Source organism: Onychomys torridus, chromosome 15 (assembly GCF_903995425.1).
Source record: "Onychomys torridus chromosome 15, mOncTor1.1, whole genome shotgun sequence".
Lineage (NCBI taxonomy): Eukaryota > Metazoa > Chordata > Mammalia > Rodentia > Cricetidae > Onychomys > Onychomys torridus.
In genome coordinates this window covers 43239577-43816292 of record NC_050457.1, presented here as the reverse complement: position 1 = coordinate 43816292, position 576716 = coordinate 43239577, and the positions used below count along the sequence as shown (strand labels likewise).

At 40.1% G+C, this 576716-nt stretch overlaps 3 protein-coding genes and 3 pseudogenes across 3 annotated transcripts; 3 read left to right on the top strand and 3 right to left on the bottom strand.

Annotated features, from left to right (window-relative positions):
• Positions 1–58170: 58170 nt before the first annotated feature.
• On the bottom strand, positions 58171–78429 carry LOC118596173 (annotated as a pseudogene).
• Positions 78430–100383: 21954 nt separating this feature from the next.
• Positions 100384–101564, top strand: LOC118596503 (annotated as a pseudogene).
• Positions 101565–157383: 55819 nt separating this feature from the next.
• Ghr (growth hormone receptor) lies at positions 157384–406029 on the top strand. The gene is made up of 10 exons (XM_036207314.1): positions 157384–157838; positions 262615–262695; positions 333296–333361; positions 379091–379220; positions 384906–385078; positions 390927–391105; positions 397192–397357; positions 399470–399560; positions 402802–402871; positions 403094–406029. Exons 2-10 carry the CDS (start codon positions 262626–262628, stop codon positions 404069–404071), a joined length of 1923 nt encoding a protein of 640 aa, XP_036063207.1. The 5' UTR covers positions 157384–157838; positions 262615–262625; the 3' UTR covers positions 404072–406029.
• An 18254-nt stretch (positions 406030–424283) lies between these two features.
• Ccdc152 (coiled-coil domain containing 152) lies at positions 424284–456096 on the top strand. The gene is made up of 9 exons (XM_036206830.1): positions 424284–424329; positions 426538–426626; positions 429363–429468; positions 436327–436395; positions 439171–439235; positions 448386–448488; positions 452303–452430; positions 454140–454223; positions 454503–456096. Exons 2-9 carry the CDS (start codon positions 426540–426542, stop codon positions 454623–454625), a joined length of 765 nt encoding a protein of 254 aa, XP_036062723.1. The 5' UTR covers positions 424284–424329; positions 426538–426539; the 3' UTR covers positions 454626–456096.
• On the bottom strand, positions 455529–466232 carry LOC118596102 (selenoprotein P). Its single transcript, XM_036206829.1, is given in 5 exon segments — positions 455529–456101; positions 458529–458646; positions 460781–460993; positions 462498–462713; positions 466032–466232. Coding segments are annotated over 4 exon segments (1107 nt in total). The 5' UTR covers positions 462701–462713; positions 466032–466232.
• A 106932-nt stretch (positions 466233–573164) lies between these two features.
• LOC118596172 lies at positions 573165–573743 on the bottom strand (annotated as a pseudogene).
• Between the last annotated feature and the right edge of the window lie 2973 nt (positions 573744–576716).

Genomic DNA, 576716 nt, shown 5'->3' with positions numbered 1-576716 from the left:
GTGCACCATCACTGCACATCTTTTGCCTTTGTGACAATATTGCAAAGTGTTTGAAATTTTGGATCAGACTATCTGAGCCCTTGGGGTAGAGTTAGCTACGAAAGTGGACAGTAAACTATCTCCTCTTGTAATGAAAGGAAGAATTTGGTTCTAAGTAATTAGTTGGTGTTGCTGCTTGTTTCTGGAATACTGAACACTCAGTGGTACCAGCAGTTGACTAGAACAGAGCCATGCTCTTTGGGCCTTTACTTCACTATTGCCTCTCCTAGGACTCCTTTATTCTGGAGCCCTTTATACAGCACTGGTTTGTTAAGACCAGATATGGGCTGACATCTACTGGTCGGTCATCCCTCTGATGTGTTTTGTGCCTCTTTCTCTGGAGGATGCTCTCTTAAGAGGACTATTTTAGGATGCAGTTTGTTGTGTGCTGTGCTTTCTCCCACAACTTCAGCAAAAGTCTTCTTCCTCAGAGTTACATGTCTCTAGTGTTGATTTCAGATCCATAGGCAACTGTATACACTATTCACAGTGTCCACAAACTGATTTCTGTCTTTACCACAGAATAATTGTTTATCCTTTTGAAGAGAATGACCAGAAATGTTGCTGTGTTCAAAGTAGAGAGAGGATTTTGTTGTCCTCAAGGACTATCCTTGGGTGAGCTGTGGTGCAGGAGCAATCCATTTACAGCTTATACTCAGATAATGAACTACCTGTTATCTCAACTTGGACTCTTTATTCCACTATGAGATGTAAATAACATCAGCTTTGCCCATCCTTCGTGGACTAGAATGAGTATGTATCTATGACAACAATGGCTAAAGAAGAGGAGGATGCTGGGAATTGGATGAGGGTAAAAAAAAAGGGTAGGGAGAGACGAAGGAGGGGGAAATAATGTAATTGTGTTTTCATTAAATAAAAATGAGTTCTTCAGAACAGCAGGCCTTATCCAAATACCAGTGTTTATGTCAATCTACTTTGGTAAATGTTCCTCGTCTGTCCCAGCCATTGCAGCAGGAGCTACTCTTGCTTAAACTGTGGCGCCCTGTGTCGTATAGATATAACCTTTTCAAGAGCCCACAATAGTGATTTAAATGTGAGAAGTCATAAAATTAATCCCTTCCTGCATCTTTTCCTTTATAAATTGAATGGCTCTGTATCTTAGAGCATTAATATGGGGATCCGCCAGTGGCTAACCTGACAATATATTCAGAAAAGGATAAAGCAACATAGTGGACTGACTGACCTAGTAGATTTATTGTGAGATGAACCTGGGATGGGGGATGGGCTGTGTTTATACAGGGTTACCACTTGCCATAATAGCTTCTTGAGTCTTTTGGTATTAGTGTCAACACAAATACCAAGTTTCACAGATTTCTACAGGGCTCATTACTCGTAATATAAAATTATTCAAGAAAATGACCTCAGGTCACTTTAATTATCTAGCCTGTCTCATTATGTTGAAATTTCATTCTAATTATGAGCATTATGGCCAGTAGGCAAGGTGGGGTAGGTGCTGGGGAGAGCAAACACTGTCCTTTAGAGAAGGTCTGAGTAATGTCTTCAGAAAAGATGGGTTCCTAATAGAGGATAATGGAGCACTTCAAAAGGCCCAGAAGTTTCAGTAAATCTATGACATCAATGAGAACTTCAGTAAGAAAGGAAAAGTTTGAAAAAGAACCAAGTGGAAATGTTAGAAGTGAAACTCAGTAGGCCAAGTGAAACAACTGATACTTTCAATAGCAGATTAGATCAACCGAAAGAAAGAGCATCCAAAGCAAAGATAGGTGTTTTCAAACATCCACTCAGACAAAACAATATTTAGAAAATTTATAACTATGCGGCATCATTAAGAAATTTGAACTTTGGAAGCAATGACCAAAAAATGATGAGAAAAGTAATAGAAAACATATTCAATGAAATATTAGCTGATAAATAAACTCTTATAATGAAGTTTGTAACCTATGATGTCCCACCCCATTCCATAGCCACTATTAAATAATCACACAAAGGCTTGTATTAATTTTAAATGCTTGGCTAATGGCTCAGACTTATTACTAGCTAGCTCTTACATGTAAATTAACCCATTTCCATTCATCTATGTATCACCACATGGCCTGTGGCTTACCAGTTCTTTCACATCTTGCTTCTTGGGCAGCTTGCAGCATCTGTCCTGATTCCACTCTTCTTCAGCTCCATCTTTGGTTTGAATATAACACCTAACCTTATTCTGCCTTGCCTTTGGCCAAACAGCATTATTTATCAACAATGAGAGCAACACATACTCACAGAGTACAGAAGGACATCCCACAGCATAAGTCCAATATGGATCTCCTAGCATCATAGATGTTAGAACAACACACAATAATAGGTCCACTTATTTCTGTTAAGCAAGCTCAACAGTATACATAATTCCTAGCAGTATACTAGGGGCTGTTTTACCCACCTACACTTGGGAAATGATGTCTTTTTTTATTATTTTGTTTTGAAACAAATTTGTCATTTTTTTAAAGCCTTGTTTTTCTCAATATACCTTTGGAGGTTTTTAAATTGTTTCATGTCTTGTCAAGTTCAGATTTTTTTCAAACGTTACTTTTAATTTGTAACAAAAGTTTACAACTTGATTCTTTGCAAAAAAAAAGTCAGCAAACACTTGTTAATAACTATCTTAAATAATTAAGAATAATAAAATTGACAGTTTTGTGGTTTTGCATTAAAAGATTGGTATCAACGTACATTTTCACCTTATTAGTGTTTAAGAAGTCCAACTTCATTTTGTTAGCTCTTCTGACATAGAATTCTTCTCATGAGATAAGTTCTTTCTTCAAATTCAAAATAAATACAAGCAGATAAGTATTAAAAAGCGAAAACGACATTTCAGAAGTCCACAACTGTGAACAAGAAATGTTGCAGTACTGAGTGGGTACCACACCCTCTGGATATGAAGGTGTTTCCTAAACCAGAGTCATACCCTTCCCCATGACATTATGTTGTAACATTTTCAGTTGAAATTCTCAAGGAAGCATGCCATTTCTTTAAAATGAAGAGGGGGAGTTTCAGCAAAAAAGAACTGCACAGCTAGTACTAAAATGAACACTATGAAAGACTTGGTTGCAGTTTTCATTTTATTTAAACTAGTGTATGAGAAACAATACCCTAACTTATAGACAACATAATAATTATGGAATATTTATATATCTTTTCTAACTGCTTTATTTACTATTAAATTTACACATAATACTTTACAACCTTTTTGTTGTTGTTGTTGTTTGTTTTTTCGAGACAGGGTTTCTCTGTGTAGTTTTGGTGCCTTTCCTGGATCTTGCTCTGTAGACCAGGCTGGCCTCGAACTCACAGAGATCCTCCTGCCTCTGCCTCCAGAGTGCTGGGATTAAAGGCATGCACCACCACCACCCAGTGGCATACAACCATTTTTAAAGAGGTTAAAGCAGTGTTTCTCAACCTTCCTAACGTTGCAAACTTTTCATACAGTTCTCATGTTGTGGTGCTCCTGAACTATAAAATTATATTTCTTGTTACTTTATGTCTTTAATTTTGCTACTGTTATGAATCATAATGTAAATATTTGTGTTTTCTGATGGTGTTAGATGACTCCTGTGAAAGGGTTGTTAGACCCCAGAGGGGTCAAGCAAGATCCACAGGTTGAATAATCACTGGATTAATCTTTACCTGTAAATCTTGAGAGTGTAAATCTGAAAAAACATGTAAAGGGAATGCTTGTGGCATTGGAATTTGTGATCACTTTTAAGATGATATCAAATGAACAAACAATAAAATAAAAAATAACCACAAGTATGAGCACATCAAAACATCTACAGAACAAAGGAAATAAGAACAACCTAGACAAATGGAAGAAAATATCTGCAAGCCAAATACTCCAGTAAGGGTTAGTAACCAAAGGTTACAAGGAATTCCTATAACTCAACACAAAACACAATAAAACACTCCCTCAGAAACCAAAGTAACTCAACTTAAGAATAGTAAAATAAACATTAGGGAAATGCAAATTAGAACTACAGAGAGGAAACTACCTTAGTTCAAATGACTATTAACAAACACGAGCAGAAGTTCACAAGTGCTGACCAGGGCATAGAGAAAAAGGAGCTCGTACATGCAGATGGGAATATAAACTAGTGTAAATTCTAAGGGGATCAAGATGGTGGTTCCTAAAACACCTACAACCAGAACTACTGCATGATCCAGCTATCCCTCTCTTGAGTGTGTAACAATAAATAAATAAATAAATAAATAAATAAATAAATAAATAAATAAATAAAAATCAGCATGCCAATGAGATACTTGCATGGTTATGTTTATCGCTGTGATAGTCATTGTAACTAAGATATGCAACCATCCTTGTTGCCCAGCAAGAGATGAATGGATAAAGAAAATATTACATTCATAATGAAGCATTATAGGTTTTAGAGGAGAGTGAAATTTTACCATTTATAGCAAAATATGTAGAACTGGAGATATTATATTATGTAAAATAAGCCAGACTAAGAAACAGAAGTGTTCTCTATTCTACCTCACATGTACTGGAAGCATAGAATAGTGACTACCAAGAGTTGGCAAGGACATAGGGTGGGAAAGCAGAGAATAAAAGGGTGGTTGATGCAATCAATGCACAATGTGTCTATGTGTGGGACATATCACACTGGACCCCATTAACAAGAGCAATCTGATAAAGTGAAAAAAACATACTTTGAAGAAAATGGGCAAAGACATTAAGTGGTAGAGCCAGAATCTGGATCCAGGAGAAATTAACCAAAGTTGTTTATAGGCATGGAAGAAGTGAAGGAAACAATAAATACTTGCTAGAGAATAATTAGGCCATTTCCTGAGACAGAGCTATAGCATAGGCACATGGGTGCAATATTGCTGGCTTCTGAGGCTGCTCTGTAAGCACCTCTAGAATAAGAGATCTGCCCTTGCCACCTGTGTATTTTTACTCAGTAACCCTCACAAAGGGAAACCCATTTTAACTTAATTTTATTAATTCACACACAAGACTTTTTATTATTTAAGCTTTTAGGCAAAAGGAGAAAATACATCATGCTAATAAAACAAAAGAAAAAATATTATCCAGAGTTCAGTTCTGGATCCATTGCATCACCGTGTTGTGTCTTTCCCCCCAAACAAGGCAAAGGCCAGGAGCTCTCTATTCCATTTAGTCTTTTATGTGTGTCGTAAAACCTGCCAATAACAAATGCCCAGTGGATGGAATCTCTTTGCAACCATTCAATTAGATTTATATTTTAAACAAAAGGTAATAAAGCAAAACAAAAATATTGGGGAAAATGAATTATTCCAAGATAATTTAGTAGCTGTGCAAAAGATTTAAAATGGAAAGTGTTGAGTTATATGAAGGCAAATACAAGAACAAGCTGTGCCCTTTGTACTGTATGCAAAATACACTTCTGTATGGACACACTTGGGCCAGTTTTAGCATCTGGAGGTTTCAGGCAGGTTCCAGCTTATTTGAAATTCCTGAGCAAGCAATAATCAACATGAAGAAGCATTGTAAATTGCCAGGGATGTATTCCCCATTTCAAGTCAAGAATAGCTCTCATAGTTATTTCCCTGACTCACATTTTGAAAAGAAACCAGAGCAGCTGCACAGAAGTGTTGGGTGTCCACACAGTTCTTCCTTTGAGTGATGTTTCCTTCATTTACTGTCCATTCCCATTTTCAAACAACTGTCAAGACTTTTTCTGTGCTCTTCTAATTGTCTGCACTTTACTGGCTCTTTGACCAAAACTGTTTCATGGTCTTTTTCTCTTGGATCTAGCATTAATTGAGTGGACTTGTGCACTTTCTGATCCTAAGGGAGTATAGAGTTCATCAAAGCTCACAGCAGATGTAGATCCTAATTGCACTTTTGTAGCTGCAAACCATGTAAACTCTTCCACAAAATCAACTCTTCATGTTATATTTTATCTTTAAAAAATTCTGTTTTTCACACAGCTGCATGAAGGAACTTTAGTACGTCCTTGTTTTAGAATATATGTTTAGCTATTAAAGATTTGTTGCATTTGTTTATGTTGTAGAATATTGGTTTAACTATGTAGAGATGTGTTGCTGTTTTACCTTGCCTGCCTAAGATAACTAAATTGGTCTAATGAAATGATGAATGGCCAATAGTGAGGGAGGAAGTATAGGGAGGGAGAATGAGTAGGAAGAGGAATTTTGACCCAGGGAAAAAAGAAAACAAGATACCAGGGTGCTGTGGATGATTGATTGGTAAATAAAACACTGATTGGTCAGTAGCCTGGCAGAAAGCATTGGCAGGACTAAGAGAGAGGAGAATTGGGAAAACAGGAAGGCAGGAGTGGACAGTGCCAGTGGCCACCAGGACAAGGAAGATGTAAGGTGCCAGTAAGCCACAAGCCACATGGTAAAGTATAGATTAATAGAAATGGGCTGAATATAAGAGTAAGAGCTAGACAATGGTAGGCCTGAGCTAATGGCCAAGCAGTTTAAATAATATAAGCGTCTGTGTGTTTATTTTATAATTGGGTTTCAGACTAACAGGGCTTGTCGGGGGCTGTAGAGATGGTCTCCAGCTACAAATGGCACCCAATGTGGGGCGTCAGATATTGGTGAAATTATTAAGGCCACTCCACGTAGTTAAAAGGGAGGTTTATTTTGTGGGGTAACTTACAAATGAAGGGATAGGTTGTAGGGCCTGGCAAAGGTATGGCGCAGTCCGGCGGTGTTCTCTGGAGAACTCTGCTCAGTCTACCTCCAGCATCCAGGGTCCAGGCACCAAGAGTTCCCTCACACCTCGATCCTGGGTCCTCAGCATCCTCTCTCAGCCTTGCCTTGTAGGTGTGACCATTACTGAAACCTCAGTGGGGGTTGGAACTTCCAGGCAAAGGCTGGAATGGATACCCACTACACCAGGGAGATGCCAGGGGCCAACTAGACAGACATGGAGGAAGCTGGAAAGTAGGACATACAGAATGAAATAAAGGCAAAAATCCTTGAGGCAAAAATGTAGATGAATAGAAACAGGTAAAATTAAAAGAGCTGGTGGGACAAGCCTAAGCTAAGGCCAACCATTTATAATTAATAATAAGTCTCCATATCTTTATTTGGGAGCTGGTTGGTGGCACAAAGAGAACGCCAACCACACATTCCTTCCTTTATTAGAGGGCGTTTATGTCTCCAGGGAATACCTCCTCTCCTATTTTGCACAAATTCTGTGAATTATATCTAGGAAAAGAGATGCAGAGCCACTTCTGTTCTTCCTGGGATGTAGTTTAGGAGGAATTAGGCTTGTGCTAACTAGGGAGAAAAGCCACTATTGAAGTAATCATGCACAGATTTAGGAATTGATCAATATTGGTATATTCACCTTATTTATCCCATTTACATTCATAATCCCCTCCAGTTTTTCCTAGAGCCTAAAGTTCTCTTTATACTTTAACTTTTATCTGTTGGGAGACCCTGCTGGTCAGAGGTTGCAGTCTACCATGGCCTGGCAGCTCTCTCTAAGCTTGGGAACATGAAGGACTCTCTCCCTGCCAGTGGAGGCTTCCTGTTCCCTAATTAACCTTATCTGGAGGATGTCTCTAGGCCCAGGACGACCCTTGACATAGTTCCCTGCAAATGCTCTTTCCCTGCTGCCCACATGATAATTAGGTTAATACTCTAGCCATTTTGATAGGACCATGCTTCCACTGATTCAGCTATATGGTAGGAGTGTGACACTTAATGCAAATTAGGGTTTGTTCCCAGGCTTTCCAATCCTATATATTTCTTATACTCTGAAATAAAGTTGAGTTGTCTCACTGAAGTCATCTTCCAGAGAGCTATCTCCATAGTATCCACAGCCATCTGAACCCTCCTTCCCTGCTTCTGCTCTCTCCACCCTTGTGGATCAGTGGCCAATGATACCCCGGGAAGAAGGAGACCCACATTTATCAAATTCAAATTACAGTTGACCCATGGAACATGATTCTTTCATAGCGACTAACATTAAGAGAGACACAAGTGCATAGCTCGCCATGTAGGCATGGAAGTAATTATCCTCTAGTGTCAGTGTTTGAGAGGTTTATTTTGAAGGTTTATTTTGAACCCAATGAAGACTATAAGAGTTAAACTTTTCTTGAGTTACATGAAAAGTGGAATTACAAGGCAATTAAAGATCATGTTCTATATATTCAGGCACTAACAACCTTTGGCATCATACCAAAAGGCCACTTTCTTTACTGCATATAAATTATATAGGGTATAAATTCTGGGAAAGAGACTACTTCTCTTTATTCTAGGTTCTCCTTTATTTCTTGGTGCATAATAAATGTTCAACAAGAATTTGAGCAATAGATGAATAAACCAAAATCTCCTCAGCATGAAATGTTTTATAAAAAAGAAAGGAATTAAAACATTAATTTGTTAGATGGCCCTTGGAATTAATGAAACTGTATGCACAGAAGCTACTTGAAAATCAGCAATTCTGTATATAAGACCTTTATTGTTATGTGTTTTAAAATTAAAATTATACACTGTTCCCTTAATGGAAAAATATACCCGTGAATAGCATCTGTTTATTTATACAAGCCAGCAGAGGTAATTTATGCTTGATTTTAGTTTATGGAGATTCTAACATGGACCAAACTGGCAAAATTTTAATTCCATGCTTAAATTATATTATAATGAAAAGTTGCAAATATGCTATCAGTAGCCATGCTAGTATACAATTTATGCCCACATATATGTGGGCATACAAAAAAATATAGACAGCATTATGAAATTTGTACAAGTAGTCTAGAAACTGCCAAATCCCACTTTCAACCATCATTGTCCCATTTCAAGGTGAAAGCTAAGTGAGTAAAAAGTCACTTATTTTTCTTTTAGAGAAATCCTGACCATAGAATTGAGTGGCCTCAGTTGCTTTGAAGCAAACTAAGAGTCTTAACATAGTGGCCTTCTAGGTGAAGTCTCTGACATTACCACTCTTGGGAGAGCTTATCAAAGAAGAAGAGTTTCCAGAGAACATTATAGAAGAAGAAGCAGAAAGTTAGTAAGAGCCAGAATACCCAGAAGTCCATGGTGAAACAGTCTTTCCTAGAATTGGCTCCATAAACAAGACTAGGGCATGGTAATATTACTGAACATGCCAACATGGAAGGGGAAAGTTCACAGGGTTACACCCCTAGACCAAGAACTATGACAACTAATGAATGCTGGGAAAAGAATTAGCCTCTCTTATAGGTTTTCAAATCAGAGTGAATAGCCCTAAAGCCATGTACATACAAATGACAGAAAACAAACTCAACAAGTGTGTGTGTGCGTGCGTGCGTGCGTGCGTGCGTGTGTGTGTGTGTGCGTGAGTGTGTGTGTGTGTGTGTGTGTGCTCATTTGCATACATATAGATGTATATGACAATAATAATCAAGGAAAAACTTGATTTCTTTGATAACCAAATATCAACTTAGGAGACATAGGAAGGGCTGGAGAGAAGAAAAGGAGGAGGCAAAGTGATGTGGTTCTATTTCAATTAAAAACATTTCAAAAAACTGAAATGGAATGCTCTAGAAGTGTTTGGGATGTGGCACTGATGTTTGAATCTGGAACACAATGTGGTTTCCATTTTCATGCATTTGATAAATGCCAGAAGAGAGACTATCTCAGTATTTTGGGAAAGGAAATTCAAATGATAAGCCGCTTGAATTTCTTTAGCTTTAGACAAAATCTAACATACGTAGATAGCTAACTAATTATCTCTAATCCCAGATAATAACATCTCATTTCTTCCAGGATATGAGGAGGAAGAAGGGAGAGTTGCTTAGTGATTTCTCTAGATTTTAACACCAAATAGAATCATTCACCTTCTATAATACTTAAAATGTTACACAGAGAAAGAAATTGCTTTGTAATCAAGACATAAAACAGTGATCACTTATGAATCCATATACAAAAGCCACATATGAACCTAGACTTGGACACTTTAACTTAAAAATTTACTCCAAATGGGTTGTGGAGTTGATTACAATATAAAACTTCCAGAGGATAACATAGAATAAAATGTAGATGATAATTGGTTTGATGAACTCAGAGTTAACAACAAAAGCAGGATCCATGAAGAAGACTGATGAGGAGGCTGTTGGTTCCGTGAAAATGAGAAGACAATCCATAGGCTCGGATGAGGTGCGTGCAGAAGATATGTCATAAAGACCTGCTGTCCAAAAGACACACTAGGGATTCTGAAAACCCAGCAAGAAAAGAAAAGCCAAATAGCTGAAAGGTCTAAATAAGACTTTATCAAAGGAAATAAACCTGACAAACAGGCAGAGAAAAAATGCTTTGACTTCAGGAATTGCTAGTTCCATCAACAACAAGTTATATCAATTAGAAGAGCCAAATCTCAAAGAATACATGGAACAACACCGGCAAAGCACTTAATGTGTTTATGATACTTGGTTTTTCTGTTGTGAGGGAAATGAAAAGAATCTTCATTTTTGAAGAAACAAGAACCAAAAGCTTGAGGATGAAGAATGTGGTGATTTTTATATCCAGCATAGAGAGTAGAGGGAAAAGATAATTCTTTAACCATCCCTTTAGAGCATAAACCACACTTTGTCTGTAGGTAAAGGCAAGAACAGAAGCTCCGTGGAGTTCTTCACTGGGAAATACAGCAGAAGGGGAAGCCAAATCTGTCAATATTATCATTGTTTGTATAGTGCCTGAGTATCTCATCAAGATCCAAAAACACTAATCTGTGTGATGCTGAGCACACAGTCAAAACAGATTCCCTTCACAGCAGATGGTGAAAGCTAGCTACACTTTCTCCAAAGAACATCTGCTCCTGCCTGTTGCTGTGGGAAGGAAAGTTCCTGAAAAGGACTGAACTTCTCATGTGAGGCTGATCACCTGATTTACTTGAATGTCAGTGATTGTGGCAAGGATGGAATGTTGCAGGTCCAGAGTCTAACCCCAATATGTCTTTGGCTATCTCTAGCCCCTTAACAGACATTTCTTGTCTACCTCTGTGTCTAACCTGACATCTTTCTGACAAACAAGTAGATCCTTTCTGAATGTCTTAACAGAACAATAGCTTTCATTGGCCAGCAAGCTAAGCATGTCATCAGATGGCATCTGAGGCCTATAGCACAGATTTCCCTGCTTTGCTTTAACTCACCTACCTAATGTTTCCACCAATGTATTAGAAAAGTCATTCATGGCTTTTTTTTTTTTTTTTGCTCTGTCATTACAACAATATTATCAAATGTTACTATGTCCAAACATATAATTTGGGAGAAACCTAATCTCTATTTCACATATTTGGCTCTAGAATAAAACATCCTCTTTGGGACAAGACTTATATTTTTATGTTAACATCTGCCTTCCTTTTAAAAACCCAGAGTCTTGACTTGAACATCATTAATCTTTCCCAGGTCTAGAGCCCTCTATGTGGTTCAGGTTGTTCTGTTTCAAGCATCTTTTTCTCTATGACAGGTAAAGCACTCCTCACATATGAGGAGCAATTAAATAGAAAAAGGGAGGAAGACACTGAAGCCTTCTTCAACTTAAAGACTAACAGGTTAGTTTAAAAAGTTATTATAAATAGGAAAACGGTAAAAAAAAAAAACAAAAAATCTATGAATTAGCTTTCAGTCTTTACAAGAACACTTTGCCTCAGGACAAGAAATGGTAAAATACATTTTTAAAGTCTTACAACTCTTTATATCAGAAGTCTGAACAGGTCTCACTGGTCAAAACACAGGGGTTTTAAGGACTGTGGCATTCTGCAAGCTCTAGACTCTAATTTCTCCTTGCCACACAACATACTCATAAAAAAGGCTTGAGGATTAGGATGTGCATATCTCTGGTGAATACTATTCTGTCTGTAACAATAAAAGACAAGGAATTGTGTTGTTGGTTGCTTTATTACTCTTCACTCTTTTGGGGGGCTCATCACCCAGCTCCCAAATAAATCACATATGGAGCTTATTTCTAAGCTTATTTCTAGCCAACTTTTCTTAACTTAAATTATCCCATCCACCTTTCACCTCTGGACTTTTTTCTTACTTCTGTAATCTTACTTTTACTCTTACTCCATGACTGGCAGGGTGGCTGGGTGGCTGGCCCCTTCTATCCTTTCTCCTGCCTTGCTATTGGCCGTTCAGCTTTTTGTTAGACCAACCAGGTGTTTTAGACAGGCAAAGTAGCACAGCTTCACAGAGTTAAACAAGTACAGCATGAAAGAATACAACACATCTTTGCATCATTGAACAAATGTTCCACAGCATAAACAAATGTAACACATCTTAAAATAATATTCCACAACAGAGTAACTCTCATATCCATAAAAATCAGTTAGCAAAAGAGTTAAACTCTAACACCCCAGGTATAAGAAAACACAGAAAATTATTCTGTTCACTTGATGAGAGGTACTGGTTAAATGGTCTTTCATATGATTACTATGGACCCTTTCCACAGAAGTTTGTGACTCCAGGCTATGGATGAAAGAGATGGACATGACTCTGACATCTTTATAGCCAATGAATGCGCTATACATCTGAGTGAATTTAGTGTGTTGGATTGATTCTTCCTGTCTCAAAAATGAGGGTAATGCTTTACAAACTTATATCTAAGAGGCCAGTCTTGTCTTTGCATAGACCTTGGGAGAGAGAAAAAAATAGATGAGAAGTCATAGCAAGGACACTTACTAACCATTCGATGACAAGAGATTTATGTTATTTATGGCTATAGATTGGTTCCTAACTTCCTTAGAAACACTTTGGTATGAAATCACGTACTATCCAAGAATCATCTGACCTGAGTTGGCTCTTTCAATGACTAATGAAAAGAATAAAATCTAGAATTGTTTTGTTTCTCTTGAGACTTGTCATTTTGGGAATAGATTCCCTGGTTGCCACAGGCACACCCTCTGGGAGCAGTAAATCACATTGTGTGGAGTTCCCACCCTTCACAAAGCCTGTCCAAAGAAAACAGTCTGGCTCCTTCTGAACATTCCCTGTCAGTCAGACCTGTAGAAGTAGAATTTTATCTGATCTATACCTCTGACATGTGTTTTCTTCTGAGTATGTAGGTGCCTTTGGGCTGCAAGGAGGAGAAATGCATCCAGATGTCCCAAATTCAGGATGAGGAAGTTGAAAATATCCACTAAGTACAGTGATGCAGCATGTTTCCTAATTGTGTCCAAGACAGACTTTTTAGGATTATGTAATTGTTTTCCAATTCACAAGTAAACATCTGGACAGAATTATAAATTCCTTGTAGAACACGGGTAGAGATTGGGTCCCGTGTTTCTGTTTTCTCGAAGACATGCTAGGCTTTTTGTTCACTGGCATTATCTTTCTATTCCCTACCCTTTATTCCCATATAAAATTAACTCAAGAAATGGCAGTCTCAAAGCAACTGAACTTTAGAGATTTATATCATTTTCTAAATGTGCTTTGAGAAACACAACTCTGGTTTCCCGAACCATTCTGGATCTACTTTGTGTCCACCCGCTCTGCAGCTGTCTTCATTAAGGAACACACTCTCACATCACACTCTGAACCAATTAATCTGATTTCTCTAATCATGAGTGTTCTAATCATTCTCTCTTCAAAGTGGCAAGAGATTTCTCAGAAACCACTTTGGGTTCTGGCGAAGTGGAGTGCCTGCATCAACAGTGATTTTGTTTTTGTTCTGTGGGCAGAGGACAAAATTAACCTTTTGTTTTCCAGCTTAAGGCTGTCATCTACTTGAACAGGGAAAGGCATCATAATGTCACTGGACCATTTTAGATCATTATTCACAAACTAAGGAGACATGGTAACTCAAATATTAGTAATTTGGAGTGGGGATTGTGATATTGTGAGAGAAAAAAAGGAAGAGGGCTGTTTAAGATATTTTTAGTGGATATTTGATACTTTTCTTAATACCGACTCAAGCATCCAAGGAACAAGTGGTTTCTAAAATTTGAGGTGAAGTTATGGATTCTTTTGGTAGTTGATTGAGGCTATAAACTTTTTTACTAGAAAACTGTGTGGACATGTATACATAGATCTTCAAAGGCATTCAGGTAGACATGTATATAGACCTTCAAAATTGTTTAGGTACACCATGGACCCTCTCAAAAGCTTACCCAGATAATGTATCCTGTGGAAAGTGACCCATGACTTTTCCTTCATGCTTGTTTTTGTGCTGTTTCAACAGACACTCCTGAATTAGTCCTCTTGTATTACATAAATGAGAATCACTCAAATTAAGTACGGATGCCCAGCCTCCACTCTGATGTCACGTTTATTTTTAGACCTTCCAGTGTTGCTGATGTTGATGGTGAACAACCACAATTTGAAAAATGAGTATAGTTGGAAACTGTGCAGTAATCCACAGAGAATGATGCAGCTCTATTTGTTAAAAAAAAAAAATAAGAAAGAAAGAAAAAAAAAATAGGGTAAAAGCAACCAGACCATTTTCTCTTACCTGATGGAAAGCCAGCCGTCAAGAGCAGTTCTGGCTTTTTCCATTCAAGCAGCTCCTGTCTTTCTGCCGTTCCCCACAGTGGGCCTGCCCCAGATTGTCTTTCTCATTTGTCCTATGGTACTTGCTCACTTTGACCTTATGCGTTTTTGCACAAAAGGCTGAGGATGACAGTGGTAGACTAAAGGACTTGGTTCTCATGCCATACTCCCATAAAGTGGATCTCTGGCCTGTTCTTTCTTGGCTAAGAGCTTCCCTCCCCTCTTAGTGTTCAAGGGACTCAACTTCAACTGAAGAGGAAAATGTAGGTAGTGTTGGGGGAACTCTTCCTCAGCCACCGCTAGGAGCTTTTCTGCAGATGAGCACCAAGCACTGATGCCCAATTCTCTGCCCTTCATGAGAGTTCAGCTTTGCCAGTGTGTAAGAATACTATAGGTCTCCCATGCTTACTACTTTGGGGCTGGCTCACCCACACCTATGCTAACAAGGTTGGCTCTATTGTGATGCCCTGGTGAGGTACAGGGCTTGCTCTCCCAAGTGTTGCAGTTGGTGGGAGTCAGGGATGGCTCTCTCACTCTTATGACCATAGGGCCAGCTCTTCCACCTGCTTCAGACATTATAGGCAGGGGGGAGGGCATCATTCCTTGTCCATGCTGTCACAAGACAGATGAGGAATAGGGACAGGGCAGCATGGGTGAGGGAAAGATGCCCTTCACTAGCCCATTAATGCTTAGGCTAGATGAGAGAGCTAGCCTCATGGTCATAAGAGTGGGAGAGTCATCCCTGACCCCCCCCCACCAGCTGCAAAACTAGGGAGAACAGGCCCTGCACCTCGCCAAGACAGCGCAATAGAGTCAACCCTGTTAGTGCAGGTGTTGGTGAGCCAGCCCCAAAGTTGCAAACATGGGAGAGCTGCCCCCATTTCTCATCTTGCAGACCAACCCTACAGCTGCCAGGCCCACCCCAGGGTTATGACTTGGCCTGCCCATCATCCACCCCATCTATGACCTGCTGGAGGACATGAAGGAACCTGACCTACAGACCCAAACTGCAAGATCTCCACAACACAGGGCAATAACAGGATACTCAGGAAGAGTTTCAGTGAGAAGACCCAACATTGACAGTGTAGTAGAAATCAGAGGCCACAAACCAGACTAATAATTCTTTGCATTGGAACATTTGCAAGTAAAGATATATGGACAAAGGGGCTTTCTGTGTGATTCACTGTGTCACACTATGGCTTCCATGATGATGTTTTTAATTTTTTTCTCCTAAATTTTGTTTTATTTGGAGTTATTGCAGGGGCAGAGGGCAGATTCAAAGGGATGGGGAAATGAATGGGATCAAGATACATGATGCAAAAGACACATAGAATAATTTTTTACAAAAAGAATACTATAGGAAGACACCAAAAAGTTTAGAGTGCCCTAATTGGAAAAAGAGGGATGTCATTTGCCTGTCTTATTCATCAAGACACTGTAATAAAATGTAAACTCATTTGTCCTGATCAGATTGGTCACACAGCCAAAAAATTGGATGCAAATACCTAAAATATCAAACTTTAATTTTAATTTTAGAGAAGGAGTGCATGCTGTAGCATGAGTCTTAGAAGGTCTTATTAATAAAAACAAACCCAGGGCCAGGTATTGGGGTGAATGCTGGAAGATCAGAGAGACAGAACCAGCCACAGCTTCCTCACTTTGCCAATTCCTCAGCTGATCCTGTTTCCTCAGACTGGAAGCCTCTGTGTCCGCATCCGAATGGGTCTCAGCTAAACCGCTGCTCAAAAGCCTAAAAGCTAAACCAGGCTCTAGTTCCTGGGTTTCAACACCTTATATACCTTTCTGCTTTCTGCCACCACTTCCCGGGATTAAAGGCGTGAGTCCGCATGCCTGGCTGTTTCCAGTGTGGCTTTGAACTCACAGAGATCCAGGTGGATCTCTGCCTTTGGAACGCTAGGATTAAAGGCGTGTGTGCCACCATTTTCTGGCCTTTGTATCTAGCGGCTGTTCTGTTCTCTGACCCCTGATAAGTTTATTAGGGTGCACAATATTTTGGGGAACACAATATCACCTCAACATGCTACCTTTGGGGCCTGGATCTCTGATAAGGCTTTGAAACACTGTTGGTCAAATCCCATCTTTAACCTTTTATTAAAGATAAAAATGGCTGTCAGCTGTCTTGAGGAGAAATAGTGGAAAAGAGTGGTACAAGTAACACTCTTCTGCAAGGTAAGTTTTAGTGGTTGTGATCACGGCAAAAGCGAAACTCAGATTTAATTACTTCCATATTGACACAGTGAAGTGGTTCCCTTGTCAAGGAATATGGGGCAAGGGACAGGGACACCCATGGTGGGTTAAAAAGCTTTCAGATAAAGCAGTGGCTCATGGGAAAGTGGGAAGAGACAAGGGTGGCCAGCAGGGGATGAAAAACAACTGCTTCAGGGTGTCACTCTGTTAAGTTAACGCTGCAGGCAGTTTCATTAGCGTTCAAGTCAATTAGATCCAATCAATGCGATTCTACGCTTCTGTTTGTCTCCTCAGTGGGTTCTCGAGGTGGAAAGAACAGATCCTTCCCAATTAGAAAACAGCTAGCAAATAGTTTATTAAGCACCTAATGAAACTTGCCCTGTGGTCGGGCACAAAAGCTGCAAAGAACAGCAAAGGACAGCTTGGGCTTTTGGAACGTTCGGATAGTAAGAGGTTTTAGTGCATGTGGTGTGTAAGAGAGAACTGTAGCCTGCGCAGGCCTTCAGGAAACCTGCAAAGTGGCTGGGGTCCCACTGATAGAGTTCTCAGAAGGAAATGTAATAATGTAGCTGTTCTGAGATGTGTTGTGGTGGTGGAAAATAATACAAAAATGCCTCCATTTCTCTCTGTTATCATGGTTGCCATGGGGTTTCACATATGATTTCTTTTTTTCTGGCTGTTCCATACTCTTCAACATAAATTCATATCATTGCATGTCCGTTGTCTGGAAGGCATTAGTAGCACCCAGACTATCCTAAAAAGCTGTAATTGTAATTCCATTAGTTGGATATCTACTGTAGAATTTATTTTAAAAAGTCATATCCGTGTCCAATAATAAAACATAATCAGATAAATAAAATTTGGTCACTCAGAGGCTGCTACAGCTGTGGTTCCAAAAGCCCAGACCACAGCTCAGTCACTTGAACTTTATGTCATCATCTGCATAGGGCTGGTTTGTGGGCACTAAGAATGAGAGCTGAGGGGATTGTGGAAGCTTGCATTGAGGTGAGAGAAAGACCCTGATGCCAGGCAACATGTAGACGGATCAGATTCTGTGCATGGAGCTCCTAAGATGACTGAGCACGGAGCTGGGAAGGAGAAGCTTAAGTTACAATGAAGACCTCAGGTTATTAGAGACTCCAGATGTGGGTGATATTCAGCAAGGAAAGCTACAGACATTGAATGGAGTCAACTTAAGGGAAAACTCGCAAGTTCTATGGGCAACAGAGCCTGAAAGCAGGGGATTTCTCGGCCTCTTGGAATCCAGATGCCAGAAGAGCTGCAGTTGCCATACCAGGAGCTCCACTTGCTGCCTTGCTGGGTCTTAGTCTTGCATTGGTCTTGTTTAACTTGCTATGCTCTCTGTTGCCCTATGGAATGGGAATGTTCTGTGCCATGGTGCATTCATTCTGGGCTGTGGTGTACCTGTCTTTTGATTGTACCATAAATGTTCAAGTACAATTTGTTTAGATTCACCAATTTACACTTTCTCTCTTTTTCATATTCTTTCTAAGCTATTTGAAATTTTTAAAATTCAATCTGTTATAATTTATTACTATATTTATGCTTTTGACTGCTCTAATTCCAATAAACCTGGTCAAGAGAAACCCCTAAGAGAATAATCTGTTGTCCTTTAGACATAAGTCCATTAATCGTTGGGCACTTCATTGTTTTTTGAATCAATTTACTCTAAACTTTTTCTTCTTCCCCTGGTCTGAAATTAACCATTTCTCTGAGGAACTGCTTCTTCTCTTTTACAGAGTTCTTCTATTATAGAATTAGACTTTAAAACAAAAATTCAGTACTTGCTACTAGAGTGCCACTGTTATTAGGGAACATCCTAAAATGAACTCACACCAATATTTCTGATTCAGATTGAATAACATGTAGAGCTTCTTCAGCATTTTAATACTGTATTTTCTCTGAAAGTGAAAAATCTTGATACTTTATAGTTATATATTTACTTATTTCTCATTATATAAGTTAAATATATTTATAATAGAAATAAGTAATGGACAGAAATACAATTATTTCAAAAATGAAGTTAACAACACACCAAGTAGGTGATGCTTAGAAACTCTTTGGAATTTTTTCTTCCTGAAATTGATCCTATGTAAACATATAGTTATAAAAATGGCTTTAAAAAGCACTTAAATCATATGGGAATCTTACCAAGTTCATATAATCAGATTAATTTTTTCTCTTTGTATTCAGTTTTAGTGGCTGCCTTTGTATTCTTATATTTTTGTCCCATTTTTCCTATATTTAGAAAATATTTGTAGCTCATATTATGATTTCTATTAAATTATATTAAATAATTCTTTACCCTTATACACATTTTCATTCCTATTCAGTAGATAACCATTTCTACTGATTACATTTTTCTCTTTCTACTTTTTAATCTTATTTTTGGTTTTGCAAAATAAGCAACTTTGTGACACTTGTTATTATTCCTCTTTCTTATACAAAAAGTGACACACTATCAGCATTCTTTTGTGCTTACTTAAACTTCTTTTCCACTTAAAAATATATGCTAGAGTTGGTCAGTGGTGGTGCACGCCTCTAATCCCAGCACTAGGCAGAGGCAGGTTGATCTCTGCGAGTTTGAGGCCAGCCTGAGCCAGTTCCAGGACAGCCAGGGATACACGGAGAAACCCCTGTCTCAAAAAACATATGTGTATATTTGTGTGTGTGTGTGTGTGTGTGTGTGTGTGTGTGTGTGTGTATACAATTGTAGGTGGATAGAAATAAAAAGGGATTGCGGGTGAGTTTGACCAAATCACATAGTATTTATATATGAAATTTTGAAACAATAAAAAGAAAAAAATTTAAATGTATATTCTAAGAAACACTCTTTGTCAGGTAAAGGACTTTCACTCTCTTTTGTGACTTCACAAAAAGCCATTGTGTGGGCCTACCACACTTTTTAAATCTTCTCCTAAGTAGGCATTTTGGTTATCTCTCATTTTACTCTGAGATGCAATGTAGTATCGAGTATTTCCTATATAGTAGAGATGTATCTTGAAGATAAATTCCTAGTGATGAAATTGTTGGGTGTTTGTAGCTATGTTTCTGGCAGTTGTTGCCACATTCATCCCTGTTACCACTGTTACTGCATTTTTTGATTCCCATGAATAATGAAGTGCCTAATTGTATGGTTTTGTGTGTGTGTGCGTTCTTTTTGAAGAACTTAAAGAACTACCTATTTATGACCTATTTGCTCAGGTATGGTGATGTTTTATTTGTGCTGAAATGTGATTTTATTTGTATGTTAATAAATAAAGTTGCCTGGGGGTCAGAGCTAATAGCAAGCCATAGCAGAAGCCGGGCAGTGGTGGCACACACCCTTAATCCAATCACATGGCATGCAAAGTTTCTGTGTGTTCAAGCTTAGTGACACACAAGCCTTTAATCTCAATACCAACCATAGAGATCTGGAGGTCTGTATAGACAGGCGGTGATGAGGAGATCATGTGGTTGGGCTTACAACCAATGAGAAGGCAGAACAGAAAGTCAATAAAATGACAGACACACAGGAAGTAGGTCTCTTTCTCAGGGGAAGGACGGCAGTGACAGCGGGTGGTAAGAAGGCAGTCTTGGTCTCAGTTCTTAGCTACTGCTCTCTGACCTTTAGGGGTTTTAACTCTGCATTTGGCTCTGTGTTTGTTATTTAATAAAACCATTCAGAATTACATCTACACTCAGGAGATAATTCCTGATAAAACTGTGTTTGCTTCAAATAGCTGTGAACTTCATGAAAGGCAGTGTTGAACACAGAGGTACAGAGAGGCATGAAGGAGATGAAGCAAAAATATGGAGGAAAACAGAATAGTTGTGAATGTGGTACTATCCTAGGAGTTAGTTTTCCATTTTCTTCCCACAGCTTTACCCTTCTGGGTTTAACAGCATTTCATCCTTTTATCAAAAGAATGGTATGTGTTGGAGGTGAGGGGGAGAATGTGTAAATTCACTCCTGAGCACGTTCCAAACTGTTTCCTGCACAAGTCTCTCTTTGGTGTTCCAAAGGTTCTGTTTCATTCCCAGCATCTCTAAAACATAACATGAGTCTATCTACTTACCAACTCATCCCAAGACTAAAGCCAAAAGAAGGGATAAAGCTGAATTGTTACATGAGTGCCAACTAGTAAGATCCAGTGCATATGAAACTCTACCTAGTCCAAGATCATTGAGAAAAAGAAATCTATCCTCTTAGGCAAGTATAGAGTAGATAGCTTCCATATTATCCTTTTGCCCTCTTGGCTGCATTCCCATGGGGAGAGGATCTATTAGATAATAGATAAGACAGAGAAATCCCCTATAACACATTGCTTCAACATAAGGAAATACTAAAGTTGTGTATTGAAAGTGGCCTTCTCCTTCCTGGTCTTCACAGAATTTATTTACCTGCTCTATGATAGTTTTTATTATTGAGAAATCAGTGTAAAACTTTGTTCTGCTTCTGATATGAGTTTATGTAACATCATAGCCATAGTCAGACAGATACAGAGCATCTGGTGTTTGAGATGAATAATCAGATTGAGTCATTCTGTGTGTCTTCAGACTCCATTCATTCAAGTCCTGATTTTCTAACAAATCAACTCCTTTGTAGAACTGATGTAGAACTCTTGTAGAACACATGATGACTTTGCAGATTTGATAATTATATGAGAAAACTATTTTCTTCAACATTGATGTACTGTTATAAACTTTGTAATTTTTTTATTTTCTTATTTGATTACCATATGTTTTTAATATGGGAAACTAGTCCTTTCAACATCTAACGTTCCTTTTAACAATCTTCTTAAGTTTTTATTTTGAAAAAGGTTTTATTTATACATGTGCCTATGCATGTGGGGACCAGAAGAGGATGTTAAGTCCCCCAGAGCTTTAATTATAGGAATTTGTGGGCTTCCTGATATGGGTGCTGAGAACCAAACCAGACTGCTGTCCTCCAGAGGAACAGTGACCACTCTTAGCCACAAGCCATCTCTCCAATCTCTCTTTCTTGTACTGCCTTTTACTGCCTTGTAGGAAATGCCTTGAGATTCGCCATTTTTCAGCTTCTACGTCTGTGACTCTTGGATGGCCATGTCACAAATGTCTCTGGATAGTTAGAGGCTCTGACATCATTTCAACAATAAAACTGATACTCCTTTTCATTTGATCCACTTTTTTCATACAAGTTGTTGCCCATAAAACGTAAGGGATACATACCAACTCCCCATACTAAATTCCACCAAAATCTTTGGTGGGGTGAATGTCCATTTGTTTTCTAATATTTCTCATTCACCTACCCCCATAGCAATGACTCCACAGTGCACCAGTAGTTTGATCCTTTAGATAATTTTGTTAAAAAACACAAAATTCTTATAAAATAAATGAAACCTGAAGAAAAACTAAATGAAGGAAACCTTTCTGCTTGTCCAGAGACTTTCATGTGTCAAGGAATGTGGAGCCTGGGAAGTCCAGGTGCCAAAAAAGTGGGGGCACAAGGGGAGGGATGAAACCGAGGAACAAAAACGTCAGACACTTTCCAATTTGCTGGAGCTGGCATAGGCATCAACTGACTGCATGTATGTGATGGACACTCTAGAGCAGTGGTTCTCAACCTGTGGGTCTCGACCCCTTTAGATCAAATGACCCATTCACAGGGGTAGCATATCAGATTTCCTGCATATCAGATGTTTACATTAAGATTCAGTACAGTAGCAAAATTATACTTCTGAGGTAGTAATGAAATAATTTTATGGTTAGGGTTATCCCAACATTTGAGAAAGCATATTAAAGGGTTGGAGTATTAGGGAGGTTGAGACTCACTGCTCTAGAGATCTTTGGCCCATGCATTTTCTAATACTAAACCCAGGGGGTATTCTAAGATTTTGAAATGAAAATGGAAACTCAGACAACCCATTAGTTGATGGAGACATCATTAATGAATAGCTTGGTCCAGGTCTCTCCGTGCTCCTGGATGCAGATATACCCATGTCATTTGCCTGCCTCAAGCTACCAACATTGACTGGGAGCAGCAGTGTTCCTGGGCAGCACAGCCTATCTTTCTGCAGAGGGTGGCACTTGGCTTGTTTCACAAGGGACCTGGTGTGTGAGAAGGAGGCCGTCTTTCAGCACCTCTCATTATTATATTTTTTTTTCATGGTCTAAAAACAGTTGTCTAGAATATTAGTTTCCACAATGACTGGCCATGTTCTCCTAGCTAGAAAAGGGAATTTTATATATGTTTATAAGCCATTCACTCTTGTGTTTGTGTGAAAATCAGTTGCAACCACGGAGGAAGTTGGTGCTTTGTTTTTACAGTATCAGCACTAGTAACAGGAAAGAGAAAAAGGAAGAAAGTTAGACTGGTCAGTGGGAATATTTAGACTAATTAGTCACTGAATAACTGACTGGAATGGGTTAGGGGTGTGATTTTATCAGTCATTTACAAAAGAAAGCGAGGCTTGAGCACTTCCAAGCCAACACAGAGCAAATTTGCCTTTCTAAGAAAACATTAAAGGAAAAAAGTATTTCCAACTGACTAATCATCACAACAAATTCATTATTTTTACCACTGTGCACAAGAAATGGTTATGTATCCACCCAGCTCACCTAAACCAGAACATGATCACCATCTCCTTCCTTCTCTCATCCTGTTGCACAATTGCAATTAATTTAAATTTTAAATGGTTTTTTTAAGTCACCCTTCCTTTCATCATCTCTTGCTATGTATTCCCACCAAGCCCTACCTGGATAGGTATATAGTCTCAAGAATATTTCTCTATTAATTGTTTCTTGTCTTTCCTTCATAAAGCAGTCAGACTGAACTCTCTTCACATTTCTCTGTATTTAACATCTGTTAGTCTTTCCCATCCCTCGATGAGTAAATTCTAAAAACCTTAGCATACCTTGTGAAGGCACTACAGACTCCATCTTAGGGAAGGGCCACCATCTTAGACCACCTGCTGTACTCAGTTCTAGGAAGGACCTCAGCAATGTGCTGTAACAACTTGAAAAGATACAGGACAGTATGCTCCTGTAGACATTCTGTCTGAGGTTTATGTCCCTTGAAGATAACCAGATAATCCTGCTGCGTAGCCCAGATAATGCTGCTCAGCAAGTTGTGGTTCCCCACCAAAAGTCCAGCTTAATAGTTTCAAATGTGGTTTCACACCAAAAGTCTAGACCAATAGTTTCAAAAAATCACCTTGCCCCACACCCCTTCTACCCAATCCCAAATTGCCAAAACATGTAATTTCCGGTTTGTGGTTTTCCCTATAAAAACTCTCTATCCCTGGGCCTGCGGCAACTGTTGTACTTCCCCCATCTGCCGTGTGGCGACCCTGGTTTGAACCTGACAATAAACGGACCCTAATGTGCTTGTATCTGAAACCGGCTCCTCAGTGGTTTCTGGGGGTTTAGCAAAAAGGGTACAACAACTTCAGTCTCTTTTTCCCATCTCTGTCACCCTACGTGGTCATTATCTCACAAACTTACATTATGTTTCCTTGTCTTTCATATGATGTACTGCCATATCCAGATCACAATGTACCTTGTTTGTCTTGGGATAGATTTAATCATTCTTTTAGTCTTAGACAAAATTTCACATCACTTGGAGATGGATTCTTGAGTAAAGTGCTCAAGAAATGGTACTGTGTTTAGTATACTTGAAGTATATTACAAAAGCGATTTGAATTTCTTCTTCAAATGTTCACTCATCACTCTTATTTATGATCAGTAGATTTTTGGTTTCCCTGCCAGGCTGAAAGCTTTGGAAAGTGTCCAAGTCTGCCTTGTTTATAATAGATACTAAATAATTATGCTAACAAGTGAATAAGTGATCATGTCCAGATGGTATGCTTAAACAATAGCATTAAACCACTAGTTTAAATCAACATTAAGAAAGTACAATTTACACAAAGTAACATATTTTAAGTGTACATTTGAGTACATTTAAAAGTATATAAATATGCATATATATAAACAAGGATACAAATGACTCAAAATATAAAATCTGCATAACCCCAGAGAAATTCCTATATATGCCTTTGTAACAAGTTGACTTCCCCACCCTTCATGAGTGGTAACTAATAATTTTTTTTAATCACAAGAGTTTAGTAACATTTTTAATTTAATACAAGTAGAAAACACAATATACTTATGTCTTTTTTCACTCAGAACAAAATTTCTTGTGAGTCATAAAACTTGCTGCATCTACCATATTCTTCTGTTTTAGTTGCTGAGTAGAATTGTACTGCACTTATACCATGAAGACAGAATACATGAAGCCAGGGGATGATGTGTAAAGGACATAGGTGTGTGGTATAGTTTTTAAAAGATTTTATTTTTATTTTATGTGCACTGGTATTTTGCCTACATGTATGTCTGTGTGAGGGTGTTGGATCCCCTGGAACTGAAGTTACAGATGGTTGTGCACTGCCATGTGGGTGCTGGGAATTGAACCCAGGTCCTTTGCCAGTGCTCTTAATTGCTAAGCTATCTTTCTAGCCATATATGGTATAGTTCTTACAGTTAAGGAAACATAGGCATCCAAGATCTAGGAGCTATATCAGTGAAAATGTTCTCAAAATATGATAACATGCAGAAGACATCACCTGATAAGGGGATCAGGGGAAGAAGGGAGGAAGAGAGATTTGAACTTAAACCAGGGACTCACTCCTGTGATAATAACATTTGTTGACACATAAGAGCAGCATCAACCCTAATGATGTTTCAATTGTTTAACCTCCTAAAACTTATATTTAGGATCATTTCCTAGCACATGAATTTTGGGGGACACATTTGAACCCTGGAAATTTTACTGTATAGCCACCAGTATTTTACTCCCTAACCTCTCGCTGGATACCAGGCGGCTTCTTGATTTTACCTACTGAGGTACAAGTTGATTGACTGGTGTCTTTGCTTCTCATGAGCTCTAATTACTCACTGTCACTGGGCATTTTCAGTCATTCTAAATTTATCTGTTTTAACGACTATGAAGTGGTGTTTCTTTTTTCTTTTTTCTTTTTCTTTTTGCCAGAGCTGAGGATCGAACCCAGGGCCTTGTGCTAAATCCCCAACCCCGAGTGGTGTTTCATTATGATCTTAATGTTCATTTCACTATGAAAGGTTATGGGATGGTCTTTGTGTACCTATTGCCAATCCAAATAGCTTTACCTGTGAAATATCTGCTTGGGTCTTTTTCATATTTTAAAGTTGTTTTTGTCTCATTATTGAGTTAACAGTATGTGTGCTTTAAAAGTTTGAAAATGAAGCTTTCTCTTTTCATTGTATTTGATAGTGTCTTTAGAGAATAAAAGTTTCAGTTTATTTAAATCTAATCCATGTATTTTGTGTCCTAGTAGGAGATGCTCCTACCGAAGGGTTACTAGTTGCTTTTTTCTTCTAGAACTTTTATAATCCTGACTTTTATATTAGATACATATTTGTTAAGAAATTAATTTCACGTGTGGCATGAGATAGCAATAAATATTTACTATTCTTAAACATGTGTTTAGCTTTTCAAGCTCTATTTCTTTTATTGTCTATGGGATTTGGTCAAACAATAGAACACCTGTGAGTTTATTTCTGAACTCTGTTCTATCTACTGATACCATGCTGCCACCGATTATTCCCCAAACCATTGACTTTGTAGCTTTATAGTTAGTTATTAAAAGTTGGCTACTATACTCCTCATTTTTCTCATTTTCAAATATTCTTGGGCTGTTTGAAACTTCAATTCTTTATATATAAGTTTTCAAAATATCTAGAATCTTGATTGGGATGATGTTAGACCTGCCAATCAACATCTTAGCATTAAGTGTATCCATCCCTAAACAAAGGACATCACTCCATCTCTCCAATGTCTAGATTATCATTAATTCTCTCAGTAATATTTCTTGCCTGTGGTTATACATCTTCTCATTATTGCTGGTTTGTCTTTGTGTTTTTATTTATTTGTTTTTTTAGTTTCCTTTGTTGTTGTTTTGAGACAAAGTTTTGCTATGTAGCTCAGGCTAGCCTTGAATTCATTGAGTGCTGAGATTATACCTATCACATACTCTGCAGTTATAAATGTCAGTTAAATGAAACCATCAATAGTGCTTTTTCTATTCTCCTATATTTATAGTGAATTTATGCTTATCTGCTTTTACTTTAAAGCCTTATTAAAATTCTTAAGGATAACTGTAAATTTGTCTATATTTTTTCTTCCACGTTTGCTTCACAAATTAGAGAATTCTGCTCTCCGTCCACACGTGTAATTATGACACTGACTCCTCCAAATGAGTCATTCCATTTAATTACTAAACCACCTTCTACCATTTTTAAGTCTCAGCTTTTGTGTTTACTCTGTCTGATATTAATATAATGACTCAGCTACTTCATGTTCCCATATTATTTGTTTCTTTAGATGTAGATCACATTCTTCAATGTGACATGTAGTTAGATTTAGATTTATTTGTCTCCCCTATTCTGCCCAACAACCGTTAACACGTCATATTATTATTGATGTAATTTAGTTTATATTACTAATTAGATATTTGTTAATAATTTGTGGATTATGTTCATTTTTCTTTTTATTCCTCTTCTGACTTCTTTTGTGTTTGTTATATGATTTTTTGTGTGTGCTTTATCTCTCTTGTTGACTATTGTTTTTAGTGGTTTCTTGGGGATTAATAATATGCGCCTTAACTTATCCAAGGCTACTTACAGTCAATATTGTGTCATTTTGCACTTTACACTTTGAAGGTCAGAAACAGAATAACTTTACAATGATATAACTTTATTTGTCTAGGCTTCTATGGCCTTTCTGGTCTCCCTGTAGCTGTGTGGAATGTTAAAGAAGAGTTATGCAGGTGTTTGAGCCCTGTTACCTGACGCTATTTCTGCGGAGATGGGAACAAATATCTACTCATGCCAGATAGACATACAACCCAAATCCAACTTGGTGAACCAGTGAGTTTTATTGGAGTGACTTACAGTAATATGGGTGATAGGTTACTTACTGGAACAGAAATGACTCAAAGATCACCAAGTCTACTCGAGCATGGGTGACAGCTCACAAAATCTGGGATCCTGGAGCTCACTGCACAGTTAGTGGGCAGCCAACAGGTTAGAGAATGTCTTTTTCCAGGTTAATCATCTTCCAGGGAGGTCAGCTTGCCCGAGAGTGTCCCTCAGCAGTCCTTACTATTTATATATGTTTGGGGAGGAGGGAACTAGCTAATCTGGTCGTTTTCTGGAACTTCCTGAAGCCACTAAATTGTTTACTTCCTGAGCTTAAGGAGCTTCCCTGTGGGATGCAATGTTTCACCTCCTCCAGGTTCATCTCCTTAGAACATCCTATTATATCACTTCCTCTTCACCCATCCTGTTGTTTCACCTCCCTTTCAACAACTTGCATCTTAAGGAGCTCTTTATCTTGGCAGGAAATGCTACACAACAGGTCCCATTCTCTGGAGCACTCTCTTCTATGGGGATCCAACTGCTTCAACTTCCTCATGTCAGGGAAGTAATGGGGTTCCTCTAATCCTAACTGTCCCAAGATGCCTAGCAAGAGGATGCCTTGCTGGCAAGAAGCTCCTCTTGTTAGTTTGTTTCTTTTCAAAGATTTCATTCTTGCATAACCTATTGTCTTATTTCTTTTCTGTGTAGCAGAGATAGGGCAGTAGCTGCAACCTATTAGTCAAAACTAAGGGGCTTTAGGCACTAACTATAATGAATATAGTGTATTTCAGAGGAATAGCTGGTGCAATTTATGAACTAGGAACTCTTGAAATTTAATCACACTCTGGTTTTTGTGGGACTTCCCTGGGAGGCACTGTTGATACTCACATTGAATTTTGTAATTTTTTCCTGTAGGTTCTGAAAATATATGAGAAAATTTTAATTTTATATTATAAATCTGAACATTTCAGTTTTATCTCTAGGTTCTTTATACTTGCTTTATCTTTCATTTTCATTTTCTCATTCACTTTTTTCTTATTCAGTGTAGAAAATATTTATAGAAGTATGGGCTTAGCATTGTTCTAAATGCTTGATAAATACTAATGAATTAATTATTGAGTACACTGGACAAATAGAAAGCAGAGCAGTTGGAATAAAGGAAGCATTCTTTCTTGGTCGCATAACTTTCCTTTATAAATTAAAATAAAGTATGTGCGTGTCTCTACTCACATGCCAATATATCATGCTACCACAGTAGGAAAGCTCTGACAGACCCTTTCTGGAGAAATGTAAAATAATTATGAAGAAACAATTTGTATGAAATGTTAGGCAAAATTCTCTTACTGGCTTGCCTCTTCATATTCTGTAATTAATTTTGATGAAGGAAGAAATTGTTAACTTTTTGCAAAAAAAAAAAAAAAGAAAAAAACAAAAACAAAAACAAAACCCCAAACCTTCCAAATTAGACATATCTGCAAGGCTGTATTTGAGCTACAAGAAGGGAATATTTGGAAAGAAAAAAGTTAGTATAGGACTAATTATGAGAGTATGCTTAAATTTATTCATATTTTAGTTTTTCTGGCTCTAGTATTGCAATAAAAATGCCACCAGAGAAGTATAAAAACATGACTTTTGGTGTTCAAACAATCTGCTCTCAAAAGTAAAACAAGATGAGGGAAACAAAACCAAACTAATCTTTGCCACCATATTCTCTTACATTCCACAGTTAAAACACCAAATGAATGCATTTTCCCTGTGTTGGGACCATGTTCATTTTAGAAAAAAAAATCTGCTGCATTGGTTACTAAAGGCAAGAGGAATGGAAAAAAAAAATCTTTGAATCTAAATAAGAAATACATTAAAGAGTAAGAGGACATTTGGGCTTGACTTTCAGTTTGGTATGCAGCTCATCCCAAAGGGCAGTCCCAACTGTAGGTTCTACTGTGAATAGAAGGCTTCACACCAGCCCACGCATGCCACTATGAACTCTTCATAAATCACTTAATGGGCATATCTCACCTCCAGTGAGATGGAAAATCTTGCTTTTATAAGACTTTCTCTGAAGGCTGCCTCCTTCTTTCCTGGATAGGAATTTGGATATGCCTGCCAGAACCAATGTGCACACTTGAAAGCTCACAGAAGCCATTTCCAGGGGAGTCAGGGGCAGTCTTCACAGGCAAAGGCCATGTCAGGACCCTACCCTCCTGCTTACCATTGGTAGAGGGAAGTCTCTCTGTTCTGGTTCCTCAATGTACTTTTCTTTCCAGGTCTTAAAATCAACCCCCTAAATAAGCTACCCTTAATCAGCCAAATAGAATTGTGCCCTGGTATAATCTTGTTGACCTCTTTTCCTGTCTTACAAAACACTTATCACACCATGAAAACATATCGTTTGGGGGACTCACTTGTTCATTGCTTGTCTCCTCCTCTGAAGTCTTTGTTCCTGAGGCCAAGGACTGTTTGACTTTGATCAGCTGCAGCATAGGTAGTACTCTTGCTTGGACCAGTGTCTCCCAAAGGATCATGTGCTGATGGCTTGATCCCAGATTAGTACTTTCAAGACAGTCTATAAACCTGTAGGAGGCAGAGCCTTGTGAAAGGTCCCCCAGATCATCGATGCTGAGATGTCAATCATCTATTTCTTTTCTTACAGATGTATATTTGTGTTTCAGTAGATTTCTACCATGGTTTGCTTCCCTGGGCCTCTGCCAAAAGAATTTTCTAAATATGACCCAAAGTAAATGTTTTGGTTTTTTTTTTTTAAGTTAGTTACCTCAAGTACTTCATTATGGTAGTGTGAAGCTGATCCATCATGAGAATTCTATACATACCTGCTCAATGAATGAATGAACTACCTTTGTTGTACCTGCACCCAAAAGGGGATTATGATGTCCAAGTGTAGAGAACACAAAGGAGAAAGAAAATCCACCTAATCCAAATATTCAGAAATTCGTAAAAGTGCCCATCAAACAGGGATCATAAAGATTCAAGACAAATGATGAAAAACAAGGTCTCCTAAAATTCAAAGAAACCTCATCCATATTTACTAAGCCACCTCTCTGAACTCAGGGCTGGGTTTTTATTGCTTATTTTATAAGTTGAGGTTTTCACGAGTTTATACACTGGTATTAATATCTTCCTGTGGGTAGGATGATGGCAGTAGTCACACAGGGAAAGTGTCAGAGAAGCAACTTAGCTTTCTAGAGTAAGGGCTTCCAAGGTCAGAGCACAGTGTGACACACACACACATCATCTCTCAGCCAAGGGGAAAACACTTGCCTGAGTACACTCCAATGAAAAGTAGTCAACGAAAAGGAATGTACCGAACAGAGACACCACAGCGTTTTCCACAATAACAGAGAGCATTTGGGAGCAATATGCCACAATGTAACTTGAATCCCATCATGGCGAGGACATTTTATCTGATGGGATCAATTTGCTCTATTGCCTGAGACTGCCCAGAATATTAGGATATGACAAATGCTAAGGCTGAGTTTGGTTTCTTGAAGGATATGAGCTTTGCTTAGCTCTTGATGGAAAGGAACAGAGTAGAAACTTAAAATATCCATGCTACATTGTACTATGAACAGTAAAATGGTTGGAATGATGACTTATAAAGTTTTAGTATATTTTGTACAGGCATCTGTTAGACCTATGACTGAGGTGTTATGCAAGCATGAAGTCATATACTCACACCTGTAGTGGATTGCCGTGCATCCATGGTTATACATGGCAGTAGCTCTTTGTAGGTTTGCAGATGGTTATTTTATGCATCTGTATATTATTCTCATTCAAATAGCCTCCCTTTTCTATTTGTTATGTACCCAAACTCTTTGTTCCTGACAGTTCTAAAGGTCAACCTGTTAAAATTCACAAGTCTTTCAGTCACTTGAAATTAACCAGCTTCTCGAGTCATCTACATATACATTATCGTTTGATCAGAGTTCAGTCTCCAAATTGAAGCCATGATCTCCACTGTTCCTTAATGGAGAGGGGACTCCCTGCTCTAGGGTCCTCTTATTTTTCCTAACCCCTGCTAAGCATTTGCCGTGCTCTTTCTCAAGACTGGAAGCTTGAGTGCCTAGTTTTTGTGTTTAAGTAAATAAATAGTTCATGAAAGAGTCATGGGATTTTAAGCTGAAAAGACCTTACACATATTCTAGTCCATGTCTTCAACTTACATATTAGAAAATAAAAGCTTAGAGATGTCCTAAAAGTTTGGTTTTGCTAATTTTATATCAAAGTGACTTTTATTTTTGACCCTCAATCATTTTAAATTTTGTATAAAATAAATATCTTGAAACTATTTTCTTAAAAACTCCCCCAAAATATTAGAGAGGAGGTCACGGATTCAGCAGTGAGAAACATAGAAAGAGTCAGCGGGGGAGGAGAGGGAGGACAGGAAGTGATGTAAGTACAGTAGTCATGAGTAAAATTTCCACCCCCTCAAAATTGAAAAATGTAAATTAGAAGGGGCCCTTATATAAACACCTGATATTAAAAACAAAAATTCCAATGCTGTTGTCAGCATATTTCTGTTGCTGTGACTGAGCACCACAGACCGCGGGAAACTTACAAACAATAGATACTTAGATCACAGTTCTGACCCTGGAAAGTTCAAGAACATGGTGCCAGCACTTGGTGAGGGCCTCCAAACCGTGTCATGACATTGCTAAGAGCATAACATTGCTAAGAGCATAAGACAACAAATCAGAACAAGGTTCCAGCTCAGCTTTCTCTGTGGTATCAGTCACTGCCCCCACTACACTTCAAGGGATGCACTTTGGAGCAGAAGTCTGTAAGCTCTCCAGGGATGCCTCTTGAAGGAAGCAGGGCACAATGTAACGTCATAGTTAGGATTTGAAACTTTGTCTTTTGCTAAGCCTGCATTGAATTCCAGCTCTGCCACTTCCTATTGCTCATTTCTTGAGGACATTTTAAACCTTAAGTTTCTAATTTGCAAAGTGAAGACAACTAATGATTAAATGAGATGATGCCTGTAAAGGCTTAGTCCACTGGCCTGTTCTCAATAAGCTTCGATGGTAAAAATCACGTCCCCGAGGCTTGGAACGAGGCTCTTGCTGGGGATCTGGCAGTAATTTTTCTCTCCAATTTAAAGATGGGGTTCTGATGAAATGCTAAGCTCATGATCCTGAGGCAAATAGATCGTTGGATTGCCTTTCTCTGCTGAGTAGAGCAGAGGTATGTGAATATTGGACTTTCTCACATTCTGCTGATCCCCAGATGGAACATTAGGTTGGTGTTTTGTTTTGTTTTTTTTAAAACAATCATGTAAATCAATGAGTGGACATTCTATTCATTGAGCCTACATTGCTTGGCACCGGAGAATATTGATTATTTATATTGAATTGGGATTGATTCAGAGGCACTGTGGCAGGGAAGTATTTCCTCTGGCAACCATGCATTTCTGCCTCTCTTACTGAGCCCAAACAAATGAATGGTGTGCAGTAGAGTTTTATGCATGCCCAAGTCTTTCTGTTAGTGATCTCTGGCTGTATTTCACTTACAGTTGTACCCAGATTACATAACAGAGTTCCTGGAATCAAGGAGATGATTCACAGAGGATGGTTGAGTAAGGGAATGAAAGACAAAATCCAGTTGTGCTATTCCAGAACCCAGAGGTAATCTCTACAAGTCTGTCTTCAGATTGACTTTGCTAACGTACAGGCTGCCAGCTGGTGTCCTCAGATATGCATGGAAAATAAAATATACTCCGTACTGTGTTAGTGTAAGTACATGTAATTCCCCTGCCTCTACTCTAAATGGCAGTGTGGTATCGGGTAAGAAGATGACCTTTAGAGTCTACCCACCGATTCATATCCTGACTTCTACTTGCCAGACTTCAGGTCTGTTGCCTAGCACTAGTGTATCTTAGTTAATTTCTAATATGGAGACAATTATTGTATTAATATTACTAGAACCATTTAAATAATTGAGTTAATATGCACCAGGTGTATATATTATTGCTTATTTTGGGTAAGTACTCTACATAATGTTAATATTAGCATTGTTTAGCTAACAATAATTTCTGACCATAAGGTATGCACTGGGAAATCAGCTTTTCAAATGACAAAGGAAGTATTAATTGATGTTTATAATCACCCCGTTTATCTTCTCCACTTTTGACTTGTGATAGTTCCTGCATTGTGCTATATGCCACCACCACGAACATCAGCTAATCATCCAGTATTTATATTTATTAAACTCAATCCAGACATCCTCTATTCAATCCTTAGGATGACTCCTTGTTTTAGATATTTATATTTATTAAACTCAGTCCAGACATCCTCTATTCAATCCTTAGGACGACTCCTTGTTTTAGATATATCATGTTCCTGGGTAGAACATGACAAGGTAGCTCGATACTAAATGACCACTTTAGATATTCTAACTACACTGTAATAAAACCAGAAGAATTCTACACCTACATTTGTCTAACAGAAAGTTCCCCCGTTTCCTTTATCCTCATCTTCCTCCTCCTCTTCTTTTTCTTCTCTTCCCTCCCTCCCTCCCTCCCTTCCTCCTATCACCCACTTCTCTTTCTTAAGACAGGGTCTACACATGCAGCTTTGGCTGTCCTGGCACTCTTTAGCCCAGGCTGCTTTTAAACTCGAATTCACAGTGATTCTCTTGTCTTGCAGTTATTCCCATGTTCTGTGATCACAGTCTTGAAGCACCATGCCTGGCATAGTGTATTAGTTCTGACAAAAAGGTGAACTGTTTTTAAAACTATGTTTATCACATGTATTTATTACTATTACTGTGTGTGTGCATTTGTGTATGAGGCATGGGCATCATGAGATAATTTAGAGGAGTCTGTTCTTATCTTCGATCATGTGGGGCCCAGGGATTTAACTCAAGTAGTCAAACTCAGCAACAAGAGCTGTGACAAGATGAGCCATCTCAGTGGTCCATGATAGACTCTTTTACAGAGAAGAGATAACCCCTTTGTGGTAGTTTGAATGTAATTGTAATTGGCCCCCATACTCTCAGAGGGAGTGGCACTATTAGGAGGTTTGGCTTTGTTGGAGGAAGCATATCACTACAGGGGTGGGCTTTGAGGTTTTTTATGCTCAAGATACCGCCTAGTGTCACAGTCTACTTCCTGTTGCCTTCTGATCAAGATGTAGCACTGTGTCTGCCTGAACGCCACCATGCTCCTTGCCGCGATGATAATAGACTGAACCTCTGAACTGCAAGTGAGCCATCCCAATTAAATGTTTTCTTTATAGGAATTGCCATGGTCATAGTGTCTGTTCACAGCAATAGAAACTCTAAGATACCTTTCCAGCTGTGCAGCACAACAATCAAAGGAGTAGCAAGAGGTCATGTGAATTTGTATCTTTCAAATTCTGTGTAGCCAATTAGCTCATTTTCCCCAAATTGTTCGAATACACTCAACTAGTGTCATGCCTTTTTGCAGTACTGTGGCCAAACTGACTGAATTTTGCTGGTCAGTTAGCCAATAATTGGGGAAGGAACACTTTGTATAACATGACTTTTCTGAAGGCCAGTGTATTATTTATGTTTCTTAATTGCTGTAGCTATATACTTAACAGAAAGAGTTTAAGGAAGAAGAGATTTATTTTGGCACAAAATCCATTAAGCCTACCCCAGTGGGAAAAGTATGGAAGACAGAGCAAGCAGTTCTAGATGTGGCAGTAGGAACAGAGGGGCAGTTGATAACTGTGTGCTATAGTCAGGAAGCAGGGATGAGAAGGTTCATGTTCAGTCCACTTTTTCCCTTTTACTTGAGAGGATCTGGTGCTGCCGATATTCAGTGTTGGTCTCTACTCCTCATCTAAACTTCTCTGGAAATTTCCTTGAAAATGGCATGCCATATATCTCCTAGATGATTCCAATTCCAGTCAAGTTGACAGTGAAAGTTAACCATCATTACAACCTTGTCAACTTGACACCCAAGCCCGTCACTTTTTTTTAAAAATTTTTTTAATTATATTTGTGTTTTAATTTTACATATCAGCCATGGGTTCCCCTGTCCTCCCCACTCCTGCCTCCACCCCACCTTCCCCACAACCCCTCCCCTCCATTCCCACCTCCTCCAGGACCAAGACTCCCCTGGGGATTCAGCTCAACCTGGTAGATTCAGTCCAGGCAGGTCCAGTCCCCTCCTTCCAGGCTGAGCAAAGTGTCCCTGTGTAAGCCCAAGGTTCCAAACAGACAGCTCATGCACTAAGGACAAGTCTGGGTCACACTGCCTGGATGCCTCCCAAACAGTTCAAGCTATTCAACTGTCTCACTTATCCAGAGGGCCTAATCCAGCTAGGGGCTCCATAGCTTTTGGTTCATAATTCATGTGCATCCATTCGTTTGGCTATTTGTCCCTGTGTTTTTCCAATCTTGGTCTCAACAATTCACGCTCTTACAGTCCCTCCTCTTTCTTGACAATTGGACTCCTGGAGCTCCACCTGGGGCCTGGCTGAGGATCTCTGCATCCATTTCCATCAGTTATTGGATGAGAGTTCCAGCTCGACTGGTAGGGTGTTTGGCCATCTGATCACCAGACTAGGTCAGATCAGGCTTTCTCTTGACCATTGCCAGCAGTCTACAGTGGATGTACCATTGTGGATTTCTGGGGACCTCTCCAGCACTCTGCCTCTTCCTGTTCTCCCAAGCCCGTCACTTTTAACTACAGTATGCCGCTTCTAACCCCATGCCCATCTCATAATGCAAAATGTGTTGAGTTTAACTTTAAAAAGTCTCTAAAAACTTTAATAGTCACAACACTGTTCAGAGGTCCAAAGTCCAAGTCTCTTGTGATTCTCATGAAAAACAAACTATGAACCTCTATAAAAATAAAAATACAATAAAAAAGTTACATGCTTCAAATAGAAAATGATGTAGAATAAACATTTCCTGAAGGGAGAAATGGGAATATAGCAAGAAAAGATCAGGTCAAATAAGGGCTGGAGAGATGGCTCAGCGGTTAAGAGCACTGGCTACTCTTCCAGAGGTCCTGAGTTCAATTCCCAGTGACCACATGGTGGCTCACAACCATCTGTAATGAGATCTGGTGCCCTCTTCTGGTGTGCAGGCAAATATGCAGGCAGAACAGTATATGCATAATAAATAAATAAATAAATATTTTTTAAAAGACCGTGATGACCAGGGCAAACACCATACAGTGCCTCTAGCAAGCTTGGGTAGACAGCCTTCTTCCTCCAGTTTCAATGCTTGTAGCAATGCAGCCTCTTGTCCTGAGGTAGCTTCACTCCCTGCCTAAAATTCCCTTAACACTGAAATACATAGTCTGGATTTGTTTATATGTAAGTCAACATATCACAGTAATACCTACATCTTCATGTTGATTGAAGCTACTTACAAAATAGTCCGGATATGGAATCAGTTTAGATGAATGAATGTAAGCAGACTAATGGATAGAGTATATACACATAAATAATGATACATTATTCAGCTATGAAGAAGAGTGAGATTATGTCATTTGTAGGAAAATGAATAGATAGAACTGAGATCATGGTAAATGAAATAAGCTAGAAACAGACTTGGAATGACAAATACCATTTTCTTCCATATATGGAAGCTTTATTTATATATCTGTCTGTATGTATATCTCTACCTATTACCAATTGATGCATTTATCTATCTATCATCTATCTACCTATCATTTATCCATTTTCTATCATCTATCTATTTGTCTGTCTTCTATCATCTATCTATATCTATCATCTATCTATCAATCAATCATCTATCTATCATTAAAGTAGAAGAAGAACTGTCTAGAAAGGGAGGAGTGGTTACTAAGAGGATAACAGGGAAAGAAAAAGGAAGAGAAAGATCATGTGTTTTCATTCATGTGGAATTTGGGCATAACAATATAAAAAAAGAGCCTTCCTTTTAAGTATATACATAATTACCATGCATGTTTGAGATCTCTGGAAGCAATAAAGTGAGATTTCTCACATTGACATTAAGCTATGCAACTACTTTTAGCTAAGAAGCTACTTAGCTGAAATGCCAGGTCTCTGAGCTGAAAAACCAATGTTAACATGTCTTTTTAAACTCCAAAGTTTTTCAAAATGAAGTATGATGAGAACAGTTTAGGAGCAAGTGGAGGACAGGAGATTGGGCTTGTTTTTGGAAGGTTTAGGTTCTAGGTGAACTATGCTAAGAAACTGGTTCTTACAACAGGAAACCAAAGGTACAGAACAATGGCCTGTTCTTACATCAGTTAGATTCAAATCTATGGCTTCTTGATAGTTTTATAGGGAGTGTGTCACCAAACTGACATTAAGATACATTTCGGAGAGATTTTGTAGACATTCCTAAATCTTGTGTTTTCAGCTATGATTGCACCATTAATGTCTCTAAAAACAATAATTTCATTAGAGAGGCTGTGACTGTTTTGAGGAATAGTTAAAATATATGTAATTCATGAAAGACTTAAAATGCCCTTCAAAATCACTGTTTGTTCTTTGGGTAGGCATAGCAATATGTTACCATTTTTCTTTCATTTTCATGAACATCTATCTACCAAACTACTAAATAATTATAGACAGCAGCACTAGCTGAAAGAATAGGCATACAATGAAATGCCCTATTACCAAAAAATAATCACTTCACTATCAAAGGTTCAATTCATGCCCTTGAAAAAATGAAATAATATTTTTTATTTGTTCTTCAAAAAAATGTCATACATGTCTACAATGTATTGGGGTAATATCCACCCCTATATAACCTACCGTCAGGACTTGTCAACACACAGTGAAATATTATTTAGATATAAAGAAAGTTTAAATCATGAAATTTGTGGAAAATGATGGAGGTGAGTTATACAGAAGCAGAATCTTGAAGCTGAGCAGGATGTAAGAAAATAAGTGACAAGATATTGCAAACATTATAGCTGGGAGAAGGCTTCCTAAAGGTGTCGTGCTGGGAGGGTGGCATGGGTGAATCTATAATTACAAGTCCCAGAAAACTATACCTAACATCTCAGTCACTGTCATGGCACACGGAAAACTGCCATCCAGGGTGTGGGAGGGACTATTTGTGACCTCCAAATTTCTTTGTTGAAATCTAATCCCATACTCAATTTTGAGATGAAGAGCTTTTCTTGAGAGAATAGATCATGAAGACAGAGACCTCATGACCTGGGGTTAATCGCCTCAGGAAAAAGGCCCAAAGATGTTATTCCTTCTTCAGTGTGGGGATAAAGGAAGAAGGCACTATAAATGAAGAATGAATTCCTATAGAGTACCAAATCTTCAGTGTTTTGCATCTTTGATTTCCTAGCCTCTGGAATGTTATGCAATAAATATCTATTGTTCATAAGTCACTCAGCATAAGATGTTTTTCTATGGCAGTATAAATGGAGCAGATAGGCTAACAGGTAACATGCATTTTTCCTGTGAGTCTCATCTCAAGATTTGTATTTAGCAAGTGTTTGCTCAGACTTCAATGTGGCAGCCCCTGTTGATCATCAGCTTATCAGGGAATACTCAGGAGATAAAAATACAAGAGCTGATTAATGGAACACTTCATGATCAACTGAAGAGTCGTGACCCAGCTACAGTAGTGTTTAAAACTTTCCCTAGCTTGTGTCTCAGTCTGCAACACAGTGAGGTGGAAAGAGAATTATGAATAGGAGTGATTAATGAAGAAGAGCTTCCAAACTGGTGTCAGGGAGAAAACAAAAGGACTGTTTAAATCAATAAGAGCCAGGCAAGCAAGAGGCTTTCATTCCCCAGCTCTGGCAGATTAGAGTCAGGCCTGTCTTCCTTCTGTAAGCAGCTACAAATGAGGCACTGTGTATTTCTGAACGTTTTTAGACATCGTGCCAAAGGCAGCATTGGCTGTGATCTCGGTGAAAAGGAAACCAAATGAAGACCATCCAGGCAGCCTGGATGGACTTTCTGTACTGTAGCTCAGGGAGGAGAGGCTAATACAAAGTTGGCATTTTTTTTCTGGGTCCAAGAGTCATAAATTAGAGTGGGGTGGATCAGAGCAAGAGAAAAGGGGAGACTTATGCAGAAGAACTCCAAAGATCTTTCTGTCATCTTATTGGTGAGTGCAAAGATATGTGCGTGAGGGTGAAAAATCTCCTGAAAATAATTTGCTAACTGAACAATTTCCAAAATTACACATGGTTAGTAGATCTTCAACTTCTGAGTAGCCAGATTGGGACCTTACAAAATAGCTAGATGTTTAATGGTAATTAATGGGAGGAGGGCTCTACCTTGGTGGTGGGACTAAATTTTATCTAACACTAGAAGGCTTAAAACTGGTTATGAAAAAGATTCAACTACTTCACAACACATTTTAACACATGTGCCCCCAAATCAAAACTCTTTAATAAGACAAATAAAATTTAGGCTAGAAACAAAGTAGCATATTACAATGTCTACCCACCAGTTGAAAATTGCTAACTATTGGAAGAAGCAGGAAAATATGAGCCATGAACAGCAGAAAATGAGAAAATCCAGATGTTACATGAATGTTATTGCACAAGGACTTTAACATGCTTTCTGAAAACATGCTTGGAACTGTAAAGAAGCAAGAAGATTTACAAGAAAACAGAAAATATCACAAAACAGATTATTTATATATTATTGTAAAGACATAGTTGTGAATTAAATTTAAAAAAACACAATAAAAGGATTTAACAGTAGATTACAAACTGGTAGAAAAACCTGAACACAGAATAGTAGAAATTCTCCAAACTGAAGAAGAGCCTGAAAAAATGCAAAACAAAGTGGCCTTCAGTTACTATTGGCACAGTGAACTCTGGTAGACATTTATTTAAGAAGGAAACTTCACATAAACTCTTGGAAAATGAGAAAGAAATAACCATTATCCCATTTATTCAATGATGCTAGCTCACCTGCTTTAAAGAAAAAACATTGAGCAAACCAAATCACATTAAGAAAATAAACTATGAAGTGAATACCTCTTATTAATATCAATGTAAAAATTCTCAGAAAATTTTCTTGGCATATTGAAATTATGCATTAAGAACATTACATTTTGGGAAAAGTAAGAATTTATTCTGGAATTAAGCTTTAGTTAAATATTTGAGAATCATTTTAATTCACTAGAAATAGACCTATCTGGATGTGGCCAGATGTTGGGCTTTCTCAGCGAGCACTGCTGTGCAGAAACCCATTGCTAATGTATTTCCAGGCACTCTCCATTTTATTGCACTTGGTTTATCCTGAAGATTTTCAAAAATAAATTAAATAATGACCTGCTCCGTGTTTCCAGTTGCTCTCTGCCAGCAACATTCACTCACAACATGCTCATTGACATTCCTTCCCTGAAGCACCAAATAAGACCAAAGAGAAGATAGTGCGTTTACAGTATATTTTACTTTCATGGAAGACCATGTTTGAAGTCTTACGCTGTCATGTATCCACTAGACTGACACCCTCAATTATAGCTCAGTTACTGATGTGTCATAGTTATGCACAGTGAATTCTACACATTCTGCAGGTTATTCTGTCCACTCTGTGAGCCCTGATGTGATCGCCTTCAGCTTTTGCAATCCCCTCAGCTGTGTCTGTTTTCGGTTTCCCATTGGCAAGTTTCTATCCTGAGTCATTGTGACCTCTGCCTGCCCTGCAGAAAGCGGGGAGGCTGTTGGGCTCCTGCTATTGAACATGCAGGAGGAAGGAACGGCATACTTTGGAGAGGCCAACATGGAGCCTCTCTCAAGCATTTCCAAGAGTCACACACCAATGTTTTTGTGTTATGCATTTGCACTACTGAAAGACAGGAGGTCTAGGGCAATGTTTTCTGTGGACAGCCTGGACTTCCCCAGACTTCTTCTTCGGGCCTCTACAGTTTGTGTTCTCCAGGTCAGGAGAATCTGTTGTTTGACATTTGACTGCATTCTTATAAATCCCCAAACTAGCTCCAGCTTGCCTTAGAACATATCAATGACTTGTTACCTTATGTGTTTGCCTTCCCTCTGTGGTTGGCTTCCGGGGAAATTAGCCAGAACATCAGTGGCCTCAATTATGCTGTCAGATGAATATGGCCTAGTTAGACAGAAGGTTTTTTTTCCTTTCCCTTCTAAACAATGTGTTGGGTTTTTTTTTTTTATTGTTTCTTTTAGATGACACATAGGTTAGCCAAATCATTCAAATCATTTGTTTCTTTATTCACCCAATATGAATGAAGGAAGATAGGAAGTTGGTTGGTCTGAGGAGGTAAATTCATCCCTCTCTCCTCTAGTTGGATTTTTACTGTACTCTTCTGAAGGAAAACGCTGCAATTCACATAGGAGCCAGCCAAGGAGCAGCTGACCAAGAGATTTCCAAAAGAGAATCTTCTTAGCTCACAACAAACAGTTCGTGAAGTGTTTCTTCAAACAAATCTGCAGATGAGCACTGGGACAGTCTCTTGTGGTTCTCTGGGGTCTGGTGTTCTGAAGGTGTTCTCCCTCACAGTGGCCCAAATACACACAAATATGCACTCCTCTGAGCTTTCCAGGGGGAGGTTAGTCAAGGGACATGGAATGGACATGGTGTGAAGGGAAAAACACAAACAATATAAAAGACAGGACATTCCCAATTACATGGAAAGTGTTAAAGAAATGTGAGTGTTGCTGTGTTTGAGATATGTTTATCTTGCAAGGAGATTTTTTAAAAATGGTGAAGGCAATCTGAAATTGACTCTTGCAAGATAGTATAGTCTTGGGAGTCTCTGGTAGAGATTATGTTTCTCTGTATGTCGGAAATGAGCACAAAAGGGAAGGAAAATATAATGAAAACATCACTGAGAAATGAGACTAGAGTGTTTACAGATTTACTACAATCCAGGGCTGGGGACATATGAGTCAATAGGGCTGTCGGTACAGAGCAAAAGAAATACCAATGTGTATTTTATGGGACTGTCTTCTAATTTATGCTTTTCAACACATAATAAAAGTTCGTGGATATTTCTCTAAATGCCCATGTATTAAAATAACTGTAAGAAAATACCACACATTAAAATAACTACACCTGCTGCCATCACCAAGCACTCTGTGGCAGTAACATAATTGTCATATTCAGTTCATTTTCCCTTTCACTAAGACCACTAATTTGGACTCTTTTTTCTTCATTCTCCAATTTCTCCTTTCTTCAGCTCATAATAGTACCTCTTCCTCTGATTTCACTAATAAAGTAGTAGAATGAAAAATTAGATATCTGTTATAGTCAAACCACCCAAATTCATCCATGTGTGTCCAGGATAAAACAAACATATGGCCCAAGGGTAGCTCTGAATGCATGTAGACCAACCCAAAATCATTCACTTGTTTAAACCATTATGAGGTGTGATGATATTTTATTTGTGTTCTAACAAATAAATCTGGCTCTGGGTTTTATTTTTATTACTAAGTCCTTTTAAGATTCATGTTACAATGAGGTGTGTGTCTCTGTGTGTGATATTTTTGATTTACAACTTGATTGTTCAGTTTTAAAGCATGACCTCTGTAGATGACAATGTTGTAGTACAACACAAAAAATTGAATGTTGTGGGATATTTGTACGCTGTAAGATGTATTGCTGTGATTGGTGTAATAAAAAGATGAAAGGCCAATAGCTAGACAAGAGGTATAGGTGAGACTTCTAGGCAGAAAGAGAGAGGAAGAGGAATTGAGGCATGTGAAGATGCCAGGAGACATACAGCAAGCAGGATGTGCAGGAAGAGAGGTAATAGCCACAAGCCATGTGGCAGAAAGTAGATCAATATAATGGGTTAACTTAAGTTATAAGAGCTAGTTAGGAACAAGCCAAGCTTCCGTAACACAAAGTCTGTGTTGTTATTTGTGAGCTGGTGGTCCAAAGGAAAGCCCAACTACAATTGAACATGTCATGCAGTCTCTAGTACTCTGCTTTCTCTCATTTTATAGTAGATGAATTGTCTGTGCTTCAAACCTTTGGGCAATCCATCATTGGTACACTTGCTGGCATCTTCTCCCCAATTACTTTCCTCTTGGATCTACTTCCCATTGTTACTGTAATCCCTCTTCTCCATTGTATTATTTTCAAAAGCATACAGACATGCTTCAGTATGCCTCATACTCAACAAAGCAGCAACTCAAATCAAGCCAAACAGACAGAAGTCAAAAGCTCAGTCACACCCCTCTCTCCAGTTACTCTCTTATTCCTCTTCTCTACCGTTAGGCAAAAGTAGCAGAACTGTCGTTTATCTTCTTCCCCCATTTCTTGCTTGACATCTATCCTCAAGCCATTTCATTTCTAGCTGACATCTCATTTTTTAGGGCCATTAATGATGACCATGTTGCAATGCCCAATAGTCCAAGCTGTCATCTTGCATGATTCTTAGTAGGATTTGAGACAATTGATGGCTATTTAGGGAACTGGTCTATTTCCCTTACTTCTGAAATACTACATTGTGTTTCCACCTTTTTGGTTCTATCATCCATAGGATCCTCTTGACATTATTTCCAGTACTCAGTCATCATAAATCTGATTCTGAACAATGTAGTGAACCTATCTAGCCCCTCGGGCACCAAATTGGATCCCAGTGATGGTTTAGTTTTAATGGTCAACTTACAAAAATCTAGAAGCACTGAGAAGACAGTCTCAGTAAAAGACTGTCTAGATCAGTTGGCTTGCAGATATATCTGTGGACATTATCTTGATTATGTTAATCATGGTAGAAAAGGCCCCTACACTGTAGGGCCTACTCCCTAATTAATGGCTTGTGAATGAACTAAGAGCACGAAAGTCAGTGGAGCACCCGGTGCACACATAATTATACCACTCTCTTGACTGTGATGTAATATGGCTGGCTGCTTCACGTGTCCTTGTCCTTGACATCTCCACAATGATGGACTTGGAAGCATAAGCCAAATAAATCACTAAATAAAACCATGACATGCTCAAATTTCTATTTCACTCTAAATTTCACAGTTCCAGATAAAATTCCATATTTCTTTTCCCCAAACTTATTCTTCCCATTTTCTTCTCTAAGGAAAAAAAAAGCCATCCTCTTTGCTGCTCAGGCTACAAATTACAACTTAGTCTCTTTGTCTCATGCCTACTCTATCAGCAAAAGCTGTTGGGTTCTGTTTTCAAACCCGATTCTGTCCATCATTTCCACGATAACTAATGTTAGCTTATAAGTAGGAGATTCAGGAGAATTGGCTGATGATATAGAGTGTTATGTTTTCTTTTCTTTGCATGACTTCATTTACCCTTTCATGTTAGTTTCATTTATGTTCCAGGTGACTTCTTCAAAGGAGAGCTCAATTGACAATTTACAGTTTAAGAATATTAAGAGCATGTATCTTAGCTAACTGAAGCTTTTGTTGTTAGAAACAAGAGGTAAAATATGTGTCATGGCCACATTTTAAGGACTGAAATCAAGCCTGTGGTTAATAATTTAGTGATAGTTAAGTAATCATATTTGGTAGAAAAATAAATGGTCTTAAGCCACATGGTGAGAGATTCAATTGCCAAATGGGAGGTTCTGCTTCCATTTCTCCCACACAGGTGAGTCGTTTGCATATTTCTCCTTCTATGCACTGGGGACAATATCTGGCTGTGATCACAGCGTTCAGAACTGTTATGAGGGGAAATCATGCATGTGTGTGGAAATGTTTCACAGATCTTAAAGGAAAGATGAAACTTTCAAGCTTTAATTTCCCAAAATACAATTTGAGGCTGCCTGTCTCTCTGTTTATTAATTTTTCAAAAAATATATAATAAATGTAACAAAACTTACAATAAAAAAATAAACCTGAGTTGGAAATAAAGGAAAGCATCAATTACTTACCAATCTTTCCATATTCCCTTTACTATGGATGGATAAACCATGACATCCATACTAAATCCTTTTTTATGCACAGGGCATTTTTATGACTCTAGTTTAGTGTTTTACAAATATCTTATCTAAAAGTCAGGCTTTTTTCTTAGAAGCACTGTCAATTATGACATTGATATAAAAATTCTGCCCTTAATATACATTAAAAAATGATATTTGACCTATTACATTATAGATATTCTTAACTACTAGGTGTTTAGAATGAATGAATATTAGTAAAGTTAATCAAATATTCTAAATGTAATTATTCTCTAAGAATTCTTAGAATTAGAGAGACATTTTGGGTTTCTTTCTGTACTGTTTGATGTAGATTATTTGAAAATTTCCAGACAATCAGGTACTGAAGTTTCATATAATTAATATTTTGCAGATCTCCAAGGAGGAAATTTAGTTGAGATGTCCTGTAGTAAGTGACAATAGCCAAATCAGTCCTCTAGTCATTTTTTTTTTGTATGTACAATGCTTTGTATTGTGTGTATGGCTTTACACTGTCTGTATTTCTAGATCACCTGATATGAAATATTATTTATATTTCTTCCATGAGGCCATTTAGAATTATATTATACTGTACTTATCATCAGAAAGGAAAATTAAATGTTAAGCCCATATATTAAAGGTTAAAAGTGCCATATGCAATCAGAATCAGGAAATAATATTGTTCCTACTTTTCAGGCTAAATTTAGCTTTAACCTTCAACAGCTAAGGCATAAAAGGAGATGTGATGAGGTTTTTGCCTTTTCTGAATAAAGGGAGGCATCTGGGACCATCCAATGGGGTTAATCTTTTCCTTTGCTTCTGCTGACACGAAAGACAAATATTGATTCATTATAATAAAAATATATTACAGGAGCTAAAATATGATATATTGTGTCACAACAAGAAAAAATGTCTCAATATCAGCCATAGGCAGCCCCAGGGCAGTGACTCAGTTTCCTGACCAGTCACTTCAGAGCTTCTGTTCTCTCCAGCATGAGTTTATGTGTATATGTGATTCCCCTCTACTTACATCCACTTTCCTACTTGCATACATTGCTCCTGTTCCTGTCCATTGAGGGCTGCTGTTTACTGGCTTCTGCTGGGATGCTGATTTGTTGCTTCCCCATCCTGTCTCTTCTACCTTTAAAAGCTGTCATTTGAGTAGTGTTCCAGGAAGAGCACAGCTGGCCAGATTTCTCTTCCAGTGCCCCTGACAGCTGGCTTGCTCCCTTAGATCTGACTTAGACCTTGCTGCCTTTGATTCCAGTGTTAGTTCTGAATCTACTCAATGATCTGAGTTGTAGAATAATAGGGGTGTGTGTTTTCTTCTCTTTTTACTGGGTGTGAAGGTATACACCTGAGTTGAAGGACCACTTCTGACTGTGTAAGCTTACTCTCTGAACCCCAGTTTCATGGGTAATATTGTCACTTGTTATCTGTGACATGATGATCTGAGTTATTATAACTTGTTTCAGCTATTTTTCAGATAAAATCATTCTATTAGAACATGAGAGTTTATGTCAACATATAAAAGTAATGTAAGCATGTTGCTGTAGAATGTCTTTCTGTATGCTGTGAATGTGTGCTGCTCTGATTGGTTGATAAATAAAGCTACACTGGACTATGGCAGGGTAAGATAAGTACATTAAAACTAAAGATGAGATGAGGAAGGATGGAGTCAGGAGAGATGCCTGCCACTCGAGGAACAAGATGCCCACAGACCAGTAATTCCATGGCCATGTGGCAACATTAATAGAAATGGGTTGAGTTAAGTTATAAGAGCTAGCTAGCAAGACGTCTGACCCATAGGCCATACAGTTTGTAAGTAATGTAAGCCTCTGTGTGTTTACTTGGGACCAAAGAACTGCAGGGCATGGATGGGAGAGATTCTTCCTAACCATAGGGCCAGGCAGGACCAGAGAATCTTCCAACTACACCGTATCACCTATTTTTCTCTACAGTAACAGCGTTTTATGTGTAACACATATTTTTTCACCAGATATTAAAATTCTACATGCCCACACATTTAATTTTCTTAAAATTAATTTGTTTTATTGACTCATAAAGAACATTTTAAATTGAAGCTGACGGTTTTTCTGGGAGAGCATGATGCTAAAGGATGTGAATGTTGTTTACAAACGCAGGTGATGCACTTGACTCATGGAGCACTGTCAGGTTTAATTGACCCCCGATTTTGCACCATCCAAACATAGTGAAAAAGATAAATCATTTCTTGTTTTCATTTTTTTTTTAATAAAAATGTTTTTAACCAAAAAAGGGTCTCTGGAGTGTGTGACATTGTACTTTCTTGAACTATTCTAGGCTATAGATGATAGCTCCACAAAATACAAAGCATTGAAACACATTCAAGCAGCAGCACTGAAAAGTAAGTAGCTGAGTATATTTGACTAACCAGTGAGTTATGCCACACATAGAACTCAACTGTACACCCCCTTGAAATACACATAGGTGCAAAATTTGCATGCAAACTCCATGAGATCGATGTCTGGATTACAGGTTAAAATGTTCTCATTGAAAACTGTGAATCTTACTGTGTAATTATTATCATCTCTCTCAATTTCCTTCTGGCTTGCACTTGTCTGTTTCTATAAAAATTTAAACCTCAGTATTTCATAAAAGGTACTTTAAAGGATAATTCACCATAACAATAGTGTTTTGTTCTGTTTGTTTTTGGTTGAACAGACTTTGAGAAAGAGGTATATCTCCTTTTGTGTTCACCTCACTTCTATGTGATCCTCTTATTTAGCAATGACTCTGCTCTGTCTCCCCTGCCATTCACATTTACTACAAAAAGGCAAATCCTCACTCCCACAAAAAATCACAGTGGCTGTCAACACTAAACATCAATGCACACGTTTCACTTCTCTGGATCATCCACCATCTCACCTCAACACTCAAATCCAAGTAACAAGGCTTGTGGATCACTGAGTAACATTTTTCTTTCTCCAAAACCTACATTTATTTGTATGTGTGTGTGCATTCATGAACACACACACATGATATGGTGCAAGTGCACAGGTCAAATGACTCTCTCCCCCTTGCTCCACACATTCTCATGTAGACCCAGATAGCTTGAAAATTGCTATGACCATGAATTGCTGGTCCTCCTGCCTATCCCAAGAACTGGAATTACAGCCACCTGCAAAAGACCTTTAAAGGGGCTCAGTGGTTGACTCAATCTCGATCCACAGAACCCACGTGAAATCCAGGCATGGCGTGTGCTTCTGCAACCTCAGCATGGGGCAGGGAAGTGAGAGCAAGGACAGGCAGATCCCTCAGCTCACTGCACAGCCAGTCCACCTGAATCTGTGAACTTCAGGTGAAGTGAAACAATCCGTCTCGACAAATAAAGGTGCAGAGCCATTGAGGAAAGATCTTGATGTAAATAGACACCAGGCCTCTGCATGCATGTGTGCTCATGTGCACATTGATAAGTATGTACAACACACACACACACACACACACACATACACACACACACACACACACACACACACACACACACACACACACACACACCAGAGATGCTTGAAGTATAAAGACAACATGGAACATGATAGCCTTTTAATAAAGCACCAGGTTCACAGCAGTGGAGTCGGATGAAACTTGTTGGAGACATCACTCAATGTTCTCCAGAGATATAGAATTTGACCATAGCCTGAAAAATTGCACCAGTCACACACAAGTGATGAAGATAAAGGAAAATCTAGATAAACATCTCTGGGCAGAGGGAATGTCAAGGGTATTCTGGGCAGAAGGAGTCTTTTCCACAGTACAGCGCTTGACTCACAGCGACACATAGTAAGTAGATGCTGATGAATGATGAAGGTAGCAATTAATTTTTGCACAGGAATAACAGAGGTAAGACTGTTTGCCCACTACAGTCAAAATTGGGTGACTTTCTTATTTCAACATAAAAAAAATTTAACTCTTAAAATGTTCCGGTCTGGTTCCAGTATTCTTTTGCAAAAAAAAAAAAAAAAAAAAAAAAAAGAAAGAAAAAAAAATTCCTATTTTGCAATTTTGCGATTTTGCCATGTTCCGAAAGTTTTGGGTCAGAAACTTAATGCGGCACCTTGGGAAACAGATCCCCAAGGCATCATTTTTAAAGTTTCACTTGTTACGAAGCAAATTTAGAATTTCTGAGTTTACAAAAGCATGAGAGTCGAGTGTTTCATCACAACCCCAAGAGAACACTCATGGCTCAATCACCTCTTAAAGGTCCCACCTCTTCATGCCATCACTTTTGGGATTAAGTTTCAACACATGAACATGGGAGGACACAGTCACATCATAGAACTTGTGTAATCCAAGGCCTGAAAAAAAATGTGATCAACAGTATTCTAGTTAATTTACCCTGTGGCATCTAAAGGAGAGAAGGGCAAGGGAGGTGATCCTTCTTTAAAAACAAAAAACACCAAACAAACAGACAACAAAGCTTTGAATATAGTAGTAGCCAACAAATGAAGCATCTGGAAATGACTAAGGGTTACTTGGCCCCACTTTTAGGAAACCATTGTGAAAGACGGTCAAGGCAAGCCTAGTGAGATGTTCAGTACACCCAACGGGGTTAGGGATTGAAGCAGTCTAGGATGTAGCTGTATGCATGAATAGTCTTATTTTTCTATTTATATACAAATCCAGTCTCACTAGAAAAGTCAATAATCTAGATATTTTAAAGGTTACAGTTGGGAATGGGTATTTTGAAAAAGTTTTTTTCAGAGGCTTAAATGCCATACCTATGACTGAGTTAAATGTGACCAACTGTGGGCATTGGATATAAACAGGACACTTAGCTAGTCTTATCCATTTGTCTGGGGAGTGATCTGGACTGGGCTTCCCAATGGAAAAATGAAGTTTAGGATCATTTGGATGGCTTCCTAAGGAACCTGGTACAAAACACGAATGGATCTTACTCTAGGGAGCATTGAGTAGAGTCAGACAGTCATATGTAAAGCTCTGTGTCCAGGTGTTTCTGTGTTAAGGTGCTGAGCTAGGTGGAAGCAGCAAAGGAAGAGGCCAGTGTGTATATCCCACTTTACCATTTCAACAGTAAAGAAAAGGTCACTTTGGTGGTTGGTGGTTCATGTTGGACAAGGGCCGCCATCTTTATGGTAGAGGCAGCAGGGATTCTGTAGACATCACTAGGAATGATGGTACTGGAAACTGAGCTTCCTTTGAGTTCCATGTCTGGTCCTGGGCTGCAGACGCCAAGAAAGCTGAAGGAACTGTCAAACCTTCCATGCCTGGCATCTTGTTAAAGGGAAGAAAGTCTCTGCAATGGTTGCTGGGGAACTGATCTGCTGAAAGGTTGGTGTTATTGCAGCTGCCTCAAGGCATTCAGCTCTTTTATATTCTTCTTGGCATACATATGTGTTTCTTGGCATGAATTTAAATTAAAATTTAACTTAAACCTAAACTTTAATTTTTTTAAAGATGGTAGAAGATATTTGTTGAAATGTCCCCTATAACTTCGTGTTTCTTTGGAAACCTTGAGTCATGGGACCTCACTGGCAGACAAGGTCACCAGAAATGAACTCTTGAATGTTAGCAAACACTGGTCCTGACCTTGCTCACTGCATCCTGACCTGTCATGATAATGACTAGCCTCCACTAAATGCCTCCACCACCACCACCACCACCACCACCAACAACAACAACAACAACAACACCAACACCAACAACCACTGTGTGGATCCTCCATGACTTTAGCTACCATGGACAGAAACTCTCCAAAATGGTGAGCCAAAGCAAATCTTTCTTTTCTCAAATGTTCAGTTGGGTATTGTGCCCAGGGCAGCACTAGAGCCTCTGACTCGGTGCTCTAAAGTTGTGGTATGTGGTTTATGACGGAAGTTAGCCTTAATGGAATTTTTCCACATAGATGGGCATTTATTCAACAAATAGTAAATATAAAAGCTGTGTCTTATCAAATCTACTCACTAATCTTGATGAACTTGTATGTTATGTTCTAAATACATTAGACATAGCATGTGGTTAATTTGAGGCCGGATTTCTGAACCTGTTGCTTCCAGTGAGTTTGAGGAAACAGATATTCCAAACTCAGTGCTAGTCCAAAAATTGATGAGGAAGCAAGATTAGTGCCATTTTCTTGATTTTACATAGAAACGTAAAGTCATGAATGTATATGTGATGTGAATGTAGAAATGGAAATACCCAAGAGGACTAAAAGAATAAGGGTGAGGATGGATACGGTGTAGGGAATATGATCAAAGTACATTGTGTGCTTATATGAAGATGTTCTTACGAACCCTCGTTCACAGGTAAATGGAAATGCTAATTAATAAATGTTTTAAAAAACACTTACCCCTTCTGATTTTAATCTACTTTTTTCATCTAACCATTCCTTAGTAAGTATGAGATAAGAAGGAGGGGTTCTCTTTTCTCATTCACAGGTAGTAATGTCTCCTAATAGGTGTCAAGACATTATTCAGAATCCTGGATATTTGGAGAAATCAAAAACACATACTATGGAAGCTATGAACACACAAAGCAGCTTTCCACGAAAGGAAGACGACAAGCTACAAACATGGAAGTTCTCTCCTAATGTGTAAATCTCTGTAATTTTAATTAGAAATATATATATATATATATATATATATATATATATATAATTAGAAGTATGTATATTAAAAATGCTTTACTGGCAATAAAACTAAATCATCTCTGAGTCTTTTTTTTTTTTTTTTTGGTTTTTCAAGACAGTGTTTCTTGGTGTAGTTTTTCTCTGTAGACCAGGCCGGCCTCAAACTCCACCTGGCTCTGCCTCTTGAGTGCTGGGATTTACTGTACATTTGCTTACAGACTGTTTGCCTTATTTATAGGAAGCCTTAGTCCTTAGGTTGTTTAGGTAGATAAGATTTACAGAGTTATTGTCACCTATGCTCGTCATCTCTATAATTATGTTAGTTAGGTTATCCAGATTTATAAATACATAGGTCAGATGGACAGGTAATCTTCAAACACTTCATGGACCTAGAGAACATGGCATTTAAATAACTTAGAATTCTGTTGACGTGAGACATAATTGCTCCTGGCAGCACCAATTTGATCCCGAGAGAATGTTGGGCTTCTAAGACATTTCCATTTGGAAGTTTGTCTTCTCAGCACAAAATGGCCTACTGGGCAAAGAACTGCCCTTGCCTCAACTGCTGACAGTACAAATGCTGTCCTTTCTGGACAAGGGGGACACAAGGAAAGCGACCACTATACTTTGCCAAGACAGGGTAAGATGGTCTTTCAGAATTCCTGCTTCTGAAAATGGTCTGTCAGATACTCTAGGCCTGTAGCCAATTTGAATGCACCAATGATACTGAGAAACATTAGGTGACTGTCCAGGCTGCTAGCTGTCTCTGTCTACTCTTGCAAGACTCCCGAAAGTTGCTTGCATCCTTCTCCCATTTCTCAGGTATTATTATATTCCTTCTCAGGTCTTTGATGAGGTTGGAGATTAGCAGTTATAGTTACAACTTAGTATATATACATATATAATCTCTTAGATAGGATATATTAAGTATTAGACTCAGGTTCTTTAGGATAGGACACCTTTTGGAATGATCTTTGTAACACGCCACCTACCCATGCCCTAGACTTCCCTGGGTTTTACTATGTGTTTTTTGCTTGATATTGTTTGCACTTATTGTAATTCCAACTTATCTAAGTCATTATCCCTCATTACTCCTGGACAATATTTGATAACCATCTCTTTGTATATAGTCCTGTATTAGGTTAGAACTTTCTTATTTAGACAAAAGGGGGAGATGTAGTGGATAGCCATCCCAGCATTGGCCTGGAAGTTCCAACCCCCACTGAGGCTTCCGTAATGGTCATGCCCACAAGGAGGGTGGAGGAGGAAGCGGAAGACCAAGGATCGGGAAGAGGTCTCGCGCTGGGTTCCCGGACGCTGGACGCTGGGGGTAGACCAAGCAGAGTTCTCCAGAGAACACTGCCAGACTGCACTATACCTTTGCTAGACCCTGCAACCTACCCCTTCATTTGTAAGTTAGCCCACAAAATAAACCTCCCTTTTAACTACGTGGAGTGGCCTTAATAATTTCACCAATATGTGTGACATGGTTTATAACTACCTATAACCCCATTTACAGGATATTGGACACTTCCAGCCTCCATGGGCACCTGCATACTCAGACAGATACACACAGACATACACACACAGACACATATAGGCTCACACAGGCGCACAGACACAGGCACACACACACACACAGAAACATTGATTCACACAGACACACACAGAGACACACACATACAAGCACACACAAACACACATATACACACACCCACACACAAACATAGTTATATGCATATCAAAGAGAAACATAACAAAAAATAAAAAATTAAAACGTATCTTTAAACATTACTGTATGGCATTTCCTGCATCTATGTATAATAGATATACATGATACAAATAATTTTATGTTTATATTTGTGTACTATCCCCAAGATATATCAATATGAATTCGAATACCCTAAAACCTGGAAAAAATCCAAATTTTAAAATACTTTAAGCTACAAGTATTTTCTTTCCTGTTTTGTGTATGTATGTGTAGTATATAGTATGTACATGTTCCTGTGAGTGGAAACGTGTGTGCACATGTGTATAGAAGACAAAGGTGTACATTGGGCATCTACCTCTATTACAGTCCTCATTCAATCTTTTAGATAGAGTATCTCACTAAATCTGGAACTGACAGTCTTCTAGATTTGCTAGCCAGAAGCTTCACCTGTTTCTACACCATCAGTGCTGGAGCTACTGATGCATGCTGCCGTGCCTCTTTTTTTGTATGGGTGATGAGGATCAAAACTCAGGCCTTCTTGCTTGCACAGCAAGCAGCACTGAGCCATCTCACCAGTAATTTTTAATGAGAGATACTTATTTATATCTATATACGTGTGTACACATATATTTGCTTACAAATTTAAACATATTGTGTCATTAAAAGTATTACTGTATGAGTTAGAGCAGGAATCAATCTAATATGTCTATGTTGGCTGGTCTTATGTCAACTTGACACACAAACTAGTGTCATCTGAATGGACAGAACCTTAATTGAGAAATGCCTCCATAAGGTGTAAGGCATTTTCTTCATTAGTTATTGATGGGGGAGGGCCCATCCTACTGTGGGTGGTGCCATCCTTAGGCTGGCGGTCCTGGGTTCTATAAGAAATCAGGATGAGTAAGCCATGGGGAGCAAGCCAATAAACAATCCCCCTGCCATGGCTCCTGCATCAGCTCCTGCCTACAGGTTCCTGCCCTGTTTGAGATCCTACCTACCCAAACTTCCTTCTATGATACACAGCAATACGGAAGTGTGAGCCAAATAACCCTTTCCTATTCATCTTGCTTTTTGGTCATGGTATTTCATAGGAGCAATAGAAACTCTAACAAAGATAATGTCTTAACAAAAATAGATTTATTTTTTAAATGTGAATATATACCAATTATGAAATAGTTAATGACAAAATTCACACTAAAATAAAACAATTATACAATGGTTTGTGGAAACAGAGCACATTAAGTTCATGTGAATTTACAGAAGAGAAATAATGGCTATCCTATTTCATAGGAGGATGGCTATGGAGAAAGACTCAGCTTCCTAAATATCAGTATTACTTACAAAGCTTCATAAAGTAAAACTGGCATCAGATTATACAAAATAACCAGTGAGACAGAGAAGAACATTCCTGAAAATCTACACACAAAATATACATGTATACAGAAACTTTATTAATAATAATGGAGACATGAAAGAATAAACTTTGTTTTATATAGATTGTCCTAGAAAAATTGAAATTCTTTAAGGGAAAAAATAACTCAACCCCAATCTTATACCATAGAGAAAGCAATTTTGAACTAGGATTGAAAATGAGAGCAGAATTTAGAATTTTAAAACAGTAGAATAGGGAAATAGTTGTATTAAACCAAGGTTATGAGATATTTGTAACGAAACATTAATGACAGAATAAAACATTTATATACTTGCTCACAGTAAAATCTGAACCATGCTCTCATCAAAAAGAGCAGGCACTATGAGAGTAATTGGAGGAGCCAGACACTGGTAGAAGTTATAGGCTATATCTGTAATTTGCAGAAAGCCCTATCAAAAAGCATCCTTACAAAGCAATAAGACAACCATTCAGTAAAAACTAAGAAAAACAGATGTCAGGGGACCCACAGGGCAATCCAAAAGTAGAAAGGCAAAGTGACTAAAACATTGCATGGAAAAGTGTTTATCCTCTTCAGTCACATGGGAAATTCAAAGGAAAAACACAAGCTGGTGCTGTGCACTTACTCAGATGAAAACTGAGGAGACTAAAATGTCTAATCAAGTTGTGGAATCATAGTGAGCACAAAAATGTCTAACAAGTGACCAACAGAGATGTGAAAGAATGTTTATGGAGGTATTGTTCGTAAAATTATAATCATTATAAACAGTGCTACTGTCCTTTAGAAGCACAATACATAGATACATTTGGGCAATTGAATCCTCTTTAGTAAGTAAAGGTATATGAAATGTGGATATAGCATGCATAATATGAGAGAAGATAAACAGAACATAAAGCACAATTCCATTTAGCTAAAGTTCAAGTGATACCAGATCATACAGATTAAGGATGAATATTCCAGGGATAAAGGTTTAGAGAATAATAACAACAAGTCACTGAAACTCCCATCACCATTTATGAAATCAGATTTAAAACTATCCTTACCTTAAAGCTGGGGCAGCAGTAAAGGGGAATCTGAGCCAAGAATCCGGTGTTTGGGGCTCAGGACCAAGGGGTTATTTTGACCACTGGCTCTCACAACTCCAAACTAAGTAACATCAGAAAGGAGTCAAAACACGAGAGTAATTACTGCGAAATCTGACAAGCATGGTAAAACCAAAATAAATCATCATAACTCTAGGAGAGAGAGAGAGAGAGAGAGAGAGAGAGAGAGAGAGAGAGAGAGAGAGAGAGAGAGAGAGAGAGAGAGAGAGAGAGAATATGAACTTAAAGAGCCAGCTTTGAAGAGTTTAGCATCTTGAGAAGGGGGACAGAAACCTTCAGAACACATATTTAAGAATTTGATAACTTTAGTTTACCTAGTAACAGACACTACCAAATAGATCAGAATCTTTGTATTCAAATATAATAGACCTATCAGTTTCACAGAGGACTGAAATCCCATCTAGTTAGTCTAGTTAGACATTTCCCCAAATACCTAAGAAGTACTTAAGACTCAGGTGAGACTGTAACATCTGTGGTAGTACAAACATGGGTCACATTCAGCTGATAATCTTTCTATTTAAATAATTTATTTTTATTCTGTGTGTGTTGGTGTTTTTCCTGCATGTATGTCTGTGTGAGGGTGTCCTTTTCTCTGGAACTAGAATTACAGACAGCTGTGAGCTGCCATGTGGGTGCTGGGAATTGAACCCAGATCCTCTGGAAGAGCAACCAGTGCTCTTAACTGTGGAGCCATCTCTTCAGCCCCAGTGATTTTTACAATTAAAATATCATACACACGCTATAAAAGACTTGTAAATTCTAGCTTTGTAATCAATTAAAAAGCAATGAAAGGAGCCAAAGGGGCGAAACATTTCACAAGCATGGATGTTCCAATCATACCTTAAGAAAGAGCTTTGCACAATCAATGTGGGCAGTCATCTGCCACTACCATGTAAACATTCCGAGAAGGGGTCTACTGAAAACTGGGTTCTAATTCTTTGTCTATCAGGGTGTTTCTGTGTCTGAGTTTTCCCTAACAACCTTTCCATTCCTGTAGGTTGTTAAAATATTCATTTTAGCTTGTACATTTCACCAGTGTCTATGAAAGTAGCCACTGTCTTGAGAGAGAGAGAGAGAGAGAGAGAGAGAGAGAGAGAGAGAGAGAGAGAGAGAGAGAGAGAGAGAGAACTGGGTACAGAGGAGTGATAATCCTGTAGCTGGAAACTAATGAGAAGTGTGGGTAGGAAAGTTCTAGAGTGTTGGGAAATGGCTTCTTGGAAATATATTAAGTGTGGTGCCCCACAGAAGATCCTTCAGGGTATCTAGGGCAAACAGAAGACAGCCTGTACTTCATGGGTAGGTCAAGGGTTATTCCCACTTTGAGCTGTTAGCTTTGAATGCTCTGATGCTTTTAATCTGTACACAGACAATCAATGCTTCGTGGATGACAGAGGATAAGAAAACCCAAAGTCCAACAGCAAAGCCAATAGATGAATGTATTTACTGTGCTCTGGACATACTCTGTGAAGAAATCCATTCAGCTCTTCTTTAAAAGAAAAATGTCGGTGCTTGGCATGGAGTGGGCTCACACAGCAGGATGCTTGCCTACTACACACCATGACATAAAATGTGATTAGAAGTCTAAACAGAATGAAATGAGTCCTTGCCTTTGTTCACAGCTGATTCAAGTCAATGCTCTGTTCTCCAGCCTCATCTGGGAGAGGATCTTACACAGTGCGGGTTAGCTCAACATCCAGATTGCCATCAGCTTCACCTAGTCAGAAGCTATTGTTTTGAAATACAACATTGGTTATGATGTCACTTAGGACTGCACAGTTAAAAGCAGATCATTTTCCTTACATAGCACACAGGAAGCTATGTCCTTTGGGACCTTGTAATTTTCTGTTAAGATTATCCCACACTGGATGAAAGATGTATTTCATTTGCTTTCCAGGCCAGGATTCTTCACAGAGCCCTTCAGTTCACCTGAGGCAGACTTCCGTACAGGCTTCTGCCCTTTGGTCACTGCTACATGCCCAGGAGCGAGCTGGTCCTCAGAAATGCCACTTTGCACTTGCTTGCTATCTGGAGAGAAATGGAAACAAATATATGATCGCAGCAAATATTACGGCTGCAATATATTCAGAAAATTAGCTCTTTCAGGGTTCTAAGAACACAGAGAACTGCATTACATTGTAAGATAAAGAATGAAAGCAATTTTATCAGTTGTATGAGGACACCTACCAGGAAACTTCTACATGGTGAAAGCAACAGGTGGTGTGAAGTTTTGAGATCAACAGCGTGAGCAGTTGTTTCTTTGGGGGTCGTAGAATGACTTCTGACATTTCACTTTTGACTGATACTTAGTAATCAGGAGGGAAAATTTATCCCGAAGATTGAAGATATAGTAAATGCTATCACAATTCAGAATTTGGTGTCTCTTTTAATGATATTTATATCACATGGAGAGTGAAATGATAACACAATACATAAACATTAGTAATTAGAAAAATAAGTGTATTGATATTAAAGATGTGGCTCGGTGGAAGAGTGCTCAGCTCACTTTCATGAGGCTTGTGTTAGATTCCACCACTGCAAACAAAAGTTAATTAATACAGTGGATAAATGCATCTATATAAACCCAACGCAAAGAAATTCTTTTTTTGTTCAGAGTCTTTAAGGATTAAGTGATAAAACAGGAATTTGAAATGCCTGCCTTTACAGGTGTGAATAAATTTCAAGTGAAGGGGTAAGGCTCACACCACATTATTTTTATCTTCAAAAATACAGGCATCCTACTTTAGATGTTCCATTTTAAGAAAGAGCCTATTGGACTTTCCAGCTCACCACCACGTCTGGTGACTTCATCTCTGATATTCAGGTACATTGTTACTTCTATTTTGGACACTGGAAATCCTCTTCTTTCATAGCATTGCCGCTCAAAATTAATCAGATATTTGCCATGTCATATGTCCTTGAAAGTGAAGCTGTCTTTAATGCGTGAGCTGGTTGAAGGGCTAAAATTACCCTTTTTTTTCTTTAAGCACATGAAAGCCTTTCTTCTGCTGATCACTTGACTACTCTCAGTACACCACAGCTTCCATCTCATAGGCTTTCAAGCACAGAATACATTCTTGAGCAACAGCAAATGCTGGAAGATGAAACTGAGATACATGGATAAGAGTAAACTTGCTTGAATGATTACAACACAACATTCTGAGAATTCAGTGAGCACATAGTCTATTAGCTAATTGCTCCATTGGCTTAAGAGCAATGCACATTGACTAAACCCCCAAGAGGAGGATGTTGGATATGCTTTCAAGTGGACAGTGGGTATCATGATCAAATCCACACAATGGCTAGCACAGAGGATAAAGACAATGGCTATAGATCTAAAATGTTAGCAATCAAATCCTGATTGTCATATGCTCACTGTATAAACACAAATGTTCAGTTTTATGAGGATAATGCCTGCACCTGCCTCATATGCTGGTCATGAAGCAGAGACATTGTGTGTACCTGTGTATAAAATATCTGATGCATAGTTAAATATGCTACATAACATTTGGCTGTATTTTTATTATTAGCAAATAATAAATCTAAAAAAATTATGCTTGAACAAAATGAGAAAAGAAGAATATACATTTATGAGGCAGTGCTATCAAAAGGCAAAAGATGACACCACCCTTATAGTCAGAAGAATACTGGCACTCTGGGAATAATTTCCTACAGGAACCAGAGCAAACATCCAGAAATCCTCTTTGGATACCCCAGATGAACTGTAGTGTGCAGTGCCCCCCATCAGAGCAGGTGCTTCTGCCTCCTTCTGCCTATGAGCAGCCCCAAGCACAAAGCTGCTGTGTGGATCCAAGTGGGGGACAAGAAGCATGAATATCCAATGGAGCACTGTGAGTGTTGCAGAAATATACACAAGAGAGCATCCCCAGGGAGTTTCAGACACACCGAGGGACATGGGAGCAGCGATCATACATGAGCTCATAGATATTTATTTACCAAGGGTCACTACTAGAAATAGTTGGATCCAGATTCTTATATAAATTATTTGCACGCAGAGCAATAAACCCTTAGAAGATTGGGGTGCCTAAAGATCAACATCACCGATTTTTTAAAAGTATCTTTCATTGTTTTATTTGATAGCCACTAACTTTCACATTTTATTTTACTCTTGTTCTCTGAGGTATTGATAATTCTTACTAGAATTAGGTACAATTATAAAAATGGCTTGAAGACTGTTAAATATATTCTAAAAGTGAGCACAGAACTATTCCTTATGGTAATATTTTATTTGTGCTGAAATGTGATTTTATTTGTATGTTTATAAATAAACTTGCCTGGGGGTCAGAGCTAATAGCAAGCCATTTAGCAGAAGTCTTGCAGTGTTAGCACATGCCCTTAATCCAATCACATGGCAGGCAAAGTCTCTGTGTGTTCAAGGATACAGCAAGCATGGAGACACAAGCCTTTAATCCCAGTACCAACCACAGATACCTGGAGGTCTGTATAGACAGGCAGTGATGAGGAAGTCATGTGGTTGAGTTTAGAACCAATGAGAAGGCAGAACAGAAAGTCAATAAAAAGACACACAGGAGAAGGTCTCTCTCTGAGGGGAAGGACAGCAGCAACTGGTAAGCTAAAGGCTATTGGCTAGTGCTCTGACTTCTTGGGCTTTTAACTCTTTATTTGGCTCTGTGTTTCTTATTTGATAAGACCATTCAAAATTACATCTACAATTCCTGGTCTCCCATTCTCATTGGAAATGCGTTCCACTTCCATCAAGAAGTCAAGAAGTGGCAGCTATCCTTTGCCACCACTCCCACCATTTTGAAGCTAGACTGGTCTTTGTGTATGCCTTGATTAGTAGAATAAGACAAATACAGCACTGTGTAATTCCTAAGGCTGCATCATAATTAGCAATGACTTCTATCTAGCTCTGCCTCTGCATGTGTCTATATTACCCCTTACCATGTTATAGGGAAGCCTGAAACACCTAAAAAAGACTCTCTCTCTCTCTCTCTCTCTCTCTCTCTCTCTCTCTCTCTCTCTCTCTCTCTCTCTCTCTCACACACACACACACACACACACACACACACACACACACACACTATAGTCAACAGCTACAATTTCAGGCTCAGTTGATAACCACTGTCAACTGCCAGGCTTGTATGAGGAAACCTGTGGGAGAGCCCATTTATACCAAGTGTAATCATCTCTGTCAGGCCTAGCTCAAACGGCAGGTTCATGAGCAAAAAATGCTCTGAACACTTAGTTTTGAGATTCTTTCCTATGCTGCATAAACACTGAACAGATATCAAGCATTTGATTGACTGGAAATCTGCAACCAAATCAATTTATAGTAGAAACAGTATTTGTCTTCTGATGCTCTAAGCTTAGCAATCTTTCTACTTGGTCCCTTTAGAATTTAATATGTATGTCACTCATTGATACTTGATATTGATGTGGTATATGGAGACTGATTATTTTATTTGTAGGCATTTATTTTCTATTTCTTCAATTCTATTATTTCTTTGAGGGGAGAAACTATTACTCCCTGCCTTATGTTGTCTGGATCAATGTTTTAAATTTATAGCAGATCTTCCCCGGTTCCCTGCCATAGACATCTATAGCTGACCCATACACCATCTAATTTACCTATTTATTGTCTACTGAATAGCTCATCATAGTATAAGCTTCATCAGCACAGGAATTTTGGAATGTTCATTGATGTAATTTTATAAACCAGAATAGTGGTTGGTAAATATTAGACACTCAGTATAGTTATAATAAATAAATCACTGGACTTTTCTTTATTGAAAAGTCATTCTCAAATGCATGGCCTCTTTTTTTCACTAGATGTTACATACCCTAAATACGTAAGTACTAACTGCCCAGTTTGTATCATTTTCTTGTCTGTATGTTTTCAGGGTTGACCATTTGGTATGAGATGCTGTGTGCTCTTCACCTGCTCTCAGCATTTCTTAGTTCTTTGTGTAGGGTTGACTTGGGCTTTGCTCTCTCCACTTTAGCATCTCTATTATTGCTGTTTGTGTGTAGCTCATGCTTAGGAAGCATAAACAAGAGTTGATGGGTGTAGCTTCTGTCATTCCTGGGAGACATAACCCCACAGAAAACTTCTGTTCCTTTAGCTCTTACAATCTTTCTGCCCCCTTTTCTGAAATGATCTTTGAGCCTTAGATGTGAGAACTGAAAGCTCCATAACTCTGCATTTTGATTGGCAGTGGTTTTCTATAATGGTCTCTGTAGTTGCAAAGGCAAGTTTCCTTGATGAGGAGTGAGAACCACACTTATTCGTTAACGTGAGGATGAATATTTAGAATGTAGCTAAGTATTACAATGGCTTTGTAAGGGATGGCTGTACGTCCCCCTCCAAGATCCACAACTTCACCAGCCCTGGGTACTCAGCTCAAGCTCATAACCAGGCATGATTTCTTTCCTGCTGAGTGGGTCCTAAATCCAATCAGACAGCTATTGATTACCATAAAGTATACCGTGCCACTACTGGACCCTTAATGCCGTGCTGGTCATTGTGGTCCATCGTTAAATATAGCTGGGTAGCACTGTTGATTGCTCGCCTCCTTGGAAGCTTGTGCGTCACTTTCTGGGACATGAAAGAGAGTGAGTGATCAGGGAGGGAGGAAGCCTTTGGGTCAGTTCCAGGTCAGAAGCCTCTGAGCCCTCTGTCTGAAGTGCATGGTGTCTTCAGCAATAGGGACTGACCTTCCATCTCCTGGACCAACCAAAAGCAATACAAACAGTCTGTAATGTTTTGGGAGTCTCTTGGATAATCCTGACCAATAACTCAAAACAGGGCTCCTCAGACCTTGCTATTGGGATTTTGGTTAGAGGTCTTTAGCTTATAGAAGGAGCATTGTCAGCCCATATAGAAAAGTTTCATTTAAACCGTACATATATGTTTATAGATCAATTTACTTATATTGTAGATATTTTAGGTAGAGACTTTCTCAGACATCTTTACAGTTGTTTTACCTTCCTCCACCCTTCTTCTGTATTTATCTTCCTGTTCCCTCCACCCTGTTTTCTAAAAAACTCTTTTTAAAGTATTTACTAGCTATTGGCATTTCTTCTTTTGAGAATTTCCTGTTTAGATCCATAACCCGTCTTTTAACTGTGTTGTTTTCTACAAGTTCAGTTTATTTTACTTCTTTGTATGTTATATATAATAATCCTGTGTTAGTGTTTCTAGCAAATATTTTCTCCCATTCTGTTAGTTGCCACCTTTCTAGTTGACATTTTCCTTTTCTATATAGGAACTTGAGTTTCATGAGGTCCTGTTTATTGATGGCTGGCTTTATCTCAGAAAGTCCTGGCTATCACTGAACTGTGCTTCCACTTTTTTTCCTAGCAGTTTTTAGGTTATCATATCTTATATAGAGGTCTTTGATCTACTTGTAGTTGATTTTTGTATAAGGCAAGAGATAAGGATCTAGTTTCCTGTTTCTGCACGTTTAAGTCCATGCTTCCAAACACCATTCGTTGATGTTTTTTTCTCAAGTATATCTTTTGACATCTTTACCAAGATAATGCAGTTGTAGTTTGGTGGACTTACTTTTGAGTCTTCTGTTCTAGTTCATTGATTTATAGGTCTGTTTTTAGTGCTAGTACCTCGCTGTTTTTATTACCCTGGCTCTGCAGTATAATTGGAATCAGGTGTGGTACTACTTCCCACTGCACTCCTTTTATTCAGGGTTGTTTCGTCTGTCCTTGACCTTTAGCGATTCTACACACAGACTTATGATTTTTAAAATGTCTGCACAGAAAGATCCTGGTACTTTGATTGGGATTGCATTGAATATCTACATTGCTTTTGGTAGGACATTCGTTTTCACGATATTAATTCTTCCTATCTTTTCCTCTTCTGCGGATGTGCCTGTTAACATGCTGATCTAGGGGAAATTTTAAAGTGTAGACAGGGAGTTGGAATGCTCAGACCTCTTACCTCTCAGAATTGGGAGCCAGGGAGAATAGAGAAGTTTAGGCTGAGTTTTCGGGTTCTGGTCATTCCATAAGCTAACAAGACTAGGAAAGTTTGGCCTGAGTTTTCATGGTCTAGAAATCCCCTCACCAGTTGGCACTGGGAGCCAGGAGGTGGGAGAGAGGCAGCAGTATTGGATCTGACACTAGTTCTCAAGCATTCTTTAACTGAAGTTCATAAACAAAATATAATTTGATAATTATTTTAATTGTGAAATGAAAATAATTTGATGATTGATGATTATTCAGGACACTGCTGAGCAGGAATGGCTACTTAGTTCACAAGTTCCAATACAAAATTTAAAAGCAAAGTGCTTTTTTAAAATCTAAGGCTTTAAGACAATGACAATGAGCATTAAAATAAGCACAGAGCCCTCTTCAAGCCTAGGTTCTGCGCAAACATGGAGGCCCATACCATGAGCCATCTGTTTCTGTTTGCAACTCATTTTATTCAGTCTAGAATTTTATTTGACATTTACCAAAGGAAACACTCAGCAAAAGGGATAAATACAGATGTGATAAAAAAGCTAATTATCCTCTCCCATGGTACCACCTAACAAAATATTATTGAGACTTACATTATAATTTTAAAAGCAGTGTGTTCATCAAAGAGTAAGAACTTACCAGGAAAAAAAACATTGCTCATATCTACCTGATGAAGTATATATTTGTCGGCAAATGTCAAGAAATAAATGTAAAGTTTTGGGTCAGGGGAAAGAAAAAAAGTGTGTTAACTCCATATTCACAGCTATCAGTTAGAAAAATGCTAGTTAAAATATGTGGACACATTTCATAAATGATACAGAATTTTACTTATCTTTAGGTGCCTCCTCTAAAGAAAGAAGCAATCCTTGTTTTCCCTTATATGCAAACAAGACTAGAATACAGTTTTTTACTAAAGAAGAAAGAATGTTTGGGAAATAGAAATATGTAAGACAAGATTTATAACCATAAGAAGACATTCTGTAAGACAGTGCTTCATGATAATCAGAGTTTCTTAATTAATCATGGGCATTTTACTTTTTAATTGGATTCAATTAATTGTATGAAACAGACAGGAAATAAGTTATTTTTTGAGTTCTTACATTTGTTTTCATTCTAATTAGCTTATTTTGTGGTTAGTCCTCCAATAAATAATTTATTTCCTACCACTCAAGGCTTACATTTCTTCTTTTTAAAAATACAAAGGTTTAGTTAGTTGAGTTCTGAAAGCTCACCAAGCTCTAATTAGATTCTGAGTTACTTACTACTAACACACTACCTGTGAATTCTTTAATGGGAGGCTTCAAGATATACAGGGTAAACCACAGCTCCTGATCACACAGCTAATCATCGTGAAGTTCGGAAAGAAGAAAGTCAGATAATAATCGTAACACAAGACCAACACCAGGTTCTAAATCTTTAATTCTAAAATCCACCAAAAACATGGTACTAACAAACCACAAAATCTCTCCAGGTTTGAATACATGATAAAACTGATGAATTGAAACATATTCCACAAGTTAATCCCCTTAAGAATTAGAGGTACATGCCAAGAGCTTGAATAAGTGATTTGTGCTAGTATATAATGAGAGTCTGGTTCTTCTGTTACCATGACACCCAAATAATGCCCAGAGCCAAACTTACCTTCCAAGCCAGCATCCTTGCTATCAGGACTTATTGATTGATGCACAGGGTGGACACAGTGTCAGATCACACTTACCTCCCTCAGTGACTATTGCAGTAACATGGCTATAAGACAAAATTCTAACTTCCTTAATTCATGTGTTTCTTATCTTTGCATTGACTTTTATCTCACATATTTTGTTCAGTATCAAGGTTATAGTGCTATAATTTATCTTTTAATAAAACAACAAAACTCAGAATGATTAAAAAGCAAGAGATTTAAATAGGGGCATGAAATACAGCCAACCCAGCTTAAACTGAGTTAGTGTGGCTTTAATGTGATTTACAAAGGTCTCCAGTGTGGCGCTTGTACCCAATTTCCTAGACAGTCTAAAATGAGACTTTAAATAAAGTGCCCAAGGAGAGACCATGAGTTGGTGGCTGGCCTAGCAAGACCTGTGAGCAGAAAGGTAAGCAATATCTTAACTTCAAAATAATCCAGAGCATACATTTCATAATAAAAATATGAAACTCCACAAAAGAGTTGCCAAATGATCCATCTTTACTACTGAGTAGAAATCCCAAAGAGTCAAAATCAGTTTAGTATAGAGATCATAGCCATGGTTACTGCAGCACTGTAGACAATAGTTAACTTAAGGAATCAAACTAAATGATAGTCAAAAGATAAGTGGATAAAAAAAATGGGGTTTTATTCTGATACAAAAATAGATGAAATTATATTATTTGCAAGGAAATGGAATTTACTGGAATTATCATCACATAAGTGAAGTGGCCAGACAGATAAACATGTACCACAAAATGTGAAATTTGGAGAGGAAAAAAGAGACATGTGAATAAAAGAAAAACTATAATGGAAGGGATAATGGGAAGGAAGATAGAACATTAGGGTGGCAAAGAGAGGAGCAGATGTAATAAAAATACATTATTTGCAGGTGTAAAATGTTGCAATGGAACTTGTTACTTTGTCAAATAAAATACACCAGTTAAGCATTTGGACTTAAGATTTAAAATAGCACTCCTATAGTGATTGGTTTCTGAAATATTATAATTCTGATGCCAAGGGTTGGGATAACAAGAAAGTAGGTCTTGGGGAGGAAATTTGCAAGCAGGTGGCTTGTGGGGAATCTTTTCAGGAAGCATAACCATGTATTTGTGAGGGAAGAAGGATCAGGAAGCAAGAGAAATTGAACCACTAGAACTGAGCTGTTTGCTTGATATCTGCTGACAGTGGATTGGATTTTTGGTAGTATCTACAATTTCTTGATCATCTAAGACTAAAGAGAAATATGTTGACCTCTTGATTATCTGATTGTGTTCTTGATATAATAAAAACTGGAACGATAAATTCTAAAATTATTTTCTATTAGATTATACCAAAGTAGAGACTCTATTGGATTAGACTTTTTAGTTGTCAGAGTCTTTCATAATGTAAACAAGTTACTCATCAAGAGACCTTAAGCAGTAGATGAAATCTAGCTAAGTCTTACTGTGATTCAATGTATGTCTGCACTGCAGACTAACTTTCTCCATGCAATAATTACAATTGAGGTCAATTTTCTGTCTTTTAAATTTTTTTTAAGTTTTAATTAAAATATAATTATACCATTCCTCCCTTCAACACTTCCCATGTCCCCTCTCTCCCACCCTTCCTATGTTCAACCCCTTATTTCATTATTTCCTCTTAGATTCATGGTTGTGTATATATATATATATATATATATATATATATATATATATATATATATATATATATATATATATATATATATATGCAACCTACCTAGTCCATTTACTGCTGCTTGTTGTGTATACAATTTCAGGTTTGATCACTTGGTAGGATGACCAACTAGGGGTATCATCCCTAGGAAAGACTAATTTTCTCTCTTAATTATTAGTTGTTTGTAATTTTTGTCTATGAATGGGGCTCTGTGAGATTTCACCCTTTCATGTTGTTGTGTCTATGTGGTGCCATTGTCCAGACCTTGTTTAGGCAGCCATACTGTTGGGTATTATGAGTATATCTGCTTTGTCATTTCTAGAAGACACAGTGTCATAGCAGACTTCCTGGCCCTCTGCCTCTTATAGTCTTTCTGCCCCCTGGTCTTTGATGTACCCTGAGCCTTAGATACAGGAGTTGTGTCATAGATGCATACATTAAAGCTTGACACCACACAATCAATTGTTCACTGCATTTTGACCAGTTATGGTTTTCTGTAATGGTCTCCATCTGTTACCAAGAAAAGCTTTAATGACAAGGATCAAGAGCTCCACTTATTTGTGGGCAGAGGGATTGTTGTAGAGAGCAGTTCAGAATAATGCTGGTTTAGTAGAGTGGTGGTGTTAGGTTTTCCTTTAAGAGCCATGACCTTATTAGCCCTCACATTTGGCTACATTTCCAAAAGTAGGCATGATTTCCCTCCTGTTGATTGGGCCATAAGTCCAATTAGAGTTGTCATTTACTGCCAAGATATGAGTGCCACTGTTGCACCTTTAGGTATATCTCACTGTGCTAGTTTTGTTGGTTCATACATACCACAGCAGGGTAGGACTATTGATTGCTTCTCTCCTTTGGAAAATTTCATACCACATTCTGGTTCTATGAAAGTCATATCTAACTTGAATTTTTTGATTCCTATGTCCAAAGAGTGTGGTTTCTTAAGCAATAAGGCCTTACCTTTAACCTCTGAGAGGCAGCCAAAAGCCATGTCAATAGCCAGTATTATTTAGGGACTGTTTTGGACTCTTGTGACCAACAATTCAAAAGGAAGTTTCTCACGCCTAGCACTGGAGTATTTGCATATATACACTTATATGTAACTTCAAGTCATTATAAAATAATAGGATTCAATTTGATGTCTTAAGAGGAGCCAGACTACCAAAGTCATACACAAAGCCAGTTCAAGATGATGAATGGTGTAATGAAAAGTGACCTATGAAAGGTTAAAATCATTTAGGTAAGTAGGACAATATATATTGGAAATTCATACCATATACATTATTAATATAAACATACTCCACATACACTTGAGATTTTGTGAAAGATCAAGACTTCAGGTGTTGAAGTATTTAGATATTTCCCATCTACAAACTATTGCTGGGGTAAAAAATGATGAACTGAATAATTTGTTCAAAACCTTAGAAGTTGACCATTGAACTTTGCTTGGCAAAATGGTCCTTCAAGTTCCTGCTTTGCAAAGGAAACTGCCAGATATTCTTCAGGACACAGAGAGAAATGACTGAGAGACTCTAGACCTGTGGGCTGAAGACAGATGCCCCAACTTTACAGAGGAACTTTGGATGACTGTCCATGCAGCCTGATGTCTCTGTCATTCTACATTTTTATAGGTTGATTATAATGCACTTAGGTAATATTATATCCTTCTGAGGTCTTTGATGTAGTTGAAGACTAGATAGTTACAATTTCCTTAGTTATGATAAAAGATAAGTTAGATATGAAACCTTAGACTCACAAATATAGGATAGATAGGATATCTTCTTTAATTTTGCCAAATACCATTAGATTAGATATTATAAATAGACTAGATATTATAACTATAATTATTGCTTGATAGTTGTTTTGTTATATTTAATTTTACTATGTTAAAATTAAAACCTTCCTTTTTGAAAAAAAAAGAAAGAAAAGGAGAAGTGCTGTGGCTATTACTCTGTATGCTGTAAATATGTTGCTCTGATTGGTTAATAAATAAAGTGCTGATTGGCTAGTAGCCAGGAAGGAATTATAGGCAGGACAAAGAAAAAGGAGAATTTTGGGAACAGGAAGGCTGAGTAAGGAGTCACCAGCCAGACACAGAGGAAACAAGATATGAAGGCAGAACTGAGAAAAGCCATGTGGCTAAACATAAATAAGAATTATGGGTTAATTTAAGTGTAGGATCTAGCAAGAAGTCTGAGCCATTAGGCCAAACAATTTTAATTACTATAAGTGTCTGTGTGTTTATTTGGGTCTGAGCAGCTGCAGGCCCCAGTGGGACTGGAGAAAACTCCAGCTACATTCAGGTATACACTGATGTATTTTCATGTAAGTAGTTCAACTTTTATTGATCAATAATTTTTTTTTCCTAAAAAAACTACACTGGGCTGTATATAGCTTAATTTGTAAACTACTTGCCCCACAAGCATTAGGATCTATGTTTGGATTCCCAGACCTCATGTTAAAACTTGGGTATAATTGTGTTTGCTTGCAATACGAGGGATACAGAAATAGAGATATGCAGAGTAGTGGGACTCACTGGCTCAGTCAGCATGGCCTAAGTGACTAGTCCAGGTCCCAGTAAGAAACCTGTGTCAGACAAAATATGAAAGGTGTAAATCTCCTGAAAAATGACACCAAAGTTGTCCTCTGGTCATTGCATGCAATTGCACATACACAGTCATGCATGCACAGAAACATGAACACACACACACACACACACACACACACACACACACACCTCTGAGAGAGGTAGGACAGAGGGAAAGAAAGGAGGAGGGAGGGGTGGAGGGAGAAACGGAAGAAGAGACAGAGAATTGTGAACTATGGGCATCTTTTTTTCCCTTAAATTCAGGCTGGGCTCAGACTGGAGAAGCAGTATTATCTAATTTGAAATATATAAATATAGAATCCTAAATATTTTGAGACAAAGTAGTATGCAAAGGTGTTTCACCTGATCTAGACATGTGTCTCCTAAGAGTGTGGTGACAGAGAAGACTGAAAGAGGAAGAAAACTGAAGGCCACTGACGAGATGGACAAGTAAAAGTCTTGCGCTTTTGCGTCTTTGTGGGGCATCTCACTTCAGATGGACCACCCCAATGGGAACAAATGGAAATTTGTGTTGTTTTTGTTTTGAGATGGATTATCATCACTTTACCCATGCTAATCTCAGGCTGCTGGGTTCAGGGGTCCTCTTACCTCCATTTCCAGAGTGCTGGAACTTGGGTGCCATTGTGCTCACACATAAAAATATGAGTAAAATGGCTTTTCTTTTAATTGCTTGAAGGCATTCTAGAGATTTGAAAGCACCAAAGACTTAGGACACCATTTCCCCCGAAACAAGTTCAGAGAAGTCAGTGAAGACTATGACTCTGTTCTTAGGGAGGATTTATACATAGAACCAAGAGCTATTCCAAGATCTTGGCAGTCTCAAGATACAGAGAAAAAGAAGGAAGATCAAGTTCTGCTAAGGAGGAGAAGCCCTGAAAAGTATGCCAGATGTTCAGTTGGGTCTCCCAAAAGGCATAGCCCAAGGGATAAATAAAACTGATCAACTTCCTTGAAGGCCAACACCCAAGGACAAGCTCTGCCACTGTCTCTTATTCATTGTTTGAACAACACTGGGCTGCAGCTCATGACGTGGCAGAAAGATGGCTCATTAAGTCACCTGCTTGTTCCATATCTGTGCTTATTACATTAAAGGGATCGGGCTAGGTTAACCTATATTTGGTAGAGTTAAGATTTTCAGCAGATATCAAGAGAAGAAAGGGAGCATTTACAGCATGATTTCCTGTCGTTCATAGCATTGTGCTGCAAGTTTGGCTTTACATGTCTTTAAGCTGATTAGGGAAGCAGAAAACTAGGGACTTCTGCTTGCTCAAGTCTGCATATATCCGAATAAGATGGTCATACTTAGCGAGTAAGAATGCAGACCCTTCAACCAGTTTGAATTACAGATCAACAACAGATCACAACACAGGACTTAAAATTAGGAACACTTCCTTTGGGAAATACTTCCCTTATTACAATCCTCCAGAAGGTTTCATTTTATAAATGAAAGGGTAGTTTTAGAAACAATAAAATAAAAACGAGAAACAATAATAACTGCTCATGTTTATTAAGCACTTTAATGTACATAGGCCAAGCAGCAATGCCAACTTCTTCATATTCATCATTTAAATGCATACCTTCATGAGGCTGGACAGATGGCTCAGGAGTACAGAGTGTGTACTGCTCTTGCAGAAGAACCAGCTTCATGTTGAGTGGCTTATAATTGTCTGTAACTCCAGCTCCTGAAAAATTATTGCCCTGGCCTCCCCAAGCACCCACATTCAAATGCATACCCCCACTCATATACATAATTAAAAATAAAATAAATCTTTTAAAAATAGAAAAATGATTTCCCTTGTGATGTTTTCATGGGAATGCCCCCTATAGCTTCAGATGTTTGAATACTTGGTTACCAGTTGGTGACACTGTTTGAGTAAGTTTAGGAAGTGTGTGTGTGACCTTGCTGGAGGAAGTACGTTGCTGGGGACAGGCTTTGAGGTTCAAAAGCCATATGCCATTCCTGCTTTGTTCTCTCTCTCTCTCTTTCCTGTTTCCAGTTCACAATGTGAGCCCAGCCCTCAGCTTTCAGCTTCAGTCACCATGCCTAGCACTATGCTGTCTCTGCAATTTTGGACCCTAACAATCAGGAACCATAAGCTCAGATTAAACCCTTGCCTTTATAAGCTACCATGGTCATGAAGTTTTATCACAGAAGTAGAAAAGTAACTAAGACCTCTCTCAAACATTGTATTACTGTCCAGATGAGGAAGCAATCAGAGAGATTAATATTTTGTAAGAGAAAAATGATTTACTATCTAAAGTAGCTTTCGAAATTACATCATATACCAATAGTGATACACACACACACACACACACACACACACACACACACACACACACACACATTGGTTTTTCAAGACAGGATTTCTCTGTGTAACCTTGGCTGTCCTGGAACTCACTATGTAGACCAGTCTGGCCTTGAACTTAGAGATCTACCTGCCTCTGCCTTCCAAGTGCTGTGTGCCACCACTACTGCCCTGCTGATATAACAAAATTTTGTTAAATCAGATAAAAGCTGTTAAACCCGTCTGTATTTCTTATCATGCAAAGCAATATTTGCAATTAGGATAGATTTTGAAGACCAAACAATGTAAAGGTATTGCAGGGCATGTGATGCAATTAATTGGTAAAGCAACTGACTAGCATGTACGAGTCTTCAACTTCAATCCCCTATGCCATAAGAGCAAACAAAACTTAAAAATATTTAGTTATTGCAAATGATAAGTCATCTTCAGGGCTGAGTCTAAAAATGAGCAAACCAACAACCATTTTGGGAAAATTATTTGAAGGGTTTAAAAACTACCTTTCATGGCTTTTTAAAAATTCAAATTCTGGCTGGCCAGTGGTGGCACATGCCTTTGATCCCAGCACTCAGAAGGCAGAGCCAGGCAGATCTCTGTGAGTTGGAGGCCAGCCTGGGCTACAGAGTGAGATCCAGAACAGGCACCAAAACTACACAGAGAAACCCTGTCTCAAACCCTCCTCCCCCCAAAAAAAGAAAGAATGGAAGGAAGGAAGGGAGGGAGAGAGAGAGAGAGAGAGAGAGAGAGAGAGAGAGAGAGAAAGCAAAAAGAAAGAAAGAAAGAAAGAAAGAAAGAAAGAAAGGAAGGAAGGAAGGAAGGAAGGAAGGAAGGAAGGAAGAAAGGAAGAAAGAAAGAAAGAAAGATTTATTCAAATTCTGGTAAATAAATATAAAATAATTTTTGGAAATGCATTGGGAAAAAGAGTTATTGTAACTAACAATTTGATTAAAAATTCAGTTATCTTTCAGTTCTCTGACTTCTCAGCATTTTCTTAATGACTCACTTTGTTGAGGTCATTGCTCAAAGCAATAGATTTTGTAGTGAAGACATATCAGGATTTAACTGAGGTTCAAATTGGTAGTGTCCTTTAGTTTTTATGAATAGTGCATCTGATTTTCCTGGGAACTTGAGAACATAGCTACTAAGTAGGACATATGGGACACCTATGAACAGACTTTTTCATCAGTATCCAAGTTATTTAATTTAATGATCAGGGAGAATGTTCTGAAAAATACCATTCTAGGGAACACTCAAAGAACATCTTTCTTAAAATAGGGAGGGGGGAGATGTACCCAAAAATGTCTTCATTTTAATTAGAGGAACAGAGAAATGGTGATTTTTGTTTGCTAAAGCCCATATTTAGAAGAAATGCACTGTCAAATTTATTAAATAAAAGTGCTAAATTCAGTTAAATTGAATTTTAAATCAGTAACAGAGTAAAATTTACTGCTCAGATGTCTCATGCAGGGAGATGCCTTCAGAAAAAAATTTTTTTTTCTTTAACAGAAATTCAAATACTGAGTATCCAGTATTTCATCTGAAAGATCTATTACAGAGAAGGGAATTGGGCAATTCCATGCGCTTCAAGGTTGGGTTCATGTTTGCTTGGGTTACTTGGAATTTAATCTTTTTGAAATTAAAACATAGTTACATCACTTTGCCTGTCCCTGCTCCATCTCCAACCAAGCCCCCTCCTTTCAAGACCTCCCATACATCTTTCACCCACTCCCTCTTAAATTGATGATCTCTTTTTATACTATGAGATGTATATCACATATATATTCATCAATCTGTAAATACAGCATGCTGAGTCCATTCATTGTGGCTTGTGTGTACAGGATTTCAGGGCTACTTTGTATGGGATAATTAGAGGACCAATCCCTGAGAGAGTTGTTTAAATCTCTCCCTCTCCTTGCAGTCATTAGTTGCCTGTAGCTCTTAGTCTAGGGGTGGTATGCAGTGAGAATTCTCCTTCTGCATTAATATGTCTATGGACATTAATACTGTTCAGGCCTTATTTAGGCAGCAATATTGTTATAAAAAAAATCCCAAAATAAAATAAGAAAATACCCAAACCAAAAACAAATCCATTATATTACTGCAGACGAGTTTTAGGCACCAGCTTCTGGGAGAGTGCAGTTCAGAGTGTGAAAGGTCACTGAAATAGAACCCATCAGCTGTCTCCAGAACTTGCGGGATGGTCTGTTTCCGGAACCAGTCCTTGCTGCCGCCCTTCTCATCGTGAGCAATGCCAAAATGAGTTCCTGATAAAGAAAATGGGGTGTGTTACAAATAGTAAATTTGATAGAGACTTATTTTCTGGGTTAAAATTTAAAAATACTACCTAATTTTTATATCAAACTTTTAGTCAATTGCATTACCGATTAATAGCTGTAAATTCACAATTAAAGGGGGGTTATCCTAGCAGATATCTGGGATTCCTTTTGATCTATTGACATGGAACTGAGAGAAAACTTACTCTTGTCTTGATCTATTGACATGGAACTGAGAGAAAACTTACTCTTGTCTTTGGAAACATGGTCATGATTTGTTCTGGTCTGTGGATTAGATATAGCAGAGGGATATTGGCTAACCATGAGAATCCAGTGCACTGGAGAACTGAAGTAGAGCAGAAAAGTCTGCAGGCTAAAAATACCACCCCAGCCCAACCCTTACCAATTGCCAAAAGCTTCACACACATTGAAGCATACTTTAAAGTGATCAAAACAATTGTTTATTAGAAGCAGGTGCCTTCTGGCTATCACTCTTCTTACTGTATTTCTATAAGCCAGTTCCTGGGGAGATGTTAACAGAAATATATTCATCCCAGAAAGGGCATCAGTGAAAGACCAACCTGATAAGTCCGAATTCCAACTTGGAAAACTGATGAGTTTACTGGCATTATTTACAGAAACGTGGAGGACACAAAGGCAGCTGCGTCACTGAAGACCCCCACTGCAGCCTGGGTAGTGACTACGGAAACCTGCATCCTGGAATTCTTTACATAACTTGCGGGCAGTTAGAAAGGTCGGAGGATTTCCTCTCCCCAACAGTCATTGCTTATTGTGTAAACTTAGGAAGGACAATTAGGAATCTTGTATGTTTCAGGAATTTCCTGAGCTTTGTAAGAACTTCCTGAGACTTGTTTATATATGTATACATATATATATATAGTTATAAATGTATACAATTATATATGTTTACAATTTTAATCTACACACACACACACACACACATATATATATATATATATATATATATATATATATATATATATATATATATACACACACACACATATACACACTTTCTGGTTAAACAAAGGTCTGAAACAAATATGGCATGCAAGAGATACTAATGATTTATATGCCAGCACAGACTTGCTATTTACCTCTCAAGCTACTCCCTTGTTTACAACAAAGGAAGACTTATGTCTCAATAGACAAGTATTTCTCGTGGAAACTAGAAGGAATGGAGACACAGATATGTTACTGTTTATGGTTTCACCAGAAGATACAAGATTTCTGTGTTAGAGGAAAGGGATTATTACTCACAGTAGAACAAGCCACACAAACACCAGAATATCTGTGTTAGCTTCCCCGTCCTTATGTCCCATGGAGTCCATGCAGAGGTTTTGCATCACAGCTAAGGAACCTAGAGCTTGAGAGAGCGTCACTGTTTAACAAATGGAAACCAGGGCTAGTCTTTGCCTTGAAATCGCCGTCTAACCCTTCAAGGTTGTTTGCTACAAACACAACTGAAATGAATGTTAAATAAGAAGGGTTGACATGTTGTACTCCTAGAACAGCCACCAAAATAAGGAGGGATATTGAGGATCCACAGTCGTTAAACAGTGACAGTGTGTCCTGACCTGCACCACAAGCTTCAAACTTTCATTCTCAAAAGCAGGATGGATCCAGATTTTGCAACACTTAAAGAACATTACTTATGAGATAGAATATTATGTTATTAGTGTAATGTGTATATACATATACATATACATATATATATATGACATATGAAAACTGATACTGTATAGAACCCCTCTTTCATGTGCTACCTTTTTTTCGGGGTACAAAAGGTTTATTGTTTGTAAAAATAAGTTACAAAACTCAGTCAAGCAACCTCAACACAAGAATAAAGGACTCACTCATTCCAGTGGGCACAAGAAAACAATAGACCCAGGTGGGGGTGGGGCGGCAACTCACAGGGATGCCAGCACACACAAAAGAACATCACGTTGCAGGCCATTCTGTGATGCACTGCTAACAGGTGACAGTTTTGCCTGTAGGGATGGACAGAGGGAAAATGCCCTACAGACATCTGTGTGGTGAGTAGACAGGGCTGATCCGGGAAGGTGCTGGAACTATGAGCAGGACAGTGAATGGACTGGGGTCCCTGCTGGCAGGTGTTGTGCAAGGCTTCCAGAGTTCAGAAGTCTCTCCACGTCTGGACAGAAAGCCATCTTGCAGAAACTTCCCTCAGCGTTGGCACGGGCCTGCAACAACTTTACGCAGCTTCTCAACCAAATCATGAAGGACCTGACCACAATGTCTGGCATCAGGGTAGCTGATAGTGGAGTCAGGCAGTGGTGGTATGGTCTATCACTTTCTGGAATTCATGATAGTTGCATTTGGACCATATGCCAGTTTTACTGTCTTCTATGCAGACGTTCTCATTTTACCTTTTCAATTTGGGCAACTGATGAACTGCTCCCCATGATGATGTGAACAGCTCCACACTGTGACAATCACTTTCAACACCTTTCCCAAGGTCATCAGAAGCATTGCTGAAGTCCCATTGGGTATTGATAAGAGGATGAACATTGCTGGAAACATCATATCAATGTGGCTGATGGCGTCGTTTACAAATTGAGACAGTAGAGCTAAAGTGGTGGGCTGAGCCTTCAGTCAACACTTGGCAGACAGGTCCATCTGTTTTGCAGAGCTCTTCAAGGACTGTTGAATCAAAAGGCCAGATGCTAAGTCTGTGTGGTACTGAGGTTTCTTGGACCATTTGCATGTGGGCAGAAGTTGGCTATAGAGCAGAGTTTGTCCTGCACAGATCCGGGCTCAACAGCCTAGAGTTGTGAATAGAGTAGTTCTCTGATAGCTTGCCTACCAAGCTGCTCAGATGTTCTAGCTCACTGAGGTCCTGGTTGACTGAATGGAAGTTGTCCTAGAAGTGCATGATGAAGGTTTCTTCCAGTCCTCCACTGTCTCCCTGTTGTGTATGCCATCCTTCAAGCTATCTAACACCCTACTCTTATTGGAGCAGAGCACTTCAATGGTACTAGTGGCCTTTGAAAGGCCTTCAGGTTCATGCCGATGCTCAGAACATCAGCCTTGTGGTCTCAGCCACTCAAGCGATATCTTAGATAGTAACTCTACATACTGGGCACTTATCTCATGTCCTACAGTATCCTAAATAGTTTGTGCATATTTTGTTCAGTAACTTATGGTTGAGTGTTATTATTAATATGTTAGAAATGAAACTATGTAATTGAGGCGCTCATGACTTAGAAAATCAAATCAGTTTACTCAGTTAAGAGGTAAGAGACATGGGGGCAGTTGGGGTAGATTCCAGGTCGCTGTGTGCATGACTATGCTCTGCAACACTATGAATTGGGAAGGGTTTGGAGTGGGCAGAGGGGAACAGATAGGGAGAGAGGGCAAGAGAGGAGACAGATGGGAAAGCCATTATAAAGAGGAATTGAGAGAACTGGGAACAGGGTGGATTTGAGGAGCAAAAAGAAGTTGGCAGGATTCACTCTGAAGTTTTAAGCTGTGTGAACGGAGATTGATGGCATCTTTGACAGGCATAAGAACATTCAGTGAGAGAGAGAACACATACAAGAGAGCGAGTGAGCATCTCGGGATGGAAGAGGAGTAGTAGGGTGATCTCAGTATCAGGCATGCCCTACCTGGACCTCCTAATCCCCAACAACCAGAGAGAGCACAGGGCAACCCACGGGCACAGAGGCAGAGGACAGAATCAAATGTTGCAACAGAGGAGAATTGGAAAGGATGAAAAACATCAGGTTTAAATTTCCCCAGTCGTGAGTTTTTAGGGCCTTTTCTTGCAGGAAAACCACTTCAATTGTGTTTACTGATGATTGGTGTGAGGGTGGGGTGTGAATTATATTGGCTCACCACTTCCCAGTGCAAAATTTTATCTCTTGAGCTGAGACACCCGCTTTTCTCCCAAGAAAAAGGCAAAACAACTTAAATCACAAAACATCCAAGAAAAATAAGCCTCTCTTCTATTAGTTCTCTTATTCATTAAAAATCAAGGGAGCCAAGTGTTTTCTGTGTCTTATTTCTGATTTGTTTTATGGTATGTTTAACTTAATTTTGTTCTTAAGTTGTAAAAGAAGCTTGTGACCAGTGGCAGCATTTTGTGAATGTACGGTCACAAAGCCAACTGAGTTCTTTAATACAATTTCTTTTCTATCATAAATGTTTGCATGAAACTACACATGATTAATTCAGTTCTGCACAAGGGGAGAAGATAGCGTTAGATGAACTTGCATTGCTTCAATTCTGTAGCTCAGTACCTAGTGAGTCATGCATCTGAAAGTGCTGATACCACCTCAGCATCTGGATTTATAGGCCCTTCACCTCATCTATGCTTCCCAACACTCCTACCTTCTGCGTTCTGACCTGCCTTTGGTTCCTTGGCCTGTGATAACTAAGACTTGTTTGCACATGTTCTTTTCTTACTTAATTGATGCTTTGTGATATTGTAAAAGAATCCCCTTAAAGGCAATTGGTGTCATGTCTTTATTGATTATCATACTGATAAATGGGGAATAGCCAATGACTGATCTGGCTATAAAGTAACAACACATAAGAGAGACAAGTGTTAGTTATTCCCAGTTTTATTCGAGGAGATTTTTTTTTTCAAGATAGGGTGTCTCTGTGTAGTCTTTTGCGTCTTTCCTGGAACTCACTTGGTAGCCCAAGCTGGCCTCAAACTCACAGAAATCCGCCTACCTCTGCCTCCCACGTGCTGGGATTAAAGGCGTGCGCCACCACCGCCCGGCTTCGAGGAGATTTTTAAGTGTTGCCTCTGAACCAGCGTTACCATTATTACTCAGAAAGCTTCTTAGAAATGCAGCTTCTTGAGGGTCACTCTAGGCTCACTGTATCAGCAACACCGGGGAAAGGAGGGACCAAACCCACCAACTCCTTTTTTACTAAGTCCTGTAATATTGGCACACACTGAAATCTGAGAACCATTAGTTAATTGAATTTACTAAGCACAGAAGAGTAATGGGACAACATTAATACAACTTTGGCTCAGAAGAGGATTTCTGGAATTTTCATTAGAAGAAATAGTGTCCTTCCAGTGGTCTGAGTCGGGAACATGGGGGCAAACTGCTTAACATACCTGGGTCTCATTTTTCTAATCTGTAAAAGTAGTGAGTGCCTAAAATTGTATAGTCACCATGGTTTCCTAACAATGATAGATTTTAGTCTACCAATTCCTCTTGAGGCTGATAGCATTTATTTATAGGAAGAAAGAAGATAGAGTGATCATCATGAGCGAATGCTAACATATGTACATGACAATGAGGCCAACATCTGTGTCCTATTTAGTTGAATGTCAAGCACACTTTGTACCAAAAATATTAAGAGGATGAAAAATAAATAAATACAAGTCACACTTCTAAAACCAAGGTAACCTTGTGTGTGTGTGTGTGTGTGTGTGTGTGTGTGTGTGTGTGTGTGTAAAAGGCCATATTATAACCATTTTAGATTTAGAGGTCATTATTCTTGGTCGTGATTACTCAAATCTTGCCACTGTAATAGAAAAACTGCCATAAATAATATGTAAAGCAACCCAGCTAACATTCCAAAATCTTTACTTCCAAAACCAGATGGTAACTTGGATCCAGCACACAGCCATAGCTTGCCAATCTCTGGTTAATAATGTTTCCATTTTTTTTTTTAATTTAAACAAGGGACTTAAATTTTTCTGGTTGATTACTTACTCATTAATCAAATAAATATTTGCTAGTCAGTACTCTAACAACCCATTAACTGATTACTATGTTGCTCAACCAACAATCAATCAAAAAACAATCTTGGGCAGATCCATCTCCATGCATGGGTTTACTTCTTAATGTCCAGAGGAAGACATTGTTGTACTTTTACAGACATACTCTTAGTAGTTTGGGTTAGTCATTCCTAACTATGTCCCAGCGCATACCAAAGAAGAAAACATTGTTTCCAAAGCTATTGCTAATACAGCAATCATTGTAACTGTACATTAACCATTTCTCTAATATATGCTTGTCCAAAGGCTATCTCTTTAAAGTAAGAGTGTAGAAAAATAAAACATTTCATTTATTCCTATTCAGCTCTCAAAATGTAGACCACACTGTGACTGTAGATTACTAAAACTTTTGTGGAGCTTTCTTCCACAAATCAGTGGATAGCAGCTCTATGTCTCCTAATTCAATTTAGTTCTACACTTTCTACTTAGAGATAACACTGTACCTTACAAATCCTAGGTTGGCCTCAAAAACTCCCCCACTAGTTCATATTCCAGTCACAAGTGTGGGCCTCTAACTTCTTGACTAAACAACAACTAAGTTCCTGACCACCCTGCTTAGGTATAATAAATTTACTGGAGTAATTCACGGAAATCAAGAAAATACTTTCACTGTAAATAGGACATCTCAAAGGGCACAGGCAGATGGAAGAGATGTACACAGCAAGGGATGTGGAAAGGGCTGCAAAGCTTCCATGTTGTCCTGAAGTACCACATTCCAGGAACCTCCATGTGTTCAGCTATCCGAAAACCTCACCCTCCCAATCCACTTCCCTTTGGTTTCTTCATCCAATAACTGATGGAAGTGGATGCAGAGATCCTCAGCCAGGCCCCAGGTGGAGCTCCAATTGTCGAGAAAGAGGAGGCATTGTAAGAGTGTGAATTGTTGAGACCAAGATTGGAAAAAGCACAGGACAAAAGGCCAAACTAATGGAAACATGTGAATTATGGACCAAAAGCTGTGGAGCCCCCAACTGGATCAGGCCCTCTAGATAAGTGAGACAATTAAATAGCTTGAACTGTTTGGGAGGCATCCAGGCTGTGGGACCAGGACCTGTCCTTAGTGCATGAGCTGGCTGTTTGGAACCTTGGGCTTATGCAGGGACACATGCTCAGCCTGGAAGGAGGGGACTGGACCTGCCTGTACTGAATCTACCAGGTTGAGCTGAATCCCCAGGGGAGTCTTGGCCCTGAAGGACATGGGAATGGAGGGGAGGGGCTGGGGGAAAGTGGGGGGGGGGGAGGGAGGACAGGGGAACCCATGGCTGATATGTTAAATTAAACACAAATCTAATATAAATAAATAAATAAATCTAAGTATTTAGGCATGATTTATTTGTTCACAATCAGTTGGTAATCAGTTCAATCTTGAACAGGTCTCTCTCCTCAGAGACTTATGGGTTTGGCAGAACATCTCAACCCTCTATTCATGCCTTGGTCATTTCCCTGACTAGACCTCATTCTAAAGCTACCATGGGATTGCCTGCCATCTAGTAACTCATTAACGAACAAATGACACTTTTAGAACTCTAGATCCTTCCAACTTTCCAGGACTTTTATATCAGAAATGGGATGTAAAAACAAATTATGTATATATATATAAAATGTTCTCTTATTGTAATTAGAAAAAGGTCTAGTGTTTTTGTTTTGTTTTGTTTTTCTTTCCCCAATTAGAAGCCAGTTGTATGTGAAGCTCAGTTGCAACCATATAGTAAAGAATTAAAACATTGTCTGGGCCACCATGCTTTTTCCTCCAGACTATGACTGGGATGTATTGATCAAGTAAAGCAGATATTAATATCCTAGCTTTTTGGCCTGTCCCGTGTGAGGCAAGTGGTGTGTGTGTGTGTGTGTGTGTGTATGTGTGACAAAATCATAGTAGATCACAGATATTCTATTACATGAAAGGTTTTTGATAAGCTATCTTTAAGAGGCCTCCTTTATTTAAAGTTTTAGCTGAGCAGATTAAAAAAATCATATTATGACATGTAAGTAATTCAAAGAAATTCAATGTGTGTTATGTCTTTCCATAAATTAGTAAGGTTAATTAGTCTGGATGGAGAAGTATGATATCCCCAAACAATGTCTTAATTTTTTACATGTGGTTGCAACCCAGCAACACATACAACTGGCTTTTAAGTGGGGAAAGAAAAGGAAAACAAAAACAAAAACACCTGACTTCCTTCCAGTTACAATAAGAAAACATGTTGGGCAATTTTGAAATTTCCCACCCTTCATTCTGGTCCCAAGTGAAAGCACATGCCAGAGTCATGTTCTGAACTGGCTCTGAACTTTGGGTAAGAGTCAGGCTAATTTTCCTTATATTGTGAACCTTCCACTCAGATTATCATTCTGCGCCCGCTTAAGATTTAGTTCTCAACTGGTCTTTGAAGAATGAAATGCATGAAGTGAGCCAAGTCTTGGGTGTTGGTGGCCGCCACCAACTTAACAAACATCCCATTTTATGTGATGAGTGAAGAACAGGCACCACAGAGACAATAACCTGTTGTGTTTTGAAATGACTTATAATAGACCACATTTAAATATGAAGAATGAGATGAGACTGGCATGGTGGAAATTTTTGTATGTGTATCTTCATGTGCTGAAAGATGTCTGAAGCCTACCTCCCGTGACCTGAGGATGTAAAACAGTCTATCACTTTTAGCTCTTTAAGGATATTTCATTGGGTAAGTGTTATGATTCAGTATAATAATTCATGGTGGTTACTATTATTATCATGAGACATGCTACACTGATCATCACTCACATTCCCTTTATACTCATTATTCACGCCAACATCATTCTACTACAGTACACAGTCATATGGCTTCCTTTCTACACATGTTAGGGCTAGGTGACAGTGTCATTTAAATCTCCAAAGATCAGGTTGTAATCAGGTAAGGCCCTGATGTCATATACCAGCTTTTTGCACTACCATATGTGATTTTTTAAAAAAGCTCTGATTTGTACTAGATTCTCAAATAAACTAAGCTGCAGTTGCTCACAGAATAGCCTGCTTAATCATGCACTTTCTCTACGTGATGGCCTCTCTGTCTCCCTACTGATGTCCTTTGAGGTCACCTTCAAATAAGCTAGTTACTCTCAAAACTCTTTCTCATATCTGTTTCTGGGGGAACCCACCCTGAAGAAATCTTTTACCTGTGGCTACTGGCATTCAGCAAATCAAAGGGTGAGTTTCTTCTTTACTTGAATTATATCAGGGATATAAACTGAGAGGATTATGGGTTTTAGAGGCCACCAATGTGTTCCTTAAAGAACTCTCAAATCTCCAGGCAGTGGTGGTGCACGCCTTTAATCCCCTCACTTGGGAGGCAGAAACAGGTGGATCTTTATGAGTTAGAGGCCAGCCTGGTCTACAAAGTGAGTTCCAGGAAAGTCACAAAGCTACACAGAGAAACCCTGTCTTGAAAAAACAAAACAAAACAAAAAACAAAACAACAACAACAAAAACTCTTAAATCTCTGTCTGCAGAATGTCACAAATCAAGACAGACATTCTGATACCTGATACCTGAGATGGTCCATATCTTTGTGATAAGACTTTGGTTTCCAGTTTGTACATCCAATTGGTCTGAGCACATTTAAAAAAAAAAAAGAAAAGGCAAGCCTGCTAACTGGAATTATTTTGGTTCTTTTCTCTAATACTGAATTTTCTTGGCTAAAGATGAAAAGTTAATAATCTCAGTGTTAAAATTAAATTCCATTCATGTTTATCAAAACTAGGGAGGGTAATTATCCCAAAACATAGGGAGTTAGTTTTATGTTCCAGATTCTTGTTGATTCTTGCTGTGACCCATATATTTGGTGAAATTAGAATCTCCATTTTAACAGATAAGAAACTACAGCTATAAGAGAACAAGGAATTTGTCTAAAATCCTAGTTGTGACAGTTGGGGTTCTAAAGCAGATGTATCTCAGCCTGAGCTGCAAACTCTCACCCATAAAGGAAGTATTGTTGCTGCAGAGGCCACCCCTTTAGCTGTGGACACCATTGGCAGTGATACCTCATGAGGGCTGTGTTGTCTATGGCAAAATGATAGCACAAGACATCAACTTTGAACACAAAATGAATAAAGAAGCATAGATTTGGGGCTTAGCTTAGTTGTATGACAGAGTGAATTTTCCATTCCTCTGGGTCTCATTTTTTCATTATAAAATGAAGTTGTGGATGAAGCATGAGGTTGTACTACTCCATTCTCAGAAATCTTCGCAAACAGTTCTACTTTTAGTAACAGGCCGTAATCTCAGTAGCTACCACTTCAGAAACACAACCTAAATATTGAGTTGAAAGACTTGAATTAAGGGTGGTAGCAAGGGGGATGATTTAGGTTTTTTTTTTTTTTTTTTTGCTATAATGATTTACTGTTTAACATTTTAAATTGATTCACATTAAAATTTTAAGGGAGTTTGAAGATGTAAGGGTGACAAGCATATATCAAAATCAATGGGATAGAATCATTTAATTTATAATGGTGACCTTCTGATAATATAGAATTATTGGAAGAATGGTTTTAATAAAAAATTTTCATACAACAAATTGAATTTTCTCCAGGGGAATTTAGAGATTTCAGAACTTTTCTCAATGTGGGCCCATTTGAAAAATCAGTATTGCCAAAGCATATCAAAATATGTGCTCTAAGGAAATTTATTGGTTCACATCTACAGGATACCATCTACATTTTGTTATGCTCCCTTCAGGATAAATTCAAATACTCCTCAATGAGTAATATGCACCCTATCATAGACTCATAAGGAGTGATGTATCATGGAACACAGAGCTCAACATTTATATCAGAGCAAAAAGACCACTGTTCTTTTAATAAGAGATATCAAACTGTGAGACTGAGATTTTGGTTAAATAGCTGAACTCTCGCAGGGTCTTAGTATTTTGCTGAAGTAGATACGAAGTATAGCACTTTATCTTTTTGTTCTCTTGAAGTCTCAATTTATAGAACTTCTTCCTAACGTCATATAAGTGTCTGGGGATATTTAAAATCTTTTCTATAACAGTTCTGGTATCCCCAGTGGATTAAACCACATAAACAATGCGCCATCTTCATAGGACTCCTTCCAGATCTGTTGCAGATTACAATAGTGTCCTGCCAGTGGATTCCCCACTTTTAAGAACAGACGGCCCTTTTAATGGTTTCACTATACAAAAGCCGCTACTAAGAGCTTATATAACATTTACTTACTCTTTGACACTGGGAAAAACTTTTAGAAATATTCTGCCTCCCCCACAACATAATTGTTTACTCTTGAATGCTTGTCAAATAATTTATGTTTATTGAGAACTGAAATAAGCCAAAGTAAAAATTTTGAATTCCAGATGTGACCTCACCTGATTACATTTACCACCCAGGGTCTCAGAGACACAAAGAATGAGGCCATTTCTATTTCCAGCATGATCCAAACTCACAGTTGTTTTGTCTTTTCTTATTTGGGTATCAGATTGCAGAATTCAGTCTTTGTGCACACTTGTGAATGTTTGGGTGTCTTTTTTCATCAGACTGTTTGTGGTGTATAGGGTTCCCCCCCCCAAATGCATTAGTAAATGAATTTCAATTTACTCTTTTCTGCCAAGGACGCTTGTATGTACCTCATGGGCTTAAGCTGCTGCTGGTCCTGCTTCAGCCTTTGCTCTCCGACTATTACAACTGTTTTCCAGCAGCTCAATTACGAGCCCTTTCAGTGAAAGTGGCTCACACACAGCCTTCTCAGAAACCTGACTAACCCCAGGCTACTAGAATTATGTGCTGCATTTTTGTCATGTTGTTTGTGGAAATCCTCCTTTTTGTGTGTCTGGATAGGCTCACATGGAGGTGACTTCATTGCTTGGATTTGCCATGTGGGGTTTTTTTTGGTTGTTGACATTTTCTTTTGTCTTTCAATTCTCATAAAAAAGATTAAACACTGAGTGAAGACTCAGTTCAGGGACAGACGATGACAGAGGAAGCTGACTGTCCTGTCCTGTCCTCTACAGTGTGAATCCAACCTTCTCTGTGCTTTCTCTTTGTGGAATATTGTGTCACCATTGTGAGGAAGGGAAGGACCTAACTAACCCTAATTTGATGTGAAGGTGGTGATTTCATTCTTCCTTGGGGTTACTTTACCCTTCAGGAGACATTTGGTAGTGTCCAGAGACATTTTTGGTTGTCATAACTTATGGAGAGGGTTGCTACTAACATCTACTAGCTAGTGAACAGGGAAAGTGCCAAACACCCCACCCTCATGTCCTGTACAGATAATTGCCCTCAACAGAGGACTATTCTGCTCAGCTATATTAGTGATGTTACCTTGAACTTATATCTTTTTAAATATAAACACAGGGCCCAAGTGCTTTCATAGCTTCAAACATATTTGAAGATTCCTATCACTATTCATCCACCCTTGCCTATCACCTCCAACAAACATTTATGTGCTAGAGTTTCAAACCCTTGAGAGAATGAGAACAAGGATCAGTGACTAACATCCAATACCTGAGTTCTCTCCTTTGCACTCTGAAGCGTTTCCTCTCAACTCAGAAAGAAACTACCACTTCCTCTCACCCAAATGGAGAAAATTTGTTCTAAATCAAAGGATTCTCCCGACTCACAATTTATGCAATATACTATGTACCACCTATCAAATTCTCATTTTTTTTATTACAAAGATTTTGAAAGTGTATGGTTTAAAAAAAATAGTTAAAAATAAGTGAAGAATTCGTGATTCCTCTCTCAAAAGCTTCATGTGTATACTTGAGCTCAGGATAACAACTGTAACCTCCGCTAGAGATACAAATGTCCGTAAGAATCTGAAAGTGAGACCCAGCGGTGGTGTCGCACACCTTTAATCCCAGCACTCAGGAGGCAGAGCCAGGTGGATCTCTGTGAGTTCCAGGCCAGCCTGGGCTACAGAGTGAGTTCCAGGAAAGTCGCAAAGCTATGCAGAGTAACACTGTCTCAGGAAAAAAAGAAAGAAAAAAATAAGAATCCAAAAGCGAGGCTTCAGCTTTTATTTTTTTTTCCAAGTCATTCCTACTCTGAGGGTTATGATACTAGAAAAATTTCACCATATGATGAAAGAAATATTATATCTCTATATATTTAAACATGTAGTTTAATAACAAAGCACATACCTCTAATTTTGTTCACAAGTGACCACAAAGGATATTTATTCCCATGCAATTTCTTCTTATCTAATGTCACCTGATGTCCATCTGCCCCCAGTGACTGTTCCTCAGAACGATGCCAGCTCTCTGACATCATCTGTCAGGGCTTGGGTCTGAATGAGATGCCCATCTCTCCTCTGTAGCTCTCACTTCTCTCCCTCATTCAAGGTCCCATTTGGGAGCAGAGAGCCTCCTGCCTAAAAGACCCATACTCTTGGTGGAAAAATAAATGACTGCTCAGATTTGGAACTTCTCAGGAGAGGAGAGCAGTCACCAGCCGATCCTGGCTGTTAAGGCTATGATTTCCCTCTGACTTCCGGAGACCTCCAGACCTCCATTCTCTTCTAAGCAGTTACTCATTCCCTTCATGATAAAGGCCCTTTCAATTTTTAACCTTCCCCCAAGCAATGGGAGATAAACCAAACCAGTGAAAGGCATCATGAAACTCTCACTGCTTACCATGGAAGGATTCTCCTCAGAGTTCTCCTGTCTGGTACATTGAGCTAATTCTAATACCAATCTTTTCTTTTAAGCAAGTACTTGAATTTTCATACTTCACGGACCACGGGAGACATTTTAAATTTTTTTCTGATTACATTGCTATTATTTATTTCATTTATTCACATTCTATTGTGACCCAATATGTTATGACTACTATTACTCTGAAGACTTGTCTATTAGAAAAATTAAGAATAAAAATAATAGATTTCCATTTAATCTTCATCTGTTTCTCCTCTAATGTTCCTCCTTGACATGGAATTGCATTTATGGCTATTAGTCATTTTCCATCACCCAGACAGAATGCCTCACTGACACTGTTCTTTTCGATTTTCAGCTCTTTATCGCCTTAAAACTGACGACTTTCCTGGTCCCTTGTCAATGGCTTTTGCCTTCATCAACACAAGCACAAGTTGGTTTATGATGATCCAGCCCAGGCAGCAGGCAAGGAGTGTCTTCCAAACCTCACCCACAGACCCTTCTAGGTCGAGATAGACCTGGGGGTTGGTTTCCAAGCCTCAGGAAGTGGCTGGGGTCTCAGACAGATGGGAATGTGGCCAGGGTGTAGATTTCAGGGTCTGCTGCTGAGGGGTCTTGGTGAACAAGTGAGCCTTCCCTCAGGAGTCCTGCCTGCTGGCCAGCAACTGAGGCCAAGTCACATTTTAAATTTTTAATCATACTCCTCCTCCTGTGCACTTTACACACACATGCACACACACTCATATGTGTTTCTCAACTTCAGTCATTCCTCGGAGATGTGAAGCATTGCGCAGAGCATGCCCATGTGTGTGCAGCTTCACTCTTTTAAAATGAAAGTATCACCTCTCTCATCACACAAATGTTTCTCTCCTAGTAGCTTCCAGTTCTCTTCCTACAGTTCTCTGTGTGGTTTGAATTAGTCTGTGGCACATAAGAAAGTTTCACATGTTAGTATGATGTCCTCTGAAGGAACAGAAATGGAAAAAAATATAGTTGTAATTTCATTATACTTACCTAGCACAGAAGGTTCTACCCCTTACATGGGTTATAAGCCTTCAGAAGTGGAGGACATCTAGATGGGAATTTATAAAAAAAGGTTTTTATGCTTGGTGATATTAGATGGTAATGTGGTAGTTTCTAAATAACATGCTGTTTTCTCTTCAAGTTGTTTTCTTTACCCACAGTGATTTTGTAGTTCTTCCACCTAAAAGTATTCGTGATAGTTTGTTTCTCATTTTATTGCCCACCAAAAGAGGGTGAGTACATCTCAAAGTGAAATGGTAGACTAAATTTCTGAATGGACTGTTGTTGAACAGATTGTGTGGAAACAAAATTAAGTGCCAGGGTCTGTGGGAAGAAAAGATATTTTTGTTTTATTTGTTTGGTTTAGTTTTGTGAAATTCCAATGGCTTAACTTTTCAAAGCCAGAAGGAAGCTGGAAGCTAGACTATAAAGTTTCAAAACTAAACAGTAAAATTGAAGTATTTAAAGGATGATAATGTTACCTAGTCTCTTGTCCAAAGGAAAAGCCAATTGAAAAACAGGATAGGGGGAATTAAAGGCGATGTAAGATTTGTATCCTAGAGTTAACACCCACACGAAATAAGCAGGAGGGTTAAGCATAGCTTTTCTAGTTAGTATTGATAATCCAGGAAATAGATGCCAAAATGCAACTGGATGTAAAAGAGATGTATTAGAGAAAATTTTGGTGAGGTATGGAGAAGATGTCAAGGGGGTCAGACTTGACTGTGATGGATGATGAAAAAGAAGGTCAGAGAGAAGTGGGATGGTGTAGTTATAGTTTTCCTGACTGGCCCAGTCAGGAGAAATCTCTCTTACCCACCAGTCCCACAGTCGCTCAGACCCAACCAAGAAAGCACACAGAAACTTACATTGTTTAGAAACTGTATGGCCGTGGGAGGCTTCTTGTTATCTACTTCTTCTATCTCAAATTAACCCATTTCTGTTAGTCTATACTTTGCCACATGGCTTGTGGCTTACCAGTGTCTTTATATGTTGCTTTTCATGGTGGCAGCTGGCAGTGTCTCTCCCCAGCCTTCCACTTCCCAGAATTCTCTTTTCTCTTGTCCTGCCTATACTTCCAGCCTGGCCACTGGCCAATCAGAACTTTATTTACACAGAGCGATATCCACAGCAGGATGGGGGAAGCAGAAGGGGAGGAAGGAAGGAGATGACCTGTATGAGAATAAGAGGCCTTCACAAAGTGACTCACTGCAGTGTGATAGAACATTCCAAGAGCAGACTTGGAAAGACAAGCATTGGTGGCAGTATGAATACAACATGAAATGATCCTGTGACCACAAGGCAGTGACTAAGGCCAGTTAATTACCAAAGTCGAAAAAGACATATCTCACAAGATGTCAGAGTGCATGACACAGCACCCAGGATTGAGGAAATCAGACCAGCGCAAAGACCAGTGTGGGTAGAAGGCACTCTAGGACTTGTCCCAGTAAACACTCAGGTAAGACATTCTAGCGGACTCAAGTAACTGAGGGTGAGTACCAATACCAATATGTGGATGTGGGGGATAGGGAAGCATTGCAATGTCTTCATTTAGTGCATATCCATGTTCTTTATGGCTTTTTCCAACCTTGAACTAAAACGAGTGTAATACAATTGTTGGGGAAGAATTTAAATGCACAAATCACATTTTTGAAAATTCTTACATCACCCTAATAATCATACTGTGTTTGTATCTAAGTCACCAGAATATTAAGTTCAACAAGCTCATCTGGTTTCTTTAGAAAACCATCAACATGTATTTGCTTTTCCATACCATACCATATGTGTTTCTAATTATTTTGATGGTAATGTATCTAAATTATTCACAAGTTATAAATAATTTTGATTTCAAGAAAAAAATCAATTTCAATATGAGAATAACTCAGAAGTTTGCAAAAGTTAAGTTTTAATCATATTGCAAAAATACAATTGTTGTGGATATGTTCTGTATGCTGTGAATGTGTTGCTCTGATAAGTTGAAAAATAAAATGCTGATTGGCCATAGCCCTAGAGAAACTAGGTAACAAGGAGGACCCTAAGAGGAATGAATGGATTGCCCTGAGAAGGGGAAATAGATGAGATCTCCTGGGTAAACTGGGGGCAGGGAGAGGGAGAAAGGGAAAGGGAGGGAGATTGGAACAAGAGGGGTAGGAATGGTCTAGTTGGGGGAGGGGCAGAGAGGGAGAGTAACAGAAAGAGATCTTGGTAGAGAGGGCCGTTATGGGGTTAGGGAGAAACCTAGTGCCAGGTTCCTTAGTTGCCTGAATTGGCCTTCTCCTGTAATCAGATTGGTGACTACCCTTATTGTCATCGTAGAACCTTTATCCAGTAACTGATTGAAGCAGATGCAGAGATCTACAGCCAAGCACTGGGCTGAGCTCCTGGGGTCCAGTTGAAGAGAGGAAGGAGGGATTATATAAGCAAGGGTGGTCAAGATCCCGAAGGAGAAACCCACAGAGACATCTGACCTGAGCTCCTGGGAGCTCCTGGACTCTAGTTTGTCAGCTAGGGAGCCTGCATGGGACTGCCCTAGGCCCTCTGCATGTGGGTGACAGTTGTGTGGCTTGGTCTATTTGTCAAACTCCTAGCAGTGGGACCAAGATCTGTCCCTGGTGCATGAGCTTCCTTTTTGGAACCTATTCCCTTTAGTGGGATGCCTCATTCAGCCTTGATACAGTGTGTGGGGGGGGGTGGGTGTGGATTGGCCTGCCTCAATTTGTTATGCCATGCTTTGTTGACTGGCATGAGAGGCCTTCCTCTTTTTGAGGAGTAGATGAGATGGGTGGACAGAAAGGAAGTGGGGGGAGGGAACAGGGTTATAGGAGGGAGGAGAAACTATGGTTGATATGTAAAATAATTTCTTTTTTTTTTTTTTTCAAAACAGGGTTTCTTTGTGAAACAGTCCTGGCTAACCTGGAAACTCACTCTGTAGACCAGGCTAGCCTTGAACTCACAGACATCTGCCTGCCTCTGACTCCTGAATGCTAGGATTAAGAACATGCACCACCACCACCTGGCCATAAAATACATTTTTAAAAAATTTAATAATAAATAAATAAAATAGATTATTTTAATTAAGGAATGTTTTAAAAGGTAGACTTTATTTAAGCAGAATAGATCAATTTTAGAACTAGTTCAGAAATAACCAAAGAATCCCAAACCTAAATTTTTATAGTTTTATTACCATGAAGAGTAGAACCCTCCAGTGAGATGCTTCAGAGACTCAACAGATGAGTGGTCCAAGGGATACAGCTTAAGTTATCCTGGCAAATATCTCTGTGTGTCCAGGATGGGACTGAACAAGGCAGAGAAAGGGGAGGCTCTGTAACTTGTTGCTTTTTATAAGGAAAAAGGCCTTTCATCCAGTGACCTAATCATTTCTGGACTTCTTTTTCTTCCCCTTCTTTCTTAATCTTCTTCCTCCTCCTCCTCCTCCTCCTCCTCCTCCTCCTCCTCCTCTCCCCCCCTTCTCCTTGTCCTTCTTCTTCAAATGCTGGTGTGTTTGTGTGTGTGCATGTGTGTGTGTGTGTGTGTGTGTGTGTGTGTGTGTGTGTGTGTGTGCCTCTGTGTTCATTATTTTATTCTTTGTACTTATCTGTTTCCTTTTCCTCTATCATTTTCTTAATATCTTCAGTATTTTAGAAATCCTCTGAAGAACACTTTCTAAGAAATATTATATACTCCTAGAAGTTGTTGAGACTTGGTGTAAAGAGTCTTGAGATTCCTTCTGTTCTTCTGAAAGGGAAACATTTTATCATACAGTTATAGCCTAAGCCTTTCATTGTAGTTAGATGTTTCCTGCCTGGCCCACAGTCAGGACAAATCTCTCTCATCCGCCAGGCCCATAGATGCTCAGAACCAACCAAGTAAACACAGAGAAACTTACATTGTTTACAAACTGTATGGCTGTGGCAGGCTTCTTGTTATATACTTTTTTTTTATCTTAAATTAACCCATTTTTATTAATCTATACTTTGTCACGTGGCTTGTGGCTTACTGGTGTCTTTACATGTTGCTTCTCATGGCGGTGGCTGGCAGTGTCTCCCAGCCTTCTTGTTCCCAGCCTTCTTCTCTTCCTTGTCCTGCCTACCCTATCCTTCTTGCCTGGCTACTGGCCAATCGGCACTTTATTTATTTTAACCAATCAGAGCAACACATTTGACATACAGAACATCTCACAGCACTTCACCTTTTCTTTTTTTTTTTTAAAGCAAGGTTTTAACTTTTATATAGTAAAATTTCAGATAATAAAACAATTATCAAGCAAGAATTACAGTTACAATATTAAAGAAGATATCCTATCTATCTTATATTTGTGAGTCTAAGGTTTTATATCTAACTTATCTTTTATCATAACTGAGGATATTATAACTATCTAGTCTTCAACCATATCAAAGGCCTCAGAAGGATATAATATTACCTGAGAACCGGGAGAAGGATGTAACCATTTTTTGGCAGTCTTGCAAGAGTAGACAGAGACAGCTGGCAGCCTGGACAGTTACCTGATGTTTCTTTGTGAAGTTGGGGCATTTGTCTTCAGCCCACAGGGCTAGAGTCTCTTGGTTACTTTTTTTAGTGTCCTGTAGAATGTCTGACAGTTTCCTCTGTGAAGCAGGAACCTGAAGGACCATTTTGTCAAGCAAAGTTCAGTGGTCACCTTTCTATGGGTCCTGCATGTCTAGTTGATCAAGTAGTCCAGGCAAGAACAGTCTCTTGTCCAAATGGCTATTTTTGCCAAGATGAAGATAAATTCCATATGAAATGTCTTCAATGCCTATTCTTCTCTCTGAAGTAAATCCGGTGCTGCCAAGAGCAGACATATCTCACTGTCCAGAAAGTCTAAATTTTAAAAATATTTTAAATGCCATATTCTGTAGACTTTGAAGTGTTTGAGGATTACCTGTCTATCTGAAATATCTCTCTGTATATCTAGAAGACTTAACTAACATGGCTATGAGTATGATTATCATAGATGACTAATTATTAATCTATCTTTAATTATCCATTTCAATTTAAAATGAGCTGTACAAACATAATACCTTAAACAAGAGTAGAAATATACACACAGTATAACAAAATTAACTTTAAGTTTGTATCAATAGCTAAAATCTATACCAATGTAAAACATTTTAAATGAGTTGTTGCTCTTTACAAGTAAGTTCATTAATCTACCATTTCATCCTATTATATCTATATCACATCCCCTTTTTTAATGTTTACATCTATATTTCATCTTTTAATGGTAGCCTAGAAACCATCTCTGTTCTTTAAGGTTGCAGATGGAACATTTCAGACATAATGATCTTCCTTTATGAAAGTAGAAAGCTCAATTCCTATTTTTACACAGGCTCTCAAGAGTACAAGTTATTTATATACAATGTAAATTTAATAAAATTGGCAAAGTAATAAGAGGAGAGGAGTAATTTTGTAGAATATGTTTATTCTCTTATTTATTTCATTTTCTAGCCATTATATATACAAACTCTAACATCATGCCAAAATGATAAAATAATATTTATGAGTAAAATGATAAACTACATAAAAATTCTGTGACTTGGAACTCTAACATTCCTAACACAAATCAAAACACTAAAAAATCTGAATCTCAGAAGACCTTAAATTAGATAACAGTTCTGAAAAGAAATTGGTTCAATATGTTATTTCTCAATTTTTTTTCTGTTTTCATTTACAATGGAAAGAATGTAAATCCCCAAACTTATATTATATATCACTTATCAAGTACATCAAGAATATATAATTAGTGAGTTTTTAATTGTTTGATTGTCCCCAAATTCCATATAATTCTACTCATTCTTTCATCTTTATCACAAACAGAAACTGTCAACCGCTGATCTTTTTACTGAAAACATACATTTAAATGATCACAAAGGGTGTTTGTGATCTGTGTGCTTCCAAGCACTGAGGCAGGTCTTTTGTCCCACTGTATCAGCCACCCTTTCTTTTAACCAAGTATGCCTTTTGCCATTCAGAAGTGTCTTGATTTGATTTAGTTATTCTTGTTTATTTTATGTTTTTGTTGCATGTGTTTTAGGTGAGATCCTTGCCAATGCCAATATCAAGAGTCCTTCCTCTGGTTTGCTCTGAAGGATTGTGCAGTTTCCAGTCTTATATTTAGGCCTAATAGACTTTGAACCGACTTTTCTGCATAGCACAAGTCTTTAGTTTCTTGATTTTGTTATGGGCTCCCAATTTTCTCAGCACCATTTGTTGAAGAAACTATCATTTTCTCTTTTTCTGCTTTAGTGGAAAAATTGAAAATTATTTGACCATATGCTATAGTATTCTATTCTATAATAGAAAATGGCCTTTCTTGGCTCTCCTACTGTGCTGTGCTGTGCTGTGCTGTGTGTGCTGTATGTGCTGTATGTGCTGTGTGTGTGTGTGTGTGTGTGTGTGTGTGTGTGCTGTGTGTGCTGTGCTGTGTGTGCTGTATGTGTGTGTGCTGAGTGTGCTGTGCTGAGTGTGCTATGTGTGCTGAATGTGCTGTGCTGTGTGTGCTGTGCTGTGTGTGATGTGTGTGATTTGCTGTGTGTGCTGTATGTGCTGTGCTATGTGTGCTGTGTGTGCTGTATATGCTGTGTGTGCTGTGTATGCTGTGTGTGCTGTGTGTGCTGTGCTGTGTGTGCTGTGTGTGCTATTCTATTCTAATCTATTCTATTCTATGCTATACTGTGCTGTGCTATAGTATTCTGTTCTGTGCCATGTATGCCATGCTATTCTATGCTGTGCTGTGCTGTGCTATGTGCCTCTCTGTCTTTATTTCTATGCTACTAAAATATAGTTTTTGTCGCTATTGTTTCATAACATAAATTGAAATGCGGAAGTGTGATATTTCAGCTTTCTACATCAGCAACCCTTATTTGGGATGGTTTTGAGATAAATCTGAGACATCAGATCTTGAAATCCTATCAGCATATTAGTATGTGTCCAGAGAGTATAGTATAATTACCAAGCCTGAAAAAAACAAGTATAGCAACAACAGATAAAGTAGTTGTGGCCGAGCAGGGGGGGGTTTGAAGACTAGACACATGCAGTGAGTTACAACACAGGAGTAATGTGGTAATGCTTAAAGCAGGGTACAAACCAGCCATAGGAATTCTGAGAAAGGAAGAACATTTCTAGACATGAAGAACAGCTCACCCAGGGGAGAGGATTAACATTTGGGAGATTTTACAACTATTTAGTTTTGGTTTTTCTCAGAAAAGTAATTCTGAAATGGTACACAGGAGGACATTCCTCTTGTGCTTACAGCTTCTGTGTTGTGTCCTTTTCCCTAGTAAGTTCGGAATACACAGAAGGAGGATTTGATTTTGACAGAAGCAAAGACATTCTGCTTACACACATCTTAGGTGAATTCTAACCACTCATTGCCTGTGGATTCTCTTTTGTTCCCAATATAAATATATTCTACTTCCCCTGGAATCTAGACTCATCTCCAGGCATTCGTAGGGTAACTTTGAATTGCTTACTTGGGATAAAGGTCTCCAGACTAATGTAATGCCAAGATGCCCAATGCCTTCCAGCTTCTCTTTATCTCTGAATGGTTTATTTAAACACATGATTACAATTTGTCATCTTGAAAAGATTGTTTTCCTAAACAATTTGCCTTTGAGTAGATCAGAATGCAGGAGGAAAAGATAAATGAATAACCTATTCCCGCAGGTAACAATGGTACCATAACCTGTAGAACAGGAAAATTAAAAAAAAAAAAAAAAACAAGTTCATACTTAAACAAATTAATAAGCATACTAACATAAAACATCCTCCACATGATGCAATGTCATGTTTCTATGGTATTCCTCCCCAAATGCATTAACTTACGGAGAAGCCATTGACAACAGTACTCACCAGTGTCAGAACACAGTCTAAGAAGGACATCCTATAAGAATTCTGAGTTCGAGAAAACTGCCAGACAAGTCTTCCGACCTCGATTTCTCCAAAGCACGGAATTCCTGGAACGTATTTTCCTGCTCCTCCCAGGTGTAGCAGATAGGAGTGAGTTTTACTTCAGCTGTTGTTATTCATGTGCCTTTATGAGAAAACAAAACAAAACAAAAAACAAAAACATGTTTTTGTCACATGGAGCCTGTCCTTGTGATTGTACCCTTCACTCAGATGACTCTTCTTACCCCTCAGAGTATGAACTGCCCGATGCACTGAGTAAAGTTGGCTATTGCATGAGACTTCAGTCTGCCTCATTTTTAGGCCCCGCTTTCCTAGGTTCATGCCACCAACTAGAGTGATAATACACCAGTATTTCTCAGTCATGAAAGGCAAGAAAAACAATGTGGATATTATGGCAGATTAGAGACCAGGGACACATTGCAACAAATGATTCTAATTATATCCTAGAAAAGGTCCTAAGTTGGAAAATTGGAAAAGCAGGGAAATGACCTATAGTTATGTTATTATGCCAATGCTATTTTTCTAGTTTTGACCACTATCCAGCAGAAAAAAAACACAATGAGAAGTGTTACATGAATCCTAATTGGTCTTACAATAAAAACTCAGAACCAGATATCAGAGTAAGTGCTGAGAGATCAGAGAGACAAAGGAAAAAGCCACTAGAGAAACTTTTCATCTCTACTGAATCCTCAGGCCAAAAGGAAGGTGAGATTCTTTTTCCACAAATCCTTGGACTGAATGTCTCTGAGTTCTCAGCCAAAAGGGCTGAATTCCTGTCTCCTCTTGCCTTATATTCCTTTCTCTGCTCAGCCATGTCACTTCTTGTCTTGACTTTCCTAGTGTTGGTATTAAAGGCATGTGGCTCCCAAGTTCTAGGATTAAAGGTGAGTGCCACCACTGCCTAGCTCTGTTTCTCTCCTTGACTGAATCTCATGTAGTTCAAGATGGCTTTGAAGTCACAGAGAACCAGACAGAGCTCTACCTCCCGAGTGCTAGGATTAAAGGTGTATGCGACCACTGTCTGATGTCTATGGCTAACTCTGTGAGTGGCTCTGCCCTCTGATCTTCAGGCAAACTTTATTTGTTAAGAGTACAAACAAAATATCACCACAGAGAAGTAGAAGACTTTCTGAAGTATTTTTCAGCTTTTCTGTAAGTCTAAAATTAATTGAAAATAAAAGGTTATATATCGTTTTTTTACATGTATTTGTTTTTATTTTATATGTATGAGTATTTGCCTAAATTCATGTCTGTGCAATATAGGCAAGTAATGTCTAAGGAAGCCAGAAGAAGGCTTCAGATCTCCAGAGACTGGAGTTACAAACTATTGTGAGACTCCAAGCCAGTGTGTGTCGTCTGGAAGAGCAGCCAGTGCTTTTAACCATTGAACCTTCTCTCCAACCCAAAGCATTATTTCTGAAAAATTTCCTTTAAATCATTAGTATATCTCGGCTTATGTGAGTCTTACAGACACCTTTGTTCTAAATAGATAAAACCAGTCGTATTCGGACACAGCCAACATTATAAGTAGAGGAAGTAATTTTTGAAGAGATTCCATAATTTCTCTTAAGTGTTTCTCATCAGTGTTGTAGACTTCTCTGGACTAGCAATAGACTCATAAAGACTCCTCTTGGTAGTTGACTTAGAACACCACAGATACTTCTGGAATGCTTTGATTTGCTCTCAAATAGCAGAACACAACAGGAACTGGTTCCCCGCACAGCTGTGTACTGCAAGAAGTGGTTATGCCACATGCAGAACTCCTCCTTGTTCCTCAAGCCTCTGCCTCTCTCCAATCCCATTCATGTACATCTAGCCCTCAATATCATCCTTCTGCCATTACTCTCTGAAGTGAAAGTAAAGACACTAGTCAGAAAACCCCACTAAATATACATGCATGTATGTGGACATATGAGTATAGACATGCATAATTTCGTTAATTCTCATAGTATCAGTAGGCAAGCACAGCTGGTCCTTACCAACAATGCAGTTAAGTAAGTTCACATTTGCTATTGTAACCCTCGGTCCTGTGGTATTCTCCTTAAATAGCTCTTCTTCCATCGACCATTCCTTTTTACATAAGAAGCTCACCCCCACCAAAGCAGAAAGAAATCCAATAGTATTAATTTTACTGTCAATGTGATTAATACCGTCCACACTTAAATAATAATCACTTTCCAGTCATGAATGGCCTGGAGAATTGTACATAGTGCCATGTGTTACACCAACCCTACTCAGCAGGACATGTTCTTTGTCAGCCAATGGCTTGATTAGGAAGATAAGGATTTCAAATATACCACCTTGGAACAAGACTCCAACTTAGCAAGTTATTAAAAATGTTTGGCTGGGTGGTAATGGCACACGTCTTTAATCTTAGCACTCGGGAGGCAGAGGCAGGTGGATCTCTGTGAGTTCGAGGCTAGCCTGGTCTGCAAAGTGAGTTCCAGGAAAGGTGCAAAGCTACACAGAGAAACCCTGTTTTGAAACAAAAAACAAAAAATAAAAATGTTTACGCAAAGAGCCCAGTCCCCACCTCAGCTCTCATGTCTAGTAGAGCTGGGAGACAATTGGGCCTGCTTCTTTTAGCTGTCAGACACATGAAAACATCCAAAGAAATGCCTTTGTAAGACGTTGATCCTCAACTGCTTCCAACTTTGGTCAATTATCCTTTTCCTTATGGCAGGTGTGAAAACAATATTCAGAGATCATTCATCCTCTTAATTAATAGAAAGGTATTTCAGGACAATGACTGGAATGTCATGCACATACTGTGTTTTTTCACAATTCATTTCTATCATGGATCTTTCCCCCTCTCTCCACAGTTAAAATACTATAAACTGACCTACACTGCTTATTCAAATGTCACCTGTTTTACCATTAATGTCCTGTTCCATTCATATGATAGCCCTTTACATATAGTTATCATAAACCTTTGGGTTCTGTCTTCCTCTCTAACCTAACAAAATAGTGATTGACTAGGTATCTAGGACTAATGGGGGCTAATGGGGTCTCCTTCAAGAAAGTGATAGACTACAGATAAACAGGGACCTCTAATGCTGCACAGCCCTGCTTTTCACCAACCCCCATTCAATTCCTGAGAGGACAGAGCAGAAATCAACAGTGTCTCAGAATTTGACCTCTATGTACAAGATACTTCTGTTGTTTTATACTTTATCTTGAAAAGTTTTAGCCTCTATCAGTGCGATGTGTCAGGGAAATGTCTCACAGGAAATTCTCTGCTCCCAGGCATGGGTCCTTGGGCTTCTTGCCTTGGAAGCGCAGCAGCTGGCATCATGGGAGCTTCCCCAAGGATGGCCCTTCCAAGCCTGTTCATCTCACAGCCTTTCTAGGTCACAAGGCTGGCATGACCCATATCGTCCGGGAAGTTGACAGACCAGGATCCAAGATGAACAAGAAAGAAGTTGTGGAGGTTTTAACCCTTGTGGAAATATCCCCCACGGCAGTTGTGGGCATCATAGGATATGTTGAAACCCCACAAGGCCTCCGGACCTTCAAGACAGTATTTGCTGAGCACATCCGTGATGAGTGTAAAAGGCGTTTCTACAAGAACTGGCACAAACCTAAGAAGAAGGTCTTCACCAAATACTGTAAGAAATGGCAGAGTGACATGGGCAAGAAACAGCTGGAGAAGGACTTCAACAGCATGAAGAAGCACTGCCAAGTTATCCGCATCATTGCTTACACTCAGATGCTTCTGCTTCCTCTGCGCCCGAAGAAGTCACACTTGATGGAAATCCAGGTGAATTGGGGCACTGTAGCTGGGAAGCTGGAGCAGCAGGTTCCTGTGAACCAGGTGTTTGGACAGGATGGGATGATTGATGTCATCTGGGTGAAAAAAAGGCAAAAGCTACAAAGGGGTGACCAGTCGTTGGCATACAAAGAAACTACCCTGCAAGACCCATCGAGGATTGCACAAGGTTGCCTGTATTGGAACCTGGCACCCTGCCCACGTGGCCTTCGCTGTGGCTCTTGCTGGGCAGAAAGGGCTACCATCATCGAACAGAGATAAACAAGAATATTTACAAGATTGGTCAAGGCTACCTCATCAAGGATGGTAAGCTGATCAAGAACAATGCATCTACTGACTACAACCTGTCTGACAAGAACATCAACCCATTGAGTGGTTTTGTCCATTATGGTGAGGTAACCGATGACTTCGTCGTGCTCAAAGGCTATGTGGTGGGAACCGAGAAGCAAGTTCTCACTCTGTGCAAATCCTTGCTTGTGCAGACCAAGCGACAAGCTCTGAAGATCGAGCTGAAATTCATTGACAACACCTCTAAGTTTGGATATGGTCATTTCCAGATTGTGGAAGAGAAGAGAGCATTTATGGGACCACTCAAGAAAGACCACATTGCCAAGGAGGAAGGTGCTTAATGCCAGAAGCACTTTGTGCAGTTGGTGGGATATCAATAAAAATTTTGCCAGTGGAAAAAAAGAAAAAGAAAAGTTTTAGATACCTAATAATCACCTCAAATTATGCATGTTTATTTTAATTCAGAAAGGCTATTTCTCCAAATCTTTTTTTTTTTTTTTCCGAGACAGGGTTTCTCTGTAGCTTTGGAGCCTGTCCTGGACTAGCTCTGTAGATCCGCCTGCCTTTGCTTGGGATTACAGGCGTGTGCCACCACCGCCCGGCTATTTCTCCAAATCTTGTACCTACACTAGTATACCAGGAAGATTCATCCTGTCTGCTCTGTGTGTAAAATACTATTTATCATCATGCTCCTGCAGAGTTCATTCTGAGGGACCCTGCCCCAAATGTATGACTCTGCATTACACAATCTATCATGACAGGCTCTGTCTCTAGCTACCACCTACAACTGTTCCTTGAAGTAAACATTTTCCAAGTGACAAGCAACTGACTTAAAAACAAACTTTTGGCCTACAATCCATTTATAAATTGGGAACTGTTTGTACTGTTTGTACTAATACAAATATTTTTTGGTTCTTGCCATAGGATTTTTTTTTAAAGAAAATTTCTTTCAATTTCTATGAAAACAATCATTTCTCCAAGTTATATGGCTGCTTTTTCCTCTAGATTTCAAACTGACTTCCAGCAAATGTCCTAGTATGCATATCTAGCTGGGGACATAGCCTAACAACAACAAAGAAGATAAATGAGAAGGCGGAGATTGAATGGAACTCATTTTTACATAAGAGCCTTTGATTCTGGGCTTTGTTCCTTGGCTTTAGAATTCAATTTCTCTGCTCAATTTTCTGCTGTTCAAATGACGCAGTCATTGTGGTGCTTGTATATGACTTGGTTGGCTCCTGTTCTGAGAACAAGTGACAATGTTGGTAAAAGGCTCAGAGGAAGCTGGCTCCTTCTTTTCATTCTTTGTCCAGGTTCTTTGTGTCTGCAAAGCAATCAAAAGCACTTGCAGGTGAAAAATCAGAATGTGGCCAGTGAATGCTGTGAGGGGTATACTCTGGATGTTTTGTTGTCTGTGGAAGACAGTTTCGGCTGAAGGGAGGAAGATCAGTGACATTGTAGAAACAAGCCCTAGAGGTTGTTGGTATCAAACTTTGAGCAGCCTAGCTTTATTTTAGACTGAGGCCCTTGGCTTTATTGGCTGTCTGTGGTAAGCCTCTCCCAGAAGCCAAAATCCTTTTGTTCATCTAGGGAGATTATCTCTATTCCTGCTGCTGTCCTCCATTCAGGTATTAAGTATAGAAAAGAGAAACATGATTCTAATAGTGAGTTGTTCATACTTCTTCCCAGATGAGACAATAGAAGAGCACAGGAGGAAAAATAATCTGTGGTCAGCCCCTCAGAGAAGAGTATAAGGAATCATGTACAAATAAAGTCCTGAAAATGGGGCTTTTTGAATGTTTACTCCTTTTAAGATGAGCTTTATCTTTCTCCTTACTTATGGTTGGGATAATTAGATGCCTTAAGAAATCTGAAGGTCAGGCTGGAGAGATGGCTCAGTGGTTAAGAGCATTGGCTACTCTTCCAGATGTCCTGAGTTCAATTCCCAGCAACCACAGGATGGCTCATAATCATCTGTAATGGTATCTAATTCATCTGGTGTGCATGAAGACAGAGCATGTGTTATGTAATTATGTATGTATATATTTTTTAAAAAATAGTTTTAAAGCATCTTATGTTTAAAGATACCCATTTGAGAGTGAGCTCAACTCTAGTCAAAATAGAGGAAACTCTGTATCACTCACAGGAAGTCCCTAGCAGTGAGCTTTTCATAACATTAGCAGATTGATCGACAAACTGAAACCTTCAAACTAAATATGCCTCACAGACTGCTGAGGTTTTTCTGGTTTGTTGTTGTTGTTGTTTTGTTTTGTTGTTTGTTTTGCTTTGTTTCTACCTACTAGTTAATTTTTTTAACATTCAAATGTTTGTAGAATACCAAATGAAGGGAATATGTACAGACCTTTTAAATTATTTAAACTTCAGTTTTCATTGTACACAAATACAAATGATGTGTTCACCTAACAATGGAGCTGAGTATTTGCAAATAATGACTATAACCTTTGACACTTTAAATGATGTCTCTTTACTAAAAGATAAAAATCTTCAACTCCTACCCTACATATACTGAGAATTCATGCTCTTCTAGTGATGTGCAGTAATGCCTGGAGCCAGGGACCAACCAATGCAGCAGAGAGAGGATCCGGAAGCCACAGAAGTAAGGTACTTCTGAAGACACTGTGACTTGTCTGAAGGTAGAGATGCTCTTTGCTTATTCTTAATAATTTAAGCACACATTGTGTCTTTTTAATAAAAAGAGTCAAAGGCTCATTAAAAGTTACACAAGAACCTACAAGGTGGCTCAATGGGGAAGGAAGCTTGTGATGGAAGCCTAATGGCCTGAGGTCCATCCCTGGAACCCACAGAGGAAGCCAAGAACCAGCTGCAAGGTGTCCTCTTACTTCCACATGCATGTCATGGTGAATGTGTGCCTGCACCTCAGCATACATACATCACACATGGATGATGATGATGATGATGATGATAATGGTGGTGGTGGTGGTGGTGGTGATGATGATGATGATGATGGTGATGATGGTGATGATGATGGTGATGATGGTGATGATGATGATGATGATGGTGGTGGTGGTGGTGATGATAATGGTGGTGGTGGTGGTGGTGGTGGTGGTGGTGGTGGTGATGATGATGATGGTGATGATGGTGATGATGGTGATGATGATGATGACGATGGTGATGATGATGATGATGGTGATGATGATGATAATGATGATGGTGGTGGTGGTGGTGGTGGTGATGATGATGATGATGGTGATGATGGTGATGATGATGGTGATGATGGTGATGATGATGATGATGATGATGATGATGGTGGTGGTGGTGATGATAATGGTGGTGGTGGTGGTGGTGATGATGATGATGATGATGGTGATGATGGTGATGATGATGATGATGGTGATGATGATGATGATGGTGATGATGATGGTGATGATGATGATGATGGTGATGATGATGATGATGGTGATGATGATGATGGTGGTGATGATGATGATAATGATGATGGTGGTGGTGGTGGTGGTGGTGGTGATGGGGTGGTGATGATGATGATGATGATGGGCAAAATAGAACATAGAAAACAAGGATGGAATAGCCACAGCTCTGTCACAGACTTTCCTTTTCTCTACCACTCATCTTTGTTTCTCATCCCACTATCTCCTGGGTATCATTTGAGATGAGAAGGAGGAAGGAGAGGAAGTTGTAGACAGAGTAGAGGAATTGGAGGGCAATTCCTCTAAAAGGGGAGGACAGATGTAGCCAGGAGGTTTTCCTGTGTCCCCCCAGCCACTTGGTCCCAAATAACACACAGAGGCTTATTATTAATTACAAACTGTTTGGTCTGTGGCTCAGGTTTATTGCTAACTAGCTCTTTTATCTTAAATTAGCCCATTTCTATTAATCTATGTATCGCCACGTGTCTCATGGCTTTACCGATGTTCCGTTACATCTTGCTCCCCCCAGGGAAGCCCTGCAGTGTCTCCCTCACTCCACCTTTCTTCCCCTTGTATCTTTGTTTGGATTTCCCGCCTGGCTCTAACCTGTCTTCTCATAGGCCAAGGCAGCTGCTTTATTAACCAGTGGTAGCAACACACATTCACAGCATACAGAAAGGCCATCCCACAGCACTTCCTATTTTCTGTCTAATCAAAAAGGAAGGTTGTCATTTTAACATAGTAAAATTGTATATAAAAATGATTATCAAGCAAAAATTACAGTTACAATAGACAGAGAATAGTTTTAGAACTAAATCAGTTCTGAGTAGAGAAGACCAAAGCAGAGACAGAAATGGAATGGTAGAGAAAGGATTGGAGTTAGTGAGAGGAGCTTTGCAAGATGCTCTACGTTACACATGGGCTCATTTTTTCCTCCATGCCATAAAGTAAGCCTCTAAAAAGGGGACACACAAACATCTGTTGGTTGATAGCAAGAGAGGTAGAATGACAGACTGATACATTGACAGATAAGAATGGAAACCAGAATAATCAGAAGACAGAAAAATCCTGGAAGGAGATAGGATATCAATAATTAGTTTTAACCACAGAGACATATTTAAAAAACAACAACAGCCAGGTTTTGTACTTTTACCATCTGTCTTTTTTAAAATAAAAACTTAAACATATGCTTATTATATAGAAGATATAAAGTAATGGCTGCAAAGTCCTGTCCTTTGACAACTCCTCTTTCTCCAGATGTTTCCAGAGCATTCTCCAAGGCCTCTCTCCTACACTTGGAAAGAATAATTGTCACATTCTCGTCCAAGTGGAAAGAGTCATTCTGATTCTAGGGGAGTCATTTTGAATCTAACTGCAAGGAAAGAGGAGGATATAAAAACTGGTCTACAGTCTCCGTCCATCCTGAGCTTGCATAACTGCCTTGAATAGTTTGTAGTCATCAATTTCATCGCAAATAATATAGCTGAGTTGACTGCTCACATGTTTAAGCTATGTTGTAGTTCTTCTGAATGGTAGCTCACAATGCCTGTGCGTTGGGTTCATCTGGAGTGGTGCTGGGCAACTCTTTTAGGTTAAGATGCCATTTCCTCACTTTAGAACACTATCTGTACAAAGACTAGTTGATTAGACTTTCTGTGAAATTCAAATGAGTATGAACATTAAGGATCAATTTGCTGACAAAAATGACCAAGATAACACTAGTTTTTGTTTAAAGAAATTTTCATCCTTATTCACTCTTTGCCTCACAGTTCAAGTTTTTAAAAGACTGAGGTTTTCTACACCACCAAATGTTCCAAATAACTGGAATCAATCACATTATGAAGCATACACATAAAACGTGCCAAGCGAATCTTCCTCTTGTCTATAACATTAGCAGCCAACTGTTCCCAAGAGAACATAGATTGACACAAGCCTGTGGAATGCCAAGTCTATTCAAAATACCCCCAAATAACCTAACAAAGAAACACGGAAGGCTGGAAAGATGGTTCAGTGGGTAAGAGCACTTTCTGTGTAAGCATGAGAACCTAAGTCCAGATGCCAGTATCCATGTCAAAAACTAGGCATAGCCATGCATGCCTGCAACTCCAGTGTTTGGGGGACTAGGGGATAATAGACAGGTGCAGGGGTAACTGGACCTTGCTGCCTACCAGGTTAGCCCCATGTTCATTGAAAGACCCTGTCTCAAAGGAATATGGCCAGAGCAATGGAGCAGGATATCCAATATCCTCTGACATCAACACATGCACACACATGCACACACATGCACACTGTTGGGGTTTAGACGAGAATTGTCCCCATAGGATTATGGATTTATGCACTTGGTCTCCTGTTGGTGGCAGGTTCCTTGGGGAACTCATGGAAATTTTACAACATGGAGCCTTATTGGAGGAAGCACTGTCACTGGGAGTGGGATTTAAGAGGTTACAGCCTTGTCTCACATCCAGTTTTTCTCTCTCTGAGGCTAAAAATGGGATCAGCTGGTTTCCTGCTCCTGTCTACTGTCTGATGCCATACATCCCCATCATCATGACCTCTCCCTCTGGAACCCCAAGCCAAAATGAACTCTCCATTGCATAAGTTGCTTTTGGTCATGATATTTTATATCATTAGGTAACACGAAAGAAAGAAAGAAAGAAAGAAAGAAAGAAAGAAAGAAAGAAAGAAAGAGAGGGAGGGAGGGAGGGAGGGAGGGAGGGAGGAAAGAAAGAAAGAAAGAAAGGAAGGGAAGAAGGAAAAAAGAAAAGAAAAAACCAATATGTCATTCATTATTTAGAGTTGGGAAATTGCATTAGCAGCACTTGTGTTTGAAACACAATGATCTTGAAACATAGACTTGGATATGATCAGTAAGGAGCAGGCAAATAAAATCATCTTTCTTCAGTCTTCCCTCTAACTGTCTAAATGAAGGCTTTTATTTTTCATCATCTCTGCCACAAAAACAACACACAAATAAAAGTTAAGCCCAAGGTACCAAATAGTTATATTCACGTGCAGAAGAATTCCGTAAGGATCCTATGACATCCAGTGTGAGTTCGTCAAAAGCACACTACACGCTCTGTAATCAAGATTTCCTGCAAACCAAGATCTACAGGCAGAAATAGAGAATCACTGCTACATGCTGAATATAAGACCTGTATAGTTGCTTTTGCCATGTTCTAAAATCATTGAGCTCACAGAAAATTCTGGTAAGTCAGTCAAGGCAATGATCAAGCATTGTGAGGCTTATGGTTTCTGAATGGCTCTTCTGTATAAAGAACAGAAATTAGGAAGGGAAATCATTTCTATTGTACAGGTTGTTAAAAGTGGACAAAAAGTGAGGATAACACAAAATGACTATTTTTCTTGTGCAGAAGCTTGATCCAAATCAAGAGTGTACTTCAGAGCAGTAACACACACATTCTCCTGTTTTTTCCCATCAGAGTCTCAAACCAGAGTCAGATGGCTATGCCTCTAATAGATGCTGATTTCTGTTTCCTTGAACTGACCTGCAAAGGGATTATTTGTGCTCTGCTCCATCTGGTAAAGAGATTGAACTCTGTGTTCCTATGTGAAAGCATATGAAGGTCAGAGAAATATCCTCCCATTAAATGCCTTATAATTCTGGAAATGAATTGTGGGGATAAAGAAATGCTTTAGAGTCTCTTGACTCTTTTGCAGTCTATGGCTGGTGTGGGGTGGGATGAAGGAGACATTTGAATGTAGAATTTGAGGAGGAAGGAAGAAGGTTGAATGGTATGCAGTTAACTGATATGTTGAGAATTAGTGTGAAAATGATTCAATGAGTCATCAAAAATATGCTAATGGGGGCTGTGCATGGAGGTCATGGCACTAATCCCAGGACTAAGGAAGTAGAGGCAGGCAGATCTCTGTGAGTTCCAGGAAAGTCTGATCTACATAGTGAGCAACAAGGGCTGCTGCATAGTGAGGCTCTGTTTCAGAGAGAGAGAGAGGGAGAGGGAGAGAGAGAGAGAGGAAAGGAAGGAGGAAGGAAGGAAGGAAGAGTTAATGGGAATAGATAGGGAAGCTCAGATCTGATGGATATGGACAGACTAGTTATCAGCAGGCTCCTGCCTGGATGCCCGACAAGGTGCAGTATTTTGAGCAGGTGGGTGTTACATGGATAACAGCAGAATGCAACTACTTCAAACAAGACATAAGTAACCTTCTGCGGCTATCTGGCAAAGCCTTCATGGCAATGTTGCTTGGTGGACAGCATTTTCAAAACATAAACTACAAGTCTAATTCTGAGGAAAGTGCCACAAGATAGAAAAAATGCAAGGAATTCAAGTATTGTATCAGAGCACAGGGTTTATTCACAAGAGGTATTTAATGAAGCAAAATCATGTATAAACTGTATTGGACTATGCCTCATCAATGACCTGAAGCTAGGATCTATAATAAAGGGTCAACAACTCCCATAGATCAGATATTCAAATGATATGAACTAAGTTCACCGAGGAAGATTTCAAAGGAGCGATTTGAGAAAATGCTTCAAGAGTTCACACAGTGAGTCAGAGTCTTTTCTCGGTGGTGGTGGTGGGGAACTGAAATGCTTAGGTGTATCTTTTTAGTTTTTGTTTTTATTTTTACATATAGTAAGAAACACATGACATAGTTTAAAATTACTATGGACTGATTACTTGTGCTTCTAAACTGTAATGGTGTAAAACTACCATGTATACAGAGATGGGACTTCTGGAAGGTAACACCATGGCAGACCCCAAATTATGAAATTATAAGTGCCCTTTGAGAAAAGGCAAGAAAGGGCTTGCTTGCTTTCTCTCTGCCAGGGGCCAGCCATCTATAAACCAGAAATGAGGTTCGCTGAAATCCTGATTCCAGAGAGCATACAAAACAGACAAGAGACAGCAATGAGGGCAATTGTGTAATTTAGAACAGGTTATTAATCACTGCTGTAACCCTTTGTCATTTGCAGAATGAGGACATGAAATCTCAGCAGCGTCTATCAGCCTTCACATTTACCATTTTTGATATTAAGTTCTTGAGCCTCAAAATTGGCTCTGACACATATAAATGAGGACATCTAGGTTCTTGGCAATCCCTACTGAAAAGACTTAGGTTTTGAAAGGCTTATAAGATTAGTGAAGTCTAACATGATAATCTCTCAGCTGTTCTTATCATGATGCTTTCCCATTAAGTGTCTATCCATGCATATTTCCACAGGTTCCCAGGCTGTCTAAACTTGCTGAGCCATACCCATGCCTACAAACCATATTCCTATCAGTTAGATATTTCTACAAAGCAAACCACTCCCAATCCTAATGGCTTAAGTTTTAAGCCTTACAATAACCAGTTATTTATTTTCTCACGCACTATAGATAGGTTGGGCAGGATGGTTGCTCTGGAATGACATGAACTGATTTTAGCTAGGCTCACTTATAATTCTATAATCAATTAGTCAGTCTGGCCTGGACTACCCAGGCTGGTTTACATGAAATAACGCGGTTTCAAAAGAAAGCATAAGCACACCACTGCTCTAATGCCTACATTTGGAACTGTCATCATCTTCTTCCCACATACTATTAGCAATTTATGAAGCCAAATTCTACTTCTAAATAAAAGGAACTATGAAATTGAATTCTAAAGGACATCATTGTTGAGAAAAGAATCCAGAAATAATCGAAACTGTGGGCCATTTCCTTTGTAATCAATTTATCATCAAACCTTATTTTTTCCTCTAATTTTTCAGAATATAGCTAAGTGATAGTTCAAAATGCTTCATGCATAAAAGCTATAGATTCTTTGAGGATTCAAGGATGATTTAGTCTTTAATTGCATTGTTATTGGCTAGCACACTATGAAGTTAAGTGCTCAAGAAATACTTGCTAAAATGTCATGAAGCTAATTTATAAAGACATTTTAATGCTTATAATGGTAAAACATCTACCTATCTCTTCTTTCTAAACTGCTTAGTAGTAAATTTAAAGGTGTGTTTAGTGGAATATCTCTTGTATTGGTCTGGATTGTTTTATATTATTATTGAAATGCAAAGCTAGACTCATACTACCTAATATACTAATATATATTATATACATATTCTCATTTAGTTTAAAACTAATTTTTTGCTGGAGACTCAGTCCATTCTTCATTAGTGAGCATCATACTAGTATCAGTTAACAGCTGAATAAAAACAGGAAAACTAGAGTCATTGGGGAATTCTCATGGTTGAACTACTCTGAAATGTTATCAAATAGCTCTATGGTTCATTTTCTACATGGCTTAAGACAAAGTAGCTTATCTTTCCTTCTTTCAATGGATGCTTTTGGGGGTATTTTACACCATGAAAGATATCTGTTGTAGTTCCCTATATGTGCATCTTCATGGCCAGCATGATAGAGTTGTTAAAATCTTATTCACCATTTAGAATTGTGTTTGAATGCCTACATTCCTAGAAACTGACAGGGAGTGTCAGATGGATTAGGAGTTCCAGGTTACTCTTGGATACACCATGAGTTCAAAGCCAGACCAGATTTCACAAGGCCCTATGTGATGACTAATATTCATCATCATCATCATAGTCTATCTAGAATCACCTAAGGGCAAGCCTCTAGGCACGCCTGTGAGGGTTTGTTTTGGTTAAGTTAGCCACTAACTAGGCCTGTGGAAGATTGTCTTGATGAGATTAATGGAATTAGGAAAATTCATTCTTAAAGTGGGTAGTGTCATTGCCTGAACCCACACTGAACCTAGACTGCACAAAAACAGGAAGGTGAGTTGAAATGTCTGATGTCCTCTGCTTCCAGACTGTGGATGCAATGTGACCAGTTACCTCAAGTGCCTGCTGCTGGGACTTGTTTGCTGTGGTGAATGGTACCCTCACACTATGAGCTAATATAGATCATTTATTTATTAAGTTACTTTTGTCAGAATATTTTGTCAAAAAAAAAAAAAAAAGAAAAAGAGAAAAAGAAGTCAAGAACAGCAACAGCAAAAAATCTTATTCACCAACTGGTTCTTACTGTCAAGGACTGACTCAGTTAAGGCTCGCTTACTGTCTTATTCTCAGCACATAAAGAATTATTCTCAAAGGAGGGCAGAACATTGAGCCATGCTGAACAACTTAGTAGTTCTTAGAGCATCTCTACATAAAATGGTAATATGGACAGCAACTTCATTTCCCATTAATTTAGCAATAAATGTTTCTCCAAGGAACAATGAAAGCTCTGGAACAAATAGCATTTGTTCATATTGTTTTCATCAACATAGCTTTTGATTATAGTTAACATTGATAATTACTTAGAGTTGTATTAGTCCTCTTCTGCTCCCTTTGTAAGCAGAAATTATAACAGAATTCATTCAATAGAACATCTGTCAGAGTTAAATTACCTAATTCATGTGAATTTTAGCTATAGTGTCTGGCACATAGTAACTAATCATCACCACTAGCTCTGGTAATTTGATTCATGGATTAGTCATTGCTCTAGCACAAAACAGTCCTTAATGTTTTCTTTCAATATGTGATGGTGCTGCATTCTAACTTAGCATAGAGTTAGGTATTATCATTAATTGTAATAATATTAATAATGATTATTAGAAAACAAAAGATCAGTTTATGCAAAGAACTTACCTAGCAAAAAAGAGTCTATAACATAACACCACCATTACCTAAAACATGGATATTTAATCGCTATGACAAAAGACTTTGAAGATAAATTTCAGCATCCAAAAGATGCTGATAATCCCAAAAAGGCATGAAACTGACTAGCAATTTGAAAGCAAAACTGAGTATTATTGCTAAATAAATGTGTGTATAAATATATGTTTATCATATTGTACTAAAAATTTCATTAAATAAAAAACTATAGCCCAAGAATGAAAACATATATTGTTTGAGTTAAAATATGAGAATTTTATGTGAACCAACAGTACTGTATATAAGGTGTCATAAATAAATTTTATGGATCATTGCTGGAGAAAAGATACCTTGCTACATAGATGTCAATTGATTAGTATACCAGAATATTTATAAATGAATAAATAAAATGCCTAAGGAATGGTATATAGAAAACTTAATGGCCACTAAATATTAGACAACACATTCTACTTCCATAGTACATATTTAAAACAAAAATGGCAGTCTATAATAATCCACAATCTCACAAAAATGTTGAAGTCTAAAAAAAAAATCATTAAGTAATCGAGAACATGAGTCTTTGTTGAATGGGATAAGAATTGGTATCACCTTGGGAGTCCTTTATCATATCTAGAAAATGTAACGGCATGCAAATTCCATAACCTTGATATAAAAATGCCCACTGAATATTCAGAGAAAATGAGTCATGCACATAAGACATAGTATGTATATATGATATATACAGGATTAACTATAGATATACCATTTATAAAATTCTTGGAAATCAGTGTAGGTCCCAAGGGTAAACCATTATTTTTCTAAGTAGTCACACTATCAAATTGCCCTCTAAATTTATGTTGCTGTACCAACAGCTTAGTGTGGCTCTTAGACCTCATTGGAGAAGTTTCTCTGTTCAGTAGATGGAGGTTAATATAGAAAATCATAGCTGGTCAAAATGCAGAGAGAAATTGTCTGTGGAGTGCTCAGTCACAAACAGGACATCAATATCACGCCTTTCCAGGGCTCAGAGACCATTATGCAGGAGGTGATAGAAAGATTATAAAAGCCATCTGTTGGGGAGACTGACCCAGAACAGTGTCTCCTGGACATGACAACACTGCTGGACTCATGATCTCATCTCAGCTGTGGTTGACTGCACAATATCAAGCCAATCAATGGTCCAGTATGGAGTGGGTAGAAGCACAGGATACCCCACCTCTGTCTGAGGAACTATTGACAGTTGATAGCTTCTGGGGAAGAAAAAGTCAGTTTTCTTTAGGGGGAGAGGGCCCTGGTAGGTCAACTTCACTCCAGTGGATGGCCACACACTCTTTAATATGTGGACAGTACAAACTGGACTCAGTGGGTTAAAAGATAAACTAAAAGAGAACACGAAGTTGAGAGTTGGTGAAGAAGTGAGGAGAAGAGTTAGGGAGATGGTGAAGATGCATATGGTCACAATGCATATATGAAATTCTCAAGAACTAACAAAATATTATATCAAAAGGAACATCAGTTGTTCCCATAATGTATCTAAAAACAAATAATTACTTAAATAAATATAATCAATGTAAGAATTTCATAGACTCTATTTTAGATGTGTGTGTACATGTTGCAAAAGTTACATTTAAAGGACAATTTTGCATTTTTGAAATAATAGTAATAAAAAAGGGAAAACTTACCAATCATTTAGGAACACTGATAGAGCCTCTAATAAATCAATGCATATGACACCTCACTTTTTTAGCTGCCATGTAAACTCATCATTATTATTCCTACAAGAAATCCTCAGATATTATTTACATATTACTGGATTTTACCTTATAAACTTCATTGAAAGTGATAAACAAAATATTACTGAAAAAAGAAACAGTGATAACAATGTTTAAAACATAGCTGGGTTGACAGTATTCACTTATTGAAGTAGAACAGGCCCATAGGGTTGAGAAAATTAGCTCAAACCAGTTGCCAAGGCATGCACATAATATACTTCCTTACGAGCCAACCTGGAGTCTGCCTGAGGCCTAGCATCAGGTACTGTTAGAGTTCCTGTTTGCTGTTAGTGTTTCTGATCATGTAGAGTCTGCTTGAGGGCCTAACAATAGCCACTGTCAGAGTTCTTGATCATGACCAGCCAATGAGGGATGACCACACAATGCCACCAGATTGGGGCATAGCTTGGGTGCTGGGAGAAGGATATATAAAGCCTTCCCCATTATTGAATAAAGGAGTGTGCTGTTTGCCTTCAACTGACTCCCAATTGTCTGTGTTGTTGATACTATGCCTTCTCACTCTCTCCCCTGAGGGAGCCATTAGGATCCAGCAACAACTTATAATCACAGAGCTTAGGGGCCCTAGTATAGGAGTCTTATGAACACAAGTCTAGCCTTGGAGACATAGTCAGCTCCATCTTCATAGCAAGATGCTATCTCAGCAACAGAAACAAATAAACAAGGCACACAAATTTAATTTTAAATGAATAATATGAAATTCATATATCTGTAAAATCCAATTATATTATACCAAATGACACAATGTTTTTTGTTGTTTATAACATCAAAGATCAATAACATTCACCATCTTGTTTTGTATATCCTAACTTTTTTCACTTGTTAGAAAAAAAAGCATTGAAAATGTTAACTTCTAAATTTTTGAAAGAACAGGCTTTCTTTCTGTTGTAATAAAAGCTTTAACAAAAAAATTGAACTCTAAGTTTGGAAATTATAGCATAACATAAAGCCAGGAGTCCTTTGAAAGTACAGGACACATCATTCCTTTAGATGCAAGTTGGCACTTTTATGTGGACAGCTTCCCAGGAAGTGTAATTGAAAGTGGCTATCACTAGAAGCAGAAGAGAAAGGCTGTTTCACAGATCAAGAAGTAATTAGAACATTCCTTATGTACAGATTTCCTTCCTGCGTGCTAATGTACCCATGTATCTCCAACACAGGATTAAATATAAAAATGTGACATAACATAGTTTTACTAATATTATTTCTCATCTCAAATTGTAGCCTTTCTGATTTAACTGATTCATATTAATGAGCAGAAAAATACTTTCAAAAGTAAATTGAACATGCAGATGGCAATTTACAAAAAGCAACAAGACCATGATAAAAATTTGATGAGATTGTACCAATGAATGCTTTTTAAGTCAACCGGAGAAACTTACCTGGTGTTCTGACTTTCTTGGCCAAGAGTCTGAAAAAAGCTTGTGTATGTCAGGCACTTTAAATCCTTAAGAATGGCTCTTTAGAATCATGGCACTGTTTCACACTATGGAGTCTCAGTCTTACCCTGAAGCTTTCCATTTCATCTACTAAAATAATATCTTCTAAATAGGGGTATGTAGTTTTCAATACCTTACATGTACTTCATAGGTCAAAAACCATTTCATTTCTTAATAATTAGACATATTAACTCTTGTGCTAAGAATATAGATAAAAATCAGACTAAGCAAGCATCTCCTTTCAACTATTCTTTGCTATCTCTCTCTCTTTCTCTCTCCCCCTCCACATACATTTTAGCCTTAAGTGCATTGTATAATACCAATATGTTCATTTTTTTTCATTTTCTGTCATTTTAGGATATATGATCACATTGTGTGAAAATGTGTCATTGTTTAACCTCACCTGCACAAGGCACCTTCTGATTGGTTTAATAAAGAGCTGAACAGCCAATAACTAGGCAGCAGAGGATAAGCAGGACTTCTGGAGACAGAGAGGAACTTGAGGGAAGAATCTGAGAGGCAGGAGATTTACCATCAAAGGAAATCACATATCCAGTACTGAGGAGAAGTAACAAGCCATGTGGCAGAATGCAGATGGATATGAATGAGTTAATTTAAATTTTAAGAGCTAGTTGGGAACAAGCCTAAGCTAAGGCCAAGTTTTCATGCTTAATAAGAAGTTTCCGTGTTATTATTTGGCGGTCCAAAAGGAAGTCTGACTACATTCTACTTATTTAAGTGTTTCAGAAAAATATAATAAAACATCCAAATGAAAGTATAAATAATACCACTGGAGGACAAATATTTCATTTGGGAGTTAAGCAAACTGACAGGTAGAGATTTGGGAAATACCTGATATTCAGTTACTATATGAAACTCTAAAGCTAAAGGAAGTGAAATAGTTTGAGGGTAGCAGAGCAAAAGATGAGAATACCACAGGATTCTCAGATGGCTAAAAGTACCCTGCCTGGCTATTTTGATTAAAAAAAAATAAATGTGCTGGTTGTGTGGCCCAGTGTATGTAATTTCAGCACTCTTAGAAGGTGGAGGTAGGAGGGTCACCAGCCATGGATAACTAGTGTGTTCTAAGCTAACCTGGACCATGAGATGAAATAATAAAGTATTAAAACTTAAGTAGTCTTGTCAAAGACTAAGAAAAACTACACAGTAAACACAGACACATAGAAAATGATTTATCCAAAATGTGACAACCTCTGGTTTAAAACTTGGTCTGAGTTCACAGACAAAAGTAGTAAGTGGTAAATAATTTGATTCTAGACTTTGAATAAATAGATAGATAGATAGATAGATAGATAGATAGATAGATAGATAGATAGATAGATAAATAACATGGCCTTAAGTGTGACCTAATAGATCAGCCCATCTGATGATGTGACAGAATAAGGCTTCTGGATGCACACTACCAGCTTGTGGTAAGGATTAAGACCTTCCCCTGCTTGCTCCTTAGCTGGTGTCACCACATTTCCATAGTCCCTCAGTCTGCAAGAAAGAAGGGAGAAGCAACATTCAGAGTCCAGGAAGAGCTCAGTCACACTCACTTTAAGCAGAGACAAAGGGATTGCTATTCTCAATATGTACTTCTCAGGGAGAGTAAAATATTAGGAATTCAGAACAACATACTGTTGAGTCAGCAAGACACCAGCCACCTCTGGAGTTAAAATGAGTCAGAATGCAGTTACAAATTGTATTCATTTAGGAAAGTGGCAGTAGTGGGTTCTTTTCTAGGGTCTATAAACTTGCCAGCCAAAGTTTCTCTTCCAGGGTCTAGGACCTCACCAGGCAAAGGTTCTCTCCCAGGGTCTAGGACCTCACCAGGCAAAGGTTCTCTCCCAGGGTCTAGGACCTCACCAGGCAAAGGTTCTCTTCTAGGGTCTGGGACTTCACCAGGCAAAGGTTCTCTCCCAGGGTCTAGGACCTCACCAGGCAAAGGTTCTCTTCTAGGGTCTAGGACCTATCAGGCAAAGGTTCTTAACTCTCACCCTACCCCTCTTCCTATATTTGTATCTGGTTCATGTCTATATTTTCTTCTATCAGTTGTAAAATTTTAGGTGTTATGTCTTTGGTGCATTTGGAGTTAACTTTTGTGCACAGTGATAATAAAATTCTAATTTCAGTCTTCTATATGTTGATAGCCTAGTTTTCTTAGCCTCATTTAATCAATACGCTGCCTTCTCACCAGTGTGTATTTTTGATGTCTCTGCCAAGAACCAGATGTCTATAGTTACATGTACCATGTTCAGGTTTTCTGTTTTGTCCCATTGATCTGCCTGTCTCTTTTGTCCAGTGCCATGGTGTTCATATTTCTAAAAATCTGCAATATAGCTTCAAATTTAATATAACCTCTTGAGAGTTCTTTTTGCTTAGGATTGCTTTGGCTGTCTGGAGTTTTTTTATAGTGCTGTATGAATTTTAGCATAAGTTTTTCTATTTCTGTGAAAAATATTCTGGGGACTGAATCTGTAAATTGCTTTTTGTTCAATGGTCATTCTCACAATATTGATTCTACCAATCTATGAGCATGGAATATTGTCTTTCCATCTTTCATTGTCTTCTTTGATCTCTTTTCTCCAGATATTTAAAGATTTCATTGTAGAAATCTTTCACTGCCTTGGTTAGGTTTATTCGTAGATTATGTTTTAAGCTATTGTGATTGGTAGTATTTCCGTGCAATTTGTAAGTTGATTTGGTATACTGCCACTTTGCTAAAAATGTTGATAATTTCTAGAAGTTTTCCAGTGGGATTTTTGGGAACTCTTATGTATAATATCATATCATCTGCAAATGAAGATAATTTGTCTTCTTACTGTATTTATATATCTTCAGTTTTCTTCTCTTGTTTTACTGCTCTAGCTAGTGCTTCAAGCACTTTATTGAAAAGGAGTTGGGATAGTGGATAACCCTGTCTCATTTCTGAGTTTCATGAGATTGCTTTAAGTTTAATAAGCACCATTTAGAATGGTGCTGTGTTTATCCTACATAGCCTCTATTATTTTTGAAGTATGCTCCCTCCAGTCCTCTTTCTCTAGGACTTCATAAAGGCATATATACTTATACTTTTAGCTACAAGTATAGTTCTCACACCCTCATAAAAGAAGCTTCATTTTCCAACAGATGGAGGCTATTACAAAAACTTACAACTGATCTAAATGCAGGAATCATTTGTCTGTGGAGTCCCTAACCACAACTGACACATCTACCACACAATAACTACACTTAAGTTGCAAGGCACATCATAGAAGAAGGTGTTGAAAGATTATAAGAGCCAGAGGACCAGAACTTCTGCTGTAAGATAGTGTCTTCCATATATGCCAGGAAGCTGCCTCCTTGAATTCTCAACAGTCTGGTTACCTTAGCAAGACTTGAACAAGGACTATACCAGCTGATGTACCAGGGTGGACAGGGGAAATCTCGCAAGGATCTACCCCTAGAAGAAGAGTTCCAGACAATGGTTGCAAAGACAGGGATAATCAGTCTTCTCCATAGGAATACCTGAGAGTTATCCAGTCCCAAGTAGTCAACCCTAAACACAACACATAAATAAGAACAACACTGCATAGACTCAGCAAGTTACATATATACATACACATGCACACATACACACATAAATACGTATATACATGTGTGTAACAATAATTAGACAAGGAAATGCCATGAATTTGAGAGGGAATGGAAGTGGCTTAGAAGGAGCTAATGGAACAAGAGTTGGAAATGGTATAAATACAGTAGTCAGATAAGATAATGATATTCTGAAAATATCATTTTACTTTTAAATTAAAAAAAAATAAGTCAGTCAAAGCTGGGAAGTAACAGCTGGCATGAAAGAGGAGTGAAGGAATAGAAATAGAACATAGACCCGAACCTCAAAGATCTGTGCCTCCATTATTATACTTTCAAGACATTTTCATAAGTTTTCCTGCTTTCTGGCCAAAAACTCAGAGTAATTTCTTACCTGTTCTTCTTATGCAGCTATCTTTGACACAGAATAATCACATTTAGGATCTTTCTACAATCATGGATGCTAGAGTATTCTGGGAAGTAATCTTGATATTTATTTCTTAGTGTCCCTTGACATTTTCCTGTCTTTTATAGCAAAGTGTAGGGCGCTTTTGTCTCTGTAGCTCACACATGGCTATCAGCACAATAGACTACCCTCCAAGTTACTGAACCAGCTCCCCTAAGTTAAATGATTCCTACTCATCTTGGAAAAATGCTATTTTTTTTTTATTGTACAGCCACTAGCTCACATTAGTCACTAGGGCAGAGCACATTATTACCAGGAACTAGTTTTGTATGTATCTTTTGATGACAAGCACCCATCTACCCAGAATATTGTCAGTGCTGGGTGCCAAGGGCTTGTTTCTTAACCAACTGAATGACATTAATTTCAGTGACTTTCGTTCTTTAGAAATCCATTTCAGTGGCTTTGTTCTCTTGCCAGCTTCAATGACAGTCATGTTGAAATATTAGCATTGCCTTGGATATTGGGTAAGAGAAACATAGCTTTCATCCTCTGACGATTCATCTGAGAGGATTCATCCTGGACACAGAGTTACTGTAATGATTGATTTGGCCTTTTATGTCTTAAAAAGTTTCTTAGGGATCACCTGGGTATCTGAAGTGTATTGTTTTGGACTGGGAACCTGTTTAGCACTAGGAACAAATGTACTTAGCACATGCTCTCATGATGGAGACTTGGGACATAATTGAAAGGAAAGGGCCACAGGCAATGAATACAAAAAAAGAAAAGTACAGAAATATATCAATCAGAAAATCTAATAAAAGTTTAGCTCCCCTGGAGTTTGGTAATTGATTTTTCCCTATGCATTTTTTACTGTTATCCTTAAACAATGATAAAAATTTGAAAGCGTAAGTGGTCTCCATCTTATCTTCTAAGTTCATATCATATTCCTCCATCTGATTTAAATCATGTAAACCACCGTGTTTCCCTTCAATACACGTGTACACACCTATCATTCCAATATCTACTAATATATTCTCACTAAGGTGTAAATATTTTTATTTCCCCCTTCATTTGAACAGCTAAGATGAAAGGTTTCTTAATTAAAAATATTTAAATGTGTGTGTGTGTGTGTGTGTGTGTGTGTGTTGCTTGTCTCCATGTTTGTCTGTGTACTAGGTGTGTCTAATGTTCTCAGAGAACAGTAGAGTGTGTCTGATCCTCTTGAACTGGAGTTACAGATGGTTGTGAGCCACCATGTGGTTGCTGGGAATTGAACTCCAGTCCTCTGGAAGAACAGCAAGCACTCTTAACCACTGAGCTATCATCCTTGCCTCTCAAATTAAATTTTCAAAAATAAAACTATGAAGACATGAAAAAATTCAGAAATGTGAGTTTTAGTGAATTGTATGTATATTTATGACTTAAATTTGACAAGTTAGACTGGCTAGCACACTCACTTTCCTGCACTTCATTTATGTTGAAGGAAGGAACCCTTTCCACACTCAGAACATTTGCTTCTGAAAGTAACTGCCACTCCTAGGACTGAATTGGTAGCATGTTGCCTGCTCCTTCCCATTCCTTGAGATAAATTACAGCAGCTCCATGTCTTCCTTCTGAAAATCACACAGACCAAAAGAAGACAGGCAGGGATGTTTCTGGTTTTTGTTCTTGAAACTCCATTCATGCCTCAGTTTCTTAAAGGACAAGGCTATACATGTTGCCCACTCTCCTTCACCACCTTCCGCTTGCCCCTCATTCCACAGCATTCTGGCCTGTCTCTAAAGCTGTTTCCAGTGTGGTCAGCAACAACCCCGATTGCCAAACTCAATTCCCACATCTCAGCTTGTTCTTTGACCCTGTTGACCAACCTTCATTCTTGAACTATCTTCCCTCATTTCTGTAATCCCAGTCGAACTCTTACCAGGAAATGCCCATGTTTATTACTTTCAAAATTCACTTTAAAAAGCTGATAACTACTGCAAGTTTCTGCCATGTACTCTTCTACTGCTTGGGCCGCCCTCCCCACTCCAGCTCTCTTCTGTCTATCTCTCATTACCTGACGTGAATTCTGCTACTCTCTTGGCCAGCAGGGGTAAATAAACAGCCCCCATCACTGTGACTTGCAGCCAGGAACAACACACTTTCGCATTTTCATAGTTTACTTGCTCTTTAAGGCATCATTTGAATTGTACTCTGTAGCTGGAGTTATCTCCAGTTCCACCTGGGGCCAGCAGCCACTCAGACCCAAATACACACACAGACGCTTATATTGTTTAAACTATTTGACCTAAGGGCTCAGGCTTCTTGCTATCCAGTTCTTATATCTTAAATTAACCCGTTTCTATCAATCTATAAGTTGCCACCTGGCTTGTGGCTTCCCAGACTTTCACATCATGCTTCCTCTGTGTCTGGCTGGAAACTCCTGACTCAGCCTTCCTGTTCCCAGAATTCCCCTCTCTGCTTGTCCTACCTATACTTCCTGCCTGGCTACTGGCCAATCAGCATTTTATTTATCAACCAATCAGAGCAGCACATTCACAGCATACAGAACATATCCAAAGCAGTACTATATTTGCTAATCAATCTTTTTATGAACACAGGAACATTAGACTTTAAGATCTCTAGGATATCTTTAGGTTTTGTGACTCTCCTGGTGTTTGTTGTAACTATGTACTGCTATTGTTTAAGTATGTTATAGAAATTAGCCCCTTGTGCTGCTCAATGTGAGTATACTAGATAACCAAACACTCTAAAGGCAGAAATTCATCTCGAGTGATTATGCTGATCAGCACAGAACTTACACTTACTCGCTCACATGTTCATTTATTTTCCTTAAAAATAATTATTTAGGAGACTGCAGTTCATGCTTATAAATCCAACACTCAGAGCACTCAAGGAGATAGAGGCAGAATAATCTCTGCAAGTTCAAGGGCAGCTTGATCAACATTAGTAAGTGACAGGCCAGCCATTAATTGAGTTTAGAGATTTATTTTTTGCAAAATAACTTTGTACTTATGAAAGAGTTGCAAAATAGAGAATTTCTGCCATCATTATCTTAGCTTTCTCTAGTTTATGTATTTTTCATGCTATGGAATAGTTATAAAATAGAATAGTTATAAAATAACCTCAGCAGAAATTCAGATTTTAAGTTTTTTTCTCATTAGCTCCTCTTTTTTTTTTTTTTTTTAATAATCCAGGGCCCTTTATTGTATTTATACTAGGTTGAAACAAACTATATAACAAAACCTCAATGTATCTCATTGTTTGTATAATATGGTTTATAAAATGTTTGAAATATGGTCTCAGTTATTTGCACACTACCTTTGACTACAGTTACTTAAGCAATAGCAGTAATGGTTATAACAAATACCACTGAGTCACAAGACCTAACATATTTGATACTTGATACCTTACATGAGTGTATTCATCCCTGACTTAGACATGTAGTCCTATGCCACATAAATATGTTTCTATCAACAGGAGACACCGCCGCCACATGAATGAGCTTTTCTAAAGTTACAATGAAGTTGAAAACTTCATCATCACCCAGTGGTGCAGCAGCCATCATGATGTCACATCTCATGGCGAGGCTGAAGAAAGTACCTACTATGTTGCCAATTCCATAAAAGTATATGCGGTTATATGCAGTATATATTACTTGATAGTGGTAATAAATGTTTGTTCATGTTTATGCATTTCCTTTATTATGCTTTTATCATTATTTTAGAGTGTAGTGATGTGTAAGCAAAAAGGGTACTAGAAAATAATGTGCCCTGAACCATGGCTGCAGCCCCATGCATGTCAGATTTATCATCTCCTGGTTGCATCTGTTTCCCTCCTTTGTTTTTTCTCACCATTTTACTTATTGTGCCTCTAGTTGTATAATTTCACTATTACCACTGCCAACGAAAATCCATGGGAACTGATGACCTGGAAATAAAGTGAAAACTAAGCCCTACAAATATGGAACATTAATGTTTATTTCTCTACACGCTAGCATTTTCTATCCACAATAGCTACTGCTTTGGAGAGTTAGGATAAAGTGATGGGAGCTCTTCAAAATAACAAGTTGAACAAAAAATGCAAAAGGGGCTAGAGCACACAAGGAGAAAATTTTAATGATACATACAGTGAAGATTTCACACAAAACTATATATTTTTAAGCGTTATAAAGATGGTTGTCAACACTAAAAAATGTTGAACTATTGAAAGGAAGGACTAGATCCAATCCTGATGGTGAATTACTGCTGCCTCTGAGTGACTTATGACACACAAGAACTGATATTCATCCCATAATGTAAAACTGAATGAGAAGTGTACAGATGTTGACATGAAGGCAGCTAGGGAGTTTTTGGAAACTAGATGAGCTGACTGTGGAGAATGCTAAAACAAATCTTCAATGTGGATAAAACTTCCTTATTCAGGGAATGACAGACAAGCTACAGTTGACTATGCAGTATGCTATACTGTGTAAGGTTATATATGTACAAACGATTGTTTTCACACTGACAATTTTTTTTCATGACATATTTCTCAGAATATGTCCTCATTGGTAAGCATTTGATGTAATCCCACTTGTCAATTCTTGAGGCTATTTCATGAGCTATTGGGATTCTATTCTGAAAGTTTTTGTTTATATTGTCATCTTGAAGAATTCACCCCATGTTTCCTCTAGGAGTTTTAGCATTTCAGATTTTAAATTGAGATCTCTGATCTACTTTGAATTGATTTTTGTAAAGGATCAGAGTCATAATTCTAATTTAATTCTTCATTTGGGTGTATCAACAATGTTTATTTATTTAGGCTACCTTTTTCTGGTTGACAAAAATTAGGTGATTATAGCATGTATGGATCTGTTTCTGACTCCTTTATTCTGTTTTTTTTTTTGTTTTTTTGTTTGTTTGTTTGTTTGTTTTTGTCTAAATGTCTGTTTTGTGTCCAACACAATGTTGTCTTTGTTATTATGGATCTGTAGTATTTTTAGGTGGCATTCTTTCTCCTTAGAATTGCTTTATTTATTCAGTCTTTTGTATTTCCATGTGAATTTTAGGAATTTTTGTTAGCTCTGTAAGTAATACCATTAGAGTTTTGATGAGGTTGTTTGGATCTATAGATGATTTCGGTAGCATAACCACTCTTAAGAAGCTAATTCTGACAATCTAGGAGTATCAAAGGTCTTTCTATCATATAGTAACGTTTTCAATTTCTTTTTTTTTTTTTTTTGTCTTAAAATTTTTGTTGTAGAAGTCTTTCATTTCCCTTGGTAGATATATTTCTAGCTGTATTTTGAAGCCATGATAAAAGGTGTTTTCCTAATTTCTTTTTAGTAAATTGATTATTGTTATTATAGGAGAGCTATTGATTTTTTCTATGCTGATTTTGTATCCTTCAACTTAATGAATGAAAATGTTTATCAGGTCTAAGAGTTTTTTCTTGGAGTCTAGAGTATCTTTTAAATATACAATGATGGCATCTGAAAATAGAGATGCCCCCTTTCCAAACTTCCCAAGAAAAAGATATTTCTCTTGTCTTATTGTTTAGCTGAGACTTCAGGTATTATATTGAATAAAAATGGAGAGAAAGCATCCTTGGTGTAAGAGGAAGTACTCTCAGTTTTAGCCCACTTACTGTGATGTTGATTGCAGATTGGTCAAATAAAGCCTGTACTACATTGAAGTATTTCTGTACTTTTCCATTTTCTTTGGAAATTTATCAGGAAGCATGTTGAACACTATCAAGTGCTATTTCTGCATATGTCAAGAGGACCATGTGATTTCTGTCCTCAACTCTATGTACACTCTACATTACATGTGTTGATTTATGTATACTGAATAGAGTTTCTGTCCTTGGAATCAAACCAATTTGTTCATCTTAATGTTTCTTGTATTGGGTTTGCAAGTATTTTGCTGAGAATTCCTGAGTCCATGTTCATCCGAAAAACTTGCCTGTAATTTTCTTTATTTGATGTGCCTTTGTTGAGGTTTACTATAACCCTGGCTTTGTAGGAGGAGTTTAGTGCTGTTCACTTCCTTTCTGTGTCATAGAACGATTTAAAGAATCAAGAATTAATTCTTTCTTGGAAGTTTTGAGAGTGATGGTATTCATTCTTCCTTAAAAGAATCCAGCAAAGCATCCTTCCAGTCCTTGGTGCTTCTTGGTCAGTCGATGTCACTACCTCAGCCTTATTGCTTGTTATTGATCTGATTAAAATGCTTATATCCTGTAGCATTTGATGGTAATATGCAATTAGCAATTAATTTATTTATTTGAGATTTTCCAGCTTTAGAGAATATGTTTTTGAAATATACCTTAATGATGTGGATTTCATTGGAGTCTTTTGTAAACAATCCCTTGATTATATCTCTACTTTTGTGGCTTTGAGTCTTCTGTCACTTTTAGTTTGGTTAAGGGTTTATAAATCTTGCTAATCTTTTCAAAGACCCCACAGTTATTCAATTAACTTGATGCACTGACTCTCCATTTCATTAATTTCTGTTATTTATTTATTTGTTTGTTTGTTTATTATCTGTACTGTATCTGCTAAGTTTGGGTTCGATGCCTTCTTATCTTTCTAGATTATTAAGGTGTATCTAAACACTTAGAGATATGAACTATCCTCTAGGGATTGCCTTAGCTCTCTCTAAGAGCTTCCAATAGTTGAGCTTTCATATTTGCATTTAATTTTAGGATTGTAAAATTTTCCTCCTTGATTTCTTCAGTGGATCATTATTTATCAAAAGTACACTCACTGTCCAGTCTCCAATTAATTCGTATTTTCTGAATTTATTCTTGCTATCAGTTCCTAGGGATTGCTAATATGTCATGATGTTAAATTACATTTTAAGCATGCCACCAGAAAGTCTCATTACAAGACATTTTCCCAACATATCTCCTACAGACCATTTCACCCACTGCTCTATGCCACTAGTAGCCTGTTGTCCTTCTCTTTAGCAGTGGTGAGGCAATTACTTTTCCTAGGATAAGAAATTTGTTTTTGTCTATAATTTAAAAAAATGTTGTAGCTTCCAGAAGAAAAACTGTTGCTCTGAAAACATATCCATACAAGTAACATTATACAGACTGAGCCAGTTGGGTTTAGGGATGTATAAGTATGTATATATGTATATACATATGTATGTATGTATGTATGTATGTATGTATGTATGTATGTATATACACACATATATATGAACAATTAAAGAAAAAGAGGTCAGAGACCATGAATGTAGAAAGAGCAAGGAAATATGTAGGAGGGCTTGAGGGGAGGAGAAGGAAGTGGGATTGAGTTTTGAGAAGGTTCTGTATGATTTGAAGAAGAATGTGTGTTCCCTATCTATTGGGTAGAATACCTCATAAACATCTGTTACATACTGTTGATCTGTGGCACCATTTAACTAAATATTTGTATGCCATTTTTTACTTTTGAAGATCTTCTCAGTTAAGGTTTCTGTTGCTAGAAAGAGACACCATGACCATGGCAAATCTTATAAAGGAAAACATTTAATTGGGGCTGGCTTACAGTTCAGAGGTTCAGTCCATTATCATCATATCAGGAAGCATGGCAGCATGCAGGCAGACATGATGCTGGAGAGTAGCTGAGAGTTCTACATCTGGATCTATAGGCAGCAGGAAGAGGAAATGAGTTACTGGACCTGGCTTCAGCGTCTGAAACCTCATAGCCCACCTCCAGTGTCACACATCTTCCAACAAGACCACACCTACTCCAACAAGGCCACACCTCCTAATAGTGCCACTCCCCATGGGCATATGGGGGCCATTTTCTTTCAAACCACCACAAGACTTATCTAGATTTGAGAGTTGGGGTACTGAAGTTTCCCAATATTACTGTTTAGGATCTATGTAGTCTTGTGTTTTTTAGCATTTGTTTTATGAAGTTGGGTTGATGAATGAATATTTAAACTAATTATACCCTTGATAAGTTGTATCCTCTATTAATATATAGTGCCCCCTTTATCTCTCTATAGTGGGTAGCTGTTCCAGCTGTCCCAGCTTTGCCCTGGAAGTATCACCCCCACTGAGGCTTCCAGTAACTGTCACACCTACAAGGCAGGGCTGAGAGAAGAGCCCTTAAGACTCCAGATCCAGATGTGCCCACTCTCTTGGTTCCTGGATCCTGGATGCTGGAAGTAGATCGAGCAGAGTTCTCCAGAGAACACTGCTGGACTGCACTATACCTTTCCCAGACCCTGTAACCTATCCTTTTACTTGTAAGTTACCCCACAAAATAAACCTCCCTTTTAACTATGTGGAGTGGCCTTAATACTTCCAACAAATATCTCTTCTAATTAGTTTTTAAGCCTGTCAGATACGAGAGTCACGAGGCTAGTTTATTGACTGTTTTTGTTTGTTTGTAAGATCGATATTTCAACCTTTGTGTTTCAGTTTGGAGGTGCTTGTGAATTTCTTGGAGAAAACCTATAGTTGGTTCTTGCAAGTTATAACCCGGTAACACTGCAAGTACAAAAGTGTGCATACTAAGATAATTAAAATGATATACATGGAATACAAACTAAAACTTAAAATTAAAGATTAAAATAGTACAAAGACAAATGAGCAATGAAGCAAAATAGGAAGTATTATGTTCTGACTCAGTGCTTCTCCCTGATGGAGGAAGGACCCACCTCTGTGTTTACCTTAGTTCTACCCATCAGTATGCTGCACCACCTGTTGTGATGGGTGTGGGAGCACCTGTAGCTTCAGGATCCTTTAACACCCTTCTGCTGCTCTCTCCACACTCTGTGATACTTGGAGTCTTCACTGCCATCAAGGCGCTGACTCACATTCCATATTCTTGAGTGCTCTGCTCATTCCTTACTCTATAGGGAGTGTTAGAAGTATTAGTTGTGGAGGAATTGTGATCTTGGCAGATTTCTCAGCTCTAGAGTCCTACACTTTGTCCAACTCTTCTCTGCTGCTGCAATCAGGCACGCTGGATGGCATCTCTTGACAGTCTATTTCCGCCATCTGTTCGCTTGGTCTTCCCAGGAGATTATGGAGAAGGGGTGTTGGAAAGTCCTCAATTCCATATCCTTACTCTTTTCTGGTAAACAACTGCAGTTTCCTGTGTTCCCTTTTCCTCTCAAAGTCCACTGAGTTCACCTCTGATTTGTGTTTCCAGTACTATGCCTTATCTCTCCACTGCTCCAGGGTCACTGGATTCTTAGAGTTCTTCACCACTCTTCTGTGAACTTCAGGATCTGTCATAGTGAACACCTTTTGGAATAACAAATTGCACTGGTTGGATACTTCATGCAAAAAAAAAAAAAATCCCACTTAGTCTTCTTTCCTTCTCCTCTCTGTGGCTCTTGTTCTTCTGTTTCTATCTTGACTCTCTTCCTCCTGCAGGTCTCGCACATGCTGCTTCTGACCCTCCACCTTCCCAAGTCTACCTTCATCCAGAATGAAAAAGAATCTTTAAAAGAAAGCATTATTGCCTCTGTTTTACTTTACATTTATTTTATGTATGTAGGTGTTTTGTCTGTGTGTATATCTGTACATCACATGCATACAGTGGCCAGAAGAGGGCATTGAACTCCCTAGGGTTGAAGTTACAGTTCATTGTGAGCCACCATGGGGGCACTGGGAATCAAACTACAGTCCTCAAGAAGAGCAGCCAGTGCTGTTAACTGTACTTGGAATTTTTCTTTGCCAACCAGATCCCAAATAAAGACACGGAGACTTATTGTTAATTATGGAAGCTTGGCCTTAGCTTAGGCTTGTTTTGTGCTAGCTCTTTTTAACTTAAATAACCCATTTCTATTAATCTATGTGCTGCCCTGAGGCTCGTTTACCTCATTTGCATACTGTCCATCCTGCTTTCCTGATTCCTCCATGTCTGTCTGTCTGTCCCTGGCTGGCTGTCCCCTGGCTGGCTGGCTGGCTCCCCTTTTCTCTCTGCCCACCAGCCCTGCCTAGCCCTGCTTTGCCTAGCTACTGGCCAGTCAGTTTTTTATTAGCAATCAGGTGCCTTAGGCAGGCAAGGTAAACAGCAATACACCTTTACAGAATTAAACCAATTCAGCATATACAAAAGCAACACATCTTTACATAGTTAAACAAATACAGCATAAACAAATGCAACACATACTTACTTAGTTAAACAAGCATTCTATTGTACAACAGTTAACCACTGAGTCATCTCTCTCCAGCCACCTCTATTTTATTTTTAAAAGCAAATTGTGCTTCAGAATTACTTAGCAACTCTGAGTCCTAGAAGTTACAGAATCAGGTTCTAAGCTAGAGTCAAAACCCAAACTCATGCATCCCCATAAAATGCTGAGTATGTTTAGTATCAGTCCCTTCTAGGTCAACTGAGGAGGAAAGGTAGAGCTTTGGTCTAATTCCTACATGGTTTTCTTTGCCTTTTGTTTATTATTATCTTTGTCTTAATTTGGATTTCCTGACTCTGACATCATTTAATTACTACACTGGTGAAGTAAAAGTAATTTTTGTAACCATAGAAGCTGGGACTACTGTGCATTTTAACATGTTCACGCTTTCTACATGATACTCTTGCATAGATGGGGCTGTTCCTAAACATCTTTGTTTTTCCAAGTCTTAGGGGGAAACCTATGAAAAGCATTCCTAGATTAATTAGGATGCTTCTAAACTGAGATACATAACATATTCACTTCTGCCAGATCTCTGTGAGCTAAGAAAGCCAAGGAACAGTGCGGTTCCCTGGAAAGAACAGAATTAAGAGTGTTAGTCCCCAGTAATCCTGAGATACATGAGTTAGGGATGTGTTTTGTTGTGTGGAGGTCTTAGAAGCATAATTCTGAGCTGACCATTCACTTACTCACAGATTTACACCAAGCCAATTATTGCTCAAAGTTCAATCTTGTACTTCAAAGGCCATACAAAATAAAACGTAAGAAAATGGTGCTTTCTAATGACTTCGGAGATTCGCTAGTTGCTTTGTGGTTAGTCACAACATAGTGTTAAGGAATAGCCTTCTTTTGTAGGCTCAACCTTTCTCCAAACATAGCTTATGATAAGTATAGTCTAATCAATGCATATTTTAAAACTAGACTGTGCATGGAAAGTAAGTAAAGTTCAGGCAGCTTGGAACAGTGAAGATAGCTGGGATAGAGGAAATGAAGAAAGATACATAAACCATCAGACTGCTGAGAATATTTCTGAAGGCAAATGTACCAAGCAGAATATGGACAAATTTTCTTTAAAAAGGAACCAAAATTGGTATTGAAATGAATACAAACAAAACCTTCTAGGACTAAACAAGGGCCAGTCTTTCAAGTGTTTATGTGTATTTTTAGTTGTTGAGTTCTACATTGGTCTATTTCAACTGTTCTTTCAGCTGGAAGAAAAAAAGGCTAGAGAGAAAGATAAGACTGGGGAGACCTGAATTCATGAATTCATGGGACATACATCCTCTAAGTGATTTTTTTCTTTTCTTTCTTTCTTTCTTTCTTTTTTTCTTTCTTTCTTTCTTTCTTTCTTTTCTTTTCTTTTTTTTTTTTTTTTTTTTTTTTTTTTTTTTTTTGGTTTGAGACAGGGTTTCTCTGTGTAGTTTTGGTGCCTATCCTGGATCTCACTCTGTAGACCAGGCTGGCCTCGAACTCATAGAGATCCTTCTGCCTCTGCTTCCCAAGTGTGGGTATTAAAGGTGTGTGTGAGTGGTGATATTTTAATTGTGCTGAAATGTGATTTTTATTTGTATGTTAATAAATAAAGTTGCTTGGAGGTCAGAGGTCATATAGCCATTAAGCAGAAGTCCAGTGGTGGTAGCACACGCCCTTAATCCAATCACATGGCAGGCAGTCTCTGTGTGGTCAAGGACACAGCCAAGTTTGGTGACCTGAGCCTTTAATCCCACTACCAACCTTAGAGATCTGGAGGTCTGTTTAGACAGGCAGTGATGACGAAGTCATGTGGTTGGGTTTAGTGCCAATGAGAAGGCAGAACAGAAAGGCAATAAAAACACAAGACAGGCAGGAAGAAACTCTCTCTTCTGGGGAATTGACGGCAGCAAGGTGGTAAGATAAGGTAGTCTTGACTCTCTGATCTCTTTGGCTATTTATCTCTGTATTTGGCTCTGTGTTTCTTATTTACTAAGACTGCTTAGAATTTCGTCTACAGGTGTGTGCCACTGCTGCCCGCCAAAGTGATTTTTAAGAACTAAAAAATGGGAATGTGGCCATCCAAATCTGATGAAAGTAGAGTAAACATAATGAAAATATCTTTAAACAAGTGGTAAAAGGGAGTGATGCTGTATATTGAGTTGGTAGAATGCTTGCCTAGCATGCATGAAAGTGCTAGGTTCAGTCTTCATACCACATTAACCTGGTGTGGTGTTGTATACCTGTAGGCTCAGCGTTTGAGAGGCAGAGGCAGGAAGATTAGGAGTTCAAGCGCATACTCAGCTACATAGTGAGTTTGAGGTTATTCTCGGATACAAAAAAAGAAAGAAGGAAGAGAAGGAGAAGGAGGAAAGGAATAGAGGGAGGGGGAGTAAGAGGATGGAGGAGAAAGAAGAAAAGGAATAAAAAGGAGGTGAAGAAAGAAGAGGAAGAAGAAGAGGAGGGGTAGGAAGAGGAGGAAGAGCAGGAGGAAGGATTGCTGGAAGACAACGTCTAGCAGAAGAGAACATCAAGAACTGGGTTCCTGATGATGCATCCTAAACGGATAACTTCCCTGTTACAGGTAAAAGTGAAGGTCAAAGTAAAGAAACAAAGCTTTAGAACCACACAGTAAAACTCCAATAGTCCCCTGAATATCTACAGGGAGTTAAATGTTCCAAGGTATATTCATGTCTCTAATCCTCATTTTTGTTCTTACAAGAACAGCAATGTGTATGACTCATCGCTTGTTTACAGGTCAGAAAATGGGAACTCATGGAGGTCAAGTGGCTTATATTGTGCCATAGCTAGCTAATGGTAGAACAGGGTGACAAATCTTTTAACCATTTTGAAGTATTCTTCAGCTGTATTTCTCTAGCAAAACAAATCTTCATCTGCAAGCTGAGTTTTGCAATCTGAGACAATGACTGAAAATATTTTACCAGCCCTATGTGGGTGGACTCCTCACTTGACCCTCCACATCTCAGTTGCATTCACACTGCCTAAGTCCTTCACAGTGATCTGAAAGAGATACCTCACATTTCTCCTAGTTTCTATTGATTCTTCTCTTGACTTAAGACTTCTCCTTCAGGGAAGGCTCTGTGAACTCCAACTGCCTTACATCCTTGTTCTATATTTGTATTTAAATACTACTCACTAGTCTAACAATTTTATTTTATATTCATTCAGGTCATTAGTTCAGCTATGTCTCTTTCTCCTACTAACCTTCAAGTACCATGAAGGCAAGTCAGTGTTGACCTTACTTCCTATATTTTTATCATAGTCCAATAACTGGCCCAGAGAAATTATTTATTTAAACAGTTAAGAGGTTCTGATTAAACAGGCTGAGGTTCTGATGTGGAAATCCTGATCTTTCTGAAGTAATTTTCTCATGCTGAAAATTAAATCTAGATCATATCCTCATGTTTGAGAATCACTTCATCTGTGTGTAAATCTGGATCCCAATCACCAGCTATTTGGACTCAATTCCTACGAAGCGGAGCCTGGAAGTCTTTGTTTTAACATTCAGCTTCTTAACTGTGTCTAATACACTAATACAGCATTTTGAAAACATTGCCAAGGTCTAGATAATTCCAAAGAAAGTAAGTAAGTAAATAAATAAATAAATAAGTAAATAAATAAATAAATAAATAAATAAAACCAAACTATTCTACCCTTGGGTTACACCCAAATTAAAGATAATTGTAGGAAGAATGAAGCTTGCCTACAATGTTGGGTGGAGAGGCAGAAGACAAGTAGTGGAGCTCTGCAGGGGTTTAGAACAGCTCTAAAATATGAGGCAGTGAAATTCTGAATCATAATGCTGTTCCTCTTTATTATCGCCTCAGTTTAATTTGTCAGGGGGAACCATGTGTCTGTTTGCTTCTATATATCATGAAAACACCTTCATTCTATGTGAAATACAAAGAAACAAAGCATAGCAAAACTGATTTTAAAAAAGTGATTTTTTTTTTTTGGTCAGGCGGTGATGGCACACACCTTTAATCCCAGCACTCAGGAGGCAGAGGCAGGAGGATCTCTGTGAGTTTGAGGCCAGCCTGGGCTACAGAGTGAATTCCAGGAAAAGTGCAAAGCTACACAGTGAAACCCTGTCTCAAAAAAACAAAAACAAAAGTGATTTTTTTTTTTTTCTGAGAGCAATTCCAGTTTGAATGTCTAGTGTCTTTGTAGGGAAGATGACCTTTAAAAAAATAAATCAACTACTCTCAATAAGTCTTCTTTTTTTGTAACCAAAATAGTAGAAGTAAAATATTTACCTCTGAGACAACAGACTGAGGGCAACATTCAGGTTTAGTTGGCTTCTGGATGCTTCTGTGAAGGTTGCTAGGGTGCTTTATTCTTACCATCAATAATTATTTGAGGAAATTTCCTAATCTCAATATCTCTGCCAAGCTAGTCAATATCTTCATAACCAATTCTTCACAGAGGCTCTCTGACTTGTTACTTATGCAAAAATTCCTTATTAATGAACATTAATCATAGAGATTTAGGCCCTATAAAATGATCATCCCTCATGTTCTCTCTAACCAGCATGAAACCATTTTTTATATAACGAACTTTACAAAGGTTTTAGTTATTCTGGGACCCAACGTTTTGCTTCTGTAGATATCTAAGTATGTTAGTATGATTTTGGCATTCTGTTGTCTAGAATGGAAAGACCATCATCTACTTAAGAAATTTATAGCTGAAATTCAGGAAGGATCATATCACTGGGGAAAGTATGAAAAAGAAGAACTAGCAATTAAACTTCAGATCAATCTCATGCGTAAGACGTGGGCTATCAATGAAGGATACAACAGAAATAAAATGGACTGTTTAGAGGAGCTCTGGGGGAACTGTTCACAAAGATGTGGAGGGGTTGTGGAAAACCACAGGGGACTTCTCTAAAGGCTGTGAAGAAGAACACAAAATGAAGAGGAAGGATCAGTGTAACCAGAGTCTGAAGGTACTGAAATCATAGGTCACTCTCAAGAAGGATGAAGGGAACACAGCCACTACCAACCTAAGAGAGGAAGCTAGGAGAATAATCAATGAGAATATTGCTCTTCTAGGCCCTGCCAGTGACTTTCCCCCTATATCTTGAGACTTCAGTGGGGAAATAAACCTTATGTCGTGATTAAAAATCAGCAATTTTTTATTTATGTCATTTTACAGGATGTTCTCTTGATTAGGCACCTTCAAAATCCCAACTATTCCTGGGACTGTTGTCAATGTACCATTGCTAGTTTCTGCATCTCTTTTTGTATATAATTGTTACAGCCAGTATTCCCCTAGGCAGGCCTTTCCTGTTGTTGGTGCAGCAGCCAGGATAGGATGTAGGAACGCCTTGACAGAGCATGTGTGGCCTGATGAGAGAGAAACATCTTCAATGGCAAATGTTAGCTCAAATGATAAGATTTTGGCAGCTTTGCAAGTTATGGAGTTCATAAGAATCTGTTTAACCAGCATCTTCATGGGTATGTATGTATCCAGGCATCACCAATCAATACTGTAGGGTCATCAGTTTTTCTAGCTAGAGCCTGTTGGTGTGAAAATTCCACTTTGGTTGAACACTCAAGTAAGTATCGTTGGCGTTATGCAACCCAAATTACCAAGTGTCTGAAGATCAAATGTGTCAGAAAGACCATAGCCTATAGGACTTTATTAGTTACCAGTGATTCTCTACTCTTCATTATTACACCTTTAATCCCTTATTTCAATGCATCTCAATTTCTCTTTCAGATTGTGTGTGTGTGTGTGTGTGTGTGTGTGTGTGTGTGTGTGTGTGTGTGTAATTGTGTGTGTGTAGACCAGGCTGGTCTTGAACTCACAGAGATCCACCTGTCTCTGCTTCCCAAGTGCTAGAATTAAAGGTGTGCACCCATGTATTTTTTTTTTACAAGACATATATGAAATTTTGAAACTGTTTACAAAAGAAATTTGGATGTTACTTGGTCATAATTTGCATGTTTTTCCTACTTTACTAGATCTTTTAATTGCATTCTTCAAAAAAAACTGTAATAATTTAAGCTCCCAATAACATCCCATGTGGGGCCAATGTGCTTAAAAATTTCTAGCAGTTCTGATGGATAACAGTGTTATTTCATATTTTTTGCTTTTAATTTGCATTTCTCTAATTACTAATGACACTGAATGTCATTTTTTTAAATTAGTGCAGTTTTGCACTAGGTGAAATGACAGTTGCACATTTTGAGTTAATGACATACTACATCAGTAAAGCACATACTAAAATCAACCAGAACAGAAAAGGAGGGAGGTGATAGCTAATCCCATTTCAAGGTTTGAGAGGTTGTGCAATCTGGAAGCCAGCCACACACTTAGATCTCATTAGATCTCATCACTGGGAATATCTAAGAATAGACATCTTTCATTCAAAGGAAATCATCCTGCCCTTCTTCGTGGACAATCTCACCTCATCTGTAGTAGCAATGTAAGCACATCAGTGCCTGGAGCATCCAAACTCTCCTGCCAGATGGACAAACCTGCCTGCTTCCTTGTCTTTTCTCCATCTATTCATAGTGAAGACATGTTCTTGACCCATCAAAGGTCAGTTCCTCAGACCTCCACGAGTGCTCTGCCTTCCCTCCCATCTGGTCAAATTGAGGACTTTCATAAGCTCCCCATCCCCCTATTTCATCACTTTCTTTTCTTAATTAGTTTCCAGAGCCTAAACATGCTCTGTTTTCTTTGGTTTTGAGAACCAAAAATAATCACATAGGAAGTTTTTTGTTGTTGTTGTTGTTGTTGTTGTTGTTGTTGTTGTTGTTGTGTTAAGCTACACAACGTCCTTACCTGGTCTTGATACCACTTTTATAGCATTTATAGAACAGCGTCTCTGGACACAGGTGTACTCATTTCTCCCATTCCACAAGAAACAGTCTCATCCAGTCTTCTCTGTGCCCACTGATTTTATGACAACAATGTCTTACGTACAGAAAAGGCCAACACATGCTTTCTCTCTTCCCTTGACGTCTCAGCTGTCATTAATATAGCTGGTTACTCCTTTTCCTATGAAATCTTTCCCCTCTGCTCTTTTTCCTTTCTTGTCATGGTCACCATTTTATTAGGAGTCTAACCTTTTTCCTGGTTTCTAAATACTAAAATTCTTTGAGGATTGAATTTAGGCCATTTTTATATTCACTATCTGAATCCTTTACCCAAATATTCTCTAGTTTGAAATCTTTACATGCTAACCATGCTAAAACTCTATTTCTAAACTTCCTTTTCTGCAAATAAAAAACTTTTTAAAAATCTCCCATGCCTTCCTGGCCCATCTCATAGCCGTCCCATGGTCTATCGGTCATATATATGTAAATGGCTCATTTATTCAAGCGTACATCCGTATCTGGTAAGTCATGAGATTCTAGGAGGAATTACGTGCTGCTCCTGCATTAGCCCCACTGCATGTTTCACTTGGAAGGGTTGCAATAGACAGTTAACTAGGCTGCTCATTTTATTTTATTATTTATTTTTGGTTTTTCAAGACAGGGTTTCTCTGTGTAACTTTGTGCCTTTCCTGGAACTCACTTGGTAGCCCAGGCTGGCCTCAAACTCACAGACATCTGCCTGGCTCTGCCTCCCGAGTGCTGGTGTTAAAGGCATGCACCACCACTACCCAGCTATTTTATTTTTTATCTTTCTATACTCCTTTATTTTCCATAGGATGTTCAGTCTTTTTAAAACACCCAAAGCTGTTTACTTTATAGTTCCTTCACATGGAACATTCTTCAGCTATTCACATGATTGCATCTTGATCATGATTTCGCTTATGTCACCAACCAAGGGGAGGTTTCTGTATAGACACTTTCTAAGTAGCTTCCTCAGGCTATTCTCTAGCAGAGTGCCTCACTGGATGACTAATAGAAAAATATCGTAAACTATAATGGTTCTGTTTACATAGTGTTTAAATTGTACTTTTCTGTGCTAGTAGGCCATAGGAAAGATTCCACCCAATAAGTACATTTTGTAGAAGAATGCCCAACTCTGTTCTAAGACCCCTGGGAGATGACAGGCCAAATAAATACCCAACACCGAGAGATGTAGACCATAAACTTGCACCTACACCCCTGCACACACTTGCAGCACTAAGTAGACTCCATTGGTTTAAAAAGCACAGTACATGAAGCTGGGAAGAAAAAGTTGTAGTGGGGACCGGGGAGAAACTGGAGGAGATGGGATGGTGAGGATTAGGGAGAGGCTGGAGGGGAGGGGATGGCGGTGGATTTGATCAAATTGTATTATATGCAGATGTGGAATTCTCAAACCATAAAAAATATTGGTATCCTGAGAAACGCAACACTACAGAATAAGGCTGAGAGTGGATCTAAGGGATGGAGGCTGGTCACAACATAGGTTGAAGACAGAAGAAAAGGTGAGTGAGTTTAATGGCAAATGAAGAGGAAGTATGTAGAAACAGAAGGAAAACAAAATCTTTCCTGGATCTAAGATGTGAGTTCATTAATAAAAACAATCATTCAATGAAGGACAGAAACACATACAAATAAACATATTCTCCAAATAACACCCCTCAATATCATTCAAATATTAATGAAAATTACCTAAGAGATGGAGGAAGTGAGCAATCTGCAAACAGATGACGAAAACAACTAAGAGAAGATTTATGATCCCATGATCTGTAAGTAAGCAATGAGACTGCAAAACCAGAGATGTAAAATGTTAGTGATCTTCTAAGTGTGTATAAAACCCAAGCTACTATTAAAAATAAATTCAGAAAGCATAGGAATCCTCTAAAGTAGACTCTCAAATTCTGTAAATTCTGTATGAAATGTTAACAAAACTGGGAAACTGGGAAACTGGAAGAAGAGAATTCTTTCACAAGCATTTAAATGAAAATGATTTTATTTTTGGAGTTCGCAACTGCAAAAACAAAACAAAAACAGTGTTGTCTTTCCAGTTCCCACCTATCTCCCCTCCCATTTGAACCTTCCTCCTTTCTGTCTCTCATTAGAAAACAACAATCAGTTGGATGGGACAGTGCACTACTTCAATCCCAGAGCTCGAGAGGCAGAGGCAGGCAGATTGTTGTGAGTTCCAGGCCAGTCAGGGCGGTTACACAGAGAAATCCTGTCTTGAAAAAAACACAGAAATATAATATAATATATTATAGTATAGTATATTATATTGTAATAAATAACTTAAAACAAAAACTAGCATCAGAATAGAGCAAAACAAACAAATCAAAGGAAAAGAGCCCAAGAAAATGTACGAGAAACAGAGAGATGCAGAAACCAACTCATTCACACACTCAGGATACCATAAAAACTCTAAACTGGGAAACATAATAATGGAGCAAAGGATGTTCAGGGTAAAAAGAGAGAAAAATGTATATATAATAAAATAAATAAAAATTAAAAATAAATAAACAAAGAAAGAAAGAAAGAGAAAAGGAAAGAAAAGAAAAGAAAAATCCTGGCATGACATTGTGAGACAAGGAATCTCCAAAGATGTTGGAGTTCATTTTCTGTTGGCCATCTACTGCTGGGCATGCAGCCTACCCTTAAAAGTAGTTTGTTTCCCCTCTAAGAGCCCCTTGGAGAAAACTAAATTTTCATTTGCAGGTGGTTATCAATCAGACATTGCATCTAGGTTAGGGATGGGGCAGGTGTCCACTTCTTTCAGCTCTAGGACCTCATCTGATGAGACCCGCAGGCCCTGTGCATGCTGCCTCACTCTCCATGCATCATTTGTGCATCAATCATTTGATTTAGAATGCCTTGTTTCTTTGAGTCCTCCATCCCTGTCCCTTACACTCTTTCTGCCTCATTTTCTACAGGGCTCGCTGAACCCTGAGTGGAGGGATTTGATGGAGGTATCCCATTTAGAGCCAAGTGTTCCAGGGTCTCTCACTCTCTGCATATTGTCTGGCTGTGGGTCTCTTTTAGTTCCTATTTGCTGCAGGAGGAAACTTCTCTGCTAATGGCTGAGCAAGGCACTGATTTGCTTCCTTGGTTGGAATGCTGTCCTATGATATTCAATAGAGATATCTGACCATGAGACTAAAAGAAGTAATTAAAGCAAATAATTAAAGACTACTTCAATGGGAGAGGGAAAAAAACTAAGACGAGGGAGTTCTGGGAGCCCAGTGAGACCCAAGGGTGCATTTAACAGCCAACTGTTAAATGCAGAAAAGGTTTCATTGAGGAGAAATCTTACAAAACAAGAAGGAGCAGAAGATTCATGGTACCTGATCTCTGGTCTCCGTGGGAAGGAACAGGGAAAAGAGAACAGATCATTCCTCCGCTAGTATGTTCATGGTGAGGTGGGACCATCCAGATTTCTATGGAACAGTGGTGGCTTCCTCCTTCAGAAGGTAATTCTATTGGAAATCCAGCTCTTCCAGGCATTTGAATCAGCCTTGCCAGACTATCAGAATCCCTAGAGCCACCTGAACGTCTCTCACTGCCCAGTAGAGAAGGAATCTCAAGAAGCTGGGAGTAATCAACTCTTTTCAAGGGCTGCTTGTAAGCTGGGAACCAGAGTGTTGTATGCTGTGATGATCTTGACCTTAAAATTATTTTTGTTGCTACTTTATAACTATAATTTTGCGACTGTTATGGACTGTAATGTAAATATCTGTAACACAGGATATCTGATACATGACCCTCCCCCACGGGGGTCTTGACTCACAGGTTGAGAACCACTGTCTTGAAGGAAAAGTAAATATAGTACTGTCTGCTTCCAGAGATGATTCAAATGGAGCAAACACTATTAACAAAAGATGGGGGAAAAATAGCAAGGCCCTGAGTGACATGAGCTTGTGCACAAGAGTCTTGCTTTCATAGACAAAAGAAAGTTAAACTACTGTAATGAATGTAGCAACATATTACATAAGGACTGATAGTGGAGGTATCAGACTGATGATGGTAGACATGTTGGTTGGGGTGGACAGTGGATCTACATGCATCCTTGAGTCTTTCAATTTTCTTAGTGATATCAACAGACAGCAAGGGTGGACAAGCATGATGGATGTTTGAGGGAGATGGGAAGTCTGAGTGATCAACAGAATTTAGAGGGTCTTGTACATAATTGGTAAGTCACTCTTGATGGACTCTGACTGGGACTGAGGAGCATTAGTCAGAAAATAAGTAGCTAAAAATCTTAAGCATTATTCATCCAGAAAGTAATTTAATCAAAATGCATCCAGGAAAAAAAATACGAGCATGTCTGAGCATATGGCTCTCATAAAGCCCAAATCCTGAGTTATCTTTTACGACTTAACAAAGAAAAGTTGAGTTTTAACATGTTTGCTTTTTGTTGCAACATTTCCCCTGAGCTGCTATAGGCTAATTCCCTTCTAGACTCTCTGCGTTTTACTTTAGTTATTATTTAACAGGAACAGTATCAGCTATGAGGCTCATCCAGGGGAAGGTTCAGTTTGTGGTTTCTGTCCATAGAAGTGACATCCCTCTTTACTTTGTTTCTCCTCCCATCCCCCCAACTCCCCACCCACCTCTTTCCTCCTTAACTTTTTACTATGACTAGTGAGGAAAGCCCAGACTTTCCTGGTTCATGTCTGTGACACTGAGTCAGGAGGCCATGGACATATGGAGAGTCAGCTGAGGAGTTAAAAATCTAGGTTAGTGTTCCCTCATAGGGAATTTGACATTTTAAATCTGTTTCAGTGCAGCCATAAACATGAGTAATTTCTCTATCCCTAAAGAACATGGAGTCATCCCTGTCTCACCCATCCCTGTGGAAGTTAAAAGGAAAGAGATGGAGCTTTACAGATCATCTCACTTTGAGCTTCTAATGTTTCCAAAAAGATGTTAATTTTAAAAGAAGTACTAAGGATTCGGTAGCCAGGAGCAGATCTCCATGAGAAACGTTTTGACCTGAATTGGAAATAAATGATAAAATACGGATGATAGATGGGAAATAAGAAAATTACATGTATAAACCAAACACTATGCTTGGTGTTCTTAGGATTCTTGATGCTTTGATTTAATGTTGATTTCACACGCGGTACCCATATTGGTTTTGTCAGAATAGCATGTAGAGTATGAAAGGGCTCTTGTGCAATAATTAGCTATCCTGATAAAAATACTCCCAGACTCTTAGAAGACTTCCTGCAGCTTACAGTTATGGGGACACATAAACAAAAGTAAAGGGAAAATAAGTAAATTGTGTCCCAGAGTCCACTGGCCTATGCAATGATATTCAGCCCACATGGCTTCTATTTGGTAATGCAACCATGAAACTGATTACTTTTTACATGAAAACTGCATGTTTTCAAGAAAAAAAAATTTGAGATGTCAATCCTTCAAAGGAGGAAAAAAATAAGTTATATCATACCACACAAAGGAGACTTGTGATCTATTTGGACCATTCACTCATTTTTAATAATAGGTTTAAAGGAGTCGCTGAAGATTTGAATCATCTTTATCTTTGATACTGTAATTTGTCAATATTATCAAACTAGAAAGATTAGAGTACATGGAAATGAAGAAAAGAATTATCACCCTAAACATTCATTAAATTTTGTAATGAGAAACACTAGTCAAAATTTTGTTGCAGTTACAAAGATAATTTAACTGTTGAGCGAATTCAGTCATATGTGTATATGTATATACTATTATATATTATTATAATTTATATATTATATATGCATATGTAACATACACATAATATATAATCTATTACTGTGTGCATGTTATATATAGCATGTATATGTTATTATATTAGATCTATATATGTATATACATATATGTATGTAAATACATTATATGTACTTATCTGACTGAATGAATGAATACATATGACTGAAATGAATACTTATGACACACAGAATATATGCTTTATATATATTCTCTCTATATATATATTCTACAGTTTTTCATTCATTTTAGATGATGTCTAGACTTACTTATTTCTGGCATTATACACTCTCCAGCTATTCATCAAGGCTAAAAGCAATGTTTTTCTTTTCTTACTGTGTATGATCTATTTTAAGGTAGAGAGAGGAATAGAAATTCAAGTTTCAGAAGACTTCGGCACACTCAGCCACCAGAGGCAGAGGCTTGTACCCTAAATTACAGGTAATACTTTTTTTTAGGATATATGTTGTTGCAGGAACTTATGCAGATTAGCTGAAAGGAATATTGTGGCAAAAAGAAACACTTGAAAAGGTATAAAGGCTAGGCCAATTGAGTATGCTTGTTCAATGAATAAGGACATTCTTTTCCTGGAAGCAGTGATGGGGCTGCTGGTGTTCATGTGCTGCCTGACCTCTGGCTTCTGGCATGCAGGGTATTTGAGACAGACGTATCTGTTTATTAAAGCTTAAGCTAGGAGTAATGCCAGTCCACATAAAAATCCCTGCTAAAGTGATAGCTATTCAATGTTGAACAAGTTATGCAACCTTTTCTAAAGCTAGCTTCTTTATCTTAAGGAAAAGATAAGTACATAGAACAGAATTATGCTGCAGATTATGAGAAAAATAAACAGTGATTCACAGCATACAGAAATACATAAGGAAATTTCAAAGGAGATGTATAAATCCTTACTAGAATTCCTAGTGTTATTGGAACAATATGGAACAAACATAGTCTGCCTTAAATAACAAAATTTTAAATGGCATGTGTTTTTTAAGAAATTCTTCAAATTTTATTTTTGATTTTCATTAGATTCATGGTGTTAATGGTGAACCCAGGGCATAATGCACCCAAAGTGCCTGTGTAACACCAAAATACTTTGGAGGAGTTTTATACAAGTAGAAGAGTTGGTAATTCTGCACACCCATCTCAGGATCAAATAGTATATGACATAAATACACATATTCTACTACCCCCACTCTTTCCAATATAATGCTTGAGGCACTAGCTAGAGCAATAAGACAAGAGAAAGAAACTAAAGGGACATGAACAGGAAAGGAACTCAAATTATCCTTATTTGTTGATCATAGTATACACACATAAGAGAGTCCCCCAAAAAATAATCTACCTGAAAACTTCTAGAAATTATCAACACTTTGAGAAAAGTGGCAGTGTACAAAATCAATTTACAAAACGTAGTAAACTTTCTATAATCCAAGAACACACATGCTGAGAGAGGTCATGGAAACACTCCCATTCACAATAGTCTAAAAAAAGGAATAAGCCTAGGCAAGGACAGGAAAGGCCACTATAATAAAACCTTTAAAATTCTGAAGAGATTAAGTAAGGCACCAAAACATGGGAAGACATTCCATGCTCATGGTTAGTATAATCAATATTGTGAAATAACCATGAAACAAAAAAAAAGTTAGATATTAAATGCAACCCCAATCAAAATGCCAAAATACCCACAACATCCTTCAGAGATATAGAAAAAAAAATCTCAAAAAGCATCTTTAAAAGGAACAATGCTAGAGGCATTTGCATTTCAGATCCCAAGCTTTATTACAGAGCTGTAATGATCAAAACACCATGACATTGACACAAAACAGATAAGTAGATTATGGAACAAAATAGAAAACCTAAACCTAGACCCAGAAAGGCAAATTCACATTTTCTCTCTTATTTATGGATGCTAGCTCCAAATCTTTATTGTGAATAAATACCATGGAGTAATAATAAATACCAGGAAAATAAAAATATACTGTGGCAGGGTACACTACAGAGAAAGGAATAGCAAGACACAGGTGATATAGAGAGGGAACTGGGAAAAGCAGGGGAGAGGTGGAAGAGACTTAGCTGGGGAAGGAAAGCAACAGAAAGGGAGAGAGAGGAGGGGAAATAACTAACCCTAAGATTGTTTGAAAGTACTATAGGGATTTATTTTACTTTATTTTACTTAACAGTTGCATGTATATAAACATATGTATATACATATATGTAAAGTTATACCACTTGAGCTAACAATATTTTCCCCAAAACTACAAACTACCTAGCAAAAACCTCAGGACCAGTCATAGTAAACCTCCTTTTAAGTTCTTAGTAAAAAGAGTCCAAGAGACTTCCAAAACAGTATAGGCTATTGACATGGCCCTTGGTTACCTACCAGACATTGAAGGTAAGGCTCTGTTACTGGAGATACCACATACTTTGCTACAGAGGACTTGCAGGAATTGAAGTGACCTCGAAGACTCCTCCCCAAGGACTATCTCTCATAGTACTGGAAGGAATCTGGAAATTGAGAAAAGCCATCAAAATTCCTATTTTGCTGTAATTCCTATGAACCCCCATGACCAGCATGACAAGATACTCCAAAAGGTGTAGCAGTGACACTTACATCATGAAGGTAACCAGTAGCCATCTGTACAGAAGGCCCACTCAATAGGAAGGAATTCATGCCTGGTAATGGAAACCCAGCTCACCACTCACGGCTGGTGAGGCCAAGGACCATGGAAGAGAGCCTATTACTACCAGTTTTCTAAACCATTGTAATTTATAACTGCATTCCAAGTACTTATCCTTATACCCAGAGGTAAATGTAGTTCTCAACCCCACCAAGGAAGCTTCTTTTTGCAACTGGTGACCATTAGAGAAAAAGGTAACTCCAGAGAACAACTAACTGTGTGGGGCCCAACACCAACTGTGAAATATGCAACACACCCCAAAGACTGAAGGAGCATCATGCAGGAGTGGGCAGAAAGATTGTAAGACCCAGAGGTTCAAGGCATCTGCTGATACATAGTGTTTCTACGTATGTCAAGGAAGTTGCACCCAGGAAATCTTAACACTATGGTGCCTAAACAAGACCTGGAAAATGATACCACCAATTGACATTCTAGGGTGGGTAGGGGAAATATCACAAGGTCTTTTGAGAAAAGGAGAATTGTCTTTTCTAGGGACTTATAGATGATCCAATCCCAAGCAGATATTTCCAACAACATTTATAAATTTATATGTATAGATACATATGTAGCAATAATATTTATATGTATGAATGTGTCACAATGATTACTAAAGAATAAGAGGCTATGAGAAGTTTAAGAAAGAGTGATGGGGACAAGGGAAGAGCTGGATAGAGTATGGGGTGGAATGTTGTAAATATAGTACTCACATAAAATCCTCAAAAAATAAATTATATTAATGTACTGTCAGTTAAAATAGAATATTAGACAGTTAAAACAAAATGAAATGAAAAAAAGATTTACAGTTACAGCTCTAAGAGAGACTGACCTTATTCACCTTTGAACTTTCCACCAAGTTCATGAATCAGTTGGGTCTATATCACTGGTTCTCAACACTGTGATATAACACTGTGACCCTTTAATACAGTTCCTCATATTGTGCTGACCCCCAACCATAAAGTTATTTCATTGCTACTTCATAACTGTAATTTTGCTACTGCTATGAATCATGATGCAAATATCTGTGTTTTCCAATGGTCTTAGGCAATCCCTGTGAAAGGGTCCTTTGAATGTCCGCAGGGGTCGTGACCCACAGGTTGAGAACCACTGGTCTACATGAACCTGGGAAAAGTCTGGAGTGGACTTCATTAACAACTGTCATTTTCCTGACTCACTTTTGCTTTGGTAGTGTTAGGTCATCTCACTTGGATCAATAACTGTGCCAAACTTTAAAATAACTAATTCTTCTTGAAAGAAATCCTTCACCTTGAGCTTTATGTACTACGTGAGATGCCTTCTGTCAGATTGCTTCAAGTGTTTATCTCAACTATCACACAGAGCATCCCAAGTACATTTTCTCCTTTGAAGGCAATAATGACTTGGGTAGAAGACCAGTGGTCCATCATTTTTCTTTTTTAGTGATACTTGTAACTTCTTGTTTCTTAAGTCAGCACACATGTGTTACTTTCATCTTTATAAAAATAATTTCTTTAAAAATATTAGTTACCCTTCAAAGTGAAAAAAAATCTTACAAAATTGTGTGAAGAATAAATATACAAAGCATTGCATATTCATTGGAGGAATGTGAACTATGCATAAACTTGTAAAATGAAGAAAGAATGTCCACATCTCCTCCCCACACATGCCCACCCATCATTTCCACTCCCAGGGATAACCAGATCACAAGCCAGGCATCTTTACAGACTCATATTTTAGATGTTTTTCTGCAACTGTTTTTGTTTAATATCACTGACAGCATCCCACAGAGGTGAATTCTTCTGTATCTCATTCTTTCAGAAACTGTACTAGTATTTATTGTATAACTGTTTATTAAGTGGTCACAACTTGCATCAGATTTTCTCTGTTGCTATTTAATTAAAAATAAAAGCCCTAACCCATATGCATCTGGATGTCTTTCTGTATGCTGTGAATATGTGTTGCTCCCATTGGCTAATAAATAAAGCTATTGTGGCCTATGGAAAGGTAGCTTAGAGGCAGGCAGGAAATCCAAGCAGAGATACAGAGAGAAGAAAGGAGAGCAGGAGAGATGCCTAGCCTCCACCCAAGGAGCAGCAAGATGCCAGCAGACCAGTAATTCTATGGCCACGTGGCAAATCACAAATTAATAGAAATGGGTTAATTTAAGATGAAAGAAGTGGCTAGCAAGAGGCCTGCCATAGGCTACACAGTTTGAAAATAATATTAAGCCTCTGAGTGATTATTTTATAAGTGGCTGCAGGACTGTAGAGGCCAGGTGGAACTGAGTAGCTGGGCGGGACCACAGAAACATACCACTACACTGTAAGATGATTCTAGAAGTGAAAAAAAAAAAAAAGGACCAAAACAGAGTACATGCAGAATTCAAATTTTGTGGTGTATTTAAGGCTAAATTGCCTTAAAAAACATTACTGGTACTGTATTGACTTTTGTTACATGCTGTCTCTGTGGGTTTGCTGTCACTAGGAGATTTAGTCATGCTCCAGCATGAGTGTTGGCATTTGTACATCTCTGAAAGCAATGATAACTTCAGAGATACACTTTAAAATACAGAAATACAAAAATGTTATCTCATTTATATCAACGTTTCAAGGTTCTACAAGATTTTTGTGTGTATCCTGGTTATCAAAAATTAAGAATTTGAAAATGGGTCCCCACTAATAGAAATTTTACATCGGCAGCAAGTAGTTTGTTCCCCTTCTCTGGGAATCACAGAACTGGCATGAATAGAAATTTGTGGCATTCACCTCCAAGCAAGCTTCAAGGTTTCAGACTTTTCAACATACCAAGATAAGTCTGGTAAGGCAAAGGCAGCATGGGCTTTAAAGTTAGAACTGAAATGAGATCCCACTCATTCTTAATAAGCCAACTCTAAGCCTGGCCCCTCCAGCCTTAGTTTCTTGAAATGAAAAGCAGAGGTGTCTTGCACTGTTTCTCATTGGGGCAACCATTTAATAGCCAGCATGAAGAAATGAATAAAGGGGATGATAAGCACACTGAGAATTCCTGCATGAAAACAATAAGCCATTTTAAGATGTCAAAGCACAGCAAATGAGGGGTCATTTCAAATTGCCTTCATCAATATAACTGAGCAAAATTCTGTGAGCTTATCTATAAATGCATTCCTCAAAAAGTGGAATATGTGAGCAAAAAGAACTATGCAATTACAAATTCATACACATAAAAATGTCCTGAAAATATGTTTAACTTACTTAAACTCTGAATTGTCATGAATAAGAATGTTTTCTATCCCTACACCCTGACTGGATTACTTTAGCATCTATTTCCCTTTCCAATGTGATTTTTTTAAAGCTTCCTATTGTTTTGATCTACATTTTTTTTTTTTGAGCTGAGGATCGAACCCAGGGCCTTGATCCACAACCCTTTTTTTTTTTTTTTAAATTTTTAAGACAATATCCTTCGATGGCTGGCTGAGAACCGGTGGCAATCCTCCTGCTTCAGCTTCCCAGAGTGCTAGGATTACAGGCATAAATCATAATGTATGGCTTGATTTTCAGTTCTTTAACAGTGAAAGCATTTAAATATCTTTTAATATGTCTATAATAATAATGTCCTATTAATTTTATGTTCTTAACTATGTAAAGGGTTAAAATAAATTGATTTTCTGCTTATCTCAGGTAAATGTTTTAATATGGAGAAGAATGTTCTGCCAAAGCTTTGATCAAAAAAAAAAAAGATTCTAAGTTTGGGATTCCTGCTCAGAAGAACAAAGTTATGATAGAGACCACAATCTTACAGTGTGGGAGCTGTGATGGTTTGAAAGAAAACATTCCCCAAAGGCAGTAGCACTATTAGGAGGTGTGGCCTTGTTGGAGGAAGTGTGTCACTGTGGGGGCAGGCTTTCAGGTCTCTTTTGTTCAAGCTTCCCTCAGTGTGATGTCAGTCGACTTCCTGTTGCCTACAAGATGTGGGACTCTCAACTTCAGCACCATGTCTGCCACCATGCTCCCCACCATGATGATAATGGATTGAACCTCTGAAACTGTAAGCAAGCCTCATTTAAAAGTTTTCCTTATAAGAGTTGTGGTGGTCATGGTGTCTCTTTGTAGTAATGAAAACCTAAACTAAGGTAGGAGCCATCAAATAGAATACCACAACAGAGCAATGTGTGTGGGGAACTCACCAGGAAAGCCTCATTCATTTAACAAGAAGATATTGTCTGATTTGTGTTTCTGTGCCAACTTTCAACAACTTAAGTTTACTAATGTGTCTTTTTATGTAAATTTATTTTCCGGGAGTAATCTATGTCACAAAACTCAGACTCTAAGTTATGTTTTGATAGTTTTCAGTTTGGAGTCAATATTCATCAGGCTTAAGGTATGCAAGTATGGTTGAAATAGATTATTCCTTCTTCTGTGAATCATAAACATAAGCATCACATTTGATATATGTCCAGAGAACCCCCAGATAAGGCAGGATTTATTTCAATCTAAAAGTAATCTCAGGAAAGTTGGAATTGCAAGTAAATCTCAGATCTTGTGTTCATTTGGACTACTGCTTATCTGGGATGGGAACAGTTTGCTCAAAACTTGCATCTCATAATTCCACAAACTATAAAATTTGCAGGAACAATGAATGCAAATAAATATCTAGATACCAAATGTTCAAATGTAGAATACCATTAAAGTGAAAATTATAGCACTTTTGAGCCAAAAGTTTATATGGAAATATATATATGATAGTACTGGAAATTGAACATAGAGCCATATGTAATTCTCTACCAATGAGCAATATCTCCAGCTCTCTCTCTCTCTCTCTCTCTCTCTCTCTCTCTCTCTCTCTCTCTCTCTCTCTCTTGTTCTCTCTCTTCTTTCTTTTTTTTCTTATCATTTTGTGGATCCATGGTATGTGTGTATTGTCATATGTATGAATGTGAGCATGTGTGTACCATGGAAGTCAGAGGACAACTTTAGGTGTCTGTCCACATCTTCCCCCTTACACCAGACAATTGTGCACTCTTGCATATACCAAGATAGTCAGCCCAAGGAGAGAGTTTGTGGCCATAATGAATCTGAACTTCTTGACTCCACTTTCTGAGTGCTGGGATACAAGTTGTGTACCATCACACCCAATTTATGTGACACGTGTTTCAAGAACTAGCTAGTGCAGCTACCCATTATCTTAGCTTTATGTTCAGTTTTTTTGTTGTTGCTGTTATTGTATTTTGTTTTGTTGCCCCATTTCCTTGTCTGTTTGGCTTACTTATCCTCTGGCTCATATACATATTTCCAGAAGCCACTTCACATCATCTTTAAAGGGAAAAAAAAAAGAGAGATAAAGAAACATTAAACAAAGCAGTAATATAAATTTTAAAAAGGTAAAGATGTGGATAGATTGAAAACTCTGACACCATGTTTGTTTTGGAAAATATCAATCAATAGAAATAAAGTGATTGTCATGCATCAAGCATCATGTCTCATCTATTATATAAACATTTATGATAAATTAATGAGAGGGAATACCTCCTTTCACATTATATAGTGAATGCTCCTCGAATGTTCTGAATCAAATTATTGTAAGCTCTTTGGATAAACACTGAGGACTGGTAGAACTAAGGCATGTGGAAGATCCAGTTCTTCATAATCCTCCATCTTGATTCCCCCTGTGGCGAGACTATTTTATATCCCACCAGCAGTGTATAAGTGTTTCTGAATGAGCTCCTTCTCTCGGAGGTAGCTGTTAATTCCTTGATGGTTGCCATTCTTATGGGGATGAGATAGAGTTACAGTGCAGTTTTAGTTTAGATTTTTCACTTGGTTAGTGATGTTGAACTTCTTTTCATATGATTATTGTCCACTTGTACTTCATCTTCTGATGTTACATATTCTAATGTTCGATGTTACAGAACGAGCATAAGTGTCCCTTCCCAGAGACACCCAGCACCACATGGTGTCTCAAAACTGGCTGGAACTCCAGTCCTAGGACATCCAGTGCCCTCTTCAGGCCTCTGAATTCTTTGCATGCATGTGTGCTGCACAGACATACATGCCAGCAAAGCACCCAAACACATTGTAAAACAGAATAAATATATCTTTCAAAAGATATCACAGTTTCATAGAGTAAGAGGTCACCACCTCACACCTGACTCAGGAAAGCGCACAAGGCCGCTGGCCTAGAGAAAGCAGTATTGCATGGCTAATCCTCTGTCTCCTCGATGCAGTCCCTGTATTCTCTAAGGGTTTTTGTCAGCCAGAATTAACAGCAGTTCATCTGCCTGCTTGACTTTTTCTGGCTTCACTAGGCAGGGTTGTTCCCTCTGTGCTCAAACAGCTCAGTGTGCCTCCTCCTGGACTTCTCTAATGTCATGAAACAAGTCCAATTAGCAAATTGAGACTAGATTCAGTCCCTGGAAATAGGTCTTTATATATAATTTATACGACAGGAAGCTACTACAAGAGCCCTTCTCATTTCTGGTCAGATTTCTTTCCCATTTACATTCTCCCATACTCTTATTTTCTCACGTCTTTTGAAAATAAGAAGGATAAAGGCAAAAAGCAAAATAATATGTGAAAAGAAGAAGCAAAGGGTTGGAATGGGAAAGGATAGAAAGAGTAGAGAGCTCTCTATTCCAGAGGGACCTTTGGAGTGTAGACTGAGTGACAGATGCCATCAGTAGACCTTGGGTTCGGTTGTATCTTCCAGACTCTAGATTTTTGCCCTTTCCATTGTTCCCTGTCACCTAGACAGAAGCTCACCATCCCCCTCGGTCTTGTGGAGACACAGGTAGGGCTGAATTTGATAACAGAAAACAATAACTTCAGAAGGAATTGTTTGAATGGGGGCTCCACCTCAACCCCTGACACCCTGGCACCCTGGCATCCCTATACCCAAAGAGTCTGGAATGTTTGGGTAGGAGCTCCACCTCACACAGCTCTTCCCCAAGAGAGGCCGAGGATGACTCCCACAGGGGATATATACATATGCAGCATTCTGGAAAAGAGACTCCTGGCTCTCAGTCTGTTCCCTTCTCCTTTCTGCGAGGGCCGGAATCGCCCTGGGAGCACTTTACCCATTAAACCTGTGCTGTCCAGTTTGGTCTGATTCAGTTTGTTGCAATGGCGGAGAGGTCTTCAGCAGGCCTAAAACTTATCAGGAATTAGATAAACTAGAGGGGACAACAGGATGGATAAGCAGGCTAGTGATTCGAATAAGGTGTGGAATGGCCTGCATGTGTTTGACTTGGGGGAAGAAGTAAGTGGCAGTCTGCCCTGAGAGGGGGAAAAACACATTTAAATTTTTAATATTTTCCCCTGTAGGCTCTTAGAGACAAAACTATGTATAAATAATAAAATGGAATATGATGGCTAAAGGACTTTTAATAAATAGCACAATCACAAAATGGAACAAGCTTCCCAGTGGAGGAGTTAGTGAGTTCCTCACTGGTGTAATTACCCAGACAGAAGCTAGCTGGTTGTCTACAAGATGTTTTTAAATAGTTTTTTTTTTTTTTCCATTTTAACAGACAGAGATGGCAACATTGCTCCCCATTTTTAAAAAAATCTCTATGCTTAAATGCTGGGAAGGTGAAGATCCATCCACGTGCCTTTTTTGAAATTTATCTCTTAATCTTCTCATGAGGCTGCTGGATGTACTCTGGCTTCTTCTAGGTTCAGAACCTTCCTGTAGGTGGCTCCCAGTCAACCAATGAGAGTCAAGGCCATCAGTATGGTGTATTCCTGTTAGATATTATGAGCTCCAGGTAGAAATGCCTACTTTTTAAAAGTCTTCCTTGACATTCCCCCCTTTACAGTTCTGGAGAACTAGGAAATTGGTGATACTACACATTCAGATAAGGCTGACATCGATAAGGCCTTCAACTGATCGATGGGGTCCATAGACATTCCATTTTTTTTTTAAGGTAATCTGCTTTACTTAAAGTGTATTAGTTTGAATGCTAATCTCATCTTTAAAATCTCTTCACAGAAGTGTCTTGTAAAACAGTTGACCAAATATCTGGGTACCACTGCCAAGCCAATTTGACACAGGAAATCAACCAATCACAGACCTTGGGATAATAATGTGCCTGGTCAATAGCTATCAATCTTCTCATTCCCTAAGGAACTGAGTCACTGTGAGATCAATCAGCAGCCTATCCAAACCACAGATGAGCCACCCAGGCCCCACAGCTCCTAAGCCACACTCGTCCTTTCTTTAACTACAAGCGCTACTTGGAGAGTTTTAGTTTCTTTCTTGCGGTTTGATAAAGGACATTGGTAATTGACAGAACAACAGAATGATCCAAGTAAAATCCTGGTCCCTGATAGCTGTGGTTTTAGAAAACGTATGCTATACAGCTGTGTAACTGAAGAGATAACAAATTGACCTAGTTACCTGGATTTGAATATGCCTGCTCTGAGTTCTAATTGCTTCCAGTCTCTTGAAGTGTGAGCTACATTTTTGGTTAAGCTGTCTGTGGTGGGGAGACAGAAGAGGGTGACAGAAGACACACTGTAATAAAGTAAAAACAAGTCAGTCAAGGTAGCAGCCATCTTAACAAGGTGCTATTTGAGAAAAGATAAGGGAACATGCAAATATCCAGAGAAGGGATTTTACAGCTGAAGAAACAACAAGAACAGTTTATAAGTTAATGTCTGATTTAGAAAGAGCAGGGAGTCCCGTGTGACTGGAATAAATTGAGTCCAGGGAAGACTAGTGGGGATGAGGTGGAGAGTCTTATGTGTCATTTTTGTTTGTGTTTTAGTTAAAATGGGAACTCCTGGGACAAAGGGATGGCATGACTTGGTTTTAAAAATAATCCATTTTAGATTAGACTGTGTTAAGACTGTACTTTGGATCAAGACTCTCAGTAGTGAGAAGAGGAAGATTTATTGAATCACAGAGACCAGTCGAGTCTATGAAGTATTGCAGCAATAGATGTTTCAAGCTAACTGCTTCTTGACCTCTCTAAGAAGTAACAGATGCTAGGCATGGAGTTGGAGAGACACAGATGAGGCAAGAATGACCAGAGTTTGTGATATCAGTAAGTAGGTAGAAATAGTTACTATCTATTGAAATAGTGATTGTAAAAGCTATTGGCTGCAGCATAGCCAGGGAGAGGGATGCTGGGGATGTCTTTCTAGACGCTGTGAATGTGTTGCTCTGATTGACTGATAGATAAATAAAATGCTGATTGGCCAGTAGCCAGGCAGGAAGTATAGTATAGCAGAGAAGAGAATTCTGGGAATAGGAAGGCTGAGTCAGGAGTCACCAGCCAGACACAGAGGAAACAAGATGTGAAAGTACCAGTAAGACTCAAGCCACGTGGCAACTTATAGATTAATAGTAATGGGTTAATTTAAGAACTAGATAGCAAGAAGCCTGCCACGGCCATACAGTTTATAAGTAACATAAGTCTCTGTGTGTTTACTTGGGTCTGAGCAGCTGCAGGAGCCAGGTAGACACAGGAAACCTTCAGCTACAGAGGGAATCAGAGTTCTGACTTGAATAACATTGGTATTGATACGTCCGTAAGGAATCTAGGTAACAATGACTTATCACTAGCCTGGAGATCTATGGACAGATGAAGGTTTGGGATATGAGTTCAAGATTTCTATCTATAGATATATTTTTCATTAGATTTGGCTAAACCTTTATGAAACCCCCTACTATTTGCTAAGCACTGATCTAGATATTTGAAGTACAGATAGTAAGGATATATTGTTTTCCTAATAAAATGGAAGAAATCAGCAAAAGTTGCAACATATAAGAAGTGTAAGTATAAAGGCTTAGATACAGGGAAAACAAAAATAATTCCATACTTGAGATGATCAAGGAAGAGCTTCAGAGAGAATATAAACAGTTGAGCTGCACTTGAAAGCTGGAAAGCTGCTGTGGGTAGACAAAGCAGGGTGTTCCAGGCAGAATACACACAGGAGTAAATGCAATTTCACTTTTTGTTAGGTAAATTATACTCTTATCACAAAGTAGTTACCTATGTGCCTGATACATTTCTTCCTCCTAAATGGAAAATATAAAGAGCACATACTACTATAGACTTGTATATGGTCAACCATGAGACCCAAAGAGTTCAAAGATAGAAGATGCTCTTCATATAAATGACAAATTATTTCTTGTATTGGTTACTTTTTTTCATTGTTGTGATAAAATACTTGACAAGAAGCAATTTACAGGAAGTAGGCTTATTTTTATTCCTTTTAATTTTTATTTATTTATTTAATTAATTTTGCATGTATATGAGTAGGTGTGTGTGCATGCTCATGGTGGGTGGGGTGTATGTGCACGTGTATGCTCATGTTTGTGGAGGTCAGAGGTCCACCTCAGGTGTCCTTTCTCCATCTACTCAGTAACTTTGAGACAGTGTCTCTCAAACAGATAAGAGTCTCTAATTAGGTTAGACTGACTGGCCAGTGAGACCCAGAAATCCACCTGTCTTTGCCTCGGAAATGCTGGTTGTGTACCACTAACCTATGAAGCTCCACTTGCTACTACTGTTCTCGGATGCTAGGGACTCGGATGCTAGGGACACAGGTGCTAGGGATGCAGGTCCTAGTGCTTGCACAGTGAGGACTTTGGTAACTGAAGTATCTCTCCATCCCTGGCTTATTTGAACTTGGAGTTGAAGAGGATCCGTCCACCATGGTGAGGAAGAGCAGAGCATCTGGTGAGATTGTGTCCACAGTCGGGAAGCACTCAGCTCACTTCCTCCTTTTCCTTCCGCCAGAGCTCTTAGCCTTGGAATGGAGCTGCCCATCTCAGTTAATCCAATCTAGAAAGTCTCTCACAAAATGCCCAGAGATTTGTCTCCCAGCTAGACCCTGTCAAGTTACATCCCAACCTGTTTCTTTAACATCATACATAAGCAGTGTACCTTTTCATATGCTGTCGGAGGATGATGACATTTCTATAGAAGATGGAGCGGCATGTAAAGAAATCCGCTTTCATGTCTCACAGAATGGAGGCTGCAGCTGAAGCCAGAGCAACATGAGGGCAATCCTTCCTTATTTAAACATGACCCTGAAATCACCTTGGAGCATGATCAGAACTTAGAAAGTCTTCCGTGAGACCATGTGACATCTTCTAGACGAGATGAAGATTTGCTCTGGGCTTGGAGAGAGCGGAAGAGGAAAGAGGAGAGATCGCAGACAGGGTATAAGGAGATAGGCTGGTGTTGCCCGAGACCAAAGTGCATTCATGAAAGGTCACCTCAGACAGTGAAGTCAGCTTGTGAGGCCTGCCTGGTCTCCATTCCTGTCCTTTCAGTCAGCTTGGCACACACAGACCACCCAGGAGGAGTTTTGCCTGACCTCATGGTTTCCTTTCTCAGGTTTCTCTAGGTGGATAACTCCCCCTTTGACAGCCCCAGAGTCAGTGAGCGCCACTGCTGCCCTATCAAAGCATGGTAACCAAAGGATTGAGGGAGTCTGTCTGGGAAAAAGGATGGGTTCAAGGCCACTAAGCATCCCACCCCCTGTCCCATTTCCAGAATCTTTCCCCGTTTCTGTATTCTAGAGCCATTAAGGTAGCCAAGACACAGCGGGAGGCTCCTGCAAAGGATGCTAAGGAAAAAGTTTCCAATCGTATAATTCCTTTGGTCCTGTGTTCCTAGGTTTTCACCCCACCCTTGAGATGAAATGGGTGTTTTATTCTTTTGCAGTGCTTAGTTGTGTAACTGTGACTCTGGCTCTCAGAGCAATGGGGAGGGGGGGAGGGGGGAGGGGGAGTCCCTGTGTAAACTGAAACTGTAAGAAGGTTATAGAGAGTGGTGTGACCATGAGCTTTCAGTACAAAGTAAACAGCAAAAAGATCGCATGACCAGTTGCTCCTGCAGATAGAAGACAGTTGGACAGCCCCGAGCTGGACTTTTGTACCTTTGGACCCTTATGCCTAGAGAAGGGAGTGGTAACTGACTTTTGGTGCTTCGGGAAAATACTGATGTGACTTTGGGAAGTGCTTTAACAACTTCCCGCTCTGGACCAGGGTAGCAAGAGCCTGTGTCTGAGAGATGAACTGTACCCAGCAGTCGGTAGTTAAAAATTCTTTCCCTGGGTCACAAAAGAGGACCAACCTCAGACTGGACCCTAGTCTTGCTTGCTGTCCCTGCAGGCCTGTGCTCTGTACGCTAGATAGCTCTCTGCAAACGTGCATGCATTCTCTGTAAGTTACCTGCTTTGTCTCCATTTTTTAACCTCTCCGACGGGGCAGCTCCTTATTACTGTGTCCCAGTGACCAGGAGTTTGAAAATCGGGGCCAACTGAGTAACCCCGAGTAACGCATAGTGGACTCTTGACACTTCCCAAGGTGTCTTCTCCCGGTACCTGCAGGAGGTGCACTTCTCTGTGAGTGTTCCCTGCACACACTGCTCACACTTGGGGACTTCCAGATCCTGCCTTCTGTCGGGGAACCCGGTGGGTGGAGAGCTGGGTAGTCTCCCGCAACTCCCAATATTTTCCTCTAGGAGGAGCCCCGCCGCCCAGTTGAGAGTGACGCGCACCAACTCCAAACTCCGTGCCAGAAAGCTTCATCCCAGCCCCGGGGAATGAGTAGCGGGGGCGGCGCTCGGCTTCCCCGCTGCGGGTCCGGAGCCGGCCGCCCTCCACTCCCGCTGCCCGTCCCTCGGGCAGCCTGGAACCCCGCGGCCGCCACGGCCCCTAGCTGAAACCCAAGGCCAGCCGCCTTTTCCCACCCCTCCCCTCCCTTCCTCTCCCCTCCCCGCCTCCCTTCCCGTTTCACCCCGCCCCCTTCCTCCTCCCGGAGCCTGACAGCCCACGAGCTGCCAAGCAGGGCGCAGCCATGGGAAGAGGAGGCGGGCTAGGGAGCGGCGGCACCGGCAGAGGCGGCTGCTACAGCGGCGGCGGTGGCGGCGACGGCTGCTGCTGAGCCCCGGCGACCGCGGGGACCCCGGGCTGGGGCCACACGGGCCTGAGGCCTCGGTGCCAGCGGCCCCCGCGAGGACGCGAACCCGCGCTCTGTCTCCCGAGGCGAAGCTCCGAGGTACTTGGAGGGGGACTCCCGGGAGTCCAGCTCTTATTTCCCCCACTTTGTGCCAGGAGACCTGGGCATGCCAACTGTTTGTGAAAATGGACATCACTTTTTATGTATTTGCCTAGATATTTATTTTTTTAATTTTTTTGCATGAGTTTGAGGTAGGCTGTATTCTACCCTTCTCAAAAGTTGTTTTTGCTGATGGGTTGGTGTAACCCGATCCATGTCCATGTCCTAGAAGAGTGTGTGTGTGTGTGTGTGTGTGTGTGTGTGTGTGTGTGTGTGTGTGGAGTGTGTGTGTGGTGTGTGTGTGTGTGTGTGTGTGTGTGTGTGTGTGGAGTGTGTGTGTGTGTGTGTGGAGTGTGTGTGTGGTGTGTGTGTGTGTGTGTGTGTGGAGTGTGTGTGTGTGTGTGTGTGTGTGTGGAGTGTGTGTGTGTGTGTGTGTGTGGAGTGTGTGTGGGGTGTGTGTGTGTGTGTGTGTGTGTGTGTGTGTGTGGTTGGTGCTGTATGAAGCTGAAAGTTCATGGGGTCGACAAGGAATTGGGGGCGGCAGGCGAACAGTCCCAACCTGGCTCCTGCTCCAAGCAGGCTGTGAGGTGGGAGGTGCAAGGAGAGGCTTCCTCCTAAGACAGTTTTGTGAGTCTTCAAAGTTTCCCCGAATGTATTTGTTTGCCATCTTCAGCGTGCCAAGCTGGGGCAGGAATTATCCAGGCTGCTGCTGTCTGAAGAGAGTCCCCAGTCCCCGGGTGGAGAGACTGGGGAGACTTCTGAGGGTGGGCTGTGAGCACGTGACCCCTGCAGCATGCCACCTTTGCACGTCTGTGCAGGCTGCAGTTGCATGCCGCCAGCAGAGGAGCTGGGGTCAGGAGAGTCACCGCCACCAGTCTCCATGAACTGGGGTGGAAATTGTGGCAAGTCCAACTGTCCCAGCTCTGGACACACTCGTGGTTATGAAATCAACCAGGCTCAAAGTTCTGATAGAACTGCAGAGAGAATCTTGAGCGCTGAGCGGGTGAGTGGGGTAGGTGCGTGTCTGAAAGGGGGGGGGGGGGGCGCTGGCTACATGTGGTGGGTTCAGGACAGGGCTGGCCACTTGTGGGTGCATGGGGGAAAACTATTTCTGGGCAAGGACTTTATATATAGCGCTGGGGAGTGCGTCTGCAGTATGGGCTGCAGGGCTCCGTGGTCTGGCTCTGGTGTGTGTGTGCTGAAGGAGTGTGCCCCGTGTGGGTGCTGTGTGTTTGGGCACGTGTGTGGGAGCGCCCTGGAAGGTGTGTTGGCCTCCTGAGCCAGGGTGTGGAAAAGGAGAAAGAAACCATAGACTGGAAATGGTGGTTTCTGGAGCTCTCAGGAAAGGCAGCTGAGTGGGAGAGCATTTGAGCGTAGACGAGATATGTGCACATGTCGTTCACAGAACTTGAGAGATGTGGGCAGATTTGCTGTGGATCTGTGTGCTTCTCAGGGTGCTGCTGTTTGTGTCCAGGGGATAAGCGGTCTCAGAAGTGTTTACCCTTCAACTCCGCGGGCTGTGTCTGAGACAGTGTTTATAACCTCTTATAGAAATCTGATGTATAATAAATAGTAACTGTTGCTCCATGCTCCTTCCTACATGGACCACTCAAGGTGTCCCTTTATTCTTGAGATGACAGCTACTGAAATATTTCCACAGATTAAAATGTTACATAGAAATGAAATAACATAGCAGAAAATAGAGTATTGGATATATATGTGCATGTGTGTATGCTATGTGTGTGTGTGTGTGTGTATATATATATATACTGTATGCACATACTTATACATGTATATGTATATGTATGTATGTATATGCTGTAGTTGGAAATTACCTTTTCTTTTGAGAAAAGAAAAGCTCTGTGTTCTGGGATTAGATGCTAAGAGCTCTCCAGTCTCTGTTTGTGTCCAGGGAATGAGTGGACTATCTATTATATCTATTCCCTCCAGATAGACCTCTGGATGGACTAGGAGGGTGCATGTCAGCAAAGAGACCCCCGGCAAATATTATTTGTTGCTTGAAAAGCCCGATCTAGCCTTCGTGAGCTTCTTTCACCCTTATAAACTTCTGGCTTCACGTTAGTCTAGAGGAAATTGGTAAATCAACACTCAATGACACTTCTATTTCTTTTGGGAGCAAATAGATCACAGTGAAATTGCAGTTTGGGTCTCCTGAACACCACGGAAAGCTGATGCCTAATGAGCAAAGGTGTGAAATGAAAGTCTGTAAATGCAGTGGCAAAGTGACGACATTACCACATATTTTCTCAAAGTGAGCCCAACTTTCCCCGGTAAATATTTGCTTCAGTCAGGGTTTGCGGCTGTGCTTTTGATTATTAGTTTTTAAACAGTCGACTACACCCCATAAACCACTTTCAAATGGACACAACAGGCCTTGACTATGCTATCGACTGGCGCCTGTGCTAACAGATGTTTACGGTGCTTGGTAACCTATGGGACTGTCATGTGGAGTGTCTTGTTAGCTCAGGACATAATGTTTATAGCACCATGTAATAAATGAAGCTACAGTTGCAGCCTGCTTCTGCCAAGTGCATGAAACACCCCCTTGTGGAAACAAATCTTGAAGTTGGTCCAACTTGGCCAGCCTTTTTGGCTATCTGCTGGTGAGCATTGTTAATGTACAGATAAATCTGAGAGATACAGGAGGAATGTGGGGCAGCAGATTGTTTAGCTTAGAAAAAGGCATGGGCTCTGTTTGTAAAAATCTACTAACCTGAGGATTAGGCGTCTTTGCTCTTTCTACTAGCAGATGCCTTGATTTTGGAGGCATTTGCTTTACACTCAGTGTGAGCCAAAAGACCAAGAAGTAATACACAGTTGCTCTTGAAGACTGAATTTTTAAATGTTAATCATGGAAATGCATCTGCTTCTTGGTGTGGGGCTACACAAACCTACACTTTTTTCTTTACAAAAGAAGACTGGGTGTAGCACAGAAAGACCACCTAGAATGTATAAGGAAGGCCCTAGGTTCAATCCCCAGCATGAGGGGAGACTGACCCTAACATAGCAATGATCTGAGTAACACGAGCACGTAAATCTTGAGTTGGCAAGAACTGGAGTTTGATAAGACTGAAGTCAACCCCTCAGCGAGTTGTATAAGCAGGGAGGAATGTCCTGTTTAGAAAGTGAGGTGTTTTTTTTTTCCCCCAATCTGGAACAGCTACATATAAGAAGTGATATAACTGCTTAGTTTGATGACTACTTAAAAGGTAACTTTATGCACTGTGTGAATCTCCACTTTAATATCTAGTCTAGTCAATAACTAGTCTATCCTGGAAATAAGAAACTGAAACCTTACTTTCTCACTGGCCAGTTTATTCTAGACCTTTCTCTGGAGAAAATTCAGCCTTGTACTAAATCAACTTACTAAAAAAAGCAACCTACTTACTTATTCTTCAACTGAATCTAAACTTTCTTGCTATCTTATATAAATCTTTCTGTATTTAAGCCCCATGTTTTTTGTTCCTAAATTCTTCTTCCCTGTTCTAGGAGTCTTTCTTACTCACCACTGCACCTCACCTTTCTCTGCCATGAACAATATGCCTCAAGTTCCCTGTTCTTTCTGCCCCTAACTAATACATATTGCCTAAAACACAGATTAGGAATTCTTGGTTCTATGCATTCTTTATTTATAAAGACAGCTTAATATTGATGGTGTTTTTTAGCCATCTCATTACACCTTTGACTAATTTCAAACCTATAAGGAAAATAAGATTTTTGGGGGGAATTACTGTGTATCTACAGTTGATGTAATAGCTTCATGTGTTTTTTTTTTCCCCAAGCCTGAACTTGCTATAAATCCATACAAAGTGTAATAGTGGAAATATAATTTTGTATGCTATGTAGATAGCTCCTCAACTTTTTCCTCTCCATCAAAGAATGCCTACCAAGAAAATCACAGGACTAGAATTTTCTGAAGATAAGCAAGTTGCAGCTACGTGTTGCAGACAGGTTCTGACTACAATGTATTTCTTTCAGGGACCTTATATTATTGTGTCTGCTTTCATGAGCATGAGTCACTAGTGGCAATCAAACATTTTATTGAAGGCTTGTTCAACCCAAGTCCCAGAGAGTGTGCCATCTGGCCTCAAATGAGGTGAAAGTACATCAGACAGAAATGCTCCCTTTGGCAACTGGGGTTTGAGATGCAAGTAGAGGACATGACTAAATCAACAAGCTGCTTTTTACTCGGGGAGGTAAATGGCTTGCTAATGTCGCAAGCAACTCTAAGTGCTCAGTTCCCATTAGAAGGTATAGTCCAGCACCTGTATGAAATTAGGTCCCCATATCCTGCAGTCTCTCTAGCTGGGAAATAGAATCATGTTCTGCTACTCATGATTTATAAGGTCTAAGCTACCACAATGAGAGATGGGAAAACTGGCTTACATGTGGAAAGGGTGTGGTTAAAAAAGCAAACCCTTGTGTATATGTACCACACTAGACTGACAACTGTGGAAACTGAATAGACAGGCCTAGGCCCTCTGCATACAGGAGACAGTGTGTAGATGGGTCTGTCTGAAGAACCTCTGGCAGTGGGATGAAGATCTATCCCTGGTGCATGAGCTGACTTTCTGGATCCCATTACCTATGGTGGGACACCTTGCTCACCCTCGATGCATTGGGGAGGGGCTTGGTCCTGCCTCAACTGAATGTACCAAGATTTGCTGACTGCCCATGGGAGGCCTTACCCTTTTGGAGGAGGGGATGAGGGGTGGGTCAGAGGGGAGACTAGGAAGGGGGACAGGAAGAGGGATGAGAGGAGGTGCTGTGGATATCGCTCTGTGTAAATAAAGTTCTGATTGGCCAGTGGCCAGGCAGGAAGTATAGGTGGGACAAGAGAGTAGAGAATGCTGGGAAGTAGAAGACTGGAGGGAGACACTGCCAGCCGCCGCCATGAGAAGCAACATGTAAAGACACTGGTAAGCCACAAGCCATGTGGCAAAGTATAGACTAACAGAAATGGGTTAATTTAAGATAGAAGAAGTAGATAACAAGAAGCCTGCCACAGCCATACAGTTTGTAAACAATGTAAGTTTCTGTGTGCTTTCTTGGTTGGGTCTGAGCGACTGTGGGACTGGCAGGTAAGAGAGATTTGTCCTGACTGGGCCAGGCAGAAAAACTCTAACTACAAATGGCGCCCAACGTGGGGCTTGAACCCACGACCCTGAGATTAAGAGTCTCATGCTCAACCGATTTTGGAAGCTTCTTGCATGCACTTCTTGTTTTTATTTTTATTAGGTAGTATTATTTCCTTCTTGGGTCTCTGAGGGAGTTGAAGATCAGTTAGTTATAGTTATAATTATTTTTGTTAAGGATTTCAGAAAAACTCACTAAGCTATAAGTGTATAAATTTGAAAGACGTTATAAGACAGTTCTGTTAGCTATATAAGTTAGGATAAAAAGTGAATCAGGTACATTCTGGACTTACCAAAATAGGATAGATAATGGAATTATTTTCTCTGAATTTGTCAAATACAAATGGACTAGACATTGTTTAGGTATTTATTGTTTGTATATATGGTATATATAGTTATTGTATTTTTGTATATAGTTTTTTTATATTAGTTATAACTTTTTCCTTTTTTTCTTTTTATTAAAATAGAAAAGGGGAAATATAGTGATATTTTATTTGTATTGAAATGTGGTTTTATTTGTATGTCAATAAAGTTGCCTTGAGGTCAGAGCAAGCCAGAGCAGAAGCTGAGCAGTAGTGGGGCACGCCCTTAATCCCAGCACTTGGGAGGCAGAGCTAGGCGGATCTCTGTGTGTTCAAGGACAAAGCCAGCATGGCAGACACACGCCTTTAATCTCAATACCAACCACAGGAGGTCTGTACAAACAGGCAGTGACAAGGAGGTCATGTGGCTGGGTTTACAACCAATGAGAGAGGAGAACAGAAAGTTTTTAAATAGACAGGATGCAGAGAAGTAGGTCTCTTGCAGAGAGGAAGAATCGCAGAAGCAGTGAAGGGTAAGGTTTTCCGCTCTTGCTCTGACCTCGTGGTTTTTAACTCTGCAATCGGTTCTGTGTTTCTTATTTAACAAGCCAGTTACATCTACAAGGAGGATCTGTGGTTGGCATGTAAAATGAAAAAAAAAATTTAAGAAAAAAAAAAAAAGCAAGCCCTTTAGGGCACATTGACTGGGACTTTACCACTTATATGCTGATTATTTCCTCTGGAACTTATTTTTCTCTTCCAAGAAAATAATAATGACTACCTTGTATTTCCACATCTATGAGGTCTGTACCATCTATGTCTTGTGAATACCTACCTGCTGTGATTGGTTTGATGTCTGGGGCTTCGTAACAACTTTTGAATTCTCCTTCTACCTGCTCAGGATTGTCCACAAGCGTGTTTATGGGGGTTGTTTGTGGTGCATGACAATGATATCATTTCTCTAGATTAATATGATCCTGATACCAGTGAATTATAATTATCAGGTTATAAATGTGTTGAAACATAAGCCAGCCTATATATGTATGGTTGGGCCTAAGTCAAAAGGGCATCCTAGCAAGAAGATCATGTGTGAGGAACCCAGCAAAGGTGCTAGGAAATTTCCTAGGGAAAACAGCAACAACAACAACTCATTCTACATTGGAACATACAAAGATTTTGCAAACTGAATGTGTATCTTTATGAACCTTCCAGCAGGGAACAACTTACAGTGCTGTACATACATACTTCACTAGTTTAGAAAATAAAACATTTTAAATAGCTTCGCATTCAAAAATCTTAAGAGACATTGTTCTTAATTCCTCTAGTGTATAGGACACTTAAGATTTTCCATTGGTCCAAAGAAAAATTCTTACTATTTTGCTTAAAAAATGTGCTTATTGCCGAGCAGTGGTGACGCACGCCTTTAATCCCAGCACTCAGGAGGCAGAGGCAGGTGGATCTCTGTGAGTTCAAGGCCAGCCTGGTCGACAAAGAGAGTTCCAGGAAAGGCACAAAGCTACACAGAGAAACCCTGTGTCGAAAAACAAAAAACAAACAAATAAACAATAAATAAATAAGTGCTTCTTAAAAATCATGTCCACTTTTTCCCGATAGTGTTGCCATTGCAAGGGAAAGCAGAATGCAACCATTGCAGAGCAGAGGCATGATCAGATGCCTCCCTTACCTCCAGCTGGTGTGATACCTGATGCTGTCAGCCCATCTGCACTTGGATAATGGCTAATGAGAAACTCAAACTTCAGTTTTGCTTTCTGTTTGTCAGAAAGTTGACTTTGTTCTTGGGTAACATGATGACTCAGGATCCCAACTCATCCCGTCAGTTCCCATGTGGGACTCCTTCATATTAGGTGCTTTTTAGCCTAGAAAACTTCAATTTGGCAAAACGAAGTGAAGAACATGCCTGGTAAAGGAAATATGAATGATACATTGTGAAAAGTTCCTGGAAAATAAAGACTGTTCAATATCTTCTTCCCAAAGGGACAGAGAAAAATACCAGAATCCCTGAGCAAGGCAATAATAGGTGATGAAAATATGCCATGCTTAGACTGTTCAAATAAATAAGATTAAAACAAGAAGCCAGTGAATGAAGAGGAATGACCTATTAGCAGTGTAGTATCATCTTTCTTATAGATGTTGCCCAGGTGATATCTTCGTTTTTCATACATACTCACTAAATAGTCTGTTGAAGGCTTAGTAGTAGGAAAACATATTGGGCAATCAAAGGGTTAACAAGAGACAAGGAGAGACTGGGGCCAAAGAGATGCAGATAATAATGACCACTGGATCTAGGTATATAGTGCAATTTTGTTTGAGTTCCTTAGTTCAATAATGGCACTTGATGGCAAGTGTCCCAGAATGAATCCTGTCCACAGCTTTGAAACATCCACAAGTTCAAGCCATATGGAGACATGATATGATTTCTTCTTCATTTAAAAAAAATATTTTATGTAGATGGGTGTCTTGCCTGCCTGTAAGTCTGTACATCACATGGGTGACTGACACCCACAGAGGGAATCACCTCTGAGTTGGAGTTACATTCACTTGTGGCCTTCACATGGTTGTTGGGTCCTCGGAAGAATGCAAGCACTCTTCATTGCTGTGACATCTCTCTAGCCCCCACTTAGGCACAGTTAGGCTGGGTCTTCATAGACTCCCATCACAGCCATGAAGTTTTAAGTTTGGTTGCACAAAATTGAGCATCTCTATGAGAATTATATCATCTAAAAAGTTATTTTAAAAATACTTTGGGAAAGATGTTGAATAAGTAAGTCCCTGTCCCAGGATACAAGTTTGGCCAAGCCAGTGGTTTTTTGTTTTGTTTTGTTTTTTGTTTTTGTTTTTGTTTTTGGTATCCCTGTGAAAAATCAAAGATAGAGCATGTATCTACTGAGTCATTAATGTGTCCTTACAAATGTGATACACACCAGGAATATAAAAATAGTATAATGCATTATACTATTGAATTAGGACCCAACATTCAAGATAGGAATGCAAGATTACTAATGTATATGATGAGATTATGAACAACTAATAGCTGAGTTCAATTAAAAGTACTAGTATAGAACTATAAACTATGTAGTTTTTTTAAAGAAGGGGTGTTTATTTGGGCCAAAGGATTTGAAGGGAGGCCCCCAAAAGCAAAGAAGCTCTTGAAGCAGGTATTACAATGTAGTAATTTCTTTTCTCATATACAAAGGATTTAAGATGTTTTATGGCAGGAAGTTGGGAACTGAGGACCAGGAAGTATGCCCAAAGCTCCCTAGGGTTATTGGTAATAGGTGATCAGGAAGGACTTACCTGTGGATTTTTGATGTAATAGAAGCTCTTCCCGTACCTACAGATGCTGTGTATATGAGGTCATCACTTGGGTTGGGCACTGGGGAGGCCACATTGAGACCAGAGCTTGTTGGAAGAGTGGGTAGCTGCTTCATGGTATTTCTGCATACTTCTGTTTCTCAAATGTTATATAAACTCAATTTCAACATTTCTTCTTTAGTACTATTCTAAGAGGCCTATTAATCATGCTAATAGTAAGATTTCTCTTTAAGAACACTCTATTAAGCACGCCTTACAAAGGAAGAGTTATTCTGAGGAGCCCAACTACCCTTCCATTTCCCTGTCCCATGCTGATCTTAATGCCAGGTTTAACATAGCCTTGGGGCTTTCTAGACCTTAAGGTCATGAGCCAATCACTCTAAGCTCTCTGCCTCTATGCCAGCTAATTGTAGAGAGCATTTGTAAATATATTTATAATAAGAATTTAAAAGAGTTATATGTTTTTAATTCAGGGCTGCTGAATTTTTGTGAGACCAGGAACAATTCTATACATACATCTCCTAAATACCAGGAGACCTCTATAAAATCTTATAAGTAAAGCATGCTCACATTATTTAAAGATGAAAATAGGAGTCCCTACAATGAGAGAGTGACAGATTTATAACCCAATTCTGTCTTTATGCTAGACTCTTTCTGTTATATTTTGTTAACTCCTATTAACATAAAATATGAAAACAGAATCTCTTTTTCTTAGTGTGCTTTCTATTGTTAATAACATAATATTACTTGCTAGGCCAATAATGTAGAAAATAGGTTTATTTTAGCTATCAGCTCTGAATGTCTATGGGTGACAAGCCACATATGAAGATTGTCATACAGCTAACCATTTGTAGGCAGTTCAAGGTGTTACATAGCAAGAGGCAGGGAGCATGAATATGTGTCTTGCCTGGTCTTTTCCTCTCCTCTTGCAAAGCCATGACTATTTGGTCATAGGAGTTCCACCCTGATGATCTTATCTACTTCTAATCACTTCCCAAAGGCCTCATCTGTAAACATCATACTTGGATCAACTTTCTACATTTTCAGTACCTCACGGGGATTAAATTTCAACACATAAACCCTTAGGGGATACATTCTGGCTACAACAAACATGTTTATCTATGCCATTTATACGGGAGAGTGACAGTTAGTTGGGTTGACTATCCAAGTGGATAGAATGTGAACTGAGACACCTGATATTACTTGACCAACAGTTCTTTCCATTGGGAACACACGCAGATTTGCCATAAATTTCAGTTTGGCAGGTGCCAGTGAAGTGTCAGCTATTGTGAAATCCTAAAGATAGTTTGGTATTCTACACAAGGCATGAAGTAGACTTTGAAATCAAAGAGGTCTGGCTTCTTCACCTCAATTTAGATCCAGCTCTGCCTATTATTTTTATTCATTTTCTTTATGAATCTGAGAAGGTTAAAAATCCCTCAGATTTCTCTGCAAAAATGGTGGCCATGATCCTTACTTCACAAGGCTTCTATAATTTAAATGAGCAGAAGAAATGCCTGGCAAATATTGAACTCACCAGAGGGAGATGACTTCCAGCAAGACCCTGTTGAGACGATTGAAGATTGAAGACTTCAAATCTTCACTGCAAAATGCCCACTTGAAACTAATTAATGTGTGTTTTTTTAAAATTCTTCCTTCTTTTCCAAGACAACTAAATTAGGGCTTTAATGAGTTCCTGAAGTGCTCATTTGTTCTGAACGTTTAAAATCTCTCTCCTTTAAAAAGCACTGCTCATTAAAGATTAGCTTCTTATAACATCCCAGTCACTGCCTAAGCTGTTGCTATATTGCAAAAATACAGGGTCATTTACCCACATCGTTTTTGGTGACTTGTGAAGGTTGAACTTTACAAACAATACTAAAAGTTATTCTTGATGCATGTCTATCTGCCAATGATGGAAGATCCTTGGCAGATCTTTCATCATTGGGAGAAGTCTATCTGCCAATAATGAAAGATCCTCCCTAAGCAAGGGGTGCTTTGCAAAGTTAAGGGATGATTGAAAGTTAGTTATGGTAAGGACATTCCTTGGTAAAAAATGCTTATGGTGATACAGTGTGAGGGACAAGACCTGGGGAGTCCACACACAGAAACAACAATTTTAATTTTTGACGCTGAAGAAATATTCCTACATGAACAAGTAGGTACACAATTTCCCATTATAAGGTCAATTTCAAATTATTTATCAAAGAGTAATTGTCTAAAACACTGAATCCATAACACTCCTACAATTGGAAAAGGAACACCTAATATAACACACATATATTAATTAGCAAGTAAACATGAAGAAATAGACATTTCCAAGGAGAAAAATAAACCCTGTATATAGTAAAGGAATACTGAAATGAATTTGCTAAAAACAGGTCTGTTCTTTCCACTGTGCATGACTGATTTGCATTTGTATGGATAAAAAATCATTTTCAGACTCATTTTTTTAAACATTAGATTCTAACTCCTCACAATTGTGAAATAGTCTAGTCAAAGATATAGACTCTAGCCCTCTATAAGACCGCCTATTTTCCAGATGCATACTTAAAGAGCTTTTGGCGATGAGAAATTTTAAGTTCAAAGTAAAGAGAATAGTATTTTGAGTCCCAGGAAGTGATTTGTCGACTTGAGCGATCATTAATATTGTATCCTGTCTTTTCATAAGCTATGAATACTTTTGTATTCACTACCAACCCAAAATCCCACTATTTTAAATACATATTTGTCAATACTTTGTGGGTAGAAAGACTATGTACTTTTCAAACCAACCTTGGCTTACTAAAACACAAGTTATGAAGGAGGAAGGATTTTAGCAAAGTAACGAGGTGTGGCTAGCTCTTCCCAAGGATAGTTCTCTTCTCATTCAAACCAACTGTCTCCTCCTTGGGAAAATGCTTCCCAGAACCTCACTGGAGTAACGTCTCCTTACTAGGTCAATGCTTAATTTGATCCTGTTTTATTTTCTTGGCTCTATTCATCATTGGTATTACCTTGCTCATTAATCTGTGGCAAATTTAAACAGCACATTTAATATATACTAGCAGACAAGTTTCAGTCACCACCTAGTTTCCCATGCTTTATTCCTGCTAACTGTGAGATGCTTACCTCTGACCAATGAGAAAAATGAAAGTCAGTTAAGTTTCTTGCCCAGTGACTCACAGTAAGTAACAGCTAAAGCATAAACATCTTTGTTTTATTCTACTCTTGATAATATATTTAGTTATTTCCACTCTTCTCCATATGCTCAACCACTAGCCTTGGTGACTTTGTTCTAGAGATACAGTGTTTTAAAATTATCTGCTATCAAACTGCAACAGGAAACTGAATTAAGAATCAGCCTCGGGTTGGGGATTTAGCTCAGTGGTAGAGCGCTTGTCTAGCAAGCGCAAGGCCCTGGGTTCGATCCTCAGCTCAAAAAAAAAAAAAAAAAAAAAAAAAAAGAATTAGCCTCGAATTTACAAATTATTTTTAAGTTTATGCTTGTAAAACTTGTTACTTTTTAATATGTTGACGGGCACATAAATTGGCAACAATGCTCCTTAGAAATTCAACCATACTCCATTCACTGGAAGTAGTGTTTTTACAGAGCAGTACCAGACATGAAAGCAAATGTCTCCAGGGCAGGATATTGATGTTGCATTATAATTTAAAGAATTTTGTTATTCTATAGTTTTTAATTTTTCTATAGTTATTGGCTATTTCCTTTTTGAGAATATTCAAGGAAATCTTTGAGTGATCTTTATATTTGCAGTGCTCCAGCTAAAAATTACTCTCTGTTGGGTTGGAACTTGGAGCATGAAGTTCAAAAATATGAGTTTTTGTAAATTGCTTGAGCTTTGACTCTGGGAAGATAAACAACACGCATATCAAGGCTAACCAACACCAAAATTCTTCTAACCTCTAATTCCAAACTGAGACAAGAATGAGTTTTAAGGGTTTTTTGTTGTTGTTGTTTATTTTTATCTTGATTACAAGTTGCTGGAAGTCTAGAGTTAGTATCTAATAACATAAAATCTAAGCAAAATACAAATTATTGGCTCAGAAAGATATCTAATTTCTAAAATACACACAGAAAATCATGTAAAATGGACTTTTTTTTCCATCTGAATGGGTAAAAGAAGAGATTGATTAAGAGGCAATCCTTTATGCGTTTCAATATATAAAATGTTAAATGTTTTTAAAGGAGAAAAGCCATTGTCTTTCAGAACACATATATGAGATTATTATTTTTACTTACATGGCTACATTAAATTGGCATTGTTTTCAACCATGACCTTTGATCCTTTGTATATATAATTATGAGCACAATCTACAAATGTAGATTTGCAAACTGCAAACTCTACCCCATTAGGCCTCCTTAGGGACCATATAATGTACAGAGAACAGATCCAGCCTGACTGCCCTGTATGCCTCTAGCCAACAAAAGACTGTGCATTGATCCTTTCTATACACAACACTTAGAACATTTAAGTTCAGAGACAAACTTTCTCCTTAAAAAAAAGAGAGGCCTGGGAGATGGCTAATAGTACAAAGGCTTTATGCACACAAGATTGACAGCCAAGAACATACATAAAAAGCTGGATGTGGCAGCTGGAGAGATGGTTCAGCAGTTAACAACACTAGCTGCTTTTCCAGAGGACCCAGGTTCAATTTCCCAGCATCACATGGCAGCTCACAACTGTCTGGAACTCCAGTTCCTGGCAATCTGAGCCCTGTTCTATCCTCTTTTGGGCCCATGCATTACACAGACATGCAGACACAATACCTATACACATAATGTAAAATAATAAAAAAAAACTTATTTTTTAGAAGTGAATGTGCTTACATACATCTGTAATCCTATCACTCCTGCAGTGAGATTGGGAACAGACAGGAGAACCACTCCAAAGCTCACAAACCAGTTAGCCTGGAGTATGCAATGTATCAAGAGCTGGAAATGAGAGACCCTACCTCAAACAATGTAGAAATAAAGAATGGATTCCCAAAAGCTGTTCTTTGTCTGACACATACATGTTATGATATGCACACCAACACTCCACACTCACATTCTCCCCACCCTCACACACACAAAAAATAAAAAAATAAAAAAGTATAAAATTTTAAGTTTAAGCCCTGAGTGTATTTCATTTTTGAGTAAGATACTCTCTTTCATCATGTGTCTAGGAAGTACTCCAATTTCTAGAGGGAAAAAATGTTTACATTAGCCTTTCTATGTCTGAGTTTCAGGTTTACTTTTGAAAATGCTACCTTGTAAGCAGTTACAAGGCAAAGGACTATGTCCTCTTGATTTAGCATACATCTAAGTCATTAGCTTAAACAATCACTGCTATGTAGTCAGCATTAAAGTGGTGCTTCTTGTGGATTCAAAGCTCACTTTTCATATGAAATTGCTTAATCACAACCAATACCCCATGGTCTGAATGGTTAAACAATCGAGAAAACTATGACAGTGAGAAACTAATTTGATAAAGTATCCACAAGTAGCATGCAATATAGTCAAGATTCAAATGCAAATAAATCTTCCTAATTCCAAATGCATCTAACCCTCATTTTTCTAACAACTACCATGTATGTTGTATCCTTTACTATTCCTGCTTTCAAGACGTGGTTTAATTTGGGTCTGGGCTGAACTTATATGGCATATTGTCAATGACTGGAGTAAAAGTAGAAGGGGACGTGTACAACTTTGGAGATTGAGTCATTCCCTGGGCATTAGGACTTCTGATTTTGTTGATCTAGCTCCTAAACATTTTGGTAAACTACTTTGGAGAAACCAGATGCCCTTTTCTTTACTGTCTGTCCTCTAGAGACATTCAGATGAAAAGGAACCAAGAGTCTCCAGCAGCCAACATGGAATCAGGAGCCAAAGCTCTCTGCTTAGTAGACCTCTTCCTAGAAACTACCATGAGAATAAGGGCATTTGTTACTTTTGCTTTGTTATCATAAAACATCATGACCTAGGCCACTTATTGAAGGAACTGATTCTTTGGTGCTTACTGGTCAAGGGGTTAAGAGTCCATCACCAGCACAATGGCAGCAGGCAGGCAGGTGTAACACTGGAACAACAGAGAGCTCACATCTCTAGGGCAAGCAGAAGGCAGGGAGAGCTAATAGAAATGGAGCAAGTCTTTTGAAACATCAAAGCCACTTCCAATGACATACTTCCTCCAGCAAGGTCATACTTCATACTCCTTCCCAAACAGTTCCACTAACCAGGAGCCAAGTATTCGAGCACAGGAGCCTATGGGGGCCGTTCTCATTCAAACCACCACAGTGAGCATGGAGGTGAAGTCCTTTCCCAACTCACAACAGTTTGACTGTAACCTCGGGGAAGACCATAAACAAACATCATCCACTTAAGCTGCCTCTAGGACCCTGTTCCCGGTCTCTACATTAACAAATGCCAGTTGTCTTAAACTGCTGAGTCTTCTGTTAAGATTTAATGGGCCAATACATAATTCGCACAGCCTAATGTTACCTTAGTCATTTTTCTTAAAAGAAATTGTATTAACTTCAATAAACTTAATATTTTAACGCTTGATAAAGCAAGGTGAGACTTTTAAGGAGAAAACACTACCACATTGAAGTAGTAAATGGTAAGGCCAATGAACACAATGGTGCAATGGTTGTGAACTTCTTTGGGATTTTGTAAGTCAAAGGATAATCACTTAAAAAGAATCTATGATTTCAGGTCCTTTAGCTGGATAAGTAGATAAAGGTACTTAGTGAATCCTGACAAACTAAATTCAAATCCTGTGTCTCACAAGGTAGAAGAAGAGAGCTAACTCCTGCAAGTTGTCCTCTGGCTTCTACACACATACACATACACACACACACACACACACACACAGAGAGAGAGAGAGAGAGAGAGAGAGAGAGAGAGAGAGAGAGAGAGAGAGAAAGTAAATACATGTTTCTGAAATGAATGATTTTGAAAGAAAGGATAACCGTATTTCTGAGAATAGCATGTTGAACTTTAAAAAATATTCTTTATGGGGAAACTTGGGAACTATTTTGTTTGGATGCTCATCATTCAGGATTAAATTGTCAGGAACAAGAGTGTACTTTACATGATTTAAGGGGGATATAAAGCATAGTTGAATTTTAACCTCTTCCCTGGTTATTTTCCTCAGCTTCTCAATAGGGTCCTGGAAGCTCATAAATCAAGGCATTTCTTGGTTTTCTTTACTTTATAAATTGCACTGATTCTGCTTTGTGGTCACTTGCTGTTTAATGAATGACTCGGGTTTGATTCATATCTTTAGATTTTGAGTCCAAGAATTGTTATGAGTCTCAGAAATGCAGTGTTCTAAGTTCATCTAAAGATGGACTCTGAAAAGAATAGAAGAAGTTATATGTATTAATTGGTTTGTATGCATGTATATGTACAGAATTTGAAACATTTTAACTTCTTTTTTTGTAATTTTTATTTTATAATCTAATTTAATTTTACATATCAGCCATGGATTCCCCTGTCCTCCCTCCTCCCGGCCCCCCCTCTGCCCTCCCCCAGACCATAATAAATGAAGACCCCATGGGAATAGGAAGAAGCAAAGTGCTAGAGAGGTCCCAAGAAATCCACAAAGATACCTCCACAATAGACTACTGGCAATGGTTGAGAGAAAACCCAAACTGACCTACTCTGGTGATCCGGATGGCCAAACCACCTAACTGTAGTGCTAAAACTCTCATCCAATGACTGAGGGTAGCAGATGCAGAGATACACGGCCAGGCCCCAGGTGGAGCTCCAGGAATCTAGTCGGCGAGAAAGAGGAGGGATTGTATGAGCGAGAGTTATTGAGACCATGATTGGAAAAAGCACAGGGACAAATAACCACACTAGTAGAAACACATGAACTATGAACCAATAGCTGAGGAGTCCCCAACTGGATCAGGCCCTCTGGATAAGTGAGACAATTGAATAGCTTGAACTGTTTGGGAGGTCCCCAGGCAGTGGGACCGGGACCTGTCTTTAGTGCATGAGCTGGCTGTTTGGAACCTAAGGCTTATGTGGGGACACTTTGCTCAGCCTGGGAGGAGGGGAATGGACCTGCCTGTACTGAATCCACCAGGTTGAGCTGAATCCCCAGGGGAGTCCTTACATTTTAACTTCTCATACAGATGTCTATTGACTTGTCTCTTAAAAAATACATGCAAGTGACATTTTCTTATATAGTGACAAAGTGATTGAGGGAGCCAAGGAATTCATCCATGAGATAGTATTCAGAATGACTGCAAAATAGGAATGCTGGTTTCTCTATGTCTCAGGATTTGAGATGATAGATCAACCCCCAACCCACCCCAGTTATTGCCTTTCATGCTATTTTTTTCCTTGCAGCTTATGTCTTGAATACTCAAAAGCACTTTCTATACTGAACCAACCTTCATGAAAGGATATCTGACCTTAATACATGGGGTACACTACAGGAGCTGGAAAAGATAAACACTGATATTCTGAGTGCAAATATTATCTATTGCCAATTATTATCTCATTTGTTTATTAACTCACAAACACATCCATTAATTCAGCAAATATTTATCAAACATTTACATTTTTCAGCACAGCAGACTGATTACATGCTGGAATACTATGACAAGCAGCCTATGCCCTAAAATATTTCATAAGCTAGAATACAGAAGGATATTAACTAAGAATAATTAAAAGCTTTTATAAGGGATATGGAAAAAAAACCTGATCCAGGTTGAGATTTACTGTCCAGGAAAAGCCTACAAAAGGAGGGGTGTTTGAGATGTAAAGGATCATAAATCTGAAGGATGGCATCTTGGGACAGAATGGAGTAGAATTCAAGAAGATGCCCATACTTTTTAGATTTGAAAATGGTCCAGGTCTATTAGAAACTCCTTTCAAAGATGAAAACAGAACAGTCAAGCAAGTCAAAACTAGTGTGATCTCACTTAGAGCATCCCTGAAGGAATATCCAGAGTGATGTTTGATCACATGGCAGTTCATTGTGGTCCAGCCAAGTAGACATACAAATTAACACTAAGGAAAGATTCTGCATGACCTTCTCTGGATTAAACAGCAACTAAAATATTCTAACTCATCACACTTGATGAGTTGATGCATGTCAGCTATTATATGATGTACAAAAACTTGTACTACAAACTTCTTTTCTTTTGATGGTTAACATACACATACACACATACAGGCACCTATTTATGAGTATGTATGTGTACATATATACATATGCTGCCTTACGACAGTTGAATAGTTCTATGCATATAGAGGACCCAAATCTATTCGGTGCCAATGACAAGAGATTTCATAATGGTGCACTTTGTATAGCAAAAACTCCCCAGCAGGTAAGAGAATTCCAAGTGACTGTAGCTTGAGCATCAACCAAAAGGCTGACTGCTCTTTTCAGCTCACTTGTCTGTGCTGTAGAAGAAGCTTTTATCGCCTTTTAGATTCCTTTTGTCACCACCAATTAATTTCAAATACTTGTTATTTTGGCCAGTACCTTGAAAATCATCTTTTTGTAGACTAATTGATTTTTAGATTCTCGAGCCTGATATTCAAAACTCTATGGCATTAGCCTAACCCATCTATCTATCTTTGTTCTCAAAACAATCCATTTGTTTGTCCCCACTAAACCAACTTTTGTTCATGTTTTCCCTCCAAATAGTTTTTCATCATTTTCAAGTTATATTCTAGAAGACTGAAATGCAAATGTCAGCTACCTCAGAGTTGGCTCCAGTCCCGCCTGCCCCCTTTCTTCTTTGTCCACATATAAAAGTGCCTTCTAACCTTTCCCATAGCACATTTAGTAAGACTCTTACACTTTCTCTCACATTTTCTCATGTGTATCATTTCACCATATATGACGCGAATTCAGAATCTGTGCCTATAGCTCTCCTGGAGTGTCACCACAAAGAATAAGCCATCTGTAAGCACTAGTGAAGAAAACACAGTTTTAATGTCAAAGAGGCTCTAATGGGTAAAGTTCTTTTATGATTTATTGTATTTTGTCAAATAGCTATATATGTGTTTTGTTTGTTTGTTTTCTGCATGTCTATTGTAGTACTTAGTGATGTCCTAGACATTGGACACAGGAGATATTCAATAATTAGGGAATTGATGATTTATTGTATGTCAGATTCAAATTTTTGGATGCTTTCAGACTGAGGGAGATTTGGTCCAATGAAAGTTGAAGATACATGTTTCAAAAGGCAAATGCACATTTTTATGGAATCTGGTATCTCTTCAAGTCAGTAAGAGTCATATCCATTGATGGAGTTATGTCACCATCCAACTCTCAAATATCCGTGATGACACTATTGGAAAATATCTCCCACTGAGAGCATCTTTAACTGTTTTTAGGAATATGTTATTTAGCTAGGAAAAGGATGTGGTAGTCTAGTCATGATGGCTTTGTATCTTGTCATTGTTTTTGATGTTTTAATTTAAAACTTGTCATGGCTGGGCTTTTCTGTTTCTTCATTCTTTGCTGTGAATGACCATGAAAATTTTATGTATTCCTTTTTACTTAATGCAGAGCTGTAAACATTGAGGCTGTCTTCAGAAGTGTCTTCTGGTTGAGAAAAGCACATCAATTCAATCACCATATGTCACATGGCATATCAGAATAAGAAATGTCTGACAAGCTCAGTGTACTTTGACAAAGAAAGCAAATTTGTTGCTGTTTTTTTTTCTTTAATGTGTTTTTCATTCCTTATCTCTAGCTGATGGCCTTTTGTTCTTAAAAACTTCACAGTCTCTATTTCTCTAGGGAGATGAGAGAGATTCATAAATGTGAAGTGATTGCCAGATATTAAGTATCAAGACAGTTGAAAAATGAACATGCTCTCTATAGATAGAAGCCATAGTTACCATGGTAATTGGAACAGCCCAGAAAACCCATCTTTGTCCTCTTCTGTGCAAGAGGAGCAACAACAGTTATTTGAACTCTACATGTTCCACATTGAGGGACTGGTGTGAGTTCTGCACTAGGGATGTGGTGAAGATCAGACCTGGGCTCTAGTGTAGAAGCATACTCATAGTGTAACCCCATGGGAAGCCAAAGAGTAAAGGATGTAGTAAGGAGTCACCACATCCAAAGGAATGACAGACAGGTGGCATCCCCACAGAAAAGACATGTGAGCTGTGTGGTGGTATTGTGTTCCCCAAAATATTGTGCACCCTAATAAACTTATCTGGGGTCAGGGCACAAAATAGCCACTAGATACAGAGGTTAGAAAATGGTGACACTCACGCCTTTAATCCTAGCATTCCAGGGGCAGAAATCCATCTGGATCTCTGTGAGTTCATGGCCATACTGGAAACAGCCAAGCATGGTGACACACGCCTTTAATCCCAGGGAGTGATGGCAGAAAACAGAAAGATATATAAGGCACGAAGACCAGAAACTAGAAGCAATTTGGTTGGTTAAGCTTTTAGGCTTTGAGCAGCACAGTTTATCTGAGATCCATTTGGATGAAACAGAAGCTTCCAGTCTGAGGAATCAGGATCAGCTGAGGAACTGGTGAGGTGAGGAAGCTGTGGCTTATTCTGCTTCTCTGTATTCACCCCAATACCTGATTCCAGGTTTGTTTTATTAATAAGACCATTTAAGATTCATGCTGAAGAGCTGGGTCTTGAAAGTTACAGTTTGTTGCTGGGCAGTGGTGGCACACGCCTGTAATCCCAGCACTCGGGAAGCAGAGGCAGGTGGATCTCTGTGAGTTCGAGCCAGCCTGGTCTCCAAAGCCAGTTCCAGGAAAGGCGCAAAACTACACAGACAAACCCTGTCTCACAAAAACAAAAAACAAACAAAAAAGAAAGTAACTGTTTTTGTTGCTGTTTGACTGGTTTTTGTTTCTTGGGGCAGAATCTCGCTTATGTGAGTCTATGCGGGACATGAGCACCTGATCCTCATGACTCAATCTTGCCTGGGCTGGGATGATAGTTATGTATCAACACACCTGACTGATTCCAGAAAGCTCTGTAAGGGGTCATCAGTCATAGAAGAGGGGAATTAACAATTTTTAAAATTGTAGAGCTAGGAAAGAGGAATGTGAGTTAGAGAAATGAAAAGGCTTGACGTGATTGGACCAGAGAACGTCTGAGGACAGGTGAAGAAAATGGAGTGATGAAAGCAGGCAGGATGCTGTATGCAGGAATTTGGTCTTTAGGGATCAGCAGATACCTATACCCAGAACGTCTGACTTGGGTAAAAAGTTTCATGCACTATATTTTGATCATATTCTTTCCCATCTTCTGGCTCTTCCCAGGTTCCTTCCCTCCACCCACTAACACAACTTCATGTTCTTTATCACTCTCTCAGAAAAAGAAAACAAAACTAAAACCAAAAACACATTACACAAATCCCACAAACCACAAAGCCAAAAAAAAAAAAAAAAAAAAAAAACCCAAACAAAACAAACAAACAAAGCATACAAAAAAAAAATCAAGGAGTTCATTTTGTATTATTCAACTATTCTTGTGACTGGGGCCCGCCCTGGAGTGTGGTTGAAATACCCAGTGTCCCTCCAATGGAGAAAATTTATTTTTCCTCTCCCAGCAGTTACCAATGTAAATACCTTTTTGCTTAGGGGTGTGACTTTGTGCCCATTCTGTGCTGGGATTCTGTCCTGCTTGAACTTACACAGGTCATGAACAATCATGTGAGTTCAAAAGGACATTAACCCTGTTGTGTTTTGAAGATGCTATTTCCTGAGAGTCGTGACTCTTATTACAATCTTTCCACCTCCTCTTCAGAATAAATACTTGAACCATGAGGGGAGGAGTTTGGTAAATGCATCCAATTTAACTTGTCTTAATCTTACATAGTGAGTGGGATCTTGCCAACATCTTTGTAGTATGAAAGGAAGTCTAGTGTTTCTCCAACATCCTTTGAGATGCTATAGTCTCTATATGAGGGCAGTCTGCATGTGATGAGAGAACAGGAATGTGTAAAGTGCAGAGAGACAAGGCAATGCAGCAGCTCTGTCTTGCATTTAGGCAAGAAATTAGTCAGAAAATTTATGCTATGGCTGTTTTTATTGGCAAGGGTTCAGCATCCAAGAAAATAAATACTTCAAGTTACTGACAGTAATGGTATTAACACAAAGTGAATTGGCTTTTCTTTTTTTGTGTGTTGTTGCTAGGAAAGGGAAGCCTAAAACTTAATGAAATTTGTTCTTGAAAACAGCAAGTTTTGTTATTTCTTCTTTTGCCATTTATGGGCTGTATGTTCCCAGTGGTCTCGATGGTCCTTTCCATTAGGCAGCGGAGATTCATCATATCTGACTATTCACTGAAAGTCTCTGTGTGTGGTTCATTCTTTTTAGCTTTATAGAAATTTCTACCCAATATATAGTGGAATAGAACTTTGAAAAACTTGTAAGTAGTTACCCATTGACCAAGTGAATATTTCCTGAAGTCATGGCATGAATACTGGTGTAAGTTAGATAGTTCCTGGGTCTCTGGAGGTCACAATCTAATGTCAAGGTGACATGACAGTCACTCAATTTAGATGAAGGGACTCTAGCATGAAAAAAGAAATGGACGCTTTTTCCAGGAAAATATGTAATAGACATTGAAGGTCCAACTCAAGTTCAATGGTAAAGCATCACACATGCCACAGCTTTCTAACAACACCAAGAGGAAAGAGGTCAGATTTAGATCTACATTCTTTTCCTCCTGATACAGTTGGTAGCTCAAACCTCCGGGCCACAATTTCCTTATCTGCAGTGTTGATAAATTAGACCAGATTAATGGCCTATAAATCTCTCTGCACATTTTTTAAAAGATTTATTTATTTATTATGTGTACAGAAGAGGGCGCCAGATCTCATTACAGATGGTTGTGAGCCACCATGTGGTTGCTGGGAATTGAACTCAGGACCTCTGGAAGTGCAGATGGTGCTCTTAACCTCTGAGCCATCTCTCGAGCCTTGCTCTCTGCACATTAATTCATTTTATCCTTGACCAAATTGATCAGAATTTATGTTGTAGGAAAGAGTCTGGTAGGAATATTTATAAACTCCCAGGTGATTATTCCCTCTAAAGTCAGGGTTAAAAATCACTGGACAAGATCAGAGCTTTTGATTGGAATCTACAAGACAGTTTTCTCTGTATTTAGGTATGATGCTTTATTATTTTTAAGCTCATTGGTTACATCACACACACACACACACACACACACACACACACACACACACACACAATTTTACTTCGCTTGAAAACATTAACGATTAGGTGAAAATTAGAAATGTTCCTTTTAAAATTTTTTTGACATTTTATTTTATTTAATTTTTTTTATTTTACATACCAACCACGGTTTGTGGGACCCCTGGCAGAGGGAACAGAACTTGTCCTGGGTACATGAACTGGCTTTTTAGAGCCCATTCCCCGTGGTGGGATGCCTTGCTCAGCCTAGAAATGTTCTTGAGTGGTGAGAAGTCAATGAAATGAACTGGTCTCTATCTGATCCACTGTTTTCTGGCATCACCTTCCTGGTCCCTGAAGACATAGTCATTTCCAAAATGAAACTAGATGATCAACTCTCCAATTATTTGAATTGTCTCCAAAATCAGGAAAAAAAAAAAAAAAAGAAGAATGAGAAATGAACAATAACCGTCACTATTTGCTGATTGTTAGGTGAAACCAATGAAAAATTAGTCTTTATCAGTGGAAAAACCCTAGGGCCCAGCGGAAAGGGAGTTGCAGCTTGTTAGCAGTAGAGCTCCACACACCACACGACTGTGTGAAGGACAGGTGCTTATGGGCGAGAGGGGGGGAGCTGGAAGAGCATCTCGTTCCTTTTGGAGGATGCTTAATGAGGCTTCCCCACAGATGTGCATTTCCAGCCTTTCCTGTTTGGAAGCTGAATCCTTAATTGGGAAGTGATTTCCTTACCCTGAAAGACAAAAGGGGGGAAAAAAAAAAGATTATTAGAGCTTTTACATTCTTTCCGCTTTATCTGCTTCAGGATGACTCAGGCTCTTCATCCTTCAGTTTCCTGTGACTCTCATCCTGGTTCTCTGTCTACCAAGTAGCCGGGTGGAAGAGACTAATGTGTTCATTATAGTCAGCTATCTGGCATGGCGTTTAAGTGGACGTATGACCTACCTTTTGTGTCACTCTGAACAAAATGCCTGTCAGTACTGACTTATGGTAGGATATGTTTATTTTGACTCCCATGTTTATATGGTTGCCATCTATCCCAGGAGGAAAGGCATGATGGAGTTCATGAGAGCAGGCGCACATGACAGAAACTGCCGCTGACTAGGAAGACAGGAAATAGGCTAGAACCAGAATCAGGTACAAACTTCCAATACCCAACTCCTAGTAGCTGCTTTTGCCAGCCGGACTCCACCTCCCTAACACCCCACAGCTTTTACAACTGTGCCATAAACTAGAGAGCAAGGGTTCAAAACATGAGCTCATGGAGAAAATTCCAGATAGAAACCATAACACTGAGTCAGAAGATTCTTTTTATCTCCCCCCACCCCGGCGCCCCCGGTTGATAATATGTCTCTATTTTTTTTTCTCTTAAAATATGTATGCTGAAAATATATTTCATTATTCCACTGGTTGCAAGCAACGTTGACCTCTGTGTTCTCCCAAGTTAACTTCTACCAGGCCCCTTTTTAGTGTGAAAAATAAATAAATAAGTAAATAACAAAGTAGGGGGTCAATTTCCCTTGAAGCCAATCTGTTCTTCAATGCTGACACATCACTCTGCAGGATGGGGAACATAATGTTCCTCTTGCATAGCTCATACAACCTTGTCAGTAAAAGATTTGTTGGGTACATAGGGGACCTAGGGAGAACATATCTCCTCTCCTGTCTACCAAATAATTTACTTGTTGAAGATTTTATTCATTATTGTGTCTTAACTATGTTTTAATTTTATAGCAAAATAGCTGCATTTATAAAGTACAAAATTGAAAAGAGAGATCCACACTTTTCTCATGTCCTAGTCCTTAGTTAAGTGTGTGTGTGTGTGTGTGTGTGTGTGTGTGTGTGTGTGTGTGTGTTTTATGAACCTATATTTATGTACACATAAATATATGTGGGGGTGTGTTCTTACTATAACTAATGTTAAATATGATTCATGTGGCAAATCCAACATTGGCAACAGCAACAAAAGAGAACAGTGGATGTAATCTTCTCAATTAAATACATCAGCTACCCAAGAAGTTTATTTGTCTTTCATATTGTGGGACAAAACAAATATTTATTTTAAAACAGCTTTGTCACAGAATCCTGTTTGGCACACATAAAAAACTACTTTTAAAGTCACGGAGCAAACTGTAACTCCAAATCTTCCTCAACACTTAATCTTATGAAGATGGTAGAGGGTAAATACTCTGAAATCTATAATATCTAATTTATACAAAGATTTATAAAACAGAAAATATGGATTTCTTCCTAGTATTAGCATTTTACAGATTCATAAAATATAATACATATTATGTATTTCATAAACATAAGAATGTCTCTGTCTTTTGATAATTTATTTTGGAATTTTATTTTCTTTTAAAAATAATTTTCAGTATTTAAAGGTCACATACATATTTTAACACTTTTATGTTTAAATATCAATTAATAAAAATCCCTATAATTAATTAATTAAAATCTTTAATACAGCTCTTCATGTTATGTTGACCCCTAACCATAAAGTTGTTTTCATTTCTATTTTATAACTATAATTTTGCTGCTGTTATGAATCATAATGTAAATATCTAATCTTTCCAATGGTCTTGGGCAACATTTGTGAAAGGGTCATTCGACCCACAATGGGGTTGCAATCCACAGGTTGAGAACCACTGATATAGGGTGTCAAGTCCATGAATATCATTGATCAACCCCAAAACATTAAGACTGTTTTCTAATAGTTAATAGTTGATAGAGTAGTAATCTAGAAGAAATCAAATGCTTAATAATGAGGACTATTTAAAAATTCTCAATCAGCAAGAGAGAGGAAGGATTGTATGAGCGAGAGATATTGAGACCATGATGGGAAAAAGCACAGGGACAAATAGCCAAACTAGTGGAAACTCACGAACTGTGAACCAATGGCTGAGGAGCCCCCATGGAACTGGACTGGGGCCCTCGGGATAAGTAGGACAGTTGATTAACTTCAACTGTTTGGGAGGCCCCCAGGCAGTAGGGCTGGGACCTGTCCTTGGTGCATGGGCTGGCTTTTTGGTGCCTGGGGCCTGTGCTGGGACATTTTGTTCAGCCTAGGTGTAGGGAGGAGAGGACTAAACTTGACTCGGCTGAGTCTACCAGGCTGGACTGACTCCCCAGGGGTGACCTTGCCTTGGAGGAGGTGGGAATGGGTGGTGGATTGGGGGGGTAGGGATGGGGGGAGGAGGAAGGATGGGGGAATCCGTGCCTGATATGTGAAATTAAGATATATGTGTGTGTGTGTGTGTGTGCGTGTGTGTGTGTGTGTATGTATATATATATATATATATATATATATATATATATATATATATATATATAGTCTCAGTTTATAATTAATCAGGGAATAACTGGAATCATGGTTTTGATGCATTTTTTTACATGGCCTTGTGTTTATCCAACATCATTTGAGAGACACAAAAGACTCTCCAATCACTGAATACACCCTAGGTCCTCAGCAGTAAAAAAAAAAAAAAAAAAAAAGCCCCATTATAATCATGTTTGGGGGCTGATTGAAGCCTGGTTGAGGCTCCTAATATCTGTGATTCTTAGATATCAGGACAGTTTTTCTTCTTTGCCAGTGAAGAAAAAGAAGACCAGCCCTCCTGAGTAAGGGGCGGGTTCTGATCAAGGAAGACAAAGTTTCTCCTGGAAATGTGAGGGTAGAGAGAAAGGCTACATCTTGGCTTGGAAAACAGATTGGTTCTATGTCTCCTCTACTCCCATTGACCATTCTCTAAATGCAGACTTATTTTGTTTGTTCGTTATCAGCACAAAAATTTTGAGTTCCTTGGTAGAGGTCTTACCTTTATTCCCATTTCCTCCCAAAGTCACCAAGGTCTGACATACTGTCTATAATTTTCCAGATTATGTCATAACCCCTTCTTTTTTGCCATGACCATGTTATTTTTCATTTTTCAGAGTCCCAAATTCACCATTTGTTCCTCACTGTGACCTCCTTCCATTATGACTGCCGATTCGCTTGGTATTTCCGCGCAGAGGGCTTTCCTGACCACTGATGCTCCTGTGTTCCCATAGTGCCTGGAAACCCCCTGGGAGATGGTTACCACTGAGATAACTCTGTTTATCTACACAATTATTTGATTAATGTTCACCTCCCTTCCAGTGCTGTGGAGCACCGGGGGCAGGGCAAGGGGGGGGGTCTGTATGTTTTTGCTCCGATTCTATTTGTAGCACCAAAGGTCTCTTTCTGTGTAGAGTGGGGAGCATGCAAAGAGGGAAAGAAATTCATGAAGAATTAATTATTGGGGATGGTGGGGACACCACCTGGGAGGTGAGTGGTGGTGGTTACTGAATAAGAAGAACAGAGAACACAGGAAATCTTTGGGATTTTTTTTTTTACCCCAAAGAACTTCTTCAAGGCATAGACTCTCAAGAGGTTATGGCTGCATTCAAGAGGTTATTGGCTAGTGGGCCAATCCTCCGTCTTGTCAGAGGTACACTCAACATCCTTAGAGATGAGAATCTATTTAATATTCACATTTCCAACCCAGTTCAGACACTGGGTTTAGCAATGAGACTGGAAATTACTGGTCTTATTTAGTCTCCTCTTCCATGTTCATCTTGTTTCTCCTGACATTTGTTGATTTTCATCTTTCTCAACTCAAATTTTCCGTGGACCTTTTAAACACCCAAGAGAATCACCAGGTCACTCCTTAAAACAAACTTAGTGACATTTGCTACTACTTCCTTGATGTGGATAACCAGTTATATCTAAATAAGTATATTATCATAGAGATATCTGTGTGTATTTTTTTATACCCCAAAAGACACAAGGGAAAAAAAAACCCTTCAGGTCCTGCTTACTTCATTCATTCAGATAGAGAGAGACTAAAACCATTGTGTCATAATAGATGAGTGAACTGTTTATTTGCCCCCCATAGAATGTATGTTTTCAAACAACTAACAAGAAAGGTTATTCAAACATTTGCTTCATGGAAGGGAGTGCAAGCCGTCTCTGACTCTTTTGCCTACTTGTGGGACCCTTTTCCTCCTACTGTGTTGCCTCGTCCATTCTTGGTGTGATGGTATGTGATTCGTCTACCCTATTTGGTTGATGTCCCTGGGAGGTCTTCTCTTTTTTGAGGAGAAGTGGATAGGGGTGGATCTCAGGGGGGGAGGGGGAGGGGGGTGGTGAGGAGATGAGGGGGAGAGACTTGGGGGCGAGAAGGAGGAGAAACTGCAGCCAAGATGTAATATATGATAGAAGTATAAAAAAAATTTTTTAAGGAAGTTGCATCCACTCATTTTTTATGATATGTGTTTGTGTGTAATATGCATGTTTGCCACATGTGTATGAGTACATGTACACATGTGGAGGTCATAGGTTGATGTCTAGAACCTTCCTCAATGGCTTGTGACCATGTATATTGAGGTAGACATCACACTAAAACCAAAGCTTGCTGATTCATCTAGTCTAGTTGAACAGCTTGCTCTGCAAATTTTCTGTCTTAACCTTCAGAAGCTGGAATTACAGATGGGCCACATACCTGCCCAGGCTTTGTCTGTGGGTGCTAGAGATCCAAACTCCAGTCCTCAGGGTTGTATGGCAAGGGTTTTACCCACTGAACTCTCTACACAGCTCACATCCACTCATTATTAAAGGCAGTTTTCTCCCTTTGTCTATGAATTACTATTATTCTGCGACTAGAGTTCTTTCCTTTAGATACTTGATCACAAAATGTGTGTGTGTGTGTGTGTGTGTGTGTGTGTGTGTGTGTGAGAGAGAGAGAGAGAGAGAGAGAGAGAGAGAGAGAGAGATGTATAGATGTACATGGAGGTAGACCCCCACATCCAGATACCACACTATAGCACAGAAAACAACTACATCATGTTTCATAGTTTTATTTCATAGTTTATTGAGAAGATGCAGTCAAACATATTACTGAAATAGAAAACTGCAATGTGTTAAAATGAGTGTAGTAGTTAGATTAAGAGCTAAATGAGAAATTACATATCATCTAACTTAAACTTTAAAAAACAGAAATGGCAAAATATTTGATAAGTTGCAATAATGATAAATATTTCAAGAATAAGTCACAAAATTAGGGAAAAGATTTATGATTTTAAAGTTCATGTTCTAACTTCTGCAAAGCTGTGGTATTTATTTAACCTTTTTGTTATTTAATTTAGAATAAGATTACTGTCATATCTCTAAGCACTTAGGTAATAATGTTTCATTTACTTTTCCATTAACAATTGCTAAGACAAATAAAGAGTCCTGACAAATGAGATATAATTTAATAAGCAGGTATTTCTTTGTAGAAAACTAATCAAAGTCTGCTCCAAATGTGTACTGAGGGAGAAGCAGATTGAATAAGCTTAACAATTCACTCAATGATATAACATCAGGGGAAATGTTTTTATGCCTTATTGCCCATCTCGTTGAATACTTTCATTGTAAATATAATTATATTGCCAAAATATGCAGGTTGTAGAATATTATAATTAGACATTTAAGTCCTAAATTGATTAGTAGCAATATAAACATAGACATAGACTGTAAGTTAACTCTTGGGAAGACCGTTATTACTAAATCCTTTTGTATGCATAACAATGGGGAGGCAGATGTTTTCCTGGAAATTTTCCAAAAGTGATAAATATTCATCTTATTTTGGCTATTTAAAATAAAGAGGAGGAATGGCTGGCTGGGCTGAAATTGTCAACAGGGGACTTTTAACCTTTAGCAATCATTCATAAATTGCATTATCACAGAACTCCTAAAACAAAATACCTTGAAAATAACTTAATGCTAACTCACTGTTTTTTGTTGTTTTGCCTTTTATTAAAATAGATAGATTTTCTTATACAATACATCCTGATCACAATTTCCCTTCCCTCTACTTCTCTCAGTTCTTACCTACCTCCCCTCCCATCGGGATCCACTCCCTTTCTGTCTCTCATTAGAAAATGAAAAGGTTTCTAAGGAATAATAATAAAAATATAACATAATAAAATATAATAAGATATAACAAAAACTATCACATTGAAGTTGGACAAAGCAAATAAATAGAAGAGCCCAAGAGAAAGCACAAGAATCAGAGACCCACTTACTTACACCTTTAGGAATCCTGTAAAAACACTAAACTGGAAGCCATAATATTGATGAAGAGGACCTGGTGCAGACCTTTGCAGACCTTGTGCATGCTGCTTAAATCTCTGTGATTTCATATGAGCTGCGATCATGTTGAGTTAGGGACCTTGTTTTCCTGGGGTCCCCCTCCTCCTCTGGCTCTTATGCTTTTTCTGCTTCCTCTGTTGTGAGTTCTCTGAGCTCTGAGGAGAGGGATTTGATGGAGACATCCATTTAGAGCTGAGTGTTCCAAGGTCTCTTTCTTTGCAAAATGTTTTCTCTCTGTGTATATGTTCCTATCTCCCGTAGGTCCAGAAAACAAATAGCCCAATTTAAAAATGGAGTACAGATCTAAACAGAATTCTCAATAGAGAAAACTCAAATGGCTAAGAAACACTTAAAATTTCAACATCCTAGCCTCCATGGAATGCAAATTAAAACTACTTTGAGATTTCATTTTACACCAGTGAGAATGGCTAGAATCAATAAAAAAAAAAAAAAAAAAAAAAGTGACCGTTCGTGGTGGTGGTGAGGATTGAGTCAGGAGAACACTCATCGGTTGCTGGTAGCACCATAAACTTGTACTGTCACTATGGAAAACAGTGTGGTGGGTCCTCAAAAAGATAGGAATAGATCTACCTCAAGATCCAACTATACCACTTTTGGGCATATACCCAAAGGATGCTTTATCCTACCACAGAAACACTTGCTCAACCATGTTCATTGCTGCGCAATTCGTAATAGCCAGAAACTGGAAACAACTTAGATGCCCCTCAACAGAAGAATGGATATAGAAAATGTGGTTCATTTACACAATGGAGTATGACTCAGCCACTAAAAAAAAAAAAAAAAAAAAAAAAGAAACTGTGAAATTCACAGGTAAATGAATGGAACTAGAAAACATCATCCTAAGTGAGGTATCCTAGACCCAGAAGAACACATATGATCAGTGCCTTGTTCAGCCATCATCAGAGATGCTAACTCTCCCTTTTAAACAAAACAATAGTAAAATGTTCCCATGGCCACAGGACTTAGTCAGAGCTCAGTTTGAGCATCCATAACCCAAATATCTGAAATCTGAAGTATTTCAAAATCCAAAAATTCTTGAGTAGTGACATTTTGTCACAGGTGGATAATTTCACACCTTACTTTATGTGATGAGTTATAGTAAAAATGAAAGCATGCAGAATTACCATACATTTTTTTTAGGATATGTATTTAAAGTATGCACACAAAAAAATTCTATTCTTAACTTTATTCTCATTTCTAAAATGTGTCAAGATGTGCATGGAATATTGTGAAATCTGAAACACTTTTAGTACCAAGCAAGCGATTCTGATAAGAAAAACCAACCGGCATCAGATGTAAAGTCGTATAACTGCTCATTTGCTCTCCTTTATGATCTGCTACCTGCTGCTGCTTGGCCCTCCAAGCTCCTCAGTAATTTGCATGTAGATTATACATCTGTGATGTATAGGCACTTCTCTCAATGCCAAAGATGTGAATGGAGTTTCCTGACTTGAAAATTAGTTTTCTCTTACCCTGTTTGATCAAAAGTTTCCTTTTCTTCTGTCTAAAATATCAAGTTGTAAGTTTGAGTGCTTTCCTTTTGAAATTTTAGAGAAATTTATAGTAGGACCTTATCAGGACAAACACTTTCATGAAAACCATAGATTTACCATGTAATGTGTCTCTAAAACATGAAAAAGATCTGAAGGCATGAGGCCTGGAAAGACAGTGAACTCAATCAACAGACAATAAAAAAGAGAAAGGTGGGTGTGAATTAGATGAAAAGTTGGAGAGTCATAGCCAGGAAAGTTGTAGCCATAGAACCTATCAGTGTTGGTAAGCACATAGGTGGACAAAAACTGTTGAACTGAGCTTTTTCTAGAGTTCTTCACAGACTTAATGTTTTAAATTATGGGCACATTTGTGGAGAGAACAAGAAACCACTAAGGTCTATCATTATGTGTCTTTGTTTTCTTCTTCTCCTCTACAAATAATGAAGAGAATCAGACACTTTTTCTACCTTAGAGGTGCCTAGACCATAGAAATCTAAAAGAATGGGTTAGACTAGCTCAAATGGTAGGCTGGACTATGTTCATTTGGGGAGAAATAATGGGGAAATGAAGTAGGAAGTGATTGTCTTTGATGGAATAATTTGTTTCTATTGGCAAGTACACAACTATTAGCATTCATGGCTCATAGACCATCTTCCTAGAAAATAGAGGATAGCCTGACTCTTAAATTATAGGGTTGCTGGCACCCAATGGCAGTGTAAGGCTCCTCAAAGTTTAAGTTAGGTATAGTGAACAATGTTCTGGTAAGCATAGAGCATCTGAGTCAAGAACAAGGGCAGGGCAGATGGGCCCAGAGTCTGCTGTTAACTTGGACAGAAAGTATGGTTCTTCACCATCAAAATGTGATGATTTAGAGGACATTTTAAAAACATGCCTGCAAATGTGAAGCCAAGTAAATTTCAGAATGTATTTATATTTAATTATGACTTCAGGGTTAATTAAGAAGTTGCTCCAGGTAACTAAAAAAGGGAGATCTGGGAAAAAATGGAAGCTAGGCAGGTATTTTCTGTCTTATTACTTACTTGTAACAGAATGCATTTTTCCAGTCTTTGCTGTAAAGGGTGCAGCTGCTGATACGGTGATAGCTTAATGGGAAGTTATAAAAGAAGAAAACCATTCCTTTTTCATGTCCTTATGCAGCTCCTATAGGAAATGCTGTAGGGGTAGGTGGAACACACACCTTGGGATTTTCATGGGAAACTCCTGAGGTAGAAGTAACAGTATAATTATTCCAACACTATGTTAAGGGGATTCAGACTTGGACATTTTTACTTTTAGTGCATCCCACTGTGACACACAATCCAGTATATGCCTCAGCACATATTGGAGATGTCCAAGGAAGGGGAAATAGGGTACATGATGGGATGAGGACCTGCCTACTTCTTCCTCTTGATCCTGCCCATTCCTCTTGCCTCTGCAGAGCATTCTAATCACCTTGTCTCACAGCCACATGGAAACTTTCCCTTGGACTAGAATTTATTCATATTCCTTAAATCCTGACTCTCCCAATAAGCCCAGCCAAGCTGGCAGACCCATGTCAATGCTGAAAGGAGACCCACCCTTGTTCACTCAACAGACTGGGGACATCTCTACATTTTCCAATGTAAAAACCCTCTTTCTAGAAAGTTCCCATGAGCGTTCACTCCATGAAGCAAGTATTCATTTTGTCTTTTAGAAATGCACGATGTGGTGGTTTGAAGGAGAAATGTTCTGCATAATCTCAAATGTTTTAATACTTGGTCCCTAGTGGATAGTGTTTTGTGGGGAGGGTTTGGGTAATGCAGCCTTGTTGGAAGAAATATGTCACTGGGGGTGGGCTTTGAGGTTAAAAGCCTTCAGCCACTTCCAGTTTACTCTTTCTGTTTTGTGCTTATGGTTCAAAATGTGAGCTCTCAGTTTCCTGCTCCAGCTGCCATGTCTGATGTTTGTGTCCATGCTTCTCTGCCTTGATGGACTTCTGGCCCTCTGAAACCATTTAGTCCAAATAAACTCTTCTTTCAATAAGTTGCCCTGGTCACTGTGTTTTCTCCTAATTGCATAAAAATAACTTATACATATGCCAAATGATAATTTGTTAACAGTAACGTGACCATCTCACCTCTTCAATGGGGTTGAGAGCAGGGAGGAATTGTCTGTATGTAAATATTCTCATATCCACGTATACTGTATTATTCATTCAGAATCACATCTTATACTTGTTAAGTGCTCTGTCTTCAGACTCCTCATCTAATATGCCAGAGGATCATGTCAACTTGCCAAAGGTTAAATCCAAATTGATATTTGTATTCCTAATAGATTTCCTCCTAATAAATAAATAGCATCTTGGAGGCTGGTCCCGATGATGACATGAGTTGAGTGCAAATGTTCTCTGGTAGTGTCTCCTGCTGCTTCTTTCAAATTAAATCTGATTTTTGTTCATTCAGAAAGCCAACAGTACCTTTTTCATAGCTAATATTAGTCAGCCTGAACTCCTTTCGGAAGTAAATTACCCAGCACAAAAGTTTGAATTTAAATGCTACCTTCCCACACCTCTTAGATCTAGCTGAAAGAGAGTGCTTGCTATAATATCCACTGAAAAGGAAATGCTTTCCTTGGAACTCCAGTTGGATGCATTGCTCATGTGTTTTTGTTGTTGGTTTAGTTTGTTTGTTGTTGTTGCCAGGGAATACTCAATTAAGTCAGAATATAACTTTGAAGTTAAAAAAAAAAAGCTACTCAGTGCTTGCTCTATAACTATTTTTCTTTCAACCTGATTTTCCCTACACATCATGCACTTTTAATTCTGTTACATTTTTCAGCACTGGAGAACTGAAGTGAGAACCTCATGTATGTTAAACAAGTGGTCTACTTGCACTTATCCCCCATCCCATTCTTGAAGGAGCACATTTATAGCTTTTGTGATCCTGTTGGTAGTTTTTTGGAAAATAAAGCCTTGCACCAGATCCTTTAGAGTAAGTTCAGTGAAATTCCCGCCATTCTTTGCAGATAGTTTGTGAGAATACCAGTGCATATCCAACTTTGCAGATACTCAGAATCATGGAGTTTGATATCTGACTAAAATATATAGATATAGATAGATAGATATAGATATATCAAGAATAGATATCATATCAAAACAGATATCATAGCAAAAGTTTGCATGTAACCAACATATATATCCTCTCCTATGTTTTAAATCTTCTCTGGGTCATTTATTATACCAAAGCTAATGTAAATTTCTACTTAAATAGTTATAGTGTATGGTTTAGGGAATCACAATAAGAAAAACTCTAGACATATTCAATAGAGATGCACATTTTTCAAATATTTTTAGTCTCTGTGGGGTTGAATCTAGAGATGTGGAACTCATAAGTAGGTAAATCAGACTGTTGACAGTTGACATCAAGGAAATACTAGATTCCTGCAGTCTCACTGTCTATAGGAGAGACAGAGACAGAGAGAGACAGAGAGAGAGGAGGCAAATCAAGATTAAGTTCTCAGAGTTCTCTTGTTTGTGAGGGTAGAGGTCACCATATATACCGTTGAAAACTCCCTAAGAATAATCAAGGGCCTTTCTGCCTGTACCTCGGTTCCACCAGTGCTTATCTCTGAAACACTCCACACATAATGCTTTTCTGGAGAAATGTATTTTTCCTTCCCCCTTGGATTCTTGATGTCTGCTGCTGTGCTTTTTTGATTTGCTGTTGTTCTGGCAATAGGTCAACTGGCTCTCATGGTCCTTAACATTTCTGGTAAATATTCCCAACAGTTGTGACTGGAAGGAATCCAAATTCACTTAAGGTATTTGCATCCACTCGATGTTCAAGGCTCAGTATTTTTAATGTTTTCCTTGGTTAGTAACTTTAAAAATACATATGGCACAGAGGAGAGTCAACCAAAAAGCCTGAGGAAAATCAAACTGGTTTTGATGTATTGAAAGACTCAGTTATGCTAGAGTGTGATCAGCAATCTTCCTTTCTACTTAAACACTGTGATGTCACTGCTTATGAAACAAGTGTGACAGAAGATATGAAAGCTAGATTTCCCAATTCAAATCTGAGCTCCAATACATGTGAGATACACCATCCTGGGTAAATCAACTTCTCTGTGCCTCAATCTGTTACTCCTGAGGATTAAGGGTATTGATGACTGTTCAATGCCTGGACCCAGGAGGCCTGCTGAGTAACAGGGACCAGGTGTTTTTGTTTAAATATGTATGACATGTTAGTTATTCAGTAGGCCAATAAGAGTCCTGAGAGGCTTAAGTTCCTTGGTGTTTGTTTTGAAGTAACAGAACCAGTAAATGACAGAGACAACAATGTGTATCATGGCCCAATGCTATAATGGAATACTATGGCTTTTAGGGATATATGGAAAATGAAACATATTGTTGAAAACAATCAACATTATGAATGGAAGGATGGGAGAATGGGAACCAAGTATTCATTTACCTAATGGCTTAACTGTTCAATGCCTACTGTGAGCTTCAGTACTCTAACATGTTCTAGAGATCATGTTAAAATGTTAAAAAAAACTTAGGAAACATTGGCCTAACTTGAGTCAGACAATTTGTCTTTTAGAGATGGGGATGGAAAGCGTTCACTGAGAACTCAGTAGGATTAAACTATAGGAGGACTTTGGCAAACTGTGAAGTACCACATAGGCATTAGGCAAAGCTTGATGATTTTAGAATGACAAACTTGAAATTATATGGGGGGCAGTTAATGATGGAATTCCACGCTTTAAACATCAACTGGAAGACGATCATTTTAATGTACTTTAACTACTTCTGAAGACATGTGATATGCTCTGTTTATAGAAACTGGCTTAGAGTATATATTCTGGGTTTATGTGTAATTAATAATGAGCTTCATTTGAGCCAAACATCTGCGAGAGTTCTCCCCCAAAGTTAGTTCAGTTGTGGATTTTATGAATACTATTGCATAAAACAAAAAGTATATAGTACAAATACTTACAGTCGAACCTTGGCTAGGTTAATAGCCTCAAGTCTAGGTCACATCATGCTTTAAAACAGATATTGAAAAATTTAATATTTAAAAATGAATGCCAGGATGCTTAAAGAGCAAGATATCATGCCAAGTAGTAAAATGAGGATTAGATACAGAAATGGAACATGCTTTATAAGCCATTGGCATCTGAAAGACTGTCATGGATAGAGAAGAAGAGAATTATTATCGGCTGCTTATAATGTAGGAGGGTAGTTGGAGGACTAAGGCACAGGCCTTAGTGAGCAAACAGAAGGAAGGGTTGTTAAATGCAGGGTCAGTCCCAAAGGAGCAGCCTACCCTGTTAAGGACAGAGCTATTTATATGTAGCTGCTCATTTAATGACAACTGAACAAGCTTATGTGCTTGGAGAGGAGAGTCCAACTGTTGGGTGAGAGATATGAGCATCTCACCTCTCAGGGTCCTTATGGTGAGATTCTGTTACTCTGGTTATACAGATATTGCTAAAAGTCATATTATGTCAAAAAGTATAATGCTTTGATAAAAATAATCTTGGCTGAATAAGCTTTGGTCTAAGAAAGATAGTAGCTGTTACAGTGGGTGCTTCATATGAGTGCTTCAAAGATAATATTCTCTGTAGAAAGAATTTTCATACTAGGTCTTTGTTAATGTGATAGAGCATAACCAAAGCTTAGCCTAATTGGGAGCATTCATGGTGGTAAATGGCGCAGTGCATAGCTTGATGGGTTCATTGATCCTTATGCTCAAACAAAGCTCCAAAAATCTGTTAAGTGAATTCAAGAACCTTCTATTGAACTAGCTATTTTCCAACATGCTTGTGAGATGATCCCTCTTCTGATGGCTTGTGGTTGGCAATGGGCTATAACTATTGTCAGGTAGACCAGTTTGCTGCAATGTAACTCAGATCAGACTTTTAAAAGTTACACTCTACAGTTACAGAGGCAATGCAAATAATTGGCTTTTGTTTATCTATGTATCTACAGAAGATATATTGTAAGATGCTTCCCCTAACCCCCTCCCTGTGTATCCCTGAAACTTGGGATACTAAAGGACTTTGTAATTTAATGTCTTTCCCATCATACCTTAAAACTTAGAGATATTAGAGTTGTAACACTTGCAGTTTTGTATGCAACAGTACAAACAACTAACACAAATTTACTTTTCATTTATAATTTCCTAGATTTGTTCTTACTATAGAACTTTACAACCTTGGCATATGATACTTTTCCTTTCCTTTCCTTGAGAACCTTCATCTCTATACTTAATGAAAGCCTTTAGATCATCTCAAGTTGCCGCTGTTGCTTCTGTTATGCTTTGGGAGTCATTATTAATAACAGAAAGTAAATTAAACATGGCATTGTGATATTTCAACAATCAACCTGAGAGTTGAGAAATCTACTAAGTCTCCTTGGGGCAGGTAGCATGTACTGTGTAGGTAGGTGGGTACAGGACACATCACTCTGGCATGAGATTTCCATATTTTGAATATGGAACTATGATTTTTATTTGTTTCTGGAATTTTCCATCTAACACTTTTGGACTGCTGATTAACTACATATACTAAAACTGAAGATAAGGGAGTATACCACAGAAGCAGGCAAAGATGTTTGGCAAGTTATTTCTGAATGAAGTATGTCTGAATATCTCTCTGACCTGAGGCTAGACTCAAAATGAAAGAATTTATATGAATGAGAAACTAAGACATGAAGACCTGAGGGAAGAAATGGATTCTGATTGTTAAGAGCATAATAAAGGGGAACATTTAAGGAGGTACAAATTGTGAAGGCAGTATGCATTCAAAAAGATGACTAGAAGAATGGATAATTTTCTGAGTACTGAAACTTATATTTTTAGATAGGATATTTTATATAACAATTGAATAGGTTTCTCCAATATTTTTCCTCTCGTCTTTGGTTTCTAATTATATCTCTTTTGAGAAATCAAGTCATCTGGGTTAAAGTGAGCAGGTAAATAGAGGTTAATTCATGCTTCGTGATCAAGTTAATATTTTGTCAGTGTGGCACAAACTAGTCTTCTGGAAGAGGGAACTTCAACTGAGGAATTGTTTCCATCAGATCAGCCTGTGGGCAAGTCCATGATTGACGTGAAAAGGCTCACCCCACAGTGGATGCTGCCACCACTGGTAGGTGGTCCTGGGCTGTATAAGAAAGCAGGCTGGATGGGCCATGCAGAGCAAACTAGTAATGACATTCCTCCATGGGCTCCTCTGCATCAGTTCCTGCCTTCAGATCCCTGATCTGCTTGAGTTTCTGTCTTGACTTCACTCAATGACGGATTATGTCTTAGTTTGCTATCTATTTTTGTGATAATGCACTATGACCAATCATAACTTGGGGAGGAAAGGGTTTATTTGCCTTACAGGTTACAGTCCACCATCTGGGATAAGCAGGGCAGAAACTCCATTCCAGGCAGGCACCTGGAGGCAGGAACTGATATAGGAACATCAAGGTAGGTTTCCAAAGAAAATATTTATGTGACCAACCTACAAGCTCAATTCTTAAATATCAAACACTATCATTCTAGAAATACAGTGTCAGAGAAAGGGACCTGCACCAGCCTGAAAATCTGGAATTGTGGTATATGGGCTGTGTTTCAAGTGAGGGATTTTACACAGACTTTTATCTCATATTTAGGATCTCTTCTCTTGTCTCTATACAGAACCAAAAGTAGGAGCAAATTAACACTTGCAGCCAGTTCATAAAATATCATGTTGAAAAGTGTATGTTCTAAAAGTGTGTGTCTTGGGGAGATCATCCCTTCTTTAGTGTTTACAGACCATAGAGATCCTTTAAAAGACCAAAAGGGCATTTTCATGGCAAATCATGTGAGTCACCAGATGTGAACTTAAAACCCAGGAAAGTGATGCTCTTTGGACTAAATCTTCAAGGTTTGTTGATTGATGCACCTGGCATACAACTTCTTAGCTAAAACCACAGTGCTAATAGTGAGGATACCCTGTGAGCCTCCTCCTTTCAAAGGTTTCAAGATGCTGTAAAGTATGACTGGGAAATGAGCATTTTCCAGAAGAGGGAAGGAGGCATGAGAGTGTGATCGATTTTTCTGCTGCTTAGTCCTGGAAACATGAATTGGATCAAAGAGAAATGGATGCTTTCTTTGCCTTCTCTTCTGCAAATGCAGAACCTCTGCGCAACCATGCTGCCTAGAAGGGCCCAGACCTGCTTTTAAATTCAAGATGACAGCTGCTTTCTGCTCACTCAGGACCTCTGAGACATGACCCAAGACAGGAAAAGGGTGCTTAGCAGGGGCTTGTTGCCAGAGATTCAATATATGAATTTTACTATGAGAATAAAAACTTGGCCCACTTTTAAAAGGTTAATAAAAAATTTATTACAGTGTGTTCTTTCTTATGATGGAATCAATTTAAATTCTGGCCTCAGAGAAGCAATACTTTTCAAAGCAGCAAGCAACCTCTGTAAGTGACCCCAGACATGCCCATAATCTTCCATGTTAGGAGTACGGAAAATCTGAGGGATGGACACTCCTTTCATAAATCACACTCCAGTCAGGAAGTGTTCTGAAAGAGGCACTTACCCAAAATTTAATATTCATGAACTATTGAAAAATGAGAAAAGTTAATGATAGTGTGATATTTCCCTATTATTTTCAGACTAATGAAACTTACTGAAAAATTGATCTTCGAGCTAAAAAGACTATCTCTCACCATGGTCTCAGCATTATAAATCTACACTAGGGTATTTCCATCCCCTAGCTTGGCTGTCTGCTTCCTCACTCTACCTTTATGGCCTTCCATCTATTGACTTTCTTCTCCTCCTTCCTTTTTCCAGCTCTATTGTACCTTCTTTCATGAATATTTTCTTGTTTACATTAATTAGAATTGATTGTTCTTTCTTCTCTGCTAAGCATCAATGCAGCCATTATCACCTCCATCACAATGTGTTTTCTGTTGTGGCTTTGTGTGTGTATCTGTTTTCCTTCCCTCCTTTGTGTTTGAACAAATGAATGCTGGGTCCACCTTTATATACTATATAATCTAGAGTTGAATCACTTCTTCAGGGCAGCACAGCTGGTGACAGCTTCACTTTGGATATGATAACTTGTGCTTTAGTTTATTGTCCTTCTCCATTTGTCCTAAGCTAAATGACTTCTTTTCTGTTTTCACTGAATCAGTGTGTGATTGTCATGAGAAATCTCTATGTTATAATCAATGCATCGTTCCTAGGAGACAGTCCCCCATTTGGGAAGCAGAATATAGTTTTGCATAGACATCTTACTACTGTCACGGGGCTTGGAGACAAGCTCACAGGAAGACTTCCAATTCAGGAAGATATGCTCATTTCACATGGTATCTGAGGCTTCCACTAATTTCTCACTCCCATCCACATTCCTCTGGGCAACTGCTATAAATCTCTAATCCCTAAACCCCCACCCTCTTCCTCTCAGCAGGTGATCATTTCCTGCTATAAAATATTTTGTTCTCAAACATTAATATAAATAATCATATGGAAAATGTGTTATGTCATAGTTTGTGTGAGCCTTCTCCCTAGAGAATTTGATTCAGTAGATCAGGATCAAGGGGCATAAATCTACTTTTGTTTTATTTTTTTGTTTGTTCTGCTTGTTAGTTGTTTCTAACCAGCTCACAGATGATGCCAAGGCAACTGGTCCAAGGACAGAAGTTTGAGAACCACTGATTTAAGCCATCCTATAAGACATAATATTTCCTGTGATGCAAAACCTCAAAGGATACCAGCAATCTAGAGGCTGAATCAGTTATTCAGGACCAGCCTGGACTACGTAGCAAGCCCTTGTTTCAAAAGAAGAAAAGTCAACAACAAAATCTTCTGTTCATTGTTTATCCTTCCTCTCCTACTGTGGATAAGAACTCAGAGGAAGGTCATTCTTAGGCTAACCCCTTGCCCATGCATCTTGACATCTCCTTTCATCTATGTCAGGACCTTGTTAGCATTTAGCCCACCTATGACTTTAAATATTTTATATCAACCACTCTTTTTGATTTCTCCCTACTTCACTTACGAAACCGCTTCTTTCTCAGGTACACTACTTAAGATACCTTGAGTGGTTGTAAACAATATTATTTTCTATGAGAATGCCTAAAGATACATACAGAGTTTATTCAGTTGACCAGGAACTGGGTTTCTGTGTTTTGGAAATCAGTCTCTGAACAGTAAAATTTGAAGCCAAGTTTAATTTTTTTATGAAGAAGGCTGCAGTCACCATAAAAGAGTAACCACATGTAGTTCTGTAATCTAGCAAGAGATGGATCTTCCAAGTTCTCAGAGAGCACACTCAGCTCACATTGCTGAATTTGTTCTCCTGGGCGGCCCTGTGGGAGCTGCTCTCCAGCCTTTATGTAAGTTAGACAGCAGAGGGAATCAGATGCTAGCGTATTTTGAAATGCTTTGCAATGAACCCTCTGCATTCTAACGATTGTTCTTGTCTATTAAGGACTTTGCTGCATAAGGATGCTTTATCCTTCTAATGAGCACTTGATCTTTTCATTTATGTTCAATTTAATTAATCTTGATTCTTCATAACAAGCCATAATCTTACCCACGCATATGTATGTGATACATTCCTGTCATCTTTCTGACAGGGGCCAAGTATCCCCCATCTGAAGTCATTAAGACCAGCAGTGGTTTAGATTTTAGATTTGGGGGTCAGGGAAGATATGTAGATATTTGATGAGATATCTTGAGAGTCATATCCAAGTTTAAATACAAAATGCATTTGTGGTTTATAGATACCTTGCTGGAAGGTAATTTTGTACTGTATTTTTTAATTTTATTAATCATTTCTGGAATTTTTCTGGATCTATTGAAGTCATCTGTGGAATTTTCTATTTGTGGCATCATAGAATTTACTCAAAATGTTTTGATTTTGCAACATTTCATATTTTATATTCTGGCATTGGGAGTACTCAACCTATAGTATTTTCTACTTATGATAACTCGCTGATAATTCATTATATTAATTTTAATCTAATTTTTGACAAGGATACTTAAACAAAAGTTGTCTTCTCTGGAAATTTTGGTTAATTCTCTTGTGAATAATTTCTACACCCTGCTTTGCTCCCTCCCTTTTTCCTTCCTTCCTCCCTCCTCCCTCCCTCCCTCTCTCCCTCCTTCTTTCTTTTTCTCTTCTTGGTACTTTCTGTGTAGCCCAGGCTGGCCTCAAACTCATGCCAATCTTCATGCCTGAGCTTCCTAAATATTGATATTGCAATTGTAAATTTCCACACCCATATTATATTTACTAATTTAAAAAAAATATACCTACTTGTCACTATGTAGTTTGTTAGAAAATAGAGGCAATGAAATATGACACCAAAAAAGAGACCAGATTAGAACACCAAAATAGAACAGATTGAGAAAATGGCTGCAAATCAATTTATTGATTTACTATAAATCAGATATCCAGATGTTTCTCTAGGTAGTAGGTCATATTAGTTGCTCAGATTATTTATACGGTTAGTGATTGTTTCTTGGTATGTAAGACCTACTAAGTATTTCTCATGTTGCATGATAGGAATTATTTTGTCTACATGTTTTTTTTTTTCTTTTCTACAATTTTTAAGTTATGGCCATTTGTTTTCATAAATAAAACTTTCCAAGTGGGACAAAGTCAGAAAATAAGTATTTGAGAGCCTGTTGGGTATACTCAGCTGAATAAACTCCCCTTCCTGTTTAGCTATGGACTCTAAATCCTTCCTTCTTTTCATATCTAAAGAAAACACAGAGGGGAAAAAACTGTAATAGATTTTAAAGGGAAATGTAACATGGAAATTTTTGTTAAAACATATTCTCACATAGAGGTCTCTGAAAATTGGGCGAGTACCTGCACTTTCTTTGAATTTGGAAGAGAAACCCTGAAATAAAGTTTCCCACCTTATGGAACAGTGTGGCTACATTTTGATACTAAAGAGTGACAGTATTTACTCAATGAAACACTGGAACAGCTCATCCCCCTGTAACTTTGACAGTATTTCTTTCAGACAGATTAAGTTATGTACTACCCAAGACCACACTGGCTCTCAGAAGTGGAATCGCCACTTTCTGGTACACAATGCTGTGTACAGAAGCATTTCAGTAATACCTTATGACTGTGTAAACTGCAGTACAGCCCTGGCAGAGAAATCTAAACCATCTTAGCAGAGTCCCATGCTGTACAGTGAGTTCTACCCAATTATATATATGTTCATGAAAGCTGGGGTGGCTTTTACTGGCATATGCTACTTTTCTGTGACTACAAATGAACAATTCAATATTAAATGACCAAAAGACTTGTTTTGCACAGATGTACTGACCCAGTCAACACTACTCTCAGCCCTAACTGGCCCCAAAGTCTTTCCTAGACTTTCTAAATTTTTCTAACTTTTCCTTATATCTTTTCTTAAAAAATAAACAGAAACAACAACTCATTTTGTTTATTATAAATCCCTATAATGATGTCTTCATCAGCTAATAAAAATAAAATAGAACATATGCAGCAACAAACAAATAAAAACAAAAAGTCAGGACTGCCTCCCTTGTGCTCAAACCTACATAGAACCTCATCTTCTGAGAGTAGAGGATAAAAAGTGATAGTCATAAGTATAACTGCCGAAATGCAACCCTATAAGACTGTGATCAATCTTAGTCTATAGCACTGAGGCTAGTTTGCCCTTCTAAAGTCATTTTTCTATGTTAAACCACCAGACAATTCAATTACTAAAGGGAGGGAAAGGTCTTCATTTGGAAGGTCTGACCTGGCACCTTAAGGAAGACATTAAATTTTACTGAAGAAAAGGACAGAAGTTCCCTCTGGACACTGCAGTGACAATGCTAGATGTTGTCTTCATATTTCTCATACCCACTGAAGATTAACTGTAGGCCCACTCAGTTCATCAGATGAGCAACAAACACCAAAGCCCACACTCTGCCTTTGTAAGTCAAGTAGGAAAGCTCTGGGTTTCGGGGTTAGCCTGCCTGCAACCATTCGCTCTCTAGATTATCAGTAGGAGTTTTAACCCAGAATCTCCTTCTTCTCTCTCTTGTTTCTCTTCCTCTTTAGATGTGCCTTCCAGATATGCCATATCATTTGAATCTGAGTTTCAAGGAATTCTCATTAAATTCTCATAGAATAAAAATTGGGGTCAGGCGGTAAGACACAGAGCTAACTTTAAATAATTTATTTTCCAGAAGTAGTAACAGACATGTTTTTCAGGATGCTATGGCTCTGGATTCTACTTAATTAAGTAATTCTATAAAAATAAGGCCTTAGTCCATGGCATAAAACTTATCTGAGTTTCTTCTCATATAAAATGTATAAACTAATGCCAAGTAACATGAAAAATTAGAAATGATTGCAGGATACCTGGATTGCTAAATGATAGGTGATTTTCTAGAAAAGATACACCTTATTGCCTATGCTCCATGAGGCAAAATGTGGAAAATGCTGTTTGAAGGCTGCCTAGAATACCCTGGGAGCCTCAAGGAGGAAGGCAGCCATTCAAAGGGTTGGCTGGAGCCAGCTCACAATATCAAGTCGGCTCTTCACAAACTAGGCATACAAATGGGACATTCCAGGAACAGGTGTGGGCCCCAGCAATGGAAACAAAACAGGAATGCATGGCATGTTCAAAGTGACAGATTGGGAAGTTTTGAGTATGACTGGGTATGGATACCTAGAGCATCAGGAAGATAAGGGATTCATGGAAGAATGATTGCTCACTAGAGAGAAGAAAACTCACTTTTTTCCTCCTCTCCCTCCCTTCTTGCCCACAGCATGCTCAGACATTTCTGGCTTTTCTTTATACTCTGTTCCTGAAAGAAATTTCCATGTGTACCATATGTGTAGGGGTGTGCTCACCTATGTGTGTACATATGGAGAGCAGAAGTTAACTTTGTTTTTTTTTCCCTTTTCTTCTATTGAACACTATCCTTTTCCTTCCTTCCTTCCTTCCTTCCTTCCTTCCTTCCTTCCTTCCTTCCTTCCTTCCTTTGTTCCTTTTTAAAATTTTTATTTTATTTAACATTTTTTTTCATTTATCTCACATACCTACTTCAGTTTTCCCTCCCTCTTCTCCTCCCATGGTTGGCCACCAAGCCTGTGGGATGCTTAGCATTGAAGTTACAGATGTACACAGCCATGCTTAGCTTTTTCTTTTTTTTTAACCTGGGTACTAGGGATCAAATGAAGGGCCTCATGCCTGAGCAGCAAACACTTTACCCACTGAGGCATCTCTCCAGCACTGCATTTCAAAGAAAGACTAAGAACACAGAATGGGAGGAAGGGAGTTAGGTCTGCCCTTGTGGAGTTACCATAATGCTTATTAGTTGTTTTCTTCAGATTACTATGTGATGTGATAATGATTAGGTAAAAGATTAATTTGAGTTATGAGACCAGAAAATCCAAATAGTGGACAGTGATAGAAAAGATTACCATAGACTATAATACAAATCAAAGGGGAAATAGAAGGAAAGACCTGACTATTATTTGTGTATAATTAGTAAACTAGAAATAAATGATATATATCAGTGGAGCATTGTGCTTGATATGTATTGTTAAAAATTGACTAGGGTCTGTTTCCACTGCTAGGTTTTCCAAAGAATAGAAAGATGTGGAGGGGTGTTTTCTGTGGGAAGATGCTGGCTTTCTGTTTAGAAATGAATGAATCCCAGAGGAGGCACCTTTAAACAGGGCTGTGATTCTACTGGGTGTAAGGCTATGTCTATATATGTAGAAGGAATGATTTTTTAAACATGATTAGTTAATGATGAATTGTGATATAATGGTTACAAATGCTGTTTGTAATTTGTTTTCCACTTTCTCCCTGATTCAGAAAAAAAAAAAATCTTGCTAAAAGTATGTTTTAAATTGTTAAATAATATTATTTTAGGGATCGATTTTTGATACCACAATTTAAGCATATCCCTAAGGAAACTGAAAATACACATCATATGTATGTTCAAATTCAAGGCACAAGAATCAAGCACTCTGTTCCCTGGGTGTACAATGAGCAAAAATTACCTTTAAACACAGATAAGCCTGCAAGTATTTAAAGGGTGGAAGCATCAATGAACAGTTTCAGAAATAGCTGAGATCCCTACAAGTAAAGTAATGAAAAGAATGTGCAGTGAGAACACAGAATGTGCTAACAGTCAAAGTTTATAATATCATGCAGAAATGCCATTATTTGGTACACTTAAGATAAAGTGGAAAATGGTGTTTTCGGGAAGTTAAGCCTCCCAGCTGATGAGTGATAGGGGCGTTTTCTGGTTTCTGTGACTCTGTAGGCAGAAAACCGGCTTTGCTGCCAAGTGTGTCAGTAGAGGTGGGAGGATAGGGGCCTTTCTGAGATGAAAGAAAGCTCTTGTTCAGAATAAAACCAGCTTGTGTTCAAAACAGAGAAGGCACATAGTAGACCATATTTAGTTGAGGACATTCTTTTAAAAATTTGCCTATCAAGCAATTTTTTAAAATTACTTTCTATCTAAACATTTCAATGCTCTGCTTTATAAAAAGAAAAAAAAAACAAAAATTGTCTTCATGCCTATTGTGGTAGAGGCATGAAACTCATGGCTAGATGTGGTCTTGTGGAGGTGGAGTTTAGGATTAGAAATCTCTGTGCATTTTTGTTATGCAAAAGATTGCATTGGATATTTCAACCATTGCTACCAATGAGTTTTGAGATCATCATTGAAAATATTCCTGAAGATTGTATGAAACTTGGTTGTGTTCCCATCCTCCTTATACATGAATCCACCCTTGACAGCAATTTTCTCAGCTAAGGCACCTGCTGCGATTTTTGTCAAGTAGAATTAAGCTTTTGTGAATAACCTACTTTTTGAAAAGAAGCGGACCAGGAAAAAGTAAATTATGGGAAGGACGAGGTAGAAACAGAGGAAGAAGAGGGAAAGGTAGATGAGGGGGAGAAAGGGAAGGGAGAAGAGAAAACTCAAAAGCTTCTTGAGTCTGACCCTCTGAAATTGTAGCCCTTGGCGAAGAGTATTACATATTGAGATGATGCCAGGCTGCTCCTGTGATTCATCTCCTCCCTTGTCAAGGCCAGTTGAGGCAATGCCTTCAGGAACCTCCATACTTTGTGAAGAGGTACTTTATGTCAAAAGGAAAGCCATAAGCACAATAATAATTAGGCTTTCCAAGCAGAGAGGATTAGATCTTGATTAGTGAACAACCACAACAACTTAAGGTCAAAGTATTGTCAGCTAATTCATTTAATAAGCTTCTTCATCATTTCTAAGGACTTGTTCCCTCTTTGCAGGCCATTAGCAAATTGGGTAAATTACTCTCTTAAAATGTTCCTGGAGAGCTAATGATAGAGCACAAGGAAGTCTGAAGCCTGGCATCTCATATGCATCTATGTTAAGTCTCTGCTCTGCCACTGTGTTTGACCTAAGGATACTGAACAAAACCCCATGCACTAGGTTGGGGATCATGGGTTCTAGAAGTTGGGACAACATAATTTGGCCTAAAATTTTTGTGTCAGGTATGCTTCGCCCATCAGAATACCTATCAAGGCTATTGGAGGAATGCTTGAATTCAGGAGAATGGTTGAGTACAGATAGGAGTTGGTATAGTGTCCTACACTGCTAATCTCAACACTCCTAAAGAGGGGGGAAGATGATGAATCTGAGGCCAACTGGGATATGCCGTGAGATTCTTTCAAAAAATAAAGGAACAAAAATTAGACAGAGTAGGCAATGTCTCAACAGAAAATTCGTTCACTCCCATCTGAAACCCAAGCCCTGAGTCGGGATATTGACTCCATTGTAGGGTATATCACTTTTCACACTCCATTTTATTCAGGTGGTTCCCTTCCTAGCCTTATTAATTTCACCTTCTTTTGTTGCTTATGGAAAACTCAGACTCCGTGGCTTGTTGCTAAGTAAAGCTGCGAAGATGCTTTCAGGAATTAGGAATAGGCAATGCATTAGGCTTAGCATTCTCATACTCAGTTTGAAGAGCATAAGTTAATAGTTTCATCACACATAGACTTACTTACCTCCTAGGATGGGTAATCCATGTTTTTCAACTCGTAGATATGACTGTTGAAGTCCTCGTTAGCGGCTCATCTAAGATTGCTCAGTTTATAAATTGTGGGACTAAGTAAGAAAAAAACAAAAAACAAAAAACTAGTCTTGGGCCATGCTCTGCATGTGATTTCATGGGGTCGTTTCCCCTGTTAATGTGGCTGAATGTCCCATATTTCTTTCCACTGGGCATGTACTTTTCATTCTCTGGTCCTATGACCACTGAGTATGATTTTCTTCCTCCTTATACTTCCTTGTACCCTGTGCAAATCCATGTGGCAGTGAGCAGGTGGTGACATATGGGCAAGGTCACAGAGCACTGTATGCTTTTGCTTTGAGAATATTTTCATGGCATAGTCACAGAGGGAGGAGGCTGCAGGTGCTCCTAACAATTCCATGGCTTATCTATCTAGATGAAAGACAATATACTCCCCTTCATTCTTTCTGATTTCCTCCCTTAGGCTTTCAAATACCTACCAAAGGTAAGAGAAACTGGGTGTATGCATACCAATAAAATACTGGTAAATCTAGAATATCCTCCTCTCCTAAAATCTTAATTTTAAGCCTTTCTCCTTCTAAACTTTTATGCAGCTTTTAATTTATAGAATCATCAAGCTTATTTATAGCCCTCACATATCTATTACCTGGTTTAAATAGTTAATATCTCCTGGCCAATGCAATTTCATTTCTGTGCACGCCCTAAGTTGTTCCCTCCCATATTGTTTTGAAGCAGATCCTGGCATCATTTCATTTCACTCATCATACTTAAATATAAGTCTCTAAATTAGAGGTTACTTAAGTTATATTCATAATATTATAATGATAAAAACTTTACCATAAAACTATAAATTATTGAAAATTCAGATAAGGTTCAAGTTACAATTGTCTCATGAATACCATAGTTTACTTTTTTATATTTTGCTTAAATAGGCTTCCAAGTAGCACTCACACGTTGCAAATGTTTATAAACCTTTTAAGCCACTTTTAATCTATAGGTTATATCCCCATCCTACTCATCTTCTCTTCTTCCTTCCCTCTCCCCCTCCCTCTCTCTTTTACTTTATTTCTGAAATTTATTTAGTGAAGTAACTGAGTTGAGGTATTAGCAAGTTCCAAACTGACTGGTGTTTGTAGATTGTTTCAACACATGTACTTCTGCATGTTTTTCAATGTCCTTGGTTTCTACTTATTGGTAATTGTATCTAAAAGTCGAAACTGTCTTGAGAAAATAACCAAATATATACTCAAACACATCGGAGGGTGAACTCCAGTTATTGCCCTGAGATCTCTGGTCAAAACCCAGCTTTGGGACAAGGAGGAAGACCTGTGGCCCCAGAACAAGCTGCTGGTTGAGCACATAGTCTGGAGCCCGAATATCTGGGTTCCACTCCTGGTCCTGACACTTATGAGCTGAGTAAACTCTGGAGAAATTACTTGACATCTCTGGGCTTCAGATATCTCATCTGTACCCGAGTCATGGGATTGTGAAGATCAAAAGAATCGACGTACGTGTGTGCCTAGAGCACTGCCTATCTTAAACTATTCACAAGTCTTAGTGCTATTTGTGAAAGACAACTTAGTCAGGAGTTCAAAGCCCAGAGAATGGTGAAAACAGGAGGATTCATGGGCGCAAGAGACAAAGCTGCAGAGCGGACCAAGTGCAGCCTTCCTGGAAGCCTGTCCGTTCCTGATCACCCTCCGTTGACTGCCTTGTCTCCGTCTCACTCCCTCTTTATGCCTTTAGCTTTTCCTACAGCAGATCCCATGTGAGTTATTCATAGTACGTGAAACGTTTGCTCATGAGTCAGTGAAGAAAGCAAAGGGGTGACACCAATGCCCAGCAATCTCGGAGCCAGACTTGAAGATGTCTCAGGGGGTCTGTTTTGGCACTAGTCTCTGCTCAGCTATCATTCCTCACTTGATGTCTGCTTCTTATCCTGTTCTACGCTTCAAGAGTCAAAGGCTGATACTCTTATCAATGTTTTCCTTCCATTCCTAATAGCTGCTGCCCTGAAAAGGAACCTTCTCGCTCTAGTCCACAGAGTATTTTCTTTTATTTGAGCATATTTGTCTTGAACTTAAAAAAAAAAAAAAAAAAAAGAAAAGCTGAAATCCAGTTGCATTTTCTGCTTTTCCTTGCTTACCTCTTTTTGCATTGATCCTGGACCACTTGCTCATGGTACTGATTTCATTGTTTTCAGAATGTTTCTTTCTTGCCAAGGCATTTCTTTCTCAGTGATTTTTAGGCCAGCTCTGTAGGCTTAGCTTGTTTTATGGTAATTATTCCTGGTGAGAAGGGCTTACCTATTACCAAATGTTTCTTGTTTGGTTTCACATAGTTCCAGTGTCCTTGAAAGCAGGGACAGCAGAGCTGCAAGCAGTTTGGCTGTGCTATTTAACAGAAACACAGCCCTTCCCAATGCATATTACCTGCAGCTAACTTATTCACTCCATAGAAACTTAGAACTTACGCATGCCTCTATACATAGTAAAGCCTAGAATACTTACCATCTGACTGAACAGACAGCTTTGCTGATCTCTCTTTTAAGAAGTAGCAAATTGGGGTTGGGGATTTAGCTCAGTGGTAGAGCGCTTGCCTAGCAAGCACAAGGCCCTGGGTTCAATCCTCAGCTAAAAAAAAAAAAAAAAAAAAAAAAAAAAAGTAGCAAATCTATGTATAAAAAGTAACTGAGCAAACAGCTCCTAACTAGAAAACAGAAATTGTAGAATTATCTAACTTTCTTAAAAAGTGCAAAACACTAGAAAAGAGTTGCCTATTCCTGGGTGAACAGGCATGCAACCAAAATAATATGCATGCTTTTAGATGTTGAAAGAAAGGCAGGTCTTTCTCTGTTTCTTTGCCTCTGAGACATGGAAGCACACAGTGGGCTATTTTTCTCCTTTGCTTTTCCATTTTTCTTTATTTTTCCCAGGAAGACAAATATCTTAGACTGTGAGAAGATTGGGAAATTTCTGGAGGTTACTTTATCTTAGACATTGTTCCATTCCCCTCCCAGCAAGGCCACAACTTCTCTCTGCTCAGTCTGGTATGGCCCAACCTACTGCTGAGACTAAAGGGAATCTCTCTCAAGTCTCTCTCTAGGTCTCTGTTTACTCAAGGACCGATCTTTGCCAACAGATATCAAGTCAAAAACGACTCTCTATACAGAAGCCTAGTTTAAAAGTGTTAGCTAATAGCAAGTATCTCTGGGAGAATTTTCCCTTGAGTTGGAAATATAGTTAGAAGGGTAAATGAGAAAAAATAAAAATAAAGGATAATGTATTTGTTGAATTGATTTCTATCATGTAGATGCAATTTCATACACATATTTCATTTAAATAATCCCCATAAAAACCCTATTTGGGAGAAGTAATGTCATACCTTGTGATAGCAAGACCCAGAAAATAAAATTTCCACACTCTAAGTTCTATATTCTCATAAACAATGGCATGAGCTTCTAGCTTTCTGCTACATAATCCATTCAGTGTTAGCCTACTTCTTATGCTCACAAAATAGCTGCAGGAGATCCAGGCATCATACCTTTAGGTAACAAGGCACAAAATAAAGAAGGAAAACAAATGGATGACAATCCAGCCAGGCTTGTTTTCTTTCTTAGATTCTTGGTTGGTACCTTCAGCTGATACATACTTCATCAGCAGTTAGGATTTTCCTTTTTTAAACTGGGCCCATTGTCATCTCAACCCCCCCCACCCCCGCAAACATGTTCTGTAGACACAAAAACAGGGGGGAATTATCTCCAAAGAAGTCTCAGTTTAAAAAGTAAAACTTAAAAGTTGAAACTCTGATCCAAACACTTGTAGGTTTTCAGATGACCTTGACAGAATAAAGGTCCAGATGCTCCCTCTGACATCCTGGGCATGAAACAAAGATCCAAAAGGTGAAATGATTTCCCTCTGAGTCTTGAGTCAAGTAAAGGAAGCTCCAGTGAGGAGTGCAATCGCCAAGTGTGTCCTCAGCCAGATGTGGGGACAATTGAGGATGCTCTCCATATCCTCACTGTGTATCGGGTATCTCTGCAACCCAGGGCAGCCATCCCTGTGGTAAGGGCACAGGAGGCCTGTGTGGAACTGCTGGATCCTATTGGCTTGGCAGAGACAAGGGGCCATGTGCTGAAGCTCCAGCTGGAAAGGGAAGTGTCTGGCGCTCACCAGATGACTGCTGCCCACTCAGCAAAAATCTCTTCCCGTCCAGATGCCCACAAGCTACAGGCCCCAGCGATGCTTGTTTTGCTATAAAAAGCAAAAACAAACAGCGATGTCTTTAAAAGGTAACTGCTCATGCATGCACTTTTCATGTTGATAGGGAAATGCTCCAAGTGGAACCCCATCAGACACCTGATACCAAGAGCAAAGTTATGTCTCCTTTTTTTCCCCCTTCTTTTTTTTTCCTCTGCCAGGCATGGAACCACAAGAGAACAGTGTGTCCTCCAAAACAGCTTGCACAGGCAAAGAGAATCCACCCTTTTGGTCACCTGAGGGAGTCAGCCAGCTCCAGGGAGCTAGACTAGTTTTCTGAGGGAAGACACTTAGTTACAGCACCCGTGAGTAGACTATGGAAACAAGAGAGGGTTTTTAAATGAAATACTGTAAGTCTCCTGGGCTGTATAGAGAGCACAGCTTGAAAAACTCACAAAGTCTGGCTGTCATCTCAATGTGTGAGATGAACCCCTTCTAGAGAAACTGCTGCTACCTGCAGTGTTGGTTCTAATTCATCCTGTCCCCTTCCCTTTTCCTGGAAGTCAGACATCCGGAACTTCATGTGAACAATGCAGTCTGTTAGAGTTGACAACCATGGATGTTACTAGTTCATCTGGCCCCTTTGCCCAAACTAGAAAACTCCATAGCTGTACAAGTCAAAGGCAGGCCAGAATGAAGCTCTCATTCACCAGAGACTGTGCAAGCTGCCCAGGTGTAGATGATCACTCCCAGAATTACTACTGGCTCATGATCCAAACAAAACCTGTCAGTGGGCTACACTCAGCCCACAGGCCGCAGCCCGCAGCCCACAGCTTAACATTTTGCAGCCTCCGTAGCTGTGGTTAAAATAAAGTTCTGGGGCCACATCACCTGGCTTTAAATCCAAACTCTGCCATTTATACAAATGACTTAAGATTTCTCTGCCTCAGTCATCTCTGTTTGTATCTCGATAAATATCCACTTGAAGCTACTTCATAGGATTCTTACAAGGACAAAACTAAATATTTGTGAAAAAGAACCATTCAGAGCATAACATACAGACATCTAGTAAGTGTTAGCAATGTGAAAGACTAATTTTTCACATGCTTTGGCCAGCTCTGTGAGTCAATCTTTGCTAAATGAGTCTAAGCATGTAGAATGGATGAGTGACCTGAGGCCTTTGTAACTTTTATTCCTAGGGGTGTGCTGTAGTTCACTCTGTGCATTTGTGTAGGCAAGGAGCTCAAACTAGCAAGATCATTTACCCCTGACTGACTAAGGCAACAAGAAACTTACGTAAAATATAAATGCTGTACATGAGCTACTGCTCCTGGCACAGGCTGCTAGCTAACACCCTTCACAATGACATCTAAAAGCCACTGAGAGAAGATTAAGCTCAGTAGCATGTGTTATAAAAGGCAAAGATGTGTGGGCTATGTTTTAGAATTATTTGCAGTGAAACAATTACAAAGCGCTGGAGTTCAGTGTGGGAAGTACTCCATTATTTGACTTCATCTTCAAAACTGGATAATTCTCGCCGGGACAACTCTATGCTTTAAAAACTGTCACCATTGTTTTTATATCCAAGATGTATATGGCTCAGCCTCAAAGGGGAATGCTGTGTGTTAACAGTAGTGAAATATGTGTTTAGCTACAAGGATGTGGGAGTGAGATGAGACTGAATTCAGTGGTTCTGCTCTGCTAGACCCAATCATGTCTAAATGGTTTTTTTTTAAGTGAAGCCTATCAGATTTACTATAAAACATGTTGATAAAATTTAGCTCCACTTGTAGTCAGATAAAGTTCTTCTCTCATTTTGTTAATGTAGAAGCTTCCCATAAAAACTTACTAAGCACCAGGCAGTGGTGGTGTATGCCTTAAATCCCAGCACTTGGGAGGCAGAGGCAGGCAGATCTCTATGAGTTCAAGGCCACCCTGGTCTACATAGGAAGATCCAGGACAGGCACCAAAACTACACAGAGAAACCCTGTCTTTAAAAACAAACAAACAAAAATATATTAAGCTATTTATTTATAGGTTTATTCATAGGTTCCATTGACATGAAAAGGCAATAGTAACCCCTAAACTCCTTTTTTATTCATTTATCATGAACGTGGCCAAGCCATCATCAATCTAAAGCTTCTCCCTTTAGACCAAGATTTCTCAATCTTGATACTATTGACATATAGGGCCAGATGTTTCTTTGTTCTGGAAAAATGCGTAAGTCCTGAGAGGTACTTAGCAGCATCCTTGGTCTCTCATAACTGAGTGATAACACCCATCCCTCCCTGTGCGTTAAACAAAATTGTACACTAGGATTATATTCTAGGGAAGAGAAGAGGCTGAATTTGGTTCCTACTCTCTTCACCAGAGGAAAAAAGATACTCTAAAGATGGGAAACTTTCACAAATAAGGCAATCTACAAGTTATGTACTGAAATGCTGAAACATGGGCCTATAATCACCAAGTTTAGCAAATGAATGTTTCTGCCAAATCATCTAGCTAGCAACTTGTCCATGTGTCATGCAGTCAGTCTGCTTTAAAAATAAACCACTCTAGAAGACTGGATCATCACCTAGGCCACCTGCCTTTTTTATGTTTGCCTAGACTTCTCTAGACATAGTACTGTTTGTCCATCTTCACTCATATAAAAACTCAACTGGCAAGAATCAATGATTTAGGAAGCAGAAAGATAAGCAAGGTGGTACATCAGTATAATCCAAGCACTCTGGAGACTGAAGTGGGGACATTGTGAGTTTATGGATAGCCTGGACTACACAATGAGTGAGACTCTTCCTTCTCCTTCTCCTTCCCCTTCCCCTTCCTCTTCCCCTTGTCCTTCCTCTTCCCCTTCTCCTTCTCCTTCCCCTTCCCCTTCCCCTCCTCCTCCTTCTCCTTTTCCCCTCCTCCTCCTTCTCCTTTTCTCCTCCTCCTCCTCCTCCTCCTCCTCCTCCTCCTCCTCCTCCTTCTTCTTCCTCTAATATATTACATCTCATCTGCAGTTTCCAAGAGAAAGAAAAGCACGGAGGGACATCATCAGAGATCTTCATGGCCATCTCTTTCATTTTAAAGGGCAAGATGCCAAGGCCTGGAAAATAGTCTGCAGCACAAATATCTCTAATACACCTCAGCCATTCAAGCCATAGCCTGGGATTTTCAAAAATATAGGCTTGGAATATAACATTTCATTGAGTGAAATGTTTAAAATTACCCTGGTGGCAATTTTTAAAATCTGAGGAATAAGGAAGACAAAAAAGACAAAATAAAAATGTTCTTCCAATTGGAAGCACAAAAATTAAGGAAAACAACAATTTGTCTTCTGCCTTGGCATCCAGAAATATGCATTTGTTTGTTCTTTAATGACATATGATTGCACAATATCAGCCAATTGTGGATGATTGACTTCCACCCATTTGCCTAATCACAGTTATGAATTTTGTCTCCTGAATAAATTATGATTAAGATGTTGAAGAAATAATGGCCTGAGACTACTCACTTTCTTCCTAATTCCATGCAGTATTGTGATCTCTATACAGTTTGTTATCACAAACTAGGGTCAAGTGACTGAATCCACCCCACTGGTATAGGGTGACCATCCCTATGTACTAATTTCATTAATGAAGGAAACCAGTAATTAAACATCTAAAATCTGTAGCATGAGCTTGTACACTCACGTGCCCCCCTCTCCCTCTCTCTCTCCATATCTGCCCCCGTGTGTGTGTGTGTGTGTGTGTGTGTGTGTGTGTGTGTGTGTGTGTGAGAGAGAGAGAGAGAGAGAGAGAGAGAGAGAGAAATCTTGTTTGCTGCATGTAATTCTTGATCTAAACAAATAAGAATAAGGCAGAAAATTATTAAGTTCAGACAGTGCTCAAGCTGGGAATGAGAACATCACTGGAGAAAGGTGGAACATGTTTTTCTGTTGTGTACAAGTTTTGATTACAGGTGTATATTGCAGCTTATTGCCTGCTATGTGTCTCAGGCTGTCTTTCACTTGTGATTACCAGAGTTAGGCAGTAATGGAGCTTACTTTTCTACAGTCCTATTCCAAATCTCTTCCAGTGCTCAATATGAAGAAAACCTCCTACTGTGGCTTGGTATAAAAGTTATTGAAAGACCAGGAAATGCCTTTGTCCTTGTTTTGGGCCAAAAAATGAATGATCTCATTCAGAAATGGGTACAGTGCCAAAATATGGAATGTGCTATTAAAATAAGCACATGATTTGTTTAAAAACAAAACAGAACAAAGCTTGTCTAAGGGGTGGAGCGGCAATCTATTCTAGGCAGCTGCCTTCAAAACTGATTGAAAGAGATGTGTTATATTAACCTAAGACATGGTAGACTGCACAATCACCTTTTGACAAGAACGTAAAATGAAGAATCCTTTTGGACAATGTCTATGCATTTAACAATTATTAAGTAAGAGTCTGATGGATTTGGATGATACAAACTCCACAATGATTAGGTCAAAGTCTTCTCTTATATTTCGTGATTGGAGACAGTAAAGATAAATACATATTATATCATGTAGAAATAAATGCCAGGAGGAAAAAATATGGCAAAGGGGTAAAGTGTATGGGGAATAGCTGAAGTGGGATTGGATGAATGAGCTAGTTTGTTAGATAGTTAAGGGATAGCTCTCTAATAAGGAATCATTTTCTCAAATAATTGATGGAGTTAAAAAGAAGGCTTTGTAGATATCTAAAGAAAAATATCAAGAATTAGTCTGTGTGTTCCCACAGGAAATTGATTAGAGCACAAAACATCTGGCCTATATGTTTTTAGAATGAAAAGGAGTGGGATAAAAGAGAGAGTGTGGAGATTTGGGAAAACAGGAAGGAACCTTTACATGAATACCCTGAACTGATGACTGTCAGTACTTATTGGACAAACCTTAAAATTAGAATGTGTATCAGCAAATCTCATCTCTGGTTTTGTAAGAATAAGACCCAGGGCCTTGACAAACCTCACTAGGCAGATTTCAGTGAGTTTTGCTGACAACAGAATGGTCTGTTGGAACTTCCCTTCAAAGTTTAATGACCTCAGAAAGCAAAACTTGGCATGGATTGCCTAGGTTAAATGGTGCTATGAATTTGGGTCAGGAGGAGACGCCATCTAGATTACACCTGAGGGTGGGCATTGGTCCAATTCACCAGACTGCATGCCTAATGTTCATAGGAAGTGAGCTTGCAGGGCCAAGCTAGAGAAAAGAAGTAAGAGAGTTACAAAGACAAAAGTTGGAAGAGGAGACTATGTGAGATATTATGTTATCCAGACCCTACTGCTTCCACATTCAGACTTCACCATCCTTGTCTTCAGGATGAACAATTCATTCTTCTGAAGACTGAGGACTTTTGCTGGCTGAGACAAGGATGCTGTAGAATTCAGTCAGGGAACCTTTCCAAGAATGCCTTTTAGAAGTTCTCACCTCCCCGCTCCCACTTTTATTGAAAATAGATTTTTTTTCCTCACATAATATTTCCTGATCACAGTTTTCCCTCCCTCTTCTACTCCCACCCCCTCTCATCTATATCCACCCCCTTTCTATCTCTAATTGGGAAATAAACAGCTTTCTAAAGGACCATAATAAAAATATATATAATAAGTTTTTTTAAAAAAAACTAACACTTCAGAATTGGACAAAAATTAAATAAATGGAAGAAAAGAAGCCCAAGAGAAGGCACAAGAAACAGAGACCCACTCATTTACACACTCAGAAATCCCATAAAAAACACTAAAATGGAAGCCATGATATAGATGCAAAGGATCTGTAGGTTTAAAAGTGAGAAGAAAAAATATATTAATAAAATAAAATAAAAATAATAGGATAATTTAACTTTAAAAAAAAGGAAGAGACCTGGCATGACATTATGAGACAAAGAACCTCCAAAGATGCCCTTTGAGATCATTTTCTGTTGGCCATATACTGCTGGGCATGCAGCCTACCCTTAACAGTAGTGTGTTTCCCCACTAAAAGTCCCTTGGAAACTAAATTTTCATTTTCAAGTGCTTATCAACAGGTACTTGCTTCTGGGTTAGGGATGGAGCCATGTTTCCATTTCTCTTCTCAGTTCTTAGATCCCATCTGGTGCACACCCATGCAGGCCCTGTGCATGATGCTGCCTCTGTCTCTGTGAGTTCATAAGTGCATGGATCCTGTTAGTTTAGAAGGCTTTGTTATCTTGGTGTCCTCCATCCCCTCTGACTCTTACACTTTCTCCACCTCTTCTTCCTAGGGGTTCCATTAGCCCTGAAAGGAGGGAGGGATTTGATGGAGATATCCCATTTAGGGCTAAGTGTTTCAAGATCTCTCACTCTCTGCATAATGTCTAGCTGTGAGTCTCTGTATTTGTTCCCATCTGCTTCAGGAGGAAGCTTCTCTGATGATGGCTGAGCAAAGCACTGATCTATGTATGAGTATAGCAGAATGTCATTAGGAGTCATTTTATTGCTATATCTTCTTTTTCTTAGAACAGTAGTATTTGTTGTTACCCTAGGTCCCTGGGCTATCTAGTATCAGGTTCTTGGTCATACAAGAAATATCAGTTATGGGTTCCATCTCATGGAGTTGGCCTTCAGTCACATCAGATGTTGGTTGGTTGCTCCCACAAGCTTTGCGCCACCATTGCACTAGCATATCATGTAGGGATAACACTATTGTAGATCGAAGTGTTTGTGGTGGGACTGGTTTTACATTTCTACTTTGGTAGCATACAGAGTACCTTCCTGTACCAAAGATGTTAGCACATAGGGGTGAAGGCTCTATGTAGGCACAAGCTCAACTTCTTCATGTTCAATGAGTTGTGTGCGTGTTATCTTCAGCAATGAGGCCTTGCCATCATTTTTTGGAGAGCAACATATAGTCTTGGCAACAGCCTGGGTTGTTTGGCAATTCCTACAGGACCAATTGGAACAACTCAATTAGATATAGCCCAATCTCAATACTAGAAACTTCATTTGATGACAAGAGATGTCCAGTTGGGGCTCTGTCTCTCCCATTATTTGGTGATTTCATTTAGATTGCTTTCATATATGTATATATTTTTAGGAAGCTTCTACTATATTAGGTTTCCATACTACTTCTCTCAAATGGCCCTTAATTTTAACCATCTCTCCCTGTATTCCTTCCCTCATCCTCCTCTTTCCTCCCCTTCCCTGCTGATCCTCTCATTCAAGTCATTGAAGAAGGTATCAAAAGATGAAAAGATCTCTCGTACCCATGTAGGATTAACATAGTAAAAATAGCCATCCTACTCAAAGCAATCTACAAATTCACTGCAATCCCCAACAAAATTCCAACACAGTTCTTCACAGGTCTTGAAAGGACAAACTTCAACTTCATAAGGAAAACACACACACACACACACACACACACACACACACACACACACACACGGGGTTTGGAGGGGAGAACAAAACAGGAAAGCTAATACATTTTCTGTTTAGTTTTTGTCTGGATGAGCCGGCTATTGATGAGAGTGGGGTGCTGAAGTCTCCCACTATCAGTGTGTGATGGTCAGTATGTGATTTAAGCTGTGGTAGTGTTTCTTTTGTAAACCTGGGTGCCCCTGTGTTTGGTGCACAGGTGTTAAAAATTGCAATATCCTCTTGGTGGGGTTTTTCTTTGGTATTTAGAGTCTTTCCCTATCTCTCTTGATTAGTTTTGGTTTGAAGTCTATTTTGTTAGATATTAAAATAGCTATACCAGCTTGCTTCTTAGGTCCATTTGCTTAGAATATCTTTGTCTATGCTTTTACAATAAGGTGATGTCTATCCTTGATGTTAAAGGTGTGTTTCTTGGATGTAGCAAAAGGATGTATCCTGTTTTCATATCCATTCTGTTAGTCTGTGTCTTTTTGTTGAGGAATTTAGACTATTGATCTTGAGAGATATCAATGAGCAGTGATTGGTGATTCTTGTGTATTTTATTGTTGTTATTGCTGCTGCTGCTGCTGCTAGTTGTAGTGGTGATGGTGGTGGTGGTGGTGGTGGTGGTGGTGGTGGTGGTGGTGGTGGTGGTATATGTGTGTGTGTGTGTGTGTGTGTGTGTGTGTGTGTATGTGTGTGTGTGTGTGTGATGCGCACCTTTAATCCCAGCACTCAGGAAGCAGAGCCAGGTGGATCTCTGTGAGTTCGAGGCCAGCCTGGTCTACAGAGTGAGATCCAGGACAGTCACCAAAGCTACACAGAGCAACCTTGTCTCGAAAAACCAAAACAACAACAACAAATATATATATATATATATATATATATATATATATATATATATATATATATATATATATGAAAAGAGAATGGCAGTGTGAACTAGCTCTTTCCCCTCTTACCTAACGAGTGTTCTATATTTTGAATACTCAACTTTAAACACGACTCACATGTCCCAGTTGGAAGCAGTTTCTCTGTTTCAAGGGCAGATTTTACCTACCAGCTTCACAGGCTTTCCCTGCCTTGGGGACATTAAGCACACATGTTGAGAGTTGGCACACAGTAGAGACAGTAGGACCGGCAGGGAGCCAGCAGAGACTTGCTGGAAATCTATTTAAGCAAGGAAACACATCCAGGTAAAGGACAGAGGCCATGTTGAAACGATTCGGTTTTACTTGATTTGGTGTTTATGAGTTTTGTTTTCTTTTGTAATTTATAATTTTCTTTCTTTCTTTTTTTTTTTTTTTTTTTTTGATTGCTACAGCTCATACATTTGGGAAACAGTTTTTGATATCTACAGAGTCCCAAGCTCTGTATCATGCATGTTAAAAAAAAAGAATGGATAACATGGTACTTGCAGTTATGAAATTCACAGTTTTGTTTTATGAAAGAAAGTGAGAGAAAGGGGAAAAAGAAAAGGAGGCCTAGCAATAAAAACAAAAGTTAGAGAAAGATCCTTTGCAGATATGACAGCAAGGAGACATTATTTAGAATTATACAGTCCTGAGCTGTAGGTAGCTCTCAGATTTTAACCCGGGTATCTTTGTGAGATCACCTAATTGTCAGAAATGGGTCTTAGATGTGACCAATAATAGTTTAGCTTTGTATCACACTATCCACGTCAATCGCTTATAAAATAAAGAGAACAGATGCTTAATGATTTATTTTCCCTCCCAAACTACTCAGTGCTTTGAAACAAAGTCTTTAGAATGAAAGCCTCAGTATACACTTCTTCAGAATGCTAATAGAAGTGGCCACAACAAAACACCAGCATTTATCGAGGACTTGTGTTGGAGCCAAGAGCTATGATAGACTCTTTATATTCTTGTATTGTTCACTGCATACAGTATATTGGGGGAGATAAATAATTTTGTCCTATTAGTCAGATTACAAATGTGCACATTTCCGATCTAATATATTTGACATCAGAATGCAATCTGCAATTTATAAGTACATTAAATATGGATTTTTTTCTTTTACAATATCTGTTTCAAAGTAAGACTTTATACTTTTATAACCAATTTTCTCTTTGAAACAAAAAAGAATAATAATTTCTTTAAGTTGTAGTTAGTAAAATTGAGGTTCAAGATAAAGTGACTAAAAGAAGTATATCTAAGTTTTGCTTCATGATACAATTCCCTGCTCTACCTTTTGGGAACAAAAACTAAAAAGTGTTGCTAACATACAAGTTTTATTTCCCTTTACTTTCCATGACACAGTAGTTTGGGTCTATCATTAGAATAAATTGTAGATGTCCTATGTATTAGATATTAGTAAGAGTGTGTGTCACTGTTGCTAGACTTTATCTAAGACTTTATATACTGTATACCCTATAAATGAATAATAAACTCTGTGTGTGGGGTGTGTGTATGTGTGAATTTAACATTACTATTTATTTGACATTGACTGGTGACATTACCAATTTTATCTTTAGGATAAGAGCCTATTGAATTCATAGATCTATAAAGAGGAACTTGACCTAAATACACCTGGATGATAACAGAATTTCCCCTAGACTTTCAGGATCTTGAAAGTCTGGGTCCTTATGAGGAAGCAGGGTTGTAATTATTAACAGTTGATTATGAAGTAAATTCATTGAAGATTAACTGCAGTATTCTTTGACCCCACTATTTGTAACCAAACTGCTAATCTTGGATAAATATGAGATTATGTTACTAATCTAATAAATATGAGGTTATGTTACTAATCTAATAACATTTAACACTGGAAACTTCTGAAGTATATTAAAATTGCTTCATTTTGTATGTGTTTCTTTCTCTAACACAGAATCTTGGGGCCTTTTATAGGTCAGAGTGTTATTTCCAAGCAAGTTAATGACTAGCACAGTAATTGCCCATGTTATCAAGTCAGCCTTTGCATCAAACTGATTCCACTTTTAAGTTGACGTTTTAGAAAAGAAAAGATAGCTAGTCTTTGTAGATAATAATTGATTTAGGGAGTGAAACATTTATTATAAAGAGTTCTTTGCTTTCTGTCCATGGCAGCCAGTTGCCTGATAATCTTTTCTGACTCTGCTTTTAATTCAAAATGGGTATTACAAATTGACCAGGGCTAATTGAAGAGGGAGGTATTAGCATACTGTGTGTGTTTGTAATTTGCCTTTCTTAGTGGTCTTCTGATCAAGCAGCTTCAACATGGAGGTGCAGTTGTAAAATTTTATGTGGTGGAATTTGAAATGGCCTATTAGTTGAGGTCTTGTCAAGAAAAAAAAAAAAAGAAAGAAAATGAACACAGAAGCCTCCAGAGGCTTTAATGGTGGGTGTGACTGAAGTCACCAGTAAGGCATGTTTAGGCACAAGGGTCCCAGCTGTGATGGGATGCTATGATCCCCCACAGGCCTGAAGCCACTGTGGGAGGAAGTGATATGACTATAGAGCTGGGTGAGTAACAGCCATGGCAGGGACTTTGTGTGCAAAGTGGAAGTCCTGGAGGGGCTTTGTGTCTAAAATAGAAGACATGAAGTAACCTAGGCTTGTCTAGAATGCGGAAGAATGGGAAAGACATCCTCGACTTCTCTTTCAGCCTTCTTCTCATCTTCATCCTTCAAACCAAATAGGAAGTAAGACAGAAAATCAGTCTGAAGAGTCTGTCCACGGCACTTGGCTTCTTGAACACAGAGCTGGATATAAGGCCAACCAGGAGAGAACCAGCCCGAATTAGAAATGCTATTTTAAAACTCAAATTCTACTGAAAAAGAATGGTATATTTAAGGAATTCAGAGTCCTGGCCTCATTTGATCTTGGTTTCATGTCCACTTTCTGATACTTTCTTCCAAGTATGCTTGTAGGCATGCGACAACAGCCAAGAGAATTGCCGGTCAACTCAGCCTGCTCTAGCCTCAGTTCTAAGAACTGTGGGGCCCAGACTCCTATTTCTGCCCAGTGCAGAGTATACAAAGAAGGGAGAAAGTAACAAATAAAAGTCACTGAGACTCTCACCAGAAAGTGCTATGGTTAGCAATGGAGTGATTGTTTGGTAAAGAAATCCAGTGTGGGCAGATGCATGAAAATGATTTGCAAATGTTTTCACAACTGTATGAGGATGTTTGGGCCTACACATCTGCCAGAACATGGAAGCTTCATTTGCAAACCTGAGTGATGTTTTTATGAATGGAGAGCCCCAAAAGAGGATAGATTGCCCTTTCTACCCATCTCCCAAAGGGAAGTTTGTTTGGTGTTATATTGAATTACCGACTTGGAAAAGAAAATGAATATTTTAAAAATATTTTTTTAAATATTTAAAAAAGAAAAGGATGGGGGCCTGGAGAGATCACTTAGCCATTAAGAGCCCTTGCTGTTCTCTCAGAAGATTGGAGTTTGGTTCCCAGTATCCATATCTCGTGACCCATAAAAATGGAACTCCAGCTCCAGGGAATCCAACACCCTCTTCTGTCCTCTAGGGGCACCCATATGCATATGCACATACATACAGGCAAACACACACATACATATAAAAAGTAAATCTTTAGGAAAAGGAAAAAAGGCATCACCGTGTGATAAAATTTGCATTTATGGGTTACCATTTGTTATAAACAATTTATTGAAGCCAGTATTGGTTATCTCCCTGCTAGCATCTGAGAAGAAATGAATGATCCTATATCACAGATTTCTTTCCACGGTTTGTTATTACAATATTTTATGTCTCTTGCTTCATCATACATTTGCCTGGTAAACTGTCAACCTAGATTAATTTCATGTCTTTTCCTATATAATGCCAATTTTTCAGTGCTCCGTGCAATGGGAGAAAAACTAAACAATGATGATGTGTTTTGTGTATATGCCCCACCCCTAAATATACTGGGCTATTTATTGGTAATGTCTGACAACCTCCCATAGTTTTCCAATCTATTCAGTTTCCTACTCTTAGACAATTATTTTACATCTCCTTCCCTATCTTCAAGCCTCCCTTACTTTCTATCTTTTACCTCTGTGCACTTAACCTTTCTTACAAATCAGAAGTAATCGAAGGTGTGCCACAAGCTTCCTCTGCCACACCTCTACACGTCCCATCCCAGGCATCCAAACGCTCCCTTCTCCTCCTGTTAACAGGGAACCTCTACTGAATATAAACCTCTCTACGTGACTCTGACTCTCCTCCCTCCCTTACTTTATACTTAGGGACGTGAACTCAGTCATTCTCCCTGTCCTCTTCTAGCATTACCTCCCCAAATTGTTCCAGACTTTATGCAAACATGCTATTGTGTCTCTATCTCATCTTATACAAAAGCAAAGACATGCTTGTTGATTTGGTGCCTTTCATTAGCCACTCCCCCCCCCCCCCCCCGTTTTCTTTCCCCATTGTCTTCAGTAAAACCCTTCAAGAACTTCGTTTGTACTATTGAGTACCGGACAGAGGTGAGAGTCCTGCTTGGTTGCTGTGGCATTCACTCACCTAGCTCCTTTGGGAATGCTGTGGCCAGCTTTCATTGTACTTGATCCTTGTGACGTACTTTGTCGCTGAGATTCTACCCTTCCCTGAGTCTCCCAAACCTCGCAGGTCCTTCCACTAAGCTTCCATGCTTTCTTCATTATTTCTCCAGACATTAGGATCACTCAATCCTAAGCCTCAGCATGTCCCTGCCCCTTCCCTCCCTCTCGCCCTCCCTCTCTCCCCACCTCTCCCTTCAAACATCCTTCCTTCTCTTCCTTTATTTTGTTCTTTCTCTTTTTCTTTCTCACCCTGTTTACCACAAACAACACTCCCTGCTTCTGATCCAGAAATGCAAGCTCTCGTGATAATACTTTTTAAAAATAATCAAGCCACCATAATTGTAAGAAGTAGTCTATGCCTTAGCAGCTAGTGAGTTGCCGAGGGGCGGGGAAAATCAACATTTTATGAGAGAGCGATGTTATGCTTATACCTTTAAAACAACTTGTAGACTGAAAACCTGAAATTTTATTTCCCTTGAATTCTAGATATGTCTATTCATCTACCTTGTTGGTAACTCTACTTGAATGCTTTATAGATTCTCATATTTAATCTTTTTTTTTTTTGAGACAGGGTTTCTCTGTGTAGCTTTGGAGCCTTTCCTGGATCTCGCTCTGTAGACCAGGCTGGCCTCGAACTCATAGAGATCCACCTGCCTCTGCCTCCCGAGTACTGGGATTAAAGGTGTGCGCCACCACCACCGGCTCATATTTAATCTTACTCAAGCTGAATCCATCATCCAGCTAACTAACTCATAACTCAGTCACTTCCACCTTAGTTGGTAGCAGTCTATCTTTTGGTTGCTTACATTAAAATGCTGGATTGTGCCTGACTCCTTCCTTTGTCTCATTGCCTAAGGCCAGTTTATCAAACCTTGGGATTTTTTCCCTGCCATTTCCGTCACTTCCATCTTGTTCCCTAACTACCATCACTTGGCTTACCGCAGAGGCTCTCAAGGATTCTGTATTCTGTACTTTCCTGTATTCTCATCCCTTTGCTCCTTAGCTCATTTTGAGCATATCACATCATTTCATGCCTTCACTTAAAGGCCTCCAGGATGGCCTCTAAGCTCTTTCTAATCAGATTCTACCTAAGTCTTGGAATCATCTAGGCAACATTTCAACCGTGACACTCACTGTTAATGTGGCCGTCTAAAGCAGTGATTCTCAACCTGTGGGTCACAGTCCCCACAGGGGTTGCAAATCAGATATCCTGCATATCAGATATTTACATTATGATTCATAACAGTAGCAAAATTGCAGTTGTGAAGTAGCCACGAAATAATCTTATGGTTGGGGGTCAACACAACATGAGGAACTATATTAAAGGGTCATAGCATTAGGAAGGTTGAGAGACACTGTTCTAAAGCCTTGATGTCTACAAAGTATATTTCAAAAGTAAGAAGACATTACAAGAAAATTAAGATTGGGACAGATCACTTGCACCTTGCAAAATATTATTTTAAAACACAAATATGAAATCCTGGAGATGTCTGCTGAAGAGCCCAGACAACACAGATGGATGGAGATAGGAATCAGTGAGGTGGCTATCGAGGTACAGTCTTGCCTGAGCAGAGAGCTGTGCCACATGAGAGGAAAACACCTTGCTGAAGAGGGAGCTCTGGGTTTCAGTGCTCATTTTAAATCCCCCTAGATGAAGTCCTATAGAAACAGCCAACCTGAGAGCTTTCCTTTCCTGCTGAGCTTCTAATTCCTGTGCTAATCTGGCTCCTCCCTCCCAAGAGGAATCTTCTTTCCATGTTATACTAACATCATTCCGTTATTGCCAGTAGCATCCGAGCTGACTTTTTATTATTTTTATTATTATTATTATTATTATTATTATTATTATTATTATTATTATTATATTTGTGTTCTAATTCCACACATCAGCCATGGGTTCCCCTGTCCTCCCCATTCCCACCTTCCCCCCATCCCCTCCCCTCCACTCCCATCTTCTCCAGGGCCAAGACTCCCCTGGGGATTCATTTAAACCTGGTGGATTCAGTACAGGCAGGTCCAGTCCCCTCCCTCCAGGCCGAGCAAAGTGTCCCTGTGTAAGCCCAAGGTTCCAAACAGCCAGCTCATGCACCAAGGACAGGTCCCAGTCCCACAGCCTGGATGCCTCCCAAACAGTTCAAGCCACTCAATTGTCTCACCCATCCAGAGGGCCTGATCCAGCTGGGGGCTCCACAGCCGTTGGTTCATAATTCATGTGCTTCCATTCGTTTGGCTATCAACTGAAGAATGGATAAAGAAAATATGGTACATATACACAATGGTGTACTACTCAGCAGAGAAAAACAATGACATCATGAGGTTTGCAGGCAAATGGATGGATCTAGAAAAAAATCATCCTGAGTGAGGTAACCCAGACTCAGAAGGACAAACATGGTATGTACTCACTCCTAGGAGGATACTAGATGTAAAGCAAAGATGACTAGACTGCTACACAATTCCGGGGAGGCTACCTGGAGAACAGGACCCTGGGAAGGGCACAGGGATCACCCGAGTTGACCAAATGTGTTGTAGCAGAACAGTCTATACTCCTTCCTTGTGTTGTTTCTCAGGTGTCAGGGCGACTTTTGTTCTTTCCCCTCACTGGCCAGCCCTCCCTTGAGCAATCCTCACTGCTCGTCTCCTTCCAGATCTTACAAACCCTGTTTCTCCCTAGCTTCAGCGTCTCTAAGCAGCCTAGTTGAAGGAACAGCATGTTCACCCACTCCAGCATTCCCTTCCTCTGTCATTGTTTATTTTTCTCTCTAGTACTCACTATTACTCATTTATTGGCCGACCCACTTCCAGAAGTATGTATGCAATGGGATAACAAGGATTTTTAAGGGTGGTTTTGTTTGGGTTTTGGTTTTGGTTTGTTTGGGGTTTTTGTTTGGTTGATTGTTTATTTGTTGGGTTAAATTTCTTCCCTCTTTCTGTATCTGGAATAGAGCCTAGCATGTGTAAGGCATTTAATAAATGTCGAATGAATGAATGAAACGTAAACTATGTCAGGATCATCTGCTTCCTTCTTCTCTAGAGAACAGTCCATCTTCCTGTTCTGTTTTGTTTTTTGGATTCTAGTTGTATGTTAAAGAGGCTTTTAGTACACCTGTTGTTGTGTCTTCCTTGGTATATACTATAGTTTTCTTATGAAGTGTTCTCCCTGATCCAAAGGCCTATGTGTTAAGCTCTTTGTGCTCAGGGTGGCATTAGTGATGGAAACTGAGAAGGGGGACTTAGTGGGAGATGCTGGAAGAATACTCTTAAGCCATTGAAGATATGCCCTTGAGTGGCACACCTTTTTGGCCGATGGAGTTAGCAGTCTTTTTCATTCCTATGCTTCCACTATGATGTACCACTTCATCACCAGCCTAACGGAATGGTGCCAAATAAGTGTGGAGTGGAATGTCAAAAACATTTTCTCATTCTAAGTCAATTATATTGGCTATTTTTATGGCGATGCTTTGATCATATAATCAGACCAGACTTTTTTCTTACCACCTCTGCCAACCATTCTTGGCTTCCAAAACTGGCTAGTGAAAGCCTGTCTGACCTGAAAGAATACTTAGGTAAGTTGCTGACAGATAAAGACCTACAAGTTCATATATATGAGTGAACCCTGCATATTAATTTCTGGAACTTTCCCACAGTAAGACTTCAATATCCAAGTCCTTTAGGGATTTGTACTTGGTTAAGGCTGCCCCTTAGAAGTGGGCTCTAGACTCTCCAAACATAAATGTGGGGTGAGCCAATGCTCATGTTGTGCCTTGGATTAAAAGCTCTAAACTATTCTCTCTCTCTCTCAGATCTTAGATTCCTTCTGCCATTCTGGTTCATCTTTGGAATTCTGAAGGTATCATCCCCTTCACTCTCAAAATACATTTGAACACCCTGAGGTTCTTCTGATGGTGGCCTAAACTTCTAGCTCAAGTGATTGGGGAACTAAAGTTGACTCAGAAAAGATCTTATTAGTAAGGCTGATAATAAAAATGATTCCTTGCTAAAAACAGAGCATCAGCCCTGCCATTGACAGCTTATCATGAAAACACTCTTTCACATTTCTGGATCTCAGGTGACATAGCAAATTACTAAAAACATTAACTTTAAGTGGAAGTCCAACTGTGTGTGTGGGGGGGGGGGGGCGTGGATCTTTAGAAGAAGTTGTCCTCTTAGGCTCTTAAGTCATGTGTTCTATGTATATGAGAATATACAGCTTCTTGCTCGTACACTTAACGGTTTTGTAGATTTTCTAGCCTTTCATTTCCTCTACCCCCCATAGTGGAACCAGTTGTCTTTGGCTATTTTACAGCTCATTAACAACCCACATAGAAGAAGAGGAAATTGATGAGACAAAATTTAGGGAGGTCATATCAGTTATTTCCAGGGAATTCTGGTGGAAAGGCTTAGTTGGAGAGATTAAAAAGTGATTTAAGAAGTTTGGGCTTGGTTGTGACTGGAGAGTACTGTGTTCTCTCTATCCTCTCCTCTTCTAAATCCTTCTTTCTAGGGATTAGGCATGAGTTGCTTGTGAACATTAATGAGATCAACAAGAAAGGCTTTAATTCTCTTGAAGATCCTTGAAGAGGATTATTATTCCTGAAAAATAAGAACAAAGTGAAACTTACACACACACACACACACACACACACACACACACACACACATACACACACACCAGAATTTTGTTTTCCTAGTTTAAAATGAGAAATTTCTTTAACCTCAATTTATCTTAAAGACAAAGTGCTAAAATTGCCTCTGAAGTTCTGGGCTCTGCCTGGGATGCCCACAAGGAGATTCTGGTGTAGGTTTCAGATCTTTTTCTGCAAATCTCCCACTGAGAATGACAGATGAATTGGAAAGGTAAACCCCCATTTTCCCCCATTCCTGTGGTTTCCAGTCTTTAACTTCTGATAACTAAGCTTCTCTTTGTTTGTGTGAAAATTTATAACTCTCAAAAAGAAAAGGGTTTATTCTAACTCTCTACCCAAAGACATTGGTGGTTCAGGATATAAGAAAAATGAAAATATTCAGAAGTTCAGAAATATACAGAGACCAATAAAACTGGAAAATCCAGAACTCAGTGTTGTGTTTGAGAAATGCAGATAAAAGATCAGGGTGGGGCCAACACGAGGTGGGAGCTTGGACAGTGAGTAGACTGGAATTTCTGATGCAGTAATGCTCAGGCCTGAGTCAGGAAATCACTGAGGGCATTGATAAAGGATTGTGGTCATTGTAGATTGTGGAGAATCTCCCTAAGTAGTGTGCCTCCACTTCTACCTCATAGAGGAACTCACCACTGTGATAAAATAGCTGATAGGAGCAACTTACAGGGCAAGAGGCTTCTTTCAGATGACAGTGTGGAGAGATGCAGTGCATTGTGGTAGAGAAGGCATGGTGGTGGGCAGTTCCATGGCAGAGGGAGCGTGCAGCAGCTGCTTGTTACATGGTGCCAACAAGGAATTGGAGAGACAAGTCAGAGCAAAAGCCAACTATAATCCTACATCCCTGCCCTTGTAACCCTTATCTGCCAGATAGATTCCCTGTCCAGTAGGTTCCTCAACCTCACAAAACAGTGCCATCGTCTGGAGAGCAGGTATTCAAACACGTAAGTACCACAAGAGAAAGTCAAGTTCCGCTGCCAGGTTAAACCATAGCCTGGTTCCCTTGGGACACAGCTGCATGAGCCCTGAATTCCTGCCTGATTGAAGCTGGGAAAACATTTCCCTTGGCATCTTTACTCTATCAGGGTACTCTTGAGGCTCAGTCTTCTCAGATACTCTTTCTTCAGGAATTATCCTTTCAAACCACTTTTAAATTTTATTTATTCTTTGAGAATTTCTTGCATGGATATTCTGATCATATCCACCCCCTCACTGTCCTCTCCTAATAACTCCCTGACCACTCCTGCCCCCACATACCCTTAATTTGCATTATTATGTCCTGGAGAGCAAGATGGGTAAGATCTTGCTACATGCCTGGGGTCTTGCCCTGAACACATCATTTTATTGTACTGGTTCAGATTTCAAGCTCTCTTTTTAATGATACTAATCTCTTTAACAAATACTGGTGTGGCTTGCATCCCCTCTGGCCTGTCCACAACTTTATTGGTTTTCACACACCAAGATGCATATTTTCATATTGTTCTGTTCTGCTTCTCGCTTTGAATTCTCACTGTAAACCTCTCTAAAAATATTGATCAAAAACCATGCCGGAGTTTAGATGTTAAGCTGTCTTGAAATTTCTTCCACTAAACGACTTGGTCTATTGCTTTCAATTCTGTCTCAATGGAGATTTCAGGACACAAACAGAACACAGCCTGATCCATTTCCATAATATAACATGGATAGCCTCTAGTTACCTCCCAGTTAAATCCTTATCCCCGGAAACCCAATGAGTGTTGCCTTCACTGTCTTCAATATTCTTTGTTATGCTACTGTCCTACCAGAGTGCCACATTAAGCTCTCCTTAGAGTATTCTACCACTTAGGCAGCCTAAACTCCAACTCTTCCACATTCTTCCTAGAGACCAAGCCCGAAGGCTTAGGAACCATGTGGTCAGATGACCACAGCCGTTATCCCACTCTCTGGCACTCCCTTTCTACATTAGTTATTCTTCTCCCCACTGTAGTGAAACATCTAGCAGAAGCAACTGAAGAGAAGAAAGGTGTCATCTGTTGGAGTAGGTGGCTGGCTCGACAGCAAAGGGAGCATACAACATCTGCTCCTACGGGACACCAACTGGTTTGCAGAGGGGCTCAGGCTGACTCCCTAAAGCCCTCTGTCTTTGAGCTGTGTCACGTGCCCAAACAGGTTTGCAGTCTTCCCGTACAAATAAGCATTCCCAGTCTATGGGGAACATTGACCCAGAGGACTTGACAGCAAGGTGTCCTGGCTTAGTCCTTAACATCCAATTCGACTTTTTAGAACCTACTTGTTGGAATTTTTTGATGTGTTTAATGAAGAAAAGTGTCTGAGACAGACGGTGCTAACCACTAAGACCTTAAAGAAAACAGTCCCGCGAGAGGTGCCAGGAAAGAGCAGTCACCTTTGATCAGTGGTACAGACAGAAATTGATGAAACTGTTCAGGCCATGGGTTACAAAGCATGAGGCGGGCTTAACCAAAATGTAGTACCTTACACGTGATAGGCCCTTGATACAAATATGCAAAGCATACCTCAGCTGCTGCTTTTCTGTAATTTGTCATATTTCCATGAGTACTCTAAGCCTGATTTCCCCTCCAATTAAGGAATAGCCATCAAGGGAAATAATTGCAAATCCAGAGAGTAACTTTGTCTTCCTGCATAACAGTCTTTGCCTTGTAGTTTATTTTGGCATAGGCAATGCCTTTCATGCAGATAGCCACTGTTTACAACTGTTAGCTATGCCTTTCATGCAGAACCATGACTGTTTACAACTTATCATGCTTTTCCGTCTTCACCTTCCTGAGTGCTGTCTTCCTGTTAAATAATGTCATCTCACCAATAGACACAGCTTCCTAAGCGGCTGCATTCGTTTCCCTGTTGCCATACTCTATGCCATCTGAATTGTGTTGGCTTGTATACCCTTGGGCATTGTTCAGAGGGAGGGATAGTGGCACACACTGAGAGCTTACCTAATGAGTATGTATTTGCCAGTAGCTTTAATTGGGATCCTGGTTTCACAGTGTTGGATACAGTCTGCATCCTGTTGGAACTCAGTCTTGAATTAACACTGGGTGGCTATAAAAGAGTAAGCCAAGAATTTTGCACTTCTCTCAACTGTAGCTGTTTATTTAGCTGTGGAAATTTAGTGGGTGGCCCCATCTTCAGGACCAGTAAGAGCAGAATCTAGTTGTCAATAGAATATAGTTGTAGCCTCTGGTGGAAGGAGAGTAGTAAGTGCTGGGCCAATTCTTTAACTTTAGCAGAGACTATGAATGAGCTCATTAGGTATGCTAGTTTTGAAAAAGTTATTGTTCTAGCCTTCACCTGTCGAGCTATTTAATTCACATCTAAAAAATTACCCTAATGAAAACTCATCTTGGTCCCAGAAACAAAGTACCATAATAAATGGTAGCAAAACCAAGATTTTATTTGATTTATTTTGGTGTGTGGGCACAGAAAATAGCTGCAGTATGTAATGAGTTAGTTTTATTTTTATTTTTGATCATATGTCGGGGTCATTACAGCCTCTAACTAATGTTTTGATCCTGAGTTTTATCAGTGGGCTTCCTTATGGAAAAGGCAAGCCTTAAGGAGGATGGACTATTGCAGAAAACTTCAGTAAAGTGCTCTGTCAATCAGCTACTTTTAAGACCAACTGTATCGCATTTCAGAGTTTGGGTTTTCTCAAGTACAACAGAGGCTAATTGCATAAATATCATTACTAAGTTCCTACTTAAATCCTAGAAAGAGTCCCAATCCACCATAAATGCAGCTTGAAGGTTATAGAAGAGACTACATGGTACAGTGGCTGGTGGGCCAGGAAGCCTGACTGGAATTCTGGCTCAGCTGCTTCCCAGCTGTATAGTCATGGGTACCAGGGTCCTCTGCTCTGGACGTGAATGCCTGTAAATATTGACACATTCTGCCAATCAAGTGCAAACAACTAAGTTTCAGAGTTTTCCCCAACACCTGTCCATAAATCTGTGGGCTATGCCAATCTCATCACAAGGGACAACAGAAAATTGGCCAGGACGCAAGTATGAGTGACGCTCTTCATGTGACTCGATACATTAGAAACAGCATAGAGAAAGTCTGACCTTGAGAACAAATGGAGAGAAAAAATGAGAAGAAAGAGAAAGAAGAAGACAGGTCTAGGGAGGAGGAGAAGAGAGGACACTTGAGAAGGAAAAGTGAAAAAAAATCTCAAATGTGGGATGGCCGCTTTTAGTTCTTCTTGAGAATAGATATATGGGCATACTGAAGAAACTTTGAAAATGCCTAATGTTTATCAGCAGAAAGATCAGAACTTACACTTGAAGCAGAGGTGTTGGCCTGTGTGACATTTGTCCTGGTCAATTGCCTGGTGACCCTTTTGCTGAGACTAGCACAGTCAAAAGTTTTATGGACAGGTGGTGGGGCAAACTTTGAAACTTGGCTGTTTGCACTTGATTGGCAGAATGCTAGGGTAACTGTTTTGGAGGAGAAGGGATAAAGTTTAATATGTGAAGGTAGTTTTCAGGTGGCCTGTTCTGGCGTTTGTTAGAGGACACAGTACAGCATGTAACAACAGATGGATTAGTTTTAAAAGCTAAATAGAACAATATCTTCTCAAATAAAAAAATATCAGAGGGTTGAGAAAACTCATTTGGGGGAAGACAATAATAAGAATTTTCCTTTGATGAAGTTTTCCTTTTAAAAACCTGAACTGAGACTTTATTTTAAAAAGTAACTGAACTTGGAAATAAACACAAGAGCTGGATTAAGAGATTAGTGATTTGTTGTGATGAGTATAACTATTATGTATAATCTCAGTTACAGATGAATGACAGAGTATTGAAATCAGCATGGTTGTACCTTGGAAAAATAAGTCAAAGGGGACTAGAATACATACATAAACCAAAACAATAGTCCACATCTTGGATAGGTCATTGCTTTCTTATGATTGGTCCCTACTGCTTCTGCTCTCATCAAAGACATTGTAAAACAAATAAAGATAAATGTCCTGCATTCGTACATTCATATTGCATTTGGACATCTGCAATAAGTTTCATATAAACTTGTCCTAAGTCCACTTGTGTTGGAACTGCTGTGTTTTTCCACTAGAATTCTTCATTCAGAATGGTAGAGTTAACCTGCTGTCACTCACAGCACATCGGTGTTTTCTGCTATTAAACTGTTGTGTCTTCTGGGCATTGCTGTGAATTCTGAAAGCTTGTGTGCTGTCTCTATGTCCTGTCTGTGCCATTGCAGGATCCAAGGACACAGTGAGGTCTTGTTTCCTAATAATCATCTTTATGGGTTAGAATATGTGCTGTCCATTTAAACTACTGGCAGGCTTAGTTTCAACTTTCTTGCCCTCTCATTGAATCATGATCTACCAGCTCAAAGTTTAGAGATGAAGGACGATTATAATTCTCTTCCATCCATCTCTTCCTATTCTTTGCTTAAAATTGGTATTTTGCATCTATGATACTAATAATTCACATTATTATAATTTATAGTGCACAGTAATAATTATTAATGATATCAATAGTTCTAGTTATTAATGTATTACAGCATCGTGTGGACATACATACACAGAGAAAGGTATTGGTTGGTGAATAATTTGGCTAGTTATTTTACTAATGTCAAAATTTCTTATCAAAAGAGCTTTTGTATGTGTTAGTGCCTCCTCGTTCCCTTCGAAGTTCAAATAGCATGGTCTTGTTAGGATGCAACAAAAACACACTCTTTGGAAACAGCACCCTTTCTTTCATTGCTATGGGTGACACGTACAAAAAAAAAAAAATAGAGGAACTCATTTCCTCTTGTTAGAAGTCTAGGTAAAGCAGTGCTTGTCAAGAAGAGAGCTCAAACGGAGGTAAAAGCTACCATGCTTTCTCTGGCAGTTAGCCACCTCCCCAGCAGGTTTGCCCTGCTTCTAAGCAGCACTTTGGGGGCAACCAGTGTCCCCACCTTCTCTGTCAGCATTAACTAAACTCTGGATCATAGTCATCTCCCTGTCCCCAGTGTGAACAGAATACTAGGTGGGCCTATTTTACTCTCCTGCCGCTACCATTGGGCCTGGATGAATAAATCTAGTGGAAGGCTGGCAGAGGCTTTGGTATTCACAGAAAAACAAATAGATATCTGATCCACCCATAGTAGAAATGTAGCACGGTGAGGAAGAATGGTTCTTCGGGACTCTGAAAATACAAAGACCAATAAAACCCAGAGCTGAAGAAGCCACTGGAAGTCGAAACAAAAAGAAGTACTAAACTCTCTGTTGGTCATGGGACTTGTTCTTGGCATGCGAGGAGCCAGGAGGCTCCTGAGGTCTAATCTGGAGAGAGTCACTAACTCATTATGTCACCTTGGCAAATGGGTTGTCCTCCCTGGGCTCATCCAGCTGCTGGATGGGATGAAAGCAAGACCTCACTGAAACCAGATGCTGCCTCTCCGAGAAGCCTTCAGCAATAAATAATATCATATATACTTTGTTCCTGGCGCAGATACTGAACTGTTATAACCCCCTATTTTCACTTGCTTCTAAATTTCTGGAAATTTCTCCTTTGGGCTTGGATTTTTCCATGCTTGTCTTCAGCCCAAAACTTTTTTGGAAAGTTTGACCAATATTTCATTTAGCTGTTTTTCCTGAGTGATAGAAGAGTAGGGGTAAGGCATTGTTTTTTAAAGCATAAAGTAGTTTTAAATTTTTCCTTATATACCTCAGGGAGAAAAAAAATGGCTGAGCTTCTAGATTTAAAGTATTTATAATCAGTAAAAGAATTTCAGGGATGGAAGAAATGGCTCAGATGTTAAGAGCACTTGCTGTTCTTCCAGAAGACCTGAGTTTGGTTCCCAGCATGCAAGTCAGGTGGCACACAACCATCCATTACTCTATCTCTAGTAGCTTCTCAGGCATCTACACATGCACTCATGCTCACATACACACACACACACACACACACACACACACACACACACACACACACATTTAAAGAATTATGGTGTGTTGAAGAATATTAGAAAAACTTAGGTCTCAGTATATTCTTCTCTTTCAACAAGACCACACCTTGTCAGGCAACATATACAAAGATTTCATCTTAAGGGTCTCCAATGATTATAAACACTCTTTAGATTCTGTTACCCATCCCCAGTTACCAAGAAGCAATTTGAGCAATCACAATTTATTTATAACCACTTTGTTCTGTGCCTGTACACATGACTTGTAAAAAGACAACATGGTTACATGCTATTGCTTTGAATAGAATAATCTACTTATTTTGGGTGACTTTCTGAGAACCCTTTAATGTTCCTAGTAGATTGTGCAGATCTTCATGGCACTTACAGCATGTTATATGCTTGTATGGAGACTTCACTCACACTACTGTCTCACTAGACTGAAAATTCCATTATAGCAGGTCCTGTGTCTCTTTCCCTTATTACTACTGTAACTGTAGTACTTGGACCAGTACTGAGCAGACAGTAGGAACTTGTTGTTGAATAAATTAAATGACTGTAGGATAGTAATCTGCTTTTTATCACTATATTGAAATAAATGACATAGGCTACTTATGAACTAAGAAGAAATTTATCTTGGCCCACATTTCCAGAGGTTCAAGTCCAAGATCAGATGGCCTTGTTAATTTGGGTTGTTGGCAAGGACAATATGTCCGAGTACACAGCAGAGGTATATGTCAGAGTAGAGGCCCTGCTCACATCTCATGCCAAGACAGGGAGAAAGGAAAAGATGGAGGTTACAAAATCCCTTTCAAGGCCACTCTACTAATTATATGGAGACTTAACACTCAGCTTAGCCATCTAAGGATCCCTGTCACCTCCCAGTATCCCCTTCTTGGTCCAAGCCTTTACATATTGTCCTTTGAAGGAAAGTCATCCAAAACATAACACACTGGTGCAATTATTATTGTTAGACTTGTTTTTCTTATCTTTGCCCACCCAGACATGAGTACACTCAATGAGCATCATCAGGTATCTATCTACTCATGTCAGTCATTAGGTATGCTGGGAATGTATCTTGGTTTTGTTGGATCACAGAAATTCATGAGAACTTATTACTTCTACATAAAAAAAAAATAATTGTACTATTTTAGGCATCATTACTATACCTGTAATTGAAATATTAGGCAATCAAATGAAAAGCCATCCTAAGGAATGTATCACTTTCTAAGCATCTATTGTGTCTGGCTTTTCATAAAGTACTAAGAAGAGATAAATTAATAAGATAGTATCCACCAGGAAGCCATTTTTGTTAAACATGGCAAAAAGACAAACCCTATAGTATTTGTTATACATAATGAAAAATAAAGGTTGGCACAGGAGGGGTCCAGAGCTGTTGAGAGATCATTGCACTGCAGGATAACTTGTGAGCATGTGCAAAGCTGAAGATTCTGGAAAAGCTTCATCGTGTGGTTAGGCAATTCCCTGCAGTTCCTTTTATAGCCACAACCTGTTGCCATGCACTCAATTCCTTCAACTTCTAGAAACTTGTCAAAGCTCCTACTACCGGAAAATAAACTGGAATGAAGCTTCGGCTTTTGACATCAATGGCCCTAATCATTATTATTAAGTACATAAATACCCCCAAAATAACTTGGTACTTTGGCAAGCATGGGTAAATTTGGAGTTCCAATTTCCTTGCTCTGCCTTAAGTTTCAAGAATAGGCTATAGCAGTTTCTACATGCCTACAGTTAGAATCTTAGTTAGAATCCCCTTGTTCTGAAGCATGGAGCTACAAGTGCTAAGGCCAGCAATTTTTTCAGGATTGATTTTTTTTTTAATTCTAGGCCTTTCAGGCATCTGCTACACTGTCCTCCAGGTCCAATTTAGAATTTTGCTTCATGAATTAACATTGTTCATGCTGTGGGCTCTTCTTTGTTAATAATGACAGATTTTTTTTTTTAAGTTTTACAGTTTCTCTTGCTAATGATTTTCATCTGCCAAAGAGATTATCTGCTTTAAGAGCGGATAAAGACGCCCTTGGCACATGCTTTTCTTACTGCTTAGGTTGATTTTGATTTCGTTTAGTTTTTTTTTTTTTTCTTTCCTTGCAACATCTATTTAGGAAAGAAGAAATAATCTTTTTGTTGTTGTTGTTTTAGAAAAAGAAGATATATCTAGGGTTGAGGTACTAGTTACACAAAATACACACATGTAAATTAGACCTACGTCAATAACCAGGGCAGTTTTGGGAAATAGTTTGGGGCAAAAGGTTTGGCACACTCTTAGATTCTATTAACTAATTTAAAAATAATTTTAAAAAGCTGATTGTGTTCTCTAAATTTCAGATTTTGGCCAAACAGAAAGGCTAAAGTCATGGTTTTCCTCTGCTTGACTTTTTGAGTGTTACTAATTTATAAGCAGGATTTTATTGTGAAGAACATAGACAGGACCTTTGTACAAAGTCTCTGAGCCAAAATAAACATTCCATTGTTCCATGGTTTTGTATTGCACACAGGAAAACATTACTATCATTATTTTATTAAATGGATACAGATTATCCGATTTGTAAGCAAAGGCCAGTGGTTAGTTGAGATACTTGGTGTATAAGAGGTAGTGAGTGATGACTGCCAAATTTCTGTCAACACAAGAAAAAAACATTCATATATCAAAGTATTTTTCTCATTTATTATGTAAGAAATTTATGCACATTAGTACACACCAGCATAAATGTCAAAGATATTTTCCATTTTTAGTAATCTGTTGAAATACTATCTTTCTGTTTGATGATTAAAAGGGACCATATGAATATAGGTATATCCGGTTTCAATAGATTTATTTTTCTATTGTTTTAGTACATATTTTCTCTCTGCCAGCCAATTTGAAATCAACATATATCTAGCTACAAGGCCAATTCCTTCTGTTTATCTTCAGCTTTTTTTTAATATCTTTTTTTCCTTTTATTAAAACTAGATTATTTTCTCACATAATATATCCTGACTGGTTTCCTCTCCTCCTCCTGTCCCATCTAGATCCACATCCTTTCCATCTCTCATTAGAAATGAACAGGATCCTAAGCGAAAGTAATAAATAGAATAAGATAAAACAAAAACTGTCACACCAGAGTTGGACAAGACAGACAGATGATGCTGTCGTTGTTGTTCTGATTTTGGTGTCACTAATCAAAAAACCACTCCTGCCACTCCCAATTGGTCCTGAAAAAGGAATGAGGAAGGAATTGATTTTCACTGTTCCATGATGCCATTATGGCTGATGATTGGGCAACAACCTCCTCCTCCTCCTCCTCCTCCTCCTCCTCCTCCTCCTCCTCCTCCTCCTCCTCCTCTTCTCCTTCCAAAATAATCACACTACCAGTTTAGTTCCAGAAGCAAGACAAGCCATGACTGTAAACTAGAGTGGCAACTGTGGTTTCCTGTCTATCTGCCCACGCCACTTCTTTGCACTAAAGTAGAGACCATATCAGAACATAAAAGAATTTGAGACAAAAACTGTTACCTTTTCAGGGGGAAAAAGTAACAGGGATTATAAGATTTTCTAGGTGATTGATGAAACTAACGTGTGGTGGTGAACACTGGTTTTTGCACTAAACCTCTTATTTACACCCACAGTGTTCCAGTTTTGCACAAGCTAAACACATCCAGCAATGGATTGTTGGTACTGAGGCACCCAATATCAATTTGTTATTACCTCTTCTAAAGAGAAGAATTGCTAATAGTGGGCTTATAAGTAAGCAATTAAAACTGGAAGCCAGACAACATTTGTGAAAGATAATTGGGAATGCTCATTTAATGTATAGTTATTTTGGAATAATAAAAAAGTAAAAAATGTTAACATCACTGATGCTCTTCCCAAGAAATCTTCACAAGCACTTCTGAATGGATTCTCAATATTTGCCATTTATTAATAGCAGAAAAAGAAAACTACTTATGGATGTTCTTCAAATAGTCACCACAACCATTGAGATAGTACCTTTTTGGCTTGTTTTCAGATAAGAACTAAGGTATTCACAGATGTATGACATCTACTTTGGACTACTGTGTCCTTTGTAGAGATTCTTCTGATGTCTTTTATTGTTACTATGTTCTTTTATATCCATCAAAGAAATTTATTTTATTGGAGCAAAGGGAACAAGACAGTTGTGTAGTAAATGTAAGAAGAGAACATGGAGGAGGGTGGTTATTAGTTGAGACTTTCAGACTACAGTAAGCACTTTGTCATTTATTCTAAGTGAGATAGGATGCCAGTAAAAGCGTGTTAATCCAAGGGATGACATGTTCTTTCATTAGTGAGATCAGTTTACCAATCCATCATCAGATCCAGATAAGATTTGAACGGGTTTAAGGAACTGAACAAAAAGGAATTAGTGACAGAAATATAACTTTTCAAAAAGTTTCAGTTTCAAGGGAAATAAAAGAAATAAGCCAATAACTGCAATGGTAATCATTAAAATAGTTGGGGGACAGAGTTATTTTTGATTTATTTGTTTTTTTAAAAGGAGAACTTCTAGCATGTAGACAGTTCCTATAATGTACAATTTAAATATGGCTATTGAGATAGTAAACTGTCATGGTATACTTAGTGTTTCATAATAGTTTAGTTGGGTATCAAATTTATATTGTGAATTGATTATTTCTCTAACATTTCAAAGGTTTTCATTTATAATCTAGCACCTGTTGTTGCTAAGGAAAAAATCTCTTACTCTGTCCCTCTGAACTCACTCTTGTTTGAAGTACTTTCTCGAGATTTTTCTATATTCTACTGCCTTGTAGCACTCTTTGGTGATAAACCCGGGCTTTTAATATATAGTCTGAATTCCTTCTTTATCTTTGTAAAATTGTCCCTTATAACATTTTCTGTTTCTTCATAGTTGAATTAGATCCTTTCTTTCTGGAACTTCTGTGAGATGTATGTTATGGAGATTATCAATTTATAGTCCATTAGTGGTAACTGCTCATTCAAATGTTTCGTAGGTATCGTCCTCGTTGGAAAATACAAAATAAACATAACTGCAGTGTTTGGCACAAAGAAGAAGTTCAAAGAATAAGCTTCTGGTGTCACATTGTCCAGCAGTTCTGGCACTGGCTATATTTTAAAGTTATTTTTAGGGTTAATATTTCTTATTGGCTAGCCAGTTTTGAAAACCAAGTGAAATTTAAAAACCTACAGGTATGCTGGCATCAGTCTGACAAAATCCAGCTGATTAAAATGTTTTCTCTCATTTTTTATTAATTATTTTTTTACATCCTGACTGAAGTCTCCCCTCCCTCCTCGCCTCCCATTCCCTCCCCTCTTTCCCTTCAGCCCCTCAACCCACCCCCTCCTCCTGTAGTTGCTCAGAAAGGGGCAGGCTTCTCATGAGCTCCAGCAAAGCATGGCATGTCAAGCTGCCAAAAGACCAAGCACCTTGCCCTGTATTCAGGCTGGGCAAGGCAATCCAGCATGAGGAAGAGGTTCCTGAAGAGCCAGTCAAAGCACCAGAGACAGTGCTGCTCCCTTTACAGGGAGTCCCACATATAGACCAGGCTACACATCTGTCACATATATGCAGAGGGCCTAGATCTGTCCCATGCAGACTCGCTGGTTGTTGGTTCAGATTCTGCCAGGTCCCATGAGCCAGACTAATGGTTTCTGTGGGCTTTCCTGCAATGTTCCTGACCTTTCTCCCCTGTTCTCTTCAATCCCTCTTCCCTCTCCTCAGCTGGACTTCCTAGCATGGCCAAATGTTTGGCCCTGGGTCTCTGTATCTGCCTCCAGCATTCGCTGGATGGCTGGATGAAGGCTTTCTAATGACAACCTGGGTAGTCACCAATCTAATCACAGCAGGTGGCCAGTTCAGGCTATGCATCCACTGCTGCTCAGAGTCATAGCTGAGGCCATCCTTGTAGACTCGACTTGCATCAGGCTTCTGCCTGACTCGCAAAGCCCCCCTTTCCAGTCATCTCTCTCAGCACTGTCCCCCTCTGCCCACCCCTGATCCCGATCCCTCAAGTTCATATGCCTACCCACCCCCAGTCCAAGTAGCAGATCTCCTCTATTTCCCCTTCTCAGGGGTAACCCATGCATTCCCTTTTGGGCCCTCCCTGTTACCTGGCCTCTCTGGGTCTGTGGATTGCCGCCTGGTTATTCTTTACTTTACAATTAATACCCCTTTATGAGTGAGTACATACCATGTTCGTATTTCTGGGTCTGGGTTACCTCACTCAGGATGATTTTTTTTCCTAGTTCCATCCATTTGTCTTCGAAATTCCTGATGTCATTGTTTTTAACAGCTGAGTAATACTCCATTTTTTTAAATGTACCACATTTTCTTTATTCATTTTTCAGTTGAGGGCCATCTAGGCTGTCTCCAGGTTCTGGCTATTACAAATAAAGCTGTTATGGGATATAGTTGAGCAAGTGTCCCTGTGGCATGATTGAGCAGCATCCTTTGGGTATATGCCCAAGTATACAGCAATAGTGGTATCGCTGGGTCTTGAGGCAGATTGAATCCCAGTTTTCTGATTTCCAAAATGGCTGTACCAGTTTGCTCTTTATCTCTCATTTTTAATTCCTGTTGTCTCCTCATCTCTAGCAAGGGATGGTCCTTAAAATAAAATGTATGCGAATACAGAAGGAAAAAGAAAGGGATCATCAACAAAGAAAGGAGTGCAACAAAAAGTGGCCGCAAGTAGTTTTAGATATTTCACAGTAAATATTAAAAGAGGCCGGCGTGGTGGCACACCCCTCTGATCCCAGCACCTGGGAGGCTAGGACAAGCTGATCTCGGTGAGTTTGAGGCCAGCCTGGTCTACAAATTCAGTTTCAGATCAACCAGAGCTGTTACCCTGTCTTCAAAACAAAACAAAACAAAACCAGAAAACAAACAAAAACAAATGTTTGAAAGACTATCCAGCCTCACAAGTCCTTAAATACCTGTTAATTTAAAAAAAAAAAAAAAATGGCAGATCATTATATCCATTAACTTATCAGTCATAAGAGGAAAGAAAAATTGAGCTAATAGCAGAAACTATGAAATTGAGATGCCCTGCTAGTGTGATATGAGTAGAGATTGGAACTAATGAAAGGTATCAGGGAAAGTCTCATCAATTCCACCTTTCTGTGCAGGTCATGGCATTGCTTCTGGAAACCAACTGTTAGAGAATAAGTGGAAATACATCAAAATTACATCCTCTACCATTCTAGAGGTGTTCACTATGATATTTTTCATGTTATTGAAAAACTGATAACACTCTATATTGGTGGACCTGCAAACTTTTTAATATTCAGATCATAACAAGAACACATGGATTCCAAATAGACATACATAGGCATTCAAGGTTTCATGTGAAGAAATTGATTGTTTTATTCCATTCCTTTAAACATAAGAAGAAAAATCATACTAGGTTTAACTCATTGAATTGATTTCATAGCTAAAAGATGGGTTGTGGCTCACAGTTGAAAAATCACTGACCTAAATGTCCAGTAGTTGATACATCATGAAATATTAAATAATATATCATTAAATTTTATATCCTTAGTTTTCTGTTCATAATCAAGCATGAATGGGAGATACTCCACATCTTCCTCTACTGAGGAGGAAAATGCTTCCCAGCATGTAATAAAGATTTTTCTCTAAGATATAGATATCCTCCACCTTCTAACACCAGGCTATCATGGATCCTTCAGGCAGGGATAATGCATGCTGTTCTAAAATCCTTTCCCCACAATCCCTGTGACTTCTGCAAGCAGATGGGATCTTTCTAGTTAACCCAATATCTGATATGTATCACCCCTTGTTAATCAGCCTTTGATATTATAAATTGATTCTCAGATAATAAAAATAAAGCTGGGCTAATTTCATTTGGATTAACAAAAAATAAAAGACCTTTTCTAGCCAGGTGGTGGTGGTGCATGCCTTTAATCCCAGCACTCAGGAGGCAAAGGCAGGTGGATATCTGTGAGTTTGAGGCCAAACTGGTCTACAGAGTGAGATCCAGGACAGGCACCAAAACTACACAGAGAAACCCTGGCCAAAAAAAAAAAAAAAAAAAAAAAAAGCCTTTTTTAGGGAAGAAAAGAATGAAAATATGTCTGGTAAGTACTTAGGAAATTCTAACAAATTGTTTTTCTAGAAAAAGGGGGAGACAATATATCTGGAAAGTAGTTAAGAGATTCTAACAAAAATCAAAATAAGAAGGGAAACATTTTACATAGAGCTTTTTTTTCCCATTTTCTTTACACATTTTATGAGACAATCCCATCTGGTCCTCCTCCCACTCTCCCTCATCTCTGCACATACATGCACATATATGTTTACTAGATTTCCATGTAATTAAGTGTTGTCCATTTATAATGATAGAAAATCAAAATTGACTCCGTAGCAGTGAAAGTCTTGATTTAGCTCATCTTCTTGAAATAAATACAAAGCGCCCATGGTTACGATTCTGTTGGAAGCAGAAGATCTCAGTTTATCCTGCCCGCATTATCTCAGAGTACTCTGCTTTGTACTCGAGAGGTTTGTAGAGAGCCAGTACAGAAATTGAGAGAGGGACAGCCCAGGCTCATGTTCTAGATGTCCTCTTTCCCATTCTCCTAGTCTAAACACTTCTTTAATTTGATGAAGCCTCTAGTGGCTTGAGATTAGAAATTTTGGTTTGTGGTAACATGAGAGAGAATATCACTGATTTTCTTTATTAGACCAAAGTAACATTCTTATCTAACAAGAACTTTGCCTCTGTGAAACCTAGTAATTTCCCCCAATAATACTTATAAGTTCTAACTATTCCAAATACTCTGGCTCCAACACTACAATGGGATTTATCACTGTCTTGAAAAAGGAGACGTTATTCTTGAAGATTTATAAAAAGGCAGATGCACACATTATACACTTGTGTGCATTCTTTTTCTATAAATATTTTGGGTAATATTTTAAGTTATCTTATCACACAAATCTTTTCGATCACTCCCGTCATCGTACTCTGGAATCTGAAAAGTCAGGAGAAAAAGATCCCTTTCCAGTGATACATTCACAAGATCTAGATCTGCATAGTAATCCTCATTATCCAGGATCAAACAACATCCAATTCAATAGGGGAAGAAAAGGGGACGCTTATTCCCCCAAATCACATGTCACTTCAACTCATGACTCGATGGCCAGGACATAGTCACACGAAGACTACAGTTAGCTACAATGTTGTATGTGAAAGTCTTTTACTAGCTCCTACCATTAATCAAAGTAGAAAGTATAGATAAGAGTAGCAACTAGTAACTTACAGAGCTTGTCACAGATTGTTGCATTAATCCTTAAATGTTTATTCAGAAGGTTGTCATCTTTAGTAACTGTGTGTGTGTGTGTGTGTGTGTGTGTGTGTGTGTGTGTGTGTGTGTAAGCATGAATTGGAGAGAGTTAGGAAAGCATTCAAGTCTAAATTAGAATGGTGGCTAGGACCTGGGCATTCCCAATAGAAAAGCTAATGAGAATGTAATAGACTCAGAATTAGCTGAAAAGGCAATTTGGAGAGATGAAATGGGCAAAGGATATAGAGAAAGCTTTTAGATAAGATGTAGACTTCTGATGTGTAGTGAAAACTCTGGAGACAGTTACTTGTGGGTACCTGAGTTTTGTTTTAGAAATGTGCTTTAGAAGCATCTACCTTGCTGTCAGTTTCTGAGTGTCCAAAACATAATTTAAAAAAAAATTAACCACAGAAAAATCACTGAAATTCTTAGTGCTGGTCATTGTTAACTATTCAAGCCTCTCTTGAAGGCTTGAATAGTGCACATCTGTAATCACAACACCCAGTAACTAAAGGCTGAAGCAAGAGGATCAAGAGTTTAAGGTTATCCTGGGCTACATAACAACATAACAAACCCTTTCTTGGAGAAATTCCTAAAAAAAAAAAAAAAAAAAAAAAACTAAAACAAACAAAAACATGTCTAAGTGCATTATCCTTTTCAATTAAATATTCTTTGATGGTAAGAAACTTTGATGGGTTGAGGTAAGGAAGAAAACAATACATAGGATGAACTAAAGGTGTTCTAGTTAAAGACACTATTACAATGAATGATTGAGGGACCAGATTAAAATTACCCAATTATTGTATTTCATCTATCTAGATGAAAAGCATGGTCTGCCTTGAGTTCTAAAATTCAACTCTTTTCTTAAATGATCTTGTGGCCTCTGGTAGACTCCAGCTCAAGTTGGCCTTCACTTCAGCTGGAAGCAACCAAAATGTTCTGGGCACAGGTCAACAGCTGCGTTAGATGAAGCAATCATCTGGCACAATTGATAGAGTCTTCTGGCACCAGGTGTGAGAGAGAGAAAGTGGGAGAGACCACAGGGTAGAGGATTATTAATTTATGGAGATTTTTCTGAGATTTATATACCCAAGCAACAACTCCTAGAAGCTACCGACTGAGGCACACCAAACAATGACCAAGCAACTTCGGTGAAATTCTACCTTCAACCCTGCTTCGCTACCAGATCCTAAGTAAATTTTTGAGATCTTCTTGCACAGGTAAATGAATGGAGAAGAAAACTGAAAAGATTCTTGATATAAATTCTGAAGTAAATTATAATAATACCCAGCCTTGATTTTAGAAGTATCTCCAGGACTGTTGGTTTGTATTCCTGTATGGTTAACTTTGATAAAATTTTCCTGGAGTCGGGTTAGGTCTCCTTCATCCCTCTACTTGTTTTTGCATTTTTAAAATAAATTTCTGACCTAGCTAGGCTTGAACTTACTTTTTAGTTGTTGTTCTGCTTTATTGATTCCTGTTTTACCTAAACTTCTTTGTGCCCTTCCTCAATCTAAGTTTCCAAGTAGTTCTTTCCCAAGTGCTGGCAAGTACCGGCACTTGCTCTTTTCATTACTGAAATGCAATTTGAGCTTTTCAGGTTCATTCACCGCAGGCGGGGCTAATTTCCTGAGCATTAATACATGTGGAGCTGGTACGATTTGAGAGATTAAACTTTGCATCTGGAAGCATTTCAAGGTCTTAATTCTGATCCATGTTTTCCATTTCTGCATTGAATTTACACTGATGAAAATACCCTAAAGATCTTGCATGTTTGATTTGCACTGACTTTCTCTTTCTTTGAAATCTAAGGGATGGTCACTTTGAAGAAAAGAAAAGCCTAGATCTTGTCCTTCTATGGTTCTAGCCATAGATCTTTGCCGATTAACTGATGCCTTAGGTTTCTTCCTATCTGATTGATCATAATTACCTTTCTTTGCCTGCTATGATAGAAACCGTCATGTTCTTATCTCCCTCTGAGGCATGCAGGTAAACTTTCAACGGAAGAAGATATTCCCACAGCCTCCCAACACCTTTGAAAATACTATCCTGAGTTCTCTGTCTACTCTAACAATAGCTCGTTTAAAACTGGGTTGCTGTGTACCATGCTAGAGAATAGGGACCCCAAGGGGATCCTCTGAAGAGAGAAGAGAAAGTCACTCACTTTATAGGAGAGGTTTATAGAAGCCAGGGCTTCTATGGAAGCAGAGAAGAAAACCACCCAACTTTATGTGATAAGAGGTTGTTGGCATTGCCGTTAAGAGGCTTCTAATTGAAAAGCCCTTGAGCTAGGGTTCAGGGGAAGGAATGGCAAAGGTGGATGAAGTTGGAATAGGAAGGAGACAAAGGGCCCAGAGACACAGAGATGGCTTCATGGATAGAAGAAAGAGGAAGTTGGGGGGGGGGATGGTAAAGGAAGGGAAGAAAATGGTAGAAAGAGGCCAGATAAGATCACACAGAGATGGATGTATATTTCTGAGAGTTTATTATTTATACTATAGGGCTTGAAACGACTATAGACCTGCTGTGAGAGAAAAGCATTGTTTTTTCTGTATGGGGAATAGATACCCCCCCCAAGGTTCTAACAGGATTATTTCATCCAAATTTAAGAATTGATTGGAAGCAAATGCTTCTCTTAGGTTTGTCTACACCTTTGCCCTACTTTGAAGAAAGTGGCAAGAAGAACTTGATCCACACTGAGGGGTGGTATATACACAGCAAGCCAGTTGAGACAAGACTGATGAGTGTCACTGTATGTCCATACTTGTTATGGTTTGTGTATACATAATGCCTAACCATATATCAGAATGTGTGAGTTGGTGAATATGAGCCTGGAAATGAGTGTGTCTGCTTGTCCTCTGAAATGCTTCTTGAAAACAATCAAAGTGGCAAGCTAAAGGTAACATAAACACCAAAGCATGTCACCAGACTGGGAATAGGTGAGCGGGTGCTCACCTAACCAAGTTGTAGCCACCGGCAGGGTCTTATATATCTGTTCCACCACTCTGCACTTCCCTTACCACATCTATAGATTGAGTGCTAACCTACAATGATACTTAGGATTCCATCCCTCTTCCAGGTTCTGTGCTTGATTCTGCCTCCCCAGTAGTTTCCTTGGGCCTCATCATGACTTATCTTGACTTCTAAGACACTATGATCAACAAAAATTAGCAAAGCTCTTTATCACCAAACAATTTACATCTTAAGACATCTAATTTAGTGGCATGGGTAATGATTTTTCAATGGAAAAAATTGTTATTAATGATGCTGATGAAAAAGAGATAGAAAGAAATTGGCACAATCTGATCATTTCTTCTTTACTTTTTATTCTCTTGATTTTTTTTTCTGTTTATCTCTCCTGTAGAAGCAGAGTAGAGACTGGATGTGTATTCTTCTGGGGGCAGGTAACTGAAGATAAGGCACCAATGGGAAAGCTGACCTCATCAGTTCCACACAAGAGCCCATTGTCATGGGTCTTTGGTTTGTGGCATGTAATAGAGGTTCAAATTTGGTGTAGGCATAAAAGAGTGATTGACTAATTTGTGGGGGTGGTATAGGGAACCCAATGAGGACAATGGTGTTGGGATGTAATTTTAAAGGGTGTTTTATCTAACAACCTGGAAAGCAAAAGGAGACAGACAGTGAGGGAGAGGGTTGAAAGTCCAGTGAAACGATGAGGTAGTTTGATAGGGTGGGGGATTAGAGAAAGCACTATAGTCCAGAGAAAAGCTAGAGATAAAGATCACCTTTAAATGTGAGAATAAATGAAGAAATCAGTGTTCAGCTCAGGTAACTGTATGAACTCTGAACTTACTAAGTAGATAGAAAGTGTTTTAAAAAGTGAATATACTTATCCATTAGATGAGGATTTAGGCTAGTTTTGTTTTTAAGTGAACTCAGCAAATAAGATAAGAGTCAAAAGTTGACTCTAGGACCAACTGAAATAGAGAGAACCGAGTGACCATAAAGCGTGAGAGACAGCTGCACCTGTGTCCACATTGGGACATTCTTGTTTACAGGTCAGAGAACTTTTATTCCAGGGAGATTCAGGAGACAACTCCAGTTGAAGACAGAGTTATTTTAGATGTCTACAGTCATCCAGTTGTACTATATACCAGTGTCTGAGATGCCTCCCTTTGCTTCCTCAGCATTAAGGAACCCTATTGTTTGAATAGCTCCCTGCAGACTTCTTAAAGAGTTGCTTCTTCATTTTTTAAACCTTTAGAAGTTTAATGAAAATTCAATATCGAGACACATTTAGCTGTGTTATAAGTTTCCAAATCATTCACTTACTTCATTACAATACTTTACTATATCAACTCAGCACCACATGTGGAAATTTGCCTTATAACTTCTGGAGGAGACAGAACTTCTAATTACCAACATTTGCCAAACCTTGCCCACAGTTGTGATGAAGAAAAGGATTTGGTTTAAGACATTGATCTGGCATACAGAAGTGACTGTTAGTTTTGTACCCCTTCTACTATCCAGAGGATTAAGATCAACCTGCTTCTTCAGTGAAACATAACCTTTTCGCCAGTAACTTCGTCATTAAGTGGTTGAAATGTGAGAATTCCATTCAGATCACTTTAATTTTAAAGGAAGGGGAAAAGGTTTATTTCTGTTAGACAAGCTGCAGAATTATAAATTAAAATGCCACCCAGTGGCATTTTAAGTATCCATCCCTTGGACTTCCTGGTGGATGGATAGTGTGTGAATAGCGGTGGTTCACAGTTTGGCTCAATCTGTTGCTTCCAGTTCTTCTCATTGTCCACCTGATTTAAAAGAAACACAGCAAGGTCATTCAATTACAATTTCCTGAGAAGCATTGTGGTGGGCTCCTCAGAAGGTAAACATAAATCTCTTTGGAATTAAATGTTTAATTCAGGAGGATGAGAAACAAGTCCCCCCCCATCCCCAGCTAAGAGTTGCATGATGTATAACACCAAGATAGACTGACCATCACTACATATTCTATGTGCTTATCATTTCCGTGCCCTAGTCGGTGATAGGTTTCAACCTTGGTTTTAATTTACTTTCCTATGGATATATCCCAGTTTTTATTTCCCAAGCTCGAATTAAAATAAAAACCAAAGCCATCAAATACATGGAGACAGTGATGTCTTCTAGGCTTTTCTTATTTCCCCTTTCATAATTTCATGCAGATTTATGTGTTCAAAAATAAATTCTGCTAGATGGCCCAGAGGTAGTCAGACCCCTGGGCCTGATTTACACAAGGCAAAGTCAAGAAAAAAGACTAATGTCCCTGAATAAAACCTTTTTGTTTGTCATCCCTCACTGAATTATGAACAAATTCTGATTATCAGTTCGACTACTGGATTAGCTTTTACAAAGTGAACTTGGAAAATAAGATAAGAATCAGAAAATGACTTGGTGACACCAGAGTTGAAATATAGGAAAATTAATTACCTTAATGGAGAACATTGCAGCTGTCTGCATTGGGACATTCTACTTTTCAAAGTCTTCTTATCCCAGGAAATTGTAGGAAACAAAACTATAAATTATTTCCTATCTGATTTGTTTGTTGCAGCTCATAACAATTATCAGTCTATATTATTGCTAAAGTCCCTCTGGAATCCAAATTTATATATACAGATAAGATTGAATCATTTATTGTCTTCCTGACCTAGGAAATCAGCCTAAGGCTCAATTCTGGACTTTTAGGGACTGTCTTAATTTTCAAATGCTTCTGTAACAAATTACCATAAATATAGTGGCTTAAAATACCCACTTATTACTTCATAGCTATGTAGATGTCTAGGCCCACTGTGGCCCAGTTGGGTTATCTACTTAGAGTTCACAGGGATGGAATCAGAATATCCTAAGGGCAGCATTGTTCTCTGAAAGCTCCTTCCAAGCTCATTGGAGTTGTTGGCTGATTTCGGGTCCTTGCTCCTACCAGAGTGTGTTTCAGTTTCCTTGCTGATAGACAGCCAGAAGCCAGTTTGTGCTGCCGGTGGCTGTTTTAACTGCACCTCAAGTTCTTCCTCCACTAAAGGCCAATAAAAGCCCTCTCAAATTCCTAATTCCTCTGATACCCATCCACCCCCCATTGCAGTGATTAATTTCCTCTTCCACTTTTATAGGCTCCTGTAACAGGATAATCTCCTTGTTTTCAAATCAGTTGGTTAGTCATCTTAGTTACACCTGCAAAGTCCCTTGACGTCAGCAGTACCTAAGTCAGCCAACATCTGATGGAATAGTTAGGGCATCTTGGAGGGATCCCATCAGCATTTAGCCTGCCCAGTTCATCAGTGACATTTTGAAACACTGCCTGAGAGATTTCATCTCTACCTGTGTAGTTCTTGATCTTGCCATTTCATTGAATAATAATTTTGGTTCCTAATTTCATATTTACTATTTCAACCATTTGACACAGAAGATTGTTGAAAAGTCCACTTATGAGCTGGGCATAGAGGTAAGGGACTCTTAATTTCTAGGACAGCTTTGTCTAGATTAATGGCAAGCTCTAGAACAGAGTGGGCTACATGAAACCTCATCTCTGAAAACTAAAACAGAAAGGAGAAAGAAGGAAAAAGTTGAGGGAGAGAGAGCGAACTACCATATGATTCAGCCATTCAACTCCTGGGCATAAACTCAGAGAACTCAATACCCTTCATAGAGTTATTTGCATACCCATGTTTATTGCTCTTCTATCTATGATAGCAAGGAAATGGAACCAACTTAGCAATATGCAAAATGGAATCTCATTCATCTGTGAGAAAAAATGAAATCATGAAAATCTTTAGAAAAGTGGATGGACTTGGAAAGTATAATTTTAAGTCAGGTGACCCAAACTCAAAAAGAAAGGAACCTCTTGAAGAATATTATTTTAAGGTATGTTACTTTTGTTTATGTTGCATTTGTGTAACTCTGTGAAGTTGTGTAACTTTGCCCATCTAAAACACCTGATGGTCTAATAAAGAGCTGAATGGCCAATAGCAAGGTAGGAGAGAGAAATAGGCAGATCTGGCAGGTAGAGAGAATTAATAGAAGGAGAAAACTGAGAGTAAGAAAGAAGTAGCCAGAGGAGGAGGAGGACTCCAGAGGCCACCCAGCTACACAGCAAGCCACAGAGTAAGAGTAAGATTTACAGAAGTAACAGAACAGAAAAATCTCCAAGGCACAAGATAAATAGGATAATTTAGAGTTGAGAAAATCTGGCAAGAAGCAAGCCAAGCTAAGGCCAAGCATTTATAATTAAGAATAAGCCTCTATGTGTGACTTATTTGGGAGCTGGGTGGCAGACCCCCCAAAAGAGCAAACCACAAATAGCAACAGGAACCCACATGTTCTTCTTCATGTACATATCCTAACCTATAATGCATGCATATATACATGTAAACAGCTGTGTGGTTATAGTATAAATTATAGAAAAGACACTAATGAGGATGAGGTGATGAGGGAGGACAGACAGCAGGCCAAAGGACACAGGAGCCATGAAGGAGAACATAAAGCTACTTTTTGTTGTGTTTGTTTTCTTGTTTGTTTGTTTGTTTGTTTTAGTTTCAACTCCATCAGTTCTTTTCTTTTTTAGTGGCTACCTTAATTCACTCAATGTGTGATGTTTTTACCTGTGAGTTAACTAGAATACATCAATTTTATTGAAAATGTATCTTATTAAAATTAATATTATCCAATTCTTTCCTTTTTGAATTTGACTACAAGACAGTTTAAAATGATACACGTGAATTGCATTTCTGTTACACCAGTGGTGCTCAACCTTCCTAATGCTATGACCCTTTAATACAGTTCCTCATGTTGTGCTGACCCCCAACCAAAATTATTTTGTTGGTACTTCATAACTGTAATTTTGCTGCTGTTATGAATATATGATATGTGGATATCTGATATGCAACCCCCAAAAGTGTTGAGACCTACAGTTTGAGAACCACCGTATTTGACTGTTCCAAAGCACCATTGTTATTGCAGCCATAAACAATGAATGGTCTAAGTTCAAGAGCCTGTGATCTTAAAGAGTGAAGTGATTGGTATGTGGCAAACTTCTTACTGATGAGACATGGCATGATCATCTGGCTGTGTTTTCGAGTTCTATCTCTCTGGCATCCAGTCAGTCTGGCCAAAGTAACTTCTTTCTATTTATATGCTTAAAAGAGGCAGGGTGATGTCCCCATCTCATCGATTGAGCACACAGCATTGCCCTTTAGCAATATGCTCAAAGGTAGACCAGGTGTTCTTGCAGGCTCTAAGGCAAAGAGATGACAATTACATTCCTCTATCAGTAAAACTCTTGAAAAAATTGCTACATGAGCATTCATGAATTATTACCAACATTATGAATTAATGCCAACATTAATGTGTCAGCATTCATGCTATCACCATCCTTGATAGCCCCGTGCACAGGAAATATTAGAATGCCTGCTTCTCTCTTTAATTCTTAAATTTACTCTTTCCATTCTTATTCTTTCTAGTTTTATCCTTATTCCCTGACCCCAATATCATGTTTTAGTCTGTATAGTTTACTGATTGAGAAGTAGACAATACAAAGGCAGGCTTAGAGATACAGAGAACACCTCCACATCCTGCCCAGCCATAACCTATCTTTGTGAGTCTGGGAGATTCACTTAGTTTTCATACTCCTCTAAACGTCTGTTTTCCCACTTGTTACATGAGGTTTGCATTTGCAGGGTCTGTGCAAAGACTGAATGAAATAATAAGATGCCTGGTATTCTTCTTGGATGAGAAAATTCTGATGCAAGTTGTGTGGATAGAAGAGTAAGCGATGCACAGCTACGGTCCCTCCTTTGATGATGAGCAAAAGAACAGAAAGACAAAGAGTCCAGTGATGTCAGGACATGGGTGGCCCTTGATAAATGGCAGTGATTACACTTGGCTTGTTACAAAATCATGGACTGGTACTGAGGGAAGGCGATCAAGGTTCCCTGTCGAGTGACCACCCAAGTCACCACTTTAAGCAATACTGTGCTGGCACTGTAACACGTGTGACATTGTGTACTCCTCTAGTGATGCTCTTCCTAGAAGACCTCATTGCCTCACTCCTCATTTCTTTACTCCTAATTAGTTTACCAGAAAAGAACAACTCTACCCAGTAGAGCTGAGGAAAACCAAGACATTTCATTTCATATGTTGCCAAAGTAATTCTGATGTGGAGAAACTTATATATATATCTGCTATTATACCAAAAGGGGCGGAGACTGGTGCATTCCTTGAAGAGTTAAAAGCACTTGGGCCAGTCTGACTTGTTACATTGCTCCCTGTTGGGTTGCTATCTTATCAAGACAGATAATGCTTTCATTTAAGGTTCATTCAGTGAGAAGCTGCCTCCCATAGTCTATTAACCTCTGCTTACTCTAGACAAAGAACTTCGGGCAACTAAGGGATGGGGAGAGCTGGAGAAATAGTCTTCTCCAGGGAAGAGCACGCCAATTGGTTATTGCAAACCAATAGTCAGCCCTGAAAATATACACATAAGTAATATTGTACAAATTGAGTATGTTGTATTTAGGAATATACATGCATATACATATACATGGATGCATATAAGAACAATTAAAAAAAGAGGTCATGAATTTGAAAGAGAGCAAGGAGGGATAGATGGAAGGGTTTGAGGTAGGAAAAGAAAGGGGAAAATTATAATCTCAAAAATAAAAGAAAAAAATTTGTAACTCAGAATTTTAAGAGTTATTTGTGGAAAAAAGAGAAACCAGGAAACCAGTAAGGGGTTTCCTTTTTCAAATTCTGATTTGGGGGAAAAATGCTTTGATCAAGGAAATGGTATAAAGTAGGGCACTCTGTTCAAATCAGCACCACCAAATTGATTTTTCTCTTCACGGAATCATGCCTGTATTGATAATCTATGAATGCACCAAGTAAATCAGTCTGTGTAAGCTAATGACCCTCTAAACCAATAATTCTCAACCCTCTTAATGTTGAGAGCCTTTAATACAGTTCCTCATGTTGTGGTGACCCCCCAACCATAAAATTATTTTCGTTGCTACTTCATAACTGTAATTTTGCTACTGTTATGACCCCTAATGTAAATATCTGATATGCAGAATATCTGATATTTGAGCCCTGTGAGGGTCATTGGACTTTCCTCACCCAAGGGGTTGTGACCCACAGGTTGAGAACCATTGCTCTAGACTCTAGAGTCTAGAGAACTGCTTGTGGGAAGTTACTACAAAGTGCTAAGTATACCCTGCTGACCTTAAATAGAATGTTCCTGATAGTACGGAAATTCCCCCTCCAAAAAAAATAGCCATGCACACCCCCATAGGAAGAGCTCCAAACACTTGGTTGCCAAAATATTCTTTCTGCTTTAAGTCCACAAAGGAATGGGAGACTCTTCCATCCCTGTGTTCTCCTAGGAAGGGTCTCCAGCTCAAGCAAACCCTCATTTTGTTAGAATTTATCTACTCAATCAGCTCTAAAAATCTATATTTAACAAAGCAAATGATCCAAGCCCTGTAATAACATCAGAAAAAAAATGTATTGTAATAATATGTCAAACCTCTAGGCTAAGTTCCCACACAACTGGGCCTTTATGTAAGAGCGTCAAGTTCCCTACACACCTAAACACAAACAGAAAACATTTCTGCATAGTCCCTGGTAACACACATTACATGAGTGTGGGCTTTTCTCTTCCCTACACCCTCGTGTACGGTAAATTGATTGCTTTACCACCTATACAGTCTTCAGTTTCATCTAGTATGTAAGTTAAGGCCTCACTATCAGGCTACTCCATGGGAACAATGTGGTACCATTCTCAGAACTCTAATAATTTTAAATTTATTGAAGAATGAAAAAATTATTTGAGTAAGTCATTCCATCTAATTCTGAGGGATTTTTTTTTTAATGAAAAAGTCTTCATACTCAATAAAAATGAGTACAACCTGGATTTGAACCTAGCTTTCTCAGACTGGAGGGTACATTCACTTAACTACTTAGCTCAGCCTCTCTGTAAATGAAGATCAAGGTGAAATGGCTGTGATAATGTCTATAGACCTAGGTATATATCCCTGAGTGAGTATTAACTAAATAGGATCTGCTGACAAAGGATCAGATGTCATTAGATGAAATCAAATGCCCAGGGTTCAGTCCGAAGCCCTCTTATATTTTGTATTCAAATCAGCAGATTCCTTAATCTTTGTACCTGATACTTCACATGAAGCTAGCCAATGATAGTCACTCTCCCTGCCAGTGATGGACTGGATCCAACATCTACTGGCTTCATATTGGTAGCCTAAAATCAGCTATGGCAGGGGTATTTACACTACAGAGGTTGGCAAAAGCAGATCATGGTCCTTTTGTTAATTCCAAAGAGACAGTAATGAGACACTTGCCACTGCATAGCCATGGCCTGTGACTCAATGGCAGACACACTATGGATAGTCACACTTATGCAACTAAAAGTTAATGCTCCCTCTAGGAACCCCCTGCAAAACCTCAGGCAAACGTCACCACGCAAAGGCTCCAAAGACATTGGTGAATCTTGTTTCCCCATTGTTTTGCATTTGGGAGGACCTCTGAAAACATGCTCATAATGCTTACATTAGTAAAAAGGTTTTAAATTGCTGATTGTTTTGTTACAAAATATGTGCTGTTACTGTGATGTGAGCATAAATGAGCTTAATGTCTTAATGTATGTTTACATACATATAAATCATAAAATGTATTAATCAGTATTGCCAAATAGAAACCTATTGCATACCACATACTTTAGATTTTCAGCTAATCACATTTAAAAAAAGAAATGAATGTTAATTATAGTAATATATTTTAGCTAATTCAATTATCTAAATTATGAATTTACCATTAATCAGTATAAACATTAAGATAATCTGTATCTATTTTTGTACCAATATTTCAAAATCTGTATGCAGTTTATACTTAACACTTTTCAACTTAGCTTGCTAAATTTTTATCAAAAATACTTTGTCTTAATTTAGACCATAAAATGCAGCTGGAAAGTATATTCACCTTCCAAACTTTTCCAAATACACTTGTTCTTAATTAAAACAATCATTTATGATAAAATGAATTATAAAATTATTTTATTCCTTAGTCACATTAGCCATATTGCAAATTCTCAGTAGCCACTTATGGCTGGTGGTAACATAAGCCGGTCAGCTTGCATGTAAGCAATATAAGGTTATTTGATAGGTAGAAATGACTCTACTATGTATAGACCACTATCTCAGAGCCTTTTTACTTATGCCTCATAACATACATAACTAATGTTCCTGTCCTGGAATCCCACTGGATTCCAGAGAAAAGAGCAGTCTTAACAAAGTACAGCTTTGTTCTACATAACTGTGTTTCAGATCACATCAGGATCCATACCTAAGAGTGTTTTCATACCATTGTAACAAAGATGAGAAATTCCTTTCACCATTTGATTTCATAACAGAGTGAACTACATAGCTTATGTTTGGGTGATGGTCAGGGTTAGGGTTAGAGTTAGGGGTTAGGGTTAGGGTTAGAGTTAGATAAACCTGCTACACTGCCAGTCGCATAAAGCTAATTTCAGTATATAATATTTGATAGTGATGGTGATAACTAATTTCCACATAAGTTCATGTATTTGCTTTAGCACTATTTTCTACCATTGGTGTAAGGTATTGCCTGCTTGTGAAAACAAAAGGAACCATTTTTACTGCATTTTGATTACATTATTGTCTCTTTCACTTATTTTCATTTCCTGATGCTTGCTATCATGACCTAGTAGCGTAGCCTAGGTCATGATAAGTAATCCTGTAATCATGTACCCTGGTATACAGTGGGCTGTATATCATCTCTAGATTAATCGAAGTAAACTCTAGAGTTTTCAAATAACAAAGGCACCTAACATGTCGCCAATGTTGAACAACTTGCAACTTTTGTTATTTCTTTTTAAAATATCAGAGGCTGGGAGATGGCTCAGTGCATACAGTACTTTCCATGCAAACTTAATGACATGCATTGGGTCCCCAGAATATACCTAAGGAAGGAGAGAACTGACTTCATACAATTGTCCTCTGACCTCCACACATGCACTGTGGCTTGTATAGATGCACACACGCACACACACAAATAATCTTTTTCTAATTGAAAAGAAAAATGCTGTACTTTTCCTTCGCTCACTAATAGGAGGGAAATAAATTGATTGAAAGCATTTATTTCTGACCAATTTTCAAATTATCTTCACCATAAAAAAGTTTTAACATGAACTCTGAATGCAAACTGTTCAAATAAATGCTTGGTGCTAATTAGAAGAGGTGATTTGAGTATCATTTTGGATAAGCCTTTGCATTTTTCTGTACTGAGTTAATTCGATTTTGCAACATTTCATCAGTAATACACACCAACACCGGGAAGCACATATTTATTAGTTTATCTACCTGAAGTCTTTTCTATGCAAAGTAAACAGTGCTATTTCAACTTCACTTTTAAAATCAGCTCCTTTTCAATATCAAAAAATGTAAAATTAGCAAAATGAGAGTTTGAGGGAATTTAACTCTTTCTGATTAATCCAGCTGTCATCATGGTGTTTCTCCTGACTTGCTTGACAGGACTCCATCACCAACTCTATTCTCAACTCTCCCCACATATTAATATGCTAGCATCACACTTCAAGGCGGTCTGTCCAATTTCCTTTAAAGTACTTTACAAAAGCTGGAGGTGGTGTGAGGGTGGATGCTTCATTTTGTGTGTGCTAAGTTATAGGCAGGCTGCGACTGCAGATTTCCTCCCATGTCATTAATACACATTTTGATATGACTTTTGACAATAATAGATGTTTTTCACCAAGTAGCCTAGCCTAAGTGTTAAGTTTGCCACGTCCTCACCCTGTACCATTTTGCATTCATTGATGGCTTCTTTCTCTTTGGCCGATGTTCTTGTACCTTGAACTTCACACAAGACAACTCTCACATTTCTGGAAGTCTTGTGACTGTGTCCTCCACCAAGGAGCCCAAACAATCATGTGACCTTCTCTTCCCCTAAGCAGCTCGGATCCCAGCACCCTGATTCCAGCCTGTAGCTCTGCCTTTTATTCAAGTGTTCATTCAGTCATTTATCATAGATGTGTTGACTTTCCTGTATCCAGATCTTTCCAATATACCTCAATGTATTTAAATGAAGAAAGCGTGAGAAGCAACTTATCTTAAAGAAAGTACATTTCTGTGCATGTTATCTAAACCAAAGCTGATTTATATCCTTAAAAGTGTTGCTTCAGACCTGTCCCACCTTGCTAACTCAATTTTGTCTCTAAAATCTGGACAATGATCTCTGTTCACTACTCTCAGAATATTAACGAAACACCCTCAGAATGCATCCCCACACCAGATCATTGGCATTGAGCTTTGGTCTGTACACGTTTACCATAGCTTGTCTCACTTTCTTTACACATAAAATCTTGTCTATCATTTTGTTCTAATTTTAAGCACCTCAGTAAGTAGCTCATTTCTTTTTCCTACTTTAACTTTCCATTTGTGGGTAGGGGCCATCTTTTCTCAGTTTCAATTATTGCCTAGTTCTTATAGTTAACAACGACAGTTTGGATAACTTTTGCATTAATCTCTATAATGCCTTGTACAATACCAGCAGCCACTAAAAACGTTCCAGAAACACTTGCTCATTTTAATTTAAAATAATGTAACCTATTGCCTTCTTTGCTTGGAGTTGGTTATAATGTTGGGGAGAAGTGTCGTATCTAACTTCTATCTCTTCTTTTGTGTCTGTTACTATGTCATGGCCACAGAATGAAGAGCAGTACATCATAAGCCTAATTGTATAATTTGGTAGCGTTCTTAGTTGGGCAGTCTATAGAATACACCAGCTGGATTAGTCTAGTTTTAAAACTGGTTCTCCCTGGAGGAAAGAGGAAAGCAGGCAAAATGCCTCAGGCATTGAGAGTGGAAACGGTGTGTGTTCCATTATGTAAGAAATGAAGCCCATTTTCTCCCTCTTGCTTGGCTAGGAGTCTATAGCCAAAGAATGAATAAATATCACAAGAAATTTAAATAAGGACTTTTCCCTAGCAAAATACTGCAAATCTAAAAATTAAATTTGGTATATTCCTGTGAAAAAAGAAATGCCTGCCTTTTGTAAGTGCCTCTTAGAGGGGCACTTTGGATGAACTCTTCTATCTTAAGGTTAATGGATCATTATAAGTTTGGACATTTGGGCAAAGAAGGCCTGAGGAAGGGGAATCTTTCTTTTTGGCATCTGGCAGAGTCTGGGCGTATTAAATTAAAATTCCTAACTCTGTGTGACGACGACACTCTACCCTCCCCCAAGTCCACAGGGACACATGCAGACGTCAAATGAGACATTTGATCTCAGCTGGAGCTTAGTATAGCAGAGTCCTGTCACCCAGAGGGTGCTACTTGGGGTTCTGCAAAGCTGATAGGGGCAAGCTCTCAAAGCCAAGGGCAAGTTCTCTAGTCTTTATCTGCCATAACATCAATGAAGAAGAGAGATGAGAGGCTGATATTGCAGTTAGCACATACTGAATGTTTCTTCAACCTCCTGGTTTCTATGCCTGGAGTATTACAAGCCCAGCCTTTCTGCAGTGTGTTCCGGGTGGCAATGGGCTGTTCTGATCTCCCACTATGAAGAATTACAGCTTTAAACATGCCTGTTTCTGTGATGCGAGTGTGAAAATGTACTCCAGGCTAAATTTGTTTTAAGGATTATGGTTTGTTTGGTTTGTTTTGTGACATAAAAATGTATCCTATGGAGCTATGCTTGCCTTATAACATCATTGTAGTAACTCTGGGTCCTTATCTGGGAAAAGTAAAATTTGTGTGCACGAAGCAGCTTTGAAAAGACCGGGGACTAAGGCAGAATGTAATTCTGTGTGCAATGCTTCTGGGGTTCAGTCTCTGGTCCCTCAAAATGAAGAAAGCACAAAAGTTTGAGGGTTGGAAAAGGTTTGTCTACTAGTTTTCTGATCTAAACCCCCACTTGTTTCTGGCACCTGCTTGGTCTCTTTGTCGTGCTTGAAGGTATGACTTCTAAGGCAGGCATGGTATCTTCTAAGAAATGTAAACATTTCCATATACTTACATGGAAAGAAAAATAAACAACCTGGGAATTAAGAATTCACTATTACAACCTGATATCAAGATAGCATAGGCCAGGAGGAGCTTCTGCCCTGACAGAGTGTTCTGAGATGGCTAGTTAAATCACCACTACCAAAATTTAGTCTGCTTTCTCCATATCTCAGTCAGGGTTTCTTTTGCTGTGAAGGGACACCATGACCACTGCAACTCTTTCTTATAAGGAAAACATTTCATTGGAGTGGCTTGCTCACGGTTCAGTGGTTCAGTCCATTATCATCATGGTGGGACATGGCAGTGTGCAGACAGACACGGTACTGGAGAAGTAGTCGAGAGTCTTACATCTTGCAGGCCATAGGAAATGATCTGAGTGTCACACTGAGCAAAGCTTGGGCAAAAGAGAACTCAAACCCCGCCCCCCGCAGTGAGACACTTCCTCCAACAAGGTCACACCTCCTCATAGTGTCATCTGCTTTAGGGGCCTTTTTCTTTCAAACCACCACATGGTTGTGTTCCCTCTTTTTTTTTTTTTTTGGTTAATGAGATTAAGAGAAAATTCCACATGATAGTTTTTTCATTCTATTACATACTTGATCTATCCATTAAATGCATTTCTGCTAGAGTCTCCAAACTAACATTAACTAACATGGCCTGTATCCCTAGAAGTAAGGACAGAGTGCTAATGATTCACATTTACAAAGAACATAATGCAAAGCCATCAGCCTGTAGCCTTCCACTTAAAAATCAAATTGTGGGTGGTCCTAGTGACATTCCACTTGCTCAAAACCTCCAAGTTAACTATCACATTTGATCCTACCAAAGATCCCAAAGGTCAGTGTTTGGTAAGGGTGGGTCATCCTAGTGTAGAAAGGTGTGCAAATATATTCAGACACAAGAAAATACTCAAGTTTTGCATAGAGATGTGTTTTGTTAAGTAAAACCGCTCTGAGAACGTGGGATTGAAAGGTTACCCTCTGTCTGCAGCTAAAAATGTAAAACATTTGGCATCTTATAGCTCTTCAGAATTCCATGGCTGTTACCTCAGAACCACACCTATAGACCCATGAAAGCAAACACTCTTGCTCATCATTTCAGCCTGATTACAGAGAGCAAGAAGAATTGTTTCAGGGTTGTGAAGTTTGCACAGTGATAAAAAGGAGGTCCAAAGAGGTCCTGGAAGAGCAGATGGAGTGGTGACCAGGTGTACCTCAGTGACTTGTAAATAGGGCAGTTTTATGAAACACTGGGACTCAGCTTAAAGCAGTTGGTGTTAGTTGTCAAATGTAGTGGTCATTGTAGAAGGAATAGAGTACTGAGTCCCTTTCCAACCAGTCCAGACTTGTCTCTAGAGAACCCTGGACATAAACACCATAGTTTATTTTTCCAGAGAAGTGTATTTCCTTCAGATAAAGATATGCACTGACAGAACACATTCATTGCTCCCTCATTCACTAGACTGAAGGGCTGAAGGTACAGCCACACGTGGGCTTCTAAACAGCTGGAAAGGCCAGGACCAATAGCTCTTGGTGGACATATTCCTGAGTGTTTCAGAGCACACAGTCATTGTAAGATCCAAACCTACCAGGCCTCTCAATATTTGGAAGCGTCCCTCCAGTTAGCCCCTCCTGGGATGGCTCAGCTGCACAGTGTTTTTAGTATAAATTAAGCTCATCTGGTCCTTGGGAAACAGGTTTAAGAAATGTTAGTATTGTAGAGGGTTGCTTCATTTTTTTTTTCTTTTTTCTTTTATAGCTTGTCTTTCTCGAAACCCTGGACTGGGCAATTTTTTTTTCTTAAATTTCCAGATTAAATTAAAATGAACTATACCTGCCCTGTGACTAAAGCAATGTATGTGGGTCATTGGCTGTGAGGTGATCCAGGGGCTGCCAGCCAATCCCTGAAAATCTGTACTGTCCATGCTATTTCCTGAGGCAAGTGCTCAGGGGACGTAGGATTTATTCCAACCTGCTGTGTGTCCTCATGAAAAGTATGACAGTACCGAAGTCTGGGGCGAGGCAGGACTTGCTAAGATTCCTTCTACACATGTCTGGGCTTCCTGGGCTTCGAATGTTGTGCTATGCCCACAGTCTAGCGCTGCTCTGCTTGACCCTGTGCTGCTTCTGGTTTGCAGGTCTCACAGGTATGGATCTTTGGCGGGCGCTCTTCACCTTGACGCTGGCAGTCTCCAGCAACACGTTTTCTGGAAATGAGGGTGAGTCCCACTTTCCTTTCTCACTGGTGGTGTTAGGGAACAAAGCAGATCTGTGTTCAATCCGGATGAAACCGCCTCCGGTTTTGGTAGCTTTAAAACCATAAACCAGGAGGGCTGCTCTGTCTGGGGATGTTTAAGGAGGAGGGCTATGGTCGTCAGCTTTGGCATCCGGTGTTTTCACATTGGAAATCAATGTTACACGGGGTACTGGGGTCATTTTTGATGAAGACAAGCCAGGTCTCTGGGAGAGATACTAAAATTGCACCAAAGCATTAGGAACCTACTAATTGCTCAGCTCACCTGTGACTAAGCGCAGCAGAGTCTATTTCCAGAGCTTGAATTTCCAGAACTCAGTCCTCCTAACCACATTCTCTGAGAGGGGCAATTGCAGGTGTCCAGGGAGTTTGACCCCTGGCACTCTGCATGGTTTCCATTTGGCCTAGTTACAGGGAAGAAGACCCCTGAGCTAGGTGACAGATACTTCCAGAAGTTGTGAGCTGCCTTGGCTGTCTGAATATTTTCCCTTCTCTTCTCTATTCTCCTGTAGTCTCAATGTTTTCAGACTCGCATGTCATAGCAGAGACAAAGACTAATGAAAGTGGGTGTCGGGGGTGTCTGTCTGGGGTGGGGAGTGTCCTCACTAAGAGATGGGGGACTTTTTCAAGGAATGTCTTGAGCACTTGGCAATTTTCTTTGCCTAGGTTTCACCAGAGGGCAGGAACACCACGTTTTTGCCATGCGGTGGCACTGGGCTTGGTTGTCGCTTTAAGAGTAGCGGACTCCCTGACTCAACACCCAGCTCCTGTTGGAAAACACAGTTTAACAGGCGACTTAACCGCCTTAAGATGTCCTGCTGACCTTGTGACCAAAAATAAAAGCACAGTAGTAAGCTGCTGACACATCAAGACTAGCCTGGAAGCGGGGGAGGGGAGAATGTGTTGTTTTATTTCATAAGGCGATTCCAAAATATTTTGAGAAAAGAAGTCATAATTGTTTGAAATATTTTTGGGTCTCTCTGGTGTTATAATGTCAACATTATGCAAGTCAGACGTGGGAAGACTCACAGGCTGTACTACAGCAGCTTTTCCCATGGCTGCTTTTAGACCCTGGTTCTGAGCCAAAGAATTACAGCTCAGATCCTCTGCAGGGCCAAAGTCATGGTGGTTTAATCTCTCCTTTCTTCACTAAGGTGACTTTCAGTTCGGGGCAAGGCTTGAGGAATTTTAAAGCCCATGAAATGAAAAGTACAGCATAAGAATCTTCAAAAAGGCTGAAAAAGGCATCCCAGACTAAGAAATTAAAGCTTGAATTATTTTCCAACCTAGACAATTTCCAGGGTCTGTTCAACAGCTTAAACATTTGAACAGCCTTTTGACTTCAGGACAAGTAAAGGCCAAAATTATAATTATAATAATAATTAATGACTTTCTTTAAATGAATTTCATTGTATATATTTATGGTATACAGTGTTACAAAGAGTGTGTGTGTGTGTGTGTGTGTGTGTGTGTGTGTGTGTGTGTACATAATTACCCATTTTTCTCTCTGTGGCAAGAGAAGCCATGATCTACTTGTGTAGCAGAAATCCTGAATATAATAATCTGTCTTTAACTATAATCCTCTTGGTGTCTATTAAATCACTGGACTTGTTAATACTGCATTTTTGCTACTTTGTAGCCTGTGAATCATAGTCTACCTTGTTCTTCCCCTACCCAACTCTGGTAACTACTGTTCTCTCTATACATTTGGCTTTTCTTTTGAAAATTACACATTAGTGCAATCATGTTTGTTGTGCTTTCTGGATCTTGCCTATTTTACTTAGACTAATGTCCTGTAGGTGCACTCATACCATCCAAGTACTAACCAGGCCTGACCCTGCTTAGCTTCCGAGATCAGACTAGATCCGGCGTGTTCAGGGTGGTACTCATACTGTGGCGAGATCTGCAGTCTTAACCCTTTGCTGCTTCCTGTCTTGACCATTGTGAACAGTGCTGCGGTGAATACAGGAATGGAGTCCCTTACACAAAGTGGTGATTTTAACAGCCAGTTCCTAAAAGAGCTTCTTAATTTTCTTTTTAATAATTTGTTTTGGCTCCTTGTTGGCTTGGAGAAAGAACAGTAAGAAAATATTTTATAGTAAGTACAAATCATGCATTTTACCAGTCCTTCTATATAGGAAATTATTTAACAGAGAAACATTTTTCTCTTTCTTTCTTGTTAGACTAAGCAAATTAAAATATTTGAGTATTCCAGAAAACTTTCTTAAAATGACCTGCAGATTAGAAATAGGGTATATTGATTGCTTTAAAGGATATAGACAAGTTCAAGCATGCTTATACACACTGGTGTGTGTGTGTGTGTGTGTGTGTGTGTGTGTGTGTGTTTATCTGCCCCTCACCTAATAGATTCAGCCAAACTTAGCACATGACACAAAATGGGTCATGATCTCAGATGACATTCATGGACCATGTGTTCCTTTTTTAGCCAGGTCTGGATCAAATTATTTTATTTTCAATTTCCCTCTTTCCATATAAGGCAGACTGAAAATATAGATGAAGAATGAAAAGAAAACATAGTGTTATAATTCGTTCTTTAGTTTGATTTGATCAGTGCAATATGTGTCCCTATTGAGGTATCATGAAGAAATCACCTGTAAAAAAAAAAAAAAAATCTTCCCAGGAGCTAGACTGAAGATGACAGGTCTGTATGGTAAGGGAATGTTGGCTCTTGAATCTCTAAACAGGGTTTTACTTGTTTGGGCAAATACACAACCAGAAATACACTGGGTCTGAGAGGATTTTTTTAAATTAAATTTAATTGCCCTGTGTAAAAGTTAATAGGAACCAAACATTGAACAGTGCCATCATTGTATTGCTTAAAGTGCAATACTGTGTTTTTTGTCTCACTCATCCTTAATATGAGGCTCTATATCTCCTCCTCAGTGCAAGTTATATATTCTCATGGAGAATTTCTTATTCCACCATTAAGAATGGTCAAAGTAACCTCATTTTCAGAAGGCTCTACCAGGTTGCTCTATCCACTGGCTGTACCTGGAATACTGCTGGTGAGAAGCATCCATAAAGGTCTGGTGTATATAAGAAGTTCACCTTATAAAGTATGTGTCTATCTTTGTATATCACTCAGTCAGCAGCTCAGCATCCCCTTGGGTTTCACAGCAGCCTCGGGTAGAAGTAACCAAATCCCTCCTGTACAAAGAAGCTCAATCTGTCTAGGACATGGAGAGCTTCTGGAAACAATGGAGGGACTGTCACTTCAACATCTAGCTTTCATAACAAAGACAAAGCATCAAAATAACTCAAAAGTAAACTTAGAATCATTAATTCACCAAGTTCAGTGCATCTCTTCAGTTCTTCCTATTTTCAAAGTTTGAATTTAGGGCCATGAAGAATACAAGGTAAGTCTTCAGGAATTATCATTAAGTATAGAGATCAGGTAATTATACTGAGAATTAGAATATCAGGCTCTGTATATGAACTAGGGGAATGGCCATAGCCATTCTACATAGCAGTAGCAAAGAACACAGAAAACAGCTCGTTCAGTTACCAAGTTCTACATGTCCAGTACACAAGCAAAGCGAGGAGTAGTTCTATTATATGCATTTTAGAATCCACAAGTATCTACTGAGCACTTCCTTGGTAAACAAAAGAGAAGTCATTTGGCAAGGCACACTGTACATGCGCACTCTGTTTATATTTGCTTCTCTTGGAAGCAGATTTAAGGTAGTTGATTTTGGTCAGATTATGTATAGTCTACAGATGGCAAAAGGCTTCATGGGTGAAAACAGGACTTGCCAGGCCTTGAAGAATTGGCAATATGTGGAAAGGAAGAAAAAGTATGTGCCAAATCCATCAGATGATAATCATTCTCAAAGTTGTAAGCAGGCCAGTCAAAACAAAAGTGCTAACCACCGGCTAAAACATTAGTTATGCATCTTTCATATTTATAGACTGCATCCGTATTATTTAGGTATGATATATATATATAATAAATGGAGATTTACATGTATCTATACATATAGAGAAGTATATAATAAATACCTATGGGCCAGGTAGTGGTGGCACACGCCTTTAATCCCAGCACTCGGGAGGCAGAGGCAGGTGGATCTCTGTGAGTTTGAGGCCAGCCAGGGCTACAGAGTGAGTTCCAGGAAAGGTGCAAAGCTACATAAAGAAACCCTGTCTCGAAAAACAAATACCTACTAGTGCAACCTATAGGCCAAGTTCATAATTCTCATATTCACAACTTCCCACTCTGGAGGGAGCTTCTGTGAACCATGTTGCATCTTTCTATATCATTTAAGAGAACAAACTTTACTAGAATGATCTGGCATACTCTAAAGGAACTCCAGAATTCACTAAGTCATGTTCTCTTTGTATTTCTGAACATTCTTTATAAACATATGCAGAATGACACAATGCTTATTTGGAAGATTCTGCTGATCTTATTGTTCAACAGGAAATAATAGCACAGTGGGGGGATTTTATTTTTTAAACAAACTCTACCCCACTACCGTTGAAGCTCCACATGGTCGTTAGAGGTTGCCAAGACATACTGGACATGTTTCAAAGAAGTACTGGAGTCACACTTGAAGCTGATAAACATTAAAGGATGTCCCTTTCATCATTGTCGAGAAAGAGTGACTTAAAGCTTTGGCTTCTCACTGAAGTGAGTGGGGAGGAAGCCACAGACCCTTCAAATGCTGCTTCCTGGATAGTCATCCAAACAAGAAGGATCTCATCATGTGTCCAATGTCCAATGTCCAAGTACTTCAACAGTCCTGTGTCACCTTGAACTCCTCATATCACAAACTGACTTTGAGATGAATTTCAGTATGTTGGAGCAAGCCAGGTGACTCCAGATGGTGCCAATGGGAGAAATAAGCACAGAAATTTGTAAACCATGGCACAAAATAGACTTTCAACAATTCTTTTATACTTTTTGGATTCAAAGAGGAAATTATCATTCATGTTCCTGACTTCAAGGAGCCCATAATTTATAGAAGGTGAAACAGATGTAAACCCAATTCAGTTGTGAGACCCCCTCGGTTATTAGAGTTTTAAGTTAGATAATAATATTGTTAAGGTTTCACCTAGGAATTAATACTAGTAAGAAGAGAAATTTGAAAGGGATGAGTGTAGGGGAGTCAGATTAAAATAGGTCAAAAGAGAGATGGGCTAAATGTGCTAGGATGGTTAAAAAAATACATATAACATGATTAGAGAAGTAGTCAGGATCTAGTTCTGTGGTTTAATTAACATGTCGACTTTTAACTTTGAGACCTATCAGTATCTTCTTATTCCATCCAGTTCTAAGTTTCCACACATTTAACTAAATATTATCAACAAAGCATCAGCTCACTTTTCATATAGTGGAGTCCTTAACAGCTGAATTGGGCATCCTTTCTCTGAATTCCTCTTACCTGTACCTAGCCCAGCTCCTATGACCATCTAGTCACCTGTGCTTGTGGCTGTCACATAGTAAAGACTACCATACAGTAACAAATACATGGTGTGGACAAAGGACTAAAATCTCCTTCCACTGGAGTCTTTAGGCATTCATTACTATATCCCAAGACCTTGACCAACTCTTAGACACTCTATCATTGCAGAGTGTGGACTTACCTCATTTAATACAATCAAAAGTAAGTAGGATGTGTTTAGAACCACAAAGCTTTGCACTGGGCAGAATCTGAGAAGTTGGCTAGATTTACACAGTAGCTGATTCAGCCTGATGAGGAGGCTGGGGTGTAAGTGACTAAGTTTGTGTCTCTAATAATTAATACATAGAAGGCACAGGACCACCCATGAGTAGTCCAAGTGCCCATGACAAGTCATTGTTCCATTCATCCACCCTGGGTCCTGGTTTTTCCAAGACAAGAGCTTGCCCTGATTTACAAAGTGTCTCCAAACCACCTTGATTCAGTAACCCAAACTGAGCCTCCTTTTATGGGTTGACCAAGAAGAGGCTGCTATAGGTTAATTGGTGTGTGGTACCTGAAAAGAGTAGGTGTTCATGAGCACACAATCCAGTCTCAGCTATGCAGAAGCCCAGCCAGGGTCCCTCAATCCCAGAGCACCTAGGAAAACACTCATAGAACCGTCTCAATGTTTTCTAACCTGTAGTTGATGTTTTAATTCCCTCCTCCTCCTGCTCCTTTTTCTTCTCCCCCTCTTCTTCCTCCTCATTCCCCTCTTCTATTGAAGTTAATATGGTTGTTTCCCCAGGGCTGGATCAAGTTTAAACCTTAAACTCCATGTGATGAAGAACTGTTATGTTCATCAAAGCCATGAGCAAAGGTGCCTTTGTGGCTTGGCTTTGGGTCCTTGTAATGGTTTACCCACACTACTATGTACCTAACTTGTCATCAAGCAGTCACCAGCCTCCACAATCTCAAGAACAACACTCATTTTTTTTTTGAGAGCAGCAGGCTCTGCAGGTCTGTATCTTTTCCATCAATACTAACTTGCATGTTCACATAATGCTGTCAGCATCATCTCCAAACCCAGAGCAACACTTCCTCACTATCTATATTAGAGATGTAGGAATGAATGCTACTTGAAATCTGATCACAAAATTGACCATCCAAAGAGAGTATTCCTTGGTTTCTTGTATGGAGACCACCACACAGACCAAGAGGTAATGAAGCTTGGAGAACTTTATCAACCTCACCTTAAGCGAGAGTTTTCTCTGGTCTCTTATTCCTCCAAATGACTCAAAATGAACCCATATAACTTCATCAAATACATTACCAGAAGTCTCTGGTTCTGGTTCTGTGACAATGTGTGGTCTTAAGCCTTAACAGTATCTTAATGTTATCTCCATTATATGTCCAGGGCAAGGTTACATGTAAGAGAGCTGGTCTCAGTCCCTAGAGAAATATTTCAGCATGCTTGAACAGAATCTTTTACCAAGTTTGAGGTTGGGAAGATGTGTGTAGAGAGAGTGGTATGTGTTTTGTGCCTGTTATCTAAATAAAGTTGTAATGCCATCTGTGCTTCAAGTTGGTGAATTTGGACTAAATAGCTTCAGATGGCTGACACAATGACACTGTATATCCTATGTAAGAAAGCATTATTGATGTGAAGTCACTAGGCCTTCAGATATATGAAGAGTGGTCCTCAACCCTGTGTCTCATCCTCTGGCATTCTAATGAATATCTTTATTTATTTGTTGGTTGAATGAGTGAATCAGCACCATAATCCTGACCTGGACTTTCTCCAGTCCTGTCCCACAACTGTCCCTGCTACCTTGCATGGCCAGATCTAAGCAGCATATAGGTTAAACTGGAATTCCTTTAGAAAGGGTCTAAAATTAACTATCCATTAGTCAAAACTGAGATTTAGGGCTTTTCACTGAAGCTATAATGGTTTTATTTACTGATTAATATGCCTGATGCCACCAAGACCATAATTTTGCTCCAAACATTAATGTCTCCGAGCATGATGCCCTTCTTACATCCTGCCATCCCCTTTCCAGGTCACTGACCTCTGCCCCCTCTCAGTACTCCAGCCATTAGCCAACACCTTTATTGAATGAACTGGCCACCCAACACTATCACCCTGATACCACTTTTATCTCTGCCCCACCTACCTGATAAGTCTACTCAAATATTGACAGACACACATAGGCAGAAGTCCTGCAGAGCCCAAAACAAAGTTTTCATCGACCTTTTTGACATTGAACTTGAGATTATGGAAGACCCTGACTGGTGAACCTATAAATACATGAATCAATTTTTCAACCATTTTAGCAGGCCTCCCCAATTTTCTAGTAAGAAATGTGAGGCTCTCTGTGTTGGAAGTAAATATGATATTAGCAAAATCTTTAACTTCTTGAACTCTAAATGTGAAAATGATATTATATGTCCCCTTTAATTTTTAACCTTACAAAGGTCCAGAAAGGAGAAGAATGCTTTGACTTTGGACTTCTGGATAGAGGTGTGTTTTGTGTAAATCTTAGTAACATATTGACATTAGTGAGGGGAGAATTGGTATTTCACCATGCCAAAGTCTGGGGAAGCTTGGCTTCCCCCCCAAAAAAAATAATGAGAAGAAAATGAATAGGAGCTATAATTGATTATAACTTTAGAAACCCATGAGGATTAGAATATAACTCACTGGGAGAAGATGTACTTAGCAAATATAAAGCACGTAGAGGACAATTGTTTGTTCCAGAAAAGGACCACTTTCACCCACCCAGATTTTGGCATGTGTCCTCATTCCTCGTCCACCCTTCATTGACCTGCTGCTCCTTTGGTTTGAGCTGGGAAGAGGGGTGTCTTTTTCTTAACATTAGCCATAACAAAAGGATGTGCTGTGGAAGGGGCAGGAGCCTAGGGAAGGAAGCAAATGAAAGACAGTCACTTCAGTAGCATCACCCTGAGTCAGGCAGTCTGGCTTGACCAACTTGTTAACGGTAGATTCTAAGTGGTCCTCAGCCTTCCTAATGCTTTAATATAATTCTTCAGGCTATGGTGACCCCCAACCGTAAATTATTTTTGTTACTGCTTCACAACTGCAATTTTGCTCCTGTAATGAATCATAATGTTAATATCTGTGTTTCCTGATGGTTGTAGGCAATGCCTGTGAAAGGGTCGTTTAGCCCACCAAAGGGGTCACAACCCACAGGTTGAGGATCACTGTGTAAAATAAAGCAAAGTACCCAAGGTGCCACGCTCAGGTGTTCCTGGAGAGGTGGACAAACTGGTGTCTCCTGGGCCCTGAGTTTTCTTTGTTGGCTAGACCAGCCCTGCATTTTCGGAATGGTCACTCAGAAGTTCCTAAGTGTGAGTGACTGCCTAGCTCTATAGTCATTAAAATTACCCTTAGTTTCCAAAATCTTTTGTGCAATTCACCTGTTCCTATGGGGCATATGCTAGTGTAAATTTAAACTGTGCACCTGTGTTTGGTCTGCATGCTTACTTAGGCCCCCGGGGTTTACAGTACCTCTGCTGGAAGCCTAGAGCAGTCCCTCGTAATTGGTTGGTTATGTCTTCTTCCTCCATTGTCTTTGTAGGTCATTCACTGGTTGAAAGCTTCAAATAAGCCATTTCTCTCCTGTGTAGCAGATGAGTAAACTGAGGCCCAGAGAATGTAAGAGAAAATCCTAGAGGATGCAGTCCTTTGCATTAGACCCCTTGGTCATTTTTTGTGCACACGGATTTCTCTGGGCTTTTCACTCCCAACACCTAGGGCTTTTTTCCTCATCTGCTGCCTTCAGGCTATGAGAGCTACCTTTATCTGTACCTGCACCTGCGGAGCTGAGTGTCTAAGACTTTGTGTCCTTGGGGCCACCAGCAGAGGATTATCTGCACAGCTCCCAAAGGGGACTGTGTCAGACACATACCCTTAAATGCTCTGGTGACTGTTGTTCTTGAGTAGGAGTGTTAACATGCAGGTCTCTATGTGTGCATGTGTGCATGTGCATGTAGAAGACCAAGGTCAACCTTTTCAGTGCTATTCCTCTGGATCTGCTCACTGTTTCTGAGACAGGATCAACCATGGGGACCTACAGCCTGAGCTAGCTAGGCTAGTTGGCCAGGTAACCCCAGGGATCTTCCTGTCTCCTCCTCTCTAGCATTGGGATCCCAAGTGTGTACTTCTACGCCTTTTTAAAAATTATTTCCTTTTTTTGAGATTATAATATAATTAAATCACACCCCCTTCCCTTTTCTCCCTCCAAACTGTCCCATATAACCTTTCTCATTCTCTTCTAAATTCCTAGCCTCTTTTTAATTTTATAGTGTGACTGTTGGGGTTTGAATTTAGGCCCCAAGCTTGCACATCAAGTACTTTATCACCAACTCACCTGTCTCCTGAGCCCTGAATACAGTTTATTTTTTTGGGGGGGGGGGTCGAGACAGGGTTTCTCTGTGTAGCTTTGTGCCTTTCCTGGAACTCACTCTGTAGACCAGGCTGGCCTCAAACTCACAGAGATCCACCTGGCTCTGCCTCCCAAGTGCTGGGATTAAAGGCATGCGCCACCATGGCCTGGCCTTAATACAGTTTCTAATACCTCATTTCCACATGAATATTTGTCTCAGTACCTTTGCAGGGGAGATTTAACATAAAAACTTTGAATGGCACTTAAACGGTATTCAGATGTAAATCTGATAGAGGTCAATTATAGTCATCCCCAGGTAGAGAATTGCCAAGTCAGGCAGGGTTGGGGTCAAGGGTAGGTGTGCATAATTCACCTTCCAAAGCATCCTGGGATCCCATCCTTGCCTAACCAACACTTATTTTGATATTCTTTTTTTTTCTTTTTATTTTATTTTATTTTACTTTTTTGGTTTTTCGAGACAGGGTTTCTCTGTGTAGCTTTGCACCTTTCCTGGAACTCACTTGGTAGTCCAGCCTGGCCTCGAACTCACAGACATCTGCCTGCCTCTGCCTTCCGAGTGCTGAGATTACAGGCATGCGCCGCTGCCGCTACCACCCGACTCATTTATTTTGATATTACACAGTGAGTTTCCATTTAAGATTTATTTCTAACAAATAATTTTGTAGTTTTTTAAGATGAAAACTGATGAACAAAATACTAGCTGAGGCTTTTTTCTTCTTGATCTAAGGGTTTCTATATTGTGGGGATTGCTATTCTCTAGGGCATGAGTTACTGCTAAAGACGGACTGCTCCATACAAGGCCCCAAATATGTTACTCCATCGTAGCTACTCAGGGAGTGATTTTTATAAACAATAGGAAAATATTCCAGTGTAACAGTCAAAAAGGATTTCTGGGTGATCCTTTGTGTAGTTCTCTACATGATCTCAGTTCCATCACCTCATGTCTCCTACCCCACACTCAGGTATGGCCTGCTTCAAAGCAAAAGATGGAACTAATCTGTTTACATTTGAGCTGTGAGTCTTTTTTTGGACAGTTGGCATTTAAATCCATTTAGGATTTTCCCAGTTATCTCAGGACCCTTAATCGAGAAAGCTGAATTTGTAAAATTTCCAGGAGTGCTCAGGTAGCTCCCTCTCCCCAGATATCTAGAAGTGGCTGTGTGCTGGTTACATCCATGTGTCTTTTCTAAGAAAGCTAAACATTCATTTGTCCTCAGGAATTAGGAGTCTAACCCTGAACTTATCATTTCCCTGTCTTCTGGTACTTTGTGTGTACGAGAGAGCTGACTCGCTAAAAATCTGGTCTTTTATGGCATCTTCACTGTTTTCTTATAAGAGATACTAAATCAGAACAATATTTTAGGCAGGAACTCACAAAACAGATGGTTACAATAGAGTCAGAGATCTATATGAGGATTTTTTATCCTTTTTGGACATTGTTGTGATATTAGGTCAGGTTTTTCAGGGGTGGTAGATGTTCTGTGTCTTACAGCATATTAGCAACATCCATGCAGTAATACTTTCTCATCAGCTTTAACTCCCCATGTGCCTCCACATGTTGTCACGTGTCTCCAGGCAGGTGGAACATTAAAAAAAAAAAAGTTCTATTTGAAAACCACTAGTCTAGATCCAATGGCTGCATGTTAAACTGACTGTCCCAGGATGGCTGTTATATCAACTGAAACATGTCTGGGTGCTTTTAAAAGTAAAACAAATATTTATAGACATGGTCACAATGCCTCAATTACCCTCTCACAGGTCCATTTGTTCTCTTATTTATCTAAATTTTTTTTCAGACAGGTGCTTAGAACCCATAAGTTTAAGAGGGCAAAGGTTTCCAGCTAAAAGGGTTACATTGAAAAAGGACATTATGTGTGGTACTCCATAGCAAATGTATGTGTATAATGTATACAAAGTGTTGTGAGTGCCTAGAAAGAAAGAAAAAAGGTTACTTCTGCAACAGACTATAGCAATAGACTATACATAGTCTGTACAGCTATAGACTATAGCTGGGCCATACAATTAAAGCTGAACACGGGGACACAGGAGTTAGCAATGGATGGTGACAGATGCACGTTCATGCAATGCCTCAAACTCATGCAGTTTTGCCCAGGGTGTTTAAGGTGTGTGCTGACAATTAGTATTCCACAACAGCTGGAAGTCTTATCACTTTTCAGAGCCATTCTTTGAGTGGTATCCCATCTGAATGAGCAACTTCACTGTAGGGGTGAGGTACCAGGCCTCAGCCCCTGCCCAGGATCCTCCAAGAAATGCTTCCAGGAGTGAGGGGAAAATGAAAGCTTTCGATGATAATTTCATACACATGGGCTAATGCTCTTCATTCTATATGCTCTTTATTGTTGTGTTATATCTTCTTCATCTTTATTCTTCTACCTTTTTTCTTCTCTTTGTCTTCATTTTTTCTACTCATTACAAATTTCCAAGTGCCCAAGTGCATATATATGCATTATATATATATGCATTTTGTTTATATATGCGTTTTATATATATGCATTCATTAACAACTTGTTAGAGATAAAAAAAAAAAAACTACAAGCAACTCTCAGGGACAAACATTCTGATAAGAGTCACACTTGGCAAAGACTTGATCAGCTTAGTGGTGACTGACCATGCCTGCAGGTTGTAAAAGTTCTGGCTTCTCTTAAAGGGACAGCTACAAGGGTACAAGGGAAGAAACTAAACCAATGAGAGGTTTGAGGAAAAGACAAAGAATGTGTTTACTATTTTATGTGATTAATAATATCTGGACATGGTTAATCACTTAACAGCCTTTTTCTGTTAATCACCTGAATCTCGGGACCTAGACAGTCTTCTGAGCCTAAAATCTTGCATTAAAACTGGTGTAGCAATAAACATAAAGTGTTAATTGTTTTTTGAATCAGAGTGGGGAGGTGCCAGTGGAGGAAGCCTAGGGCAGCATAGGTGTTATTGATCCCTTGAAGGACTAAGATACACCAAGGCCAGACACCTGCACTATCACTTCTGGTTCACTGTAATTCTTCTGAAGGGTTTTGATTCAACAAGGCCAAACATCTGCAATTTCACTCAGGAATAAAATCTGTGGAAGTTCTGCCTGTAATCTATCCCAAGGACACTTTGTTTGGCCAATTTGCCTTGTCAGTGGCTAAAAAGGGAGAACAAGACCTCTAAATGTCTACAGTCCACATGGAGCAATAGATCTAGTTATGAAGCATATTTTAGTGTGTTTCTATTCATCAAACTTATATAGTTAAATGGGAAACGATCTTCTTGACCATCCACAACTATGTGTGCCCATAATATTGAGATGTAATCATGAGATTACATGTACACGTTTCATGGAAATGCATGGTAATAGGGAGATATCAGAGCTGTTATCGCACAAGTGAAATTACAGATGAAAGCAACCGTTTTCAGAGTCAGGGACCTGTAACCTCTGCCAGACAGGGTACCCCATCTGAGCAACATTCTTCTGGTGGGTTGACATCTGAATTACCAATTGCTATACACTGTAACTGCATCCTGGCCTGCAATAATTCATGACAATGGCTCCTGACACCTCACCTTGGAGTTTTTTGAAGACAGCTGTGATTTTCCTTTTTTTCAAAATACCTACTCCAGTATCAGACAAAAATAAAAAGTGGAAAAAAAATACAAAGAAATCTGGCCAGTTTCCTTATCAATAAAATAAGTATCAGGGCCATTAGAGACTCACACTTGGTCAAAGAAATACTCGGTTCCAAGTATCTTCTTCAAACAGAAGAAATGTGCGTGTGTGTTAATTTTGTTGACCCAAAAAGAAACACAGGGAACACCATGAACACCTGCTTGCAAACTCTGAATCTGATTCAATTCATATAGCCAGGGATACTTCATTCGGCCTTAGTCACAAGGAAATTAAATTGACTGTCACGTAAGAGCTAGAATTTCCAGATTTCATTCCATTGTGCACTGCATTAAATAGCCCATAACCAGGAAATTCCACATAAAAGCTGGTGTGCTGGGTGGGACCACATTTGTATTAAAGTCTACAGGATTTCTCCCCTAAAGCTCCTGTGAAGCTTGACCTATTCTGTGTTCCAGAGGCACGCATTGGCTGCTCAGCACTGGAGTTGTTAGCTTTAGGCTGTGCTGCGCTAATGGTTATGACTCACATTTGCTTTAGAAACTCACCATTAAGGCCTGTCACTCAGGCTTGTTTATAAGGAATGCAACAACTTAAAACACCAGTTAACAAATCCCCATGAATGTGCAGTCACATCTGAGGGCTCCCAACAAATGCTTCCTGTCATTTGTCCCTCGACAGCCTCACAGTTTAAAGCCTGGTGGAACACACTGACAGACATCCATGGGTGTTTATCAAAAGAAGTGTGGGAGGGGATGATAGCTGCAAAGCCAGCTGCTGAGACTAATATTAATTGATATGAGGTTAAATTTCATCAGTCTGAAGACTTGCTTTTCACTCACAGAGAAATCAACCTGCCAGAGTGAAAGTCACCTGCATACAGAGCATTTCACAGGCTGAGCTGGCATATACCTTTGTAATAATCAAGCCACACCTGGTTTGGAGCACTGTGAGTGAAACAAACTGCTGCCATGTGGATATTTTGGCAGCTCCAGCTACTTTGTGAAAATTGCCCATTATTTTTCAAATTATTGTACAGCGCAGCCTTCATACGCATCCTTGGGTTCAACCAATCACAGATTAAAAATATCCTCATTTCTTCCAGTGTTGGGAATTGAACCCTTGGATTTGCACATTAGTCTGGTACTCTACTCTTGAGCCATTACACCCATACGAAGTGCACCAACTTTTTCTTATAACTATTATTTTCTCAAATCTCAATAACAGTAGGCACGTTATGCTGGGTGCTACAGGTGATATAAAGCACTGGTTATATGCAAATACTGTATCACTTTACTTTGTACAAAGGGCTTGAGCCTGAATGAATTTTGGCATGTGGGTAGTCCCAAGACAGGTATCAAGGGACAATGTACTTATAGTAGAAGAATAAATACGCCATGTGTAGCATAAGCATGGGTCTATAGCCTTTATGTGGCCGCTGATTCTGAAACTCGAATCTGTGTTGTGAGGCAAATTGTCTTTAGCCTCTCTAACTTGAAAATGACCATACTTTTCCTAAAGATGCCAGGAATTAATGTGTTCATCAGATAATTCTGAGCACTCACTTCCATAATATCCTATGTGACTATAAAAATTTGAAAAGAACATAAAACCCTATTGTCAAGGAGCTTCCTTAAGTGAAACATGGAAGGATGGGAAGTGGAGAGGACATGCAAATGAGGTAGACAAGGGGCTACAGAAATAATAAATATTAAGTCACCTAGTATATTAGAAGGTATAGAAGGCTACAGAAAGCAGTTCGTTGTTTCTTCATCTGATTGTATACAGAAGCTGATCTTGAACATGTCATGTCAATCTCCTGAGGGTTAGATGTCAGAATCCAGTTTAACAGCATCAGAATGAATCTCCATGGCATAAAGAACAAATCTTGTAGGAAGCTTCAGGAGTAGATGTAACATCTGTAATGGTCAGAGAGCTCATATTTAGAGGAGTCAATGGGTTATCCAAGATTCAGCATGGTTATTAGCAGGGGCAGAACCAAAACATAGCCTAGCCTTTGACAGCAAGATTCAGCGGAATCTATGTGAAGGTCTTCAAACACTGCAAAGTAAAAAATACCAACTGCTTGTCTCACTTTAGAACAGCTGTCAAGAGAAAGAGTTGAGATTTGCAATTCAGGTTGAGAGAACACCATTAGGAAATCAGCAAATCAGCATGCTCTCTGGTGTGGCAAACTTTGGCCCTTGACCCATGAACCCTTGCCTTGCGCATAACTTGAGCATTGCCGTCATTCTCAGAGTTCCACTAAGTTATATGACAAAGGGATTAATTCTAAATCCTAGGTGAGAACAGAATTGAGACATCACTGAGCAGTGGATTGGAGTACAATTTAAAAAAAAAAAAAAAGGTCTACAGTTGTTACTCATGGTCTCACCAGCTAAGGCAGCCTTGCTGGAACTTGCTTTCCTTGGCCATCAGTGGGGTTACGAATCTTTCTACCCACAGGTTTGCGGGGAATTAAAATGTTCAGCGAGGTCATACCTGGCACAGTGTTCTGAAAACTATAAATTCAAACCACTGCAGCAACTTTACTTACCTCTGCCCTTTTTTTTCTCTAAAAACAAATTACAAGAGACAAGTCTGAAGATTTCTTAAACATATAGTGTGTTCATGAAGTTGATCTGTTTACACTTGGAAGAGACTTCTTCGGCGTTCCTGTAAAGGACTAACTTTGACTGCTCTTAGAATAAGGAATAATATTTTGAAAATTACTAATTCATAATCCCCAAACCTACAGATACTGAAAAGGTAGAGAAATGCTCTGGAGTCTTCACGGTGCATGTGTGTGTGTGTGTGTGTGTGTGTGTGTGTGTGTGTGTGTGTGTGTGTTGTCTCTGTGTGTCTGTGTGCATCTGTGTCTTTGCATGTGTGTGCCTGTGTGCACATGTATATCTGTGTCTGTGTTTGTCTGTGTATGTGATTGTGTGTCTGTGTCTGTCTCTGTGTGTGTGAATGTAAAACTCCAAACATAAGCGAAAGGGCTGTTTGGATAACAACCTTCTCCATCCTCTTCCTGATGCCGAGCTCCTGCAATCATGCAGGGCTTCACGTGGAAATGGAAACACAGAGTTAACAAGACTCACTTTCCCCACTCCATCAACTTCCCTTGTCTCCCTTTGCACTCAACCTTGACAGCCACGGTCATCAAAGTACCAAATTGAATCCATTTTGACATCCTCTCCTGTCCACCTGCTGCCCTCTAGTGGGGGTGCTGAGAAGTAGCAAAATAGTAACCAACCGAACCAACCAAATCACTGGCTGGTTCCGGCAGGTCACCACATGCCCCTACTGGATGTCACTGACCATAGCTATGCCAGGAATTATTCGGAATGCCTCAAGCTGTTTAGACACTGTTGGCACACAAGTTACTGGCATCTATCCATAAGCTTCTTTCCAGGCTTCAGAAATCTACCTGCAAGATGACCCTGACTTACTTTTCTCCCTCCTCCTCTTCCTATTCTTCTTTTTTCTAACCCAAATCCACTCTCTTGCAAAATGAAATGCTTCTTTATCTACCTCCTCAACATTTAGATTTTGGAATCTTGGGGGGAAATTAAAAGCTGCGGGGTTTCTTTCCTTCTGGTCACCAAGTGCCAAGATGAAAGGGACTCACAGGAGTTTTCTCAGTGTGAAGGGCTCTTAGTTGATTTAATGTTCCGAGACCTTCCGAGATCCTGGAGCGGTCCTTTCTCATCCTGGAGGCAATGAAATGAAAGGGCCTAAGAGGTCATGGAGTATCACACAGCACGGGGAAAGCTAGTGCTGCAATGCAACCTGGCTAGATAAAGTCCCTCCTGTATTTCTTTAGTTTCCGCGTAGTGTTTAATGGTTGTCTGGCCTTCTACTTAGTAATATGGAAATAATATCTTCCATGGGAAATGAAATTCAATCCCACAGAATTGTACTTAGTATATTTATGGTAAAACCATTCAGCTTTCCTGTTAGTTAATGTTTAACAATTATCCCAGTCTCTCTACAATCTCAGCCCTTGATTTAATACTCCTGGATCCAGAATTGTTTAGCAGGGGAGCTCACTGGGGGTAGCTTTGGGTGGGAGGTAAAAAGAGTGAACGCCACACAGCTGATGCAGGTGATCCTAGATCTCACAAGGTAGGTGCCATGTTCTCCTGCACGCTTGGGGAAACTAACTAGTTAATCTGTTATAACCAGCAGAGCAGAGCCATAATTGAAGCACTAATACAAATGATGGGTGTGCATTTGTCCATGCCCTCTGCCATGCCCAGAACATGTGTGGTTGCCAAGCATCTTGAACTTACCCCTTTTAGTGTCTGGTGATTTTCATATTTTTCTTTTATTAGCTTATTTCAGTAATGTTTTTCCTTAAGGCACGTAAACAATGTGAGGTTTCTTTGGCTGACTTTTCTAGAATGACATTATTCTTACTAACAACTTCTTCTTAATTTTTTCGATTTATTGATTTTATTTTATAAATATTTTGCCTGCGTGTATGTATGTGACTACATGCATGCCTGGTGCCCATGGAGGGCAGAAGAGGCTGTCAGATCTCCTGCAACTGGAGGTGTGGGTGATTGAGCCACAGTGTGGATATACTGGGAACTGAACTCAGGTCTTCTGCAAGAGCAACAAGTACTCCTAGATGCTGAGCCAACTCTCCAGCCCCAACCTCTTCAACTTTTCACTATAATACAGGGTGGGGGTGGGAGGGTGTCTCTGGATGCTACCGCTCTATGGAGATAGGACGATTTCCTATTAGATCTGGGTCCACTCTTCCATCTGTGTGAGTGGCGGAGTAAGGAAAGAGCAACACCAAGAAGCTGAATTCCAGCTCTCTGTCTTCTCGTCACTTCTAAGCTTTGTTATCTGCTGGGTAGATACAGTTCCAGGAGCTCCCAGGGCAACTGCTAAGCCAGTGTTGGCTTACACGTGTGCCTCTGTGGAGCAGACTCCTCCAAAGACTGCAGAGGCCTTTCCTAGTCCTCACTCTGTTTTGTGCAATAGTTGCAATTCCTGAAGAATTAACATTAGAAAACGATGACTCCAGCCGTTTTCCCACTGCTTTGCATGAGTGCTGCCTTTCCTTTGCTCGTGGTACCCAGCTCAAAGGATTCCTTCAGGCTCCTTCTCATTCTCTCTCCTTTGGTTTTATAATTCATAAATTGTCCACCAGCAATGCTGAAATGTCAACGCTATAAGGATTCACAACAATTAATCCTGTTGTTTAAAAAGAAAAGAAAATAGACCCATATAAACACTGGCATTGTATTTTTATTTTACATGTGTTGTTCTGAGTTTGAACTTTCCGGTGTCTGAAAGCTGAGTTCCAAGCAACCTGTGTTCTTTTACCCTGTTCCCTAGCCTTTCATCATCTCCCTGTAACAAGGCTGGAGGTTTTATAAGGTGCACAAAGAATAGCCACATACTTTTTACTGCAGTTTTTAGTCTGTTACTGTTTTCACAGTTTCTTTGCTTTTAAAACAGCATTACAAGAGCAAGAACTATTACCCAGGTTTGAATCCCTTTGAAGTTTCAATTTCAAGATGCCAAAGAATGAATGGATCTTTTTTTTTTTTAATGAAATTGTAAATAAATACACAAAAGTGTTTTTCTGTTGTTGTTGTTTTTGTTTTGGGTTTTTTTTTTTTTTTTTTTTTTGTTTTTTTTTTTTTTTTTTTTTTTTTTGGTTTTTTGAGACAGAGTTTCTCTGTCTGGAACTCACTTGGTAGCCCAGGCTGGCTCAAACTCAGAGATCCACCTACCTCTGCCTCCCGAGTGCTGGGATTAAAGGCATGCGCCACCACCACCCAGCCAAAAGTGTGTTTTCTTTAAACAAATCTAAAGAGAAAGGAGGTGGGAGGAGCTTGTAAGTCTGGGAGAAACATTGTCTAATGTATTAATATCAGTGCTAACGTAGTGAGTGTCACAGGTGACTGTGTAGTACGAGGCAGTAGAGCTGATACAGGCTCAGGGAATAGACTGGATTCCACTCAGGCTCTGCTGACCTCGGGGGAGTGACTTCATCTCTCCATGCCTCAGTTTCTCTATTTGTGAAAGACAATGAGTGTACACTTAACACAAACCATTATTGAGAGGATTAGATGTTACTACATATAAAGAACTTTCAAAAAACGATCTTGCTCAAAAAGCCTTCATAAGCATGAACTGTTATCAATTATAGGACAAAGAATCCAGAAGTCACACAATTTTGAGGTACCTGGGAATGTATCTCCCTTCCCTTTCCTCTTCTTCAGGCTTCTCTGACTGTGTTGTGTTTGCCTTTCCAATCCACGCTTGCCTCCTGTCTTTCCTTCTCCTAACTTGTGAACAGTCCATGAAAGCGTTTGGAGGGGAGGAGGTACGTACGTTTCAGGCTTCGTGGTGGTTAAGATGGTTAACTCCAATTAAAGTCGCCATGCCCTATGATAATGGACTTTACAGCAGGAGGAAACGCCTTTCTTTTGACTTTATGAGACAACACTATCTTTGAACCGGTTGGTTTTTTAAAAGATAGAAAATTGCCCTACACAACAATGGCTGTTGAGTGCTAAGAGAGGGAGATTCCATCTTCTCTAGGGACAAGCCCCTGATAGATCATCCAATCCCAAGCTGTCAAGTCCTAAACACACATATGTATGAGCAACACTAAATGAATGCAGCAAGTTATTTACATATATATGTATATATGCATGCATGTATGTATGTGTGACAATAATTAAAGAATAAGAAGCCATGAATTTGAGGAGTTGGGGGTATGTGGGAAGAGTTGGGGGAAGGGCATAAATTATGCAAATACAGTAATCATATATGAAATTCTCAAAATGTGAAGTTAAAGATTTTTAATTAAAAAAGAAATTGGCCCTATGATAAAATAAGAACCTATGGGCTTGAATAGAACGGATAAGCACTCTGGGGATTCATAGCTGCTGCTAGGCAATGTTGCCTTTGAACAACTGTTATCTTCATCAGTTTAGGGGCGCTATCCCCACATTTTGCACAGGTAATGCCCATGAAAACATAATGAAGAGCAACATGCAGAAGAGGTAGAGCTAGCCTTCAGGACAGCAGTGTGTTTGAAATATCTTCCCAGACTCTCTATTCTTCATCCCTCCTTACCAGGGCCCCACTGACCTCAAAGGCCCCCTTTTGCCAGGCTATAAAGGACATCTGAACCAGAGGGCTGGGACTCCAGCCAAAGCTGGTAAAGGTGAAGAATCCATGGCTATAAAAAGCCTGAACATGCAGCATTGGATATAGCAGATAAGGTTTTTGTTTTTATTTTTTATTTTTTTGAGAAATGGTTTATAAATAACATGGAAAAGTTCAAGGGTCAAAATATTGAATTGTCAGATACTTGAAATCCGTCATTCCTAACACGGAGACCAAGAGTCATTTATACCACAAGGAGGGCGGGGCCTGGATAGAGGTGTATTACCTTGTCTTATTTTTTCTTATTAAGTTTATACATTTGTTAGTGTTTCTTCAACAGAGTCACCTTTGTTTGAAATATAGTAGACTGAGTATGTATCTATATATCAGAAGGAACAAAAGGCACAAGGCAACCCATTTAAAAGATTTATATGTTCTGAGGACTATCCAAGTTGAGATGCTATAGAAATGGGAATGTCTAAGAATCTTAATTGAAAAGATTTCCTTTCTCAACCAGACACCCATTCTTGAAGAGTGAGAGGATATGCTAAAGATATGGAGGGAGGAAGGAGGGAGGGAGGAAGGAAGGAAGAAAGGAAGAAGGGAGGGAGGAAGAGAAGGGGAGGGTAGGGAGGGGGAGGAAGGGGGGAGGGAGGGAAGAAGGAGGAAGGAAGGAAGGAAGGGAGGGAGGAAGGAAGGGAGGGAGGGAGGGAGGGAGGGAGGGAGGGAGGGAGGGAGGAAGGAAGGAAGGAAGGAAGGAAGGAAGGAAGGAAGGAAGGAAGATAACCTTTGCATGTCTTTGTTTTGACTATTCCTTGTCAAAGCCAGAGGGATCCAATTTCTGGTCCAGAATTCCCAAGACTAAAGGGTTGAGGAAAGACAGACAGTGGCTGTAATCTTTGAACTTAGTGGTCTAAGCGTCTCTATCTTCCTCCCCGGAACTCTGTACTCATACAGCATTTCATCTTTCATGTCCTCCCCATATCTTTGCACCTTTCCCTTTCATATGAGAGTATGAACTTTGGGGATGTCTTTCCATTGCTCTTTGTATGTTTTCTTAAGAAATTAAAATATGACTTAATCTCACAAATCCTTTCCTTGGCACTAAGTGTCCACAAACTAGCAGGAGAATGTGAGATGCTCGCACATGCTGGAGCACGTGCTTTCTCCTCCATCTGAACCCTGCTCTCTACCCACTCTTGTTCCTTCTCCCCACCAACTCTCCATTCACTTCATACTTAGTAAACATCTTTTCTCCTTGCAAGGCATCTGTGTCTGTCAGAGAGGACTGAGTCTAGGAAACTAAGATTCTTAGTGCTAAAATGTGGATTGTTAAAATGTGGTCATTTGCTTTTCTCTTTGACGAGTGTTTTCAAAATGAAAATAATGCCTTGAGTGAGATCACACTGAAGCAGATTCTGCAGGCATCAGGAAGCTTCTGTGAGAGCATTGGACAGCTGTGGGTCAGCCAGTGGCAGGTGCCTTAAAAAGTACCTGTGGTTTTGCAGTAGAATTTAGACTTAGAAGTTCACATTTCTCCAAACAAAATTGAATTTTGTTCATTGATCAGATAAAATAAACTGGAAATTCTGAACTCTTTCATGACAGAATTAATAGAGTATGTCTTTTACTTCATACCAAAACCTCTAGAAAAACAATTTCAGAACATTTTTCAACCTACCTTGAAGGGCTATGACTAAGAGTCTCCTCCTGGGTTCTATAATCGATGTCTCAGTCATTTTTTTCAACCATCAGTGAATTCATTTAACTTCATAATTATTCAGGCCACCATAATACACTTTGTTCACAGTATCATAAGATATGGCATCAACTGCTTTCCTCAAATTAAGAAACATTACTTGTCAACACTTCCCTAAATCGTCCAATAATCCATCCATGAAAGGAAAGGAAGGGCATTTCCTGTAAGGATTTGTTCTCAGCAGAACCATATGGGTGCCCAGTGACCTGCTATTTCCTTTCCAGGCACACAGGAACAATCTAACAATTCATTGTTAAAAAAAAAAAAAAAAAAAAAAAACATTGCTCAGAATTCAGGTCAAAGGCATAGGTTTAAGAGATGACCTTTGAAATCAATTCCAACATTGACATATCTCTTCCCTTCTGTCCTCCAAAAGTCAACAGAAGTCACCAGTTTATCAGTCTGTTGATATTTTCAGCGTCTGGAATAAAACCCTCAGGTCTTGAATAGCTGAATGTGTCATTATCTCTGAAAGCATGCTCCAGCAGTCGCTTATCTTGACTTATTATTCTGCATTATCCTCACATGATTGTGTTCAGTAGGAAAAAGGTTCTGTTAAGAGTTTCTATTTCCAGGGCAGGGGAGATGACTCAATGGTTAGAAGTACTTCCTGTTCTAGAGGAGCCAGGTTCAGTTCCTACAGCTACATCAGGTGGCTCACAATGATCTGTAACTCCAGTTCTGGGAGATCTGAAATCCCCTGGCCTTCAGTGGTACCTGAACTCACATAGTGTGTATAAACCCACATAGGCACACACAAAAGCACATAAAAATAGACAGCTAAATCTTTAAAAAAAAATTCTCTTTGTTAGCTCTTTTTTTTTCTGTGTTAAATAATCTTGTTTTCATATAAACTTTAGAATTTTTATGAGAAGAGACCAAACTTACCTCAGTTGATAGCTTGGGCTTTTAAACAGAAAGTCTCTGAATAATAAATGGATAGTGTCCAATGTCTTTTAGCAATAATCTATAAAGCATGTGTGTGAGGTGGAGAGAGAGGGGAGAGGAAGAGGGGAGACTTCAGTAGTAGCTTGATCTTTGTCTTTCAGTGTACAGTGAGTATCTAGAAGGTCATTTGTATAAGATGTAGAGTGAGGTACCAGCCATGTGTAAGATTTAAGGTAGAAACAAAACAAATCCTTGGAACAAATAACAAGCCTTAAAATTGCAATCTGGATCTAATGGATAAGCAAGACCCAGTGAAACCAAGGACATTGCCTTCCAGTAGAGGAGGATGATGGTGAGAGAGGCAGAGACAGGGAGGGCCAGATGGAGGCAGCAACGCTTGTGAATGGCTCTGGGACCAAGTCAAGAGGAGGTCATTGGAAAGCTGGAGAGCAGAAAGGCAACACTAATGATATGATTCTCCTGGCCACAAATTTTACTTGGAAACATGCTGCCTGGCTGGCATCAACTTAGCTTCACTGAAAAGGACACTGGAGAGAGACACTGGAAAGGTGAGACTAAACGAGAAACACTCTGCACCCTCACTTCCAGCTGGGCCAATGCCGTGTGGATCTACTACTCGGAACACATGCCAAGCTCTTAGGGGAAAAGCTACAGACAGGTTTTAGTTGCAAGCGTGAGGTTTCAAAATAATGAAAACCTATTCCATAGCAGACTATCTGCAGCCATTTAGAAACCTAAGACTGGGTAGAGAGGAAGGAGAGGAGGTTCTGTGGAGAAAAAGTGTTTAAAATTGCTGTTATTTACCTACCTACTATTTTTTTTTTAAGTTTCTCCCTTCCAGTGGGCTTTCTTGTGTCATGGAGAAGGCTACCATATCAGCAGCATGGTGGAGATACAAATGAAGAGGCTAGAAACACCATTCAGTATTCAAGAGCTACTGTCTCCCCAAAAATGAATACAGATTTGATCACATATTCATACTGCAAGTACAGAATGAGAAATAGAGTTCTATTACAATCAATTATTCCAGCACTTTGGTATTTAAATTCTTCCATGACAAATGTGGCCATAGGCCAGGATAAAATGAGCTGATGATGACATTAAGCAGTGTTACTTATAACAATGGATCCATACATAGGTACATACTTATTGGTGTTGGAGCAGGTGACTGCTGACAGATCTGCAGGCCTGGAAGCAGAGTGTGTGTGCCTAGAACTGCTCAGGCTGTCCACAGCTGAAGTGAAATGACCTTCATTCCCTATTGGATTTCTTTATCCAGTGCTATGTTATAGAGCTGGGGTTGATCTTCCTGATATAAGCCTAACCACTTGCTTTTCAGTTCTGCCCAGGAAAAGGCAAGCTGGCAAGAATGCTCTGTTGGCCACCCACCTCACGGTCTCTAAAAGGGAGAGCTGTGAGGAAGCATTCCACATCAGGCAAATGTACATTGCTGCAGTCAAGAAGAACAACACTTGAGTCCAATCATCTACCCTTAGCGCTAGCTGATGGAAAAGAATGCAGGGAACGCTGGAACTTTAAGTGGCTTTGGCAGGAGAGGAAACAGCTGTAACATTGTTAAGGGTTGTCTGTGGGAGCCATACCAGCTGCTGACAGCATCAGGAACGCCTAGAAATAGGGAAGGCACTTTCAGCCTTTGGTCAAAGCAGTTTGGTTCAGGAAGTGAACTCCTGACCCCATGCGAGGCATCCAGCTTTCCTGTAACTGTTCTGTTATTCTTCAGACTGATTATCTCTTTTAGAAACAGAAGGTAGGATGTTTCGATTTTGAACTGTTCTACTTCTGCTAAAACAGGGACTTATCTACATAGATACAACCAGAAGTGGTGGGAGGTAAGGAAAGGTGTCTCAAAATCATGGCAAGGGATGTTCCAGTACACCTGAGACATGCTTCAGGGTAAGCCATGCAGTCAAGAAGTTTGTTCTGCACCAAAGGCCTTCAAAGCTTTTTGAAGTTCCTTCCTTATCCCATCTCCATGCCTTGTGCTAATCCATCCAGTGGCACCCTCCTACTAGACCCTTTATCTGGGCCTCCCTCTACAGCCTCCTCACCAGGCCCGCCCTTCCCAGAACAGCTCCACACCTGGCCTTCTACTTCAAGACCTGTTAGATTTCAGCCACTGGCTGAAAAGAATCAGATGGCCTAATTTATTCTGAGGTATGATGACCTGGGAATTCTGAATATGATAGATAATTCTCTCAAGGGTGAGCACATTTTAAATATGCTTCATCCAAATGAATGTGTCTCTAATGGTAAAATTTATTTTCTCTATGAATGAGAGCCGAGAGCCTCTTCCCTTTGACTCCTCAAGTCAAACTCATTCTCTCTCTCTCTCTCTCTCTCTCTCTCTCTCTCTCTTCCTCTTTTTCTCCATCCCCTCCCACACATGCATACAAGGAAAGCCTCGTGACTAGGTTAAAAGAAACTGCTTCATCTACTTAGAAAAGGGGGGTAGCTCTCCCTGAAGAGTCACAATAAAAGGGAATGATTTCCACGAGTCTCTGTGGAATGTTAAGCCATTGCCCTGTGGTGGAAAACCTGGCTTCTACTCTCAAGATTTTATCATAAATTTGTGGTTTAGAAACAATCGATGATAGGGACATCATTTTTGTAAAATGCTTATTAATCGTGCAAGCATTCCAAATAATAAACATTGTGAAAATTATTTATGATAACACCAGACCAGTTTTCAGCTATGAGATCCCTGAACTGCCTTCTTTTGGCTGTGAATGGCTGTATCGAGTACCATGGCTCATGTTTACATAGCTTCAGAGAAATGGTTTTGTGAAACATAGGCAATTAATAAACACTTATTTAAGAGGCAGATAGTTTCAGGCTTTGTTATATTTGATTTTCTCTATGTTTCTCTTTAGGGTACAAAGTATGAAACCAAGGGAAGTTGTCTCTTTCAAGTGCTTATGTAAAAATACTAATGTCAGACTCCCTATTTCTTCATAAACTGATATAGTCAGCTGCTGTGTTGAGCATTTACATGGCCCACTTGTAAGGAAGTCCTGAGTTGAGCACTGAGCAGCATAAGAAGAATGAAACATGGGTACAGCTATTCTGCTCCCTAACTGGATCTGAAATCTCAGACCCATAGAGTTACCTTCTCAGAGAGGCCAAGCTGTGTTAAAGGGCCCCCAAATGAGTGGCTGGGTGGTAGATATTTCCAAAGGCGGTGCCCTGGAATGCAGAGCCTGGAATAGAAATGTGCAGTAAGACCAAAGGGACTGCACATATTTCTCATTTGTGGTGGAATTCCCTTGGCTGGAAATAGATAGAGACTTCAGATACTTAAACCAAATGCTTTTTGCTTCCTTTTAAGTTGACTATGGCACTAACTTTACTTGAAGATCTGAAATGGTGAGGAAATCCTCCTAACTGAGTGTTCTAAAGTACAATTTTGAAGTTGAAAGATGAAAAGTGAATAGGCCAATAAGCATAGCTTAGAATAAAAGGCAATGTATAAAGTTTACCCACCCACCCCACACAGCCACCACATTGTATCTGATCCTTTGTAAGAGTATTAAAAGAATCTCTCCAGTATCCAATCTATCTGCTTATATTTGCTTTGGAAACTCCTACTACTGAAATTTTCCTATATAAATCACCTCACATAAATGGTGTGTGTTTGTGTGTGTGTGTGTGTGTGTGTGTGTGTGTGTGTGTGTGTGTGTGTAGGCTGTACACTTGCCCAAGCATATGTATATAGAAGCCAGAGGTTGACATTGGGACTAAGTTTCTTATTCTATTGCTCTCCACATTGTTTTTGAGACAGGGTCTCTCACTGAACCTGGAACTCATGATCTCAGGTAGACCGGCTGGCCACTGATCCCCTAGAATCCACTTACCTCTGGCCCCCAGTACTAGAGTTACAGGCATGAGCCTCCACAGTAGCTTTTATGTGGTGCTAGGATCTGAACTTATATCCTCATGCTTACTGAGCAAACATTTTGCCCACTGAGTCATCTCCCCAGCTCCTAGATAGCTCCTTATAAAATTTGCCAAGATCTTGTCAGTGCTGTGGTCATAAAATCATCTCATGTCCAAGTGTATTCTATCATTTCCGCCCTCTTCAATCCTAGATCATAAGTTCTTAACTTTGTAAATGGGACCCTTTTAGCAGCACCCAAATCTCCTCCTGAAACTTTTATTTCCTCGGGTATTAGATAATGCTTATGGCATGGATTCTTGACTCCAAGTCACTTCACTTTTGGGTAGTGAGATGATTCCCATACTAGTTGATGGAGTCGCTGGTTTGGGAAACACAATTTAAACTTAAATAATCACTTTCCCGTTACTTTTTGACATGCTTCCTATGCTTTCCGTTCTTCCTTCTTTTTTTTTTTCCTTTCTTCCAGCTACATGTGGAAGTAACACTAACGTCATTACCAATGTAATGTTTAAAGCCAGATTTCTTCTCTTAGTCAGTGATGTCTAGGAGACAAGTGTGGATTATCTGTAATCACCGTGATAGGAAAGGCCTCCTCCAGCACTGTGATTTCCAGAGCTCTGTCTATACTTACTCACAATCTGTGTACAAAGGGGTCCCCTGAGGGTTGGTTTCTGTCTCAAGGCCCCTTTATTTATGTTTTAAAATTGTCAGAGATAAAAACAAAAGCTTTGTTTGCACTGACTGTAGCTGTTACTATTTATTGTTTTATATATTACGTCAGAAGATGGTAAAATAGTGTGTCCCATTAGCTGTGAGAACGGTGACATCATTGCGTGCCATGAAGCATCTGACAACTCCACAGTACTCTTGGGAAAGAAAAATAACAAAAAAAAATTATGTTTATTGTTATGATAATAATAGTTTGACTTTGTGAACTTGCCAGAATAAAGCGTTCATGACTCAATCCTTAACATCTAGAATCCAAGGCCTAAAGTAAACATTAATGGGAGAGGCTAAATTCTCACTTGAGAGTGCTTCCAGGGAGAGTGAGAGAGAGAAAAGGAGAGACAGACAGACAAAGAAGCTGGGATGCACTCATTAACCACTCGATTTTGCTTAGCCTCTTATTAACAAGCCTGGAGAAGTGTTTCTCAGGATTTGTCTTTTTAAAGAGGTAGCTCTATAAAATGTGTCACTGAAGTCTCAGCAGTGACTTGGAGCTCACTGCTCCCTTTGTAACGGCCCATGGAGGAAGTAGATCTGTAGTAAATACTGCTTCTTAGACTTTGGAATGTTCCTTTCTTAGAGTAGTTGTAAATCTCGTATCTGTTCTTTCTTGTCTGCTTTGGACAGAGGAATATAAGAGCTGGAAATCCAACTTATATTTTCTTACTGAATAGGGCCCAATGGCATGGTTTGTATTTGCAGTTTTTCTTAGTGCTGTCATTGTCCTTGGGTATTATTTGTCCTTTCCTCTGATTTATGGTTCATTGTGTATGTTTCTTAATGTTTTTGTGTGTTACTCTCCAGTGAGAATGAATGAATGAGTAAGTGAGGCAGAGATGGGATCCGGTTGAGAGGGATTGCTGGAGTATCTGGCCTGGTACCAGCAGAGTAGAGTAGCTGTATAATGTTTCATTAATGAAACAGATCTTAAGTGGAGATTAGGAGAGGAAGTGGTTGATGGAGACGTGGGTGTTCCTTTATATGAGAGGTTGGCTCTAAGGCGGGTGCAGTTGTGGAGTGAGTGAGTGATGTGCTAAGTGCCGTCAGGAGATCTGTCTGACTGTAGTACCAGGGATGACTGCCCTATTATATTTTTGTTTGACTAAAGAGGCAACTGAGGATAAGAGCTCTACAAAGATGGGGAAGCAGTCCCTATTAAGGAAGGATTCTCCCTTCCATTTATAAATCAGAAGGAAGAAAATGGAACGTCTGGAGGCCAATTAGGAGGTTGCTCTGGTGGTCTGCATGGAAGCAAGTGAAAGAACAAAAGCAGGTGAAGGTCGGAAGAGCAATGGGGTTTTAGCTCATTTAAGTTCATCTTAATTTCCTACAGCAGCTATTTATTGGCTGCTCACCAGGTCTGTTTTAGTCATCTTTGTGCCTGGTCTTCCCAGTTAGCATCTGTAGTTGTACATCAGCTCCCCTCCTTGGTGTGATCAAGAGACTGGGGTCCACAGTTCGAGTTGAACAGAACTGATTGCCTGGCACGTTGAGCTGGAATGCTCCTGTAGTCCTTTGCAGGAATCCAGCTTCTTTTATTGAGTGCCAACGTGTAGAAAGGTGAATGTTGAGCAAATTAGTCCTTAACTCCTGACTTCCTAATCTCACTTAAAAGGTGTCCCCTAAGCAGCACATACCTCTCTGCTTGTAACCAGTTGCATTTCAACCTGTAGTGCCTATGAGTTTGACTGTGGCATCACTTAGGACAAAACCAATGATGGGTTTGAGTGGGAATGAACTCTGGGTACAGCGGGCAGACTATTAACTCAAGGCTGGTCAATGAGGACTATTTCAGTGGCATATCACTCAATGCTTAACTACTATTGTAGGTCTCTTGTAGCATTTGCGGATTTCCATGGTATTCCCACCTTACCAACATGACTGAAAGTAAAAGCTGGATATGGCCCACCACTACATGGTATTTCTAGCAGGTAGATATCATAGACAAAAATACCTTCAAAAGCATAGATGAAAACTGAATGAAGTAAAATGATTGTGGTGTGATTGATTTTTAAATATCACTTTGCTTTTAATATAATTTAATTTTAAGTTGATATAATATAGTTTTGAATGAAAGCTTTGTTTAATAAGTAGCTCACAAAATTACTGAAGATAAAACTACTAGGTGACATGAGCTGGTGTGAGCCATGCTTTCATACTATTAGGAAGGAAGCCTAGTTCAATTGTTCCTTTCAAAAAAGGTATCAATACAGAGTTCAGGAAAGACTAAGTCTCACAGCACTAGTACTACTATCAAATCTTTCCAAATGGCCACAAAAAATGTCACCCTGTTAGAATTATGAATGGCCTCCATAGCTTTCTTAGATCAGATCCAAGTATTGTGGGTATCAGCCAGCATGATTTCCAGGTATAAGAAGGCACAACTTCCTACACTTTCCAAGAGGCTGGGAAGCATTGAGAGGAGAATATTTTTGTCAGAGAACATGTAGAGGCCTGCCAGTGCCTCTACTGCTAAAATCCAGTACTAAGTGGAAAGTCCGGTGGCATATTTACCAAGGACTCTACCTCCAGTGCAGGATTTCCCAAGGAACTTTCAAGGCAGCATGGAATTTTATCTTGGAAGGATTCAAGTATAAGATAATCATGATGAAGAAATGGGGAGTGGGAGCTGATGAATGATCACAGCTCAGAAGTGGGCCAAAGAAAAGTCCAGAGAAGAAAAAGAAATGTTCCTAAATTAGATCTTTAATGATGTCTAGAGATGAAATTGCATCTCTGATGATGTCTACAGTCTACTGATCAGCAGCTGTGACGTGCAAAGCTAAGCGAGGGAAAGGAAGCAAGCAAGACAGAGTGTAGGAGTGTGAAAAGGCACAAAGTGTTTAGGTATTGTCCAGTGACTTCCTGGATACCTTTGTAGTAGGCAGAGAGAAATTAGAAATAAGAAAAGAAATTAAAAAAAGAAATGGTTATGGCATTTTATGTCATCCTTCTTCTCTTTTCAACCATAAAGAATTCTTACACTAAGGAGAGGTTTTGTTTTTGAGAAAAATAGGAAAACATCCCTTTAGGGGATTATGAATGAAGTTCCTGTGTCAATACACGAGTAGCTGATATTGCTTAAGGCTGTCTCTTGGTTCAACATGTCTGCCTTTCAGGACTTGTCTGTAACTTGTTCTTAAAGGGGATGTTCTTAAAGGTGGTAGGGCCATAGTTCATAAACCTGTCAAAGAAAACTACAAAAAGGAGGGTGCAATTGAATTGGGTCTTTGAGATGAGCATCACCAAGCAGTAGCCGTATAGGAGAGGTTAGCTCCTCCTTTCTGAATGGAAAATTAGTATACCTTTAATCAAGAGAACTAAACTGTGAATATTGAAATAAATGCCACTGCCCAAGTTAAAAGGTAGTTTGGTACACTAATAGATATATAAGACCCTGAAACTGTCCTTAAGTTTTCATATTAAATTTGCTACAGACCCTTTTTTTTTTCTTTTTTCTTATGGTTCTAGATTTTCTTATCATTAAGAAAGCTATGTGTACAGGTTTGAAAAGAGACACATTTCTTTTTCAAAAATAACCAGCTACTTGAAATCTTAACCAGAAAAAAAAATTTTTAAGTAGATATGTCAATGGGATTTACAAATGAATAAGAAATATGAAAAATATCTGCAGACAGGCACTTCTCATGAGAATGTTACTTCATTTAAAACTCAAATTATAGAGCATTATTTCAAAGCCCTGTGGGAAGAAAAAAAAAAACCCTATCAAGTAGAGCTATTGAGCTTATTTGCGTTACCATGAGGGAACAGTGGACAAAGCTATTCTGTAAGAGATAAACAGCTTTGATGCAGCCTTAGTCTATGAGATGAGTCAGAGTCCTTAGAAGAAATGACTTGTTGAGACAGGTTAAACTGAGTTCCTTGACTGGAGCCTCATCTCAGGCTTGGTGCAAGGTGTCATGTCAGGTTGAAATTGGAAAAGCCAGCCAACTTCCAAATGTTCTGCTGGAATTGGCCCTCGGGGCCTGTGGACCAGAGAGATCTTATCACTGAGGTCATAAATACATGCTTCTGAGCCAAATCCAGAACACAGGTGTGTTTTGTTTGGCTCATACAGAATCTTTTTTTAGTGAAATTGAATTAGGTATTGCTTAAAATTTGAAGTACTAACAATAAAACAACATTCTTGTTTCTGCTTTTCCTTTGACTAATTGAACCAGCTTGTGCCTGGATTCTTTAAACAATTGGCTAGCATTAAGTAGCTGCTACCCCTTTTAAGTGTGGAACGTGTTTCGGTCTTTCCCATAATCCCTTTCCCTGGATGCTGTGGCTGGTAGGCTGAGGGCATATTTAAACACTGATTAGCAAATCTTTTACAAGGACTTCCCTCAGCACCAGGATGCTCCTCAAGCTTGATGCCCAAGACTAGACTTTAGACTTTTAGTTACAGGATTGTGGAAAGGCTCAGAACATCCTAGGGAAAGGCCTAGGAAGGTAGTTTGGAGAATGGGGCACTCAGAGACGGGGGGCTGATAGGTTTTTTGTTTTGTTTTGTTTTTTTTAATCAACTAATGCAGAAGTACTATTGAAAGGTAAAAGAAAATTGTCTCAGGTGGGATATTCCAGGAAATTGAACTCTGAGCTGGAAATTAGCATGCCTTTACTAAGAAGTTTCTTTGGGATTAGTACCAGTGGAAGATACGCTGAACTACTGTGAGGAAACCTCAGCTGTCTCCATAAAGCACTCTGGAGCCATGGAATACCCTTAAGATGTTTCCCCTGAGTTCAAGATGGAGATCCATTCTATTCAACTGCACAGCCCGTGGGATGTAGGGAGAATCTTGCCATTGAAAGTGGTAGTCATTTACCACTGAAGCAATTCTTCAAGAGCATGAGAAATTGAAGGCTATGCCTAGAGTACCTCTAATTAAAGAGTACCTCTTCTTAAAGAGGCTCTAGACAGCACATTAGAATGGCCACTTGGCCAGCAGCTGTACTAAAGACAATATATTAATATCAAAACAATCCCAGAGTGTAGACCGACTCTCTTTTCCACCACCAGCCCCAGATAATGACACAGAGACTTCTTATTAATTATGAAAGCTCGGCCTTTAGCTTAAGTTTATCCCAACTAGCTCTTATAACTTAAATTAGCCTGTTTATATTAATCTATGTTCTGTCATATGGTGTTACTCTCTTTCATCTTGTACCTCCTGTTTCCTCTCCGTGTCTCCTGGTATCTCCTCTCTCTTCTTCCCAGAGTCCTCTCTGTGCCTGGAAGGCCTGCCTATACCTCCTGCCTAGCTATTGGTCATTGAGCTCTTTATTAAACCAATCAGAAAGCACCTTGGCAAAGACACACCTTCACAGTCTATAATAAGATTATTCCACCGGGGTGCTGGTGGTGCACGCCTTTAATCCCAGCACTCGGGAGGCAGAGGCAGGAGGATCTCTGTGAGTTCGAGGCCAACCTGTTCCAGGCAAGTTGCAAAGCTACACAGAGAAACCCTGTCTCGGAAGGAAAAAAAAAAAAAGATAATTCCACAACACTAGAAGCATTGGAGTGATCCTACCCTTCAGTGCACCCAAGGCTATGCTGAAACTCTTTGAACTGCTTCTTTTTTTTTCTTTTCTTTTTTCTTTTTTTTTTTTCCAAGACAGGGTTTCTCTTTGTAGCTTTGCGCCTTTCCTGGAACTCATTTTGGAGACCAGGCTGGCCTCGAACTCACAGAGATCTGCCTGCCTCTGCCTCCTGAGTGCTGGAATTAAAGGCGTGCACCACCACTGCCCGGCGTGAACTGCTTCTTAATAAGCAAACTCCAGTCCAAAAGACAGCAGAAGATACTGTGTCATTCTCCATTCAGACATCACTGATTTGTCATTTTAAACACACTGTCTTCATCCCCACTAAGTATTTTCTCCTGTTGCCATTCTGTGCTGATACCTTGACATTTATCCTTACCATCTCTCATAGTCTCAAAAAGGAATGTATTTTGAGAAAAACTAGGATCTTCCTTTCTACAAAACCTATAGTTCTACTGAGTTTACAACACAATGAATAAATGACATGTCTTAAGCCGTGGCTTATATGATTGTTAGTATAACATTACTTTTTCATATTTATTTCATTTTTAATCTATTTATGATGTCATGGAAGTTTTAAAAACCTTATTCCATAGTTTTAGGGATAATGGCTTCAAAGGGATTTTAAGGACCTTGACTCATTAATAGATGTATTTTTCTAGGTGATTATCAAGCACTTGTCCCAAATAAGAAACTAAATTCAAAACACATTATAGGCTTATTTTTTTTCCCAAAGTCTCTAAATCATCAGTGCAAATGGAATTTTCCTACTATTTCCCTGCCTTCTCTCATCCCTGACATGATTAACATCATTAATTGCTAAAGTTGACTGATTTACTGCAATTTGCTGTCAGACTAAGGAGTATAATCCAATTGTCCATAGGTGTCAAACACTAAAGGACCTGTTACCATTTCCATGGCACTGGTCCTTCTCGTCTGTCCCTCCCATTCAGTCTTTTATTCATCTCGGAAACACTTACTGAAAATTACTATGTGCCAATCATGAAGATGTTCAGAGCCAAATTTCTTTTTCTCTAGCACGAGAATTTTAAATATATACAAAGAAAGATGAAATGAGACCAGTTTGGGACTATAAAAATAAATCTGGCAGGAAGAGTAACTTAAACAACTTCTCCTATAACTAATTTATTTAGTGAACTATATTTTCTTTAATTTACATTTTTGAGGCAGGGTCTCACTATGTAGATCTGGCTGACCTGAAACCAATATATAAACCAGGCTGGCCTTAAATTCACAGAGATTTGCCTATCTCTGCCTCCTAAGTGCTGAAATTAAAGGCATGTGCCACGAGGTCTGTCTATCTATATTTTCTTAATTATGTGTTTTATTATATATTATTATGTATAATAAATATATACAGTGCATACATGAGGCTTATAGTTAACAGAGTAAAACAAATTACTATCTCCTTAGTCACCTTCTAGTAAGGAAAATCTCTTAGCAAATTTCCAGTGAAAAATATGTTTGTGTGTGTGTGTATGCATGTGTGTGTGTGTGTGCGCACACACGCGTGTGTGCATGAGTATGTGCACATGTGTGCATATGTGGTGGTCATACCATGGTGCACATTGTAGAGGTCAGGGGAGCAATCCTCAGGAGTCATCCTCTCCTTGTATCATATGATTACCGGAATTTAGTCTCTTGACCTAACTTCTGATGAACTTCTCTGCTGATTTGTTTTAAATTCATTATCATCTGCTTCAGACTCTTCGTTTCTGCTCAGTGTTTTTTATATAGTCCATCTTTGCTGAATCACATTTTGTCCATGCACTTCTTTCTTGATCTTGGGGAAGATCTGGTGGCACTTATTTTAAATTCACTGTTGGATAAGTTATTCATCATTTCACTAAGGTCAGTTTCCAGAGATTTACTGTACTGCTTCCTTGGAACATGATTTCCTTGTTTCTTCATTTTCCTGACTACTATCTGAGTTTGGGCACATAAGATAAAACAGTGGTCTCTCTCAAACTTGTCAGCCTAGTTATGCAGTGAGTAAACCTCACTGATAAACCTAGACAGAAACTCTAGGTACCACTCAGACTTATTTTGTTCATTCAAATCAACATTTTAATTTTTGGTGGTCCCCACCCATCCCCCTTGGTAGGTATGATAAAAGTCTCTCCACTGGAAAGCAGCTGGAATAGAGAGTGTAGTATATACATAAAGTCCACTTCGTTCTCTTATCCAAAATAAGTCAGCAGCTGGAGGGCCTTCACTAAGCCAGGAAGAGGCTGTATGGCAGATGTCCCCGCTTTCTCTTACACCACACATGTCATAAGCCCTGTAAAGCTCCTCTTGTCACTCCTGGGGGCCTCTGAGTGGTGAGATCTATCAGCTCTTGGGGACAAGTGGGCTTATGGGAGGCTTGATTCTCTCTTTGAAGCCAGCTAGGAGAAGGAACTGTGGAACATGGCCACATGCCTGTTCAGCCTCTCCAGCCTCTCACAAGAGCCTTCTCTCTCAGCTCCCAGATGCAGGCTGATTACAAGCCTGACCCATGAGCAACAGCTGGCAAAGTTATGCTTTTAGATGTGCAGTCAATCACCTTCCATGGAAAAAGTAGGAGCTGTGTCTGTTGCCGGCTTACCCTGTGCTGAGCAGAGGGAAGAGCTGCTGGTGTATTCTTGCAACTACTTAAAACCAGCTGTTTGTTCTCTGTGCTCCTGGGGCAATCATGGATACCAAGCTCCAATGGTTCCCAGACCTGGGCTATTTAGAAATAGTCCCTTAAGTGGGGGCTGGAAGAGCTGGATATTCAAAGTATGGGCAAATTCCATCCAAGGAGAAGCTGGAAAATTGCTTGTATGCCTGAAGTGAACTGGGAAATCAGGGCTTTCTTCCAAATTGTAAGGTACCTTACCCAGGGTGGCATTTTTTGCTAAGGTCTAAGAAAGATGTAGCCACCAAAAGACTAAGTTGCTCATATGGTGAGAGAACATAGTCTAATCAGAAATTTTGAAATATATGCTTATAAAATAATATCAAAATAACATGGCAACATAGTTAGTTGCTAATATTGTGGCAGACTATAAATGAGGATGGAACTTCAAACACTGAAAAGGGTCCCAGGAGATGGTAGTGTTCGGGAAAAGTACATGAAAAAGAAGGTGTTTAAATCTGGGCGTGGAAAACATGACTTGAATTTCAAGTGACAGAAAGAAGAGGGTCATTCCAGTAACAGTAACAACAATGGGAGCAGTGTGCATAAATGAAGGAATAGTGGAAGTCCCTTATTGGCAAAATTGACAGTGTTCTTCTGAGAATTCTGAACGTTGAGAGCATACACTTCCATTTACTTTGAAGATTCCCAGTCAAAGTGCGAGTGGAAGATATCTTTATTATTTTACAGTTAGGTTTATTACTTTCTTAATTGTACTTTGTGATTATTCAAACAGCCTACAAGCAACCTACAAGGGCCACAAGAGTTTGAACTCCAGTCTGAACTTGGAAGTCTGTGTGATCTGTCAGTGGGATGTGTGTAAATCACTTCATCTTGAGCCCCGATTTTCTCATTGATCTTACTGCTATTGTAGCCATCAAATTATGCTAATGAATATGAAAATCCTTGCTTAATTATAAGAATATAATATAAATTCAATATTTTCTTAGGCTGTCCACTCAACTGTATTTAAGTAAGTAGTCTTGGAATAAAAGAGAATATGGGATTCATTTTTATATCATGGATTTAGACTTGTTTACTAATAAGATGGTAATTGTTCATTGGTGCTTCTTACATTATAAACAGCAGCTGTCAGGTTTCCATGAAATTTATTGTAGAAAGCTCCATCTAATACCTTTTTATGTAATTTTCTAGAACAGAAGCATAAACTATCACCTATATTATAAAAGATTATGTCACTGACAGGAAAGTTAAGCATTTTGTGACTAACAGAGACATAAATGAGCTGTTTATTAGTCAAATGTAAAATGTATTTCTTTTGTAGATTGATTTTTTTAAAAAAAATATTTGAAAGTCACTGGCTGGTGGTATAATATCCAGTGCAAAGCACTAACTCCTCCTTTTCTGAACCCTCGGGTTTAACCAAAAATTACACATTTCAGAGAGAAGTTGCATTATGCAAATAAAGTGAGGTTATGATGGAAAAAGGCATGGTGCCATATGCTCTGTGTTTTTCCAATAATGTCTGTTGCTGAAACTCTACTTTCACTTCTACTTCCAAAGCAGAGAATAGTTACAATCAGCGTGGTGTAGTCATTAATACCAGTGTGTAGGAAACAAACGGTTACTTTAATCCCATCAAATCCTGCATGTGTTTAGCCCACACCTCTGCTTGTGTAAGGAGTCATCAACACAACAGGAGATTTTTATTTAGCTGTTCTTTCTCAAAAACTTACCAGAACACTACATGAATAGCTGCATTTGCGATAACTCCAATGAAGTGTCTGAGATCAATACTTGACAATGGTATTATAAAATAGCATCCAGACCATATTTGAACCAAGTGAATCATATTATAGATCCCAGTGATAAAATCTATCTTAAACACATCTATTCATGAAGCGTCTTAGTGTCTTTGAGCAAGAACATCTCAATGAAACTCTCCTGATGTTTTGATACTTCATACAAGCAGATTCTAAGACAAAAAAACAAAAAAGATGTTGTTGTCAAGGTCTAAAACTTGAACAATGTATTATCATCCTATACTTCATTCCCTCGCAGCTTTTAAATTGCTTGGTTTTGAATACCACCAATCAGCATTATAGCATAAAATTTCAACTCATTTCTATTTTTCAGTCTGGGTCCAGGAAGAAAAAGATGGCAAATGCAAAAGACTGAAAACTCACTCTCTCTCTCTCTCTCTCTCTCTCTCTCTCTCTCTCTCTCTCTCTCTTCTCTCATATTATCAGCTTACAAAAAGGTTAGGACAATTAAGGAAATCAGCCTGGAATGATGAACATTGCTAACTCCCCCCGTCTCCAGGTCTGAAAGAGCAAAACAATCCACATGCTTGGTAAAACTCTGAACAGTGCAAAGAGAGCCATCATGGAGGAGGATAGCATTTTCCAGAAGCAGAGGGAGGCATGAGCCTAAGGACATGTAGTAATGGTTCCCAGTAACTAAACTCAATTGACAGTGCATAAGCCTAGAGCTCTGAGTGATGCTGTCTGCAGAGGCCAGTCTCCTGCATCCCAAATCAGGGGAGAGAAGAATGGAAAAGGGATCTAGGGCAGCAAATGGAGAAAAACTAGAAACTTACTGTATGAATTATTATTTTTCATGTCTCAGTGCAATCCAGTTTCCTTCCATTGTTTTCTGTTGAAGCACTCAATCTCTTACTTAACTTATTAGCATATCCCTCAGTATGCCCAGAGGAGAAAAGGGGGGAGTGACACCTTAGTGAATCCACTGAATAACTTGTCCATTGATTAATCAAATACTTGATTGAAGAAATAGCTACGAATATACTTAAACTATTTTCAAATGTCCATCTAAATGGCCAGTGATATACCTGGCTTTGCAATTTGATTTTGATGGGAAGAATATTCTAAGGTGGAGTTTTGTTAACATGTTTATTGAAGACAAACAGCTGTTCCAGGACAGCCAGGGCTACACAGAGAAACCCTGTCTCAACAAAAACAAAAACAAACAAACAAACAAACAAAAAAGACAAACAGCTCTGAAGAAAGGCTTTGATTGGGAACTCTTCCACCTTTAAATTCCCATCTGACTTCCCCAGATTGTGTTGTCAGTCAGTCCCCGAGACTTCAGTGTAGGCTGTACCAGGAAGGACCATGGACTCAGGCAAGAGTCTCTGCAGCTGAGGCAATCTTTAAGTGGTCTAAGATTTCTAAGGTAATCCTTCCTTCCTCGAGGGGAAATTTGGGTAAATATCACAGAGCCCATTATACCTTCTGTATTAGTTGGGGTTCTGTAGAGGAACAGAACTGATAGATTGAACATACATACATACACACACACACACACACACACACACACACACACACACACACACACACACACATATATATATATATATATATACACACACATAATTTATTAGAATGGCTTACAGGTTGTGGTTCAGATAGTCCAATAGTGGCTGTCTACCAATGGAAGGTACAAGAATCCAGTAGTTATTCAGTCCAGAGGTTGGAGTCTCAGCTGGTCTTAAGTCTACACAGGAACCCCAAAAAAGCAGGTTCTGATGCCAGTGAAGGAAGGAACTTGCTAGGGAGAACAGGAGCAAGCAGGCAAAGAGAGAGCAAGCTTGCCCTTGTTCTTGCATGTCCTTTATAGGGGTTCCCAGCAGAAGGTGTGGCCCCGGTTAAAGGTGTATATTCCCACCTCAAAGATCCAGGTTAGAAGTGGGTCTTCCCACTTCAAATGATTAAATTAAGAAACAAATCCCTCACAGGTGTACTAACACATTCTGTACTAACTGTACATATCTGTACTAACATATTCTTAACAAAATATGACAGAATTATTTGTATGAATTATAATCCTCATTTCTGAAACTGATCAAATAGACTTAGCTGGTATTTATAATTGCCTTCCTCTACTACCCGTTCTGTATTTCTTATACCCTCAGAAAGCACCTCAGCAGGTCTTGGCTCTTTCCTGAGGGAGTGACCCACACCTTCATTCCTGATGGGTCTGTGCCTGGGTTGGGTTGGTGTAGTTTCCCATTAACTTTAATCACATGATATGATAGCACCAAGAGATGTTGTAAAGGATCCCCTGCACATAATCTTTCTTACCTCCATTGTGGAGAGGCAATCCAATTCCCCCTTGTTAATCTGGATCAATCACCCCTCCTAACACTGTTATTCCTTTCTTAGACTATTGGCTTAAAAGCCTCAGAATCCCGAAGTGGCCAGGGGAAAGTCTGAGCTTCCAGTTCTGTGGACCGTTTGTCATGTCTCCTGGCAGGAGGAGTACTCCCCACTCTGGAACCAAAACTTCTGGGCCAGCAGAACTTAAGGTCATGGAAATAGGAAGCAAAAACTTTCCTAGTGGGTCACTAGGGGTGATTATGAGTGGAACAATTCCCTTTTCAGCCCCTTGTTTCCTGGACCTGTGGATCCTGGCTATGGGGAATCATATCATATATTGGAAACTTATTCAAGCATATAGTGCCTTCTAGAGAACCCTGCCCCAGCCCTCCAGGCTGTTTCCACCTAATCGGCACTGTAACTGTGTCTTCGAAAGGCCATTTCATCTTTCTATCCGGCTACCTGCTTCAGGGTGGTGGGAAACATGGTAAGACCAGTGGATTCCAGGATAATGGGCCCACTGTCACACTATGGCTGTGAAGTGAGTTCTTTGGCCAGAAGCAATACTGTATAGAATACAATGATGGTAGAAAAAGCATTCTGAAAATCCATGGATGGTGGTTTTGGTAGAAGTATTATGTGTAGGAAAGGAAGATCCATAAGCATAATAAGAATCTACTCCAGGAAGGACAGAGCATTGTCCTTTCATGGAGGATGTGATCCAATATAGTCAACCTACCACCAGGTCACTGCCTGGTCACCCAGAGAATGGTACCATATCTGGGGCTCAGGGTTGGTCTCTGCTGTTGGCTGATCTGGGCACACAGCAGCTGTAGCCATGTCATCCTTGGTGAATGGGAGTCTATGTTGTTGAGACCATATATAACCCCGTCTCTGCCACCATGGCCACTTTGTTCTTGGGCCCATTGGGCAATGACAGGAATGGCTGGGGAAAGTGTAGCACGAATCTTAGAAGGTCTTATTAATAAAACCAAACCTGGAACCAGGTATTGGGGTGAACGCTGAAAGATCAGAGAAGCAGAACAAGCTACAGCTTCCTCACCCTGCCATTTTGTCAGCTGATGCTGTTTCCTCAGACTGGAAGCCTCTGAGTCCTCATCCAAATGGATCTCAGCTGAACTGCTGCTCAAAAGCCTAAAAGCTTAACCAGCCTAGTTCCTGGTCCTCACGTTTTATATACCTTTCTGCTTCCTGCCATCACTTCATGATTCACCTGCCTGGCTGTTTCCAGTGTGGCTTTGAACTCAGAGATTCTGATGGATCTCTGCCTCCAGAATGGTAGGATTAAAGGCATATGTGCCACCACTTTCTGGCCTCTATATCTAGTGGCTGTTCTGTTCTCTGACCCCAGATAAGTTTATTGGGATGTACAATATTTGGGGGAAAACACAATATCACCACAGGAAAGAGGCTGACGACCCTCAGAGTGGATCATGCTATCTTCTTGATTACTGAACCCCTCCTCAGCTGACATCACCTTTTGATGAACATTTACATGGGACACAAGGATCTTCATATCCTTCACCCATTTGGAGAGATCTATCCATCTACTTCTTCCCCAAATGTTTTGCTCACCAATTTTCTAATCATGCTCTTTCCAAGTACCTGGCCATCCGGCCAATCCATGGGCTACAGCCCATGAATCAATGAACAATTGCACATCTGGCCATTTCTCCTTTCTAGCAAATATATGATCATGTGAACTGCCCCACGTTCTGCCCACTGTGAAGATTTTCCTTCAGTGGTGTCTCTCAGAGTTGTCCCAGAAAGGTGTTTAATGATAAAACTTCCCACTTCCTGGTGGTGCCTGTGTAACACGCAGAACCGTCAACACACCAGGCCCTAGTCTTTTCTTCCCCAGTCAGACAATCATAAGGCATGTCTCATAAGGCTTCTTTCCAACAACATACTTTTCTTAGATATTTTAGAATAGAAATTTCTCTAAGTTTTGAAAAGGTTATCTCCTTTTAGAAAGGCAGAGCATCATATGTGTTAGGAGTCAAGATGGCCCCCAAGGTGCAACCTTCCCACGGACATTAAAAAATGATTACGTTTTAGTTTAGTACTTTATAATCCTGTGGATGAGGTCTGGAGGTTTTGTTTGCTTGGAGCACTCACTGGCAAGTATCAATCTCTGCAAGCTCCCAAGAATGCCTAGGAGTCAAATGAGAAAAGTTATCTTAAAGCTGGCTGTTTGTGAATTGCCAGAGAGGTTTGGTACAAGACTAAGCTGGTCCAAACTAGTGGAAACTCATGAACTGTGGTCCAACAGCTGTGGAGCCTGCATGGTACCAGACTAGACCCTCTGGATAGGGGAGACAGTCATTTAGCTCGAACAGGCTGTGGGATCAGGATCCATCCCTGGTGCATGGGCGGGCTTTTTGGACTCCAATGCCTACGGTTGGACACCTTGTGCAGCCTTGATGCAGGAAGGAGGGGCTTGGACCTGACTCAACTGAATGTACCAGGCTCTCCTGACCCCCCATGGGAGACCTTGCCTTGGAGAAGGTGGAAATGGGGGGTGGGTTGGGGGGAAGCCTAGGAGGTAGGAAGAGGGAGGAGAGAGGGATCTGTGGTTGGTATATAAAATGAATAGAAATATTCTTAATAATAAAAATAACAAAGACAAAAAAAGACGAGGCTGGTAATAGTCTCCTGTTGTTTCCATTCCTTCATATGGATTCTGAAAAGGGTTTACAAATTATAAAGAAAAACCAAGCTGTTAGAGAGGGTTGCCTTCAATTTTCTCTTTATTCTGTTGCTGTAACAATATCTCAGAGAAGTCAATTTATAAAGAGAAGAAGTTTATGCTCAAACTTCTGGAGGCAGAGATTCCAAGATTAGATTCTGTCTGGTGAGGGTCTTGGCATGGCAATGACTTCACACAGATGAGTTCACAAAAGAGAGGAACGCAGGTATGTGTGGAAGAGACAAAACACGAAGGGTAACTGGAGACGCAAAAGGAAATTCCTAAATAAAGACAGCCGAAGCGCACAGCGTATAAAACAAATTTAAAGAAAGTGTGATCAAGAGGAAAATGAAAAGTAAAAGAAAATGCCCTGGGTGATGAGGCCAGCGTGTTATTCCAGCCTCAGACACCCCACCCCACCCATTGGCATGCGCGCACACCACTGCCATGGAGTTAACCTGAGTGTGAACCCCTCCAGGTCCTTGAGTCTCTCTTTCTGCTTCACAGCTTGCCAGCCCCTTTTACCCAGTGTGTGTACTCCATTCTTAGAAGAAAAACAAAGCTAAGTGGCTCATAAAGTTGTAGTACAGTGCTCTCCAGTCTCTTCTGCAGCCAGCTTGCTGGTTCTTGACTAATAGACATCATTTTGTTTAGTCAAGAGGTTGTGATCCTGAGAATGCTCAGTTTGGTTGCTGTGCTAGCTTGGATTTTCTGGATGCGCAAGCTGCAGACTATTTACTGGGGTATTCAAAACATGACAGATTTATTGGGAGAAACACCTGGGAGGGAAAGCAGGGAGCTAGAGGAGAGCAGACTGGATTGCAAATTCTATCTCTATGCAAATTATCTATGGAGTAGAAAGCAAAAAAGGAATGAAAAGGAGAAAGAAAAAGAAGGCCTAGAGAAAGGAAAAGAGGAAGGGAGGGCAAGTCTTAGAGGTCTGCTAAGAAAACTTCAGCAAGCTTGATAGTCTTCAAATCAAAGTCAACAGATGGAAGACTCTCCAGACTCCTGGAAATGGTCTTGCCTTGGTGTCTATCATGATCAGTCACTGGATGAATGGATTTTAGGACACGGAAGCTGTTTCTCAGCCACAGAAGACCTGAGAGATAGATTTCTTGGGCCCCTGAGATATGAGAATTTGTTTTGGGCAACAGACTTGCCATTATACATTTGAGGATGTCCCAGTGAAGTCATTTATGTGGCACCTAGCATGCAGTTTGCTCTGTGAATTTTTTCAGTGCTTTTTGCCCTTGCCTTTAGATATGTTATACCTTGGGTTTGTGACAACAACCTCATTGGTTCCTAAACATACACAATTGGTTTTAACTTATGCTAGAAAGATATGGTAATTGTATCTTAATTCTTAAAAAATTAAGTTTACTAGCCTAGAGATCAAAGTACCTATAATCTACATATCTTTCCACTTTAATTATTTGCCCTGTATTTCAATTACTTTGCCAATCCCCAGCTCTTATTTATCTGATACTGGCCTTTTTGCTCATATTGTTCTTCCCAACTACAATTAATCAATCAACATATATATCCTGTGCCCTCCCCATGGCAAGTATTACATTTAGAACTGGATGTATGCTCCAGAGCAAGACAGATGGTACTTCAGTCTTTGGGGATTTGGAATCTACTAAAGGAGCAACTGTCAGTTGACAAGTCATGTGGAATCACACAAAAAAAGGTAGAAGAACGGGGTGCCTTCCAGACTAGCAGAGAAGAGTTTGATATTTTTAATCAAGAAAGAATATGGATGAAGAAGGGATAGTCATATAAGAATAGAAGCCTTTCTAATACAAATTCCATCATCATCAGAATGTTGCCATGATCTTCCAGTCTTTCCTTTTCTTCATTGAAGAACCATTTTAGCATTCTATTATGCATATTCTGTATAACACATATGTATAATACATGAAACATGCTCTTTTGTTTGTCAGTCTTATTGTAAGATCTTGGGATGTTCAATGCATGTATGATTCACCTCTGAATCCTGCATGATATTTAGGATAATACTGTCTGCTAACATGCAGCAAATACTCATTAAATTAATAACCACGGTTCTACTCTGTACAGTTGCACTTCTGACATTTGACTGAATTGTAGAAGGAATGAGAGATTGCATGTGGGGGGTGGGGAATAGCATTTCACATAGGCCAGAGCTCTATATTGTAACCTTCAGCAGACCTATAGCAGATAATATCATTTCTGTTGAAGAACTTAGCTATAGATTCATTCCTTCAAAATAGGATTCTTTATGTGTATCATCTGTTTAATAATCCATCATTACACATCAGTAAGGTTTAGGAAGAAAGCTTCACTGATAGATAGATCAGCTAATACTCTGAAATAGCTCTTCAGAGGTTACTTCCAGAATTTAATTGATTGTCTTATCAAGCTAGTATGTAATGTTTTAAAACTAGTTTGAAAATGTTCCTTACCTTAAATTAAGGTGTCACTATCTCTGATTCTTCCAGCCCAGAACCTGGGAAAATATATCAGCCTTAACTCTTAACTGGAGTGTGCACACACATTTAAAAGAACAAAATGAATACTATTCACACAACTTCCATACTTCTTTTTACAATTCAGATAGTCCTCAGAAACAGGTAGTTATGTTATAAATTTGGGACAGAAATGAACCAACACCAAGTTCAGAATGCTTTTATTTTTCCTTTTGCTTTCAAAGGCAAATGTATTTGGTATCTTTTTTTTTCATTTTTTTTTTTTTTACTTTTCTTTATTGAGAAATTTTCTACTCACTCCACATACTATCCACAGACCCCCCAATCCCTCTCTCCCAAGCTACCCCGCATCCCCACATCCCCCAAATTGAGGTCTCCCATGGCAAGTCAGCAGAGCCCAGCACACTGAGCCTAGGCAGGTCCAAGCCCCTTCCCACTGCACCAAGGCTGTGCAAGGTGTCGCACCTCAGGATCCGGATTCCAGAAGCCTGCCCATAGAACAGGGACAGATCCTGATCCCCCTGCCTGGGTGCACCCTAAACAGTTTGAGCAAAACAACTGTCTTCTATGTCCAGAGGGCCTAGTCCAGTCCCATGGGGGCTCCACAGCCACCACTCCACAGTTCATAGGCTTCCACTTAAGACCTCCCATCATGATCTTGATGTCCCTTGCCTGTAGTATCTCTCCTCTCTCTCATCAATTGGATTCCTGGAGCTCAGCCTGGTGCCTGGCCATGGATCTCTACATCTGCTTCCATCAGTCACTGGACAAAGGTTATATGATGACAGCTAGGTTATTTGCTAGGCTGGTCACCAGAGTAGACTGGTCCAGGCACCCTCTGGACCACTGCCAGCAGACCAAGGTGGGGTCAACCTTGTGGATTCCTGAGAGCCTCCCCAGCACCCTGCCTCCTCCTATTCCCATGATGTCTTCATCTATCATGGTATCTTCCTCCCTGCCCTCCCACTCTGTCCGTGTTCCAGCTTGACCCTCCCATTTCCCTATGCTCTCATCCCCCACTCCTCGCCCTCTGCCACCCCCACACCCACCCAGTCCACTCATGTAGATCTCATCTATTTCTCCTTCACAGGGTCATCCATGTGTCCCTCCTAGGGTCTTTTCCTGTTAGCTAGCCTCTCTGGAGTTGTGGGTTGCAATCTGGCCATCCCTTCCCTCCCATTTAGTATCCACTTATGAGTGAGTACATACTATGTTTGTCCTTCTCAGTTTGGGTTATCTCACTCAAGATGATATTTTCTAGATCCATCCATTTGCCTGCAAATTTCATGATATTGTTTTTTACTGCTGAGTAATACTGCATTGTGTATATGTGCCATATTTTCTTTATCCATTCTTCAGTTGAGGGGCATCTAGGTTGTTTCTAGGTTCTTGCTATTATGAATAATGCTGATATGAGCTTGGTTGAGTATGTGTCCTTGTGGTAAGATTGAGCATTCCTTGGGTGTATGCCCAAGAGTGGTATAACTGGGTCTTGAGGAAGACTTATTCCCAATTCAGAATACTTTTTAACATGTTCTAGGCTTTTTCACATTTTTACAATGTGATCTAGTAATTTTCAATTTATTTCAAACCCATAGATTTCAATTCTACATTAAATATTTGACTTTTGCCAAATTTACATTTGTGTTCATCTACTGACCAAGAGATACTTCTCGTCACTGATTTATGAAGAACTTTAAAATTCTTCCCTAACTCTATTCCCCCATTATCTTCATTCTTCCAGACTACACCCCCACTCTCCTCCCCATCCACACCCACACCCACACCCACACCCACACCCTGGCACACACAGTTACCTGGACTATGGCTACATCTTTAGGAACAGAGAAACTTCTTTTTGTTTAATTAATTAATTGATTATCAATGTAGACACATATACATGTCTGTTTCTGTGTTTTTATTTCTCATTAAGTGTTTTCATTTTTCAAACAAAGCACCTGTAATTGATAACTTATAAACAGAAAGCTTCAAAGAGAAAATATAAAGTACATACTATTGCTTTCTGGACTCTATAAACTAATGTCATACTTCTGTCTGTATGCTTTCAAACTTCTACATGTCCCTAAGCTTTACTTTAGAATTAAGAAATTATGTGACAAGTGAGTAATAGATAGGAAGTCTAGGAGGAAATGAAAAATAGAAAAAGAACACTAAAGAGCCCTTACAGATGGGTCTGGAAAAAAGATCTAGATTATATTTTCAATACAATTACTAACTAGTTCTGTGGTTTGGATGATTTGATCATTAGCAGTGGGAACATGGTTATTTCATCCATAACGTTGTGGCTCATTTAGCAATTAGATTTTTCCGACACTAGCCTTCAGTGGTGTTTTGTTTCATCGTGTTTATTGGGTTCATTTACTATCACTGGAGTCCAGACATTGGCAGAGATCCATAAACAAAAACACTCAAAGAAATGCAAACTCAATTCTAGGACTTTAGAGGGCAAACATTAGTGCCTCTGTCAGGCTTGAAAGCCAAGCTGTACCACTAACCACCTGTGGGACCCAGAGTGGATTTGTATGCCCACTCTGCTGAGCAGTCTGCAAGGTTAAACTGGCACTTAAGAAAGAAAGGAAAGATCATTATCATAGATTTAATTCATGAATTAAGATCATTCTTGTAACATAATGATTCTTGCACCCTCCCCCTCAAAACAGCCTTATCAGATACCAGATACTATTATTGTTTCACAGCGATATCTTTAAGCCCATAGAAGCACCCAGAATGATGCTGCCCATTTCTACCTATTGTGAGTTAAAGGTTTCCAAAACGCCAAAGTTCTAAAACAGGGAGGTGATCCATAGAACAGCATCAAAGAATCCTTTTGTTATTTAGTTGAAGAAGGAAATGTACTTAACTACCATGGTAAATTATTACCCTGAATCAAGGATAAAAAAAAAAAAAATGAACTGAAGGTAAGACAGAGATGTGAATAAGAAAAGAGGTCACAGCCACAAGATTGGGAAGAAGTCCACAGTGGTAGCCACAGTCCATAAATTCCTTGTCAGTTAACATTAAAATAACTATTCCTGGGATGCCAGAGAGACCACGGCTTACCTGATTCTTTTAAGGTGGGATGACTGAATGTCGTCAAGTGAAGATGTCATGTTTGACTTCCGGAGAACCCAGACCACATACACACAGAAGTAGTTTCTGTGCAAAACAGTAAAGAACACCCTCTTAGACCTATTCTAAAAGTAGTGTGAGGGCAAAGACGTGGAGCATGGGCTTTCCATAGTGTTATGGTTCACAGGGAAAAAGAAGAATAAAAGCTAATCAATTTAACTCTCTGGAAAGGAGAGCTGTGCCATTGATGTGACCTAGAGTCATAGCCATTATATCTCTCAGAAATGGTCTCACTAAGCATGTTGGGAAATCCAATGGTTTTTTTCACAACTTAATGATTTTAATAATTAATAGTTTTTCAGACATGAAAGATTAATATTGGAAACTCTTTGAAACTTTTCTTTGGTTTCTACATAAAACTCCCTATTTTGTTTTACACAGAGTTTTTAAAAGCCTCCTTGAAGGGAAGCCAAGAATGTGTAATGCCTGACTTCACAGTGCAGCACTGGGTAGTGATTCACTCAGGCAACCTTAGCTGGAAATGGGGAGGATGAGTCAGACAGGACGCTCATTCTGGGGAGAGTATTTTACTAGCCACTGGGTTCTGATTTCTAGACCAGGAGATCTTTGCAGTCATGTGGTTTTAGGTTTTTGTTTGTGTTTTTGGTTTTGATTTTAAGATCGTATCTCACTAAGTGTCTCTGATTGCCTAGAACTTGCTATGTAGACATGCTCACCTTGAGTTCACAAACAGCTGCCTGCTTTTGCCTCCCAAGTGCTGGGATTAAAGGCAGGCACCTCTCTACATGGCAGTCACGTTGCTTTGTATTAAAGTATGTTGCTGTGTTAAATTACTAGAATCTATTGCTTTTTATTTGTTATCGATTCCTGTTTCGGTTGTGTGTGTGTGTGTGTGTGTGTGTGTGTGTGTGTGTGTGTGTGTGTGTGATGTATGTATATATGTATGTATATGTGACGTGCATAACCACCATGTTGGTGTGTGTATGTAGTGTGAGCATGTGTGTCTGTGAGTGTATGTGGTGTGAGTATGTGTCTGCATGTGCATTTCTGTGCAGGTTCAGGTGTATGTAGGTGTGCATGCATGTAAAGACCAGAGGACAACCTCAGGTGATTTTCCTCAGTACCAACCACCATGTGGGATGTGTGTGTGTGTGTGTGTGTGTGTGTGTGTGTGTGTGTGTGAGAGAGAGAGAGAGAGAGAGAGAGAGAGAGAGAGAGAAAGAGAGAGAGAGACTACATTGTACATTGGCTGGACAGCAGGGCCCAGGAATCCTCATGTCTCTACCTCTCCAATACTGAAATTTAAAAGTATGCTACCATACCCAGGCTTTTACATATGAACTAGGAATCAGATGCTTGCAAAGCAAACACTTTAATGACTGAGATATCCCCCAAGCCTCCTGTTATTTATTTTATAATTTAATAATATTATAAAACTAGCCGGGTGGTGGTGGTGCATGCCTTTAATCCCAGCACTCGGGAGGCAGAGCCAGGCAGATCTCTGTGAGTTCGAGGCCAATCTGGGCTACCCAGTGAGATCCAGGAAAGGCACAAAGCTACACAGAGAAACCCTGTCTCGAAAAACCAAAAAACCAAAAAAAAAAAACAAAAAAAAAAACAAAAAACAAAAAACAAACAAACAAAAAAAAACAACCTGTTGGCTATTCAAACTAATTGCTGTTCAATTGAATGCATATTTAGGAAGCCCTTTGTGTTTCCTGAGTTAACTTAGAATTTCATTGCTTTCAGAGCAATAACTTCATTTTTCAGAAGAGATCATGTGCCATTTGACTGCATGGTCCTGTCCCTCACACACAGTGATGTTTGCCACGGCCCTTGCTCAGATTCTCTCAACCTACTCAGCATGCAGCACATCCCCTTAAGTTTTCCCCACTGTCTATATAAGCTTAAGATACAGGCCTGTACATTAAGCTTTGTTTACTCTCAAAGTCATCCTCAAGTTGTTCTTTCTATGGTGAAATTACATTCTCCTACAGTTCTTTCAGATACAGCTATTTCCAAGTCTAAATGAAGGCATGGTATTATGTAGGACTGTGCCCTGCTGGCATCTCCCTTCTCTAACACCTACCCAGGCATCCTCCAGAGAAACTTCAAGTCTAGGTTTCCCAGGCTGCTTCAGTAGTCAGCCATCCTTGATCTCGTCAGGACTACCGAGCAAGCAGTGTTGTGGAAAGATGCTGTAGTGTACTTGGCTCATTCTGACTCACTCTGGCTGCACTGCCATCATATATGTGTATATATACTCCACTGTACTCCTCTTGAGAATGAAGACTTGTTTTGTAATGTAGTTCTCAATGTAAGATCTCATGTGTCTTACATTGCCTAATCTATGCTTGATGATTGACTGGACACAAGAGTCATGTGACAAACATCTTTTTAGAAAAATGGGCACACCATTTAGTATTAATAACTGTCTGATGTTCTCAGTCCTGAAAACATATACCTATAAATAACATTATATGGATTGAGCAGGTTGCATTTATATATGTGAGAATATATGATATACACACACGTAAGATATGTATGTGTGTGTAACAACAATTAAAGGAAAAGAAGCCATGAATTTGAATGAGAGCAAGGAATTTACATTGGAGAGGTTGGAGAGAGAAAATGGAAGTGTGGAAATAATGCAATTATATTAAAATCTCAAAAAAATATTAAGAAAAATGGCCATCTCTGTATTATCTTTATGAGGCAACCAAGATCAGCTTTCTTTGGTGATGTTTGCTAAATTTATTCTAGTGCTGCTAGCAGATATGGTAATAAAGTACTTGAGGCAGAAAAAAAATATTGAGTGCATCAAGTATTTTCCTTGGGAGAACACAATACCAGACACCATTATGAAACACCATATAATTTGGAGCACGCTGTTTCAGAAGCAGGAAGAGGATGCACTTGTGAATTATTGGAGGAATCTGATTGACATTACCTTGAAGACACAAATGAATCTTCAAATTTGATTCTTAAAAGCAGACAAAAGTGGGACTGAGCTAACAAATGCCATGAAATGCAGAAATGATGCACAACGCTAACACATTCTGTTTTTCTTCTTTAATTAATCCCATGGGGTTGGGGGATGGGGGCTCTGAGAAAGAATTGAAATATTTGCAATTGATAAGTATTCCCGATCCTTGACCTACTACAGTTAGGAGTACTATGAAGAGGCATATCTAATTGGAAAATAAATTGACATTACAAGGTGTAAATTGTTAACCCAAGTGAAAATTTTATTAGCCAAACTGAATTTTCACACATTTATTAACTTTTGAAAACTACTTGTAATGAGGCTCAGAAGATGTCTCAGTGTCTGGAATAAACAGTTCATAACAGCATTTGGGATCAGAACCAAATGCTGGCCTCTCTCTCATTCCTCAAATTACAGCTTAGTTCGCCCAGCTCAGAAAGTCCCTCTGTACATGGGTTAGTAAAATTAACAGCATAAATTTAGAAACAGAAAGCAACTACACTTTGTTCCCAAAAGAAGTCAACTGAACCTTTTTCCTATTGCAAGTCCATGGTGGGCAGAAAGTTCATGACACCTGCAGGCCCCTTTTATTACTTATTGGGAAGTGGTTTTTGTTTTGTTTTATAAAATACAAGGTCTATAAGAAATACAAGGATGCAGCCTCAATTTGAAAAGGAAAAGGGCAAGAAATGCCATCTAGAAAAGTGCTTCTCAGGCCTTATGAGACCTATGAACCACGTGGGGAGCTTCTGATTCTGATATCTGGGATGTTGTCTGAGATCTCCATCCCCAACAAGTGTCTGGGTGGTCCTGATGCCCTACACCGCACTATTTCAAGCAGTAAGCTCACAAGACATGAAGAACGTGTATGTGTATGTGTGTGGGGGGTGTCACACTGATGTTCTATTCCAGGTTGTATTTCCATGGAAATGATGACTAAAGTATTGCCTTTCAACACCTTTTCAGTCAATTTGTATGAGTGAAAGGTGAAAACTAGCCCACTTATCATGAGGCAGGAGACTTTGTTAATGTATTAATTTGTGCTTTGTTCTTGCCAATTCTTTTTATTCTCCAGGGACTTTGCACATCCACAACAGGATTTTTCATCCCTGAGTTTATTTTCAAATAGTAAGACAGAGAGCCCTTCATCTTTGGAGTTAAGGAGAGTTGGGGTCTTAGAAGATGAAAGAAAAAAAAAATAGTGAAGAGTAAGATCTTCAAAGACCTTGTCTTGACCAAAGAGCAGGAAATGGAGGTATAGTGCTGACTGAAGTTGAATGTTCCCTCAATGTGGTGAGACAGGAGGAGGCTGAGTCAAACCTGGATCAACTTCTGGGAATTTTAATCATATGGCATTCTCTGCATCCTGGAGACATGTAGAAACTTCCTATCTGCTTCTCAGGAACTTCAAATATGAACTTTTTTTAAATGCCCTTAGAAGATTTAAAGTCCATGGCAACAAATTCTAAAGAGAAAATAAGGATATTTCCCCCTCACATTATCAATGAGCTTTACAATCTTGTGTTTTCATGTTATGAATTACAGAAACTTTGCTCCCATGTCACTAATTACAGAAGCTCTCAGAAGAAGCAGGCCTCTCCCACTTCCCAAACATCTAATGAATTACCAAGTCCTAAATCCAAGAGCATCCAGTGGCCTCTGCTCTGTGGATTTTGCTCCTTGAATACTCTGAAACAGCTGAACTTGGGAATCTTGCCATTATGTTTTTCTTTAGTCCTAACTTTACAAAACACTAGACATTTAGGAAACAAAATACTCACTGTAAATGTTTTAGTGAAATGAGTAAAACAGTGTTTTTGTTGTTACATAACAGACTCAAGGAAGATGTTTTCAAGTACTGTATAAATATCATCTACTTATCTTGAGTTGGATTCTTCCAATTATAGATTAAGATTAATTAAGGTTAAAATCAAGAAGTGGGAGGTTACCCTTAAGAGGGTTTTAGTTAAAGAAAGTATGTGACTATAAATTATAATATTTTAAAACTGTGTGTGTCTATTGCAAAACTCCCACAGAAGAAAATGATAATTAATCTCCTAGAAGCTCTAGCTAGATGTTTTTGAAAGAAAGTACCATAAATAGTCTACATTCTAATTTGATGCTAGAAGCTTTTGGAGTCTTTGAGTCTTCCAATGCTGTTGTGCCACTTGTTTACAGCACACACGGGTGTGTCACACGCTCCTGTTTGTGAAGTTTATGTAGTGGTAAACTGTGCGTGAAGATTTTTAATTCCATGTTCCTTCTCACCAATGCTTTTCAGAAAAATCACTAAAAGAAAGATTAAGTGCTTAGTATAAGGAGAGGTATAAAATGTGAGAAACTGTCAAAGTGGAGCCCATTGTTAAGACAGGTGTTCTGGAAGAAATCAAGTATAATTTTTGGAGAGAGGTCTGTCCTGGATATTTTTATGTCAACTTGACCACAAGCTAGAGTCATCAGAGAGGAGGGAGCCTCAATTGAGAAAATGCCTCCATAAGATAGGGCTGTAGGCAAGCCTGAAGGGCATTTTCTTAATTAATGATAGATGGGGGGGGAAGGGCCAGCCAATTGTGGGTGGTGCCTTCCCTGGGCTGGTGGTCCTGGGTTCTATAAGAAAGCGGGCTGAGCAAGCCATGGGGAGCAAGCAAGTAAGCAGCACCCCTCCATGGCCTCCGCATCAGCTGCTGCCTCCAGGTTCCTGCCCTGCTTGAGTTCCTGTCCTGACTTCCTTTGATGATGAACTGTGATGGACATGCATAAGCCAGACAAGCCCTCCCCTCTCCAAGTTGCTTTAGTCACAGTGTTTCAACACATCAATAGTAACCCTAAGTCAGGGGCAATTAATTTTTTCAGCTCAACAGAAAGAATAAAAATCAAAAGCTTAAGGAGAGAGAAAACAGGACACAGGCAGAGGATGGGAAGGATGCTATAATGTCTAAAGCACACAGTAGAGAAGAAATTGGAAGGGAGACAGTTCTTTCTAAAGAAGCACTGAGCTCAGACTTAAGCTAACAGAGTGGTGTTACTTGAATCCATAGCAAAGGCCTGGCAGACGTGGTGATTTTAACGTAATTAGCCTCCATAAGCTCACAGGGAGTGGCACTATTAGGAGATGTGGCTTTGTTAGAGTAGGTATGGCCTTGTTGGAGGAAGCATGTCACTGTAGAAGTGGGCTTTGAGGTCTCATATGCTCAAGTCACATTCAAGGTCTCAGCTTACTTCCTGTTGCCTGTGGGATCAAGATGTGTAGCTCCTTCTCCAGCACCATGTCTGCCTACATGCCACCATATCCCACCGTGGTGGTAACATACTGAACCTCTGAAACCGTAAACTAACCCCAGTTAAACGTTTTCCTTTATAAGAGTTGCTGTGAACATGGTGTCTCTTCACAGCAATAGAAACCCTAACTACAACAGCAGAATAAAAACAGCACTTTAGAAAGGCTAACGCTGCAGGAATACAAAGCAGGGGCTGCAATCCCTATACAGAACATGAATAGCAGGAAGCTTGGAAGGAACAGGAGAGGAAATGGGGCCCCATTAGAGCACTGTTAAGAGGAAAAGTAAGCAAGGAATGACTCTAAAAACACTTAAAAGAATGAGCCCAATGTATATGCTAACAGCTAGGAAGAAAAGGAGAAATAAGCAAGCCCCCAGTTTTAAGTCAGAGTCAGAAAATTATGATGATGCACCATTGCTAAACAATAGATGAAAGAAAAACACTGCCTTCTCTTTTTACATTCAGATATTGTTAGTAAGTATGCATTGTCCATACTGATGGGTTCCGTGGAGCTATTTCCTTACAATTACCTCATATTCTTTGGTGCTATTTCCTTCTCCCCTCCCTTCCCACTATTTTTTGTTTTTGTTTTTGTTTTTGTTTTTGTTTTTGTTTTTGATTGGTTGGTTGGTTGGTTGGTTTTTTTATTTTGTTTTTCGAGACAAATTTTCTCTGTAGTTTTAATGCCTGTCCTGGATCTTGCGCTGTAGACCAGGCTGGGCTTGAACTCAGAGAGATCTGCCTGGCCCTGCCTCCCAAGTGCTGGGATTAAAGAAAGGCATGTGCCACCACTCACTGCCCAACCCTTCCCACTATTTTTAAATTGCCAGTTCAGTTCTTTGTACTTAAAGATTCTGCTTTTACATCCAACTGACCAAATTAGCAAGCATTTCTCTAATTCCAGCTTAAAGGAATTATAATATCTTCTCTAGAAAAATATTTACAGTTGTATCTTTAGAATGCATAACCTTTGACCCTTAAAGGTGTTGCAGATGAGATAATATGGAGAAAGTAGATGAGTTCCAAGGTTTCACTCATGTATGTGTCCATCTAATAAATATTTGTGGATGTCTCCCCTAAGTAAAAAAGATGAATGTTTTGGTTTTCAAACCTTATATTCTGATAAGGAGATAATAGAAATACACACATACACAACAAAAGTAAATAGTTAAACGCCTTAGCGCAAAGATAAATAAGAGCTGGGAAGAATATAAACATTATGCTACAGTAGAAGTGACTAGGAAGGTCTCTTAGATTGTTTAGTAGGAACAAGTTTCCCTGGGAAGGTGTGATTTGAGCCCAAACTAACACAAAGACCACTCACAAGCTAGAAGTAACAAGAGCTAAAGCTGGAATAAGCTTGGCACGTTTAAGATATTGGCACAAGAAGGTAGAGCAGTAGACTAGGGTCCATTTTGGAATGCATCAGTCAAAAATGGGGCAAATAACAGAAGCCTAATTCAAGCTGACTTAAGTAGCAAGTAAACCAACTCATTCGAGTAACTGGACAGAGGATACATAGCCTAAAGTATTGACTAAATGTAGATACTCCAAATTAATCTCCCAAAAGCTGTTTCTTTGGCCTCTAGAGAATATCAGCTTCACCTTCAGGGCTGGGATGAAATATGTGAAGTAAAGAGACTACACTATCCTGTGTAGTTTTTTTCTTACACTTTCCAGAAGCAACATTCCCATGGTGCTACCTCTTCTACAACCAGAGGAAGATGGGAACATCCTCAGCCCAACTGCATCTATTAGAGGAGAAAGTTGGCTCAGCTTCTTTGAGGCAAGGTGAGCTTAGGTGACAGATAACTGGCTAAACATGTTAGGATTCTTTTAAGAAGAAGGAAGAGGGATAAAATTAGATGATGTGGAATAGAGGAGGCAAACAAAGAGATATGAATCATGACAGATGATATAAAGCTATTTTTCATTTCAAAGAGGTTGTTTTTCTAGTTTGAATTTCATCATTTTTTTTTCTTTTTGTGGTGGGTAAGTGAATGAAAACGTAATTGATAGTGAACATACAAAACCCTAGGTGAAGCTCCATTGCTTCAGAATGGCCATGCTAACTACAGAGGCTCACTAAGATAGATAGAGTTTGGGACTGGCCATATGTTTGAGTAGCTTCCTTAACCCAGCTGTGCCATGCTTTTGTTTGTGAATTAACTAGAATAGAGTGACTCTATTTAAAAGAAAGAGGAGGAAGAAGCAGGCAAGACAGGCTGGTTAAGCTGTATCTGTGTGGCCACACAAGGAGTTTCAACTTGCTGAGTACATGGGAAGCCAGTGGATATACAGTAAAGTATAGTCTGGTTTGTACTTTAAATTAGTTTTAATGTTTAGGTGATTAATTTAGCAAGGAAAAAAAAAGTGTTGTGTGTGAGAAACAGGAAACCATTTGAAAGCCTGGGTACACAGGATGTGCGGAGAAGTAAATGCTTTGAAACGAAAGTGGCATAACTAGTACTGAGTAAATGAGGTGCCGGGAGTCTGAGAAGTAAAGAGAAAAAGATGGCGCCGACTTGGGCTCAGATGCCGGGGTGGATGATGGAAGCATCTCCAGAGGTAATGCAGTGCCGAGAAGGAACAGGTTCTGCCAGGGTACTACTGTGTGGGGCGTTTACCCACCCACCCCACAGTTCCCCAGAGTTTTCTTGAGTGCAAGCAGCAGGAAATATTAGATAGAAGGATTTAGATTGTGGAGATAAACAGATAGAAAATACAGGATAGCCTCGAGAGGGCCTGGAACCTATTCCAACGGGTCCCCACTGTCTCTGTCCTAAGGCAGTTATAAAAACGCCAATGAGTAGAACAAAAGACCTCCCCCCAGCACAGCCAAGTGCAGACCATCTCAGACACCTACACTCAGGCCCATGGTCCAGTCGTCATCTCTATATAGACCTGCTAGGTAAAGCCACAAGGAACCTAAAAACGTGCTCCCACAGTACTCGGGTTTTGTGTTAGGATAGATACCAACTGGACATCACATGAAGAAACTGAAGAGACTGAGTAGAGTCTAAAGTTTAATGGAGAGACTTAAACTAAACATAGAAATTTGGCACCACCGATAAAGAGGTGATAGGTAAAGCCACTAGACACGAAGAGAGTCATTTTTCAGGAAAAACCAATAGCTGAAGTAGCAGAGACAAGAGTTCCATGGCAGGTCACTACTTAAGGGACAGGTTAACAAGAAAAAAAGGGGGTCCCCTAAAAGAGACCAAAAAGAGTGGTGGGGGGGGAGGTGGAAGGAAAGTCAGCAAACTGCACGTTGTGAAAGCTAAGCAAAGCTGCTGCTGCTGTTTTTAGGCAGTAGTAGGCCCCTGGATGAGGTGCATCGGAATTGTTGAGAAATACAAAAACTGAAACGGCACCATTAGATCTGACAAGAACCAGTTTCAAAGATGGAAACGGTCAGAAACACAACTGAAGCAGATTCAGGAGAAAAGGGAAACCCAGGAGATAGAGATAAGAACTTGCGAATCTAGGAGTAGCAGAGAAGTTGCTATGAGTGAAACTCTTTACGAGCCAACCATGTGTGCTTCCTAGGTGAGAGTTGTATTCTTCCGAAGAGGTTCATCTTTAGAAAGAGAAATAACTTCCCGTGATTCTTGTTTAAAATTAGGTCGATGTTCCAGGTGTTCTAACCTCTACAGATCTCTTTTCTCTGTGTGCTCACTTTCTTATGAGGACATTTGGTAACTGAGATATCCCACTGAAGGCTTACAGGCTAATAGAAACTTCTTGATAGTCTAGGCAGGAAAAGCTAGAAGCTTGGGCTGCAACCTAGTGCTGGACATAGACAGAAGAGAATGTGTTGAGCTGAGCTGACATAATTTATTGCTGAGGGAGGGGTTGGAAGTTGGGGAATGTACAAGGAAATTCGACACTGTTGGGGTTTGACTGTTCATACATACTATTTTAGCTGCTCTTCAGTAATATTAGCTGCAACCAGGAAATACAGATACGATTTGCTGCATATCCTAAATTTAAATAATAGGGATCCTAAATCATCCTTTACTTCCTCTAACCAAAGGTATCTTTGTATGTCTTTTAAGCTTGCATCTACCAAATAGTCCAGCAGCATACAAGTTCCGCAGGCGTTCCCCCCCCCCATACACACACACTCTCCCTGTCCCCCTTCACCTTCTGGCCTCAGTACAATGAAAACTCTGTTCTAAGCTTGGCTAGCTGCTGCTTTTCCCACATTGAACCAGGGAACATTTAAAGCTATATGCTGCTCTTGTCCTGCCAAAAGCCTATGGGCAAGGTGCCCCTTTGGGCTGTCACAAAGACGCACTGTGCCAGGCATCGTTGGCCAGAGAAGCCAGGCCCATATGGATTATCAATAAGGCTTTTGATTCTGTTCATAACATATCATCAACAAATTAAATGTAATTCAAACAAGGAAAACAAAACTCATGTTCTCCATTTTAACACTTCGTCTGCCTTATAGCTGCAAAGATATACAACTAGTTTTCTGTTTAATATACTCCTTCCAGGAAGAAAATGGCCTAAAAAGAAAAAAAAATATGCCCAGTATAACTTCACATTTAAATGATAGTTTGTGGTCTAATTCACTATTTTGGTTTTAATTTTAATTGTTAATATAAAGTTAGATTTATATTTAAGGCACAGTACCAGAAAGGATGCCAGAAGGTACAAAAGGGGAAGAGCAAAGATTAACAACAACAACAACAAAAAGCAGTAGCATCAGGCCAAGATACATGCTCACAGTGACCATGATATTACCTACCGCTCACTTCAGGCAGAATTTCCATTTTCTACTACAAGATCTTATGGCTGTCACTTTCCTATTAGCCATAAAGCAGATTTTCAACAATTCCTTTCTGAAATTAACATTCAGAAAATGAATGAATGAATGAATGAATGTAAAATGGTTTAAATGTTTGAGAGAGGCTTTATTAAAGCTTTCTGTCATTTTGCTACAAATGTGACACATGTAGAAAATCTTTGCACTGGGACTAGAGAGATAGCCCAGGGGTTGAGAGCACTGGGTGCTCTGCTGGAGGACCCAGGTTCGATTCCCAGCATGCACATGGCTGCTCACAACCATCTGTAACTCCAGTCCCTGGAGAACCAACCCCCTCTCTGGCCAGCTCAGGCACCAGACATAGACATGGTGCACAGATATACATGCAGGTAAGACACACATGCAGGCAAAACACCCATACACATAGACTAGAAGCTTTCCACTAAGATGTTTTCTTTACTAGTGGTAATAAACAGTACCAGACAGATATTAATTTTAAAAGAGGATATTGGAACAAAATGTGAGATAGTCATTGTATTATAAATTATGATTAATGGTCTATTGTGTGCAGGGTCAGAAAGAATGAAATATGGTTCTTTCAATGAGCTGAAATAAAATTTAGAGGGGTAAGAATATAAGCACGTGCAGATCAAACAACGCAAGCTACAACACAGGCCAACACTCACGCTCTCAATGAATGGATCTTAATTGTATTCATTCACAGTATCAGAATCAGCATGTGCCTGGACTTCTGCCGAGCACTTTCCTTTCACTTTCCCAATTACTAACTCTCCTCCATAACCGAGAATTTTCTCCAATCTTTCCATTCTATAAAAAGCAAAATAAATAATAGAAGGTAAGCAAAGACCTAAAACCAAGAATGTGCTATACAGCAACTAAATTCCTTGGTCTGGGTCTAAGGATACTTCGAGAGAAAGAGAGAGAAGAGCAGCTTGGGATCGGTGTTAATCTACTCACTCCCTTTGTGCTTGCTAGGTATTCAGGAAATATACTTTGGACCAACATGCTCCACTGGTCTGTGTCTATATCCCAAACAAAGTGCTCCAGCCTAAAAGGACTTAATTAAAACCATAAACCACATGGCCTCGAGACTCATTCCCAGCAGCTCCCATTTTACAACTGCTGCAGTAAAGAGCTGAAGCAGGATGGTCACACCACAGTGGGAGTCTGTCTGTGTTCTATTTCATTGGGGTCCATTTCATGGACTCTGGTTCTTAATTGTCCACAAAGCCTTCTTCCAGCCGCATGCAGACCTGGCCTCTGGCATCTCTGCAACCACAAGCATTGTCCTCCCTATCACCCCCTCTGCTCCTGCCACACAATCCTCTGCTACTCCCCAAATCCATTTCAGGACCTATATATTTGTTCTTTGGCCTGAAATGTTGTTTCACAAAATATATGTGGCTCATCACCAGACTATGGTCTACAGTGGTTGGTTGGTTTGTTTGTTTTTGTCTATGTGTTGCTATTCTGAACTCCAACCTGGAATCATATTACTTACCTGCTTGCTTCTCTTCTTAACCTCCCCACTACACACATACACTGAAGCATGGGGTTCAGGGCAGCTGAATTTCATCTGCTCTCTACTACGGTGTCCCCAGCATCTGGGGGCAGAGGCCAACACACTGTGCCCACACACAGCAATTCTAACTCCAAAGCACTTTCTCTAGCTCAGAAATATCTATTTCCCAAGGGAACAGGAGCTTGTTCAAAAACCTTCTTGGTAGAAACTGACAAGCAGAGCTGAGAAACCAGAGGCAAGAGTGGCACCAACCCAGGCCAACCTGTTTATGAAAGACGGCTGTGCCTAGAGGGTGAAAGACACACCTTAAACCCTCTGCCAAAGTCTAGTCTTTCTTAAGACACCCTTGACAAGCTGGGCTTCTGCGTGTCTCTGAGTCCGAACGAGAAGATCCACTCATTTGTCAGTCATTTCCCAGGCGTTCGAACTGAGAGTTAACACTGCAAACAAACGAATCCGGCACCTCAGTGTCTTAAGACCACTAAGGAAAATACACCCATCGCCAACAAAAATGGAAGTCAAGAGAGTTAAGCAGTTCAGTTTTGCTATTTCCTCCCTTCACTTTGAAAGCCTGAGACATTAACATAGGATTAAATATCATGAAAGAAAGTTGAAGTCTGCTCACTTTGCCCCAGATTTTGACTGTTCATGGCCCAAATCTATTACAAGATCGAATGATAAACTTTATATAATTTCTTTTTGTGTAGGCTGCAACTTCAGAGACCGTAAACTAGATGGTAAATTCAGAGCACTAACGAAGTCGTAATACCTTGCCATGTGTCCTGAAACTGAGACACTCAATAAATTTCTAACTATGTACTAGACACTCACACTATTTAAAGAGTTGCACAGGTGCTATGACACACCAAGGGGGAAGTGAGGATGAGACACGTGAGCACAGTCCTGACCTTCAGTCTGGGAGGGCTATGTTCATTGGACAAGTCTGAGAACTAAACGTATAAGAAATAGCAAATGCCACAGTCCAGATAATTTTTGTCAGTGTTGGGGAAATACAAAGAGTGAAGAGATTCTATTCCAACTGCAACAAATAAACAATTCTTCTTAGGAGAAGCCATTCACACTGATATTGAAAGGCAGGTGGGATTTGCACAGCCTGCAACAGAAGTGGGCCCTAACGTGCATCCATTTCCAGTTTTCATGGTGTAAATATTCCCACTCTGGTTAACTTCAAGTTAAAGACATGATGTCACTGAACACAGAGCTGGGGAGAGCCACTATCCATGAGTCACCAGCTTAATTAACTGAGGTTTCCGCTTAATTAAATCAGTCTTTCTCTGCCGTTTTTTTTTTTTTCAGTGGATGAATTAACATGTATTAAAAGTATCTCAAACAACATTACAAAGAAGGGACACGTCTGCCCTCCACACACTTCAGTCTGACTTTGTAATCTTCTCCCGGTTTGTTTTTCTACTTCTATTTCACTGTCTTTCCAGGGGTTGATCTTGACCGGGTGCCAACTTGTGATTCGGGCTGTTGCTTTTAGCATGGCTGTGATTGATCTGGGTTCCTGCTATTACATGGCATACCTCATTGCTTGTTGCTTTGTGGCCTGGGGTTCACACCCCTGCTGTTGTTCATAATGAAAAGCAGCTTCGGAGGTAGGACAGCTGGGTAGGATGCTTCCCAACTCTTGTTAGTCAGGGGAAGAGAAAGCTCAGGAAATTGCAAGGGGGCTTTTCACGAGGAAAATGAATGCTGGGTCTCAGCTGGCCCATGGCTCCCTTCTGCAAAGTCTCCTTGAAATCTCTCTGATTACAAGGTGATTCCTCTTCATTTTCCTTGTGGAAAACACACACACACCACCTCCACCACCACCACCACCACCACCACCACCACCACCACCACCACCACTGTGCTTTTCAAACTTAACTATACTTTATAATACAACAAGCTGTAGTTGGAAAATCAGATTCTGGTATCTGTCTTTAATTGCAAGCAGATGCCCTTGGTTTATGCAGAAGCTGTAGTGAGAGGATATTTGTGAACTCCCCAAGCAGAGCACTGAAGACAGGCAAAGGGATAGGCAAAGCTTGAAGTTAGACAGGAAACTTCCCCATCAATCCCTCTATGCTGGAGATAAGTCCCTGGAGAATGAAGGTCTGGATTCTGGTTACCTGCTGGCCTAGCTCCTCACAGAAGACACAAAACAAAGAGACTGCTGCAGATACATGCAACTCTAGGCTTCTTTTCAATACCCTCGTTTCTCTCCAAATGTCTTACATAGTATCTGGCTATCTATTAGCTTTGGGGGATATGAAAAATGTGCTGGAAACTACAATGTTGCTTCAAGCCTGCCTCTTGGGTTTGTTTTAACTCTCTGTCTCATATAATGGGGCCTGTGGTTTACTGTCCAAGTACAGAAGAGACATGCAGCTTCATGGAGATGCAGACATGTAATACCATCCTTGTAAAAGGCTCAGAGACTTTTATTTGGATTACATGGACTTCTTCAGAGCTGCCACAATCCTAATGAATACATAGGAGATTAAATACACTTTAATTCAGAGAAACTATGGGTGGGAATTCAATTAATTTAATGAGTCACAAAAGGGAAGAAATTCTAGCTTAAACCATGATGGGATTTGGGGTGCCAAGGGACCAAAAAGGCAATTGTAGCCATAGAATCCACCTGGTACCAACTGCTGACAGTGGTAGGGAAGAGGCCTGGCTCAGAGGGTGCCACACACCTTACCTGGTTCCTCATACACCAACTCCTGGAGGGCATTTCTGCCCAAACCTTCATCAACCTGGTCCTACCAATATGCTTTCTAGAATGTCTGAAGCATTCATATAAGTCACTCTTCTAATTCATCAAATTCCTTCTAATGAGCACAGGGTAGGGTGTATCATGGAGCAACCTGAAAAGTGGACCCAGAGGGTGCACTTGAAGAGTTTCCCATATACTTCTTGTCACAAGATTTCGCTGAAATGGAGAGGGTAGGAGGAAATGATAAACATATGCATAGGACTTTGTGATATCCACACCCACCAGTGCCTCAGGGATTCTTTAAGTCAAGGCCTTGGAGTATAGATGTAATAAATACCATGGACATCTTGATGGCATGGCAAGTTTGAGAAACAATAAAGTAAGTAAAATTAGAGTGTGGCTCCTGTTCAAATATAAGCTCTCTACTCTATAATTGCTAGGTAGCCTAAGACGAGCTATTTAACTTCCTGGGTTAAATAACTGAGAGATCAAATCCCTCACTGACCATGTGTAACTTATAATAATAACTCTCCAGAGGGTTGTTGTGAGAGGTAAGTAGGAAAAAACATTTAAAAAATACCTGGTGTGGTGCCTATGTGCATTTTAAGCATATTATAAATCCAGGGTTTAAATGGTACATTGTACTTTTAATATTCCCATCACAACAACCCTTCGAGGGCCTCAGAGTGGTCTGAGACATTGTCCAGACAGTGATTTTGATATTGAGCCTTTTGCAAGCATAAACTGGAAGGAGAAAAGTACTCATTGGCAATGGAGATTATAATTTGACAAAGAATAAAAGAAAGGCGGGCATGTGTCTGAAGGATTTCCGAGATCGAGATCTAAGAAGAAAAGTTTTACAGACTATTTTCAAGAATAAATAGGCTTCATCAAAACGAAAAAGTCCTTGACAAATTTGTAAGTTTCCAAGTGGAGATTCTACTTCTAGAATGTTTGATTCTCTTGTGGCCCCACACAAACATTGAAAACATTGGTAGTTTTGCAAATCGCATTGCTCTACTAGGGACCATCTTCTGTGCTCCTAACAGCTCATAAAAATTAAAGCAATAATACTTACCCTGGGGAATGTATTGTGTACCCTTGAACACAAGCAAATAAGCCATGGCAGCAAGGGATGGAAGCACAGTATCCACAGCTGCTGGGCGGAGGGCAATTAAGCTGCCCCAGGGAGGAAACAAACCCTCTCAAAGGACATCTTGAGATGAAACATTTCATGACAGTTACGGCATCATCATTATCATTGTCATTAACATATATTAACAGTAATGCAGTAGTTCTCATTACCCAGCACTTACTTTGTATTAGGTACTCTGTGTCCTGCTTCGCATGCCTTCCAGCATTGTGTAAAAGTGTTCTCCTGACTTGTGTCTCCACCATTCCTTAGGGACTGGTTGTAACTGCCCTTCTTACACAAGTGGTAAATTACAATATTGGCCAGAACATTAATCCCCCCACTTTTGCTCCCTTAATACTCCTAGAATTGGAGAACTGGGATTGAGCATGTTTAGTCTCAGATTGAATTGCTCACATTTCTATTCTATACTCCACTGAATGCGCATCCCCAGAGTCCTTTGGGGAAGGAAAATCTACTAACTGCATGTAGCCTGTAGGAATGCCTAAGCAGAGTGCTCAAGCCTGTGTCTGCATACTGTCCTGAATGAAGTACCATAACTTTCTATTCTTTCCTAATAGAAAGGCAATGCCAAGTTATCCGTGGGAAAGGCATCCCCCACTGTGAAGCCAGTGCCTACTAATAAGGATGACAACAATAATAACAGGAAGACTAATGTTTAGTAGTTACTTGAAGAAAATTATTTGTATGTAGGTGCTGGTTTAACCCCTTACATGTAAACAGACAGAATCTTGTTTTACACACAGTGTATGACTGAAGTCCAGATACGTGCTTCATGTGGAAAGTACAAGCAGAGAAAGTACAATAGAGGTTATACTGCAATTGATCTCCTGGTAGGAACCTGTTCTTGAACAAGTCCAGCAGGAGGCGCTCCACCTCAAAGCTTCCTAGTGTTTGCATAATCAAAATGTCTTTCAGTGAGATCATTCCCAAGGTGTACTGATTTCATCCCCAACCCAACATATCTCAACTCATGTATTCAGTCCACAGCCAGCGCATCACAGTTCTGTATCTATAGGTCATGTCAAATTGTGTATTCAATCCACAGCCAGCGCATCACAGTTCTGTATCGACAGGTCATGTCTTGAAGTAGTGTTCTTGACTCATTGGCGTTTGTCTTTCTTCACCATTGCTTATTGTCCTAAACTTGTCACTGTCTCACAGAGTCATTTTCCCCAAGAAGCTGCTTGTGAAAGTACTGTATTGCTCCCCGAGTCCTTGGCCACTCCTTTTACAGATTCTTGCCAAAATAAAAAATAAAATAAACAAAGAAAGAAAGAAAAAGAAAGGAGAGAAAAGGACGATAGCCATGGGCTTGTTGAGGCTAGCTAGCTCCTTCATTTTAAAAATCCCAGCATCTAAAGGTCCCTATAAAATGTTTATTGATCCCTTTGAGTTAGATAATAAATGGGATCCCTGAAGATCAGAACCGAGACACTGTGTGGTGGCCTCATTAATTGTTATGGCTGTCAGAGTTGTGGTCTCTGCTTATGCTCTTCCGTTATTTGCCCTTCCCTTACTGGTCAGAACTTGGAGACACTGGGTACATGACTCTGACACTAATTAAAATTGATGAGTGCGTGTGACACTTCCATTTCCTAAGGCAGCATGTTGTGCGTTACATTTGTAACCAGCATCTGCTTGGCACTGGCTTAAGTCTGTGGTCTTTCCACTAAAATGTCACTTGTTCTTTTTATGTCTTGATTCATTGCATGTTATAGAGTGTGTTGGCTGAGTAAGGCTTTTGCTTGATGAAAATGTCACTAACTATGCCACAGAGGGGGAAACACCAGATGTCTCTGCAAGGAGTCAGGGAGTCCAAGACTCCCCAAGATTTTCCAGAACAGCGGTTTGGCTCAGACTCTACTTGCGGTCTCAGAACTGACCGGCACATTCCATTCCAGTCATCATTCTTGAAAATTTTGTCAACATTTCTGCTAACCTAAGAGCTGGACACTGGTGTCCCTTTCCTTAATTTCAAATTGAAAATTGAGACAAATGCTGAATAATTCCATAGGTGCTCTCTCTCACAAGTGCTAGAGAGAGAGAGAGAGAGAGAAAGATAGAAAGACATATATATTTCTTTTCTCTCTTATTAACTTAATATCTTCCTCCTTTAAGCTATCTAAACTCAAATAGTGAATAATTGTCAATAAAACAGGTAGCTTACATTTGGAGAACACATACATTTATTTATCTATTTATTTATTTAGTGGAATGCAGTAAAAGGAGAGTTAATCAATGTGGCCACATTGATAAGAGGGGCAAAGAGATTCAAATAACCCCCAAGTCCATCTTTGAGGGTTCTGAAGTGATATTATGTTTAAAATAGAAGACCAAAAATCTAAAAAGTCCAAGCCAAGGTGTTGTCCCAGCCTAGGCTTCATGATGAGACCCTGTCTCAAACCAACAAGATGGAGTTGCTTGTGCTAGCCCTTCCAAAAGTAATGAAAAACCAAAGGTTATGAAAAATGGCTCTTCTGCATGGCTTTCTGGCACTAACTAACTGTGTTCTCTCTTTTTATTATGCTGTTTATTATATTTGTTTCAGATATATAAATTATTTAAATATGATTAAAATAATATTTTGGAGGATGGCTCAGCAGTTAAGAGCATGTGTTATAGAGCACCAGGGTTAAGTTCCCAGCCCCCACATGGGTCACAACCATCCACAACTCCAGATCTAGAGGATCTGGCACCCTCTTCTGACATTTGTGGGCTCCAAGCACACATGTGGTACACATTATACATACATGTAAGCAAATCTAAACATTTTTTGCAATACTATTTTTATGTTCAGTTTGAGGTGACAGATAATGAAACAAAATGTACTGGTTTAAGACAAGGAATTGGTGATGGTAGTGAGACCAGCCCAAAATATTATTGAGACTATTAATGCAAATAATAAATACTTCAGTTATGAAGGCACAACTAGACTTCATGATATTGTCATAAAAGAGACCTTTTGCTTGATGCTCATATTGAAAAATTGATGCTTAATACATTGTTTATTCTAGGAAGTATCTATTGCCTGCTTTTATTTTAATTATTTGCCACAATCAGTTATGGGGGTAAATAAGCTTCAATAAATAAAAAAAAGTAAAATTTTAAGAGTAAATAGAAATTTTGAAAACCGATAGACATGCAATTTAAAATATTATACTAATAGTTTAAAACTGATTAACTAACCAGAACAATCCAAATCTTTCTTTTTAGTATTTTCAGTGATCATGCCCAGATACCCTCCAAAATTCTACTCATATTAGAATTCTGTGTTTGATGAAAGCCTTAATTCTATCTACTAGATTTTACATTATTTTTAATAGACACAATGGCTGCTTCTTACCAGCCAGATAACTAGGAAGACGTTATGAAGACATTCATCAGAAAGTACCTCAAGAAGCAGGTGGACTAAACTTACCAGGTCTGAAATTCAGAGGGATGAGAGTGGACCGGCTCACTGCCCACTTCATCTTTGTTTTCTTTTCCTTTCCTGTGTTTTATGAGAGACAAAGTTCTCAGTGTGTGGCCTTCTGTTAAGCACTAAGACAATATTATCAGTTGTCTGAGAGGATACAGGAAAAACAAACACAATATGTCTGACTACACTCTTAAAAACAGAATGCTTTGGTGCCCTTGGTCGCTAAAGCATTATGTGTGAGAATACACTTGGACCATCCTCTAGTACAATTCAATTCTCATGCCGCCTACCTGAAGGTACTGTTACATCCCATAGACTGACAGCTCAGTCCCACAGCACTGTCTCCCACATCAGATAACAAATGAGTGTACTATACTATACTTCTGAAAGATTGCTTAGCTAGAAATTATAAATATATATATAGTTTTGAAAGACTTTTCAGCTAAAAAGTATAGTTCCTGTGACTCATTTATTAGATTTGAAGAATTTGCTGCACTTTGTCACAGAACTCAAAGAAGCATTATTTAAGGATTTTAGTTTATTGCTGAGAGTGCCACAAAGGATACAGATGATGAGGTGTTGTATTAATAAGCTTCTGCTACTGTAACAAATATCTGAAACAATCAACTTATAAAAAGTTTTACTTTGACTCACAGGTCTCGAGTTATCAGACTATGATTAGTCAGTCCCTGCTGCTTTGGAGCCCATGAAATGGAGGGCACTTTAGCAGCAGCATATGGAGAAACCACTTTACCTCAGGGCTGGGAAAGGGCTAAGGGTCCAGCATCCGTTCTAAAACCATTCTTCCCCGCTTGATGGGAAGACCTTCCCTACTCACCCTCATCTCTTGAATTCCCACCACCTCCAAGCAGTGTCTGGCTGAGGAGCAAAGCTTTAACACATGGACCCTTGATAATTCACATCCAAACCATAGCATATGAAGAACACAAGATAGGGCTGAGGAAGCCCTGTGCCTTCTAAGCACCTCCAGGTAGTTGACTAACTGAAGCCCCGTGAACTCAGACCTTTACATTTTCTGTGAATGCTGCATTCTTTGACTACATTTATTAAACCACTGCCCATTGATGACAAACAGCCATTAGTCCCTTCCTCCTTCCAAGAGGCTTTGGATAACACTGGGGGGAAGAAATGCCAATCCTGAAATCATGCGCTGATTCTTCCTGTGCCAGCTTCCACACTAAGGGAGGAAGTCCCCAGCCACCAGTCAGCCCATTGACCTATAAAAAGGATCATCACTGAGTATTCCAAATATTTTTAAGAATTTAAATGTTAAAATACAGTAATAAGGGCTGGAGAGATGGCTCAGAGGTTAAGAGCACCGACTGCTCTTCCAGAGGTCCTGAGTTCAATTCCCAGCACCCACATGGTGGCCCACAACCATCTGTAATGAGATCTGGCACCCTCTTCTGTATACATAATAAATAAATAAATCAAAAAAAAAAATACAGTAGGAAGACTACATGTTGATCTAGCCATATCATGTGTAGCTTCCCTGGGTGTGCCCTGATGATAACAAGAGATGATCTAGCCAGTCCTATTATGATATTTTCCACCAAGACCAGACAGCAGTTTAGTCCTTTTGTAGCTGGGACATTTGCAAAGCAACCCAGCTAGAAAGGCAGCCTTACTTTCCATTTCTGCTGCTTCCCATGCCTCCTGCCCCTAGCTGCATTATAATGGCTGACTTACTGTCCATTTTTTCCATCAAAAAAACTCATGTCTTCTTGTGCAACTTTGCACTTCCTCTTACTTTTTCCCCATGCCTAGGAATGTTCACGCTTATATTATTTCCAAAAATAACCTTTTTTTTTTTAACTAAACTCTTGTCTTTGTAATTTAAAAAATAAAAATAAAAATAAACGTGTATTCCCCCATCATATGCACAAGAGAAAGTGGAGTTTGGACTCAAATGATAGATGGTGGAATTGTTTTCATTGCTCTCTATTGTGTCTGGGCAGGAGACCAGAAGTAATGGCAACCAAAAGGCTTCCATTTGCTCTGTCTTTACAAGCTCCTTTTAGTGCACAAATACAATTTTAATTTTAATGGGAGTTTTTACATGGGAGTTGGTTATCCAAAAATGATGCTGTAACAGGGTCACAGCAGATGGTGTTTCTACGGGCTTGACTAATGATTTTTTTTTGTCTTTCTTTTCCAGTTACACCAGCTACTCTTGGCAGAGCTTCCCCAATTCTGCAAAGAAGTAATCCAAGCCTAGGGACAAGTAAGAATTTTTGTCATTTTACTAACTCATACTGATGGTTTCCATGTGAATACTTTCTCTATTTGGGATACTGGTAACAAGAAAAGTGACAGAATTATAATTTTGTAGGCAAAAATTATATTTCAGGATTTACTTTTCAATTTCTGTATAGACCTCTTTCCTCGTTTTTTCTGTTTGGTTTATGCTTGCAGGTTAAGTGTGGCCAAGCTTACAGAGAGAAAGGAATTTGTTGTGGATCAACAGTAATTTGTTAATTTAGAAAGTTGCCTTGTTTTACAAATCCTGTTTTAACATTATTGTTGTTATTTGGAAGTATTATATAATGCTTCCATTGGCAAAAGATAGAATTTATCTCTCCAACCAAATTTCCTTATACTTCAAAATACCACCTTCATTTGAGCTCCCTATTCTCGGTTAAATGTCGCCCCCCCACACACACACACACACACACCACACCCTTGTCCTTTGATCATCTCTTTATCTACAAGCTTGAACTCAATCTTCAGCTCATGGAAAAGGTTCCACAAATCTTCTAGGCCCAGTTTTTCTGTCTTCTGTTCTACTATGGAACTTTGTTCATTGTTCCATGATACCATTTACCTCCTGGAATTTTGAATATTTGTGCATTTGTGTGTATCTGTGGTCACTTTCATCAGTGGTATAGCCACTGGTAAGTTATGGGTGGGTGCTGGGATCCCAAGTCTTTAACCCCAATCCTGCAGTTTTAGTGTGTCCATTAGCATAGTATACAAAATTCAGTGGGTTATATGTGCTACACAAATAAATTATATTGAGTTTTAACTCAATGATTATGTTTTATGCTCTTTCTAACTCCTTTACATCACCAAAATTTCATGATCTCCTAGTAGAAGCTTATTTAATTAGATTCTAGGGATAGATTTCCTTTATTTGAAAAAGTGTATTCTGGAGTCCATTTCATGCAAAATAAAATTAAAGGAAGAGAAAGGGTATATTTAATTAATTTTAAGCTGTTGCTCTCATTGTTTGGAATTACAGTGACATAGAACCATAATTTGGATTTTATGAGTAAATTGTACAATAAATTTGTAATGTGAGGTTTAAATATCATTCCTTTGCAAGTGACACAAAGTGTAAACTAATAATACTTTCAGTAAATGGTCAATGTCATCTATTTGTCATTTGTGCCAGACAGCAAACCCTTCACAACTCTCCTGTTTCAAAAAGATCAAACATGTTCATCTGCTCCCTAAGAAGCATAAGAGATTACAGAGGAAGGGGCAGTTTGGGTTACGTTTGGTTTGTCCAGCAACTTTTCATTCAGTATCATGAATGAATAGTATCTATTGTTTTCTCTAATAAGACAGGGCAGAGTCAGCTAAAAATATTTACTGATGCACATGCAACACCTCGGAACCATCTTCTACACATAAACAGTACATGCTGCTCTCTGTTCTCCTTTCAACTGACCAGCATGGCTTCCCCAAGCAATTTCCATTATCAACTCACAAGGTCTGGGGAGCTTAACCGTCCATCATGTCTTGTCAAAATCCAAGGCTTGATCATGACTGATGAGTACCTATCATTTTGAATGTAATGATTTCCTGTTTGTGGCGAGTAGGAAAGCTAGAAAATTATTGTCTAGATCTGGTAAAAATTGAGCATTCTGATATCCTCACCCATGGAAATATCTGTGGTGGTATTGTGTTCCCCAAAATATTGTGCACCCTAATAAACTTATCTGGGGTGAGAGAACAGAACAGCCACTAGATATAGAGGCCAGAAAATAGTGGCACACACGCCTTTAATTCTAGCATTCCAAGGCAGAGATCTGCCTAGATCTCTGTGAGTTCAAGGCCACACTGGAAACAGCTAGGCATGGTGACTCATGCCTTTAATCCCAGGAACTGATGGCAGAAAGCAGAAAAGTATTTAAGGCTTGTGGATGAGGAACTAGGCTGATTAAGCTTTTAGGCTTTTGAGCAACAGTTCAGCTGAGATCTATTTGGTTTAGAATTCAGAGGCATCCAGTCTGAGGAAACAGGATCAACTGAGGAATTGGTGAGGTGAGGAAGCTGTGGCTTGCTCTGCTTCTCTGATCTTCCAGCATTCACCCCAATACCTGGCTCCAGGTTTGTTTTTATTACTAAGACCATTTAAGATTCATGCTACAAATATCCTATTCTCTCATTTTTCTTTATCAAACTATGTAATCTTCCTTTGATTGTAGAGATGATTTGATAAAGTAAGCCCTGCACTAAACAACATTTGAATCAGTGGGCACAAGCCACACAGAACACACAGGAGCAGTTCATCAGGATAGATAGACCCAAATGCTCACACCACCTTGCCGTGTGTGCCACACTATACCATAGACACTTACCTGTGATGTGCACATAACACTGGAGTCTACACCATGTGAAAATACTGGCCTGATTCTAGCAAAGACCTCATTTTTTTTCTAGTCAAGTAGTTTTACCTGTAAAGCTGGTGTTCAACATAAAATACACTAAGAACACACAATGAATAACCCTATGTACAAGTTTGTAAACTCCCAGGTTGAAAACAATGCCCCATTAAAGAAAAATAAAATAAAAACCCTTTCAGAGGTTTGATGAACTTTAAGCCAAGATTTTATTAAACTTATGGAGAGGAGGTTTTACAGGAGCATGTGTCCTTTTGAAGAAAATTTCCCCCTTATTTTAAAACACCATCTTGTAACTAAATATTTGTACCCTGACACCTCACAGGCATGTGTAAGGGCTAAATAATTCCTCACAGGTGTAGCTGGAATCTTCTCTCCAAGGTGATCCCAGGTTCTGCAGTTTGACAATGCACACTAACCATCACACCAGGATCACACTAAATGTTTAAGACCTTTAGCAGCGCTAATCTTATGCTCTTTTCTATCCAGTGTTTATTTAGGTGCTTCAAAGAACAGAATCAAGTGTGTGTGTGTGTGTGTGTGTGTGTGTGTGTGTGTGTGTGTGTGTGTGTCCCCGACTATAACAGTAACAAAAGTATTCATGCCGCAGGGCCTGACACAGTCTCTTCCCTCCCTCCCTCCAGCTCTGTTCCCCTGGGGTCCCCACCCTTTGGGGAAGCGTTACCCACTTTCAGGAATGTTCTTTTTTCTTTATCTGCTGTCACACATGTCAGTCTTCTCTAAACACCTTCATACACACACCTCAAAGTGTACTCCGCTCTTCTCAATCTGATCAAGCTAAGGTTCACAGTGAACCAGCACAATGTCCATACTTCTGTTCCATGCGTTCTCGTATTATCAAATCCTTCCCAGAAATGTGAATGTGCCTCTTTCCTCCTGGCATGGAACAGTCTGGCATGATTTTTTTTTTTTTTTTTTGTCCCTTAGGCGTGTTTTTAAATGTTACTCTCCACAAAACGTTCCCTAATCTTCCCGTTCCCTAATCTTCCCAAGAAGATACGTGCTCCATCTTGGAATCTCTCCATTCACTCTCTGAAGCATGACTTTAAGTCCCTGATCCATTGCTTATGATAATGGATGTTCGTTACTTCTTTGCACCTGTGTCTCTTTGTCGGTATTATAATGACATTTTGTATTTTTTTAAAGTATTGTTTGAGAACTTCATACATGAATATAATGTATTTTAATCAAATCTATTCCCTCCCCTCTAATTCTTCATGGACTTTCCCAAACACCGCTCTTCCCTCCCAACTTCATGGACTTTCTTTTAAAGTCTGAGTCCTCTTAATGCTATCAGGATATGCATGGGTGTAGGTCATTAACGAGAGCCTTTGGGGTCCAGCCCCAAAACTCTCTTCAGGGGCCAGGAAAAGACCTACAACAGGTGAGAGAAATCTAATGATCTGAGGGTGAAGGAATCTGTTCACACACGTCTTCCTTCTCTCATGTCTGTTTCTGTTCTTAGTTTCTTCTGGTTTCTTTGGGTCTCTTCATGTTTCTCTTTGTCTCTTCTTTTTCTTCTTCCACCTGTTTCCTTCTCTTCATCTTTATTCTTCTACCCATTACCAATTTCCAAGTATATACACATATACATATATATCTATTCATTAACAACTGGTTGGTAATAAAAAAAAAAAAAAAACCTACAAAGCAACTCTCAGGGACAAGCATTCTGATAAGAGTCACACTTGGCAAAGACTTGGTCAGCTTAATGGTGACTGACCACAACTGCAGGTTGTAAAAGTTCTGGCTCATCTCTTTAAGGGACAGCTACAAGGGTACAAGGGAAGAAACTAAACCAATGTGAGATTTGAGGAAAAGACAAAGAGTGTGACTACTATTTTATGTGATTCATAGTATCTGGACATGATTAGTCAGTTGATAGCCTTTTGCTATTTATCACCTGAATCTCAGGACCTATATATAATTAGTCTACTGAGCCTAAAATCTTGCATTAAAAACTGGTGTAGAAATAAGTGTTAATTGTTTTTTGAATCAGAGAAGGGAGGTGTTGATATGGCAGAGGTGGTGGAGGAAGCTGAAGGCAACATAGGTGCTATTCATCTCTAGAAGGACTAAGATATAACAAGCCAGACACCTGCACTATCACCCCTAATTCACTATAATTCTTCCGAAGGCTTTTGATCCAACAAGGCCAGGCACCTGCAATTCCACTCTGTGAAAGTTCTGTAAGTGCACTCTGGCCAATTTGCCTTGTCAGTGGCTCAGGATGGAGAACAAGACCTCTAAGTGTCTACAGTCCACATGGAACAATAGGTCTAGTTGGGAAGCATATTTAAGTAGGTTTCTATTCACCAAAATTATACAGTTAAGTGAGAAACCATCTACTTGACCACCCATAAATATGTATGCCCATAAGACTGTGCTGTAATCATGAGATTACAGGTAAATATTACATGAAAATGCATGGTAATAGGGAGATATCAGAGCTGTTATTGCACAAGAAATTATAGGTGAAAGCAGCAACAGTATTCAGAGTCAGGGACCTGTAAGCTCTGCCAGACAGGGTACCCATCTGAGCAACATTCCTCATTATCAATTGCTATACACTGTGTTTGCATCCTGGCCTGCAATAATTCGTGACAATGGCTCCTGACAGTTATTCCACTGGAACAAGGGCAGCCTATTAGGGGGTGAATCTGAAGAAAGCTAACTCTGCTTCTCCCAGAAGCCATCAGTTGCCAGAGGCTCCTCAGACAGGATGCCAAACTTCCTGAGCCCCTCTGCCGCCCATGTTGGAACTGTGTCTGCCTTGATCTCATCCAGGTTTTGTGCATGCAGTCACACTTGCTGTGAGTTTGTGTGTGCAAAAGCACTGTTTCCCTGTGTTCATCCACTACCTCTTGCTCTGACCATCTTTCTACCTCCTCTTCTGCCATAATCGCTGATTCTCGGGAGGTGGGGATGTGATACAGATGTCTCACTTAGAGCTGAGTACTCCACAGTCTCTTATCCTCTGCACATAGGCTAGTCATGGACCTCTGTATTAACCACCATCTACTGCAGAAAGAAGCTTCTCCAATGAGGCTTGAGAGCTGCAGGAATCTATAGATAGAAAGACAAGTGTTTAGGGGCAGCTTAATTCTAGGTCCATTTAGCAGAAATGCCTCTAAATAGTCAATTCATGAAGTTCTTATAAAGGTTATATTTATTTAAGCAGCAGTACCTAGACCCTTTCTAAATGTACATGGTATGTATTGCACACTCCTGTGGCTCTTATTTTAGTCCAACATATATTAAACTGAACAAAGTGCAACTCACCCCCAATCAACTCTAGCATGTGTTATAAAATCATCCTTATTTCAGCCAAATGTAAACTTTTGTGCATTTTCTGACCCCCATTAGTAAACTGTGCAATCCTTAACATTTGGGGCTGATTCTTCTAAATCCTTGTATCTTATAGTTCCTGTAAGTTTTTAGAACGTGCTGAAGTTTTCAGTGTCTAGTTGAATTTTACATTTGAAAGAAATGGAGAAAAAAAATGTGGTTCCCCCAACATTTAAGTCCCCCCTCATTACTACAGCGTCCTTGGTGGCCTCCAGTGCTAACTCATAAAACGGGAGGAATAAACATATTCTCTCATTCACTATACTTAGAATCTTTCCTAAAAGCCTTCTGCTGAACTTTAAAATCTGGTAATGAAGTTAGAGCCATAGTCTGACGTTGGGGTATATTATAGAAGACCTCTATGGAATCAGTGTTGTATCCTGACAGCACTTGAGCTACCCAGGGTAAGAAAGCCCTACTCCTGATTTCAAATCATCTCTGCTCCAACAGAAGTGAACTGCCCTCTCAGCTTCAAGAGCTCTTTTTTTAATTGAATAATTTCAACATTAAGAACTCATTGCCGCCGGGTGGTGGTGGCGCACGCCCTTAATCCCAGCAATTGAGAGGCAGAGGCAGGCGGATCTTTGTGAGTTCGAGGCCAGCCTGGTCTACAGAGTGAGATCCAGGAAAGGTGCAAAGCTACACAGAGAAACCCTGTCTCAAAAAACAAAACCAAAAAAAAGAACTCATTGCCCTGTTTGCAAATGAAAATTTAGCTTCCTCCACAGGAGTCTCACTGGGGAAACAGGCTACTCTTAGGGTAGGCTGCATGCCCAGCAATAGATGGCCAACAAGAAACAAATTCAAAGGCATCTTTGAAGGTTTTTAGTATCATAATATCCTGTCAGGGCATATCCCCTCCTTTTTTTTCCTTTTTGTTATTTATATTATTTCTTCTCTCTTTTTACCCTGTAGGCCATTTGCATATATATTATGGCTTTTGGTTTAGTGTTTTTAAGGGGTTCCTAAATGTTCAAGCAAATAGTTTTCTGCATCGATCTCTGTTTCTTGAGCCTTTTCCTGGGTTCTTTCCTTCTGTTTGTTTGTTTTGTACTATTCCGATGTGTTAGTTTTTGTGTTATCTTTTATTTTATTTTATCATTATCCCTTAGAAGCCTGTCTGTTTTCTAATGAGAGACAGAGGGGGGTGGATCCAGATAGCAGTAGGGAAGAACTGAGAGAAGAAAGGGGAGTAAACTTTAAACTGTAACCAGGATATATTATGTGAGGGAAAAAATGTATTTTCAATAAAAGGCACAAAAAAAAAAAAAAACCAACTCTCGTTGCCTGACAGTACGGCTAAGTGAGATAGAACATAGCAGAAGTATGGCTCTGCACAGTGTGTGTTGGAAGGCACACACACCATCCCTGAGTTACAAAGGACTTGGGCTCTGGGCATGCACTGGAAAGCAGTACTGACTGGGTTCTGATATCGAAGCTGACTGTGAATTCTTGACAGTCTACTTGTTTATAAAAGATTCAGTCAGCAACTCAATAAGTAAACACAGATTCTGTCGACGGTTTATAAGGAGAGTAGTGTTTATGTTGGCTCGCTCTAGAACCCAAATGAGGGGTGAACTCTGCCTGACTCACATGCAGCCCTAATCTCCGGAGGATGCCAAGCAGTCTCGGGTGCTCTCCAATCCTCCTCCTTGCTTTTCAGTAACAGCGGGCAGGCAGGTAGAACTATGCACTCTATACAAGGAAAATGAGAGTACAGAGAAGATGGCTTAGTCGGCACTATTAACAGACCAGCAGAGAGTAAACAGGATACTGTTACTGCAGTGCTGTGTATCTGCTCCTAGTAGAGCAAAACAAAGAATAAAGCCTGATGTAGTGAGGTTTGCCTCTTGAGCTGTGTGAGACCAACTCAGGAAGAAAAAACAAAGGGGAGAAGTTAGATAATTCTTCAAACAGGCACATCCATATTCACTTATTGGTGACTCTTTTCCAACCTCAAATACCCAGAGAGAGACTACAATTATCATGGCACGCATGTGAGTGCTTTGTTACAAACTGTGCTGTTTTCATGTGGAGTGCATGGAAAACAAGGGCTCTTTATAAGACAAATATCCAGTTGTAGCATTATTTAAATGTTCCTTTGATTCCTAACAATGTTCCGAGCCATAATAAACGGTAAGTCTATATTTACCATTTACTTATGAGAAGCCTATTCCTCCCTTCTACACATGCTACAGCCATCGATAAGGAAACCTCTAAAATGAAGGCCCTTTTGGTGGCACACATGTAATATTCTCTTCTTTTTCTTTGGGCGAGGGATGTAAAACCAATAGTTAGAAAGTGATAACACTTCTCTTTAGAAGTCTACAAAGTGTGTCGAAGCTCTTCTCAGGAAATTATAGTGTGCCTGCATGTACTCGATCTGCAGATTCCTAGAGTGGTTTTTCTGCAAAGGATAGCATACATGTTCAAGGATAAAATCCAAAATAAACAATTCTCCTAGATGGCCCTAGTAGGTGGTGAGCACTCTTTAGTGACAAGGGAAACTTTAGCATGCTGCCCATAGTTGGCTACAACCTTTGCAGTCTCGCCTGTAGCCTGTTCATTTGTTAATTAGTTGGTCACACTACTTCAAACCCAGAGAGCCCTAAATTCTAAATGGTAGATGTGTATATCACCAGGATTAAACATCTTCGACTACCAATCCAGAAAGGCCCTTGAACTACATAGCTCCTGTGTATGATAAACAGGGTTTTTTAGGTAATATACAGTTGAGTGAAGAAAACTATTGAATATTCCTTGTGTGTCATGTATTTGATACATGTTTACTGAGAAAGAAGAGTCTACATTGCATATTTTAAATGATGCATGGATTTAATAAAGAGTTGAAGCAAAAGTACCAGGATTACCTTTCAAGTAATTGAGGGCCTAGTGGCAAGCATGCAACATGAGACAGTATGTGCTTGAACCAAAAACACCCAAGAGCTTATTGTTTTCTAAACAGACTACTTGGAACTGGGTAATGAGACTATACGCCTTTCTTTAAAAGCTGCTTAAATGTATGACTTCTTGAATATATATTTTCACATGGTCCACAATATATAGTATATATTGGTCAATCGCAAAACCATAAGGATTTACTTCAGTGTTTCTTAGCAGTTTGAAATTTGATCATTTTGTGTATATATTTGAACCCTCTTGACTGGAGATTTTTGCAAACATGACTTGAGCTGGGAGCCTATACTCTTTGTGTGTGTGTGTGTGTGTGTGTGTGTGTGTGTGTGTGTGTGTAGAATTTGATTTCCCCAGAATCATTTAAAGTTTTTAGAATTTTTAGTAAAATTTACTTGACCATAAAAGGGAGGGGTGAATACAGTCAAAAGTATGTGTTATACTGAAAGAAACTGTCAATGTGAGGCAGTAATTTACAACACCAATAATGAAAATATCAGTTTTATAAAGAATGTATTTACCTACAATTCACAACATGTGTTACAAAATAAGCCACTTCAGGTCGTCTTTTCTTTAGATCAACAATTATTTAAAACCAGAGCTTGCAAACTAACCCTCAGAGCAGATGCATATTCTATAAATAAGTCTTGTTGGAACACAGCCATGTCTAGTTGTTTCAACTTGTCTATGACTTCAGGGTCGTTAAGATACAAAGCAGAGGCCCATAAGCCTATCTGTCCCCCTAAGAAGTTATACCAACTCCTATCCTAAATGTATACGTGATTCTTCTTGTGGTATGGCATTTCATGAGGCTAATCATGCATTTTATGCGGATGGCCATCTTTTAGTTTCCTGCAAAAAATCTGTTTCAATTTGGCAATTCGGTAATGAGAACACAACATTCACTTTACTAATTTGTTTCATAGCTAACTCTTCTGAAATAAACTAGATTGTAAAATAAGAATTAACTGTCTGGAAATCAATGAGGACTTGTGCAGTTGTTGCTATTAAAGCTACTCCATCAAATGGAAGCTGACCACATTTGAAGACTTGGTGATAGATACCAGGGATGACTATTTGCAACTGACTATCTGAGACATGCCATTATTGTGCCATAATACTTATGCAAGGAAAGCCAGAACCACAGACAGCTATAGTTTGACTTTGCACAGCTGTACATCTTTTATAAAGTGATTGCCACCATTGAATTCTTGATCCAAAATATAAGAAGAAAGACCTTCCCTTAGGGGAGGTGGGGAGGAATTGGGAGGAGTGGAAGGAGAGGGAAATTATAATCAGGATATATTGTATGAGAAAAGAATCTATTTTCAATAAAAGAAAGAAAGGCCTTCCCTTTGGGTTAATGTGCATTATGAAGTATTATAAAGCTGAAACATTACACTATTACAATAGATATATTTTCAGAAGCAATTCATGAATCCTTGAGGCATTCTTAAGTACCACTCACACCTTTATTTTTTTGTTAAGTTCTGTGAGTTCTCATGTGCTGTTGAGAATTAGCCTGTAACTTTATTTTTATAGTGTTCCATATTAAAAAGACATTTTAAACCCAAATTTGAATTATTGTGAGAGCAAATGTTGTGGAGCGCCTGTCTGTGCTGTGCTGTGCTGTCAGCACATATTGCTTCGTGCTCCGTGAAGTTGTGCCAGGCATACCCCACACAAGTCCTCAGAGGGACAGAGAAACCCCAATGCCATCCCCGCCATAACAGAAGCTTTCTCTCCCGTGAATTGGAACAACCTTCTGAAATTCTGGCCACAGGTCGCAGGGTTACAGTTACCTTGTCACTGGAAACACACTACCTGCCCTTCCCTTCATTCACTCCTTCACTTTTTCTGTCTTCTCCAGGGTAATAGAAAAGACCCTACCTCTAGTGTCCTATGTCTTACACTTGAATAACATCTCTTAAGGAAATGAGTCTCACAGACTCTCAGACAACAGCTGTACAATCTTGAGGAAAACACATTTTTGTCAATAAAACTTTAGCATTATGAATTCTTTCCGTTGCTGTCTACACCCATAAAGAATTGCAAGGCATAGTAGCCTGTGAAGCCCCAGGTCTCTGCTCCACCACCAGTATGGCAGTCTGGGTGAGAGATTAATTTGTCCATTTACAGAAAGAAAAGCAGGGGCCACCAAAAGGAGAGCCCCAAGGGGCTCTCCAGTCTCTGCCCAGCTGGGGTACCTGATGGGAAAGATGGGGCCACAAGCTGAAAGGAAGCATAGAGAAGCAGCTCTGACCTGGCTGACTTGCTTCATTATCTCCACAGGGATGCTCTTAGACAAGATTCTGTAAAATGTTTATCACAGCGTTCGGCACCTGGGAAATGGTGACCTGGTTCCCCCTTCTCTGTTAGAAGTAATTGCTAGGAATAAAAGAGGCTTGTATGCACAGCTAAATGTTGTGATATGATAACACCCTTTTTCTGTTTTCAAAGTGGTATAACTGGATAAACCTCAGTCCAAAGCCCCTTTCTCAGAGGCTTTGGAAGACTTATTGCACAGATGAAGTGTGTGTCCTTCACTGAGGGACAATGGGCTGTTGATGTGTGTTGAGTGGAGAGTGGCATTTTCTCCCATGGTGTAACAACTGATAAGTTGCCCACGCTCTAGGAAACAATGTCCACTCATGTTCATGTAAGCAACCCTAATTAAACTCAGTAAATGAAAAAAAAAGCTGAAAATGTCATCAAAGTAGGCAAAGGCTTGTTGGAAAGGAGGAGGTTCGATGGGAGAGAAAAGGGGGGCGAGAAAGGGTAATATGGAGTGAGAATGACCCAGATTCAGTATATACACATATGAAATTGTCAGAGTGAATAAAAAAGGCGGGGATTGTGTGGCTAGAGATTTGAGAGGAGCTGGGAGGAGCTGGGGGAGGGAAAGGAATGTTATGAAAATACATTGTATGAAAATCTAATTTGAAAAGGGAGGAATAAAGGGGAAAGAGAAATGGTAGGTTTCAATCCAAAGCAGACTGAGTGAAATGTTGGTGTGCAAGACAGTATGGATGCTTCCACGTCACTCATCACCATCAAAGCTTTCCCTTTATCCACTCAGGTTGATATGCTGAGGATGAGTCTACTGTACATTAGACCTAAGTTCCATGAGAGAAGAAATTTCTATTCTGTTCTTACTGTTTACTTAGCACATTGAGGGATGTCTGGCTTGTAGCAGGTACAAAGTACGTCATATAGGAATGAGTGGGCCTGCAGAATAAATGTGCCCTATAACCGAGTGAGTGGTGATCCTAGAGGCTCACGTCATAGGAGAAAAGTTACTACCATGAAATTCTACAAAGGGACAAAAGGAGCTTAGCCATAACCTGCACAATAAGGCAGACCAAGCGAAAGAACTCTGAAATCCACAGTCCCCACCAGCGTGCTAACCTCCACAATCTTGCCTACCCTTGACTTTCAAATCAAGAGTCAATGTGGCGTCAGACTGGCAGTCCTGTGTCTATCTTTTCATTTGAGATTGAGGGCTTTTAGGGTTTTCTTTTCACTTTTAGATTCTTGGTATCTGAAACTGTTGTTCAGAAAACTGTATTAGGGCCATGACTCTTTCATTGGTATGTATTTCAGCTACCATCGGGGGTGGTGAATGGATCACTTAAAATGAAGCAATCCCACCCCTTTTAGTACCCTGTAAACATAGCCTTAGCTTTAACTATAATTATAGTGTGTGGGTGACGCTGCTGAAAAAAATGCTGTAATTATGACATTATGGTTGAGAACCATCTGAATAGAAAACACTGAGCTTCATTGTGCACAGCCTAAGATGCCATCATGGCCCTCTTCAGTATGAACAAGACTGATTAACCCATCACTACAAAAGCGTTGGAGTATGTTAATAGTACAAGATCAAGGGCCAGAGTAAAATTACAGGGAATGTGTTGCCTTTATGTAAACTTTCCTGTGCTCCTAGGAGTTTTATACAAAGGTCAAGCATAGAGCAGGGTAGCTTGCTGACTTAAAAGGCACATGAAGGAAAAACAAGCTTGGAAGACCAGCTCGCTAGCTTGCTTTGACCCTGCCTCCTGGCAAGAGAACCAACCAACCCTTCAAAGGTTGATGGAGTGGGAATACAGTTTGGTTTCCTCCTCAACAGACAGATCCCATGACTCTAGATGCCATGACATCTACCATAGTGATGGATCTTAACCGGGGTATTTCTGATACCAAATGCATTTGTCAGGTTATGGAGACATAAGCTTAAATTTGATTTACATGATTTATCTCACTGTGGATATACAGGCTGGAGATTTTTAGCAACAACAACAACAACAAAAAGAAATGTTTTAAAATGAAAAGGGCATAGCTGGAGATCCTGGCCTGGGGAACCTGAGCCACCGTTTCAAAGGCATGTGCTTTTAGATGCCTGTTGATTGTCGACAGGGGAATATTTGTGTTTTCATACCACCTTCCTGTGCATCAGATGTAGCAAAGGCATATGAGTCCCTTACAGGCAATGAAGGAATCTGGGGTTTACTGCCACAGCAGAGGAAACTGTGGGTGACTCCAGATGGTGACTCAGGTTGGCAGGGAATTTCTGGCAGGTAAACAGGTATTTCGGGTATTTTCTGAAGGAAAGGTGGACATGGCCAGCCATTATGCACATGTGAGCGTATGCGTTTATATATGTTTTGGAGCATAAAGAGGGAAGTAATTTGTTTCCTTGGCTTTCTCTTTGTTACTGGATTTTACCAGAGCTCTATTCATCCCCACACATTAAGTCTCTAAACAGATTCCTCGACCCTCCCTGTTAATATATATAGCATATTTATAATAATAGCATTATATAGTAATATAATAGCAATTATGTATAATAGCATTATTATATAGTAATATAATAGCAGTATGAGATTTCACTTTCCCTTCTTATTCTACTCTCTGGTTCTGCTCTAAATATATGAGAAAGAGGAAGGGGAGGAGGAGAAAACAGAAATATAAAAATAGAAGTGGAAATACGTCTTGTACCTAACCAGCAGCTTATGTGACGACTGCCTGACGTTAGGCAGTCTCTCACTTCGTGTATTTTGTAGTGTCCCCAACAGTCAGCAATGCCACGAGCCCTTAACCTCCAGTCTCCCAAATTAACCAGCATTCATTGTTGCTTGAACAGTCATGCTAGCCTTTCCTATCTGGCAATTTCCTAAAACCCAGTGGAAGAGCCATCTCAGCAACCTGACTAAGCACCCAGACGCCATTAGAGCCTGGACCTCGGCTCTGAACTGCCACACACTAACCTGGGGCTCTGGAAAAACCACTTAATGTCTGAGGAGGCTTCAGCTGCTCATCTGTCAGCAAGAATACCTGCCACCTACTTTCCAGCTTGCATGAAAATTTCCACTGAGCGTGATGTTGGCTTCTGTCTGTGTCCTGTCCAACTCTGAAAACATGTGGTGTAGTGCCTCATTAACACATCACTAACAGAGGAGAGGATATCCATACACTCAGCCCGACCAATCCCAGGGCCTTCAGGGTGTTTTTATAAGGAGGTAATTATTTTATAGCTACTTTTGGGAATCAGCCTCATGGCTCATCAACAGAGGAACAGGCAGAGAAAATATGATATATATAATGTGTGTGTGTGTGTGAATTTAATTCATCCATAAAGATAAACAAAATGTCATTTTCAGAAAAAAAATTGCATGCAACTGGAAATCACCATGTAAGCAAATCAGTCAGTTTCCTCATTTATGATTCTTTTCTTTTCTCATTTATGATTCATAGATTTTATATAGATCCTTAAAATTATGTATATATGGGTAACATGAAAGTAAAAATTAAACTGTCTAGGTAAAAAGAGGACTAACAGAAAAGGGAAGGGGAGGAAAAATGGAGGAGGCAGAAAGATATAGGGGAGTAGGGGAAGGGATATGCCCAAAGCAAATAAAAGAGAGCAATTTAAATTTTATAAAGAATATAAGTATTTATAAAATAATACCAATGATTAATTTAAAATAAGTAGACAAACACAATACCCTAATTAATGAACTTGAGGGGAAAAAGCTGGGATGAAACTGATATTCAAAGAAAATTATTTAGCACAAGAGATTTTTTTTTAAGTGTAGTCATGCATTGCTTAACAATGGGGACACATCCTAAGAAATACATCCTTTGGTGCTTTACTCATTGTGAGTGCCTAAGAGAGCAGACAAGCATAGAGGTGACTAGACACTGTGGGAGCCTGCAGAGGTTTCCTAGTGAGATCTGAGCTTGCTTTACCCAGCAGGGGTGCATAGAGGAATGATTGGACCACAGGCATGATTACCAGGTATTTGGAAGGGTCTGCACTTGTCTGTGCAGTATTCTTTGATCTAGCAATGGGGAGGCCTTTTGCATTGTTGGCATTGTTATAAAAAGCCCTTTTGAAGAGACAGAAGGTGCCATTGGGTATTGACCCAGGTCCTCCCGAAGTTATCCTATGTTTCTGTCTGTCTCACCTCTGCTATCTTTCTATCTACAAATTCCTTATTCCTCTCTCCTCCTCATAGGAACCCTGTCAAAGGTGGGAGCTGGCCTCCCACGAGACACCACCATCATACAGACAGTTTCATCACTGGCTGAAATGTCACTAGATGGAACATGACTGTCCTTGATGTTTGCAAAGCCATAAAGGCCCACTTGAAGAAGTCGCAAAGCCTTCTAAAAGGACAGTTCCCTGTGACGGACTTTTGGCCACAGGGATATTTGGGAATTTGTCACTTGTTCTGTGAGCTCTATTTCCTACTCTAGTTCAACAGCGTCCTCACTCTCATACACAAAAGAATAGCCAGGATAACTACACAGGAAGTGAAAAGATTTATCAGAACCAGCTGAATTGATTAAATAAGAAAAGCATGCGTGAGCCGGGAGGTGATGGTGCACGCCTGTAAAAATCCCAGCACTCCAGAGGTAGAGGCAGGTGGATGTTTTTGAGTTTGAGGCCAGCCTGGTCTACAGAGCAAGATCCAAGAAAGGCACAAAGCTACACAGAGAAACTCTGTCTCGAAAAACCAAAAAAGAAAAAAGAAAAGCATGCACTTAGGCAGAGAGCAGGCTGACTTATGAAACATTTTGAAAGCGAAATAGTCAGTTCAATGATCCGTTTTAACTGCTACCAATAAATGTGACAAATTGAGAAACCTGGGGCAGTGGGCACAAAACAAAATCCTGAAAATCCAATTTACTTTCATAAACAGCCCACTGTCAGGTGAAAAACCAGAATTCACTCAAGAAATGTAGATTTCAGTTGGAAAAATAATTAGAAGTAGGAGATTTTTAAAGTCTTAAAGGGACTTACTTGCCTAAGTCCACTTTGTGGAGACTTGGCTGGGAAGAAAATGAAATTGTGTAATAGAGAAAGATGATGTGTTTTCCTGATGTCTCTATCCTAGTCCAAAGACCCCTGCCAGGATTTCAACCTTCAACCTACAAGTGAATTGGGGATATTGATTGAGCACCTATTTATGATAGTGACGTAGAGTCCCAGGGAAGCCAGGTGTGATGGTGAACACCTTTAAATGCAGCACTGGAGGGGCAGAAGCAAATGAATCCCTGTGAGTTTTAGAAAATGAGTCTCAGGCCAGCCAGAGCTATATCATCATGAAAGCCTGTCTCAAAAACAAACAAGAAAGAAACAAAATTTAGTCTGGAGGGATGGTTCGGCAGTGAAGAGTGCATACTAACTCTTGCAGAAGACCTGAGTTTGGGCCTCATGACTGTCTATAACTCCAGTTCCAGGCCATCGGACACCCTTCTCTAGTATACACTGTCACCAGCACTATAGCAGGAATCTTAAAAGGTCTTATTAATAAAATCAAACCTGAGGCCAGGCCAGTTATTGGGGTGACTGCTGGAAGATCAGAGAAGCAGAACAAGCTACAGCCTCCTCACCTTGCCAGTTCCTCAACTGATCCTGTTTCCTCAGACTGGAAGCTTCTGAGTCCTCACGTGAATGTGTCTCAGCTGAACTGCTGCTCAAATCCTAAAGGCTTATCCAGTCAAAAGTTTTTAGTTTCTGCTCCTCACGCCTTATCTACCTTTCTGCTTTCTGCCATCACTCCCTGGGATTAAAGGAATGTGTCACCATGCCTGGCTGTTTCCAATGTGGCTTTGAACTCACAGAGATCCAGAGGGATTTCTGCCTCTGGAATGCTGGGATTAAAGGCGTGTGTTACCACTGCCTGTCCTCTGTGTTTAATATTGTGGCTGTTCTGTTCACTGACCCCAGATAAGTTTATTAGCATGCACAATATTTCGAGGAACACAATACCACCACACAGCACCAAACATTTACACACACCCCCACACGAGCATACATAGCATATGCATACTTAAAAGGAAAATAACGACTTCTTTTCTTAAGTCCTGGGGAGCAGCCAGGGGAAGGTAGAGGAGATAAAGAATGAAGACATAGCTCTCAGATCAGCGGTGGTTACAGTTATGTGCCAGAAGCTCTTGTCCCCATTTTAGCAGACCGTGGTATTATTCAAAGTCATGTAAGAAGGCGTATTAATTTATTGAGTCATGTTACAGAAAGCAACAGTAACAATGAAATGCTTGTGTTTTGTTCATTATGATAGTTATCTGCAATTGCCCTGGGAAATTGCAAGCAAGGACAAGAAGATAACCAGTACCAGCCAGTCACGGATAATGAAAATATTGGCTCCAAATTTTTTCTTGCATTATTAAATGATTTAGGGTTGGGACTAAACAGCAGTAAGACTCATTTTTCTGTAATGCATCACGAATGAAGTTAAAGAGAATTCCCAAAGAAGAACTTTAAGTATCATTTGACCATTATGATACTGCCGGAGTATATTTAAATTTCCCCAAGGTGTTCCCTTTAAAGATCACATTATTTAAGTGTGTGAGGCTGGAATAATGATTAAAATTATAATTTGTATCTCTTAGTAATCAAATCAGATACTACACCAGCATTGAAATAAACCCTGTGACTTTAGTGGCTGTGATGATAATGTACAACACAAGGAAGTGTCCCCTTTGAAACATCTGATTGCCCTTTGGGGACTCTAAAGTGGGTTCTCCAAAAACCACAAAATATAGCTTTTTCTTGAGTTTGTATTTTTCCTGTATACAAATAATGGTACATTTCTCATGCTCACTCTCTATCACCGCCTTCCTCCTTCCCACTCTCCATTCTCTCTGATCACCCTTCTTATCCTTCAACCACACTCCTACTGCTTTCATATCTGTGTGTGTCTCTTTCTCTCTTCTCTCTCTCTTTTTCATTCTCTCTCTTTCTATGTCTCTCTGCCTATCTCTCTGTCTCTGCCTCTCTCTCTCTCTCTCTCTCTCTCTCTCTCTCTCTCTCTCTCTCTGTCCCTTTTTACCCCCTCTCTGTTGGGGATGTGAGTTTTTGCAACCACTTTGGAAACAGTGTGAATTTCCTGAAAAAAAGAAAAAACTGAACATTTAAGTACCATATGATACAGCTCTGCCACTCCAGCATATACACACGAGTGAATCTAAATCAGCACACCACAGAGACTCGCACACATTCACGTCTAACACTGCATCACTGCATTGCTCACAATAGCCAAGCTATAACCAGCCTCAGTGCCCATCACAGAAGAATGATATAAGTTGGTTATTAGTTCTAGGTGGAAGAAAGAATAATGAACTTATATTATTTACAAAAAATAGATAATATTGGAAATTGTCATATTTTTAAAAAATCCAAGCTCAGAAAGACAAATATCACATTTTTCTCTAATAGGCAAAGTCTAAAAAGTACATGTATATAGAGGTATATAGATGTACATAGGATAATAAAGTGGAAAGTGTGTGGCGAGAGGCGGGTGTGTACTACAGCTTTTACTTTGAGCATTATAAATTCATTAGCTACAAATCATAAACTCCAAGATGACCTCAAAGTCTGAAGGATTCTAGATCTTACTTAGGATAAAAGGAACTGAACCATCTAAATCTGTGCTGTGGGGATTTTGCTGAGAAGGAAATAGAGCTGTTGATGAGGGTGGGGAGGGATGATAGCAATAATGAGTTTCACCTGCTATCTTCACCTGGGCATGAAGGACCCAGAGCGTAATCCTGGGAGGATTTCAAGGATCTTAACAACGGTTCAGTCTCTGTGGTTAGGTAAAGAGATCACAGTGCACGTATTCTCCTAAGGCATCTCATCCGAGGCAGAAGCTCTAATTATTTGTAGCTGTTGAATCTTAAATTACCTTCAAATTCCACACCACCTTCTTTCTAATCTTTGCATTGCCTTCTCAGCATCTTGAAAGTATCAAGAGTGCTGGAGAGGCTCTGTGTTCTCAAGGCTGGGCTTAGTGATAGCCAGTGAAATGTGAAATGAAGGAGAGATTTCTCCGTGTGCTAACCTGCTGTGGGGCCTCATCCAGGAGCCCTGAGTGAGAAGATACTCTAGGGCCAAAGGAGGCTTCTCTGTTGGCTGGACCACAGGGCACACTGGAACATCAGGTCTGTTCTCACTGTCTCCACTCTGCTCTTCCAGCTCTACCTAGTCCCCTTATTTCATCTGTCCAATAACTTAGAGGAGGGACTACTATTTAAAAAAATGGATGGTATTTTTATTAAAACAGAAAAGCCATTTGATTCAGTAAACTTCTTTATAGTCTATAGTTGTATCTATGTGATTTCCCTGTGCTAAGGCTGTAGTATATTTGCCTCATTCTTGCATTCAATTTCTGGTTCAAAGGCTATCCAAAAAAACACAAAATATAAATACACTATTTTAAAATTCTACAAAATATTTTGAGCATGATTCACTGTAGTTTATATTTAGGGACATGTAGATGGTACTTTTTTCTACTTCATAAACCACAAGGTTTGGGAGGCTAGAAGAAAACTTAAATTTTGAACTTGATGGGTTGCTCACTATAAAAATTAAGTGAAATGTTGCCCCTATCCCACTTCTTAAGAGATTCAATGAAAATACCAGAATTTATGCCACATTATTTGTGATGGTTATAGTAAATTATGACCTTTCAAATGTTTATATATTGCACTTGAGGTTTGTGGCCTTTAAAAATAAATCTGACATAGCAACTATAGTATGAATTTCAAAACTGCAGACAACATATCCTGGGGTTAACACTCGCTTGTGGTAGAGCTAGGATTCAGATGGAGTCTCTGGCCTGATTCTGAAGACCATGTTTTTATTCTTTCTCATTTGTCTTGCCCTGTGATTTCCAGGACCTAATGTGTGTCTTAGTACCACTCCTATCACAGAGAGGCTGAAGTAAGTTCTTACATTAAGAAAACAATTGATAAAATATCTAATTGATAAAACACCAGCAGGACTATTATCTGACGCAAACTTGGAAGACGTCTTGTACGTGATGAAAAGGAGCAAGGAACAGATTGGCCTCAAATTGGCCTCCAGACTCGGCACTGGAAGCTGTTTCTCACCCTAGTTGTTTTACCAGGAGCTGTTCTGAACACTTTTAAACAGCTAGGAGTGCCCCTAGCCCTCTCAGGAAGAAGCTGTTCTCCGCACCTAACGGAAGTCTAGACTAGGGTTGGGCAGAGAAGTGACTTACCCAAAGCGCATGCAGCTAAGAGATGCTGAGCTGTGATTCAAACCCAGGCATTCTAACGCAGGGATCTCCGGTCTGCACTACTATGCCCCACAACCTCTCTACCTTCTCTTACTATAGAAATTGCCTTCTAGACTCCCTTACTGTCAAGAAGAAGTTGAAAAACATGAGATTTGAGTTAGAACTTCCAAGTAATGATGCTCCCCATCTTTGAGTCCAGGTTTTCTTGTCATTATCAAGGTCTTCAAACCAAACTCCCTCTGATACTCTCAATGAGAAGACTGACCAAGATAATACACCAGAAGGATCACCACAGTATGTGTCTAATTACAGTGCCCATTATTTGTTACTTAAAAAAAAAAATGTTAGAATTAGCTTTAGGGTGTAGATTATGGTAGCCAAGTTTTCTAGGTGAGAGATGATAAACATTTGTTAAACTAGCACTATTCAGAGCTTCCCCCCCAAAAAAAAATAATAATAATAATAATTCTGTAAGATGACTCTTCCCATACCAGTTTTATTGATCTGGAAGAAACTTGGGCTATGGGGTTGAAGACTGATTTTCTGAAATCAAATAAAGAAAGATTCACACTCGGGGTATACATGCCCAGAACTCCATTTCCTTCTCTGTGTTTTTCTAAAAGCCATGTTTGCTCAAGCAGTCCTCATTCATGGATGAAGAAGCATAAGTAAAAGTGGCAGGAGAAAAAGTATTATTGACCTTGGGAAATGTCTTCATGGGCATGCTAGCCAATGTAATTCAGCTGCATTGGCACAGGCACTAACAGCCACGCTTAGCCTCGGTACTCAGACCTGCCTAAATCTGTAAATAAAACTGCATTTAAATTTACAGCATGGGGAGAGACCACCCAGGACCACTGTGTTGGTGTCAGAAGTAGCCATTGTAGCTCCTAATCCAAAGATACTGTTCTTGAATAAGTGCTGGACCATTGCTCTCAGGACGTGAGGGAATTAGGCCTTCTCTGTCCATGGAAATGTGAAATTCAACCGCTGATCTGAACTTTTGCTGCTGTTGACATTCTATAAAATTTCCCCCGAGACAGGAACTCTGTGTTACACTACAAACTAAGTGACTATTTCCTGTTTATTGACCTACAGCTTCAAGGTTACTAAGTCACCAGCTTAGAAAGGTTGATTACAAAACATTTGAGTTCTCTTAATGGCCCAAGTAAAGGGCTTATAATCCCTTCATTACATATATATATATATATATATATATATATATATATATATATATATATTAGCCATTCCCTCTCTTTCCCTACCTTCTCTATACGTTTACTTCTTTTTCCCCCTTCATTTACTAATAGTAATAAATACCCTGAATTTAGAACCATCCAGGTAGTAGATTAAGTGGTTGAAAACTCTGTGGTGAGTTCCAGAGATCTGGTTTGAATCCTGTATTCCTCTTTCAAGTGCAGTGAAGATAGGTAAGACATTTGACCTCTCAGAGACGTGATCCCGCATCTCTAAAAGGAAACAACGCAGACTCCCCCTGTAGTTATCATGAGCTGAGGGCGTGTCTTAAGTTTCTTCAGTGTTCCTGCCCTCCGACACTCAGCTGTGTGTAGGAAATACCCAGCCCAGGTGTAGGCAGACACATCTCAAAGACTCACACATGTCTTTTTCAAAAGAAGGATTCAAAGTCTTTCCTTTGTATCCAGTTCCAGTGTTTTGTTCCCTTTATATCCATGAGTCGCTTTACATCTTACCTACAATGTACATCTTTACATCTTATGTCTTACATCACAATGTGAGTTTAACTGCCATTCAAGTGTGAGGTGTCTACTGACTTGACACCGGTAGAGAAACCTCTGAACTTGACTCTTCTTTTCCAACTACCAGATTGCACATTCTGCCTGAGAGGTCACCCCTAAAACTATACAAATCAAGAAGAGGCATTTAAAAACAAAGATCCCCATGCTACCTCCCAGCTGGAGCAATTCTGTAAGTCTTGGGTGGAGCCCGCATGCCCAGTAGTGATCAAACTTCCCTGCTGGCTCTGGCTTAGAACTCCCAGGTCCATAGGTCAAGCATTGGCTCACAGGAAGGGCACAGGCTTTGTCTAGCAGAGTCTGTGTAAACTATTACCACCAACAACAAAGCTCTACAAAGAAAAGGAAGATTTCAGGTGTGATGGTACACACCTCCAGCCCTCAGGAGGCAGAGGCAGTCAAACCTTTGAGAATTTGAGGCCAGCCTGCTGGTCTACATGGTGAGTTATGGGCCATCCAGGCATGCATAGTGAGAGCCTCCCACCAAAAAAAAAAAAAAAGGGAAGGAAAGAACTGAAGGAGAGAAGGGGAGGAAAGAATGAATAAAAAGGTAAAAAGAAAGCCAGTGGGCAAGAAAATCACCAGCGCTATGGAAATTCCTCATCTGGAGTGAAATTCCCCATGTGTCCGCACCTCATAACAGCAAGCTGATTTCTTCATACCTGTGTAAAACTTTTACTTAAGCCATTCCTTATATAGCACAATTTTAAGAATTCTTCTACTTAATCTGTGAAGATTTCATGGAAAAGTGGCTCACTCTAGAGTTCTGATGTCTGCTCCCTTCCTTTCTATACAGCTATATTTTATCTGATGGGCATATACCTCCTTTTTAATATCTCCCCTAATTCTGCCTCCAACAGAGCAGTCCATTAAGGATGAAGGCATCTGGAGTGTTATATAGGAATAAAAACCTCAGTTCTATATCTTGGATCTGTTCACAGAAGTGTATGCCTTGGCAACCTGGGAAAAGTTTGGAAGCCAAGGAGAATAAAACAGAAATGTCTAAATGACAAATTGACAGTATATTTTCTGTAGTGATGCTATTGTTTCTACATTGTTTGTCTCCAAAAATATTCATGTCAGAAGTTTGGTAGCCAATATGGTGGTATCATGATATTGTGGAACTTTAAAAGGCTGGGTTTAGTACAGGGTTCTTAGATTATTGGGAGCCTTGGCTTTGGAAGGGATTCCTTGACTTTGGAATGGAATAACAATTCATTCCCAAGAAAGGTGTTGTTTAAAGAAAAGTATGGTTCTAATTCCTCAGTTTCTCTGGTTTCCTATCTTAGCATGAGCTCTCTCTCACACCTGCTTCTAACCTTGTGTTGCCATCACCATGAAGCCCTCTCCAAAGCTGAGCAGAAGCCAAAGGCTTGATCTCAAATCTCAGAACTGCAAGATGAATTTCTTTTCTTCAGAAATGTCCCAGCCTCAGGTATTTTGTAATAGTAATGGAAAATGGACTAATTAGGAAGACTGATTGTCTCTAGGTTTCTTGCTTCATTTTACTCATGTATTTATAAATATATCAAGCTATCATAAGTCACAAAAATTTGGATTCCATATCCCATTAGTAAAAATTATTTAACATTTAGTCACAGTTTACATGCTTAGAAACTGCATACACATAGTATATGTGTGTTTATCATAAGACAAATATAAAAATAAATTTAATAGGTTAAGGATATATCTCAGTGATAGAAAGCTTTCCTAGCATGTGCAAGGCCCTTAATTCAATCAATATCACTACAATCTATATGCATAGCTATATATATTTAAAATGTGTATATAGTTGAACAAAATAATATTCTAAAATGTGTTTAGTATTTATTAGATTAGAGTGCTTCTTGCAATGCAAGTTAACAAGTTTAGTTGTTTGGGAAGGGAGAGTTCTCATTTACTGGTTATAAAACAGCAACTTAAAGGCTGAGTATGTATCTCATTTATCAGTGCATTCATTCCAATACACATCAAGTCAGAGGTTCATCCACAGTAAGAACAGAAGTCCATCTTTATTTCAAATAGTCTTCTGAGTCATTTCTGCCTTGGAGGTTAACTTCTCATCAGATGTGCCTGGAGCTCCTGAGAGCTTGTTCTACAAAAGCCCCCAATCAGCTGCTTTCTCATTGTTAATGGACGTGCACGGTCAGTTCACCTTTACATTCTTCCCATGAATCATTTTAGGCCATTTATATGTGATAAAATGATTAAAGTTGAGCAACATTATATCCCTTAAATCCATGGATCCTTTAAATCAGCCAAGAAGAGCCTGAAAAACTTGTTATGTGAAGAGATAAGTGTTGATTCTATGAACAAGCACTTTGAATCATGATCCTCCCACTTTTTCTGTGAAATTCCTCTCATAGCAAAAGTGACATGTGACTAACACACAGGCCGAGTGAAGACTGTGTGAGTCTGATCCTCAATATTAGAAATCTTTTTTTTTTTTTACTTTTCTATATGAAATAAATAGCACATAAAATATAATTTAATATTTTCTCTCTGTTCCATAATGGATCACCCAAAATAACCACCTTGAGACACTAGATAATCTTTTGGGTCCCTATGGATGAATGTGTAGACTCTAATTTTACTTAATTTCAAATATCTCTGTTGCCAGGATTCACAGCCAGTCTTTGCTGACATTATTTTTTCTGTCCTATGATTCTGGGGCACATCCTACAACATGCTTCCTTAAGTCTGTCTTTTCATGTCTGTCCATTCCCTGTCCCCGACTGTTACTCTCCCTCCTATAGCCAGGGAAAACATTCTTGAAATGCATAGCCCATTGCCATTTTGCCTCCCCAGGAATCAGCAGCTGCCCTACTCTAAGCTATAGCTGTCTGCCACTAGCAGCTTCTAAGCGGCAACTTTGATAAAGAAAGCTTATGGGAAGAGCGGTGGTTTTGCCATGCATGTTTGAGAGCGTCAAGGGATTAATCCCCTTGGAAACTTTATTCAGGCAGCATTAGACCCAAACTTTCAGTTTCATTTGGTTTCCAAGCTGCCCATCCACTGACTACATACCGAAATACCTATTTGCTGCCACCTAGTGTTATTGGTTGTTTTTGCTCTTTTGGAGACCCGCCAACCGGCTCTCTAATAAGTCACACACAGAGGCTTATTCTTAATTATAAATGCCCGGCCTTAGCCTGGGTTGTTACTAGTCAGCTTTTCTTAACTTTAAATTATCCCATCTACCTTTTGCCTCTGGGATCTAACTTCTGTATATCTTATTTTCACTCTTGCTCCGTGGCTGGGTGGCTGGCCCCTAGCATCCTCCTCTCCTTGTTCTCTTGCTCTTTCTTCCTCTTCTCTCAGATTTCTCCTCCTACTTATTATCTCTGCCTGCCAACCCCACCTGTCCTTTCTCCTGCTTTGCTATTGGCTGTTCAGCTCTTTATTAGACCATCAGGTGTTTTAGACAGGCACAGTAGCACAGCTTCACAGAGTTAAACAAATGCAACATAAAAGAATGCAACACATCTTTGCATCATTAAACAAATACTCCACAGCATAAACAAATGTAACACACCTTAAAATAATATGCTACAACAATCTAGTGTATTGAAATATGTTGGTTACATGTGGGAATTGAACTCATTAGATACTGGAATATTACTGCTCAGAATGATTGTTTGGGTTTCTCATAAGTTTTCAATTTATTACTGTGATCCTAAACATCATCATAACTTTCTGTCATACAGACTAGGGCTCAGAAACAAGCCAAGCCCTATCTATAAGTGGTACCCTTGGATACTAGGCTTTGCAACTCGTTGATACATAGTAAGAATAGAGGAGCAACATTCAAGATGTCATCTCAAACCAGAAACCATAATTTTTACTTCATGACCTTTGGTTATAGTTGGAAGTGAGCAAAGATCATGACTTGGAAAAGAAAGAACCAAATACAGGCATGGGTTGTTTTTTGTTGTTGTTGTTGTTTTTCCATCTATTCTTGAGTATTGTCAGTGGACTGTTGTCCACAAACATATAAAACACTCATAAATATGAATCCAGTCTATTGACTTATAATGGAAATTTAGAAGTAGAGCCATAGGAAATAACCAATTTCTAAGCTTTGCTCTTATTTTTTTTGTTTCCCTGTTTTCTCATCGGAACCTTTCCATGATGTTGTCTAAGGATACTATAGCTTAGAATGATGCTTCCTTTATTTAAATATTTTAATGTATTTCCAGTATATGTTAAAATGTTTCATTTGGGGGTTGCCTTATGAGCCTTATTTTCCTAGTCAGTCAGAAGGTTTCTTGAGGCTGGAACCATTTTTGGTCTCACATTTCTGTGAGGAAATCTGGCACATCCTTGAAGGCAATACATATGTTTCTCATAATGAAGATGTTTTTCCCATTGTTTTACATACAGAAGAGTTAAATGTAAGACCTTTTCAGATCAAGAGCAGGACACAATTTCTAGGCTCTGTTCTCTACAGCTATCTAGCAGCTCATAGATGCTGATAAGTCTTTGAACTTGATGCCAAAAAAAAAAAAAAAAAAAAAAAAAAAAAAAAAAAAAAAAAAAAAAAAACACCTACAGCACAGCCTACCATATGGGGAGAAAAGCTTTGAAGTGAGAAAATTGTGGTTTCACATCCCAGCTTTACTATTTACTACATCTGTGCATCTGTGTTTTGCCTAGAAATTATCTGATCCCTCAGAAGCAACTTCTTAGTTATAAATGAGGATCCTAACACTAACACACAGCATTCTACACACAAGAAGCATGCAGATGAAATGGCAAGGCACATGCTAGGAATATGACACATAGTAGGAACTTAATACCTTTTAAAAGACTCTTATGCATCGCTTCAGTAAATGTTTTTGCTTATATACAAAAAAATAAAAATGGGCTGAAGAGATGGCTCGGTTGGTAAAACCATGTAAACCGGAGAACCCAACTTTGGATTCCCAGGACCTGTGGTGCAGCAGCATGCATCTGTAATACCAGAAGCTCATGGGTCATCTCTCCTGATGTAGGCAGTGAGAAGCAACAAAGAAAACTGTCTCAAATAAGGCAGAAGGTGAGAAGCAACACCCAAGCTTGTCATCTGATTTCCACACACATGCCACAGAATGTACACTCACACATAAACATGCACACACACACACACACACACACACACACACACACACACACACACCCCATACACACACAGAACATTTTTCAATTACTCAAGTTAAAAGTAATCATAGCACTATTGTAGTTATATGATACATTTCCATTCAGAAGCTATTCTCATGAGATGTGATTTTTTTTCCGCCCAGGACAGAAATTCTGGGCATGTGGAGACATTTGGTAGTCAAACAGAGAGAAAAAGGAGTGAGTCTAGCATCTAATAGGCAGAGGGTAGAAATGATGTTAAATATCCCAAATGCACCAGAAGGCACTGAGAACAAAGATTACTTAGTCTAAAATGCCAGTCATGCAGAGGTGTAAAAATTCTGTCAGATTCTAGGCACTTGACCCAAATTTGTTTAGCATCCTGACTAGACACATGGATAGAAAATGAGCTTCCATTGTGGTTTAGCTGTAAAGAGCTCTGCCTTGTCTAGGACTCCGATTCTAATTATGAGGCTTTTTTTTTTTTTTTTGGCTATGGTGTTTCAATTTTTTCTTTGAAGGTCAATTCCCAGAGGCATCAGGATCTACTAATGCACTAGAAATGGTGTGTTTGTTCTCCTTGGTCCTAGTTGTAGTTGTTTGTGGAAGACTAGCCATGTGTCAAGTACTCAGTGTAAATTAACACACTTCTCAGTGACTATAAATAATGGGTATAATTCTGCTAGCAAGTCGTACAGTTAGGACTCAAGTTCGAACCCCACTGGCTTGCAGGTTTGTGGTCTTTCCAGGGTTATATCGGTGATGTGCTCTATGGGCAGTTGTAACTTTCTGGCAAAGCCACCATGGCTCTTCCCTTTGGACTGACACAGAGCTGGAGCCTGGGGGTTGCTCTTTCTCCCAGGATCTGCATCCAAGAATCTAACGCTAAGTTCCATGACTACCACAGCTTAGGCAGCTGAACTCCCAGCACCATAGGAATAGAAAGTACAATGTGAGAAACCGCCCCCCAGAAGACAGCTGTGAGCTTGCATTTCTGCTCTACATAACTGGAAGTTAAGGCCTGATTGATCTTCTTGATAGTCACCACACCAGTCATGGCCAGCAGAGAGGTATGCTGTCATGCATGCTGTCGCCCTCTGAAGGCCACATAGCCAGTTTTGCATTCTCGTTACATGGTTACATGGAAGTTTGCCTCCCCTGATTCCTCAGGATTCAGTGCACACTGCTTCACCTTGCTAATCCAACCATATATGGCTTGTTTTTCCCAAGATTCAGTGTTTGAGAGAGCTTTCAATATAACACTTGAGAAATCCATTGTTGTACTATTGTAATGTAGAAGTTCATTGTTCTATTCAGTGATCCGCGACTCATCACAATCACCTGGGGCACTTCAACAATACCAATGTTCAGACATCACCCCAATATAATTAAATTTGTCCTCCAAAAGGCTTGTGTTTAATACTCCAAGTGATTATTTAGCTGCCAGAATTGAGACCCACTAGTCCAATTGGAAAGAGCTGGCAGGCAGGTGTCCAATCCATGAGTCTCAATCTTTTTTTTTTCTTTTTACTTTGGGGTTGTGTGTGTGTGTGTGTGTGTGTGTGTGTGTGTGTGTGTGTGATTATATTTACAACATTTCTCCCTTCCCATTCCTCCTTCAAAACCCTCTCATATACCCCTCCCCACTCTCCTTCAAAGTCATGGCTTCTTTTTTCATTCATTGTTATTGAATGCATATATATGTATACTCAATATATAGTATATTATATATTATATTTAGGGTTATATCTTTATATTACTATATTAACTAATATTTATTGTATTATATAATTAATATGTTTATCTGGTTATATGAATTAGTATGCCAGATACTAATTAATATATTTATATATATTAAGGATATATATATATATATATATTCCTAAACATAACCTGTTCAGTCTGTATAATGTATGTGTGTTTTCAGTGCTGACCATTTGTCACTAGATAAGTAGTTGGTGTGCTTTTACCTGGGGAAGACCATTGTCCTGCTCTCAGCTTTTCTCAGTTGCCTACCGTTCTCTGTGTAGTGTTGAGGCCTCATGGGCTTTTCCCCACCCACTTTAACATGTCCATTGTTTAACTCATGCTTGGGCAGTCATAATAGTAAGACTTTATGAGTATATCTTCTGAAATTACTAGGAGACACACTCTCACAGCAAATACCCCATCCTCTGGCTCTTACCATCTTTCTATCCCCTCCTCTACAACGGTCTCTGATCCTTGGGTGTGGAGGTGTTTTGTAGATGTGTTTATAGGGACTGGGATCCACAACTGCATTTTGGTTGGTTGTGGTTTTCTAAAGTGGTCTTGATCTGTTGCAACTAGTAACTTCCTTGATGAGGAGTAAAGACTATACTTATCTGTAAATACAAGGACAAATGCTTATAGATTGTTGTTAGGGATTATTCTGGTTGAGTAAAGAAGTGGTTGTAGATTTTCCAGTAACAATGACTTCACTAGCACTGATAATTCCAGTACCAGGCATGGTTTCCCTCTTGTTGAGTGGGTTTTAAGCCAATAGAGAGTTCTTGGTTAAGTATGCCACTACTGCACCTTTAGGAGTATTGTTCCATTCTGGTCTTTGATGTGGTTCATGGGTGTCACATCTGGATAGGACTGTTGGTTGCCTCCATCCTTTTGGGGTTTGCATGGCACCCTCTGCTTCTCTGAAAGCTAGTCCCATGGGTTTCAATCTTAATGTGCATAGACAGATAGTCAAAGAGCCTGCTGAAATGCTGATGTTAATGTACAGAAGTGAACAAAACTAACTAGTATGCCACTTACTAGTGATGTTTGGTTAGTAAAGGTCATCTGCTTATTCTTCATCTTAGGAAACTAGATAAAGCCATTCACTCCATCCTTCCACTTCTTTGAGTTCCTAGTAACCATTTCTTCCTCTGATTTCCTAAAGTTATCATTGCCTTTACCTTCATTCTACTTCTGCATACAGACATACATCATTTTATCTGCATGCTTATGGCTCTTCAAAAGCAGAGTTTCAATACAATTTTTTTGTGATTCTTATTGCAACTTAAGAGTGCCTTACACACAACCAGGTTGCATACATGCTTCTGAATTAATTGAAACATTGAATGTCTGACATGAATTGCCCCAAAATATCCAATGGACTTGAAAATGCAAAACATTTTTTCTTTGTTGAACAAAAAACAATATTTAGATAAGCGAGGGAGTAAAAGAGATTGAAGCTTTAGATACATAGGTGTTTATTCCATTCTGTGTGCATATTTAAATTTCTGAAAAGTATTCTGTTGGGAAATATTATTTTAAGGTGTGTTACTTTTGTTTATGTTACATTTGTTTAACTCTGTGACGCTGTGTTATTGTGCCTGTGTAAAACACCTGATGGTCTAATAAAAAACTAAGCTGCCAATAGCCAGGCAGGAAAGAGGATAGGTGGGGCTGTCAGGCAGAGAGACTATATAGAAGGAGAAATCTAAGAGGAAAAAAGAAGTAGCCAGAGAAGGAGGAGGACTCCAGGGGCCAACCACCTCCATGTGTGATTTATTTGGGAGCTGCATGGTGAGCCCCCCAAAAGAGCAAAAACAAACAACAACAACAGTATTCTGTACTCTTATACTGTGGCTTGTTTGAAACAAGGCAGAGCTGACACCGGTCCAGACTGGTTGTCTGCCATGCTCACTGTCATGTGCATTGTCCACATCTCTAAGAGTTGCCAGCATCACAGTGTCTCCAGCCATTACCAAATGTCTGCTGGGAAGGAAGCAGAACCTTATTTGAGAACTCTTGGCTGAGAACAATGAAGCTAAAGAAAAATCTTTTCTTTTTGTGATTTGGAGGTCATGTCTAAGTATATGATATGTATCTTTGTATTTGCCAGATTGGTCATTCTTTTTATATAAATGAAGTGTGCTGAACACATAAACCAGTTTTCAAATATGAATATATACATAGGAACTCAAATGATAATAATTCCACAGAGTAAGAGAATGTATGGAAGGCAGAAATTGCTATGAAATAGTGACTCATGGCTCTTCCCCCTCAGGAATTTCACCCAACCTCTTTATGTAAAATATTTTGTCTGGTTGGCCGTAATCCTTGAACTAAATAGACTACTTCAGGGAGTTATGACTATTCATCTAAGGCCTACTCATAAATAATTGCTCACTGGTTGTTGAATGATGCACAAATGAATGCATGTAGCTGAACCCTAAAACGAAACAAAAAAAAAAAAAAAACCTTGTAGTGTGCTGTCTTGGTTGTTTTTGTTGCTGTGATAAAATACTCTAACAATTGCACCTTAGGAAAGAAAGGGTTCATTTTAACTCACAATTCCTGGTTACAGTCCATCATTACAGGAAAGCCAAGCCAACGAGAGCTTGAAGCAGCCAGTCATACCCAGAGACAAGCACAGAGAGAGAATATATACATATATGTCCTCCTCTTGCTTTCTGCCCTCTCACATGTTCAGGATCTCCTGACCAACCAGGAGATGGCGCCACCCACAGTGGGCAGGTCTTCCCACTTCAACAAAGTCCATCAAGCTAATCCCCCACAGACCAAGCTAATCTAGACAAACCCTGATGACGCCCTTTCCGTGTGAAACTAGATGATGCTGACCATCAAAACTAACCATCACATGTGCTCATTGCATTTGGAACTTTAAGCCTAGAAATGGCATCTTGTAAAAGGGTATGTTGTTGTCATTCCAAATTAATGGTCCTCAACAAAATGGCAAGGAGTGGTGGTGACTCCTTTGCCCACTGTTTTCCTCTGGCAATAAGGCTCCCTCAGACTTCAGATTCCAAGTTTTCAGTGACACCAACTTAATGTTGACAAAGGCATTGCTGTACTTTCTGACTTGCACTGTGATATATATCCCCATGCTTCTTTCTCCTGCCATTCCTGGCTAAGAACTTGACGTGTGAAATCCAGACGTGAGACTCCAGTGTTAGCAAACAGAATGCCTTCTAACTCTCAGAAAGGAAATAGTGATATGACCTAGTGGTTCCTAAATTAAACCATCAAATGCCACCTATGAAAGTTACTGGGGTATATTTAAAACTCCAATACCCAAACAAGTAAATTGTTGACCCATAAATTACCAACTGAAATAGAATTTTAAAGGATGTAACATAAACATCAATATTTGCTTAATTCTCCAATAAATCCAAACATGTATTATTTCTGCCTGTGGAGTGTTTACCTGGAATTTGAATTTAAAGGGACCAGACAACCCCACTTAGAATTTCTTCTGCTAAGTCTCACTGAGGAGCTTTCCACATGGCCAAGGATCTAGCAGTGCTTTTTGTGCATTGAATTACAAAATTCTGTCCCCAGGATGGGGGAGACCAAATTAATAACATTAAAAGATAAGAAGAAAATTCCAGTTCCCTTATAGTTAGTAAACTTTGTTATAATGTCTTGCCTTATATATTTTAAATAGGTATTTAGCTAAGGGAGATAGATTTTTTTTATTTATTATGTATACAGTGTTCTGTTTCCTCATATATCCCTGCAGGCCAGAAGAGGAAGCCAGATCTCATTACAGATGGTTGTGAGCCACCATATGGGTGCTGGGAATTGAACTCAGGACCTCTGGAAGAACAGCCAGATTTCTTAACCTCCAAGCCCGAGTCTTCTCTTAGCCCCCTAGGAAATGTTCAGCTGACAAGAGTCTGTACAGTGGAGTCCTGTCCCTCACCTCTATAGCTTATAAGAACGATGTTCATGGACAACAAAAGAAAACATATAGTGAAGCATCGGCCTCAAAACTCACAAGACCTTGCTTCAGTTCTTCCCAAGGTCGTTGGGATTACACAGTATTGTCACCACTTATGATCAATCCAACCTAATCGTATTGGAGTGTGTCTTTGAAAAAAACCATCAAAACACTGCCCGGTTTTCCACATGAACAGCTATGACTACTTTTCACATACCTCTGTGCCAGAAGTCTTCAATTGCCAAATCCAACTATAACCTCTTACTTTAGATATTAATTATTTAATTATATTAGCTAATATAAGCTTTACCCTAATCAACCAGAAAGTAAATTTAGCAGAGTCGGTGCTAATTCTTTTCTAATTGTCTTTCTTAAAAAGCATGCTAGACAGCCACATGGTGGTGGCACACATGCCTTTAATCCCAGCACTCGGGAGGCAGAGCCAGGCAGATCTCTGTGAGTTCGAGGCCAGCCTGGTCTACAAAGCGAGTCCCAGGAGGGGCACAAAGCTACACAGAGAAACCCTGTCTTGAAAAACCAAAAAAAATTTAAAAAAATTAAAAAAGCATGCTAGGCAATATACTTTTTTATTTATTTTCATTATATTTGTTCTTTGACAGTTTCATGTTATGTTAGCTAGTGTTACTATTGCTGTGATGAAATACCATGATTGAAGCAACTTGGGGAGAAAAGGGTTCAATTGGTGTATACTTCCATATGACTATTCAACATCAAAGGAAGTCAGGACAGGAACTCAAACAGGGCAGGAACCTGGAGGCAGGAGCTGATGCAGAGACCGCGGAGGGGTACTGCTTACTGGCTTGCTCAACTTGTTCTCATATAGAACTCAGGACCACCATCCTAGAGATGGCCCCTACCCACAATGATCTGGGCCCTCCCCAATTAATCACTAATTAAGAAAATGCCTTACAGCCTGGTCTTGTGGAGACATTTTCTTAATCAAAGCTCCCTTTCCAGATAACTCTAACTTGTGTCAAGCTGACATAAAACTAGCCAGTACACATGCATATAATGCATTTTAGTTCACCTATCCTCATGTTTATTCTCTACTATCCTTCGACCCCTGTCAACACTAATCTTCCTTACAAGTGCCTTCCTCACATTATATCTTTTTGTTTTGTTTTGTGATCTGCTGAATTTTACCAAGGCTGCCTGGAACTATCTACTGGAGCCTAGTGGGCTCACTCATGGGTATACAACTGAAGACAATGACTGCCCTTTCTTCAGAATCTACCAGTAGTTGATAGATCCATAGGAAAGGAGTAGGATCCTGTAAGTCCCTCCCTGATCCATGATGACTGATAACAGGCCGGGTTTTGTGCAGGCTCAGTGGAGGAAACTTATCTGCTGGGGGATTATAATGGCAATGACTATACCATGCCCAGGAGATAGTATTTCCCAGCCCTTCTCACTATCTTCTGGCTCCTAAATTCTAGAATATGTCTCTCTTCTAATTTTTAACTTACATTTTTTATTAGCTTACCATATGGGTTTTTTATGCAATATTTGTTTTGATTGACCCTGTCCCATCCTCTCTTCCATCCTACTGTCCCCATTCCTGCTTATACCTTCCCACCCCTAGCAGTCCCCTCTCTTCTTTCAAATAACTTATGTTCTACTAGTCACCTTCCCTGAAGCATCCCCCACCCCAAGGATTCCTTTCTGGTTTCTTGGTTTTTACAGGTACTCCAAATTAAACACATAAATCTAAATATCAAAGCCAACAGCCATATATGAGAGAGAACATGCAGTGTTTGTCTCTCTGGGTCTAGATTGCTTCACTTGGCAGAACTTTTTCCATTTCCATGCACTTACCTGAAAATTACATGATTTAATTTTTCTTTACAGCTGAATATGTTTCCCTGGTGTATATGTACCCCATTATCCTTATCCACTCATCAGTTAATGGGCATATAGGCTGATTTCATCTCAAAATACACTTTTTTAAAAAATAATAAAAGTGTAGTAATTCTACTAGTTTTTTTCTCAATCTGTTCTTCTGCAGTAAGTTATGTGTATTTAAAGTATGTTCCAGAAAAACAATGACATCATGAGGTTTGCAGGCAAATGGATGGATCTAGAAAAAATCATCCTGAGTGAGGTAACCCAGACTCAGAAGGACAAATATGGTATGTACTCACTCATAGGAGGATACTAGATGTAAAACAAAGATGACTAGACTGCTACACAACTCCAGGGAGGCTATCTAGAAAACCAGACCCTAGGAAAGACACAGGGATTGCCCAGTGACAGAGAAATGGATGAGATCTACGAGAACAACCTGGATGACAGTGGGAGTAATGAAGGGCAAGATTTGAGGGAAAGAAGGCTTAGGGGAGCAGGAGATCCCAGCTGGATCAAGAACAGAAAGGGAGAACAAGGAATAACAGCCCATGATAAATGATGACCACATGAGAACAGGAATAGGCAGAGTGCTGGAGAGGTCCTCAGAAATTCACAATGATACATCCTCTGTAGACTGCTGGCAATGGTCGAGAGAAAGCCTGATCTGACCTAATCTGGTGATCAGATGGCCAAATACCCGAACAGTTGTGCTGGAACTCTCATCCAATAAATGATGGAAGTGGATGCAGAGATCCTCAGCCAGGCCCCAGGTGGAGATCCAGGAGTCCAATTGTCAAGAAAGAGGAGGGACTGTAAGAACATGAATTGTTGAGACCAAGATTGGAAAAGCACAGGGACAAATAGCCAAACGAATGGAAGCACATGAATTATGAACCAAAGGCTATGGAGTCCCCAGCTGGATCAGGCCCTCTGGATAAGTGAGACAATTGAATAGCTTGAACTGTTTGGGAGGCACCCAGGCAGTGGGACCCCGACCTGTCCTTAGTGCATGAGCTGGCTGTTTGGAACCTTGGGCTTACACAGGGACACTTTGCTAGGCCTGGAAGGAGGGGACTGGACCTGCCTGTACTAAATCCACGAGGTTTAAATGAATCCCCAGGGGAGTCTTGGCCCTAGAGGAGATGGGAATGGAGGGGAGGGCTGGGGGGAAGGTGGGGACAGGGGCAGGATGGGAGAGGACAGGAGAATCCATGGCTGATGTGTAAAATTAAAACATAAATACAATAAATAACAAAAAATAATAAAGTATGTTCTTATTTTCATCTTCCCAATGATTAGTATCGGGGCTGTTGTGTATACCTTGATAGATTCTCCTCTCTAGACAGAAAAAAAGAATACTAAGGAAATAATGCCTTCAGTGTCTCAACCAAGAAGTATGCTAGTAGGGAATCTTGAATATCCCTCAAAATCTCATGTGTTATAGGCTTGATTCACATGATGGTGCTATAGGAAGGTCATGGGACCTATCCAGTGAGGATCAAGTATTGATAAAGTGACAGAAGCTGGAGACCTCGAGCCAGACCAATGACTCAAGGCAATGAACATTTGCAAGTAAAGATGTGTGGCCGAGAGGGTAGACTGTGTGACTCACTGTGACACACTGCAGCTTCCACAATGAGATTTTTATAAATTTATTTTCTTTTCTTTTGAGATAGAGGTTGCAGGGGCATAGGGCAGATGAGTGGGGTTGGGGTACATGAAATGAAATCCACAATGAATCAGCAAAAGGTTTACAAAAAGAAGTGGGGCATAGTGGGAGGTCTTTAGGTCATTGGGAGTTTGTCATTAAAGAAGAGAGAGCGTTTGGTCCATTACCTCTTGTTTTTTTCTTTGCTTCTTAGCAATGAGGTGAGCAGATTTGCCTTACCACATATGTCCTTCAGCCCCCAGTATACCACCTCTCCACAGACACAGGAAAGTGGGCCCAATTAGTCATGGATTGAACCTTCCAAAAATTCAAGCCAAAGTAATTTTTCCTCTTTACAATTTTTAACTTCGGGTATTTTATTACAGAGAAAGAAAGATGAATAACACATGGTCACTATCCTTTTCAGAGAAATGATAGGTTAAAAACCTGAAATCCAGAACAAAATAAAAACTTTGAAACCTTAAACAGAAGTATATGGCACTGTGTCCAAGATGATTAACTGTAATAATGTGAGAGCCGTGAGTAAATAAATGCACTAGACAAATGCTATGGAGGAAAAAAGAGAAGAGAAGAAAACAAGTGATTCTGCCCAAGCATTGGAAATTAGAGTAAATTGAGTTTGAACACAATTACTAAAAGAACTAAACAAGGGAAGAATTCTGTAAAACCAAAAACTTAAGTTATGAAACACTGAGTGACTCCTGTGAGTAGCATAGTCCTTGGTCTCCCGGCATGGTCGTGCAAATGAGCTGTCTACACAGCCTGTGTCCAGTTCATTTCATCTTTCAGACACAATGAGGAACTCTTCGAGGACTCCACCAATTCAGAGACCTGGCATTCATTTTAAAGTCCGTGAAGATGCAGATGATGCCTTTAACGAAGGTCAACTTTACAAACTTTTTAATTAACTAGGAATCTATCTTCAAATTTTTCTGGATTTGAATTCAAAATAATGATATTTTTAATAAACAGTTGAGTGGAGAATTTATAATCTCTGCTTTTCAATTCTCAATCCACAAATATCTAAGATTTACAACTGCGTCTTCTAAATTCTGTAGAGAAAACCACAAAGAAAATCAAGTATGTGCATGTGTCCTTGTGGTAAGATTAAGCATTCCTTGCCCAACAGTGGTATTTCTGAGTCCTGAGGTAGATTGAGTCCCAATTTTCTGAGAAATCACCATACTGATTTCCAAAGTGGCTGTACAAGCTTGCATTCCCACCAACAGTAGAGAAGTGTTCCCCTTGCTCTGCATCCTCTCCAACATAAGCTGTCTTCAGTGTTTTTAATCATAGCCATTCTGAAAGGTGTAAAATGGTATCTCAGAGTTGTTTTGATTTGCATTTCCCTGATGATTAAGGGTGTTCATAGAGGCATTATTTGTAGTAGTCAGAACCTGGAAACAACCTAGATGCCCGTCAACTGAAGAATGGATAAAGAAAAATGTGGCACATATACACAATGGAGTACTACTCCGCAGTAAAAAACAATAATTGTGAATTTTTCAGGCAAATGGATGGAACTAGAAAAAAATTCATCCTTAGTGAGGTAACCCAGACTCAGAAGGACAAACATGGCATGTACTTACTCATAAATGGATGCTAGATATAACGCAAAGGATAAACAAACTACAACCCACAGCTCCAGAGAAGCTAGCTAGCAAGGAGGATCCTAAGAGGAACACATAGATAGCCCAGCGAAGGAGAAATAGATGAGATCTACATGAGCAAACTGGGAGTGGGGGGTGGTAATGGGGGACAAAGAAAGGGGAATGAGAACATAAGGGACAGAGTGGGAGAGCAAGGAAAGAGATACCATGATAAATGAGGACATCATGGGAATAGAAAGAGTCAGGGTTCTGGGGAAGTTCCCAGGAATCCACAAGGAGGACCCCACCTTGGATAACTGGCAATGGTCGAAAGGGTACCTAGACTGGTCTACTCCGGTGACCAGATGAGTGAACTGTCACTAATAAAGCCTTCATCCAGTTACTGATGGGAGTGGATGCAGAGATCCATGGCTGGGCACCAGACTGAGCTCCAGGAATCCAATCCATGAGAGAGAGGAGGGATTCTGAGGGCAGGGGATGTTGACATCATGATGGGAAAACATGCAGAGACGACCATCCACACTAGTGAAAACTCATAAACTGTGGACCAATAGCTGTAGAGCCTCCATAGGACTGGACTAGGCTCTCTGGATACACAAGACAGTTGTTCAGGGCCCCCAGGCAGGGGGATTGGGATCTATCCCTGGTGCATGGGCAGGCTTTTTGGAGCCCAGTGTGTAGGGTGTGACACCTTCACAGCCTTGGTGCAGTAGGGAGGGTTTGGACCTGCCACCGCTGAATGTGCCAGTCTCTACTGACTCCCCATGAGATACCTTGACTTGGAGGATGTGGGAATGGAGAGTGGGGAGGCGGGAGGCTTGGGGTCGGGAAGAGGGAAGAACGGGAATCTGTGGTTGTTATGTAAAGTAAATAGAAAATTCCTTAATAATTAAAAAAAAGAAAATCAAGTATGAATGTGAATTCCTTAAGTTGAGTATTTTCTACTAGGAAATGTCATATTAATGGTTTACCAATACCATTGTAGTTTAAAGCCTTTTTTACTAATAGCCTAGACTATGTCTTTGATCTCAGTATTTGTAGTTTCATTATTGTTTGGCAACTCCATAGATTTTAAAAAGCAAAATGTCTACCAGAGCTTTTCAAATGCATTCTTGGTCATTATGTTATCTACAAGCAGTTTAGTTACAGATTTATTTGCAGCATTTTAATAGGCCAATATTCCTCAAAGACAGAATACTCACTGAAGTAGAACCTCAGCTGTCTTAAGTAGAGAAATTAGTATCTCCAGTTACAAGCAGAACACTCTGGAAATGGCATGCACACTTTCCAGAAGGGTGCTTAGCCAAAAAGCAGAGCTTCAAGTGGGAAGACCCCAACAGGCTGAACAAGGGGCACATTCCTCTAGATGCAAATGCACAGTGTAGACCTTCTCAGTAGCAGGTACAGTCTACTCAGTAAATCCAGTGTTCCCTGACACTGAGTGTGAACCCAGGAAGCCACAAGCACATACAGAGCAAGAATTTTATACTTTCGTTTTCTTTCAAAAAGTAAAATACTAAGTCAGGATTTTGACCACCCAGTCCATCCTGTTCGGAGTGGCTTTGGGTATGAGTTGGAACACTTGATTATGCTGTTGGCAAGACAACATGGACTCACAAAATATGAGTTCTGCACTCTTTCTTTTTCGCCTGCTTTTTCTAAAATGTGTATTGCCCACAAATCAAGAAAGCTCCTCCTATGATTCCGGAGTGCATGAGGGGCACTCTGAACATCCCAGAGACCTTTTGAAAGCCAGTCCCACCGTGTCTGCATGGACTGCTGGTAATCCCAACCCCCATGCTTCTTCACACGTTTGATACATTCTCTCTCAATGGATTCTCAGAAATACAGAGAGAAAGCATGTATGTGGAATCTCTTGTTTTAATGTAAATCATAATAATACAGCAGTATTTCCCAGTGATCCAGAACTCAGAGTTCAAACACTGTGACTATAGAAAGCACGAGAGGAAGCCATCTCCAAACAGTGAGGGCAAAGCTAACACCATACGATAAACACATCATATACCATATTCACTTCATATACCATATACTCTTCCATGTTGCCTCTAGTGCCAGTGGACCTTAATTCCATGATTTCATGGCACAAAAAGACCTGATAATGGGATGAATTTCAGGCTTTAACAATGGCCATAATTCACTACACCAACAGTCAATGATTCATAAGGTGGTCATCACAATTGACCTCAAAGTTGTAGTCACAGTGAACATTTATGGAATGTTTATTCTATATGAAGCACTATCCCAAGAGCTTGGCATGTGTCAGCTCATTGATCTTTACAATGATATACTGTTTGAGTCTCATTTAACTAATGAACGGGGGTTAAGTAATCTAAGATTTCAAAGATTATAAATGGGGGAAGTGGGTATGGAACCCAGGTGTCTGGAACCAAAACTGATGTTGTCAGACTCTACCTAGCAACAGCAAGTTACTTTCTGGTAGTTTCCATTGATTGTCAAGACAACCCTTGAGACAAATAATTATTAGTATTGCTCTAGTGAAAGAACTGCATGGGACATGTACAGAGCCTCTGTGAAAGCATGGGTATCATCATCTAAACTAACTGAAGCTACTTAGTGTAGGCTGGCCTCCCCAGCAGTCCTTACAGTCATAGCATAAGTCACCATGGTAACTTCTGATCCCCATGCAAAGTCATCCAAAAGGTCCCATGACATCAAGTATGTTTTATTAAAGATAATGCAGATTGTTTTTATACAATTTAGAAAAAAATAATTTCAAGAATAGGTCTTAAGGCATGTGCCAGCAAAGGAAACATTCCTGCCTTGTTTTGAAAGAATCACAAGCCAAAATTAATTTTCAGCTTTCATAGAAGGACAATTAGTTTTGTAAGTATTATTTCTTAAAGTGAAAGTGGTGAGCCATTAGTAAATCAGTTTACAAGGTTACAAGCAGCATTGTACATATGTATATAGTGTGTGTATAAATACATTATAAATAAATATGTGTGCTATATAACAATATACAGTCAGAATTTATTAAATACAGTGAGAATCATAGTTGTGACACATTTTCATTTTACATACATGTACATATAGAAAACATATATAAGTACATACATATGCAGAAGTTATATAAAAAGTCTTCTTCCCAGGGGTCACTTTTTAAAACTTTAAAAGCCATGGGTGTAATGGTTGAGAATAAAGACTTTGAGACATAACTGCTTGGTGGCAATCAGGGTTGTGCCACTTAGTGAAGTGACCTCTGTCCTGTTATTTTACTTCTCTGCCCCTTGGTTTCCTTACCTACCAATGGTGAAGATTACAGCATCTTTTTCTTGTGCAGGGCAGTATATGTCACATGACCTTCAAGACCACTTAATGACTAGTATATGGTCACACACACCCCTTCAGTTCCACTAAACTTCATCCAGACCCTGTGAAGCACAGACAAGGAAGTGGACGGTCTCTCAGCTGGAGCTGTCATCTCTTGTTTATTACTTGTGGAAAGAACATTACAATTTCACCACACTTGGCCTCGACCTGTGTGCTTATGCAATCATCACAACATATGAAACCGTTTCAGCTGACAGTATTTCCTCATTCTGGCTTACATTCAGCAGTAATCATTCATTCCTTCTGAAGAGCAGGGAGATTGACTGGCTGCACACACAGGATCCTCATCAGAACCCAAGTCTACCATAATGAGCCCAACGCCATTTTGTCTGGTGTGTTCTTATGATTATTAGTAGTTCCCTCCTCATTTTTCATGCTTTATTATTACACACATTGATTTGATCTTATAATTTCTTTCAGCATTTAGGATGGAAGCCATATTTGAAGATCATTTATCTGTATTTTCTTTTAGTGGTTCTGAGAATCTATTTCAGGACCTCACGCATGTTAAGAAAGGCTCTACCACTGAGCACCAGCCCTAAAACCATTTTGCCCAGTGTGTCTTTGTGAAAGTTTAATTTGTTGATTTTTTCCCTTGATCATGTTAAGAAATGTTATCTTTTTATTGAAATAAAAAAAATTCATACAATATACTCTGATCACAGTTTCCCCTCCCTTGTCTCCTCCCAGGTCCTCCCCACCATCCAACTCCATGCCTGCTTTCTGTGTGTCTTTAGAAAACAAACAGGAAAAAACAAAAGAAATCACAAGAACAGAATTTTAAAAAATAAAACAGGAGAAACACATGTGCACACATACATGCAACACTACTCCCCTGCCTGCCCCCCCCCCCGACACACAAAAAAAAAAAACCCTACAACATTGGAAACATAATATACAGGCAAAAGACTGGCAAGGGGAAAATGCCCAAACAAAGAAATATGAGATGGAAAAAAAAAAACCTCCAAAAAGCCATTGAGTTAATCTGGGGTTGGCCATCGACTGCTGGACATGGGGCCTTCTTTTAAGTATGATTTGTATGCTTGCTGAGACTCCACTGAAGAGAAGAGATTTTTCCTTTGCAAGTAGTTGCAAATTAGAGATTGTTTCTTGATTAGGAGTGGGAGCTTATGTCCACTTTCCCCTCTGAGCAATGGGACCACATCTGGCTTAGATCTGTGCAGGCCTTGTGGATGCTGCCATAGTCTCTGTGAATTCATGTGTACATCAGTACTGCTGTGTCTAGAAGACACTGTTTGCCTGGTGTCATCCATCCCCACTGGCTCTTACAATCTTTCTGCCTCCCTTTCTGTATGGCTCTCTGAGCCCTGAGGGAAATGATTTGATGAAGGCATCTCATTTAGAACTAAGTATTCCAAAGTCTCTCACTTTCTGCATATTTTCCAGTTGTGGGCCTCTCTATTAGTTCCTCTCTATTGCAGGGTGTAAGCTTCTCTGATGACGGCTGAATGAGATACTGATCTATGGGTTTAACAGAATGTCATTAGGAGTCATTTTGTAGCTGTGTTCCTTTAGCAGAAAAATATTTAATTTTCTCCTAGGTCCACAACCTATCTAGTCTCAGGTTCTTAGCCACCCATACCACCCATATAGTATAAAAATGTGAGTTCCATCTAATAGAGTGGGCCTTGGATCTAAGCACAGAGTGGTTGGTTACTTCCACAGTATTTGTACCATTATTATGGTATAAATCATGTAGGTATCACTCAGGCAAGTCACCATTGTACGTTGAAGCATTTGTTGCTGGACTGGTGTTTGCTTTTCTCTTCTGGTAGAGTGCAGAGTACCTTCGAGTACCATAAACACTGGTCAGTAGGATGAAGGCTCTAGTTAGGCACCAGCTCAGTGTCTCCCTGTAAAATGAGATGCGTATGTGTTGTCTACAACAATGGGGCCCAACAGTCAGTTTGTATCGAGCAACCATGGCCGTATTACTTTTGTCTTGACTTGCATTCCTTATTGTTTGTCTGCTGTCACCCTAAATCAAGAGGAAGTTGTTGACTGGTTGAAATTACCGTAATCAAGGAGAAAGACTTTCCCTTCAAGTGGCCACCCCCATAAAAGATAGCTCAATCTTCTACCGTATGTTAAATGTTAGACGGTTGGAAGAAGACGGACAGATTTCAAGACATGGCACGGTGGAGAGTCTTTTCCTCAGAGGAAAACCACCCTTCCTCATCAATGACTTCTTTCCCTCCTACCTTCCTTTCTTCCTTGAGATCCTTTTTTTTCCCTTCTCCCTAAGCCCCAGACCCCAAGCAGACTTTGGGAAAGTATGTGCTATTTCATTCGGAATTTGTTTCTGCTGTGTTGTGGGTCAAGTATAGAAAAGCGTCTCTGGAAATTAATCCTTCAATGTAACAGCTGCTCGCTGTGCTCCCTCTGTGGACTGTCTGGGAGATCATCTTCCTCCAAAGCGAGAGCCAGCAGGCAGTTGTGGAGGAAGCTCACTTAAGCTGTATAGCCCATCTGACCTGAAAATCAATCATGGTAGTAACATGATGTAACACATTATGAGCATTATTGTTTCTCCAACATTGTAGGCATGGATACAATATCAAACTTCATCAACTTTTAAAAACTTTAATATAACTCTCCTCGAAGTTTCTAAATAAATTTAATAGAAATAGCACTATAACGTCCTCATTTTTACTATCAGTGTATACTCTGGGTATGTAAAGACAAGTGTACCATTTAGATATACAATTCTGCATAAAGATTTTAAATTACCCTTTCCTACTCCTACTTTTCATGACGCTTTATTCTAAGAAGCATTTCTGAGATGAAAATGCCATCCTGAACGAGGCTTCTCAGTGTGGACACCAGGTGCTGATGTATAGCTTTGCTGGAGCAGTCCAGTGAATGTTACTATGCAAAAGCTGCATTTTGGGGGTCTCATATATGTGTTTATCTGTAGCTGTGGTTCTCAAACTGGAATACACATTGCAAGTACGTAAGGAACTTTTAACAATCACACTCCCTGACTGTCTGTACCCCAAAGAAATTCAAATATCTAGAAGTAGGCGGAGAAACATTTTTTAAACATCTCATTTGGTTCCAGTGTGGAAGATTGGAGGTTTCCAGGTTACTGATTTCTCAGAATTAAGAGGATGAATTAAGAGGATGTCTAAACTTGTCATCCACCACCCCACCCCGCGCGCGCACGCGCGCGCGTGCGCGCCTTGGAATTTTTTTCAGATAGCAAAAGGAAATCTGTAGTCACCACTAAATGAAATATGTATGTAAAGTGCTAAAGTGATATAATAGTAACTAGTAAAAATAAAACAAAGATGTAGTCTAAATGGGAATCCTCATCTCTGTTTGTATTTTTACTCTTTTTTAAAATTCCACGCACATATACAATGTGTCTTGGGGATATCCATATCCCTCCCTGCCGCCAGCTCCTCCTGCCCCTGCTTCAACTAATCATCCATCTCTGTCCCAAGTTCATATCCTGGAATCCTCCTTTTTAAAATGGAGATTTGGGGGTCTGAGAAGATGGCCAACTGGTTAAAATGTTTGTTATGAGGACCTGAGTTTGGAGCCCCAGCACCCACATCAAAGTCAGGCATGTGGTATATATCTCTAACCCTGGTTCTGGGGAGGCAGACAAGTGGATTCCTAGGCCTTGTTGGCCAGTCAGCCTGCCTGAATGGCAAGCTCCAAATTCAGTGAGAGCCCCTGTCTGAAACATGAGATAAGAGCCTGAGAGAAAATCAAATGTGAATCTCTGGCCTACACACACACACACACACACACACACACACAGAACCTCCAAAGAAGAAATAGGTATAGGTATGCTATTTCAAGATCTTTGAATACAACTGGTGTTAATGCTAAAGTTTCTTCAGAACGTGGGGCATTTTCATTTGTACATGTGAAAATGAATCTGGAGACAAAGGTTGAACTCATCAATTGCAACACTCTTTTCAGGGATGCTATAATGCCACCTTTAGCTTAAGCATTAATCATTGGGGCCTTTCCACTCTCTGCCCATTATCTCACTTTTAGTCCTGAGCATGCTTTCCAAATGAACTACCTGTCCCCAAATCCCTTTCTCCTGGGCTGGATCTTAAGCAGTCCCTAAGGAATGATGCTGGAAATGAAGGCACAACTGTTTGACTCTGAAACTGATGACTGACAGTAGCCAGCAACAGATGCTGAGATGATGAGCCGGGAAAACAGCTTTTCCAAATATCAGCATCACCTCCTAGACAGGAGAGGGATAGGCTGGCTTTACCCAAGTAGTTCCTTCTTTACATACTTCATAAGTATGTTTCACGGGAGCATCACATGACCCTCCTGATTCCATGCTTGCCTTTTCTTCTTCTTCTGCAGATTCTTCTGGGAAGCCTCAATTTACCACGTGCCGTTCGCCTGAACTGGAGACCTTTTCATGCTACTGGACGGAAGGAGACCGTCATGACTTAAAGGTCCCGGGATCTATACAGCTATTCTATGCTAGAAGGTGAAGGCTTCACACCCTTCTGACTTTTCTCCGTTTGACAGAGTGGCTCGTGTGGAGAGCAGGGATCTGGGAGATTCACATTATGAGTGAGAGCATGTGGGCATGCCTATGAGCATGTGTGATTAAGTGCAGAGACTTGAGGGATACTGGAGCTGAGGAGGTCTCGGGGACCTCTCTAATGCAGCGTGTTAAATCAGGGAAAGAAACAAAGTGAGAGATACTGTGTATGTGTATGAGGGAAAGGCTGTGGAGGCAAAGAAAATTGCAGCGTGATGCCCTGAGGCCATGGTGGCATGTTTGAGAATCAGAAGAGCCTGTACAGATGGCAAGAGACTGAAAACTTGGGAAGGGATCAGATACTCAAGGGCAGTGTCAATGCTTGTAGGCCAGGGAAGAAGACTGAATCTTACTTTGTGTTTTGAAAAATTATGCTTTAAAATACCCCATTGGTTTTCTATAGAACAGGCCATTGTCTTAAATTAATTTTACTAAGTGAGGGGACTTGCTCTTTCATTCTTAATCCATAGTCCTCTAGAATGACACCAGACGAGGAAAACAAGCATCTGGAAATTTGGTCATCACCCAGTAGTTGAGTTTCATCCCCTGCAATTCCTTCCTTCTCTCTTTTACCACTTTTAATACACACCATAAAAGTATAATTGATGGGATACATTGTGACATTTTAACACATCTCTATGATGGATAATTATCAAACCTGGATAATTGATGTATCTATCACTTTGGGCATTTATCATTTCTTTGTGTTGGAAACATCCACTAGATACTTTGAAATACATAATTAATCATTGACAATTATAATTAATTACCCTACTGTGCTACAGAATGAAAGTGCACCTTTCACCTTTTGAAACGATACAGTTAAACACTTCCTTGTCTCTTTTTCTCCACACAAACCCCAAGAGAGTCCTAAGACCAGCTGCAGGGATAGTGATGGTACTTTGTCTTAGGCTCTCATCCACAGATCTAAGAATGACACTTTCTACCCCAGAGATGGCAGGACAGGGAAGGAAGACAGGGGGGGGGGACGACACCACTTAGTCAGAGCCAGTATGCCACAGTCCCTCCTGGCTTCTGCCCTTGCTCACCAAGTAACAGTGAATTAGTTAGGCTGGGCACAGCTCTGCTGCCTCGCTTCCAGGAGGGGGATAATAGGCTTAACTCATAGTTGTCTATGAGGATTTTTCTTAGCTAGAAAAAATGCATGGCACAGTGCATTTTACAAAGTAAGTACACAATAAATAAATAAGCAGTGTTTTCTTAGTATTATTAGTGTATAGTAATAATTTAAAATAATAATGATGTAGAGCCCAGATCCTGAGCTAAGGAAGTGGTTTTTGATTCCTTACTGCTTGTGATTATTGGTAGACTGTAAGAACTTTCTAACGCCCACCTGAGTATCCGATTTACAGACAACAAAACTGTAAGTAAACAACCAAGACTGGCCCTGTCCACACCCTAGTGATGAGCGGCAGCACTGAATACCCTGCCCCCAAAAGCACACACAGATGGGGTACTTTAGCAACAAATTCACTACTTATTTACCTTGAGACTGATACTGTAGACAAGCATGGGCCAATAAATCAAGTAAAGGCAGACGGACAGACAAACAGATAGATGCTCGCTCACACATGAAGCTAAGGTGTTTGGGAACACTTTTCAATATGTATGAATTGATTCTGTCGTTTCTAAAATGAAAAGGGAGAGAAACTCACAAGATGCCATTTTTGCACCTTGCTCCGGAAGCTCAGACAGCTAGGGCCATCAAAACAAAGGAGAAGCTTTCATACAGTCACCATTGACCAAAGTGATCCAAGAACCAATGGGAGAACATCTTGAACTAGTTCCACTCCTGGACAATGATTTTCTCACCCTCCTAGTAGTCACCTAGCTTAATTGTGAGCCAAAACAGAACCCGGCGGTACGAAGCCCGCACAAACACCCTTGTCTCTAGCTTTCTTCCACCAGAGCCACAGTATCTCTGTCTGCAGGCCTCCTCCACACATCCCATTCTCCCAGCATCCCATTCTACATTCAGCCTGGGAACTAACAAGTATTCTGCTGCAAGTGTGACCAGGAGAAGGGAAACTCTCAGACATGTTCAGTTGAACATCCTTGTTTTAGCCCTAGTGGAACCTAGATTCCCAGGAGAAAAGTATACACACCTCCCTAAGTACCATGAATACAAACTCATGATCAAGTGCCAACCCAAACTCCACAAATCAGGGTCTTGTGTTTTCTCTACAAAAACATATATACTTTGAATATCCTAGCCAAACTACCTAAGCCCTCAGCCCTGTTTATCTGAGAAGGGTACAATTGAGGGTTAGGAGATCAGAATGAGGTTGCCCTGACCCATGGACTCTCAGCACCCACTTACCCAGAGACAACGGCACAGGGGATGCTTCCAACTCTCATTATTGTTTATGAGTATTCATTGGTAGGCAGCTCCTGAAACTATAGAATCATGCCTCTCATCCCTGACACACAACACTGCAGCATGCTTTAATTCATCACTGTAGTCTGTGGAGCAGGAAAAGAGACAGGGAATGTGGTGGTGGTGGTGTGTGACCAGCCTTCAGTTCACTGGGCTGTTCTTGGAATCCAAAGCATACAAGAGTCTAAGCATGCTGGGCTGTCAACAAGACAGAAAGGCTCAGGCACTCGTGTGTTTGGCTTGGACCCGATACTAGCCAGGTAAGCTGGCAGAGGAGATGGCCCCGGCTTATGAAAGCAGCTGATTCAGAGCAGTCCCTGATGCCCTGTGATGGAGAAACTGCCAAATCTAGCTTCTGCCCTTGAAGGGGACTCAGCATGAATGCAAATCAGAGGCATGGCAGAAATCAGCGCTGTTGAGTGTGGCAGAGCTTGGTGAAGACTTCATGGGAACCCGTTGGAGCTGGTCAATATCAACCTCATTGTTTTCATCTTTCTACCATTTGTTTTCATTCAAATATTTTTTTTGTATCATCACACTTCCTCCTAAAGGATTTGAGACCCAGTTCACTGGGTGTAAGGTGATGACTAATCTGGTTCCTTTGTCTGAGGGGGTTGGCTGGATTTGTCTGTCCCCAAAGTCTATGCCAGAGAGAGGTAGGATGTATGTCCTACGGGTTCAAGGACTCCAGATGATCCAGCGGCTCATGGTAGAGGAGCTGGCCATTGTGGTTAACAGTTGGCATCCCTTAGTTAGAATTATTTAAAGTTTATGGGCCAGGAATCTGGTTTTATTTTATGACTTTTCCACTCTTTATTTTTACTCCAATCCAAACCTTCAGAGGGGAAATGCTGCTTTCACCCTCTGTTTTTATTATTAATGAAATCTCCTATGGTACGAATTCGTGCTACAAGGTAGTCTGGGGGCCAACCCAAAGAACTTTACTTTGAGAGCTAAGAATAAAGTAGCTTCCTTAGATTGTCTTACATCGTGTGTAGAACACAGAGAAGATAGGTGACTTCCTGTGTCATGAAGTTATTTGGCTTTTAGATTTACTAGTTTAAGAGAAACACTTTAGCCAGGTGTGATGGCGAATGCCTTTAGCCATAGCACTCAAGAGGCAGAGGCAGGCAGATCTCTGAGTTCAAGGCCAACCTGGTCTACAAAGCTGTGACTACATAGAGAACCTGTCTCATCTCAAAAACCAAAAGAGAGAAGGGGAGGGGCGAGATTGGGAATTGTGTTTCGAACTAGCTATTCCGGGTGCATCACGCTTCACATCCGGATTAACTCTTGTAAGTACTGTGTCCTGAGGAGCTAATGGATTTAGAAACCCTAACCAGGGTTTTACAAATACGTTCCTTGGAACAAGGCTACCAACACAGCCAAAGCCCAGAAACTGTGAAGCACAGCAGAGCTAGGTGGCTCCTTACCTGCTGACCACTGGCTGCCCTGAATCTTCGTGCCATCCTGAGACTCACTTTTTCAAGTTGACACCATTGGTTACATAATATTAATACACTTGGTATCTTCTCTGACATTATATGGATGCCTGATTTCCTGGGCAATTTTGGTAAAATCTTTAATCCACTCTTAGTTTGAATGTCAAGATTAAACAAAAATGCCACCGCTCAGTGTGTCACCTACCCCTGATCTTTTGCTGTCACACCAAAGACAACGTGTGTGCATGCACAAAGATGCTTCATCCTTCCTTCGCCCCTCTCCACCTACTTTCCCAATCATAGAAGACTCTCCTTTTCATCTAAGGACATGCAGCTTTTAAGAATCCCAATCAGAATCTGAGCAACCATTTACCATCTCTAATTCTGGAGTCTCGGCTGCTTTAATCCCAACTGTGATCAAACAGCTGGTGAGCAGCTGTCTCAGTGGCCCCTGATTCTACAGAAATCTCTGGTACCAAATAACGAGCCTGAGAAGATGGAAATGGAAGTGAGTCTTCAGGGATTTTCATTCCTTCCTTCCAGACCTTGCCTTCCCTCAAGACTGTGTTCTCGTTGCCCAAGGCTGCCAGTACCACCCTGCAGTGGGAAAGTCTCAAAGGTCCACATCTAGTTTGCTAACCCCAGCACCTGTTCCTGCCCTATGACTGTGTGTATGTGCATGTATGTAAATGTTCATATCTGTGCATTTTGTACACAGGTGTATTATATATGTGTGTGATGTAAAGGGCAGAAGTTGACATCAGGTGTCTTCTTCAGTTGCTTACCACCTCTTAATTTTTAAGCTGGAGTCTCTCGATGAGCCTGGAGCCTTGCCTGTTTGACTAGACTAGCTGGCTGACAGGATGTTCCTGTCTCTGCATCCCCCGCACTGGGATTCCATGTGCTTTCCTTCTCACCCAACATTTTCACAGGTTCTTGGGATCCAGTTCAGGTCTCCGTGTGTTTGCACAGCAAGCATGTTGTCAACTGAAGCATCTCCTTGGCCCCTGATTTCTTAGTCAGCAACCTTCTTTCTTAATCAAAGGTGCCATGGCTTTGCGTCCGCTTCACCTGTAAACCCTCTTCTCAACTGAGACAGACCAGTAAATAATACAGAGAGACAACGAATCACCCCACCTGTGTCTGTCAATCATCTTACCACTGTGGCAAATACGTGAGATAAACGCTTTGAAGGAGGAGGGGTTTGCTCCGGTCCACGGATGCAGAGGGTGAACCTGAACTGAAGTCTGCTGTCCCCTGAGTATGCTGCTATGGGCCTGTGGGAAGACAAAAAATCAAAGTGGCCATAGAAGAGGGTACTTGGCTCATGCTATTGAGGAAGATAAGAGCTGGACAGGAGGAGGAGCTAGCAAAGAGATAACACTCTACAAAGTTACATCCCCAGTGCCCCGCTTCCTCACCAGCCCCACATTTGGTCTCCAACACTCCCAATAATGCCATCAAATTATGACTCTATTAACCCATTGATGGGGTCGCTAAGGAATGATTGGATCTACCAGCTGGGAACCCACAGCATATACACTCAATTAACAGACGTTTTTATTTTAGTACCATATAAGCTCCTGACAATCTTCAGGCTCGAATAATACTGCCTATAGATGTGATGTTTCCTGGAAATGGCACTTTCTGAGATGTTAGAATTTTTAATGTCATCGGGTATTTGTGTCTTAGCCTACTGACTCTGGCTGCCAGACATCTCGCTTTGACTAAAGCTATGGCAGGTATAATTTGGGGAATGATTAATCCTTTTTTCACCCTCCATTTCAGAATCGCTCATGAATGGTCCCAGGAATGGAAAGAATGCCCTGATTATGTCTCTGCTGGAGACAACAGCTGTTACTTCAACTCCTCATATACCTCCATTTGGATACCCTACTGCATCAAGCTAACTACAAACGGTGACTTGTTGGATGAAAAGTGTTTCTCTGTTGAAGAAATAGGTAAGCCACAGGCTTGTTTCATTTGACATGACTTTAGGCTAACTATTAAGGAAGCCCTAATTTCCAAGTAGAATCAAGTAGAAAGCCTGTGTAGTTTTAAGTACATGGAGTCTGTCTCATAGGAGTCTAAAAGGACAGAGGGGAGTTAACTTGACTCTAGCTTAAGGAAGTCTGGGAATAAGAGCAGTGCTCAGTGGCTTAGAGTGCTGGCTACTCTCTGGAGGTCTCTAATTTGTTTCCCATCATCTATGTAGCAACTAACAACCACCTTGAGTCTAGGACAGTAAGTAGTTCTTAACCTTCCTGGTCTGTGACCCTTTAAACACAGTTTCTCGTGTGGTGGTGACCCTTTCTTTGTTACTTCATAACTATGATGTTGCTGCTGTTAGGAATCATGATGTAAATATCTGTGTTTCCCAACAGTCTTAGGTGACCCCTGTGAAAGGGTCATTCAACCCCCAGAGGGGTCACTACCTACATGTTGAGAACCACTGGTCTAGGGGAATCTGATACCTTCTTCTGGCCTCTGCACACAAAACACACAGTGCACAGACATGCGTGCAGACAAAACACGCATACAAATGAAATAAATAAGTAAATTTTTAATTTTTTTAAAGAAGCCTGATAGTAAATGCTATGAAGAAATCAACCAGGGTCTGAGAGGTGGTTTAGTAGTTAAGAGCACTTGCTGCTGTTTCAGAGGACCCATGGGGTTTCACCCACATAGGGTTTCACAACCACCTGTAACTCCAGTTCCAGGAATCTTCTTCTGACGTCTGTGACACCAGGAATGCACTGGCTGCATGTACATACAAGCAGGCAAAAGAATATAAAATAAAAATATATCTGAAAATTTTTAATTAAAAAAGGAGAAATGAATCCATCCTTTCCTTTACAAAGTTTCCAACCCTGAACAGGATTCTTGTTGCCAAAACAAAGAGCTAACTCAATGCACTCTTAATTTTTGACATAATTTTCATATTCAGATCTACTGAAGAATGATGGATTTTGACCCCTATCATTGGTATAATCAAAGCCTAGATTGTGTTGATCACAAAACAAAATAACCATAGAATTTTAACCTAAACCAAACAGCTACAATCGGGCCAAAGTCATGTTTATCTAATTTCAAACAAACCCTGATGGAAGTCAACTTGAGGAAACATACGGGTGATTCATGGCCCATCCTGGGGACCTGAAGAGGAACCGAAACAAGCAACCATAACTGAGATATCCATGTTTTCAGCATAATAGTGTAAACAGCAAGAGGCAGAGAAGCCATGAAAGACTTTCAGGAGCTGACCTTAGTGCTTCCAAAGCCATCCACAAGAGCCCATTTCCTCCTCACACGCATTCCTGCCCCTTCTCCCAGACAAACGTGGTTTCTTAAGCAGTAGCAGACTGGAAGACAGCAGGAAATGTGGCCAAAGGTTGCAGACAGAAGCAAGAAAAGCCTGGAAGACTGCCTTCCCAAGGGAAGGTTAAGAAAACTGTAAGAAGCAGAAAAGATTGTCTAATGGGTTGTACAGGCTACTATTTAAATGGCCTCCCCAGCTGCAGAGCTGACGCTAAGTGAGAGAATGGGTGGGTTAGTTATAAGGTGTCTTAGTTAAGGTTTCTATTGCTGTGAAAAGATACCATGACCATGATAACTTTTATAAAGAAAAACACTTAATTGAAGTGAGGACTTACAGTTCATAAGTTCAGTCCGTTACCACCATGGTGGGGAGCATGGTGGCATGAAGGCCGACATGGTACTGGAGAAGTATCTCAGTGTCCTACGTCTTGCAGGCAACAGGAAATGGTGTGTCTCACTGGGCATTATCTTGAGCATATATGAGACCTCAAAGCCCACCCCTGCAGTGACACACTTCCTCCAACAAGGACACATATACTCCAACAAAGCCACACCTCCTAATAGTGCCACTCCCTATGAGCTTATGGAGCCAATTACATTCAAACTACCACATCAGGATACTAGTTTAAGATCCATGCTCTGACCCTGTCTCTAACAATAGCAATCCTTACACATTTATCTAGCTGACTCTCACTGAGCTCCTGCATGTGTGCTGCCTATATTATATGATACAGTCCAAGTAGTGGAATGGGGAAGTTCAAAACTAATTGCAGGACAGTGCGCCACAACACAGTATGGCAGGTCCTTGAGTTGGGGTGCTTGGATGTATAAAAAGCAAGGTAGTTGATAAATGTATGAATGACTTGCTATAAATACAGGATGAAGAGGAGCCAGCTGAACCCAACTGTGACAGTTCAATATAAAGTATGAATGAGAGTTACCAAGTGTCACAGCCCTTCCAGAAACTACTAAGTTCTAATAATTAAAAAAAAAAAAAAGTTCAAGGATTCAACAGCAATTGCATAGGTCTAAGAGCCCTTTGAAAAATTCATCACACAGTCTTGTGTGCCTCACCAAAAAATTTGGGCTTGATCTTACTGCCAAAAGTAATGTTTCCATGTGTTTAAATAAGGAAATTACTAACCCAAAGAACTTATATAATCATCATGAGAGATAGGTTCTATTATAAACCCCATTTTACAGATAATGCAGCTGAAGCTCAAGACTATTAAATGATGGCATCAAGGTTAAATAAGATAGTAGATAAGTTGTGGATTTAACCTACTACCAACCAGTATGTTGTTAGTGTCTGAAAGAAATTGACTTTGCTACTTGTGGTTGATAGATTGGAGAAGGGCAAACTAGAGCCACAGCTGTTAACCGACTTTGATAGTCAAGTGAAAGACAACCAAAAGAGTCACAACAAAAGAGAAGAGGAACTGGATGAGGTCTACAGTGACCCTGGTATGTTCTGAGAAAAGATGTCAGTGGCCTGAACCCACATTTGGCTCATGTATTGAGTCACAGAGCTGTTCCTTGGACATAGATGAAATAATAGATTAGTTATATGTTTGCCATTCATTCAGTTCATTCAGCAAATAGTCCTTACCTTAGACCAGGCAGCATTCCATGTGCTGAAAAAGAAAACATCTACCTGGTCGAACTGAATCCCAGTGAGAGCGGAAAGAGCCCGTGCCATGGAGAAGTTCAGGGAGGGAGCAGCAGGTGTGGGAAAGGCTGCAGTGTTAAGTAGGATCATCAGGACTGACTTCTCTGAGATAGGTGCAGCTGAGTCAAGAACATTACTGTGTGTTTGTGAGGGGAAAAAGGCATTTCAGCAGGAAGGCGCAGGGCAACCATTCTGAGATGTAAGCATGCCTTCCTCATGAAGGAAGCAGCAGTAGAGCTGGCACAGACTGGGAAGGGAGGGGAGTGGGAAGAGAGAAGACTTGAGATAGACCTTTACAGGCTCTTGTAATGACTGTGGCTTTCACTTTGGGTGAGAAAGAAAATGGTGATTCCTGTAATGCCCTCACTTAAGAGGTAAGGGAATCGCTGTGTCTGCAGGACCAATGGTTGTGTGAAGAACAGACTGAAGGGGGGGGGGGACCTGAGGGAAAGGACAAGGAAGAGGCTAACACAGATGAAAAGCAATGATTCTCTTCAGAGAGCAGCGGACCGAATCTGTGGTCATGACAAAATGATAAGTCATAAAAGAGTTACTGTTTTTATCCTGAGTAATTGGCAGGGTCGGGTCACCACTGGGAAAGATGGAAGAGGAAAGAGGAGCAGCTGGATATTGGACAGGAAGGCCAGAACTTCCTCTGCATATATTGTTTCAAATACTTCTAAACATTTAAGAAGAATTGTCAGCTACGGCATGTAAATACGTGTGTAGGAGGCAGCGGCAGGCTGCTATGCCTCTAACAGTGGTTCTGAGGCTTCTCTCATAAGACACCTTCTCATCTATTTAAAGTGAAAAGGAAAAATTTTTATGAACATAAGTGATGAATTTTAGAAAATTTTCCATCAAAATACTTTTATAAGATGCAAGAATAGTGACATACCTGTAACCCCAGCACTGGGGATACTGAGTCAGAAAGCAGAAAGATAATTAATTTGAGGCTAGGGTGGGCTACATAATTAAATCCTTACACACACACACACACACACACACACACACACACACACACACACACATATGCATACAGATCAGCAGTTCTCAAACTGTGGGTCATAACCCCTTTGGCAAACCTCTATCTTTGAAAATATTTGCATTACAATTCAAAACAGTAGCAAAGTTACAGTTATGAAGTAGCAACAAAAATAATTTTATGGTTGGGTGTCAGCACAACGTGAGGAACTGTATTCAAGGGTCGCAGCATTAGGAAGGCTGAGAACCACTGGCATAGATAGACAGCTATGGACTGGAGAGGTGGGCCATCTATTAGGAGGAGAACTTTCTGATATCTAACTCCATTCGGTGGGGGTTATATTGCCTCCTCTAGCCTTTGCAGTAACTCATACATATGGTACATATATGTACATGCAGATAAAACACTCATACCCATAAAAATAAATTTAAGAATATGAGGAAAGAGATTTTCATGGAGCTAGAAAGGGGATCATGAGAGAACAGGATGCCATCTTGTGAGAAGAGGAGAAAGAAGACAATGAACCTTGAAAGAAGACATGGGACTGTGTTCATGGAGGGAGAAGACTAGCAACTGGAAGACTTTGGGGGCGAAGGACTGCAATGAAGGAAGAAGATGAATAAAAATAACGTATATTGACATAGACATTGAAACTCTCATAATTAATGTATTACTTTGTATGCTAACTTTTAAAACTTAATTAAAAATGCAAATGCACACTCAAAACTAGTCACTTAAAAAGTGAAGTCTGTGGTTATGTCTCAATTTCTAACAAATCCAGGACAAAGTGTTACTATCGTTGTACAGGCATAGGTGTTTGAACAGCTTTCAAATATAATTTCTAAACCGTGTTCATGTGTATGTCTAATTACTATCTTAAAAATGAGGAAAATCTTTCTTATTTCCAAAGAAACCTGGTATCTATGTGACGGTAGCCACAGCATGCCCTTCCTTCATAGATGTTTGTTCACTTTGGATCAATGAAAAAGTTTCTCTCTTTGACATGTATCTTCAGGCTTATCTCTGATTAATTCTAGGAACCTGAACATCCTGGGTAGCTATGTGCACATGTTAAGAAATAAAGTAAACTTTAACTGTCTGTCTTAAGTAGTTTCAAAAGGCTTGGTAATAAGCCCTATCCAGCAGTATTTTGTTTGAGACACAGTGTAAATTTAGATGTAAACTCTAACTTTGGAATCCATACTTGTTTTCATCATTCTAGTTTTTGAAACTCTAGTCTTTATGGTCATTATAATAAAACCACAGAGATTTATCTAAGAACATAATAGAGGATTGCCAGCAGAAACTGAGCAAAATACAATTTCAAATTGCTCACTTAACAGTTAGGCAAAGACAGAAAACACGGAGCTATCACATGCTCAAGCTAGTAGCGTAATGCCTTCTTTCTTGTGACTAAGAGAATGGGATGGTAGGAAGACAGCAGAACTAGGAAACATTTGCAGAGCACTCAGGAGACTGGACTGTAGCAGCATAAGGATGCATAAGTATGCATAATAACTTTTTCCAGGAAGGAAAAAAATACTCTACGTCCTGTTCCAAAACAGGCCACATTTTAAAAATGAAGTCTTTCTGATTCTCTACTTCTTCATTTTTTTTTTTGCAAAAATCCTAAACTATGAATGTTATCAGAGCTAAAACAAATATGTAGCATGAAAGTTCTTCCAGTGAAAGTTATAAAATAGAACTCTAATGATGTGGATTGCTGGAAGAATTAAGAGTGTAGTCGAAATGAATGCAATTATTTGGTCTCTGAAGAAGGCAAGCCATTAATATCAGGAGTGTTTCTCTAGGGACTGATTCTCCATTGAATTCACAGTGCAACCTGACCCACCTGTTGGCCTCAACTGGACCGTACTGAACATCAGTTTGACCAGGATTCATGTAGACATCCATGTGAGATGGCAACCACCACCCAGTGCAGACATTCGGAAGGGATGGATAGCTCTGGAGTACGAAGTTCAATTCAAAGAAATCAACGAAACCAAGTGGAAAGTGGTAAGAGTCACTACATCCCACACTTTGGCAGTTCTGCTTCCTAAGTCAGCAATCACTTTCTTACTTGTGACAATGTTTTCTTTTCACCTAATAATTCATGTCCACGCTATGTGCCCTACAACTCATTATTAGAGGAAAACTGATACAATCATTAAGTTAATATCTTAAAAAATCTGTAAGATAGCAAATATTGATGTGAATCTTCCATGTAGCTCTATGGAAGACGATTGGGAGAAGAAAACCATTTCCCTGGTTATGTTTGGTGTTCAGTTTAACCATAGAGCAAGGCCACAGACTAACCATGTTGCTATCTTTAAGAGATGTGGCTGAACATAAGTAGGACCATGATCAAGGTGTATAGTAGGCTATGGCCAAATGTCTGCCCATGATCTGAACTGCTGCTACTCATTAGACCTCTATTAATATCTGTCCTTAGGTCTCTCCAGGAGAGAGGCAGAGAGAAGGAATTTACCCCATAGAGGTTTCAAAAGATATTCTGTTACATACCTCAGAGAAAATCAAGCTAAGATGTCCCAACCTAGGCGAGCAGAAAGCAAGTTGGCCCCTGAACCTCTCACTTCCCTGCCAAGAGCTTGGGACCTCAGCACTGAGATAGATTCCACATGGCACACAACAAGAAGAGAAACAGGATTACCATGCCATTCCAAATATAACTAATCCTAAATCAGTCTAACCACAACCACAGCCCTGGCCAACCCAAGCAATTTCTGGATAGGCAGGAGGTTGTACCCAGCACTCTGGCAGGGCTCACTCCTCAAGTTTTGAGACACAAGGCCCGGTCCCTTTGCTGCAGCACCAAAAACACAGCCAGTTTTGTCTTCAGCAGAGAGTACAACTTGACCTGCTTCCAGCAGTCACTTGCCTTCAAGGTTCTGTTTCCTGAATCATCTTCATTTAGATATCTGGTTTGTAAGTTGGTACCAAAAAGGGGCGGGTTGGGTGCTGAGTCAAACAAGACTTTGTAGATCCGAGTCATAATCAAATATTCATTCAACAACCAGATACAGGAACGACTACTTTGCACAAGGTACCAAGGGCACCTGAGGTGGCAGTTTTCAAAATGAGAATCATTTACCTCTGTGGGCTCTTGAGACCATTTCAAGGGAGATCCAAGGTCAATGCTAGTTTCAGAGTGTACTGTAATAACATTTTTATGCCATAGTACAAAGACAGTGATAAGGAAGCTGCTGGCTCCTGGCGTGAGTTTACTTAGTCTTCATGATTGGGCAGTTCACAGTAAAGGGTGGGAGCAGTGTCATCGGAGATGCTGCCTGAATCTCAACCTTTGAGTCCATCACTGTCCAAGCGTCTGTGTGGCACATGGTACACACAGCGCTTTTCTACATTCCAAAGTAGAAAATGGTGGAGCAAAACACCTAAATGACGGATTCAACAACTGAACTAGCAGCTCTCTTGCGTGAACCAAAAATTTCACATGAAGAACAGCAGATATCTAGTAGAGAATTACTCATATTTGATTCGTTAAACATGTCTCAAAAAGAAGTTTACACTTCCAGGAAACATATAACAATGTTTGCACCAATGATGAGTTTTAACTTTCAGGGGAAATGTAGAAGTTTTTAAAATGTGCATCTACAACCATCAGTTTGATAGCCTTCCAACGTATGAAGACTGACTCCAAAGAGATCCATGATGATATTAGCCAAAAATGGTGGTTTTGTGTTATATAATAAAAATCTGTGAAAACTTCCAAAGTCTACATCTCAGAGAACCAATAGACTAGATATAATATTTTTTTCAAATATTCTGAGAATAGTTGTCCTAATTATCATGTCAATGGTGTTTTAAATATTTATACATGGTATAATGGTTCAGTAGCACAATTAATGTATGTACTCTTTCACAGATTTTTTTTGAACTGACAGTTTAAAATCTGCTCTTTTGTACATCAGTGTAATTCATAGTTGTTAACTTTAGGCTCTAAGGTAGTGGTTCTCAACCTTCCTAATGCTGTGAGCCTTTAATACTGTTCCTTGTTTTGCGGCAACCCCCAACCATAAAATTGTTGCTACTTCATAACTGTTGCTACTATTATGAATCATAATGTAAATATCTATGTTTTCCAATGGTCTTGGGCAACCCTGTGAAAAGTCATTCACCCCCAATGAGGTCACGACCCACAGGTTGAGAACCACTACTCTGGCTCGCTTCAACACATTCTTCCAATCTGACTGAATTTTTTTTCACTAACTTCTCACCAAACCTCCAAACCTCTAGGCCCTGGTGATCACAAAGGTGATCTACTTCTGAGCTCCCTGTGCTGATCCCACATACAAATGAGATCATGTACAATTTGTCTCTCTATGCCTGCTGTATTTTATCTGATACATTCTAGTGTCATCCATGCTGGAAAATAATGATTCATTAAGGCTCATAGTTTTTCATTCACTATAGATTCCATTTTCTCACCCTACTATTTATCAATGGACCTAGGTTGATCCATATTTTGTCTATTGTGAGTAATATTACAATTGTCATGAACAGGCAAATATATCTTCAACACACTAATTTTGCTTTGAATATAAAACCATTAAGTGAAATCCCTAGATCATATGGTAAATTTATTTTTAATTATTTGAGTAACCTCCAGACTCTTTTCAATAGCTACTGTACTAATTTTCATTTCTATAAATAAGTTAGAAACTAGTCATCAACAGTCTCACCCTGCTGTGAATGCTTAGAGTTGTTTGCCTGGAAAGATAGGCCCACTGATATCAGTATGAATGTTATGGGAGTAACTACTTTCTAGTTAGATTTAAAGCCTTCTCCACACAGTGGAACCCATGTCTGACATCATTAACTGGGCCAAATAACACAGCTGGTGAAGTTATGAGCTCTAGAAGAGAACCTAGTACCGTTATTCTTCTAAATGGACATAGTAATTAACTGTCTCCCCAAGTTATTATCATTCTACCCCTAGATTAATACAGCTCTCGACCCTCATCAGAGAAGCTTCATTTTTCAATAAGTAGTGATTAATACAGAGAGCCACAATCAGTCAGCACGGAGAGGATAAGAGGCAGCAGAGCACTCGGCTTTGACTAGAACATCCACATTCTACTCCCTCCTCCCAAGATTCAAGAGTATTGAGGAAGAAGGAAAAGAAATGTAAAAGAGTCTAATGGAGTAGATGTCTATAAGGAAACTATTTGCTGGTTATGATAATGCGGTTGTACACATGAACTCACAGCCTCTGGGACTTTATGCAGCAAAAGGCTAACACAAGGTCATGGCAGCCAAAAAACCCACTGTAGATTGAGGAGAGGCTTATGAGCTTGTCTGAGAAGCTTTTAGCAATTGATGGCTGCTGGGAGAGGGACAGTCAGTTTTCTTCAAAGGTGTGAGATCTGAGAGACCATCCATGTACCAGAAGGTGGTCCCCCACCTATACATAGAGAAGCAGTAAATAGACTGAGTATTGAGAGAGAGAGAGAGAGAGAGAGAGACCTCTAAGTTGAGAAAGAAAAGTGGTAGAGGATAGGGAAAGAATGGGAGGTGGGCTTGATCAAAGCATTATAGGCATTGATGAATAGTAAATAGAATTTTACTCAATTTTTTTATTAGTCAATGCTCAGCCAATAAAGGCCAAATAAAATATTTAAAGGAAACTTTTTCTGTTGATGGTTTCCAGTATTTTTCTGGTCTCAATTTCACCTGTTTCTGCTCTTAAACTTGGTATCCTCTTCCTTCTGCTACCTTTGGAATTAGTTTTACTTTTCCTATTTCCTAGAGGTATAATTTTTATTCCTTATTTGATACAGCTGAAAGCTCCCTCAGAAAACTGCCATATAGTATAGAAAGATATGCACAATTACATTTGAGCAGAAAGATACACGCAATCTAGGAAGTGTATTATATCACAGACTAGGAAGATATGCACAATTACATTTGAGCAGAAAGATACACGCAATCTAGGAAGTGTATTATATCACAGACTGGGAAGATATGCACAATTACATTTGAGCAGAAAGATACATGCAATCTAGGAAGTGTATTATGTCACAGACTGGGAAGGGAGTGCTGAAAGACAGGCATTGTCGGCAGTGCACAACACTCTCACCAGGGACAGGATGAAGACAAGATGTCCCCAAGGAGGCCAGTGTCAGGGTAGGTACAGAAGGAGCCAAATGACAAGATTTCAGTTTGGAGTTGCAGATGTGAAGTGTTGAAGAAAGAAAGAGATGGGAGGGGTCGTGGGTTTAATTCGGGGTTCTCTGTGTGGTTATTTACAGTTCTTAGTGAAATCTATGAATCATACTGGTGACAGTCACAGAGAGACCAGGCCTTGCTCCAAGCATGCATCACAAGCTTTCAAAACTACTTTGTGAAAGAAAGAAGGAAGTTTCAAATTCAGAGGCCTGCTTTAAAGAAAGCACTTTAAGCATACAAATACTGCATATAACCAGGCAGTGGTGGTGCATGCCCTTAATTCCAGTACTCTTGGGAGGCAGATCTTTGTGAGTTCGAGGCCAACCTGATCTACAGAGCTAGTTCCAGGATAGCCAGGGCTACACAGAGAAACCCCATCAAAAAAAAAAAAAATACTGCATATATTCAGAGGCTCCTATAAGAAGCCACATCCCTGTCCTGTGCACATACAAAAAAGAATGCTTTGTGAGTAGAGACCAACAAAAGACAAATTTGTTTCAGAAGCTGAAGGCCTAACTTCTGGCTTAATGAAAACAAATCATAAGGTTTATTTATGTGAAAATCCATGCTGTTGGAAAGGTGGAGTATTCCATGTTTTCTATAAACAGGAACATGCAAGCATGGTGAACATCACCTGCTACAAGTGGTTAACTTAGAGGAAAGCATCGTGATAACGTGGATCTTGGGTCTGTCTCTCTGAAAGCAATCCTAATAAGCTAACTGCCTTTATCTGGGAGGGGGCACATCCTAACTGAGAACGTGAAACGCTGATGCTCAGTGCCCAAGGTCTCCAGTGACTTTCTGTTATAAGCATTGTCCTATGGAGATGTGACCGAAACATCCATTCCCTCTAGATAGGGTACCAATGACAGATCAATAAAACTGTTCCACCTAATTCTAATTTGCTGTACCTGTGAGTTTATTGAGCGCTGGAAAGAGAATAAGTGACGTTTCCCTACGGGAGTATCAATGACTCAAATGCAGCTATGCTCACAGGGTAGCCCGCCACAGCTTAGGTGATGAGTCACAGAAGCTACATCCCAGCTGCCCCCTGCACAGCTTGCAGGAAGCTGAGCAGATGGGACAGTTCCCTCTCCCCAGGAGTTGTTACTGTGTATATAACCCTCGTAGAAGGACCTTGTGGATCATCTTGGTTTCATAAACTCCTAGCCTTCGGAGTTTTGCTTACTTCCTAAGCCTGAAGCCCCTCCTTCCAGGAGGTAATGTTTCCATTCAGAGGAAATAGCTACACAACACTTTCTGAGGAACTGACTTCTGGCATAAATAAAGTGTGCAGCTGCTTCTAATAAAATCATTTACCATTTCAAAACAACTATAGTATTTCTAGGACTGTTTTGAATTCTGTGATTATTAATAAATGACTAGCCAGATTTTCCAGGGAATACATATTCTACAGATATAAAATTTGTTTGTGGCCATAATTTGCTTTGGTGTGGAAATATGGGATTTCCTGTTCTAGTTTATTGCTTTATACAAAACTGTAATGTCCTAGATAAGTAGGTAACATAATTGTGGTCCTCTTTATAGCTTGGCCATGCTTTAGTTTGTTATAACTTAATCTTTGTAGACTACTTAATGACCTAATGCAAAGGCATAGCTGTATTTCTTTAAGCAAATGTCTATCTTTGTGTTTATACTAAAAGAAATTTGAGTTTATTATTACTTTAACAAATTATTATTATTATTTTAACAAAATTATTCTTTACATAATTTGTCTCAGTGTATTTTATTTAAAAGCCAATGCCCTCTGGACATGTCAAAATATTACACACTTTCTAGAAACCCGGTCTGAAGAGAAAAAAAAAACGCATGAAGAATTTGTGCATTGAGTTGTTGATACTTGAGCAATATGTTTTTATATTTTGTTTTGAAAGACACGCCCCCTAAAGTCGACATCATTTCCACTGTACTCACTGAAACTGGAAAAGGAATATGAACTGCGTGTGAGATGCAGACCCCACAACTTTGAAACATTCAGCGAGTTCAGTGAGGTGCTTTATATAACATTTCCTCAGCTGAACACATTGACATGTGAAGAAGGTAAAGTGTGTGTGTTGGGGGGCGTGGCGGGGGGGGGGTGTTAAATCGCGGCTAGCATGACTTTTGGCAATGTAGCAGCTAACATATGCCTACACTGTTAGTATATTGTCTAGAGCAATATACCCTAGTTTCATATATCAGGAGCAAGACATTGAAGTCATTGTCTGTAGATATAGGCATTGAAAGGAAAAAAAAAAAAAAAGAGGGACTGGAAAGATGGCTCAGTGGTTAAGAGCACTTCCTCTTCTTCCACAGAACCCAGGTTCAATCCCCAGACCCACATCAAGAGACTGACAACCACCTGTAACAGCAACTCCAGAAGATCCCCCATCTCTAACCCTTGCTAGCACCTGTACTTGCATGCACACACACACACATAATTAAAAATAATAAAATAAATTTTAAGAAAATAACAAAAGGAGAGGCCGGGCGGTGGTAGCACACACCTTTAATCCCAGCACTCTGGAGGCAGAGCCAGGCGGATCTCTGTGAGTTCGAGGCCAACCTGGGCTACCAAGTGAGTTCCAGGAAAGGCACAAAGCTACACAGAGAAACCCTGTCTCAAAAAACCAAAAAAAAAAAAAGAAAGAAAGAAAGAAAGAAAGAAAGAAAGAAAGAAAGAAAGAAAGAAAGAAAGAACAAAAGGATTTCATTTCCAAATTGTTTAATTTAGGAAAGGTCCAAGGGCAGGTGGAAACTCAGAGGAACAGTGTATTTGTTCCTGAACAATAGAATTCTAAGGGAGTATTTTTTTTCCTTTGTATATTTCTTTGTATCTATGTTTACAAATTTTTCTACAGTGTGTTTGTTTTAAATTTGCATCTGTAAGAAACAGGGTTATCTAAAATTTGGAGATGAAATGGTAGTGCTTGTGGGTTTGAGGAAGTACAGGGATGGTGTGTACTTAGAGAAAGCCTACTAAGCAGTGTGTTGGTCATATTCATGGGATGCATGAAGCCCATGGAGATCCTATACAGGAGAACCACAGAGATGGCTTGGGATTTCTAGTTGTCTGTATTAAAAGTAGTTAGTTAGCTTCTGCCTCTGTGGTAAGAACATGGGTAACCAACCCCGAGGTAACTGAGAGGCATTTAGTCACAAGGAAAGAGCTGGAGGTTTCACAGACAAATTCTCCCAAGTCTCATGAAGTATACAATATTTGTATGGCCTCAGGATAATGTACATAAACACACAGTTTTAAAGCTATAAAATTGTGTTCTAAGTGTCCAAGTATTTCACGGTTACTCTGCCCTCTTAATTTTGGTATATCCTCAATGTGGGAGCTAAAATATATATATATAATCATTGCAGCTTAAAATATCAAATGGACATTTACTTAGGTTTAACAAGCAACAGTTTCTTTTTGGCACTGCAGCCCTGGTGGTATTTCTTAGACATTTGGACATATGAGAAGCTTATAGGTTTGGGTTTTATGCAACCTGTTTGAAACCTGTTTGTACTTTTGTTTTGAATTTTCTTCTTTTCATAAGAATATATTTTTTGAAATTGTATTATAATTACATCCTTTTCCCCTTCCTTTTCCTCCCTCCAACCCTCCCATACACTGCCACCATCACCACCACTTCACTATTCTTGACCTCTTTTTCTTTTCTTTTCTTTTTGGGGGGGGGGTGTTTTTTTGTTTTGTTTTTGTTGTTGTTGTTTTTGAGACACAGTTTCTCTGTGTACCCCTGGCTGTCCTGGCACTCACTCTGTAGCCCAGGCTGGCCTCGAACTTACAGAGATCTGCCTGCCTCTGCCTCCAAGTGTTGGGATTAAATGTGCGTGCTGCCATGCCCAGAGGCCTCTTTTTCTTTAACTGTTTTTACACACACACACACACACACACACACACACACACCATGGGTTTTTCTTTTTTTTTTTTTTTAATGTAAAGGGATTTACATTTACAGTGGACAAGCATGTTGTATCCTTAGGACAGAAAAAAATCCAAAGTCATCCCATTGTGTTTCCATAGTTATCAAGTGAAACATTAACTTTGTCCTATGAATTCAAATTAAGAAATGTTTTCAAGTGGGAAAGGAAGGTGCCATGTAAACTTTGCTTCAATTATTCATAATTCTGTTAGTGAAATATTCTTTCCTGTTTTAGATTTCCAGTTCCCATGGTTCCTAATTATTATCTTTGGAATATTTGGAGTAGCAGTGATGTTATTTGTAGTGATTTTTGCAAAACAGCAAAGGTAGGTGTGAAACACTCTTTTTAGTATGTTTTTGCAAGTTCTGATTTCCATGTGTACTCCCATGTGTTATGTGAAAATTTCTCTTGGACAGTATGAGTGGACATTTTAATTCATTCAGACATTTGATTTCTGGTTTTGCCTGTACCACATCCATACTCAGTCTGCAGTGTTAGTCTTAGAAAATGGACAATGTAGATCAGAAAGTCGTGTAGCACATTCAGAGGTTTGCGCTACTGACTGTGCCTAGGCTGGCAGCACTTCCTTATCAGAGGAGCTCCCCAAAGGCACTCAACCAGTCACCCCTTCACATCAGGACCCCACAGTATCCCTGAACCTTCAGCAGAATCTGTGGCCATCATCGCATACAATCTAATTTAAGTGACAAACTGAAGCCGCCACCTGGACACTTCATTCTACGAAACTTTCTCAAGTTTATTCATAAGGTGCTGATGTCAAATAAACCAGGGTTCCATTTAAATTATTTGGCCACCCACAATTTTATATTTCACCTGCATTTATAAATTCAGTCAAAGTTCTTTCCAAGGTTTAAGAAATTCTATGTTGCAGTATCTTGGAGTCCAGAGAGTTGGACTATTCAGCCGCTATTCATCCACTGCTGTTTGAACTATTGATTCATGAAAGAAAGAGCTGCATCTCTACACAGCAGAAGTGGAAGAATGAGGCACTGCAGGTCCACAGTGTCATTTTGGTTTCTATTATAGAGTAAGGATTTTGCTATAAAGTATGAGATGTTGTGAGACTCCTAGCAGTGGGAGTGGGGGTGTCTCTGACTCTTTTGCCTGCTCTTGGAACCCTTTTCCTCCTATTAGGGTGCCTTGTCCAGCCTCAATGTGAGGAATTTCACCTTTGCCTCCTTGTATCTTATTTTGTCCTGTTAGGCTGTGTCTCTTGGAGGCCTGCTCTTTTCTGAAGAGGAAACATAGAAGAAGTTGATCTAGGGAGGAGGGGAGCTGGGGGTGGAGGGGGTCTAGGAAGAGTGGAAGAAGGGTAAGCTATGGTTGGGATGTAGTCTATGACAGAAGAATCAGATTTCAACAACAAGAAAAAAATGAGCCTTCTGGATTAGCACTGAATGTTGAGATATGCAGTAAGCTAGGCCAATCTTCCTGTTTCTGTTTCTTCATGATCTGAAGCAGAGGGCCAGCTCTCCCCTTTGAGGAGATACACAGCCTACCGCAGTCACCATTCCTCCTAATAACCCGTAATCCATCTGATTCATTGATTTACACAACTAGCTTGGACCCTTGGAGTTTTGGGGTCTCTGTGTATTAAGATCATCACAACTACAGAAAGCCACTACCATCTGCCAAAACAGGTCATGCTCTTCAGAAAGGAGACATGTCAATGAATCAGACACCAGCTATTTGGGAATCTTTGTTTCCTATAATTGAAGTTACCTTAATTTTTATATCTTTGAAAACTTGAAGGATGCATTTACAGACCAAACAAGAAAGCAGCACAGCATGAAGCAGACACCTTGGCTTTGGAGCAATCATCCTGGGCCTGAGCACCAGCCCTACCAATGCTCTGGCATGACTGGAGTGAACAGATAATGTCATTTCTGTAGTCAGACTTTCTTTGAACCACCAGCTCCTGAATAATGACACAGAGACTTTTTTTTTTTAATTATGAAATCTTGATCTTAGCTTAGGCTTGTTCCCAACTAGCTCTTATAGCTTAAACTAACCTGTTTATATTAATCTGTGTTCTGCCACATTACCTCTCCTCCTTACTATACATCCGACTTCCTCCACATCTCGATGGTGTATCTCCGCCTCTCTGATTCCTCCTCTCCCCACTCCACCCCACCCCTGCCTCCTGAGTTCCATTCTGTCCCCAGAGGTCCCAACAATCCTCTCCTGCCTAGCTGTTTGCCATTCAGCTCTTCATTAAAGCAATCAGAAAGTACCTTAGGCAGATGAGGTAAAACAGAGACATCTTCCCACAGTGTGATCAAATATCCCATAACAAATCTCCTTACCTGATAGTTGTAAAGATTAGATGAGTTGTCTAATGCACAAGTCAATCATCTTCTTTCTATAAATTTAATCATCATGTGCTGAGGTTTTAAGCTTTGGGCACCATAACTGATCACAAGTGCTCAGTTCCCCCACTGAGGTATGGAAGCATCAGAGCTCACTATATTAGTTTTAAGGCATAAGCTCCAGTTATGCAACGAATAGATGGCTTATTCAAATTTGCTCAAGAAATGCTGACTGAGCAGCTTTCAGGTACTAAACAATAGAATAAACACTGAAATTAATTACAGTCAAAAACAATTTCAGGGACTAGAAAAGTGACTCAGCAGTTAAGGGTGCATACTTCTCTTGTGGACGGCCCAGGTTCAATTCCCAGCACCCACCTAGGATGGCTCACATCTGCCTTTAACTCCAGCTTCAGGGGACCTGAAGCCCCCTTCTAGCCTCCCTAGGTACCTACTCATCTGTGGAATATATTCACCAAGAGACACATTAAAAATAAAAATAATAAATCTTCAGAGGAGTCCATGAAAGGGGTACAAGAGAGGGCAACGGGGAGAGGCTGGAGGAAAGAGAGGAAGCGACGTAATTCAATTTCAATTTAAAACATCAAAAGTAAACCGTTTTTTCAAAAGAAAAAATTAATTTCAATATTTGAAAGAAAAAATGTAAATGCATCATAGGATTATGTATATCACTCTATCCGAATTAGAGATAATTCAGATTAGCCTGTCCTACTTTGAATGATCCATGCAATATCGTGCTGGTGGGAAATCATCACAAATGTTTCATGGTTCCTATGGACTGTGTGGTGCTGGCTTAAGTCCCACCCACTCTTTCAAGGGTGAAAACGACTTTGGTTTCCCTTTATGGACTGGTTTGTTTTCTTCTTGGTGTTACATGCTTCAAAGGTGTCTTATTTATAAGTCACATGGAAGGTGGCTTTAGACAGAGTTGGATTACTCACAACCAAAAACTAAAATTGGCTACTCATCGAAAGCACTAAGCAAAAAGAAAAAAAAAAAACACATTTTACAAAATGATTTTCAATGAAGGATTTTTGTGATATTTCTGTCACTTTCTGTTTAATACTTCCCTCTCCTTCTCATATTCTACTTCAATAAGATACAAGAACACTTAGAATAAATGGTAGTACTGGCTATATTTTATTTCTGCCTTTTGAAATAAGAGAACTTGGAATTTTTAAGATATGTAAAAATAAAACTTTATTTGTTTTCAAGGATTAAGATGCTGATTTTACCCCCAGTCCCAGTTCCAAAGATTAAAGGAATTGATCCAGATCTTCTCAAGGTAATTAACTCTAAGTTGTGGATCATTCAATTAAGTAATACCTAAAGAATACTGTCCTCTGTTGAGAGGGTTTGGATTTCTCTTTGGTTGGTTGTTGTCTTTGGGATTTTTTTTGGAGGGGGGACATGTTTTGTTTTTGAAAGCTCAATGCATCCTCTTGAAAATTATTTAATTGTTTTTGAGTTGCTTTTCATGGATCTCCACTTTCTGTCTGCTTCCTAGGAGGGAAAATTGGAGGAGGTGAACACCATCTTAGGCATTCATGATAACTACAAACCTGACTTCTACAATGATGACTCCTGGGTTGAGTTTATTGAGCTAGACATCGATGATGCAGATGAAAAGACTGAAGGGTCAGACACAGACAGACTTCTAAGTAATGCCCATGAGAAATCACTCGGCATCCTTGGAGCAAAGGATGACGATTCTGGACGCACCAGCTGCTATGACCCTGACATTTTGGACACTGATTTCCACACTAGTGACATGTGTGATGGTACCTCAGAGTTTGCTCAGCCACAGAAGTTAAAAGAGGAAGCTGATCTCTTGTGCCTTGACCAGAAGAATCTAAAGAACTCGCCTTATGGTGCTTCCCTGGGGTCTCTGCACCCCTGCATTACCCTAACAGTGGAAGACAAACCACAGCCACTTCTGAGGAGTGAAACTGAGTCAACCCACCAACCCGCTTCCACCCAGATGAACAATCCTGCTTCACTGGCAAACATCGACTTTTATGCCCAAGTAAGTGACATTACACCAGCAGGCAGTGTGGTCCTTTCTCCAGGCCAAAAGATTAAGGCAGGGATGGCCCAGTGCAACACGCAGCCGCAACCTCAGGTGCCTGCACCCTGCCAAGAAAATTACAACCTGAACAGTGCCTACTTCTGTGAGTCAGATGCCAAAAAGTGCATCGCTGTGACCCCTCACTTGGAGGCCACACCGTGTGTAAAACCAAGCTTTAACCAAGAGGACATTTACATCACCACAGAAAGCCTTACCACTAATGCCCAGATGTCCGAGACCGCAGAGCTTGCTCCGGATGCTGAAATGCCTGTCCCAGACTATACCACCGTCCACACGGTGCAGTCTCCACAGGGCCTTATACTCAACGCAACTGCTTTGCGTTTGCCTGAGAAAAAGAAGTTCCTCTCCTCGTGTGGCTATGTGAGCACAGACCAACTGAATAAAATCATGCAGTAGCCTTTCCTATCTTTAGCCACAAGGAAATGGCTTGGGCATGAATGCCTAAACCAAAACCATGTTTTAAATCTGTGTTGGGAGAGTATGAGGGTGCGTGTGAATTCTAAAACACCATTTCCGGAAACATTTATCACAAAATGGAAAATCAAGAATGCTTAATCAGATAGATACTCCCATTGTGAATTATAAATATTTTAAAGGGTCGTCTCTAAGACTGCTTAATGGCAGTGATTGTCTGTATTGTGGGTCTTAATTTTGTGATACTAAGCATTAAATAATTAGCTATGTTTTTCATGTATGTAAATCATGCTTTTTGAAAAAGCAAACCAATCAGGTGGCTTTTGCAGTTCAGGAAATCGAATGCAGATTATAGCACAGGCCCATTTCTTTTTCTTTTTTAAATAACTGGGAACTAAAATTCTAGGTGAGACAGTAAGGCTAGTTTGGATATGTAAAACATTTATTTTGGCATAAAATTGATAAAGATATTTTTAATAATTTACACTTTAAGCATGGCTATTTTCTATACACATATTGTAGTTCACAACAATCCATCCAAGGATATAGCAACTACAGTGTAAAGAGGGTTTAACACTTTGGTCAATGAACCTAAATAAAAACAAACAAGTTAGATTTTTACAAAGCCCTTTTTATAACTCCCCAATTTTCTTAAATCTAAAATGTCTAATAACCTGCATTGTTGGAACAAACTCATTTTAATGTTTAAACGAATATTTTTTAATTTATAAAACTTAAAAATTTTTATACAGATCAACATATCACACACCAAACAATAACAGAAATGATATTAATGAAAGACATACTTTCTTCACCAAATTTAAGTTCAAGCCACAGGGCTCTCTGCCGAGAGAAGTTGAGGTGATGGTAGTGTTATTGGCGAGGATGTGGAAGAGCCACAGAAGCATGTGGAGTGGGGTTTTGAGAGCCCAGGGATCCGGAAAAGGAAGTCCCCACACACGTGCAGCACTATCTCTTCAAACATAGCTCAGTTTCTATAGTAACCTAAGAATTAATGCATACAAAGAGAAAGTCACCTGTTGAAGCACATTGGATAACGTTAACCAGGTAATAGAATCGAAAATTAAAGGCCTAGATCTCTGTCTCACAGCCAGGCACATACTTCTACTTCATGGCAAAAGGGACAGAATAAATGAGTCTCTGATCACAAAGGACAGCTCAGAATTAACTAAACAAGTAGCAGATACTTCATCATCAAACCTTTTATAAGATGTATTTTAAATAGTAAGAAGAGACTCATCATATTTACCTCCCATGAAGACTGGTCTCAGACAAGGTAGAAAAGCACACAATATAAAGAAAAAAAAATCACTCTTTGATTCCTGAATAACATAAACATAGTTCTTTGAGTTAGCCTCCTAAAAAGTATATGGGAGAAAGAGGACTGTCAGCCCACTGAAGAATACTTCTCATTTTAAGTATTTTTTAGAAGCTTGAAACTTTAAAGTTACCTATAACTCTTAATGGTATTTACCATTTTGTTCAGACCTTTGTGGGGAAACATGCTTAATGTTTAGTGGTTTTAAATTCTCCTTCATGCAGGAGAAATAGTGATAATCTAGCCTTGGGTGTTTACGGTTCACTGTGTTACTTTATAATAGATTTTAATAGGTTTTTCTGCTACCTTGCTGCTATGGTTCCTCCAATGGCTACGTGATTTAGTTCATATGAAATATCATCAACTTAGAATCTATTCAGCTTAAAGATGTGTGTTTTGATGAACTATCTTACCATTTCACCATAGGCTGACCATGTCTCTATAGCCAAAAAAAAAAAAAAAAATAGCTAAATACCTCAATCAGTCCCAGAATGTCATTTTTGGTACTCTGCTGGCCACACAAGCCATTATTCACAGTATGACTAGTTGTGTCCTGCAATCTATATTTAACTTTCTTTTATGTCTGTGGTTTTTTTTCCCTTCAAAGTTCAATAAATTTATTTTCTTGGATTTCTGATCGTGTGCTTCTATTAACCCCAAAATGAAAGCACCCTGCCCCCAACTCTGTACTGAGATTAGCACAGCAAAAGACTGAGCGGTTAGTTTAAATACATCAGCAAGGGGTGGGTCACAAAGGAGCAGAGGGGCAGGGGGTAGTTAAGATATCCTTTTCCTTGTATGGACTGTGGCCTCTCCTTAGCCTACAACTCCATGTGGATAGAGACTTACAGAGCCATGCTTCCAGCACATCATAAAAGTTAAGTGGTGACTCCAAATTGATGTGAAGTATGTGAGAAATGGAAAGAGGGAGGTGTTCGGCATTATCCCTAAGGCATGTTACTAGCTTGAGTGTGTTAACCTGGTATCAAGAACAACAGGTCTCCCTGGATTCACATATTGACAGAGTCTGTCATGTGGGCTCCTTGTTATCATAGGAAGCAGACAACAAGTCTCGCGATATTAGTTGCTTTTCTTAATTACCCAAAAGAAGCGACGTGGGGACAAGGTCTGTTATGGTTCACAGTTTAGAGGGAGGGAAAGGCATGGCACCCGGAGTGGCTTGGTCCATGACTGTGGAATCTTGTAACATGACTTGTTCACGTCTTGGAGGATACAGACACAAAAAGCTCCAACTGGAACTGGAGGCAAATATAACTTTCAGTCCCTGCCCCCAGCTACCTAGTTCTGCCAAGAATGTCCCTAGATCCAAAGGTTCCTAACTCCTAAAACTGTGCCACCAGCTGGGAACCAAGTATTCAAAGACATGAGCCTGGGGAGACATGGAAGGTAGGCTTAGGTGGCTGGTGTGGGTTGAGATAGAGTGGGCAGTAAGGCCATGAAGCATAGATTCTTACTCTAGGTCTCAGGTGGTGAATCACTTGTTCTCAGGCATGCATTAAGTCCTAGGAGATGAAAGGCTGGCATTGGTAAGCCACTGGATGCTTACTTAGTGCCTCAGTCAGTTGCATAAAACGCCAAGACTATGTATAACACTTAGTGGCTGCATTCAATTTTTAAAAAAATTTTCTATCTGCTGACTTCTGTCCTTTGAGAGGTCATGTCCTAACAGAACTATGGTGTGGAGCCTCTTAGATTTCCTACTTGTAAATATACTTTGAGAAATTGTGTCCTTTCACCCGGATATGAGAAGATATTCTGCCTTTGCATTTACAGAAGAGAAACAAATAAAAGATCCCCACTGCTGAGAACACTAGATATTGATTGTTTACATGTGCTGCATAGACCCAATCTTCTAAAGCAGTGGTTCTCAGTCTTCCTAATGCTGGGACCATTTAATACAGTTCCCCACATTGTGGTGACCCCAGCCATAAGATTATTTTCTTTACTACTTCATAACTGTAATTTTGCTACTGTTAAGAATTATAAAGGGCGGTGGTGGCACATGCCTTTAATCCCAGCACTCGGGAGGCAGAGGCAGTCGGATCTCTGTGAGTTTGAGGCCAGCCTGGGCTACAGAGTGAGTTCCAGGAAAGGTGAAAAGCTACACAGAGAAACCCTGTCTCGAAAAACAAAATGAACCAACAAACAAAGGAATTATAATGTAAATATCTGTGTTTCTGATGGTCTTAGGCAACCTCTGTGAAAGGGTCATTCGACCCCCAATTTATATTTAGGAAATGGACATCTAGGGCACTATTTAAGAATAATAATTGGACCTTTGATTAGTATTTAAACCCACTCTCCTTGGAAAACTAATAAGTATATTGTGTCCACCTTGTAACATAGGCAGAACTACTCCTGGTAAAAAATGCTCTCTCACTGGTAAGTCACATGTGAATGGGCTGCAAACTATAAAATCTAGAGATTCACCGTACTCTAGACTTCAGTATGACTTCTGTAGCTGAGCAGGTGCCCTGTGGGGAACAATGGAGGTGATGCTTACAGAACTGTAAAAAGGGCTATTAATACCACTGGAGTGAAAGCTTCTAGGCATAGGAGATCCCTCCACTAGCCTTGAGACTTCTACCCCTTGCAAATAGGCTGTTACTTGGGAAGGAATGAAAATAAAATCCCCGCTGGACAGCTGTAGAACCAGCTGCTGCATGGACTGTTGCCAATGGTGTGATTCTGAAGCAGAAAGCATGTTGCTACTTCTCTACATCCTTCTGAATAGACTAAGACCAAGTGTGTTCTGTGACCATCTGGTGGCTTGCTGGAGCTTCAACGGTCCCCTGTGGATGTATTCGGAAACACTTGCCATTTCTTGGACAAAGTTTGTGGTTTCCTAGCTCTGCATTCTTTCTCAACAAGAAAAAGCTCCCACATATCAAATGTCTATCAAAATCCTTCTTCAATCAAGGTTCAGTTCAAATGCCTCCATGTAGGATCGATCCTCTGATTCCCTTCAGCTTTAAATGATCATTCTCTTCTCTGAATCTTTTTTTTTTTATTGCGTTTATCATTCCTTGCCCGTTAGTTTGCCTAGCAGCCATTTAGGATAGGGTGACTTACATACATTTCCTGAGAATACCTGACCCTACAATGTTTTTAAATGAATAATTTAAAAGTAAAACAATTTTAGAAAACACTTTAAGTTACCCTCTCTAGGACAGCCATGACACATTTTTAGATTTTTAAATATTAAAAAATAAACTTAACACATTATTTTTCTAATTTACTTAAAGATGAAATGCATCACATAAGTCAGAGATGTGGTAGTTCAATTCCAGGCCACAGTAAAAAGTGAATATTGCAATAAAGGAAGTCACACAACTTTTTGGCTTCCCAAAACCTATAACAAGTTATTGATACTATGCTGTGCTCTATTGAGTGGACAGGAATGGTATTTCTTAAAAATGCATGACCTTTAAAAAATATTTTATTTGCTTTATTGTGTCATCTGAGTCTTCAGGAAATCATATCTTTCTTCTGGGGGGATGTCCTGCCTTGATACTGGTGGCTGATTGACCAGAGCGGTGGTTGAAGGTTTGCGTGTGTGTGGCAGTTTCTGGAATCGAGGCAACAGTGGATTCTTCTACTCATTTCCCTGTGGTGTGTCATGTCCCCTGATAGAATTTTACTCACAGAACTTCTTTCAGAATTGGAATCAGTCCTCTTAAGCCATATCGGTGCTCTACCACTGAGTTTGTGTTGTTATATGCTGAATCTGTTGTGTTTACTTAACAATGTAGGAAATAGAGTGGCAGCTCAAGAGAGCACTTTCCCTCACAATGTTTAACTTTGTTGTTGGAAAATTTCATACATGCATAATGTAACTATAATTTGACCAAGGTCAAATCCACCTCTACTCCTTTAACTCCTCTGTGCCTCCCCAGCCATTTTCCCCTCCCATCTTCACGTACTCATTTTTTTATATTTTTATTGTATTTTTTTAATTTTATAATTTAATTTAATTTTACATATCAGCCACGGATTCCCCTGTCCTCTCTCCTCCTGCCCCTCCCACCCCCCATTCCCATCTCCTCCAGGGCAAAGACTCCCCTGGGGATTCAGCTCAACCTGATAGATTTGGTCCAGGCAGGTCCAGTCCCCTCCTCCCAGGCTGAGCAAAGTGTCCCTGCATTGGCCCCAGGTTCCAAACAGCCAGCTCATGCACTAAGGACAGGTCCCAAGTCCCACTGCCTGGGGGCCTCCCAAACAGTTCAAGCTAATCAACTGTCTCACTTATCCAGAGGGCCTGATCCAGTTGGGGGCTCCTCAGCTATTGTGTCTAACTTATTTTATTTACATCATTTTCCAGAATATGGGTGTAACTGGAAGTCGTTACTTTTTAATCACTTTATTATAGTGAATTCATAAATTAAAATATCACACAGCTATATTAAAGAAGCCACTCAAACAAACATGTGCTATGTCCCAAACACTATACATTTCAGTGGACTTCTATAACGTTAGAATACATATCAGAATACATATGTACACCTGTGATAAACACGCAGTTCTTTTCTCTCTCTGAGTTTGGGTGCCTTTGCCTGACACACTTTCTAAGCCCATTTATTTTCAGTCATATTTAATTTTTCTTTGCTGCTGAGTTCCTTTGTATGTATGCCACATTTTCATTCATCTGTTGATGAACGTCTAAGTGGGCTCCATCTCTTTACCGTCATAAATAAAACAACAATAAACGCAAATGTGGAATATCTCTGTAGTAGGAAATAGGAATCTCTAGGAATTATGCCGAGGAATTGAATAACCAAATCACATGGTAGTGCTGTTTTTAATTTTGTTAGGAACTTCTAAGCTTCTTTCCATGGTGTCTGTGTCAGTTACGTTCCCATCAGCAGAGAATTAGGGTTCTTCTTTCTTGGCATATTTTTTAATATTGGCTGTCAGGTTCTTGGTGATTCTGACTGGGGTGTGGTAGTAACTCAAAAGAGTTTTGATTTTGAATTTACCAAATGATTAGGGATATGAAAAACTTTTTTAAAATAGTTATTGGCTACTTGAGTTTCTTCTTTTGGAAACTGTAAAGATTTCTCCTACTCCTGGATTGGTAGAACTTGCATCCTGAAAATGACTATACTACCAAAATTAAGGTAAAGATGTAATGCAATACCCATCAACATCCCAAAGTCACATCTAGAACAAACCAAGTATTCATGGAACAACATGAATTGTATATGGAACGACAAAATATGTATATATGAATAGCCAAAGCAATCCTAAGAAGTAAAAACGCAGTTGCTAGTATCATGATACCCAACCTTGAGATTATATTATAAAACTAGAGTGATAAAGATAACCTGGTACTGACATAAAAACCAACAGGTAGACAAATAGAAAATATTACTGAATGCAGAAATAAGCTAATAAATTTATGGCTTTTGAAAAAAAAAAAAGTAGCAGAAACATTCAGAGAGAAAAGATGACCTCTTCAGCATGGTGCTAGCAAACTATCTAGGCCCTGGTAGAAAAATAAGATTAGATTCAGTATGTCACCTTGTACAGAAAAATCAATTTGAAGCTGGGCAGTGGTGGCGCACGCCTTTAATCCCAGCACTCGGGAGGAAGAAGCAGGCGGATCTCTGTGAGTTCGAGGACAGCCTGGGCTACCAAGTGAGTTCCAGGAAAGGTGCAAAGCTACACAGAGAAACCCTGTCTCAAAAAAACAAACAAAAAGAATCAATTTGAAATGGACAAAAGATCTAAATTGGAATCATGGAACAGGAAGAGCAAATTTGGGTGGGGGAGCATTGGACAGGGTAGAGGATGGAATGGTGGGAGGGGCAATACTAAAGACCTTTCAAAAAAGACAAATGAAAACCTACAATTGTAGAAGCTTCCTAAATACATATTCCTACATATTATATATGTACACATATATAGTATACATGTATAGAAATGAGTTAAAACAAACTTACCCTGTAACAGGACAACAATAACCCCACTAGACACTACTAAAAGGCCCAGTGCCAGGAAGAAAATTTTTTTTGGAGTTCTGGGCCACTGAGGTTTCATAGACCTCCAAATATTACAATCTATCCCCACTGCTCTTGGTTACCTTCCAGAATTTGATGGTAAGACTCTGTTTCTGAAGCTACCACATACTCAAATCATAGAACATGGCAAAATCAAGCCAGTATGGACTTATAAGCTTCATCCCTATTGGCTAGCTTTTATGGTAGTGGAAGGTACTATGCAAACTACTTGAAGAGAAAGATAATCATAATCCCCAGCTATGAACCCTGAAAGATACAATAATGACTCATATGGTGAGACATGCCCACTGATATAATAGTGGCATAAACATCATGGGAGTAACCAACCACTTTCTGATTGGATTTAAGTTCCAATTCACATGATGAAATCTATACCTAGCCTCATTATCAAGATAAGAACCTATGACTATCTCCTGAATGTGCCTCCCCATGGGAGGCCTTGCCTTCTTGTGGGAGGGAGTGAGGGATGGGTTGGGAGAGGAGGCTGGGGGAGGTGTTGGGAGGAGGGAAGAGGGGGATCTTTGGTATGTAAAATGAATGAAAAAAATTCTTAATAAAAAAAAATCCTATGGCTAGACAACTCATAGGCCTTAAGGGAGAACTTACTATTATTCTGTTAAGTGGACATAGTATTAAACAGTTCCTAATGATTAAACTCATATATCAATGAATAAATCTCAACCCTCATCTGAGAAGCTTCTGTTTGCAATAGATGGTGATTAAACAGCAAGAAAAGAGAGACACTGGGCCTGGCTTTGGCTTGAGCTTTTAAAACCTCAAAACCCACCCTCCGTAACACACTTCCTCCAAGAAGGCCACACCTCCTAATCACTGTCAAATAGCGCCACTCCCTAATAACTAAGCATTCAAATGTATAAAGACCATTCCTATTCAAACCACCATACTTGCATATATATGAGCAATACTACATACTCAGCATAACATATTTATATATACATGTGTATTAATAGATAAAACATATATGTGTATGTAAAATAATTAAAGAGGTCACAAAATTAAGAGGGAGTGGGAGTGTATGGTAGTGAATACAGTACTCATGCATGAAATCCTCAAAAACTGTTACAGGAAAACAAGGAATGTGTGCCAAGATGTTGTGATTGGTTAGAACTTTCTGAATAGAACTTCAAAACCCAGAAATTAGCCCCAAGTACCAACAGACGAAAGAAACTACACAAAACCTAAAAGTTTCTGCACAGGAAGCTGGAAAGACAATTCAGTGGTTAAGAGCACAGGCTGCTCTTCCAGAGGACCCCAAATGGATTCCTAGAATCCACATGCCAGCTCCCAATTGTCTGTAACTACAGTTCCAGGAAATTCAATGCCCTCCTGAACTCTGTGGGCACTGAATGTACATGGTGCATAAACATACATGCAGACAAAACAACCATACACATAAATAAATTTTTCTTTAAAGCTTCTTCATTGCACCAGGTTGTGGTGGTGCATGTCTTTAATCCCAGTACTTAGGAGGCAGAGGCAGACCGATCTCCGTAAGTTCAGGGCCAGCCTAGTCTACATAGCTAGCTCCAGGACAGGGTGCAAAGCTACACAGAGAAACCCTGTCTTGAAAAAAAATAAAGTTTCTGCATCTCAGTAATATATTTTAAAGGTTTTTCCTGAGCAGCAATTCTCAACAGTGAACTTAAAATACTCAATAAACCATGTGATGAGCACATGTACTGTCTAGGGTTTAATATTCCACTGATAAAGTAAAAGCACTACAAATTAAGTAAGATTCTAAAAGGTTTTTCATAATAGTAAATGAATACTGTTATAGAATTAAAGCAACAAGCTACAAGTCCTCTAACAAAACATTTGTGTTGCCCTTTGACATTGTAAAGGTGGCCATTGATTTCTCCTCAGTGGTTATGACATTCCTAGGTGACATCTCTCAAAATAAAGCAGTCTTGTGCACATTTCATATTTATTACTTCATGTAGCCACCTTCATTGGTTATCTGGGGTCTTCTGAATGGCTTCTGTGCCCACACTTGCTGCATCCCTTGTCCACTCATGTTATGGCTCCTCTTCAAACTTCACAAATACCCTCTGCTGTGCTTCACACTCTGAACCTTCTGTAGCCTCCTCACCTCTCCCAGCCTTCAAAGAATCAAAGATTGACTTAGGCTTCTTCTCTGCACTACACTCTGCCCCAAGAGAACATTGTGGCTGCTTTGATCTTCTATGCATAGTGCTCATGCTTTTTCTGAAGCAACAATAAGACTCAGTCATATATGTTCTCAGTCATATGGAGCTTTTATGAAGTTCTGTCTGTCCACTGATGAAATTTCAGCATCTGCCCACTCAAGACAACTGTTCCTCACCTGTTCCAACTCTACCTCACCAAGGCAATGCAAATCAATGCAAACACTCCCTTCATGTTCACAGCTCAGATAAACACTTGATGCCAAATAACTAGCTTTTAGCTTATCTTTTAACATTCCTTCCTCACTAAGTAACGTGACTTCTGGTTTTGATTTAAAGTGAGAAATACACATTTTTTCCTTTCACTTGGCGTTTCAGACGCCACTGAAGAATTATTAATTGACCTCACTTTCTTGTTCTTCACCTTTTAAATAAGACCAAATGCAGTCATTGGCTCAATATTATTGTTTCTTAAGGAATAAGGTGGCCTGAGGAAAGGCAGAGAGTGGGGGAAATGTCAGTGACACAGTTAGCACACAAAGCATTCTTCAGTTAAGTTTGCCATCTAATATGGGCATAGCTTATGGCATCCAGAGGCAATTGCAATAGTAATATCAAGCATTGCTGATCACAAACCATCACATATAAACGGAGGCCTTTTGTCCCAACCACCCAGTTCCAAATAAACACACAAAAGCTTATATTGATGACAGAATGTTTGGCTGATGGTTCAGGCTTATTACTTAACTAGCTCTTACATTTAAATTAACTCATTTCTATTAATCTCTGTATTGCCACGTGGCGGTGGCTTTACTGATCCTCTGGCTTCCTGCTTCTTGGGCAGCTAGCTAAGGTCTCTCCCAACTCCACCCCTCTTCCTCTCAGTCCTCAGTTTGATTGTTCTACTTAACCTTATCCTGCTTTGCCATAGGCCAATACTGCTTTATTACCAACCAATGAGAGCAACATACATTCACAGTGTCCAGAAGGATCACCCCACAGCGATCATGACAGGTAGAATAGTAATAAAAAGTTTGAAATAGAAGAATTACCATGATATGACACAGAGACATGAAGGGAAAGCGTACAGCTGAAAAACTGAAATAGATTTGCCTAACACTGGGTGCTATAAACTTCCAAACTCATAAAACATGCAATAAAGACACAAGCCATAAACAAGGTATGTCTGCAAAGGTAAAATATCCATTATTGTGTTTATTATTAACACTTTGGAAAAGCTGTTCTAAAAAAGAATAACATGGCTGGCACAAAATAAAACAATGAATTCCAGAGGGATGCAAATTTGAATGAAGCATTTTTATATAAAGCTCTCATTAAACTTTTATCCTGTAAACCTTCCTTTTAAAAGGCAAAGCAGCTGCAATTGAAGTAATCAGAGTCTTTTCATCTCAGCTCAGGTAGATTACTGATCATATATAGGATGATATTTTTCTAAAGGCTTAGAATATTCATTATCTTCTCTGTGTTGCTTTGCTGAAGCAGAGTTGGTATTTCCTACAACTTTAGCCCAAAGACTATGGGAAGATAATTAGTGCAAGATTTGTCAACATTAATGAATTCCTGTCCTTACTCGGGACTTCTGGCTTTTTCTGAAATCTGAAGCTTGCAATGCCGGGAAATGCTTATGTTGCTCCTTATAGAAGGAACATATTCACTGTGAAACTGCAGGACAATGTGGACCTGTTACAGCCCAAACAGAAATGATCCTCACTCCTGCCTGCTAAGTTAAAAAAAAAAAAAATCCAGATAGAGCTTCAAACTTAACAGGTTTTCACATTACAGCCCCAGGAAGCTATCTTTAAAGGAACACACAGAGAACAATTTTCCATTGATGATTTTAATAATGTCTATGTGATTGTTCAGTAGGCATTAAGAGATATGCCAGCAGCATTTGATAAAGGAACGAAACACCCTGTCAGGAAATTGTTTTCAATTTGTCTTTCCTAATGGAGCAATATGCAAAGATCTGAAGAAGGGAGGTGCTTGTTGACCTCCTTTGTATGGTAGCACACAGCCAAACTTGCAGACAGATCCGATTTTATAGAGTACATTTACCTATGTTATTTCACCTAAATAAACAAATCAGTTGTAAGCAAGTCACACATTAATTTTTAATACTTTATGGAAGAAAAAAAAAACAATGTTCAGAAAATGTAAATGATTTACCTAGTTAATCAACTAAGTGACTGAGTCATGGTAAAGACTCAGCACCTATGACTGGTTGAATTTCCAGAAACAAGGCAAACTAAATATGACTTGATAGAGGAAAAACTTCTAAAATGGTTTACAATGCTAAGAAAATTAAAAATCAATTGCTTGGAATTTAAAGACACTCACATGTGCACATGCCCATAAACAGACACTTACACACATAATTTTTAAAAAGGAATGGAAAGATGCATCAAGGGACATAAAGGAAAATTGTATAGAAAGGAGAGATAAAGACAGGCTCACACAGGAAAGAATGTATTTAATTAGAAGAATATATTAATAAAGGGGAAATATAAAGAAACCCATTCAACATGATAAACTGACAAACTCCTAATACTAACTGGGAAGAGAGAAAAGAATAAATAATAATCCACTAGTCAAAAAGAACCAACAAAATTACAGAAATTACTAAACATCTCCTAGTAATCTTAAGTGTATATGGCTTCAACTCACCAGTAAACAGATACATACTAGATGACTGGATTAAAATAATTACTAGATTCAATTATCTGTCGTTACCAAGAAGCATACCTCACAAAGACACCCACAGATTAAGCTTCAAAGGATTAGGGTCCAATGTGACCTGCCAAAATTAAATCAAAGGGATATAAAGAACTTAAACAGGTCCATAATAATTCATGATGTTGAAATGGAACGTTTCTCAACAAAGGAAGAGGTGGAGCACTAGATGGAGTCACTGCCTGGTCCACCAACTTGTCAAGAAGAGGTAACTCAATATTCCTCAAATGACTTCACAAAACAGAAGGGAAACAAAAGTAACAAACTCATCCTATGAAGCCAGTATTAACTTGACATCAAAACTGGTTCCAGGGGATGGAGAGATGCCTCAGTGGTTAAAGGTACTTGCTGCTTAATCAAGACAGCTGGAGTTCGGGTACCAGCACCCACATCACCAGTACACAAATGACTGTAACTCAAGCTCCCAGAGATTTGTAGCTCCTTTCTGGCCTCTGTGAACATGCACAGCTCTGAATAAAATTCTTGAAACTATGCTTCAGAATGCACTAAGAGGTTCAAATACCATATCTGAGATGATGTCATTCTAGAGATGCAAGATTAACACAACATTATGCAAACGAATAAATGCAATGCCACAAGAAGATAAATGAACACTGGTGAGTATGTGGGGAAAGAGGAGACTTTCTACTCTGCTGTGGCAATGAACATCGGTGCAGTCACTGTGGAAATCAGTGTGAAAGTTCCTCAGAAGACTAAAAGTAAAACTTCCAGATGCTCTGGCTATTCCACTCCTCCATATGTATCTGAAGGATTCTAAGACTGCACATCACAAAACATTTGCTCATTTGTATTTACTGCTACACTATTCACAGTAGCCAAAATATGGAACCAGCTTACATATCCATCAACAGAAGAATGGATAAAGGAAATGTGATTCATATGCACAATAGAATATTTTCATCAATAAAGAATGAAATGATGACATTTTTAGAAAGTTGGATTTACCTAGATACTATCATGGTAAATAAATTACACTATACTTAAAAAAAAAAAAAAATTGGGACTGGAGAGATGACTTAGCAGTTAAGAACACTGGCTGCTCTTCCAGAGAACCTGTACTCACATGGTAGCTGTGGTACTTTGAATGAAAATGGCCCCATAGGTCCATAGGGAGTGGCACTATTAAGAGGTGTGGCCTTGTTGGAGTAGGTGTGGTCTCCTTGAAGGAAATGTGTCACTGGGGAGGGGTGGGCTTTGAGGTTTTAGAAACTCAAGCCAGGCCTAGTGGCTTACTCTGTCTTCCTGCTACCAGCAGATTCAGATGTAGAACTCTCAGCTACTTCTCTGGCACCTCCTCTGCCAGCATGTCACCAATGCTTGATGATAATGGACTCACCCTCACCTCAACAACTTCTCAGCCAATCCTGTTTCTTCAAACTGGAAGCCTCTGAGTCCTCATTCAGAATGAATCTCAGCTGAACTGCTGATAAAAGCCTAAAAGCTTAACCAGGCTCTAGTTCCTGGTCCTCACACCTTATATACCTTTCTGCTTTCTGCCATCACTTCCTGGGATTAAAGGTGTGTGTCACCATGCCTGGCTGTTTCCAGTGTGGCTTTGAACTAACAGAGATCCAGGCGGATTTCTGCCTCCTAAATGCTAGGATTAAAGGCATGTGTGCCACCATTCTCTAGCCTCTATATCTAGTGGCTGTTCTGTTCTCTGACCTCAGATAAGTTTATTAAGGTGCACAATATATTGGGGGACACAATATCACCACACACAGGCACGGCCTGCACACAGTACACAAACATACAGGCAAAACATAATACAAATAAATAAATAAATAAAATGTTTAATTCTTGTTAAAAAGAAAGAAAAGCAATATTGCATGTTTTCTCTCATATGTGAAATTCAGATTAAATTCATATATGCCTGTGCACCTATATATGTGTGCAAGACATGGAAGTAGAAAGGTCCCGTGAGAGGGGAGGAAGAGGGTAAAGGGAAGCAGGAGATGGCAATGAGAAAAGATTATGGAAGATGTGAGATGAAAGCCAAAGGGAGTGCTAGCTGAGGGGGAAATGAGCCAGAAAAAGGAGAGAATGAGCTGTGTGTGTGTGTGTGTGTGTGTGTGTGTGTGTGTGTGTGTAACAATTCGTGGAAAAGGGGGCCATGGATTTGAAGGACACTAGGAAGGGGTACACGGTAGGGTTTACAGACAGGAAAATGGAAAATATAAATAAAATTATAATCTCAAAATTAAAGAAAATTAATGACTTTATTATTTTTAAAATTTCCTCTTACTTATTGTGCTTCTGTTTTCAAGCTTCCTGACTGAAATGTTTCCCTTTAAGTGTTTTAGTAGCATATATTAATTACACATAATAACAGATTTCACAATGGTGTTTTCATACAGGAGTGTAATGTATTTCCAACATACTCACCCCTTACCCTCTATTGTCAAACCCATTCTTGGTAATCGAACCTTATACTCTTCATAATTAGACTCTATCCTGCTTTCATGACTCTTTTTTTTCAGTCAATGAGTTTCTTTGGGGTTGCTAAGGGCCACGGCTCTGCTTGTAGAGGTGAGCATGCGCAGGCCTCACCCCACTTTTGACTTTGTTCTGTCTTTGGTTTCTATTGAACACGTGATCTCTCAGCTTCCTTTTGCTGCCACGACACCTGCGGCTTCCTGTCACTACTGACTCATAGTCTCTGGAACCATGGGCCAAGATAAGCTCTTGAGTCTCTAAGTTGCATTTGGTCATGCTAGTTTGTCATAGCAACAGAAAACTAACTAATACACCTGACTCTAACTAAACTTTTTATTGTTAATGCCTTCATGTGCAACATGATCAGCTTGGAAAACTGGTAAGAATACTAAATAATTTTTTAGAACTTTTAGATTTACTCTGGCAACTAAAGTAGTGAGGTGAAATTCTAGTGCCAAAGTAATATTGCAAATTGCATGAACTAGCTGCAGCCTTGGGATAGTTTGTCCTTCGAAGCTATAAGCTCTGTGCAGAAACAGAAAAGCATGCCTTGATCCCTTTAGTATTTACACCTTCAGTAGCTGCTAGTAACCTCCAAAACGCAATGAAACACTCATCTATAGAGTGAGACATGCATAAGTCTGTATTTTTAGTTGATAGATACATATTTGTTTATTTTCTATATTAGGTGTGTTATGGGTTGCTTTTTATCTTTTTGGGGGGCCTGCCACCCACCTCCCAAATAAATTCACACACAAAGGCTTATTATTATTTGTGAATGCCCAGCCTGAGCTTGGCTTAGTTTCTTGCCAGCTTTTCTTAACTTAAACTTATTCCATATATCTTTTGCCTCTGGGCTTTTCCTTTTCTATTCCTGTATACTTTTCTTTGTTTCTTACTATGCAGCCTGCTGTGTAGCTGGGTGGCTGGCCCCTGGAGTCTTCCTCCTTCTCTGGCCCCTAGATCTCTTCCTTCCAGATTCTCTCTCTCTCTCTCTCTCTCTCTCTCTCTCTCTCTCTCTCTCTCTCTCTCTCCTAGCCTCTCCTATCCTTTCTTCTACCTCGCTATTGGCCATTCAGTTCTTTATTAGAGCATCAGGTGTTTTAGACAGGCACAGTAACACAGCTTCACAGAGTTCAACAAATGCAACATAAGCAAAAGTAACACACCTTAGAATAATATTCTACAACACGGGTGTTTTTGATCGATTACAGCTTTACTTTGTTAGTATAGTGTAGGCCTGTAATTCATTTCTGCCTTAATGTCTTCTGGGCCATTTCTGAATAAATCTGTAATGAATTCATAACCAATCATAAAATTTTGTTTTTACAGTTGGATAGTGTCTGGGGAAAAAAAAAACATAGGCACAACTGTAAAAACATCATTCCCTTTTTAAAGATGAAATCATGGGACATTCATGCAGTTTCTCAGACATATTTTGAATCTACCAGGGTTCTTTGAAAAAAACTGTTACTATCTATAAACTAAAAGAAAAAGTTGTAACGTGCTCCAAACTAGGAAAATTAAGCTGCCTGGTTTATTTGTTCCTTTCATAATATACTGGTTAGTTTCCATTTTGTTCTTCCCATGTAGTGCACCACAAAGAAAAACACACATGTATAAATAAATAGTCTTTCTTCCCCAAAGAGACAATAGCAAATACATTAGAAGAGAGAATGTATCAATTTAAAGAGTCCCAGAAATGCCCCCAAAGGGCTGGCATGATCCATAGAACAAAGAAAGGCAAGACATTTCTAATAGAGATCAGCAAATGACCTATGGAGAAGGGAGCCTTTTAGATGGGCCTCAAAACGGGCTGGTTTCAAAAGTTATCACAGCATTCCTCATATAGAATGTTTTGCATATGATAACTTGACACAACCAGCAATTTCAGTATCCATTTCTTTTTTTTTTTTTTGAGAATTGAATTTACAAGTACTGTATTTACTCCACTTCTACCTTCCCTCTCCCCTCCAACTCCTTCTACGCCTTACTATTGATCGCTTCTTTAATAATTATCGTTACATATATATAGTATGTACAAACACACACACCTACAACCTGCTGAGCCCACTTGGTGTTGCCTATGTTTAGGGCTGGCCATTTATGAATAGATCATCTATTAGGGAGCTCCTCCCTAGAGAAGATTAATTCTCCCTCTCTCAGTAGCCATTAACTACCTGTAGCTCTTCATCTAGAAGTGGGGCCTTGTGAGATTTTCTCCATCTGCACTGATGTGTCACCGGGATTTGTCATTATGCAGGTCTGTTTAGGTGACCGTACCATTGAGATTTCATGGGTGCAGCCTCCCTGTCATATACAAGAAGCCACCGTCTCATAGCAGACATCCTGGTCCTCTGGGTCTTACAGATTTTTTGCCACCTTTTCCCCAATGTTTTCTGAAACTTAACCAGAGGGGCTGTGCTGTAGATGGATCAATTAGGACTGGGCACACCACCGCCTGTTGTTCTCTGCATTTTGAGCAGTTATAGATCTCTGTGATAGTCGCCATTTGCAACAAAAAGAAGCTCTGTGAGGAGTAAAGGCTACACTGATCTGTTTCAAATGCAGTTAAGAATTGTGCTGGTTTAGGAAGCAGAGGCAGGTGGATCTTTGTGAGTTCCAGGCCAGCCTGGTCTACAAAGCAAATTCCAGGACAGCCAAGACTGTTACTACACAGAGAAACCTTCACTCAAAATAGATAGATAGATAGATAGATAGATAGATAGATAGATAGATAGATATTTAAAAAAATAAAGAAAAGGGAAAGAAAGAAGGGAAAGTGGCACTAATAGGTTTTCTTCTAGGATCTATGCTCTCCCTAGCCATGGGTAGTTGGGTAGGTTTACAGCACCAAATGTGAATTCCCTCCTATTGAGCAGAAGTCCAATTAAACAGTTATTACCCCCAGTATGCACCATAGGTGATGCCTTATCTGCCTGGTCATTTTCATCGTTTCTAGGCTTTACAGCTGGGTAGAACTGTTGATTACTCCTCTTCCTTAGCAGCTTGTATAACACTTCAGATACAACGAGAGATAGTTCTCAGAGAGGAGATTTACAGGTGGATGCCAGCTTAATTCCTTCTACTCCTAGTATCTTTGCTATTAGAGCCTTACCTTCAAGTTCTGGGCAACCCAGGGCATTGGCAGTAGCCTATATTTGGGGAAGAGTCTGTTAGACTCCCCCAAACCACAACTAGAAGGGATGTTTCCCATGTCTGACACTGGGGATTTTGTCAGTCTATGTCTCTTGGGAGGAACAGTATCACCCAAATTGTATAAATCCATTTAAACTATATATATATATATATATATATATATATATATATATGTGTGTGTGTGTGTGTGTGTGTGTATACATATATATAAAATTTATACACAAATTTATATGTATTATTTGTTTTATATAGTATATCTGTGTATACTATATATATAATTTTAAGTAAACATAAAATAATGTTTTCTTATGGCTTTTTCAAACATCTTTAATATTATTTAGTCCTTCTCTCTTCCCTTCCCTCTGTAATAACACCCTCCTCACTTCCCAATTGGAGTGTCCTCCTCCCTCATTTTTCTCATTTGCCCTTCATGGCACTCATGTCCTACTGTCTCTCTCTATAAAACTCCTTCCCCACACTCCTTTAGGGTCCTTTTTTACTTTCCTGGTATCTGTAGTTACTTAAGCTTATGTACTTATATCTAAAGATTATATCTTAAAAATCAAATGAATGAAAGTAAATCCTGTATCTCGCACTCAAAAAATAATAACTTGGCAGCAGACACACTTTCAACTACTACTGGACAACACTGAAAATTACCATCTCTGAGCGTTTTAGGCAAAGCTCTACATGTCTACAGTAAAAAATCAGAAAGATCACAAAAAATAACTTGATGGTGCAATTCAAGAAACTGGAAAAATAAGAACAAATCAAATTCAAGTCCAAATCCTGTAGGTGGAAAAAAGAATAAGAATAAGAGCAGAAATATATGAAATAGAAACAAAGAAAACAAGACAAAGAATCAATGAATCTCAGAGCTGGCTCCTTGAGAAGTTAGACAAGATCACTAGACCTTTAGCCCCATTAACCAAATAAAGAGAAGATCCAAATCACCAGAATCAGACATGAGTTGGGAAACATTACAACAGGCACCAAAGAAATTCAGAATATTATAAAGGGGTACTTTAAAGACCTGTACTCTATTAAGTTAGAAAATCCAAAAAGAAACGGACACATTTCTAGATCGACATGAATCATCAAATTTAAACCAAGAAGAGATCAACAACTTAAACAAGCCTTTAAAAAACAAGGAGATTGAGAGGGTAATAATTTTCTTTAGACTTAAGGGAAAAAAAGCCCATCGCAGAAGGAGTCACAGCAGAATTCTATCAGGCTTTCAAAAAGGATCTACAACCAATGCTTCTTAAATTATTCAGAAAAGAAGAAAGAAATAGGCAGAGCACTTCCCAACTCCTTTTATGAAGCCAGTATTTCTCTAATACCTAAAAATCTAAGGAAGGAAAGTGCAGACCAATATCCCTGATAAACATGTAAGGATTCCCAATAGCCGTTCATTTTTAATGTCCCTATGTGTTGGCACTGATGTTAGGAAACCTTAGCACTTGGAGTGATGAGGAACACATTCTCCACTTGGACCCAGTTCTCACTATCTGCCATACCACCTTTCAAATAATGAAGTATGAATAATTCTATTACCATTTACATGTCTCTGCTTGACAAAATTTTAATCCTATAGAAAAATTAAGTTAATGAAAGTAAATCTTGTATTTCTCATTTAAAAAAAAAAACACTTTGCAGCTGATACATTTTCTACTGCTATTGGAATCTATAATAATTTTTGAACACTTGAAGCAAGAAACCCAATCATCTTTTAAGTGCATGAATTCATTAATTGGTACAACAACCTTCATGGGTAGAAACTTTTTTTAAATCATACTATATAAATAAAAAGCTGAGACATACAAAAAATAAAATAAAATAAGAACTTACCCAAGACACCTAAAGAGTTGAGGTAAAACCTACCTAAGAGTCCATGCCCTGAATCTGTAAGCCAGTAAAACGAAACACTAGATAGGAAACTATAGCTATTAACTGAATCTGGTACTTTGAAAGGCCTATAAAGCACAGGAATGAATATGGGTTATTATTTATTTAATTGTCCTGACTTATAGAAACCAAGCATAGGTGTGGTTTATTCATGACTTAGCAAAACAGTAAAATCTGGCAGTTGCCCAATGTTGGTCCGTGGTCTAAGAAACACGTGAAAGCATCTAGGAGGCAGTAAATGGTGAAGGGAGCTAGGATGCCCGGTATCAGGGACTCCAAGATTGGGCACGGACGGGCCAGGAGAACGGCGGACCCCTAGTCGAGGGAACCCGCTTCCCACCCGGAAGAGGACAACAATCTGGAGCGGACCGCGGCGTCGTCCCAGGACCTGGCGGGAGACTGGAAGTTGCGCGGTGGCAGGTAGGTTCCAAGGTCTTCCTGGGAGATTCGAACTCCAATTTCCAGAGATTCTTTTCCTTACACCTCATCAAAGTCTCCTGGATTCTTCCGGTTGTGGCCCACCCGCTTCTCTGGCCCGTGGCCCTCGGTGGCACCTCTGTGTGTTCGGCCCTGAGGACACTGGGATGCCTTGGCGGGCCTTAGCCTCGGGCTCTGAGAGCCAATTCTTGGAGAGATCAGCAGAAAGAAGAAGAAGAAGCGACCCTGAGCCCTGCCCCGCCCCTGGCACCTCCGAGCACTGGCGAGGGCTGGGGGGGAGAAGGCAAGCCCTGGCACACAAATCAACAGGCTTGAAGCCAGAGAAGGAAATGGGTCTATTGCTAGCCTGGGGACTTGGTGGAGGCTGAGCCTCGGAAGTCAGCAATCAGTGTCTGCTCAGGAGAGAAGTCAGCAGCACTGAATCGCTGGCTCACAAGGTTCCACTGGGCAAGACCACATTTGTGGGAAGAAGGCCATTAAGACATCTAGAAATGGGCATTGGTGGTGCACACCTTTAATCCCCGCACTCAGGAAGCAGACGCAGGAGGAGGCTGAGTTCGACGCCAGCCTGGCCTACTAGTGAGTTGCGGGACAGCCAGGGCTACACAGAGAAGCCCTGTCTTGAAAAACAAAATCTAGAAATGAATGTGACAGAGGCAGGAAGTAGTAAGCAGAATACTAATATTGAGTTTTGTTTGTCCCGTGATGGGGACTTCGACCCAGTTCTTCGCTGACTGCCCCCACCACATACACATACAAGCTTGTCAAGCAAATGCATTTCCGCTGAGCAACATCCTCAGCCATATTTATAAGTTATATGTGTTCAACGAAGAAAAAGAAGAATGGAGACAATCTAGGCTCAAATTAAAAATGCATTTAGTTAAGGAATCTAGTTCTGAGACAGAAAAAGTTTTTAAAAATTATTTGAAACATTAAGGACTAAAAAGAAAACTACAGTTAGGGAAAGGTTTTTAAATACTTAAGATATTCTCTAGTATTTAAGTAGCAATGTCAACTAGTGATTTTTTTAAACTTTGTCCAACAAATAATTTAACTGTTTATCATGGGGCGGTCTATTATATCTGTTTTTACCACAATGATCAAGTTTTTACTAAGGAATTTAAATATAATTTTATTCATATGTGATACATAATTGATAATATTTCACTAAACTGAAAGTGCATAACCAAAATTCAGATTTCAAAACCATTACAATCTGCTACTACCAAGTAGTATGAAAAAGAAGAAAGTGGTATTTCTTGATGGAGTAACATCAGGCAATGTCCAGTTTAACAAGAATATGACCACCAAAAATTATTTTTAGTACTGCTTCAGGAATTTTATTTATCATCCAATACATTGGCTTGTGGTGTTTTCCCAAATATAGAATACCTGATTTTCAGATTTGCATTTCAACCCCTTTTTTACTTGAGAAAAGTCTACTGATAAGTATTTCATACTTTGATATTGTATTGATCTTGATTCTATTAAGACACCTTCCCACTTTCACGTTTAAATGCTGCCTACATTCAGTTTCTCCATCCTGTGTGGATGAGTTCACCTGTGGGATTCTGAAGCATTTGTTATTAATGGTTCCATAGGGTTAAAACTGAAACTTTGTCTTTATTTCAGTTGTTAGCAGTTATTAAAACTTAATCATATCCAAAAAATGGAAAAGATAGAAATACAGAAACATTTTTGTGAGTACATTATTTCCTATATATCATTTATTTACTCAACATGCTGCCAGACAAAATATGAAACATAAACAGGGTAACAAACATCTGTGGTATAACATTTAAAAAAGCATATTTAGCATATTAAGTGAGAATGCTTACCTTTGAAGTCATGCCTCAGATTGGGTAATATATTTTAAGTCCAGCCAGGCTGATTGGCAAAGAGGTGAGTGTTAAGTGGTGGCATTATTAGATTGTATTAAATATTAGAAGCAAATAATTTCTATACATGTATACATAACCATACAAAATTTAGATATGTTTAGAGAAAATGTGGGAGAGGTGGGTGTGGTAAAGAGTAGAGAAAACAATATATTTGACTGCTGCTAATATTGAGTATAACAAAAGTTCTCCAAATAAAATGGAGCTCAGGGAACAGTTTAGTGTTTGAATTATGACCAATGTTGTGATGCTTTGGGTCTTGCTTAATATTGTCTGTTCTTCATTATTTCAGGCATGGATCAAAGTAACGAAGGCAGTATGAAGAAGATTAGCAATGTGAATCTTGACAAACTGATAGATGACTTCTCACAGATAGAAAAGGTGTGTAAAGACACATAGCAAATGACTGGAGAGAAACACAAAAGATTGTCAAGGAGAGAAACTGGGAAGAAAGGAAAATTCATCACACAAAAAAAAGAGCCAGGGCTGTAGAGACTGCTCAGTGGTTAGGAACACTGGCTGCTCTTACAGACCAGGGTTCAGTTCCCAGCTCCAAGTTGGCAGCTCACAATTGTCTGTAACCCCAATTCCGGAAGATGCAACACCCTCCTATGACACCAGAGGGCACTATACACTCATGGTGTGCTTAGATGTAGTCAAAATACTCACACATAAAAATAAACAAAGTTTTTATTTTAAAACTATGGGCAGTATCTACATTTGATTCCATGAGGGGCTATTTCCTTACTGGGAGACCCAAATTTTAAGTTATGTTTTTTATTGTTTGACTGTCTGTATAGGCTGTATTTCTTTCTAAGTACTACTTAACTTGGTCTATTTTAGTCTTTAAACATGAATTTTAGCTATGTTAGCTAAATAATAAAAGTGTGGCCAGGCCTGGTGGTGCATACCATTAATTCCAGTACTCCAGAGGCAGAGGAGTCAATCTTAGAGTTCAAGGACAGCCTGGTCTACAAAGCAAATTCCAGGACAGCCAGGGCTACACAAGGAAAACAGTCTCAAGGGGGTAAAAAGTACGAAGACTGAAAATTCATAAGAATGCTGACTTATTGTCCCCAAATCCCAAATAATAGCATGCCAGGAATTTGAAAACACCAACAAACTTAGGTTTTTTCACTGTATGTTATTATAGTACAATGTGTCATTGTTGTTGAATAAACATACTTTTTAATTTTTAAAAGATGAGCCAGATTTGAATAATGAAAATGTATTTTTCTAACTCCTTTCTTGTATTTAAAACTTTAATATTTTATTTGTTCTTCAACAATTTCATACATGTATGCAATGTTTCTCAATCATATCCAACCCGAAGCCACACACACACACACACACACACACACACACAAACAGTACTTCCCCTTACCACCTTATCATCTTCTCCTCCTCCTCCTCCTCCTCCTCCTCCTCCTCTTCTTCCCCCTCTTCATTCTTCTTCAGTAACTCACTAAGTCTGGTTAGTGTTTCCTGCATGCACAGGGATGTGACCCACCCACCAGAATATGGTCCACCTACCAGCAGCCATACACACCCACACCAGGAAATATCACCCCTTACACCACTGATCAGTTGTGAGGAGCTCCTCAGCTAGAGGTAGGGGCTCCTGGGCCCTTTCCCACTCATACTGGAGTGTTGACTGGCTTCGTCTTGTACAGGCCACGGCTGCTATGAGTCTTGACTACAACAGCCAGGTCCCGTCCAGGAGACAGCATTTCACAACGCTCTTCCCAGCCTCTGGCTCTTACATTCTTTCTACCTCCATAATGCCTGTTGTCATTTTAACTTATTTGTGCTAATATGTAAAAATGTTCCTAGGGCAAGGAAATAAACAATGGATGTATTTTTGCTAAAATTAAGGGAATGCCAGAATGCCCACAAACTCCAAAGTAGTTTTAATGAAAAGTAAAGTAGGTTCATGTTTCTCTTCTACCATGATGACTAATTATAATATAGAACATACATGTATGTATGTTCTCTTTTCCTTCTCTTTGTCTAAAACTTGGATTTTCTTAGTCCAGCATGGAAAAGAAATAAGTAGTCTTGTGAAAAAGGAATCAGTGCCATATGCTTGGACATTAATTTGAAAGTACATTATCATAACTCAAGTATCATAAATAAAAATAATTGTCCATTTTTTAATTGGATATGGTATTCTGATATTTAGCATTTTATCTCTTAGAGAGATACATAAGAGATAAATAAATGGTAATACAGATGAAGTAATATAACGTGATCTCCTTAAGAAAAAAGTGGGGAAGTGGATAGAGGTACAGAAAACACAAGGTTGATGACAAATTGATATACTTGAAGAGTACAAGGAAGCTTATTGTATTGTTTACAAAGATACCAAGGAGACTTGTTCAAAATGCTTCTTTATTGTCTATAATAGAAAAATTATAAACAACAAAATCTTCCCTAATAGCATCTTCAAAACTAAGACTCAGAATAGCTGTAAAAAGAATGCAGTAGATTTGTGATTGTGATATTGTCTCCCAGATAATAGTGCTAAGTGGAGCAGCTAAGTGAAGAACAGAATAAGTAGCATAATCATGTCATCATGGAGTTGTCTGGAAACAGAAGTTTTAAGACAAAATCTTACTGGAGTGTCCAGACATAGACCTCTGACATCAGCCTCCAAAGAAGCTGACTCTAGGCATCTACCATTACGCTTGGTAGACACCTGTGGTTAACATAGAACTCAAGGTTAAATAATTGAAAGAAAGGTGCTCACAGGTCATAGTTTCTCCTTGTTTGTGTGCTCACTGCAGTGACTGCCATTGGGCCCTGCATGTGTCACCTACTGTAAGTGCCTGAAGGGCTTTTCAGACTGTTGTCTCCCTGGACTCTTCTTAGTGTAGTTTCAACTACATGAAAACCTGGAATGAAGGAAGTTGTCCACTATCAGAGGCTACACGTGTAAGAAAGGGAAAAATCGAAGGCTCTGTATACTGCAGTTTGTTTGAAACTATATCCCAGATTCAGTTATTAGACTCTCAGATGTCAAATGGCTTTTGTTCTCATTTGTCTTCATATTCTTAACAAAAGAACCAAAGTAGTGTCCTTGATATTGTGATAACACGGTCCCAGTTTCTTCTGCAGAAAATGATAGAAACCACTGGAAAGAACAACCGTCTGGATATCCAGCTGGAGAAGACTAATAGTTTATTAAAGATAATGCAAACAAAAGAGGCCACGATCAAAGAAGGTCAGTCTTTCGCTGCCTAAAGCAGTCCTAGTCTAATGAGGGCGCTCACGACGATGGTATGCCCCTGTGCTTGTCGCCTACCTTAAGTGCATGTAGACCTTTGCAGACTGTTGTCTCATTGGCCTCTTTTTTAGTACTCCTCCAACATATGCAAAAACTACAATGAAGGAAGTTAAGTCTTCTACCAGACACTACCCATGTAACCAATGGCAAACTGAAGGCTCAATATAAGTCTATAAAACCAGGTGGGGCAAAACTTGAGTTCCTACTACATAAATGTAAGATGGGTCACCAGTTTTAAGCGTTTAAGATGAAGCTATGAGCTGACAAGGTGGCTTAGTGGGTAGAGGCACCTGTAGCCAAGTCCAGTGCCCTAGTTTGAGCCACAGGATCCATACAGGAAAAAGAACATCAGCTCCCCAACATTGTCCTCTGACTTAACACATCACACTTGCATGCACACATGCATGTGCACACACACACAAAGCAGTAAAATGTGGAAGCACTTTTTAAATGAAACTGTGCACATATATTTTCCTTTTGGGTTTTTTATTTTTATTACTTCTTTTATTTTTTTGAGATTATGATAATGTCATTTACCCCTTCCCTTTCCTTCCTCCAAGCCCTCCCCATATCCCTCTTTCTTTCTTCTTTTATTAATTGTTGTTACATGAATATATGTATATACCTAATATTCCCAAATACAACCTGCCCAGTCTGTATAATGTTACTTGTATATATATTTCAGAGATGACCATTTAGCACATATATTTTCATGCTGTGTGTACTGAGAGGCCCTAAGTAGCAATGACCCAGTGACCAGATCTTAACTTCTAATAAAAAGAAGAATCTTACCTTTCCCTAATGAAAAGAACTAGGTGAGTGTAGGATTAGGATTAAATTTATACTGTAAGACTGAAGTATCTTGTAGTGCCACAAGAAAGACAACACTCAAAACAGAAAAAAGCCAGGTGTGGGGTTACATTACAGAATTCCAGCACTCAGGAAGCTTAAGGAGGAGGGTTATGAGTTCAGTCCAGCCGGGGATAGAAAGAGAGAGCCTGTCTCATCTTAAAGCATATTTTTTAAAAGTGAAAGAAAAGAACAAAATAAACCCATAATGATGGAATTTGTCAAAAACAACTCAGAAACCAACTGAAAGAGCTCTCAATGAGCAAAGTTGGAATGATTTCAGCAACAAAAAGAACAGTGTTGAATTATACCCAAAATGCTAAGCAGACACCCTTAATCCACTTTTATAAATAAATAACAAAGGAAGAAGAAGCAGACCTCCCATGTGGCAGAATTCTAAGTGGCTTATGTAGATAATTTGTTCTAGATAGGTGGAGCATGACTCTGGTGGTTAAGTGTGGACCGAGTACAGTAATTCCTTTACTGTAGGGAAGCACACAGTATCACAAGGTGTAGTATATAATTACATGGTACTGAACCTTGACCTCTGCCACATGATCAGAGACATCAGAAACAGTATCATATTAACTGTAGGTTCCTTTGATATGATATGACATGATATGATGTGATATGATACGATATGATGAAAATGTTGTAAACCTTTGTAAACTCCCTCCCCATTTCTACAACCCCAATCTAATCATGAAATAAACGTCATGCAAGTTCCCACAGGACATGATGAAATACATGACCAATATTCCAAAGACTATCAAGGTCACTAGAACCAAAGAAACTATAACAGGAATCTTAAATAGTCTTATTAATAAGATCAAACCTGAGGCCAGTTATTGGGGTGAATGCTGGAAGATCAGAGAAGCAGAACAAGCCACAGCTTCCTCACCTTGCCAGTTCCTCAGCTGATCCTGTTTCTTCAGACTGGAAGCCTCTGAGTCCTCATCCAGAATGGCTCTCAGCTGAACTGTTGCTCAAAAGCCTGAAAGCTTACCCAGCCAAAAATGCTGCTAGTTTCTGGTCTCCACATCTTATATATCTTTCTGCTTTCTGCCGTCACTCCCTGGGATTAAAGGCGTCATTCACCACGCTTGGCTGTATCCTTGAACAGATGGATTTCTGCCTCTGGAATGCTAGGATTAAAGGCATGTGCTACCACTGCCTATCCTCATGTTTAATATTGTGGCTGTTCTGTCTCTGACCCCAGATAAGTTTATTAGGGTGCACAATATTTTGGGGAACACAGTACCATCATAAGAAACAGAACTGTCAGAGCAGTGAAGCCTAAGACAACATGGCAAATAAGTATGCAGTGGTATGGTGGAGAGCCTCCCAGGGCAAGCAGAAGTAACCACAGAAATGTAAATAAAGCATGAATTTTAGCAAATAGCATCAATATTGGTTCATAAATTGTGACAGATATACCTTACTAATGTAGAGTATTAATAATAGGGGTAACTGGCCATATATATATATATCCTATTATATATTAATGATTACATATAATCAGAAATTATATATCAGAAATAAATCATATATAAAATATTCCATTTTTCTGTACATCTAAAATTTTATTAAATGTCAAAAAGATAAAAACAAAAAAACTTTTTAAAGTACTTGTATTTATTCTGGAAAAGCTTTTCTAAGTGTGTGACACTGTGTCAAAATCGTAAAAGAAATTATTTTGAATTTGTTAATTGGCAGACATTTGGAAAGTTTAAAATGCACAGAGAAAATGAATGAAAGCATGGAAATCCCCATATAGTCTTTGGGCCCTCCACTTTCCCCCTCACCGACACCTTGCATCTGTTACAGCTCCTGGGGCAATATTGAACTGATAGATACGTAGTTAAAATGCAAAGTTTACTTAGCACTCACTTCTCGTGTTATTCAGTCTATGGGTTTTGATAAATGCATAATGGCATGCATTTATCACTACAGTACCGAACCAGATACTAGTTTCACTGCCCCAAAAGAGTCGCAGCGCTCTGCATGTTCACCCTCCCTCCATTGACCCTCTGCATGTCTGAGCTTTCCTGATCATTTCACTGTGTGTAGCTCTTCATTTTCCAGATCATCAGAGAGTTGGAATCATATAATATGCAACTTCTTCAGACTGACTTCTTTGACTTTGCCTTTAAGATTCCTTTATGTTTCAATGCTCAATTTAAAAAAATATATTTTTACTGGATTTTGTGGAAGAACCACAGTTTATTCATTCACCTATTAAGACTCATTGTTCTCATCCAAATTTTACCTGTTATGAATATGGCTGCTGTAGTTATCTCTGAACAGGTTTTTGTGTAGCTTCTTGATTAAATACCAAAGAATGTGAATTTGGGACACACTGTAAGAGTGATCAAGATGGTAATAATATTAGTGTTGAAGACTAAGCATTGGTAGACTCTTTTAGATGCTTAAGTTAACTCTCTCTCCTTTACTGTAACAAACACCTGGGCTAAATCAACCTGAAGAGAAGAAACGTTCATTTAGGGCTGGCAGTTTGGGAGTGTCTAGTCCAGGACCACGTGACCTCACTGCTCTGGGCCTGGTGCAGCACATAATGGCGTGACACACAGCAGAGAAGGCCCCTGGCCTTATGCCTGGCTGTGACACTGAAGAAGAGAAATGGTCCCACAGGTGGTTTTGAAGGCATACATCAGTGGCCTGTGACTTCTTGCTAGATTCTGTCTCTTAAAGGTTCTGCCACCTCCCAGTGACTCCATGAGCTAAGAACCAAACCTTTAGCAAGTGAGTCTTTGGGAGACATTTCAGGTCCAAGATAAAAGCTATGTTTTAATTCCATTTAATATTTCAGACTATTCTATGAAATATTTTTTTATTTTTATAAGATCTTTATTGACAGATAATTCACATAGTTTACAATTTTCCAGTTTGCACAATTTTTTTTTTTTTTTTTTTTTTTTTTTTTTGTGGAGCTGAGGACCGAACCCAGGGCCTTGTGCTTGCTAGGCAAGCGCTCTACCACTGAGCTAAATCCCCAACCCTTGTTTGCACAATCTGATAGACTTTAGTACAGCATCCTCATAGGCTCATGACACCATCACCACTTCCTGTTTTAGAACATCGCTGTCTTCAATTTATTTCTTTCCTTTTTTTTTTTTTTTTTTTTTGAATGCCGAATGCCGTTTATTGAAGGAGGGAGGAGGTCTTTAATACAGGCTTACAGCACAATGGGAGAACCCTGGAGGGCAGAAGTTCGCTTCTGATGTTTTACAATCTTGCATCTAAGCTGTTGACACCCAATATTCAGGATACACAGACAAGGAACTTCCCTTAAGCATTCAGGAGGGTGGAAGCCCCGGGGTTCTGTTTATGTCTTTCCTCATTGGGTTTCTGAGCGCTATAGTGTGCCCTGTGGCTGCAGCTGAAGCCCAACATGGCAGATTCCTATTGGGCCCTCATGAAGAACTCTCCCCTTCCGATGCCAATGGGGATTGAGAGCACAATATGGCAGCTTTGGCAAGCATTAACGTAAGCCTAGGAACTGCAGCCATGCAGTTGGATTCTCTATGAAATATTTACTAACACACAAACTGATAATTAATACTAGATCCTAAATTTTCACTAAAATCATTATTGGTGTACTAAAATATTAAGAAATAGCTTAAGACTCCAGCCCACTGTCTAGCCCACTGCCCAGGGAGCAGCATGTAATGGCACATAGCCAGCTGTTGTGAATAGAGAGCATCAACAATCATGCCTGGAAAAGCATCTGTATAAAAAGATGTCTAATGCTTTAGGCATGTGTCAAGGACTTGGAAAGCTGGATCATATGGTCCTATGCAGAAGAACAGGAAAATGATGAGAGCTCGTCTGTATATGTCTACTACTGTGGTTTTCCAATACAGCTATGGGATTGCATGCAAAGAAAACATCACTTGAAGCAAAAACATCAGTCCCTTCATACATGTTACTCATATAATATGTATTTGATGAACATGCATGAAAACTGAAAATTAAAAGAAGAAGAAGAAGAGCAAAACATTAAAAGGTTATAACATGGTGGACAGCATCCTTGAACAGTCAATTTAGATGGACAAAAAAAAGCTACTTCTATGATGAAAAAGAGGAGTTACAGAGATACTGGAGTGAACCAAGGGCAGGAAGCAAGGGAAGACCATCTGGTTGCTCTATTTTTCTCAGAGAAATCTGAATAAGGCTATCTGATGAGACCCTCTCATCAGAGATGAGTGTCAGGGTTTCCATGAGAGAAAGCAGTTCAAAAAAACAAGAACAAAAAATCCTTTACATGAAGGGGTGGATGAATGAGTTAAAACAAACAAAAGGAAGGAAGGAAGGAAGGAAGGAAGGAAGGAAGGAAGGAAGGAAGGAAGGAAGGAAGGAAGGAAGAAATAGCTTAATAATCAAGAAAATTTTAACAGGACAGCATAATAAATTCTGGGGGGAAAGATAATGTAGATTAAAATTTGCAAAGACAATGAAAAGCTTTTATTCCAAGTCAGTGAATGGCATTCTAGTTCATGAAGAATTCTTTAGCTAGCTAATTTCTAATGTGGAAAAATGTGCTGAGCCTGCCATCTTGTGTTCAAATTTGAAAAATACTTTTTAAAACTTCTAGTATGCACAGAGTAGCAAGTGATTTTCATTTGCCGATTACTGAGGGAGCTTCAGCTACCTTATTTCACTAATTGCTAGATTCTTTACAATAAATGATGTTATTTACAATAAGGACAAGTAATAACCAAGCACATCTCTCTTATTATATCATCTAGCACAGTAGTGTGTGTGAAGCAAGTTTGCAGCTAATGACTATCTGGAAAATGTAATTTAACGATCATTCTGTTACTGGGAAATAGCAACATGGAGAAAGGAGAATGTGATGGAGGGCTTTGTGTGAGTGGGTATCAGGGACAGAAGGGAGAGCAGGAAAGAGAGAAAGGCCACAGAAGTGGGACCTGGTACTGGTCATGCGGCTTTGAACTTTTGCAAAATACTTTGATTTCCATCATCACAAAGAAAGTATTTCCTATTCTGTCAGCAGCCATGGCACTAAGGTTGTCTTGTAAAACTGTGTGAGGTTTTTAATACTTTCATAGTTCTGTCTTGCCCAAGACTTAGTTATGAGTACCAAGAGAACATATTGCTCAGCTGTAACAAAAGCCTCATTGTGTACCATCTCACTGCTATGGCCCTCCACCTTTGAACAAACTTAATCTCTTTTCTTAGAATGTGCTCTCCTGGAAGAGTTGCATGGAAACACTTTCTGTGGTTCCCAGACATGTCCAGCTGTGGGTCACTTTTAGGGAAGACATTGTGAAGGCACAGTGGGCAGTCTCTACTGTACTGTGCCTTAGAAAAGTTATTACTGAGTGTTGGGATTCATTTCACATAAAAGTTGAAGTACTTACTGTGTGTGTTGGCTAGTTTTATGTCAACTTAACAAAAGCTAGAGACAGCACAGAGGAGGGAGTTTGCTGAGCGGTGATGGCGCACACCTTTAATCCCAGCACTTGGGAGGCAGAGCCAGGAGGATCTCTGAGTTCAGGGCCAGCCTGGTCTACAGAGTGAGTTCCAGGATTTCCAGGGGTACACAGAGAAACCCTGTCTCGAAAAACTAGAAAAAGAAGTTGGGAAAGAGGGGAAGGGGAAGAGGGAAGGAGGAGGAGGGGGAAATCTTGTTTATGTTGAAAATAGGCACCCCTGTAGAGCCTCTGCATCAGTTCTTGCCTGCAGGTTTCATCACAGCAATAGTACCAGGGTAGTTCTTGTCTCCAGGTTTCATCAAGGAAATAATAGCCCTAAGACACCATATATTGGAAATTACCTTGAGATGTCTGGTTGCTTTATTAAGATCACATAATTTTCAGTTAAATATTAATTTTGTTTCAGTTCTTTCAATCAAGAAGATTCCAAAATGATTTTCAAATAAATGTATCTTTTATGTTTTAGAATGTACTACTCTTCATACTATGATAAAAGGGCTACAACAGACTATTCAATATCAACACAATTTGAAAAGTAAGTTGGGGAATTGTTCTTAAAAGCATGGTTTGGGTGGAGATAGTTCATTCAATAAATTGTTTACATGAGTACAATCCATAGAAACCATGTTTAAGAAAGAAAAGGAAAGGGAGGGAGGGAGGGAGGAAAGAAGGAAGGAAGGAAAAGGAAAAGGGACCCAGATGTGGTAGTACCTACTAACAAACAGAGCATTGGTGAAAGGCAAAGACAGGTGGACTTCTGTGGCTCATTCAGGGGCCCTGACTACTTGGCAAACTCCAGGCCACTGAGAGACCCCATCTCAAAACACAAGGTGTGTTGGTATTGCTGATATAATATAATGTAGCTGTCATTACAAACTGGGAGTTACTCAAAAATATAAAACCTAGAATTAGTATTGGATTCAGAAATTCCACTTTATTTATATAAAGAATAAAAATCAAAGACATAAATTTTGTGAACTAGTATTCAAATCAGCATTAACCACAAAGGCCAAAAGGTGGAAGTAGCCTCTTGTAGATTGGATCTAAAATGTACCACCAAAGGCCCATGTATTAGAAATTTAGTCTCCAGCCCATAGGAGAAAGGACCCTGGAGGAGAGGACCTTTGCCTCTTTATTTCTCAATCACAAACCAGCCACATGCAGTGGACAGCTTTGACCTGCCCTGAGCTTTCACTGTGTGCTACCACAGGCTCAAAGCAGTGGGTACAACCATGACTGAAACTCAGAACTATAAACAAAAATAACCCTTTTCCTCTTTGTAAGTGTCTATTAAAATAACAGAGTTGAGTAAACTCCAGTGTTCATCAACAGATGGGTAAACAAGTGTGGTATATGCAATGTTTTATATAGAGAGATGAAATGTTATGCTTCCTTAAAATAGAATGAAAATCAGATGCATGCTACAACACGAATGAACTTGAAAGTATTATGCTAAGTGAACTATCCCAGACAATGGACAGAGACTATATGATTCCACTTATGCCCAGTACCTAGAGTAGTAAAACCATAGAGATGGAAAATAACAAGTTGCCAGGGGCTGGGGGACGGAATAGGAGAGGTTAGTGTTTGACAAACACAGCATATACATTATGGGAAGATAATAAGGTTCCGGAGATGGAAGTCAAGATGATATCACACATTATACTTGACGCTTCTGAACTGTATGTCTAAAATAGCTGAAATGGTAAGTGTTGTTATGTACATTTCATCACAGTAAAACAGTGGCTAGACTTAAAACATACAGAACTGAATCATAAAGAAAGCCCATTTACTATTTAAAGAGATTGAAGTCCTCTGAAATACTACTTTTTAAATTCAAGAGTACATTCCGTTAACAATATGTATTTCAACTCGAAAACTTAGTATGTCCCCATGGCTTGAAAATCCCATACAATAAAGGAGAAATGGAAAGCTTATCTGGAGTCTTTCCTTTGGTAATATTGTTTTGTTTTGGTTGAAAATATTTTCTTTTTGTATGTTTTTCATTTCAGGAAAAACAAGGAGCGAGAGGGGTGAGAGAGACAGAGAGACAGAGACAGAGACAGACAGAGTTGTATTGGTTTTTGTTTTGGTGACACAGTTGTTACAATAGAGTTGTTTACAAGAGCATGGGTGAGGGGTTATTTATAGGAACATAGGCGCCTTACCAGTGATTACACCAATGAGGAAGGTCTCCTCCGCGCCCCCCCCCCAGCAACTCTTAATTGCCTCCAGATGTTCAGGAAGAGCTGGGGCCACTTGAGCCCACTTCCATTCCTGGGCAGGATTATGATGGGCCCAACCTTGTGCAAGTAATCACAGCCGCTGTGAATTCAAGAGTGTAACAGTGCACTGTAACAACGTACATCTCGAGTCAGTTAACGCCTTCATTGTTCAGTATTCTTTGATGATTCTCTGCAATACAGTAAGAATTCCAGATCATTCTTACAGATTATGTCCTTCTGGATAGTGTAGTTTGAATTTGTATAGCACCTCCTCCTCGCTCTTTATACTTCACCAAATTTCCTACTCTGAAATTGTAGCTTTTCATTCTTTACTTTGTAGATATTTGTATTATGTTTATTTTTCTATATGGGAGGTGGGGCACATGTTGAATGGTTCTCATGTGGAAGTAAGCAAATAATGTGCAGAAGTCATTTATCTCCATCCATCCTGTAAGTCCCAGGATTGAACTCAAGTCATTAGGCTTGGAGGTAGGAGCCTTTACCCAGTGGACCATCCTGCCAGCCCATACTTTTATTATTTATTTTTCTTAGGCTTCTTGACACAGTCTCATTTTGTAGCCTACACTGGCCTAAGCTTATTAGTTGGTCCAGAATTTGCAGTAATCCTACCTTAATCTCCCAAGAGCTAAAGAACTACAATGGCAAGCCATCACACTGGCCTCTGAAATTGTTTCCCTCAAGCTTGTCCTCTGTTGCACACTTCTCTGTTCTGGAATACCCTTCCCTAATGCTGAACAAGCCTTACCTCTTAAATCTAAGCTCAGGGTGGCTTCTTCCCAAACCCTTATCCAATGTCAAGATGACCCAGGTCTCCCCACCACATGTTCTCACAGTATCTCAAGCATAGAAGGTTTGTCTAATATAGCTGCTGCCTCTGCCACACTGCTAGACTGTAGGTTCAGTGAAAAGCAGTGACTTCTTGTGTTCCCACGTTCCCAGTGGCCAACAGTGCTGGGTGCATACTCATTGAGCACATGCATGAACAGAAATGTAAATGTTACACATAGTCCCACATTAATTTTAAATATTATTTAGTAATGTATTCCTTGGTTATCTGTACACAGGTGAAAATGAACAACTAAAAAGAAATGTTGATTTGATGAAAGAGAAGTTAAAATCTCATGAGCAGGTGAGTTTCTATTTTATTGTATTCAGCTAGACCCTTGAAAAGCATTTGTTCATTCAAATAAGAAGCAAGTTATTTTAATTAACAAACATCACCAAACATTATGTAACTGTAGTATATATATATATATATATATACATATATATATATATATATATACATACATATATATATACACACACACACATGTATATACATATTATATATGTAAAAACCTTAATAAATGAACAGCAACTTTTGCAACTCCTAGCCTTTTTTACACACCATAATATACTAATATCATTTTCACACTACTTCTTTCTACCAAGAAGAGATGCAATTATTTTGCTACATGGTTTTTAGTTGTGCTAATTGACTTACTTTAGAGAATATTCTGTTGGTTAACATTTTTAATTATTTTACTATAAAAGAAATAAGTGTGTTCTTTGTGATTTGGGTAGTCATCACACCGTCCACATAGTGGGGGGACTTTATGTAGAGCACATATTAGTTCCTCCCAATGGTCATTGTAATCAGTTACATTTTCTTGTCTCCCTCGGGAACAGCAGAGTGATAGCAATTGCAGAACACATAATACAAAATAAATGCTAACCCCTGTCCCTCTACCCGCTGAAAGTGTTCATTGTACAACCTCTTTCTCATTGCCAAGAGTCAACATATCAATTCAGAAATCTCCAAAACTCAAGTTGAATCTGCACAGGCTTAGCTTGAAGGATCTTCTTGTAACTTGACGAGTTCCTGTGTGACAAGCTCGTAAGGAAACCCTGCTTGTTCTGGCGCCCAACCCAGGACTTGTGTCTGAGCAATACTTACCAGTAAGGAAAAGCATTCTGCCTGTACTTTCAGGGGACTTAGACTCTCAGTTAAGTATCTCTGGGATATTTTCCCCCCCTGCCCTTTTCTCTGCTTTTATTTCCCCTCCTTCCTTAGTTCCTCCCTGCTCCTTTCCAGATCCTCACTGCAGAGCTCCACAGTAGATGATGAGTCAGTTTGCAGTCCAGGTAGTGAAACAGAAAATTTTACCTTTTTTCCCTTCTAAAACTTCAAGCCTGACCATGGTCCTTCACATATATAACAGTTTTCAGTGGGATGATAAAGCACCACATCCATTTTAACTTCTTAAACAGCTTGTGTCCAAAGTATACTTCTTAAATGGCTCAATGCAATGAGAATTTACTAATCCAGACCTTCCTGCTAAACCCAAAACTCATGGAGAACCACTTCTTAGGAACAAATTTAGAAGATGCTTAATAGAAATACTTTCTGGATAATTCTTACATTGCACATTGAAAATTCATAAGTTTCGTAAAATAAGAACACAGTCAGAAGCTATCCCTTAGAATTTAAAGTTCCCAGAAGCTAAATAAGAAGTCATCCAGCTATCATTTCCTAGGAATTGGCATCATTAAGGAAAAGAAGGAATTATTCTTAGGACTGACACAAGCTAAAATAATAAGAAAGATCTCTCTCTCCACCAACTTAGAGTCCATCTCAACCCACAGGTATAACAGCCTGTATGCCCAGAAACTGGAGTGAAATTCTGAAATTTTATCAAGTTAATGCACTCCTTCCACTTGGTAGTGGCATCTGCAGGTGGCACAGTCAAATGGAAGGGTACATAGAACTTACTCATATGCTTCTTAGAGCAGCAGTGACTTACTCACCTATGTCAGTTGTAGAGAACATTCTGTTGGCTCTTCTAGTTGCCCATCCAGAAGCCTAGATACACACAAATGGGGGAAAAGCCAGCATTGGGGTTTTCTATGCATTGACTCTGCCCAGCTTTAATCCCATCTAAAAGTCTTACGGGTTTGGCCAATCCTGCAACTTGCCTGTCAGGAAAAATAGCATAAATGGCAGTCCAGACTATGTCCCTTTAAACTAGTTGTCCTGGTTATTTTTCCTGTTACTGTGACAAGACACTAACAAAAGGAACTTAGTGAAGAAAGGATTTATTCTGACTCACAGACCAAAAATATCTATATATCATGGTGGAGAAGTTAGGGGCAGGAGCTAGAAGCAAATGGTTGTGCCACCCACAGCCAAGACACAGAGAGGGATGAAAAGGTGTTTGCTTGGTTTCTTCACTTGTTATAGACCAGAACACACACACACACACACACACACACACACACACACACACACACACACACACAAAATATTAAAATGATTCTTCCCATATCAATTAACATAGTCAATATGATCCCTAACAAGCATACCCTGGTCTATCTCCCAAGTAATTCTAGATTTTGTCAAGTCAACAACACTAACCATCACTCATCACTGTAGTGGTATTGTGTTCCCTAAAATATTGTGCACCCTAATAAATTTATCTGGGTTCAGAGAACAACAGACAGCCACTAGATACAGAGGCTAGAAAATGGTGGCACTCATGCCTTTAATCCTAGCATTCCAGAGGCAGAAATTTGTCTGGATCTCTGTGAGTTCAAGGCCACAAGGATACAGCCAAGCATGGTGACAGGCCTTTAATCCCAGGGAGTGACGGCAGAATGCAGAAAGATATATAAAGCGTGAAGACTAGAAATTAGTAGCATTTGGCTGGTTAAGCTTTTAGGCTTTGAGAAGCAGCAGTTCAGCTGAGACCCATTAGGATAAGGACACAGAGGCTTCCAGTCTAAGGAAACAGGATCAGCTGCAGAACTGTCAAGGTGAGGAAACTGTGGCTTGTTCTGCTTCTCTGATCTTCTAGCATTCACCCCAAAAACTGGCCTCAGGTTTGATTTTATTAACAAGACACTTTTTGGAGCTGAGGATCGAACCAAGGGCCTTGCGCTTGCTAGGAAAGCGCTCTACTACTGAGCTAAATCCCCAACCCCTTAACAAGACTCTTTAAGATTCCTGCTATACACATCACCCTGAGTAATTGTATTTAATTATAGACACACAAGTCAGTACATCTAGAGTCAGTACATCTTCTGAGGTTTTTATTTTGTTTTATCTCCTTAATACCACTGAATATCTAGTAATAACTATAAACTTTTTTCAAAAAATGTTCACAAAACAGGCACACATACATTTGGTTTTGCACAAAATCTCAGCTACAATTTCAAGTTATACTACAGAGGCTTAGTAATAAAAATGGCATGGTACTAGCATAAAAATAAACATGTGGCTCAATAGACTATAATAAAAACCCAAATATAGATGCAGATACACATCCACACAACTACAGCCACCTGGTTATTTACAAGGATGCCAAAAGTAGATACTGAGGAAAAGACTTCTTCAACAAATGTTGCCTGGAAAACTGGATATCCAGGAACAGAAGAATGAAAGTAGGTGCCTTTCTCAACCTGCACAAGAATCAACTCCAAATGGACCAAAGGCTTAGTATGAAACATGAAATCCCAAAGCTGTTAGAGGAAAAACTTGGGCAAACACTTCAAGATAGAGGCACAGGTAAGGACTTTTGAAATGGCTACTCTAGGAAATAATGCCATCATAAATAAATAGGACCTGTACAGCAAAGAAAACAGTTGAGTAAAGAAAGTACCTACAAAATGGAATAAAATCTTTGCTATCTGTATATCAGACAGAGAATTGATACCTAGAATACACAAAGAACTCAAAAATCTGTACAGGGCCAATGAGGAAGCTTAACAGGTAAAAAGCCTATTGAGCAAGCCAGAAAACTTAAGTTCAATCCCAAGAACCCACATAAAAGTGGAATCACCTCCATATATGCACCATGGGAGCCCCACCCCCCAGCTCCTTCTTTGGGATGAGAATGTATGCTCTCAGCTGCTGCTCCAGGGCCCTGCCTGCCTGCCTGCTTCTACTCTCCCTGCCATGATGGTCATGGATGCTTAACTCTTTGAAGTCGTAAGCAAACACCAATAAACTCTTTCTTCTGTCAGTTGTCTTACAACACCAATAAACTCTTTCTTCTGTCAGTTGGTTACAGTGTCCCTTCACAGCATTAGCAAAAGTAACTAAGGGCATGGACAAGAAGCCCCTATATATTGCTAGTGGAAATATAAACTAGTCTAGCCACCATGGAGGTCAGTATGCAAGTTTCTCAAGAAACTAAAACTACATCTACACTACATCTACAATATTACTTGTACATCAGTATTTATTGCAGCACTGTTCACAATAGCTAAGTTATAGGAGCAACCTAAATATCCAACAGTAAAGTAATAGATTTAAAATGTATCAATAAATAAATGGGACCTCATGAAACTGAAAAGCTCCTATAAGACAAAGGACAAGGTAAAAAGGACAAAATGGCAGCCTACAGAATGGGAAAAGATCTTCACCAACCCCACATCTGATAGAGGGTTGATTTCCAAAATATATAAAGAATTCAAGAAACTAGGCATCAAAAAACAAATAATTCAACTTTTAAAATGGGGTACAGGAGAGGACTCCAGCAAGAGCTCTGCCCCATGCCAGACAGATGGGGCACTATTATAGTGAGCAAATGTATGGTGTGGTATGGGAGAGAGAGACAGAATGGCTCATGTCCTGTGGACAGAGGCATATCTAAAGAGGTGAAAGACGTGAGGAGTGGGCTGATTGTCACCCAGGGCCATGGTGATGTCTGGGCCTGAACTGCTGTTGGGGCCCATGTCTGGGTTCATGGCTCTGATGCATCTCTGTTGATACCTGTGGATCCTGATACCACTAAAGGCCAAGAAGATAAGGCTGTACAGAGCTGGCTCCACTCTTCACTGGCTGCAACACTAAGGAGAACTGGTCCTGCCCCTCATCTGCTGAAGAACTCAGGAGAGAGGGTCCTACATCTCACCTAGGCAGCGCTATAGAGCTGACCCTGTTTGCAGGGGCATGGGCAAGCTGGCCCTGAAGGCATGAGAATTGGAGAGCAGATCGCACCCCTCTCATATGCTATATGGTGGCATGGGTGAGGGAAAGATGACCTCCTCCCCTTGCCCCTTGCCACCTGCAGCAGGTAGGAGACCTGACCCAACCCCTCAACAGCTGCAGCACTTGGGAGAATAGGTACTGCACCTCGCCTGGGCAGCACAGTAGAGTTGACCCTGTAAACGGGTGCTGATGAGCAAGCCCTGAGGACTTGAGAGGGGCATACGCTAGTACTGCCTCCCTTTCAGAGGTATGATGGTGGAAGTGAGGGAAAGATACCCTCCCCCTTTCCCCTACTGCCTTCAGCTGGCAAGGGAGCCAACCCTCCCCTTTACCAGATGCAACACTTGGGAAAGTGGGCCCTGCACCTGTCTGGGAAGCACAGCAGAGCTGACCTGTTTATGAGGGTGAGCCAGCCCGAGGAACATGAACATGAGAAATCTGGCCCTGCCCCTCATCTGCCATATGGTGCTTCCATCCCCCCACCGCCTGTGGCAGGATGAGAGAGCTGGCCCTGAGGTCATAAGAGTGGGGAGCTGCCCCTGCTCCTCACCAGCAGCTGCACTGGGGAGAGTGGCCCCCGTACCTCACCTGAGCAACACAGTAGAGCTGGCCCTGATGGTCCAGGTGTGGGACAGCTGACCCTGAGGGTATGAAAGCAGGAAAACTGGACCCACCCCTTGCTTATTGTGGTGCAGGGTGAACTTGATGGAGCAATGCTGGAGAGCTCACCCTAGTGTGAAGACAAGTGAAAGCTTGCTGGCTGACCAACTCTGCAGCTACCCAAGCCCAGAACCTGAGTTATGAGTTGGCCCAGCCCATCTATGATCTATGGGAGCTTATGAAGGGGCCAGTCCTGAAGACCCACAGCTGCAGGATCTCCATGACACAGGGTATCCAAGGAGGAGTCCCAGTGAGGGCCCACCATCGATAGTGTAGCAGAATCCAGAGGCCTCAAACCAGACCAATGACTCTTTGTAATGAACACTTGCAACTAAAGAGTTTACTGCGTGACTTACTGTGTCACAATACAGCTTCCATAACAAGATTATTTCCTTTTTTTTCTTTTTTCTCTTAAATTTTACTTTATTTTCTGGGGGCAGGGGGGCAGGTTTGCAAGGGCAGAGGACAGATACAAAGGAACAGTGAAATGAATGGGCTGGAGATGCATGATGTGAAAGATACAAAGAATAAATAAAAAGGAAGTTTAAAAAGTGTGGTAGAGAACTAAACAGAATTCTCAACAGAAAAATCTCTAATGTCAGAGAAACACCTAAAGACGTGTTCAACATCCTTAGCCATCAGGGAAATGCAAATCAAAATGAATCTGAGATTCCATCTTACACCTGTCAGAATGGCCAAGAGCAAAACACAGTGACAGCTCATGCTGCAAAGGATGTGTGGAGCAAGGAGAACACACCTCCATTAGTGGTGGGAGTGCAAACTTGTGTAGTCACTATGGAAATCACTACGGTGGTTTCTCAGAAAATTGGAAATTGATCTACCTCAAGATCAATCTACCTCAAGATCCAGCTATACCACTTCCAGGGCAGATACACAAAGGACACTCTACCACACCACAAGGACACTTGCTCAACTATGTTTATAGCAGCTTTGTTTGTAATAGCCAGATGCTGGAAACAACCTAAATGCCCCTCAACCAAAGAATGGATAAAAAAAAAAAAATGAGGTACACAATAGAATATTACTCAGCTGTTAAAAACATGACATCATGAAATTTGCTGGCAAATGGATGGAGGTAGAAAAGATCATCTTGAGTGAGGTAACCCAGACCTAATGGATATTAGATGTAAAGTAAGGGATAGCCATGCTACAATCCACAGACCCGAAGAAGCTAGGTAACAAAGAAGGCTCAAGGGGGGGAACCATGAATCTCACTGTGAAGGGGGAAATAGAATAAACATCACAAGTAGACAGGGGGAGATGGGGGGGGGCATGAGAACAAGAGGGATCAGGTAGAGGAGGCGGGGAATGGAGGGAGATAATACTTGGAAAGACCACTGGAATCGGGGCCATCTCTGAGATGAGCTAGCAACCTAGTGCAGTGGAAACTCCCAGGAATCTATGAAGGTGACTCTAGCTAAGACTTCTAGCAGTGGGAGATAAGGAGCCTGAACTGGCCATCTCCTGTAATCAGGCAAGACTTCCAGTGGAAGAATTGGGACTCCCTAACCCAGCCACATAACCTCTGACCTAAAATTTCCCTGCCTATAAGACATGCTGGGACAAAGGTAGTGCAGCTATTATAGGAGTGGCCAAGCAATGACTGATCCAGCTTGAGACCCATACCATGAGAGGGAGTCCACCCAGACAATGACTGGAGGGCCAGACCCAGAGGCTGGATAGCCCAGAGACCTAAGAGAGAACCAAACACGATTGGAAAACAAGAAAAAAGGTCAGTGAAATGATTCCTAATGATACTATGCTATACTCATCGACTGGTGCCTGGCCCAATTGTCATCAGAGAGGCTTCATTCAGCAACTGATGGAAACAGATGCAGAGACCCACAGCCAATCATCAGGCAGAGCTGGGGGTGGGAATCCTGTGGAAGAGGGGGAGGAAGGATTATTGGAGCCAGAGAGGCCAAGGACACCACAGGAAAAGAGTCAACTGTGGTGAGCTCATGGGGGCTCACAGAGACTGAACTGCTGACCAGAGAACTTGCGTGGGACTGACCTGGACCCTCTGCACGTGTTACAGTTGTGTGGCTTGGTTGTTTTGTGGGACTCTTGGCAGAAGAAGCAGGGGCTGTCTCTGCACTGTTGCCTGCTCTTTGGGACCCTTTCCTCCCGCTGGTTGCCCTGTCCAGCCTTAACAGGAAAGGAGGTGCCTCGTTTCACTGCAACTGGATATATCATGGCTGGCTGATACACATGGAAGGCCTGCACTCTTCTGAAGGGAAGGGAGAGGAAGTGGATGGTGGGGGGATGTGGGGGGGGAGAGGATGGGGAGAGAGACTGATAGAAGAGGAGGGAGGTAGGGGAGACTGATCAAGCTGGGAAATAATTAATTAATTGATTAATTAATAAGAAATAAAGGAAGGAAAGAAGGAAGAAAAAGAAAGGGAGGAAAAAGAGAGAGAGAGAGAGAGAGAGAGAGAGAGAAGAAAATGTACCTATATACAATAGTATTTTTTTCAGCTGTAAAGAAAAATGAAGTTAGGTTGTTTGTAGGAAAATTAATGCAACTGGAAATAATCATATTAAACAGATTAAGCCAATCTTAGATAAATATCATTATGTTTTCTTTCATTTGTGGTCCCTAGATTTTATATAAAATACATAAAATCATGCACATATATTTGATGTGAAGGTAGAAGCAAAATGTTTAGGGGAGCAAAGGAGACATGAGTAAGATGAGGCTCATAGACAGGGGGAACATACACACGGTGTGAGAGTGTGTGTTCTCATGCGTGTGCCTGTGTGTGTGACATGAACAAAACAGAAGGTACCATGTGGAGGAAAAAGGAGTCCCAAGGAATTGGAGAGAAGGAACAAGAAGGGTAATGGACAGTGTGTCAGTTACCTGACAAGAAAAAGTTTAAAGGAGGAAGTTGTCTGGCTTCCTGTTTAAAAGGACCCATCTGATCACAGCAGAGGAAGAGCTGTAGAAGCAAGGCGGCTTGCCACACTGCAGCCGCGGTCAGGAAGTGGAGTTTGAGCAGAAAGTAGAGGCAGGCTATCCATCCCAAGGATTCTCCCACAAGGCTTTGCCGCCTAAGGGTTCCACAGCACCCGCATCTGGTGCCCCTGGACCCCCTGGATCCAGACACCAGCCTAACCATAGTGGGGAGGAAGCAAAGCAAAATGCAGCACTTCCTCTGACGCAGAATCTAGACGTCTCTTTAGCAGGAGAGGGGCTGTGTTGAAAGGGAAAGGAACAGGATGGAGGGACAGGAAAGGGGTGCATATGTGAGCACGGTACAGTGGTACATATGTGTGAGTAATAAAACTTGTTATTTTGTGTATGCCTACTAACAAGTTAATTGAAAATAAATAAATAGCACTGGCTATGGTTACATGTCCAAATTAATGTAAACTGGGAAATTAACCTTTTTTTTTTTTTTTTTTGGTTTTTTGAGATGTAGTTTCTTTGTGTAGCTTTGCGCCTTTCCTGGAACTCACTTGGTAGCCCAGGCTGGCCTCAAACTCACAGAGATCCGCCTGCCTCTGCCTCCCGAGTGCTGGGATTAAAGGCATGCGCCACCACTGCCCGGCGAAATTAAACTTTTTAATTTTCAAAAATTATAACTATTACATTGAAAGTGAATATATCTTAATTTCTAGGAATATATGAATAATATTGCCAAACTTATAAGTGAAATGAAAGTCAAAGAGGAAGGACATAAAATCGAAATGAGCCAACTTTATCAGGATATGCAAAGAAAAGGTAACTTTAAATTTTAATTTACTGAATTCTGATATATCGTGAAATAATTTAAAGATGCATATTATTTTTTCCAATAATAGTGTTCTTGAATGAACACTGCCTTGATACATTTTAATGTAAGCTCTGTATATTTGTGCAACATAAATATAATAGTTCTAAGTTTCACTCATGTTTGTGCTCAATTTTGCCTAATGTGAACCAGCATCTTTATATAACTAATATAAAAGGTTTAAATAAGTTTTTCGTTATATCCTTACTGTATCAAACTTCACTAATTTTCTTTAGTAAAACAGATCTCATTGCATGTGTGTAGTGAATTGGTTTATTTTGAAGCCATGCTTAATGACCATATTGTTATGAACATCATATATAAAATTAACTTGAGAAAGGCAGAGCCAGGCAGATCTCTGTGAGTTTGAGGCCAGCCTGGTCTACTGAGCAAGATCCAGGACAGGCACCAAAACTACACAGAGAAACCCTGTCTCGGAATAAATAAATAAATAAATAAATAAATGAATAAATGAATGAATGAATGAATGAATGAAATTAACTTGTAGCCAAGCCTGTACATCTGTAATCCCAGCACTTGAGGCTGAGGTAGGAGACATAACTAACTACTGTGAGCTCTCTACACTATGTAGCAATCCACAAGAAAATGGGCAAATATTTGACCAAGGACTGGAGAGATAGTTCAGTGGTTAGAGCACTTGTTGCTCTTCCAGAGGATCTGGGTTCAGTTCCCATCACACACATGGCAGCTCACAACTGTCTATAACTCTCATTCCAGGGGATCTGACACCTTCACACCAATGTACATAAAATAAAATTAAATTAAAAAATGTTTAAAGATGTAAAAAAAAAAACTTAGAACAAACACTACCCTAAAGATATACAGGAGAAAAATAAGCATGTGAGAAGATGTTTGTAATCATACAGATTTGCTAACTAGTATTAGTTTTTTTAAAACTCAACAGTGCATCCATCCACAGCAATAAAAAAGAACCAACCACTGCTGCACCCCACAGTGCGGCCACTGCAGAAGCATCTCTGTAAGTGAATGAAGCCTGGCGGGGTGGCACATGCCTGTACCCTGGCACTCAAGAGGCAGGGATAGGAATAGAGGAACTGCTGCACATGGGAGGCTAGCCTCAGCTACAGAGTGAACTCCAGTCTAGCCAGGGTGCATTGCTGGTCCTTGCCTCAAAAAGGAAAAAAAATAAACAAATATGTAAATAAATCCAGATTCAAAATACTGTGTTTTGTTTATGTGATACTCTAGAAAAAGAGAAAATTCAAATAAATATTTTCAAGTGTGTGAATGGTACAAAAGCCTTTTCTGTTTAATTTCCTAGTTATTCCTTTTATCAAGTTAAAAAATGAGTAGATTCTGAGGTACTGGTTTATAAATAATTTTATATGAGATGCACCAAGAAGTTCAGTTTTGAACACTATTTTAACCCTTTAGCTAAGTATAATAATAATTTAGTGCTATAAACTAAATACATATAAAGCCTATATCCTGAACTACAGAAATGGCTTAGATAGATGTGGTTTTAACCCAGTATATGTTTCCACGGTGAACAATTATTTATAAGTATGTTAATTAAACACTATCCCAAATATGTATCCTACCATCAGCTTTTAAATACTGCAATTACTGCCATTGAAAGCACTTGTTTTTATTTTTATATTTATGTTTATTTTAGAAGCTTTAATGTGCTCTGGAAAAATGAGATCTCCTAAAACTTATCAAATATCTTTTTTTCTTCAGTTTTTAAAGCTCTTAAAAACAATGAAATGAAGTTTTAGTTTCTTTAAAAAAAAAGAAAGAAAGAAATTGTTTCTGTTATCTTTAGATATTCAGAGAGGAAGATGTTGGACATTAGGGAATGGTTACCTCATTTCTACTTTTTATATTATACAAAAAGGTTCAGCAACAGAAAGACTATGGCTTAGGGATGTATTCTTTGACACATTGTCAGGCTAAGAAAATCTGAAGTGACCGAGGGTTTCTGGGAAGGTGGTAGCCATAACTATAGCTGTATTTAGAGCGACTGACAAGGTAACAGTGGGTTAGGTGGTGTTGATATGCCATTAGCAGTAGAGAGATTAGATGTATAGTTCAAATGGGGAGAAAAGCAGGGCCTGAAACAGTCACGGATTAGTTGTGGGTAGAAATCCCGTACTTCTGGGTTTGGTGAATTGATTGGCTAAGAGATTGTCTTGAGGCTCCCATTCTTGATGACGTGTGTCATTAACAAGAATAAGAAAGCAAAGAGAATAGGAAATTTGATGAAGAGTAGATATGTGATGTTGATCAGGAAAGAGGCCTGATCATTTGGGAAAGTGTAGCAAGGACTTGCAGATCTGCAGTCACATGTAATAATTCAGACCGTCTAACCCAGCAATCCAAACTTTATGTCCCCTCCCAACCTCTATGTATCTATTTTGTAAGCTATTGATGCTTAATAGCGTAAATAATTTATGCAAAATCATTTGAAACACCTTGGTGTTTCAAACACTATGTCACGCCTTGTTCAAAATACATTTAAAAAAAACTACCCTACATTCACAATTTCTAAAATATGATTTATTAATAAAATTTACTTCCTCAAAAATCATTTACTTAAATGAAGGCACATTTTAGTTTCAGAGGTTTAGTCCATTATCCTCATGATGGAGAGCATATCACAGGCAGGCAGGTGCTGGAGCAGTAGCTGAGAGCTATCCTTTGGCAGAGAGATATACTGGGCTTGGCATGGGCTTTTTAAACCTCAAAGTGACACACTTCCTCCAACAAGGCCACACCTCCTAATCCTTTCAAATAGTTCCACTCCCTGGTGAGTAAGCATTCAAATATATGAGCCTATGGGGCCATTCTTATTCAGACCAACACACCTCAAATGAATGTGCTTTGCACCGTCTAGGATACTACATGCATACAAATGATAAGTTATGAAGCCAGGTTTCCCATTAAAACCACACATTAAAATGATCACTGGGTAGTGGACGCATTGTGTACTCTTGTTTCTTTCTCCTAAGGTGAAGCCAGCATTCCTCTCAACAGTTTTCATTTGTTAGAACATCTATACCTAGCAAATGTCTCTATATGTGAAGCTCTGCCTTAAAGATAACATCCTGAGAAAGACCCCTCCCATCTTTGGCTCATTCCCCCCAAATTTGGTTAACAATTCTCTCACCTTTTAAATGTGAAATGTCCCCCACAGGCTAATGTTTGTAAGCTTGGTCCCCAGTTAGTGCTGTTTGGGGAGACTGTGGAACCCTTGGGAGGTAGAGCCCACCTGGAGGAAGTGTGTCACCGGGGTGATAAACCTTGTGCTTTTACAGCCCAGCCCCACATCATATTATCTGTCTGTTTCCTGGTTCACTGAGATGAGCAGCCACTGCAGGCTCCCACCCCACAGAGCTACTCATGGCCATGTCTTCTCCACATAGCGGCTTGAATCTACTCACCCTGAGCCAAAGCAAAGCTTCCTTCCCTAAGTTGCTTCTTGTTGGGTATTTTGTTACAGTGATGGGAAAAGCAGCTAATAGTTTCCTCCAGAGTTGTCTGCACTTCCCCATGTTCCTCCTGCATCCTCCCAATCACAGCTGTAATTAGTGTCTGCCTCCTAGCCCAAAACAGGGATTCAGTGAAAACAGAGAACACATGTACTTTGTATGTAGCGTTTAGTTTAATGACTGGTACACAAGTGATAATAAACATGCTGAAGAAACCAGGGAAAAAAATAAATAAATGTAAGCACATAACTTTGAACTGTTAAATGAATGAATTTATTTTTGTTTTACTTAGTTGAATTAAATGAAGAAAAGCACAAAGAATTAATGGCAAAGAAGGAGATGGAAATAGCAGAGTTAAATGCAAAGTTACAAACTCAAGAAAAGGAAAAACAAAATGAAATACTCAGACTACGTCTAGAAGTAGGTGCTTACAAGTCTGCTAAACAGGAGCATGTTCCTTAGTCTAAACCATGCTTTGTTTGTTTCTTATTGCAATGACATACATTTCAGGACTAGATAGAACCCTCTGAGAAGAAGACACCCCACATTCTCACTCTTCAGCAAATGCAGAGCTCAGTCTGCAGGCTGCTGGCCATATGCTTGACAGCACTTGATCTGAAGAAGGTCCCAGCTTCCAGGAAGGATGGTGCCGCCTCTGAGAATGAGAACAGCCATTCAGGAGTTACCTGAGTTTACAGTCTAGTACCAGCATGGAGAGAGTACAACAAATCTTTGGTATTTCTCTCTCCCCAGAAGAAATCATGGAACTCTTTTTGTTTTATATGGGCTAAAAACAGACAAATTTCTCCATAACATATTTCTATGAAAATATATATTCTAGAGTGAAACAAAATCCCTTTGGAACATTTGTAAATGTATTTTAAATAAGTATCTCATAAATTTTGTAGTTCCTTCTTCTTTTCTGTTCCACTACATGTCAGAATCTCAAAGATATTGATGTGTTAACAAAGCATTTGTCTTTTGCATTTTTTTTCTAAATTCTGCCAATCTATTTTTCCATTATTGTGCCATGGCTTCTGCCCATCTCTACTTCCACTTTACATTATGCAAAAATTCATGGATCTTAAGTAAAATTAATTTAATTATTTTAATATTATTTAAGATTGAATGTTAATTAAATTATAACATTCAATATCAAATAATGTTAATTATTTAATATTAAAAATAATTAAAATAAGCCAGGCATGGGTGACATACACCTTTAATCCCAACACTCAGGAGGCAAAGCCAGGTGAATCTCTATTGAGATCAGCCTGGTCTACAGAGCGAGATCCAGGACAGGCACCAAAACTACACAGAGATACCCTGTCTTGAAAAAAAAAAATTAAAATAATTTATTTTCCAGGAACTTTGCTATGCCCAGAGTACTTGATGGGGGTCTATAGGTAACATTATGGGGCAGAAAGGGGGTTATGTTGCTTCAAAAGGATCTTTTTTATTGCTGTTAAGACTGCTGTTGCTATTGCTGTTGCTGCCACTGTGTGGCTGGCTGCAGGGCTGCTGACGGTGCCCCCTCTGGCTCCCAGCTGAAACACAGCAGCAGGTTGTATTTCAAGATGTACCGCCAGCTTAGCTTCCATCCGTTAGGAATTTGCATTTTATTTGCTATTGGGGCTGTGTCGCTAGACTAGTCTGGTTATACTGTTTGACTAAATTACATCCAATTTCTAAGTTTGAAAGACATGAACTTTTCTCCTAAGACTGTGGATTACAATGTATTTGCTTGACAAAAGTACACCAATGTAATGTGGAAACATTTTCTACTCAGTGTTCAAGAACATGCCTCACACAGAAGGGTAGGGAGAGCAATGATGTCCTGAGAAAAAGTACCGTGCTACCTAGAGAGGAAGTGCCCAGGCTTTGGGCCCTTTTTTAAAGCCCCCAACGCAATCTTAGCCCACCATTTAGCTGAATCTTGTTTGGATGTTCTTTGTTCTTTTTTTTAAGTTGTTTCATAATTTGAAAAACTTATGTCTATTAAACAGATTGTGTTCAATTCAAAATATATAGCAAAGGATTTTGTTGGTATACTTTTTCTGTAGAAACATTGTTTCCAAGTATTGAACTATAACAGCCTTAATAACTTTCTCTTTTTGACTTTGATTCAGTTTGACACCAGACTAGCAAGAATTCAGACGAAGTCAAAATCCTATGCAGATGCTACTATTCTGCCGCAAAGTATCTACAGAAGGGTGTGTGCATTGTGTCCTATAACTATAACTTCAGTAAACTAATTGCCTTAGTGTGTTCCTATCAACATTTCCTAATGTTTACTTTAAATACAGTAAATAATTTTTGTAGCCCAATACCATTTTTCTCTTTTAGTCACACAAAAGTAAGGCTACAGGCCTTTCAAAGTATGACAATTTTAAAATATAAGCCTGAAGTGTGTTTTGATTGTTGTCTTGCCCTTCCTTCTACTTAATCTTACTTCTCAATTGCAATGACAACCTTTCTTCTGCTTCATTTAGAAGCTTCAGCATCTTCAAGAGGAAAAGAGCAAGGAGATTGCGAGTCTCCAGAACACCATCCGAGACCTGGAGCAGCGCCTTGCAGCAGCCAAAGACTCCCGCCTCACACGGAGACGGTTTTGAATGAGCACTTTATGCAACAGCTACAACTTAATTTCTTTAAAGGCATTGAAAAAATCACTTCTTTTTTCAATGTGAGCATGCTAAATAATAAAGACGCACACTTTTAAGCTTTTTAAAATTGCATTTATTGAGATAAGTCTGTACTGTGGCCAATTCTGTACTGCATTCTTGCTTAATGGTATTAGCCATAAAAGAGTTCAGGTTCATAGGGCCGAGTTTCTCTATTAAACCATCATTGATTATGGCAATACTGCCTTAAGCAGCATGTAGGTTAACAACATACTTTTCTTCCATTACGTCTTTCAAGACAGTCACTCACAGTTCAGAAGAACAATACAACACAAGATGAAGAAATAAGATACACAGATGTGTGTAGTAAAGGAAAGCTAGTAGTCTTAGATATAAAAAAGGTAAGTAGATATTTAAAATGTAGTCTGTTTAAGATTTAGTTGGTTAAAAATGTAAGACTAAAGAGATGAAGTTCTTGTTGTTTTGCTAGTTTAAGTAAAGAAAAAACTGGAAAATGTGTCTTTGTCGTTCTTTCTCCGTTCTAAATTACAAGCTATCCAACAGAAACCCCTAGGTCATAGTTTATGTTTCTGTTCTCATTAATGTAAATAGAACACTGGAAAAAGACAAAGAAAGACATATTAACCAAAAGCTGCAATCACTTTTTAGTTACCCCACAATACAAATCTGATTTGGGCCAAATTTTCTGTGGCATAAAATTTTAAATTTCGAAGCCAATTTGGTAGATTCCTCCATGTTTGCAAAAATCCAATTCCTGCTTTTAGTTCACTGATTAATTCAGTGGGTCGCAAAATTTCTAGAAATGAAATTGTGTCTTCAGAATGACTTAGGGAGTAGCCGTCTTATTTTAAAGATTTAGTTAGAGTGTCATTTTCACTTTTTGGTCTTAGTATTTCAGCTTCAGGCGGGGCTGGCTTCTGTGGGGCGTAGTGGCTGACTCCGTCAGGCAGCTGGAGGGGCCCGACACTGTCAAGATTCAATGACTTTCTCCTCCGCAAAAAGTCCCTGTCAGCTACATAAAGTTGGGAGGTTTTCAGCACACTGTCAAGTGATTGCAGACCCTGACTTCTCAAATATGAGATGGCGACAGTGGCAGCAGCAGCTACTGGCGACCGTCCCGGACTCCTGAGACAATTTACACAGGAGCTGGTTTAGGCACCCCTTCCGACAAAGCTTCCTTTGGGCAAGTGAAAGCTGTAGGCCTTCACTTGCCTGCATGTCTCAGCTCTCCAAGTGACCCTGCCTGTGCTGGTGGTGTAAGGCTGAAGGAGGCAAAGCCGGCTTAGTATCTAGTGTTCCTGGCTGCTCATTCTCTGACAGCTCACTGCTCCCAAGATGCCCATGCCCGTGTTTGTGATGGTGCTTGTGAGGTGTCTTTGAGGGCTCCACTGTGCTACCCACGGTAGCCGAGGACACATTTTTACAGAAGTTTTCGTCTTCAAGACTCTGGAACAAATTTATAAATCACTTATTAGCAAGCTCATAGATTTACCATGAATGCATTAAAAAAATTACTTACAGAGCCAACTTTTATGTTATTCCAACAGGTTAATTAGGATACAGTTGGTTAGTATATTAAAGAACAAAGAGCCTGACCTTGGTCTCAATGTCTATATTTTTTATTAAAGGTTTAAAGAATCCAAACTACCACATTTCTCTCTGCAAAATCAAAACTAACTAAACTGGCTGAAAAAACTTAGATCGTAGTGAAATCAGTCAAATACAGAATCCCGACATCAGTAGTGCTGTGTGTAACTTTTCACCCCTGCCATCTAATCTAGTCCCGTTTTCTAAAGCAAAATGGCTTCTCTCTGACAACTCAAAAATGCCAGTTAAAAACTGGCTGCTTTTCATTCTGCAACACATGTGGGAAAGTGTTTCTAATTTCACCAAGCTTTGGTAATGTTTACACAGTTCTGTCGGGTAAAAATAGCATCATAGCCTACTTTAATTGACAGCCTTTTTTCCTTTTAGTAGACCAAATACTGTATCATGTAATTGATGGCATCTGGGAAGACAGCAAAACAGGAAAGCACTGATTTGGTCTAGATATCAGATGTCATAGAATGCTATTCTTGTTAACAAATACGTCATAGGTTTTAAGCTGATTATGGGAAATGTTTCTGCCTTTTTATTTCCATACAACTGGGTATGTTTATAGATGGCATTTACACAAATGCAAAACCAGAAGTAACCCCAAAATAGGAAAAATCAAATCACAATGGCATTAAGCAATCATGTCAGTTCAACTTTAAGAGCTTTATTTGCAACCCAGTCTCCTCATTTAAAACCTAAAACTAACTCTCAGGTTTTATGAATAGTAAAATGTAAAAGTGGTTATAATTAAAAGGGCCTGTCAACAAAGTTAATTGATTAAATGACTTGTCGAAATTTGAGGAAGCTTCCTGTTGAGCTAGGGAAAGAAAATGTAACTACTAAATAATTTCAGAACATTTTCAAACTGAATTTAAATTTTGGCAGGCTGCCCTATTAGAGAAACATTTTTTAAAATTATTTAAAGTAAGGCAGGGTGGTGGTGGCGCAGGCATTTAATCCCAGCACTTGGGAGGCAGAGGCAGGCGGATCTCTGTGAGTTCGTGGCCAGCCTGGTCTACAGAGCTAGTCCAGGAAAGGTGCAAAACTACACAGAGAAATACTGTCTTGAAAAACAAAACAACAACAACAAAAATTATCTAAAGTATGAGAGAAAAAAAGCAGTCAATAAAAATCAAAAGGTTTTTATAAAATGATTAAATGTAGTACTCATAACAAGAACAGATATTTTCATGGTTATTAGGAGATAGCAGTAATGAGTAGAACATATTTCTTTTTCAGGTAAGTGCAATAATTCAACTTACAGATTGGGAAAGAGGACAGTTCTTTAGCAAAGCTGGTTGTCCTGAGTCCTTGACAATTTATTTAGTTATCAAGTCTCAGTTCCCTGCCAGGTAACATCTTAGATGAGCCTGACAATCACTGTGCTCCGAGCATGCTCAGGTTACCACAGTCACAGTATTTTATGTGTTGACTAAATTCTTGGAGCACTCATACTCATGCAATAACATTCATTAGTAAGTGACACAGTGATGTACATTGATTTTTTTTTTTTTTTTTTTTTGGTTTTTTGAGACAGGGTTTCTCTGTGTAGCTTTGCGCCTCTCCTGGATCTTGATAGGTAGACCAGGCTGGCCTGGAACTCACAAAGATCCACCTGCCTCTGCCTCCTGAGTGCTGGGATTAAAGGCATACACCATCACCGCCCGGTTTTTATTATTTTAAATGTTTATTATTTTTACTCTATGTGAATGAGTATCATGCCTGCTGGATTAGGTGCACTGCCTCTGTGCCTGGTACCCTCAGAGGCCAGAAGAGGGCACCACATGGACTGTAATTAGAGTGGTTCTAAATTGCCATGTTGGTGCTGGGGACTGAACAGGGGTCCTCTGCAAGAGCAGCAAGTGTTCTTAACCACTGAGCCATCTCTCCAGCCATGATTTGTTGGTGTGTTTGTTTTTAAAGCGTTTCAAGATAAAGGCAGCAATATGAGTCTTGCAAATATGTTTTAGCAAGTGTTACATAACAGAAAATGTGCGTTTAAGATTTCTTATCTAGGGCTGGAGAGATAGCTCAGAGGTTAAGAGTACCGACTGCTCTTCCAGAGGTCCTGAGTTCAATTCCTAGCAACCACATGGTGGCTCACAACCATCTGTAATGAGATCTGGCTCCCTCTTCTGTATACATAATGAATAAATAAATCTTTAAAAAAAAAAAAAAAGATTTTCTTATCTAATTGATGATGAACCGCTTATTTAGATACGTTTTTAAAGTTTTCTCCTTATCACACGGTTAAAAACAACCGAGAAAAATACCTACCGTGAGAGAGCAGTTTCCACACTTCTGCTCACAGTAAGCGATCTTAATGGCTTCTTCAACATACGGGAAAGTGAGGAAGGAATAAGGCAAGCCCAGGTGATACACGAGACGGCCACATCTAAAAGGCAGATACCATGTTACTACTGTCCTCTCTGCTGTGACCCTGCTCAGGCTCGACTGTGTAGCCCCTTCCACGCGTCTAGTAAATTTCCTTGAGTGGGGTCTATAATTGAGTTCCCAGGCAATATACCAGGTCAGGTTATAGCAAGGTTACTGAGTCTGATTTTAGCGTTTTTAAATGTTATAGATGTCATTAAATAATTTTAAAATGTGGAATGACTGTGACTCAGTCAGATACGTTTTTAATTAGCATATATCCTGCTAAAGACTGACCATGGGAGCTTTTCATAACTGCTCAGGCAAGACAAATTTCACAAAACCAGAAATCATTGCATAACAAAAACAGTGTCACAGTTTGGGCCAGTATCTTCTTTATTTATTAATTTGTAGTCTAGGAAACAAACCCAAGCCTTTCACATCCTATGTAAGTGTTCTACCAGTAGGCTATATCCTCAGCCCTTGATTTTTTGAGAAAAATTTTCATAATGTAATTCAATTTAGCCTTGAACTCATTGTGAGGCCTAAGCTAGCCTGACTCATGATTCTCCTGTCTATTGAATGATGCAGGCACTGGCATTGTGAGTCTATAGCACATGTGTGTACTATGCTCACTGGCTCATTTGTCCCAAGAAACACATCTGATATAAGAAAAATTTCAGCACAGTAAAATCACTAGAATTGGAGTTTGACATTCTCCAAAATGGTAAGGTTGAAATGTCTATTTTACCCAAAATAGACATCTTTATATTTGTACTTTACAACTGACTAGAAGTTTAGAGGCCTGGAAGAATGAAGTGTCAGGCTCAAATGGTATTTAATGTGAGACAAAGTGAGGAGGCAGCCCAGGCAGAGCCAGAAGAAAGCAAGCATCATCAACCAAGCATGTTTTACAGAAGGCAACATGTGCACTGCAATTCTCTCAAAATATGAATGTTTTGTTTGATCATATATCCCAAAATAAATTCATACAGATCATGCTGAAAACAATTCCCAAACTCAGTTAGGAAATGCAAACATATAGCCACATAAAATTAGACAAAAATAGTATGGTCTACATAGTATGATTATTAATCTGTACAATATTTAGGATTATATCTGTCATGCAAATGGATTCTTCCATTTATTTATTTATTTATTTATTTATTTATTTATTTAACACACAGGGAAATGTATAGTCCATTTTCTGTAACTATCTATTAGAATGGTGGACTCACTCAACTCAAAAAGGTCATTTCAAAAATATAAAAGCCACACCTTCAACGACTTAATTTGAAACTGAGTACTTGATATAAAACATAAAACAAAAACAAATGCCTTATTTTAAATCTTTTACTACTAAATACAAATCAGATAACAAACACATGAGAAATCTGTAAAAATCTAGGGGAGAAGTAACAAGAAAGTCACTTGAGGGGCTGACTATGAAGGCACGTAGATAAATGCAAGACTTAGAATTGGTGAATGATTAGAAGTCCCAAACTGCCTGCCACGGTTTTCGGAAGGGCAGATGGTAGCAAAGCCATCACACAAGACCATGTGTATCACAACACAACACATCACAGGAGATAATGGAGAGGGGCTGACGCCAGAAGGTAGTATTATTGGATTATGTCCTCTAGTCCCTCCAAGAAGACTCACAGAAAGGTCAAAGTTTAAGGAATGGGTTTTAAAAGAATATAATTGATTCCTATTTGAATCATTGATTTTAAGATGTTTGTGACTATCACCGTGTAAGAGATAGCTGGGTTTGGCATTCAAATACAGTAGTATTTGAACTTAGTACTTACTTCAGTTCACTAGGATATATGTGGGATTGTGGTAAGAGAATAGATGAGGTCATGTTTGCAGAATGTTCAGTATGAAGAGAGAGAAAACTAAATCACTCTGAACAATACACACAGGTAAACAGGAAGAAGAAGAAGAATGGGAAGGAGGAGGTGGCATGGGAAGAAGAAGAAAACTGTGGAGAAAAACAGTAGGGCAGTGACTGGCAAAGGATCAAAACCAAAAGTGTTTCCCAGAGCAAGGAGTCATATGAGACGAGAACTGACCTGCGGCATTCAGCAGTGAAGCAGGCTCCTGTGAGTGATAAAAATAAATAAATGACTAGTAGGAGTCTGGGAGGGGCTCACCTGTCATATATGAGGAAGTCGTCTTTGTTTCCATTCAGGAGAGTCCAGACATCCGTCTGGTGTTCTTCTTGTCGGTAAACAACAATATGGTCTGACACGTGATTCTTAAGGTGTGTGTGTTTCAATTGAGAGGGGGCTCCTTGATGGTTCACAACAATGTAAGAAATGTTAGAGTAGCCTTCGTTCTCTAGTTTCAGACGCAGGTCTTCCAGTCTAAGGGGAGAACACATAACATGAACGATGACACTTGATTGATTTGTTCTGCCTTCTACATTCTTTTTACTTTCTGTGGAGCTCTGTTTATTTTTAACTGACTGTAATTTTTCTTTGTGTTGTAAAACTAAGCCTTTCACTTTTATTTAAAGCTTGAAACTTTTTTGTTTGTTTGTTTAGTTGTTTTTCTGTGTAGCCCTAACTGTCCTGGAACTCACGCTGTAGACCAAGCTGGCCTCGAACTCACAGAGATTCCCCCTGCCTCTGCCTCTGCCTCTGCCTCCCAAGCCTCCCGAGTGCTGGGATTAAAGGTGTGCACCACCATAGCCTGGCTAAAACTTGAAACTTTATGCTAAATGCTTGCATGAACATGAGCTCCAAATTAGTATATATTTAAATCCACCTTACATATATACAGAATGCTATATACAATTAATATTTGGTGGATGACTCAACTAATATTTTTTATTTATGGTTGTTAAATGATGCAAGACCTTCTATTATAATCCTAGTGTTTAGTGTCTGCTGGCTGCCTTTCTCTGCTTCTTATATTGAAGAATTTCCTCTATTAATAGTGAATTTCACATGGGTAAACCATATTGAGAAGTTACAAAATGTAGGCACACAAAAAAAGAAAACATGTTCAAAACCCAGGAATGCCACAGTAAACATTTTGGTAGTATTGTATATAACCATGTGTATGTGGAGTGTGTGTGTGTGTGTGTGTGTGTGTGTGTGTGAGAACATATACATATGTTCTCCTGGTCTTTTTATCAAATTTGTGTTATAGACAATCGTCTTGGAACTCTCATCCAATAACGGATGGAAGTGGATGCAGAGAGATCCTCAGCCAGGCCCCAGCTGGAGCTCCAGGTGTCCAACTGTCGAGAAAGAGGAGGGTCTGCAAGAGCGTGAATTGTTGAATCCAAGATTGCAAAAAGCACAGGGACAAATAGCCAAATGAATGGAAGCACATCAATTATCAACCAAAGGCTGTGGAGCCCCCAGCTGGATCAGGCCCTCTGGATAAGTGAGACCATTGAATAGCTTGAACTGTTTGGGAGGCATCCAGTCTGTGGGACCAGGACCTGTCCTTAGTGCATGAGCTGGCTGTTTGGAACCTTGGGCTTACACAGGGACACTTTGCTGGGCCTGGAAGGAGGTGACAGGACCTGCCTGTACTGAATCCACCAGGTTTAAATGAATCCCCAGGGGTGCCTTGATCCTGGAGGAGATGGGAATGGAGGGGAGGGGCTGGGGGTAGGTGGGGGTGGGGGCGGGAGGGGGGAGGACAGGGGAACCCATGGCTGATGTATAAAATTTAAAACACATAATAATAAAGAAAAAAAATTTTAAAAAAATTGTGTTATAGAAACATACTTGTCTCCAAAAGCATTACTTAACATTAAGATTATTTCTATTTTTATTGCATTTTATTTGCATTTGCTTGTAGTTATTGCCTTTCCCTAAAGTTGTCCAAAACCTTAAAAGACTACTTACTTACCTGGATGCCTGTAGAAGGCACAGGTATCAGCTGGCTTGAAGGAGGGCCACCACGGTCACTGTACCTTCAGAGTTGAGCATTGGATTTTGATCCCCTATGCTCCAGGCTGGAGGTTGTTTACAAGCAGGGCTTTGGCCTGGGCTCTCTGTCCCTCCATAGGGGAGGAGACAGAGAGCCAGGGCCAGCCCTAGGCTTCTCCACATTGCTGGGGTTGTCCTGTAAAACAGAAAATGAACTTCATAGATAACTTCACAGTCATTACTGTGAATTTCTTTAAACACAGTAGGTACAGTCCTACTTACTAAAACTTAGCCCATGAAGTCTGTCTTTTGTTGGGCTCAATATGCCATTGCCATGAGCCTCCTTCCACTAAATCTTCCTCTAAAGGGGGAAAGTGCCAGTGACAAGGCAGAGTAGTGATCAAACAATCAGCTAGCTATCTGTAGCACGATACCGCAATAAGCACACTTATGGCAATGTGCCTGATTGACAGCCAGGCACTTCTCTAGAAGAAGACACATGTTCAGAAACACCTTCCGACTGTAGTGTATAGTCATATACACTCTGCAAACACATTCTAATTTTCATTTTGAGATGCACTAAATCCTGGGTGCTTCATTCTGTCCTCTGTCAACCTAGGAAATGTTAGTAGGGAATTCTGTACAAAGCCAAAAAGAGTCAGCACAGAAAGAGATGTGAGGAAGAAAGGATGTAGTGGTGGAGACAGGGAGACCGGGTACCAATGTGGCTAGTGATGGCCCTTAGCTCTTGCATGATATCTTCCTGTAAAGTGCCAGGCAAAAGACAGAGAGTAAATTATGTCTTTTACTTCAAGTTCAAGTTCAAGCCTTCCACATTTATAAATATCTGGGTACATTCAATATTTTTGACTTGTTAGTCGTCCATGTCTAGTCATATGATTATATAGGATTTGAATCTCTTCAAATGTAAATCCACCATAGTAGCTTTGATGGTACCACCATACTCATGATAAACGCAACCAAGAAAGGAAACTCTTAGCCAAGGAGAGTGAACTATTACAAGTCATTGCTCTTGCCCTATCTAAGACTCATTTCTCCTGCTACTACTGCTTTCAGGAAGCTCCAGCAACTGGACAAAACATTCTTGGATGAGAAGATGCCCTCTCACCCAGGAAAGGTAAAATAGCAAGTACCTGGACAGAAATAGCCCCAAACTAGGGCCCCCTCTCTCCGAATTTCTTAAGAGACATGATCATGATGAAAAATGTGCAAAAATCATTTAAATAAATAAATAAATAAATAAATAAGATCTGCACAGCTAACTCAGTCATGTTGACAAAAAGTGGAAGAAGTCAGACGTGGTAGCCCATGCCTGGGAAGCCGACAACCTAAAAAGTCGAGGCAGCAGGATGCCTCTAAATTCAAGAATAATATGACAACAGGGTAAATTCCAGGCCTGTCTGGAATACAGAGTGAGAATGTGTATTTCTCACGGCATTTAATGCTTCCAAATACAAATTCAGCTGGCTATAGCACACACCTGTAATGCCCCCACTTGGGAAGCTGAAGAAGAAGAATCTCACAATAGAGGCCAGTCTTGGGTAGATGGTGAGACTGCTCTCCCCAAGAAATATCTGACATAAGAGCCTCACTAAAGAAAGAAGGGGGAGCCAGGCATAAAGTGGCACACACCTACATTCTCAGCATTCGGGAGGTAGAGGCAGGTAGATCTCTGTGAGTTCAAGACCAGCCTGGTCTATGTAGTGAGTTCAAGGACAGCCAGGACTACATATAAGAGCCTGTCTTGAAAAGGCAAACAAAAAAGATAGAATGAAAGGCGGGAGAGCTGGGTATGGTGTGCACATTCTTTAATCTCAGCTCTCAGGAGGCAGAGGCCAGTGGATCTCTATGTGTTCAAGGCCAGCAACGTCTGCATATAATAGCAAGTTCCAGGCCAGCCAGGGTCACACCAAGAGAACCTCTCCAAAAAACGGGGAGGGGGCAGGGAGGAAAGGCAGGGTCAGAAAAGGTGCCTTTTAATTCTACCAGCTATTTGTACTAACACATTTTTATTCTGATGTTTAATCAGGGAAGTTCCATTAGGCTGATATTTACAATAATAATGGGATTATTCTTATATCGGTCAGTGACTGGGTTTTGCTAGAACTATAAAGCCATAAAACAATGTTAAGCACATTTGCATATGCCAATTGTGCCTCAGAACAATTACACTACTATCCGTTCTGCAGCTGGGGAAACTATGGCTTAGAGAGACTTTAGGTGTCCGCGCAGGTAACTATCCACATGAGTAGATTCAAATTGGTTCTGCCCCATCCAAAAATCTGATCTCTCAGCTCCTGGGATAATACACCACCTTGTAATAACTATAGCAGCCAGTTAGTTTTCTGTATGCTCTGGGACAGCAAAATGAACACAAGCTGTTCATTGTCTTAATAGGAAGTCTAGCTAGTGCTCATCTCCCAAACTAAACTCATGCGAGGCTCCGGGCCACACAATCTCTAGCACATACATGTCTCAAAAAACTAAACTAAATCCAGCTGTTACAGAATCTTCAGCATGAAGCCAGCACTTGATGCTCTGCCTTGAAATAGGTATTTTCAGATGGCTAAATGGCAGACATGCATGAGAAGACTATTTCCCTCACCTCTATTTCTAGTGAAAAGACTGATCTAGAGGCGAAGGAGAGACTAAAGAGCATGGATTTCCACTTGCAGATTTCCCTGTCGTTACAATCAATGGGCTGTTGGACGGTGCGTAAAGTTGTTTTTGTACGATAAACTTGGCATTTTTAACTGTCAAGGAGCTATATAAAAAGAATGAGGGTAAATAAAATTAGATCCAGTAACAACTGGATAGCAGTTTTAATTGTTAGTGTCTTCACTCTTGTTCACGTACAGAACTACATTTGGTTATACCCCCACTAAAAGGAAAATACACATACTGTGTCACACAGCGTCTCCCTTTAAAGCCCCTCACCACCTAAGGGCTTCCACTGTCTCCTTAAACACAAAAACTCCCCAGGGACCTCCTGTGGCACAGCTGTACTCCTCTGCAGGTGACCACTTGTGCACTGTGGATGGAGCCTGCTACCTCCCCACTTTTATTCTGTAGCTGCTGACAGCCCCCTGGACCTCTCTACAGTACCGTAGGGTGGGCATGTTTCCATCTCTGCTCTTGAAACCCATTAGCTTGTCCTCTTCTTTGTCCTCACTCTACCCTTCAGGGGGAAACACTGAAATTTAATCAGATGACGTTGCCCATAGAACACCAGACTTCTGCAGAGAGAAATAGCTCCCTTTCCATTTCCCCAGCTTCCCCTGAGCATAGAGCACAGTAAAAGACCAAAACCAACAAAAAACTCTGTGCTCCCGAGACACTTCACCTGCCACACCCAAACCCCCCTTCAGTTTTTCAAACTCTTTTTAATGTCTTTTACTGATCTTTTTACTAAGCCTGTTGTAAAGAGGGGGAAAGTATTTTATCAGTCTCAGAAGACATTTCCCAAACTCTGAAAGAATCAAGTCCTACTTACGCAACCCCTCGGGACTAGTTTGCTTCCTCTCTGTGTCTCTCTTTGCTCCAGCAGGGCAGCTCCACAAAGCTGCAGCCTGACACTGACATTTATAGCCCTGTTGTTTACTTCACCCTCAGAGGTGCAGTCCAAAGTTCAAAGCTCCCTCTCACAGCGACCTTGCAAGCGCAGCAAGCCCCAGAAGAGATTCTGATCACCACAATGGGAAGAAAGGAACCTGTGAGGCCACGCGTGCTGAGGGACCGGCTTTGACAGGTTCTAACTTCATTCCTGCTTTCAATCTCCCCATTAGCTAAGATTTAATGGTACAGTCCAGGATGGGAGGAAGGGAGAGAGGTCCTCCAAGTGCTGCTCCTTTCCAAGCTACAACAGGGAAAAATATTTTGCTTAGCCAGCAAGTTAGGCAGCTGTTTTAAAAGAAGGAAAAAAAAAAAACATTCTTTTTTTCCTTTTTCTTTGGGTTGAGGAAGTTCTAGCCTAAACCCACAGTGTAAGCTTCTTTAGAAGATTCACCTGCTGTTGGCATTATTTGGGTCTCCTACTTCTGCAGACCTATGTCCACTGTTGGGCTGTGTTCAACTGAATTTGAACTGGTGTGCAATCTCATGGGGCCTCTGCTCTTTCGTTTTTCCATAATATAATGAAATAAAGTAGTCTCCAGTCTGAAAGAAACCAGGCCTCATAAAAATATAGTTATTCTCATTCTCTCTGTCTCTGCTCCTCTCTCTCTCTCTCTCTCTCTCTCTCTCTCTCTCTCTCTCTCTCTCTCTCACACACACACACACACACACACACACACACACACACACACACAATGGGGGATAGGGGCAGGCAGTGCACACAGGCCACAGTGCTAATGTGGAGATCAGAAGACAACTCTGTGGAGTTGGATTCTCTCCTTTCTCTCCTTTCTCTTTACGTGGCTTCCCTTTTAAGTGGGTTCCCCTTTGTGTGAGTTCCAGGAATCAAATTCAGGTCAGTCTTGCTCGGCTATAGCTCTTACCCTCTGAGCCACTTCCATGGCCCCCAACCACATTTTCCTAGTAACAGTAGTCCTACTCAAAGGAGGACCTATAAACCCCAACAGAATTTTTTTAACTGTTGCTTCAGGGTTATAGGTTTTATGTTTTTATTTATCTTAAGAATTTCATTCATGTATACAATACATTTTGATCAAGTCTACCCCTACTGGCCCCTCCAACTCTTCCCAGAGCCCTCCCCAAGACATCTTCCTCTCAGCTTCTTGTGGTGTTTTTGTTGGTTGGTTGGTTGGTTGGTTGGTTGGTTGCTTGCTTGCTTGCTTGCTTGCTTGGTTTTGTTTCAACCTACTGAGTCCAGTTAATGCTGTTGATCTCTGTACAGGTTTGAGGCCATTACTGAAGCATTAGCAAGCTACCAAAATCCACACCCTTGAAGAAAAGTGACTCTCCCCTGGTAGCCATCAACTGCCAGTAGCTCCTCAGCCAGGGGTGGAAGTCTCCTGAGCCCTCTCCCATGCACATGGAAATATTAACCATCTTGATTCTGCACAGCTGCTGAAGTTCCTGAGAGCAATGGTCCTGTCGTGTCCAAAAGACACAACATCACAGCAGTCCTCCCGGAACTCTGGCTATTACAAACTTTCCACACCTTTGGTGATGCTCCCTGAACCTTGAGGGAGTTGCGATAGATGTTCATTCAGGGCTGAACACTCCACAGTCACTGGTTCTCTGCACTTTGAACAGCTGTGAGTCCCCACCCTCACAAACCTCTACAAAAAGAAACTTGTCCAATGAAGGCTGAGAGCTGCATCGATCTTCCCAAAGAATTCTTAAAGATTCTAATGTAAAATCTTTACAAAGATAAGTATCATACAAAAAAATTACTAGTCAAGTTTGGGGGAGGTACAGAAATTTCAAAGAAAAAGAAGATTCCTACAAGGTCAGGAAGAGAACTTCTTTCTAGTAGCTGCTGTAATGTGGCATACTTAAGTGAGGTAAGGGGCAATGAATGTGTAGTGTCTCTGCCACCTCCCAACCCCCCCCCACTCTCTATGTCCTGGTCCTGAGTGAAATTCACAGAATGCTCTGACCACTTTGTGACCCCAGCCAGCTGCTAGATTTTTTTCAGCAAGTTTGAGGCCAAGCCCCCAGGGCCTTAAATGTTCCAAAGCATGAATAAAGGTTGTTAAATAAAACACTTCTAACCTCTAACCTTGAGCCAAAGCTCTTTAAGCCCTCATATACAGCCAATATTCAAACCCCACACTGAGGGAACACCAGGTAGGACCTCTCTCTCTATCTCTCCACAGTCCTCTCAAGGATGCACTGCATCATGGGTAAGTACACTTTGGATGACACTCTAACACTTAGTGCTTCTTAAGATCCAGTCTCAGCTTTTGTATGACTTCAGCTGTGAGGCCAGCAGGACAGAACACAGTGATAGATGATGCCATCCTTGGTAGCAATGTTTTCAAGCAAGCCTTTTTTGCCTAGTCAATGCATTTTGTACAAACAAACCCCTATTGATTGCCATGTGCTAAACACTGCCGTACAGGGTACAGAAAACACAAGAGTCTCAGCTGTTATTCTTCCCACAGAGAAACTTCATTTGAAACTTGAAGCCATCTGAGGACCCAATTCAGTTTACTTGCGCCAAGGAGCCAGCCTACTGGGTCTCAGATCCCTATAAGAATCCAAGTAAAAGAATTTCTCCCAGAAAAGATAATAATGATAATCATGCACATACACCTATTCTCTTTTTTAAATGATTTAATGGAAAAATATTTGTCCGAAGCAGCTGAGTTTCTTGTCATTTATTTTCTTGACTGACTTAACCAGTCGGAAAAACATCAGGAAAATGAGTATTTTCCACTTTCCCTTTCTTTCACTGCATGTGGCTTAGTAAGTACCTCTGTCCCCCAAAAGGAGTCCGGTCGAGTGTTCGGCTGGTGCCGAGGGGAAATACCCAGCAGTATGCGTGCAAACAACACAAGAAGAAGATGGGAAACCTACTCTTGAGAGGAGGCGCTGGGCAGCCTGGGACCATTGGGCACCATCAAGAAAGCAGAATTTGTGCTGGGCAGTGGTGGTGCACGCCTTTAATCTTACCACTCGGGAAGCAGAGGCAGGCGGATCTCTGTAAATTCGAGGCCAGCCTGGGCTACAGAGCGAGATCCATGACAGGCAGTGCTATGCAGAAAAACCCAGTCTCAAAAAAATTAAAAAAAAAAAAAAAAAAAAAGAATTTTTTAGGAAAATATCGATTAGGTACTAAATCAAATTACATTCAATCAAATGAATGCTTATTGGCTCTATATGGAAAAATGGTAAATGATACTATGAAGATTAAAAAAAATAATTTTAAAGAACTACCCTTTGTTCTCAAGGACGTCAAAATCGAGTCAGCAAGTAAGCAGGAAAAAATACAACCTAAAGTGTAATTGTATCAAGGAAGGAACCTTGGACATAAAAAAGGCAGTCTGCCAGACAGACACCTTTAATCCCAGCACTCAGGAGGCAGAGGCAGGTGGATCTCTATGAGTTCAAGGCCAGACTGGTCTACAAAGCAAGTTCTAGGACAGCCAGAGCTATATAGTGAAACCCTGCCTCAAAAATAAACAATAAGTAAGTAAAGGAGTTCTGAACCCAGATGGAGGATGAGATGGATGGGCATGGTGAGATCAGGACACATTCAAGCAAGTTCCGCAGACACTTTATCTCTGCTTTTACCATCTGCCTGCGGAGCACCCGCAAGCCTGAACTCAGCACAACGCTATCTAGCCCATTTTTTGGTGACCTCAGCATTTTTGAACAATTATTATCTCCTGGCAGTTTTCTCTGGCAACCCAAACACACTTTAGTAATAACATCGCCAAGAGTAACTAAATGACTACCACGTTTAACTTTATCCTAGTGAACTCATCGACTTCCAACCTGCAGTCAGGACCTAGTGCCTACGAAGTACATCAGTTTATAGCCAGGCACTTATATGCACGTTTAGCCTGTGTTTTTAATAAGCACTCTTGCCTTTTTATAAGATACGAGTAATTTCTCGGAAGCATCTGAGTCCATGATAAAAGAGCTATATAGACTATAAAGTGTGATTTCGTTAACCTGTTATTTGCTAAGACAGCTGATAATGTGGCATCAATCAACAATTGTCAAATACTGAGCTCTAAATAGTAGAAAAAGAAGAAATGCTATTCTTATCTAAAGCATCTCTACTAATTATTAACCTCTGTAGTTTAAACTGTGTTTTAGACGCAAAGAGAAACAAGATTTCCACAGCAGTGTTGGGAATAAATGCCAATGGACTCAAAAGATATCCCTCCCTGCCCCAAGCACACACAAAGTAATCCAAATGTTACCAGATGAACGGTTCCAAATACAGTAGCACATAGAACACATCTACATTGAAAGATCAATGGAAAGGAATGTTTAGGAAAAACAAAGTGTTTTCAAGTAAAGAGATCTTTGGCCCCGGAAGGCTTGGGGACAGCCGCTTGGATTAGATAAGGCCTATCTGACCCTTTGAGATTCCAATGAGACTGAAATACTCTTTGAAGGGAGATTTCCCTCAAGCTCACACGTTTACAGACCTAAAACCTGTTTCATGATTCAGGCATCTGTGAGGTGGGGAGTTACTACATACAGTGCCAAGTTTCTTGTGGGGCTGAGTACCACCAGAGAATAACAAACATCAAAAGAAGGCTGCCTTAAAAAAAAAAAAAAAAAGTTAAAAAATAACAACCTTGCCCAAACCAAAGATATAGTGTCTCTCAGCTCTTCAAGAATCAGTATCAACTACCACGTTACTGACAAAGGTCGGAATCAAGTAGCCACTGAAATGGTGTTAATCTCTTAAAAGTGCCCACATGAGGTTAAGTCAGAGCTGGCATCAGAAAAGTAAGTGAATCCATGTCTGTCCAGACATCTGCCCAGGCCTTGATTGTGGACAGTTGTTGGCTCTCAGACATTCAAAGGCGCAGGGTGAGAAGGGCCAGATGCAGGTTCCCCCAGACAGGAACTAGGAGCCAGGCACAGGCGCTCTCAAGGCCGTGAGTGGCCTAGATCTCCACAGTGAAGACTCACTGAGCCCTTTGACACACATTTTTAATATTTGCTGGAAGAATGGATAAATGAAGAGTAAATTTTCCCAGGAGACTTAAGAACTGGAAAGTCTGAATTCTGAAACTAGAACATTCCTTCTAAGCCAGAGTGCCCCCAAACAAAGTAAATCATTTACTAATCTCTGTCTTATTTATTTTATCTCGGACATTTGCCAAGGTCAGAGTTATCTCGTTGCCAGTGAAGCCCCAGGACATATTTACTTCCTCATGTGTTCATGCTGTAAATGTACAGCCTCCTTGATCACCATTCAGAACTAACAGTATCTTTCACCATCTCCCAAAAAACTGCTCATTCCTATTTCCCTTAAAGCTTAGAGACTTCTTCTACATATTATCCTGTTCGCAAAGAGACAAAGGTTTAAGTAATAGAAACTTTTTTTCCAAAAACATTCTTCCCATTTCAATTACGTGGCTATTACGAGACACTTTTAATTTTCTGATGATCTTGATTTGCTACTTTATTTTACGTAGAGTGTGCTACTGAAGAGTCTTCTAGGATTTGTGCCAATCCATTCTCAAATTTTGAGTGTTTCGATAGAATCTTAAAACAAATCTTTAGAGTTTTCCGGGAGAATAACCAGCTAGACATAATAGACGATTTGAGTACTGTCTCAATGGAGAAGTCAGGGCAGCGAGAAAGAAGTGACTAGACACATTGTGTCCACAGTCAGGAAGCAGAGAGAAATGAGTGCTCAGGCTAGGCTCCCTTTCTCCTTTTTCTTCAGCTGGGGACCCCCATGGAAGAGTGCCACCCGCTGTGAGTGTGGGTCTTCCTCCCTCAAATTACATAACATAGAAAACCCCTCAGACGTGCCTAGGTGTTTGTTTCCATAGTAATTATAAATACCATCAAGTTGCCAACCAGAATTAATCATCACAGTGTTGCCTTTACATAATGTTCATTACTTTCCAAAGAAAGGAAATCAAGTCTTATTTTGTGTACTAAACTAGCAAAAAGGATATAGTAGCTACAAATAAATGCAACCGCTCTGTCTGTACTAGCCCTCTACTATTTTTACTCTGTGTACATGTGTGTGCATGCACACATACGTATGAGCTGTGTGTGCATGATAGCTATGTGGGTGCATGTGCCCATGTATGTGCATGTGGAGGCCAGAAGTTGACATTAGGTATCTCCTTGGATCACTTTCCATCTCATTTATTTGACACAGGGTTTCTCACTGAACCTGGAGCTCACCGATTGGCCCGTCTGGCAGGCCAATAAGGCCCCAGGCTTCTTCTCGCCTCCGTTTCTCAGTACTAGGGTTATAAGCTCCATGCTGGCCAGGTTGTCACATGGTTTTAGGGACACAAATGTAAGCCTTCCTGCTTGTGCAGCAAACGCTATCTATCCCCACTCAGCTGTCTCCCCAGCCTGTCCACTACCACCCTTAAACCAACACAACATCATAGGCTTCTTCCAAGTCACAGACAACTTCCTTCTAACGTGTTTAGTTATCTCACTCTGCTTCTTTAAGTGCCCCCTTTCTCCATCCTAGGAATTTTTCACACTGTGTTACCCTTTTGAATGTGCACACAGGTTGTTTTTCACTTGCAAATTTTGATATATTACACATTTAATTTCTGCTTTGGGTAAAATTGTCCAATCAAGGGGAATGTAGATATCAATTTGTTTTGAGAAAGGGTCCCACTGTATAGCTCTAGCTAGCCTGAAACTCACGATATAGACCAGTCTGGCCCCAAACTCACAGACCTCTACCTTCCTCTGGCCCCTGGTGCTGGTATTAGGTGTGTGCCTTGCTATATATCAGGGTTTTGTTGTTATTGTCATCAGCTCTTCTAAGTATGTTTGTGGGTAAAAGCATACAACACAAATGCATGACATTATATGCTCAAATTATTGTTTAATGTGTATGTATTTTAGTATTTTCATTTTCTTTTAATTTGCTAATGCTGATATTTAAAAAATGCCACAGTGTTGGTATCTTGAACAAGAGAATTGTGTTTTTTCACAGTTTGGAGGTTGGGAGTGTCGGATTCAAGTGTTAGTAGATGTGGTTTCATCTGAGTCCTCCCCCTTGACCTGCGGCTGTCTTTCTTTGTCCTTCCTCCATGGGTATATGCCCTAAGCCCTTTTCTTAGGACAGCATACTGGATTAAACTCACCCTAATTACTTCATCTTGCATAAGTGCTTCTTCAAAAGCCCAGTCTCTGAAAACAGTGGCATTCTGAGGGATGAAGGGTTAGGATATCAACATATGCTCTTGGGGGACACATTTCTGGCTATAATATTAACTGCCTTTATTACTTCCTTTCTGAGATACCACTTCTGTGCTTTGGTCATTTTTCTATTAATCAACCCACCTTTTCTAATTATTACATGGATTGTTTGTATATTAATGAAATGCTTTCTCAGCATGTCTTTCTTTGTTGTTTGATTGACTTACAATGATTGTATACCTCACATTTTCGTTGATTAGCAATATGGTTGAGTGTAGGAAGGATTTAATTTTTTATGTCATTAAGATGTCAGAAGTGTGATCCTTCCTATTTCTCTTAGAGTTTTCAGATGACTTCCTGCTACAGTTTAGTATTAATACAATGCTGGTAGCATGAAGCATCCTGTTAGTAAAAATGTAAATGTAGGCTGAGAATGTAACCCAGTGGTGGGGTGCTCCAGGTTTGATACTCAACACACACACAAATACAAAAAAAAAAAAAAAGGAAGGAAGGAAGGAAGGAAGGAAGGAAGGAAAGAAGGAAGGAAGGAAGGAAGGAAGGAAGGAAGGAAGGAAGGAGAAGGGAAGGGAAGGGAAGGGAAGGAGAGAGGGAGGGGGAAAGAAAAAGGCAAGGGAAAGGATATAGGGCTCAGTTAACAGAATGCTTCCCTAGCATGAAGCCCTAGGTTCAAATCCCAGCACTGCATAAATGAGGCCTGGTCATGCAAGCCTGAGATCCCAGCACTTGGAAAGCAGAGGCAGGAGGTACCACAATTCAAGGTCATCCTCGTCTATATATTGAGTTTGAGATCAGCTTGGAACACGTAGGATGCTGTCTCAGAAGAAAGAGAAGGTAAAGCCCACACTCAGATGTAAGCTTGTAGATTGTCCCCTTATTAGCCCTCACTGCCCCTCTCCCTGGACTGTCTTAGATTAAGATGGTCACTCTAAAAAAGGAAGGAAGGCAGAACTGTTGTCTGTGAAGCCAGCTGTCTTTTAGGCAGGCAAATAATCTACAGTGGTTTTGTTTGGGAGCCACAAAAAATAACCCCTTCGGTATTATGTGTCCCATTAAAATACTGTTTTCTTTTCTCCATTAGGTCCTGGGAGTAAATAAAAGTTTGTCTGTAGAGAGATGCCATTGGCATCATGAGAAATGTCTTCTCACACAGATCTGGCATCTCATGGGGACAAGTGCCACACTCACAAGTGACACAGAAAGGTATAATCTAAAAGTCATATGGCAGCCACTTTATACAGCTCTCTTTTTGTTCATTTTTTTCTGTTTCTGGCCTCATTGTTATTAACCCTAAGTTAAAGCTAATGTTTGAAAGTTATATGCTCCGATGGGAAATGCATCTCTATATTTCTTTGTCTCTAATAGCTTAGGGTTATCATGAGCTCTTAATGTGCCAATAAGAAGGCACCAAGTGGTTCAGATACTGTCATAAAACTAACAAGGCCTTAAGTGTGGTGACCTGTAATCTCAGCATTTGGGATGTGGAGTAGGGATGCAGGAGGACAGTGAGTTCAGGACCAGCCCAGGCTACACAGCAAGACCCTGTCTCAAAAAAAAATCAAGGCCTAAAGATGTATCTCCAGGGAGAATGCTGGCCTACTTTATGCAAGGTCCTGGATTTGAGCTCTACCCCCAAGGAGAAAAACAAACAACAACAAAAAATTCCACAAAGTCATTAGTGTGTGTTATTGCAGTTTCTCAGTTGTCTAAACCCAAACCATCCACCGTGGCCTCCTTTTCCTCTGTCCTCAAGGCTGTTGGACACATTTGACTTCCAGAACATCACGTACTTGGTCTTGGCTCACACTTCTGAGGATATCCCAGCTCCAACTTTTGATTTACTACATGCACTGGGGTCTGGCTGTGCTCCTATTCAGCATTTCCCATCATACTGACCCTATGCACATTCCTTAGCCTGGCCTTCGCCTCCTAGACAAGATCACACTTCTTGCCAAAGTTCCTTACCTATCTGTGTTTTCAATCACAGGACTGACAAGGCTCTGACCTTAAAGGCTTAACTCTGGAGACATCAGGAACTGAAACACTATCCCACCCTACCTCCTGCTGCTTGCTCCTGCTTAGGGAAGCTCCTTCCAGCCCAGGTCCCTACTTGCACATGACCACTCCCACCTTTGTGCAGAACTCCTCTCCTCAAAGTGCCCTCCCCTCCCCTATCCCATTCCAATCCCAGCACACAGATGTTCAGGCTCTGGAAACCACCCACAGTGCTTGGGTTTGTATCCAAGTTTTCTATTTATTAACCATGTGACCTTGAACAAAAAGCCCACAATGTCCAGGGTTCCTCATGCATAAAATGAGAATAATAGTACTGTGTGGTAGAATGGCTAGCTACCTAACATTGGCCTCTGAATGTTGGCTACAATCCTATCAAGGGAGGCAGGGATTACTTGGTAAATTGCAGCTGGTGAAAGTGATACGGTTTGCCATCAGCTGCTCCAGCAAACTTGAGCCCTTGGAAAACACAGGTTGGCCATTTTGAATTCACTCAGAGAATATCAGTTAGCATAATACTGACACTCTGGAAAACCTGGATCCATATAAGACAATAAGGCAAGTTGCTCAGCAGCAAAACTGGCTGTATTTGTCCTTCTGCTGTGTGCATCTTAAACATTTGTTTATAAGTAAGTGAACATTTATTAAAGAGCCACACTGTTGCAGGCACTGGTGACTACAGTTATGTTCTCTGAGATCTAGGACTCCAAGGCTGGGATCCGTCCTCCTGATCCTGGTCCAAGCTATCAGATGACATTTGACTTGGACCAAGTTCTCAGCACTGTGAAGAGAGAGATCTTCTGAGCCTCACTCTACAGCCATAGGAATCTCAGGACAAACCAGACACATGGTGCACACCTGTAATCCCAGCCCTTTGGGAGGAAAAGACAAGGGTATCTGAGCTCCAGGCCACACAGAGAGACTCTGTTTCAATAAAACAGAAACATGGCAGGGAGGGGGGGAATGGAGGGGGACACGGACGACACTACATTCAGATGAGTTTAGAATATCAGTGGAGACTTCAAACCCTACTATCACTTTTATTGCAGTAAGAAACTTTAAGAGTCATTGTGGAGTATTCCTATACACTGTGTGAATATGTTTCTCAGATTGATTTAATAAAGAAGCTGACTAGCTAATAGCTAAACATAATAAGGTTAGGTGGGAGAGCCAAACTGAGAATGCTGGGAAGGAGAAAGAGGAGACGCCAGCAGATGCAGAGGAAACAGGCATATAGAAAATGAGGTAACAAGCCATGAGCCATGTGGCATAGGGTAGATAAGAAATATGAGTTAATTTAAAATGTAAGAGTTAGCTAGTAACAAGCCTGAGCTATTGGCTGAGCGTTCACAATTAATATTTGAGTTTCTGAGTGATCATTTGGGAATGGCTTCTAGGGAAAAAAGTCCACCTACAAGTTGTAGCTCTAAAAACTGTGAGATGAGATATGCTATGTTTTAGGTTTTAAGTGGCAAAGTTCTGGGGTCATCTGTTAGGTAGCAATATAAGAAACAAAAGTAAGTTGGGTGGGTGGTGGTGGCGGCGGCGGCGGCACACGCCTTTAATCTCAGCACTAGGGAGGCAGAGCCAGGTGGCTCTCTATGAGTTCAAGGCCAGCCTAGTCTACGGAGCGAGATCCGGACAGGCTCCAGAGCTACAGAGAAACACTGTCTTGAGAAAAACAAATAGGAAGGGAGGAAGGAAGGAAGGAAGGAAGGAAGGAAGGAAGGGAGGGAGGGAGGGAGGAAGGAAGGAAGGAAGGAAGGAAGGAAGGAAGGGAGGGAGGAGAAACAAAAGTCAATGCATCATTACCTAGCCTTATTATTTTATTCATACAATTAATTATTTCCTAGGCATGACTAAGATAAAACCAACCCAAGATAAGAAGAGCTTCCTCTGCACTGGGAATTCCATGGGAAAGTTTACAAACATCTAGAAAGGGCAGCAGTATTGAAGATTGCTCACAAAAAGCATTCGAGAGAAAGGAAACTGAGCTCTGGCATGGCTTGTTGGATAGGTAGTAAGGTGGGGGTGGGGACAGACAAGTGGGAAATGATGGGATGGTGGTGAGCAAGAAGTGGGACTGGACCCCTGAGAGTCTACAATCGAACTAAAAAGGCATGAGGAAGAAGCAGGGGAGGTAAATAGCAAGACTCACTTGCGGTTTCCTCTCTAGCCAGTCACCACCACCACTGGGCCACTGTGGGAAGAGGCCAACCTTACATGGTCCTGATACTAGCATTTCACATTGACCTTGTCAAAGATGGAGAAACAGGAAGTAGAATTTCTTCCATCTGGTTTACTGTACCATCTCTGAGTCCAGTGTTCCATTATTATTCCATTGCCACTAAGTGTGAGAGAGCCAGTCATCACTGAAAAGGAGGGAGAAAACAAGTTTGTCAGGAAGACCTGATGCAGTTTGCTGGAGGGATGTAGTTCTCATTTAGACTCCAGAAACTGAACTAATGTATCTTAGGAAAAATAAAATTTGAGAAACTTTTGATTCACAAATGGAAAATACCATGATCAAACATGACAGTATGATGACCATCATGGGGCTTTGAGTTCCTGCTATATAATGTATGTCTTTAGCACCGCATGCCTGTTCATGACTGCTTTTTGAGTCTGCAGAAAAGCTTTCTAAAGTTTACTCAGAAAATAATCTGCATCTCAGAAATTAAATACTCGAAGATAAGACACGGGGTGTTGTTATGAAATATTCTTTTACACTGTGTGAAGATCTGTCACTGTGGTTAGTTTAATAAGAGGCTAAACAGCCAATAGGAGGTATAGGAAGAACTTCTGGACAGAAAGAGCTCTAGGAAGAAGAAAGGCAAAGTCACCAGACAGATGGAGAGGAAGCAGGATGGACAATATAGAGTAAAGGTAACTGAGCTACATAAAAGAATGTAGATGAAAAGATATGGGTTAATTTAAGTTATAAGAGCTAGTTAGAAACAAGCCTAAGCTAAGGCTGAGATTTCATAATTAATAATGTCTCCATGTTGTTTTTTGTGAACTGGCAGCCCAAAGGAAAAAAATCCATCTACAGGGTATCCTCAAACATCTGTAAGATTTTCATTGTTGGAATCAGCTTATAATGTCTTGAGTTATTTAAATTAGACACTCTGTGATGGACATTTTATGTGCTGAATTGTACACCCCTAAAATTTTCATATTGAAGTCTTAACCCCTCTTTATGTCAGAATATGATTACATTTAGAAACAAAGGCTTTAAGAAAGAAATGAAGGTACAATGAAGTCCTATCCAGTGTTACTGTCACCTTGATTAAAAAACAAAAAATAAACACTAAACAGAAAGAGACACACACATGGGGGGGATGGGGCAGGAAGACATAAAGATCAAGAGGGATGAGCCAGGGAGAGGAGAGAGACCCTAGAAGATGTCAGCTTGTCACCTTCATCTGAGACGGTATCAAGTCTCCAGACCTGTGAAAAGCCAAGTTGCTTTTCTTAAACCCTTAAGTCAGTGGCACTTGTTATGAAAACTCCAGCAAACTGATACAGAAACCTTTATAGTTTTACAAACAGAATTTTAAATTGCACTCAAAATAACCTATCATCCTTTAACAGTAAATAAACTTAACTGCCCTCTAAATGGTCTGGTGTAATGTTCTTGTATTCTATAAACCAGCGCTTAGGAGGTAGAGGCAGGAGGATCAGGAAAGAATTCAAGGCAAGTCTTGGTTGTATGAGACCCTGTCTCAAAAATAAACCAAAAAAAAAAAAGAAGGAAGAAAAGAAGAGAAGAGAAAAATTTTTTTTCCTACCATGTAGAAGAACTTGGTTTCCATCACCAGCAATGCAAAATTAGTAAGAATGATCATTTTCGTTAATCAAAGATATTTATATAATCAAAACAAAGACAGTCTATATGGCTCCTTATCCTTCACCAACTCAGAAGTTCACTGAGTCAAAGCAGTCTGATCGTGGAATTCTCTAATGTATTATCAGTATGACTGGTCAAAATGATTGAATTTGACCTCAGTTTTGTCCTTTGTAAAATGGAAATATTCAGAACTCTCTACCACTAATTAGGTCCGGTGGGGTTTTTTGTTTTTGTTTTTGTTTTTGTTTTTGTTTTTGTTTGTTGTTTTTAGTGCATGAAGTTGGGAGAGGGGTGTGAAGGAGGGATCTTAAAGGAGTTGGAAGAGGGCGAAAGAGCATGGCCAAAATACATTGCATACATGCATGAAATTCTCCAGTAATAAATTAAGAATGTTGTATTTATTTTTTTGTTTAGTTTTTTTTCTTGTTCTTTATTTTTCTTAACAACACACTAAGTCCATTCAGTACCCACCATATGTGCATAGGTGAGGGATCAGTCACTAGAGCAAGAGTAACAAACCAGTGACCAAATCTAATCCTCAAGGAGGACTGACTCTCCTTCGCCCAACAACCAATGACTACCAATAGCTCTTTAGTTACAGGTGGAGCCTGTGGTGGTTAGAATGAGAATAGCCCCCAAAGGCTCAGATACTTGAAGACTTGGTCCCCAGTTGGTGGAACTGTTTGGGGAGGATTAGGAGGTGTGACCTTGTTGGAGGAGGTGTGTCACCAGACGCAGGCTTTGAGATTCCAAAAGCCTACACTGTTCCCAGTTAGCTCCCTCCTTGCCTTGTGGTTTTGTCTCAAGATGTAAACTCTTAGCTGCTATTCTAGCAACATGCCAGCTTGTCTGCTGCCATGCTTCTCATCATGAAGATCATGGTCTCTAACCTTCTGAAACTGTGAGCACCAAATGAGCTCTTTCTTATATAAGTTGCCTTGGTCGTGGTTTCTTATTTCAGCAATAGAAAAGTAAATAAGACTATAGGTGGAGTTTTCCTCTGCTGGCAGCCATTCCCAAAAAAAAAAAAAAGTCAGAAACCTAATATTATTTAAAAATGTTCAGCCAATAGCTCAGGCTTGTTACTAGCTAACTCTTACATTTAAATTAACCCATATTTCTTATCTATGCCTTGTCATGTGGCTTAGTACCTTTCCTTAATGCAGCATGCCCATCTTGTTTCTCTCTACATCTACTGAGTCTCCTCTGACTCCACCCTTCCTTCTCCAAGCATTCTGTTTGGTTGTCCCACCTATACTTCCTGCTATCAGCTAATCAGCTTTTTATTAAATCAATCTGAGTGATAAATCTTCACAGTGTACAAAAAGACTATTCCACAGCACAAGACAAAAACCTCGTAAGTACCCCCTAACTATGCTGGAATTTTTGTTGGCTTTATCTTATGAAGGTTCTGTGCAGGTTTCATTCAGTAACCACAGCTGCTGTGATTATGAGTCTGCTAACCATGTCCAAATGATTTCATTTCACAGCACTCTTCCCTATCCAGCTTTCGAATTCTTATGGCCTCTTCTTCCAAGATGTTTCCTAGCCTTGGATTTAGTAAGGATGTTTGATAAAGATGTCTTATTTAGCCAGCTATGGTGGGACATGCCTTTAATCTCAGCACTCAGGAGGCAGAAACAGGCAGATCTCTGTTAGATCAAGGATAGCCTGGTTTACGTTTCAAGTCCTAGGTCAGCCAGGTCTATACAATGAGATCCTGTCTCAAAAACAAACAACAACAAAAATGTCTTATTTAGGACTGAGCTTTCACAGTCATTTATTTGTATTATATTTAAGCATTTTATTTTTGATAAATTCATATGTGAGTACTATATTTACCTAATTTGTATCCCTTCCTATTCCCTCTCCTCTTCTTTGCATTCCCCCAACTCCCTCTCAAACTCATGACCTCTTCTTTTTATTATTATTATTATTATTATTATTATTATTATTATATTCATTTGTACATACACACATATGCATGCACACATGCACACCCTACTGAGTCCATTTAGTGTTGCTCAGATCTACATGTGTTTAGGAACTTCATTTATTCTTTGACCAGTTATGAGTCTACACTGATTGTTATCCACTCACCAATGCTGAGAACAGTCCAGCACTATGGGTATAAGCATAAATATTTAGAAGACGGTTTGACAGCATGACCATTTTTAAAAATAAAGAAACCATGGTCCAATATTCCTGACCAAAGCAGATACAAAGTTTACTTTTTCTTTTTAGCAGGTCTTCATTGTACAATATGGTGGGATTCATTATGACCTTTTCATGTATACATTTGCTCAATTCCCTCCCCATGACCCTTTCTTCTTCCTCTTTTCTTCCCTCTGGTCCCCCCACCTCCTTCTAAATGTGCTCTGCTTTCTTAAGCTTATACATTTCAAATGTAGCTTCCAGATAAGAGAGGAGTCACGTGATATTTGCCTTTATGAGTCTGTCTATTGTGTTTAATGTAATAATCTACACTTCCATCCTTTTTGCTGATTTATTTTTTAATTAGCACACAGAACAATAGGTTTCATTGTAGAGTTGTGATAATTTTGTTGTTGTGGAGTCTCTTCCAACTAACCTCCATTGTACGTGTGTGCCAATTAGCTTCGTCTGTTGATTTATTGGTGGACATGTAGCTTGATTATATAACTTGGTTTTTGTGATTGGTACCATGAAGAATGTGGATATGAAGGGGGCAAGAAAGGAGTACCTCTCTGGATTTTTGTCAGTTATGCATATAAAGCACTTAGCAAAACATCTGATCATGGCAAGCAAGCAATGAATAATCCATGTATACTTATGCATCTTATTTTTTACTGTGGTGAGGTCATTCTGCTTATTACTTTTGCAGAATGTTTGGTGTGGCTTTGCTGTTAGTTACCTATTGTATTGTATTTCTAAAAACAAAATAACTCACACGTAAGAATGTCTTCTGGTCTCATGGTGTTTGCTTTGAACAAATCAATTTTTTTCTTTAGTTTCTTGGTGTATAATTCATGCAACTTTAGGATTCTTTCTTATGTTTGGGAATGCTTCCAAAAGCAGAGTCAGGCCTGAGAACTCTTGTTCAAATTTAAGATGTAGCCAGGTACTGAAGGGAAAACAGCCACTCTTGCTGACTCTGCAGCACAACTGCCAGATGCACTGGTTGATGTGTGGGAAGAAAAACATGAAATGATGGAAAGAAATGCTTTGGAGACCAGAATAGTGGTGTCAGAGTTGAGGTTTGCTCCTCTGGAATGCTTAGGTCTAAAGACCATCTCTCTATAGCTCAAGCCCGAACATCTCAGGCCCAGATAGGTTGACCCCAGGGATAAACTGACAGAGACTCCAATAAGGTACCCCAAGGAGACCAGGAAGTCTGGAAGCCTCCTGAGCCATCATCACTACCAAAAAGCAGCTTCAACCTTCTAAAGTTTTGTTCATTGACCTTTTCTAAAATGGAAAAACTCATCAGAGAATTTAAGTCCGAAGTTCCTAGGATGAAAGAGCTTTGGTCCTTTCCCAGAGCAAGTTTTGATGGCAGAAAGAGAAAAGCTTGAGTCAGCACCTAATACATTGGGGGGGGGCAAAGAAAAGAAATGGGGTGCTGAAGGATAAAGCCTTGAAACTGCACAATAACACCCACTTATCACCAAGTGTGCAAGGGCAATGGAAACTGTGCAGCAGTGGGACTGGGGGTTGGTGATGATTATTACAAACCCCGAAGTTATCATGAGAAAAGCCTGCATTCTAACAGGGCATTGGGTACCTCCCAGATGGGTGTACGATGACGCTTCCTCCATAGGGAAAGCAGCTGTTGTTGTCTAATGGCTCTTGATGAAGCAGCTTGGGCTGTATAGCGAGCCACATGGGAGTGGGGTGATGATCTGTCACCTGTTGAGTCCTTTCAGCTAGCAGTTCTGTCAGCATGTCAGGTCAACTTAACTTATCACCAGGCATCTACTAAAACAGATCTGCCAGACGGAATTCTGCGGGAAGCTGAGGCGCTTGTGCGGTTGCTGTCTGAGATCTTTTCAGATTGTGAAGACGCTCAACACGGGGAGACATATAGAAAACGCCCTAACCTCATCCTCAAAAGGTCGCCTGGCTGTTGGGGGAAGAAAAGCACATACCACACTATAAGCTGGCCCATTACAACTTTCCTACCAACCAACTTCTTTTTAGCAGAGCCTCTCTGATCAGGGCTCAATTGAACATGGACTGTTGAAACACCCCCCCCCACACACACACACACACACAAGAAACAGATGTGACTGTTCATTTCCTAATAAATTCATAAGTTCAAAGAAGTAAGTTCATGGTGAAATATTGCTGCAGTTGGTTACACACATTTCAGTAATTTGTGGATATGGTTCTCATAAAGACCTTAAAATGACATTCTTCCAAGAACATTGCTTACAAGTTTAGTTAAGCAACCCAATTATTTGTTTCAGCATGCAAATTCATCTTTGCACTTATGAAATCTGTACTGTACTATCTGGATCCCTTCCAAGCCTACAGACTCCTTCTAAAGGAAGCTGCCCACTCAAGCTCTGTGGAGGGAAATCAATTTGGACCATTGGTCACCGCTCTGCACAATAGAATCAATGCAAAGATTTAAAACATATCCTTCTCCAGGCCTTAAAGATGCTAATTCTAAAGTTCTATTTATTCTTGCTTGGGTATTGGTGAAATTATTGAGGCCACTCCACGTAGTTAAAAGGGAGGCTTATTTTGTGGGGTAACTTACAAATGAAGGGATAGGTAGTAGGATCTGGCAAAGGTATGGCGCAGTCTGGCGGTGTTCTCTGGAGAACTCTGCTTGGTCTACCTCCAGAGTCCAGGGTCCCAGAACCAAAAGAGACCTCTCCTCTTGATCCTGGGTCTCCAGCTTCCTCCCTCAGCCCTGCCTTGTGGGTGTGACCATTACCGAAGCCTCAATGGGGGTTGGAACTTCCAGGCCAAGGCTGGGATGGCTACCCACTACATCTCCCCCTTTTGTCTAAAAAAGAAGGTTCTAACCTAATACAAGACTATATACAAAGAAATGGTTATCAAATATTGTACAGGAGTAATGAGGGATAATGACCTAGATAAGTTGGAATTACAATAAATGCAAACAATATCAAGCAAAAAACATATACTAAAATCCAGGGAAGTCTAGAGCATGGGTAGGTGGCATGTTACAAAGATCATTCCGAAAGGTGTCCTATCCTAAAGAACCTGAGTCTAATACTTAATATATTCTATCTAAGATATTATATATGTATATATACTAAATTGTAACTATAACTGCTAGTCTTCAACCTCATCAAAGACCTGAGAAGGAATATAATAATACCTGAGAAATGGGAGAAGGACGCAAGCAACTTTCAGGAGTCTTGCAAGAGTAGACAGAGACAGCTGGCAGCCTGGACAGTCACCTAATGTTTATCAGCTTTGTTGGTGCATTCAAATTGGCTACATGCCTAGAGTATCTGACAGAACATTTTCAGAAGCAGGAATTCTGAAAGACCATCTTACCCTGTCCTGGCAAAGTACAGTAGTCACTTTCCTGGTGTCCCGCTTGTCCAGAAAGGACAGCATTTGTACTGTCAGCAGTTGAGGCAAGGGCAGTTCTTTGCCCAGTAGGCCATTTTGTGCCAAGAAGACAAACTTCCAAATGAAAATGTCTTAGAAGCCCAACATTCTCTCGGGATCAAATTGGTGCTGCCAGGAGCAATTGTGTCTCATGTCAACAGAATTCTAAGTTATTTAAATGCCATATTCTCTAGGTCCATGAAGTGTTTGAAGATTACCTATCCATCTGACCTATGTATTTATAAATCTGGATAACCTAACTAACATAATTATAGAGATGACAAGCATAGGTGACAATAAATCTATAAATCTTATCTACCTAAACAACCTAAGGACTAAGGCTTCATATAAATAAGGCAAACAGTCTGTAAGCAAATGTACAGTAAAAGGACAATGACTTTAAATTGTGACAATACACAAAATATCTTTAACAGAGGTAAGGATGTATAGTGCAATATGCAATATGATAATAATCCTAAATATATATCAGTGTACAGAATATCTTAAACAGAAGTAGAACATACATACAATATGACAGATAGAAATTAACATTTGTATCAATATACAAATATTTCAAATAAGAGTAAAAATATGTGTACAATATAACAAACATAGTTCTGTATTTTTATCAATATACAAATTATCTTAAATAGGGATATAAAAAGTTTATATTTGTATCAACATATAAGAATTCATAACAGTGCAAATTACAGTGCAAATTATCTAAGGCTGCTATTTTACTAAATTTGTTTACTAATGTATATGATAGTCTACCATAATATCTTATACCTATCCATTCCATTTCTTCTTTTCCCTTTTTTTGAGACATATTTTCTTTCCTTAAGGAGAGTACTGAGTTTAATGGTTTCTTCCACCCCCAACCATAGAACCATTATCCATAACCCTGAAAAAATATGAAACCTTAGGGAGAAGGGGCATCGTTTTCTTAGAATTGCTTCCTGCTCTTTAGAGGGTGATGGTATCTCTGTTGGATATTGTGAGAAAGCTCAGATAGTTAAATCTCAGTTAGACTAACTGTAAATTCCACAGCAACTCTCAGAGTAATGGGTAAGATTGTCTGAAATTCTGGCAAGAAGTGTAGTATGATGATGATTACCATGGCATCATTCTGGATTGGGTAGAGTTGTTGTTGGGGCCCCATCTTCCTTCTGGAGACTTCAGAGATTGCTATTGGAAAAACTTATTTTTTATCAGAATGGAAGGTTTGGATTTAAAGATGTCATGACATGTAAGAAAGGATTCCAAGAAATCAAGAGTAAGCATGGTGAGAATTAGAATCTTGAAGACAATGGTCCCTTATAATTGGTTTCCTTCTGTCTCACATCACTTGGGGTTCTTATAGATGTTATAGAATATTCTGGCTTTTTTAGTCAAAATTGAGAACAATTGCTATAGACCATTCTATAAGATGGGAAGAACAAAAATTATGACTTTCTCTCCATCCCTCATACACAGTTAAATGGATTCATTAGTTATAGTGGCCTATGTCAAGATGCTCAAGACCATCCCTATATACAGAGACTTTCTAGGATTCTCAGGACTTAGTACACAGTTAGACTCATGGCTAATATCTTCTACAGTAATGCAATCACAAAGTCACACAGTCAGATCCTAAGGAAAAGCTAGGCAGAATCTAGATAAATCCATGGTCACGAGTCTATGTCCTCTCAAGTGTGCTGCTTTCTCTAACAACACAAAAATGCACTAATATGTGTGATGTCTCCCAGTGGAAACATTCAGCATTTTTGTTTGGGGCTGGCCACATCTGCTCTCTGATTGGTATGTGCCAAACTTCCAGATTTCTTGAAATAAAATATGTTTCACACATAAACCATATTACTTGCATAAACAGTGTAGGCACAGAGAAGCACGGTTCTCAGTCCTGGGCATAATGGGAACACCAAACAGAAGCCCAGGACCAACTTTGTGGGCTGATACTTTCACAGCACTGAGGCAGACAGCACAAAGGAGAGAAAAGGGTCATGGGCTAAACCAGTAACTTCTCAGGAATCTGACTTGAGGGAGATGAAGATGACTGACTGAGAAGAGTTATGAAGTACAAAGGGAAGCGACCATTGAGAACACGGTTGAGGCATGTCAGTGGCTACGCTCTACCAAACAATGGTGGGAATCCACCAGGATAACTTGTGTTTGAAACTCTATTTCACATCTTTCACATCTTTCTCTGAAATCGATCACCCTGGCTGTTCTCAGTTTTCTACAAGGATTCCTCTAAATATCACTTTTATCTTTTCTATGCTCCAGTCAACCTAGGGACCCTGCTCAGTGGTAGAGTACCTCCTTATGATGCACAAAGTCCTAGTTCATACTCCAGTATGAGAGAGAAAGAATGAGACAGAGGGAAATAGACAGACACACACCCTGAGATAAAGAGAGAGAAATGCATCATCAATCAGCCAGAATGAATTGTGAGCTCTCTCTCTCAATGCCCTTTGAATAAATAAATTAACAAGCCTGCATAATCCTGATCCAGGAAGGAAGAACGACCCACTATCAGCTGAAAGAAAGGAAAATTCAGAATGTGAACTGATCCTGCAGATAGGCATCATGGAGCCGCAACACCACTCTTAGAACATATTGCCTTCTATATCAATGGATTTCAGCTGAGCTTGGCAACGTCTCTTCAGAAAGTTATTGAAAGTTGAATCAATTGAACTATTTGCCCCTCAATCAAATTTTTCCACTAATCTTTTAGTTCAGGAATTTGTCTTTGCCCTGTGGGTCAAATCCCAGAGGGAAAAAAATCATAATGGTTGTGGATCCAAGAAACAATAGAACCTTTCCACGGGAAGAGACGTTACTGACAATCAGAAATGCAGTCCTCTATTTTGAGGAACTGGAGACCCTGCAAGAGGTTAAATTATCCATACCCTCCCAGATGCTAGAAGCAGGGTCAAAGACAGCTCTGCCCCTCCCGGGCTGTTATTACCAATACAGGGCCTTCACCCCGGTCCTTTCCATTGCAGAAAGTCAGGCTCCTGCACTGTGGGTAACTGTGGACTCTTTATAGCTGTTATCTTTTCCAAAGTCTGTTGTCACTTCCAGAGAATGTTGACATTCACCAGGCTATGGGTTTGTGATTGTGCAATAAATAAATAACAGAGCCTTCTCAGATTAGCTCGTGTTTGCAGACTAACATCACATGCTTCTAAAACACAGGAAGTTAAGCTCCAGTTCTGCACTTTGGAGTCTCTAGAACACATCAGTAAAATACGCTGTTTGCCAGTTACTTAAAAGATAATTTAATCTTCACGTACTCATTTTTAAAGCTGTGTCTCGGAACAGTATTTAACTTAAGAAAAAAATACTGTGTAACTTTTCATGCAAAAGCTAAGGATCAGTAACCTAACAGTCAACAGCAGAGAGCTAGGATAGCACTGTTATCCTCGGGTTGAGTGTGCTGGAGGTAAAGCAGTGCAGACCAAGATGCTCTCAGGCAGTTCCATGTGCAGAAAATGAACTTCAGAAGTGTATTATAATGTGAAGGAAAGCATTTAAACACTCGGCATTATATCTTACAGTAACTTACAATGCCATAAGAACTGAAGGATGACGGGCTAGTACTGATAAGGGTGGTCCAAGTCACTTTTACTGAGTTGGCATTTTTGTCTGGAACTAAAAAAAAAGATTTATTTATTCATGTACTTTATGTAGATGAGTGCTCTATTTGCATGAATGCTTGCATGACAGAAGAGAGCATCAGCTCCTATTATGGATGGTTGTGATCCACCATGTGGGTGCTGGAAATTGAACTCAGGTCCTCTGGAAGAGCAGCCAGTGCTCTTAACCACTGAGCCATCTCTCCAGCCCTGGAACTAGTCTTTAAGCCATCTTTGACCCCAAGGTTTATTAGAAAAGCAATCCACCTTTTGGTATCCATCTTTTTTATTCTCTAATTCTTCCACCAATACAATGAATATTTGTGAAGTACATCTTCTACTCTTCATCACTATTAAAGTCAACAATAAATACCAGGAGTGAGATTTTACTATAATGCCCCACTGACAGCTGAGCTGGTGGAAGATGATAGAAAGTTGACAAGTGTGGTGCCACACATCTGTTAATCCCAGCACTTGGGAAGTACAGGTAGGCGGATCAAGAGTTCAACATCCTCTTTAGTTGTATAGTGAGTTCAAAACCAGTCTGGGCTTCATGAGACCCTGTCTTAAGACCTATTCTTAAAAGAAAAGAATAGAAAAGAAAAATGATTTGGCTACAAATTTGTGGACTGTTGTAGAATACTTTTAAAAAATTAGTTTGGCTGAGAGGAGAAAAGAGTGAGCTTAAGAGACACCTCACAAGACACAGACATCAATTTTTATTTTGAGCAAAACGAAACCTGAATATTTTTATAGCCTAAGCGTGGGACTCCTAGCGGGGCAGTGGTGGCAAAGGCCTTTAATCCCAGCACTGGGGAGGCAGAGGCAGGAGGATCTCTGAGTTCAAGGCTAGCCTGGACTACAGAGTGAGTTCCAGGAAAGGCGCAAAGCTACACACAGAAACCCTGTCTTGAAAAACAAAAACAAAAGGAGTTGGACTCCTGAAGAAGTAAAGAAACTGAAAATACTAAAGAAAGGGAGAATATTGTAAATTACAGGGGAAATGGACACTAGGCAGCATCGTGGAAATTTGTGTTAAGCAGATACTGGTAGATATTTTTAATTATTTTCATTTTATGAAGTATTAACTACACCAAGAACCAGCCCAGGTTTACGCCTTCATCCTTCCTCTCTCATCCCCATTCTCTTTTCCTCCTTTCTACCCCTACTCCATTTCTTTTTTAAACTTTCTTTTCATTTACTCTTTGGGTCTTTCACATCATGCATATTGATCCCATTCATTTCCCTGTCCCTTTACAAAGGTATCCATCCTCTACCCTTGCAAGCCCCCTATCCCCCCCCAAAATAAAACTTAAGAAAAAAGAAAAAATGAAAAATTCTCATCATGAATTTGTAGTATGACACAGTGAGTCATACAGTAAACACTTTGGTCCATGTATCTTTAGTTGCAAGTGTTCATTGCAAAGAGTCATTGGTCCGGTTCAAGGTCTCTGGTTTCTGCTACACCATCAATACTGGGTCTTCACTGAAACTCCTCTTGGATATCCTGTTGTTGCCCTAGGTCATGGAGATCTTGCAGCTTTGGGTCTGCAGGACCGCCCCTTCATGTGCGCCTGTAGATGAGGTGGATTTGGGGGTGGCCAACTCGTTCTGGGTCTGGGTAGTTGCAGGGTTGGTCAGCCCACCAGCTTTCTCCTGTTCTCACCACCAGGGTGAGCTCTCCAGCACTGCTTTAGCTAATTATCCTCTGGAAGCAATGAGCAAGGGATGAAGGGGTGGGGTCAGTTCTCCTGTTTTCATGTCCTCAGGGTCAGCTTTCCCACACCTACACCATCAGGGCCAACTCTACTGGGTTACCCAGGGAAGGTACAAGGGCCAGTCTTCCAAGTACTGCAGCTGGCGAGGGGCAGGGACTGCTCTCCTGCTCTTGAGACTCCAGGCCCAGCTCTCCCACCCACCACAGGCAGTGAGGGGTAGAGGACTGGGGGTGGGGGTGGGGAGAATATCTCTCTCCCCCACCCACACCACCATATGGCAGATGAGGGGCAGGGGAAGATCTCCCATGCTCAATGGTTCTCCAGTCAGTAGGGTCAGCTCTGCTATGCTGCCCAGGTAAAGTGCTGGGTCTACTTTCCTGAGCACTGCAGCGGGTAAGAGGGAGGGTCAGCTCCCTCGCCTACTACAGGTTACAGGGGCAAGGGGGAGGGCATCTTTCCCTTGCCCTCTCCACCACATGGCAGATGAGGGAGATGCGGCCAGCTATCCCACTCTCACACTCTCAGGGGCAGCTCACCCACACTTCTACCAACTGGGTCAGCTCTACTGTGCTGCCCAGGTAAGGAGCAGAGCCCGCTTTTTCTAATGCGACAGCTGACAAGGGGGAGGGTCTATTGCAGGAGGCCAGGGGCAAGGATAAGGGACATCTCTCCCCAACCCACACTGCCCCATGACTAAGGAGTAGTGGGGACACTTCTCCCAAACTCTCAACTTCGAAGCTGGCTCACCCACACCTCCACCAACAGAGTGGGCTCTACTGTGCTGCCCAGGCGAGGTGCAGGGCCTGCTCTCCTGAGTGCTGCAGCTGATGAAGGACTGGGGCAACTCTCCCACCTGCCTCAGGCATAGAGCCCACTCCCTTCCTTTATCCACCATCTGGCCACGTCTAATTCTGAGGTTCATAAGTTACCAAAGAATATGTAATAGGAATCGAGACAAATGTAGACATAGACTTCACAAAAACTGTGCCTGTATCTATGTTAAATTAAAGTAAATAAATAAGACAAGCATAAATTGGAATATGTAGGAAGTGGGGTAGGAATTTGTGGGAGTTTGTGTTTGTAGAATCCATATTGTCTGTGGATTATATGGAATTAACTAGGTTACCAGACAATATTTATCTAGAAAACACAAAGAAAAGAATGGAGTGGCTAGGAAAGAGGTAATAGTCAATGAGAATTTCCTAGAACAGGTCAAGACTTAAATTCTTATATTTTAGAACAACATTGCACACTAAACAACTAAAACTAAATTCATGCCTACATACCTCAAAGTAAAATGTGGACTGTCATAGACAATAAGAACAAAAATTAACAATACACAGAATAAAAACACAAATTATTTACAAGGGTGATGATTACATTAAAGCAGATTTCTCACAAGGAAAGGACCCCAAAATAATAGAAAAAGGTATTGAAGGAAAGTATCTGCTAAATTATCATTCAAGAAAAGAGACAAGCTCCTCATAGTGGACTATGCCTCTAATAACAGAATTCCAAAAAGCCAAGGCTGAAGCAGGAGGATTACTATTTCCTATTTCCAAGCTGGCATGAGGGACATAGCCTAGCTGTCTCAAAAAAAAAAAAAAAAAAAAAAAAAAGGAGAAAGAGAGAGAATAAGAAAATAAAACAACTCCACTCATGTACCTCAGGCAATGAATGGCAGCATACTACTCCAAACGGTCTTTGAAAGAACTGTTCAGTGATATGTCTTAGAAATGGGCAATTAGGCTTGAAAGGAAAGAGTAGGGTCTACAGGTCTACAGGAATCAAAGACTTTGTTAGATAGGCAAATACACACTGGCTGTTTGTGAAAATAACAATGACTACTGCAGAGAGAAATTAAGACGGAATAAAGCTAAAACACTAGCAGTTAGAGACGATGATTAAGACTAAAAGATTGTGAAGTCACTGCTTCGTCCAAGATCTTTTTTAAAAGTAGATAGGACTGATGTTATGGTTTATGCGTAAAGGCCCCTGCCACTAAGCTTAACACCTGAGTCACACTCAGACCCCATGTGGTGGAAGGAAAGAATTAACTCCTAAATTTGTTCTCTGACCTTCACCAGCATGTCATAGAGTACACCTGTCGTTGAGTGAGTGCGTAAGTGGCGCACCCACACGTGCACACAGAGACATGTGCACATATACACAACACAAACCACTCACTCACAGGAAAAAAAATATGACTATGTGTTGATCATGAGCTACATAATAAATCAAAATTATGCTAAAAAATTTTGCAATAAAAATAATGGCAAATATTTAACTAGGAAAATATTAACAAAAACCATAAATGAATAACTATATTAGAAGAGAAAATAAGTATTAAGGCAAAACGTATTATTTGAAATAAAAGACATGCTAATCTTTACACTATATGCACTTACCAATTTAGCTTCAAACTATAGAAATCAAAACTGACAAACTTAGAAATAAACACTTATAAGTCTATAATCATACATCTCTTTCATAAACTTATCAAAAGGTTAAAACTCTAATAATTAGAAGATTTCAACCACAGAGTTAACAGACTTGATCTAAGTGTGATATATGTAGCAGTTTACACTCAGCAATTAGGGAACACTCCTTTTCAAACACAAAATACTTTGGAAACATTAATCTTATACTAAAAACACAAAACCAGTCTCAACAACCAAAAAAGTAACAAAAATTAGCCCACATTTTTGGACTATGCCATAAAGCCCCTGATGATTTATTCCCAAATTATTTGAATCAGAGTCAGTTATGAGATAGGGACTTGATGGTTTATTTAGCAAAGAATTCTGGGAAGCAGAGCAAAGAGATGTAAGAGAGAGAAGGAAATAGACAAAAGAGGAGGAAGGCAGGCAGGAGGAAGGAGGGAGGGAGGGAAGGAGGGAGGGAGAGACGGAGGGAGGGGGGAGGAGGAAGGATGGAAGGAAGGAAGGAAGGAAAATTCAAGGTATGTGAATGAGCTGGTGAATTCTTTGGGCAACTGTGGTATATAAAGCATTTCCAAATTCATTACAATGCACACTTCATCAGAATATCAGGAACCTGAAAATGTTATCCCTTGATGCTGCTTCTTATGAGCTACTGCCTTATTTGAGATAAAGTCATACTAGTCTTCACATTACATGCATTCGCCTTAATTTTACGTTATTGTGTGTGCTTCCTTTGGTACTGTTCCCCCACACTTAGAGTCCTTGATTATGCAATCAAGGAAATTCCAGAGGGTCACAGAAAACATAGTCACAGACAAGTGTAGAGAGGTTCACTGAAAACTGCCTAAAGGAGACCCAGCTGTGTTCACATACACACACCCCCTAGAAAACCATGGTTTTGAGGAAGATGTAGGCATAGGTGTGACTTTAACTATGGCTATAACAAATTTCTACAAAGAAAAAATTTCTTTTAAAAAAATGGCAAAATGTTAATATTTACTAGCTAATACTTGCGTGTCTAGATATTATTTTCTGTATTTAAAAGATGTCTTAAAATTAACTTTTTTGAGCAAAGAATGTGTACAGCACTTTCAATTGGAAGGTTTTATTCAATCATATAAGCTGCAATTCCTTAGCCTTTAGTAAACAAAGAAGCCAAAATGATAAAGCTGGGTTTGGCTTGAGAGGGTACCTCCCTCCAGAGGTGGAAATAGATTTAACGTCATTTTCTGTTTCTGTAAATGTGTCCCAGAAGCTTCTGAACTTGGAGCTCATGAGTCAAGCTCACAGCAGCCATTTGTAATCACTGTGGTCTGGTCTGTGACTATCGATTAGCTTCTCCTCTAATGTAAACAGTCCCTCAAAGTCCTTCCCAGGTCCTTACTGCTTGGTATTTGTCATTGTCATGGCCAAATCAGGAAATTTTCATAGACTGATATCTAGTGTGCCCACATGATCAAAGCCTTGTTTTATAGCTGTCATAAAGGTGATTGATCAAACCCTGTCTGGTGATGACAGGTTTCTCTGATTTAATGTGCTTATACAAAGAGACCTTATATCTAACCCCTTCATTTTCAAAAATTGTGACCCAGAGAAATCATATTTCCTTCATTTAAAATCCTTGCACAACAAATCTGGAAGTCTAATTGTGGACCTATCATTATTATCATTCTATTGAGATAGTACCTGCATTTCTGAGACGTCACAGAACAGAGCGTGTTGCCTGTGGAAACCCTACAAGTATCAAATGTTGAGACACCATCATTTATTCTGTGTGGACTAGCATAAGCAATTGGCACTAGAGACCATGTCCCTATGTGATACTGTTAGCCAGCTTGTGCCTGTCAGGGCAGCCATGTTCCTGAAAGAGTAATCTAACAGATAAGCACCTTTTTATGACTTCATATTGTTAACAGTTTAAAGTGGACCTTGTCTGTTGACATCAGCCTTAACTGCCCGAGCAACAGCCATAACATTGCCGATGTGGTTAGACACAGCCCTTAGCAATTATCAGAATTATCCAAGTCAGCTGCTGTTGAGTTAAAAAAAAAAAAAAAAAAAAAAAAAAAACTGGAGAGGCCTCAGAGAAGACACAGCAGATGATTGTATCTAGAATATTGTTTCTCACACTTCAGGATACGATTCATTCAGAGATCTTGTTAAAATGCAAGTTCTCTTTAAGAAAGTTGAAGGCGTGGTCAGAAATCCTTCATTGCTAACAATATCTGAGTAGTTCCAGCACTTTTAGTTCAATGACCACTCTCAAGTACCAAAGCCTCTTCCTTGCACTTGAGAATCCTCTAGACTATATGAAGCAGCTATCCTAGCCCAAGGCAGGATCTAGGTGGTCCAAGGGGGTTAGAAGCACATTATTTGTGTAAGCAGCACACACAATTCTGGAAATAAGCTGTCTAAATAAGCTCATCCCAAATGAAGGCTGTTTGGAGAGAAGGCACGCTACCACCACACGACCAGGAGAGAACAATGATCATCTGGTAGTGTAGTGCACACTAAAACGTGCACTGGAACGTCTAGAGACCCGGAGGAAGTGGGCAAGCCCCAAATACCTCCCTCCTAGTGTTCCATGATCTATGTGTCTAAAGGAGCCTCAGAATGAGGGGATTCAGAGCTATCATCTAATATCTAATGCCAGTTCTTCCAATTACCTGTGTGACCTTGATTAAGTTGTTTAAGGCTTTGAGATTCAATGTCCATAGCTGTACAGGGGAAATAATATTAACACGACTACCATTTGGATATGAAAAGTCTCCTTGTGTTGAAAGCTTGGGTCCCACTACAGGAAGATTCAGACATGATGTTTAGGGAAAGCAAATGGATCATTAGAGCGCTGATCATACCAATTGATTCATCCACTGAGGGATTGGATGCGTCATTTGGAGTAACAGATTTAGGAAGTGGGACGGGACTGTAGGAACTAGATCCTTGGAGGTGTGGCCTTGTGGACCATCCTCTCTCCCCTCCCCCGCCCCCACGGCTTTCATTAATGGGGTGAGCAGCGATCCTCCTCTTCAGCCTTCCACCTCATTTACAGACAGACACAGGAGCCACGGAGCCAGCCAACCACGGATGGAAACTTCTGAAACCACAAGCCAGTGTAAATCCTTTCTCCTTGAAGTAGTTGAGTTCAGGTCAGGTGTTTGGTCTCAGTGGTGGGAAAATGACAGTCACAACCGAGTCACAAAGACTGTTGTTCACACTCAGCAAGACAATTGTTGGAAAAGTACTTTTGTAAACCGGCCGTTTTATTTAGAAGATACGCGCTTAGAAGGGAAGCCACAGATGGATGGTATCTCCACTGGATTTTTAAAAAGCTCCAGCGACTCTACTGTCACTCTATTTATCCCCAGTGACCTGACATAAGAAGAAGGCCAGCTTGCTTCTCGGGAGCTCAGCTGAAGCAGACCCCAGCTCCTCTTCTAACAAGGTTCTTGTCAGCCCCTGTATCGGTACTTGGGAGAAAAGCTCTAATTCTGTTCAGCACAGTGTGACACGCCCGCCACGAAATAACAGAGGCTCCAAAACGGTCTTTTATTTTCCCACAGATTTCTCACGTGCTCTTCCCATTGCCTTTTAACCTCATCATGCCAAATAAAACAAAACAGGGCCCCGGTGCAGATGTTATGTAATGCTCAACTTAAAATTCTTTTTTTCTGGGGCCGGAGGGCATGGCTCAGCAGGTAAGAACACTGGCTGCTGCTCCAAGAGTCCTGAGTTCAATTCCCAGCACCCACACAGAAGCTCGCAACTGTCTATAAATACAGTCCCATGCTCTTTTCTGGTGTGAGGACATGCAGGCCAAATACCCGTATACATCAGATACATAAATAAAAGATAAACCAATCCTTTCTTAAAATTCTTTTTTGAGGCAACAGTCTCATGTGTCCCCCTGGCTGACATTGAACTCACTATGTAGACCAGGCTAGCCGTGACTTCATAGAGATTCACCTGTCTCTGAGGATCAAGGGCTAGAACAGAAATGATGTGCCACCAACTCTCCTCCTGCTTCCAAAATCTTGTGGTGTGGCGATACATGCCTGTAGCACAAACACTTGGAAGGCAGAGAAAAGAAGATAATAGGTCCAAGCCCAGCCTGGGCTACATGGTAAGACCCTGTATAAACGAATGAATGAATGGATGAATGAATGAATGAATGAAAGCAGGATACATGAAATACGAACTGATATGATTCTAATGATGATAGGCATAATAGTGTATTCTGTGCTACATGTTGCATTGTGTTGTATATGTACTGAACTGGATTCTGCTAGTTGTCTACAGTTTATTAATCCTAGTACCTAAGGGTTATTCTAAATTATTTGTTTGTATATCCACCTTGCTACAAAATACTATAAATGAAGATTACAATGGACAATTACAATTGTTGCCTCTCTTTTCCTTGTATTTCTCTATTCCTCTGAATATTCCCACCTCCTCAAGGGGCCAACTTAGGAAAGTTGCTCTTTACCCAGGAGCTATTTTGTCCCATTCCTGGGACATCTGGCAATATCAACTATCACTGGGATAGAGGTGGCTCTAGCAACCTCTAGGTAGGGAACAAGGATGATGCAAAATATTGTGCAATGATCAGGAAACCCAATACATCAAAAACAGATCCAGCCCGCAATGTGACTGCTACTGAGGCTGAGAAGCTGACTTGGAGAGAAGCTAATTCCAGCTCTGGCTCAAGCTTCCCTGAAAACTCACAAACCAAACTTCTTGCAAAAGTAGCAGATTAATGGTGAACACTTGACCTCTAGGGTCAATGAACCTGAACAAGAGATTTACTGAGAATTCTGGGAAAGAGAGGCTCTCATCGTCTTCTGAGAGGTTTTGGAAGTAGCTCTTCATGACTGGTTCTACCTAACATAGACTATCAGGGAACAGTTCTACTCTTTGTTGGAGGGGAAACAAAAAAAACCTACAATATAGGAAAAATACAGAAACAGTGTTGATGCTAGGTATAAGGATGTGTAAAGTAGTGAGTCCTGAATGGTGGCAGGGGTGGGGGAGTGAAAAAAAATCAAGAGTCAGTAAGTTTTACAAAAAGTCCAATCAGTCTAATTAAATGAATTATTGGGTTAATTGAGAGGGTATACAGTCATTTCAATAAACAGTATAAACAGTCACAAGCACACATGGGCAGGGGGAGGTGGCGGGAGGGAGGGTGAGAAAGACTATCATTATAATAGAAGTCATTTAAGTCAATGGTAGAAATCTGCGGAGAATTTCTCCTTAAAACTTGTTAGCAGGTTTTGTAAACACTGGTTTCAATGAATTGCCTTTCTCCTCTCAGTCAGCTCTGCCGTGAGAAGAGTTTGATTTCTGTGGTAGGAGAACTCAAAGCTAGCTTGCATTTGTGAATGGATCTCATTGTCCAACTAATGCATTATGCATCGCAATCACAAGGCCAGCCAGACCAAGCTGGAAATGCAGCCAAAAGTTGTGTCCCTGATTCATTAACTCTCTCACTGCGGCTGCCCTACTGTGTGTTAAGAGCCCATCCCATCCCACTCTTCTTTTGGAGACGCTCAAAACCACCACTATTCTGAGTAGAAGCATGGTGACATCTTCCTTTTTATTAAATTGTTCTAATCATGTTAGTTATTTTGGCAGCGCTCTTGCTCTGAGAGGAAATGTCACAAAACATAACAAAATCCACTAACAAGAGTTTTATTAAGATAGGAAAGAGAGAGACAGACATGAACAGGCCTTTGGAAAACACACGTGATCAAGAGAGGAAGTGAGGCCGGGGAATATGGTGCCGGCTTATAAAGGCTGGGCAGCACCTGCGTACATGGACTTATGTGGCTACTCCACGCATGTGTGTAGATCACATGGTTGTGCTGCATGCTTTTTTTTTTTAAGATTTATTTATTTATTATGTATATAGCATGTATGACTGCAGGCCAGAAAAGGGCACCAGGTCTCATTACAGATGGTTGTGAGCCACCATGTGGTTGCTGGGAATTGAACTCAGGACCTCTGGAAGAGCAGTCAGTGCTCTTAACCTCTGAGACATCTCTCCAGCCCAAGCTTTATACAACCACACCAAGCCATGGGGTCCTGGTCACTCGAGACGTTTTGACCTGGAAATGGCTATTTTGACCCAGAAATGACTAGGCGGAAGTGTCAGGTCCACCAGGCATGCCCAACCGTGGACGCATGTTGTGAATTCATATCACATCATGTCCATGATCTCCTCTCAGGCATTGGCGCTTCCTCTTCTTAAGCTACACTCTTCATTATCCAGGAATACAATGTTATTTACCACGAGAGAACAGACCACAAGCTATGCAATGAAACACGGGTGGCACATGCCTTTAATCCCAGCACTCGGGAGGCAGAGCCAGGCGGATCTTTGTGAGTTCAAGGCCAGCCTGGTCTACAGAACGAGATCCAGGAAAGGCGCAAAGCTACCCAGAGAAACCCTGTCTCGAAAAACCAAAAGAGAGAGAGAGAGAGAGAGAGAGAGTTTTATTGGGTCGGGCGGTGGTGGTGCACACCTGTAATGTAATCCCAGCACTCAGGAGGCAGAGGCAGGTGGATCTCTGTGAGTTCAAGGCCAACCTGGCCTACAGAGCTAATCCAGGACAGGCCCCAAAGCTACAGAGAAATCCTGTCTTGAAAAACCAAAAAAAAAAAAAAAAAAAAAAAGAGTTTTATTGGAAGAGAGTAGGGGAAAGGAAAAGGGAGTTGGTTTGCAGGCCTGTCTAAAAGAAACATGATGGAGAGAGGGCATGGGCAGTCGTATGTGCTTTTAAAGGTAGCTCAGCTATGGTGTAGAGGCTTAGTAGTAGTCATGCCAAGCAGGATAGTGTATGTGACTACATTGCGCATGTGCATAGACTACATAGGAAGTAAGGCCCTGCGGTGACTATAGCCATTTTACCTGAATGCTGATGGTGCATACGTGGCCGTGGGACCCCGGAAGTGAGTAGGATGCTGGCAATGATAACACAGAAGCTTATGAGAATCAAGTGGAGAGAATTAGAAGTTTTCACCAGGCCACCCCTGCCGCCCCAAGCCTTACTTCTCGGATGACACCCTAGCCCTTGCCCTACCCTAGGTTATCCTCTAAGGCTTCAACTCTTCCATTTCAATTGCATAGCATCTGCTGCCCAGCCGTGCTTCAGACAAAGATTTGAACTCCAGCAAATTAAGTGTGCCATCTCAAGAGGGTCTAGCCTTGAATAAGTACCACCCTGAAAAGTGTGCTTATCCCAAATCCTTACATGCTTGCATCGAGCCTAGAACCCACTGTCCTCCTGGTGTGATCTCTTCAAAGGCCAGGCTGTCCTTTTCTGTCACCAGGCTTCACTTCAGCCTGATGGTGGTTCTCAACCTTCCTAATGCTGTGATCCTTTAATACAGTTCCTCATGCTGTGGTGACCCCCGACCATAAAATTATTTTGTTGCTACTTCATAACTGTAATGTTGCTACTGTTATGAACTGTAATAATTTAAGATTGTATATCCTGTGTGCAGGATATCTAATATGCAACCCACAAACAAGTTATGACCCACAGGTTGAGAATCATTGGAACAGGTTCCCCAAGTTACTGCCCAAGGAACAAGTATGGAGAAATCCTTTTCCTTTCTTTTTAGGAAGGCCCACCTCTCCTTGGGCAATTGTTATCTCTTTCTCCAGAACTCTGTACACCAAGGAGAAGGCCGTCTTCATGAAAAAGAAATATGTTCCCCTAATCCGGAGCCACCAGAGTGATATCATTCACTAAGAATGATTTTGTTTTTAAGATTTATTTATTTATTATGTATATAGTATTCTGCCTGCATGTATCCCTGCAGGCCAGAAGAGGGCGCCAGATCTCATTACAGATAGTTGTGAGCCACCACATGGTTGCTGGGAGTTGAACTCGGGACCTCTGGAAGAGCAGCCAGTGCTCTTAACCTCTGAGCCATCTCTCCTGCACCTAGTCAGATATGATTGTGCATGCCTGTAACCTAAGCGGAAGGACTAGAAGTCTGAGACAGGCTAGGCCTGAATAAGAAGACCTTGGCACAAACAAAAACTAGGAGCTGGAGAAATGGTTCAGCAGGACTGGAGTTCACTTCCTAGCAACTACATCAGGCTGTTCACAACCACCTGTAAACCCAGCTCCAGAACATCAGGCCCCTCCTGACATTTCACTCTAGAGCACAAACCCATGCAGACATACACATATTCACATAATTCAGAACAAACAACAAAAACCTACCAATACCATCCCCTTCAAAGAGAAGATGATTTTCTCTTTCTAAAGATATGTATATAAACACACTTACTAACTCAATGTGTTTGGGGTTTCGTTTGAGAGGCATTTGTAGGTACTTCATGGTTGGAATGGTGGATGGACAGATGGATGGTAGAGACAGGGTCTCGCTATGTAGCTCAATCTGGTCTCAATTATGATCCTCCTGCCTCAGTACTGGGATTACAGGTATGTGCCACCAGCTCTGGCCTTAACATACATCTTTCAATTTTACTTCAGAGCTAGAAGTTCACTGTCACACCCACCAAAAATGTTTAAGAAACATGGTTTTTTCCTTTCTCTAACTTCCAGGAAGACAAGACAACAACGTGGCTTTAGTAAGGAGGATGCCAGTGTAACTGTTTTGAGCTGTAATCTGAGCTGTTGGGGACTAGAGCAGGAGCTTAGTCTCACAGACCCTCCCTGGTTTTCAACAATTTGTTCCGTGTAAACAGTGTATTTTCAAAGTCCAGGGATGTCCAGATAAAAGTGGACTGGAGTTTTAGTAAACATTTGCTTTTGATGATAGAAACAAAGACAGTTCTTAGCATGACCTCTGGTCTTAACCCTTTCCATCTCAGGATTCTCCCTGTGAAGCCCCAATACTCATTCCCAGATCTAGTCTGGGTCCCCTGGACTAGTCCCCAGTTATGCTAGGAAAAGCAACGCTCTTCCCACAACTTCAGGGGAAGCCAAACTGAGCTTTCTCTGAAGTCAAGATGTCTGGTCCTCTCTAAACATTCCCTCAGCCTACTCCTTCTCATCACACACTTTCCTTCTCCAGGCCTGGATAAGTGCTTTTTTTTTTTTTTTTTTTTTTTTTTTTTTTAAATCTCTCAGGGTCAGTCAGCCCAAAGTTGGAAACTGTATCCATACAAAGTCTGAAGGCAATGGTTCAGAGAGTTTTGAACAAGTGCTTTGTAGAATGTAGGAAAAGTGGGAACATACGTGAGTTATGGAACAAGGGGATGAACAAGGACAATGTGGCTGGTGGGAGGAAAGAATGTGTAAACAGAAAGGAAGTGTCCATAAGACAGAGTCTAGTAAACTCTTGATCTACCTCAAGCCTTTGGTTCCAGTAGTTCTGATTGTTCAGGTGCCTGAAGTCAAGGAGATGATAAATGTTCATATTTCTAGGTAGGAGTTAAAATCATCCCTAAGTTCTCCCCAGTTGAGCTCCAGTTTGTAAAGCTCTTCAGCAATGCTTGCACCTTGATTTTCCTTTTAACATGGTCCTCTATAGATCTACAAGCCTAAGCACCATCACCTTCACATGAAGCAAGCCTTCCCTAGTATGTGATTCTCATTACATTTTATGTATTTATTTTGTATACGTGCATGTGTGTATGTGTATATGTGTGTAGCTCACCTGCCATGGTGTGAGTGTGGAGGTCAGAAGACAGCTTATAGGAGTCAGTTCTTCCTTCCAACATATGGACCCTGGAACTCAAACCCAGGTCATCGGGTTTGGAGGCAAGAATCTTTACTTGTAAAATCAGCTAAGGAGTGATATTTCATCTTAATCTCTACTGAATGTCTTCTAGTTAGCTGTTGTCATTAAACTCCAAAATCTCCAGGAATTTCTAAAAGGAAGAGTATTCTGATGATTAGATGTTTAGACCTATGGCCTCCCTCACCCTCCCTCACCTCCATTAGGGAAATTCAAAGGATTTCCTAAGTAGGTCATTTGATGGCATTTACCGAGCACTTGCTGTTTGCTAGACTGGTCCTAAGTGCTTTGAATGAATTACTCCAGTGTCCTCGGCATGCCTGAGGACTATTAGTGCTTGCTTTTTACATGTGAGAGAACCAGAAAGTTATGTCATTTTCCCTTTCTGAGAAAGTGGAAAGCACCATCCCAAAGCATGCCACTTTCACACACTGATGGTTGTAGGATGACGCAAATTAGAAGATGCAGACACAGGTAAAATTCTTTTACCTCCTTCTTCCCATCTCTGTCAGGAAGGGCAACGATTCTGTTTTTCATTTTTATTTTAGGTTTGTTTCTTCAAAGGCTGAGGACAACTCTAGGCTTCATCGACTCCGAGAAAGGGACAGAAGAATAGTCATAGCAGACCTAGCTACCTGGTCTTTATCTTCCATTGGTCCTCCCCAAGGGCCACAGTCACCAGCGGTGTGTGTGCCGACTACAGAGAGGAGATAAACAGGAATTGTGTGTCGTGGAGGTCCCTGTGCTCACAGATACTTTAGGGAAACCTGGAGTGTTATCATTTGGGTTTTTTGGTTTGGTTTGGTTTTTGTTTGTTTGTTTGTTTTTGTTTTTGTTTTTCCAGACAGGGTTTCTGTAGACCAGGCTGGCCTCAAACTCACAGAGATCTGTCTGCTTCTGCCTCCCGAGTGCTGCCGCCGCTGCCACCACCACCCCAGCTACACAGAGTTAATCTTCAAGAGGAGGAATAGGACCTATCGTCCATCCAGAAGGCTAGGAGCAGATGGACATGTGTTCTAGCCTGATGACCTTTATGGTATCTGTGTGACCAGAGACCACACCAAACCCTCTCATAGACTGTTGTTTTTCTCAGTCAGTCTGTAGAACCTGTCTTTATAAAAAGTGTCACACGTACTTTTCAAAGGATTTGATATAGTCATGTCCAATCTTTATTTAGCTTACTGTTCCTCAACAAGATTTCTGTATGCTTTATTATGCACATAAGATTGTGCTAATTATCACCAGAGTAAGTTTTCACCAAATTATGCTGGGCTTAAATATGCCTAAAACTCAACCAACCTGCCTCCTTGCTTCCCACAGACCATCACTCTGCTGGCATAAAGATCGAAGAGACCCCTGCAGCCAGAAAGGAAACTGGATCTCACCGGTTTAGGATGGAGTAACTGTGCAAAAGCAGCTGGGAACAGGAAGACCTGGAGCCGGCACCTCCAGGAGGCCTGTCTTCTCGGCCTTCTTCCCACCTGCCCATGCCCATGGGCAGTGGCTCCTCTCCTACAGGCCCAGCCAAGTCTCCTTTGGCTCTTTTTCCATTTTCAGTAGCTAAATGGGTGAATTCATAAGAGAACCAAGAGGAAGCTGTGTTTCAGCATTTAACCCAAAATGCTTTTTTCCATTCCATTTTCCCATTAAGAAGGCTCACTACACTTTAAACCACCAATAATTTTTTTTAAAGGACACAAAGTTGGATGAATAGGGAAGGGAGGGTGGATCTGGGAAGAGTTGGGGGAGGGGTGAATATGATCAAAAAGTATCATAAGAAGGTCTCAAGGAACTAGTAAAAATGAGGAATTTAAAAAAAAAAAATAAGTGCAATTTTAATTTAAAACGAAACTCTCTCAGACATAAAAAGAAAATCACAATTTTTAAAAGTATCGTTTCCACAATCTGGAGGAACAGTCAGCAAGGCTTAAGGCATCAACCTGCTGACTCCGGTTACTGGCGAAGTCCCGGAAGAGAAGCTGCAGCTGGGGTTTTGAAATCCTAGCCAGAGTACAGAGCGATCTCTTTCCAGTCAGGCCCCTGGTTATCGGAATGTGGCGCATCTGCCTTTAGCATGCTGATGCCAGAAACAAACGCTAGGAAGTTCGTTCACCGACCCTTGACCTCTGTGCGATGACCGTGTGCTCGGTCTTAGGGACGGCTGCGTGCACTTGTTAAACAATGTCAGCTCTCCGGCCAGGCCGGGGCACTGTTTACAGCGCGCACTTAAAAGCACCATTTTCAAACTGCGACACAGAAGCTTCTGAAAACAAAGGCGAGCCAACGGAACGGCCTGTTCGGTGCACAGCTTCCTGATCCTGTCCACGCTTGGTTTGTTTGTTTGTTTTTTAAACAGACTTGAATTCATTATCCGTTACAGATGTGCACCAACCTGCCTGGCCGACCCTTTTATCTTGCTTACCCTTCAAAGGAACTTAAAAAAACCCATCTCTGACAAGTTTTGCTCTGCAGAGGAATCCAGTATCGAGTCCAACTTCCTGTGAAACCTCCCACAATCCCAGGGAAGGCTCTTGGCCCGTGGACACACTGGCCCCTGGTTGGGACAAACCCTTTTCTTTGAAAAACTGACTCCTTGAAGAAAATCAGCCTTTCTGTCTTAGCAGGATGGATTTTTTTTTTTTCTAATATTCAGAAAACCCAAGTCAGAGCCTTGAACTCTTACAGAATTTTTTGGGTTTTTTTTTTTTTCATGCTGGAATCAAGCCCAGACAGAGCCTCACAAATGCTGCACATGAGCTCCGCCATTGAACTATGGTCACAGCCTCTTACAATTATGTATCGGGGTTCTCTCTGGCATTTTCGAATGTCAAAAATCTTGTTTTAAAAAAAAAAAAAAGAAAGAAAGAAAGAAGGAAGGAAGGAAAGAAAGAAAAACATTCTTTTTTTCACACAACATTCCTTCTTTCCTTAACTAGGAATTTAAGTCAATTCTTCATTCTCCATATAGAGTTTCAAGTGGAGATTGAGCTACAAAATTTAGGAGCTGAGCTCTGACGGAGTGTTCTGCCTACAGGGAATCAGGCTTTCCCATGACCAAGGTGTTTCCAGAACCAAGACAAGGAGGGTCCCACCGCTCTCACCTGGACACCCACTCCCACAAACTAGAATCATAGCAAAGATGAACTGAGATGGGGAGTGGATAAGATCCCGGGAGAGTGGGTACACACAACCCCCTTTTATTCAACTTTGTTTTCAGTGGCTTCCGGTTTTGCTTTTTGGCAGCCCTGGGGATTAATGCTAGGCCCTCCTGCAGGATAGGCCAGGGCTCTCTGGCTGAGCGATAGCCCCAGCCCTGTTTTCAACCCTTAAAATCATACACCTGGACATGAGTACACACACACACACACACACACACACACACACACACACACACACACACAGCCATGTGATGTTTACTCAGTTGCCAAACACATAAGTCTGCCACTCCGGTTTCACAATTTCGAAAGCAGGTGCTGTGAGCTACCAAGTTGGTGTTTTGTTTTGTTTTGTTGTTGTTTTGGTTTTTGTTTGTTTGTTTGTTTTTTTGGGGGGGGTTCTTTGAGACAAGGTTTCTCCGTGTAGCTTTGCGCTATAGACCAGGCTGGCCTCGAACTCTCAGAGATCTGCCTGCCTCTGCCTCCCAAGTGCTGGGATTAAACGTGTGCAGTTTTACAGTTTCCTTTTTTGTTGCCAGTTGCTTGGCAGCATTTGAGACGACAGGACTCTGTGTTTCATGTGGCACACGGAGCAGGGAGGAGTGGGGGCGCCGGTTCCTTCTCTTCTTTGCTATTATATACCAGGATCTCTTTTTAATCTAGTGATTATTTATGCCACAAGGAGACCGTGTTACTGAATAAGTTTAGGGTTAGGGTCAGCATTTCCCTGCCTGAACCCTATCACAGGAAGCAACAATGATATTACAAATCCTTGGGTTTGGGGTTCCTAGCCTCCTAGTACATAAAAGCCACACTCAGTGTAAGGATCTCATTTCTAGACTGTTTCTGAACTGCCGGGCAATCTTCTCCACTGGTGCTGACTGATTGGAAGCCAAGCTCTTATCACCACACTATCCTACTTGCTGACTCGTCTGTGCATTTGTTAAGACTGTGACCAGCTCATTTTGAATCTGCCAGCATCCTGCAGAATGCCCACGCCACCATCTCCATGTACCCCCCACGTCTCTTCCCCATCCTTTCTACCCTTTCCCAGGCCTGGATCCCAAGAGGTCTCTTTACTCTGCGCTCCTGATTAGCTCTGGCCCTGCAAGGCACAGGCAGAAGGCTGAAAGAGAGGAGTTGGGAGAAATCAGGACTGGTGCTACCTGGCTTGGGGTCGTGCCTGCAGCGGCCACATTCCTTTGCTGAAGGCCACCAAGACCATCAAGCACTGATCTCTTGGGTGCAGCTCACCTCCCCCTCTGACTGGAGACTGTGCCTTCTCTTCCTCTTCAGGCCTAAAGCCTTTGCCCTCTGTGGCCTCCTTCCGGTGCCTCATCATCCTTTGTTATATGTGGCTTGTTTGCGTTATGCTTTTCTTTACAATTACTTTCCAACAAACTCTGCTCTTTCTCCCTCGTGACAAATTCTTTCACCTGTTTTTGTGAAAGATCCTAACTAATGAGAAGACACATTACTATTTTTGCAAATGCATAGCCTTCTCTTCAACCAGATATACAGTCTAGAAAATGCCCAGCTGGCAATTCAAAGATGAAAATGATCCTAAAGTCTTTCCCAAAGCGTGATACTTCAAAAGTGGACTTCAGCTTGGATCCCAGCTCTGCAGTCTACTTAAGTTACTTAAGGCTTAAGTGAGAAGTCCTCTACAAATCGCCCACCTCCGGATGCTTACTGTTGTCCAAGAAAACAACACTGGAAACACACACAGCACACTGATCAAGACCTCACTGGAGACTGGAAGACTCCACCACCAGACCTGAATTCTGTAGCCTCTGGTTCTTTACACATTCTCACACATGACCAGACCAACACAGACATATATACATATGTATACATACATACATATATATATATATATATGTAACACAGGTAAATGCACTTATACGTATACATTATATGTACACTTACACATGTGTTCCCATACTGGTACACAAATATACATCCATTCACAAAAACACACATACTGTCATCTTATATAGTATCTGAGGATGATTGGTTGCCAAACCTTCCTCAGACATCACAATGCATGGATATTCAAAACCCTTCTATAAAATAACACTGAATTTGTTCACAGAAACCCATGCATATTCTCCCATGCATTTAAAATCATCTCTAGGTTATTTATAATACCCAAGGGGATTTAAATGGCTGTTATGCTGTATTGTTCTGTCTGTTACAAGGCTGTGGAGAGGGTTAAATGTTTTCATTCATGCTTTTCAATGGTTGTCAAGAGTCTGCTCTTTGTCCTCTGGATTGGAGACGCCGGGGCTTGGAGTCCGTGGGCAAGACAGGCAAGGACTCTGCCATCCAGGCTCTTACATCACAATGTGTGTTTTCTCAGTGATAATCTTACCTGGAAATCCAATAGGAAAAATAAACAAAAGGACAAGAACAGGGGCTAAAGTTCTGCTTGCTTATCCCAGCTAAGCTTCCCGGTAGACTTTGGAAGATCTGCTTGAAGTTGGCTTGCATCAAGAAACATCTTCACACCTGCGACAGACATAAGCTGAGAACCTGAGTGATTCCCAAGTCTGCAAGTCCTCTATGCACTAGCTGCTGCTGGTGCTGCACAGGCAGCCATTCCTGGCTGGGGCCGCTCTGGTGAGTGCTGGACTCAAGCTCACAGCTGCCCCTGCATCCAGTGGCTCTCAACCTTCCTAGTGCTGCGCCCCTTGAACACAGTTCCTCATGTTGTGCTGACCCCCAACCGTATGATGTTTCCATTGCTACTTCATGACTGTAATTTTGCTACTGTTGTGAATTATAATGCAAATATCTTTGGAGAGAGAGGTTTGGCGAAGGGGTCGTGACCCCTAGGTTGAGAACTACTGGTCTTAGACCTTTGTCTTGAGCTTGTGAGGCCCTCCTTGTCCAAAGGAGGTATGGGGCCCCGTCTTTCCTTGACTCCAGGTGGAAGGCCTCAGACTGTCTTTGGAATCAGCCTGAGGCGGGGATTTGGCTGAACTCTTTAGCTGACTGGTTTTCCTCCCTGTTGGACTTACTCCATCCAACTTTCCACTGTGGACATTAAACAGGAAGAATCCCCATCTCAGACCGTGTTTGTAGAGGACCAACCCTCTTATCATCATCTTATCATGTGTTCCATCTAATTCATAAATAAATAGTACAGAATAAAGAAGCAAATGGGGAATGGAAAAAAAAGAAAAGAAACCCAGAAGACAAGCACAAATGACATGCTACCATTGTCATGAACAGGATCGGGAACAGTCAGTGTCTTTGGGCTCTGGTTCTGCTTTCTTACCTTCCACTGAAGTTCAGGTGACTTGGTGAGCTGATGTACTGACACAGTTCTCTCTGAGTGTGTAACATGGATTCTGTAATTCTTTACCCGTTTTTTCAAGAGACAGATTGAGATTCATATGAGATTAGATGTATTATAAAGCATTAGAAAACATTGTCACTTTTCGTGTTTAATTCCCTTGAATACTTGAAATGTGTGCCCATAGTCATATCTTAGTTCCAGGAACAAGGCAGAAACATATAAAACAGGACAATTTTGTTTTTCATAAATTACTCATTTTAAGATGACTCATTTAATGAAGACTACAATGAGGTTGGATGTTCGAAATAAATGTTTACATTGCAGGAAAAATTGTTGTGGTGCTTTATGGTATCTGTGCTTTGTCAGCGCTGTGGTTAGGGAAGACTGTCCCTAGGGATCTTGTGGTTTTAAGAAGAGGATTCAGCACAAATTGGAAATCTTCATTTTTTCAGAATTGTCTTAGGAGAAAAGTGCGAATGTGTGTGTGTATGTTCACATCAGTGTGCACATGTAGCTGGCCCTCCGTACCCCTACCTGTGGCCCCATAGGCTCCCCATCTGTGCATTCAGCTAACCACAGATGAAAAATATTAGGAAAAAACTGCAAATGTTCTACTCATTTTCAGATTTTTTTCTTGCCATCATTCTCTCTCACTCTTGCATCGGAAGAAACTTAGTATCAGAGACTTGACTGTACTGATCTGAGTTGGGTATCTGGACTGTCTTGAAAATATATGTGTCTTGGCTTATGTTCATACCTTTCCCCCTCCTATAGCAAAATAAATGTGCAAATCATTCATTCATTTGACAGTCAGCCCACCTGGAGCTTGTAACTTTGTACAAAATTAAAATAAAAACCTCTCACCAGGCATAAAGGGGCCCTGATAGACCAGTGTGCTAGGACATGCCACCTCTGCACACCTTCGCTGGGTCTGGTTCACGGGCTCTCCAATACTGATTACCCCAACACTGATTACCACAAGACAACCTGGCATCAGACCTCGCCAGCCACTCTTCTCCTCCCACAGGTTCCCAAGTTTTCAAGATCCAGAATCTTACACTCAAAATGTGCCCCCCTCCTCCGCCCCATATCCAGTGAAACAAGATGAACCGACCCCGAAGTTTGGCATAAGTTTCTGTTTGCTCTTGGGAGTCACCCTTCCTCTTCCTCAGACCTCAGAGGAGGAAGCACCACCCTAAGATCACATTCTGACCCTGGGATGAAAACAGGAAACTGATAAGAGCGGATCTCAGTCTTCCACGGGCTCATAAACCAAGAAAAGTAACTTTGATGAACAGGCTAATCTAGATGAATAATTAGTCCAGTAAAGTAACGAATGAGCCGTTACTTTTCAATAACATTTAAAAATTAGGAGACCTGAGCTACTGGCCTTATATACAAAGTAGAAAGTAACTGAGAGAGGAAGAAAAGCTGAAACCTTACCAGTTAGATGCTCATTTAGAGCTAAGTAACCCAAACAAGAAACCTACTGTTAAAGGGGAGAGACGATTACAGGCAATCACATGGTGGTGGACAGCCAGCACAGACAAAGGCATCTTTTGAGCTTCTAGGGTAGACAAATTGGGACTTTGGTAAGGAAGAAAAGGTGCTGGGATTTAAGTGCTTGGGAGGTTGAGAGAGGAGGGTTGAATCCACCAGGCCTGAATGATTGATAAATACTGTGTCTCAGAAGGAAAGAAAGATAAAGGAGAAAAGAATGTTGCTTTTTGGGAGTTTGGTGTGTGTGTGTGTGTCGGGGGGCGGGGGTTCTGTTTTTGTTGTTGTTGTTGTTCTTGTTTTTATTTCTTTGTTTTTGGGGGTTTTTTTTGGGGGGGTGTTGTTTTGAAATAGGGTTTCTCTGTGTAACAGCCTTAGCTGTCCTGGAACTCCATCTTTAAACAATATTGCCTCAAACGCAGAGACCCACCTGCCTCTGCCTCCCGAGTACTGAGATTAAAGGTTTGGACCACCACCACCAGGCAAGAGTGTCACATTTTAATAGACTAAAGTTCTGTATGCACACAGTGGAAGAGAAAACAGGAAAATCTGAAGCCTATCACTGCTGGCACCACAGAGGAAAGGAAATACAAGCCAGGCTGGCAGAAGAAAAATGTCTGAATGTTTTGCCTTAGTTTACCAACATTGTTTCCTCCCAAAGCTAATGGAGACCTACCAAGCAGAGGCACATGCAAGATGGAGTTGAAGACCAGATAGTTATAATTATAGCTCTCCTTAGTCATGATAAAAGATAAATATAGAACTTTAGACTCGTAAAAATAGGATAGATGGTAGAATATGTTCTAATTTTGCCAAATATAAATAGACTAGATATTGTAACTGTAATTTTGTTATATATAATTTTACTATGTTAAAATTAAAACCTTCCTTTTTTATTAGACAGAAAAGGAGAAGTGCTGGGGATGTCTTTCTGTGTGCTGTGAATATGTGTGGTTCCCATTGGATAATAAAGCTGTGTTGGCATATGGCAGGGCAGGATAAAGTTAGGCAGTACATTCAAACTGAAGATGAATGTAAGGAGGATGGAGTCAAAGGAGACGCCAGCCCACTGCCCAAGGAGCAACAAGATGCCAGCAGACCGGTAATGCCATGGCTACGTGGCAACATTAATAGAAATGGGTTGAGTTAAGTTATAACCACTAGCTAACAAGAAGCCTGACCCATAGGCCACACAGTTTGTAAGTAATATAAGCCTCTGTGTGTTTACTTGGGACTGAGAGGCTTTGGGACCAGGCAAGACACAGGAAATCTTCCAACTACAGTAAGAGAAAGAAATGGAGAGAGAATGGAATGAAGAGATGGATTTGCAAAAAGAGTTCAGAACAAAGAAAAGCATACAGGAGGGGGAGACAGCTCATACTCTGATAGCTAGACCCAAGCTAGGACTGGCCTACACCTTGCCCAGAGGCACATATCATTCATCTGCATATATAGTTGGACAGAGTCCTGCTAAGCCTCCAATGATGCTGGGAAGCCCGATCATTCTTTCTTCAATGAATTAGTCTTCCTGTGGACCAGGAGCTAAAGGACTTAATCCTACCCTCTTCCCACATCAAATCAGGGCATACCAAAGACTTGGTCTTGAAGGGGACTTAGATATAACAAAATCTTAGCTGGTAGGACAGACATTGGGACTCCAAAAGGTTCAGAGACTTGCCCTGTCACACATCTAAGTGATGACAGAGCCTGAAGTTGAACCCAGTGCTCTATTTGTTCTTCAATATGAAGCATGTAGATACTTGTCCTGAAATTTCTGGAAGAAGATGACCAATCTCACAATGTCCTGTAGGATGCAAACTTTTAAAACTGGAATTTAAAAAGCCTGGACTCAGATACAAGCTCTAGTACAGGATAATTTTGGTCTAGAGACTGAACTTCACAGACCTCTAACTGTACCACCCAGGAATTCAGATTATACTGCATAGGCTTTCCTGAACACAAAGTGAGGTAGCATGTAATATTGCTAGTGTAAGCTGCCAACACTGCAGGTACTTGGTCCTAGTTCCTAAACAATTAAGCTGTGGCCAGCCACTGAATTTCAGGTCACTAAAGAGAGCTAAAAAAATGTCAGGAGCCTTGAGAAAGCACATACTTCCAAGGAGAAAAAGGGGAAGACTGGTTAGCTTCATGTCCTAGATAATTCCAAGACTAGCTAAATTCAAGATCATGTGGAGGCTATCAGAGTCCAGAGGAAAGCAGTAAGACCCCTCCTGGCTGTTTTATTGAATTCCATTTCAAGCCTTTGACCTTCTACCCACAGAGGACTCAGGACAGAAAGAGCACAGAAAGTGATAAGCACCAAGCAGAAAGGCTTTGTCCTTGGGATGAAAACAGGATCCTTGTGACAATGGAGAGCTCATAGGACCGCATACTGACTCTACACATTTAAAAGGAAAGCAAGCAAAGAAAGATAACCCTAAAAAGTCAGCAGCAGATTTCAGCAAATGCCTATTTTTTCCACAGCCACAAAGTTGTCAGGCTGAACAAAAGCTACAGGTGGTCTCCGCCTAATGACAGGCTTTTTCTGGAAAGTTTTGGCTTTGTTGGCCAATATGCATAGCTATGTGTGTTATGAATTATTGTAACCCTAAAGATAACTGTCCAAAACACAAAAATAAAATTCTCTCAAGAGGTGGTAGAGCATGCCTTTAATCCCAGCAGAGGCAGAGGCAGGTGGATCTCTGTGAATTCAAGGCTAGCCTAGTCTACAAAGCAAGTTCCAGGACTCTGTCTCAAAAAGGCTAAATAAATAATAAAACCCTCTCATTTGATCATGGAGGGAAGCATGGAAGTGAGTAAACATTTTTTCTTTTTTAAAGGCAACTATTTAATATTTGGGGTGCCAATTCTAGCAAAAAAATTTACATTAAGCCCTTTCAATGGAAATGAAGAGATGAGGAAAAATAACATGTTGACATATATTTAATTCTTCTTTAGGACAATCCACGCCTAAAAATATTAGATTTCAGAAAAGTGGAAGCAATTTGTAGGCATGTTCTTTGTGACCATGTTCTTGGGTCAACTATCCAGCTCTTAAGTATAAAACGAGCTGCAATGAGCACTCAGAGGTTCACTGTTTCTTTAGTTTCCTTCTCTGGAGATGCATGTGCATGAGGCATGGTAGAGGTCCACTTATGCAGGGCATTTGTTTGTTTGTTTCTGTTTCTAACACTGTCATGAATTTTTCATATGAGACAATGGGTAAGAGCATAAAAATATATAAATACAGTAAAGGGGTAAGATCCAATGTGAAACTCCACAGCTCCATCACGGCTATTCTAATTGTATAGTTCTTTGTGATGTACAGCCTTTGAATCTGGTTAATTTCTGTGTGTGGTTTTTTTTTTTTGGCAAGTTTTTTATAATAAAATTTATGAAAATTAAATTAAAAGGAAGAGAACAAGCACTCATGCATACTAAATAAGTGAGTCAGAGTATTAATGTTATTTTTTTTATTTTTTATTTTTTATTTTTTTGCATGCAGGTACGGTGCCTGCATGTACATCTGGGAATGTCTAATTTCCTTGGAGACCAGAAGAGGGCATTCATTGCATCCCCACCACCACCCCACCCTCACCTCCTTGCAACTAAAGTGGAGGGTCTTTAGCTACTGGAGACATGTGCAGAAGGAACTGAAGTACCACTTGTGGGACCCAGAGCTCTAGCGAGAATTATTTGTTATAAGAGGGAGCCCAACCCCAGAACCAACTCTGACTTCCCAATTTATGGTACCATTTTTCTTCCTCTGACATACATTCCCATTGTGGTACCATCGACTCTCACAATGATGAGACATACAGCCTAGGAGCCCTTTGCCAGTTGGTCACTGAGCCTCCTAAACTGTAAGATGCCTGGGCCTCTTCCCTTTGTCAGTGCTCTGTACTCCTTTTCATTACAGCAATGAACAATGGGCCAATATTAAAGTACTTGGGAGGGTGTATGTAGAGTACATGCAAAGGCTACACCATTTTAATAAAGAACTTGAGCATTTGCAGATGTTTTAATTTTTTATAATATTTATTTATGTTTAATTTATGTGTATGGGTGTTTTGCCTGCATGTATGTCTGTACACCAGTTGCATGTCTAGTACCTGCAGAGACCAGAAGGAGACATTGGAGCCCCCAGAACTGGAATTACAGATGGTTGTGAACTGCAATGTGGGTGTTAGAAATCAAGTCTGGGTCCAGTGGAAGAGCAGCCAGAACTCTTGACCACTGACCCATCTCTCCGGCCCCATATCTGCAGATTTTTGTCACCTGTAGGATAAAAACTAACTTCATCCCCATATTCTGAGAGGTAACTCTTCCCTGGTAGCATTCGATCCAGAATGTAGCCAGGACTTCTGAGCTATACTTACAAAAATCACAGAAGCTCTTAGAATATTAGAGATGACCAAGAACAGAATACACACAGGCAAAAGACAGGAGCAGCTTGAATCAAGCCTGTCTGTATAACTGATTAAAATCAGAAGAGATTTAAGAAGGAGTAATGGCCTCGGGCACATTGCCAGAGTGAACCATCCATGTAGTCAGAAGTTTTTCTGTGTCCTGCCTGGTCTGCAGCTACTCAGACCCAAGTAAACACACAGAGGCTTATACTAATTAAAACTGCTCAGCCATTAGCTCAAGCTTACTACTGACTAGCTCTCACACTTAAACTCAGCCCATTTCTGTTAGTCTATATGTTGCCACATGTTCTGTGACTTTACATTACATGCTGCTCCCTGGACAGCAGGCTGGTGTCTCCTGACTCAGCCTTCCTCTTCCCAGAATTCTCCTTGTCTGCTTATCCTGCCTATACTTCCTGCCTGGCTTACTGGCCAATCAGCATTTTACTAAACCAGTGTATAAAAGCATTATTCCACAGCACATCCATATGCCTTTCTCTATGTATTAATGGTAGTGTAATAAACTCACTAAGTTTTTTTAGAGAATAAAAAGTATCCCTTTGGCCAGGATATGATTTTATTTGTGCTAATCATCTGGTTTCTCAATAATTACTTTTAGTGTTTTTTGGAGGGGTGGGGTTGTTTTGTTTTGTTTTGTTTTGTTTCAAGACAGGGTTTGTTTTCTGTGTATCCTTGGCTATTCTGGAACTTACTATGTAGACCAGGTTGTCCTCAAACTCAGAGATCCGCCTGCCTCTGCCTCCCAAGTGCTGGGGTTAAAAGCATGTGTCACCACATCTGGCTTTAATTTTAGTTTTTTAAAACATGTTTTCTTACTTTTAAATATTATCTTTGCTTGTTGCAAAAATGTCTTTTAAATACTAAAACATATAAAGGTTTTCACAGGGGTAGGAGAGATGGCTCAGCTGTTAAGAGCACTTCCTGCTCTTTCAGAGGACCCAGGTTAGAGTCCCAGCACTTATATATCAGGTGGTTCACATCTGCTGGTAACTCTATTTCCAGGGGATCCACACCCTCTCCAGGACCTGCACATATGCAGTGCACATACAGACAAGTAGGTACGTACGCATACATATGCATATATATAAAATGAATACATCTTTTTAAAGGCTTTAATAAATGTATACTCTTTAGTGAATAATTCAATACCAGAAACACACACACACACACACACACACACACACACACACACACACACAAGCTAACAAAACTAAGTTCGTTATAATATTACTTAAACTCTTGTGTGTGGATGTGGGTGTGGTATATGTGTCTGGGTATGGGTACACTCGTCTGTGCTTGTATGTGGAAGCCAGAGGTCAAATTCTGGTGTCTATCTCTATCACTTTTCACTGAACTTAGAACTCACTGTTTTGTCTAGACTGGCTGGCCAGCAAGCCCTGGAAACTATTCTCTTTCCACTCCTCCCAGCACTGGGGTCACAGGCCTGTGCCTCCACACCCAGCTTTTATTTATGAGTGCTTGGAAAGTGAACTCAGGTCCTCATGCTTGCCTGGCAAATATTTTATTCACTGAGCTATCTTCTCAGCCCTTACTTAAACTCTTGACAAGTTATAACCCACTTAAGTGCATGACAATAAAGAAAGGCTGTTTGTGATAAGCAGCTTCCAAGATAGCACCCAAGGCTCTTCTCTTGTCATATCCACACACTGGCAGCCCCTTCCTACATGCTTGAGTGTATGACCAGTGAAAGAAGGTAGAAAGAAGGCCAAGGTATAGGTCCCCATCAATAGATGAGTGAATAGAGAAATGTGGTGTGTATGTCCTGGATGGAGTGTCATTTGGTCATAAAGAAGAACAAAATCACATTGTTTACAGGAAAATGAATGGAACCGGAGATCACTCTGCTCAGTGAAATAAACCAGACACTGAAAGACAAACACCACATTGCCTCCCTATCTATGCACAATCTAGATTTTTCAAAAATCCCTGAAAGTAGAAGGGGACTATTTAGAGGAGAAACAAGAAAAGATAATGGGGTAAATATGGTCAAATTATGTTTACACCTGTATGAAAATGTCATTTAAAAGGCCCATTATTTCATGTAATTAGTACATGTTATGTTTATAAAAGAATACCACAACCTTGGTAAAAGAAGCTTTTTTTTTCCTCTCAATGTGCAGTGGTTAATGAAGAGACCCATAACTGGTCAGCATACTGAGAGTGAGTGGCTGTGAGTACACACGCTTAGATGGGACAGCACCACGCCAGCTGACTGCAATCTCATGTCAAGCCCTGGGCCAGAATATCCTCCAAAACCCTGTGAGATTCCTCACATGAAAACGCTCACTGTATGATACACATTTTTGTTGATGTAGGCTGCTGATTTTGGAGGATAATTTTTTTACACAATAATAAATAACCAATAGATTTTCCATACAAAATAAAGTATTATTTGCTAATAAGATACTAGATTTTTCAAGCTACATGTGGTGGTCTATGTCTCTAAAACTAGAACTCAAAAGGTTGAAGCAGGGAGGTCATAGGTTTGAGGTGAACCCAGGCTAATAGAGTTGTAGATTAACCTTGGTTAACACAGAGAGATCCAGCATGGGGCGAGAAGGTGTGTGTGTGTGGGGGGTCAGTTTCTCATATTTTTGGATGTGAGCCTTGCCTTTAATGGCTAAGCTATCCCTCCAGCCCAAAATCAGTTTCTCAAAGACTAATTGAGGACATGAAAAAGTGGTGAGTATAAAATATTGAGCGAAAATAACAAGAATTGAAACTCTGGAGTATTAGTGCATATTTGTTGTTTCCTTCAGATCAGCAAATATCTTTCCTTCCCCTCTCTCTTCTGCAAATTGAACTTCCCCTTCTGGTAGAAAAACTGTGAGGCTACATCTTCACTGTCAACCTACCTGGACTTAGAATCACCTAGAACACACATACATCTCAGAGTATGCTGGAAAGGGTGTTTTCAAAGACATTCATTTAGCTAAGGAGGGTCCCATCCTGAAAGTGGGTATGCTATGGGTTGGGGTCCTGGACTGAACAAAAATAAACAAAGGGCAAAGGGTGATGAGTGCAAGCATCCATCACTCTCTGCTGTCTGTCTGCAGATGCAGTGTGGCAGCCACCTCAGCATCCCTTCCCTGCCAAGATGAACGACTTGGCTCATGAGCCACGATGAGCCCTTCTTTTCTTCAGTTGGCTTTATCAATACATTGTCACAACAATGAGAGGAATAACCCAGAGACTCCGTCACGTGTTTCAAGTAGTGCCACCTTCAACCCGTGTAAATCAAAGAGGGGAGTCAGATCAAATAAGGAACACCAGGAACCGCAGACTAACAAGAGCAATGTTGATAAGGGAGGTAATCGCCTAATGTGTCAAATAAAATGAAAGGTGGTGAAGGGATCTGGCACCTGGATGGAGCAGTTAGTAGAGTCATGGCCAACCTTAGAACTGTCACTTTTGGGTCAATACAACTCTCTCTTTGCTCACATTAACCAGGGTTGGGTTCCTGTCATTGCACAAGTTACACAGTGCCATATGTGATAGTATCTCCAATTGTCATCAGAGTAAATAAATGTAATTATTTTAGAGGAAATGGTCAAGTCTATGCAGTGGCAACAGTGGTTCCTCCTAGACCTGTCATTTCAGATACGTAAACTTGCTGCATTAGAAATTGTTTTCATTCATTCAATCTGGCCTTCAACAGTTCAATGCATGTATATTATGCATTCTGATGACTCTCCCCTCCCCTGCACCTCTCTTTATCTCCCTCCCACCCCTACCAACCCCTCACTCCCTAGACATCCCTTTCCCACACTCCTATCTCCTTGTTTTGTGTTGTGACACACTAAATTTAACCAGGGCCATCTCTGAGAGCGTGGGTTTGGAACTGTCCACTGGAGCCTGGCAGGTTCATCAATGTGAGTACACCTGGTAGGTATTCTCCCAGAATATATCAGAAGCCAATTTCTCAGCAGAGATGGGTCCCTTCTCTGGCCATAACTGGTGCCTGGCAATGCCAGTCTTGTGCAGACCCGGTACAGTGGCTTTGAGTTTGTGCTTGCAATGGCTGGCATACCCAGAAGATGGTATTTTGCAGGCATTTGTAGAAATGCAGGTTCTCAGCTCTCAGAATTGGAAGGTTTGAGCGCTGGAGAGACAACTCAGTGACTTTGGTGTCTTTGCAGAAGACCTGGGTGTGGTTCCCAGCAGCCACATGCTGCCTCGCTGCTGTCTGTAACTCCAGTTTCAGGGGCTGGGGGCCTTCTACTGACCTCTAAAGCACCAGGCATGCGTGTAGTGCACATATATGCATGAAGGCAAAACACTCATACACATAAAATAAAATAAATAAATCTAAAAAAGAAAGAAAGAAACCAAAGAATTGGAAACTACGACCCAGTACTTCTGCTTGGCAGACTAGATCTTTTATTGAGTACTCAGCAAGTTTTAATAATATCTATAAATTATTCTCTGTGTGTGTGTCTCTCTGTCTCTCTCTCTCTGTCTTGCTGTCTCTCTCTGTGTGCAAGCGCATGCACGTGTGCATGTGCGTGTGCGCGTGCGTGTGTTTGTGTATGTGTGTTTATGTAGGCATTAAGATGGGGGGGGGAGATGTGTGTGCACATGTGAGCACGTATGTGAGGCTTGCAAAGGGCAACATCTGATGTCCTTGCTCTCCAGCTCATCATTTTAGACAAGGTCTCTCCCTGAACCTGGAGCACTCCAGTTCTAGACTGACTGACTGGCCAGTGAGCTTCCAGGACCCACCAGTCTCCCCCCCCCCTTCCCCCCCCCCCCTCCATGCTGAGATCATAGGCATGTGCCAGTTTCCTTTTTCCTCTTGTGGTGGCGTTGGGGTGGAACACAAGATGTCACGTTTGCTACGCTAGCACCCTTCCACTAAGGTACACACCCCAGCCCCCCAGCCAGTTTTCAACGTGTGTTCTAGGGATTTGAACTCAGGTCTTCATGCTGCATCTCCCCAGCTGGGTTATTATTTCAGCCACCAACACGTCCAGAATCCCCATGCTAAAGACCGAAGTAATAGACTCGGTTGCCTTTCCTTGCAGGCTTCCCTTCTCGTTCTCGCCCTTTGCGCTTTCAAGTTCACCCCCTCGCTTTCAGATTAACAGCCTTAAAGGTCAAACTTTGATCTGAGATTTCAATTAAGAGGAATTGAACCCTGTGTTGGTTTAGTAGATCAGTGATAATAAAATGCAGACGTGTGTTTATGATCATCGGAAGCATTTTTTTCATTGTTGATAAAGAATATAGCTCAATTATTAGAGCAAAATGCAGAGCAAAAAGTAGAGACTGTGACCCAGTCTCCAGAAAGGAGTCGTGTGGCTCAGAAGAGGAGACTTGAACGCTCATGTTCATAGTCCTCTATCCTGCTCACTCAGAAGCGCATCACTAACAAGTATTTTTAAAGAAAGAAAAGGATTGGATTTGGTTAAATCACTCTGGATAAAACAAAAGGCCTGTTGATTCTGTTTCTTAAAAGAAAAACAACTTCATCAGCCACTTTGGAGACAATTTTGGAGACAATAAGTACTGCGTAATTTGTAGTAAATCTCTGAGCTACATCTGCTTCGTGCAATGCATAAATTTAACCTTGGCAACAATATGTGTTAGAGAATGTTTAATTCATTCAGTGTGTTTAAACCACCCATGCCTGATGTTAACCTCTGATTTTATACCTCTTCATTTTCTATTCACTAGAGAAACCTGTTCCGTGGCTGTACTGTCAGGCCCATGAGTGCTATGCTTGCACTTTGGAATTGCCCTACAAAGAAGCTGCACTTTACCATGAACATCTTCAAAGGCTGATTGACAGATTAGGAGAGGGTGAAACCCTGCAGATCCTAAGCCTCATTACAGTTTACCTTAGGCTACCTTTGAACCCCTTAACAGCCATTCCTTGCCCACCCCTGGCTCTGACCTAACATCCTTGTGATGAATCATGTGAGACCTCTTGGATTGTATTGACCTAACAGACCACTAGCTCCTCACTTCCTTCCACCAATCCAAAACCTAGAATGTCATCAGATAGCAGCTGGGGTCTATAGCAGCCCCTCCCCCCCAGCCCTCTCCACTGCTGTAACTATAGCCTGTCTACCACCAATGTATTTGAAAGGCATATATGTATACATATACATACATATACATATATATATGTATATATATACACTCTTTCTCACCCTCACACCACTTCATGAAACTGGGAATTTGGGGTACCCTGAATCTATTTCCAAGCCATCGTCACTCATATTTGGCACCAGAATAAACTATCTTTTACACCCTTTGATGTACAAATAGTGGGGTTTTTTTAATGTTGAGAAACAATAGGAGAATGCTTTCCTTTTTCTAAAATTTTCTTCAACAATATCTTAATTTGAAAGTAAAGTTTTGAGCACTAGAGAGGCTGAAACAGGAGGATCTCAAGTTCCAGGCCAGCCAGGGCTACACCGTGAGATCTCGTCTCAAGAGACAGAATGCTGTTGGGGGAAGCATCAAGTCATATGTGGGAAATAAACTACAATACAGAAATTATTACACGTGGTATCTCAACTACCAGTGGCTGCTGCAGCTGTTATAGAAATAAGGATTACAACACTTGCACCTTGGGATTGTTGTGTTTAAAATATTGGTTAAAAATAATGACAGGCACGGGCATGCTTCATTAAGGATGACATATGATAGATGTAGACAATGACAGATTGCTATCATACCTGGGGACTGGCTTCTAAAAGAAGAGCTTTGTGTAACTAACTGTGGTGTCCTGAGCATGTCTGAGCTCAGATGGAGACAACAGAGCTAAGGTTGAGGTGAGAAACATAAACCTCAGTTCTGGAGGTGAAGCCCTCATTCCCCTCCTCTCCTCCGACCTGTTTCATCTCTGCAAATAAAACTTACCGAAGAACTCAATAGAAGCCAAGGAGAGGAGAGGAGATGCCAGATAAGCTGCAGAAGGGCCTCTAGTCATTCCATCGGTTTGGGGGTTAATGCTGGGAGAGCGCAAACAGTTTCACCAACTAAGAGCCTTCTGATGGAACATTCTAACTAAAGCCTGTTAAGGCCACTGGCAATGGAATCACAAATTTGAATTTAAGAGGCCTAAATTCTCAGTGTCCTCGGTGAAGGAAGAGACACCCACCACTTTCCTTTTCCCAGAGCACTGACTAGGAAGTGTGACCTTGACAATCTTTCTGTGCTTTGAAATGTACGCACACGTAAATGTTGGCTACTTTCTTTTATGGATTTGGAAATCAGAGGTCAGCCTGCAAGCATTGGTTTTCACTTACACCAAATTCAGACTTGGTAGCAAGTACTTTTTTTTTTTACCCACTGGACCATCTCGCTGGTCATGTTTAAATGTTAGAAGCTAAATAAGCTTGTTTGCCAACTATAAGACCCAGGAATATCCTTTTCCAGACCCCCACAGCCCTCTCTAAATGCTAAGCACCCAGGGAGATGGCGCTAGTCTTTCTGTTTCTCTGGAGCCTCAGGAGCCTGATGTTGGCAGATGCCTCAGTTCCAAAGTGCAAAACCCCATCTGTCATACAGATGAAATGTTTGTTTTCCCATTGGTTGAGCCCAATTAACCAACACATAACCAACCCATTACCTGATAAATATAAGAAGAGATTTTTTGAGCAAATGCTACTGCAAAATTCTCACTGAAGAACTGTCTAGTTACTGTTTACACACACACACACACACACACACACACACACACACACACAAGAATGAGTACAGGGTGTACCTGCTCAGCTACTTTAAAAGTTGAGATTGTGATCTCTTAAAAGATTGCCTGAAGGGGTTGGGGATTTAGCTCAGTGGTAGAGTGCTTGCCTAGCAAGCGCAAGGCCCCGGGGTTCATCCTCAGCTCTAAAAAAACAAACAAACAAACAAACAAAAAGATTGCCTGACAAGCAGGTATCATATTCTGGCTTAATGCTTAATCAACAAGACTGTTTTCTTTCTCACTACTTTTGTGGAAAGGTACATGATTTGGGGTGGGAGTGCATGTGTGCAACAGAGCTAGCTCATAGGGAGATCAGAGGACAGCTCTCCAAAGTTGGTTCTCTCTTTCCACCTTTCTGCAGGTCCCAGGGATCAAGCTCAGGTCATCAGGCTTGCTAAGGTGAGCTCCTTTACCTGCTGAGCTATCTCAATGACCCAAGAGATAATTTATTATTATTATTATTATTATTATATTTTCTCAGGATCAATTATGTCTGTACCCATGAGCAGAGCTGACTGGCCCTGCCATAGAGCTAACCATATAGCACAAGTTATAAATCCCCAGAATAGAGTCTGAAGAAAATACAAGCATCAGCACAAATCTTATCAAACCACATATACAACTGTCATCTCATCACACAGTGGTCATGCTGTATGAACATGCTGCCTCTTCCCAGGTTTTTGAGGTGGGAAGACAGTAACAGAAGATGGAAATTGTCCAATATGTATTGTGGTCAGCTCAAGAAGAACAGAAAAACAAGTTGTTGTTGTTGTTGTTGTTGTTGAAGTGGGAATTATGGGTTGTTTGGGAGAATGGTTTCAATTATCAAAGAATCGTTTACAAAATAAAATAGCATTCACAATCTGTAGCACACTGCTACTGGCATTTATTGTTTTCCTTGCATAGTTTTGAATTGGTTTTTGTTCGTCATACAGTTATCAAATTGTATATATTGATTTTTTTTTAAAGCTGAATGTTCATACCAGTCTTTTTCAAATCCCCCTGAATCTACATGAAAAGCAATTGAGTGGACATAACCATCCCTCTTTTAGACAGCACTTGAATATGTCTAATTCTGATGTATTTTAATGCCAAGAGTTAACCTGACAAGGAAATATACAGAAATGTAAATCTAAGGGTATATTTGCAGAAATCAAATGCTTTCACCAGAAACTTCCATTGTGTTTTAGGAAAGGAGTAAACTAAACACATTCTCTCTCTTGTGTCTGCAATTTACTCTCTTGTGAAAAGGACGGTGTGCAATCATTCCCTCAGGCCTTGTTCTGAGACTTACTTACCAAAAGGGTTCCTTTACAGCGTTCATCTTTTCTACAGCGACACCTAGCGTTGCAATTGGATTATACCACTTTAGAAAAATTCAAATTCACGCGTTCCAATTGCCAGCAATCTCACAGGCGCGTAAAATAGCTGGGATCCTGCTAAAATCTGAATTCTGATTTACAGCTTTCCAGCCGGCTTCTCAGGCTAACTCACATTAGACTCACCCGGATGTCTGATGATCGGTGGCTGTGTTATAGCATCCCTGGGTAATTCTAATGTGCAGCCAAAGGTGAGAGCCACAACTCTACTTAGACCACATTATAAGACTTATCACTTGTTAATCAAAAGGGACTTGTGGTGTTTTTTTCCTCCCCCAAAACTTACTTTATAGGTACCATGGTCAATCTTGATTGTCAACTTGATTGTACTGAGAAGTGTCTAGGGGCAAGCACTCCTCTGGGTGAAGACATTTCCAGAAGCGACTAAGGAAGGGAGAAGACCTTCCCCACAAGTGGAATGTGGTGGGCACCTTCCCACAGGCTGTAGGTGCACACAGAATAAGAGGAGGGAATGAAAAAAAGCTGACGGGCACGCATTCCTCCTCCATACACACACACATCTCTCACTCTCCCCACCCCGTGTTTCTCATCCCTCCCCCAATTCATGGATGTCAGGATATGAACAGCTCTGCTCTGTCCTTCCTGCAGTGATGGACTGACGCCTCTGAAGCTGTGAGCCTAAATATATCACTTTCTTCCTTGAAGTTCTCTCTCAGACATCTGTCACGGCAGCGACAATGATAACACGGTCGATAAAGCTGAGGCCCAGAAATAGCACAATCAGGGTCACATATTGATTTTCATTCAGAGCAAATTCCACGGTGACATAAGGTCACCCGGACATCTGAGTCCTAATGGAATTGTATCGCTAACAATCCACAGAGACCGCCAAATGGGCAAAGGAATTTATTTTGGAAATAAAATTCACAAGACAAAAATAGGAGGAATTTGTCACAGGATCCTGGAAGGGTGAGGCATGGCCCAATGCTGTTCTCTGGTGAGATCTGCCCTGGTCTGTCCCAGCATCCAAAACCATAAGGTAGTGCAGAGAGAGCCATGTACACACATCCCAGGTCTTAAGGGTCCCAAGCGGCCACGTCCCAGGGGCATGTACTTCAAGTACATAGGCAGGTGTAACAGTTACCTGCTACCTCACTAGGGGTGGTGCTTCAGAGCGTGGCGAGAACAGCTACCCACTACAGTCTCGTATGCTCGTTAATCTTATCATCCAAAGGCTTTCTTGAGGTTGGCCCTGCTCCTCAGGTGAGATCAGCCCATGCTAACCTATTTTTCTTGTGAGGTAGAGATTAAGAGAGAAAAAGTACAGAGAAGAAAGTAATAATATGCGCCCCTTGCTATCCTCCATCTTGAAAAATGGAGTAAGAGCCTGGCCTTTGCCCCTCCTCTTTCCCTCAGAACACAGAGTAATTGGCTTACAATAATACATAGGCCTTCACCTGCATCTCAGGTGCCAGACTCAGTTTCCCCAGTACCTGGAGGGAAAGAGTTGGAGTTTGTCATGGCTGAATGATTATGCTACTCAGAAACTCACTGTGAAACTTCAGGACCAAGTAAAGCTCTGAATCTCGACCCAGCATGGCCACCTGACCACCCTCACCACCTTACACACCACGGGCTTTGGGCTCCAACTCTTCTATGCAGCCTAAAGTCTCAGGCAAACGCCCCTGTGAATGACCCTATAGCAAGGAGGGATACTGCTTTCCAAGTCCTGTACCCTTACCTTTAATCCTCAAGAAGGAGCCAGGAGGGGATGATGGTACATACTTGTAATCTCAGTTGTGAGGAGACCAAGCCATGAAGAATACAACTTCTAAGTCACCCTGGGCTTCATGAGGAAAAGAGGGTCATAAGATGTCCTCGTGAGACAACAGTGAGAACCTTCTTCAGACAGTCTCCCTGCACATGCAGCCTCTGCTTTGTATCAGAGACACCATGGATCTGGGCTCACTACAGCCACGCTCTGGTTTTCCTCACCTCACTCTGGTTTTCACCCACACGGAGTCTTCCTGCCTACACTGCCCTGAACTTGACCTTGTCCGGATACAGTGACCTCTCCTAATTGGCCTGTACATATCACTGCATTAGTTTATCTTCCCTGTGGCTGGAGAATCCTTCGGATCTCACTGTGTATCTGCTTTAGAGACCTCTCTGTTGATGACTGGTCCTCCTTTCCACATCTCAAAGCTCGGGTTTTTAAAGCTTTGTTTATCTAGGCTCCTCTCCCTGTCCATTTGATCCATAGCTTTAAAAAGAAGAACATGAAACCTATTTCTCTATGCCATATCATATCTTCAGCTGCCTATCAAACATTTGTTTATGGAATCTATGCCCGCATCTCCAGCTGCCTGCCTACCATCTATACTTGAAGAACACATACTCCTAGTGAGCCCTCTCTCTGATCTTTCCTGTTTCAAACAGTAGTCCCAAGAGTCATGCAATTGCTAAGACTCAAAACACAGGAGACATATGTAGTAGAATATTATTTTAAGGTGTGTTTTGTTTATGTTGCATTTGTTTAACCCTGTGAAGCTGTGTTACTGTGCCTGGGTAAAACACCTGATGGTCTAATAAAGAGCTGAATAGTCAATGGCAAGGCAGGAACAAAGATAGATGGGACTGTCAGGCAGAGAGAATATATACAAGAAAACTGAGAAAAAGAGATCTAGCAGCCAGAGAAGGAAGAGGACTCCTGGGGCAAGCCACCCAGCTACACAGCAAGCTACCGAGTGAGAATAAGATTTACAGAAGCAATGGGAAAAGCCCAGAGGCAAGAGGTAGATGGTGTAGCACGAATCTTAACAGGTCTTATTAATAAAAACAAACCCAGAGCCAGGTATTGGGTGAACACTGTTCGATCAGAGAGAGAGAACAGGCCACAGCTAATCTAACCTCTCCAATTCCTCAGCTGATCTCACTTCCTCAAACTGGGAGCTTCTGTGTCCTCATCCGAATGGATTTCAGCTGAACTGCTGCTAAAAGCCTAAAAGTTTAACAGGTTCTAGTTTCTGGTCCCCACACCTTATATACCTTTCTGCTTTCTGCCATCACTTCCTGGGATTAAAGGCGTGTGTCACCATGCCTGGCTGTTTCCAGTGTGGCTTTGAACTAACAGAGATCTAGATAGGTCTCTGCCTCTAGAATGCTAGAATAAGAGGTTTGGGCCACCATTTTCTGGCCTCTATGTCTATCTAGCTGCTGTTCTGTTCTCTGACCCCCAGATAAGTTTATTGGGGTGCACAATATATCTACCACAAGATGGGATAAGTTAAGTTAAGAAAAGCTGGCTTGAAACTAAGCTAAGCTAAGGCCAGGCATTCATGCTTTTTTGGTCATGGTGTTTCATTGCAGCAAATAAAAACCCTGACTTAGACAGTAGTGAATGCTTGTAATTACAGTCCTTGAGAGGTGGAGGCAGGAAGATCAGAAGTTCAAAGGCATTGTCATCTGCCTGAGCTTCTTATATCTCAGAACATACATGCATGCATACATACATAGATACATACATACAAACATGTCAGAACATGGTCCAAGGATGGAGTTGTATGAGGAGATTTCTGAGAAATCTTGTGAGAAAAGTCCAAGAAACCAAACGAAGAGTCTGTGACTTTCTTCAAAACCATGGAATTGTTCTTGGATTATGCTTTCATGCTCCTCCAAGATGTAGCAGATGGGAATGAGGGTTACTTCTGATTATTTGGCTATTGCATGAGACTTTAGTCTGCCTCATTAATCAGCTCCATGCTCCCAGGTCCCACATTAATTAATTAATTAATTAACTAACTAACTAATTAATTAATTAACTTTTAAATGCTAATGAAAGAACTTGAAGAGAATGAGGTAGAACCGATGAAAGTTGCAATAACTAACAAGTTATATAATTACATTAAAATTAGTCAAAATGCTACAAAAGCACTATAGATAATGTGACATTAACTCAACGCATTCAGTCTTTAAATATGAAAATCTTACTAAATTTAAATGTCTCCTTGGTGTAGTTAATCCAGACATAGATTAGAAAAGCACAATTCCAGAGAGAAGGCCCAGTAGGTAAAGGAGCTTGCTGCCAAGCCTGATGACCTGGAAACCCAGAAAAGAGAGGCTGAGGTCGGAGGAAGGCAAGTCTAAGATCAGCCTGGTTAAACAAGATCCTGTCTCCAGAAGACAGAAGGAAATAAGTCATAAAGTAAAACCAGGTTTTCAGTTCAACTTTAGCGTGAATGAGCTTCCTGTCCTAGACAGTGAGTGCTGCAGCCTCGCCGAGACCTCCAAAAGTGCAAAAGAACCAGAGGGAGCAATGTAATTTGTCCAAGTTTATATCAAAGGATGCTCTCTGTAGTGAATGGAAACTACAAAGAACTGGACACTTCCTCCTTCTCCGGCCCCCAGCATGTTTGCCTGTTTAGTCAAAATTCATTTTAACAGTACCTTGATAATAAAATGAAAACACTGTCAAACCCTGCATAAGTGGAGTTTAGTCTCTGGCTTCAGTTCCACAACAGAACACCATACAAGGGTGTGTATAAGCAGGTTGGATCAGTCACCTCTTTCCCCAGGCCAGTGGTGGAGCTTGGTCTGGTGAGGAAGGTGAAGCCATGGCATCCTGCTAATCAGTCTTGGAAGTGCTGGCTCAAAGGCATGCCTATTCAGAGCTCCACACACCACCTGACCAGAACCCAGATAAAGTTTGGGTCAGGAAACTGGATGATTTTGATGCCCTCCTGCCAGTCCCTTTAGCACTGTAGAGACAAGAACTCCAATGCAATCACACTGCAGCGCTGGACTGATGGCTCAGAGCCTTCGTTGAAGTTCAGAGGGAACAAAAACACTGTCAAGACTCAGCTCGTGGCTGGAAAGGAGCCTCGATGCTTAAGAAATGGCTGCTCTTGCCGAGAACCCAGGTTTGATCGCCACCACCCACATGGCACCTCTGATCATCTGTAACTACCTCCAGTTCCAGGGGAATCTGATGCCCTCTTCTGGCCTCCACCGACATGTGGAGCATATCTATACATGCAAGCAAACACTCATACACATTAAATAAATGAATCTTTAAAAAAAAAGAAAGAAAGAAAGAAAGAAAAAGACCCACATGTTAAGGAACCAATAACAGAAACTGCAAAGAAGGCCTAGGTGCTTCAAGAAGTAAATGCTACCAGAAATGGGATTTGATGGACCCTGAACCAGCCAGAATAGGACACCACCCACAGAGGAGACATGTACACAGTATCCCCTGAAGCCCAGGTTGCCCCCAGAAACTGCTGAAAATGAAGGCTTATATCAGGAAGGAACAAGGAAAGGGTGAAACCTCAGCCTTGTAACTATGCTACAGCATGACATCTGTCCTTCAACCCATTCCCTGGAAGGAGCCAGAGAAACCCCAGTGGGGCCTACAAGCTGTGTCTGAGGACTGAAGCTCTGGGACTGTGTCCTGCATGCCTTGATATCTCTATTGTAATCATTCTTACTTTGTTCTTCTGAATGGTTTTTAGTTAGAAAAACTTTCTTCATATGATAAATATGTTGAGAAATCTTTCTCTTAGCTTGGCATAAAATTGTCATGGTTCTGATTGAAATTGTTTGTGATGATTAAAATCTCTCCCTAATTTACCCACTGTGGAATTGACTTCAATGGGTCAAGTCAAGACTGTCTGCATTTGAGTCTGGGGTGAGAAGCTCTAGGCTGAATTCCCTATAGGAGGTCTTTGAGGAGCTGTAGATGCTTGGTAGGAAAAGCCCAGTGACCCACTTGCTAGGATTTCTTTAAAACTAAGTGTGGCCTTACAGAAGAGGGAAGAGTTAGAACATCAAAAAATGTCCTCTACGTGGTCTGTAAATTATGCTTTCAAAATGGAAGAGGTAAGAGAAGAGAAGTAGGAGGCAGGATGGGAGGCAAAAGAAAATCTCCGTTCTTCATAGGGAAATGGGATGGTCCAGCTGGAACAGGGAGAGAGTGGGAGGGCAGGGAGGAAGATACCATGATAGATGAGGACATCATGGGAATAGGAGGAGGCAGGGTGCTGGGGAGGCTCTCAGGAATCCACAAGGTTGACCCCACCTTGGTCTGCTGGCAGTGGTCTAGAGGGTGCCTGGACCGGTCTACTCTGGTGACCAGCCTAGCAAATAACCTAGCTGTCATCATAGAGCCTTTGTCCAGTGACAGATGGAAGCAGATGCAGAGATCCATGGCCAGGCACCCAGGCTGAGCTCCAGGAATCCAATTGATGAGAGAGGAGAGATACTGCAGGTGAGGGACGTCAAGATCATGATGGGAGGACATGTAGAGATGACCTGCCACACTAGTGGAAGCCTATGAACTGTGGACTGGTGGCTATGGAGCCCCCATGGGACTGAACTGGGCCCTCTGGATACGGAAAACAGACGGTTGTTTGGCTCGAACTGTTTGTGGGCACCCAGGCAGGGGGATCGGGACCTGTCCCTGATCTATGAGCAGGCTTCTGGAATCCGGTGCCTGTGGTGTGACACCTTGCACAGCCTTGGTGCAATGGGAAGGGGCTTGGACCTGCCTAAGCTCTGCTGACTCCCCATGGGAGACCATGACTGGGGGGATGTGGAGATGGGATGTGGCTTGGGAAAGAAGGCTGGGGGTGGGGGTGGGAGGAGGGAGGATCTATGGATAGTATGTGGAGTGAGTAGAAAATTTCTTAACAAAGAAAAAAAAATCTCCGTTCTTGGAACTTCTGGGTTCATACCAAAGTGGGTCTTAGAACGTCAGCTCCAGGCCAAAACGCTAGAGAATTCTGCCGAGGTGGGGCCTGCCCACTATAAATGTCTTCATGGTTTGTACTTCAAAGTCCAGTAAAAGGTAACCCCTAGTGGGTGTGATCTAATTAGCAAATGTCCAAGATCCCACAGGCTTGTCTGGACTATGATACAGACACTTAGGTTTGTAACTCTCCTCAAATCCAAATAAGGATTTTGATTTAAGGGATTTGGAATTAGAGGAGCTGAAAGGTGGGATGCTTGCTTTCTGTTTCCTACAGACTAATTTTCCATTATCAACTTGTTTGGATTTATAAAGGACTAGAAGATTCACTGTGGGAGCCCACAAAGGTTTTCCTAGTGAGATCTGAGTTTGCTTTACACAGCAGCTTGTGTTAGGAGATGACTTGACCACGTCCATGGTCACCAGGTGTTTAGGATGGACTGCACTTGGCTGTGCTGGGGGAGGTCTTTTGCCTCACTCACCCCTTAGCATTACTTTAAAAAGCCCTTCAGTAGAGACAGAAAAGGCTGGTGGGTTTGGACCCAGGCCCTCCCAAGGCTACCCTATGTTTTCTAACTGTCGCTCTCTCCTCTGTATTTCTATCTACAAATTCCTCATTTCTCCCTGCTCAAGAGTGCCCTGGGGTGTAGAGAGCCGCGTGTAGCCGCACCCTAAAGATGGTGCTGGCTTCTACCCTCTGCCTTCCAGATGGCAAACACTCTTTAAGGTAAACAGCTCCTTATTTGGCTGTGGCTGGATTCGTGTGTTGCTGGCATATGCGTGAACCTGTGGACAGTGCCCACGTGGCTGCTTGGGGTTGGTTGCCCAGCCCTACTTAGGTGCTGGGAGAGGCCTGCCCCAGCGAGAGAGACACAATGCAATTAATCAAAGGTCTGAATAAACTGTAATGAGAAGGATCCCGGTGTCTCGTCTTCCTTGCTGGTCGAGGCGGGCGCGACAAGTGGTGGCCTCCTACGGGGACAATTACCACGGCTCTCTCCGGATTCAGAACTCATTTACAGTCAGGCGGTACCGGTAAGTCCTCAGAAAAAACTGGGGATCCGCGACAAAAGCGGGTAACGCTCACCTGTAGAAGGGAGAGCGGGATAGCAGAGCTGCGATAAAAGCAGACGGGTAATTCTAGAGCCGTGATAAAAGCGGTAATTAGACAAAACAAACAGGGAAACCGGAGGGCTGGAGCAATTCTGCAGAGGCTCTGAGAAACCTCCGAGAAACTTCTCAAATTGAGAAAAGAAAAAAAAAAAAAGTATACTAACATGGGCGCCTCCTCCTCGCACCCAATTTTTTTGGCTCTTAACGAGCTGCTTCTCTCTAAGAAACTGAAAATAAAAAAACACACCTTAGAGCGATTTTTGCAACAGTGTGATGTAATTGTTCCTTGGTTTGCAATTTCAGGAAGCCTCACAGTGCCTTCCTGGGAGAAATTGGGAAGAGACCTAGATTTGGATACTGGAGCAGAACGCAGGTGCAGATCGCAGTATCATAGCTAGCAAAGATTGGCCTTGAGGTTGGCCTATACAGGCTTCCTCACAAACATTGCAGGGACTGGGTTATGCCAGTGTTCCAACTGTTAGTGCAAATTTGTTAAATTGGCAAGATTCCGAAGGTCACTCTGGCGTTATGCAACCCTATGTCCTTGAGCTTCCAGTGTCCCTCTGGGGGAGGGATCTTATGAAATCCATGGGCTTTCAGTTAAGTAATGAATACTCCAAAGAATCTAAAAATATTATGAAAAACATGGGGTGTCATCCTGATTTTGGCCTGGGAAAATTTTTGCAAGGCAAAAAGGAGCCAATACAAACAGTACCTAGGAAACCCAAACAAGGGTTGGGTTTTTCCTAGGGGCCGCTGAGGAGGGCATTCCCATAACCTGGGTAATGGAGGAGCCAGTTTGGGTTCCTCAGTGGCCACTCTTCTCTGAGAAATTACATGCTGCATATCAATTAGTGAAAGAGCAATTGGAGAAAGGGCACATTAAACCCTCTCTTTCTCCCTGGAATACACCCATATTTGTCATCAAGAATAAATCAGGAAAATGGAGATTGTTACATGATCTTAGAGCTATAAATGAACAAATGAGAATTATGGGACCTGTACAGCGTGGTCTTCCATTGCTGTCAGCCTTGCCTGAAAATTGGCCTATTATTGTGGTAGATATTAAGGACTGCTTCTTTTCCATTCCACTGAATAGCAAAGACAGTGAGAGATTCGCTTTCACTTTACCGTCCACTAATCATGAGGAACCTGATAAAAGATATCAGTGGGTTGTATTGCCACAAGGCATGGCCAATAGTCCTACAATGTGTCAATTATTTGTAGCAACTGCTTTAGAACCTTTGAGAGCACGTTTTCCAGGCTTGAAATGCCTCCATTATATGGATGATATACTGTTAGCAGCTAAAGAAGAGAGCATTCTTCAAGAAGCATATAGCTCACTTGTAGAACTGCTAAAGCAAAAGGGACTCTGTATTGCCCCTGAGAAGGTACAACAGAACAAAGTTGTCAATTATCTTGGCTCTAAAATAACTAATCATCATATCATGCCACAAAAGGTAGAGTTAAGGAAGGATCATCTTTGCACATTGAATGATTTTCAAAAATTATTAGGAGATATAAATTGGATAAGAGGAAGTTTAGGAATGGCCAATTATGAGTTAAAACCATTATATGATATTTTAATTGGAGATGCAGCCTTGGATTCACCGAGGCAATTAACCAGTGCAGCCCGAGAAGCCTTAACAAAATTAGAAGATAGACTACAAAGAGCTTTTCTTCAAAAAGTACAAAATAATGAGGATATTACCCTGTGCATTCTGCCTACCCAGTTGCAACCTACGGGAATTTTATGGCAGAAAGGACCCTTGTTATGGATTTATACTAAAATCTCACCTGCAAAATCAATTGAGTATTATCCTGTTGCCGTGGCATTACTTGCACAACAGGGTATTCAACAATGTTTACAATATTTTGGGACATCACCACAAACGCTAGTTGTTCCTTATGATTCTACTCAACAAGGTATTATGTGCTGCCATAGATGATTGGGCAATTCTGCGTTGTACCTATCCAGGACACATAGATTGCCATTATCCTAAACATCCACTATTAACTTTCTTTAAAGAACATCCTGTAGTTTTCCCTAAAATAACTGCTTCAAAGCCCATTCCAGGAGCAAGTGTTATATTTACAGATGGGTCTAAGACAGGCTGTGGTGCTTACATGGTGGATTCTAATGAACCTGTAAAGCATCAATTCTTGCCAGGTGCACCTCAACAGGTGGAGCTTTCAATAGTTCTTGAAGTTTTCAAGGCTTGTCCATTTGCATTTAATTTAGTGTCAGATTCTAGTTATGTTGTTAATGCTTTGAAAAGCCTTGAATGTGCAGGGCCCATCAAATCTTCTAGCCCGGTTAGCTCATTGTTTGGACAATTACAGAAACTGATCTGGCAACGTAAAACTCCCTTTTTTGTGCAACACATCCGTGCACATACCAGTCTGCCAGGTCCATTGGCTGAAGGCAATGATATAGTAGATCAGTGTACTAGACAGGAATGGATGTTTGTGGCTTCTGCCATACAACGAGCACATGCTTTCCACAAAGAATTTCATGTTAATGCAAGGACATTACAACAAAAGTTTTCTATCTCACATGCAGAGGCACGAAAGGTGGTACTAGATTGTTCCCAATGTGTCATTTTTCATCATCCTTCTAGCTTAGGAGTTAACCCTCGTGGTTTGCTCCCCCTAAAAATATGGCAAATGGATGTTACACATATCTCTGAATTTGGACGTGTCAAATATGTACATGTATCTGTTGATACCTGTTCTGGAATCATTCATGCCACCCCAATGGCAGGAGAAAAAGCCTGTCATGTCATTGCTCATTGCTTAGAAGCTTGGGCAGCATGGGGTAAGCCTCAACAGTTAAAGACAGACAATGGTCCTGCATATACCGGACAGAAGTTCGCTTCCTTCTGTCAACAGATGAATGTGCAACTTGTACATGGCCTACCATATAATCCACAAGGTCAAGGCATTGTGGAGCGTGCTCATCGCTCCTTGAAGGAGTTACTTCAGAAACAAAAAGGGGGAATAGGCTATGGCCGTACCCCTAAGGACAGACTTTCTCTTGCATTATTTACTCTGAATTTTTTGAATTTGGATGCTTCCAATTGTCCTGCTGCATATTTATCTAAAAAGTTGTCTAGTTATCTTTTAAGTAATTGGACTGGAGAGTTTGATAACCTGATGGACCAGCTGAGAGTGGCTATTGTCATGGTGAATTCGACTCGAGTGGATACCAGACTGGTGGAGGGATTGTCTTCCTGGATTGCTACAGCCATGGGCCACATGAAGGAGTGGGCGGGAATAGGAGCCCTAGTAGGCTTACTGGTGCTCACCTCCCTAGTATGCTTGTGGTGCATTTGTCGCATTAGGATCTCACAGCGTCGCCATGCAGCCATGATTGTCCAAGCCTTTATGGCCATTGATGCAGGACAGTCTCCCCAAGCCTGGTTGGCTACTTTAAAAGATATTTAGGCACAGGATGCGAGGCCTGCTCACTGCACTTGAGGTTATGATACGCTGACCTCAAGAAGAGCAAGTCTGATTGCATGTGGGTTGGTACCCTAACTCCCACCTCTGTGAAAAGGGTATCGGACGGGTCTAGTGTTCTCTGGGTGGACGACGCCTGGACAAACATTAGTACATGTTCCATTTTAGCAGAGATCAGACCTCTACTCTTGCCTGTTGCTTTGTAAAACAAAAAGGGGGAAACTGTAGAGAGCCGCGTGTAGCCGCACCCTAAAGATGGTGCTGGCTTCTACCCTCTGCCTTCCAGATGGCAAACACTCTTTATGGTAAACAGCTCCTTATTTGGCTGTGGCTGGATTCGTGTGTTGCTGGCATATGCGTGAACCTGTGGACAGTGCCCACGTGGCTGCTTGGGGTTGGTTGCCCAGCCCTACTTAGGTGCTGGGAGAGGCTTGCCCCAGCGAGAGAGACACAATGCAATTAATCAAAGGTCTGAATAAACTGTAATGAGAAGGATCCCGGTGTCGCGTCTTCCTTGCTGGTCGAGGCGGGCGCGACACTGGGGGAGCAAGAGGGCGCCGGTCTCCCTCAATTCACCGATGGGTGAATCTGTGTTTGCGGTTCCAGAGACAAGTAGACCACAAGGGCCCTGATCGATGAATGGATTGATTCCCGGATGGATTCATAGTATGATGGCCTTATTGAGATGTGGTGCGGGTTAGCGGGGAACCAGCTGAAGGAAGTACACAGCCCCTGGCGGCATAGTGTTGGGATCCTTTCTTCCGGTCTGCCCTGCTCTCCACTTCCTGTTTGCCACGAAGGTGCTCTTCCACCACACACCGCCCCTATTGTGATGCTACGCAGAAGTCCACCGGACCACAACATGGATTCCCTGAAACTGTGAAGTAAAGTAAGCCTCGCTTCCTCTCTTTCACGCCAGCGAGAAAAGCTGCACAGCAGAAACGGGAGCAGATGGTCTGCGAGGACACAATGTTTCTGCTGTTCGGATGCAGAGCGGAAGTTACACAGGAACGTGCTTTTTCCTGGTTTGAAGTCTCACAGCCCGCCTCCTGACCTCCGCTCTTCCTGTGGGGTCTTTTTTTTCTACCTCAATGACAACCAGAATGCTGGCTGCCACAATAATGAAAGGGAGAATATTAGTGCCAAAAGGTCAGAGAATACACTAAGAAGGATTTATTTAGGGGAGAAGAGAGATAGAAAGAAGGAAATGAGAAAGTTTCACTGCTGTACCCTTACCAAGACACAGGAGAATGCTGCTCGGTGATGGTCAGATTGAGTCTTATCTGCCAGGGGTTGAGAGCCAACTCATACCATAGAAGACTCTTGATCCCGGAGAGAGGCAAGGTAAGGTTTATAAAGCCCCAAACCACAGTTACCTCGTGCAGGGGCAGGCCAGGGGGCAGAAGTTTCTGTTAACAAGGGTTTCAAAAGCTTTAGCCGGTTAAAACTTTTTTTAAAATGTGTAATACAGCAAGGGACCTCCAGAAACTGCAGGCACAGCTGTATAGAATGTTCTGCTCAGCAGGGACGTGGTCATCAGGGTTAGCGCAGCACTAGATGGAGTTAGCTAAAATTGGGAGAAAACAGAGCCCCTCCCAGTTCAAGGCTAGATTATGATAAGCAGGGAGTTGAGATGAAAGACCCCAGACTCCTGGGATACTTTCATCTGCAAGAGGGCTCCCCCCCAGAAACCAAGATTCCAAACCAGCAGATGCAACACGCATGAGGAATGTATTCAGCACTGGCACAAGTGGGCTCTCTGTCCTGGTCAGTCAGAGAGCCCTGAGCAGCGGTAACAAGCATTTTTAAAGGCAGAAACTACAAAACTAGCATAAGATACCAGGTGCCCCGGGTTTGGCCCAATTTAAAAATCGTCATATATTTCAGCAATCATTTTGTTACGTGGGAAATTTTGTAACACTCATCGTAAACTGGTTGGCTCAGGGGAGGTCTAGGGGGAGCGGTTACTCTGGAGGGGAGTTCGCATAGTTACAGGCTTATGATTGGCTGACATTTGACCTAGTTTGCTGGACTCGCCAGATGGTCCTTATCTTGGGTCCCATTTGGGGAATTTTTAAACAGAGACTTACTATTATTTTAATCTATAATTACAGACCTTGTCCCAAGGCCGACGGCTGGACTCTGAAACTTTTTACTTATTTCCAGGGAGAGGATGGGTCAGTGTCTAACGCAAGCAAGTTTACAGAAGCAAAGTCAGCAATTTGCAATTGTAAAATGTATCTCTAATTTTTTTTTCCTCAGAAGAGGGTTAGACCACAGGGGTTGAGGTTCCTATAGCCCAGGGGTTAGAAGGCACTTAGAGAAGCATAGGTGCATGTTCTTTCATGGCTTGGGGCTTGGGGGAGGGAGTAGTATCAGGAAGTCCAGAGAATAAGTGCCATCCTCAGGACATCACCACCCCTGAAAACAGAATAGTGAGCAGCAGTCAAACCTTCCCTTTCTATTCAGTGATGACCCATTCTTTTTGCAATGGCAAGGAAGCCTCTGGGGGACTGATGAATGGCCACTGTAGGCTGCTGAGATGAGTTGACAAGAAAAGGCAAGACACAGAGTATCCTGTGGCAGATCACAGAGTTATCTGCCTGGGGACATAATACTGGTAACCCAGACTAATTCTATTACCCCCAAGACTCGCACACACTGAGCATCTCTCCAGGAGAGTTCAGCTACCATTCAGTGGGTTCAGACATTTCCATCTCCCTCGACTTCCACCCACCCATGGCATTCTCTCTTAACATTTTTAGTCTCCAGTTCAGCTGTGATGATTCCCTATACTTGAGATAGCAATCTCAGGTCACTTCATGTGTTATTTAACAACACGACTCTGTTCTGAGGATTATTTTATTAGATGGTTTTTGTTCTTTCGGGCAATTACTCCACCTCACCTCCTAATGCAATGAAAAGATGAGGCAAACATGGGCTGTTCCAGGCATATTGCAGCATACCGTTTACAGAAAATACTTTTATTTATCTTTTTGAATATACAGTAAATATATATCTTTATTAAAATATAATTACATTATTTTCCCCCTTCCCTTTCCTCCGTCCTGCCTCTTCCACACACACCACTGATTTCAAATTGTGGCCTCTGTTTTTTGTTGTTGTTTTCTTTAAAAATCCGTTATTGTGCATTTTTAACTTGTTTTAATTTATTCTTTGTGTCTTTCACATCATGCCTCCTGATCCCACCCATCTCCCTCCCACCCCAAGAAATAAAACAAAAAATTTAAGAGAAAAAAAGGGGGGGAATAAAGATGGGAAAATCGTATCATGGAAGCTGCAGTGTGACACAGTGAGTCACACAGTGAACCTCTTTATCCACATTTTTTGCTTGTTTGTTTGTTTTTGGTTTTGGTTTTTTTGAGACAGGGTTTCTCTGTGTAGTTTTGGTGCCTGTCCTGGATCTTGCTCCGTAGAACAGGCTGGCCTCGAACTCACAGAGATCCACCTGGCTCTGCCTCCCGAGAGCTGGAATTAAAGGTATGTGCCACCACCGCCTGACTCCACACATTTTATATGCAGGTGTTCATCACAGAGAATCACTGGTCTGGTTCAAGGCACCTGGTCTCTGGTACACCAGGAATGATGGGCCCTCACTAGGACTCCTGAACACCCCCTTGCTGCCCTTTGTCAAGAAGATCCTGCAGCCCTGGCTCCAAAGGACTGACCCACCCCTCCACCCCCCCCACCCCCCCACTGTGCTTCAGCAAATTTCAGATGGGGTGGGTGTTGGGGTGAGCCAACTCATAAGCCTGGATCTGAGCCTGGGTAGTTGCAGGGTTGGTCAGCCAGGCAGCTCTCCTGTCCTCACCACCAGGGGGAGCTCTCCAGCACTGCCCTGGCTAGTCCACCCCTAGCAGTGATGAGCAAGAGGCAGGGCCAGTTCTCTGGCTTTTACACCCTCAGGGTCAGTTCTCCCACACCTACACCTTTAGGCCCAGCTCTGCTGTGCTGCCCAGGCCAAGTGTAAGGACTGCAGCTGATGAGGGGCAGGGACAGCACCCCTGCTCGTAGGACATCAGAGTGGCCTCTGATTTTTAATGGTTATTATTACACAGATGTATACATGCATAGACAAATGAATGCAACATACTGAGTCTGTTTAGCGTTGTTGTATGTGCATGGTTTCTGGGCTGACCATTTGGAAATGGATGGCCAGTTAGGGAGCTCATCCCTGAGGATGAATCATTCTCCCCTTCAACAGTTGCTAACTATACACACATACACTTACGTATACTATATGGAATTTTAGGTAAATAAATAATATGGCCCCCTATGTCTTTTTAGTAGTATTTTCTTCTCCCCTCTCTCCCTCCTGTGTATTGAGCTCCCTCCCATCTGGCTAGTTAGACCCCTGTTTCCGTTTCTGTCTTCACACTACTTATCCCCTGCCGTCCCTCTCGCTAGCACCCCTCCTGACTCCAGCCCTGTTTTATTTTCCTGATGTCTGCGATTACTCCAGGTTATATACTCGATTTGGAGCTAGGAAACAGATGAGAGAGAACATGCAAACTGTGTCTTTCCAGATTAAGTGGATAGATCTAGAAGACATTGCATGCATAGACGGTATCTTGATCATATGACAAAATGCACAATGTAGTAGTTTGTTGGCAATTCGACTACCTTTAGAATCATTGTGCAGACATGTCCCACAGCCTGGCATGGTGGCACACACCTGTGATCCCAGAACTTGGGAGGCAGAGATAGGTGAATCCCTGTGAGTTCCAGTGAGTTTCAGGACAGCCAGAGCTACATATGAAGCACTGTCTCAAAAAGGCAGAGGGAGAGAGGGAGAGGGGAAGAGAGAGGGAGAGAGAGAGAGAGAGAAACAGATCTTTCAGAGTGTCTAGTGTCTATGAGGGGTTTTTCCCAGAAGTTTAGTTTAAGGCAGAAGTCCAATCCTGATTGTGTTAACAGTCTCCAACAGGTTTGGGTCCCTGACTGAATAAAAAGGAGAAAGCAAGCAGAGCCCAGGAATTCACTTTTCTGCTTTCACTAGAGCTGCAATTAGGGATAGCTACCTCTTGCTCATGAGCTGTTACCCCCATGCCTTCCTCGCCATGATGTGCTTACACTCTCACACTGTGACCTAAAATAAACCCTTCCTTCTTTTGTTAACTTTTTTATTGATTCTTTGTGAATTTCACATCATGAACCCCAATCCTACTCATCTCCCTGCCCCTCCATATCCAACTATGGCCTTTGCAAACTCCCTTCAAAAGGAAAAAAGAAAAGAGAAAGAAAGAAGAAAAAAATCTCCATGTGGAAGCTGCGGTGTGTCACCGTGTGTCACACAGATACCCTTTTGCCCAAGCAGCTTTCCTTGCAAATGTTCACTTCAATGAGTCACTGGTCTGGTTCCAGGCCTCTGGCTTCTGCTACACCATCAATACTGGATCCTCACCGGGTCTCCTCCGGGGTGACCCGTTGTTACCCTGTATCCTGGAGATCCTGCAGCTTTGGTTCGGCAGGACCGGGCCCCCTCACTCCCTCCAGCAGCTCATGGATGGGGTAGATTTGGGGGTGGCCAACTCAAAGCCCTAAATCATTCCTTCTTTACGTTGTAGTTGTTGGGTGTTTTTGTCACAGAAACAAGAAAAGTACCTAATACATACGGTAAGCCATTGGCCTGTTTGTTATCACCATCAAGTACTACACACTCTATATAAATGTGTCATATGTGCTTTCCCATAACTGAAATCACAGAGCGTCTCTACACAGCAGCAACACAAGCACATGAGAGCCGTGCTGTGCTGTGCTTCGACTTTACAGTGTCGTTGAGTGGTGACACTGTCAGCTCTGGGACAGCCTTGTGGAGCCAGCACCACCTGCAGTCTCTTGTCAGCTGACGTGTGCTTACGTGGAATGGGAAAAGAATTAAAATGCCTAATTTTTCCTCTTTTCTTGTTTTGAAACCTTTTTTTTGTTTGTTTGTTTTCTCGAGACAGGGTTTCTCTGTGTAGCTTTGCGTCTTTCCTGGAACTCGCTCTGTAGCCCAGGCTGGCCTCGAACTCACAGAGATCCTCCTGCCTCTGCCTCCCGAGTGCTGGGATTACAGGTGTGCGCCACCACCGCCCGGCTTGAAACCATTTCTATTTAATTACTTCTCATTATATCTCTACTATTAAATGAGGTTTGTTTGTTTTTTTTTTTTTTTTTCAATTCAAAAGAAAAACCTGAGATAAAAAAGAGAGGCATCGCATTCAGAAATTCATTTTCAAGTCAAAAGAGACAAGGAATCTGCAGGCGACATTAACTAGATGACACTGTGGGCCGGTCATTGATCTTCATAAGACTAGGGTCTAGGAATTGTGAATTCCTCATCTTTCTGTGTGAGACTCAGGCCACAGCACCTGGCACTGGAAGAGATATCACCTTGTGCTTCTGAAATGCTGAAATTAACCAGACTATGCTGAACATAGACTTCAGATCCTGACAATTCATATTGTATCAGTTAATTCTTTGTTTGTGGACTACTACATATAGATGGTTAATGTGTTACAGTCATTTCCTTCACTGGGACTAAGATTTCAGTTTAGTGACATGACATACCATTTGCCAGATGGTGGCGCTATTTCCTTGGTGACCAGAGTCCTATTCAGAAAGTGTTTACCATGAGGATATCCTGCAGTGTTTAAGCTACTTCTATCTCTGCAAGCTCTAGAGCTGCGGGTAGAGTAGAACGGTCTTGGAACCATTTGAACTGGTATTCCTACAGGATGAGAGAGAGACACACACACACACACACACACACAGACAGACAGACAGACAGACAGAGACAGAGACAGAAGGATTTAACTGCATTCTACTTGTGGCCATCAGGTTTTACAAGGACCATTTGTTGAAGGTATTGTCTCTCCTTTCTCAAAACTTTATTTTCGTTTGCATCTTGGTGAAGAATCAGTTGTCACTGACTACATGCAATCACGATCTCATCAATCTATCCACTATCAGGATGTCAGTAAACTAAATGCTATATCTATTACTATGGATCAATGATACTACCAGAAGTCTGGGGTGCTGACACATCCTTCATTGTGTTTACAAGAAATGTGCTGACTATCCTGGCTTTTTTGAGGTTCCACATGAATTGCTATTTTTATTTATTTATTTATTTAATTTTTTTGCGAGAGCTGAGGACCTAACCCAGGGCCTTGTACTTACTAGGCAAGCACTCTACCACTGAGCTAAATCCCCAACCCCAATGAATTGCTATTTTTAAGAAAATGTCCAGAGAGTCTGGATGGGTAGCTGTGTCTGCACTGATAGTGACTGCTCTGAACTTACTGGCCTGGAATGTGTAGCCCCATCCCCTACCAATGCAGGTAGAGTGTTGGGATTATAGGTCTGCACCATCACACACCAATGCTCTGTACATGACATTCTTAAGCATACAAAATTAAGCAAACATTGGCCAGGAACACAAGAGGCACTGGCTGATTCCTGGATTTTCCAGTGTGTTTTCAACAGGGCCAACACAAGGAACATTTCCCCTTGCAAGGGGATACTTCTGCCAGGTCCCCCTCTAGAGCTTCTGGCTTCAAGCTTCCAGCACAGAAAGCAGGCAGGGAACTGCTGGGCTCACTCTGCTCCATGGGACAATCCCTTACCCCACACCAGCCTCCCAAGATAGCAGCAGGTAGCAAAGCAGAGGCCAAGGATGCAGGTCTACCCTTGTCTGGACACAACAGAGCTAGAGGTCTGTCGCTGTTCCTCCTGAGGCATTCCAAGCCTCTTTCGCCCAGACAGACCAGAAATGTGGCTGACGGCACACATACCACTTTCAGAAGGATGCTTATGAATTAGCTACAGCGATTTATCTCGGGGTCTCGCTTGGTTTCTCTGTAACAGTTTTTCAGTCTTAGAAACTTTGGAAAACAGTGCAGGCTTAACAGCTTGGGTACAGTGAGGCAGCCGGTCAGCCGTGAAGTCTTACACCATTTTGGTTAATCTCTGCTGTAAAATCTTGGACCGATTTGGTTTCTCAGAGACAGTTTTTCTGTCTTACACATTTTAGAACAACATTTGCTTAATCACTTGGGTACAATGAGGCAGAGGCTGCCTCAGCCAGTGGGCTCTCCCCTTTTTACAAGTCTCTGCTGGGGGCAGAGCCCTGCTGCCACTGGCTGCCCAAGTATTGGCACAGCCCAAGGGGCTGGTGTGAGGCAAAGGACAAATTAGAAAAGAAAACGATTAAGGTTATATCGTTTCTTAAAAGCCAAAAGCAAACGCTACTGTGGAAAAGAAAGGGGGAGGAGGTGAACACATCCTCCAAGAAATGAACTGAAGACTGCCAGGATCCAAAAGGCCCCAGAAAGGTCTACACTACTGCAGTGGGTTCTGGTGACTGATGGAGAAACCACTGCACAGGCTGGTGAGCAGCCGGGGCACCTCCCCGCGAAGCTGTCCTGATTCTTGCCAGGGTGAGACCTGGCGCTGCCCATCAGCCACAGCCAGGGCCCTGTTAAAACGCACAGTGAAATCCAGAAACAGCCATGCTGGCGATCCCCTAGCTGTGCTGGGGCGCTGATGGCCCCTCCCCAAATAAAGACTTGAGGTGGTGGTGCACGCCATTAATCCCAGCACTCTGGAGGCAGAGGTAAGCGGATCTCCGTAAGTTCGAGGGCAGCCTGGTCTATAGTGCCAATTCCAGGACAGGCTCCAAAGCTACACGAAAACAAAGCAAACAAAAACCTTTTCCTTCAGCAAAGGGCAAGTACTAGGCTTAGAAAACTGTAAAACTCACAGTCACAGTCCAAGAGCCGCAGGTGGCCATTTGCAGAGAGAAACCCGCTCCACCGGGCTCTATGAAGCTCCCAGAAATCCTTCCATGTGATGCATCCCGCATTGTGTTTGAAAGATAGGAACCTTTAGATTATTCTGGAAATTTGGGGGGATGGATTCTACATGAATTATGACTTTTAAAGAAAATTTCCGGTCTTTCTTGGTGGCCTTAACTGGCCTGGCTATGCTGAAGTGACTGGCCTGGAATTTGCTGCCACATTCCCCCGCTACCTGTACAGGTGAAGTTTAGATTACACGTTGGTGTGCAACCTCGGAGCCCAAAGAGATGGCTAAGGTGCTTTCTTTTGTTTGGTTGGTTTGGTTTGTTTTTTTGTTTTTTGAGACAGGGTTTCTCTGTGTAGTTTTGGTGCCTGTCCTGGATCTCGCTCTGTAGACCAGGCTGGCCTCGAACTCACAGAGATCTGCTGGGATTAAAAGTATGTGCCACCACCCTGGTGGCTAGGGTGCTTGTTAACATGTCAAAGCTGATGCTGACTGACCTCCTCAGCATCCTGGGAACACAGCTCACTTACCCTCAACTCTCCAGCCCAGATACTGGACTGGGCTCTCCCCCAACCCCCACCCCATCTCCTCTGGCCCCTCTATAAAGCAGCCAGTTTGGCTACACCAGTCTCTTGGCCAGCTTCTTGGTCCAGTTTGCCCCTTTTGTTCCTGGACTCCTCTCTTGCTCTCAGGGGCCCAGCTCTTTCCTGGCTCGGGGTCTGGCTATGTGCACTCCTGACTTTCCCAGATGTTTCTGTCTCCCTCTCTGCATGTTCTTCTGCCTCAGCCTCTTCCTCTGCCTGTATTCTCCCTCATATCTATAATACAAAGGGCAACCCCTTCGGAACAGCCAGGTCCTCCCTTTAATTTTATTTATTTATTTAATTCAGTCTGCTCCATCACACACAGCTCCGTCCTGTATACAACGTTCTTTAGCATAAAATAACTGAAAAACTGACCAGGAACATTAGGCAGTTGTCAGTGCGGTTTTATTTTGAAAATGGAGGCGATTGGAAAGGAGCATGCTGGCAGGGAGCAGTAGCCCAAAGGGTCTGCTTTTCCCCCCGAGGCTACCTGGGCCCAAAGACTGGAGGGCAGCAGCCAGGCCTGACAAGTAGCCATGGGCAGTGAATCCGCTCCAGGAGGACAGACAAAATGGGGCTTCTCCTCCACCAACTGGGGGCGTCAGGGCGATTGCACTGGCCAAAGCGCCCAGTGTCAGAGGTCTTGGCTTCTGGTCCCAGTAACAGGATGGCAGCTGCAGCGCATACCTGCCCTGCAGTGCTTCTGCAGGGTCCCACTCCCCACCAGAGCCTCTGGTGTCTGGCTTCCTGCACAGAAAGCAGGTACCCAACTGCTGTGCTTGCCTGGTTCTCTGTGAGAATCCCCTACTCTCCACTGCCTCCCAAGCTCGCCACCTTCCGGGAAGGGGATCCACTCCTGTGAAATATTCCTCACCCTGTGAGAATTCCTCTAACACTGGGTAGCAAGACAGAGGCCAAGACTGCAGGACTACCCGGGTGAGGACGCCAGGAGCCTGGGGTCTGCAGCCTGTCCTCCTGAGGCACCCCAAGCCTCTTGGACCCGCACACACCAGGAATTTGGCTACACTGCACAAACACCACTCCAGCAGGTGACCTCATGCATTAACTACAGCATTTTATGTTGCACGGTTTCTGGGGAGCAGGTTTCCAGAGTTCTAGGGTCCTTTGCTTTGAGGCTTGGATACAGTAATGCCGAGCCGGCTGCCTCCAGTCTGCCGGAAAGTCGGTACAGTCTTGGTTGTTCTCTGCTGTAACTTTTCAAGGTTTTAGTTTCTCTGTGTTTTAAATTCTTAAACCGTTTTGGATTCTCTGTGTTGTAAAGTTTTATACCGTTTTTTTCTTTTCTCTGCAGTAAAGACTTAAACCGTTTTGGGTTTTCTCTGCAGGAAATTCTTAGACCCTTCTGGTTTCGCCCTGCTATAAAATCGTATATGTTTTGTTTTCTCTCTGTAGTCAAGTCTTACACCGTTTTGGTTTCTCTCTGATGTAAATTCTTAGACCTTTCCCCCCCTGTAAACTCGTGTACTCTTTTGGTTTCTGCTTGTTGTAAAATCTTACACCTTTTTTTTTCCACCTCTGCTGTAAAGTCGTATGCCGTTTTGGTTTTTCTCCGCAGGAAATTCTTACACCGTTCTTTTTATCCTCTGCAGTCAATTCTTAACCCGTTTGGGTTTCTCTGACTCTCTGCTGTAAATTCTTATATATTTTTTTTTCCCTTCAGGAGAGTCTTACACTGTCTTACTTTTTTTCTTCTGTAAATTCTTGATTTCTCTCTTCTGTCAAATCTTATACATCTTTTTTTCCCTCTACAGTAAAGTCTTACACTGTTTTGGTTTTCTCTGCAGGAAGTTCTTATACCGTTTTATTTATTCTCAGTAGTCAAGTCTTAACCCGTTTTGGTCTCTCTGCTGTAAATTCCTATGCCTTTTTTTTTTTTTTTTCTACTGTAATTTTTTTTTTTTTTTTTTTTTTTGGTTTTTCGAAACAGGGTTTCTCTACGTAACAGTCCTGGCTGTCCTGGAATTGGCCTCAAACTCACTGAGATCTGCCTGCCTCTGCCTCCCAAGTGCTGGGATTAAACTAAAGGCATGGGCCGCCACCACCCAGCTAAATTACTATACCGTCTTGATGTATCTCTGCTGTAAAATCTTACACTTTTTCCCCCCCGTCTGCTGTAAAGTCTTAACCCGTTTTGGTTTCTCTCTGCTGTAAATTCTTCTACCTTTTTGTTTTGTTTTGTTTTGCTTTGTTTTTTGGTTTTGGTTGTGAGCCTAGCCTTTAACAGCTGAGCCATGTGTTTATTTTTGTTTTTCCTCTGCTGTAAAATCTTATGCCGTTTTGGTTTTTCTCTGCAAGAAAGTCTTACACACACAGTTTTGGTTTTTCTCTGCTGTAAGTCTTACACCAGTTTGGGTTTCCTCTGCTGTAAAGTTTTAAACAGTTTTGGTGTCTCTCTGCTTTAAAATCTTATACCGGTTTTTGGTGGCTTTTTTTTGTTTGTTTGTTTTTTGTTTTTGTTTTTTCTCTGTGCAGGAAAGTCTTAAACCATTTTGGTTTTACTCTGCAGAAAATTCTTATATCGTTTTGGTTTCTCGGCGACAGTTTTTCAGTCTTACACACTTTTAAACAACAGCCTTTTCCAGGAAGTTGGGGTACCATGAGGCAGAACCTGCCTCAGCCAGGGGCTCTTGGTGTTTTACAGTCTCAGCTTGGGGTCGAGTCCCACTGCCACCTGCTGCCCAAGTGTTGGCACTGCCCAAGTGGACCAGGTGTGGGGCTGACTGCAAACAGGAGAAGAAAATGACGACAATTACATCGTTTTTTTGTTTGTTTTTTTTTAAAGCCCAAAGCAAACGCCTATGCCGAAAAGAAAAGAGTGAACATGTCCCCCAAGCAATGAGCTGAGGGCCTACCATGCAGCTAGGATCCAAAATCACTAGAAGTTGCTTTCTAGTGCAGCCATGGAGCTCTAGGGGAGGATGGAGAAACCACTGAGGGGCTGCCGAGCACCTGGGGCTTCTGCTGGTCCTTGCCAGGACAGTACCTAGCACTGCCCATCTGCTTTTGGGGGCAAAGCAGCTTGACTACACAGCTGCCATGACAGGCCCATACACAGCTTCTGAGAAAGGCTTACTGGCAGTCAACACCCAGATCCAGGAAAAGCCATAAGCTGACATCCACCCAGGGATGGGGAAGTGCCTAAGCTCCAAAACATCCCAACCATTACATAAGATAGCCAGATGTCCTTGAGCCTAGCACACACCCATTTCCCCTTCTTACCAAGATACTCCTAGACAACTGTCAGCCAGTCAGGGTCCTGAACACTGGAAATCCCCTCACCCCAACCTCTGTTATGATAAAAATTCTACCCTGCCTGGGCTCAGGCCCTCACTGTTGCATTGGACAGACAGAGGGACCAAGCTTAGAGCTTGAAATAAAGGCTCTTTTACATACTGGATTTGGTCTTTATGGTGGTCTTTTGGGGGTCCCCAAGATCAGGGAATAACATCAGCCACAGCCAGGGCCCTGCAAAAACACACAGCAAAACCCACAAACAGCCCACTGGCCAGTCCCCTAGCTGTGCTAGGTCCCAGGTAGCTCCTGGCACCCTCACCCCTCCCCACCTAAAGAGAAAGAAAGAAAGAAAGAAAGAAAGAAAGAAAGAAAGGAAGGAAGGAAGGAAGGAAGGAAGGAAGGAAGGAAGGAAGGAAGGAAGAACTTGTTTGTTAGCCGAATTACTAAACGGTCTTATTAACAAAAAATCCAGAGCCAGATATCGGGGTGAAAACCAAGAGATCAAAGAAATAGGACAAGCCACAACCAACCTCTCCTTACCAACTCCTCAGCTTCCAAAGAGACCTACTTCCTGTATACCCACACCTATGTACCTTTCTGTCCCTGCCATCCTTTCTCTGCCCAGCTGCATCACTTCCTCTTCCTACCCAGCTCTGTCACTTCCTGTCTGTCTGTACAGACCTTCTTTATGGTTAACTAGTGTTGGGATTAAAGGCATGTGCCATTATGCCTGGCTCTCTGTTCCTAGTGTGACCTTGAACTCACCGAGGTCCTGAAGGATCTCTGCCTCTCAAATGCTAGGATTAAAAGCATGTGCTGCCATGGCCTGACCTCTATGTTTACTATAGTAGCTTGCTATTTCCTCTGATCCTAAGATAATCTTTATTAGGGTGCACAATATATTGGGGGACACCACACTTGCCTTCAGCACCAGGAGAAGTGCACTAGCTAGGCTTAGAAAACTCTAAAACTAGCAGTCACAGCCCAAGAGCCACTGCAGGACATTTGCAGAGAGAAATCTGCTTCACTGCAAAATTGGAGGCCTGGCTCTGACTAGGTCGCTTCCTACCACTGGAACCAGCATATCAGTGCCTTTGTGCCCCAGGGATCTGCAGATGACCAGCCTTTCGAATTTGACCTTTGTTTTACAGCCAACTTTAGAAGGGAATAAGAAAGGAGATTAGTGACATGGTCAGCATCTGGGCAGCAACAACCTGGATCTTTGACCATTTGAGTCAGGACTTCTTGGGGCGCAGCCACACTCCTGGCTGCAACAGGACCAGGAGGTAGCCGAGCCCTCCCACTCCCCTCAGCAGGCCAGATTCACCCAAGCGAGCATTCCCTGTTCACCAAGCTGGGCAGCCAGACAACCCTCTGGGCAGACACACAGTCTGGGAACAGAGACTGAGCTTAAAAAATGGGAGCTCTGGCAAATACTCGGTATGAACAGCAACAGCTTCAATTCTTTGCGAAGACCCACTTTCCTTCCGATTTAGGATTAGGAGCTGGACCGCAGTAGATACTGTAAGAAGTTCTCCAGGTAAAACATCCATCTTGCCATTGGGTGAGCGTTGGTCGTCATATCCCAGCTGTAAGTTTTAACTGTAATAAACTTAGGGTAACCTAGTTAAATTTTTGGATGTGTTCTTATCTTTTTGGAGCAATCCTTGTGCTGTGGTCCCAGGCTCTGAATCAACCCAAGCAGACAAAAGTTCTATAAAGACAGATTTATTACCGGACAGCACTACAGAGAACTGATCTGTCAGGGAGGCAGAGCAGACTCAGTACCTGAACTGCGACCCCCAAAGCTCAGCGGGAATTTAAACACAAACCCCACAGACATCTGTGATAAGTTACAGTTGCATTTCCCCCCACCAATCAGTTCAGAGACTTAGGGGGGTTCTCTATGTGTTCCATCATTATCAACCGACTAAGAATGTAAGCTTTTCAGCCCAACCCATCAGATTCCTGTGTTCTTTCTGTTGTGAGCAACAGCCATAAGGTTTCACGAGAACTCGCGAGAACTAAAGATGCATAACAACTATTTCTATGGATGAGGCAGGTCAGCTCTTGCAAGGTTCCCAGCTCCCCTAGAGCTTGGGAACCTGAACTTTGTTTCATCTTAAAGATAAAATGGAGTATAAAGTCAAAATGGCTTCCGGCAAGGTGCTTTTTCTTGTTCCCAACACTTGACCTTAGAAACTGATTTTTGACTAAACATTATCAGGTACCACCTACAAATACTGTTAATGGTTCATTACCAAAATACGGGTAGAACCATACCTTCTGCAAACCCGCTGTGTGATGGTTTTTACTGTCTGGTTTTCCACTTTCACAACATAGAAAGCAGCTTATTTCTACCATGGCAGCCGCATTTCTGTGAAACACACAGGGTGCTCTGTCTCAGAAGGACCAGACACCTCCAGAGGACTTTCTGTTTGCCATCTGACTGAAACTGAAGAATCTCTTGAGCACTGAGGTCCCAGCCTGCCAGGTGCCTAGGAACTGTTTTCTTCAAAGAGTGGACTTTCTATTAGAGGACGTCTCCTGAAAAGTGAACTTTTATTAAAAGGTGGGCCTCTAGTTAAAAGACGGAAAGGGTCGACATTTATCTCAAGTTTGCACTTTTCTTAAAGCTTTTTCATAAATGCTCAGCTTTGATTTACAGTTGGACTTTTATGGAAAGGGTTGACTTTTATAAAAACTGATTGACATTTATGAAAACAATACCTTTTAATTTGAAAGTTGCCCTTTTTATATAAAGGAATGACTCTTTATGAAAAACTGATCATTTTTGAAAAATGAACACTTTTTGTTCAGTTTGGACTTTTATGGACTGGATGAAATCATTGTTAAAAAGATGGCATTTTATGAAAAAAGACAGCTTGTTTCAGAACAGAATAGACTTTTATGAAACAGAATGCTTCTTCATTAATGAAATTAACCTTTTGGGAAAATGGTGCACTCTTTATTTGAAGGGGGCATTGCATTGAAAGGGTTGACTCTTCATTACAAAGGCTGACATCTTATGAAAAGTTTAAACATTTCATTTAGATCTGGAGGCAGGGAGATGCATGATGAGTTTTTGGGAAATTTTCTGACTTATTTTTAAAATTAGTTTTAAGTTTTTCTTTCATGTATATGGCTGTTTTTTCATGTACATGCACAGACATACAAATAACATGTAGTATATATGGTTTCATATATGTGTATACCACATATATGACTGGTACTTGTTGAGGCCAGAAAAGGGTGTTGGATCTCCCGGGAACTGGACCTAGGGATAGCAAAGAGCCACAACATGGGTGCTGGGAGTTGAACCTGGGTCCTCTGGAGGAGCAGCAAACCCTGCTAACCACTGAGCCCTCTCTCTCTCCAGTCTCCCCTTCGATGATGCTCTTATATTTTGTTCATTTATTTACTGTATTTTGAGTAAATCCCCCACCCCAGGCAGGCCAGATTCACAGAGGCCTTAGACATTCACCACCTGGGCAGCTGGACACCCTGCTGGCAGAAGCACAGGTCAGGAACAGAGACTGTGCTTTAAATGGGCGATTCTGGCAAATACTCAGTTTGAACAGTAACAGCATCAAATCTCTGCAAAGATCCAGTTTCCAATTTAGGAGCCTGACCTGCTTTAGATACTGCAAGTAATTCTCCCTTTAAAATATCAATCTTGCCCTTTGGCAAGCATTGGTGACCATATCCCAACTTTGAGTATTCACTTTAATAAACTTAGGGTGACATAGCTAAACTTTTTGATGTGCCCTTATCTTTTTTGGAGCAATCCTTTTACTTAAGGACTAATTTTTGACTGAATGTTATGGGTTCTCATCTACAAGTACTGTATACCCTTCATTACCAAAATATAGTTAGACACAATACCTTCTGGCAACCCATTGTGTGAAGGCATTTACTCTGTTTAATTTTTTTCAATTTTACAATATAGAAAGGGTTGACTTTTTATAAAAACTATTGACTTTTATGAAAATAATACCTTTTAATTTGAAAGTTACTTTTTTAATATAAAGGAATGACTCTTCATAAAATAACCTTTTTGAAAAAGGAACATTTTTTGTTCAGTTTGGACCTTTATGGACTGGATGAAATCATTGTTAAAAAGATGGCATTTTATGAAAAAGGACAGCTTGTTTAGAACAGAATAGACTTTTATGAAACAGAATGCTTCTTTACAATGAAACTGACTTTTTATAAAAATTATATGCTCTACGTGAAGAGGGCATTACATTGAAAGGATTGACTCTTCATTACAAAGGCCAATATCTTATGAAAAGTTTGAACATTTCATTTAGATCTGGAGGCAGGGAGATGCCTGGTGAGTTTTGGGAAAATTTTCTGACTTATTTTTAAAATTATTTTTTCCTTTCATGTGTATGGCTGTTTTTCGTGCACATGCACACATATACATACACATAGTACACAGGCCCTCTTATGACCTACAGGCATATGTGCAAGAAGAACACTGTATATATAATAAAATAAATCTTAAAAAGAAGAATAAGAAGAAGAAGAAGAAGAAGAAGAAGAAGAAGAAGAAGAAGAAGAAGAAGAAGAAGAAGAATTAAATGGAAGTTTAAAAAAAAAAAAAAAAAGAAACCTATTTACCACAAGGTCTCCCTGGGTGGACTTGCCATGCCTGCCTGATACTGGCTGTGCTGAAGTGATGGGCTTGGAATTTGCAGGCAGCCTCCTCCTGCCTCTGCAGGCAGAGTGCTGGGAGTAGAGGTCTGCACCATGGCCCCAGCTCTGCTCTGTAAATGAAGCTTTTAAGCATAAAAAACTGAAACATGGACCAGGAACGGATGTCAGTGCTTTATTTTGAAACTGGAGGCTTTCAGAAAGGGGCATGCTCCCAGGGAAGAGCAGTATCCCAGAAGGTGTATGTTATTTCTAAGGCTCCCTGGGGCCAAAGACAGAAGGGCAGCAGGCAGGTGGGAAGGAAAAATCTGTTGCAGGAGGCCCAGAGATCTGGGCTTCCTGCTGTGGAGCACCAGGCTGGGGATCCAAGAGGAAGGGGGCTGGGGCAGGCCGAGCCTGCATGGCAGTGCTTCCACGGGGTCCTTCTCTCCCACCAGAGCCTCTGGGTTCCGGCTTCCAGGCTCACACTGTACTCCCCTAGAATCTGTATTCCAGGGCGAGCCACCAAGCCTGCCACCTGCCCAGAAAGAGCTCCTCCAGGTGAAGAGCAGCCTTCTCTCAGTGAACACTCTCTCAATGGCCAGAAGCAAGGCATTGACCAAGGCTGCAAGGACCCCAGATCATGACCCTGCCAGGCCTGGGCACTGCAGTGTCCCAAGCCTCTCTCACAGACAAGGACCAGACATTTGGCTCCATAGCACCAACAGCACTCAGCAGGAGGACTTACACAGCTGCAGCCTTTTATAGAGATGCCTCACACGGATTATCCGTGACAGATTCTCAGTTTTACAAAGATTAGGACAGCAGCCCCTGCTTAACAGTTTGGGTACAATGAGCAGGGCTGTCTCAACAGGTCAGCTGTAAAGTCTTACACCCTTTCAGGTTCTCTCTGCTCTAAAGTCTTAAACCGTTTTGGTTTCTGGGTGACAGTTTTTCAGTCTTAAACCGTTTAGATTACAAATGTTTGCTTAGTAGATTGGGTACACTGAGGCAGAGCCTGCCTGAGTTACTGGACTCTTTCGTTTTACAGTCCCAGCTGTGGGCAGAGCCCTGGTGTCCTGGCTGCACAGTCCAAGGGTGAGGGGTGTGAGGTAGACAACAATCTCTAGGAGAAAATTGATAAAAGATCCTCTCTTTTAAAAGCCCAAAGCAAACGCTGATGCTGAAAAGAGAAGGGTGAACACATCAGCCAAGAAGTGAGCCAAAGGCCAACCATGCTGTCAGGATCCCAAAACGCTAGAAATTCTTCATCACCTCCATGTGGTTTTGATGGACTGATGGAGAAACTACCTCACAGGATGCTGAGCACCCGGGGTGCCTCCTTGCAAGGCAGTCCTCTACCTTGCTAGGGAGGAACCTGATTCTTCCCATCAGCCACAGTCAGAGCCCTGCTAAAATGCACAGCAAAATCCAGAAACAGTCTCCCAGGCACAATACAAAAAAAAGAACTTGCCTTCAGTAAGGGGAAGTGTACAGGTTAGATTTAGAAACTCAAATTCACAGGCTTAGAGCCAAGGGCCACTATTGCAAAGAGGATATGTTCCACTGGGCACTATGAATCTTCCAGAAATAAGTTGAGGTGAAGTATCCTGCATTGTGTTTGGAAGATAGGCACCTTTAGGCTATCCTAGGAATTTGGCCAGTGGAATCCACATGAATTATGACTTTTAAGAAAATTTCCAGTCTTGCTCAGTGGCCATGGCTGGCCTGGCTGTGCTGAAGTAACTGATCTGGAATTTGCACCCACCTTCCTCCCTACCTGTGCAGGTGCAGTGCTTGGGTTAAGGGTCTGTACAAATTGTTAACTAAGGTGTGGGAGCCCACAACTGACTCAGTTTCCCAGTTTGAATCTGAAGTCTATTCTGAGTCAACAGAGTTCAAGCTTGCTTGTTCCAGGGCTGTGAGACAGTCCTGATTAGCCCACAGGCAGGAACATCCTATCTAGCTAGATGCAGGCTGCTGATGCCAGTCGGAAGTACATCGAGATAGAAAACAAAACTGCCTGCTCCTTGACTCAAGGCAGGATAGATAGTGGTCAAATGCCTGTGCTGTGCATTGTTCTACCTCTGTCTTTCAAGACTGTATAAGCTGGCTGTGAAATCAACTCAGGGCTATCTGGCATTGACTGGCAGTCCTGACCCTTTCCTCTCTTCTTCATTGTCTCTACAATCTGAATGCCCTACCCAGCTACCCAGCTGACTGTAGGCAGGCTCCCACACTAAGGTGCCTATTAACAGATCAAAGCAGATGCTGGCTGCCCCTCTCACAGCATCCAAGGTACCCTGTGCATCTGGCTTCCTCACCCTAACTCTCCAGCTCCTCTGGCCCCTGCATAACTCAGCCAGTTTGGCTACACCAGTCTCTTGGCTAGCCTCTTGGCCGAGGCCGCCCCTTTTGATCCTGGACTCCTCTCTTGCTCTTGGATCTGCTCTCTCCTGGCAAGGCCCAGCTCGGGCTGGCTATGTGCACCCTTGACTTCCCCAGATGTTTCTGACTCCCTCTCTGCATCTGTCTCTGCCTCAGCCTTTTCCTCTGCCTGTATTCTTCCCCTATGTCTATAATAAAAACAGCAAGTCCCTAGGAGTAGTCTGTTCCTCATCTATCTATCTGTCTATCTATCTATCTATCTATCTATCTATTTTCTATCTATCTTATTTAATTCAGTCTACTCCTTCACACACAGCTCCATGTATCACGTTCTTTAGCATGAAATAAAGGAAACATTGGCAGGAACGTTAGGCAGTTGTCAGTGCGTTTCTATTTTGAAAGTGGAGGCTTTCAGAAAGGAAACATGCTTGCAGTAGTGCAAAGACTATTTCAAAGGCTCCCTGGTGCCAAAGATGGAGGGCAACATGCCAGGCCAGACAGATAGCCATGGGCAACGAATCCACTCCAGAAGGCCAGACAAAATGGGGCTTCTTCTCCACCAACCTGTGGGTGTTAGGCCGACTGTAGTGCTCAAAGTGTCCAGCTCAGAGGTCTGAGCTTTCTGAAATGGTGTGCCCAGCTTCTGAGCCCAGTCCCAGCGTGGGGTGGGTGTGGGTGTGGGGGGAGAGCTAAACTGCCTGGCAATGCTTGCACCTGGTCCCCTGGGGTCACAGCTCAAGAGCCATAGGCGGGCATTTGCAGATAGTAATCTGCTCCACTTCGAAATCACAGGCCAGGTCAGGCTGCCATAATTTTCCATCACCCTTGGGCCTGAAAGGAGTGCCTTCCCCCTACCGGGAGCTGCAGATCTCCAGCCTGACTGAAAGTGGCCTCCAGATTGCAGTCATCTCTAGCTGGAAAGAAGAAGAAGGGTCAGTGACATGCACAGCAGCTAGGCAGCAACAGTCTGGCACTTTCTCCATTTGAGTCAGGACTTCTTGGGGCACACAGATCACACTCCTGGCTGCAACCTCACCTTGAGTCAGCTGAGCCCTGCAACTCCACAGGCTAGATTCAGCCAGGTCTTTGCCATCCACCATGAGGGGCCGCTGGACACCCCACAGGGCAGAAGCACAGGTCTGGGAACAGAGACTGTGCTTCAAAGGGGGAGCTTATGGCAAAGGGTTGATGTGAACAGCAACAGCATCACATCTCTGTGAAGACCGAGTTTCAGATTTAGGGGCCTGACCCACATATCAGGACTGTAAGAAATTCATTGTGGGAGCCCAAACTGACTCAGTTTCCCAGTTTGAATCTGAGGTCTATTCTGAGTCTTTAGAGTTGAAGCTTGTTTGCTCCAAGGCTGTGACAAAGTTCTGCTTAGCCCACAGAGCCTCCTTGAAGGGCTGTGAGAAAGTCCCCCACAGAAAGGAACACACTATCTAGCCAGATGCAGGCTGCTGATGCCAGGCAGAGGTACATTGAGATAGAAAACGAAACCTGCCTGCTCCTTGACTCAAGTCAGGTTAGACAGTGGCTGAATGCCTGTGCTGTGCATTATTCCACCTCTTTCCTTCAAAACCGTACATAACTGGCTGTGAAATAAATTCGGGACTGTCTGGCATTGACCTGCAGACCTCTCGACTCTTTTCTGTCTTCTTCATTGTCTCTTCAGTCTGCACACCCCTACCCAGCTACCCAGCTGACTGTCAGCGGGCCCCACAATTCTCCATATAAAACATCAATCTTTCTGTTTGGTGAGCATCACTAGCCATATTAACTGTTAGGATTAACTTTAATAAACTTAGGGTATCATAGTTAAACTTTTTGATGTGTCCTTATCTTTTTGGAGCAATCCTTGACCTTGGGACTACTTTTTGACTAAACATTATGGGTTTTCATCTACAACTACCGCTTACATCCATTACCAATTTATGATTAGAGACTATACCTTCTGGCCTCCTGATGTGTGAGGGCCTTTCTCTGTATAATTTTTTTTTTCACATTTACACTACAGAAAACAACTTATTTCTAACAAAGTAGTTATATTTCCATAAAAACACAGGGTGCTCTGTCTCAAAAGGACCAGACACCTCCAGAGACTTGGCGACCTTTCTATTCACCAAGATTGAAACTGAACAATCCCTTGAGCATTTAAGATCTATTCTGACAGGTGTCTAGAAACTGCTTTTCTCCAAAGAGTGGACCTTCTATTAGAGGACTTCTCCTGAAAAGTGAACTTTTACTAAAAGATTGGCCTCTAGTGAAAGGATGGAAAGGGTCGACATTTATCTAAAGCTTGGACTTTTCTTAAAGCTTTTTCACAAATACTCACATTTTTATTGATGTTTGGACTTTTATTGAAATGGTTGGTTTTTCATACAAACTACTGACTTTTATGAAAATGATAGCTTTTAATTTGAAAGTTACCCATTTTATGTAAAGAAATGACTCCTTATGGAAAACTGACTTTTTAGGAACATGATCTACTTTTTGTGATCTGTGAACAGTTTGAACTTTTATGGACTGGATGGATATGGGGTACCTAGGGTCCAAGGGCTCAGCTAAGTCTGGCGTGGGGATCTGAGGGGAAAAAACATCTACGTACACTCTGTTCTTATGTCTGTTAACTTTATTCCTCTAAGACAAAAATTACATCAGTTCAGCAATAGTTCCATCAGACATTCAAGGCAGGAATAACTCTAGACATCCCAAGCTCTACATCCATCTACTTTACTTCTCTGGGATGAAATCCTGTCTCCATAACTGCAGTTCCGTCCAGCTCTCTAGCCCATAGTCCTGCTAACACTAACTCCTGTGCTTTCAGCCTCATCTTCGTCCTCTGTGTCCTCTTTCTCCATCTCTGCTGCTCTCTACTCCTGGTACTCAGAAGACTCTACTCCAGATCTGCTTCCACTAGAGGGAACCTATCATTACCTCTTCTCTCTAGCCAAGCTGTCTGTTCTTCCCTACAGAAAACACCTGCCCTTTCTTTCCCTGGGCTGGTAGTTCTCTGCCCTCCTCAGGAATGTTGCTTTATCTCTCACCTTGATATGTAAGAACCCCTTTCATTTGAAGTCAAAATGCTCTGGAGGAACACTAGGCCTCCTCAAGGCAGGGGGTGGTCTGAGCTCCATTAGCACAAGAGACAAAGCTAGGCATCTCTGCCAGCTTGTCTCCTAAGCTCAGCAGGGCAGTTAGTGACTTTGTGGGTTCAGCAGGTCTGGGGAGCTGAACTGTTTACCAATTGGTCTGTGCATGCAAGGATTTCATAGCATAAGACAGCTGAAATATTAAAGTCTGGGTAACACCAAATATTCATAATAAATGGTTTTGCCTTTGGACAGATCTTTGGCCGGTCAAAGTTCAGTTTTAACACAAAACTGGATCTCTATGATATATTCTTGTGGCCTGCAAGAGTTCCTGTTTCCCTGCATAGTAAAAAAGGGAAGTTTAATTCTCTCTAGAGCAATGAATGATGTGAATAAATATTGAGTTTGGAGATGACTGGAATAAATAATAAGTAACAGCAAGTAAATATTGACATATGATCAACATTTGTATTAGAAATATATACTTATAATCTATAAAATATATTTATAATCAATATTCTATATAGATGGCCAGCTAAGAATTAGTTTAACCATCTAGTAGGTATATTTGTATATAATGAAAATATCTGTCCCAATAAGGCAGGCAGAGGAATAATATAAAAATCTATCCTTAGCTGCTAGATCATAATATGGTTCAAGATGTCTAAATACTATGATTCTGACTTATCAAAATGAAATGATTAGTTTGGAACATTGACTGTATCTATTGGTCTCCAGTATAAACTTGTTTGAACTGTATTTTAAAGAGGTATAGTTAGACAAAGTTACCTGAATCACCTGTGGGACCAAGGCTGCAGCTGAAGAGAACAGAGATTATGCTTAAAAATGGGCGATTCTGCCAAATACTGGGTTTGAACACTAACAAACAGCATCAGTTCTCTGCAAATACCGGGTTTTGGATTAGGAGCCTGACCCGCAGTAGACAAGTAGACCATGTAAGTAAATCTCCCAAAAAAACATCAATCTGGCCCTTTGGCAAGCATTGGTAACCATATCCCAGCTGTTAGTATTAACTTCAATAAACTTAGGGTGACATAGTCAATTTTTTGATGTGCCCTTATCTTTTTGGAGCAATCCTTTACTTAAGGACTAATTTTTGGCTAACGTTATGGGTTTCATCTACAAGTGCTGTTCACACTTCATTACTAAAATATCGTTAGAGACTACACCTCTGGCAACCAGTTGAGTAAGGGCCTTTACTCTTTACTTTTTTTTTTTCAATTTTACAATATAGAAACCAACTTATTTCTAACAAGATAGTTGAATTTCTCTGAAAACAGGGTGCTCTGACTCAAAATGTTCAGACACCTCTGGAGGCCTGGAGACCTTTCTGTTCACCATGATTGAAATCCTCTTCTGCCAGGTACCTAAAAACTGCTTCTCTTCAAAGAGTGGACTTTAGAGGCTTCTGAAAAGTGAACTTTTATTAAAAGGTTGGCCTCTGCTGGGCAGTGGTGGTGCATGCGTTTAATCCCAGCACTCAGGAGGCAGAGCCAGGCTGATCTCTGTGAGTTCCAGGCCAGCCTGGTCTATAGAGCAAGATCCAGGACAGGCACCAGAACTACACAGAGAAACCCTGTCTCGAAAAACACCACCACCAACAAAGGTTGGCTTCTAGTTAAGAGATTGAAAGGGTTGACTTTTATCTAAAGTTTGGACTTTTCTTAAAGCTTTTTCATAAATGCTCAGCTTTTAATTTACTGTTTGGACTTTCATTGAAAGGTTTAACTTTTCACACAAAAAAATCGACTATTATTAAAATGATATCTTTTAATTTGAAAGTTGTCCTTTTATATAAAGGAATGATTCCTTATGAAAACTGACCTTTTATGAAAACGATCCATTTTTTGTTCCCAGTTTGGACTTTCATTGAGTGGATGGAATCATTGGTAAAAAGATTCCATTTTATGAAAAAAGACAGCTTGGTGTTTTTTATTTTTTATTTTATTTTTTTTACAGGATAGATATTTGTGAAACAGAATGTTTCTTCATTATGAAACTAACTTTTTGTTGGAATGGTACACACTTGTTTAAAGGGGGAATTTCATTGAAAGGGTTGACTTCATTACAAAGGCTGACTGACGTCTTGTGAAAGGTTGAACATTTAATTTAGAAGACAACAAGATGCATGCTGATTTTTTAGGGGAAAATTTCTGACTAATTTTTAAAATTATTTTAATTTTTTCTTTCATGTGTATGGCTGTTTTGCACACATGCAAATGTGTACAAACACATATACATATGTGTAATACATATACTTTCATATCTATGAAAAAGGGTGTTGGATCTCCGGGGAACTGGACCTAGGGATAGCTAAGAGCCACAACATGGGTGCTGGGAGTTGAACCCGGGTCCTCTGGAGGAGCAGCGAACCCTGCTAACCACTGAGCCCTCTCTCTCTCCAGTCTCCCCTTCCCATGATGCTCTTTTATTTTGTTCATTTATATATTGTATTTTGGGTTAACTGCTTAACTTCATTCATGAACAAGGAAAGACTAGACATCACTCATTGACTTCAATCCATGGTTGTCAGGAATTTCAGAACAGTGTGGCCACATTGATTAGAACTCATTTCTTTCTCCAAGGCCAATCCCCTGCCTCTCTCATTGGCCTATTGTCTAAGTAACTGAGCTGAACCTGTGAGGCTGCTGGAAACAGGTACCTTCCCCCTTAAAACTCAGCTTACACTAACAGCTGCAAGGACTTTGGGCTAATTTTCAGTCATAATTTACACAATAAGTTTCCATGTGATAATAAAATCATTGAAATAAGGAAATACACTGACACAGTGTTATACAACTATAACATGAAATGAAATGAGATAAAGAAGTGAAATAATCAGATGAAGCATGTAATGTAATGTAATCAACTATGTTTGGATTAAGCAAAAGGAACTTGCCCTAAGTCCTGCCATCCTGTTTCCAGACTCCATTTTAAGTGGGAAGTAATGTGAAGTTCAAGATAGCACACCCTGGGGGGACAGGGCTTTCCAGACCTGGGTGAAGTGGAACTTTCCACCAGGGCAGAACTTCCTCCTCTGCACTAAAAGTAGCCTGTTTTTCATTTAGTCAAATGTGTCTGATAGGTTACACTGCAAACCTTGTATCCTGGTGGGTTAGCACAAATGTTTGTGGTTTTCCTGCTTAAATACCTGCCTGAGTGAGCATTCTGGGCCTCAGTCAGCTCCCAGACTGGTCAGCCTTGCTGCTAGTTCAGTAAACATCTTTCTTGTGTAAACTCTTGTGTGCCTGACTTGTTTCAGATCTACAACAAGTATAATGAAAAAAAAGAAGAAATGAATTTTGGAAAGGAGCTAAACAAAATGATCAAATGAGTTAATAAAACAAAATAAAAATTGAAATGCCATGATTTTATGACCTAAAATGTGATAATAAAACTATGTGATTTAAGGAAAAAAAATGTAACAAAATTGTGGAGTGAAATGATTTGGGAAGAAGAAATTCTGTTAAATTAAATGATTTAATTAAAAATAAAATATTTATAAAATATTTAATAAAATAATTATAATAGTATTGAATACACTTTATAAATGTAATGTAAATATAAGAAAATATTGAAATGTAAAGAATTGTAATTGGAATATGATGAAAAGAAACAAGAAAAAAAGCTTAGTCGTGGTTTTAAAAAATGTGATGAGTTGAAATGAAATAACTTTCATGTGATGACAGGAAATGTCATATAATAAGATGTAATGAAGTGTACTTAAATGAGATGAACAGATATAAAATGAATTTGAAGTGGTGATATCAAATGAAATAGTAGACTGAAATGAACTAGCATGACTTGAAATAATAAAAAAGGTGATAAAATCACGATGTCATGATTATGAGTGACAGAAAACAAATTGAAAACTAATAATAAAATAAAATAAAATGAAATGGTGTTAAGGCAAAATAAGACTAAACACAATGCTATAAAGAAGGAAATTATGAAATAAAACATGATACAATGAAATTTAACATAACAAAAAGTAATTTAAAAGTCCAGCAATTAAATGACGAAAAAGGCAAAATCAAACGATGCTCAGATGGAGTAATGAAATGAAATAGAAAATGCGAAGAAATGATGATTTCATGAAAATAATAAAAGGAAGTGAACCTGGGACGAGGAATAAAGTAAATAATTCTTGTAAAAATTGTAATATAATGTAATGAAATAAAACAAAATTGAAGGATGAAATTTAATTTAATTTAAAGGATGTAAAGTCATGAAATGAGATATTGGGGTGGTGAGGAACTGAGATAATAAGATGACTTGTTTGAAATCACAAAATGAGTTGAAATGCAGCGTAACGTCATGTACTGACATGGAACACATGCAGTCATGTGTAATGAAGTGCAATTAAATGTGATAAAAATGAAATGAAGCGATATGACATGAAATAATGCAGTGAGAAGATGGTGGGGTGATGGAGACTGATATAAAAAGAAGTGACATATGATAATGAAGATATGAAGAAATAAAATGAAATTTGTTGTAATTAAAGTTGAAATGCAGTTCAAAGGGGGTGAAATATGACATATGATGTAAAATGAAATGTAATATAATTAAATATCTTGAAGTCATACAATGATCAGGAGAAATGGTGAAAAATAGCTGAACAAACTAAAGATCAAATCAGACACTAAAGTGAAAAACCTAAAATGACACGATGATCTTATGAAGTATTGGAAGGAAATGGAAATGTGGAACAAAACCTGGTGTATGAAAGAAAGTGAGCAGAAATATAATGACATTGGAAGTATAAAATGACACAAATGACAGGATGAAGTGAAGTGAGATTTAATGACAGCCGTGAAATGTATTGATTGTAATGAAATGTAATGAACTCAAATAGTGAAATGTTGGAAAGAAATGAATGAATGTTATTGTGACATGGAAGTAAAATAATGAAAGTAGTTGAAATGAAAGGAAACGTCACACGAGGACATGAAATGCCATGCCATCAAGTAAAATAAGTGTAAGCAAACGAGATGCAAAGAAATAAGGAAATGTCGAAGTGATAAGAAATGAAATAATATACCAGAGTGAGCTGCTATGACAGGAAACAGTGAAGGGTGATGGTGGAGGTGATGAGTGATATGAGGAAAATGAAAGAGGAAAATGAGTCTTGCTTTGAGGGAACTTTGTGTGCCTGGGTTATTTCAGATCTAGTTGGATCCTACAACAACTATAATAAAAAAGAAAATGATGAAATGAATTGATGAAGAGAAGCTAAACAGAATGATGAAATGAGGTACTGATGCGGAATACGAATAAAAATGCCCTATGATTTTATGGCATCTGGAAAGGAAAGGGGACTGAACTGCAAGCTAGTGAATGGGTGGAAATGCAATGGATTTTAAAGAAATAAAGGGACATAAAAAGGTGCATGAGAATTGGGGATTTAGCTCCATGGTAGAGTGCTTGCCTAGCTGGGTTCCATCCTCAGCTCCAACAAAAAAAAAAAAAAAAAAAAAAAAAAAAAAAAAAAAAAAAAGATGCGTGAAATGAAATTCAAAGATAAAATGAAAATAAAATGAAATTTAGTGAATACAGTGAACTATAACGTGGTGACATAGAATGAGTTAGAATAAGGAGACCGTGATGACAGGAAATAAGGGAATGAAATGCTGCTATGAAATGGACTTCAAATCAAGAAAAGAGTTGAAATGAAATGGAAAGTCATGTCATGACACATAATGTCAACTAATCAGTACAATTGAATTTTTCATTACTTTTTGTTATGTTAAATTTCACTAATTTTCAAAATTGTGTTTCATCTCATTTTGTTTTCACAACATTACATTTTCGTTTGTTATTCCATTATTACATTTTGTTTTATTTTATGTCAACCTATAAATCATGTCATGATCCTTTTATCATTTATTTTCGTTATTCCATGGAATATCAGTTCATCTCAGTCTATTATTTCCTTTGATACTATCCCTTCATTTTATGTGATTTCTTTTCGTCTCCTGAAACTGGAGTTGCAGAGTTGTGAACTGCCTTGTGGGTGCCGGAACTTGAACCCAAGTCCTTGAGAAGAACAGACAGTGCTCTCTTATTCACTGAGCCATCTCTCGAGCCCGATTTATTACTATTCTAAAACTGTTTACCACAAGGTCTGCCCAGGTGAATGTACCATGCCCTGTGCTGGCTGTGCTGAAGTGATGGGCTTGGAATTTGCAGGCAGCCTCCTCCTGCCTCTGCAGGCAGAGTGCTGGGAGTAGAGGTCTGCACCTTGGCCCCAGCTCTGCTCTGTAAATGAAGCTTCTAAGCATTAAAAAACTGAAACATGGACCAGAAACGTTAGGTTGTCAGTGCCTATTTATTTTGAAACTGGAGGCTTTCAGAAAGGGGCATGCTCCCAGGGAGGGAGCAGTATCCCAAAGGTGTATGTTATTTCTAAGGCTCCCTGGGGCCAAAGACAGAAGGGCAGCAGGCAGGTGGGAAGGAGAACACCTGGCAGCAACAAATCCATTCCAGGAGGCCTGACAAAAACGGGGACTCCTCTCCACCAGCTGGGGGCTGCAGGCCCACCCCACTGACCTGGGTGCTTCGGGTCAGAGGTCTGGGCTTCCTGCTGTGGTGGAGCACCCGGCTGGGGATCCAAGAGCCAGGGGGGCTGATGCAGGGCAAGCCTGCATGGTGGTGCTTCCGCCTGGTCCTCCTCTCCCACCAGAGCCTCTGGGTTCCGGCTTCCGGGACAGAAGGCAGGGGACCAGCTTCCAGGCTGGCACTGCACTCTGCCAGGTTCCGAATTCCAGGGCGAGCCGGCCAAGCCCGCCACCTGCCTAGGAAGAGCTTCCAGGCAGGAAGCACAACCCTCACTAGGTGAGCACTCTCTTAAAGGCCTGAAGCATGGCATGCGCCAAGGCTGCAGCATACCCCAGGTCATAACCCCAGAGGGCTGGGGCGCTGCAGTTGCTGCTCCCCAGGAACCCGAATCCTCTCACAGGCACAGAGTAGACATTTAGCTCCATGGCACAAACAGCTCTCCCAGCAGGAGTGGCTCACAGTGTTTTATGGAGGAGTCTCACAGGGTTCCTCCCTGACAGTGCAGGCTTAGTTACCAGTTTGGGTACAATGAGGCAGAGCCGGCCACAGCAGGCTGCTGTAATTTCCTCTTATATGATTTCTCGGTGGTAATTTTTCACTCTTGTAATAATCTGACCGAAAAGGTAGGCATAGATAGTCAGCAATTTAGATACAATGAGGCAGAGCCGGCCTCAGCCAGGCTGCTGTAATTTCTTCTTATACAGTGATCATTTTTCTCAGTGATAATTTTTCAATCTTATAATAATTAGGCCAAAAAGACAGGCATGGTTAGCAATTTAGGTACAATGAGGCAGCGCCGGCCGCAGCCAGGCTGTGTAATTTCTTCGACGGTTTCTTGTCGATCGTTTTTTTGGGTCTTCCGAAGTTCACTTACAAGAGAGACTGCTTATCAGTTTGGGTAGAGTGAGGCAGAGCCTGCCTCCGCCAGTGTGCTGTCCCTCTTATAGTCTAGGCACCCGAGGGCGGAGCCCTGCTGTCTCTGGCTACCCCAGGGCGAGCAAAGCCCAAGGGGGCGGTGTCGAAGGCGGAGAGTAAAGCCGAAAAGAAAATGGTTTTAATTATGTCGTTCTGGAAAGCCTAAACCGAACTCCGCTGCGTAAAGAAAAGGGCGAGTCAAAGGAGTGAGTCCAAGGGCGAGCAGACCACTGAGAACCCACAGCGAAGTCCGGTGTCCGCGGAGCCGGGCCCGACTAGCTGTGAAGACCGCTCGCCTTCAGCCAAGGCTAAGGCTAGGCTAAGCGAACCCGGAAAGTGGCAGGCGGCCCAAGAGCCACCCTGGCCATTTGCTGAGAGAATGCCCTCCAGCCAGGAGTCGCTGGCCTGGCTCTGGGACCGCTGCCCAGGTGATTCGGGCTCTAGAAACGTGTGGCTTTGGGGTGAGAGGGAGCTGCAGATCTCCAGCCTGGCTGAACGGGGCTTCCAGATTGCAGTCATGCTTAGGGATGGGGGGGTTAAGGAAAGGGGACAGCGCCAAGGACAGAATCCAGACAGCAGAGCCCGGCCCATTGTCCCCTGGAGTCAGGTCTTGTGAGACAGTCCCCCTTGGTCCTGCAGCCTGACCTGGTGGCTGCTCACCAGGACGTTCCCAGCAGGGCGGCTGCACAGGTATGAAACTAAACAAATGAGCTTTAAAAAGGCAGCTGCTGGCAAAGACCGAGTTTACACAGCCACAGCATCAAATCTCTGTAAAGACCGGGTTCTAATCTAGGAGCTGGACCCGCAGGAGAAAGTGTCACTCTCCTGATTGAAACAGCCATCCGCGATTCGGTAAGTGTTGGGAACCATATGCACGTTTTAACTTTTGCAAACTTTTGGGGGCACACTTAAACTTTTGATTGTTCCTTTTCTTTTGGAACAATCCTTGACCAAGGACAAAATTTTTTTATTAAACATCGGTTTTCATCTCCAACTACTGTTTATCCTACTTTACCTAAATAGTTTGTAATATAATTTCAGACCACTTCTTCTTTGATGGGTTTCCATTATTTCACTTCAACATATATCGCTTTATTTCAAATTCATTACATTTCATTATTTCATTAGAGGACATTTTACTTCGTTCATTAAATTTCATTTCATCTCATTTCACCATTTTATTTCATTTGATTTTTTGCATTCATTACATTTCAGTCCAGTTTCCTCCATGATTTTCTTTCACTGTCTTTCTCTTTACAGTTTCATTTCATGATGTCCTAAAATCATTTCATTTAATTTATTTTCCCAATTTATCACCGTTTTGTTTAGCCCCCTTCACTTTAGTCCCTTTTTTACTCTTCATTACATTTGATTACCTCAGATTCCATTGCATCAAATTATATTTCCTTTCATAGTTTCAATCTCTTATCGCGTTGGGCTTTCTCTTATTTTGTTACAATATCATCTCGTCTTATTTTGTTATTTTATCATTTCATTGTTACATTTCATTTTATGTTGCTCATTCCATCCCATCATCACCCTCATCACTTCATTTTATTATTGCGGGTCCTGTCTGTCGGTTCATTCTGGGATATTATTTCACTTCATACCACCTCTTCATTGCATCTAATTTAATTATATGACGCTGTGTTTGACTACATTATATATTTATATAATTTCAACACATTTCATTTTTCATTTCATCTATTAATTTTATTTCATTGTGTTTGACTACATGGCATTATATATTATATTTATATCATTTCAATACATTTCATTTTTCCCCACGTCACAATCATTTTCTTATCTCATTATTGTAACACATTCCACTTAATTATTTCATCAGATGAAATTTTATTGTATTTGTTAAATTTTCTTTCATCTTTCCATTTAATTAATTCCTTTCATTTCATAACATTTTCACTAAGTTTTATTTCCTTTCATTATTTCATAAAATAGTGTCATTTTAATTTTTATTTCATTTTAGTGTCTTATTTGATCAACATTTCTTAGCTTTTTTCACACAAAACTTAATTTCTTTCATTTAGTTTTATTACTTCCTCCCACTCCTTCACCCATCATTTTATTGTATTTCATTGTATTTCATTGTATTTCAGACCATTTCCTTTATAACAGTAATCTGTATGTTGCATTTCAATGTTCCTTTTTCCTTATTAATTTAATAAAATTTGCATTTCATTTTTTATTTCAATTAACTATATCTTTTGATCACCATTTTCTTCAGCCTCTTTTCACTGTTTAGTTTTATCATTTTACTTTTTCACTGCATTTGCTAAGTTGGCATTTCATTGCCTTCTGTCACGACCGCCTCGAGCAGCAAGGAAGACACAACACCGAGCTCTTCTTTCAGCATTTACTCAGGAACCTTGAACAATCTTCTGACCCGGGGAAAGCCCGCCCACGACCTAAATAGTCCCTGGGTGGCCAACCCCCGCCTGCCACGTGGGCACTGCAGAGAGGCCCAGGTTCCCGGAAGCAAGCCAGATCCTAGGACCAAGCCAAATATGGAGTTGTTTACTCCCGAGAGCACTCACCATCGGGAAGGTGGGGGCGGAAGCCAGCGCCATCTTATGGGTGCGGCTGTGCGCAGCTCAGCATTCCACTCTGTTTCATTAGTCAGTTCTTTACTGCCATGTGCTCCTTCCATACTGCTTCGTTATAACACCATTTCACTGTGCTTCCTGTATTCATTACTAAGTTTATTTCACTCATTATATCACATCACACCCTTGCACCATAGCATTATTTCATGTTGTATCAGTTCCTTTTAGTATCACGAAACACATCTCATGTTTTCACTTCATTTCATTATTTCCTTCAACGCCATTAATTACATTTCATTGTGTTTGTTTACATGACATTTCAGGTCATGCCATGACTTGACATTTCATTTAATCTCATTTTATTATTTTAATTGCAACTCATTTCATGTCGTGATTCCCGTTCATATAAGATGATGATCTTATTATTTCATTATATTACATTTAATCACAAAGTGTTAAATTAAATTTCATCTTTTCATTTCATTACATTCCAGTACACTGTTTTATATTACTCATTCACTAAGTTTTAGTTAACGGTTTCCTTTCATAAAATCATTTCATTTTAAGTTCTATTACATTTAAGTGCATGATTTGACCTTCATATTGTTCAGCGTCCTTATGTCATTTCATGTCATTATTTCATTACTTTTCATTGTATTATATTATCTTGTGTCTCATCATTTCACTTCTTCATCACATTGCCTTTTAACTGTTATTATTATGAGACCGTTTATTTTATGTCTTAGTGTCAGGTTGATTCATTATCACATGTCACTTCTTTTTCTTTTATTTTTATTTTTGCCACTCATTATGCCACACCATCATCCTTCCACTGATTTATTTCATTTTTACTATTTTTATTTGTTTGTTTGTTTGTTTATTATGCATACAGTGTTCTGCTTGCATATATGTCCCTGTAGGCCAGAGAGGGCACCAGATCTCATTACAGATGGTTGTGAGCCACCATGTGGATGCTGGGAATTGAACTCAGGACCTCTGTTAGAGCAGTCAGTGCTCTTAACCTCTGAGCCATCTCTCCAGCCCCTAATTTCATTTTTAAAATGCATTTAATTACATGTATTTGATTGCAAGACATTTCATGTCATTCCATTTCATTTCAGCCCATTTCACATTATTTTAGTTCCATGACAGAATATTTTTTCTATTTTTAATTTTTGGGTTTTGGAGACAGGGTTTCTCTGTGTAGCCCTGGCTCTCCTGGAACTGGCCTGACAGACGGGGTTGATCTCAGAGATCTGCCTGCTTCTGCTTCCCCTGTGCTGTGACTAAAGGCATGTACCACATGTCCAACTCCATATGGATTCATTTCATTATTTCCTTTCCTCACCATCCTGGTTTTTCAGTTTACTACATTTAATAGTCATTACCTTGTATTCAATAGAATTCATTAAGTTTAATTTCTTTTCATCCTTTAAAGTCATTTCATTCCCCCATTTTGCTGGGTTTTGTTTTTTGGTTTGGTTTGGTTTTTTGGTTTTTTGTTTGTTTGTTTGTTTGTTTTTGTTTGTTTTCTACATTTTTTTTTCCTGAGACAGGGTTTCTCTGTGTAGCTTTTGGAGCCTGTTCTGGATCTCACTTCGTAGACCAGGATAGCCTTGAATTCACAAGAGATTCCCCTGCCTCTGCCTCTGTCTCCCCCTCCCGAGTGCTGGGGTTAAAGGCATCACCAGCCTCGGTTCATTATTTTAACTCCATGTGGTAATCTCCCTTCATTTCAGCATTCCCTTTCATCATAATCTCTCGTTTCAATTCATTGCATTTCAGTATTTGGCTTCAGGATATCTAGTTGCTGTCAATAAATTTAATTTCATCCCATGACTTTTATTTTACCATTCCAGTCCATTTTCTTCCATAATGGTCACTACGTTCAGTTCACAGTTTCATTGCCTTTCGCCATGTCATAAAAACCACTGTGTGCTTTAAATTCTTGTTTTATTTTGTTGTCCTATTGGTCTTCATTTTGATCAGTTTCTTCTCATGGATTCATTACATTGTTTTATTATTTTACTTCACTGGACGACATCGCAGTTCACTGCATTACATTACATTTCATTTCTCTGTTTCCTTATCACATCGCATTTCATCCTATAATGTTATAACACTATTCCGTGTTGTTGTCTTTTTTCAGATTTCATTTTCCTGTTTCATTGTACTCATATCAACTCATCACCTCCCATCATCACCCCTTGAGTGCTTTGCTTCTGTTTCTTCATTTTACTGTTTCCTGTCATAGCAGCTCACTCTGGTATATTATTTCATTTCTTACCACTTTGACATTTCCTTATTTCTTTGCTTCTCATTTGCTTACACTTATTTTACTTGATGGCATGGCATTTCGTGTCCTTGTGTGACGTTTCCTTTAATTTCAACTACTTTCATTATTTTACTTCCATGTCACAATAACATTCATTATTTCTTTCCAACATTTCACTATTTGAGTTCATTACATTTCATTACAATCAATACATTTCACGGCTGTCATTAAATCTCACTTCACTTCATCCTGTCATTTGTATCATTTTATACTTCCAATGTCATTATATTTCTGCTCACTTTCTTTCGTACACCAGGTTTTGTCCACATTTCCATTTCCTTCCAATACTTCATAAGATCATCGTGTCATTTTAGGTTTTTCACTTTAGTGTCTGATTTGATCTTTAGTTTGTTCAGCTGTTTTTCACCATTTCTTCTGATCATTGTATGACTTCAAGATATTTGATTATATTACATTTCATTTTACGTCATATGTCATAATTTCACCCCCTTTGAACTGCATTTCAACTTTAATTACAACAAATTTCATTTTATTTCCTTCATATCTTCATTATCACATGTCACTTCTTTTTATATCAGTCTTCATCACCCCACCATCTTCTCACTGCATTATTTCATGTCATATCGCTTCATTTCATTTTTATCAATTTAATTGCACTTCATTACACATGACTGCATGTGTTCCATGTCAGTACATGACGTTACGCTGCATTTCAACTCATTTTGTGATTTCATTTCCAAGTCATCTTATTATCTCACTTCATCACCACCCCAATATCTCTTTTTGTTACTTTACATCCATTAAATTAAATTAAATTTGATCCTTCAATTTTGTTTTATTTCATTACATTATATTACATTTTTTACAAGAATTATTTACTGTGTGAAAAACTGTCACTGAGAATCCAAAACAGTTTAAGACTTTAGAGCAGAGAGAAACTGAAAGGGTGTAAAACTTTACAGCTGACCTGTTGAGACAACCCTGCCTCATTGTACCCAAACTGTTAAGCAAGGCCTGCTGTCCTAATCTTTGTAAGACTGAGAACCTGGGGCTGGAGAGATGGCTCAGAGGTTAAGAGCACCAACTGCTCTTCCAGAGGTCCTGTAGTTCAATTCCCAGCACCCACATGGTGGCTCACTACAATCTGTAATGAGATCTGGCACCCTCTTCTGTATACATAATAAATAAATAAATCTTTTAAAAAAATAGAAAGTTGTGTGAATATTTGTGTTGTCTCCTATGCACACACATACATACATATGGGCCACTGGCTCTAGAGTGTTAAATCTGCCCTGCAAGTAAAACCCCCCATTGCAATGACTGCCTTACCTTGTTGGCTACTGTGTACATCCTGTGGTTAATCTGTAGCTACACTGCCTTCATGTGCTAACAGACACAGGAAGCACACTGTGCCTACCAGCGTCAGCATGAGTGTGTGTGCAGCTTCTGTCTGCAGAACTGATGTGGGTGTGAGCTACATGAAGGTAAAAAGCTGCTGCTTAGTAGACCAGATGCTCAGGTTCAACAACTCATGAGTTTTACAGTAGGTTGTTGTTGTGGGTTTGTTTGTTTGTTTCTATCAAATTGCTAATCTATTGTAGAAGACAAAGCATTTCTCTTTAACAGCTTGTCAGCCTTATCAATGTTGGGCAAACAAGTTGACATGTTATAAAAATGAAACAGATCTATAGTTTTTGGGCAAAATGATAAAATTAAATGTGTAGGTAACCTATTTACATACTGCTTAAAGTATTTTTTGAAGAGAGATATGCAAAGAAGCTATTACCTACATCAGATGTATATTTAAAGATTTTTTTACATCCTGGATACCGGGACTATAAAGAAAGAGTAGATATATCTAACCTTAACATACTGTGATTCTTCAAACAGCACAAACTTTCATTTCATGAAGTTTATCTGTTAACATTGATTTAAAGTATCTCATCTTATTATCTGGGGACCTAAGTTATGTGGTCAAAATATAAGGATTTTCACTAATGTTTTTTTTAATTTATTATTTATTTTATTTGGTTTCTTACTACTTATGACAAATATACCTCAGTTTCCTCTGGAAATTTCCTCAAAAGCTTTTTGAGACACCACCATCAGCGTTAGCCAGTCAGAGAACAGAATCAACAACTCTCCCATCCTGAGGTTGGTCCCACAGATAGCATAGTTTTTTTTTTTTTAAATCTATCTATCTATCTATCTATCTATCTATCATCTGTCATCTATGTATCTATTTGTTCGTTTATTGGAGACAGCGTTTCTCTGTGTAGCTTTGCGCCTTTCCTGGAACTCACTCTGTAGACCAGGTTGGCCTCAAACTCACAGAGATCGCCTGGCTCTGCCTCCCGAGTGCTGGAATTAAAGGCGTGATTTCAAACTGGCTATTAAACCTGCCTGTGACCTTTGGCCACATTCATGTGGATGGATGTGTGGTCCTTGGCACCAAGGATGCAGTTGCTCTGGGAGCATCTCCTCAGCACTCTGAGAATCACTGGCAAAGTTCTGCAGGTAGAGACTGTGCTTACTCCTCCAGGTCTGGTGTAAGCGCAGAGAAAAATATTTATTTTATTCTTATTATATGTGTGTGGATGTTTGGCCTGTGTGTAGGTCTGTGCACTAAAGCCCATAAAAATATGGAGAGAACCACCGCCACAGAGCTGTCCTCTAACCTTGACTGGTACCTTCAGAGGCCAAAAGTGGCCATCAGACCCCCTGAGACTTGGGTTTACAGATGGTTATAAGTTGCCATGTAGGTGTGATAACCAAACCCAGGTTCTCTGCAAGAGCAGCAAGTGCTCTTGACCATTGAGCATCTCTTCAGCCCCAATAATTTTTTTTCCTACACCCCCAGGCCCCCGCAGAGACAGGGTTTCTCCATAGCTTTGGAGCCTGTCTCTCCTTCCTGAGTGCTGCATCCTGAGTGCTGGGATTAAAGGGCATGCACCACCACCACTCAGTTGTCCCTAAGCTCTTATTGTGGGACTTGAAAATGGAAGGTAGTGCAGTTTTTTCTGGCCATCGACCAGGCAAGGGACCCAAGGCTACTTGGGTAAGTTCGGCAGGCAATTTTAAAGAACTCTTTGGCAGCATCAAGAGCAATGAGACAGTCCATGACCAAGGGCTAGCTCTCCTAGAGCTCCCAGCTGGCTGGGAAGATGGAAACATCTCTAGGGCTTTTCTCATGGTTTTAGAATCAGCCATGGTGCTGAGTTTGGCCACTGACAGCAGAATCTGCTTTCCTTTGAAAACCCAAGGCTTCTAGGATTCACCTCCATCTGTTTCTCACTTCCCTGTGAATCTGCCTCAGGCTATTAGAAATCATAGCTGAGTCTCTGCCACTGCTCTGAGTCTTTGGTCTGCTGATAATGAATGACTATCAGATTGTACAAAATCCTGACATCATCTGCCTCTGTGTGGGACACACCATGAGGCATGCTCCATAAATTCTTTTCATCATCCTTGTCTAGAGTTGCTCCAAATGAGGAATAGGGATTGTTACCACGGACCAGCAGCACCTTCTCTGGCCACGCGGGCTCCTCCAGGCACTGCTCAGGTTCCTCCAGGGACCACACAGACTCCTCCAGGCACCCTTCCCCGCCACAGCAGCAGGTGCTCCCGAGCCAGAGGTGGGGAGCCCCATGGGGAGCAAGGCGCGGGGGGAAGGAGGGGGGCCTGGGGTCCAGGAGCCGGCTTGCAAGGGCAACTGGGGCGCCAGGATTTCCTTGGCCAAAGCATCCCAGGCTGGGCCGAGTGCCTCAAGCCAGGGCCTGGAACGGGGCGGGGGAAGGGAACTCCAAGCCACTCATTTGATTTCATTTCCTCGCCTGGAACTGGAGTTGCAGCTTTGTGAACTGCTTCTGAGTGCTGGACTTGAACCCCAGTCCTTGGGAAGAACAGACAGTGCTCTTAAATCACTGAGACATCTCTCTCTCTCTCTCTCTCTCTCTCTCTCTCTCTCTCTCTCTCTCTCAAGCCTGAGATATTACGATTCTAAAAATGGATTGACCACAAGGTCTCCCTGGGTGGATGGGCTTGGAATTTGCAGGCAGCCTCCTCCTGCCTGTGAAGGTGCAGGAAGTACAGGTCTGCACCATCGCCCCCAGCTCAGCTCTGTAAATGAAGCTTTTAAGCACAAAATAACTGAAACATTGACCAGGAACGTTAGGCAGTTGTCAGTGCGTCTTTATTTTGAAAATGGAGGGGTTCAGAAAGGAGCATGCTTGCAGGGAGGGAGCAGTATCCCAAAGGCGCCTGTTATTTCTAAGGCTCCCTGGGGCCAAAGACAGAAGGGCAGCAGGCAGGTGGGAAGGAGAACACCTGGCAGCAACAAATCAGGTCCAGGAGGCCTGACAAACCTGGGACTCTTCTCCACCAGCTGGGGGCTGCAGGCCCACCCCACTGACCTGGGTGCTCCGGGTCAGAGGTCTGGGCTTCCTGCTGTGGTGGAGCACCCGGCTGGGGATCCAAGAGGCAGGGGGGCTGATGCAGGGCAAGCCTGCACGGTGGTGCTTCCGCCTGGTCCTCCTCTCCCACCAGAGCCTCTGGGTTCCGGCTTCCGGGACAGAAGGCAGGGGACCAGCTTCCAGGCTGGCACTGCACTCTGCCAGAATCCGAATTCCAGGGCGAGCCCGCCAAGCCCGCCACCTGCCTAGGAAGAGCTTCCAGGCAGGAAGCACAACCCTCACTAGGTGAGCACTCTCTCAAAGGCCTGAAGCATGGCATGCGCCAAGGCTGCAGCATACCCCAGGTCATAACCCCAGAGGGCTGGGGCACTGCAACCCTTCCCCCCCATCCATCCCAATCCTCTCTCACAGGCACAGACCAGACATTTAGCTCCATGGCACAAACAGCTCTCCCAGCAGGAGTAGCTACAGAATTTTAGAGCTGAGTCTCACAGGGTTACTCTCTGATAGTTTTTTAGTCTTACAAAGTTTAGGACAAAAGCGCAGGCTTGGTTATCAATTTAGGTCAAATGAGACAGAGCCGGCCCCAGCTAGCCTGCTATAATGTCTTCCTAAACTGTTTCTTGGTGATAATTTTTTCAATCTTACCGTAATTAGGACATCAGGCAGGCTGCTGTTAAATTCGTCTTAAACGATTTCTCCGTGATAATTTTTCAATCTGATAATATTTAGACCAAAAAGGCAGCCAGAGAGAGTAAACAATTTAGGTAAAAATAGTCGAGCCAGACGCAGCCAGGCAGGTTGCTGTTAATTTCGTCTTAAACGATTTCTCCGTGATAATTTTTTAATCTGATAATATTTAGACCGAAAAGGGAACCAGAGATAGTAAACAATTTAGGTAAAAATAATCGAGCCAGATGCAGCCAGGCAGGTTGCTGTTAATTTCGTCTTAAACGATTCCTCCGTGATAATTTATCAATCTGATAGAATTTAGAACGAAAATGCAGGCATAGATAGTCAGCAGTTTAGGTAAAATGAGGCAGAGCCGGCAGCAGCCAGGCAGGCTGCTGTTAATTTCGTTTTAAACGATTTCTCCGTGATAATTTTTCAATCTGAAAATATTTAGACCAAAAAGGGAACCAGAGATAGTAAACAATTTAGGTAAAAATAGTCGAGCCAGATGCAGCCAGGCAGGTTGCTGTTAATTTCGTCTTAAACGATTCCTCCGTGATAATTTTTCAATCTGATAGAATTTAGAACGAAAATGCAGGCATAGATAGTCAGCAGTTTAGGTAAAATGAGGCAGAGCCGGCAGCAGCCAGGCAGGCTGCTGTTAATTTCGTTTTAAACGATTTCTCCGTGATAATTTTTCAATCTGATAATATTTAGACCAAAAAGGGAACCAGAGATAGTAAACAATTTAGGTAAAAATAGTCGAGCCAGATGCAGCCAGGCAGGTCGCTGTTAATTTCGTCTTAAACGATTCCTCCGAGATAATTTTTCAATCTGATAGAATTTAGAACGAAAATGCAGGCATAGATAGTCAGCAGTTTAGGTAAAATGAGGCAGAGCCGGCAGCAGCCAGGCTGCTGCAGTTTCTTTGATGGCTTCTTGGCGATCGTTTTTAGGTCTTCCTAAGTTCACTTATAACAGAGCTTGCTCATCAGCTAGGGTAGAGAGCCTGCCCCAGCCAGTGAGCTGGCCCTCTTATAGTCCTGCCACCCAGGGGCGGAGCCCTGCTGTCACTAGCTACCAGGGCGGAGAAAAGGCCAAGGGTGGTGTCTAAGGCAGAGGGTAAACAGGGGAAAAACGGTTTTATTTGTGTCCTACTGAAAAGGTCGACCACACTTCTGAGAACCCACTGCAAATTCCGTGAAAGTGCCAAGCTCGAGATAGATTTCCTGTAAAAACTGCTCACTTAGGCCTACATCTCCACCCCTCCCCAACCTTGCCATTATGGGTAAAGTTTACTGGTGGTAAACTTTATTCTAGCTGCAACTTTGACAAATGGGTCACCTCAGGACTGGGGAGGTAGCTCAGAGGTTAAGAACACTGGCTGTTCTTCAAGAGGACCCAAATTCAATTCTCCATACCCACATGGCAGCTCACAAG

Excerpts from the sequence above, each read along its gene's own strand:
- Ghr (XM_036207314.1), top strand. The coding sequence starts at position 262,626 with ATGGATCTTTGGCGGGCGCTCTTCACCTTGACGCTGGCAGTCTCCAGC. Across the intron at positions 385,079-390,926 it reads TTTCTCTGTTGAAGAAATAG|TGCAACCTGACCCACCTGTT; the intron begins GTAAGCCACAGG and ends TTGAATTCACAG. Across the intron at positions 399,561-402,801 it reads ATTTTTGCAAAACAGCAAAG|GATTAAGATGCTGATTTTAC; the intron begins GTAGGTGTGAAA and ends TTTGTTTTCAAG.
- Ccdc152 (XM_036206830.1), top strand. The coding sequence starts at position 426,540 with ATGGATCAAAGTAACGAAGGCAGTATGAAGAAGATTAGCAATGTGAAT. Across the intron at positions 426,627-429,362 it reads ACTTCTCACAGATAGAAAAG|AAAATGATAGAAACCACTGG; the intron begins GTGTGTAAAGAC and ends TTTCTTCTGCAG. Across the intron at positions 436,396-439,170 it reads ATATCAACACAATTTGAAAA|GTGAAAATGAACAACTAAAA; the intron begins GTAAGTTGGGGA and ends ATCTGTACACAG.